This window comes from Bos taurus, chromosome 9, assembly GCF_002263795.3.
Source record: "Bos taurus isolate L1 Dominette 01449 registration number 42190680 breed Hereford chromosome 9, ARS-UCD2.0, whole genome shotgun sequence".
Taxonomy (NCBI): Eukaryota; Metazoa; Chordata; class Mammalia; order Artiodactyla; family Bovidae; genus Bos; species Bos taurus.
Window position 1 is genome coordinate 80,425,711 of NC_037336.1, and position 567,351 is coordinate 80,993,061.

The 567,351-nt window shown below is 41.2% G+C and overlaps 4 protein-coding genes and 2 long non-coding RNA genes across 14 annotated transcripts; 2 read left to right on the top strand and 4 right to left on the bottom strand.

Annotated features, from left to right (window-relative positions):
• Nucleotides 1-82,718: 82,718 nt before the first annotated feature.
• Nucleotides 82,719-352,313, top strand: AIG1 (androgen induced 1). 5 transcript variants are annotated; one of them, XM_059889836.1, is made up of 6 exons: nucleotides 82,719-82,890; nucleotides 166,591-166,746; nucleotides 194,433-194,534; nucleotides 314,015-314,130; nucleotides 345,670-345,833; nucleotides 346,441-346,768. In XM_059889836.1, exons 1-6 carry the CDS (start codon nucleotides 82,750-82,752, stop codon nucleotides 346,464-346,466), a joined length of 705 nt encoding a protein of 234 aa, XP_059745819.1. In that variant the 5' UTR covers nucleotides 82,719-82,749; the 3' UTR covers nucleotides 346,467-346,768.
• On the bottom strand, nucleotides 252,623-257,878 carry LOC132346128 (uncharacterized). The gene is made up of 3 exons (XR_009495866.1): nucleotides 257,360-257,878; nucleotides 255,370-255,435; nucleotides 252,623-253,320 (listed from the first exon to the last, which is right to left on the bottom strand). It is a non-coding gene; the product is annotated as an uncharacterized lncRNA (long non-coding RNA).
• Nucleotides 346,864-379,807, bottom strand: LOC104969611 (uncharacterized). 2 transcript variants are annotated; one of them, XR_003036435.2, is made up of 5 exons: nucleotides 379,220-379,807; nucleotides 377,621-377,702; nucleotides 376,888-377,064; nucleotides 354,608-354,767; nucleotides 346,864-347,230 (listed from the first exon to the last, which is right to left on the bottom strand). It is a non-coding gene; the product is annotated as an uncharacterized lncRNA (long non-coding RNA). The 2 variants fall into 2 exon arrangements; XR_003036434.2 differs by lacking the exon at nucleotides 346,864-347,230 and having other exon boundaries at nucleotides 353,367-354,767.
• Nucleotides 379,808-458,566: 78,759 nt separating this feature from the next.
• Nucleotides 458,567-487,393, bottom strand: ADAT2 (adenosine deaminase tRNA specific 2). Of its 3 annotated transcripts, none has more exons than XM_059889842.1 (6): nucleotides 481,954-482,146; nucleotides 470,947-471,051; nucleotides 467,670-467,820; nucleotides 464,954-465,060; nucleotides 461,704-461,776; nucleotides 458,567-461,603 (listed from the first exon to the last, which is right to left on the bottom strand). In XM_059889842.1, exons 2-6 carry the CDS (start codon nucleotides 471,004-471,006, stop codon nucleotides 461,560-461,562), a joined length of 435 nt encoding a protein of 144 aa, XP_059745825.1. In that variant the 5' UTR covers nucleotides 471,007-471,051; nucleotides 481,954-482,146; the 3' UTR covers nucleotides 458,567-461,559.
• Nucleotides 487,394-487,452: 59 nt separating this feature from the next.
• PEX3 (peroxisomal biogenesis factor 3) lies at nucleotides 487,453-519,508 on the top strand. 2 transcript variants are annotated; one of them, NM_001098987.1, is given in 12 exon segments: nucleotides 487,453-487,778; nucleotides 495,430-495,561; nucleotides 500,398-500,479; nucleotides 507,968-508,011; nucleotides 509,406-509,530; nucleotides 509,801-509,867; nucleotides 509,975-510,029; nucleotides 510,578-510,746; nucleotides 512,409-512,479; nucleotides 514,517-514,639; nucleotides 516,458-516,554; nucleotides 519,281-519,508. In NM_001098987.1, coding segments are annotated over 12 exon segments (1,122 nt in total). In that variant the 5' UTR covers nucleotides 487,453-487,705; the 3' UTR covers nucleotides 519,365-519,508.
• A 7,697-nt stretch (nucleotides 519,509-527,205) lies between these two features.
• On the bottom strand, nucleotides 527,206-546,943 carry FUCA2 (alpha-L-fucosidase 2). Its single transcript, NM_001205818.2, has 7 exons — nucleotides 546,650-546,943; nucleotides 539,786-539,973; nucleotides 534,668-535,007; nucleotides 532,875-533,085; nucleotides 532,480-532,670; nucleotides 529,801-529,909; nucleotides 527,206-527,715 (listed from the first exon to the last, which is right to left on the bottom strand). Exons 1-7 carry the CDS (start codon nucleotides 546,865-546,867, stop codon nucleotides 527,575-527,577), a joined length of 1,398 nt encoding a protein of 465 aa, NP_001192747.1. The 5' UTR covers nucleotides 546,868-546,943; the 3' UTR covers nucleotides 527,206-527,574.
• Between the last annotated feature and the right edge of the window lie 20,408 nt (nucleotides 546,944-567,351).

Genomic DNA, 567,351 nt, shown 5'->3' on the forward strand with positions numbered 1-567,351 from the left:
ATGGCAAGCCTGGGAAAAACAGGAGTTTCCAAGGCTAGTGTCTGCAGCATTCATTAATAGATGTATCCAAAAGATAATTGATATTAAGTCTTAGTTGGTCTATGTGGAGGCTGAGATGGAGGAAAGTTAAATAGTCTTCCCGTGATCACCCAGTCATCAGGTAAGAGCAGAGATTCAAGTCCAGGGCTAAGGGCTCTAAAGTTATGCCCCAGACTCCTCACAAATGCATTTAGTAACCACATCCCACCTTTGCTTGACCCTACAGAGATGACTGTACATTTGAGAGTGAAAGAAGCTATGTATAAATAAATCTTGGCGAGTGGCATGAACCAAGACAGTCCAGGGTCAACTGGGAGGTTTGGTCACCTTTCTCTCTTCTTTCTCCCACTCCAGTCATCTACCAGACACCCAGTGTTTCTGGTCAGGTGCTGAGTTCTTGCTCTAAATTGATTAAAGTCTTACAATTCTAGGAAGTCTTCCATTTTCAGTGAGCCCTCAGAGAAACAGTTTCAATCAAATAAACCACTAACAGTGGAATTTCAAGTAGTCAGGTACCAGATAAGGGAAACTATTTCAAAACAACAGTATTTTCCTGACATCTGTCAGATCACATCTTTCCTATAAGACTCAGCCTGCTCGGTGTTTAAGCACTATTGATCAGCTGCATACTAGATGTATTGATGGAATTTGCAGGTAAAAACTGTAAATTAACAAGGTAGAAATGAAAGGTGTTCTGCCCAAAATCCTTCAGTTCAGTCGCTCAGTCGTGTCCGACTCCTTGTGACCCCATAAATCGCAGCACGCCAGGCCTCCCTGTCCATCACCAACTCCTGGAGTTCACTCAGACTCACGTCCATCGAGTCAGTGATGTCATCCAGCCATCTCATCCTCTGTCGTCCCCTTCTCCTCCTGCCCCCAATACCTCCCAGCATCAGAGTCTTTTCCAATGAGTCAACTCTTCGAATGAGGTGGCCAAAGTACTGGAGTTTCAGCTTCAGCATCATTCCTCCCAAAGAAATCCCAGGGCTGATGTCCTTCAGAATGGACTAGTCGGATCTCCTCGCAGTCCAAGGGACTCTCAAGAGTCTTCTCCAACACCACAGTTCAAAAGCATCAATTCTTCGGCACTCAGCCTTCTTCACAGTCCAACTCTCACATCCATACATGACCACAGGAAAAACCATAGCCTTGACTAGTCAAGGCTATGGTTTTTCCTGTGTTGGCAAAGTAATGTCTCTGCTTTTGAATATGCTATCTAGGTTGGTCATAACTTTCCTTCCAAGGAGTAAGCGTCTTTTAATTTCATGGCTACAGTCACCATCTGCAGTGATTTTGGAGCCCCCCAAAATAAACTCTGACACTGTTTCCACTGTTTCCCCATCTATTTCCCATGAAGTGATGGGACCAGATGCCATGATCTTCGTTTTCTGAATGTTGAGCTTTAAGCTAACTTTTTCACTCTCCACTTTCACTTTCATCAAGAGGCTTTTGAGTTCCTCTTCACTTTCTGCCATAAGGGTGGTGTCATCTGCATATCTGAGGTTATTGATATTTCTCCCGGCAATCTTGATTCCAGCTTGTGTTTCTTCCAGTCCATCATCTCTCATGATGTACTCTGCATATAAGTTAAATAAACAGGGTGACAATATACAGCCTTGACGAACTCCTTTTCCTATTTGGAACCAGTCTGTTGTTCCATGTCCAGTTCTAACTGCTGCTTCCTGACCTGCATACAAATTTCTCAAGAGGCAGGTCAGGTGGTCTGGTATTCCCATCTCTTTTAGAATTTTCCACAGTTTATTGTGATCCACACAGTCAAAGGCTTTGGCATAGTCAATAAAGTAGAAATAGATGTTTTTCTGGAACTCTCTTGCTTTTTCCATGATCCAGCAGATGTTGGCAGTTTGATCTCTGGTTCCTCTGCCTTTTCTAAAACCAGCTTGAACATCAGGAAGTTCACGGTTCACATATTGCTGAAGCCCAAGATCCTTAGCACTAGCCAAACCTTAGAGTTTCATATCCAGTTCAGAGCTCATCAACAAAAGGAAAAATATGGAAATTTGGAGAGCATTCAAAAGAGACTAAAACAAAATTATACATACGTTTAAATGTTTGTGTGTTTAGTTGCTCAGTTGTGTCTGACTCTTTGCAACCCCATGGACTGTAGCCCACAAGGTTCCTTCTGTACATGGCATTTTCCCAGCAAGAATACTGCAGCGGGTTGCCATATCCTACTCCATGGGATCAAAGCTACCAAAATGTAATGTGTTTCAATAAAAAGGTATATGTCCCCCAATTCAGCCAAGTTCACAGGTGTCCAATAGATGCAGAGAGGTACAGACTATCAAATGCCTGGGTGGTACTTGTATAAAATTTAAGTTAAAACTCATTTTCATCCCAAGAATGTGTGACATCTAAATTAATATTATACCTGTTTTGCTTTTATTTTAGGTTGTTGGCCATTTTCAATTTCACTTTTATTTGCAAAGGAAAAAGAGAAAAGTCTACAAGGAAAATTAGTGGAAAAAAGGCAAAGAAGGGAGGGGATAAAATAAATACTGAAGAAGGAAATGGGAATAGGGAAAAACACAAACACATAGAAACTTAAAAATACTCCAGTTAGGCTCAGGGAACCAGCACCCTTGGTAGCAAGTGTTATTAAACATCAGAATGGGTTGCTAAGGGAGGTGAGGGAATCTCCCTTTCCCAGAAGTCTTTAAAAATAGGATCACATCTGGTGGGAATGGAATAATGGTACTGCCTGACTGCACAGCTTCTCAAGCAAACCCAGAGGCTGGTAATTCTACCATTTCTATTTCTGATTGTTGAGAAGTAACAAATAACTTCAGTCCACCTATCATACTGGGACTTACAATGTCTATCGTTTTAATTGTGTTACAAAATTGTTTTCTTTGGGTTTTTCCATGCAAAACTAGATAACTAAATTATTCAGTGTATAGCTGAATTTGGGCTTCCCTGAGAGCTCAGCAGGTAAAGAATCTGCTCACAATGCAGGAGACACAGGAGATTCAGGTTTGATCTCTGGATAAGGAAGATCCACTGGAGAAGGAAATGAGAACCTACTCCAGTATCCTTGCCTGAAAAATCCCACGTACAGAGGAGCCTGGCAGGCTACAGTCCACAGGGTTGCCAAGAGTCAGACACAACTGAGGACACATACACACACGTAACATATAGCTGAACCTATAGCAAAGGCTCAAACCTTACTTACCTATTTGTAATACTTTCCCCAAACATTACAAAACCAGAAAGGTACTGAGTTTATGTCCTTACAAAGAAGTTAGGGATAAGACAATGTACAGAATCCTGTATTCAATTTTTAATTTTAACTGGGTAGTACTTGGGGGGTGGGTGAAGTTGTAGGAGGGCTGGATTGAATAAACCTAATTAGAATTTCAGTCTTTCAGGCCAGTATTTCAAGAAGTGAAAGGATATTTGTTCCTTGGAGAGAGTGTGGGTTGGGATCTGATATATCTGCAGCGCCCCCTCCATCCCTGATATTTTGCTTTATACTAAGCTACCAGATTATGTGCCCTGTTGCATTAAGTTGCACATATATTTGTTATGCTCCTACTTTTTATCAGGCACTGTGCCAGGAATACAAGGAGAAACAGATCACAGCCCATGACCTTGAATAACACAGTCTAAAAACAGCAGTTGAGCCCAGGTGTGGTGGGGAGTTCTGCTAGTGTAATTTTGAATCTGCATTTTAAGACAAAGAATCCATAATTACAAATACAAAATTAAGAATGAAAGTGAATATTTATTTCAGAGAGAAAAGAAGCCACAACAAATTACAAGACTTAAAATTCCAAAAAATTCCAGAACCATCTCAAAATCTAGGGGAAAAAACTGTTTTTAATTAACTGTGTGGTTCATATCTGTAATTCTATTTGTCTTTCATATTGGTTGCATATTGTTGACCACGACAAGAATTTTGTTATATCATTTCCCATCAAAAGAATAGAATAATAGTTCCTCTGGTATGCACTCCTCTAATAATCTTGATCAAAATTTGTTTACTTTCTGGTTCACAACTTAGTCATAATTAAAAGTAAATTTTCAGAATTGTTGTCAAGTAGAGAAAAACCTCAATCAAGTTTCCTTCTTACATAAACTGTAAGAGCTGTAAGATTTCAAGGCACTGCAAATTTTCCTATAAATGAATAATTTTAAATACTCTTCCAGTTGATGATACTTGTGAATCAGCTAGTCATTCGTGTCCTTTTTGTAATGGTATATTGTAAATTTGATTTTGACTCCATCAATGCCAGTATTATGTATTTAATTGGAAAGACATTTAAATATTTTTCCAATGAGTTCAAGTGATTCACTCCTCTTCAGTCCTTAGATTTTCAAAGAATAAAGAGCTTGTTTAAAACCTGTCTCTTCTTTAAAAATTGTTACTCTTTCTATTATCCAAAAAATGTTTTTGTTATAATTTATTTCTTGATGACAAGAGAATTTTTATTGATTTTATTACTCAGTTTTATTTAATAGTCCATTAATTTTCATCTGGATTTTTTTTCTCAGTGCTTTAATAAATTAATTCATAGGTGACCAAAGAAGTACTCTTTCTGTATGTCCATATCAAAAGTCATTGATTTCTCAGATTTTTTTAATTGAAAATTTCCAAAACATCAAATTTCAGGTAGAATGAAGTATTTATTCTTTTTCATCTGTTTGAATAAACTTTTTGCACCTTGTTTGTATTTATATTTCTCTTCTAGGCTTTTGAAATTTTATTTTAGTGTTGTTATATTGTAATGAGCCACACTGCAAGACTTGAGCAGCTTTTCTATGAGCAAACAGTGTTGTTACTCTTAGACTTTTGAAATAAATATTCTGGTTTGCATTTTTAAAAAATAGAAGTATAATTACCATTCAGTAGAATGCACAGATCATAGTGTTTAACTCAGTGAGTTTTCAATAAACCCATGTAACCACCACCTAAAACAGGAGGAAGGATATATCCACCATCCCAGGAAATTCCCTTTGTCTCTTTCCCATCAATTTTCCCTTCCCCATTCACCCTGACACCCAGAGCAATCATTTTCTGATTTCTGTCACTATAATATATGTTGCCTGTTCTTGGACTTTATATAAATGGGGTCTGTGTCTGTCTTACTTTGTTCAGTGTAGTGATTCTGAGAATCAGCCACGTTGTTGTATGTCTTGGTAATTTGCTCTGTTTTATGACTGACTATGATTCCATGTATGGATGTGAGAGTTGGACTATGAAGAAGGCTAAGCGCGGAAGAATTGATGCTTTTGAATCCTGGTGTTGGAGACGACTCTTGAGAGTCCCTTGGACTGCAAGGAGATCCAACAAGTCCATTCTGAAGGAGATCAGCCCTGGGATTTCTTTGGAAGGAATGATGCTGAAGCTGAAACTCCAGTTCTTTGGCCACCTCATGTGAAAAGTTGACTCATTGGAAAAGACTCTGATGCTGGGAGGGATTGGGGGCAGGAGGAGAAGGGGACAACAGAGGATGAGATGGCTGGATGGCATCACTGACTCGATGGACGTGAGTCTGAGTGAACCCCGGGAGTTGGTTATGGACAGGGAGGCCTGGCGTGCTGCGATTCATGGGGTCGCAAAGAGTCAGACACGACTGAGTGACTGATCTGATCTGATCTGATTATTCCATTACATAAACATACCGCAATGTGTTTATTCATTCTCCCATCGACAGACGTTTGAGTTGCGGCTGCGACGGGCACACCATAGCGTGGCCGAGAGGAGCCACCCTACATCTGAGGTCAGGGGCAGAAGCCAGGAGGACCCCATGCCCGAAGGGCGGCGGCTAAGAGGAGTTACCCCACGTCCGAGGTCAGGGGCAGCGGCCGAGAGTGCCAGACTGCGAGGGTGCAGGAACTGCCGAGAGGAGCTACACCGCGTCCGAGGTCAGGGGCGGCGGCCAGGAGGAGGTACCCCACACCCCCACGTCCGAGGCCAGGGGCGGCGGCCGGAAGGAGCAACCCACGCTCGAGGCCAGGGGTAGCGACGAGAGGAGTTACCCGGAGCCGTGGCTGCGTGGGCACAGGAGGGCCTAGAGGACCTATCCCACATTGAAGGTCAGGAAGGGCAGCGGTGAGGAGATACCCCTCGTCCAAGGTAAGGAGCAATGGCTGCGCTTTGCTGGAGCAGCCGTGAAGAGATACCCCACGCCCAAGGTAAGAGAAACCCAAGTAAGACGGTAGGTGTTGCAAGAGGGCATCAGAGGGCAAACATACTGAAACCATACTCACAGAAAACTAGTCAATCTAATCACACTAGGACCACAGCCTTGTCTAACTCAATGAAACTAAGCCATGCCCGTGAGGCAACCCAAGACGGGCAGGTCATGGTGGAGAGATTTGACAGAATGTGGTTCACTGGAGAAGGGAATGGCAAACCACTTCAGTATTCTTGCCTTGAGAACCCCATGAACACTATGAAAAGGCAAAATGATAGGATACTGAAAGAGAAACTCCCCAGGTCAGTAGGTGCCCAATATGCTACTGGAGATCAGTGGAGAAATAACTCCAGAAAGAATGAAGGGATGGAGCCAAAGCCAAAACAATACCCAGCTGTGGATGTGACTGGTGATAGAAGCAAGGTCCAATGCTGTAAAGAGCAATATTGCATAGGAACCTGGAATGTCAGGTCCATGAATCAAGGCAAATTGGAAGTGGTCAAACAAGAGATGGCAAGAGTGAATTTCGACATTCTAGGAATCAGCAAACTGAAATGGACTGGAACGGGTGAATTTAACTCAGATGACCATTGTATCTACTACTGCGGGCAGGAATCCCTCAGAAGAAATGGAGTAGCCATCATGGTCAACAAAAGAGTCCGAAATGCAGTACTTGGATGCAATCTCAAAAACGACAGAATGATCTCTGTTCGTTTCCAAGGCAAACCATTCAATATCACAGTAATCCAAGTCTATGCCCCAACCAGTAACGCTGAAGAAGCTGAAGTTGAACGGTTCTATGAAGACCTACAAGACCTTTTAGAACTAACACCCCAAAAAAGATGTCCTTTTCATTATAGGGGACTGGAATGCAAAAGTAGGAAGTCAAGAAACACCTAGGGTAACAGGCAAATTTGGCCTTGGAATACGGAATGAAGCAGGGCAAAGACTGATAGAGTTTTGCCAAGAAAATGCACTGGTCATAGCAAACACCCTCTTCCAACAACACAAGAGAAGACTCTATACATGGAAATCACCAGATGGTCAACACTGAAATCAGATTGATTATATTCTTTGCAGCCAAAGATGGAGAAGCTCTATACAGTCAGCAAAAACAAGACCAGGAGTTGACTGTGGCTCAGACCATGAACTCCTTATTGCCAAATTCAGACTGAAATTGAAGAAAGTAGGGAAAACCACTAGACCATTCAGGTATGACCTAAATCAAATCCCTTCTGATTATATAGTGGAAGTGAGAAATAGATTTAAGGGCCTAGACCTGATAGATAGAGTGCCTGATGAACCATGGAATGAGGTTCGTGACATTGTACAGGAGACAGGGATCAAGATCATCCCCATGGAAAAGAAATGCAAAAAAGCAAAATGGCTGTCTGAGGAGGCCTTATAAATAGCCTTGAAAAGAGGAGAAGCGAAGGACAAAGGAGAAAGGGAAAGATAAAAACATCTGAATGCAGAGTTCCAAAGAATAGCAAGAAGAGATAAGAAAGCCGCCTTCAGCGATCAATGCAAAGAAATAGAGGAAAACAACAGAATGGGAAAGACTAGGGACCTCTTCAAGAAAATCAGAGATACCAAAGGAACATTTCATGCAAAGATGGGCTCGATAAAGGACAGAAATGGTATGGACCTAACAGAAGCAGAAGATATGAAGAAGAGGTGGCAAGAATACACAGAAGAACTGTACAAAAAAGATCTTCACGACCCAGATAATCACGATGGTGTGGTCATTCACCTAGAGCCAGACATCCTGGAATGTGAAGTCAAGTGGGCCTTAGAAAGCATCACTACGAACAAAGCTAGTGGAGGTAATGGAATTCCAGTTGAGCTATTCCAAATCCTGAAAGATGATGATGTGAAAGTGCTGCACTCAATATGCCAGCAAATTTGGAAAACTCAGCAGTGGCCACAGGACTGGAAAAGGTCAGTTTTCATTCCAATCCCAAAGAAAGGCAATGCCAAAGAATGATCAAACTACTGCACAATTGCACTCATCTCACACGGTAGTAAAGTAATGCTCAAAATACTCCAAGCCAGGCTTCAGCAATATGTGAACTGTGAACTTCCTGATGTTCAAGCTGGTTTTAGAAAAGGCAGAGGAACCAGAGATCAAGTTGCGAACATCCGCTGGATCATGAAAAAGCAAGAGAGTTCCAGAAAAACATCTATTTCTGCTTTATTAACTATGCCAAAGCCTTTGACTGTGTGGATCACAATAAACTGTGGAAAATTCTAAAAGAGATGGGAATACCAGACCACCTGATCTGCCTCTTGAGAAATTTGTATGCAGGTCAGGAAGCAACAGTTAGAACTGGACATGGAACAACAGACTGGTTCCAAATAGGAAAAGGAGTTCATCAAGGCTGTATATTGTCACCCTGCTTATTTAACTTATATGCAGAGTACATCATGAGAGATGCTGGGCTGGAAGAAGCACAAACTGGAATCAAGATTGCCGGGAGAAATATCAATAACCTCAGATATGCAGATGACACCACCCTTATGGCAGAAAGTGAAGAGGAACTCAAAAGCCTCTTGATGAAAGTGAAAGAGGAGAGTGAAAAAGTTAGCTTAAAGCTCAACATTCAGAAAACGAAGATCATGGCATTTGGTCCCATCACTTCATGGGAAATAGATAGGGAAACAATGGAAACAGTGTCAGACTTTATTTTTCTGGGCTCCAAAATCACTACAGATGGTGACTGCAGCCATGAAATTAAAAGACACTTACTCCTTGGCAGGAAAGTTATGACCAACCTAGATAGCATATTCAAAAGCAGAGACATTACTTTGCCAACAAAAGTCCATCTAGTCAAGGCTATGGTTTTTCCTTGTGGTCATGTATGGATGTGAGAGTTGGACTGTGAAGAAGGCTGAGTGCCGAAGAATTGATGCTTTTGAACTGTGGTGTTGGAGAAGATTCTTGAGAGTCCCTTGGACTGCAAGGAGATCCAACCAGTCCATTCTGAAGGAGATCAGTCCTGGGATTTCTTTGGAAGGAATGATGCTGAAGCTGAAACTCCAGTACTTCGGCCACCTCATGCGAAGAGTTGACTCATTGGAAAAGACCCTGATGCTGGGAGGGATTGGGGGCAGGAGGACAAGGGGATGACAGAGGATGAGATGGCTGGATGGCATCACTGACTCGATGGACGTGAGTCTGAGTGAACTCCGGGAGTTGGTGATAGACAGGGAGGCCTGGCGTTCTGTGATTCATGGGGTAGCAAAGAGTCGGACACGGCTGAGCGACTGATCTGATCTGATCTGATGAATAAGGTTGCCTTGAACAGTCTTGTACAAGTGTTTGTGTGGACATAATATATTGTTTTCCTTTCTCTTGAGTAAATACGTGAGAGTAGAATTGCTGGGTCACAGGATCGAAGCCTATTTAACTTTATTAGAAACACGCATATGTGTTTAAATTATTCCATCTGGAAGGAAAACACAAAAACAAAACATTAGTTGCTGCACGGTACAAGGCAGTCAGTGATTTGGGGTTCTGTAAAGGCAATTAATCCTCCACCTAAACGACCTCTCTGGCTTCTCACCACCATCATTCACTGGTCCAGCCATGCAGAACAACTTGCTGTTCCATGAGTAGGTGACTTAGTATCTTCCTTGTAATTCTGCCTACAAGATACTTCCTCTGGATGGCTGCTCTTCTTTTCTTTATCTGCCCTATCTATCCTCAAAGATGAGAATTATTTTCGTCCCTGGAAGGCCTTTATATCACCCTTCTTTAGTCCCCCACAATCTCTCTCTAAGCTGAGTGAAGGGTCCCTCCTTGGTGCTCATATAAAAACCCGTGTTTCCCTCTGTAAGTGGAAAACTCGATTATTTATCAATGACAAACCTGGACAGCATATTAAAAAACAAAGACATTGCTTTGCCAACAAAAGCCCATCTAGTCAAAGCTATGGTTTTTCCAGTGGTGAGATATGGATGTGAGAATTGGACTATAAAAAAGGCTGAGAGTCAAAGAATTGATGCTTTTGAATTGTGTGCCAGAGAAGACTCTTTGAGAGTCTCTTGAACTGCAAGAAGATCAAACCAGTCAATTCTAAAGGAAATCAACCCTGAGTATTCATTTGAAGGAGTGATACTAAACCTCTAATACTTTGGCCACCTGATGTGAAGAACAGACTCATTGGAAAAGACCCTGATGCTAGGAAAGATTGAAAGCAAAAAGAGAAGAGGGTGGCAGAGGATGAGATGGTTAGATAGTGTCAGCAACTCAATGAATATGAACTTGAGCAAACTCCAGAAAATAGTAGAGGGCAGGTAAGGCTGGTGTGCTGCAGTCATGGGGTCGTGAAGAGTGGAACACAACTTAATGACTGAACAACAGCAACAATTTATCTGTCTCCACCACTGGACTATAAGCTCCCCAAGGATAGAGTCTTGATCACAGTCAGAATCTAACATCCAGCAAAGTTTTTCACTCAGAGTATGTGCGGTTGTCACTCAGTCATCTCCAACTCTTTGCTTCCTCATGGACTGAAGCCTGTCAGGCTCCTCTGTCCATGGAATTCTCCAGGCATGAATACTGGAGTGGGTTGCCATTTCCTTTTCCAGGAGATCTTCCTGATCCAGGGATTGAACCCAGGTCTCCTGCACTGCAGGCAGATTCTTTACCATCTGAGTGCTGCTGCTACTGCTAAGTCGCTTCAGTCGTGTCCGACTCTGCGACCCCATAGACGGCAGCCCACTAGGCTCCTCTGTCCCTGGGATTCTCCAGGCAAGAGTACTGGAGTGGGTTGCCATTGCCTTGTCCAGTGCATGAAAGTGAAAAGTGAAAGTGAAGTCACTCAGTCGTGCCCAACTCTTGGCGACCCCATGGACTGCAGCCTACCAGGCTCCTCTCTCCATGGGATTTTCCAGGCAAGAGTACTGAAGTGGGGTGCCATTGCCTTCTCCGAGTAGTGCTCAGCAAATGTTAGTTGAATCAGTGAATAAGTTCTTGAACAGGTTTCATGTGGTTGTTGGGGATGGAGAAGTTTCTTTATACCTGTGTGATATTCAGGTAGAAATAGATAGTTGACAATATAGGTTTGGAGTGGAGGTGGGTGGAGTATAGATAATATGAACACTCATTGCTCTAGTAGGTAAGAGTTGAAACCTTCAAACTGGATGAACTCACCTGAGGACAGGTGCCATTTTTAAAAGTAGCTGAAAATGAGATGAGAGGGCCAAATTGTAGTAGGTTGTGGAATAAATGGGAAGAGAGAAGACACATGCAAACTGTGTGGACAACTAACTCAAAAAATTTGGTGGTGAGATTTTCTCTCTCTCTCTCTTTTTTTTAATATTTTATTTATTTGACTGCATTGGGTCTTAGTTGCAACATGCAGGATCTTTCCTTGTGGTGCACAGCCTTCTCTCTAGTTGTGGTGTGTGGCCTTATGGCCTGCGGTGTTTAGGATCTTAATTTCCCCACTAGGGATCAAACTCACATGTGCTGCATTGGAAGGAGGATTCTTAACCACTGGACCACCAGGGAAGTCCCCGTGCTTAGATGTTGAGTAAAGCAGGTAAAAGAATATCCTAACAAGTAAATGAGATTGGATAGTATTATGCTGTTTTCATCTTTGTTTTATTTGTTCAAAAAAGAAAAGCCGATTGAGCCTATTTTCAAATTGAGGGACCAGAGTCATTGGAGAGATATTATTTTGAAAGTGTGAAAGTGTTAGTCACGCAGTCATGTCCGACTCTTTGCAACCCCATGGACTGTAACCCACCAGGCTCCTCTGTCCATGGAATTCTCCAGGCAAGAATACTGGAGTGGGTTGCCATTCCCTTCTCCAGGGGATCTTCCCCACCCAGGGATCGAACCCAGGTCTCTCACATTGCAGGCAGATTCTTTACCATCTGAGCCATTGAAATATGATAGCAAATGATAAAAATTAGTTTGTATAAAGTTTTTACTGAGGTCTCACACCTTAAATCATGACTTGGGTTTTATCTTCTATCCGCTGCTGCTGCTGCTGCTGCTGCATCACTTTAGTCATGTCCGACTCTGTGTGACCCCAGAGACGGCAGCCCACCAGGCTCCTCTGTCCCTGGGATTCTCCAGGCAAGAACACTGGAGTGGGTTGCCATTTCCTTCTCCAGTGCATGAAAGTGAAAAGTGAAAGTGAAGTCGCTCAGTCATGTCTGACTCTTATTGACCCCATGGACTGCAGCCTACCAGGCTCCTCCGTCCATGGGATTTTCCAGGCAAGAGTACTGGAGTGGGGTGCCACTGCCTTCTCCGATCTTCTATCCTAGGTGACCATATTTTCATTCCAAGGCATTGATTAAGATTGGAGGTCAAAAGTATTAGGGTGGCTTCAAGCAGAAGCCTTTGTCCATAATGAGTGGAACTCAGTGAAGACTGTGTGAGAGGCTATCCATCAGGAACTCCATGAGCTTGCTCTACTGCGAGCTTGTATTAGAGCCCTAATAATACTAAGAGACCATTGCATAATGGATCCTAGATAATGACATTTTGGAGCTAGAAATAAGCTGAGACTATCTTGCCCATTATGGTCCGGTCTTTATTTATTGGTCAGGACACAGCTTAGATGTCATATCTTCTGGGAATTCTTCCTCAGGATGTGAATAAAGTGAAAGTTGCTCAGTCGTGTCCAACTCTTTGCGACACCATGGTCTTTATGGTCCCTGGGATTCTCTAGACCAGAATAGTGGAGTGGGTAGCCTTTCCCTTCTCCAGGGGATCTGCCCAACTCGGGGAACAAACCCAGGTCTTCCGCATTGCAGGCGGTTTCTTTACCAGCTGAGCCACAAGGGAAGCCCAAGAATACTGGAGTGGGTAGCCTATCCTTTCTCCAATGGATATTCCCAACCCAGGAATCAAACCAGGGTTTTCTCCACTGCATGCAGATTCTTTACCAACTGAGCTATCAGGGAAGCCCTCAGGATGTGAATAAGTACGCCTTTAAAAAGTCACAGGGAGATTTTACATCCTCCTCTGGGAGTTTCATGATGTTTATTATTAAATGCGCACTTTAAAAACCTCTGAGAAGTTCTGCAGTTTTTTTTTTTAAAAAAAAAGCTGTTTAATTTTGATGCCCAAAGTGGTTTTCAATCTTATTTGAACATGAACTGCTTATGCTTTTATTTTGTGAATACCTACAAGCATCTTACAGAATCTACTTCAAGAGTCACTAAACTACTCTAATTCTTTCATTCAATTGTGGAAGTCTCATTCAGTGTTTTTATCCCCTTGTTTCAGCTAATTAAACTTAGTAGCTTTTTATTTTGGAGAAGGCAATGGCACCCCACTCCAGTACTCCTGCCTGGAAAATCCCATGGACGGAGGAGCCTGGAAGGCTGTGGTCCATGGGGTCGCTGAGGGTCGGACACGACTGAACGACTTCACTTTCACTTTTCACTTTCATGCATTGGAGAAGGAAATGGCAACCCACTCCAGTGTTCTTGCCTGGAGAATCCCAGGGCCAGGGGAGCCTGGTGGGCTGCCGTCTATGGGGTCACACAGAGTCGAACACGACTGAAGTGACTTAGCAGCAGTAGCAGTAGCAGCAGCTTTTTATTTTATTATTTTGGTTGACTGGGATAATCTAGGCAGTTCTGTTCCACATAGTGTTAGCTGAGTCTGCAGTTATCTGTGGCTTGACTTGGCTAGAACACCCCAGAAGCCCCACTCTGATGTCTCGATCAGGATGGATGAAACCTGAACTTAACTTTGGATGCTAGGATGATTCGACGTGTCTCTCTCTCTTTCCATCTAGTCTCAGGACCTCTAGCTCCTCACATGTGTTTAGCATCTGATCTCCCCTTATGGTATCTTCATAGGATAAAAAGGTGACTTACATAGTGACTCAGGGCTCCCAAATTACCAAATCAGAATATTCCTATGTCTTCTTATGGTTTAGGCACAGAACTGTACAGTATCACTTTCATCACATTCTACTGGTTAAAGTGGTCACAGGGCCAGCTCAGATTCAAGAAGAGCAGTCCATGGTGGTGACAAAGAAAACTGCAGTCACATTTAATCCGCCATACTTCTCATGGACTTTTGGCATCTTGTGAGATAAAGAACCTGTTCACTGACACTGGAAAAGTCCCTAGATAAGTCAGGCTTCTTGGCACCACAGAGATGGCTGAGATCCATTATGTCATTCTGGACACCCAGGATCAATGTCAGGCAAATGGCCCATAGGATCCAGCTCATCAAGGAAGGGGAACTTTCAAAGACTCACATCAGTGCTAATAATCTAAACCAGAGGGCCAAATCCACTCACTGTCTGTTTTTGTAAATAAAGATTTGTTGGGTCACTGCCACCCCCATTCATTTATGTATTGTCTGTGGCTGCCTCTGTGCTGCAAAGTCAGAGCTGAATAGTTGTGACAGCGACAATCTGGTCTTCTGAGCCTAAAACATTTTCTCTCTAGCCCTTCATCTAGAGAGATTGTCATCCCCTGGTCCAGACTGTGTAAGCATTACAATATGACAGTGACATTATCATGAGATGAGTCTATCCATATATCTTAGTCAATTCCAGCTGCTGCAACAAAAATTCCATAGACTGGATGACTTAAAAAAAAATTTTATTTTCAGTTTTGGAAGCTGGGAAGTCCAAGATCAAGGTGCTGCCAGATTCAGTTCCTGGCTCCATCCTGTTCCTGCTTTGCAAAGGATGCCTTCTTACTTTAGCCTCACATGATAGAGAGAGAGGTCATCTCTTTTGTGTCTTTTCTTATAAAGGCACTAATACCATTCATAGGGGCTCTACCCTCTTCACCTGATTGCCTCCCAAAGGCTCTAATAAGGCTTCAACATGTGAATTTGGGGAAGGATATATTCAGTTCACAGCACCATATATTCAGGAAATTCAGACTACTAGCAAACTGTAAAACATTTTCCTTGGATATAAATATTGTTTTGTGTTGTCACATACATCAGTAGTTCATTATTTGTCAATGCTGATTGTATTTTCATTATTATCCATTCACCTGTTAATGGACATTTAAATGATTTGTACTTTTTGATTTATTACAAATAAAGCTTCTATGAACATTCATGTAAAGGTTTTGGAAGAAATACATGATATTATTTCTCTTGAGTAAATACCTAGGACTAAAATATCTGGACCGTGTGGTTGGTATACATTTAACTTCTTAAGAAACTGTCAAAATATTTTCCAAATATTTTACATTCCCATTATCAGTTTATGAGAATTGTTATTCTGCCACATCCTTGCCAACACTGGGTATGGTCAGTCCTTTAATTTTAACCATTGTAATAGGTCTGTAGTGGCACGCTATTGTGGTTTTAACTTGCATTTCTCTAATGAATTATGTCTCTGAGCATCATTTCATATGGTAATTAGCTGTAAAGTGTCTGTTGAGAACTTTGACCCATTTATAAAAAAAATGAATTATTTCTTATTGTTGAGTTTTGAGAGTTCTTTAAATATTCTGAATAGAATTTTTATCAGTTATTTGATTTGCAAATATTTTCTGTCTGTGGTTTGTTTTTCTTTCTCTTTTGATGAAGTTCAACGTTTCCATTTCTTCTTTTATGGATAATGCCTTTGTCGTGTCTAAGAAATCCTTGTCTAATCCAAAGTCACAAAGGCTTCCAAAGAGAGATGATGAGAAGGGAGAGAAATATACAGATTAAAGAATTATGGAGAGCTTCCCTGGTGACTCAGACAGTAAAGAATCTGCCTACAATGCAGGAGACTTGGAGACTTCCCCTGGGTCGGGGAAGATCCCCTGGAGAAGGGAATGGCTATGCATTCCGGCATTCTTAATTGGAGAATTCCATGGACAGAGGAGCCTGATGGGCTACAGCCCATGGGGTCGCAAGTGAGTCAGACATGACTGAGCGGCTAAACAACAACATCAAGGTCTACAGGGCAGTTAAAGAGAAATAAGAATTAGGAATGATCCTGTATTTTTGGCCTGGCTGATTAGATAGATGATGATGTCCTTCAAAGGTATAGGGAAAGATAATGGATTCAATTTGTATATCTTGTATTTGAGAGTGTGTAGGTGCAATGTCAGTTTTTGGCAAAAGCTTGGTGCATAGTATTTTTATGATTTAAAAAATGCATAAATAAAGGAGTCAAATTTGGTAACAATTTCTGCAGCTGTTTTAATTCTGAAGATAGAAAGACAAGGAAAACTTCCTCTAAGGTCTGGAGAAGGCTGAATCAATTGCTGCTATTGTAAATTCATATTCTTGTGCACAGATTTGCTGGATGTGGAGCAGTGTTATTATTAGTGACATTGACTTTTTTTTTCTAGACTTGCTCATTCTATTAAGCAAGTTGTAATAAAAAAAAAAAAAAAACCCAAATCATAGACTTAATATGATAAAAAGTCACTCTTTTGAAACATTTCAAAGTTGATCTAGTGGTTTCCCCTTGTCAGAGCTCCTGCTAGCTCAATGATTCAGGCTCCTACAATCTTAAAAACCGGCTATCTTAGAGATATGACTTTTGAGGGTGTCACATTTGGTGATAGGGCTGAAGATTGCTCAAGATATTTTAAGGATTAGGCCTCAGTCAGTTCAGTTCAGTCACTTAGTCGTGTCTGACTCTTTGCGACCCCATGAATCACAGCACGCCAGGCCTCCCTATGCATCACCAACTCCCAGAGTTCACTCAAACTCATGTCCATCGAGTCGGTGATGCCATCCAGCCATCTCATCCTCTGTCGTCCTCTTCTCCTTCTGCCCCCAATCCCTCCCAGCATCAGGGTCTTTTCCAGTGAGTCAACTCTGCGCATGAGGTGGCCAAAGTATTGGAGTTTCAACTTCAGCATCAGTCCTTCCAATGAACACCCAGGACTGATCCCCTTTAGAATGGACTGCTTGGATCTCCTTGCAGTCCAAGGGACTCACAAGAGTCTTCTCCAACACCATAGTTCAAAAGCATTAATTCTTCAGTGCTCAGCTTTCTTCACAGTCCAACTCTCACATCCATACATGACCACTGGAAAAACCATAGTCTTGACTAGATGGACCTTTGTTGGCAAAGTAATGTCTCTGCTTTTGAATATGCTATCTAGGTAGGTCATAACTTTCCTTCCAAGGAGTAAGCATCTTTTAATTTCATGGCTGCAATCACCATCTGCAGTGATTTTTGAGCCCAAAAAAGTAAAGTCTGACACTGTTTCCACTATTTCCCCATCTATTTCCCATGAAGTGATGGGACCAAATGCCATGATCTTAGTTTTCTGAATGTTGAGTTTTAAGCCAACTTTTTCACTCTCCACTTTCACTTTCATCAAGAGGCTTTTTAGTTCCTCTTCACTTTCTGCCATAAGGGTGGCGTCATCTGCATATCTGAGGTTATTGATATTTCTCCCAGCAATCTTGATTCCAGCTTGTGCTTCTTCCAGCCTGTGCTTCTTCCAGCCCAGCATTTCTCATGATGTACTCTGCATATAAGTTAAATAAGCAGGGTGACAGTTTACAGCCTTGACGTACTCTTTTTCCTACTTGGAACCAGTCTGCTGTTCCATGTCCAGTTCTAACTGTTGCTTCCTGACCTGCATATAGGTTTCTCAAGAAGTAGGTCAGGTGGTCTGGTATTCCCATCTCTTTCAGAATTTTCCACAGTTTATTGTGATCCACAGTCAAAGGCTTTGGCATAGTCAATAAAGAAGAAATAGATGTTTTTCTGGAACTCTCTTGCTTTTTCCATGATCCAGCAGATGTTGGCAATTTGATCTCTGGTTCCTCTGCCTTTTCTAAAACCAACTTGAACATCTGGAAGTTCACAGTTCACGTATTGCTGAAGCCTGGCTTGGAGAATTTTGAGCATTACTTTACTAGCGTGTGAGATGAGTGCAATTGTGCGGTAGTTTGAGCATTCTTTGGCATTGCCTTTCTTTGGGATTGGAATGAAAACTGACCTTTTCCAGTCCTGTGGCCACTGCTGAGTTTTCCAAATTTGCAGGCATATTGAGTACAGCACTTTCACAGCATCATCTTTCAGGATATGAAATAGCTCAACTGGAATTCCATCACCTCCACTAGCTTTGTTCATAGTGATGCTTTCTAAGGCCCACTTGACTTCACATTCCAGGATGTCTGGCTCTAGGTGAATGACCACACCATCGTGATTATCTGGGTCATGAAGATCTTTTTTGTACAGTTCTTCTGTGTATTCTTGCCACCTCTTCTTCATATCTTCTGCTTCTGTTAGGTCCATACCATTTCTGTCCTTTATCGAGCCCATCTTTGCATGAAATGTTCCCTTGGTGTCTCTAATTTTCTTGAAGAGATCTCTAGTCTTTCCCATTCTTTTGTTTTCCTCTATTATTTCCTTGCATTGATCGCTGAGGAAGGCTTTCATATCTCTCCTTGCTATTCTTTGAAACTCTGCATTCAGATTCTTATATCTTTCCTTTTCTCCTTTGATTTTCATTTCTCTTCTTTTCACAGCTATTTATAAGAAGCTATTTGTAGGTCTATGAAGACCTACAAGACCTTTTAGAACTAACACCCAAAAAAGATGTCATTTTCATTATAGGGGACTGGAATGCAAAAGTAGGAAGTCAAGAAACACCTGGAGTAACAGGCAAATTTGGCCTTGGAATATGGAATGAAGCAGGGCTAAGGCTAATAGAGTTTTGCCAAGAGAACGCACTGGTCATAGCAAACACCCTCTTCCAACAACACAAGAGAAGACTCTACACATGGACATCAGCAGATGGTCAACACCGAAATCAGATTGATTATATTCTTTGCAGCCAAAGATGGAGAAGCTCTATACAGTCAGCAAAAAAAAGATTGGGAGCTGACTGTGGCTCAGATCATGAACTCCTTATTGCCAAATTCAGACTTAAATTGAAGAAAGTAGGGAAAACCACTAGACCATTCAGGTATTATACAGTGGAAGTGAGAAATAGATTTAAGGGACTAGATCTGATAGACAGAGTGCCTGATGAACTACGGACAGAGGTTTGTGACGTTGTACAGGAGAGAGGGATCAAGACCATCCCCATGGAAAAGAAATGCAAAAAAGCAAAATGGCTGTCTGAGGAGGCCTTACAAATAGCTGTGAAAAGAAGAGAAGCACAAAGCAAAGGAGAAAAGGAAAGATATAAGCATCTGAATGCAGAGTTCCAAAGAATAGCAAGGAGAGATAACAAAGGATTAGGCCTAGAAGCAGATTAAATCACCTCTGCCCACATTCCATTGATAAACAGAGTCACGTGGTCTCAGCCCAATACAAAGAGGCTGTTAAATCTGATCCTATGTCTGCCTAGAAATGGGAAGGATTGATGACCATCTAGCCAGTCTATATAACAATTCACAATCAGAGAGCTAGTTTTCAGGTAAGTGCATAAATAAATAGACAATACCAGTCATCAGCATTTGTGCTTCCATGCAGATTTACTGTTCAAAGAATGAATCATTTATAGTATTTTGTAACAGCAAAATAAGATCATACTATTTTCTCCTACTCATTTAAGACACTCTGTTATGTGGATGCCAAAGGCTTGCTAATTCTTCTGGAGAAATTCAGATCCTTATGCAAAAGGTAATAATACTTAGTGGTTCTTTTCTTCTTTCTCAGCTCTATGAGAATTTGCCACCATAAGTACAGGGGAGAATTTGGCAAACTGAAACAGAGACCTTCAAGAGATGTAGAACTCAGATGTTTCAAGTTACAAAATCTCAAATGTCATTATTGAACTATAAACAGTCTGTTAGAGATATCAACATCTGGCATAATAAGAATCCTTATGTTTGCATAATATCTTATGTACATATATTATGTTATCATCTTAACATATTCTCTCTATGTATCATCATACCATCCAGATTTTCTATGAGGAACTGCTGGATGGAGTTGGCTCTATCTCTAATTTATGGGAAGGGCATAAGGCCTCAGATCAGTTGCTCAGTCGTGTCCGACTCTGCAACTCCATGAATCGCAGCACGCCAGGCCTCCCTGTCCCTGTCCCTCACCAAAGGCCTAGACCTGGCCAATAACACTTCAAAACTCCTTATTGCAAGGAGTGGTTCAGAAACAATCACAACATCCAAATCATACTAATCAGAGTCATTGCCAACTGATGATTTGACTACTGTTGCAACAATTAAGAAATAGACCTATTTCTGAAGTTCGCTAGATATAAGCTGGAGTTGTTGGAGGCCATCTCACCCCATGAGGAGAACCTGCCTGAGAATTGGGTCTAACAGGAGAAAGCAGAGTCAAGGCATTAGTCTTGGCATAGTCTCTTAGTCTATCTGGGCTGCTATAACAGAACACCATAAACTGGGTAGCTTATAAACAACAGAAATTAATTTTCTCTTAGTTCTCAAGGATGGGAAGTCCAAGATCAAGTTGCTTGGCCGATTGCTGTCTAGTGAGAACCTGCTTCCTAGTTCATGGACGTCATTTCCTTGATGTGTCCTTACCTGGAAGGAAGGGCAGGGGTGCTCTCTGCAGTCTCTTTTATGAGGTCACCTCTTGACTTTCATGACCTAATCACCTCCCCCAAACCACACCTCAAAATACCATCACACTGAGAATTAAATTTCAACATATGAGTTTTCGCGGGGGGACAGAAACTTAGTCTGTAGCAGTGACAACATTTAAACCAGAATCCAGACACACCAATGCATGGCTAATCCTGGAGGGTCAATGCATTCTTTTTGTTCCCTTTTACCATTTTGAGCTGAGTATTTTTTATGTGCAACTGAATATGCTTTTGGTTGGGCTGTTACCAGTTTCCTTCTCAGATGGCTCAGTGGTAAAGAATCCGCCTGCCAAGCAGGAGACACAAGTTTGATCTCTAGGTCAGGAAGATCGCCTGGAGAAGGAAATGGCAACCCATTCCAGTATTCTTTCCTGGGAAATCCCATGGACAGAGGAGCCTGGCAAGCTCCCGTCCATGGGGTCGCCAAAGTGTTGGACACAGCTTAGCAACTAAAACAACAGCAAACTGAGATTTGAGAACTTAAGCAATTCACTTGGGTAGAGCAAAAGGAAAATTGATTTAAAAGGCAGTGCTCTAATTAATTTTTATTTAATTAAGATTCTTTTAAAGTTTAAAGCACTTTTCTCTTTGCTATCAAGACCTAAGAAAAGTTTCCTCAGGATAGAATAATTACTGAACTGTATCTAGAAAGTTCAGCCTTTTCAATATTTATTGGCAGTTCTTGTGTAGCATTTTTTATTATAAATATGAATGCTGAGTCATTCTCAAGAAGTAAATAGTAAATTTAAGCACTTTATGAGCAATATGATGGATGTATCTGCTTCTGTTCTGTACTTGAAATTTTTTATACAGTTGTCTCAGGTCTAATCTAAAGTCAACAGAGAAGGTTTGAAATACTCAAATGTGTGCTTCTTGTGAAACTTAGTGGTTTTAGAAAAAAAAAAAAAACCATGTATGTACTGTATACTTCAAAATAACTAAATAACAGTATTCTTAATGGGAAAAAAATCCCATTTTTTCCTGGAACTGTGAATGGAAAACTCAACTGCATACCATTCCAATTCAAGGATCTGTAATCTTAGACCATTGAAGAGTTCCTCTTTCCAAGGAATGTTTCTCTGTGTGGTTTCTAAACCTCCTGACTTTTTTTTGCAAAAATTTAGCATGCCCTGAGAAGCTTAAGAGAAACAGCAATGTAAGAATATCATGGGTCTCCTTGAGTTTTCATATCTGACACAGTTTTTCCATTTTTATCATATTTAGTCACACTCTTTACTTCATTTTACTGAATCTTCAGAGCAAGACAGTGAGCTGAATTTTCTCTTTCACAACAAATGTGAAGACAAGATTTGACAGGCCTCAGCCATAGGTACTACAGAAGCACGTGCATAGCCAACTTGTCAGAAATCCAGGGTTCTACTTTACTCTTTTACAAGTCAATAGTTATAATTTTATTCTTTTAGAAGATTTTTCTTGATGTGGACCATTTTTAAAGTCCTTGTTGAATGTGTTACAATATTGCTTCTGTGTTTTTTGTTTTTTAACATTTTGTTTTTTTTGGCCACAAGGTGTGTGGGGTCTTAGCTGCCTGCCCGGAACTGAAATCACATTCCTTGTATTTGAAGCTGAAATTTCAACCACTGGACCTCCAGGAAAGTTCCAGTAGTTATAATTTTAATCAACCTCTGGGCCTTCTATATGGTATTTGTTTACCTTAATAAGACTATTTACTAATTGCTTGCCTCCTCTGGGTGCCCTCTGAACATCTCATGGGAATAAATAGCTCAAACAGAGTCACAAACAGAGTGGAGAGGGAAGTCGTTCTTTCTTTCCTACAGTGATGAGAATGATCCTAAAGCCCAACAAAAAGATATCCTCATACTGGTGCCCAGATTTTTGGCTCAGAGGCTAGCGCTGCATTTGGGGTTAGGCAACCTAATTATTCAACTTATCTGATCCTCAGTTTCTTTTTCTCGTAATAAAATAGAAATACTAATGTTTTCCTCAGGGAATTTGTAAAGATTGAGATTAAATGTCCTTTCACTGTTCAGTTCTTTAAAAAAGCACTGTAAATCTGTATGTGAATATAAGATATTAAAGATAATTGAGCACCAGTTTTCAACTCCTTCCCTGACATAAAAATTATAGTAAATATGTTTAAAATCCAAAAACTAACACAACTATAGTCACCTATAAAAAATAACCTCTGATAAATTAAAGTCAGGTTACAAGTGAGAGTAATTGTACAATTACATTGTATTAATTATCATATCGGACATGACTGAAGCGACTTAGCAGCAGCAGCAGCAGCAGCTATCATATATATATATATATATATATATATATATATATATATATATATTTAGATCATCCCTGGTAGCTCAGACAGTAAAGTGTCTGCCTACAATGCAGGAGACCCGGCTTTGATCCCTGGGTCAGGAAGATCCACTTGAGAAGGAAATGGCAACCCATATATATATTTATATGGATGGATGTACATACACAGAGTCACATAGTCAAAGCTATGGTTTTTCCAGTGGTAATGTATGGATGTAAGAGTTGGACCATAAAGAATGCTGAGTGCCCAAGAATTGATGCTTTTGAACTGTGGTGTTGGAGAAGACTCTTGAGAGTCCCTTAGACTGCAAGGAGATCAAATCAGTCCTGAATTTCATTGGAAGGACTAATAATGAAGCTGAAGCTCCCATACCTTGGCCACCTGATGTGAAGAGCTGACTCCTTAGAGAAGACTCTGATGCTGGGAAAGATTGCGGGCAGGAGGAGAAGGGGGCAACAGAGGATGAGATAGTTGGATGGCATCATCGACTCAATGGACATGAGTTTGAGCAAACTCCAGAAGATAGTGAAGGACAGGGAAAGCTGGCGTGCTGCAGTCCATTGGGTCATAAAGAGTCAAACATGGCTGAACAATTGAATAGCAACAACTTATACAGAGTTTCAATTTAAGTTTAGTCAAATGGAACAATCAGGTCTGAGAAACATCCCTCTCCAGTGAAGATGTTAGAAATGATAAACCTATGGCTGATCCATGTTGAAGTTTGGTAGCAACCAAAACAATACTGTAAAACAATCACCCTTCAATTAAAAATAAAATTTTAAAAATAAAATTTAAAAAATGAAATGACTTCTGTGGAAGTACTCTGATAATTCATCCTTCAACTACCATGGTCTCTTCATTAATTTGAGATATTTTAATTGGATTCTTCCTCACTTTCACTTTAGCCCAGCACCTCTGGATGGGATCAATCACTCTCCTCTCCTATCCTCACTATCCCCCACCCCAACCCAGGCAGCAGCCAGTTAAACTGCCACCAGGAAAAGCACTTCATCACCTAATCACAAGGAGAGTCATGTGGCAATGGATCATAAATAAAATTCATCTTCACTGCTCAGCATTTCACTTCAGTTTCTTGGTTCTTATCCTTTGTTTTCTAACCCTCTTCTCTTCCTTACCCAGATCTCCCCTTCCCTGCTCCCCAGGAGTCTGCTGTCTTCTCTGCTGACTGATTTCTCCCTGCCTCCTCCCTGCCTCCTCTGAAGTCTCCCCACTTCCAAGACGATCACTGTTTTTTCTCCAGTTTCCTTTTCCATGAAACTCACATTCTGTCATATCTGCTGATCTCAAAGAAGTGTAAACAGAAAAACCACCTAAGCAAACTCGAAGTGTGAATCATTGCTTTTTCCTGACTGGGATTTTGTATTTTAAGCTTGTTAACCTATATTCAACTACAGTTAGTGAAATCCCATGAGAAACGCTGGGGTGGAGGAAGCCCACGCTGGAATCAAGATTGCCAGGAGAAATATCAATAACCTCAGATATGCAGATGACACCACCCTTATGGCAGAAAGTGAAGAGGAACTAAAAAGACTCTTGATGAAAGTGAAAGAGGAGAGTGAAAAAGTTGGCTTAAAGCTCAACGTTCAGAACACTAAGGTCATGGCATCCAGTCCCATCACTTCTGGGAAATAGATGGGGAAACAGTGGAAACAGTGTCAGACTTTATTTTTCAGGGCTCCAAAATCACTACAGATGGTGACTGCAGCCATGAAATTAAAAGATGCTTACTCCTTGGAAGGAAAGTTATGACCAACCTAGATAGCGTATTCAAAAGCAGAGATATTACTTTGCCAACAAAGGTCCGTCTCGTCAAGGCTATGGTTTTTCCAGTAGTCATGTATGGATGTGAGAGTTGGACTGTGAAGAAAGCTGAGCACTGAAGAATTGATGCTTTTCAACAATGGTGTTGGAGAAGAGTCTTGAGAGTCCCTTGGACTGCAAGGAGATCCAACAAGTCCATTCTGGAGGAGATCAGTCCTGGGTGTTCTTTGGAAGGAATGATGCTAAAGCTGAAACTCCAATACTTTGGCCGCCTCATGCGAAGAGTTGACTCATTGGAAAAGACCCTGATGCTGGGAGGGATTGGGGGCAGGAGAAGAAGGGGACGACAGAGGATGAGATGGCTGGATGGCATCACCGACTTGATGGACATGAGTTTGGGCAAACTCTGGGATTGGTGATGGACGGGGGGGCCTGGCGTGCTGCGATTCATGGGATCGCAAAGAGTCGGACACAACTGAGCGACTGAACTGAACTGATGAAATTTAGGGGGGCTTCCCAAGTGGCCTAGTGGTAAAGAATTTGCCTGCCAATGCAGGAGATGTAGGTTTGATCCCTGGGTCAGGAAAATCCCCTGGAGAAGAAAATGGTAACCCACTCTAGTGTTCTTGCCTGGAAAATTCCATGGACAGAGGAGCCTGGAAGGCTACAGTCCATGGGGTCGCAAAGAGTCAGATATGACTGAGCACACAGTCCAGTCCACATGGAATTTAAAGGGGATTTTGATTACAGGGTGGAGACATCTATGGGCAACAGACTTTTCTTCATTCCTTTATCTTTCCACTCATATGGGATGCTTCCCCCGTGCTTTGGTTTGGGTGAGTCCCTAGAGACTCTGCATTTATTTCCAGAGAAGAGTTACTTCTGACTGCCATCTAAGCTTGATGCTGAGAATGCAGCTTTGTTCATGGAGCATGAAAGCAGCTTGCAGAGTCCTGCTGATTGGCATAAACCCATGAGGAAATGAAGTTTTTCATTCATGTGTATACACACACACACACACACACACACACACACACACACACACAAAGCAGCACTTCTTTTCCATTCATGGTCAGAAACAATTTCAATTGCATTGGACACTTTTTCATCTTTCTGGTTTTAGAACATAGAAAAATACAGGTGTGACTGGTGATTAATTACTGAATTGTCAATTGACAAGTATAGATGCTACAAACCAGCTTTCTTGGCCTTTGATGAACTTCCTCTCTGAAGGTCTTAGAGAGTCTTAGGAAGAACGAGTGTTTTGTGTAAATTTTATTCTTTTGCTGAATATGTGAAGTTGCAGTGAGTCTGTCTGGGGCACTGTTCATAAATTGTTGCAATGTATTCTTTTTATTGATTGCTTTGCATAAACTTACATATAATTGGTAGAAATAAATTATGCTTATCGTTTATTTGATATTTTTTGTTTGCACCCCTTGAACTCTAAGAAGCAGGAAGATCAAAGTGTTTGAGGACCATAGAACCACATAGTCCCTCAGTTTGAGCACAGACCCATGAAGGGAGCAAGAAATGTACACTGTGTTCTCAAAAACTAAAAGTAAGGTAGGAGTTACTAACTTGCTTCTGTGAAAAAAAAAAAATTTATGAGGCTGGTCTTGAAAAATAGTCTCAACGTTCTTCAACATGTATAATCCAACTTTTACTTCCACTCTACTATTACAATAATTCACAGGCTAATTCACCAACTGACTTTCAATGGTCATATTTTATGACCTCATTTTAGACCTTATATCATGCAGGTGACACCTTCTCATATTGACCCTTAAGTATTGGAGCTCCCAGAGTTTTATCCACTGTTAAAACTCTTCTTCAGAGTTCTCAAAGTAGGAGCCTACACACTGGGTACAGTCCACAGATATATTCAATTTGGGTTCAACAGTATTTCAGGCAAATTTAAGAAACAGTATTTAAAAGTAGAACTTTTCAGTTATTCATTTGGATTTTCCAGGTTCTTTTAAAACATAGAAAGATTTGACAACACTAGACCAACACTTCTGCATAGCTAATTCAGTTCAGTTCAGTTTAGTTCAGTCGCTCAGTCGTGTCCGACTCTTTGCAACCCCATGAATCTCAGCATGCTAGGCCTCCCTGTCCATCACCAACTCCCGGAGTTCACTCAGACTCATGTCCATCGAGTCAGTGATGCCATCCAGCCATCTCATCCTCTGTCATCCCCTTCTCCTCCTGCCCCAATCCCTCCCAGCATCAGAGTCTTTTCCAGTGAGTCAACTCTTCTCATGAGGTGGCCAAAGTACTGGATTTCAGCTTTAGCATCATTCCTTCCAAAGAAATCCCAGGGCTGATCTCCTTCAGAATGGACTGGTTGGATCTCCTTGCAGTCCAAGGGACTCTCAAGCGTCCTCTCCAAAACACAGTTCAAAAGCATAGTTAGTTGGAACTAAATAGAGGTTGCTGGACATTTGCCATAGTTCTCACCACTCCCTGCTGCCTTGAATCTCTGGCCCATCCCCTTAACTCACTTCCATGACCCCTTGAACTCATCCTGTGGAGTCTTACCGACACTTGTGGTCTGAACTACCTCACTCTAAAGTTCTAATCCAGAACATATTCTCAAATGCCCTACAGTATCTCCACTCCCTCTAGAGGGACTGTAGGTTCCTGAGTCTCAGCGTGTCTAAAACCAAACAGATTTTTTTCTCATTAGCCACCAAATTTGCTTCTCCTATAGTCTCTAAGCTAAGCTAAGTCACTTCAGTCGTGTCCGACTCTGTGCAACCCCATAGACGGCAGCCCACCAGGCTCTGCCATCCCTGGGATTCTCCAGGCAAGAATACTGGAGTGGGTTGCCATTTCCTATAGTCTCTATATAATTAATAATGTCACCATCCATAGAGGTCAGGTTTTTAAAAAAAATATTTATGTATTCGGCCGTGCTGGGTCTTAGTTGCAGCATGCAACTTAGTTGCCATATGCAAACCCTTAGTTGAGGCATATGGTATATAGTTCCCTGACCAGGGACAGAATCTGGGCCACCTGAATTGGGAGCACAGAGCCTTAGCCACTGAACCACAAGGGAAGTCCGTGTAATGTTTTACATGTCAATTTGCCTAGGCTGTAGTACCCAGTTATCAAATAAACACTAATCTAGGTCTTGATGAGAAAGTATTCTATAGATGTGGTTAACATCTACAATCGGTTGACTCTAAGTAAAGGAGAATATCTTTATAATCTGAGTAGATCTCATCTAGTCAGTTGCAAAGCAAAATTGAGGCTTTCCTGGAGAAGATATTAGGCCTGAAGACAGCAGCATCAGCTCAGCTCCTGCTTGAGAGTGTCTAGCCTACCAGTCTTCCCTATCGACTCCAGACTAGCCAGCACCCCACCATCCGACTGTTTCTGTTTCTTTGAATAATCTGAAAGTGATGCCTCAGTCATCTAGACATCCACACTAAGTACCTACAAGACTTCCTCAACACATTCTCCATACAGCTTTCATCCAGTCATACTCCTTTCCAATTATTTTTCAAAATAATTATCAGATCTGATTTCATACTTCTATAACTCAAATATTCTCCCTATTACTTAGACATTAAAGTCCAAACTCTTAAGTAGGGTATACATGGCTATTTACTTTCTGGACCTGCCCACTTCTCCAGACTAATGTTTGCCTGTACTACCCGCTTATCTTGTACTTATCAGCTAGATGGAAACACTTCCATATATTTGAAGGCACCCCATAATTTTCTGTTCTATGCTTAAGCTGCTCCTACAATTTCAAATATCCTAGCTTATAGAGCACTTGGTGAAAACCTACCCAACTCTAAAGACTTGGTTGAAGCATCTTCTATAAAACCTCCCCATCATCTCCCTTCCCTGTACAACTGATCAACTCTTCCTTTGTACCCCAGCTTCCTCTTGTATACTTCATCCAATTACAGCTGTAATATACGAATTTATTACATTTGTTCATTTACATGTTTGTCTTTCTCCATTAAGCCATGAGGCCTAATTCATTCCCTAATGTAGTAGACTCTTGTGGCAACAATTGCTAATGCCTCATCAACATCCATTCTCTTCTTTTCCACAGTAATAGAACTGCTAGCTTGGCACATGGCCACCCAGAATAAAGTCTACATTTTCAGTCTCCCTTGCAGCTTGGTGTGGTTAAGTGACTGAGTTCTGATCAAATGAAAATGAATCTAATGCAAGTGTCCTGGGCCAGCATTCAAGAAGCTTCCATTGGGGGCAGGTGACCTATTTTCTTTTTTAATTGAAGTATAGTTGATTTACAATGTTGTATTAATTTCTTCTGTTTTCTATATACAGTAGTTTTTATCTTCTAACCTCAAACTCTGAGTCTATCCCTCCATCCTGTTCTCTATATCAGGGGCAGCTGTCTTGATGTACAGAAGATAGTAACCTGGCCAGCACCTTAGGCCAACATAAAGACGCCCTCTTTGACCCTTCTTCTTCTCTTCTTTCAGTCTATTTTTGGAACATGGATTGGATAACTAAAGTTCCATTTTGGTTCTTGAGGAAAAGGCATGGTCAAGTGAAAGCTTCAAATAGTCTAGGTCCCTGAAGACTTTGTAAAACAAAGTCATGATACCAGCCTTAGAATACTACTGCTGCACACTCAGGAAAAAAATGAATTTTCACCATATATTAATATATGAGTATAGTAAACCTTCACTTGGCACTCATTTTCATTTTCATTTAAGCTTTGAAATCAGCACAAAGATTTCTTCCTAGGTCCAAGTCAGAGAGAGGCTGATAAGCTCAGCAGTGATCCAACTGTGTCTGGGTTTTAAAGCTCAAGTCCAGTGTTTGCATTTGGTCCTCATTTTGCTTGTACAGAGTAACTTCTGCTTTTCAACCTCTGGACTTTGACTTGGTTCCAGCTCCAATCCCTGGGAAACCCAGTCTTTGACACATTCTGCTCCACTTGGCCAGTATCTGACTTACCAGGCCAACTCCATCTCCTACATGTAGGGATGAGTTAGCAAACCAAACAAGAGGGAGGAACAGCTCAGTTAGAGCCAAGATAGAGGCGAGATAGAAGGCTGTGAGCTGAGTGGAGAAAGTGCCAGCAGCAAAGCAAAGAATCTGAGCCCACAGTTGGTGCACTGCAAAAGCAAGACTAGGAGAGAAATGTGACAAACGATTGCTAGGTTGGATCTAATTTACTGCTTCAGGGACCATGTTCATTTCATGCCCAGATGAATTGTGACACATTATGACTCTTTTCCAATATGGATATAGAAAGTAGACACTCTTAGATACTTGAGTGGGAATATAAATTGAAAAAGATTTTAAGAGGGAAAATTGACAATTCTCTCAAATATTTTAAATGTGCATTCACTAGCATGCATGTGTGCTTAGTTGCTCAGTTGTATCCACTCTTTTACGATCCCATGGACTGTAGCCCACCAGGCTCCTCTGTCTGTGGGATTTTCCAGGTAAGAATACTGGAGAGGGTTGCCATTTCCTCCTCCAGGGGTTATTCCCAACCCAGGGATTGAACCCATGTCTCCTGCATTGGCAGGTGAATTCTTTACCACTATGCCACCTGGGCATTCACTAGCAGCAAAAATCTTTAAAGAAAGAAGCTCTATTATTTAATATTGTTCAAGATGTCTTACTTATGCAATAAGACACAGACCCACATTCACCTATATACTCTATTCCCAACAGAAATAAGAACTAAATTTAGCAAGAAATACCTAAAAGTCCTATGATGAAAACTGTATAAATTCATTGGTGTTTACATGAAAACTAAAAATATTAAATCTCTCTTTGATGATTCAGCCCTGGGATTTCTTTGAAAGGAATGATGCTAAAGCTGAAACTCTAGTACTTTGGCCACCTCATGTGAAGAGTTGACTCATTGGAAAAGACTCTGATGCTGGGAGGGATTGGGGCAGGAGGAGAAGGGGACGACAGAGGATGAGATGGCTGGATGGCATCACTGACTCGATGGACGTGAGTCTGGGTGAACTCTGGGAGTTGGTGATGGACAGGGAGGCCTGGCGTGCTTTGATTCATAGGGTTGCAAAGAGTCGGACATGACTGAGTGACTGAACTGAACTGAACTGATATAGAAAACTCAAAGAAATAACTGATAATTTAACATTGGAATTCAGTAAGATAGTTAGAAATAAGGAAAATATGTAGAATTAACTGTATACATAAGCAATAATAATCAGAAAAATATAATGAAGAAAAGGAAGCAATTCAAAGCAGTGAATAACTGACAGATTAATCAATAGTTTGGAAAATTTTGCTAGTCAAAATAGGGAAAAAATTATATTCTTTCTTCATACAACACACACACAATCCAGATGGTTTAAATATGCAAATAAAGAATATAAAGAATAAAATATGAGAGCACCAAAACAAAATATAGTACAAAACAAAAATCTTTCATGGTGTAGAAAAGCCTATTGTGACCCTCAGAAAAAAATACAAAAACTGAAAAGGAAAATATCGACAGTTGATTATATAAAATTAGAAACTTAAATATCATAGAAAACTTGGCCAGTAAATAACACACTAAGAGGAAATACTTGTGATACATTTGAAGGTTGAATAGTTTTGTTATAAAGAGTGCCCACACATGGGAAAGTGAAAGTCGCTCAGTTGTGTCCGACTCTTTGTGACCCCATGGACTGTAGCCTGCCAGGCTCCTCTGTCTATGGAATTCTCCAGGCCAAAATACTGGAGTGGGTAGCCATTCCTTTCTCTAGTGGATCTTCCCAACCCAGGGATCGAACCCAGGTCTCCTGCATTGCAGGCAGATCCTTTACAGTCGTAGTCACCACGGGAGCCCATGGGAAAAGAATCTAACAAAAAGAGTGGATGTGTAGATATATAATTGATTTACTTTGCTGTACATCTGAAACTAACATAACCATGTAAACTTACTCCAATTCAGAAAAAAGGAATGCTTACACATCAATAAGAAAAAAAATCATCCATTAGGAAATAAGCAAAGAAACGAAAAAGTGACTCACAGAATAGACTTAATAAATGAAGAGAAACATGGGAGAAGGTGACCAATGTCACTAAATAAAATACACAGAAATTCAAACAAAGTAAAATATAATCTAATACCTATTAGGTTCACAAAGATCAAAAAGATTTCTAATCAGTGTGGAAGACAAGAAATACCTCAAGAGAAAAATGAGCCAAGAAAAGAATAACAATTTTTGTATATCAGATTAAGAGAGAAGAAAAAGACACAATGAAGTAGAATACAGTGAATAATCTGTGTTTATTCTTCCTGTAAGCATGTTCTACCTCCAGCCTTTCTGTTTTCTTACCTCATGGATTTTTCCAGCTTTGGCAGACAAAATCTGCCCGGCTTTGCCTATCATTTGTGCACAACTGAACTCATTGACCAAATTGTCTGGTTTCATAGATAGGTGGGGAGAAGGTAGAAAGAGAGAGAGAGACAGAGACAGATGAAGACAGAGGGTGACTTACAGGGGAAAAGAAAGCTGAGATTCAAAGGTCCTGAAGGCAGCAGGACTTATGCCATTCCCAGGGGCAGCAGCCTGGGGAGTCTGGGGACCAGGTCTAGGTTCACAGCTTTTTAAAGATCCCCAAGTATGGCATGGACACAGCAGAGTCATCAGATGCCAGGGGACATGAGCCTTGGAGGATAAGCATGCCTATTGTAACCTCATGGACAGCAGGCTTCAGGGAGCTCTCTGCTGCACTGGAGTAGTTTAAGAATCCCCAGGTTTTGCAAGATCTTGTGGCTTCGGTGGAAGAGAGGCTTGGAGGGGATCCGCAGTTAAGGTTGTAATTTAATCCCTTTTCTCACGTCAAGAGGAATAGACCACCAAATATAATTTGAAAATTTTTTAAGTAAATAAGGGAATATGACATTTCTTGTGTACCAAGTTTCAGTGGCTTAGTTGCGACATGGTTAATTAGCATGTGGAAAAAGGCACCACTGGAAAACAAGCATAAACTATTTGGGAGAGCCACTTGTTAATACATATTAAAATAAAAAATGAACACTTTTTTGATGAGCAATCTTAATCCTAGGACTTTACACTAAAGAACTTTATTTACTGGGCAAAGTGAATAGATATACTGCAAAATTAGCTGTAATACTGAAAAGATTTTGGAAAATTCTGCATGCTTCTCAGTAGGAAACTGCTTGAATAAATTATGAAATAAACCAGGGTATATACATACAATGAACTATTCTGAAGCATTAGAAGTGATTATGTGCTCAAAACATCATTTATTAAGGAAATAGAAGCCAAAGCCACAATGAGATGCCACTTCATACCCACTAGGCTAACTATAATTAAATCTTGATTATGTTGAATTGATTCACAGTGCTTATCAGGTCTACTACATCCTTCTACTTTTTTGTCTATTCATTCTATTAATTTCTGAGTTTGATATTGAAACTACAACTAAAAATTTAGGTTTATCTACTTAAGAAATTATTGTAATACATAGTGGAATGATGTGCAACTTTGTTCTGTATTTTCCAAGTCTCCTATAAATATGGTATCATACTTTCATCATTTAAAAGATAAATTTGTTTTAAAAAAGTGCTAGTGAGGATATGGAGAAATTGGAATCTTCATCAATTGCTAGTGGGAAGGTAGAATGGTGCAGCTGCTGTGGAAAACAGTTTGGCAGTTCCTCAAAAGCTTAAACATAGGATAACCATATGACTCAGCAATTCCACGCTTACTTATATAGCCAAATGAATTGAAAACATATGTCTATACAATAACCAGTACATGCGTGTTTATAGCAGTATTATCCATAATAACCCCAAAATGGAAACAATCTGAGTATAGATGAATGGGTAAACGAAAGTGGTGTATTCATGCAATGAAGTATTATTCAACAATAAATGCGAATGAAGGACTGAGACAACCATGAAAAAGAACAAGGTACTGTGATGGTTACTATTTTGTGTCAACTTGACTAGGCTAAAGGGATGCCCAGATAGTTGGTGAACAATACTTCTGGATATGTCTGTGGGAGTGTTTCTGAAAGAGAATCAGTAGACTGAGAAAGAAGACTTGCCTCCCCAATGAGGATAGGCATCATCCAGTACAGTTCAATCCAATCCAGTCTGCTGAGGCTCACATAGGAAAAAAGGGCAGAGGACGTGTGACCGTTACCCTGGGTGGTTCTTGTGAAGATTGAGAAAATGTGCATTAGAAGATCCTGATTGAAAAAAAGAGAGAGAGAGGTTTGATGGGACATTCACATCTCCTGCTACGACGTGGAGCTCCTGGTTCTCCAGCTTTCAGACCAAGTAATTCTGAGGCTTTGGGCCTTGGAGAAGGAGTTACATCATCAACTCTCCTGATTCTCAGGCTGACAGACTGACTGAATTATGCCACCAGCTTGGTGTTGCAGACTCTGGGACTCCTTGGACTCCATAATTGCATGAGCCAGTTCCTGTAAGTCTCCTCTTATCTCTCTCCCTGTATATCCCACTAGTTCTGTTTCTCTGAGGAACTCTGACTAATTCAAGTATTTCTATTGATATCTTTCTCCATATATTAATAAATTACATTCACAAGGTCCTGGGGAACCTACCTTTGTGGGAGCACCCATCAACACACTACAGATGTGTACTGAAATATTTCATTGGCCACAAGTTCATTCCGGTTTTCCCATGAGATCTTATGCAACAAATGAACAAAATTTTTGGCCAACTCAGTATTTCAATAGAATTTCTTGAAGGGTGTGATTTCAAAGGTTATTAGTTTTTCATATACTTAACTGTATTTTTAAAATAAGAGACACACACTATTTCCCAAAACTGGTAGAAAAAAAAATTGTTAACAACTAGAGTTTGCCGGGGTGTAGAGAATTAAGATTTTCATGTACCACTGGTATAATTGTAAATTGGTAGAGCCTTCTAGAGGGCAATTTGATAATTCAATTTCTAGGAATTTATCCTGTGGGAGTAGTTATACCCTTGTGCAAAGTTATATATGCTCAGTGGTGCCCATTATAGCATTGTTTGTGACAGCAGAAAAGTTTTAAAAATTACTTTTTTTGTGGTCTATTTTCCCTCAGCAAAGATTCCTTATGGACCTAGTTCAAGAAAGAGTAAACAAGTCTGTATTATGTAACCACTAAAAATAAGAGATTGTTTCCTGCATATTGATAAGGACCACAATATATTGTCAAATAAAAATAGTAAGTTAAACTATTATGTATGGTGTGATCTCATTTAAAACTACTGTTTTTATACACTCCAGACAAAAAATTCTGAAGGATGTATACCATTTGGGTAGCAACAATTATCTCTGAGGAGTGGGATTATAGAATTTTCACTTCCTGTTTTATAGATTTCTGCATTGTAGAAATATTTTACAATGAGCATCTATTGTTTCTATTATAAGAAGGAAACAATGTAATTTAATCTTTTTTTTTTTGAAAGAAAAAAAGGAAAATCTCACAGAAAGCAGCATTGTTCCAGGTCTGAGTCTTGGGCCAAGGTTTAGACTCTGCTGCACAGCGGTGGACAGGACCTTACTCAGCTGGAGCTTGTGCATAGCTTGATTGACATTCTCTTCCTGGCCTGGGCTTTCATGCATCTGGCATGGCTCAGCTGGGAACCCCGTTGAAATTTCCATGAAGGGGCCTCTCCCGCTGTGTGTGTGATATTGACCATTTCTTAGTTTTCTGCATAACCAGAGTGCCAAGAATGCTACGAGCATTGAAACCAAGCTCCATTTAGATCACTGCTTCTTAGCTGTGTGACTTTGAGTAAATTATTTAACTTTTCTAGGGTCCAGTCCATCTTAAAGGAGATCAGTCCTGGGTGTTCATTGTAAGGGCTGATGCTAAAGCTGAAACTCCAATACTTTGGCCACCTCATGTGAAGAGTTGACTCATTGGAAAAGACCCTGATGCCGGGAGGGTTTGGGGGCAGGAGGAGAAGGGGACAACAGAGGATGAGATGGCTGGGTGGCATCACCGACTTGATGATGGACATGAGTTTGAGTAGACTCCGGGAGTTGGTGATGGACAGGGAGGCCTAGCGTGCTGTGATTCATGGGGTCGCAAAGAGTCGGACACGACTGAGTGACTGAACTTAACTGAACTGAGGGTGCCTACCTCAAAAATTGATTTTCAAGATAAAGTTGAAAAACATGTGAGATACTTTCATAGACATTGCAACATAATAAATGTGTTGTTGTTGTTCATTGTTTTTCCGTCACCAAGTCATGTCCGACTCTTTGCAACACCATGGACTGCAGCACACCAGGCTTCCCTGTCCTTCACTATCTCCTGGAGTTTGATCAAACTCATGTCCACTGAGTCAGTGATGCCATCCAACCATCTCATCCTCTGTTGCCCTCTTTTCCTCGTGCCCTCAATCTTTCCCAGCATTAGAATCTTTTCCAGTGAGTCAGCTTTTCACATCAGGTGGCCAAAGTACTGGAGCATCAGCTTCAGCATCAGTCCTTCCAATGAATATTCAGGGTTGATTTCCTTTAGGATTGACTGTTCCTATCTCCTTGTAGTCCAAGGAACTCTCAAGAGTCTTCTCTAGCAACACAATGTGAAAGCATCAATTCTTTGGTGCTCAGCCTTCTTTATGGTCTAACTCTCACATCCATACATGACTACTGGAAAAACCATAGCTATGACTGTACGGACTTTCGTCTGCAAAATGATGTTTGTGCTTTTTAATATGCTCTCTAGGTTTGTCATAGATTTTCTTCCAAGGAGCAAGTATCTTTTAATTTTGTGGCTGCAATCACCATCTGCAGTGATTTTTGAGCCCAAGAAAATAAAATCTGCTACCGTTTCCACTTTCCTCCCATCTATTTGCCATGAAGTAATGGCCCTGGATGCTATGATCTTAGCTTTTGAATGTTGAGTTTTAAGCCAGTTTTTTCACTCTCCTCTTTCACCTTCATCAAGACGCTCTTTAGTTCTTCTTTGCTTTCTGCCATGAGTAGGTGTGTGCATGTGTGCATTCTAAGTTGCTTCACTCTTGTCCTACTCTATGTGACCCTATGGACTGTAGCCTGCCAGGCTCCTGTGTCCATGGGATTCTCCAAGTAAGAATACTAGAGTGGGTTGCCATGACCTCTTCCAAAGGCTCTTCCCAACTCAGGGATTGAACCCAGGTCTCTAGCATTGGCAGGAGGGTTCTTGATCACTAGCGCCACCTGGGAAGCCCTAGTAGGTGTGTAATAAATAGCAGTTCATACCCCCGTGAATGTTGACACACTCCTCCTTTCTCCCTGCTCACATTCACTGGCAGATGGATAACTTAAAGCAGTGATTCTCAATGGAAACACTCTCACCTTCTTGGTGGCATTTTCTAAATGGGGGCAGAGGAACAATTTTGGGTTGTCCCCACAGTGAAGATGCTACTGGTTTTCACTAGATCTGTAGGCAGGGTCCAGGAATACTAGGTGTCCTGGAATACATGAGACAATCCAGACAATAAAATCTATTAATAGCATCATACATAACTTATCATTGTCCCACAAAGTATTCATATAAGTTAAAACCCTGTTTAATATTATCTGAGTCTAGAAACTAATTCCATTTTATATAACAACACTATTATTTTTCAGGGGAAGGATTGTATTTTGTATTGTTTGGACTTTACCACTATTTCTGAAGATCCCATTCTGACAGGAGCATCACTTATGTATGCTATTTGAGTCTCCAAATAAACATACCTCTAACCATCTGCCAATTAAAAGACGCTTACTCCTTGGAAGGAAAGTTATGACCTACCTAGATAGCATATTGAAAAGCAGAGACATTACTTTGCCAACAAAGGTCCATCTAGTCAAGGCTATGGTTTTTCCAGTGGTCATGTATGGATGTGAGAGTTGGACTATGAAGAAGGCGAGCACCGAAAAATTGATGCTTTTGAACTGTGGTGTTGGAGAAGACTCTTGAGAGTCTCTTGGACTGCAAGGAGATCCAACCAGTCCATCCTAAAGGAGATCAGTCCCAGGTGTTCATTGGAAGGACTGATGCTGAAGCTGAAAGTCCAATACTTTGGCCACCTCATGCGAAGAGTTGACTCATTGGAAAAGACTCTGATGCTGGGAGGGATTGGGGGCCAGAGGAGAAGGGGACGACAGAGGAGATGGCTGGATGGCATCACTGACTCGATGGACTTGAGTCTGAGTGAACTCCGGGAGTTGGTGATGGACAGGGAGGCCTGGCGTGCTGCGATTCGTGGGGTTGCAAAGAGTCGGACATGACTGAGCGATTGAACTGAACTGAACTGAACCATCTGCCTCTGTGTTTGTCACAAGTTGGTTTGGTACATAGGTACAATCATATGACTACACTATGGTATCTTTTAGAATGCTCAGTCTTAATCATTTACATAATGAAGTTCATGCTAATCTATTATAAATTATTTTTCTCTTACCTCTCTCCTGTATTGGTTTGTGCATTTTATTGATTTTTTTGAAACTTTGTGTATGTAGCTTACATTATTCATGACTTTTGCTTTGGAATCATAAAGGTAGCATCACAAAATAGGTATTACAAAAAGAAGATGTGGCAGAGTCTAAAAAATCATCAACTTTTTCAATTGCAGCCAAAAACCTGGAAGAGAAGATCTCTCCTGTGAAGTAGGGGGGTTCACAATTAAATGCTTTCAGCTAAAGAATAGTGACATTGACAAAAATTCCAATATCTCACTGTCCCCACCTCCACAGGGCTTATAAGCATTCATGATAATAGCCAACACATTTCTGGGTAGGTCTGTGAAGAGTTTCTGGTAGAGACTAACATGTGATTTAGAATACTGAAGAGATGCAGCCTCACCAGCGTTGGAGGCAGGCATCTTTCAATTCATTGAGAGTGTGAATGGAGCAAAAAGGCAAAGGTAGGGTGAATTCTTTGACTCTTCTTGAACTGGGACATCCATTTTTTCCTGCGCATAGACATTGGAGCTCCTGGTTCTCGGGCCTTCAGACTTCAGGATTTACAGCAGCAGCCTCCCCGCTTCTCAGACTTTCAAACTCAGATTGATCACACCCCCAGCTTTTCTGGTACCTCTGCCTGCAGACAGCAGATTGGGAACCTCGTCAGCCTCCATAATCACGTAAGCCAAATCCTATAATAAATCTCTTTTATCTGTGTCTATCTATCTATCCTGTTGGCACTGCTTCTCTGGAGATCCCTAACAGTCATCATGGCAAATAAAATGGAAAATAGACTTTCAGTTCTTTTTAGTGCCTGGAAAAGGGGAAAATAAAAAGTGGTTATAATGATATTTTAGATAAGGAAGTACTATTATTTGAAGCTACACCACGTGTGAAAATGAGGAACTATGTGAGAAATGTGAGGAAATCAGTGCTACTACAGAAGAACAGATGAAATAGCAAGATGAGTTATTAGCATTAAGGCCAGTCATTAGTGTTAAGGCCAGTACAGGGCAACTAAATCAGAGATGCAAGGCCACTGGATTTAACCAGAAGAAATCACTGTTCATCTCAAGAGGATACCCAGTTAAATGATAGTGCAAAAGGAGGGGGAAATGTTAATAGAAGGCAAAACAATCATGAAATTACCAAGAGAGATAGAGGGTGGGAGGAAAAAAAGCAACAAAATTTGTCTGGACCTCAGAAGTATAGAGGTGAGAGATAAATTTGAAAAGCATGAGTAAAAGCCAGAATTGTTCTGGTCATTTTAGAACTCCCGCTACTTTTTATTGCTCTATGAAGTATGAATTGTGGAGCCTTAAAATTGTTTTTAACATAGCATAATAGATGGGGAGAGAGCACGGCTTCAGCCCGCAGTGCCTCCGCCTTGTCATTCATCCCTGAGAAAGCCAAAAGTGGTGCCATCAACACAGAGGAGCAGGAGAATCTGGTGGATGAAAGACAGATACAGTAGTGGGAATAATGGCTAAAGAGACGGAAGGAATAAGTGTGGGGAGGGAATAAACATTTATTTCCTGATATGAACCAGATGCTCTAAACACATTATCTCATTCAACCTTCACCACAGTCCTGAGGAGTCACCATGGCCCTTTTAGGACCCAAAAAGCAGGAGGTTAGATAACTTGTCCAAGAACATACAGCTCCACTGAAGCTGAGACTGTGTTCAGAGCCTCCTGTCACAACACATGTCTCCTCAACACAGAAAAAATGGCATTTGTAGAATAGAAGAAACAAAGTTGAAGCTGCAAATTCTTAAGTAGAAAAAAATCTTAGGGAGATGACATTAAAAATATTCTAATAAGTCATGGTCAAAGTCGAGCCAAAGGTCACAGTCGTTGAACTGTTGTGGAAAATGCTCCTGAACTATTAAGGAGACAGGAGCTATTTAATAAAATGTAATTTTCACATATGGAGAGGTGGGAAGAGACTTTGTAATCAACTGAGACATAGTATGAAAATTGTAAACAATGAAGAGACTGTCATGTTTCCTCTGGCAGAAAAAGATGGCCAGATTGTGGCAACAGTTCAAGAATTTTATAAAGGAGAGACCCAGCCCCCCAACTCCTGGAGAAGAGTCATCTTTCCTCTCCCTTCCCCCCAGTTCTTTCTTCCAGCCAGATCTTTCTCAGAAACTCTGATTTGGGGAAATAGAAACGGCAGGAAATTCAGCGTTTGCTCTTGGCAGCACTGCCTCTCTCTTCAGGCCACCCCCCACATTTCCTATTTGATCTATCTGTTCTAATCTGTATCCACATCTCACACGCTCCATAACTAAAAGAACTAGTAGCTATTAGCAAAAAAGTACCTCCTTCACAAGTGATCTTCTTACACGCCCCTACATTAAGTCCACGTGGAATAAATCAATCCATAAAATGTAAAATGTCTCTTTCCCGGACAAAACATTTCTGAACATTGTTTATTTCATGACAAATGCATGACAGATGGTGTGAGGAGTAGTGAGGCATTCAAAACAGTACAAAGTTTCCTACTGTTCTGTCAGATGTTTCCACTGTCTGTTCCATCCATTAAATGCTGCCTGATTTTCCCTCCACAAACTTCAGTGTGACTTTTCAAAAACAAATAATGCGTTTGGTGTTCATTTAAAATCTTCTTAACACTATTTCTGGAAACCTCCACCTGAAATGGAGCCCTCGCATGACTTAGAACAAGAGGTGGGAAGCTTTCATTGTCACATCAATGTCCCAACACAGAGAATATGGAGCTCATTGATCAAGGAGTGTCGATTAAATTGCCTGTGATTGCTGAAATTCTTAAATTCAAGGTGTCGTGTGATACATAAGTGATTTTAAAATGTGTTTAGTTACAGAAAACTAGTCTTACAATTTTAAATGTCCCAATCTGTCAGTAACTGATTGGTTATAACAATACCAAATTATGTTACCTCAAGGATAGTTCTTTTCGGCTGTATTTGGGTAAATGATGACTGGTATTCCCCTTGAGGTCCACTCTACTTTATGACTGTGAATTAATAAACACACGAAACTGGAGTATTTGCACACCCGCAGGCACACGTGTGCACACAAACACGACTTCCACCAAGAAGCTATTTAAAAACGGTCCTTCACGATCCAGATGTTCCAAGCCTCCTACATGCTGCTCCTTCATTCACTTTGTTTTGTTCATTTCCCCTTATGAATCTTTTGAAGAACAATTTTGGGTCGAAAGTAACAATGAGCTTCTAGAAGAAAACTTGTAGAGATGTGGATGATGTTGCTTTCAGTGGGCCTTCCAGATGACAACTGTGTTGTATTTTTGTTCTTCCTGCTGAGTCAGATCCTTTACAGAATCAAGTGGCTGTGTATGTGCTGATCCCTGGTAGAAACTGAGATTTTTATCACATTTTTATAAAAAGACCATAATCTCTAAAATGAAACAGGAAAAAAGCAAAGATATTTGATGAAAGACCCCAATTAAAAGCCAAAATCTTTTCAGCAAAATCATATTTGCTGAAAACTAGAAGAATGTTTTCGAAGTTATTCTGAAAATAAGTTGACTCTACTTGGCATCCTTCACAAAATGGAAAGTGCTGCAGCGTCTGCTGCCTGTTTTCTTGTGCACAACTGACCCATGCTAAATAAGAAGCAAACCCCAAACTCCTTTGCCTTAATTTTTTGTCTGACCAGCAAACCAACTTAAGGAATTATTTTATTTCTACTGAAGAGATTTGCCAAGTAGATTGCCATCTGTAATTGTTTCTTTTAAAATACACCACTCAGTAGCATAATTGGCCAAAATTTTGTTGTGGATAGAATCCTAATGGTAATTGCAAGCCGAAGAGAAAACGAAGATATTGAAATGTGAGTAATTTGAAGCAGCATATTTAAAGTAGCAGTGAAGTAAGTCTGCTATGGAGTGTTACCTTCCAGATTTCTTGTCTCTGGAATTCAAATCTCTGACAAGCGCAGGTTGGCATTTCAGCTTTATAAGGCTCAGTTTCACTGAAGGACTAATAGAGAAGGAGACTAGGGGAGAGAGGGAGAGAAAGAAAAAGAGAGAGAGAGAGATGCTAGCAGTTTAAGTAGATTGCATGTAGTCACCAGTTCAGAGCAGACGTCTGAGTCACTTTGTCTTGGCTTTCATAGTACGCTCCCACCATCTTAGTAGAATAAAGTGTGATTCCTTCTTCTAAGGTTAGCTAACTACTTTCATGTATCCATTTAAGAAGTATTTGTAGAGTATTTATTTGCCAGTAATTACAAAGTGAATGTTAGCCACATTACCAATGGTAAATATCAGCACTAAAGAATGGAACTTTAAGTCTGGTTCTTTGTTATGATTCGAAAATTAAAATAAGATTCTGCTGAAGTTAATTTCTCTGCTGGATAAAGGGAGACTGAACTATCATCAGTTCTCTCTGAACTACCATCAGTTCTCTCTCTCGTGACTTTTTATGGTAGGTATCCTAGTTAGCAGTAAGATCTAGTTCAGCCCCTCTATTCCCCATTTCAACCAGATGTTCTGCTCAAGTTGCAAAATGTCAATAAAGTAACATACATTCCTCATACATTTTGCACTAGATCATGGCTCACATTGCCCTGAGAATAAAACAAGCACTTTTCCAGAACATAACAAAGCCTCCTGCATGTGTCTACTACTGTGTGGTGTTCATGTCCTCTTACCTTGGTGCTTCCACTTGACATGTGTCCTGTGGCCAACTCTAGTATTCTCCCTGCCCAATGGCCCTACCTTGACCCGAATGTGCATTTCATTTCTTGCTGTGGCTTCTCATGCTCAAGGGAGCTGTGGAACAAATGGGAAAAGTCTGGATTTAAGTCCAATTCTCCTGCCACTCAGATATGCAGATGACACCACCTTAATGGCAGAAAGTGAAGAGGAACTAAAGAACCTCTTGATGAAGGTGAAAGGGGAGAGTGAAAAAGCTGGCTTAAAACTTAACATCCAAAAAACTAAGATCATGGCATCTGATCCCATTCTTGGGCTCCAAAGTCATTGCAGATGGTGACTGCAGCCATGAAATTAAAAGATGCTTGCTCCTTGGAAGAAAAGCTATGACAAACATAGACAGTATATTAAAAAGCAGAGACATCACTTTGCCAACAAAGGTCCATAAAGACAAAGCTATGGTTTTCCCAGTAGTCATATATGGATATGACACTTGAACCGTAAAGAAGGTTGAGTGGCAAAGAGTTGATGCTTTTGAACTGTGGTGTTGGAGAAGACTCTTGAGAGTCCCTTGGACTGCAAGGAGATCCAACCAGTCCATCCTAAAGGGAATCAACCCTGAATATTCATGGGAAGGACTGATGCTGAAGCTGAAGCTCCAATACCACCTGATGTGAAGAGCCAACTCATTAGAAAAGATCCTGATGCTGAGAAAGATTGATGGCAAGAGGAGAGGGGGATGACAGAGGATGAGATGGTTGGATGACATCACTCACTCAGTGGACATGAATTTGAGTGAACTCCAGGAGACAGTGAAGGACAGGGAACCCTGGTGTGTTGCAGTCCATGGGATCGCAAAGAGCTGGAAACAACTTACAACTGAACAACAACTCCTGCCACTCTGTGACTTTGGGGAAAATCATTAAAAGCATTAAACCTGGTGTGCTTTCTGAGAGGCTCGGTGTGGGCTGTAAAAGAAAGGAAAAAAGAGATCCTCTAGTATTTGATTTGAGTAAACAGAGCTATGTTTACTGAGATGACATGAACATTGGACTCTCTGCCACCCCATTGACTATACAGTTCATGGAATTCTCCAGGCCAGAATACTGGAGTGGGTAGTCTTTCCCTTCTCCAGGGGATCTTCCCAATCCAGGGATCAAACCCAGGTCTCCCACATTGCGGGCAGATTCTTTACCAGCTGAGCCACAAAGGAAGCCCGAACATTGGAGTAGTAGGCATAAAATGGGGAGAAGATTGACAGCTACATGTTGGATGTGTTAATTTCATGATTCCAATCAGACATGCAAAATTAGAGGTCAGCAAGGCAGTTTAGTATAGAGTTCTAGATACTAGGAGAGTAGTCTGGGCTAAAGGTACAGTTTTGGAACCCTTAGCATATTGGGAGCATTTAATGCCTCAGGACTGGATGAGATGACATACCTGTCATCTAAGCATAGATAAAAACCAAGTCTGAGATCTGGGAAGGCAATCATTTAGAAGTGGGTAATTGGAGAGATAACTGGCAAATGAAGGGGCAACAACGGTGAAGAAAATCCAGGAATGTGAAGAAATGATATATCCTCAATTACACATTTTATATATAATTAATAGATATTTACTAAGCATATGATTAGTGCGAGTCACTTCAGGGTAATAAAATGAATCAGACTTGCCATGAATCCTGCCTTCAAGGTGGTTCCACTCTAGTAGATAGATGAATGTCTACAAATCACTGAAATGCAAGGTAAAGAGTAATAAATAAGTTAGAGACAATAGTATAAGATTTTAAAGATGTAGTAACTAAGTGCAGTGTGTTATCCTGGTTTGAATCCTGGAATAGAAATGCACATTAGTGGAAAAGCCAGTGAAATTTGAATAAAGTCTGTGATTTAGCTGATAGTATTGTACCCTTGTTATTTTACCAGTTTGGACAAATAATGATATTGTTATTTAAGAGTTAACAGCTGAGTGAACAGCCTATAGGCATCCTCTGTAATGTCTTTGCAATTTTTCTGAAAATCTAAAATCATTAAAAAATAAATTAGTCTGGAGAGGGCTTTCCTTGTGGCTCAGTGGTAAAGAATCTGCTTGCCAGTGCAGGAGACATGGGTTTGATCCCTGATCCAGGAAGATCCCACAGGCCACAGAGCAACTAAGACCATGGGCCATAGTTATTGAGCCTATGCTCTAGAGCCCTGGAGCCACAACTACTGAAGCCCACAGGCCCTAGAGCCTGTGCTCTGCAACAAGAGAAGCCACCACAATGAGAAACCTGCACAGCACAGCTAGACAGTAGTCCTCACTCGCAGCAACTAGAGGAAAGCCGCACAGCAACACAAACCCAGCAGAGTCAAAAAATAATAATAAATAAAAAGTCTGGAGATTGAGATGAGAAAGACCTGGAGTGAGGAAGTACACAGGAAAAAACTCCATGGTTATATCAGGTGGGTAATGTGAAGTCAAGTGGGCCTTAAAAGCATTGCTATGAACAAAGCTAGTGGAGGTGATGGAATTCCAGTTGAGCTATTTCAAATCCTGAAAGATGATGCTGTGAAAGTGCTGCACTCAATATGCCAGCAAATTTGGAAAACTCAGCAGTGGCCACAGGACTGGAAAAGGTCAGTTTTCATTCCAACCCCAAAGAAAGGCAATGCCAAAGAATGCTCAAACTGCCACACAATTGCACTCATCTCACACACTAGTAAGATAATGCTTAAAATTCTCCAAGCCAGGCTTCAGCAATACGGGAACTGTGAATTTCCAGATGTTCAAGCTGGTTTTAGAAAAGGCAGAGGAACCAGAGATCAAATTGCCAACATCTGCTGGATCATGGAAAAAGCAAGAGAGTTCCAGAAAAACATCTATTTCTGCTTTATTGACTATGCCAAAGCCTTTGACTGTATGGATCACAATAAACTGTGGAAAATTCTGAAACAGATGGGAATACCAGACCACCTGACCTGCCTCTTGAGAAACTTGAATGCAGGTCAGGAAGCAACAGTTAGAACTGGACATGGAACAACAGACTGGTTCCAAATAGGAAAAGGAGTTCGTCAAGGCTGTATATTGTCACCCTGCTTATTTAACTTATATGCAGAGTACATCATGAGAAGCGCTGTGCTGGAAGGAGTACAAGCTGGAATCAAGATTGCCAGGAGAAATATCAATAACCTCAGATATGCAGATGACACCACCCTTATGACAGAAAGTGAAGAGGAACTAAAAAGCCTCTTGATGAAAGTGAAAGTGGAGAGTGAAAAAGTTGGCTTAAAGCTCAACATTCAGAACACTAAGGTCATGGCATCTGGTCCCATCACTTCATGGGAAATAGATAGGGAAACAGTGGAAACAGTGGCTGACTTTATTTTTGGGGGCTCCAAAATCACTGCAGATGGTGATTGCAGCCATGAAATTAAAAGACGCTTACTCCTTGGAAGGAAAGTTATGACCAACCTAGATAGCATATTCAAAAGCAGAGACATTATTTGCCAACAAAGGTCCGTCTAGTCAAAGCTATGGTTTTTCCATTGGTCATGTATGGATGTGAGTTGGACTGTGAAGAAAGCTGAGCACCGAAGAATTGATGCTTTTGAACTGTGGTGTTGGAGAAGACTCTTGAGAGTCCCTTGGACTGCAAGGAGATCCAAACAGTCCAACCTAAAGGAGATCAGTCCTGGGTGTTCATTGGAAGGACTGATGCTGAAGCTGAAACTTCAATACTTTGGCCACCTCATGCAAAGAGTTGACTCACTGGAAAAGACCCTGATGCTGGGAGGGATTGGGGGCAGGAGGAGAAGGGGACGACAGAGGATGAGATGGCTGGATGCCATCACCGACTCGATGGACATGAGTTTGGGTAAACTCCAAGAGTTGGTGATGGACAGGGAGGCCTGGTGTGCTGCGATTCATGGAGTCACAAAGAGTCGGACACGACTGAGCGACTGAACTGAACTGAGGACTAACAACAACAGCAAACAAGGAGGTGCATTCCAAGCAGAGGCAAAAACATTTTCAAAAGCAAGGAGGTACAGTTCTAACTCACCATAAAATGTCAAACGTGAGAGCTCCCTGGCTAAGTGGTTCTAAGTGTGGTTTAGAACCATTTCCCTTCTAGCCTCAGAAATGGAGGACCAATCACTAGACCTAGGATTTTGCATCATATCCCAAACTTTTGTCTATGAAACACTCAACCTGGTTCCCCTAGAGACTATCTGTCCCCATCGAGTGGATCTGGTTTTCTTCCTGGGCCTGTGATGGCAGATATACAACATATTGTTACAGTCAATCTGACCAAGCTATTTGGAAATGGAACTTTTTTGACATCACTACTCATGTTACAACTCCAAATCTAGTGCTACTTTAAAATGAAAGAAGTCTTCCTTTCTTTATCATGGACTCTTGAGCATTTTTCTAGAGGAGCAGCTTAGTAATGATCACTTTCTGCCTTAAACCAGTGCCTGAGAAAAAGACACTGCTGCATTGGAGAAGTGCTCGTGGTCGATATTAGTTGGTTACATAAGGGATGACCGTAGTCATCTTTAACTTTTCTGAATGGATTCTTCACTGTTGTGATGCTAGTAACTTAAGCATTGGGTTGCTGTAAGAATGTAATGAAATAAGACAATGTTGTCCAGGGCCTGGAATAACACAAGTGCTTAATAAATTTGATCTTATTCTCAAGAAGTTTCTCTATAAGAGGAGAGATTGTGTCCTATTCAACTTGAAACTCCTGTAACACAGTGCTTTATGACTATCAAGTTGAATTCTCAAAGGAAAACACAAACAGCCTATCTAGATATCTTTCAATCACTCTTGAGGATTGTACTTCACTGCTCATCTGTAGTGTTTAGAAAGAGTAGTGCTTTGTATTGTAGATATCTTAGCATTAAAGGGCTCTCATTGTATAAATTTTACATAAAAAATTAAAGATCAAAGGGTTTAAGTGACCTGCTCAAGAAAATACAAGCTGGCCAGTGGCCATGTTACTCCTATGAGACAGTTCCTATTTCCCAAAAGTTGAGCCAACATATATTAAATATCTACTCTGTATCAATCACTATCATAAGTACTTTCAATAAAGATTTTATTCTTAAATACGATCTTGGCATTTGGATGTTACTTCCTGCATTTCCCCAGTTTCGGCCCTGACTACTGAATTGCATTTTGACTGTGAGCAGTTGTAGCTGGATGTGCTGACCAAAGAGTCCATTTTAGTTTGCTGCCTAATCCCATAAAGTTCCTGATGTCATGTGAGAAGTTTCAGATTACTAACAGAGACTCCTTTCCTTACCGGAGTTCTTTCCTTTACTCACACCTGCTGTCTCTGCTATTCTATGTCCAAGAAACTCACCAACTTCTGACACAGTCAATGAATGGTAATCATTCAGCTAAAAAATATCCACTTCTTCATTCTAGGTGAAAACTGTATCAAATTCAGACAAGATATAAAGTCACAATGTGTGATAACTGTGTAATGTTTGATCAGAGAACAGCAAATTTCCCTGGTGCTTCTAATGCAAAATTGTGTGATGCTGTGCTTTGTTTATATAATTAGAGGTGGATATTTGTCATATATATATATATATTCACATACGTATGTAACTGAGTTTCCATAACTGAGTTTCCTGTCTTTTAGAAACATTAAAAAATATTTTAAAAACTCAACATGTTAGCCACAATATTGAAATCATTGGGATGTGTGTTTTATTTTTTTCTATCATATTTATAAATTAGTATTCTAGAAAACCTGTATTTCTATTTAGACTTAATATGAAAAGGTATTTGGAGTCATTGCATATTAATGCATATATATGGAATCTATAAAAATGGTGCCAGTGAACCTAGTAGAGAACTTGTAGACACAGAGGGGAGCGGCGAGGGTGGGACGAATGGAGAAAGTTGCACTGACAGATATGCAGGATCATGTGTGGATGCCCAGGTGGTGCTTGGGGTAAAGAAACCGCCTGCCAATGCAAAAGATGTAAGAAACGCAGGTTCGATCCCTAGTGGGGAAGATCCCCTGGAGGAGGGCATGGCAACCCACTCCAGCATTCGTGCCTGGAAAATCCCATGAATGGAGGAGCCTGGCAGACTATAGTCCACAGGGTCGCACAGAGCTGGACACAACTGAAGTGACCCAGCACACAAGCATGCGTAAAATCGTGGGAAGCTGCTATGAAACACAGGGAGCCGAGCCTGGTGCTCTGTGATGATGCAGACAAATGGGACTGGAGGAAGGATTTCCACTCAGGAGTAAAGGGAAACCGACGCAAAATCGTAAAGCAGTTTTTCGCCAATTAAAAAATGAATAAAATGTAACCCCACCCCCCAAATATGAAAAGGTATTTGGGGTTGAGACAGAGTAGAAATCTGAATATGGTAGAAAGCTATATTAAGATACCTTAAAATTGTTTTTGCTAAATTTTTAAAGAATTTAAAGCTGGCCAATGTGCTCATCAAGGTAACTATTGATACACAGTAATATAACAATTACAGATGTTCCTTTTTACATTCTAAGAAATACATGACTGGTTTGGTATAAAAGATGTATTGATAGAACAGATATCTGTCCTTTCTGTGTCAGCACATGTGGGTCAAAGGGTGCAAACTCCCAGCTATAAGATGAACAAGTTCCATAGATCTAATGCATAGTGTGGTGACTATCATTATCGATACCATATTGTATACTGGAAAGTTGTCAAGAGAGTGTATCTTACATATTATTATCACCAAAAAATGATAATGATATGTGAGGATACAGGTGTTAACTAACTTTATTGTGATAATTGTTTCATAATATACACATGCATCAAATCATCACGTTTTGCATCTTAAACATACATGTTATATGTCAATAATATCTCAATAAAGCTGGAAAATAAGAGGAGTCTAGAAAAATAGAACTCAGATACTAAAGAGTCTACATTCCAATCATCTTGAGGAACTGGGGGAATTATAGAAGGTTATCAATCATATACTGAAATAAACACACAAAGTCATAACTGTCTCTACATTATGTATGTGTTATTTTTTTCTGGCATAGAATGTTAGGTTATTATTTATTTAATTTGGCTATTATCTTTAGGTATGACTTTATTGATACTAAAACACTTGGCAGTTAAAAATGATTCAGAGTCATTTCTTGTTTGGTTTACTCTCCCCCACCAAGTGCCTAATGAGCACTCATAAAATTTTCTTGATGAAAGGAAAGCATTCCCTTGTAGGAAAAGATCCTGCTGTTGGGCTATCATGGTGCAGCCCATCTTTATCCTTACTTAACATCACCTTGACCTTGAAAGCATATAAATGTTTTATTCATTATTTCATGAGCTTGATATGGTCTCAGTGCTTGTTTTATGTCCTACTCTAAAGAACTGAATCATAAAAGTGAAGCAGCAAGCCCTTTGCAGCCTTTGAAATACAGATCAATCTGGGGGAAACTGGGTTTAGAAAATGGTGACTCTTTGAGATGTAACAGCAAATCAAAAGAAAAATATAAGTCCTCTGTATTCTGTCTTAATGGAGTAACAGAACCCACATTCACTTTCTCACCATAAACTGGTAGAACACTGGACAAACAAATGTTTGTCAAGCAAATGAAACAAATGTTTCTAGATGTCTGCATGTCTGTGATCTCTGATAAAAACAACTTTTTTTAAACTGTGTATCAAGCATCAATAACCTGTGGAACAATACCAGCTGGTTTAACATATTTGAGTATTGGGGAAAAGGTAAGATTATTTGAGGAAATAATGAACTAAACTGTTGGAAATTTGATGAAAATTTCAAAAATGTCTTCAGAGAAAAGTTAACAATGTAAGATAATAATAATTTAGATCTAAATTCCAGATTACATCAATCAAAATTGTGAAGTGGGGGAGAAACCGCAAGGACAGCAAAAGCCTAAAAGATTTCTCATTTTATACAGATGATAATTATTAGATACCGTTACATTCTTAGGCTTGATAAGAAATATTTCAAACTGCTCTTAACAACAAAAAGATAATCACTAATAGTAAAACTGTAATTGTACCTTCCAAACTACTAGAGAAATAAGAGCTAAGAAAATATAGTTGGTGGAAATATAATGGATATAAAGACTTTTATACAATATGATCCTGTTATATTATATGTATATATAACATATATAGAAAAATAAAAAAACAGAAAAACCCCAGATTATAAAAGTGGTTGTGTCCGACAGGTTGGGATCAAGGGGTTTTGGCTGTTTTTGTTATTTATGTATTTCACCTTTTTCTAAATGTTCTATGATTAGAACACTATTTTGTGATTTAAAAAAATTAATAAACATTAAAATTTTAAATTTAAAAACACACAATATATATACATCCAGATAGATTATATTCCATGTTGGTGAGGGTGTGGACTAGTAACTGGAACTTCCATTCATTGTGGAGAGAATGCAAACTTGTACACCTTTGTGGAAAACCACTTGACAGTTTCTTGTAAAGTTAACATATGCTTACCATACAACCAAGCAGTCCCATTTCTAGATATTTACACAAAGAAATGAAAACACATGTCCACAAAAAGACTTGTATATTAATGTCACAGCAACTTTATTTATAGTAGTTGTAAATAACTCAAATGTTCATCAATAGGTGGTGACTGGATAAACATGTTATTTATACACAGATGTGCATAAAGGACTACAATTAAAAAATAACAAATTATTGACATCGTCAACAACATGAATGAGTTTCAAAACATGATCCTAAGCACGAGAAGTCAGACGCAAAAGAATTTACAGCAACTGATTCCATTTATATGAGATCCTAAAATGACAAATTCAATTTAAATGGACAGAGAACAGGTATGACTCTTTGGGATGGGGAGAATGGTAGCAAATGACTAGAAAGGTACATAAAGGAATTTGGGAGGTTGACAGAAAGTTCTATATCTTGATTGTGGTGGTGGTTATCTATATCTTTCAAAGCTCACCAAACCATACCTTTTAAGTGTGTGCAGTGTGCTTAGTCACTCAGTCGTGTCGAATTCTTTGTGGTCCCATGGACTGTAGCCTGCCAGGCTTCTTTGTCCATGGGATTTTCCAGGGAAGGATACTGGAAGGGGTTGCCATATCCTCCTCCAAGAGATCTTCCTGACACAGGGATTGAACCCACGTCTCCTGCATCTCCTGCATTAGCAGGTGGGTTCTTTACCACCGCACCACCCGGGAAGCCCACCCTTAAATCAGGTACACACTATTGGATGTAAACTGTTTCTCAGTAAAGATGATTTTCAAAGCAAAATAACACTGGCATAATTATATGATGAAATTGAACATGCCACTTATCTTTTAAGTCAGGCCTTAAAGTCCATATTCATTAATCCCGTGATCTTACAGCAAATAACTTCAACTTCCTTAACTTTCTCCTTAACATGTGGATAATTCCTCATAGGATTGTTACTCCAAAAGTACTCTGAATTGTTTGTGAGATTGTATTCCAATCAATTTTTATGTTTTTTGAAAAATTTTTACTTGATTTTCATGTAATTTCAGATTTATATATGATAACATTACCCATATCACTTCACCCAAATTCCTCAAAAGTTAACATCTTGCATAACCAAATAATCAAAATAAAGAGATTAATATTGTTCAGCACAATCACTGGATCTTATTCACATTTTTATGAATTATCCATTGATGGTCATTTTTCTAATCCAGCATCCAATTCATGATCACATGTTACATTTAGTTCCCACGTATTTTTAGTTTTCTTTAATCTGGAACTATCCCTCAATCTTTCTTCATCTTTCACATCCTTGATACTTTTGAAGAGTGTTGGTCAGGTATTTTTTAGAAATGTTCCTAAATTTAAGGTTATCTGATATTTTCTCCCGATTAAACTCTGTTTACTCATTTTGGGTAAAAATTCCACAAAAATGAGATTATGTCCTTGACAGTGTAGCACAGCCTGCTGTTGACCATCATCTCATTACCAGTGATGTTAATTTTAATTGGTTAAGGTGATATCTTCTAGGTTTCTTTACTGTAGTTACTATTTTCCCTGTTTTAATCAATAGGTAGCTTATAGAGGGATACTTTGCTGCTGCTGCTGCTAAGTCGCTTCAGTCGTGTCCGACTCTGTGTGACCCCATAGACGGCAGCCCACCAGGCTCCCCCGTCCCTGGGATTCTCCAGGCAAGAACACTGGAGTGGGTTGCCATTTCCTTCTCCAATGCATGGAAGTCAAAAGTGAAAGTGAAGTCGCTCAGTCGTGTCTGACTCTTCTCGACCCCATGGACTGCAGCCCACCGGGCTCCTCCGTCCATGGGATTTTCCAGGCAAGAGTGCTGGAGTGGGGTGCCATCGCCTTCTCCAGAGGGATACTTTAAGACTACATAAATATACCATTCCTCATGGTATTTTTCATCCAGTAATTTTTGCATGTGTTGGTGATTCTTGCCTGGAACAATTGCTACCGTGTTTGTTATCAAGTGATGATTTTCCATTTTCACCCCTTCTTCTCTATTTGTTAGAACTCTATCAGAAGGATGAGCTTTTCCACTTTCCACTTATTTGTTTCAGTTATCTATTTACATCAGTACACACTCATGGCTTGTTGTTCTAGCCTCTGCGTTTTAATTCATTATTATCATGATTAATTCATTTGCTTTTTGCTCACATTGTTCAGACGTGGCCATTGGAATTCCACTCAAATTGACTCCTGTGTATTTTCGACACTTTCCCATCACTTTTGTTGTTGTTTAGTCACTAAGTGGTGTCTGACTCTTTTGCGACCCCATGGACTGTAGTCTGCCAGGCTCCTCTGTTCATAGGATTTTTCAGGCAAGAATATCGGAATGAGTTGTAATTTCCTTCTCTAGGGGATCTTTCCAACCCAGAGATCGAACCCACGTCTCCTGCTCAGCAGGCAGATTCTTTACCACTGGGCCACCTGAGAAGCCCATTCTGATTACTTTTAGTTCAGTTCAGTTCAGTTGCTCAGTCCTGTCTGACTCTTTGTGACCCCATGAACCGCAGCACCCCAGGCCTCCCTGTCCATCACCAACTCCCGAAGTCCACCCAAACCCATGTCCGTCGAGTCAATGATGCCATCCAACCATCTCATCCTCTGTCATCCCCTTCTCCTCCTGCCCTCAATCTTTGCCAGAATCAGGATCTTTTCCAATGAGCCAGCTCTCCGCATCAAGTGGCCAATGTATTGGAGTTTCAGCTTCAACATCAGTCCTTCCAGTGAACACCCAGGACTGATCTCCTTTAGGATGGACTGGTTGGATCTCCCTGCAGTCCAAGGGACTCTCAAGAGTCTTCTCCAACACCACACACCTCCTTTATTATCTGGAGCCACAAAATATTATCTTGCACTTTTTTTGGTCTCAGTTCTGGAGTCAGACATTTCTCTATGGAGCTCTGCCTTCTTAGTAATGAAAATGAAGGCTCATATCCCACCTCTTTAATCAGTCTTAAAATATAAGTCTGGGAAACAGTATGAGTAGTGGATGGTAATAGAAAAAAGACATGCAGAAGCTTGTGTTTTCATCAAGTGATTGGCTTTAAATTCAAAATTTTTGTTGTCTTTCAATTTTGCCAGCTGAAATATACCTTGGGATTTTACATAATATCAAACTGATCCTGGAGTCAGAAGGTGATAATGGCATGGGGAGGGTGTGAAATTACCATTCAAGATCTTTCTGGTGCCGCACAGAACGCCACAAACATGGGTCATAACCAAGACTGTGGAGCTAATATTTGAGTCATCATAAAATTCTGGGCCCAGAGTATGGCAAAGAGGAACAAAGCTTAAAGTGTCAATGAATGAGCCACTTGATGTCCCGAATGACTTACTAGTTAGGGAATAACTCACAGAAAGACAGTCTGACTGAGCACTGAGTGAAGTTCAATAAGCAGTCTATGTGGGAATCCAAAATAGTAACTTCAGTCTCTTCTGAGAAATGGGATTGAGGCACTAAAAGACATTTTCCATTGGAATTTCTGTGAAAAGGCGAAATTCAAACACAATTTTAAAGACATGATTATCAACTGAGCCATTTCACTTGGTAAACTCAATTTTCAAAATGACTTTTCTGAATTTTTCAGAACGAGTGAAAAATTGATATGATTAGCATATAACTATTATCACAATCAGAGAAGGCGATGGCACCCCACTCCAGTACTCTTGCCTGGAAAATCCCATGGATGGAGGAGCCTGGTAGGCTGCAATCCATGGGGTCTCGAAGAGTCGGACACGACTGAGCGACTTCACTTTCACTTTTCACGTCATGCATTGGAGAAGGAAATGGCAACCCACTCCAGTGTTCTTGCCTGGAGAATCCCAGGGATGGGGGAACCTGGTGGGCTGCCATCTATGGGGTCGCACAGAGTCAGACACGACTGAAGTGACTTGGCAGCGGCAGCAGCATTATCACAATACATGAAGAGTAGCCCACATCTTGAACCTACTCAAGTAAAATTCCGGGCTTTTATAAAAGGGAAAAAACCCTCAGAAAGTGTATGCTGCCATAGTTTACCATCCTGGTTGGCATAAATAGAGAGGAAATGGAGTCCTGACATCTTTTTCAGGTTACATGGTATCCCTTTCTACATTTCCATATTTTTCCTCTAGTCAAATGTTTTTCTTGAAATACTTTATTATTTTTTTTTAACGTAGAGATAGAAGGAATCTTTTCTATCCCCTTGCCAGTCAGACTGGAGTTAACTTAGCCATGCCAAGTATAAAGAAAGAACTCACTAGGCCCCTGAACTGTATTGATAGCAACTGTTTTTATGTGGGAACCACGAAATCTATAAGGGGACCAAGAGTGTGCTAATGTGGGTCTTTTTCTGGGTTTTCCTCTGTGTAGATGCCATTTTCTACTTCATAAGGTAGTTACGTGAGCTGCCATCCCTCATTCCACCCCAGAAGTTGGCCTTGAACAGCCTGAAGAAGTCAGGCAGCTCTCGAGCACCTCCCTCTCTGGAATGTTAAACAAGCACATTTTTACCTGACACTGTAACCCTGGATTCATCTTTGGCTCTGAAAGCTTCTCCTCCCATGTGGTCTGCAAATCAACTTATCCTCCCCTCACTATGCCTGTTTGCGACTTCATCTGACGATCCTTTTAATGGTAACATCTGTGGCTTCTCGGCCTTTTAGGAGGTTGTGGAGATGAGTGAGGTCATGTGTGTTAAACTGAAAGGGAAGCACTTCAGCTCACTGTTTGCCAGGAATAGAGTGCCTGAACACGTCATTTTCCCAGAATGCTTCCTGATTTAATAACAGAAGGTGTCCTTTTACATGTAGGAAGGTATAATTCCCAAGGAATGGAGAGACTTAGAGGAAACACAATTGAAGATGTAAATAATCCAAATTTAGAACTCAAATTTCCAGATTTTCCAAGGGCTATGTTTAAAACTCTACTGTCTCTCTACTTCATGGAACACATAAGAAAGGTGTATTAACACATGCAAGATTCAGCTTCATAGTTATACCACATTGCAGCTTTCTAGACTATAAAGCTCAAGGCACAGTAATTCTTCTCATGGAGGAATGCATTTAATGAGGAGTAAGGACTTTGCCCAGAGAAGGCAATGGCACCCCACTCCAGTACTCTTGCCTGGAAAATCCCATGGATGGAGGAGCCGGGTAGGCTGCAGTCCATGGGGTCGCTAAGAGTCGGACACGGCTGAGTGACTTCCCTTTCATTTTTCACTTTCATGCATTGGAGAAGGAAATGGCAACCCAGTCCAGTGTTCTTGTCTGGAGAATCCCAGGGACGGTGGAGCCTGGTGGGCTGCTGTCTATGGGGTCACACAAAGTCGGACACGACTGAAGTGACTTAGCAGCAGCAAGGACTTTGCCAACAAAGGTCCGTCTAGTCAAGGCTGTGGTTTTTCCTGTGGTCATGTATGGATGTGAGAGTTGAACTGTAAAGAAAGCTGAGCGCCGAAGAATTGATGCTTTTGAACTGTGGTGTTGGAGAAGACTCTTGAGGGTCCCTTGGACTGCACAGAGATCCAACCAGTCCATTCTGAAGGAGATCAGCCCTGGGATTTCTTTGGAAGGAATGATGCTAAAGCTGAAACTCCAGAACTTTGGCCACCTCATGCGAAGAGATGACTCATTGGAAAAGACTCTGATGCTGGGAGGGATTGGGGGCAGGAGGAGAAGGGGATGATAGAGGATGAGATGGCTGGTTGGCATCACTGACTCGATGGATGTGAGTCTGAGTGAACTCCGGGAGTTGGTGATGGACAGGGAGACCTGGTGTGCTGTGATTCATGGGGTTGTAAAGAGTCGGACACGACTGAGCAACTGAACTGAACTGAACTGAACTGAACTGAAGGGTAAGTTAACCATTTGGAAATGATTTTATTGAATTTACATTCATATCGCAGCCTATTTTTAAGCATGATTAAATTTTTGAAAAATCATATGCATTTTTTCTGATTTAAAAAGTAATATAGGAACAATGTAAACATTGAAAATGTAGGAAAAATGTAATGTAAAAAATGTGAAGTGTAATGTAATAAAAATAAAAATCATTGTTAAAGACACCATTATTATTTCAGTTAGTAAATCCCCCCAATTTTTTTCTTTCTTTTTTTAATTGAAATATAATTGACATATGCCATTGTGTAATTTTAAAGAATAGAGCATAGTGATTTGATGCATTTAAGTATTGCAATATGATTTCCACCCAAAACTTTTCTGTTCGTGTAAATATAATTATACTTTTATATATTTTATGTTATATAAGTACATTTATTTTTACAATTATATAGATTATATATAATAATAATATACATGTGGTACATATCAACATATTCTAGAATATATATTAGTATCTATTATTATTATCTGTTGTTGTTTAGAAGCTAAGTTGTGTCCATCTCTTTTGCAACCCCGTGGACTGTAGCCTGCCAGGATCCTCTGTCCATGGGGTTTTCCAGACAAGAATACTAGAATGAGTTGTCATTTCATTCTCCAGGGGATCTTCCCAACCAAGGGATTGAACACATGTCTCTTCTGTCTCCTTCATTAGCAATCAGATTCTTTACCACTGCACCACCTGGGAAGCCCCATCTACCCCATCTATTATTATACACTATTAATATTAATTAAATAATAATTATTATTTTATTTGGATAAGGGAATGGCAACCCACTCTAGTATTCTTGCTTGAAGAATCCTCATGGACAGAGGAGCCTGGTGGGCTACAGTCTATGGAGTCGCAAAGAGTCGGACACGACTGAGAGACTAACACATAAGACAATTTTAATTAAATAATTATTATTTTATTTAAAAATCAGTTGGCTCCCACTTCTTTTAAAAATACTCCTTCTTACATTTATTATGAAACTTTACCTGTGAACTTAAACAACTTGAGTTTTAATGACTGTGAAGTGTTCTTTTGGATAATTATACCATAATTTATGTAAGTATTTTATAATAGTTACATAAATAACACATTGTTGGGACTTAGAGCCTTTTTTTATACTATTGACAGTGGTCAAATAATGTTCATATATTTGAATCCTTATGCCTACTCATATTTTTCCTATAGAATAAATACAAATAGGTAAAATATGTAATAAAGTTTAAAAGATTTTGTCACACATCTCTACATTGCCTGTAAAAAGTCGGCTTTAAGTTATACCCTTCAAGCACTGTCTGTTTCCCTCTTTGTTGTAACTATCACAATTGCGTCTGGTGACAGGCAACTGAAAAGTCTGACCACAGTGGTTTTCAAAAGTAGGAAGAGTTGTCTCAGGCCACAAAAAACCAGGAGTCAAGGTCAGCCTAATACAGATGCTCAAGGATAGCACCAGAAAGCTTGTCTTTTTCAGATTTTCAGCTTTGCCATATTTGGCATTTGGCTTGTATCCCCGTATTGCAAAACAGCTGTTGTACTTACAGGCATGTGTTAGTAATGCTGATTCAAAGAAGGAAAAGCACAGGATTTCTCCATGTGGACCTTCATCATTTGTTTGGGAAGGACTTCCCTGGGGACATCTACCTGTATTCCATCATAGCACATCCCTTGCTACCAGGAGAGGTGACTGTTTTTGCTTTCCCAATTCCTGATTCTGTAATAGGGAAAGGCAGGAACAAGAACCTTGAATTTGGAGTCAGGCTCAGGGTTTGGAACCGATGGTATACCTATTTGAAGTTTTTAAAAACAATGCAAAAACCCACAGCCCCACAACCCCACCGAAGGCTTAGACCAAAATACATTCTCACCAACGATGCTAGAGGGTATCAGTTGCCCTTTATATAGTTGCCCTATAATTTTGTCTTTTTTAATTTTTAAAAATAGTTTCAGAGAGTAGAACTGATATATTTACACTAAGTAAGTAAGTTAAGTGAAGTCGCTCAGTCGTGTCTGACTCTTTGCGACCCCATGGACAGTAGCCTGCACCAGGCTCCTCCATCCATGGGATTTTCTAGACAAGAGTACTGGAGTGGGTTGCCATTTCCTTCTCCAGGGAATCTTCCTGACCCAGGGATCAAACCCAGGTCTCCCACATTGTAGACAGACGCTTTACCATCTGAGCCACCAGGGAAGTCTATATTTACACTACCATGTGTGAAATAGATAACCAGTGGGAAGTACCTGTATAGCACAGGGAACTCAGTCTGGTGCTCTGTGATGACCTGGAGGAGTGGGATGGAGGAGGGATGGGAGGGAGGCTCAGGACAGAGCGGGTATATGTATACATATAGCTGATTCACCTTGTTGAACAGCCAGTACTAACATATTGCTGTAAAGCAATTATCTCCCAATTTAAAATAAATTAAAATAATTTTAAATTAATTGGAAAAACTGTTTTAAATGTATCTTCTTTATCATTACAATTTTTTTGCTTAGCTGTATTCTATTTTTCTGAGTATTTTTGTTATATGTGTTGCTCATATTTTGTATATTTTACATTGTCTTTTCATTTAAAATTATTTTAATATACATTTTCCTATGCCATTATTACTTTAAAAAAATTGACACCAAATGGCTGCCTAATATGATGATTTTATTCTTATCTTCCCCAATTTTCCCTTTTTGCTATCTCAATTAATTTTTTTTGGAACAGCTTTAAGTGTAATGTTTTGTCTGAATCTTGGATTATTATTCTATGAATGAGGATTTCTATCTACTTTGATGTTGCAGTCTAATACTTTTTTAAGTTAAAAACTTTTTTAAAATTTTATTTTTAAATGAACTTTTTATTTTAGAATAGTTTTAGATTTATAGGAAAATTGCAAAGATCATAAGAAGGCTCCCCATAAACCTTGCGCCCAGTTTCTCCAATTGTCAACACCTGACACTAGTAGAGAACATCTGTCACAACTAATGAGTCAATATCAATACATTATTATTTACTAAAGTCCATACATTATTCATATATTCTTAGGTTTTTACCTATTGTCTTTTTTCTGTTCCAGGATCCTATCTAGAATATCATGTATTAACATGTCTTCTAAGGATCCTTTTAAGAAAGACTGTGGAACTTTCTCAGACTTGCCTTGTTTTTCATGGTCTTAATGGTTCTGAAGAATACTGGTCAAGTACTTTGTAAAATATTCCGCAGTTTGTACTTCAACTGATGCTGATGCTGACACTCCTATACTTTGGCCACCTGATGCAAAGAGCTGACTCATTTGAAAAGACCCTGATGCTGGGAAAGATTGAAGGCAGGAGGAGAAGGGGACGACAGAGGATGAGATGGTTGAATGGCATCACTGACTCAATGGACATGAGTTTGAGTAAACTCTGGGAGTTGGTGATGGACAGGGAGGCCTGGCGTGCTGCAGTCCATGGGGTCACAGAGTCAGATACAACTGAGCGACTGAACTGAACTGAACTGAACTGGGTGCTGTCTCAAAAACAAAGCCTGATCTTGGTTTGTTTCCAAAGCAAACCATTCAATATCACAGTATCCAAGTCTATGACCCACCCACTGATGCTGAAGAAGCTGAAGTTGCATGTTCTTGAAGACCAACAAGATCTTCTAGAACTAACACCAAAAAAGATGTCCTTTTCATCTCAGGGGATTAGACTGCAAAAGTAGGAAATCAAGAGACACTTGGAGTAACAGGCAAGTTTGGCCTTGGAGTACAAAATGAAGCAGGGCAAAGGCTAACAGTTTTGTCAGGTGAACACATTGGTCATAGCAAAACCCTTTTCCAACAACACAAGAGACAACTCTACATGTGGACATTACCAAATGGTCAATACCGAAATCAGTTTGATTATATTCTTTGCAGCCGAAGCTGGAAAAGTTCTTCACTGTCAGCAAAATCAAGACCTGGAGCTGACTGTGGCTCTGATCATCAGCTCCTTATTGTAAAATGCAGGCTTAAATTGAAGAAAGCAGAGAAAACCACAAAGCCATCCAGTTCAGTTCAGTTCAGTCATTCAGTCATGTCCAACTCTCTGTGACCCCTTAGACTACAGCATGCCAGGCTTCCCTGTCCATCAGAAACTCTTGGAGCTTGCTCAAATTCATGTCCATTGAGTCGATGATGCCATCCAACCATCTCATCCTCTGTTGTCCATTCAGTTCAGTTCAGTTCAGTTCAGTCACTCAGTCGTGTCTGACTCTTTGTGACCCCATGAATCGCAGCACGCCAGGCCTCCCTGTCCATCACCAAGTCTTGGAGTTTACCCAAACTCATGTCCATTGAGTCGGTGATGCCACCCAGCCATTTCATCCTCTGTCATCCCCTTCTCCTCCGGCCCCCAATCCCTCCCAGAATCAGAGCCTTTTCCAGTGAGTCAACTCTTTGAATGAGGTGGCCAAAGTATTGGAGTTTCAGCTTCAGCATCAGTCCTTCCAATGAACACCTAGGACTGATCTCCTTTAGGATGGACTGGTTGGATCTCCTTGCAGTCCAAGGGACTCTCAAGAGTCTTCTCCAACACCACAGTTCAAAAGCATCAATTCTTTAGTGCTCAGCTTTCTTCACAGTCCAACTCTCACATCCATACATGACCACTGGAAAAACCATAGCCTTGATTAGATGGACCTTTGTTGGCAAAGTAATATCTCTGGTTTTCAATATGCTATTTAGGTTGGTCATAACTTTCCTTCCAAGGAGTAAGCGTCTTTTAATTTCATGGCTGCAGCCACCATCTGCAGTGATTTTGGAGCCCCAAAAATAAAGTCAGCCACTGTTTCCACTGTTTCCCCATCTATTTCCCATGAAGTGATGGGACCAGATGCCATGATCTTAGTTTTCTGAATGTTGAGCTTTAAGCCAACTTTTTCACTCTCCACTTTCACTTTCATCAAGAGGCTTTTTAGTTCCTCTTCACTTTCTGCCATAAGAGTGGTGTCATCTGCATATCTGAGGTGACTGATATTTCTCCTGGCAATCTTGATTCCAGCTTGTGCTTCCTCCAGCCCAGCGTTTCTCGTGATGTACTCTGCATATAAGTTAAATAAGCAGAGTGACAATATACAGCCTTGACATACTCCTTTTCCTATTTGGAACCAGTCTGTTGTTCCATGTCCAGTTTTAACTGTTGCTTCCTGACCTGCATACAGGTTTCTCACGAGGCCGGTCAGATGGTCTGGTATTCCCATCTCTTTCAGAATTTTCCACAATTTATTGTGATCCATACAGTCAAAGGCTTTGGCATAGTCAATAAAGCAGAAATAGATGTTTTTCTGGAACTCTCTTGCTTTTTCCATGATTCAGTGGATGTTGGGAATTTCAAGTATGACCTAAATCAAATATCTTATAACTATACAGTGGAGGTGACAAATAGATTCAAGGGATTAGATCTGATAGTCAAAGTGCCTGAAGTATGGACAGAGGTTCATAACATTGTACAGGAGGCAGTGACCATAACCATCCCAAAGAAAAAGAAATGCAAGAAGGCAAAGTGGTGATCTGAGAGGACTTTGCAAGCAACTGAGGAAAGAAGGACAGAGAAAGGCAAAGGAAAAAGGGAACGATATACCCAACTGAATGCAGAGTTACAGAGAATACCAAGGAAAGATAAGAAGGCTTTCTTAAATGAACAGTGCAAAGAAGTAGAGGAAAACAATAGAATGGGAAAGAATAGAGGTCTCTTCAAGAAAAATGGGAATATCAAGGGAACATTTCATGCAAGGAAGGGCATGATAAACGGCAGAAATGGGAAAGACCTAACAGAAGCAGAAGAAAAGAAGAGGTGGCAAGAATACACAGAAAAACTATACAAAAAGGTCTTAATGACCAGGATAACCACGATGGTGTGATCACCCACCTAGAGCCAGACATCCTGGAGTGTGAAGTCAAATCGGCCTTAGGAAGCATTACTGCAAACAAAGCTAGTGGAGGTGATGGAATTCCAGCTGGGCTATTTAAAACCCTAAAAGATGATGCTGAAAATGCTGCACTCAATATGTCAACAAATTTGGAAAACTCAGCAGTGGCCACAGGACTGGAAAAGGTCAGTTTTCATTCCAGTCCCAAAGAAGGGCAGTGACAAAGAATGGTCAAACCACCGTTAACTGCATTCATTTCACATGCTAGTAAGGTTATGCTCAAGATCAAATTGTGGTGCTAGGGAAGACTCTTGAGCGTCCCTTGGACTACAAGATCAAACAAGTCAATCCTAAAGGAAATCAACGCTGAATATTCATTGGAAGGACTGATGCTGAAGGTCCAATACTTTGGCCACCTGATGCAAAGAGCCAAAGCGTTGGAAAAGACCCTGATGCTGGGAAAGATCAAGGGCAAGAGAAGGGGGTGACAGAGGACGAGATGGTTGAATAGCATCACCAACTCAGTGGACATGAGTTTGAGCAAGCTCCAAGAGACCGTGAAGAACAGAGAAGCCTGGTGTGCTACAGTCCGTGGGCTTGCAAAGAGTCAGACACGCCTGAGTGACTGAACAACAACAACCTACATAAACTGTTTTGGGTCCTTCCAGATGGCTTAGTTATTAATTCATTCATTTATGCTAGTGAGAAACTCATGGATGTTTGTTAAACACTTTGGGTTATAACGCAATACTACATTATATCTTTTCTTGTTCAAATGGTTCCAGTTTTGGCCACTGGGAGCTCTTTCTGTTGGCTCCTGTTTCCTTTGGCATAATTCCACCTTTGGTTTTGTTGTTGATGAACATCCTTACTTTGTGATACCACAAAATGCTTCAGGCTCATCTTATATGTTGCCTGCCTCAGTCGTGAAATCAACCTATTCTCCAAAAAGTCTGGTTTCTTCTTTTGGAGAATTGGAAACCTGGGTCTGGACACTGGGTTTGTTTAGGACGTTACATCTTATAATCAATGAATATATTTTCTTCAGTTTTAATTTTCTCTTCATTTTATATATATATATATATATATATATATATATATATTCAATTTAAGCTAATTCTCTGTGTCCTATTCTTGATAGAAATAAAGGATTTTTCCAAACATGCATTAGGTTTCTTCTAATTTTAACATGACTGGGGTGGTACAGGGCTTCCCAGGAGGCTCAGTGGTAAAATATCTGCCTTCCAATGCAAGAAACGGAGCTTGATATCTCGGTCAGGAAGATCCCTTGGAATAGGAAATGGCAACCCACTCCAGTACTCTTGCCTGGGAATCCCGTGAACTGAGGAACCTGGTGGGCTACAGTCCATGGGGTCAGAAAGCGTCAGACACAACTGAGCATGCACGCAAGGGGGATACGTGAATATTTGTTTGCTGGTGGCAGAGGCCTTTCCAGCCTTACTGAGGTCCATCTGAAGTTTGCAAGGCTTGTGAACTTGCAGAGGAGGAAGGGGACTGTCTGCTCTGCCATTCTTCATCAGCTCAGTAAACCCAGCCTTGAAATGGCATTTCTGCCCTTTCTTCACACCTGCCACTACAAAGCCCCAAGATTCTGCCTCTGAAAAAGAAATTTTATATGGCAAAGTGGCAACTGAGCAAAATACACCCTGATTCGAAATTCCATTTTGTACCGTTCCATTTTTAACACCATGTTTGTGGAATGACAAAACAAAAAGAACAGATTTAAGAAACATGAGTAGCCCCATTCATTTTTATGCAGGCATTATAGGCATTGTACAGTGACAGAGGCCACTGGCATCAGAGCTAAAATAAGAACAGAGAAGTAGTGGTAATGGGGAATCCATCAATCACATTAACAGCAAATGGCACACTAATCATTTATCTATTATTTATCATACAGATAAGTGTATTCTGTCTAGACTGCAGAAGCACTCAAATACAAAGGTGTCAATAAGTACAAATAGAGAATAACTTTGTTGAATAATAATAGACAGTAATTATAAATTAAAATGAATGAAATATAAGGAAAAACACCTTCTAGATTGTGCTTATTGACACAGCCTATTCTGTGAAACTGTTCAAGGGATTAAGGTTTTTGTTACCTGCTGAATCTGATTCGTAAATTAGATGAAAAAAATACTTGTTCAGATTTTTCAAATAAACATACTTGTTAGAAAAAGGATCCCTCAAATAAGTAGAATTCTTACTTTATAAAACACATGGTTTTGGTGTTTCCAGGTATTTTTATTTGATTTTCAAATTTTTCTTACATCAATTTCATGTCTGAAAAAAGAACTAAAGCAAATAGTTTACTTTGATCAAATCTACCAATCATGACTTGTGTAGACTTAAATAAGGAAAGATCACTGTTAAAGACAATAGCTATTATAATAATCTTGATTAGTAAAATCACAAAATGCAGTGTAGAATTTAACACATAATTGCTTCCAAATAGGAAAAGGAGTATGTCAAAGCTGTATATTGTCACCCTGTTTATTTAACTTACATGCAGAGTATATCAAGAGAAATGCTGGGCTGGATGAGGCACAAACTGGAATCAAGATTGCCAGAAGAAATATCAATAACCTCAGTTATGCAGATGACACCACCCTTATGGCAGAAAGTGAAGAAGACTTAAAGAACCTCTTGATGAAAGTGAAAGAAGAGAGTGAAAAAGTTGGCTTAATGCTCAACATTAAGAAAACTAAGATCATGGCATCTGGTCCCATCACTTCATGGCAAATAGATGGGGAAACAGTGGAAACAGTGTCAGACTTTATTTTTTGGGGCTCCAAAATCACTGCAGATGGTGATTGCAGACATGAAATTAAAACACACTTACTCCTTGGAAGGAAAGTTATGACCAACCTAGACAGTATATTAAAAAGCAGAGACGTTACTTTGCCAACAAAGGTCCATCTAGTCAAGGCTATGGTTTTTCCAGTAGTCATGTATGGATGTGAGAATTGGACTATAAAGAAAACTGAGTGCCAAAGAATTGATGCTTTTGAAATATGGTGTTGGAGAAGACTCTTGAGAGTCCCTTGGACTACAAGGAGAACCAACCAGTCCATCCTAAAGGAGATCAGTCCTGGATGTTCATTGGAAGGACTGATGTTGAAGCTGAAACTCCAATACTTGGCCACCTGATATGAAGAGTTGACTCATTTGAAAAGACCCTGATGCTGGGAAAGATTGAGGGCAGGAGGAGAAGGGGACAACAGAGGATGAGATGGTTGGATGGAATCACTGACTCAATGGATATGAGTTTGAGTAAACTCTGGGAGTTGGTGATGGACAGGGAGGCCTGGCGTGCTGCAGTTCATGGGGTTGCAAAGAGTCGGATGTGACTGAGTGACTGAACTGAACTGAATTGTGTTAACACAATTTAACACAAAAAACTGAGTTTCCCCTTTTTGCTGAGTTGTTCAGTCAAAAGAAAATTTCCTTTGGACAGTGTGAAAAATGGCTTACAGTGGGCCAAGGCAGGCAGTGAGGAGCCTGGCATGACAGAGGGGCCCATTCTTTCCACTGGGAAAGCTGACCAGCATCTAAGACTTATATCCTTGGGTTTAAGCTCATGGGCGCTTACTCAGACAGAATTGAGTACATTACCATATCAGGAGCCATGGGGACCTCCTCACAATCGTTAGTTTCATTTAGGGAGCCCTTGGCTTATGTGTTACAGGCCAGGTCTGAGAGTGGAGATCCATGACACAACACCCGTGTCTCAGTGAAAGTGGGGAGTCCCACCTGCAGGGGAGTCAGGTGTCGTGGGGGTGCTGGGCTTCAGGAACAAGATGCCAACATCTGGTAGAGCATCTGCCTGGAAGGAAACAGGTTACTCATTTTCTGCAAGTCCCCAGGTAGATCATTGAACAAAGGTCTTGAACTGGATTAAAGCAGAAGCCGTTGGGCTACAGTTGTTTAGGATCAGAGGCACCTAGCCAGAGTGGGTAGGGGTACAAGACCACCTTTGAAGAACATGGCACCCAAGGGAGACTGTGACTAGGGCATGTATGCAGAAGTAAAAATTCAGCTGGAGACACTACACCAGATTGAATAAATGCCAAAGTGTCTTGGTCTCAGCAAATCAGATGCTGGAACAGAGCACCATGGAGAGCTTTAGGGCTGATCTGGTACCTCATCAGGAGCTGATTGTATGGGGTTAATTTGATGATGATGGGATTTTAGGAGAAGGCTTCTTTCTGATGGACCAGAGCAGATTAATTGTCACCTGACATAGGGCTGGAGTTGCTCTACAAAATGGGAAGGCAAGAGGCCAGCTGTGGGGAACCAGGAAACACAGGAGGTTCAAATCTACAGATGTGACTAAACATAACGTGGCAACCTGAACGGGATCTTGGGACCAAAAAAGATCCTTGGGTAAAAATGAAGACAAGCTGAATATTCATTGGAAGGACTGATACTGAAGCTGAAGCTCCAATCTTTTGGCCACCTGATGCAAAGAGCCGACTCACTGGAAAAGACTCTGATGCTGGGAAAGATTGAAGGCAGGAGGAGAAGGGGACCACAGAAGATGAGATGGTTGGATGGCATCACCAACTCAATGGACACGAGTTTGAGTAAACTTTGGGAAATAGTGAAAGACAGGGAAGCCTGGTGTGCTGCAGACCATGGGGTCGAAAAGAGTTGGACATGACTTGGCAACCTAACAACAACAATCTGAATAATTTATGGACTTAAGTTAATTATAATGTATCAATAGTACATATTTGTTACAAAAGTGTGGAGGTCAACCATAAAAGAACCTGGGTCCAGGGTATCTAGCAAACTTTGTACTGTCTTTGAACCTTCTCTTTAAATCCGAAACAATTAAAAAATAAAAAAGTTTCACTTAAAAAAATCAGGCTTCTCATCATTTTCCTCTTCTTTTGTCTCTTTTTCTTGTAAACATTTTTCCTGTTCAGTGAGAAAACAGCATTTCTAATTAATTTGATTGGGATGTTTTTGTTATTTTACAACTCAAAATATCTTCCCAGTAATATGATATTCATGTACATATTTTGTGTATTTCATATACAAAAGCTAGCCAATTTGCCTACATACTACTTTGTGTATCATTTTAAGAACAAACATACGGTGACTTCAAGTGTAATAATTCATTTGAAAAAATACTTTGGAAGAAACACATTTTAAGAACAGTATCGTTGAAAAACAGAATCAACATCTGTCAACAAAGATGAATTTTTAGATTAAAACTTGAAATCTTTCTAAATTTACTTCTTCACCTCTTTCCTTCTTTCCTTCATCTCTCACTTTCCTTTTTCTTTCCCCCTCTCCCTCCTTCTGTTCCTTCTTTCTCTCATGCCTAGTTTATTTTTCATTTTAATAGGCTTGAAATCCTTATTTAGATAAGTCTTCTTTGGATCTCTCCGTGTTCTAACATTATTCAGCAACTCCCTGTGAATTAGGATATATATATATACCCTAAAGTATTTTGTTAAAATCTTCAATTATATTTGATAACTATAAACATCTAGTTCAATCTCATCTTTTGATTAAAAACTTGAGGTTTAGGGTTTGGAGAGGTTGGCCAAGCTGAGCTATGTAATTCCACAGATTAATAAGTAGCGGTGTGTGTCAGCAGCTCAGTCATGTCCAACTCTTTGCAGCCCCATGGACTAGCTCACCAGGCTCTTCTGTCCATGGGATTCTCTAGGCAAGAATACAGAAGTTGATAGCCATTCCTTTCTCCAGGGGATCTTCCCGGCCCAGAGATTGAACCCAGGTCTTCTGCATTGCAAGCAGATTCTTTACCATCTGAGTCACTAGGGAAACCCAATAAGTAGCAGAACTGGGCCTAAGTCCATCAATCTACCTTCCAGTCAAATGCACGTGTTACTGCACAGTATTGCCTTCACTCTATAAAAATTACTTTGTTTGCAGAGCACTCTTGAAATTTCCCTCCCTGTAAGAGAAGGACAAGCCTGGGCCATGAACTATTTGCCTGGACTTTGTCATCTATCGTTCCAGCAGGATGCTGTGAATCCATTTACAGCCTAAATTTATTATCTCTCTAAAAGGAAACGCTGAGAAAAATTCATGATTCTCTTACTTAGATGAAACTATCAGCTACTTAATAATTAATAAAATTAACTTACAACCATATGGATTTCCCTCTTATCTAAACCTTTCTTACAAGTACAAATATGGGCTGAAATGTTAATAGTATGAAGAGTGGTGTTGCATTTTAAATTGTCTTGCCAAAGAGTTATCTCAATGTAAAGTAGATGAAAGTTATTAGCCTTGAAGGTGATGCTGTAAAGATATATAGTTACTTGTTCAGAAAGGCACACTCATTTATATATTCTGGGCTGTTCTCTATTTTGTAGTTGGGGTCTATTTGCTGTAAGCTTGTCTGAGGGAATTTCTGCTTCTGTAACAAATGGTCTGTGTTCAAGAAGAGCTACCCGAGTTAATTTCTAATATTCTCTTTATTTCCTACAAGTCAATGTCCTGCTTCATGAAAGATATGTTTTCATGTCCTCAGGGCACTTCTGCCCAAATAGCAGTTGCCTCAGGTGGTTTTACCTGAGAGTGATTGCTATCTTCCTACTTGGCTTTCAGTGATGGTGCATGGAACGATGGACGAGTATTTAGAGCCGTTTAAAAGAATGGCTGGATAGGTCAGATTATTGGTTCAGCAGGTGTGGGTTTCTGGTTTTGTTGATGGGAGACCCTACCCTGCTATAGTGCTGGAGTTTGGTTTAGGGCTAGGTGACTCTCTGGCGCCACACACTGGTGTCCTGCTCACAGGCAAATCCCTTCGGACTCTCCATCAGTAAGTGCCGCAGATCATACCCAGAGACGTTGGAAAAGGTAAGGTAAACACTTTTGCAAAATCAATCTGATTCCAGAGGTTTAGGACTAGTATAAGTAATTTTCCTCCAAAATTTCTTCCCTTCAGGTATTTACAGCTAAAGCACAAATTTAGCTTTGCGTTCCCATTTGTACCATAGATTCCTTAATTTTCATGTTTTTTTTCTATTCTATTTTCTAATTAAAAATAACATGAGTGAGTGAGTGCTTAGTCACTCAGTTGTGTCTGACTCTTTGCCACCCCATGGACTGTAGCCCACCAGGCTCCTCTGTCCATGGGATTTCAAGGCAAGAATACTAGAGGGGGTTGCCATTCCCTTCCCAAGGGGATCTTCCCCATCAAGGGATTGAACCCGTATCTCATGCATTGCAGGCAGATTCTTTACTGTTTGCATCACCAGGGAAGCCTCAAATAATATAGGTATCATAATCATTTAAAATGAAGAAAATAGTGAAAATCTCTACCCTACCCTTAGAAAAAACTACTAATGGCATATATCCTTCCAGCTTTTTAACTGTTTATGCTACCAAAAATACATCATATTGTGTGTGACTTGTACTTACTTTTTAACTTATCAATACACATTGGGCATCCTTCTATACAATACACATTGAATCATCCCATTCTTTTCAATTGCTGCATAGTATTCTATTTTGTTATGTGAAGTTATCTCATAACTTATTTAACCACTCCCTCAACGACGTATATATAGATTATATTTTTGCTGGAGGTAACAGCATTATTCGTTTACCTGTGATTACTTTGGACAATATTTCTGCAGGATAAATTCCTAGAAGAGAAATTACTAAGGTGAAATATAGCTTTCCATTTATACTTCAATTATAAATTGAAATTTATAATTTCAATTTATACTTATCTACACAGCAGATGGTGACTGCAGGCATGAAATTAAAAGACACTTACTCCTTGGAAGAAAAGCTATGGCAAACTTAGATTGCATATTAAAAAGCAGAGACATTACTTTGCCAACAAAGGTCCATATAGTCAAAGCTATGGTTTTCCAGTAGTTATGTATGGATGTGAGAGTTGGACCATAAAGAAGGCTGAGTGCCAAAGAATTGATCATTTTGAACTGTGGTGCTGGAGAAGACTCTGGAGAGTCCCTTGGACTGCAAGGAGAACAAACTAGTCAATCCTAAAGGAAATCAATCCTGAATATTCATTGGAAGAACTGATGCTGAAGATCCAATATTTTGGCCACCTGATGCAAAAAGCCAACACATTAGAAAAGACCCTCATGCTGGGAAAGATTGAAGGCAGGAGGAGAAGGGGACAACAGAGGACAAGATGGTTGGATGGTATCACAAACTCAATGGACGTGAGTTTGAGCAAGCTCCAGGAGATGGTGAAGGACAGGGAAACCTGGTGTGCTTCAGTCTATGGGGTCGCAAAGGATTGGACATGACTGATCAACTGAACAACAAATTAAGAATGTATGAAAACGTTTATTTTCTTATGGTCATACCTAATACTGTAAGTTTTTAATCCTTTTCATTCTTTGCTGGCCTAATTGAAATTTACTCTTAGAAATGAGCATGGGTAGCTTTTTTTAAAATGTTCAGTCATCATCTGAGTTCTTTTTTTAAAAAATAATTTTATTTTTGTCTGTGCTGGGTCTTCCTTGCTGCACTTGGGCATTCTCTAGTTGTAGCAAGCAGAGGCTACTCCCTCGTTGTGGGTGCATGGGCTTCTCACTGTGCTGGCTTTTCTTGCTGCAGAGCTGAGCTCTAGGGCATGCAGAGTTCAGTAGTTACGGCACATGGGTTCAGTAGTTGCAGTTCCTGGGATCTAGAGCACAGACTCAGCAGTTGTTGTGCATGGGCTTAGTCACTCTGCTGTATTTATTTATTTGGCTAATATTTATTGTATACCAGGTCTTAGTTGCATCAAGTGGGATCTTCCCAGACCAGGGATTGAACCCATGTCCTCTGCACTGGCAGGCAGATTCTTTACCACTGAGCCACCAGGGAAGCCCCATCTGAGTTCGTGTATTTTATGTTCATATTTTTTGAATATTTTCCATAGTGGTGTTTTCCTTTATCTCATGGATTTGTGACTGTTATATTTCCCTCTTTTGTCATTTGTCTTTTATCTTTGTTTATATAGTCCTTTCTGTTCATCTTTTTCTTTATGGTTTCTATCATGATGTTATTTAGAAAGGTGTTCCTCACATAAAAATTATTTTCTCCTTGGACATTTATTACTTTTGTAATACGTTCTAATAAACTACAGGTCTAGACTTCATTAATCCTTTGTGTATTTTTCTTGGCTCTTTTAATTTACTTATTCTTTTCCAAATGAAATTTAAAAATAATATTTCAGTGTTCTGAAAATGCTACATTTAGTTTTCAATTGCAGTTGCAGTAACTTTAGTAAAATTTTTCACCTTATACTCTTTCCCCAATATGGTTATGTTTATTCTTTATTTTTGTCTGCTTTTTGTATTTCATTAAAGCCTTGTGTCTTTTTTATTGAATTTATTTCCAAGTATGTTTATTAGTGTTATTAAGAAGTCTTCTTTCTCAGTCCATTTTCTAACTTGTTATTAATTTTTGGTATATTTCTCTTGAATTGACTGTTTTCCTGTTCTTACTTTCTGTTGCTACTAATGCATCAAATAATTTTCTTGGTTTTGCTCCAAGGAGGTTATATAATTTTTGTTAACTGATGGTACAGTTTCACCTAATATGCTTACCTCATTTCTTTTTCTTATATTCTTTCATTGGTTAAAAGTTCCAAAATATTGTTGGCCAATGGTGGTGTTATCAGAAAGATTAATTTATGATTTCAATGTAATTATTTTTGATATTTAATTACTATCATATTTGTTCTGGATTTCTGAAAAATACTCCTTATCGAATTAAGAAGGCTTGTTTCTTTCATAGCTCACTAAGAATTTTAATCAGAAACAATGTCGAGGGACTTCCCTGGTACAGTGGCTAAGACTGCATGCTCCCAACGCAAGGGGGACTGGATTCAACTCCTAGTCAGGGAACTAGATCCCACTTGATGCAACTAAGACCTGGTATACAATAAATAAATATTAGCCAAATAAATAAATTATAAACCAAATAAATAAATATTAAAAAAAGAAAGAATGTTGAGATTTTGGACTTGTCCTTTTAGCATCTAGCAGCCATGAAATTAAAAGACGCTTACTCCTTGGAAGGAAAGTTATGACCAACCTAGATAGCATATTCAAAAGCAGAGACATTACTTTGTCAACAAAGGTTCGTCTAGTCAAGGCTATGGTTTTTCCTGTGGTCATGTATGGATGTGAGAGTTGGATTGTGAAGAAGGCTGAGCACCGAAGAATTGATGGTTTTGAACTGTGGTGTTGGAGAAGACTCGTGCGAGTCCCTTGGACTGCAAGGAGATCCAACCAGTCCATTCTGAAGGAGATCAGCCCTGGGATTTCTTTGGAAGGAATGATGCTAAAGGTGAAACTCCAGTATTTTGGCCACCTCATGCGAAGAGTTGACTCATTGGAAAAGACTCTGATGCTGAGAGGGATTGGGGGCAGGAGGAGAAGGGGACGACAGAGGATGAGATGGCTGGATGGCATCACTTACTCGATGGACATGAGTCTGAGTGAACTCCAGGAGTTGGTGATGGACAAGGAGGCCTGGCGTGCTGCGATTCATGGGGTCGCAAAGAGTCGGACACGACTGAGCGACTGATCTGATCTGATCTGATCTGAACATTAAATTTACATATTTTCAACACTGGATATATGACATAATATATGTGTCAAGCCCATATCAAACTAGACAACACAAAAAGTGATTCCTAGTGACTTCTTTCACTTTCCACTTTCATGCATTGGAGAAGGAAATGGCAACCCACTCCAGTGTTCTTGCCTGGAGAATCCCAGGGACGGAGAAGCCTGGTAGGCTGCAGTCCATGGGGTTGCACAGAGTCGGACACGACTGAAGCAACTTAGCAGCAGCAGCAGCAGTGTAGCTGTGGACTTTTATTAGTAATAATGATCAATTGTAACAAATATACCAAGCTAATGCAAGATATTAGTAATAGGAGAAACTGTGGTAGAAGAGAGAATATATGAGAATTCTCTGTTTCCTGCTCCATTTTTCTGTAAACCTGAAACTGCTCTAAGAAATAAAATCTATTCAGTTAAACAAAAGAAAAAGAAAAAAAAATTACACTAAAAAAGTCATTTAACCCTCCTCAGCCTCAGTTCCCTCGTCTATGAAATAAGGGGCGTAGACTAGTCGATCTCTACCTTTTCCTCTGAATAGAAGATTCCATCATTCTGACTGTCTGTATAAAGATGTCTGTCTACCACTACACATATGTTTTCTTTCCGTTTCACTGAGATATAATTGACATGTAGCACTGTGTAAGTTTAGGATGTACAGTGCCATAATTTGATTTACATACATCACAAAATGATTATCATAGTAAGTTTAGTGAACATCCATCATCTCATAAAGATACAAAAATAAAGAATTGGAGAAAAAAATTTTGTCTTCTAATGAGAACTCTTAGAGTTTACTCTTTTCACAACTTTCATGTATAACATACAGCAATATTAATTATGTTTATCATGTTGTATAGCATATCCTCAGTGATTATTCCTTTTATTACTGGAGATTTCTACTTTTGGACCACCTTCATTCAATTTCCCTCCCCCAAACCCCCACCTCTGCTAACCATAAATCTGACCTCTTTTGCTATAAATGAGTTTGTTTTTGAAGAATAATTGACCTACAACCCTATGTTGGTTCCTATCTCACAACACAGTGGTTCAACATTTCTATACATTTCAAACTGATCACCATAATGTCTAGTTATGATGTCTAATTATGACATCATACAAAGATATTACATAATTATTGACTATATTTCCCAGTGTACATTTCATGTCTGTGCCCAATTTATTTGATAACCAGAAGTTTGTACTTCTTAATCTCTCTAACCTATTTCTTTCCTCCCCCTGACCTCACTCCTGTCTGGCAATCATCTCTTTGTTTGCTGTATCTATAACTATTTCTGTTTTGTTATACTTGTTCACTTGATTTGTTTTTTCTTTAGATTCTACATATAATATCATATGATATTTGTCTTTGTCTGATTTACTTGGCTTAGTATGATAATCTCCAGGTCCATCCACGTTGTCACAGATGGAAAAGTTTTATTCTTTATTCTTTTCTATTGCTGAGTAGTATTCTATCCTCTTTATCCATTCATCTTTTGATGGATACTTAGGTTGCTTCCGGGAGAAGGCAATGGCACCCCACTCCAGTACTCTTGCCTTGAAAATCCCATGGACGGAGGAGCCTGGTAGGTTGCAGTCCATGGGGTCGCTAAGAGTTGGACACGACTGAGCGACTTCACTTTCACTTTTCACTTTCATGCATTGGAGATGGAGATGGCAACCCACTCCAGTGTTCTTGCCTGGAGAATCCCAGGGATGGGAGAGCCTGGTGGGCTGCCGTCTGTGGGGTCCCACAGAGTTGGACATGACTGAAGCGACTTAGCAGCAGCAGCAGCAGCAGCAGTTTCTGTTTTCTTCAGATAAATACTCAGCAGTGCAGTTGCTGGATCATATGGTAATTCTTTTTTTCTTTTTGAGGAATCTTTATACTATTTTCCACAGTGTATATTTTCCAATACATATTAAGGTGGGAGAAAAGAGTATGTGGAAAAAGATAATCTGTCAGTTTAAGTAAAAGGTAAAGGAATATCATTATGCAGTTCTGAAAAATAAAAGAAACAATATAATTATTGGATGAATCTGGTGATGAAATGTAGTTTATAGGAAAGGGATAATGGAGAAATGCATTCATTTAAATAAAACATCTCAAGTTTTTAAAGGATAACTTCAAATGACTCAGGTGCCATGAAATGATAACTAAAAGACTGTCAGTAATGGAACCTATGAAAAATATTAAAAAATGATTTGTGGCTCAGGAAATTCTTACCTAAAAATTTCTCATCATCATGAATCAGACAATAATGTCCACAGAGATGCTGAGATACAGATGTTGTTTCTGCCTTATATGATATGTCTCCATCAGATGTTAGTGTGGGTGGAGCAGGCAGGTGCCTGTGAGGGGTGGTGGGAACTGTAACGCGAGAAAACACAACCCAAAGCACATGGTTCATCCGAACCAGAAGAGGAATCACACCCGGGTCTGAGGTGCACCGACCGACAGCATCGGTGTGTTGTGATTAAAAACCCCAAACACCTGTTTTTATTTCCCAGCTCTGCCATTCCTTGGTTGTGTGACTTTGGGCAGTTTACCTAATTTTCTCTATGTCTCCATTTCCTTTTATGTAAAATGCAGATAATAATAGTAACCCTTCTCAGTGAGGGTAAGAAGAGTTAATGTTTACAAAGTTCTTAGATCAGAGCCTGGCCCACAGTAAGTGTTATGTGTTTATTAAATAAAAAATAGATGCATTAGAACCCTGGTCTCCTTAGTGCTAGCCTACTATCCTATGACTCAGCACTTTTTGAAGCCTGCCAGGAAATCACAAGTATCTCCTGGTATCACCATTTAGCTGCATGTAACAGAACACTTTGCTACGTTGCTTTAAACAAATACAGGGAGTTATTTTTCTCCCATCACAAGAAGTCTGGAAGGAGGCCACAGCTGGCATAGGTTCAGCAGGTTAAATATGTCAGGGCAAAGAGCTCTGAGATTCTCTGCTTCTTTTCTTTGAGCTTACCAAGTGGTTACTGAAGCTTTAATCATCCTATATACAGTGAAACAGGAAAAATAGGGATGGCGGTGGTAGGGGCTGTACTATTGCAGCATTTCTCAAAAGTCCTTTCAGCAGATTCCATAGAATCATGGCTTGGTCCAGATACATCATTGCATTCCCAGATGAATTTCCAAACACCCTTTTGGGTGTGTTCTTCTGTGTTCAGAGTCCAGCTGTCAGTGAAGTAAGTAATTCACCAGCTTTTTCTGACAAATGAAATTTTTTTATTAAAGTGTTTTTTTGATGTGGACCATTTTTAAAAGTATTTTCTTGAATTTATTACAATATTGCTTCTGTTTTATGTTTTGGCTTTTTGGCCCCAGGGCATGTGGAATCATAGCTCTCCAACCAGGGATAGAACCCACACCCACTGCTGAAGTCTTAACCACACCCCTGGTGAAGTCTTAACCGCGGGACTGCAAGGGAAGTCCGGACACATGAAGTTTTGAGAGGAAGGCAAAGTGGATGCTCAGCTCCTGGGATGGGAGATGACGTGTCCAAAATAGCCTGGGTTCCAGTGTGTCTGCTTGGCTACCAGTCTTCCCTTGGGACAAGGGAAGCTGGGGTTCTCTCTGCTCTCAACTGGCCAGTTTCACAGATAATTTAAACTGGCTTCTGGCACTTGGCAGGACTGCTTGACACTGCCACGTCTCATGGTAAATCATATGTTTCCTGAAAACAAAATGAAAACAAAATTGTTTAATTTTGTCTAACTCCTCTTTAGTGTTGGATGTTTGTTACACTAGGTTCTAAAATGAACTTTTAACTAGCTCTGAGGATAACTAACACACAGGGCTAGTGAATGGACTGCAGACATTTAACTGCCCTTAACTATGGGGAAAAGTTCCTTAATATGGTAAGAAGAATGATCAATCCCACCATCCCGGCATTCAACATTTCTGTGATATTGCCTTCTTGCAGATGCTACCAGCTTGCCCAATGTCTTACCTTCTATGGACAAAGAGTTTGGGACCCAAGTTTATAGTTTAATTAGCTGTTTCACATAATTTCAAACTGCTGAGAAATACATTTTCCATCTTACAAAAGACAGACAGTGTTCTTTGGCAACTACGCCCCCTTCAAGTTGCTTACTTCCACCTGAAGGGCATCTCAAAGCAATCCCTTATGAGGGTAATGGTGGTTGTTTTGGAGGCTCATAGGCTGCCCCATCAGGAAAAGATGCCTTTTAGTTTAATGTGAAAGTGCTCCCTAGTTGGCAAAATATTTGCAAATATAGGCATTATTAGAGAATTTTTGCCAGAGATGGGCCTTGAGAGATGAGTAGAAATTTGAGAGATGGAGAAAATGACATGAATCATTAGTGCTTAAGGGGCATGGAAGAGCAAATGTTGAGTTTTGGGGGGGTGTTCCTATGATAACAAAATACATAATTATTTTAAAAGGTGCAGTAACAGAAGTTGAAACATTGTGTTAAGGTCAGATAAATGGAAGACACTGAACACCAAATCAAGAGAGTCGGTTGGTTGTAGGCCACGGGGAGCCACTGACTATTTCTGAGGCAAGGAATGATATAATTGAAGACATCGTTCCAAGAAGATAATTCTAGTGGCCGTGATAAGGGGTACTGAAGGTGCAAGGATGGTGGTAGGAAGAGCAGTCACAGAGCTTATGCACTAAGGCAACAGCAGTAAAAATAAAAACAAAGGCTTAGAATTGAGAAATGTGGCAGATAATGGATTCCTGTAATTTGACTACTGGTTGGATGTTGGGAGGGAGAGGAACCATTAGTGGTCTCCCAATATGTCTGTTTTCTCCTTATATTAGTGTTCTGGAGGTGTCATTGACAAAGTACCGCAAACTTGATGGCTTAAAACAGTTAACAAATTTACTGTCTCAGAGTCTGGAGGCTAGAAATGGAGGTGTCGTCAGGGCTGGTTCCTTCTGAGATCTGTGGGCAGAATTGGTTCTGAGCCTCTCCCACTTTCTGGCGACAGTCTGCAGTCCCTGGTATTCCCTGGCTTGTCACGACTCCAATCTCTGCCTCCATCTTCCGGTGGCATTCTCTCTGTCTCTGTCTCCTTATAAGGACACCATGTTGGATTAAGGATCCACTAGGATGATGTCACCTTAACTAATGACATCTGCAATGACTCTGTTTCCAAAGAAGGCCACTTTCCAAGGTCCAGGAGATTAGAGCTTTCACATATTTTCTTGGAGGACGTATTTCAACCTGTAACATTCTCCCACCCCTTCCTTACAAATGGAGCCCTGATGTGGGGCCTGGCCCAGATGGAGGCTGCCTTTCTGGGTGGAGAATTGTGTATCTCCTTTCATCAGGCGTCCAACCCAAGCAAGTTGCTGCAGCCATTCCTGACCTTGGGACCAGATCAGCAGTTCTAATCTCACCTGACCGACAAGGGGAGGCTGACAGCTGCCATGGAGGATAAGCGGGGGCCACTCAGGGGCAGGAAAGCAAGGAAGGGCTGAGTGAGGGGCAGGGCTCCAGGGCAAGCCAAGCCCAGCTGGGATGAAGACAAGGTTTCAACTCACCATCTTTTCTTTTTAAACAGTGTTTTTCATTTGTGAATTTAAAAAAAATCTGTGTAAAAATTTTTTTTTAATAGTTATAAAAAGGCCCATACTGGAGGCTGCTTTTCCGAGCTTTGGCCACATGGAAGTGCCCTGGCCAGTGACATGAAGGCAGAAGTGTGATGTGGGAGCTTCTGTAAACATCCTTTAACAGACAGCATGCATATGCCCATTTGACCTGACTTTGTGTTTTCCTTCATCCTACTTCAAGGAATAGGGATGCCAAAGTAATCTCAACCCTTACAGAGGAGGAGGCAGATGGGGTATGATTCTAAGGCAGGCTTGAGAAAGGTCTTTGGATATCCTGGGTAAGGTGTGAACACGGCCTTCTTTCAAGGTCCCAACCTGCAGCTACCTCCAGCTGAGTGACCCTAGCAAACGGTCACCACACCAGTGTGGTGATGGTGGTGGTGTTCTGGCTGACTTAACTTTTAAAAATTTGAATTAAAATGCACCCACATAGGCCATTTACTCATTTTTCATAGATCCAATTTTACCCTATTATCTTATATCTAGCTTTACTTATATATATGCCTGGTCTCTGAATGATTTGGGTTTAAGACCTCTGAAATATTTTAAAAATATCTGTTGAACATTTATTTAGACTAGAGGCTGAAGACTATGGGGGGGAAAAAGACCCCTTGGTGACGGAGGTCTTCCTCTTCTCTACTGCCCAGAGCAAGAGATTTCGAGTTCCAAATTCCTGTATATGGTCCACTCAGCAAAACAAAAGCTCTGCAATTACCCTGACACCCACTGGGGAGAGGCAATTTAGCAATGACTTACTGTCATTCTAAAATGCATTTAGAAGGTTCTTTTACCATTCATTCACCCATCCATCGAAGCAGTTTATACGAACGTTTCTTCTAACAACAGTTTCCTCTGCGAGAACAATTCTGGTAAGTGAATTACCTTCAATGTGCCACACTTCCAGGGATATTTTGGCACCATTAAGAGACTGTGGGCTTCCCTGGTGACTCAGTGGTAAAGAATCTGCCTGCAATGAAGGAGATGTGGGTTCCATCCCTGAGTTGGGAAGGTCCCCTGGAGAAGGAAGTGACAATCCACTCTAATATTCTTGCCTGGAGAATTCCATGGACAGAGGAGCCTGGCGGGCTACAGGCCATAGGGTCACAAAAGAGTTGGATACGACTCAGCAACTAAACAACAGCAAAGAGACTGGCACCCCCAGGCCATCTGGTTCTTCTAACCCAGTACACTGGTGATGCTTCCAGACAGTGGGGACATTGCAGAGGGGGCAGTTTTTGAGAAGGAAATAACGAACACAGGTAGAATGTGAATCACCACTGAGCCATCCGCATGGATTGTTGACAGCAGGAGAATGACATCTTCTTACATGATGAAGAGGGACTGGGAAGGTGGATGTACTTCGAGATGTGCTGGTCTGAATACATTCACATCGAGAGCATTTCTGGCAAGATGAGTAGCTTTGGCAAATCTACCGACAGATCTCAGGGAGTGAGGGGGTGCTTCAGATCTGCGTGAGATTTAGCCAGTGACTTGCACCTAATCTCAACACTACACTTTCTGAAGCTTTTCAGTGACTCCCTTTGATGTTCAGAAATCTCATAACTTAGTAGAGCTCTCTATAGCAAATAGAGTCCATTTTTAAACCTGAAAATAACTGTTTCCATCAGCTACATCAGCACAGCTGCTAGTTGCTGCTGTTCTTTTGGCCTGTAAGTAACAACCATTCCTGGTTAATAGCAAAAAAACAGTCTGGCTGATGAAAGGCACTGGCACTATATTTCATATCTAAAGCAATTTTTTAAAAAATCTGTAATGAGCATCAATTATTGGGAAAAAGAGTGATTTTTACCTGCTTCTTAATCTTCCCAATTGCCCTCTAGAGCAAAAGAGCTCTCCTTGGAAACTCAGTCCATAATAAACACATGTATGTGAACAAATATACACATTATTTTGCCAAAGGGTGATTTCTTTGGTTTTTGAGCTACAAATAATCCCTGAAAAGTGGCTTTCTCAACTAAATATGCAGTCATTACAGTGTATTTATAGTGATTAAAAATCTTTATTAGGGACTTACTTAGATTTTCAATAGATCTGCTTTTTAATTTTGCAATTTTATGACCATGGAGCATGGACACACAATTTTTTAAAAATGCACCCAACTTCTACATGAAGATAAAATCAGGCTTTGTCAATAATGAATAGTTTTATGCTAGTAGAATCTTCTTGGAATTATCTTGATTTGCGGGACACTATAATTTCTATTAGCATAATTATAAGGCCAATTAGAAAATATATACTGGGTTTCTCAATTTTGGTTAAGAGCTCGGTTGGAAAAATTCAGGAAAACATTCATGAGTTGCTGCTTCACCTCCAGCACTCTGCTCACCCTGCCCCGATTCCACATTCTCTGACTCAGAGACTATTTGCAGAGGACACCTGTTTTAAATGTACCAACAGGAAATACCTATGTTGTCTTTTCATAATCTGATGCTGCATCTGGTTAGCTGAAATGTGACGCTGCCCACGGACTGAAGCAACTTCAGTGTGACAGCATTTACTGGAAGGCGGAGGGAATCCAGTTTATATTTATTTTCCTTCTATTAAGACCTGGCATTGTAGCATAAGAAAAAATAAATAAGGAAAAGGGCAAAACCAGTTTAACTCTCAAAAGATGAGTATTAAATTACATACAGGAATTTTACATCCAGACTCAGTATGATTTGCCCTTCATGCATAAAACTGTTGTCTGACAATGCTTGCTTTATAATATTTTATTTATAAACTTTTTGTCCAGTCTGTCTTGTTATATATTGACAGGATGTTTATTAATATACACCTTCAGTGGAAAACTGCAGGGCAGTCTGCCCACCGGAATAGAATTAACAAGGGAATTTCACAATTATTAACGGTAGTCTTAACACTAAAATTCCAACTGGGTCCAAACGCAAGCAAGTCACAGGGGGCGGGTGGGATGCGAGGTGGGCGAGGGTTTACACCCCACGTGCACGCCTCCGACGGTGCCACTCGGCCAGCAAGTCCCCGAGCCGGACCGTTGGTCCACACTGGAGTCCCCTCCTTCCGAGCGGGTTTCCAGGTTCCGAGGCCCGGCCCCGCGGCCACCCAGCCCGGGCCGCGCTCCGTCTTCACCCGGCAGACGCCGCGGGCCGCGGTTCCCGGAGCCCCATGCGCGCTCCCCGAGCCCCGGCCGCCCTCGGAGGCCGCCCACCCGCTCCCGGGACTCCGAAGGGGGTGTCCCCGGCCAGGTCTCCAGGGCTGGCGAAGGCAGCAGCAGAATGACGGAGATGACGAAAGAGCTGACGCCACGCCGCCCACCCGGCCGCCGCCGGAGCCCGCACACGCCGCCCCGCCCGCGAGGTCGCCCGCGCGCTCGCGCTCGCGCCGGTCCCGCGGGGCGCGCCCCGCCTCCTCCCGCCCCGCCCCGCCCCGCCCGGGGTTCCCACGGCGCCCGCCCGCGCCCGGCGCCGTCCTCCCCGCCGCCCAGGCCTTTGGCGAACATGGCGCTTGTCCCCTGCCAGGTGCTGCGGGTGGCCATCCTGCTGTCCTACTGCTCTATCCTGTGCAACTACAAGGCCATCGAAATGCCCTCGCATCAGACCTACGGAGGGAGCTGGAAATTCCTGACGTTCATTGATCTGGTAAGGCCGCCCCCCTCCCCTACCCCTGCCTCCCCGCACCCGGAACCGGCGTGTGTTTGTGGGTGCGCCGGCATCTGCGCGCGTGCCGCCGGCATCCAGCCGCGTCCTCCCTTCTTCCCCAGTGACTGCGTCTCACAGGCCCCGCAGCCCCCGCAGCAGTACCTTCGGAAGCACCCAGCGTTACCTGGTAGCTGGGGCACAAGTGCAGATGGGTCGAAGCCAGGTGGTGGGCTCTTTGGAGGGGAACACACACCTGCTTCTAAGAGGTGCCTTGGGAAGATTCTCCTCTTAGCAAATGGATCGGACGACCTTGATCAGGAGCAGCCTGAGACCCATTCGACCCCCAAGATGCTTTCCAGAGCACCCACCGTGGGATCAATTTGCAGCAGCTGGAGGATACTGGGTATCTTCGAATGACTTGGAGCTTCCTCTGAAAGGACCAGAGTTGTCCTCACAAAGAAGAGAAGGCTCCTCAGAAAGAAGAGAAATCGCCTAATAAAGTTGTCTTCCTTTTATCTGTTTTTTTTTTTTTTTTTTTTGCCCCTTGTCACTAATTTACTTCCAAACTTTGTCCTCAGAAACATTAGAAGAGAAAGATTTTCCAAATGTATTCTCAGTGTGACGCTACACTTCTCCCTATCTTACCGTGTAAAAGTTCACAGTAGTTTGCATACGCAACTCCTCTGTTGGCACAACATCATGGCCTTTGAAGTTGTAGTTTGTTCCCTTTTTTACCGACAGCTTACCACTTCTGGCACTAAAAGGGCCAGAGAATCAGCCTGAGCAGAAGACTCAATAAGGACATGGGGTGGAACCTAGGAACTTCAAGGTGATAGGTAACTAAGACGAGCTCAAACACACACTAAAAGATGGTCAAGTACCAACAGAGAAAACAGAAGCGAGAAGTTCTAGGGACTAGAGAAAATGTAGAACCCAGTAAATCAGTCGCCAGAACTACCGCTACACGAGGTTCGCTGCACAAACGAGATTGTAATCTCTTATTGTTGACCCTTCATTTTGATGAAGAGAACTTGATACCTGTTTTGAGATACTTCCAAAAGCTGAGGATCCTTCAAAGAAACGCAGTTAGCGGGAGTTTTGTGTAGAAATACCATTTTAAATCTGTATCTTGTTAGATATGTTCTGAGAGGAATTTAAGTCATTTTTTTCTCAGCACTCTCTAAACTGGGCACAAAGATTGCCCAGGACATGGTGTTTCAGGGGTTTCAATATTCAGTTCCTCAACTTCCAGCTCTTTCTTGAAACTGATCTGCCTCTGAACATGGCTATTGCCTGCCAGTTCTCCTTTCTTCTGCCCCATTCACCCAAGGCCCAAGCATGTGACAAGGCTCTGTGTTGTATTTATCTGTTCCTTTTACCTTTCAGACGATGGACTGGTGTTACTAGAACTATCTTCATATTTGCTTGAAAAACGAAGTCAGGCTTGTCTTGACAAAAAGTCGTCTTGGGTTGATTAGCTCATCCACGGGCCCTACCTTTTCTAATCTTCCATAGACTCAGTGAAACCTGCAGTCCTGAGGTTCTAATAAATATGGACCAGAGCATTAGAAATCATGTCCCCTTTCAACTGTGCAAACTTAAGTTATTTAGATGTTTGAACATTTAGATGTTATTTAAAAATATGTGCATAGATTTTCAGAATTCTTTTTTACTGGCTATATAAAGAAAATCTGTTGGATCACTACCTTATCCTGTTCTTGATCTCCCTTAGAGCTAGCCCAAGGAACTGCATTGAGTTGATACACTGATGAAAACCCCACCAGAACCATAGGAGCTGTGAACAGTTCTCAGAAGTAATAGATGTACTTTTGAGGGCATAGGAGAGAGGATCAGCAGGTGAGAGGGGTACATATTGAGGGTGTCATTAACCCGTGCAAGAGATGACACCTTCTCACACTGGCATGGCTTACTGTGTGTTACAGAAGAAGACTCACAAGAAACAATATATCTCTCATAACCTTTGTGTGACATCAAACTTTAGTAGAGCCCATCTGACTCTGCTTAAACTGTCATACAGTTTTTATTTTAGCATTTGGCGATTGGACCTGTCTGTTTTAAATAATGATAATCACCACAAACATGCTTTTGTCTATCAGAATTCAGGCCATGGATTCAAATTTGAAACTTTTACTTTGTTTCACGTTTAGATTCAGTTTGCATAGGGCCTTCAGCCAATCGTTCAAACTCTATCTCTGTGGCTTTGGATTGAAATATAATAAATCCTTAGTCGAGAGTTCCTGTGAGAAAGTACAGTCTAGAATATATTCAAAGAAACACTCATGCAAAGTGTTATTCTTTTTGTTATTAGAGATTTAGAGTCTTTGGCGCTTAAGCATTGTACAGCTGTTTAAACAACCATCCTGTCAATCCCTAGTAATGGCATGAAAAGATTAGGCTACTATAATTTACTCATTTAATTTCTCATTTTTTTGTGTGTTTAAGAAAATAATAAACACTATTACTTCAGTGCTTTGGACATTTTTAATGGTTCTAAACCCATTAGAGCAATTCTGAAAGAAGATTTAGTTTCTTAAAACTTCAAGGAAAAGGCCCTTTTTGTAGGCAACTTAGATCACAGAGAACCAAGACATTTATCCTGGTGGTCACACCTGATTCTGTAATCGGTGGCATCAGTTTACCAAAATGTAGCTCAGAAATTTCAGGCAACATGGATCCAGGAGAATATGGTTATGCAGCAATGGCCATTCCAGCCATATCTGTATCTTTCTTTGAGTATGAGAGTCATCCCAATAGAATCAGAGCTCATGGCTAAAAACTGAAATGCAAATTATTGCTATCAGTAATCTTATCCTATTATTGTTATTCCTTAAGAGCTTCGTTTCCTAGAATCAAAGAACAGTGAGAGAACTGAACGTGCATCAGGAAAATTCAGTTAGTAAATGGAAATGGAACACTTGGCATGACAGGCGGAATAATAGACCACCCCCCCTCCAAAAAAAAAGTCTGCATTCTGATCCCTGAAGCCTGTAAGTATGTGAGGTTACATGGCAAAGAAATTAAGATTGCTAATCAACTGACCTTCAAAGAAGGAGGTTTATCTACAGTTTATTGCAGTTTATCTACGTTACTGCAAGGTTTCTTAAAAGTGAAGGGACGCAGAAGAGACGAATGAGTCGAAGGAAGATGTGACAGTGGAAGAAAGTCACAGAGAGATACAACATTGCTGGCTTTGAAGGTGAAGGAAGGGGCCAAGAGCCAAGGAATGTGGGAGGTGTCTACAGGCTGTAAAGGGCAAGGAAATAACCCCTCTCCCAGAGCCTCCAGAAGAAACACAGCTCTGCTGACACCCTGATTTTAGTCCTGTGAAACCCATTTTGTACTTCTGACCTCCAGAACCATAAAATAATAAATCAGCATTTAAGCCACTAAACTTATGGTAATTTGTTGCAGCAGCAATAGAAAGCTTGTACACTTGGCTCTAAAGCCTATGACCTAAAAAAAAGCCTTAAATGTTATTGTACTTATGCAAGAAGATAGTGACTTAGTTCTTTATGTATATTAGACAATTGGTTAATTTTAGTTTTAACCAAAATACAGGTTTTTCCCTTCTGCATCTGTGAAACTGTGCTGGGGAGACATACATGTGACAACGGGCAATGTAAGAATCTATAAAAGTGGAATAGCTTCAGAAAAACTAGCCCTTTTCTTTACTGTGAAGTATTTTAGAAATTATCATCGTGCAGCATGCCATGCCAGGAGGAATACTCTTAACTGGAAACAAACTGGAAAGAAAAAAATATTGAACTGACTACTGTTCAGATATTTTCGTAACCAGTATTACAGCTGATGAATTTTCTTCAAATGATGTAGATTCATTCACTTATTCACTAATCAAGTAATTTCCCAAGTTATATAATAATTGACCCTCAACATGATAGAAATGAAGAATCAGAATCAAACCAACATAAATAAAAGAAAAAAGAAGCCGGATGTTGAAGCCTAAGAGTAGTACTGGAATACAGTGGGGGTTTAGTAAACATTTGAATAGACGGAATCTTTCCATGTGTTCAGTAAGTATTCTTTCCTTGTGTGTCCTCCTATAACCATTCAAAATACTGTGGATTTTTGGAAATATATCAATCAGAATTTTACTGAGCTCTATGTGATAGAATATTTAAACCATGAATGAGAATCAACTTCTTTGAAAAACATGAACTGGACATTTGTTATAAAAAATTATTATAGACTTTGGATTTAAGACGCTTTGATTTTTAAAAATTGAAACAGAAATGTGATGATCTGGTCCCATTTGCTCTAGTTCGTGGTTCTCAGCGTTCTGAGGGTTATCATGTCCTGTGTGTGTGCATGCTCAGTTGTGTCCAACTCTTTGTGACCCCGTGGACTAAGAATACTGGAGTGGGTTTGCCATTTCCTACTCCAGGGGATCTACCGGACCTAGGGATCAAACCCATACCTCCTGCATCTGTTGCAGTGGCAGGGGGATTCTTTCTCACTGAACCACCTGGGAAGCCCTGTCATGTCTTAGGGCTCCATTATATTCATCATTTCTCCTGCACTGACTTTCCATTCATGCACAGGCAGAATGTTGGTGAAGCCCTACCTCCTCAAAGTGTGGTCTGAGGACCAGAAGTGATCTTACCTGGGAGCCTCCTAGAAATGTGGAACCTCTGGCTCTGCCCCAGACTTTCTGAAGAAGCATTTACTTGTTAATAAGATTATTCTGTGATTCTTTTGCACATTCCAGTTTGAAAAATACTGCTCTGGGCCACACTGTTTCTGTTTTGTCATTTACTATGGAATAGCTTGTAGACAACAGCCTTCATACATTAATTCTGCCTACTGTATTTAAAACATTTAAGCATACTTCAAATATATTTAATTATGTCACTTTTATTGTGACATGGTTCAAACGATGTGAAAAAAAATGACAACTTTAAGAGAAAGAGAAAAATATGTATTTGGCACCAAAGGTCGGCTGTTTGTTGCAACTGAGAAACAAATTTGGCTAATCTTCAGGGAAACCAAGTGAAAAAGAATACACATTTGATTGCATTGTCTCTTCTGTTGGGATAAAGGAAGTGTAAAAATTTATCAGGAAAAATACAATTCTTTCCAGACAACTGACTTTGCAAGGTTCTTTATCGCTCAGCTAGTCATAAATGACCTTGGGTAGCATAGCAGATAATGCCTTTGATTATTTTCTAGCAGATTATCTATGGAAATATTCTTATAGTTTTTTTTTTTTATTATGATTTTATGAAAGCCAAAGGCATGGTCTTCTGTTTTGACTGGGTGAAGGCATTTTTGCAGAGGTTTAAGGTAATACAATCTGGATACTTATTTTTGTTATCTAAATCTGTTTTGCAAAAGAATTTAAGAAAACCACAGAGGGAGCAGGATAAATAAGAGCTCAGATGTGGAAAAGCTTGGGGTGTTCAAAGAACAGGAAATGGTCAAGTATACCTGGAGGACACATTTTTTTCTTTTAGACATGCTAAGAATTTTTGACCTTTAAAAATATTTAAAAGGGAGAATAAACAGCATACGTATACTAAAGGATGCATTTGAGTTTGTCTTACATTTTCTTATATACTTGTAAGAAAATATTCTTGACTGTAGTCCATGGCTTAATTTCAAATAGGAAATAAAATATCTTGAGAGGAGAGTCTATATACCATTATGTAACGATGATATTTAGCTTTGCCAGTCAAAACCACATAATGCCATGTGAAGGCCAGTAGTTCATTGAGTAGTCTGAACAAAATTGTCAGGTTTGTTTTGTTCAATATTATACAAAGAGGGTGAAACTGCAATTTTTTTTTTCAGTGCAATCAGACTTGACCCTAAATGCATATAAACTTCAAGGATTAAATAATGCTTTTTCCTAACCTGGGAGAAGAATTTTGAGTAGGATACTTTGCACAGAGTTCTCTTCCTTCTCTTTGAAAGTGTTTCTTTTGGATCAAACATAAAATAGGGGCCTGGATTTGTCAGAGTTGGGGAAATAGTTGATGATATAATCACTCATTCCCTTTCTTAGTTGCAAATGTTATTGAAATTACAGAGTCATCTGACCATGCTGAGGTCACTTCTTTTCCCATCTCTGCCATTCCGCGTATCTGGTATAACATTTAGCAAAATTGGTAGCTGCTCTTGAGGCTTTCATTTGTTTCTCTGTGTTCCCCTGAAATGTCACATGTTTCTGTGGAAGTGTGAACAATAGTACAGTTTTCCATATTGAATCAGATGTCCCTGTGATCCAAGCACACTTGGAAAAAATCTTACTGCTTAGGATTCCATAACAACATAGCTTGCTTTGTGTCTAGCAGTCTGTGGCTAGACAGTTAAAGGGCCCCTGTCTCCTCTGCCTGGTAGTCCTGCCAGAGGACAGTGAGTACAGGGCTCTCTCTATGCACACGAGAAGACCCCTGGAGCAGATCCATCATGGAGGGCAGCAAGGTATGGGATGTTGCTTTGGTAGGCTGGATCAAATAGGCTGATGGAGAATCATCAGAGAAATTTCTGGAATTCACCAGGTGGCAAGAATACTGTAATTTTGAATCTTGAGCAAATGGCATGTGTTCAAGACAATGCTTTAGAAGCATGAAATTCTAAAAAGTTGTTGAGATAATGGTTTAGCCCCTTCGTGTTGACTTTATATTTAGACCTGTCAGGATGTGTTACAACTTAACACTTTAATTTCAGATCAACACATAGCATTCCAGAAAATTTGTACAATTCTGTTGCATAGAATTCCATAGCCTGCGTGCATGCTCAGTCATGTCCAACTCTTTGTGACCCCATGGACTGTAGCCCACCAGGCTCCTCTGTCTATGGGATTATCCCAGCAAGAATACTGTTGTGGGTTTCCATTTCCTCTTCTAGGGAATCTTCCCAACCCAGAGGTCGAACCCGTATCTCCTGTGGCTCCTTCCTTGGCAGGTGGATTCTTTATCATTGAGCCACCTGGGAATCACGTAGCCACCACCACAATCACTTAAAAATATTAGAATATTTTCCTGTGATATCCCCTTATAGTCAAACCCTCCCCCTGAATCTTAATAACCACAAGTTTGTTTTCTGTCCTTATAGTTTTTATTTTTCTAGAAATACATATAAATAAAGCATATGGTATATAGCCTTTGAATCTGGCTCTTTTCATTTAGCATAATGCATTTCAGATTCTTTCACGTTGCTGTGTGTATCCACAGTTTGTTCCATTTTAATGCTGAGTAGTATTTCATGGCATTGATATATTGCTTTGTTGATTCACTGCTAAACTGAAGTGCATTTGGCTTTTTTTCTAGTTTGGAGTGATTGTAAGAAAAGCAGCTATAAATATTTGCACAAGTTTTGTATGAACATGAGTTTTCATTTTTTCTGGGAGTGGAATCACTTGGTTATATAGAATTATATGTTTAGCCTGATAAGAAACCACCAAACTGTTTTCCAGAGTGGTTATGTCATGTTGCACTGCCTTCAGCAATTTATGAGAGTTCCAGTTGCTCTGTGTCCTCGTCTGTGGGCATTGTCAAGTGTCTTCTACTTTAGCTGTTCTAATTGGTGTACAGTGTTATCTCATTGTGGTCTTAAATTGCATCTCTCTCATGACTAATGATGGTGAAGGCAATGGCACCCCACTCCAGTACTCTTGCCTGGAAAATCCCATGGACGGAGGAGCCTGGTAGGCTGCAGTCCATGGGGTCTCAAAGAGTCGGACACTGCTGAGCGACTTCACTTTCACTTTTCACTTGCATGCATTGGAGAAGGAAATGGCAGCCCACTCCAGTGTTCTTGCCTGGAGAATCCCATGGACGGAGGAGCCTGGTAGGCTGCAGTCCATGGGGTCTCAAAGAGTCGGACACGGCTGAGCGACTTCACTTTCACTTTTCATTTGCATGCATTGGAGAAGGAAATGGCAACCCACTCCAGTGTTCTTGCCTGGAGAATCCCAGGGATGGGGGATCCTGGTGGGCTGCTGTCTGTGGGGTCGCACAGAGTCGGACACGACTGAAGTGACTTAGCAGCAGCAGCATGACTAATGATGTTAAGCCTCTTTTCTTGTACATCCTTATCATATATATATCTTCTTTCCAGGTACTTGTTCAAATCTTTTGCCCATTTTAATAAAAGATTGTTTTATTATTGTTAAGCTTAGAGAGTTTTTGTGTAGGCTAAATAGAAGTTCTTTGTCAAATATGTGATTTGCAAACATTTTCTTGCTATCTGGGGCTATCTTTACATTTTGTTAGTAGAGGCAGTCCCCGATTTACATTGGTTCAACTTTATAGTTTTTTGATGGTATGAAAGCGTTACACATTCAATGAAAGCTACTCAGTGGTGGTGTCCAACTCTTTGTGACCCCATGGACTATACAGTCCATGGAATTCTCCAGGCCAGAATACAGGAGTGGGTAGCTGTTCCATTCTCCAGGGGATCTTCCCACCCCAGGGATCGAACCCAGGTCTCCCGCGTTGTTGGCCGATTCTTTACCAGTTGAGCTGCAAAGTCCTCATTTTACTTATAAGTGAGCAGTTATGAATGATCAAGGGCTCAGACTCTCCTCTAGCAGCTTCCTTTGCTTAGGCAGAAGGGAAAAAGGGAAAGGAACACTCTCATACAGAGGTGGATGTCACCAGAGTGAACCCCGCCATTCTAGATGTGAAGCCACTTGGAAATACAAGCAAGCCCGAGGGGCTCAGAGAGTTGGTTGGGACAGGACGCAGGTAGTTAACATCTAGGAGCAGAGTCAGGAAACCAGCATTCACGTCCTGTCTACACTGTGCATTGACAGCAGAAGCCAGGGGAAGATGCTTTACTCTGCCGCCCCTTGCTTTGTTTATAAACATGTGATATGTAGTACCATATGCTCTTGTGATGCTGGGTAGGATAGCAAGCCTCAGCTCCCAATCAGCCACGGGGTCAGGAAGGCAAACCACTGATAACTTAAAACCATTCTGTATCCACACAGCCATTTGGTTTTTCACTTTCAGTAGATTATTCAATAAATTACATGAGACCTTCAACACATTATTATAAAATAAGCTTTGGGTTAGATTATTTTTCCCAACTGTAGGCTAATGTAAATATTCTGAGCGCATTTAAGGCAGGTTAGGCTCAGCTATGATGTTTGTTTGGTAGGTTGTGCATATTAAATGCTTTTTCAGCTAAGGCAATATTTTCACCTTACCATGCGTTTGTCATGGTTGGATGCACCACACTTCGTTTAATCATTCATCCACTGAAAGTAATCTGGCTTGTTTCTACTTTTGAGCTATTATGTATAAAGCTGCTATGAACACTCATGTATAGGTTTTTATGTGAACATAAGTTTTTATTTCTCTGGCATACATGTCCAAGAGGGCAATTTCTGGGTTTTATCATGATTGCAATTTTAGTTTTAAAAGAAACTATCTAGGACCACAGAATGGCTATACCATTTTACATTTCCACCAGCAATATACGAGTGATACGTTTTCCCCTCATGTTGCCAGTTATATGGTGGTGTCAATATTTTGAAATTTTGGCCATTTTAACTGATGTGTAGTGCCCTCTCATTGTGGTTATAATTTGCATTTCTCAAGTGGCTAATAATCTTGAACATCTTTTCCTGTCTTACTTGCCATGTGTGTATCCTCTTTAGTAAAACAAATAGTATTCTTTTGTTAAATTTTATTTTCTGGTTGTTTATTGTTAGTATATAGAGATATAATTGATTTTTACATACTGACCTTATATCCTGACTTTGCTAACACACTTATTCTATGAGCTTTGTTATGAATTTCTTGGAGTTTTTTTTTTTTTTTTTATGTAGACAATCATATCATCCGCTAATACAGACAGTTTTCTTCCTTTCTAATCATCATGCCTTTTATTTCTTTTTCATGTTTTATTGCCTTGTTTAAGACTTCTAATATGATATTCATCATATGTGTTGAGAGTGGATAGTCTTGTCATTTCACGTTTAGGGGGACAGTTTTTTGCACTTAAGTATAATATTAGCTATATATTTTTTGCATACCCCCTTTATCACGTTGAGCACAATTCCTACTATTTCTTGTTTCAATTCAGTTTAGTCACTCAGTCGTGTCCGACTCTTTGCGACCCCATGAATCGCAGCACGCCAGGCCTCCCTGTCCATCACCAACTCCCGGAGTTCACCCAGACTCATGTCCATCGAGTCAGTGATGCCATCTAGCCATCTCATCCTCTGTTGTCCCCTTCTCCTCCTGTCCCCAATCCCTCCCAGCATCAGAGTCTTTTCCAATGAGTCAACTCTTCGCATGAGGTAGCCAAAGTACTGGAGTTTCAGCTTTAGCATCATTCCTTCCAAAGAACACCCAGGGCTGATCTTCAGAATGGACTGGTTGGATCTCCTTGCAGTCTTCTCAAGAGTCTTCTCCAACACCACAGTTCAAAAATTCTTTGGCACTCAGCTTTCTTCACAGTCCAACTCTCACATCCATACATGACCACAGGAAAAACCACAGCCTTGACTAGACGGACCTTTGTTGGCAAAGAATATCTCTGCTTTTCAATATGCTATCTAGGTTGGACATAACTTTCCTTCCAAGGAGTAAGTGTCTTTTAATTTCATGGCTGCAGTCACCATCTGCAGTGATTTTGGAGCCCCAAAAATAAAGTCTGACACTGTTTCCACTGTTTTCCCATCTATTTCCCATGAAGTGGTAGGACCGGATGCCATGATCTTCGTTTTCTGAATGTTGAGCTTTAAGCCAACTTTTTCACTCTCTGAGAAGCTTTTTTTAAAAAAATATCATAAATGGATGTTGAATTTTGTCATGTGACTTTAACTGCATCTATTGACATGTTCATATGACTTTTTCCCTCTTAACATTGATTGATTATTGTTAAGTTGATCCTGCTTTCCCAGAGTGAATGCACTTGATTGTGGTATATTGTCCTTTTTATCCCTGGAGAAGGAAATGGCGATTTGCTAGCATTTTGTTGATTTTCAGTTCAGTTCAGTTCATTTCAGTCGCTCATTCGTCTCCGACTCTTTGCAACCCCATGAATCGCAGCACGCCAGGCCTCCCTGTCCATCACCAACTCCCGGAGTTCACTCAGACTCATGTCCATCGAGTCAGTGATGCCATCCAGCCATCTCATCCTCTGTCGTCCCCTTCTCCTCCTGCCCCCAATCCCTCCCAGCATCAGAGTCTTTTCCAATGAGTCAACTCTTCGCATGAGGTGGCCAAAGTTCTGGAGTTTCAGCTTTAGCATCATTCCTTCCAAAGAAATCCCAGGGCTGATCTCCTTCAGAATGGACTGGTTGGATCTCCTTGCAGTCCAAGGGACTCTCAAGAGTCTTCTCCAACACCACAGTTCAAAAGCATCAATTCTTTGGCACTCAGCCTTCTTCACAGTCCAACTTTCACATCCATACATGACCACAAGAAAAACCATAGCCTTGACTAGACGGACCTTTGTTGGCAAAGTAATATCTCTGCTTTTCAATATGCTATCTAGGTTGGTCATAACTTTCCTTCCAAGGAGTAAGCGTCTTTTAATTTCATGGCTGCAGTCACCATCTGCAGTGATTTTGGAGCCCCAAAAATAAAGTCTGACACTGTTTCCACTGTTTCCCCATCTATTTCCTATGAAGTGATGGGACCAGATGCCATGATCTTCATTTTCTGAATGTTGAGCTTTAAGCCAACTTTTTCACTCTCCACTTTCACTTTCATCAAGAGGCTTTTTAGTTCCTCTTCACTTTCTGCCATAAGGGTGCTGTCATCTGCATATCTGAGGTATTGATATTTCTCTCGGCAATCTTGATTTCCAGCTTGTGCTTCTTCCAGTCCAGCATTTCTCATGATGTACTCTGCATAGAAGTTAAATAAGCAGGATGACAATATACAACCTTGACGTACTCCTTTTCCTATTTGGAACCAGTCTGTTGTTCCACGTCCAGTTCTAACTGTTGCTTCCTGACCTGCATACAGATTTCTCAAGAGGCAGGTCAGGTGGTCTGGTATTCCCATCTCTTTCAGAATTTTCCAGTTTATTGTGATCCACACAGTCAAAGGCTTTGGCATAGTCAATAAAGCAGAAATAGATGTTGATTTTACCTCTCTGTTAATGAGGAATATTTGTGTGTAGTTTTTGGGGTGTTTTTTTTTTTTGGCCTGACTTTGTTAGTATTATAATGGTTAGCCTTATTCCTCCTTGATGTTCTGGAAGAAGACTGAGTAAATTTGGTATTACTTCCTCCTGAAATTTGTGATAGAATTTACAAGAGAAAATCACTGAGCCTGGAGTTTTCTTTGTTGAAAATTCAATTTGGTTGATTTCAAGACATAGGACTATTCAGGTTATTTCTTTTCTTTTGAGATGTGGTAGTTTATATCTTTCAGGGAATTGATCCGTTTCATCTAATGTCAACATTCTCTCCTTTTCTTTCATTGTCTTTAGGGTCTGTAGTGATAACCAAAGTTTATTCCTGTTATTGGGAATCTGTATCTTTTTTCTTCATTAGTATGGCTAAGGACTTCTCAGTTTTGTTTATTTTTTCAGAGATCAGCTGTTGGTTTCATTGGCTTTATCCTGTTGTTTTTCTTTTTTTCAGTTTCATTATTTCTGCTCTTAAACTTTATTACTTTCTCCTTGCTGTTTGTTTTGGGTTTAATTGGTTCTTCTTTTATTAGTTTTCTAATGTGGAAACAGGTTATTTATTAAATTGAGTTCTTTTATAATATTTAATACTGCTTTAGTTTCGTCTTACAAATTTTAATACACTTTATTTTCATTGTCATTCATTTTAAAATATTTTAATATTTCCTTTGAAATTCAAAAAATGATTAAGACTTCATTTTTTTAGAGCAGTTTTAGGTTCACAGCAAAATTGAGGAAATGTAGGGAGGTTTCCTGTATACCCGTTGCCCTCACCAGAGTCTTTCTATTTTACAATGGGTTATTTAAACATGTGGTGTTTAATTTATACATTTTTGGCTATATCTCAGATATGTTTCTGTCATTTTTGTAGTTTAATTTCATTCTGATCAGAAATCATTTTCTGCATAATTTCACTTCTTTTAAATTTGTTGTTTGTTTTTATGGCCTAGAATATGGACTGTCATGTTAAATATTCCATGTACACTTGAATGTCAATTACATTAAGTTAGTGAATAATGTTGATCGGATCCCCTACATCTTGCTGATTTTCTGTTTGACTACTCTCTCATTAACTGAGAGAGGAACTCTGAAGTCTCTGAGTGTAATTGTGGGTTTGTCTACTTCTTGTTTCAGTTTTACTTCACATATTTTGGGGCATATATTTTGTTAAGTACATATACATTTAGGAATGCTGTATATTTTGATGAATTATTTGTTTCATGGTTATAAATATTCTTCTTTTTCCTTGATAATTTTTCTTGTTCCAAAGTTTGCTTTGCCTGATACTAACATAACTTTTCCAATTTTCTTTTGATAAATGTTGGATTGTATATTTTTCATCCTTTTACTTTTTTATCTATAGTGACATATTTAAAGTGGATTGTTTTGTTGACAACATATTAAGTCTTATTTTTAAATTTAATTTGATTATCTCTGTACTTTAGTAGATACCACGTACATTTAATTATTGAAATGATTAGATTTAGATCTGCCATTTATTATTTTCTTTTTCTGACCTTTTTTTTGGTTCCCTCATTCCCCATTTCCTGCCTTCTACTAGTTTATTTTTTAATATTCATTTTAATTTCACTATTGGCTATTTGGATCATCTCTTTGTATTATTATAGTTGCTGTTCTTTGGATTACTGAATACACAACTTACTTTACATACTCTAGAGTGAATAGTTTACCATTTCAATTAAAACATTCCAACCTTATTGCTTCACTCACCCCACTTAGTTGTCATATTAAGTACACCCACATAACTTGAGAAATCCACAGACAGTGTTATAAGTTTTGCTGTCAAGTCAAACGTTCTAAATAACTTAGTTGAGTAAAATAGTCTGTTTATTGACCCAGATATTTACCATTTCTGTTGTTCTTCTTTCAGCCCTTGTGTCCACATTTCTGTCTGATATCATTTCCTGTAAGCCTGAGAATTTTTTTTTAGTATTTCCTTAATATTGGTTCTACTGGGAACAAATTATATATTTTAGTTTTCCTTAGTCAGAGAGTTCCTCCTAATTTTGTTTTCAGTCCTGAAAGATATTTTCACTGGGCATAAAATTCTGTTTAATTTTTTATCACTTGAAAGATTTCGTGCCACTGTCATCTGGCGTGATTTCTGATGCGAAGTCTGCAGTCATCCAAACCATTGCTCCCTTGAATGTAATGTGTTATTTTCTGCTGGCTTGCTTGAAGTTTTTTCCCTTTGTCTTTAATTTTCAACAGTTTGATTATGATGTGTCTGGCCATGTTTTTATGAGTTTACCCTATTAGAATTTGCTAAAGAGCCTCTTGATGAAAGTGAAAGAGGAGAGTGAAGAAGTTGGTTTAAAGCTCAACATTCAGAAAACAAAGATCATGGCATCCGGTCCCATCACTTCATGGCAAATAGATGGGGAAACAGTGGCTGACTTTATTTTTCTGGGCTCCAAAATCACTGCAGATGGTGACTGCAGCCATGAAATTAAAAGACGCTTACTCCTTGGAAGGAAAGTTATGACCAACCTAGACAGCATATTCAAAAGCAGAGACATTACTTTGCCAACAAAGATCCATCTAGTCAAGGCTATGGTTTTTCCAGTGGTCATGTATGGATGTGAGAGTTGTACTATAAAGAAAGCTGAGAGCCGAAGAATTGATGCTTTTGAACTGTGGTGTTGGAAAAGACTCTTGAGAGTCCCTTGGACTGCAAGGAGAACCAACCAGTCCATCGTAAAGGAGAACAGTCCTGGGTGTTCATTGGAAGGACTGTTGTTGAAGCTGAAACTCCAAAATTGGCCACCTCACACAAAGAGTTGACTCATTTGAAAAGACCCTGATTCTGAGAAAGGTTGAGTGCAGGAGGAGAAAGGCACGACAGAGGATGAGATGGTTGGATGGCATCACCGATTCAGTGGACATGGGTTTGGGTGGACTCCAGGAGTTTGTGATGGACAGGGAGGCCTGGCGTGCTGCGGTTCATGGGGGTCGCAGAGAGTTGGACAGGACTGAACGACTGAACTGAACTGAACTGAACCTCTTGAATCTACAGTCTTTAACCCAGTTTGAAAAGTTTACAATGATTATTTCTTGAAATATTTTTTCTGCATCCATCTGTCTCTTTTATCTCTTCTCAGATTCCATTGATATAAAGATCATACCTTTTGATTATTGTCCCACAAATTTCTGAGGACTTGGGATTTTTTTTTCCCCCAGTCTTTTTTTCCTTTCTGTTCTTTAGGTTCTCTGATTTCTATTGATATATCTCCTAATTCAGTGACTATTTCGTTTGTTATCTACATTCTGCTATTAAAAATATCCAGTGAGCTTTTAAATTTCAGCTTTTGTCTTTTTCAGCTCTAAAATTTCTTCTTTTCTTCATAGCTTCTACTTCTCAATTAAGCATCTCTATCTTTTATTCTTTTAAACAATGTTCACCTTTACCTTATTCAGGATTGTTGAAGAGCTGCTCTAAAGGTCTTGCGTGATAATTCCAACATCTTTGCCAACCTGGAATAAGTATTTGTTAATTGTCTTTTTCCTTGAATGTTGATCAGATTAATGTCCTTTGGAAAATGGTTTTCTGTTTGATTGTTTAGGAGGCAATCAATCAATTTAGGTTCAGCCTTCATATTCTGTCTCATAGTGGTTCTGATGTCAGCTGAAATTTCAAAAACTATGCCCGGATATTTGGATCTTACTGGAGCTTATACCACTCAGGAGTTAGTCTAGAACTAGTGTAATGGTTTCTATGGTAGTTTATGTCTTGACACCTCTGCTGAGCCTCTTTAGGTTTGTTCTGGTCAGGTCCAGGACTTATGTTAGTTCATAACACAGGCTTAGGAATTGCTTCTTTTCGTCTGTCTTCTCTCCATGATTTCTCCCATGCTCTACAACTCTCACATGCTCTTTTTCTTGGTTCCTCTGGTCAGAAGGCTGGAGTCCTCTCAGAATTTTAGCCTCCCACGCCGTTGTGCAGCCTACACAATTGGAACTTTCTTATAGACAAGCAGCAGGAGAGCCCTTTGTAAGAAGGTCTTTTCCCAGTTCCTCTGGCTAGAAATATGGGCTTTTCTTGGGGTTCAGGTACCTGTGCTGTTGACAGTGAAGCTCTCTATCTGGAGCCTGGGTTCAGAGCAAAGCTGAGAGTGAAATAAAAGGTGAAAAAAAATATTCACAGTCTCCAGCACACAAGAGTCATTTCCCCAGACCTCTGGCTGGGAAAAAAGCGATTCTCCTGGAGTTCTGGCTGTCTGTGCTTGCTGCATAATTCCAGGATTCAACTTACCCTCAAGTCAATTCTAGGTGAGAAAGGACAGTAAAGCTCCATGAGCCTGACACATTATGGATCTTTATTTAAGTTTTCCCTCTAATTCCTGATATATCTGGTATGTGTACTTTTCAAAGTCTTCAGGTAGTTTGTTTTTGTATTTTGTTAGGAGCCATGAAATTAAGACGCTTACTCCTTGGAAGGAAAGTTATGACCAACCTAGATAGCATATTCAAAACAGAGGTATTACTTTGCCAACAAAGGTCCATCTAGTCAAGGCTATGGTTTTTCCTGTGGTCATGTATGGATGTGAGAGTTGGACTGTGAAGAAAGCTGAGCGCCGAAGAATTGATGCTTTTGAACTATGGTATTGGAGAAGACTCTTGAGAGTCCCTTGGACTGCAAGGAGGTCCAACCAGTCCATTCTGAAGGAGATCAGCCCTGGCATTTCTTTGGAAGGAATGATGCTAAAGCTGAAACTCCAGTATTTTGGCCACCTCACGCGAAGAGTTGACTCATTGGAAAAGACTCTCACGCTGGGAGGTATTGGGGGCAGGAGGAGAAGGGGACGACAGAGGATGAGATGGCTGGATGGCATCACTGACTCGATGGACGTGAGTCTGAGTGAACTCCGGGAGTTGGTGATGGACAGGGAGGCCTGGCGTGCTGTGATACATGGGGTTGCAAAGAGTCAGACACGACTGAGGCTGATCTGAGTCGCTTTAGTTGTAGTCAGTGGGAATGTTGGGCTGCAATCAGCTTTCTTCATCTTGGCTGACACCAAAAACAGCTTATGTATCATTTTATTACCTGTTTTCCACCTAGAATATTTTGTAAATAATTCCTTGTCAGCATACGTTCTTCCATAACATCATTTTTAATGACTGTATATTCCTTCCTATGGGAATTTATATTATTGATTGTCTTAGTGAATATATGGATAGGTAAATCTTTAGATACATCTGTGATTATTTTCTTAGGATAAATTCTTAGAGGCAGAATTGATATTCAAAGTCCTTAAAAGAGTATCTTAACTTTAGGTCAATCAATTTATAGTCTTTCCAATTTTTAGAGTATTTGTTTCTCTATTAATGCTCACACATTTTTTATGAATAGAAAGATAATGCCAGTGATCATTGGAGGTACTTCAGCCCCACAGTTTCCTGTCTAGGAGATGCTCTGCAAATATTTCATGACATTATCTCATAAATATAAGTGATTAATTGTCTTTGACTGTTTATAAAACCCAGTGGTATTAGACACATTTAGTATGGGCTTATAAATGCTTAACGGAGAAGGCAATGGCACCCCACTCCAGTACTCTTGCCTGGAAAATCCCATGGACAGAGGAGCCTGGTAGGCTGCAGTCCATGGGGTCGCTGAGGGTCAGACACGACTGAGCGACTTCACTTTCACTTTTCAGTTGCATGCATTGGAGAAGGATATGGCAACCCACTCCAGTGTTCTTGCCTGGAGAATCCCAGGGACAGGAGAGCCTGGTGGGCTGCCGTCTGTGGGGCTGCACAGAGTTGGACATGACTGAAGCTACTTAGCAGTAGCAGCAGCAGCAGCATAAATGCTTAAGGCAAATACAAATCTTTAAATGCCTAAAGATTCCATGGTAATTAGGATGGAATTGACATGGCTGAAGTGAGCAATATAGCTTTCTATACACTGTAATCATGGGTTTGCTTGTGCATTCCATTCATCTTGCATTGAAATTGTAATTTAGCTGAGTCATGAATGATTTATTAGATTCAGATTGAAAAGTCAACATTAGGAGTCCGGGGAAAGTGTGTTTGCTGTAGCATTACCCATCTTTTTCTTTGTAATTACACTTACACATGTTGCTATTTCTAAAAAGACATATAAACATTCCTGTCTGACTCTTTGCAACCCCAGGAACTGTGTAGCTCATCAGGCTCCTCTGTCCATGGAATTCTCCCAGCAAGAATACTAGAGTACGTTGCCATTCTCTTCTCCAGGGGATCTTCTTGACCCAGGGATCAAACTCGGCTCTTCTACATTGTAGGAGATTCTTTGCCATCTGAGCCACAGGGAAGCCCTACATGAACATTAAGAATTCATATAGAATGGGAAAATATCCTCTTCTAGAATATTAAAGCATTGTTCTATACCAGAGTAGATAACTTCTGTATCAGCCCAGGCCCTTCAGAGAAAAGAGATGGGATGCTTAAACTGAGTAATTTAAGTGAATTTAGGGAAGGAATGGTTTACAAGGGTGGACAGGGTATAGCGAAATCACACAAAACAGCACAAAACTTGTGGCCTAGTAATAAGGGTAGGTTACCACTGCAAGGCCTGAGCAGTGACCTTTGTTTCTCATCCAGCCTGCAAAACAGAACAGATATCCCAAGGTTCTTTTTCTTTCTCTGTCCGATTTTCTGCCAGTACTCCTTGTCGGTTAAACACTACAGGAAGTCAAAGGGTAAGAAAGCCTCTTGATGCAGTGCACAGCTATCTACCGGGGTGCATATAGGAAAAATTATGGAATTTAAACCCCCTACCACAAGTGCATTCAGATGTCTCTGGTTAATATGTAACCTTTTGTATTTAATGAAGGAAAATTTTTGTCTCAGAAGGTATTAATTTATAGTTGAATATAGAAAATGATCATTCTTGACATATGAAATTTCTTAGCAAAATACACTATACATTTACTGGAGTATATGCAACATATTATACCTATTAAATAGAGGTGTTATAGCATAAGAGATGAGTGCTTGTGTTTAGAAGTCAGATTGAATTTGAATCCCAACCTTTTCATCTGCCAGTTATCTGACTCTAGGTAAATTTATTCCCATCTCTAAGGCCTAACATTGTTATTGCTGTTGGTTTTAATTTATTAAATGGGAATGATAATAGTATCCATCACATAGAGTTGTGAGTATTAAATGTATTAATGTTTGTTAGTTGCACAACCCAATGCCTGGCACATATCAGTTAGTTAATAAATGCTCTCTTCTTGTTGTTCAGTCACTAAGTTGTGTCTGACTCCTCGGGACCCCAAGGACTGCAGCACACCAGGCTCCTATGTCCTTCACCATCTCCCAGAGTTTGCTCAAATTCATGTCAGTTGAGTCAGTGATGCTATCTAACCACCTCATCCTCTGCCTCTCTTTTTTGCCTTCAGTCTTTCCCAGGATCAGGGTCTTTTCCAGTCAGTCGGCTCTTTGCATCAGGTGGTCAAAGTACTGGAGCCTTAGCTTCAGCAACAGTCCTTCCAATGAATATTCAGAGTTGATTTCCTTTGGGATTGATTGGTTTGAACTCCTTGCATTCCAAAGGGACTCTTAAGAGCCTTCTCCAGCACCACAGTTCAGAGGCATCCATTTTTCAGTGCTCAGCCTTCTTTATGGTCCAACTCTCACACCTGTACATGACTACTGGGAAAACAATAGTTTTGACTATATGGACCTTTGTCAGCAAAGTGATGTCTCTGGTTTTTAATATGCTGTCTAGGTTTGTCATAGCTTTCCTTCCAAGGAGCAAGTGTCTTTTAATTTCATCACTGCAGTCCAAAATTCCACAGTGATTTTGGAGCCCAAGCAAATAAAATCTGTCACTAATTGTTTAATTTAGCATTTGGAAAGAATAGAGAATTCAGTGATTAAGTGCACAGGCTCTCGAGTAAAATCTCCTGGGTCGGCAGCCTAGTCCTGCCTCTGAGTCTTTCCTTGGAGAAGCCACGTTTGGTGACCTCATTTCTTTATCAGAAAATTGAGGATGATATGTATATCATCCTCAATTTTCATTATATATATATATGTATCTATAATGAAAATTCATAATAATATAAAAAATTTAGAATTAACAGTCAGCCTGGTTTCACAATCTGAATGGGTAAGTCCCATGAAAGCTAGTGAAATTATCTACAAATATGTAATCAATAGCCCTCCATATCTGCTGGTGTAAAACCTAAGATGATAGTACTGAAGCTGTTTTCCTGTTTCTGATTCAGGGATAAAAGTGTCTGGAAAGATTTCTCTTTTTTTATTCACTTTTTCTATTTTATTTTTAATTAACATACACTAAATTTGATTTTTTGTGTATATAGTTCTGTTTTAACACATGCATAGATTTGTGTACCTGCCACTGTGATCAAGATACAGAACACTTCCATCGTCCCATAAACTCCATCATGCTATTTATTTGAAGTCCACCCTCCCCCAATTCCTAACCACTGTTCCCTTCTCCATCACTATATTTTTACCCTTTCAAAAATGTCATAGAAATAGAAGCATACAGTTTGTAATGTTTTGAAAGCACCTTGGAAGGACTTCTTTATTCCAGTGGTGTGGATCTGAAAAGTGGCCAAAGTGAGGCCTAACTGGTGTCTGTAGAACCCAGAAAATAAGTAGGCAAGAAGGAAGTAGGAGAAAGACTAACAGAAGTGCATTGCATCCTGAGAAATTCATATACACAAACCAAGTGGTATAGGTTTCAACTAATAAGCAGTAGTGTGCTCTTGGATTTATAGTTTCTTTTTCATGAACTCCACTACTTCAAAGTGATAGAGAACCAACCCATGAGTGCAGCAAAATGCCTTCTCAATGGGCAAATGCTCACTACTTGGAAGGCTTACAAAATACTACTGAACTGAGCTAAAATTATACATATACATTATTCAGTTCAGTTCAGTTGCTCAGTCGTGTTAGACTCTTTGCGACCCCATGGACTGCAGCACACCAGGCTTCCCGGTCCATCACCAACTCCTGGAGCTTACTCAGCCTCATATCCATCGAGTCAGTGATGCCATCCAACCATCTCATCCTCTGTTGTCCCCTTCTCCTCCCACCTTCAATCTTTCCCAGCATCAGGTTCTTTTCTGATGAGTCAGTTCTTCACATCAGGTAGCCAAAGTATTGGCGTTTCAGTATCAGTCCTTCCAGTGAATATTCAGGACTGATTTCCTTTAAGATTGACTGGTTGGATCAATACAATAATAATTATAGATTGTATTTGACCATAATTCTGGGACTAGAGGAGCACTGAAGAAAAAGAGTGACCCTCAGATTAATCTACATATATTATCTGTTGGAAAAATATTAGTCTTAGATAAATCTTTTTGTTGTTGTTCCAAGCTGAGTAAATAGAGAAACAACTTATATACAACCCTTGAAAATTATTGCATAACATGGGAAACTGGAGAAGGAAATGGCAACCCACTCCAGTGTTCTTGCCTGGAGAATCCCAGGGACATCGGAGCCTGGTGGGCTGCCGTCTCTGGGGTCACACAGAGTTGGACACGACTGAAGCAACTTAGCAGCAACATGGGAAGCAGAAGTGAAAGTGAAAGTCACTCAGTCTCTGCCACCCCATGGACCCCTTGGAATTCTCTAGGCCAGAATACTGGAGAGGGTAGCCTTTCCCTTCTCCAGGGGATCTTCCCAACCCAGGGATTGAACCCATGTCTCCTGCGTTGCAGGCAGATTACCAGCTGAGCTGCAATGGAAGCCCAGGAATACTGGAGTGGCTATCCTATCCCTTCTCCAGGGGATCTTCGCGACCCAGGAATCGAACCGGTGTCTCCTGCATTGCAGGCGGATTCTTTACTAACTGAGCTATGAGGGAAACAGAATATCATCCTAAAAACTCACAAGAGGAGCATGCTAATAAAGTTTTTTTATGCTAGGAAACCAAAAATGTGGTTAATATAAAACTGTTCAAAATCCTCAGACTCATTAGAATGAATAGTATCTAAGAAACAGAGTACAAGATCGAAAGTTGAGAATGGAGAAATGAAAAGACAACAGAAATGAAAAGGAAGGTGGGTGACAGAACATTAATTGCAAGACTCTAAAAATGCAGTGGCAAAATTAGATTTACAGCAGGGCCAGTAAAAACCAAAATTGATATTGTGGAAAATCAGATCAGTGTGGTGAAGAACAAGCTAAAGAAATTCTCTCAGAATTCAAAAGAAAAAGGAAAAGGAACTAAAATAATGAAAATGAGGCTATAAGGTGGAAAGAATGGAAATTCAATAACAATTGTTATTTCTGAAAAATAAAACACAGCAATTAGGACAGAAATAATAAAGCAAAATAGAAAAAAAATTCCCAGAGCTGAGAGGAAAAAGGTCTGAGTATATGGATTGAAATGTTCATATTTCTCAAGCGAAATAAGTAAGAAATGACACACACCTGGACTCATCCTGGCAAAGTTTGTGATTTAAGATAGTTATTAACTATCATGTAAATCTCCATGCATGAAAAACAAAATAAAATATAAAGAGTACTTTTAACAAATTACCTGCTATGGAGCAAATATTACGATACTCTGAGTCATCTAAACTTAGCGTCTGTCATTTAGACTGCGGATTAAAGAAAGTAACAGGGAAACACCTACAGAATTTTGAGGAGAAAATGATGTGATGTAAAATTTCATGTTCAACCAAGTTATCTTTTCAAGTTCTGGCAATTGACATTTATTATCAGTTATGTCAGATTTCATAAAATCCTACCCCTATTTACCTCTTCTTGTTTTTTAAATTCTATTTATTGCTGCCTTTGAGAGAGGAATTAAAAATGTAAAATTCAGGAATGAAGTAGGCACAGTATAAAATTTGTCCTTGAAAATGATGAATTTTAAAGTTTAAAAAATTTGTTAGTTTTTCTAAAGTAGCAAGGAGCAGTGGAATAGTTAAAAGCTAAAATGTCACTAAGAGAGACTTGGCCAGTAATCTAGCCTGAGTTAATGAAGTCTGAATTATGTATTTTTCTTTTTTTTTAAATATAAATTTATTTATTTTAATTGGAGGCTAATTACTTTACAATATTGTATTGGTTTTGCCATACATCAACATGAATCCACCACGGGTGTACAAGTGTTCCCCATCCTGAATCCCCTCCCACCTCCCTCCCCGTACCATCCCTTTGGGTCATCCCAGTGCACCAGCCCCGAGCGTCCTGTATCCTGCATCGAACCTGGACTGGTGATTCGTTTCACATATGATATTATACATGTTTCAGTGCCATTCTCCCAAATCATCCCACCTTCACCTTCTCCCACAGAGTCCAAAAGACTGTTCTATACATCTGTGTCTCTTTTGCTGTCTGACATACAGGGTTATCGTTACCATCTTTCTAAATTCCATATATATGCGTTAGTATACTGTATTGGTGTTTTTCTTTCTGGCTTACTTCACTCTGTATAATAGGCTCCGGTTTCATCCACCTCATTAGAACTGATTCAAATGAGTTCTTTTTAATGGCAAGAGCTAATTACAATTTGGATATACTTATTAAAGTAGTCTCTCTGCTTGGAAGTATTTGTCCAGATTAGTTCTTGACACTCTAATCCAGAAAGTAGCATTAGAGGGACTTCCTTGGTGGCACAGTGGTTAGGACTTCACCTTCCAGTGCCTGGGGTGGATGTTCGAACCCTGGTCAGGGAGCTTGATGTGGACCATTTATAAATCTTTACTGAATTATTTTACAATATTGCTTCTGTTTTATGTTTTGGTTTTTTGACCATGAAGCATGTGGAATCTTAGCTCCCTGACCAGGGTTTGAACATGCTAATCTGGACAAATACTCCAAGCAGAGAGACTACATTAATAAGTATATCCAAATTGTAATTAGCTCCTGAAAGTGCTAAACTGAGCAGTGTTGGTTTTGCTGCTTCCATTGCAGTTTATGCGAATGAATGTAAATTGATATACCTAAACTGGCTAAATCACCTTTTCTAAGTCTTTATAATGCTTTCCATTGGTCAGTTTCAAAGGCAAATAAGTATAGTCTTACTTGCTGCTGCTGCTGCTGCGTCGCTTTAGTCGTGTCCGACTCGGTGTGACCCCATAGATGGCAGCCTGTCCCTGGGATTCTCCAGGCAAGAACACTGGAGTGGGTTGCCATTTCCTTCTCCAATGCATGAAAGTGAAAAGTGAAAGTGAAGTCGCTCAGTCGTGTCCGACTCTAGCGACCCCATGGACTGCAGCCTACCAGGCTCCTCCGTCCATGGGATTCTCTAGGCAAAAGTACTGGAGTGGGGTGCCATTGCCTTCTCCTAAAATGAGAGACCTCTGTTGTCCAGATTGCTCCTCTCTTTACTCTTAAATTCTGATTTCAAATGAATTAAAAAACAAACCAAAAAAGAAGATAAGATCCTTGTTTTGTCTGTAAGTAAAACTTAATCTTGAAGCCTCACTATATAAATTTCCTTGGACTAAGATTTCACCTCTGTGCATACTACCATAGCACTATAAATACTATATAATGGTCAACAAATACTATATAATAATAATTGATTGGAAGTTTTCTTAATGACTTCCCTGTCTTCAAAAAGTAACTTTAAAAAGGAATATCCTTCAATCTAGACATGGTCTCTATCAAATATAAGTTAGAAATTAAGTTTATTACACGTGTTCATGTGTGCTCAGTCGTGTCCAATTCTCTGCAACCCCATGTACTGCAGCTTGCCAGGCTCCTCCGTCCATAGGATTTTCCCAGGCAAGAATACTGGAGTGGGTTGCCATTTCCTTCTCCAGGGAATTTTCTCAATCCAGGAATTGACTCAGGTCTCCTGAATGGGCAGGCAGATTCTTTACCACTATGTCATGTGGAAAGCCCTATATCATAGATACTATGTAACACATTCACAATTGCTTCATTCCTACTTTACATTTTTACTGAAGGGCAACCTAGAATTATCATTCTAAATGAATTTTCCTTCTAATATTTAAAATTTCTTCATACGTTAAAGACGTTAAACTCTTGACTGTAATAAACACATTTGAGCCAATTTCTGTTTGCCACAGGGAGCCATTTATGATGTGACCTCATTTGATATTTAAAAAATTGCCATCAATGACCTTAGGCATAACTAGAAAGGGGAGCAGCACTGTTGCCGAAGATCTAAATTATAAAGGAAAAGTGAGACTTTTTTTTTTCTAGGGGAATGCCTATTGGAGGTAACATCCCTTGCTTTTTGCTGAATTTGGGATTGCTCTGTTACTTTGCAGTAAGATAATTTCTCAGAGACATTCTGCTGTAGCATCTTTTCCAGTCCTTACGCCCCCCTCCTTTCCTCATTTTTTAGCATAGATTCTGTGGTTCAACATTGTAATCACACCCTTGCAAACCATCAGCTACTATATCCTTTTCTGCCTTCAGTCTCGTTCGCCTAGAAAATCTGTAATTCTGATTAAACTCAACCACCTACGTACTCATTCTTGCCCCTGAGCAGTTGAACACAAAGTAACTCACGAAAGTATGCTGTATGGTCTTCGTTCATATGTGTGACCACAGATATCCTGTGGGCTCTCAGTACTGCCTAACAATGCATTTCCCTAATCATTTGACTCTCCTGTTCTCACAGCACCTCTTTCCCCTGTGTTCTTTTGTCTTCAGATCTTGGGCACCCTTTCTCTGATCCTCTCACTCAGAGAAGTCTTCATACTGGCCAAAGAGCATGGTGAACTTACTGTTTGTTTCAGTTAGGAAAACAAAGCAACCAGAAGAAACCTCTTCATTCTTCCACCATCAGATCTGCCAATCCACCTTCATCTGAACCGGTACTCCGTGTTCCCTCCTATTAGGATGGATGTACTGCCTGGACTTCTAAGAACAACTCTTCCATGTGTGTCCTGGACTCCAAAACTTCTTGCCTACTTGAGGATTCCATTACTGAGATTATTTCCTCTCCTTCCTGTTCTATTCAATTTTCCATTTCAGCTTCTTCATTTCCATCAATCTACAAACATTTGCTATCTCTTATCATAAACAAAACAAATAAAATTTATCTCGGTCTTTTATCTACCCTGTGTCTCTTGTTCCATTTCCAGCAAAACTCTGAAAGAACTGTCTGTGCTTCCAGTTTCCTCTTCCTCTTCGCCATTGTTTCTTGTACCAACTCCATTCTGAGTAAGGTCACCAGGGACCACCTCATTGACAAATACAGTAGCAATAATAATTCTGAGTCTTCAGTTAACTTAAACTCTCAAGAACATTTGTTCCAGCCAGTCACTTTCTCTTCCTGGTGACAATTTCTTAACTCTTGGCTGCTGGGAAAGTACATTCTCCTGACCTTCCACCTTCATTTCTGACTCTTTCTTCTCAGTCTTCCTTTCTTAATTCTCTTTCTCTTCTTAAACTTTCAATTTCAGATGCCGCAGAAATCAGCCCTAGATTCTCTTTTGTGTCTAGTCCATATTCATTCCCTGGGGGAACTCATCTAATATCGTGACTTTAAATATATTCTGTTGATGATCTTCCAGATTTATATCTTGAGCCCCAGTCTCTTCTGAGCACCTTATTCTTATATCCAACTGCCTGATTTGTGTGTCTGCTTAGAGGATTAATATACATTTCAAACTATGTTCAAAAAAAATGACTGGTTTCACCTTCCAAACCTGTGTTCACCTCATTGTTCTCTATTTCAGTAATTATTACCATCACCCAGGACTGCACTGTTGTGAAAATCCAGGTTACATTGTTCTTGTGAATTAAGTGAATTTTTATTTGCATCTTCTGTGTGTTTTCCCCAGTGGGCATCTTATTTATAATGGGCTTAAAAAAGTAAACAATTGAGCATCAGTATCTAGCTCTTGAAATTTTCAATCTATTGCAGATGGTGATTGCAGCCATGAAATTAAAAGATGCTTACTCCTTGGAAGGAAAATTATGACCAACCTCGACAACATATTAAAAAGCAGAGACATTACTTTATCAACAAAGGTCCATCTAGTCAAGGCTATGGTTTTTCCAGTGGTCATGTATGGATGTGAGAGTTGGACTATAAAGAAAACTGAGTGCAGAAGAATTGATGCTTTTGAACTGTGGTGTTGGAGAAGACTCTTGAGAGTCCCTTGGACTGCAAGGAGATCCAACTAGTCCATCCTAAAGGAGATCACTCCTGAGTGTTCACTGGAAGGACTGATGTTGAAGCTGAAACTCCAATACTTTGGTCACCTGATGTGAAGAGCTGACTCATTTGAAAAGACCCTGATGCTGGGAAATATTGAGGGCAGGAGGAGAAGGGGATGGCAGAGGATGAGATGGTTGGATGACATCACCAACTCAATGGACGTGAGTTTGAGCGAACTCCGGGAGTTGGTGATGGACAGGGAGGCCTGGCATGCTGCAGTTCATGGGGTCGCAAAGAGTCAGACATGACTGAGTGACTGAACTGAACTGAACTGAACTGAACCAAGCAGCTACTATACTAATAATATGATGAAAATTGCTAACTAATATACCTTGGTTGGAGAAATTGCCGTAAATCAGGGAATAATCTTCATACTGGCCAAAGCACACACATTATGCCAAAAAATCTTGAACCAGGTTTAGGTCTTGGAGATTATTTAGCAAAGGGTTTTTGGTTTTTTAAAAAAGAATCAGTTTTTAACCTAGTTCTTAGGGAAGTAGCAAATATTATAAAAATTAAGGTAACTGTAAGTAGAAAGTAACCTTTAAGAATTGTATAAAATTTTTAAAAAATAATGGGTAAAGGACCTGAATAGACATTTCTTAAAAGAAGACATATAAATAACCCAGTTATATGAAAAGGTTCAGTTCAATTCAGTTCAGTCGCTCAGTCGTGTCTGACTCTTTGCAACCCCATGGACTATAGCACTCCAGGCCTCCCTGTCCATCACCAACTCCTGGAGTTTGCTCAAACTCATGTCCATTGAATCAGTGATAAATCCAAAATAGTCAAACTTAAAGGAGCAGAGACTAGAGTGGTACTTGCCAGAAACTGGGCGAAGGGGAAAATAGGGAGATTATTAAAGGATGAAAAGTTTCAGTTATGCAAGATGAATAAGTTCTGGAGCAGTATTATATTGTACACCTGAAATTTTCTAAAAAAGGTAGATCTTGAGCATGTTGAAAGAAAGAGAAAGGAAGGAAGAAAAGGAGGCAGGGAAATAAAATGATAACTGTGTGAAGTGATGGATATGTTAATTAGCTTGTTTGTGGTAATCATTTCACAGTGTATACATGTATAAAATATAAGTAATGAATCTTAAATATATACAGTTTTGTCAATTGTACTTCAATAAAGCTGAAAAAAATCAATTTTTACCTATTGTTTAGAGAAATAACCATAAATCATTTTTTTGATTTGACCAAAGATGGCGACGGTTGTTTTTGACTAAAAAGAGGTAAATATTATGTAGAAAATCTGAAAAAACAGACCAAAAATAATCCTGAAACTAATAAGTGATTATAGCAAGATTGCAGGATACATTCACTTTCCTGTATACTAGCAATAAACAGATGAAATTTGAAATTTAAAAATGCCATTTACATTAGGATGCCCCAAAATGGAATACTTAGGTATAAATATAAAGCAATATGTACAGGATCTATATGAGAAAAACTAGAGAATTATGATAAACAAAACCAAAGAAGAACTGAATAAATGGAGAGAGAGTCTATGTTCATGGATAGGAAGACTCAAGTTGTTCCTCCCAATTTGAATCAATGAAATTCTAATCAAAATTCCCAGTAAGTTAGTTTATGGATATCAAAACACTGAATCTGACCAAAGACCCGGAAAACTAACAGAAGACTGAAGAAGACCAAATTTGGAGGACTGACTCTGCCTGACTTCAAGACTTGTTGTAAAGCTATAGTAATTAAGACAGTGTGGCATTGGTGAAAGAATACATGAGTAAATCAGTGGAACAAAATAGAGAGCCTGGAAATAAACCCAGACAAACCCAGACTACTGATCTTTGATGTGAAGAAACGAAGGCTATACAAAGGAGTAAAGATAGTCTTTCCTGGATGCCTACATGTAAAACAATGAATCCAGACATAGACCTTACACTCTACAAAACTTAGCTCAAAATGGATCACAGGCCTAAAGGTAAAACACCAGGCTATAAAACTTAGAAGACAACATAAGAGAAAACCTAGATGACCTTGGCTATGGTGATGACAGTTTAGATACAACACTAAAGGCATGATCCATGAAAGAAATAATTGGTAAGATGGACTGTATTAAAATTAAAAATGTCTGCTTTGCAAAATAAGATGAGAAGACTAGCCACAGAAAGGGGAAAAGTATTCGCAAATAAAAGGGACCAACAAGGGATTAGTCTCCAAAACACACAAACAGCTCATGCCAATCAATATTAAAAAAAAATCAAAAAATGGGCAGAATATCTAAATAGACGTTTCTCCAAGGAAAACATCAGTTCAGTTCAGTTCAATCACTTAGTCATGTCCGACTCCTGGCGACCCCATGGACTGCAGCTCGCCAGGCCTCCCTGTCTATCACCAACTCCTGGAGTTTACTCAGACTCAAGCCCATCGAGTCGGTGATATGACCCAACCACCTCATCCTCTGCCGTCCCCTTCTCCTCCCACCTTCAATGTTTCCCAGCATCAGGGTCTTTTCAAATGAGTCAGCTCTTTGCCTCAGGTACCCAAATGATTGGAGTTTCAGCTTCAGCATCAGTCCTTCCAATGACTGTTCAGGACTGATTTCCTTTAGGATGGACAGGTTGGATCTCCTCACTGTCCAAAGGACTCTCAAGAATCATCACCAACACCACGGTTCAAAAGCATCAATTCTTCGGTGCTCAGCTTTCTTTATAGTCCAAATCTCACATCCATACATGACTACTGGAAAAGCCATAGCTTTGACTAAATGGACCTTTGTTGGACAAGTAATGTCTCTGCTTTTTAATATGCTGTCTAGTTTGGTCATAACTTTTCTTCCCAGGAGCAAGCATCTTTTAATTTCATGGCTACAGTCACCATCTGCAGTGATTTTGAAGCCCCCAAAATAAAGTCTGTCACTGTTTCCACTGTTTCACCATCTATTTGCCATGAAGTGATGGGACCAGATGCCATGATCTTCGTTTTCTTAAAGTTGAGTTTTAAGCCAACTTTTTCACTCTCTTCTTTCACTTTCATCAAGAGGTTCTTTAGTTCTTCTTCGCTTTCAGCCATAAGGGCGATGTCATCTGAATGTCTAAGGTTATTGATATTTCTCCCAGCCCTCTTGTGCTTCATCCAGTCCAGCATTTCTCATGATATACTCTGCATATAAGTTAAATAAACAGGGTGACAATATACAGCCTTGGCATACTCCTTTCCCAATTTGGAACCAGTCTGTTGTTCCATGTCCAGTTCTACCTGTTGCTTCTTGACCTGTATACAGATTTCTCAAGAGGCAGGTCAGTTGGTTTGGTATTCCCATCTCTTTCAGAATTTTCCACAGTTTATTGTGATCCATACAGTCAAAGGCTTTGGCATAGTCAATAAAGCAGAAGTATATGTCTTTCTGGAACTCTCTTGCTTTTTTGATAATCCAACAGATGTTGGCAATTTGATCTCTGGTTCCTCTGCCTTTTCTAAATCCAACTTGAATTCTGGAAGTTCACTGTTCCTGTACTGTTGAAGTCTGTCTTGGAGAATTTTGAGCATTACTTTGCTAATGTGTGACATAAGTACAATTGTGCGGTAATTTGAGCATTCTTTGGCATTGCCTTTCTTTGGGATTGGAATGAAAACTGACCTTTTCCCGTCCTGTGGCCACTGCTGAAATTTCCAAATTTGCTGACATATTGAGTGCAGCACTTCCACAGCATCATCTTTTAGGATTTGAAATAGCTGAACTGGAATTCTATCACCTCCACTAGCTTTTTTTGTAATGATGCTTCCTAAGGCCCACTGGACTTTGCATTCCAGTATGTCTGGCTCTAGATGAGTGATCACACCATCGTGTTTATCTGGGTCATGAAGATCTTTTTTATATAGTTTTTCTCTGTATTCTTACCACCTCTTCTTAATATCTTCAGCTTCTGTTAGGTCCATCCCATTTCTGTCCTTTATTGAGCCCATCTTTGCATGAAATGTTCTCTTAGTATCTCTTATTTTCTTGAAGAGATCTCTAGTCTTTCCCATTCTGTTGTTTTCCTCTATTTCTTTGCACTGATCACTGAGGAAAGCTTTCTTATCATTCCTTGCTATTCTTTAGAACTCTGCATTCAAATGGGTATATTTTTCCTTTTTTCCTTTGCTTTTTGCTTCTCTTCTTTTCTTGGCTATTTGTAAGGCCTCCTCAGACAATCATTTTGCCTTTTTGCATTTCTTTTTCTTGGGGATGGTCTTGATCACTGCCTCCTGTAAAATGTCACGAACTTCTTCAGGCAGTCTATCAGATCTAATCCCTTGAATCTATTTCTCACTTCCACTGTATAATCATAAGGGATTTGATTTAGGTCATACCTGAATGGTCTCGTGGTTTTCCTTACTTTCTTCAATTTCAGTCTGAAGTTGGCAATAAGGAGTTCATGATCTGAGCCACAGTCAGCTCCCAGTCTTGTTTTTGCTGACTTTATAGAGCTTCTCCATCTTTGGCTGCAAAGAATATAATCAGTCTGATTTCGATGTTGACCATCTGGTGATGTCCATGTGTAGTCATCTCTTGTGTTGTTGGAAGAGGGTGTTTGCTGTGACCTGTGTGTTCTCTTGGCAAAACTCTGTTAGCCTTTGACCTGCTTCATTTTGTACTCCAAGGCCAAATTTGCCTGTTACTCCAGGTATCTCTTGACTTCCTACTTTTGCATTCCAGTCCCCCATAATGAAAATGACATCTTTTTTGGGTGTTAGTTCTAGAAGTTCTTGTAGGTCTTCATAGAACCGTTCAACTCAGCTTCTTCAGCATTACTGGTCAGGGAATAGACTTGGATTACCGTGATACTGGATGATTTGCCTTGGAAACAAACAGAGATCATTCTGTCGTTTTTGAGATTGCATCCAAGTACTGCATTTTGGACTCTTGTTGACTATGATGGTTACTCCATTTCTTCTGAGGAATTCTTGCCCATAATAGTACATATAATGGTCATCTGAGTTAAATTTACCCATTTAATCCATTTTAGTTCACTGATTCCTAAAATGTTGATGTTCACTCTTGCCATCTCGTTTGACCACTTCCAATTTGCCTTGATTCATGGACCTGACATTCCAGGTTCCTATGCAGTATTGCTCTTTACAGCATGAGACTTTACTTCCATCACCAGTCACATCCACCACTGGGTGGTGTTTTTGCTTTGACTCCATCCCTTCATTCTTTCCGGAGTTATTTCTCCACTGATCTCCAGTAGCATATTGGGCACCGACCGACCTGGGGAGTTCATCTTTCAGAAGACATTAGATGGCCAAGAGGCACATGAAAAGATCTTCAGCATCCCTAATTATTAGAGAAGTGCAGATCAAAACTATGTGGTATGACCTCACACCGATCAGAATGGCCATCACCGAAAAATCTACAGATAATTAATGCTTCAGAGGCTGTGGAAAAAAAGGAACCCTCCTAAACTGTTGGTGGGAATATAAATTGGTGTAGCCACTGTGAAGAACAGTATGGCGTTTCCTTAAAAAACTAAAAATAGAGCTGCCATAATATCTAGTAATTCTACTCCTGGGCATAATATATTTTGAGAAAAACATGATTTGAAAGGATCCATGAACCCCCTTCATTGCAGCACTGTTTATAATAGTCAAGACATGGAAGCACCCTAAATATCCATTGACAGATGAATGGTAAGGAAGATGTGATACATATGTGTAATGGAATATTACTCAGTCATTTAAAAGAATGAAATAGTGCTGTTTGCAGCAACATTGGTGATCCTAGTGATTATCATATGGTTATCATACTAAGTGAAGTAAGTCAGAGAGAAACAAATATCATATATCACTTTTATGTGGAATCTAAGAAAAATGGTAAGAATGAGCTTATTTACAAAACAGAAACAGACTCAGACTTAGAGAATGAATTTATGATTACTGGGGGGCATGAGTGAGGGGAGGGATAGATTAGGAGTTTAAGATTGACATGTACATAGCTTTATATTTAAACTAGATAACCAACAGGGATCTACTGTATGGCACAGGAAACTCTGGTCAATATTGTGTAATAACCTAAATGGGAAAAGAATTTAAAAAAGAATAGATACATGTGTATGTATAACTGAATCACTTTGCTGTACGTCTGAAACTAACACAACATTGTTAATCAACTATACTCCAGTGTGGGCTTCCCTTGTGGCTCAGTTGGTTAATAATCTGCCTGCAATGCGGGAAACCTGGATTCAATTCCTGAGTTGGAAAGATCCCCTGGAGAGGGGAAAGGCTACCCACTCTAGTATTCTGGCCTGGAGAATTCCATGGACTGTGTAGTCCATGGTCACAAAGAGTCAGACATGACTGAGCAACTTTCACTTCACTTCACTTCATACTCCAATATAAAATAAAAATTACAAAATTAAAGTCCTAAATTTAAAAAGAAGTGGTAAATATCAAAGAACTAAAAGTACATCATTAGCTCTTCTTATATGCTCTTTTGTTGTTGTTGTTTAGTCCCTAAGTCATGTTCTACTCTCTGTGACCCTGTGGACTGTAGCCCACCAGGCTCTGTCCACGGGATTTCCCAGGCAGTCTAGAGTGGGTTGCCATTTCCTTCCTAGGGGATCTTCCCAACCTAGGGGTTGAACTCGCGTCTCCTGCACTGGCAGGCTATTTCCACTATTGAGCCACCAGGGAAGTCCTTATATGCTGCTACTATTGCAGAAAATTTTGCTTTTCAGCTGGAAATATTGGAAAGATCAAGGAGCTTTCAAAGGAATTTCTGCTATTGCTACTGCTGCTAAGTCGCTTCAGTCGTGTCCGACTCTGTGCAACCCCAGAGACAGCAGCCCACTAGGCTCCCCCGTCCCTGGGATTCTCCAGGCAAGAACACTGGAGTGGGTTGCCATGTCCTTCTCCAATGCATGAAAGTGAAAAGTGAAAGTGAAGTCGCTCAGTTGTGTCCAACTCTTTGCGACCCCAGTGGACTGCAGCCCTCCAGGCTCCTCTGTCCGTGGGATTTTCCAGGCAAGAGTACTGGAGTGGGGTGCCATCACCTTCTCCGAACAGTAAATACAAGTACTCTGCATAATCTGGGCTTGCAATGCTGTCTTCCATGTTGTTGTTCAGTCGCTAAGTTGTGTCTGACTCTTTGCAAGCCCATGGACTGCAGCATGCCAGGTCTCCCTGTCCTCCACTATCTCCTGGAGTTTGCTCGAATTCATGTCCATTGAGTCGGTGATGCTGTGTAACCATCTCAGCCTCTGCTGTCTTACACAGAGGGCTCCATATTCCAGGAAAGATAGAGACTTTTCAAAAGTCAATCATGGAAAAAAAAAAGGCAAACATAAAATGGTATAACAGGTCTGTGCAAAAGTTATTACGTACAGTTTTAAAATTGATTTTGCTATTGTTGCTTTCTACGTCATGTTCCTTTCCCATCCCATATTTCTGCCTCTTGCCAAGGGATAGCTGCTATAATTTTGTGTTTATAATTCCCTCTTTTTAAAAGATGGTATGTACTTCTAAACAATATATTGTGTTGGTTAGTTTTGCTTGATTAGGACCTTTACAAAAATGGTGTCGTTATGGAGGCGTTCTTCATCTAAATAGAAATGGCATGTTTAAGTCGGGTAAACTCAACAGGACAATGAGCCATTGTGATGTTTACACGCCTGTGTTTCTTATTGCCTCAGTGCTGTGTAATTTGGTCTTGCAACTGATTAGCCAGTTAGGAACTGGAAGGGTGATATGTAAATGTTACTGTCTAACTGACAGAATGATTTATTAGATGTGTATATTTGAGGAATTTCACCTGCTTTGTTGTTTGGGAGGCCCAGTGCCAAACTGAAACATGCATGTCAAGGGTAGCCCCGTGGCCAGCTTTTTAAGAAAATTCAGCCAAAGTTGAATTCCATTCAAGTACAGTTTTGTTTGTTTGCCAGTGGTGTCAGACTGATTTTAAAATGGATTTATCTTTCCTATAGTTTTGATCAGTGCTGTTGAAACTTTGAGCACGCCTGAATATAACCCATAAGGCCTGATGTCACCCACTCATTGACTACACTAGCTTGGCTTTTACCACTGCTCATGCGAGGCCTTTCTGTTCTTCCAACATCAACTGCCAAGTGGAGCCTCTGAACCATAAGATTTCCGTAAAGATGTCTTCCCTTTTTGCTTAGGGAACAACATGTACTACTCATTGAGCCAGGGTGTTTACCTTGGTCTCAGAGATCGTAGGAGTTTTGTTTTCATTAAAAATACTCTTTTGAATTCAGTGTTTGTCTCAATGTGATTAGAGTAGAAAATGCTATCATCAATTATTTTTATAAAGAAAGCAAAAAAAGAAGAAACTTGAAGTTGGATGTAACTTTGATTTTCAAAATAAAAAAGCTTTCATTTACTTTAGGAAATAGCAGGAGCCAGTATTATAAAAATGTGTTGGTTAAAGCTTCCTAATTTTAAAATGGGTCCCTTAATATTCTAATCTTTTAAACCTTTGTTTTAAAAGGCAAGTGATATATACATGCCTGTATACTAAGATTTTATAAGATGCTAGTGGGGAATAGGGCTCCTCAGATGGCTCAGTGGTAAAGAACACAGCTGCTAATGCAAAAGAGGCAGGAGTTGTGAGTTTGATCCCTGGGTCAGGAAGATCCCCTGGAGAAGGAAGTGGCAACCACTCTAGAATTCTTGCTTGGGAAATCCCATGGGCAGAGGAGCCTGGTGGGCTGCAGTCTACAGGGTTGCAAAAGTGTCAGACACAACTTAGAGACTAAACAACAACAACAAATGGGGAGTAGAATAAGATGGTCACAGTGAAATTTAATGCCTTAAATAATTAATTTAAGCTTGCTGGTTTTAAAGCTTGAATTTTATTTTGTATCATTTTTATATGTGTATCTGAGAAGCTTTTGTTTTCCTTATAACTCTTTTTACTTGTACTGAAACTCAGTATATTGGAAAACTCAGCAGTGGCCCCAGGACTGGAAAAGGTCAGTTTTCATTCCAATCCAAAAGAAAGGCAACGCCAAAGAATGCTCAAACTACTGCACAATTGCACTCATCTCACACGCTAGTAAAGTAATGCCCGAAATTCTCCAAGCCAGGCTTCAGCAATGTGTGAATCGTGATCTTCCAGATGTTCAAGCTGGATTTAGAAAGGGCAGAGGAACCAGAGATCAAATTGCCAACATCTGATGGATCATCAAAAAAGCAAGAGAGTTTCAGAAAAACATCTATTTCTGCTTTATTGACTATGCCAAAGCCTTTGACTGTGTGGATCACAATAAACTGTGGGAAATTCTGAAAGAGATGGGAATACCAAACCACCTGTCCTGCCTCTTGAGAAACCTGTATGCAGGTCAGGAAGCAACAGTTAGAACTGGACATGGAACAACAGACTGGTTCCAAATAGGAAAAGGAGTACATCAAGGCTGTATATTGTCATCCTGCTTATTTAACTTATATGCAGAGTACATCATGAGAAACCCTGGGCTGGAGGAAGCACAAGCTGGAATCAAGATTGCTGGGAGAAATATCAATAACCTCATATGCAGATGATACCACCTTTATGGCAGAAAGTGAAGAAGAACTAAAGAGCCTCTTAGTGAAAGTGAAAGAGGAGAGTGAAAAAGTTGGCATAAAGCTCAACATTCAGAAAACGAAGATCATGGCATCTGGTCCCATCATTTCATGGGAAATAGATGGGGAAACAGTGGAAACAGTGTCAGACTTTATTATTTTGGGCTCCAGAATCACTGCAGATGGTGATTGCAGCCATGAAATTAAAAGACGCTTACTCCTTGGAAGGAAAGTTATGACTAACCTAGACAGCATATTGAAAAGCAGAGACATTACTTTGTCAACAAAGATCCGTCTAGTCAAGGCTATGGTTTTTCCAGTGGTCATGTATTGATGTGAGAGTTGGACTATAAAGAAAGCTGAGCGCAGAAGAATTGATGCTTTTGAACTGTAGTGTTGGAGAAGACTCTTGAGAGTCCCTTGGACTGCAAGGAGATCCAACCAGTCCATCCTAAAGGGGATCAGTCCTGGGTGTTCATTGGTAGGACTGATGTTGAAGCTGAAACTCCAATACTTTGGCCACCTGATGCGCAGAGCTGACTGATTTGAAAACACCCTGATGCTGGGTAAGATTGAGAGCAGGAGGAGAAGGGGAAGACAGAGGATGAGATGGTTGGATGGCATTACCGACTCAATGGACATGGATTTGGGTGAACTCTGGGAGTTGGTGATGGACAAGGAGGCCTGGCATGCTGTGGTTCATGGGGTCACAAAGAGTCGGACAGGACTGAGCAACTGAACTGAACTGAACTGAACTGAACTTGTACTGATGTCAGACTGCTTTAAGTAGCAGACATAGTTAAACATGAGATGCTGTGTTGATGGCTTTCATTCTGCAAGTTTTATTTTAGTGGAATAAGATGAAAAAGTATGATAGTGAGATGGTACAAATGGAGGCAGCTGGGAGACCACTGAACCCAGTGCTCAAAAATCCCAGGGAGCACATTTTATCAGTTAAAGCACAAATAGCCCATAGGGTGGTACAGATCAATTATGGACAACATTGTGTGAATTACTCTAATTAGGTGATACATTGTTTGCATTCCAGCCTTTTAGTCTAATTTCTAGGGAATTGTTGGTTAGAAGAAAGAGGAGCAAGTTGGAAGGGTTGGGGAGAGGAAGACCTTGTTCAAGGGCATGAATGGAGCATGGAATAGGAGAGGTCTGCAGGGGCTGGTGTCTTTGGAGGTCATGTGAAGGGAGGGGCCCCCAAAATTAGGAAGAACAAATCCAGAGTGGATTGTCAGTCAAGATCACCATAGACACCATCTACTGTGACTTCCTAATTAGTGTCTGAGTAAACCATTGTACAGAAGGGAGATCAAACCAGTCAGTCCTAAAGGAAATCAACCCAGGATATTCATTGGAAGGACTAATCCTTTGGCCACCTGATGTGAAGAACCGACTTACTGGAAAAGACCCTGATGCTGGGAAAGATTGTAGGCAGGAAGAGAAGGGAATGACAGAGATGAGATGGGTGGATGGCATCATGGACTCAATGGACATGAGTTTGAGCAAACTCCAGGAGTTGGTGATGGATAGGGATGCCTGGCATGCTACAGCCCATGGGGTGCGAAGAGTCAGACATAAGTCAGCGAGTAAACTGAACTGAAACATTTACAGTCAGAAGAATGACTTAAAGCAACCAGGACATGTTAAATGAAAATGTCATTATTTCAGGTCTCTTTGGATATTTTTTAAAGCTCATACACAGAACATACCCAATGGGAAATTACATTAGTTGCATTCACTTTAACATTCAGATCCCTGCATGTAAAAGCGTTCTAGGTAAAATAATATTATCGCTTGATATTAAGATATTTAATATCTTTCACCACGTCATACATCTTTACCTCCTGTTCTAGTTAACAGATAACTGACTTAGTAGAATCCAAAAGTTTCTTAGAAGCAGACAGGTGTAGACATGCTGAAGTCATTATTGATATTTTCATCAAAGCCAAATCCAAACTAAATAAAGAAACAAACCCCAAACTCCATACATCTGATCACCACTTTATCTTTTATAATGTCGGAAAGTCCTGACCAAGGTCCTGAAGATTTGTGTACACTTTAGGCACAAGTATCTAGTATTCAAATAGGACTTGGGCCATTAGCAGTGAATCTATACTTTTGGAGGGTGTTGCTGGAGTGTACATTTAAAATCAACACAAAGGCAATGAAAACTGGCCATTTTTATTAGTGGACTGACTTACCTGCAAACACTTCCTGAACACCTACTATGCATTGGTCTGATAAGTTGTGGTAATACAATGATAAGTAACACCCAGCCTTTACCTTCAAAAATGTTGCTGTGTAATGGGAGCATCAGACCCAAACACTTATAAAACACTGTAGAAGAATTGTGAATAAGAGATGTACAGGATCTTGTGAATGGTTGAAAGGTCTACTCCTTACCATCATGGTTGGCTTCTAAGGTGACCCTGATTAGTCAAGTTAAGTCCACCTACATCCGGAACCCCAGTGCTTGGTAGAAAGTATATATGATCCTTCCTTTGCCTGGTGAAGTCTATGACTGTGTTTAGAAGTACACTGTCTTAGCACATTGAGGTCTCATTTATAATACTGGAAAACAGGGGAGATATGATAAATACAGAAGCCTTCAAAAACAAGCTGCTGAACCTCCTTTTTTTTTCTGATAAGTTCAAACCCGAAATTATTCACTAAAGGAGAATTACTAGGGCCATGGAACGGGGTTTGGTCACTAGCCAGGATTCTTACTGAAAACTGAATGAAAAGTACTTGCCCCATCAAAAGATTTTGCCAGTGCTTTGTGCCCTCCAAGGAAGGAATTGATGGTATTTCTGATTGTTATTGTTGCTACTGCTGCTGCTTGTGATGACACTTGTGGGTACGATGCAAAGAGACGTTTTTTTTTTTTTTATTGTGGTAAAAATAACATAATATAAAAGATACTATTTTAACCATATTTGGCTGTATAGTTCAGTGGCACTGAGTATACTCACATTGTCGTGCAACTCTCACCATCATCCATCTCCTGGCTTTTTCACCTTCCTAAACTGAAACTGTTCCCATTAAACACTAACTCCCCATCTCCCCTCCCCACCCCTACCACCCACCCCCACAGTCCCTGGCATTCACCAGTGTACATTCTGACTCTGAGTTTGACTCTTGTAAATACTTTTATAAGTGGAATCCAACAGTGTTCATCTGTACCTAATGTATTTTGGAATGCTTTTTTTTAAATTGGGGTATATTTGCTTTACAGTGTTAATTTCTGCTGTACAGTGAAATGAATCAACTGTTACTTTAATCAACCCCACAGGTGTTCCAGAGAAGCCATGAGATAAACAAATATGGAGTTGAGGGTTGGTCTATGGTGATTTCTGAGAATCTTCTTTGCTGCCGTTCTAATGCCTCTTTAGAATTGTTAAGGGTTTTACAACTAATCATTCCATGGAAACAAACAAGATTCCAAGATAAAAAGTACTAACACTGAAAATTTCTGGCACTTACAGCCCTTGGCCTTGTATTCCTCTACTCCCTTCATAGTAATAAATGTAGGACTCTGGTGTCTCTTAATGTTCAGGGTGGAGCTTTGCTCTGACCTCATCTTAGTGAGGGACTCTTCTCCATGGAGGCCTCTGTCCCTATCCTGAAGATGCCATCTGTGCAGCAGCATAGTGGTCCTTTGTCTCAGCTGGGTGCTCTGTACTTTTAAAGACCTTGGAGTGTGTGACATTTGGTTCACCATAGACCTCTTAGCCTGTCCGAGGTTTGAGCCCTTCTGTTTTTGTTTTTCTGTGCTGCATCAGAGAGAAAACCAGAGAAGCCATAGAAGATCCCGAGTGTGTCCCACAGCTCCAGCTTGTAAGCTGAAAGTAAACTCCGGAACTAGGGATGTTTATCCTGGGCAGAAAAATGGCATATTAGCAGTTTAGCTCAGCTAAGATAGGATTCTTACAGTACCTCTCAACTCATGGCCACATTTCTATATTTTTAAAACTTTTTTAAGTTGAGGGATAATTGCTTTGCAATGTTGTGCTAGTTTCTGCTGTACAGCAGCATGAATCAGCTATAAGTATACATGTATCCCCTCCCTTGACACCCCCACCCTTCCATCCCTCTTTGTCATCACAGAGCACCAAGCCGAGCTCCCTGTGTTATACAGCAGGTTTCTGTTCAGTTCAGTTCGGTTCAGTCGCTCAGTCATGTCCAACTCTTTGTGACCCCATGGACTGCAGCATGCCAGGCCTCCCTGTCCATCACGAGCTCCAGAGTTTACTCAAACCCATGTCATGATGGCATGGTTGATGTCGTCCATCCATCTCATCCTCTATAGTCCCTTCTTTTCCCACCTTCAATCTTTCCCAGCATCAGGGTCTTTTCAAATGTGTCAGTTCTTCGCATCAAGTGGCCAAAGAATTGGAGTTTCAGCTTCAGCATCAGTCCTTCAAATGAATATTCAGGACTGGTTTCCTTTAGGATGGACTAGTTGGATCTCCTTGCAGTCCAAGGGACTCTCAGGAGTCTTCTCCAACACCACAGCTCAAAAACATCAATTCTCTGGCACTCAGCTTTCTTTATGGTTCAACTCTCACATCCATACATGACTACTGGAAAAGCCATAGCTTTGACTAGATGGACTTTTGTTGGCAAAGCAAAGTCTCTGCTTTTTAATATGCTGTCTAGGTTGGTCATAACTTTTCTTCCCAGGAACAAGCATCTTTTCATTTCATGGCTGCAGTCACCACCTGCAGTGATTTTGGAGCCCCTTAAAAAATAAAGTCTGTCACTGTTTCCACTGTTTCACCATCTATTTGTCATGAAGTGATGGGACCGGATGCCATGATCTTAGTTTTATGAATGTTGAGTTTTAAGTCAGCTTTTTTACTCTCCTCTTTCACTTTCATCAAGAGGTTCTTTCTTTAGTTCTTCTTCGCTTTCTGCTATAAGGGTGGTGTCATCTGCATATGTGAGGTTATTGATATTTCTCCCGGCAATCTTGATTCCAGCTTGTGCTTCATCCAGTCCAGCATTTCTCATAATGTACTTTGAATATAAGTTAAATAAGCAGGGGACAATATACAGGTTTCTGTTAGCTATCTATTTTACACACGGTAGTGGAGAAGGCAATGGCACCCCACTCCAGTACTCTTGCCTGGAAACTCCCATGGACGGAGGAACCTGGTAGGTTGCAGTCCATGGGGTTGCGAAGAGTCAGACATGACTGAGCGACTTCACTTTCGCTTTTTACTTTCATGCATTGGAGAAGGAAATGGCAACCCACTCCAGTATTCTTGCTTGGAGAATCCCAGGGACAGAGGAGCCTGGTAGGCTGCCGCCTATGGGGTCGCATGGAGTTCGACACGACTGAAGCGACTTAGCAGCAGCAGCAGCAGCAGCAGCAGTGTATTGTTAGTGCAACTCTCTCAGTTCATTCCACCCTCTCCTGTCCCCACTTATGTCCACAAGTTTCTTCTCTACATCTGCATCTCTTCTCTCTTATTCTTGCCCTGCAAATAGGTTCATCAGTACCATTTTTCTAGATTTTATATATATATATATACACACACATTAATATATGATACTTGTTTTTCTCTTTCTGTTTTACTTCACTCTTACTTGACTCTAGGTTCATTCACATCACTACCAATGACCCAGTTCCATTCCTTTTTATGGCTGAGTAATATTCCATTTTGTATCTTTATTTTTTACAAAATTTCATTTAAAGTAAGAGCCCATGTCACAGATCAACAGGACCAGAGCAGAATACTGAGGATGTGGTCAGGCCAGGTAAATTTAAGGAGTTTGGTTGCCCAAAGAGAAGATTCAAGATAACATGAAGAGTGAGAGGTACTGAGCAGCATTTGAGGGGGAAAGACAGAGTCCTCCATGCCATTCAGAAGAGGCATGACCTGTGAGTCATGTTCAAGGTGAAGGTACTGATAAAGCTGTGAATGGTGAGCGATCAGAGCATAGACCTTCAGAGAAAAAAAATCAGGAAGCACAGCCACCTGTTGAGTATCATAATTTTAATATCACTTACCTCCTTAAATCTAAAATACTTGCCTAGGAGTTGATAGCTGGAATGCTTCCTCAAGTTGACCACAAACACTATAAAGTGTACGTTTTTCTGAGAGAAAAGTGTCAAACCATGTCAATATCCTTTCCACAGCTCCAGAGAAAAAACATGTGCACAAGCACAATTCTACCCTTGAATTGGCAATGCAAGTGAAATGGATCATTTACTGTGGAGGAATGTGTTATTGAGTTCTCTGATTTGTTTTCTGAAACTTCAGTAGCCTGGGTTCAGACGTAGGGCTTTGCTTTGGAAGCTTTCCTCAATAGAACATGAGGACCTTCACAGAGCTTCCCAATTCTTGGGCACACCAGCCACAGTAGTTGTCATTCCTGAGAATTTAGCTCTACAGGCAGCCAGCCTCCAAGCAGGGCAGATGGTGGGAACAGGAGGTTGATTTTTGGGGAAAGGTGGTAGGAATGGAGGCCATTAAGGAAATGGTAGCCTTTCTACAAGGATCCCCAAAGTCCGATAGGGGAGTACAGTGAAACTGAATGCCTTTTCTTTCTGTACAATGATGGACTGAATTGTGCCCCACTCCGCCCCTAAATTCTTCTTGCTTAGAGAATCCCTTGGACAGAGGAGCCTGTTGGGCTACAGTCCATAGGGTCACACAGAGTCAGACATGACTGAAGTGACTTAGCATGCAGCACAAATTCTAATGTTGAGGTCCTAACATCCAGTACCTAAGAATGAAACCAGACAGCAAGGAGATCAAACCAGTCAATCCTAAAGGAAATCAACCCTGAATATTCATTGGAAATCTGTTGCCGAAGCTGAAGCTTCAGGACTTCGGCCACCTGATTCCACTCATTGGAAAAGACTGTGATGCTGGGAAAGATTGAGGGCAGGAGGAGAAGGGGATGACAGAGAATAAGGTGGTTGGATGGCATCACTGACTCAATGGACCTGAATTTGGGCAAAATTCATGAGATGGTGAAGGACAGAGGAGCCTGGAGTGCTGCAGTACATGGGGGAGCAAAGAGATGGACACGACTGAGTGACTGAACAGCAAGATGTAATTAGTTGAGATCCTGAAGCATAGGGTGGGCCCCTCATCCAGCATGATCAGCATCCTTGTAAACAGGGAGAATTTTGCCCAAACACACACATGGGAGAGCACTCTGAAGATGAGGGCAGAGACTGGGATGATGCCTCTACAGCCAAAGAAGGCCAGAGATGGCCAGGAAACCACCATGAGTTGGGGAGAGGCATAATACAGTGTTCCTCTCACAGGCCTCAGGAGGAACCAGGCTGCTAACATCTTAATCTCGGACTTCTAGCCTTCAGAACTGTGAGACAAGATATTTTTGCTGTTTAAGCCATTCCGTTTTTGGTACTAGAAGATGAATAGATGTTTTATTGTTTCTTGTCTGTCTCTTCCAATTCACCCTGCGTTCACTGAGGTCAGGGGCTACAATCTGGGCATTTCCAAAACCTCATCCCATAACACAGTGTCAAGCAGCACGCTTGGTAGTGATGGTGGTTTAGTCACTGTCTGACTCTTTGCAGTCTGATGGATTGCAGCCCATCAGCCTCCTCTGTCCATGGAATTTCTCAGGCAAGAATACTGGAGTGGGTTGCCGTTTCCTTCCGCAGGGGATCTTCCCGACCCAGGAATCAAACCCAGGAATTCACCTGAGCCACCAGAGAAGCCCGAAATATTTATTGAATGTATAAGTAAATATACTGGTTCCTACTGATAAGCATTTGGATTACTCTCAATTAGGAAAGGAATTATTCTGTTCTCCTAGTTCCCAAACTTATTCCTGTTTATTTTTGACATTGGCTTAGGTTCAGAGTGGCTTTTTTTCATTGCTGCTGCTTCTCCCCAGATCCTACTCCTGCACTTAATTAAGGCATTTCTCTATTTTAAAAGTTAAATATATCAATTTTTATAGTTTCTGTAGCTTCCCTGGTAGCTCAGTGGCTTGGGCAAACTCTGGGAGATGTGGGGGACAGGGAGTCCTGGCGTGCTACAGTCCCATGGGGTCTTGAAGAGTCAGACATAAGTTGGTGATTGAACAATAGGAAAGCCTTCCTTTATGATAAAATTTCTATAGGTTGTGTCAAACATTCAGTCAAGAATTTTTTTGAGGGGAAAAAAGCAGTTTTTTTTTTTATTGATGTACAAATAAAGTCAAAGATTCATTGCAGCATAAAGATGCCTACACATTGTAGAGATGTCTCATCAGTAAATAAACTGCATGGACAATTTATCTAGACAGAGCAAAAGTGATAGCTTATCTAAAACTATCTAAAACAGACTAGACATCTATCATCTAGGTTGTGGGAACTAGCTATACTGATTTCTAGTGATATGTGAAGAACTGAGATATTTTCAAACTAGAAGTGCAAATGTAGGTCCTCAAGAATAAACTGGAAAACTTGCCCGCTTCCAAGTGCAAGCAATGAAACTATGCCAACTGGGCATGCGTGGACACCCCAGCGTCCATCTACTTAGCGCTGAACCTTTCTTTCAGGGGGCTAAAGTGCAGAGGGGAAGGAGGTTTACTGAAGACTCTGAGGGAACGAGATGACTCAGAAGGACACAGGGAAGGGGAGAAGAACTCTTAATCAGAGGCATATAGTTTCTGTGATATTGGTTCTTAGAACTCCTGAGTTACAAATCTTTTCTGAAAACTTGGGAATCACTAAAATATCCTTACATCATGATAACCTGGAAATGTTTCTACTTCACATCTTTTGTGTGTTTTGGTTTCTGTGGTTCTTTGTGTTTGTTTAGTTGTGTTTCTTCTAAAGGAGGGAAATAGAGAACAAACACTTTCATTAGGTTCATGGTCTGGTTATACAGATGATGGACAACATGGTTTTTACAGAAGACTTCCCTCTGAAAATTCATCTGCATGAATTATTGTTGTTTTAGCTGGAGAAATATATTTTGCTTAAACATTTAGACTTGTCACAATGGCTGCACAAAAACTTTCACGCTGAATTGTGTCTCTCAATTTACAGTTTTGTTTCAGAATACAGGGAAGGTCATATCCCATGTGGTCACAGGTGACTCCATGAAGGTTTTTGTCTACCATGTTTGCTGTGTAAGATTATTGTAATGTGAATTAGAGGCTCTAGACTCAGATCTAGTTTAAAAACACTTCAGATTTACTTTACCAAAAGTGGTTAAGATAAAAATTTTCTGCAAGATTTCCCACTTACTACACAGCATTTAAGAAAAATTTACTCAATTTAAGACAGTATCTTGAGAAACCTAAGATCAAGCAAAAGAACTTGGAAGGAAAAACATCTTCTGACTGTGATGGTCATTTGTGGTGTCTATTTGATAGCACAACAAGCGAAATAGAACTCCTTGCTTTCCCTTTTCACTGATCTAACCTCTGTTTCTAGAAATACCAACTAGAAGGGCAGCTCAGAGAATTCTCACTTAACAACTTCAGCTGGATGGGACCCAGAGCCTGGCTCTTGGGTATAAAATTACACTTTTAACTGTATGTGTGGATATTAACACTTGCCTTTGCCGGTTTCAGACAGACACATATATGTGGTATGTATGTGTGTGCCAAGTGTGCTGAGTCACTCCGTCATGCCTGACTCCTTGCATCCTGTGGACTGTGGCCTGCTGGGCTCCTCTGTCCATGGGATCCTCCAGGCAAGAATACTGGAGTGGGTTGTCATGCCCACCTCCAGCAGATTTCCTGACCTAGGGATCAAACCTGCATCTCTTATGTTTCCTGCATTAGCAGGTGCGTTTGTTTGTTTTTTAACCACTAGTGCCACCTGGGAGTCACCATATGTGGTACACTCATAGATATCTAACTTTCTAAGATATTTACTATTAGAAATGCCTTTTAAGCCCTGGGGCTATAGATGTATTCTCTGGAGAAGAGAATGGCAATTCACTCCAGTATTCTTGCCTGGAGAATTCCACGGACAGAGAAGCCTGGTGGGCTACAGTCCATGGGGTCGCAAAGAGTTGGACAGGACTGAGCGACTAACACACATAGATGTATTAGTGTGGAATGCTATAATTCCATACATTTGACCACACCTCCTTAATATATCCCATGTATATATGCATTTATTCACACGTTAACTCATTTATTTATTTTATAAACACAACAGGTATACCGAGAAATGCACAGATCTTATGTGAGTACCTCAGAAAACTTCTGCAAAGGGAACATGTCTGTGTAACCAATGCCCAGATCAGGATCTCAAATAGCAGTCCAAAGTTGCCTGTGTCCCCTCCCTGTCATCGCCTCCTCAGAGGTAACCACTATCATGGCCTCCATCACTATGGACTAGTGCTACCTCTTCTTGGTTTCTATGGAAATGGAATCATGCATTTGTGCTAGGGTTTCTGTCTAGCTTTTCTTGCTCAGTATTGTAATCTACATGATTCATCCATGTGCTTACATGTAGCAGTGATTTCTTCTTTTTCATTACTTGTAAGATTCTGTTTTAGGTATTTAAAAATTTACCTTCCATTCTGTTGCTGGCACACTTTGGGGTTAGTTTCCGTTTTAAGCTTTTGGGAATAATGCATCGGTGAATATGCTGGTGCATGTGTTTGGTGCATGAGTGTGTTTGCCCAGGAGTAGCATTGCTTGGTTAACATCAACTGTTAATACACCCATGTTTAGCTTAGTAGGTACTGCCTAACAGTTTTCCAGAGTGGCTTCAAATTTTTACACTCCTGCCAGCAGTGTTTAAAAGTTATAGTTATTCTGTGTCTTCACCCACACATAGGGCATCCCTGATAGCTCATTTGGTAAATAATCTACCTGCAATGCAGGAAATCCTGGTTCAATTCCTAGGTTGGGAAGATCCCCTGGAGAAGGGATAGGCTACCCTATCCAGTGTTCTTGGGCTTCCCTTGTGGCTCAGCTGGTAAAGAATCTGCTTGCAATGCGGGAGACCTGGGTTTGATCCCTGGGTTGGGAAGATCCCCTGGAGAAGGGAAAGGCTACCCACTCCAGTATTCTGGCTTGGAGAATTCCATGGACTGTATATATAGCCCATGGAGTCACAAAGAGTCAGGCACAACTGAGCAACTTTCACTTTCAGTTTTTACCAACACTTTGTAGTGTCAATTTTTAAAATATTATTTTATTATTTTAATTTAGCTATTCTAAGGGTTATAATTAATACTTTGGCCACCTCATGCGAAGAGTTGACTCATTGGAAAAGATTCTGATGCTGTGAGGGATTGGAGGCAGGAGGAAAAGGGGACGACAGAGGATGAGATGGCTGGATGGCATCACTGACTCGATGGACGTGAGTCTGAGTGAACTCCGAGAGTTGGTGATGGACAGGGAGGCCTGGCGTGCTGTGATTCATGGGGTCGCAAAGAGTCGGATATGACTGAGCAACTGAACTGCACTGAACTGAACTGAAGGGTTATAATTAACACTTCATTATCTTTTAATGTATTTAATCAATAATAATGTTAAGTTTTTTATTTGCTTATTGACAATTTCACTAGCCTTTTTTATGTAATGCCTGTTAAAGTCCTTTGCTATTAAAAAATACATATTCTCTCTTTTTTGATTTGTAGGAAGCTTAAAAAATATATGTATATATCCATTTCATTGTCTAACTCACTGAAACTATGAACCATGCTGTGTAGGGCCACCCAGGATGGACAGGTCATGGTAGAGAGTTCTGACAAAACATGGTCTGCTGGAGAAGGGAATGGCAAACCACTTCAGTATTCTTGCCTTGAGAATCCCATGAACAGTATGAAAAGGCAAAAAGATAGGACACTGAAAGATGAACTCCCAAGTTCAGTAGGTGCCCAATATGCTATTGGAGATCAGTGGAGAAATAACTCCAGAAAGAATGAAGGGAGGGAGCCAAAGCAAAAACAATACTCTATTGTGGATGTGACTGGTGATGGAAGTAAAGTCTGATGCTATAAGGAGCAATATTGCATAGGAACTTGGAATGTTAGGTCCATGAATCAAGACAAATTGGAAATGATCAAACAGGAGATGGCAAGAGTGAACATCAATGTTTTAGTAATCAATGAACTAAAATGGACTGGAATGGGTGAATTTAACTCAGATGACCATTATATGTACTACTGTGGGCAAGAATTCCTTAGAACAAATGGAGTAGCCTTCATAGTCAACAAAAGAGTCCGAAATGCAGTACTTGGATGCAATCTCAAAAACAACAGAATGATCTCTTTTTGTTTCCAAGACAAAACATTCAATATCACGGTAATCTAAGTCTATGCCCTGACCACTAATGCTGAAGAAGCTGAAGTTGAATGGTTCTGTGAAGACCTACAAGACCTTCTAGAATGAACACCCCCAAAAGATGTCCTTTTCATTATAGGGGACTGGAATGCAAAAGTAGGAAGTCAAGAAACACCTGGAGTACCAGGCAAATTTGGCCTTGGAGTACAAAACAAAGCAGGTCAAAGGCTAACAGATTTTTTGACTGTGATGGTCATTCGTGGTGTCTATTTGATAGCACAACAAGCGAAATAGAACTCCTTGCTTTCCCTTTTCACTGATCTAACCTGTTTCTAGAAATACCAACTAGAAGGGCAGCTCAGAGAATTCTCACTTAACAACTTCAGCTGGATGGGAACCAGAGCCTGGCTTTTTACACTTTTTATCACTGGTCGTAGCAAACACCCTCCTTCAACAACACAAGAGATGACTACACGTGGACATCACCAGATGGTCAGTACTGAAATCAGACTGATTATATTCTTTGCAGCCAAAGATGGAGAAGCTCTATAAAGTCATCAAAAACAAGACTGGGAGCTGACTGTGGCTCAGATCATGAACTCCTTGTTGAAAAATTCAGACTGAAATTGAAGAAAGTAGGGAAAACCATGAGACCATTCAGGTATGACCTAAATGAAATCCTTTATGATTATACAGTGGAAGTGAGAAGTAGATTCAGGGGATTAGATCTTATAGAGTGCCTGAAGAACTATGAATGGAGCTTCGTGACATTTTGTAGGAGGCAGTGATCAAGACCATCCCCAAGAAAAAGAAATGCAAAAAGGCAAAATGGTTGTCTGAGGAGGCCTTACAAATAGCTGAGAAAAGAAGAGAAGTGAAAGGCAAAGGAGAAAAGGAAAAATATACCTATTTGAATGCAGAATTCCAAAGAATAGCAAGGAAAAATAAGAAAGCCTTCCTCAGTGATCAGTGCAAAGATGTAGAGGAAAACAACAGAATGGGAAAGACTAGCGATCTCTTCAAGAAAATTAGAGATACCAAGGGAACATTTCATGCAAAGATGAGCACAATAATGGACAGAAACGATCTGGACCTAACAGAAGCAGAAGATGTTAAGAAGAGATGGCAAGAATACACAGAAGAACTGTACAAAAAAGATCTTCATGACCAAGATAATCACGATGGTATGATCACTCACCTAGAGCAGACATCCTGGAATGTGAAGTCAAGTGGGCCTTAGAAAGCATCACTATGAACAAAGCTAGTGGAGGTGATGGAATTCCAGTTGAGCTATTTCAAATCCTGAAAGATGGTGCTGTGAAAGTGCTGCACTCAATATGCCAGCAAATTTGGAAAACTCAGCAGTGGCCACAGGACTGGAAAAGGTCAGTTTTTATTCCATTCCCAAAGAAAGGCAATGCCAAAGAATGTTCAAACTACTGCACAATTGCACTTATCTCACACGCTAGCAAAGTAATGCTCAAAATTCTCCAAGCTAGGTTTCAACAGTATGTGAACTGTAAACTTCAAGATGTTCAAGCTGGATTTAGAAAAGGCAGAGGAACCAGAGATCAAATTGCCAACATCTGCTGCATCATCGAAAAAACAAGAGTTCCAGAAAAACATCTACTGCACTTTATTGACTATGCCAAAGCCTTTGACTGTGTGGATCACAACAAACTGTGGAAAATTCTTCAAGAGATGGGAATACCAGACCATCTGGCCTGCCTCTTGAGAAATCTGTATACAGGTCAGGAAGCAACAGTTAGAACTGGACATGGAACAACAGCCTGGTTCCAAATGGGAAAAGGAGTACCTCAAGGCTATATATTGTCACCCTGCTTATTTAACTTATATACAGAGTACATCATGGGAAATGCTGGGCTGGATGAAGCACAAGTTGAAATCAAGAGTGCTGGAAGAAATATCAGTAACCTCAGATATGCAGATGACACCACCCTTAGGCAAAAAACAAAGAACTAAAGAGCGTTTTGATGAAAATGAAAGAAGAGAGTGAAAAAGTTGGCTTAAAACTCAACATTCAGGAAACTAAGATCATGGCATCCAGTCTCATCACTTCATGGTACGTAGATGGGGAAACAGTGGAAACAGTGAGAAACTTTCTTTTTGAGGGCTCCAAAATCACTGCAGATGGTGATTGCAGCCATGAAATGAAAAGACGCTTGCTCCTTGGAAGAAAATTTATGACCAACTTAGCATATTAAAAAGCAGAGACATTACTTTGCCAACAAAGTTCCATCTAGTCAAAGCTATAGTTTTTCCAGTAGTCATGTATGGATGTGAGAGTTGGACTCTAAAGATAAAGCTGAGCACTGAAGAATTGATGCTTTTGAACTGTGGTGTTTGAGAAGACTCTGAGAGTCTCTTGGACAGCGAGGGGATCCAACCCGTCCTTCCTAAAGGAAATCAGTCCTGAATATTCATTGGAAGGACTGATGCTGAAGCTGAAACTCCAATCCTTTGGCCACCTGATGCGAAAAAGTGACTCATTTGAAAAGACCCTAATGTTGGAAAAGATTGAAGGTGGGAGAAGGGGATGACAGAGGATGAGATGGTTGGATGGTATCACCAACTCAATGGACATGAGTTTGAGTAAGCTCTGGGAGTTGGTGATGGAGAGGGAAGCCTGGCATACGTACTGCAGTCCATGGGTTTGCAAAGAGTCGGACACAACTAAGTGACTGAACTGATCTGAATTGATACTATTTTAGAAGTACATGTATTACAAATATATATATTTTTAAATATTGCTTGTCGTAACTGTACGCTGCATCTTTTGAGCAATTGAAACATGTACACCCATGGCCGATTCATGTCAATGTGTGGCAAAAAACCACTACAATATTGTGAAGTAATTAGCCTCCAATTAAAAAAAAAATCTTATTTTCAACAAAGCCGTTTTATTAATCTGTTCCACTGCTGTACATGATTACTTTTGCCCTTTTAAGAAATAGCTATGTAATCCAAGATCATGAAGATATTCCCCTATTCTATATTCTAGTTTTGTCATTTGACATCTCACATTTATGGTCCATCTGGTAGTGAATTTGGTGTGTGGTGTGAGGTAGGAGTCTTCTCTCTCACATGGATGTCTGTTTTTTCACCTAAAGAATGGCAGTGGCAGCTTTATTCTATATTAGATGACTGTTATGTGTTGGTCTGTGTCTGGATTCTCTTCTGTCTTATTGGTCTATTTATCTGTTCTTGCCACACACTTACAATAGCCATAAATTAAATCTTGATATCTGATACTGTAAGTCCTCCAACTTTATGCTTAAAGATTGTTTTGATTTCTCTTGGCCTTTTGCATTTCTATTTAATTTTAGAATCAGCTTGCCATCCTTTTTTTTTTACATTAAAAATTAGGTTGTTAATTGAAATAACATTGAGTGCTATTAATTTAGGGAGAGTTCACATTTTGTAATATTGTACCTTCTGGGAACATAGTATATTCCTCCATTTCTTTAGGGCTCCTTTTAACCTTATCTCTGTAAAGTTTTGTGGTTTTTCTATGTGGTGGTCTTACACATCTTTCTTTAGCTTTTTTCCGGTAATGTGCCTTCTTTGTAGTTTGAGAGCTGCTTCTAATTTGTATAAAAGCAAAATCTTCCTTTAGACTCACAACCTTAAGCAAAATGTTATGGAGAAACTATTTTGAAGCTGAAAAGAGGAAGTGCCCTTGTGCCTTGAAGAGGAGGTGTGGGGTTTTTTTGGGTGGTGGTTTGAGGTAGGTGAGATGCAGTATGTCTTGTCCAGATGGAGTCTCTGGAAATCTTAAAAGCAGCAGATGGGTGTGGGAAGAATGACAGAGAATTGAAAAGCATACTGACTTACTGCCTTGGGTAATTGCATAGTTGAATGAAGAAACCAATGTGTATTTTAAGTATCTGAACCACATTCATTGACATTAAACAAAGGCCCATTCTAAACAAATAAATTACATGCTGGACCTTCCTTCCTAAATGTTTGACTTCTCTTCACCAATTGCCAGAGATTAAACATTTTACCGTTAATGATCAAAATATTCAGGTGACTGAGTAAGGGAGAAATTCATTGGATTTACTATCAAGTAGATTTCCCATTAAGTAAAAAAATACTTCAAAATTTCATAAATCATTCATGAGTCAGTGAAAGCATACTGTTTCAGAGTTGAAGTCTCTTAGGGTCCCTGTAATTATTCGTCTATTTTTCTTCCCTTTCCCAGACATTCTTTGGGAAAGAATATTTCTTATTCCCTGATTTCAGTGTCTCAACTCCAGCTCACTTCTCACACTGGTTCCTGATTCCTGAAGTCTGTTGAAATTACTATATTCAAGACACAAAACCTCCTCATTGTCAGATTCAGTGAAAACATTTGTGTTCCTCCAGCTTCTTTTCAATATTTGAGGTTATTGAAATATTCCTTCTCTGTGGAACTATTCTGTCATGGCTTCCTTAATGCTCGTCATCCTTGCCTCTTTCTCCTCCCTCTCTAACATTCTTCCTTGGGCCATTTTCCAGGCTCTCTTTGTCCCATAAATGTTGGTTTTGCACACGGCCAGCTTCCCTGATAGCTCAGTTGGTAAAGAATCTTCCTGCAATGCAGGAGCACCCAGTTCGATTCCTGGGTTGGGAAGATCCCCTGGAGAAGGGATAGGCTACCCATTCCAGTGTTCTTGGGCTTCCCTTGTGGCTCAGCTGGTAAAGAATCCACCTGCAATACAGGAGACCTGAGTTTGATCCCTGGGTTGGGAATATCCCCTGGAGAAAGGAAAGGCTACACACTCCCATATTCTGGCCTGGAGAATTCCATGGATTGTATAGTCCATGGGGTCACGAAGAGTTGGATATGACTGAAGCGACTAAGCTCAGCAACACCTGGGAAACTCCTTCAATATTATTAACAACTGCTTTTTTTTTGTTTCCACATTTGCTCACACGTGGCCCTCCTAAACAGCCTCCTCACGGGCTCCTCTGCCTTCAGTATTCTCACTTTTTAGTCTGTTATATCTGCTCTTAGGGTGAGCTCTCTTGAATATGCTGCTCCTCTATTGAAAATTGTACAGAGGCGCTGATTTTCCTTTGACATAAAGGCCGAACTCCTCACCGTGTTGTTCTAAACCTAGTCATACTGGAGCTCCTTTCTGCTTCTCTTATCTCATCTCTTGATGTTAGCTCTCCAGAATTGCTTGCAGTTCCTTCTATCACTCGCTGCTGCTTCTGCCCAAACAGGCACACCCTTGTCCTCATCCATCGCCCTCCTCCTGGGGACCGCCTCCTACTCATTCTCCAGAACTCAAGATAGGACACACTCTAGGGAGACCTTATCTCATTTTCCCCTGCCAGTCTGGACTCTGTTAAATTACATCGTGATTATCTATTTTGGTCACCCCACTGTGAACTTCTTGAAGGCAAGGAACATGCCTTTCATGTTTGTGTTCCTCCTCCATGGCTGCTTTTACAAATGAGCGCTGTGTTAAGCCCTGGGGGTGCCCAGATGAGCAGGACATTATCTCTGCCCATGGGGCTCCCACAGTAGAGAAGGAGAAATAGAAGCATCAACAGATAGTTATGGTGTGATTTGATGTGTACCATGTTACAGGTGTTTTTAAAACAAGGAAGAAGCAGCACCTGATTCTGGGTCCAAGAGAGTTCTATTAAAGTGTACAGTAGGGATCTCTAGAGAAATTACATGTGGAGAAATAGTCCACCGAGTAAAGATCATCTCCAGGAAAATTCCTGACAGCCCTGCAGCCTATGTGACCAGTTGCTCTCCTTTGAGTGTTCCCTCAGGTCTCCACATGAAGAGGACTGTATCAGTTCAGTTCAGTTCAGTCGCTCAGTCGTGTCTGACTCTTTGCGACCCCATGAATTGCAGCATGCCAGGCCTCCCTGTCCATCACTATCTCCCAGAGTTCACTCAAACTCACGTCCATCGAGTTGGTGATGCCATCCAGCCATCTTATTCTCTGTCATCCCCTTCTCCTCCTGCCCCCAATCCCTCCCAGCATCAGAGTCTTTTCCAATGAGTCAACTCTTTGCATGAGGTGGCCAAAGTACTGGAGTTTCAGCTTTAGCATCATTCCTTCCAAAGAACACCAGGGCTGATCTCCTTTAGAATGGACTGGTTGGATCCGAGGACTGTATGGGAGTTAAAATATTTACAGTTGATATTGAAGCATGTAAATAGACATTATGAGGTTTGTATGCAGAGATCTATGCATTCAGCTGTATTTTAATTGGAGAGGTATATGCATTAAGATTAGTGGAAACTTGAAAGAAAATCAGCATCTTATTTTGTGTGCTCAGAAACTCTCTGACCAAAACCCTAACACTACTTGAGGCAGATGTCCACCCTGACTTTCTAAATGTTTGCCTTGACAATGAATGAGAAAAACCTAAAGCCTTGAAAGGTTCCATCTGGTTCTTTTTTCGGATATACTGTTAAATCACAGAAAACAATCCAGAAAAGCAGGATCTTTACATTTTGGTTTCCCTGCATCCACATTCCAGGAGAGGACACTTCATGGTTGAGTGTTCTATAGGTATTCTTCCAGACCCAAGGGTAATGACCAGAGCCTTATGCAGTGCAGGGTGAACTCACACTAGCCGTCAGAGAAGGAATCTGAATTAATCTGGACCAGAGTCATCTAGTCTGTATATGGGATTGTCTTCAGTAGGGCCTTGTGCCCGGTGTGCTGAGGTTCATGGGGTCACAAAGAGTCAGACACGACTGAGCAACTGAACTGAATGCCTTGTACTGATGCCTGTCGACTTGCGGGACCATGACTAAACTTCAGGAGGTTTGCAGAGTCCCTGAAATTCCACATAAAATTGAGTATGTGTGCATAGGGGGAGAAAGGCCATAGCTTTCATCGTATCCTTGAAGTTCTTGTAACTCAAATAACCACTGGTCTACACCCTTTGGTTTCTGTTCATTGTATTTATTCGTTTGGTAATCATGTATGGAGGATCTAGGTCTTGGGCATTTTGCTGTCTGCTGACTTACTCTTTTGACATGTGTTGCAGCGATGCATGGAATGGTGGGAAAAATTGAAGGCGGGAGGAGAAGGGGACGATGGAGGATGAGATGGTTGGATGGCATCACCGACTTGATGGATGTGAGTTTTGAGTAAGCTCCAGGAGTTGGTGAGGGACAGGGAAGCCTCGTGTGCTGTAGTCCATGGGGTCACGAGTGGTGGGAAAGATTGAAGGCGGGAGGAGAAGGGGACAACAGAGGATGAGATGGTTGGATGACATCACTGACTCGATGGACATGAGTTTGAGTAAGCTCTGGGAGTTTTTGATGGACAGCGAACCCTGGTGTGCTACAGTCCATGTGGTCACAAAGAGTCAGACATGACTGAGTGACTGAACTGAACTGAACTGATGGAGTGGTTCAGATTCAAGTCAGCAGTCATGACAACCTAGGTTGCAGGCACTTCCATGTGCAAGATCTCACTGAGTCTTCACAGTAAATCTGTGTGGTATATATTCTTATGACCATTTTACAGAAGAGAACAAGTTCAGAGTGTAAAGAATACTTTCCTAAGGGCAACTGAATACTCAAGCAGGTGAACTGAACCTAAGGATCTAAAGATGGATAGAACATTATGCTCCCAGTCTTAAGCTCACAGTCTTCTGGGGCAGCCAGATAGAAACAGATACTTAAATCCAGTGACATAAATGCAAGGATACACCAATATACAATATAAAATCTCAGTATCAATGTGTATATCTTTCCTCCAGCTGTACTTTGTCAAGGAGAGAGAGGAGCTGGGTCTCAAACGGTAAATAATAGTTGACTCGGTGGACTGGAATTAAAAAGCATACCAGGTTGATGGAAAAACATTTACAAAACATAGATGTGAGCTAGTTTTCTGCTTGCGATGAAATGACAGTGGTTTGAAACAGTGAGCACATAAATAAATATCACAGCTTTTAGAAAGAGGTAAGTAGGAGAATCAGGTTCTACCCTATGTGTTTCTACATATATTAACAAATCTACAGTTTCCTTCCAGAAAGTAGTAGTCCAGGCTGTACAGTAGCCACAATTTTAAATGCCTTTTTTCCTTTTTTAAAGATTTTTTCCCCCATGGCTAATTCAATATGTGTGTCCTTCACACTGTATGTACTTAGGACTTGTTGATTCTGTAGGTTCTCTTAGGACAGAGATGCACTGTAAACATTTTCCTAACCTGATCTAGATGCAAACAAAATCTCAGCTTAACAACTAACCCAAACACACAGGTAACTGCTTCATCTACTTCATGGCCCTGAATAGCAGGGAAGTTCATAGAAAGTATATTTTCAAATTAAACGATCAAAACATATGTTTTTCAAAACTCTTCTAGGGATAGTAAATTTAATGCTTGTTTTTTTCTCCTGAAAAACAGCAAAAGTAGTATAAAATAATGGTAGGTAATTCCTAAGGGGAAATACTTCAAGAAACTTTGACATATTAATGCTTGTTTATGCTTTAGCTTGCTGTTTTCTTTAAAAGTTTTCAGCAAGTTCTCAGAAATATGAATGGAAAAAACTTTTCTGACTCCACTTTAAAATATGTGGGAAAGAAAATGCACAAAATTGGAAGTGGTGGCAGGGAGGGAAAGAGAATACAAGCAAATAGGAAGAAGCCAGCACTGTTTTTATTTGATTACTGATTAGACATAGTAAGTTATAATTTGAGTAAAATGTTCAGGTTGTAAGTGTGTATTTTGCCACTTGAAAAAGCTAGTTACACTATGATATAATTTTCAGCGGATGTCAGCTTCCTGCTTATCAATCACTAGAACATAGTATCCCAGCGTACTATATCCCCTTGTAGTGTCCATCAATGGACGTCAAATGTCCATCAACTGCTTCAAGTATCCTGGCTAAAAACTATATTTTTAGGTCATTATTTCTTTGTATGTTTTACATAAACTGAGATCATGCTCTATATAAAAGTTTTCTGGGCCAGTATTCTTTAATCTGTAAAATCAAGTTTGTTGGAGTCTCTGGCTTCTGAGGTTTTTGTAAGGATTAAATGAGATGGGTCAGGAGGGAGCTCAGCTCAGTGCCTGGCACACAGTCAGTGTTCAGGGTTGTGGTTACTTTGTGTGTGTGTGATGAGAATTTTTTTGAGATCCTTCTCTTCAGTTCAATTCAGTTCAGTTCAGTCGCTCAGTTATGTCCTTCTCTTAGCAACTTTCAAATAAGCAATACAGTATTACTAACTATAGTCATCTCTGGTTACTTTCTGTTACTTGTTTTTCACATTGATTATGTGAGTATTTTCTCAAGTTGTTCACTGTTGTTCAAAGACATGACATTTCAAGGATATAGAAACATCCCCCCATTCCTTCAAGGTTTAAATATGTCATTTGGGTCAGGTTAACCATTTCCAGATTGTTAATATATGGACTACAGTGAAATAAATGTTCTTGTCTGTAAGTTTCTGTGAGCCAGTAAGATGCATTTCTAAAAGTATTTGAAAAACTTTTGATTCATCTGTTCAAATTATACTCCTGAAATATTGTACCTGTTTGGAACTCCCCAAACAGAGGAGTGTTGAAATAAGAATTCTTATTACAGTGTTGAAATAAGAATTAAGTAAATGTAAAAGAATGTGGGGAAATGTAATAGAAGGCTGTGAATTTCAGAATCAGAATATTTGCATTCATTTATACCATGGAAGGCAAGGTAAATTTAATGTCTATTATCTTTCATATGTAAAAGAATCTTTTGTATAGATAATAGCTTTTTTGTATATAAATAAAAGCACTGTATAGAAGTCAAGAGGTCTAATCCCAAGACTCAATAATACGGGAATGTATACGAGTTTGAGGAAGTCACTCTACCTCCCATATTTATTTAGTTATAGTTTGTAAAATGGTGGTGCAATCCTATCTTAAAGGGCTCTTGTGGTGGTTAAATAAGATTGTTAAGCACCAGGCAGAGGTCTTGGCACAAAGTAAGCACCTGTGGTTCACCACAGTGTTACTGACCAAGAATATAATTTTTGCTGAAGAACGCGCCTTCAGCCTTCCTCATTTATTGCCTCATTCATAAAGCAGTAGAGTTCCCATCAGGCGCTCTGGCTACTTCACAAGTGAGCAGAGGGCAGAATTCCATGACACCTGTCAGTTTCACTGTCAGCATTTTCAGTTGGCCACTTCAGTGATCCTGGTTCAGTTCAGTTCAGTTTGGTCGCTCAGTTGTGTTCGACTCTTTGCAACCTCATGAATCGCAGCAGGCCAGGCCTCCCTGTCCATCACCAACTCCCGGAGTTCACTTAGACTCACGTCCATCAAGCCATCCAGCCATCTCATCCTCTGTCATCCCCTTCTCCTCCTGCCCCAAATCCCTCCCAGCATCAGAGTCTTTTCCAATGAGTCAACTCTTCGAATGAGGTGGCCAAAGTACTGGAGTTTCAGCTTTAGCATCATTCCTTCCAAAGAAATCCCAGGGTTGATCTCCTTCAGAATGGATTGGTTGGATCTCCTTGCAGTCCAAGGGACTCTCAAGAGTCTTCTCCAACACCACAGTTCAAAAGCATCAATTCTTCGGTGCTCAGCTTTCTTCACAGTCCAACTCTCACATCCATACATGACCACTGGAAAAACCATAGCCTTGACTAGACAGACCTTTGTTGGCAAAGTAATATCTCTGGTTAACTAGTGGTCCTGCTTAGGGTTAGCTTAATACAGTTCTCTTCCTTAACTGAACATAAGTTTAGCTCCAGCCTAGTTCTAAACTCTGAACCAAGCACTGGTGACTGGGGAATGAATAAAATATAATCTTTATCCGTGATGGGTTCACAATCTTGACAAGAAGTGGTTACCATCCTTTTTGGGTAAAATTCTTCTCTGTACTTTTTATTTATTTTATTATAGTTCTTTTTTGGGGGTCAGTTTTATTTTTTGATTTTTAATTTAAATTTATTTATTTTAATTGGAGGCTAATTACTTTACAATATTTAGTGAACATGTTTTAATGCTCTTCCACTGGGACATGAACTGGTAGATACGGCAACCAGTTCCAGTATTCTTGCCCGGAGAATCCCATGGACAGAGGAGCCTGGTGGCCTACAGTCCACGGGGTTGCAAAGAGTCAAACACAACTGAGCGACTTCACTTCATTTCAGTAAGAAAACCAAGCCTGAGGTGGTACTCCTTATCTGAAATGATAAGACTATGGTAATGTGTTAGTCACTGAGTCCTGTCTGACTCTTTGCAGCCCCATAGACTGTAGCTTGCCAGGCTCCGCTGTCCATGAAATTCTCCAGACAAGAATACTGGAGTGGGTAGCTATTCCCTTCTGGAGGGGATCTTTCCAACCCAGGGACTGAACCCAGGTCTCCTGCATTGCAGGCAGATTCTTTACCATCTGAGCCACCAGGGAAGTCATATTACAAGGTAGTTAGCAAGTCTTAATAGAAAGAGGATGGGCTTTTCATCTTTTCATCAAAAGACCCGGGTTGACAGCCAGCCTTCAAAACATACTTGTTGAATGATTTTGAGCAGGGCAGGCTCCTGTCTTCTAAGTGAGAAGACAAAAAGAGGTAAAATTTAATCATTCATTCATTCATTTGGCAAGTATTTGTTGAGCACCAGGGAATCACCAGTGAATAACTTATACAACAAATACTAGCCTCATTGAGATCAGATTCTAGTGGGAGAAAGGGTAGGATATAAAAAATGATGCTTGTGAAGGAGCAACATTTTTTTTTTTAATCCTCTCCTTTCTCCTACTAGAATCTACTCTCCATGAACCTATTTGAAGGGCAGTAATGGAGATGCAAAGAAATAGAGGAAAACAACAGAATGGGAAAGACTAGGGATCTTTTCAAGAAAATCAGAGATACCAAAGGAACATTTCATGCAAAGATGAGCTTAATAAAGGACAGAAATGGTATGGACCTAACAGAAGCAGAAGATATTAAGAAGAGATGGCAAGAATACACAGAAGAACTGTACAAAAAAGATCTTCACGACGCAGATAATCACAATGGTGTGCTCACTGACCTAGAGCCAGACATCCTGGAATGTGAAGTCAAGTGGGCCTTAGAAAGCATCACTACGAACAAAGCTAGTGGAGGTGATGAAATTCCAGTCGAGCTATTCCAAATCCTGAAAGATGATGCTGTGAAAGTGCTGTACTCAATATGCCAGCAAATCTGGAAAACTCAGCAGTGGCCACAGGACTGGAAAAGGTCAGTTTTCATTCCAATCCCAAAGAAAGGCAATGCCAAAGAATGCTCAAACTACCGCACAATTGCACTCATCTCACACGCTAGTAAAGTAATGCTCAAAATTCTCCAAGCCAGGCTTCAGCAATATGTGAACCGTGAACTTCCTGATGTTTAAGCTGGATTTAGAAAAGGCAGAGGAACCAGAGATCAAATTGCCAACATCTGCTGGATCATGGAAAAAGCAAGAGAGTTCCAGAAAAACATCTATTTCTTCTTTATTGACTATGCCAAAGCCTCTGACTGTGTGGATCACAATAAACAGTGGAAAATTCTTCAAGAGATGGGAATACCAGACCACCTGACCTGCCTCTTGAGAAATTTGTATGCAGGTCAGGAAGCAACAGTTAGAACTGGACATGGAACAACAGACTGGTTCCAAATAGGAAAAGGAGTTCATCAAGGCTGTATATTGTCACCCTGTTTATTTAACTTATATGCAGAGTACATCATGAGAAACGCTGGACTGGAAGAAGCACAAGCTGGAATCAAGATTGCTGGGAGAAATATCAATAACCTCAGGTATGCAGATGACATCACCCTTATGGCAGAAAGTGAAGAGGAACTCAAAAGCCTCTTGATGAAAGTGAAAGTGGAGAGTGAAAAAGTTGGCTTAAAACTCAACATTCAGAAAATGAAGATCATGGCATCCAGTACCACCCCTTCATGGGAAATAGATGGGGAAACAGTGGAAACAGTGTCAGACTTGATTTTTCTGGGCTCCAAAATCACTACAGATGGTGACTGCAGCCATGAAATTAAAAGACGCTTACTCCTTGGAAGGAAAGTTATGACCAACCTAGACAGCATATTCAAAAGCAGAGACATTACTTTGCCAACAAAGGTTCGTCTAGTCAAGGCTATGGTTTTTCCTGTGGTCATGTATGGATGTGAGAGTTGGACTGTGAAGAAGGCTGAGTGCCGAAGAATAGATGCTTTTGAACTGTGGTGTTGGAGAAGACTCTTGAGAGTCCCTTGGACTGCAAGGAGATCCAGCCAGTCCATTCTGAAGGAGATCAGCCCTGGGATTTCTTTGGAAGGAATGATGCTAAAGCTGAAACTCCAGTACCTTGGCCACCTCATGCAAAGAGTTGACTCATTGGAAAAGACCCTGATGCTGGGAGGGATTGGGGGCAGGAGGAGAAGGGGATGCCAGAGGATGAGATGGCTAGATGGCATCACTGACTCGGACGTGAGTCTCAGTGAACTCCGGGAGTTGGTGATGGACAGGGAGGCCTGGCGTGCTGCGATTATGGGGTCGCAAAGAGTCAGACACGACTGAGCAACTGATCTGATCTGATCTGAATGGAGATGCAGAAATAGAGAATAGATTTGTGGACACAGAGGGAAGGAGAGAGTGGGAGGAATTGAGAGAGTAGCATGGAAACATATACATTACCATATGTAAAATAGGTAGCCAGTGGGAATTTGCTATATGACACAGGGAGCTCAACCCAGTGTTCTGTGACGCCTAGAGGGGTGGGATGGGATGGGAGGTGGGAGGGAGGTTCAAGAAGGAGGGGGCATATGTATACCTATGGGTGATTCATGTTGATATATGACAGAAACCAACACAAAATTGTAAATCAATTATCCTCCAATTAAAAATGAATAAGTATATTTTAAAATGTTGCTTGGGAAGGGAAAAAAGGCAGTATAGGAGCTAGGGAGTATCACTGGGGAGGAGCCTCCTTACAAGCTAAGGTTTGCATGAAGACAGTGGGAAAGTGGTTTAAGAAAACAGCAAATTTAGAGGCCCCACACAGAAGACCAGTGGGGCTGGAGCAGGGCAAGCTAGGGGGACAGTGGCAGGAAACAGCAAAGGGCCTCTTGGCATGTGCTGCAAAGGGCTCTTTGGCTTTTACTGAACATGAGATAGGAAGCTTTTGAAGGGCGTTGAGCAGGATGACGTGATCTGACTTTTCATAGCCTCACTCTGGCTGCTGCATAGAACAGAGTGGAGTCAAGCAGAAAAGTCAGGCAGGAGGCTTTGCCAGCAACTAAGGGGAAAGTTGGTGGTGACTCGGACCACGGAGGGAGCAGGAAAAGTGGTACAAAGTGTCAGATTCTGGACATGATTTTTAGACAGAGAGCCATCAGGACCTGCACATGAATGGCACAAGCAGAGCTGGGGGACACATGACTATAAAGTCAGAATTTCCATCCATGGAGATGAGGATGGCTGTGAGAGGAGATTTGTCAGGGAATGCAGGAAGGTCTGTGTTGGACCTGTGAAGTTGGAGATTCCTATCTGAAATGTTCAAATGAGGACGTTGAATAGATAGCTGGAATTCAAGGGAGAGGTCTGGCTAAAGATGTCATGTAAATAGGAGCCCTTATCACAGAGATAGTATCCAAAGTCCGGAGACTGGATCAGATCTTCAAGGTAGTGGATGAGGCTGGAAAAACAGACGCACTCCAATGTCTGAGCCCTGGGGTATGCAGAGTTTAGAGGCAGAGGAGGTAGGAAGAAACCAGCGAAGAGACAGACGGAATATTCAGTGGGAAAGGGGGACAAACCAACTTGCAGAACAACTACATAAACGCACATTACATGTCGTAGATGACCATATGTTGTTGTTTAGCTGTTAAGTCATGTCCAAGTCTTTTGTGACTCCATGGACTAGAGCCTGCTATGGAATTACCCAGGCAAGAATACTGGAGTGGGTTGCCATTTCCTTCTCCAGGGGATCTTCTCAACCCAGGGATCGAACCCACGTCTCCTGTATTGGCAGGTGGATTATTTTTACTGCTGAGCCACCAGAGGAGGCCTAGACTGGATGATCATTGCTATAACATCCTTTTGGAAAAATGGAATATATCATGATTTTAATGCACGAATTCATTGGGGTATATTTCAAGTATAGCCTTTATACCCTATACACTGTGGTGACTACCAAAAGCTTTTTTTTTTTTTTTTTTTTTTACTAAATGTTGTCCTCATGGCCTGAAAGATTTAAAGAATTTTCTCATCAGGGGTTTATTCAGGCACGAAGATGATCTGGGCATCACTGGAGCTGATTATGTGCAACCCCGTGCAGAATATTTCGTGATAATGTTCAAGTAGAAATAGTAACCTTAGCTTCTAAATTTACTACCTAAAAACACAGTGATTTGGAAAAACACCAAAGGATTTGGGTCCATAATTACAGTATTACTAAAATAGAGATATACATTATTTACAGTGTGCTTTCAAAATTAAGGTAAGACAGACCTGTTGATTGGACTTAAAACAGGGACCAATTTTTTTATGTTAATGACACCTTCCACAAAATGGTTGTGTAAACATGCTTTTATCATCAGGTATCTGTAGAGAGCTTTTCCACATCTGACTAGATTTATTCAATTTAAAGAATTTAGTAGTTTAATACATTTTGCTAAATGAAATGAAGCCAGTTACAGAAGGGCAAATATTGCATGATTCCACTTACAAGCTTTCTAAAATAATCAGACTCAGAGAACAGAATAGAATGGTGGTTGCTAGGGGGTGGGCAGAGGGGAATGAGCAGTTGCTAATCAGCAGGTACGAAGTTTCAGTTACGTAAGGTGAATAAATTCTAGAGACCTGTTTTATACCATTCGCCTATAGTTAATAATACTGTATGATACCCTTAAAATTTGATGAGGGTAGAGTTCATGTTAAGTGTTCTTACTACAATAAAATAAAAAATAAAAATGAATTAAAGAAACGAATTTAATGACATAGCCTAAGGTCTATAATTTATGTTGCATTATGTTAATAAGTAAGCGAATCATAATATTCTGTTAAGAGTTTTATAACAGAGGGAATTGAGAGACTTAAGTAAAAACATTGCCAAAGACGCTCCTATAGGGAACTTCTAGAGAGTGTTCCTAAGAAAGAATTTTCATAGCACTTTATCACTTACTAACATGTCTCTAAGCTCATGTCTGGAAGCATTCTGGCTACCAGAAGACGTTAAGATATTTTCCCAGATGTGCTCAATTTAAATATCAAACACATCATAAACTTTGCCACATATATGTTTAAGTCAAAGAGTTTTGAAGACTAAGAAATTCAAAAGTAGGGAATAATTTTCATAATATGCTCCACTCTCAAGAGGTATCCGTGTGTAGAATAATACTTAAGTGGAGTAAAGCCCACTTCTGTGCATGGGTAACAGCCACTGGATCTAAAACACACAGGCAGCTGGTCCATATCATAATAGATACACATGCTGGGCATGGAAGAGAATGATGCTAAAGCCCTATACCTCTTATACTCCCAATGGAGGGTGGGGTTTTGGAAGTGGAGCCTTCACTTAAGATAAAGAGATAAGCAGTTAAGTGTTTGCAGTAGCTCAGGAACACTTTGAACTTAGTTATTTAAGTGGCTTATCCCTTCTTCCTCCAGTGTTTGGGATCTGGGGCTTCTACCTGGATAAAGGATCTTGGACAGAAACCTTTATCCCTTTCTGTAAATCCTCGTCAGTGCACTGATACTAGCACCATCACAGCATAAGGAAGGAAAAGAAGGCCACTAAAAGGAAAGAGTTTTCAGATCCAGCATTTGGGGAGATTTGATTCAGGATATTTTGATGTCACAAAAGTGTATTGACCAAAACATTTGTCCTGGATTCAGTATCAGTAATGGATTTTTAAAACAATAGCTGAGGCAAATATTGTGTGTGTGTGTGTGTGTGTGTGTGTGCGCTGTGTGTGCTTAGTCACTCAGTCCTGGCTGACTCTTTGCAACCCCATGGACTGTAGCCTGCCAGGCTCTGTCCATGGGATTCTCCAGGCAAGAATACTGGAGTGGGTTGCCATGACCTCCTCATACACACACACATATATGTATGTATATATATGCATACATATAGGCTTCCCAGATGGCTCATTGAGTAAAGACTCTGCCTGCAGTACAGAAGATAAAGGTGACATGGGTTCCGTCCCTGGGTCAGGAAGATCCCCTGGAGAAGGAAATGGCACTCCACTCCAGTACATGGACACAGGAGCCTGGAGGACTAAGGTTCATAGCATTTCAGAGTCAAAAATGACTGAAGCAGCTGAGCACACATGCAAGCTTATATATATATATATATTCCTCATGGTCAATCTATAAATCTGAGGTAATCTGATGAACATATCTAGATACTAGTTCAATCGTAGCATCTGATGTCAATTAAGATAGAAAAGATGGCTAGATTAGGTCTTCTTTGCCCACCCCATATTCTCAACTACGTCATTTCTTCTAGCATTTACTAGTTTGAAACATTAACCTTCAGCTACTGCATTCTGATCAAGAGAGTATTGACTCTAAGTTTAACATCCATATAATATTAAGGATGAAGTGCATATATAAACTTTTCCTTCAACTTTACATTTTCTATGGAGTAAATTTTTGTGTTCCGTGCCCCCCTCCAGCCAAATCCATATGTTAAAATCTTTAAGGTGATGATGGTATTAAGAGGTGGAACCCTTGGGAGGTGATTAGGTCATGATAGTGTAACCCTAGTGAATGAGATTATACCCTTACAAAAGAGACCCCACAGAAGTCTCTTGACCCTTCTGCCTTGTAAGAGCACAGCAAGAAGACTGCCATCTGTGAACCAGAAGGCGGGGCTTCACCAGACACCAATCCACCAGCACCTTGGTCTTGGACTTCCCAGCCTGTAGAACTGTAAGAAATGAATTTTGCTTTACAAGCCACCCAGTGTATGGTGCTTCTGTTCAGTTCAGTTCAGTTCAGTTGCTCAGTCGTGCCTGACTCTTTGCAACCCCATTAACTGCAGCATGCCAGGCCTACCTGTCCATCACCAACTCCCGGAGTTTACCCAAAATCATGTCCATTGAGTTGGTGATGCCATCCAACCATCTCTGTCATCCCTTCTCCTTCCGCCTTCAATCTTTCCCATCATCAGGGTCTTTTCAAATGAGTCAGCTCTTCACATCAGGTGGCCAAAAAATTGGAGTTTTAGCTTCAACATCATTCCTTCCAATGAACACCCAGGACTGATCTCCTTTAGGATGGACTGGTTGGATCTCCTTGCAGTCCAAGGGACTCTCAAGAGTCTTCTCCAACACCACAGTCTAAAAGCATCAATTCTTCGGCGTTCAGCTTTCTGTATAGTCCAACTCTCACATCCATACATGACTACTGGAAAAACCATAGCTTTGACTAGATGGACCTTTGTTGACAAAGTAATGTCTCTGCTTTTGAATATGCTATCTAGGTTGGTCATAACTTTCCTTCCAAGGAGTAAGAGTCTTTGAATTTCATGGCTGCAATCACCGTCTGCAGTGATTTTGGAGCCCCAAAAAATAAAGTCTGACACTGTTTCCACTGTTTCCCCATCTATTTGCTTCTATTACAGAGCCCAAACAGACAGAGACAACATTACATAAATCTTTTCTCCCAAAGATCATTTAACATGTTTTTGTTTTTCTCCCTTCTTCCCCCACCCCCTATTTTCTTCCTTCTTCACCTACCAGAATTGCCATTAAAATATCACTAATGGCAACCCACTCCAGTATTCTTACCTGGGAAATCCCATGGACAGAGGAGCCTGGCGGGCTACAGTCCATCGAGTCACAAAAGAGTTGGACACGACTTAGTGACTAAACAACTAGTTATTTGCAGAAGCTATTAAAACCGCTTTCTTAGGATCAACTCCAGTGTGGTCTTCAGTTTGGGCTTTCTCACTGGCAAGTGGCTAAGGCTGTACTGTTCACGTTTTAACTCTTAGAAACATAAGTAAACATTTGATTTTTCTAAAACCTGTGGTATTTATTTCAAATAGAGTTATTTTTAGTCGTTCTGATTTTTGAAAGCTCAGAAAAATCTTATTTGGAATCACTTAGAAATTTATAAAGTTTAAAAAAAATTTTTTTTACAGTTTTTCATAAAGTTGGCTTTCCCAGCTGTCTTTAAAATTTGGTATAAATTTTAGTATGCTTCCTAATATAAAAGTTAGTATACTTTCTGATTTCTAACCAACAACAGATTATTTTCATTTATTTGTTATCCTGGTGAGAAAATTATTGCTAGCTTTAAAAGTTAATGTACCTTATGAAGCAACATAAAATATGTATTTTTTTGTTTTGTTTTCTGAGGTTCTAGAACTCTTGGGTTGTTTCTTCTTGAGTTTATACTTTTAAATGTATTTTGATTTCATAATGGGTAGTATTAAATTAGAGTCTCTTAGAAGTTCCTGGATGAATAGTATTTTGAAGAAGAAATGAATATTTTAAATGAATATCTTCTGGAACTCCACAGGATTTTTGGTTTTCCCTCTTTATTCTACCCATAATAAAAGTGGTGAGATTTATCCCTTTGTGGAATATATTTATCATTTTTAATTGCTCTGTCCATGACAGCATTGGGTTTGTGTGTGTATGTGTGTGTATGCTATTTATTGGCTTTTAAACATACTTTGTGTGTCTATGAGAACAGGAATGTGGCAGGGTCAAAAGAAGATGAATTACTCTAATGTAATTGAAAGGAAAAATGGTATTCTTTGTATTTCTATTGATGCAAGGCACTCAATATTCATCGTTTATAAATATATATTTTATATTGATATACTTAATTGACAGGTTTCTAAAATATCTGTGATAATGTTTTAGAAGCTATGCTTCTTTGTATTTTTGGTTCCAATTTCTTTTTTAACTTTTTTTTTGCCCCAGAAGTTTACAATCCCATTAGTACATAAAATTCACTCCTCATGATATTTTTTTTCTCCCCAATTCTGCTGACTTTTATCACAGCCTCCCAGGAGCTGCTTGCCGTAGCCACCCCTGGATCTCATGGTCGCTGAGAACAGCTTGACCTCTAGGCCATTCTTGGACCACAGGCTCCCGCCATTCAGTTTATTTGCTCCCACTAGATCTGTGACCGCCCCCCCCCCAAAAAACCCTCATTCTCTGTCACTCTCCTGACTTCCTGTTCTTCTCTAGCCACTCTAAACCCCACGATCTAGCTCTGTAGTCATTCCCCTCCTGACGCCGTCACTGTCCCAGCGCCTCGTGGGTTTTCCCTGCTGACCCTCACACCCGCTAGGTCTACCTGCATGCCCTTCACTAGGGCGCTGAGCACGACTGGAAGCAAATGCAGGTGCCCCCCCCCACACACCCCAGTTTTCCAGAGCTTGCTATATACCACTTGGCTTTTATTATAAAAGACCTACATTAGTATCTTTTTGCCAACTGAAAGAAATCCATAGAGGATTTTCACTTTTACATGGAAAAAAGATGAAAGGAAAAGATGGAGTTCAGCTTCTGCTTTATAGTGAAGTGTATGTGCTTCAGCGCAGTGACAGGGATGTCACCACGCTCCTTCCTTGGGAACCACACTCAACTGAAAACTGTGGCAGCTTAACGCTTTATGTCAGTTTATTTTGTGCATCTGTTAGCAGGATATGTCCTAAGGTCCTTGCTTCTCTGCTTTATCCTTACCAGCTTGTGAAGGGTTTCATAGGAATGCTCTACTGCTGGAGAGTGGGGAACCCTGCACAGTGCGGATCAGTTGAAATACGTCTGTGCGGTCACCTTCGTAACAGGGCCCTCTGCATCTGCTGGCCATCCTCCTACCAGCCCTCCTTCTCTACTCAGCTGTCTTTGCCACTGTCATTAATTCTGCAATTAGATGTCATTAATTCTGTAATATAGATATGTGTTGATACTACACCCCAGATGTTGTGCCAATCTCTAGAGATACAGTATCGAACAAAAACCATTCTCTGCCCCCATGTGCCTGCAAGAGAGTCAGGCGTTTATAAAATAGCAGCACTAATGATGATTTAATTACACTTGAATCCAGGGGGAAAAAACAAGAGATAACCTAAAATGCATACTGGGGTAGGGAGAAGGAGACTCTAACTTGGCTCTAGGTAGCATTTTATTGTGATTATTGTCTTGCTTTTCCTTATGGTTTTACCACATGTGTGTGCCTGGACTGATATTGTGGGGGTTTTTTTCCCCTTTCTTTTAGAACGTTATTTAAATGGTGTGATACTCTTTTGGTCTTCTAAGACTTGCTTTTATTGTTCAGTGTTACACTTGTGTGATCATCTGTATTCATCTATGTAACTCTAGGTACTTAATTTTCACTGCTGCATGTTACTCTTTTATACCTCTGTTTATCCATGGTTGAGTCTGCTTTGTGCACATTTGGATTGTTTTGTACTTTCTGTTATTATAAACAATTCAGATATAAACAGGAAAGGTGTGATAGAGATTGGTTAATTTTCAATACGCATGCAAATTTTAGTTTAGGTCTTTCGCTTCAGCCTTATCTATCTAACACAAGTACCACAAATTGGGCTTCCCTGGTGGCTCAGTGGTAAAGAATCTGCCTGCCAATGCAGGAGATGAGGGGTTGATTCTTGGGTCACGAAGATGCCTTGGAAAAGGAAATGACCACCCACTCTAGTATTCTTGCCTGGGAAATCCCATGGACAGAGGAGCCTGGTTGGCTACAGTCCGTGGGGTCGCAGAGAGTCAGACATGACTGAGTGACTAAACAACAGCAACCACAAAGTAGAAGCAAATTTGACCACTTTGAATATTGCATCATATTTAAAATATTATGATAATATCTCCATCATCTTTTCCTGTTATACTATCTATAGAAGGTGGCATAAAATAATCAAATGACCCAAAGTCAAGAGACAGGTCAGACTGTCTGTCTGCAAATGTCCTTCCCTCTTTCTTAGCATTTCATTAGAATAATTACAGTATTGTCAGCGGTGCTCTTAAAATATCAGTTAAGTCATTGTGAGTTAAACGAGATAGCTGTTGTCTCTCAGCTTCAAATTCACCCTGTAACACTTGCTCTTCCATAACCTTTTAAGCATTTCTCCTTTACATTGAAGATGATGTTGAGCTTTCTCAGTAAAGGACACTGAAGGGACATTGCAGAAGGATAGGGCGTCACTTACTGGTTCAAGCTGCTGTCCCAGTGGTCAGCTGTGTGGGTAGAAGAACATTTAGTATTGCTCAGCCCCAGCTACAGGCAGGGGGTGTACAGTCCCTGCAGCCCCTCCCCCCCAACCTGGGCACCCACCACCTGCTCCAGGTCTCCTGCCCACAATGGTCACTCAACTCCTTCTGTGTACCTGCCCATTGGCAGAGGCTCACCTGTACCTCCATCATCTCCCTGACTGCCAGCATACCGTCTTCAGTGAGGTCTGAAGCCCATCCTTGGGTAGGGGACTTCTTCCAAGTTCTTCTTTCCTTGGCTGCTCTCCCTGAGCCCCAGGGCACCATCTAGCATCCTCTTTACATGTAATACTTACTCTCCTATCATAACCTAATCAATCTTTGTATTAAATGTACCCTGCTTAAAAAAAAAAAAAGTGAAATCTAAAACCTAACATAAACTTACACATCCAGTGTTCTAAATGTCACCAATTTTTTTCTTTTTCTCTATGCATGATCTAAAGTCTTGGTTTATTTATTTTGTTATTATTTACTCTTTAATTGGAGGAAAATTGCTTTAAAACATTGTGTTGGTTTCTGCTGTACAACAGTGCAATTCAGCCATAATTATACATACGTCAGGTCTCTCTTGAGTCCCTCCTCTGCCCCCATCCCACTCCTCTAGGTGATCACAGAGCACCAGGCTGTGCTCCCTGTGTTATATAGCATTTGAATCCGTTCTAATGAGGTAGATGAACCTAGAGGCTGTTATACAGAGTGAAGGAAATCAGAAAGAGAAAATCAAGTATCGTATATTAGCACATATATATGGAATCTAGAAAAATGGAATTGATGAACCTATTTGCAAGGAAGGAATGGAGATGGCAGATACAGAGTATGAACTTGTGGGCACAGTGGGGGAAGGAGAAAGTGGGACGAGTGGAGAAAGTAGCATCGACGTATGTACACCGCTGTGTGTAAAACGATAGCTGGTGAGAAGCTGCTCTGTCACCAGTTTTTAAGCACAAGAAAATCATGTTCCAGTTTAGTTACGACTCAAAATTATGTCCATTAAGTTACTGTTGGCTCTTGAATAGGTGGGAGTTAGAGACCCTCATTCAGTAGAAAAACTTGTGTATAATTTTATAGTTGGCCTTTCATATCTGAGGTTCCTTATCTGTGTACACACCCAACCACAGATCATGTAGTAGCATGGTATTTACTACTGAAAAAAATCCATGTGTATGTGGAACCATGCAGCTCAAACCTGTGCTGTTCAAGGGTCAACTCTATTTTTAAGCATAAGAATATCTTGTTTCCTAGTAGAAACTTAAGGTGATAACTTTGTGAAGAAAGTAATGGTTGTATTTAATTTGTTACCTGAGTAATTGAGAACTGTAATGTACTTCTTAATTTCTTAATGTAATAAATTACAGTACCATTTCTGACTTTTTAAAAATTTCATACTCATCTAAAGGACAGAAGCATATACCTAAAGCAACAATCTCATTTCAGGTTACGCACTCTAGGTGCCAGGAGACAGGCATAAGACCACTAACATATGTATGCATCCTCAGCTTTCCTATGCCGTTATTTCCAAAGTGATTGAACCAAAGTATGCTCCCTTTAGCATTGTTCCACACCATCTTCCTCACTTGGTATTATCAGATTTTTCTGAATCATTAATGAATTTTAAAATGTCTCAGGGACCTGTCATTTTTTCTGAGATTTTACATTGTCACTTAAGTTGATTACTGGTAGGACCCTTCCAGCACTAGCTTCATACCGTCTCAAGCTATAAGAACCCAGGGATTTTATAATACTCTTAACAAAGAGGTAAAACGTTATGAAGTCATAGATGAACTAGTAGAGAATAGAATTGAAAAGAATGGTTCATCATACCTCTTATGCTCTGCAGCAGTTAACTTCAAAGTGGTAGAACAGTGGCCAGTTTGGGTTTAAAATGGAAAATGCTGTCTGATAGGGAATAAGACCTTTCAGAGCCCATCTAGAAGCTTTTGTCTAGGAAGACCCTGTTTCTGAAGGCAAAAGTCAGCATCTTGACACAGTGAACCACTTTCGTAAGTATTTTAACCATTCAGTTTCCTGTCAAGTATTTGTCTACAATTATGCAGACATAGTCTTTGTGTAGACTCAGTGTTAGACCAAAATCAATAGATTGATAAGTATTTAAAGCAGAAACATCTATGGACAGGGACCATGTTTTTCTAATGGGCTTAATTAATACAGTGTTACCTGCAGAAGTATGTGCTCTTAATGCACATAGTTTAGCTTGTTATATATAGATTGCACATGGGTTATGTATGATTATCTGATTTTATGTCATCACTTGTGGCTCAGACAGTAAAGAATCTGCCTGCAATGCAGGAGACCCAGGTTCAGCCTCTGGGTCGGAAAGATCCTGTGGAGAAGGGAATGGCAACCCTCTCCAGTATTCCTGCCTGGAAAATCTCCATGGAGAGAGCAACCCGACTGGCTACATACAGTCCATGGGGTCACAAAGAGTTGGGCATGACTGACACTAACACTTTCATGTCATAACTTAGCATCTGGTTTGATCTTAATTCAGTTCCTTTTATTTAGATTTCAGAATTATCTAGTTCTTTAATGATTATGTTTGCCACTTAATAATATTTTGCTGCACAAGTAAACATTTACTTGGATAAAGCCAGTTTTACAGTGTTAGAAAATTAATGCACTTTGAAACAAATTTGTGTTATTAAAGATACAACATCTTTTTTCTTTAAATAATTGTTCACCACTGTTACTGTGCATTTAGTAAACGCAGATGCCACTAAGTTAGAGGCTAGACATTTCCAGGTACATTCACATTTGCTCACAGCGTGCAATCATTTAATGGTCTGCGTTGCTGCATTAATAGTTTACTAAGTGTTTTGTATGTAGTAGTTAATAAATATTTGTTAAATGAATCAATAGTGTGTTTAATTCAGATTCACGCTAATATTAATAGTTGAAAAAAATCTTTAAGCCTGTAAAAAGTTTGGGGTAGCTTCTAAAGTCAGTGGAACACAGGAAACACCCAGGGGGAATTTTCTGTCCTTATTTGCAGATTAGAATGGAATCCCCAGAAGGAACCCTGCAGTGCACTTATCAGGATGTTGCTAGAACATGGAATGATTGCACCCATTACTTTGTGAAGGGCATGCAAGGCTTTCTTCAGATGACTGCTCTCCTTGCTACTTATTGAAAACAATTCTGTGATGTTTGTAAACAAATTTTGTGGACAAGATTTCCTTTCCAAAGCAGCTTATCTAAGTGCATTATTTCTGACTGAAAAGCTTATTTTTCTTTCTATCTGAATAGATTGCTTGCCAGTGGTGACTTTCAGCTGATTTCATCGATTTTCAGTAATGAGATAGAGCAGTATGAGGTAAATGTCTGTGTACATGGGCAAGGACTCTAAATCGCATTCTGAAAACCACGGGCTTGATGATGCAATGAGTCCATCTCCTCAAAAATGTTTGTGGTGAAGATTCCTTGAAAATACTCGGGCTTGAAGCACATCACTTAAATGGCGGATTTAGAAAAATGAGTTACAGTCATTAGAGTGAGAGAACCATTTTGGCTTGTTCAGGCTAACTCTCTCCAAGGGTGGTGGCGGAAAATTCACCAGGCAGTACGTCTGATGGGAATAGTCTCAGAGGATGAAGGAGGCAGAAGGAGCTTGTGGTACCTTTTAATGCATTGGTTTCTCTACAGAGTAGCATTCAAACATGTAACTAATGATGCCTTCCATGTACCTGATAGGCTCCATTCTGTAGAATTGCCAGAGATGTTCAGATGTCTCTAGCAAGGAAGGCACTGGAAACCCGTGTGAAGAAATCCTTGCCGAATTCACTCATCTGATTTCATATTGAGTCACTGTCCCTTGGTGCCAAACTACTTTTGGCATTCACTCTTGATAATAAGAAGGAGTTATGCACTATTAAAAAGTAAGGCACTTGTGGAATGAAGGGGGAGTCCCTTAGAAGATTGTGTTTTATGGTACTGTTATTTTGTACCTCTTGTATTCTTTCAACATGGTATTTCACTCCTTCAGATTCACTCTTTATTGAATACATTTATTGCCATGGATTGGTTTTGAGCAAGAACTACATTGAAAGTTTTATGAACTGAAAACAGAATAACTGTTTATGCTATACAGTGCCATGGCTTCCCTGACAGCTCAGTTGGTAAAGAGTCCACCTGCAATGCAGGAACCCCGGTTCGATTCCTTGGTCAGGAAGATCCCCTGGAGAAAGGAGAGGCTACCCACTCCAGTATTCTTGAGTTTCCCTTGTGGCTCAGCTGGTAAGGAATCTGCTTGCAATGCAGGAGACCTGGGTTCGATTCCTGGGTTAGGAAGATCCCCTGGAGAAGGGAAAGGCTACCCACTCCAGTATTCTGGCCTGGAGAATTCCACAGACTGTATAGTCCATGGTGTCGCAAAGGGTCGGACACGACTGAGCGACTTTCACTCTTCACTATACAGTGCCACATGATGTATGAGAAACTGAAAGGCCTTCAGCTCGCACCATTTCTCCAAATGTGTCATTCACCCTTCTGCATAGGAGAAGTTACACAAACATACCACGTGCCATGTATGTTATATAGGCATGTTCCATCTGTCTGTCTATTCCATTCTTTCCTGGTTTACTAAAGTTTACGTAATGTTATTCTCTGATTACTGAAGAGCTTAGATAGATTTTTCACTTCTTCTTTATCATCTCCCCTTTAATTAATGCTCTTGTCCTCATATAGAGGACTCCTCCAGGCCTTCCCTTATGACACCTATAAATCTCACTGCCTTCTTTCCATCTGTTCTCTCCACAGTTTTCCTTCATTCCATGATCCACATCACTCCAGTTTCATTGCCACCCCTCAGAGTTCCATCTTCTTGTTTCCTCTGTCTGCTGTGTCTAAAAATTAACTTCAAAATAAGCAAAATATTCAAAACAAGCACTATGGTACTCTGCATTAATCTTATGAAAGTAAAATATGAGAAAAATGCAATACGTTAATTTATAAGGAATCTTACTCCCAAAGGTCAAGACACCTTTACTGGTCTTAAAGTTCATATGATTCCATTTCTTATGCTACTTTTCCTGTTTTGGTGCATCCTTGGTTCTTGCCTGAGTTTGGCCAATTATTCAGAAATGTAAAAATTAGCAACTGAAGTAATGACATAACCTGATATAGAGACTATAGCTTTGGTGCAATTACATGTAATTAGGGATATTGAAGTTGACCTAGTGAAATGAAATAAAATCCATTCTCAATAAACTATGTCCTATATGTTTGGGAATAAATGTTAGAAGTCTAATGAATTTTCCCTCTAATACAAACAGAATTGTAATAGTTTAGTGCATTCCAGAGAAAAAGGAAAATAATGTTAATTTAATAAAGATACTCATGTCAAGAAAGATGAAGACATGAATGGAATTTGGGTACATTTCCACACTTGTGGAAGTGAATCCTAAACATAAAATGACTCAGTAAATAAGCTGTGATTTTCTGCCAGGGAAAGTTGAGGAGTTGGATGGAAGATGCAGAACGAATTAAACAGTAGAGAACATTCTAGAGGAATAAATGCTGGAATGACTGCAAAATATCCTGGGATTTTTTTTTTCCCCATTCTGATAGATTTCTATTTATATTTTTTGGAGAGATATGATACATTTGACCACTTCATTTCTACACGTGATACAAAATAATAAGATCAAGCAGCCTGCTAAGAACTCAAAGCCAGATGGTGTATATGTATGTCATGCTGAGCTGATGGTTTGAAAATGCCAGCTCTGCAGAATGGCTGGAGCTGAATAATGCTTCAAGGGAATCCTACTTAAGATTCACTTGTGCATCTTTATGTGACTTTTACATTCTTAACTTCATGAATTTTAAGTTGCAGTGGACAGCATGATACATATAGGCAGCAGAGTGAAATGTTTCTAACGTGATTTGTTAGCTTTCAGCACAAGTCAGATTTTAACAAAGTGGCAGAAGTATAAATGGTTTAACAATATTGACTAACTGCTTCTTAAATGAACAAATAACCAAAAGTCAATCCTTGCTTCTCTGCAGGAAATGATGGACTGTTCCATAATTTTTAGGTATTATCTTTTGAGTATTAGCCAGTGTGAGTTAAAAAAAAGATAGCAATACCCAACATCCCTCTGTGTCTCCTGATGTTTGGAAATTGGGAGAAAATTGTTTTGTGGTATCTCCTCTCTCTGATTCCCACATTCTTTGGGGAGGTCTTCCACAGCAGGTAAGGCATGGCAGCCGTAGTGTGGTCATAAGCAGGGGAGAGCCACTGGAGAGACCTACAGACAGTGACAGGTGGCCACCAGGTAATGGCAAGGGCACTGCTGTGTTAGCAACACCAGTGGCTAAGAAGAGGAATCAGCTGTAGAGATGTACAAGATTTCATAATACCATTAATCTAAATTTGGCAAAATGTTTAGACTATTACATTTATATTTGCAGAACTTTTGTTTTTCTCTTCTGGAATATGAGATTCTATCTCTCTCCTTTCATTTGCACTTTAAATCTTCATAAAAGCATATGTTTTCCAAGAACAAGTGAATCATTTATTTATTTTTAAAAAACTTATTGAGCAATTTAAACCTCTGTTAAATCAGTTTTTGCTCCCTCCATTTTGAAGCTCAACTATGGTAGTTCACATTTAAGATCATTATGCCTTCTTAGTGAATTGATCCATTTATCATGATTTATTTTTGGTAATATTGCTTATCTTGAAACCTTCTTTTGATATTAATATAGCTATTCCATCTTTCTTATGATTAGTGTTCATATCCATTTACTTTTAACAAATCCACATCTTTATACTTGGAGTGCTCTTTGTTTTTTAAATGCAATCTGTCAATCTCTGCCTTTTAATTGGAAACTTTAAACCATTTGTATTTAATGTAATTATAGGCATTGTTGGATTAAAGTCTGCTGTCTTACTTTCTTTTCTCTGTATCATCTGTTTTTTGTTTCTTTCCCCCAATTTCTGACTTCTTTTAGATTACTTTGATATTGTTAATATTCCATTTTATTTCTAGTATTTGTTTATTATTTACAGTAGATAGAATTTAGAATTTCTAAATTGGCCCCCAAAGATGTCCCACTCTAATCCTGGGAACCTGTGAATGAATGAGCTATAGTTCCTCTGATTGCACTGATATACAAAGAGTTGACCTTAAGAAAGAATATTATCCATGTGGGCCTGATCTTAATATCACACGAGCCCTTAAAATTAGAAAGCTTTTTCAGGCCAGAAGAGGAAAACAGAAGAGAGATTTAAAAAGATCTAAAGCATAAAGCAGAGAAGGCAATGGCACCCCACTCCAGTACTCTTGCCTGGAAAATCCCATGGAAGGAGGAGCCTGGTAGGCTGCAGTCCTTAGGGTCACTAAGAGTCGGACACGACTGAGCAACTTCACTTTCACTTCTCACTTTCACGCATTGGAGAAGGAAATGGCAACCCACTCCAGTGTTCTTGCCTAGAGAATCCCAGGGATGGGGAGCCTGGTGGGCTGCCGTCTGTGGGGTCGCACAGAGTTGGACACGACTGAAGTGACTTAGCAGTTAGCAAAGCATAAAGAGTAATTGATATTCTGGAGTTGAGTATGGAAGGAGCCATCGTACATGGATTGGAGAGCAGATACAAGGAGCTGAGAGTGACTCTGGCTGGCAGCTAACAAGAGAATGTAAACTTCAGTTTTATAGTGTAAAAGAGCTAAGGCTCAAGGCTTGAAAGTAGATCCTTTTCTTGAGCCTCCAAATAAAAGCCCAACTTGGCCAATACTGTAAGTTTGCTATTGTGATACCCTGAGCATAGAAGCCAGACTAACTTACCTGGACTTCTGACCTAAAGAACTGTAAACTAATAATTTGTGTGTTAAGCTACTAAGTTTGTGGTTATTTGTCTTTCAGCACAGAAAACCAATACACTAGCTGAAGATCTCCATTTTATTCTTTGAGAGGTTGCTCTAGGGTTTATAATATGCATCATTAACTTGTCACTGTCTTCTGCCAAATAATGTTATACCACTTTATATGTAACTAAGAATTGAACAGCAGTATGCCTTCCATTCCTCCCTTCTTATCTTTTGTGCTATGATTGTCATAATTTTATTTCCAAATATGTTTAAAACCTCACAATATATTGTTATATTTTTGCCTTAAGTAGTCATTTATCTTTAAAAATAAAACAAATCAGAATATAAGTTTTTTTATGTTTATCCACATATTTACTATTTTAGCAATTGTCATTGCTTAGTTTAAATTTGAAGTTATATTTGGTATCATATTCTCAATTCCTTTTACATTTCTTTTAGTGAAAGTCTGTTGACTATTTGTCTATTTGTCTGAAAAAGTCTTTCACTTTTGACTTAAGGGTTTTTCCCCCTTACGAACTTTAAAGATATCATTGTACTGTTTTCTGGCTTGTTTTGTTTTAGAAGTCTGAGATATTTTTAATCTTTATTTTTCTGTACACGATGCCATTTTCTGTAGTGACTGTTAAGATTTCCTCTTTTTCACAGATTTTCAGCATTTTATTGCACTATGCCTATGTAGTTTTCTTTGTACATGCTCCATTACTTAGGTTCTTGTACTTGTGGGTTTATAGTTTTCAATAAATTTGGAAAAACATCAGCCATTATTTCTTCACATATTCTTTCTACATGACCTTTTGTGTCTTCAGGGCTCTAATACATGTATATTAGATTGCTTGATATTTTCTCACAGTTCACTGTTCAGTTCAGTCACTCAGCTATGTCCGACTCTTTGTGACCCCATGAACCGCAGCACGCCAGGCTTCCCTGTCCATCACCAACTCCTGGAGTTCACCCAACCCATGTCCATTGAGTTGGTGATGCCATCCAACCGTCTCATCCTCTGTCGTCCCCTTCTCCTCCTGCCCCCAATCCCTCCCAGCATCAGGGTCTTTTCAAATGAGTCAGCTCTTCGCATCAGGTGGCCAAAGTATTAGAGTTTCAGCTTCAGCATCAGTCTGTCCAATGAACACCCAGGACTGATCTCCTTTAGGATGGACTGGTTGGATCTCCTTGCAGTCCAAGGGACTCTCAAGAGTCTTTGGTACTGTTAATTTTTAGTCTTTTTTTCTTTCTTTGATTCATTTTGGATGGTTTATTTTTGCTGTGTATTCAATTTTAAATCTTCTCTTCTGTAGTAGCTAATCTATTATTCCCATGCAGTGACTTTTTAATTTCAGGTAATATCTTCTTCACTTTTAATGTTCAGTTTGATTCTTTACATTTTTTTCCTCTCATTGTTTTCATTTAACTTCTTAATTTAATTTAGTTGTTTAATGTTCTTGTATTCTAATTCCAATATTTCTGTCATTTCTATACCTATTTTTATTTAATTCATTTTCTCCTGGTTAAAGGACTGTTTCTTGGCATGTCTAGTAATTTTTGATTGGATGTTGGATATTGTTAAATGTTTGGATTTTGTTCTCCTCCTTTAAGGAGTATAGAATTTTATATTTGCAAGTATTTAAGTTATTCATAGATCAGCCTGATTGTTTTTTCTTTGAGGCTTGTTTTTAAATATTGCTGGGTTAGATCTAGAGTCACCTTTATTCCAGGGCCATCTTAGCACTGCTGTTTAAGTATTAAGTGTCTTGGGTCTCTACTGAATGCCTGTTGTAGTCTATAAGGCTTCTCTGTTTGGTCAGAACTTGAATACCTGTATATCCTAATTGGGTTCTTGAGAATGGGTTTATGGGGGGTAGAATTCTCAAATGACCCTCAGTGATACTCATATTTGCATAATCTCCTCCCACTGGGTTTTGGAAGATCCTGTGAGTTTGATCACTCCTTTAATTACATTACTTTATATGACCAAGGAGAATTAGTCACAGTGGGCCTGATCTCATCATGTGAGCCCTTTAAGAAACAGGTTCCTCTGGCTGATTACAGAGGGGAAAAGCCCAATATATGAAAAATTGATTTCTATATTTAGTACAAATGTCTAGTTTATGGTAGGAGTCAAATATGGTACCTGTTACTTGACCATGGAATTTTAAAATTCACCTAACTCACTTGAGTAGGAGCTCACTAAATTCTGCTACTATTAGCTGATCTTTAAAACTAGAGGAAACTGATTTGGAAGGAAGGGAATTGAAAGAAACTAGTTAACCATATTCCAAAAGTAAGAAAACCATTCTTTTTAAAGTTATTTGGAAATGTTTCATAATAATGAAATATATAGAGAAGACTATAATAAACTTCCGTATACCCAATAATCAACTTAAGAAATAAAATACTGATATAGTTGAGGCCCTTCTGTCCTTCCTTCAATCTCATCCTCCTTGTAGAGGTACTTAATTTTAGTGTTATTAATTCCATGTGTTTCTTCATATTTTACCTCATATGCATGCATCTTTGAATTTATCTTTGCATTTTTTGACATTTGTTTTAATGGTATCAATATGCAGCGTTTTTTGTTTCCTTTTTTGTTTGTTTAGTATTTTGTTGTGAGACTGAAAAATTGATGTGTGCTTAGAATTCCATTGTATGACTAGCATGATTTATCTAGTCAACTATTAAGAGATTTAGATTGTATTCATTTATTGAAGCAGTGAATGCTGAAATTAACTTTCTTGTAGATGTGACTTCATAGTGAAGTCACTAGATAAAAGAGTAAATGAATTTTTAGATCACTAGCCACTAACAGTTTTTCTTCAAAGTGGTTTTCCCAATTTTCATTCCTACCATAAGAATTCTGGTTATTCTCCATCCTTATAACCCTTGGTACTGTCAGAATTAAATTACAGTAGTCAATAGTTACATGGATGAGAAAAATGCTATCTCATTGTGATCTAAATTTGCATTTCTCTGATTATTGATAAGGGATGACACTTTTTAATATGTTCACTACCAGATTATAATAGAAATTATTATTCTCCAGTATTATTCCCCAATTTCTCAAACCCCATTAGGGTTGACATAAAGGTCTAACATCTAAAGTCATTAAGATGTGCGATGGAAAATTTTCCCAAGTGGCAAATTATTCCCTGAGTCATTTAAATTATTTCTGGTCATCATAGCATGATTCTTGCCAACACTTTTAATTGTGCCATGCTCAATATGGCAGTCTTAGCTTCTCCCTCTCTGGTTTTTCTGGTTTGTAGAAAAGCAAGAAATCTTAAGTCATTGAAGGCAAAAGTAGGCCAAGTTATGAAGAAGAATAGAACATTATTCTGGCTAAGAATGACTAATAACTATAGGGTTTGCTGATTTCAAAAGAGCCTGGTATATTACCTGGTGATGGAATCTTCATATTTGGGAATTTTTCAAGCGGCTTAGATAAAAATTTAACCAGAATGGTTAACAAAACTGAGTGTGTCTGTGCTTCTCCAAGAGATAGAACCAAGTAATTTTGAGGGTCCTTCTCCCCCCTTTGTCCTGTGCCTCAATGAGGAACAGAACTTTCACAGATTTGTTCCACTGCCAAGATGATAATCCACCAAGAAAATTATTTTGTTATGTTTTCTAACCATAATGAACAAAATTGTATCTTGTACAAATACATCATCAGTAAATTATTTCTTGTAAATGGAACTAGAAAAATTCCCCTGAATATGTTCTTGGTGCTAAATGGGTATGACTTTGAGCCCATGGAATATATTTTCTGCCCTTTGCATAAGTAGAATTACCATCTGCCAAGTTATGTTACAGTATTCTGCTTGCCTTCACTCGTACCTCTGGATCACCAACACTTTTACCCTCACTTTAGGAATTTCATGAATATCTGGGCTCTAGCATTTCAATGGTCTTTGTGATGGTCCAAGTAAACATAGCTATGCAAGTAATTCAATTTGTAATTGATTTTGGAATGTACAAGTTGTTGTACGTTTTGGGGGAAAATGGGTAAGTTTACCTTACTTCGGAAAGATCTTATTTCATAAAGATTGAAAACTTCAGATGGAGGTCATTTAGTTCAAGTTTGAAAACAGAAAATTGCTCTGTTTCAGGCTTGTTGATTGCTTTCAGTTGATTTCTCTGTGACTCAAGGACTAGAAGCTTTCTACCACTTCCTTTGGTAGAAAAAATGTTGACCCTAAGAGACTAAATCATAGGAAGGTTTCTTCACATTCAGACTTAATTGTCTCATTTATTATATCTTTTTCTTTGCACTTTTTAGATGTTTGTTAAACTGCACTAGTCAATATTACTAAACCACAGATGTGATGTTTTAAAATAAGGAATATGTCATTTTGAGAACTGATACCAGTTTCTGCTCGCGCATGTTTTGCATTTGTCCTTAGCAAAAATGGAAGTAGTGTTTTAAGATGGATTTTCTCACCTACGATAGCAAGTTGTAAATATCTGAGTCTTTCTCTGTTTGCAGGGCCAGGTCTTTAAATATGCTTCTCATCCTCTCTTACCCTATGTCATGTTGCAGAGGTATAGCTGGTTTGCTCTTCTCCAGGTTGGGTCTCTTTCTATCTTATTGACTTACTACCAATCATTGTCTCCCTCCAGGTTATCCAAGCTGTCTTTTTTGGCATCTGTGTGCTGACTGATCTTTCCAGTCTTCTGACTAGAGGAAGTGGGAACCAAGAACAGGAAAGACAGCTCAAGAAACTCATCTCTCTCCGGGACTGGATGCTGGCTGTATTGGCCTTTCCTGTTGGGGTTGTGAGTATGAAGTAAATCGCATTTAACCACAAAAGAAATGAGTCTTATATTAGACTTCTCAGAGGGAAAACGGCTAATTATAGGCTTCTGCACTGGGGCTGCCATAGCACAGCACCACGGACTGAGTGGCTTAAACAACAGAAATTTAGTTTTTCCCATTTCTAGAGGCTGCAAGTCTGATATCCAGGTGTCCGCAGGGTTGATTTCTTCAGAGGTCTCTCTCCTTGCCTTGCAAATGGCCTCCTTTGCCTGTATCTTCACATGCTTTTTCCTCTGTGTATCCCTGTCCCAATCTCCCCTTCTTAGAAGGACACAGTCATACTGGCCCTCAATGACATCATTTAATCTCACTTGCCTCGTTAAAGACGTTGCCTCTTTAAATCACGTTCCAAGATACTGAGAGTTAGGACTTCAGCAGAGGAATTTTAGGGGGACACAATTCAACCTGTAATGGTTTCTTAAGCAGCCCAGACTTAAAATGTATGGGTCTGTGATCATTCTTGTATTTTTGAACTTGGGAGAGGAAGTCAGTAATAGCTCATACTTCTTCACTTACTCAGTGGTGCCATTAGCCAATATCACTTAAGTAAATGCCGCTTAATGTTTGATTCTACTCTGGCTCCATTGATTTCCATTGTTTTCAGTTAGATTCCCTCCCTAGCTTAACTTCCTTCACTGATTTGTTAATCGCCCATCATCTCTACATAGAGGGCCAGGGCACCATGAGACTCTATAGATTTTAACCTGTGAAGAGCCAGAAGAATGAGAGAACACTTGTAAATTGTGATAACAATTAAGAGCATTTTGTGTAATTCAAATATAGAACTTTCATCGGCCACCTGATAGAAATCAGGTGGAGAAATAGAAACCCGTGTACCAAGTCCATGGTCCTTTGTAGGCAGAGTCAGAAAGTTGCTTTTTAAATCTTTCCAATGGCTCTTACTCATATTTGCCACATTTATACCTGGCTGAAGCCTCTATACACTTGTTCTAAGACCAGTTAGTGGGCACCAAGACTATTACTGAATTGCTTTTTCTGCATACTGAGTTGTATCTTCTTGGAATGAAGTAACCTTTAAACTCTTAACAACAGGACAAGGAAAGTAGTATGATCCGGTTGTATGTCTCCTCATTCATCCTTACCCTCCAAAAAATCTAGATGTTTGCTCAGGTTAAAGCCATCTAGCAGATCTCTCAAAACTGGTTACTTAACATAACAGAGTTAAATACCTTATATATTATTCAATATTTCCTTCTTTAGACTTGCCTTATAAAATTCAAACACCTTCTATGAGAATACTTACCTAAGAGAAAATTTCCAATGCCATAAACTGTAAAGACCTACACTTTCTACTTGAAAGAATTATCTAGAAAATCCAAGTTTGTGCGTTTTCTGTTACTTTTTACCTGCTTGAAGTGAAAGTGTTAGTCACTCGGTCATGTCTGACTCTTTGCAACCCCATGGACCTATCCACCAAATTCTGGAGTGGTTAGGCATTCCCTTTTCCAGTTTACTGCCTTGGAATTTCTATAGGCATGTCACTAATTCTGGGGATCCTCCTTGATTAGAAGGAATACAGTAGTAACAAAATACAAAGTCAAATAGAAATACAATATTATCCTTTCCTCTTTGCTCTGCCCGCTTCTGTTATGTGGTGTCAGACTGTGTCTCTATGAGCTTAAGTTGTGTGTCTTGCTACTCTAATCAAAGGCTCATTGCATATGCCCTCTAGACATTTATAACATTCAGTTCACTTCAGTTCAGTCGCTCAGTTGTGTCCGACTCTTTGCGATCCCATGAATCGCAGCATGCCAGGCCTCCCTGTCCATCACTAAACTCCTGAAGTTCACCCAAACTCATGTGCATTGAGTCGGTGATGCCATCCAGCCATCTCATCCTCTGTCGTCCCCTTCTCCTCCTGCCCCCAATCCCTCCCAGCATCAGAGTCTTTTCCAATGAGTCAACTCTTCACATGAGGTGGCCAAAGTACTGGAGTTTCAGCTTTAGCATCAGTCCTTCCAAAGAACACCCAGGACTGATCTCCTTTAGAATGGACTGCTTGGAACTCCTTGCAGTCCAAGGGACTCTCAAGAGTCTTCTCCAACACCACAGTTCAAAAGCATCAATTCTTCGGTCTCAGCTTTCTTCACAGTCCAACTTTCACATCCATACATGACCACTGGAAAAACCATAGCCTTGACTAGACAGATCTTTGTTGGCAAAGTAATGTCTCTGCTTTTGAATATGCTGTCTAGGTTGGTCATAACTTTCCTTCCAAGGAGTAAGCGTCTTTTAATTTCATGGCTGCAGTCACCATCTGCAGTGATTTTGGAGCCCCAAAAAATAAAGTCTGACACTGTTTCCACTATTTCCCCAAACTATTTGCCATGAAGTGATGGGACCAGATGCCATGATCTTAGTTTTCTGAATGTTGAATTTTAAACCAACTTTTTCACTCTCCTCTTTGACTTTCATCAAGAGGCTTTTTAGTTCCTCTTCACTTTCTGCCATAAGGGTGGTGTCATCTGCATATCTGAGGTTATTGATATTTCTCCCGGCAATCTTGATTCCAGCTTGTGCTTCTTCCAGCCCAGCGTTTCTCATGATGTACTCTGCATAGAAGTTAAATAAGCAGGGTGACAATATACAGCCTTGATGAACTCCTTTTCCTATTTGGAACCAGTCTGTTGTTCCATGTCCAGTTCCAACTGTTGCTTCCTGATCTGCATATAGGCCTCTGACATTACTTTAGCCTAAAACATTTTATCCTGTTTGAGACTTGAGATATTTGTCCACTTTCAATGTCCTTCCTGAATTTAGTCCATGCATGCTTTGTGATTTGTAAAAAGAATGGGAGTCTTTTTGTTTGCTTGTTTGTTTGATTTGAGTATATCCAATATTTTCTCCCGTGTTTCACTATGTTTGTTGTTTTCTCTGTATTTTAAAAGACAGAGGAGACATCATAATGCCTTTATTATGCTCCTTTTTGAGCCAAAAGTCGTAATATCATATTTTCATGATATAATGTATACACCTTTCCTAGCCGATGAACTTCACAGAGGAATATAAAAAATAAATAATGAATCAGAGATATGCTGTTTCACTAATTTCTTTAACTCTTATTTTTTTCTTGCCTGCTGATATTTTATAGTCAATATTTGGGTCATAATTTTCCTTGTTAAAATGAGCCACTTTCCTTTTCATAGTCACTAGCATTCTATTTTTCCTGAGCTTTTTGGAGCCTCCCTCTCCTCTGCCCTGCTCTTGTTCTCTTTCTGTCTCTCTGTTTAATATAAGGAAGAATCCTGGCCTGTAATTGCCTTGCATTTTCCATTGTTTTTTACTCTGGCATTTGATTTTTTGTGTCTCTTTACCTAATTTCACACTCTAAAATGAAAGTGGAGAGTGAAAAAGTTGACTTAAAGCTCAACATTCAGAAAACGAAGATCATGGCATCTGGTCCCATCACTTCATGGGAAATAGATGGGGAAACAGTGGAAACAGTGTCAGACTTTATTTTTCTGGGCTCCAAAATCACTACAGATGGTGACTGCAGCCATGAAATTAAAAGACGCTTACTCCTTGGAAGGAAAGTTATGACCAACCTAGACAGCATATTCAAAAGCAGAGACATTACTTTGCCAACAAAGGTTCGTCTAGTCAAGGCTATGGTTTTTCCTGTGGTCATGTATGGATGTGAGAGTTGGACTGTGAAGAAGGCTGAGACCGAAGAATTGATGCCTTTGAACTATGGTGTTGGAGAAGACTCTTGAGAGTCCCTTGGACTGCAAGGAGATCCAAGCAGTCCATTCTGAAGGAGATCAGCCCTGGGTGTTCTTTGGAAGGAATGATGCTAAAGCTGAAACTCCAGTACTTTGGCCACCTCATGCGAAGAGTTGACTCATTGGAAAAGACTCTGATGCTGGGAGGGATTGGGGGCAGGAGGAGAAGGGGACGACAGAGGATGAGATGGCTGGATGGCATCACCGACTCAATGGATGTGAGTCTGGGTGAACTCCAAGAGTTGGTGATGGACAGGGGGGCCTGGCATGCTGTGATTCATGGGGTCGCAAAGAGTCGGACACGACTGAGCAACTGAACTAACACACAGAAATTCCTTGAGGCCAAAAAAAAAAAAGATTGATAAATGCCTTCTTCCTAGATTCCACTAATTTTATTATAAAGTCATATTTTCAGAGGATATGAATTTGACTCTTTATAACCATTTTTATATAATTTTAAACTCAGTGGACATGAGTTTGAGCAAACACCAGGAGACAGTGAAGGACAGGGAAGCCTGGCGTGCTGCAGTTCATGGGGTTGCAAAGAGTTGGACACAACTGAGCAATGAAACACTAACAATCATTTTTATCCAATTTTTTTTGCATGTAAACATACAGTTTAATGATATTTCCCTTGTCTTTCTCTCTACTTCCCAGCTTTCCTTTCAAATGAGCCCTAGTCTCTGCTGTGACTTCAGAGGTTCCCTTGCCCTTCTATATCTCCCCCAGGATCTGGAATTCCACAGTAGTTTCAGACTTTCTTCCTTGTTAACATATGAGCCCTTCCTGAAGCAGCATCACTGGGAATCACTTGAAGAGATGTCATCTTTACTCTTCCTGTGGCTCTTGGCCTGAGAGGGAGGTAACCAACCCAAAGGGTTCGTTACATCAGACAGATGGAAATAGCAGTGATGCCCATGACTTGTAGGAATCTGTAGTGTAAGAATGCCTATGTATGCAAATGACTGGTTATAACGTTTGTAATTGAACACCTTGTATCATGTTGGTTGACACAGTCAAAATGCTAAAGGGAAAATCCCAGCACTCTCCCTGCACCCAGAAAGCCTGGGACGTGGCTTGAGCCTCTGAAGAAGGAAGATGCAGAGACTCCACTTAGAAGTCTGTGGTCAGTCCCCAGGGCCTCCAGGCTCTGACTGCCAGGTGACTGCCAGCCTCACAGAAGACCTCCTCTGCTGCCTTCTCCAGCTTTCTCAGCTCCACACTTTTGTCAACCACAAGTTTGAAGGGGAAAGCAATGTCATTTTTGCTTCTTGGTGCAGGGCAAAAGGGCTTCCCTTGTGCTAGTGGTAAAGAACCCACTTGACAATGCAGAAGACATAAGAGACATGGGTTCGATCTCAACGTGGGTTGAGAAGATCCCTTGGAGAAGGGCATGGCAAGCCACTCTGGTATTCTTGACTGGAGAATCCCATGGACAGAGGATAGGATCCTGGCAGGCTAGAGTCCATAGGGTTCCAAAGAATTGGACATGAAACTGAAGAGACTTTTAGCATATAAGGCAAAAAGGCAATGGGCCTGAAAAGAGGGCAGAATGGCAGCTGAATGTATTACTGCTGCTCAAAGTTTCCCAAAGAGACCTCTCCACCTTAGGCTTTTCCGGACATTTCCATTATTTCTGTCTCTCTCACCTCAGCTGCAAATGTGGCAGCAAGAAAGACCCGGGTAGGTTATCTAGGACTTGTATTTTCTCCACTAATGCTTCCTCCAATAACGAGGTTAATTGAGAGCCTACAGTAATTGTTTTATGTGCGCATGAAGCGCTAAGTATGATTCTGTGACCCATGGACCTGATGCCTCTACTTCATGCAGTCTGTCTCTCTCAAGGATATATAAAAGTAATGAAGCATTCCAACCCAAGATAATTGAGGTGAAGCTTTGTTTCAGCATAACCTTGAAGAAACCAGGCAGGGTTGCTTGAGTGAACAAAGCATGTATCATCCTGATTTGTGTAGATTCCCATAAATGCAAAGCTGGCCTTGATTAGTGATGCTAATGGCCGGAAACCACCACCACTCCCAAAGCCTTGCAGCTCATTTTTGCAGGGACAACCCCTGGGAGGCTCATCTTACCATGTGCAGTTCATTTCTGAACCCTGTCACCCTTTTAAAGAAGCATTACAAATAATTCTATGACATTATGTGGTCTGGAAGCACTGATGTTTATTAGGAGCAATCAAACCAAGAATGTCTTTTGTCTCCCGTGAGTTCCGTTGACTTTCATGCTGGCAGATACTCTTCTAGTTAAGAGAACAGGCTAAGGCTTTCAACCAAAAATAAAAAGAAAATAAGAGTAGTAAAAAATGAGTATGATGAGTATTAAATTGCCTCTTTCAAAAGTCCTAAATAGGTCCCCAGCTGTAGGCCTAAGCAGCTCATTTAATGATGAAGAACAATCATATTTTCCATCAGTTCAAGTCTGTGCATCCCATTCATCCACAGCTGCTCTGCATGCAGGATGCACATAATCCACTCTCGCCACCTTCTTGGTACACCTTTGTCCCTGGCCTCACTTAGGCAGCTCTACCCAATGTGAGATTGCTGCTTAACTAATTTTTGCAGGTGGGTGACGATGAGGATGTACCAGTCTCAAAAAATAGGGAACCGTCTGAGAAAGTCCTGTAAATTTGAATCTGGTCTAACCTAGGGTGGGATCCAAGATATTGTGAGCAAACCAGCATGTGCCTGGATGAGCTTTACTGGAATTTGAGGCTTTCATCGGAGTTTAGTTTTAGAGCTGTTAAGTAACTCTTTTCTGGTGTTATAATCATGTTTTTATAAAGATTTTATGAAGATTTGACATGGAACAACCTAGTCTAGATCCCTGTAAAATTCACTTTTGCTTATGATGGGAACTGTATGGTACCTGCTTCTTTGGGAAACATGGAAAATGGAAATTGAAATTTTAGGTGCATACTCAAAGAAAAAGTATCTAGAAATTATTTTCAAAACGAGATTCTTCAAATTCTTCATTTATTGATACACTAGCTAACTAAGCCATCCTTCAGAAAAAATTTTTGATGCATATGAATTTAGATTGTAATACTTCTACAATTTAAAAAAAATGTTCATTTCTGATTTTCAGAGGTAAGAGATTGCCTTAAATGGAAAACAAACTTATTAATGAATATTAGTTACTAATATCAATGTCTGTTAACATAACACAAAGGAATGAAATTTGGTTCCATTTGAGATTGTAAATAAAAGCAAATGTCTTTTCTTCTATTTTGATATTAAGGGAAAACTTGGGATTAAATACACTTAATATCTCCTGATCCTCTCTGTATTAAATTTTCACACAAATACCTAAAATCAAACTTTTCTATTTTTTCTGTAAGCCTTCATTGATGTTTTAAGTTTCTTCCAATACCCTTTCTAGTCACCTTTGAAGTTAAGAATATAATATCTGCTGCTGCTGCTGCTAAGTCACTTCAGTGGTGTCCGACTCTGTGTGACCCCACAGATGTCAGCCCACCAGGCTCTCTTGCCCCTGGGATTCTCCAGGCAAGAACACTGGAGTGGGTTGCCATTTCCTGCTCCAATGAATGAAAGTGAAAAGTGAAAGTGAAGTTGCTCAGTCGTGTCCAACTCTTAGCGACCCCATGGACTGCAGCCTACCAGGCTCCTCCACCCATGGAATTTTCCAGGCAAGAGTACTGGAGTGGGATGCCATTGCCTTCTCCGATAATATCTGCTAGGTCATATTTTATGGTTAAACCTAGTTCAGCACAGGGGTAAAGCCTAAGACTGACTCAACATCAAAGAACTAGGTTTAACCATAATATCTGCTAGGTCATATTTTATGGTTAAACCTTGTTCTTTGATGTTGAGTCAGTCTTAGGCTTTACTCCTGTGCTGAAATGAGTGTGCATTGAGTGGTGCAAGGGGGAAGGTTTAGAGATGAGGATTCATTCAAGATCAGTAAGCAAAAGGAGCATTTTCCTCCCATTCCAGGAGAAATGCTCAGAAGACGATCATTACCTAACCTAGGTTAGTTGCCTATGATCACCTTTTTGATAGTCTTTTCAAAAGACCAAGGACGTAATATGACCAGTCAGATATACCTGATAAGGAGCTGAGTTGCTTCTTAACCATCTTATATATTCTCTGCTAAATGAAAACCAAAGATTTTCTGCGTAGTTGAACTATTTAATTTGTACACATTCATGCTAACACAGCAAAGTCAGCTTGCAAAACAAATTCCTTCAATACAAAATGTAACTTCACTTTTAACAAAATTTTACTATAACCCACTCGTTTATAGGCAGAGCATTCAAAGAATGGAAGTTCTGTTCAAATCAGTAGTTATTTATGGGTATATGGAGCTTCCCAGGTAGTGCTAGGAGCCAAGACAGTAGTGACAGATTTTGCCCTTCAGGGTCTCACAGTCTAGAGAAGGTGACTTTATATAAGTTATCTCAACAAGTGAATTAAAAGAAGACATGAAGAGTATAACAATACATATAAGTATAGAAGTAGCCTGCAAGATGGAGAAGGCGATGGCACCCCACTCCAGTACTCTTGCCTGGAAAATCCCATGGACGGAGGAGCCTGGTAGGCTGCGGTCCATGGGGTCACAGAGGGTCGGACACGACTGAGCGACTTCACTTTCACTTTTCCCTTTCATGCATTGGAGAAGGAAATGGCAACCCACTCCAGTGTTCTTGCCTGGAGAATCCCAGGGATGGTGGAGCATGGTGGGCTGCTGTCTGTGGGGTCGCCTGTGGGGTCGCACAGAGTCAGACACGACTGAAGTGACTTAGTAGCAGCAGCAGCAACCTACAAGAAGAAGGAATTTATTTTAGTGAGTAGAAAGTCCTGAAAGACTTCCCAGAAATGATGATATCAGAGCTCTGTTTTGAATAATGACTAAAAACTTACTGGATGTGTAAGTTAGTGATGCTTTCAGCTGTTAGAAACAGAGTATTGCCAGATACTCACCTGGCTCACTTTTTTACATCATTCAAGACTGCTCAAATTATTTCACCTCAGAACAGCTCCCATGAATAAACTTTATAAATTAGCCCTTGTCGTTCTCTGTCCCCTTAACTTGCTTTGTATTCTCCATCATGATTCCTGCTGCCAGGCACATTATATGTTTATTTTATTTGGTTTGTCTTCTCTGACTTAGTACATGCTCTGTGAGGTTAGAGAGCTTGTTTGTTTGGCTTACTGCTATAACCCAAGCATCAGAAGCAATGTCTAAATAATTTAGTGTTTTTTGAGTGAATATCCAACCAACTGTGGTTTAAACAATAAATATATTCAGGGTCTCATAAAATAAGAAGTCTGTAAGCAGGAAGTTTTAGGGTAGTATGGCTCAGTATTATCATTTGAAGCTTATGTATTTTCTATTTTCTACTTTTCTATCTCTGGAGTGCTGACTTTCTTTGAACTTGCTACTTTCAATCTCTGGGCTGATGAACCACCACATACTGTATGCTTTGCAACCATGCTCAAGGCAGAGAGAGGAAGACACTCTTAAGGGAGCTCTCCTCAAAGGGTTTGTCTTTTCGTCGTACAAATAAACCTTTCTCAGAAGCTCCATCAGCCAGCATCCCCATAGGTCTCATTGGTGACGACTGTCATGTGGCTTGAGCCAGCTGCATAGAATGCTGGGAAAGCAAGCAGGAGAAGCAAGGAATGAGGTCACCATGAGGGCTTATTCATGATTTATCTTAATGTGCCTTATGGGTTAGGCATACTGCTGCCGAAACAAAATCGCTAGTTTCAAGAAATAGAATTAACAATTGTTGAGACTAATAACTACATGTAAAATAGGTAAAAACTAATAGAATTTCAGGTAATTTATTGTTTATCTGTGTTGATATAAAAATATATACTATAAAACCAATGCAACTAATCATGGATATTTTCTGAGCCAAGAAAGGCAGATTTTTTTTTTCCATTCAGTCTCTGCCAATACCATTTTTTTTTTGGGTGCAGTCTCAGCAGTATTATCATGAACAGTTATCTAAATCTGACATTTGAAATTCTTCTCAAAGAAAATCACTTATGTTACACGATTGACTAAATGGCTTATGTTCATTTTCTGAAAGTCCATACAAAATTCGTCACAGGTAGCCCTGCTTTAGTCCAGCAACTCAGATATGTAGATACCAGGTTCAGTGAGTAAAATCTGCCTCTAATCGTAGCTAATGGGAGGTTGCTCTATAACACAGGGAGCTCAGCCTGGTACTCTGTGACAACCTAGAGGGATAGGATGGAGTGGAGGTTGGGAGAGAGGTTCAGGAGGGAGGGGACATATGTATTCTTATGGTTGATGCATGTTGTTGTATGGCAGAAACCAACACAGCATTGTAAAGTAATTATCCTCCAGTTAAAAAGAAATAATAGTCCCCTAGAAATTATAGAGAAGTATCATGTCCTCTGGACCAACTCATAGAGTTCCCACTCTCTCTGGGCAAAAGGGCCACAGATATATCTCAGAAAATGAAGATATCTTTTTCTCATACTTATATCCATAAGCAAAATATAGATTTGAAATATATGATCGAGAAAAAGTAGAATTGTTAGTTAATTATGCTATTAATAATTAACATTGATTGTGTTAGTCACTCTGCTGCTGCTGCTGCTAAGTCACTTCAGTCGTGTCCGACTCTGTGCAACCCCGTAGATGGCAGCCCACCAGGCTCTCCCGTCCCGGGGATTCTCCAGGCAAGAACACTGGAGTGGGTTGCCATTTCCTTTTCCAGTGCATGAAAGGGAAAAGTGAAAGTGAAGTTGCTCAGTCCTGTCCGACTCTTAGCGACCCCATGGACTGCAGCCCACCAGGCTCCTCTGTCCATGGGATTTTCCAGACAAAAGTACTGGAGTGGGGTGCCATTGCCTTCTCTGGTTAGTCACTCAGTCGTGTCTAACTCTTTGCAGCCCAAAGGGCCGTATAGCCTGCCAAGCTCCTCTGTCCATGTAATTCTCTAGGCAAGAATACTGGAGAGGGTGGCCATTCCCTTCTCTAGGGGATCTTCCCAACCCAGGGATTGAACCCAGGTCTCCTGCATTGCAGGCAAATTCTTTACGATCTGAACCACCAGGGAAGCCCAATAATTATCATGCTGCTGCTGCTACTGCTGCTAAGTCGCTTCAGTCATGTCCGACTCTGTGCAACCCCATAGACAGCAGCCCACCAGGTTCCCCTGTCCCTGGGATTCTCCAGGCAAGAACTCTGGAGTGGGTTGCCATTTTCTTCTCCAATGCATGAAAGTGAAAAGTGAAAGTGAAGTCGCTCAGTTGTGTCCAACTCTTTGCGACCCCATGGACTGCAGCCCACCAGGCTCCTCTGTCCATGGGATTTTCCAGGCAAGAGTACTGGAGTGGGCTGCCATTGCCTTCTCCAAATAATTATCATAATTAATGTTAATTCAGTTACACTAATAATGTATATGATTCCTGTTCTCAAAAATATGAGCCCCCCTGCCCCAAACCAGGATCTTTTGTATGCTGTTGTTTGGGAGACCAAGAACAAGATGCAGTAATATCTTCTTTTTTGTTTTTTTAAGGAAAGAAAAAAGGAACACTTTCATTTTTTGTCTTCCTTCTCTGCATATTTCCCTCCCTCCCTACCCCTCTAGTTCAGTTTCTCTCTTAACCCTTCCCCGCCATCCTCTGCCTCAGAACCATCTCCTTGTTTGTAGAAAAAGAAACAACAATTTGCTGTGTGGGTGTTCCTGAAATTACTACACAGCCCCTGTGGGCGTTTTGAGGTAACTCTTACCTGTTTTAGCTGGATCAAAATGTGCTGGGTTAAATCAGCCAATATGAAAAGGAACATTTCCCCCCAAGGAAGAAGCTAGTAGACTTTCCACCTACCCAAAATGTATTAACTTTTCCTTGTGCAATTACCATGCTAATGATTTGCTTATTTTGCCACTAAGCCAGTCCCAGATCGGACTTTCATTCATCCTGCCTTTTTCAAACTTTCCTGGGAACAAAAGTGGAGGCATGATTCCGGATTTAGGGGGATGTGTCCTGGAGACACAGGTGGGAAGGTGGGAAGATGAGAGATGGCGAGGGGAGAGATTGTGTGTACCCACAGTTCACAGGTGGCCCTGCCCTCTGTCTGCTAAGCACTGATGAAAAAACTTTCCCAAGAAACTTCCCTCTTCAAAATGTCCCTTTACCCTGTTGCTTGGGTCTTTGCTTCATTTACCCATGAGGACCAATATGTACCAGAAGTTTGGGCTGTGGTGGCCCCAGAGGTTTGGTGCAACATGAGGGAAATGAAGGGAGCTGTGTCCCAGAGGGAACCAGAAAAGGCCGTTCCATCCCATCTGCTCTTCTGCTTCTCTGAGTTCCCACCACTGCGTGTTGTTTCCCAAGGAAAGGCTGGGGAGGGACGTGAAATAGGAAAGAATCCTCAGCATAGATGAGTGGTGTGCCCAGGTAGCAAGGCACGTGTGGAGAAGAGTTTTCTGGGCCCATTTTTATCACCTCACCTCTTAATCCTAAGAAGGGCCCCTCCCCTTTCTTCACCTTCACAGTCAACTACGAAATTAGAATGATAGCCTTCCTACAAACACAAATAACTTAACAGAAACAGCCTCAGCGCTCCCATGCCAAGAAAATAACACGAGTGCTCACACCCAGGAGATGGCTGTCAAAATTAGCATGGAGTCAACAAAAGAAGACGGTCCCTAGAATCATTGATAGGGTAATATTTTTGTCTGACTGGTCCACCACTCCCCATGGTCACATCCTGGGCCGTGCTACTTCCTAAATCACACCTGCAGCCCAGGCTGCTGTCTCTGACTGCAGAGACGGAAGAGTGATCCAAGGGCCAGAGAGCATCCTTCAGGTTCCCATGCTGCTCCTGACACTCTCGCTCCCTAGTCCCTGCACGTCTACCTGCCCTGAATCCTGAGGATCCCCAGCCCCCGAACAAAAGCCCAAAGCACTGTCAGGCAGGTGAAAGCCCCTACCTGGCATTCCCCTACCTCCATCACTTATGAACCAGAGTCTCAACTGGGACCTGCATTGTTTACCTTTAATTAACTTGCATTTGAAAAATGCTTTAAATACTCAGGGTTAGCTTTGTCCTAACCATAATATCTATGATGGGAACTGACATGCTGGTTATATTTCTCTACTGCACATTGAAATAAACATATAATCATTACAATAAAATCATTTTCTGTGCTGTGCTGCCATGCTCAGTCACTCAGTCATGTCTGACTCTTTTGGCCCCATGGACTGTAACCCACCAGGCTCCTCTGTCCATGGGATTTTCCAGGCAACAATATTGGAGTGAGATGCCATTTCCTCCTCCACGATATCTTCCTAACCCAGGAATCAAACCCATTATCTCTCATGTCTCCTGCATGGCAGGCAGGTTCTTTACCACTAGCTCCACCTGGGAAGCCCCAAAAATCATTTTCATTAAGTTAAAAAAAAAAGAGAAATTCTACCTGTAGAATGTAGATTTCCCTCTCAGATTACCGTAGAGTTCTAAAGAAGTTGCCGCACACTTGGAGACATTTGCTGTCGCCTTTCTTCTTTGTTTCCAGCTGTTCAGTTGCTGGGGACCAGCAGTTCCATTTATAGCTTACCTTCTGAAACTTCTCGCCGTCTCCCTTCCCATAGTGACAAAACCCATAGCAACTCAAGAGCCTGAAAAGTCTATGAATGAGAACTTGCTTCTCCTACGTACTGCTGTGGACCAGACTAAGGGCTGTAGTCTGTTATTTAATCCTCAGAGTCCCCAAAGGTAGGAATGTCTGTCATTCCTACTCCACAGAAGAGGGTTCTGTCGTACAGCTTGACCGACAGGGTTCCCATTTCCTAGGTCCCTTGCCTGAGGTCCATGGCTAGGAAATGGTGCCATCTGGGCTTGAACACAAGCACTCTGATCATGAAGCTTTTCGCAAGTACTCTAAATTTTTTGACAATCCAGACCCAATCTTGCTTTTTATCATTCACCTGATAGACACTTTCAGCTATATATGTGAACTCCAAGCTGGCCACAGTTTCTCATTTAGGATAATACATCAAAAATGAGAAAGGGACTTAGGCATTATGTGACTCAGAAATCACTGTTTATCCTTTTCTTTGAGGCTGTTTAACAAAAGCCTGTTCATTTGTGCTTATTACTGTTTCCCTGTGATATATTATTTCCTTGGCACCATAGAGCCAATGGTTTCATATGGTTTTATGGGCTAATTTATAAAGTATAAATTTTGGCAAGGAAAGAACGTCTTCCTGCCTTGTCTTCTTGTTTCAACAATTGGACCCAGATTTAAGCTACCATATATTTTACCCAATATGTTTGTTTTTAATATGTGAAAATAAGGTTTTGTCAGTAGAATTAGCTACATTAAAAAAATGACTATTAAATATATCTAGCATCTGTAAACCATCTCTGGGTTTCTAAGAAGGCATATGTAGTTCAGAGGTACACAATTGCAAAAGAATATTTTTGAGAAGAAATGATCCGATACACTCTGCATGGGTAGCCTAACGAATCAACTGCACCTACCCAGTGAAATATTTGACTAAGGATTCCTAAGGGCCATCTTGTTCTGCTTCATCAAGAGCTTTTGGTTAAACTGCTTTCCTTTTTAAAATTTATGATTTATCCCCCCTCCTATTTTCAACAAGAATTTGAGATGGTCTGAGTCAAATCACTTCATCAAAGTGGCCCAGTCTTCTCGGCCTCGGCATCCTTCAGCAAGGCCACCTGTAAATCATTTTGCCTATTTGGATAAGTGTCTTCTGTGTTACGCTGCAGGGTACACAGAGCAACTTACTTATGTACTTTCTCTTGAAAAAAATGAGGCAAGCCAGGAAAATGGGGAGAAACTAGATCTTCTGGCAAATTCAGTTAACGTTTATTGAGTGCTATACACCAGATACTATGTTAAATGCTCTCACACCATTTCACTTACTCTGTTAGTGCATAAATGCATTGCAGGCTCAGTCATGTCTTGCAACCCCCTGGACGGTAGCCTGCCAGGCTCCTCTATCCATGGGATTCTCCAGGCAAGAACACGAGTGGGTTGCCATTTCCTACTCCGGGGATCTTCCCCACCCAGGAACTGAACCTGCGTCTCTTGTGTCTCTTGCATTGTTAGGCAGAATCTTTACCACTGAGCCACCTGGGAAGCCGTTACTCTATTAGGGGATCTCATAAAAACAAACGGCAGTAGACAGTTGCTGTGCCCTCATCCCTACAGACAGTGATGCTGGCAAGAGGACTGGAGCACCGAGGAGGGGAAGCTGCTGCCGTGCTGGCCTTCAGAGCCCCTTCTCATTTTGCTCAGTCCTGTCTAGAGAATAATGCCTGTCGTATTGGATCCGGTCAGAAATGTTTGATGCTCTGTGCCTGAAGAGTCTCAAGCAAAAATGACAGTAAGGAGGAGAAAGAAAGAAAGCTCTGAGGCTGGGGGATCATCCATGTGAAGTAGATTTTCTTCGGGTCTCTTTGCTCTGTGAGCAGATCAGCATCAAAACAGATGTTTCTCCCCAGTCTTGGCACCTTCCTGAGATGCTGATCCTCAAAGTAATTAGTTTAGTAGAACCTCCTGGTTCTTAATTGACGAGAAGGGTTCTTGAACCGCCCCCCGCAAAAAGTCCGTAATTGGTCAGCTGTGCTAGAGGAGGGCCTTAGCAGATGACAGGGAGTTCAGGTAGACCAAATGCCAAGAAAAAAAACTCTTGAAGTGCTGTCAGGCAGATGGATTGCTGACGCTCTGGCTGCATGCAAGCATCTTTGAGCCATTTCGGTTCCAAAAATGATTTGCTTTTTGACTCCTTCCTCTTTGTTTATACAGCATAGATCATCACAGAATGATTTAAAGGTGAAAACGAAAATCCACACAACTTGCCACAACAAGCATTTGTTGCTTTTGTAATAGGAAAGCTGCACATGTGTTCTCATTTGCAGATATATTCTCATTTAGGATGGTCATGCTCTGAATTTAATGGATAAATTGTTCATAGCAGGAAAATGAAGGAACATTGGCATGTTGTTATGATACTAAAAAACAAACACACCAACCTCTGCAAAGGGTCTTTTCCCATTGCAAACTGTGGATAGAACTTGCTGCATGTTTTCATTGTTCATGCATAAATCTAAAATAAACAAAACACAGAAAACCTTGGCTTCCTCCCTCTCTTATCTCTATAGCAATTCAAAGGCAGTGAGTGGCCATTTGTGGGTGTCCCAGCTGGGACAGTACTCAAATACCATTATAGCCAGGGACCAAAGACCCAGACACTCAATTTTGTGAGTCTATTTTACAGGAATTCTTCTTTCAGTAAATGAACTTATGTTAACTAAATGAATATAGACTGAAGTGTAGCTCAGAAAGGTAATTAAGTCATTTATACTTATAAAAGGTTGTCAGGCCAACTGGAGTCTCTGTAAGCTTTTCCTAGGGGCAGAACAACTTTGAAGATAACAAAGAGTAGCCAGAAGAATCCTGAGCAAACTCAAAATCAAGGCACAGGGGATAACTGGATGATGATAGTGGTGGGTAGTCAAATTACTATGATCTGAGCCATCCTTTTGTATCCCAAGGATTGACTTGCTAGGTAGACTGGAATGCTGCCCTGGGTGGCCAGAGGACCCCCTCCTCTATACAGAGTTGAAGACAAGTCTTTTTTTTTTTTAACTTAGTTTTTTTTTGATTAATTAATTTGTTTTAATTGGAGGAAAATTACAGTATTGTGATGGTTTTTGCCATACATCAACGTGAATCAGCCACAGGTATATATGTGCCCCCTGCATCCTTAACCCGCCTCTCACCTCCCTTTTCACTCTATGTGAATTGTCTAAGAGCATCAGCTTTGGGTGCCCTGTGAAGACAATTCTTATTTTTTAATACCCATAAGCCTAAACACTATGATGACCAGTTTGCTCCTGTTAACAAATTCTTCTTGGGCATCTTTAATCTGCTTGTTCAGGCTTTGTCTTCCAGTGTTCAGTAGTGTTCTGGTCAGGCCATTCTGATACTATACCCGAGACACTGAATACAGGTAATCATTGACGCATAGCCACCTAACTTAGGATGCTTCTACAAAAGGATGTGCTAATTACTTACATAATTAACTTTCATTCAATTAGATTACTTTAGATGTTTCTTTATTCTCAGGTGGAACTTTAAATTCAAGTTGCAGTTAGCTGGCTGTCTCTCTTATGTACTTATAGCTATCTGTGAATATTCATTTTAATATAATCATTAAATAACTAGACTATAATCCCCTTTTATTAAAAAGAGAGAGATGGCAAGAGTTGGATTTTATGACAAAAAGTCCAAATTGTTTTTCAAGAAAGAAACACATATCAATGCTAATCGATTGGCAGTGGTTTTCTAATGTAATAAGGTAGTCTTGTGTGAGGTTCCTGGATTGTTTAATTATCCTATTTACCATCACTTGACAGAGAGGAAGAGAAGCCTTGCTCAGTTTATTTAGGTATGGAATTCAGTTTAAAATGGATCGATTTACAACTTTGAACCCCGTAAAGGAGGATTAGTTATTAGAATGCTAAAATAACCCACCTTCTGGAGTCACCTCACCTGCATAAGGCATAAGGTGACCAGATAGCAAAAGAGTGTGAGCCTGGAGACAGACCATCAGTGATCCATCTATGTCTGTTTCATACTCTTTATGGGAAGATTTCAACTTCTGACCTGATTTCACAATTATAAGGCGATCTGTGTTTTGTCCCTATTTCTGTAAGTTTGGCAGATGACCACAAAGTGGGATACGCAGAGTGTCTGCCCACAGAGCCTCCTTTTTTCTGTGCCCTGCCCTCTCACAGTGCACACCACCTTCCTGCCAGGCCCACCACCTCTAGGATGCTCTCAATCCAATGTGATAATAAGCCTCCAAACATCACTCTTCACAAAAGAAGACTGCCACGAATAGGGGCCAACCCCAGGCAATTTGGATTCTGTTGGTGGGAAAGAAAAGCAAACTTTAAAAAAACTGATCATTTCCATGTTTCAAACAGGCCAGGCAGAGATGCCTGAGTCTCGGGGGAAGAGCCGGAATCAAGGGAACCATGTGATTGGTGCCATTGCAGCCTGTAGGCACAGGGGTTATACAGGGCATGACCCTGGATAGAGAGTCTGGAGACTCTAGGTCAAAGGGCCCCAGCCCCACAAGCTGGTGTTGTAGGGAAAAGCATGCATCTCAAAGATGACATAAGAATCAGAGATCCTGTCAACTAAACTTTGAGTATGGAAGGTAGCATGGCTCCATGAGGCAAGATAAGACCCAATTATCAGGACCAGCCAATATTCTAAAAAGGTATTGCTTCTCTGGCCTTTGGATGTGAATTTGCCAGAAGGAAGGTGTACCTGGTCACATCAACCTTGTTGAGATGCTTGAAGTTCCATGAATGTGCTTATTAACTTTGAAGGGAAGAATGAGTCTTCCAACTTGTTCCATTCTACTGTCCTGTAGTATCACATATATGTCGTGTTAGATCCATGATTTTTGGCAATTTTTCTCCATCTCTGATCCATTTTTCTCTTCCCAGGGGCAGTCTAAATTCAAGGACATAGAGATCCAGCCGCTTCACCTCAATTTAAGGCAACTCTGAAGGGTCATCCCTGCTCTAGAGCAGCCTTAAATTGAGGCCCCTGGGAAGGGGTCATGGCTTTAGGCAAGACCTTTCTCTGCAGCTGAGGGCAATTCTAATGAGGGATGCAGCTGACAGCGGCCAGCAACGGATATTCCCAACATCTGCAGGGTGGATGCACAGGCCCTGAAGAGGGAATCTGGGAGAAGTACTACAGTATCCACTACAGTTAACTGATATAAGTATAAAATTTGTTTTCTGACTTTGCAAAACTTGCTTAGTTACCGCATGTAGCTTCCATGAATACAAAGATAAAGGAGGTAAATGGAAGATCTAGGTGCAGAATAAATTTCAATGAAATGAAGCCTTTTGATTAAAACAATCTTAGCAGTTAGAAAGTAATTTATGTAACCCTGACATGGCATCCGGTCCCATCACTTCATGGCAAATAGATGGGGAAACAGTGGAAACAGTGGCTGACTTTATTTTTCTGGGCTCCAAAATCACTGCAGATGGTGATTGCAGCCATGAAGTTAAAAGATGCTTACTCCTTGGAAGGAGAGTTATGACCAACCTAGATAACATATTAAAAAGCAGACATTACTTTGCCAACAAAGGTCCGTCTAGTCAAGGCTATGGTTTTTCCAGTAGTCATGTATGGATATGAGAGTTGGACTATAAAGAAAGCTGAGTGCTGAAGAATTGATGCTTTTGAACTGTGGTGTTGGAGAAGACTCTTGAGAGTCCCTTGGACTGCAAGGAGATCCAACCAGTCCATTCTGAAGATTGGCCCTGGGATTTCTTTGGAGGGAATGATGCTAAAGCTGAAACTCCAATACTTTGGCCACCTGATGCAAAGAGCTGACTCATTTGAAAACACCCTGATGCTGGGTAAGATTGAGGGCAGGAGGAAAAGGGGATGACGGAGGATGAGATGGTTGGATGGCATCACTGGCTTGATGGACGTGGGTTGGGTGGACTCCAGGAGTTGGTGATGGACAGCGAGGCCTGGTGTGCTGTGGTTCATGGGGTCGCAAAGAGTCAGACACAACTGAGCAACTGAACTGAACTGAACTGAACTGATAAAGGGCACTTTCTGTACCCTATCCCTTCATAGAAGGTATGGACCCTCTGTGGGCCAGGCCTTTCAGGTTCAAGACCTACTCCACAGATTTGCATGGGCCTAAGGCCACTGTCATCCGTCTCTGTGGCCATAGTTCACGGAACACTCAGATTTTAGTGTTGCCATTTGCCTCTGGGGCAGGCTCAGTTTCTGTGTTTGCTACTGTTCAGGTTTTTCCTGTTCTTTTTTTGTCTGCATGGGTTTTTCGGCTCCTAGTGATTTCCCTTCCTTTCTTGTCTGCTCAGCAATATATTTGAAAGTATATTTGTCATAATTTATTTAGGACCTAGCGTTTCACAGCAGGAAGGTTTCTCGGTGTATCTAGTCCTCTAGACTGCAGAGAGCTAAACCCCCACTGTCTACACCAAAGGCAGTTTTTCCTTTTACTGCTTATAATGCGACTTTCAGTTTTATGTGGTTTTAATTTTTATATTTTATTTCTTTCAATAATTCTGTCCATTCGCTTTTATCCTCTTGCTCTATCATCTCTTCTTTATAAAGTCCCAATTTTTCCTCTTTGACTGCTTTTTTTAAACAGAATTATTTGATCATAAATTAATGAATACATTTTCTGGTTTGCATTGTTCAGGTGCCCTCTCCCATTTTGCTCATATTCAGCTTTATCTCTGTCCTTTTTATTGTGCTATCTATGAATATGTTTCATGCTTTTCTTTTTTTTTAATGATTACTCATCCTTAAATCTGTTTGTCCTTCCTGTCTAGCTTTTTATGAAAAGCTAGAACTGGAGACAGGCTAGGAACTTACAAAGGGCAGCTTGAATTTCTGTTTCCCACCACTGCTCTCCCCTGGAGAATGGCTTCTTTCTGGGCCAGAGTCATTTCTCCCTCCTTGACGCATATTGCTCCCAGTCCTGCTGCGTGGTTGGTTATAGGAAGCTTGGTCTTCATCAGGTGAGCAGGAGCACTCCCTTCAGGCTGGTTATCACAGATCCTGTCTTGTTTACCTCCCATGACCACATCCTGCTTCTTGCAGAGATACCATACTGGCCCACTTCCACACTGAACATCATCACCTCTGACCCCTGAACATTCCCCAGGGCTCCCATGCACCTCAGACCTCCGGTTCCCAGCAAAGGTCACTGCATGTCTCTTACAGTGGGCCACCTGTAGGATCTCTCTGTTCTGCTCACTGGACCACAGAGCCCTCTGATCTTGTTTCTTACGTCAGAGTCTCTTCCTGGCCCAGTTCAAGTTTCCTAACACTTGGCAGCCTGTTGAGTAGAGTGATGTTTGGATTAGGGACGTTTCCTTCTCCAGTTGGTCTCTTTGTTTCTCATTCCTCTTATTCTTGGTTGATTTCAAGAAAGAGAGCCTTTAGTCTTCCATCTTAATTTTGAAGTTCAGGGAAAGATCATTTCAAGATAATAGAAGGACTTAAACAGGTAAAGAGGAGCTAATGGATAGAAGATCTGAGAAGAGATGGGTTAGAAGAAAAACCTTGGAAAGAAAGGCTTATCTCCTTACAGACAGGAGGGCAAAAATCGTGGATAACATAGAGAAATTTTAGGTCAGTAAGAATATTGAAGGAGTAAAAGGGTATTTGCTTCTCTGGAAGATGTGGTCTGATACATACAAGCAGCAACCCACTTTTATTCATTATTCAACAATTTTTTTTTACACCACTAACATGTTAGGTACCAGGCAGGGGGAAACAGCAGTGAGCATGACAAAGAAGTTCCTGTTTCCTAAGACTTCACTTTCTCATAAAAGATCCAGACAATGAACAATTGAACACCAGCAAAAGGAGCTTATTTTCTATCAGGGTCTCCGACAGAAAATAATGCACCAGTGGTGAGGCTTCCATGTAGACGTGGTGGCTTACCTCAGGCTGATGGAACAGAGAATCCAGCCACATGAAAACAAGGAAAGAACATTCCTGTGTAGAGTGGAAAATGCTACAGCTCTGAGGCAGGAAAACTCATAAAGAATTTTAGGAACAATCAAATTGCCAGTTGGCTTAGGGAGCAAGAAAGAATATGGTATAAATGAAGGTTGGAAATCAATGCAGGCATCAACTCATAGATTTTGTAGGAGTTGGGTTTTTTTATTCTCAAATTTATTACTCAGAAAAGATAGTTAAGGCCTGTGTGCTGTGTTGTGCTAAGTTGCTTCAGTCGTGTCCGACTCTGTGACCCCATAGACTGCAGCCTACTGGCCTCCTCTGTCCATGGGATTCTCTAGGAAGAATACTGGAGTGGGTTGCCATGTCTTCCTTCAGAGGATCTTCCCAGCCCAGGGATCCAACCACATCTCTTGTATCTCCTGCCTTGGCAGGTGGATTCTTTACCACTGGCACCACCTGGGAAGCCTATTAGTTAAGGCCTAAGTGTGGATAAATATGGAGAAATGATAAATTCTATCAAAAAGATGGAAGCCATGAATAAGGTGTAACATCAACATGTGCTTTACAAACTCTAAATGGAGATTCTGGTTTTAAAGTAATTTGAGCAGAATATATAGCATAAATATATATATATATATATATATATATATATATATATATATATATATATATAAGGTAACTCACAATCTCATCATTACAGTAGGGGAATTCTTTATCACACTTCTTGGAATCAGTACTAGTAACACATTGTACACTGAAACAAAAGATGCTGCACCATTTCAGAGTGCTTATGCTTCACTGTGCATTGCTGAAGTTAAAGGTATGGCTGAGGGAAGTCAGGCAAAAAGAGAGCACCCAGGATCTCCTAGATGTGTGAAGTAGGAAGACAAGAGCCATTTCAAAGTGAGGCATTCACTCACTGCTTGGAGGCCATCAGGGATAAAGCCAGCTATCATCCGGAACACACAATTTACTCCCAGGCTATGTGTGTTTGCAAAGAGAAATCACAACTGGAAACATGTCTAGATATTACCGCTCAGCAAGAGTATGACCTTGGAAGGAATTGATAGGAAAGAAAATCATGAAAAGGAAATCTAGAAGCAGAGTTGCTGCTGCTGCTGCTCAGTCGCTCAGTCGTGTCCGATTCTTGTAACCCCATGGACTGTAACCTGCCAGGCTCCTCTCTCCATGGGATTTCCCAGGCAAGAATACTGGAGTGGGTTGGCATTTCCTTCTCCAGGGATCTTCCCGACCCAGAGATCAAACCCTCATCTCCTGCTTGGCAGGCAGATTCTTTACCACCTCGGAAGTCCCAGAAGCACAGCAGTTGAGCCCAAAAGAGAATCTAAATGTTTTCCAATCAGTAAAGGTCAAGTCTTAGTATTAATAGATTAGTTTTAAGGGGGAAAGCAATTTCATAGGCTCATGTCATGTTGAAGCTGAAGACTTAAAGATGCATTCATTTAGTTCCTCCCTCCCTTCTTTAATGGTGGATAATTGAGATCGTGATAAAAGGCCTTTTTGAACCAATCTACAGATCAGTGGTCATGTATGGATGTGAGAGTTGGACTATAAAGAAAGCTGAGTGCCGAAGAATTGATGCTTTTGAATTGTGGTGTTGAAGACTCTGGAGAGTCCCCTGGACTGCAAGGACATCCAACCAGTCCATCCTAAAGGAGATCAGTCCTGGATGTTCATTGGAAGGACTGATGCTGAAGCTGAAACTCCAATACTTTGGCCACCCGATGTGAAGAGCTGACTCATGTGAAAAGACCCTGATGCTGGGAAAGATTGAGGGCAGGAGGAGAAGGGGATGACAGAGGATGAGATGGTTGGATGGCGTCACCGAGTCAATGGACATGGGTTTGGGTGAACTCCGGTAGTTGGTGATGGACAGGGAGGCCTGATGTGCTGCGGTTCAGAGTCAGTCACAACTGAGCGACTGAACTGAACTGAACAGATCAGTGACTTTTTCTCATCCTTCAGGGCAAATGTCTTGGCAACTTGCTTTGCATTCTAATTGGTGTTACTAAACTCTAATCAGCTTTAGTTGATCACTGATCAGTAAAACTTCTTCATAGACGTGAACTAAAACATTTGCTTCAGCTTCTGTTGGACTCCGTATGAGAAATTCCTTCTAAAAAGAGACAGAGCGTGAATCCAGTTTTCTTTTGTGTTGGTTTCTAATCCTTCTGAGGGGTTCAAATGAGGTCTCAGGAACCACTGTAACACAAGTATTCTGTCTGGGAAGCTGGAAGGGCTGGACAGCGACTGTGCTGCTCCCCCTGTCAGTCTAAGTACAGTGTTCTGGTCCTGGCAGCACAGTGCCAGCAGGTGTGTGCTGAGGAAGAGCTGGCCACCGGTCCTGGCTGGGGAAGAAGCTTCACAGCCGTAGGACATTTCAGAATCACTTTGCCTGTCCAAGAGAACCTATTTTTGTTCATATCCATGCCCTGCTAGTAGAGTTCAAGCTTATTTTGGGTTTGCTGATGACCATACCATCAGGAGGATGTCAGTGCAGGAAGCCAAGAAGCTACCATCTGTGCTGTGTTTTTAATCTCAAGAATTATTTAGAAGGCTGATTACTCAGTTAGCTGTACCTCTTGACCTTCTAGTGTTACACTAAGGAAGGGGACTAACCCTTTCCTAAAAGTCACTTTGTTTTTAATAACCCATATAATTCCCTCCAGGTATGGTGGGGGTCAGAGGATTGGCCGAATTGCATGATTAAATATTGACCCCACAGTGCTTTCTATGTGATAGGGACACCGCAAATGATCGTTCCTGGTGACGGAAAGGAGCTCTCCACAGTGGTGTGCTGGCCAACATTAACAGCTGGCTCTCTAAAGATAAGCTATCTGATGTGTAGCATTTGCTAATTTCCATAGTAGAATATTAAGAGCAACGTTTTAAGTTCAGACTTTAGATGAAATAGAGAAATTCTACAAAAGGCACAAATGACTATAACTAAAGAAAAAATTAGAAAAGCAGAAAAATCTGTATCTGTTAAAGAAATTTAATTCACAATTAAATCTTCTCACAAGAAAACTTACAAGCCCAGATGATGCCACTGGGAAAGTATATCAAATAGGTATGGAAGAAATAATACCAATCTCGCACAAAGTCCTTCACAAAGTAAAGGAGGGAACACTTTTCCACTTTATTTTTTGAGGCCAGGATTATCCTGTAACCAAAATTTAAAAAATGACATTATGAGAAATTAAAAAAAAACTAGAGATCGATATACTTTATGAATAAAGCTGGACGAAATAGCAGCAAGTCAAATCCAGTAATGTATAAAAATGATCATACATGATGACCAGAAATTAAAGATTGATTTAACATTAAGAATCAATTGCTATCATCCATCATATTAACAGAATAAAAGAGAAAAAAAATATGGTCACCTGAAAATATGCAGCAAAGTTATCTGAAAAAATTCATCACTCATTCATTACATGCATAAATTAGGAATAGAAGAGATTTTCCTCAACTTGATAAAAGACACCTAAGCAATACCTGCAGTTAATATCAAACTGAAATGCTGAAAAACTGAACACTTTCCCTAAGTAGAGAAGAAGGCAAAGATGCTCAGTCTTCATCACTTCTAGTCAACATTGTACAATAAGAAAAGAAAAAGAAGTAAAATGGCATACAAATTGTAAAGAAAGAAGAAAAAACTGTCATTTGCAGATCATGTTCATATAAAAACTGAAAGTAACTTATGACATAATTACTCAAATTACTAAGTGAATTTTGAATACACACAGGATACCATGTCAATATACAAAAATCATTTGTATAGAATAGAGAAATTTGAATAGGGAATTCTTAATATGCCACCAACAAAGAATGTAAAAAAGAAGTTTAAAGCTATCTACAGTAGCAGAAAAAACATGAAATGCTTAGTGATAGATAGAATATGTGCAAGAGCTGTGCACCCAGAACGACAAGCAGTGAGAAATGAAAAGTCTGAATAAATGGAGACATAGTTGTGCTCATAGGTTAGAAGACTCATTACAGTTAAGATGTCATCATTTCTCTTCATATTGAATATATTGATTCAGTACAGTTCTAGTCAGAATTTGAGGACAATGTTTTTGTATGAATTCACAAGCTGAGATTCTGAAAAATGAAGTGAAAAAGCAAAGGACTTAAAATAGCCAAAACAATTTTGGAAAAGAAGAGTAGAAAGCAAATGGAAATCTAAGGAATTTAAGATGGCCCCCAAATTCTGCTCCCTTCTACACAGGCCTGTACAGTCCCCTCCCCTTGCGTGTGGGAGGGGTCCTGTGACAGTGATGGGATGTCACTGTCTTGATTAAAGTACCTTATGTGGCAAAAGTAAAGAGGTTTCCACCTATGACTCCATCCAGGATTTGAAATGGTTTTGTACGGATGGTATGGATCGCCCGGGCAGTTGTCAAACTTTGGTTCTCACCCTACAGAAACAAATACCTCTAACCATCTCTCTGGTCAAGAGTACACACATTTATTGCACAGTCTTCCCTCCAGGGTCAGACTCAAGAAAGAGACCCACACAGGCCCTGAGGCATACTCGTGCCTATTCAGGCAGGAAATTCCAGGGTCATGGCTTCCCAGGATGTGGTTTAGCAAAGGAGGGGCTTGCAGGCTCTGGGTAGACCAGCCATGTGGACCTGGGATTGCCTCACTCCACGGGGAGAGAGGAAGGTTCCAGGTGGCTGGAGCAGACCCTTGCAAAGCAGAACATCTCAAACTTTGATGTGCACAGGAGTGACCTCAGGATCTTATCAAAATCCACGATCAAAACCTATCAGGCTGGGACCTGGCATTCTGCTAAAAAGCTCTCAGGTGGCATGGGTGCTGCTGATCCAGGGGCCACGCTTTGAGTAACAAAGCTATAAAGCATGGCACCCACCCAGATCTGAGGACAGGGAACCCTGATATTCAGTACACATGAAGTTACTGGTGGAGTGAACAAACCCAAATTGTGGATAATTCTAAAATTGTTTGTTGTACTTGGAAAGCTCCTGATGATAATTAGCATTAAGCTAATAATACATGTTTTTTTTTTCTTTTTTCTTTTTGTGCATTTATCCACTGAATAAACACAGTTGCCCCAAAAGCAAGATAAATAACTATCTTAATCTGGTATTAAACTACGTGTGTTATCTACAATTACTATTGTAATTATCATTCAGTGTGTTTTATGAAACAGTAAATGTTCATAACATCCTGGATTTTAAGGGTGAACTTTTTCAAGCTAAGATTATCCATGTGATAACTGACGTACTTGGAAATAAACTTTGGAACCCTTCTGGTTTATAACCTTGAGCTATAAACAGCAGGAGTTTTATACAAAGTGGCAATAAAATAGATATTATTAATAAAATGTCAGGGCATGGATGCCTTATGAGAAATGAGTTAAAATTGTTCCTACTTAATATTCATGCTGCATTTTATCATTCTGTAGTATTTATTATTTTGAGATATAACTCTGAAGAGACTTTGAGACCTCCCTCTGAGATGGTTCATTCTCTTTTCTATGCTACATTTAAAGACTATTTACAAAAGCATTCACTTAAAAAAAAAAAATTCTATGGTGAAAGTTAAGACCTTGGGCCGTTTGTTTCTTTATTTTATCTGAGCTTCTTCTCTCACCATTAGTTTGAGGAAAGGTAAAATAATCAATTGAGTGCACTTTTGATGATGAGGTTGCTGATGGGTCAAAATAAACCCCTGGCATCAAGATGAATTTATGAGCTATTCCAAGAGAATTAGGAATCTTCCTTTCCTCTCCGTACACTCTGCTTCTCAGTGCCACTAAAGCCCCTGCTTTAAGCTATATAAATTAATACATTTGCTGGAAATCTGACTTTAGGACATTTTATAGCAGTGATTTCAATGCTGTTAGTGGTGAAATAGAAACTTGAGAATGTGAAGATTAATTTAAACCACATGATGGGTTCAAGGAAAAATACAGCTTCTTGAATGTGTTCTAATGTACAATGGGGAATGGGATCCAAAAAACCACCAATGAACTTTTAAACCCTCTTGAGGGGAATCAAACCAACACAATTAGCCCTGGAAGGGAGCTGTTCCAGATGACAGACAGACCATCTCTCTGTCTCGCTCACAAACAGCCCTGTGCCTGAGAACATAGTTGGGAAATCAAGGAGAGAGGAAGAACCCCAACAGTTACCACTAATGGGATGAAGTTAGAATGATCTTTCCAGTTATTAGCTGGCTTACTGATTTATCTTTCATTGTAAATTAAAGTTTTGTTGGGTTCTTTGAGCAATAGAAAACCAACCAATTGTATGCTGTGGACAGTTGGTGCCTTTGAAATAAAAGGATTTCTTTTCCCTTCCAGTTCGTTGTAGCGGTGTTCTGGATCATTTATGCCTATGACAGAGAGATGATTTACCCGAAATTGCTTGATAATTTTATCCCAGGGTGGCTGAATCACGGAATGGTAAGTGAACAAAAACAAATGATTTCTTTTTATTTAAAAAAAAATCTACTAAAGAGCTGTTTTCTAATTCAAGCTGTCCATAAAATCTAGCTAAGTAGCTGTGAAATGGAAATTATAATGAGACTGTAGTTAGAGAAGAAAATTGAATGTAAATCTAAAAAATGTTTTCTCATGACACTGAGTCACTATTAAAACTGTAGAAACTGAATCCATGGTTTATGAGAGGTGTCAGTTGTGTTAGTTATAATACAGTTGGCTCATTCCAGGATGGATTTAATTTCCGTACCATTCAAAGGCTTGTCCGCTATTGGAGATGGAGGATTGATTCCCACCTGCACCACTATGGATACCCCATAGTCCATGGAATTCTCCAGGCCAGGATACTGGAGTGGGTAGCCTTTCCCTTCTCCAGGGGATCTTCCCAACCCAGGGCTCGAACCCAGGTCTCCCACATTGCAGGTGGATTCTTTACCAGCTGAGCCACAAGGGAAGCCCAAGAATACTGGAGTGGGTAGCCTATCCCTTCCCCAGTGGATCTTCCCAATGCAGGAATCAAACCAGGGTCACCCACACTGCAGGCAATTCTTTACCAACTGAGCTATCAGGGAAGCCCATGCCTCCTCCACATCACATCAGTGAGATTGTGTTGAAAGTAGCTAATGTACTTGGAGAATTTCCCCCTGGAGGAGTGGCAGGCTGTTACTTTCCCTGGGAGGGCTGCTACAGACATTGGAGGTGTCTTGTTGGGTTCCATTCATCCCAGGTTTTTGCCTATGGCTGTGACGTCTTTTCCTTCTTCACGGTCTAATTGTTTTGAACACTTTAGACTTGATATTACCTTCACAAGTTTCAAATAAAATACTTCATGCAGTTTGCACATCACTTGACAAAATTTGAGGATATATTTTCTGCAGAGGAATTTTGTGTTGTCTTCCCTATCCAGCTCTGGAATTGAGTGCTGTTTCATTTATTAACTTAAGAAGCTCACATTTCTTGGTTGCATCAGTTTTTAGAATATGTCCCTGGGTGCTCCTAGTGAAAAGGGCAACCCATGGCAGAAATTATAGGGGAATGAAGAACTGGAAATCACGTGTCTGAGGTTCAAAATAAGTGTTTCCCTCCCCCGCCCCCGCCGGCCAGTTTTGGTATATTTTAAGAAAACTGGTGTGTAGTAACGAACAAACATTATTGTACTGTGGAGCGAGCGTTGATCAAACCTTTTGTAAGCCAACTCCTCAAAAGTAGCACATCTCAGAGAACTGGAATTTTCCTTGAGTCCAATTCGAGCCACACTGTAGAAGGATTAACATGGCACCTCAGGTCTATTTAAAAACAAATTAATCAGTTTGAGCTTCTTGTCAATTGAATGTAAGCATCTCCAGAGCCTGACATGGTTGCTCTTCCTCTCTCTAACATGTCTCTTTTCTTAAATATGGAAATACTCTCATAACTCCCAAGTCTTTGCAATCCTCTGCCTGCAATGCCCTTCCCATTCTTCACTGGGAATCTCCTGCTCATGTGCTCATGTTGCGTGTATACTGTTTTCTTTATGGAGCCTTTGCCCACTCTCACAAGCCAAGTTCACTATGCTATTAGCTGTGCTTGCCTGGCACTTTTATATCTCCATAGTACATGTCTGTATCCCCCACAAATATGTTATATGGTTACTGCAAAATGGTAGCCTTTGAATCCTGAGTCTTTGCCCAGCCACCTGACATATAGGAGGACCAGTACATATTCATTAGATTGACGACTAATTCAGTACAGCCAGTGCCCACAATTCTTTGCCAGTAAATATTAATAGCTACTATTTTTTGAGAACCTACTGTGTGCCAGGCTATATAATTTAATCTCCATAGTGGTTCTATGAACAAGAAGTTATCCCTTTTACAGAAGAAGAAACTGAAGCTTAGAAAGTTTCTGACACCGGAAGGGCTTTGGAAGTATAATAGAGTCCTGGGCAATTTGGCCTGTTGTCTACATCCCTAAACTATAGTGATACCTTCTAGCCAGAGAATAAATCACAGTCTTTGCAGATCCTGGTGCTGCTTAATGTTTGGAGTGAATGGTTTGTTCAATATGTATGCAGTTATTAGAACTTCAGCTGGACACTTCTAATTTTCCCTTGACTCACCTTAACGGGTTAAAATTCTGACTCTTGGAGGAAATACTACTTAGAAATGCAAGGAGGATTTGAGTGACACAAATATTTAGTAAAGAGAAAAGATAAATTAATGAACATGTCAAATCCTCTTGACGTAAGCTCAGTAGATTTCTTCTCAATGAATTTTGTCTCAGAAAAGTCATGATCATTTCTTGGCTTTTTTTCTTGTTCCAATTCATGGTTCAAGAATTGCTAACAGAGAAGTTACATCTGGTGGCTAAGGAATATTTTGTAATATTAAACAATTTATATTACTCTAAATATATATAGATGAAACTTTAAATACAACATACATAAAACATGATGCTGATTCTTTGGATTGGCAGTTAAAATATGAACATTAAATACTGGAATAATGAATAATTTAATTCATGATTATTATAAAAATGTATAATACAATTTATGAAACATCAAAAAATTAAGTCAGCATTTTCAGCTTTGTTTAAATTGTATTTAATTAATTATAGTTTGTATTTGCCTTTAATTTTAATAGCTACTTTTGAATATCTAATTATAAAAATATGAAAATAATTCATTACAATTTTTAAATTTATTTGATGTTCATATTTTGATGAAAACATTCAAATTATATACACTTTAGTTACAATTATATTCTATTTTTAATTGATGTTTTTGTTAATACTGTCAGTAGAGCTCAACTTTTGTGAGAATTTCCATTATAAAAAGAAGGGCGTGGCAACCCACTCCAGTAGTCTTGCCTGGAGACTCCTATGGACAGAGGATGGCAGGCTACAGTCCATGGGGTCACAGAGAGTTGGATGCGACTGAAGTGACTTAGCACACATGCACAAATTTGCTGAAATAAAAGCAAGACAATAAAACTGGGAGTATTTGCATTGTACTGAATATTTATATTTGTAATTATTAAATTTTACTACTCAACCATATTTTTCAATTTTGTTTTATAAAAATATATCTAATAACGTTGAAGGATAGAATATATTTTGTTTAATACTTTCTAAGTTTAATTTGTAGCTTTCACATATTTCTGCAAATGGCTTACAGCCCTCCAGGCCTGTTTGCTATTATTGCCTGCTTAGGTTGTTACAAGAATTCCAAGAGAGAATGTACTGTGTTCTTACATATAGAATCAGATTCATTGTTCGAAGGATCTCAACATCATTTCTAGGGATCCAGAGTGCTGTACCACAGAACTGAGATGCAGTGTATAAGTCTATCATGGCACTATTTCAGGAGAATCAAGTCAGTCTTGAATTTACAGCATTCAAATAGGCATAAGAGAACACTTACAGGGTCTGAAATTCACAGGGGTTTCAATTTTGATTTTCACTGAAGTTGCCAGAAATTAGACGTGATTAGAACTAAAGGAAAATATTCTCTCTCTTTTTTTCCATTGTCTTTCTGTTTGCTCTCAGCAATCCTAGAATTTATTTGCAGAAGAGAGGAGGAAATGGCTGACGGGAAGGGTAATATACCCTTGCTGTGCAAACACTAGGTTGTCTCCAGGCCCATTTAAATAGCAGTATATGCACACACACATGCACACCACGCAAAGAATTTTAATTTATTACAACGAAAAATACAAGCATATAACGTATGGCTCTTTCAAATAGAGTCAGCTCAGTATCCAAAATCAAAAATGTTTCTGTCCTTGCAACCCTATTTCCCTTTGTATTCCCAGCAATTCAAACAGCCTATTAGACCTTCACTTAGTGTCGATGATAAAAAAGATGCTTGTGTATTTGCTTTTGAAACTTAGAAGAATGTCAAGTTTACAATTATTTCTTTCTATCACCTTTTATTCTCAGTCCACTGATAATCAGACAAAGAGAAAACAGAAGTGATATCAGCAAATGAATCAGAGTTTCCAAAATGTAATGTTGTGGTAGGATCTTCATGGCTGCCACATATGGAGGCTGATAGAGTCAGACTCGACTGGGCGACTTCACTTTCACTTTTCACTTTCATGCATTGGAGAAGGAAATGACAACACATTCCAGGGTTCTTGCCTGGAGAACCCCAGGGATGGGGGAGCCTGGTGAGAGGCCGTCTATGGGGTCGCACAGAGTCGGACACGACTGAATCGACTTAGCAGCAGCAGCAGCAGCAGCTAGCATTTATTGAAAACTTTCCACATGCAAAGCACCCTGGTAGGCACTGTGTAGTTACGAGACAAGAACAACACGTGCAATTTTAAAGGATGGGAAAGGCATGTTTGAAGTGGATGAAGGTATTTATTAATAAGAAAACGATTTCCCAGACCAACAGAGCGTCCCCAGTAGGTTGTATTCACTTACCCTAGGAGAAGCACTGTTGCGATTCTGGCTTATTTCTTGGATGCAAAAGTAGAACCGTGAACCTTTCTCTTTTGCTGAGAATAATTTTAAAGTATTGTCAATGGAGTAAATATACATTAAAAGCAATAAATAAATATTTAAACTCTAGAAAGATTGTAGACTCTCAGAGATGCTATAATAGGAAAAAGCAACAATAAGACAGTCTCCTAGCTTATGGAAGACCTAATGATTGTTTATAAAGTGCTTTGAGAATGTCAAGCACTGCAAAGGTTTAGGATATTATTATTATCCCACAGATCTTTAAGCAGACATGACCTGGATGCTCTTATCATCACAGCGGGAGTTATTCATTCCCTATATAATTTATCAGGAGACAGAAAATAAGTCCCACCTCTCCTCATGCTTGATTTGTCAGTCGTTCTTGTTATATGTAACTGATCCTCAAGAGAACCTTAATTTAGGCAAATGTTTATTCTTTTCAATATTATTTTGACATTTGGTAATTACTAAAGTTCTTGTACATCTGTCTTTCCCAGAAGAGAAGGCATTAAATACTGCTTGGATGATCATTGGTGTTGTAGAAACTCAGATTTGATGTTCTTCTTTTTGGTAAATAATAAAGCTTATGGAAATTTTCCATTTCTGGGATACAAGGATTATGCATTTCATTGCCCATAGAGTCTGCCACGCTGACATTGTATATTTCGTAAAATAAGCTGTTGATTGAAAGAATACCTTCTTTTTCGTATAAAAAAAAACAGACCTTTCTCAATTTTCCCAATATATTCTAAAGTAACTAGAAGATATCTGGAAATTTTCAAAAATAAAAGTGAGACTGAAGCACAGGTTAGAAATTTCTTGGGAACCTCTTTCTAAGGCTCCCAGTGGACCTCCCAAAGAAAACAAAGACCCCTAAGAGCAAGGAGAGGTACAGAATTACTAAATTCTGTTTTTGTGTGTAAGCTTTTTTCATAACCAATGTTACTGATTTTAGCTTTTTCCACTGTGAATTTCATTTGTGATCATTAGTTCTGCCAGGCCACTGGGCTTGGGGTATCAGATGTTGTCAGTCTAAATTTTGGCTTGAAGATTTGATTATTCCATCTCTTTAAATCAGTAATGGATTTTAAGATATTTAATTTTAGCTTTTATCATTATTTTTATTATTTATCATTTCAAACAGAAATATTGTAAATTGAGAAGAATATATTCTTTTAAATGATATTTGAGACATTTAAACAAGTTTGTAAGGTAGAGAGACAGAGGTTTTTCTGGTTTCATGTATGAGGAACTTGGGATTTGCAACTCAATCATAACAAGTAAAAAGCTGAACAGATTGAGAAATCATCAACTCTTCTGGGATCCCTGTGAGAGTGGAGAACATAGACCATGCTGCTGCCCCAAGGTTAGTGAGACCAACCATCAGAATAGCAAATAAACTGGAGCAGAGTCTCCTGAGTGGAAACCACCATAGGAACCAGTACCATGGGAGGGAAACCTGAACTCTAGTTGACAGAGTGCTGGAGGCTCAGTGAGGATAACCTGGGAGTGAAAAAATCCAGGGTAGCCTGGGTATAGAGAGGTTCCCACAGTATTTTGAGATGTACCTGCAGGAGCTCAACCAGATTCCCACAGTAAATTTCAGAGAAACATTCCTTCATGCTTCCAGCAGATGGAAAAGAAAAGGAACTATTGTGAGAGACACCGGAACACTCAGCTCTTGACAAAGCCTGACCTCAAGAGAAACTAGTTAGCCAGAGCCTAACCTGCTGGGGTTGGAGAAGGCAATGGCAACCACTCCAGTATTCTTGCCTGGAAAACCCCATGGACGGAGGAGCCTGGTAGGCTGCAGTCCATGGGGTTGCTAAGAGTCAGACATGACTGAGCAACTTCACTTTCACTTTTCACTTTCATGCATTGGAGAAGGAAATGGCAACCCACTCCGGTGTTCTTGCCTGGAGAATCCCAGGGATGGGGGAGCATGGTGGGCTGCTGTCTATAGGGTCATGCAGAGTCGGACACGACTGAAACGACTTAGCAGCAGCAGCAGCAACCTGCTGGGGTATCATCAGAACCTAACTGACCTGAGAGGAGGGACATAACCAACTCCAGCTGGCTCTAGCCTTTCTGTCCTGCCTACGGTAAGGAGGGGGGAAGCCTGAGAAACACTTGGGAAGTTCATGATCCAGAAGCACAGTCTCACTGAAAGATTGAAGTGTTCTATAGTCCTAATCATATGGCTGTAGAACATTTCTCCTCCCCTGACACCTCACCACCATATTACTAAAGGCCTTTAATAGCAGTTCCTTTTATTCAGTACATCATGTCCACCTATCAGGAAAAAAAAAAAAAATCACAAGGCATACCAAAAGACAACAAGCACAATTAGAGACAGAGCAAGGATCAGAGCCAGACATGGTAAGGATATTGGGATCATCAGACTGAGAATTTAGAACAACTACGATGGGTCTTCCCTGGTGATCCAGTGAATTCTACACTGCAAAGGCAGGGGGCCCAGGTTCAATCTCTAGTCAGGGAACTATATCCCGCATGCTGTAACTAAGAGTTCGCGTGCCCAGCTCAAGATCCCCTATGCTGCAATGAAGCTTGAAGATTCCATATGCCACAACTAAGAGTTCGCATGCCCGACTAAAGATCCCATATGCTTCAATGAAGCTTGGAGATCCCAGGTGCCACAACGAAAACCTAGCACAGCCGAATAAATATTTTAAAATAAATAAGCAACTGTGATTAATATGCTAAGGATTCTAATGGATAAAGTAGGCATCATGCAAGAACAGATGGGCAGTATAAACTGAGAGGTGAAAATCCTCAGAAAGAGCCAAGAAGAAGTGCTAGCAATAAAAACACTGTAACAGAAATGAAGAATGCTTTTGATGGGCTTATTAGTAGACTAGACACAGCTGAGGAAAGAACCTATGACCTAGAAGACGTATCAATAGAATCCTCAGAAACCAAAAAGTAAAGAGAACAAAGACTGAAAAAACAGATATCCAAGGACTGTGGGATAATGACTAAAGGTATAACAGATGCATGATGGGATTACCAAAAGGAGAAGAAAGAGAAAGAAACAGAAGAAATATGACGAAGAATTTCCCTCAAATTAAATTCAGACCTTAAACCACAAATCCAGGAAGCTCAGCGAACACTAAGCAGGATAAATGCCAAAAAAGCTATGCCTAGGAGTATCATTGTTAAACTACAGAAAATCAAAGATAAAGAAAAAAAAAAATCCTGAAAGAAGCAAGAAAGAAGTGGAAAGGAGGAGACAGAGGCTAGGATGAGGAAGGGGCAGAATAGGGAGAAGAGAAAAGAAAGGAGGGACCATTGTGACTGAGAAGAGAGATGGCTACAGAAAGGGGGGCCATGGAGTAAGGAGATGAGAGAGAGGAAGACGAGGGGAAAGAGGGTTAAAAATACCCTAGGGTAAAGAAGGCACGATGGCAAGGCCAAATCACATGGCTTTTTATACCATGTCTCCTTCATAGCTTCTGAATTTCAGGATTAATTTTTCTCTCTGCAGTACCTGGCATAGCCCTTGGCATAGTATAGGTACCCAGTAATCATCCGATGAATCAATAGATGTTTGTAGTCTGAGCTGGCCTCTGTTCTGTTCACACAGATAGAACACACCAGACACCCTTCTTGACTTAGAATGCTCTCCCTTGGAGATCTGCTTGACTCACTTCTTTGCCTCCCTCAAATCTTTGCTCAGTCTCGCTTTCTCAGTAAGACTTACTCTGAGCAGCCTATTAGGCATTGCAATTTCCCCCAACCCCCCGGAACCCCCTTACCTTGCTGTCTATTCCCCTCATGGCATTAAATGTCCTTGACATATTATATGGCTTTGTTATTTGTTGTATTTATGGCTTATTGTCTATCTCTCTCTGCTAGAATGTAATTTCCATAAAGGCAGAGATCTTTGTTTCAGGGACTGATTTATCCCAGGCCCCTAGAACAGTGCCTGATTTGTTGCATAAATGAATCAACTTTATCAATATTCTATGTCCATGCTTTCTCTTGTTCTCTTTTAGCCCGCTCTTTTTCTTTTCCCTTCCATAATTGTTGACAGAGAGTATGATTCCAAACCATTTACTTTATTCCTAACTTGTATTTCACTTCACTTTTCAAACTCATTTTCACTGCAGCCAAATCTTATGTTCATGGCCTGCTGTCCCCCCGAGGGTCTTGTTGATTGTACATATATTGTTCTTCCTGCCTGAAATAGCCAGAATTGATGTCTGAAGAACACATCATGGGTCTTCGGAACATTTAAGAGCAATAGGCCAGATAAATAATAGCTTGGATCAAATGTATTGAAAAGCTCTTCAATATATTGATGATTTTATCTGGGTACTGGTTATTTTTTCTCTAGGGTAATAGTCAGACAATGCTTTTTAAAGCAACTTCCTGCCATCACAAATTCCTTTGTAAAACTGATTTTCCATGCAAGGGTAGAGTTCAAGGCTAATATTACTTGGCTTACACCCTACTCTTTTCCTTGCAACATTTAATAGATGAGCAGGCCCAGCAGTAGTGTGAGTTCATCAAAAGGTCTATAAATTATATTCAGATATTTTGGGGTCAGCAAAACCCAACGTGTGGTTTACTCAAGTGTTTTTACCCCTAATCCTTAAATCCATAGATATTTCAAAGTAAACTTCATTCATGTGTTTCCCATTCATTTGCCCTTAGCGCTTCATAGTTGGGGGAGGGGTGGAGACAGGCGGAAAGGTATTGTCCTAGGAACTGGCTTCCTTCTTCACTACCACAGACAGATCATTCATTAGCCACAGACCTAACTCCTTGGCAGAAGTCCATCCCTATATCCTTTCCAGTTCCCTTTTAATTGAAGCTCCAACCTCAGCAAGCATCAGTGATGGCTGCCAAAGAAAGTGAAGTGGAAAAAAGCTGCATTTTCTATCACAGAGGCACAGAATTCCAGAATCTTAGCCTTGGAAAGTGACTGTAAAGATCATCTGGTCCATACTGCATGTGATATTTAAATCACTTGAACAATATCCTGGCAGATTCAGGCTCTGCTTGAGCATCTCTGGTGATGAAACTTTAACAGTGGACCAAGACCCTGGGGTCTTTAGCTTAGGAAAAACTCTCATAAGGTACTCAGTTCTTTTTAAGTACCCATCTGCCCAGTCCCTTCATCCATTATTTAAGATCAAAACAGCAGTCCTGTCTGTTCTCCTCATGTTCCCTTTCATGAGGATGTCACTGTCCCTCATGACTTCAGTCTGTGCCCTACATGGATTGTTCCCAAGTCTGTACTTCTTGGTCCAACTTCTCATTGGGAATGACACTGCATTTGACATGACGACCTTGAGAAAAACATATAAATATGTTAAACCATATAAATATGTTGAAACAACCTCATGTAACCCCTCCTCTAAATCTTGTAATGCATCTTGCGTTGCCTTCTCAACGATGGCCAGATATATCTAAAATTCCTCTTTCTACCACACCCACCACACTAGGTTGGCAAGCCATGTCATCCGTACCTTCAAAGTAGCTGCCTATCTGCTCCAGCCTTCTCACCTCCACCATCCTTCTTTAGATCAGGGCGTCATCATCAAATCACTGAACGGAGGCATCGAGCTCAGTTCATCTCTCTGCCTCCCCACTGTCTCCTCCCCACACCTCTCTCCATATTGTTAATTTTCTAGAAGAACTGAGGTTCTGCAGCCCTCTTTATACATTTCCTTCTCAGACATCACCTATGAGTCAAGTGGTCCAGAGGCTCCTCGGCATCCGAGTGGGTCTTCTGACTGCACGCGTAACACTTGTTCCTACACCTGTGGTTTCTCTCATCACGTTGTGTGATTACTGTTCACTCACTTGTTTACTCCTCCAATGAGCTATGAGGCCAAAAAGGACAGCAACTTTTAAATTTCATCCTCTCCTCCAAAATCTAGCATAGGCTCTGAGGTGAAGGGCACACTCAGTAACCAATGTTTATTGAGGTACACAAGCCCTTTATCACACTGTCTTCCCTGACCAGGCTTCCGCTCGTCTACATTTGTTTTGACAATTTTATATGAGTTGCAAGTGCTTGCTTGTGAGTCCTTGTTTATTAGTGTTGTCCATGCTTCCATTAACTTTTTTGGCAGTTTCACTGCTGTTGTTGTTGTGTAGTCCCTAAGTCGGGTCCCACCATTTTGCAGCCCCATGGATTGTAACCCGCCAGGCTCCTCTGTCCATGGGATTCCCAGGCAGGAACTCGAGTAGGTTGCCATTTCCTCTTCCAGGGGATCTTCCCGACCCAGGGATCAAACCTGCATCGGCAGGCGGGTTCTTTTCCACTGAGCCACCAGGGAAGCCCAGTTTCACTGTATACTCTACACTAAAACTTCCACATCGTTCTTACCTGACTGCTATGTGCTTAAGCTAAGATTTAAAGTTATTATTGTTAAATGCAGTGTGACTATAGGATAGGGGAGGCTACAGGGCTAAGAACTTGAGGATCATTGAACGGACATACTGGGAGTTAATAAAAATGATGGAATCTTTGTTCTGAGTTGCAGTGCCTAAGTCTGTGCCATTGCATTGAAGCTGCCTTGGAGACAACACTGAGTAAAGTCAGTAACAAAGCAATTGATTTGCCAGAGCAGTAAATTGTAGCCACATTGTAACTGTGCTTGGAAAGGATGGTTGATTTCCTAAGGTCAAGACAGGTATTTAAATGAAACTGCCATACCTGTGGCAGAACGAAAGAGCAAGCCTCAGTAACTTACTGAAAATGGTGTCCACTTGTCCAGGCTAACCACTGGTGAGTGGACTAGCTGGGGGTAGAATGCTGAGCTGCCCGACCCCATGGCACTTCCTGGCCCCAGAGCCTCTCCCCATGGAGCGTCAACAACAAGTTAAAGAGATGTCTTTCAACATGCATTGTCATTATAACTCACAAACATATTTCATCAAGACACTGGTAAACATATCTGGCATTTTAAATTATTTTCCTTTTCATCTGAGCAAGAGTGATTTTTTCCCCCATTGTTCTGCCATATCCATATTCAGAGAAGAAGCTTGTAATTAATGATCTAATTAAAGTATGTTTTAACCCAAGTGCAAAGATTAGCCCTGATTGGTGGAAATGTTTCCTTTTAATGCAAACTTTTTCATCCTTATCAAATACATTAATTCATGTGACCTGGTAATGGATCCAATTATCTTATATGTCCAAGTCCTGCTGTTCACATTGCCACTATCTATATATGTGGGGTGAAAAGATTGATAAACATGCCTTTTATCAATCTTTATAAGTTCCTTTTATCAGCATTCCTTTTATCAATTCCTTTTATCAACTCTGAATATTCATTGGAAGGACTGATGCTGCAGCTGAAGCTCCAGTAGTTTTGCCACCTGATGTGAGATGGCTGGATGGCATCACTGACTCAAAATGTCTGTTGAAATGTCAGTGATTGATTCGGTGATGCCATCTAACCATCTCATCCTCTGTCACTCCCTTCTCCTCCTGCCCTCAGTCTTTCTCAGAATCAGGGTCTTTCCAATGAGTTGGCTCTTCGCATCAGGTGGCCAAAGTATTGGAGCTTCAGCTTAGCATCAGTCCTTCCAGTGAATATTCAGAGTTGATTTCCTTTAGGATTGACTGGTTTGACCTTGCAGTAAAAGGGACTCTCAAGCGTCTTCTCCAATACCACAGTTTGAGAGCATCAGTTCTTCAGCACTCAGCCTTCCCTATGGTTCAAGTCTCACATCCATACACAGCTACTGGAAAAAACACAGCTTTGACTGTGCAGACCTTTCTCTGTAAAGTGTTGCCACAGTGTAGTGTACATAATTTAAGAGGCTAGTGAGAATAGAATTCTCTGCTCAACAGTCTGTCTATATTTCTCTGTTGAGTTCCACTAGTAGGGAATGTTTAACTTATTGTGGGAATTCATAAGATGGTAGCGGAAGGAAAGAGCCCCAGTGCCTACCACACAGTAGGCCAAACAAATGCAAGTCCTCTAAAACAGGATGGAGGATAAAGAAGGTGTGGTACATATATGTAATGGAATATTACTCAGCCATGAAGAGGAACAAAATTTGGTCATTTGTAGTGATGTGAATGAATCTAGAGCCTATCATACAGAGTGAAGTAAGTTGGAAAGATATTCTTTATTAATGCATATATATGGAATCTAGAAAAATGGTGAACCTGTTTTCAGGGCAAGAAAAGAGATGCAGAAGTAGAGAACAGACTTGCAGACATAGTGGGGAAAGGAGAGGGTGGGACAGATTGAGAGAGCAGCATTGACATATATACACTGCCATGTGTGAAATAGACGGCTGGTAGGAAGTTCCGTATAACACAGGGGGCTCAGCTTGCTGCTCTCTGATGACCTTGAGGGGAAGGATGGGGGGTGTGTTGAGGGAGTAGCCATTCCCTTCTCCAGGATATCTTCCTGATACAGGGATTGAACCTGGGTCTCCTGCATTGCAGGCAGATTATTGATGGGTGAGCCACAAGGGAAATCCAGTGGAATGGGAGGAAGGCTCAAAAGGGAGGGGACATATGTATACATTTAGCTGATTCACCTTGTTGTACAGCAGAAGCTAACATAACATTGTAAAGCAATTATACTCCAATTAAAAAATAAAATAGGATGGGATAAGATAAAATATTAAAATGAAAATATTCTTTAGCTAATGATTTTAATTCATTATCAAATACTAAGTAACAAGTTAGTGTCAAGCTCTATCTAAAGCATCCAGGGAAAGTGCCTGGGTGGAAATCTTGTATTTATAGGAACACAGAATTTGTGTATACTCCTAACCTAAAAAGTTAATGATATGTCTTAATAGCTCCTACAAAACATAAAATATTTATCTTTGGACATAGACTTCAGGTCTTCTTTCTTTATTTTAAAGCATGTGCCCTCTGTTGCACTTCTTGAAAAGAACTTTGCTGAAACTCAGAATGTGACTGCTAATATTCACACATATGGCAAATATGAACTCATCAGACCACAGCTATTTTGCTGCATTCCACGGTGTCTCATTTATTTGTTTAATTTGCAGCTATAGCAACTAGATTCCACCACTGTAGGCTCTCACACAGACCTCCAGTCTGATCAGCTTGGTCGAAGTTTGGCACTCAGCACTGTACTCAATTGAAGACATATGCACAGACTCACTTACCACATTTTTTAACCCGGTTTTCACACTGGGTAATGTGTAATCTTTGCATAAAAATATGAAAAGCCATCGTCTGCACAGATAGTAGGCAATTAAAAGATGCTGCGACCTTCTTTTCTGTAACATTTCAAACCTTAAAGTTTTCTTGGCATGCTCTTCTGAAGCCCATCTGACTGTGAAGCAGGCTGCCTCTCCACAGAAGGCTCACTCCAGCAATGACTAATGGATTGACCTGGTGCCACGCTAGTGGAGCTCCACGCATGCTGCTCTGCACAAGACAAGCATTTGGAAATGACCTTGAAACGAAGTTTTGCCAAGTTAGTGAAATATGGGCCTTCAAGGAGTGCCCATTTCACCAGCCATTGCCAATGCAGTCTTCACTGCATTGTCAAAACCTGGCCTTTTCATTTGGTGTTGGTTTACCATGAGTGTTTAAGAAATAATACTCCCTCTTGATTTTATTAGTTGCAGTTTGTAACAGGTTGGAAAAATTAGGTAATGTTGAGAATCAGCTTCCCACTATTGTTTCTCTTAGGTGTTTTTTTTTTTTTCCCCTTTCAAACACTTGCTGAAGGAAAGGAGATGCTCAAAAGGTCCAACTGTAAGTGGGGAGATGGGAGCTTAAAATGGAGGGTAACCTGCAAACAAGGGTGAAGATGCAGGTGGTGGATAGAGAAAAGACAGTAGGAAGAAGTAACTGTGTGCTTGAAAAATGCCCAGTTGATAGGATTTCATTTCATTGGGATTTAGACTCCAGGCGGGGAGTGTTTCTCTGATCTCAGTACACATCCATATAGTAATCTGTTGTAGTTGTTTGAAAATGTTCCTTGATGTTGACATCAGTTGTTACTATATGGCTTCCATTTTACTGAATTATCTGTTTATCTTAGTGCCCAGTGTCTCTAGATGGCGCTTCTCATGCTGGTGCAGTTGGCTGACATTTCAGATCTGGATAATGAAGCTGTGCTTTCACCTTATTTGGAAGTCAGTGATCAAGCTGCTGTATTGGTACAACTTGGAAAGGTCCCCTTCAGCTTCTCCTCTTGTGACTTCACTTCAGCAAGGAACAGTTATGACAGTCAAAAGGCAGGGCAGTCAAGATGGGCTATTGGAAGGGCATTGGGAAGCAAGTCATTTCTCTTAATGCATTGTTAATTAATTCTCTTAATTCTTCATGACTTCTCTGAAGCTAGCTCTCAGACTTTTATGCAAAATCAGATTCTACACTTCTATTAAAAAAAAGAAAAAAGACTATCAATTCAACTCCTTTAGAATGCTCTAAGGAAACTGTAAAAAACCTCTGGCCAGTCTCATTTTTAAAATGCTGCTAATCCTCACTAAGTAATCCTGGGAAACATACATCTATAAGATCAGGGCAACATACTGTCAACAGCAACTTCCCAGAACATTCCTTCTTACTTCATCTGGGATTTTTCAATAAGTAATTTGATATTTCTGCAAGTGTAAACTGGAATCACTAAAATGAAGGCATTTTTTCCTTATAAGCTCAAACCTTCCAGACTCATCATTTTGTACAGTTACATAAGTAAGCCATGCAACTGAGCTAAAAGTAAATTATAAAATATAACAGTTGCAACATATCCAACTAATGTTAAAACCAGAAATATATTTGCAAAACAGTTTTTGCATGATTTCAGTTTATATTGAAATCATGTTTGGTGATTTTTCATTAGATTTTGCGTAGTGTCATATGCTAAATTATTTGCTTGTGAATTTTTTTTTTCTCCCCAGTTGCCTGTATTTGGAAAGTTTGCTTGAAAAGTTCTGGCATAGGAAACTTAGAAAGATTCCATTATCTTATCCTGTTTTCTTTATCTGTCTGTATTTAGGATAGTTTGCTTTAAATTGCAGCTACTACACTTTTTTTTTTTCACTTTTAAAAGTTTTAAAATAAAGGACATCATTTTCCAATAGCCCTAACCCCTATGCTGTCTCATATTAACATGACTGATTTTTAATGTGCTTCCTAAAACATCTCTCAACTTCTTACATAAAGTAGGGATGACAAAAATGAATAAAGGACTGAAGGAGGAATGATAAAAGGAGAGGGAAGTGCAGCAGGGAGCATCAAATGTAAGGAACACTGTGACTTGTGGCATTCAGCATCATAGATCGCAGACCACAGGGACAGAGAGCCAGAATTAAAAAGAGAAGGTCAAGGCCAAAGAGCTTTTGACCCCTAAGAAATCTTGTGTCCTTTTTGTCTTGCTGAATTCAGCACGTAGCTCTGCTGTTCTCCTCCTGATAATATTTTTCATTTATCTTTTCAGTAAACATTTTAGATCTGAGGAAGTAGGAGCTTATCATCATTCAATATAGTCAGACAATACCTTCACCTTTAAGCTATATTCACAATCTCACCATCCTATTGTTTTAGCATCAAATGAGATTATTTATGTGTATGTGAATAGAATATAATGCATTTTCTTATCAAAAATGTATTGATTTATTCTGCATTCTCTCATAGCTCCCTTCAGTTGAACAGGGGCATTTTCTCCAAAGGTAGGGACTTTCATAACCTTTATTCTAATGTGATGGCACTTTGTCCTCTTTGTGTTCATTGCACAAAGAAAAAAAATGAACACTTTGTGCTCATTGCAAAATTTCTCTCAAATAGTTTTGGTGTACCTTCATGTATATTTATACTAGGATACACAGTGGAAAGAACTATGATCCTGTGTTGGTCAGGGTTCTTCAGAGACACAGAATCAATAGGATGTATGTATGTAATAAGGAGGACTTCTCTGTAGCTCAGTGGTAAAGAATCCACCTACAATGCAGGAGACGTAGGTTCGATCTCTGGGTCAGAAAGACCCCCTGGAGAAGGAAATGGCAACCCTTTCCAGTATTCTTACCTGGGAAATCCTATGGACAGATGAGCCTGGTGGGCTATAATCCATGGGGTCGCAAAAGAGTCGGACACAACTTGGCAGCTAAAATAACAACAACAGTGTAATAAGGAATTGGCTCATGTAACTTTGGAGGGTGAGGAGTCCCAAGATCTGAGGTCACCAAGCTGGAAACCCAGGAGAGCCAGTCATTTATTAATCATTTCAGTCCAAATCCAGAGGCCTGAGAACCCGAAAAGCAGATGGTGTAGGTTCTAGTCCAAGTCTGAGTCCAAAGGCCGAAGACCAAGGTCCCAGCCAGAAGACAGATGGGCAGAGGCACAGATTTTCCCCTATTCAGCCTTTGATTCTGTGTATGTGCGCATGCTCAGTTGCATCCACCTCTTTGCAACCCCACAGACTGCAGCCTGCCAGGCCGTTTGGGCCTTCAGTGGATTTGGATGAGGCCCACCCCCACTGGGGAGGGCAATCTGCTTTACTCAGCCTTCTGGTGTTAATTTCATCCAGAAATATCCTCCAGACACAGAAGAATGTTTAACTAAATACCTGAACACCCCGTGATCCAGTCAAGTTGACCCATAATTAACCATTACAGATTCCCACTGAGAATTCCTCTTTCCCTTTAGAAACTGCTCCATGTATAGAGGTCTGAATAATGCTTCCTTCTTTCCATGTCATCAAAATTGCATTAAAGTTGGTCAACCAGGTTGGCTCAGATCTCAGGCTCAGAGACCAACCAGTCATTGCTGATTGATTCAGTCTGCACGTGCACCATCTGTAATTTTTTTTTTTTGATGCACCTCACATGGTTCTGGGAGAAGGCAATGGCACCCCACTCCAGTACTCTTGCCTGGAAAATCCCATGGACGGAGGAGCCTGGTAGGCTGCAGTCCATGGGGTCGAGAAGAGTCGGACATGACTGAGCAATTTCACTTTCACTTTTCACTTTCCCGCATTGGACAAGAAAATGGCAACCCACTCCAGTGTTCTTGCCTGGAGAATCCCAGGGACGGGGAAGCCTGGTGGGCTGCCGTCTATGGGGTTGCACGGAGTCGGACACGACTGAAGCAACTTAGCAGCAGCAGCACATGGTTCTGAGGTACAGCCAAGTTTGAGAACCCTTGAATCCATGGGTCTCTAGGCTTTTGTGGGGCTTGATGAAAGTGGTTGATGGAAGAACATGAAGCCAAACATCACCACATCACTGTGATGATGACTGGAGCTAAGCTGAGTAGAGGGCATGGCAAAGAGACAAACCTGGATAAACATGCATAACTGAATCAACTTAACCATTATGGATTGGTCACAAGGTGCCTCAGTTCGCACCACCCCAAGACTCTAAGAAAAATGAACCAATATTAATGTTACTTAAAAGATTAAAAGCATAATACATGTCAATTATCATTAATCCTTGAAAATATTTATGGAGTTAAATGGTCTGTAACTAATTAGAGATGGCAGTTAACGGGGGATATTAGTTTCCTTTGAATTTTATGAAACAAAATATAAATCTTTTATATAACTCTATTTCCTACAAAATGGATTTTTACTTGTCAGTGGGATTTTTTTTAAGTTTTATTTTATTCTCTTGGATTTCACTCCTTTTCCATAAATCCTACAAGGAGAATTACAATGAGGTGAGTCACGCTGTCTTGACACTTTTTTTGGAGCTTCTGCCCATGCAGCTTGGAATATGGGAATTTTTGTAGAGATGTGTTTGGAAAACATGGAAAGAGAAAGGAAGGGATGGAGGGAGGGAGGAGAAAAGGAAGGAAAGGTACAAAATACTTTAGATTATGTTATTTTAACTTCATGGCATTATACAGGTGAAACTTTCATTGTGTCTATCAGACCACCTGAAGTACAATTGGGTTTGGGTTTCAGAAGTTTATTCATGAGCTAGTCATTTGGAACTGGGAACATATTTTCACATGAAGATTTTGTTCTATAAGTGGTAATTCATTTTTGTAGCTAGCTCATAAACTCCTCGTTCTGTTTGAAAACTGATTGTGCATTCCCAGTAATAAATAGACAGCTGTACTGTTGGAAACGTGTACAGCTACAGAACTTAAAAGCAATGAAATCAATTGCCTTCTCTTTTCACTTGGATGTTGATTGATGCTAGAGGGAAAACAGGTTTAGCTGGAGCAGCAGGAGCATGTTCAGAACATTTAACATGGATATTTGAGAGTGACAGTCAAAGGAGCAGAAATCATTCTCTCTTGATGGTCTCTGCAGCCATGCATTCGCCACCAAAAACCAACACGTTTAGACCTTATTAGTAAGTTCTCACTGAAAATGCCTTCTTTCCTTCCTGCAGCAAATATTGAAAGTGAAAGTCACTCAGTCGTGTCCGACTCTTTGTGACCCAATGGACCACACAGTCCATGGAATTCTCCAGGCCACAATACTGGAGTGGGTAGCCTTTCCCTTCTCCAGGGGATCTTCCCAACCTGGGGATTGAACCCAGGTCCCCCACATTGCAGGTGGATTCTTTACCAGCTGAGCCACAAGGGAAGCCCAAGAATACTAGAGTGGGTAGCCTATCCCTTCGCCAGGGGATGTTCCTGACCAGGAATATAACTGGGGTCTCCTACATTGCAGGTGGATTCTTTACCAACTAAGCTATCAGAAAGGGAAAAGTGAAGTCACTCGGTCGTGTCCTGTTCGGGCACCACCTGCCGGGGTCCTGCCCCGGCTGATCCAGGGTATTCGAAGCGGGGACGGCGTCGGCGACCTATTTATTTAAATACTTTATCAAAGATATAAAGAGTAATAGGATGAGGATAGCTCAGTAGGAAAATTCAGTGGAGAAAAGAGGCTGAGTGGCTTGGTTTACGCAGGAGACCAATAAAACTTCAAGACAAGAAGTTTGCACCACTTATGTAGGCCGCAGGCGTCCTTCCGTTCTCCCGAAGGAGAGGAGACACTGAGGCCTCCCCGGTCGGATCTTAGAAGCCCAGGCATAATTAGTAAGCATGGTGGGTTCCGCGCTCCAGATGGAGACTCAACCAGAGTGAGAGAGAGAGCGACATGGGGAGACCAGTATTTCGAGAAACTGATCCCAATTCTTTATTTTCCAGAGTCTGTTTTTATACACTAAGATGTTATACAAAAGTCACGTGGGGACAGCAGTCCTGACTTTTATTAAAGTCAGGTGCTTCACACAAATGTATACAGAGGTCTTAGGGGTGTTACATCATCTTCTGGCCAGGGGGGCCTGCTGACAATTTACGACCCTCTCCTTGTGACAGCGGTCAGTCAATCAGGACACTTATTTCTCCAGGGCTGATTATTCTCAAAACAGACGCCACCCAAATAAAGTTACATTCCTACAGGGTGAGGGTGTAGTGGGTTTTAGTTAAGGAAAGAATTTACTTAGCCTACGGTCTAACGTGATTAATATCAAAGGTTAATATTTATTTCTTCTATATATTCATTAATGTGTATAAGGGCAGGGGATATGGAGACTTAGCAACAAACATTGGCTCAACAAATGAAAAACCCTTCACCAACACAATTTCTAATTAGCCCATTATACTTATACTAATAGTTTTCTAACTTCTCTAAAGAACCTGTTTTTAGAGGGTTTAAAGCATCTTGTGCCTCTCACGGTTGGGAGGCTGTGAGCAATCACATGTGGCTGGACGAGCCTGTCAGGCAGGCTAGAGAACCTTCAGAGGAGTTTGTAGGTTAAAACACTCTTATCACGCCCAGGAATTATTATAAACTGGAGCTCTAAGTTAACTCCTTCTCCAAAAGAGGTGGTGGGGGACAGCCCCCCGTAAAGTCAGAGGTGTAGGTAAGAGCACAAAGTAGTAAAGTAGGCAGGCTCTGGTTATGGGGGTAGATGCTCGAGGAGTTCCAGGGGGACTCCTGAGGCTCGATCCCGCCTTTGCGTATGTCGAGCCTCCTTCCTCATGACCTTTGTCACGGGCGGAGTACCTCACTCTGGCCCCCAACAGTGTCCGACTCTTTGTGACCCCATGGACTGTAGCATACCAGGCTCCTCAGCCCATGGGATTTTCCAGGCAAGAGTACTGAAGTGGGTTGCCATTTCCTTCTCCAGGAGATCTTTCTGACCCAGGGATCGGACCCAGGTATCCTTCATTGCAGGCAGACACTTTACCGTCTAAGCCACCAGGGAAGTTAAGCTATCAGGGAAGCAGTAGATACTAGTGGATCACATACTTGTGTGTGCTTAAATACTTGCCACTTGTACCAGAAGCGGAAACCGCAAGTACCTCTTTTATTGTGGAGCTTGTAATCTATTAGGAGAGACAAATAATTTTTCAAATAGATGACTTTTGATTCACCTGTTTTTATGAAGAATTATATATGAGCTTTGAAGTCTATACATATTTATAAGGAATGATGACTCATATAGGGTATACCTGTATAGGGGGCGGGGGACATAAATCTTTGTCATATACTTGCCATGGACCAGCCACTTACTGACACTGTCTCATCTAGAGTGACCCTGAAGGGCAGGGATCATTATCACCATCTCTGAGATTCACAGAAGCTAATGTGTCAAAGAGGGTAGGACACGCTGCAGCTGAGCCTGGATGCAAACCAAGTGTGTCTGACTGCAGGCACTTTATGTCAGTCTCGGCTGCCTGTTCTGCAAAATGACTCTGGAGATATTTCCTATTGTTCAACTCAGTATTTTTTATATAGGTATCCATGCAATAATCTCCCTCCTAGAATTTAATAGTGGAAACGGTGCTGTCTGTCCTGGTGCTTTTCATTAATGTGAGCCATTTCCGCTTCTCTGATGCCACACTTTGTCTTCTCACGCCATAGCCAGCTCACCTGTGGCTTCCAGGATGGTTTTCTCTCTTTTCCCACTGTATTTTTGTCTCATTCTTTATTGTATGTGGATTTCCACTACCCTGAGTGTTTCATTGCAAGCTGCCTTGTCCTTTTGAGAAACACAAAAAAAGAAATTGTTATGACTTCTGAAATTCCTCAGTGCTTTTTTTTTTTTTGTATCCTCTACATGACTTGGAATAGGGCCTTGCACTTAGGAGTGAGAAATAAGTGTTGATTCATTGTTAACTGATCATAGCAATTCCTAAGGCCAGCTCTGGCTATTTTAAAGAGGTTGAAGAAGTTGACAGCTCTGGCCATATATGTTAACTTTATCATAAGACTTCCTACTTTCCTTTATCTTAATCGAGACTTGTCTCTTGCATTGTCTTGTGTTTGTCACTCATAAATGGAACATAAAGGACAATGATCACCTCCAGCGTTCATCCCACTCCTACTGTGCTAAGCACTTTATAGATATTGTCTACTCAATCCTCCCAACCTTATCATTATCCCCATTTTATAGAAGGAGAAACTGAGGACTAGAGAATTTAAATGGGTAACAGGGAAATAACCTTTCTCCTGATAATTCAGCAAGAGATGGGAGAAAAGAATGGGGAAGGAGAAAGGATTATACAAGAGAAATATCAATAAATTGCTTCAGATATGATCAGTCAGGGGCTTCCCAGGCAGTGCTAGTATTAAAGAGCCCACCTGCTGATGCAGGTAGACTGAAGAGATACAGGTTTGATCCCTGGGTTGGAAAGATCCTCTGGAGGAGGGCATTGCAACCCACTCCAGTATTCTTGCCTGGAGAATCCCATGGACAGAGGAGCCTGGCGGGCTACAGTCCATAGGGCTGCAAAGAGTCAGATACGACAGAAGTGACTTAGCATGCTTGCATGATTAGTCAAATGTAGAAGGCCGGGAAGAAATGTAAGTTATTTAGAAGAGAATTATTCTTACCACCCATCCCATTCTCTGTTAACTTTAGGGAGGAAGAAGTCATATGCAAATGACTGTTTTTATATATGAGACATTCTCTTCTCCTAACTTGGTGGGATGCTGATCTTAGAAATTTCTTTAATCTACTTATTTATTTGGTTAGCTTCAAGTTATATAGTTTAATGTAGGACAGAAACCTTAAGGTCTTCTGTAGCCTTCTGGGCTGGTCCTTGCTTTTCTGTGGGCCCCCAGTCTGCTATAACCTCAGGGTCTCTGGAGAAACTGAATGTGTGCTTTGCTTGATCTCTTTACCTTCTGGGTAGTGACCCCAAGACTCTTGCGGTCATTCTTGCCCCCGGAGCAGCAGCTCAGGTCCTCAGGGACCTGTGTGGAGCTTCATAGCAGAAGGACAAAGAAAGAGGAAAGAAGGAGAGGCAGGATTATTGGGGCTTCCTCAGGGAATGAGGAGAAGTCAGAGATGAACCCATTCGTGCATATTTGCTCAACACGCTGTTGCTTGGGACTGTCCTGGGCACTGATTTTGTTCTTCTTGAGAAAGAATGCAGCCAATCATGGGAAAAAAACTAAAGCTCCAAGAAAGGATAGAGAATGAAAGAGATCCAGGGACCAGTTTTCAGGAGCTGACATTGGAAGTAGATGCAGTGATTTGGGGAAAGTTTCCTTTCACACTGAGCTTTAGGAACTTGAAGTAATTGGATGTGTCTGAAAGTGATGTCAAAAATATGGGCATAACTGGAGCTTTGGTTAGAGAAATAAGCAGGGACTCGGATGTGGGCAAAGCCTCCATACCAAACACTAGTTTGGGTTTTATCTCTTAGGAAACAAGAAGCAGGGCAAAGTTTTGCATTAAGAAAATGATTTGGTTTACACATGGGAAAGGTGAGAACAGAAAGGAAGGGTGTCTGAGCTAGAGGAGCAGCAGAGGCAGGATATGCCGCCTTATGTTGATACATGCAGAGTAATCTGACTGCAGAAAAGGTGCAATGGGTTCACCCAGGGCCAAACCAGAAACACCAGGTGTCCTGGCCTAGGGGACCGAACTTGATTCTAATGGCTTTGGGGAGTGGCTGAAGGATTTCAGGGGGAAAGTGGAGTCAGAGAGCTACTTCCTTCTTTGGGGTTGAGGGAGAAGAATTGATAGGGACAGCCTGCATTTAGGAGGTAAGAAGAGAGAGTGGAGCTTTGGCCAATGCCCACACTACACTGGGGAAAAACTGAGAAGGCTCTGTCACAGAGGTGGAGGGATAGTTGTGGGAGAAGGTGGAGATGAAGAACCAAGAGAGGAAAGCACTTCCAGGATGTTGCTGGGCACTTCCAGAGATGACAGGTGGGTAGCATCCTGGGCCACATGGAGGTCTCATCAGACAAGGACAGCAACCACACGGGTGCTGACAGTGGCAAAATGATCACAAGGGATCAAAGGATGGAGATAAGAGGAGCCTGCCTGAAATGCAAAAAGCAATAAAAATTTTTTATCCATGTAGCATTTCTTTAGGTGAGGGAAGCTGGATCACTTGGTCCTCCTCTTGAGCCAGAAATAAGGGCAGATCAACATTTGAGTAGAAATTTTTCCATTCCTGGCCTCACCTTCTTGTGAGTCTGCACTTCCTCCAGGTGAAAGAGGTGCCATTTCTGACCCCACTGCAGGTCAGTTTTCCCGGCTAGAGGATGATGGCCTTTGGTGTCTTTGTCTACCACTTAATGTATTGTCATCCAGAGCGTTTTTTCTATATTGATCTCAGTGTTAATCTATACATACATGCTAAGTCGCTTCAGTCATGTCCAACTCTTGGCGACCCTATGGACACCTGCCAGGTTCCTCTGTCCATGGGATTCTCCAGGGAAGAATACTGGAGCGGGAAGCCATTTCCTCCTCTAGGGGATCTTCCTAACCCAGGGATCGAACCCACATCTCTTACGTCTCCTGAATTGGCAAGCAGGTTCTTGATCACTAGCACCACCACCTTGTATATACATAATAAGGATGAATAAGGTGTACAAAATATATACACCAGTATATACATAATAAGAATGAATCATAGGAGAATATGAGAACCTTTGATGAAAAGAATTTTCTAGTTTTGTGCACTTCTTGAGAGGTGGGGAAGAGAAACTTTAATCCTTCCCATTTGTGATGTTTCAGTTGTCAACACATCAGAAACCAGAAAAACAAAAACTTAATTTGATTAATTGGAAGCATGAATGATTTAGATTATGTCTTTCTTGAAAATATTCTGAAATTTGACTCAGATATTTAAGAATCTTCAGAAATTTCTGTAGACATGCACCTAGAGATAAGCCATTTGTTTCAGTGAGAATTCAAAATGAGAAATGTGTTTTAAAAAATAGATAAAATTGGGCCTGAATTGGAGAAATCATTTGCTGACCAATGTCATTTGAAGACATTGAACTTGAGACTCCTTGCTTTGTCCATTTCTCAAGATAAATGTGTAGTCATGAACCGGGGTGGGCATTTCAGGTTGCTGCTGTGAAGTTGACGTTAGAATGGGCTGAGCATGCATTACATCCTTGGAGGTACGATAGTTCAGATGAGACATAAATGCTTTTCAGTTCTTTCTCATAATTTCCCTAATCTTTCTGGCAATAAAAGAAAAAAGAAAAAAACTTTCCAGGAGTATAAAATGTTAGTGAATTTGTAGCCATTGTCATGGTTACCTGCATAGTTTCATTGCTTTATTAATGTGCAATCCCCTTTATTTCTGGAAAGATCATTATCGCGAAACACAATAGTTTGCAGCCTCTTAGCAAGTTTCACCACATATCTCAGAGATTCTGACAGTAGCTGTGATGAATGCGTGTGTGGTTTCTGGGCCACCTGTGTGCTGTTGACTCAGTAACTAGGACATCATTGTTTAGGAAAAGACAACTTGAAGTTAATGACTCTGAGAATCCTTTGAAAGTTTAAATGCTTCCCTAAACAAAAGTGCTTATTTTTTCCTCAAGGAGAATGATCCAGGGCTTGAGTCTTTTTCTAACTAAAATAATTTAGTGTTTCTGACATTAAAACTTTTTAAAGTAATTATTATTACTTACTAAAGTCACTTGGAGGTTTCAGGAAATTTTTTTTCTGATAAATTCTTTAAAATACTATCTTTCCTAAATTAGTTTCGTACATCATAGAAGGGTTTTTGTGAGACTCTGTTAATAGAGGTGTTGAGTAAGATTTTCCAAGGATATTCTCCCACTACTTAAGTTGAAGCTAAATATAATAGCTCAGTAAATCATTTTTCAGGCTAACTGCTGCTGATGGTAGATGCTGCTGGCCGATCCCACATTCATTTCTCTTCTTCCTGGGTGCTCAGCCAACTACATGTCCCAGCACCTCCTGCAGTTAGGTCTGACCATAAGACTCATGGTGCAGTGGAAATCATACATCAGCTTCAAATCATATGTATCAGCTTCCAGATGTGGTTCATAAGTACCTCCCCCTTATTCTCCATCACTTGTTATCAGGCTGGTTGATGACTCTGCCGATCTGGACCATTGAATAACTAGATGGAGTGGAGCCTCCCTGCCAACCAGAAACATCTATTGGAAAAGAGACAGACCCTGTGAGATGTGAGGTTTGTGTGTTATATCAGCTCGTGTTACTCTAACTAATATATTGCTAATCAACATTTCTTCTAAGCAGTCATAGAATCCTTGATTTTTCATCCACAAGTTTTTCCTACAACTTCTTCCACTGTTGTAGGGTCTCTAATTAGTGTCCAGTGATAACTTTGCTGTTTTGAACAAGTGCTACCTGAATGGCTGCAGCTGTAGAGAATTACAAAACATCATTAGATCCTTCTGACTTATGTGCACAGAGAACAAAAAGAAATCGAATTAACCTTTTCTGGAAACTTCTGTGTGCCCTTTAATATACATTATTTATTCTCTATAATTCATCTTCTAGGGAACGCTGTTATTCTCATTTTTAAAAGTGTCATATAGTTTTAACAATTTCTTTATAGTTAGGGAGAAGCCAGGGAGGATTCAAATAAAAGGTCCTCGGGAACCAAATCCAGCCACACTGGACTTTCATGGTGTATATTCAGTTAACTAGTGTCAGTCAATCATCATACTCCAAAACAGACAGCTAGCAATAATTGAAAACATATGCAAAGAATACTGGATTATCTGTGATGTTGGCTGTAGAAACGCTCATTAGATTTTTAGAAAATTATAATACTGACATTGTTGAATTTTACCTCCTATCCTAATTAAGATATCAGAACTGCTATTGTAATAGATACCAAAATAACTGTAGTTTAAAGACAATGGTCTGGAAGTTGGCAGGCTAGCTCTCCCTCATGAGGTCAACTCAGGCCCCAGGCTCTTTTACCTGGTTGCCTTGGGATCTTCTAGGGCTTTTCTTCATTGGCTTGGTGGCAGATGGCTTACCACACAGCATCTGAATATAAGCCCTTAAGAAGTGGGTACAAGAGAGGAGAGGGCACACATCTTTTCAGTTAAAGGTCTGACCCAGAAATGGTACGCATCACTTTTGCTCAAAAAGTCGCTGACTGCAAGAGATCTGACTGCAAGAGAGTCTAGGAAATGTCATCCCTAAGGGCTTTGCCTTGTGCCAGGGCTTCTTTTCTTACAGAAAAAAGGGACACGAGGGTTGATGGGATAAGTCACAGCTTTTGCCCCACCTCCTTTCCCTTCCCATTCTTTGACACACATGCTAATGAGAAGGATCCAAAACAGCAGTGGCTGGAACAGAGAAGGAAATGAATCAAGCAAACGAAGTATAATTCAGAAATTGAATATCTCCTCTCTCCTTAACCTCTTCCAGCACATATGCTAAAAGAATTGAGAGTTAATGTCTTGCACTAAGTTGTTTAAAATAGGCTATAACTATTAAATCAAGCATTCTTTGAATAAAATGATTACAACAAATGGAGGACATATGAACAAAGACTAGCTGTTAAATCATGTGAGGTAATTAGAATTTCATTAGGTCTGACATCTGGTTGAATTATAAAGCAAAACCTCATCTGCTAGAGATATATAAGTGGAATGATATATAAGTGAAATGGTATGATGTCTGGAGTTTGCTTTAAAATACTCCAGGAAAGAAAAATGGGAGTAAGTTTGATGAATAGATGAAATTAGATTGGGAAAATGTTATGAGTTGTTGAAGCTGGATGATGGGTTCATGGGGGTTCATTATGCTATTCTTTCTACTTTTATGTATATTTGAAATATTCCATACTACAATAAAAAGTTAAATAAATACTTGTTCCAGGAAAGAAAAGCAATTTTTGGCCGTGCCCGGATATTCATATATGAGCTCATTTCTGTACTCCAGTTAAGTACACTCTTAAGTTTTCAGTGAATTATTATTTATTTTGCATGCATGCAACTGGAAAAATTCACTTCATCTAAAGAATTCATTAATAATTTGAGCCAATTAAACAAAACTCTGGCAAGTGCCTGCTGCATCTAGTAACACAAGGAACGCAAAAATGAATAAGGTAAAGCCTATGAGTTTAAAGTCTAATCAAGCAGATAAGATAGTCTCTCAAATAAATCTAATTTAAGAGAAGTATTCAAAGAGGTTTAAAAGTTAGGAGGTCACACCAACTTGGAAGGATTGGCAAAAGTTTCCTGAATCTGCTATCATAAGCTTTAAAGACAAGAGTAAGCTTTCTGGCAGATGGGAGTGGTGGGTAGAATGGTCTAGGCAGGGAACCACCACGAGCAAGGCTCCAAGCCAGAGATGGTGAGATGGTTCCCTGTGACAGGAAAGACAGAAATAGTTTTGGGTGTTGAGTCTCTGGATGTCCCATTAAAGGAAATCAGGGAGTAAAGAGGACCTGGCCAAGAAAATTTATATTCTTTATAGAGCCATCTTATCTTTGAGGAGCTTCCCAGGTGGTTCTAGTGGTAAAGAACCCGCCTGCAAAGGCAGGAGACACAGGAGATGTGGATTCGATCCCTAGGTTGGGAAGATCCCCTGGGGGAGGCTATGGCAACCCACTCCAGTATTCTTGCCTGGAGAATCTCATGGACAGAGGAGCCTGGCAGGCTATAGTTCATGGGATCATAAAGAGTTGGACACAACTGAATCAGTACTGGGTGGTCATAGGAAGGACTGATGCTGAAGCTGAAACTCCAATACTTTGGCCACCTGATGCAAAGAGCTGACTCATTGGAAAAGACCCTGACTTTGGATAAGATTGAGGGCAGGAGGAGAAGGGGATGACAGAGGATGAGATGGTTGGATGGCATCACCGACTCAATGGAAATGGGTTTGGGTAGACTCTGGCAGTTGGTGATGGATAGGGAGGCCTGGCGTGCTGTGGTTCACGGAGTCGCAAAGATCTGAACACGACTGAGCGACTGAACGGAACTGAAGCGATGTGAGCACACTTGCACGTTGTCTTCAAGACCCTGGTGAAATGCTAGGTGTCCCTCTTCAAATACAGCGTTGGGGTACACAGAGGGGTTTGTGTGGGTAGTCAGCTGCATGAACGGATAGTTGAAACTGTGGATAGATAATGACTTTACTGCTAAAGAGAGGAGAAAAAAGATTTTTTTTTTTAAAGACTAGTTCAGTAGAGTAAAGGATGGTGATTGTGACAGCAACATCACTGTGAAAACTACATGATGATTTCAGTTGATACGAAATCAGAATGAGCCTCTGGAGTAACAAGATCCATGTCCTCCCTCTCTGCCCCCCTCCTCCCTCGCAACCTCCCACCCATTGAGTTCTCAGCACTTTCTTACCCTCCCAGAGCCCACTTATCTCTACTTAATTTCTCTGCTCTCCTTTAGTTTAAGCTTCCCCAAAGAGTTGTCCCCTCAAGATGTCTGCACCCCTGACCTCCATGTACCCTTTAACCCGGAAGCCTGCTGCACCACTCTGCTGAAACCATTTTCAGTTCCACACTGAGGGTTTGCAGTCACCTCTGGGTCCACCGACATCGTTTACTCCTCACTTTCCTTGACTCTCTGAGCAGTTTTTGACTCAACCAGCCACTCCCTCTTCCTCTCTCTTCTTGGCCCCTGGTTTTCTCTTGGCTCTTGCTTCTCATTTTCTGTGCAGGCATCTCCTCTCCAGAACGTTTATGTATTGTGTTGCCTTGGGACCAATAATGCTGGACTCTCTTTTCTTCCTACAGTCTCTCCTAAAGAGGTTTCTTCCTGTTCCACTGTTTTACTTGTCAAAAATCAGCAAGGCTCACACATAGGTATCTCATCTGAGTCCTGCACCTACCTCATACCTCCACTCGGATTTCTCGATGTTTCGTACACAACAGATTCAGACTGAAATTGGGACCCCTACCTTCCTCCCAGACCTGTTGTACATCTCAGTATCACCACCATCTACTTTGCTGTTCGAGCAGATAAAGTGAATCGTTTTGTCTGCAAAAGATCCACAGGACAGTTCCACTAGGAAGCCCAAGTAAACACGACCTCTTTATGAAATGCCCTTTGATCCCCAGACTGTTCCCTAAAATAGTGAAAGTGTGTAAGCTGTAAAAAATAAAGCTTTTTCACATAGCTTCATTGTAACAGAGCAGTTTGATTCAGGCACCAGTGCTAGCTTTAAATTTAAACTTGTGCTGACTTTAAGTTACATATTTTAGAGGATTTCGTGGGCTGCTTATACTGGGCAGCCAAGCTCTCTGAGCTGACCGCATTTGGTTATACTCAGGACTGGTTCCAGGGGGTTCCATATGTAGATACTGCTACTGCTAAGTCACTTCAGTCATGTCCAACTCTGTGCAACCCCATAGACGGCAGCCCACCAGGCTCCCCCGTCCCTGGGACTCTCCAGGCAAGAACACTGGAGTGGGTTGCCATTTCCTTCTCCAATGCATGAAAGTGAAAAGTGAAAGTGAAGTTGCTCAGTCATGTCCGACTCTTAGCGACCCCATGGACTGCAGCCTACCAGGCTCCTCCGTCCATGGGATTTTCCAGGCAAGAGTACTGGAGTGGGGTGCCACTGCCTTCTCCGTCCTAAGTAGATAGGACCCCACAAAGCATCCAAGACATGCCTTTCTCAACCAGAGCAGAAATCTGTAGGCTGTGGACCTCTTCACCATCCTTTATTCTGCCCCAAGTGGTGAAAAACAGTATCTCTAATCCTCTGTGGTGAAGAACTGGGGACACTTTTCTTTCTTTCCCACCTAAGGCTCGAGAAGATGAACTTAAAGGCAGCTTGTGTTTTATCTTCGCCTTATGAGTCCATGTTCTCTGTGGAAAAGCACAGTCATTTGCAGGAAAGAGAACCTTCTAATTCCAGCTCTAGGACCAGAAAATTAGTTGTAAGTCTGGTTAGTAGAGTTGTCCTTATCTCTTTCCTATACACTCCCTCTATATCCAACATGTTACAATAAATAACACTCCTTGAGTATTTCCTTTGTGCCAGACACTGTCCCAATGCTTTACATGTATGAATTCATCTCATCTGCACAGCCGTCTAGGAGCTAGCTGTCTTTGTTTAATGTATGAGAAAAGTGAGGCATAGGAAGTTAATACATCGCTTAAAGACACCCAGCTAATGTGACTCTAGGACTTAAATTCAGGATATTCGACTCCAATTGCACCCTCTTTTTTTTATTGGAGTATAATTGTTTTACAATGCTGTGTTAGTTTCTGCTGTACAACTAAGTGAATCATCTATATGTATATATATATCCCCTCCTTCTCGGACCTCCCTCCCATACCCACCCCCCATCCCACCCTTCTAGGGCATCACGGAAGCTTGCATCCTCTTAACCACTCTGTTATACCAAACTGCATGGAAACTAAACTACCTCTGAATCACATTTTCCCCTCATTCGTATCATGCCATTGATGTAAGATGTACCATCATCTTAATTTAATATCAGTTTTCAGGAATAAAGTAAGCACTACCAAATCAAGTGTCATTGTAGTAGGACTATCTTTTAAAAGCCTGACCAATTTTTTTTTATCCTTGGTAATTCCGTTTTACCTATACACAGACTAATTGCAGAAAACAGAGGCAAATTCTTGGTGACTGAGTTCTAAGATTGGGCCTTCTGATTCATAAAGGATAATTTGGATATTCATAAAGGATCAGTTCTGTTCAGTAGCTCAGTCGTGTCTGACTCTTTGCGACCCCATGAATCGCAGCACACCAGGCCTCCCTGTCCATCACCAACTCCCGGAGTTCACTCAAACTCACGTCCATCGAGTCGGTGATGCCATACAGCCATCTCATCCTCTGTTGTCCCCTTCTCCTCCTGCCTCCAATCCCTCCCAGCATCAGTCTTTTCCAATGAGTCAACTCTTCGCATGAGGTGGCCAAAGTATTGGAGTTTCAGCTTCAGCATCAGTCCTTCCAAAGAACACCCAGGACCTATCTCCTTTAGAATGGACTGGTTGGATCTCCTTGCAGTTCAAGGGACTCTCAAGAGTCTTCTCCAACACCACAGTTCAAAAGCATCAATTCTTCAGCACTAAGCTTTCTTCACAGTCCAACTCTCACATCCATACATAGTTTTGTTTAATTACAAGATACAATGTTTTTAAGATAGACTTCAAAAAAATGTCTTCAAGGTTTGCTTTGCATGTTAAGAGCCAAAGCCTGACAATTTGGTAGGTTGCAGAGAATGAAGGATGGTATCTAAGAAGCTTCGTGTCCCAGTGGAGATAGCATTTTAGTTGTTGGCAGGAGAGGAATCTGCAGCTAAGATGCTGAAGGACTCTTAGAAGGTGATCCACACTCCAGTGCCTCTGGAGATGGGAGATAATGGAGCCCCAGGAGCACATGGAGGAATCTCACAGTACCAGAGCACCAGCTGAGATGCCAGCCATCCTTCCAGGGGGTTCAGTTCAGTTCCGTCGCTCAGTCATGTGCGATCCTTTCCGACCCCATGGACTGCAGCATGCCAGGCCTCCCTATCCATCACCAACTCCTGGAGTTCACTCAAACTCATGTCCATTGAGTCGGTGAGGCCATCCAACCATCTCATCCTCTGTCATCCCCTTCTCCTCCCTCCTTCAACGTTTCCCAGCATCAGGCTCTTTTCCAGTGAGTCAGTTCTTCGCATCAGGTGGCCAAAGTATTGGAGTTTCAGCTTCAGCATCAGTCCTTCCAATGAATATTCAGGACTGATTTCCTTTAGGATAGACTGGTTGGATCTCCTTGCAGTCCAAGGGACTCTCAGGAGTCTTCTCAAACACCACAGTTTAAAAGCATCAGTTCTTTGGCGCTCAGCTTTCTTTAGAGTCCAACTCTCACATCCATACATGACTGCTGTAAAACCATAGCTTTGACTAGATGGACCTTTGTTGGCAAAGTAATGTCTCTGCTTTTTAATATGCTGTCTAGGTCGGTCATAACTTTTCTTCCAAGGAGCAAGTGTCTTTTAATTTCATGGCTCCAGTCACCACCTGCAGTGATTTTGGAGCCCCCCAAAATAAAGTCAGCCACTGTTTCCCCATCTATTTTCCAGAAAGTGATGGGACCAGATGCCATGATCTTAGTTTTCTGAATGTTGAGTTTTAAGCCAACTTTTTCACTCTCCTCTTTCACTTTCATCAAGAGGCTCTTTAGTTCTTCTTTGCTTTCTGCCCTAAGGGTGGTGTCATCTGCATATCTGAGGTTATTGATATTTCTCCTGGCAATCTTGATTCCAGCTTATGCTTCATCCAGTCCAGCATTTCTCATGATGTACTCTCCAGGGGGAGTCACACCCAATAGCATCTCTTGCAGCAGTTCAGTGGTGGAGGGGAAGATGCTGCTGGTTGAGATGTCCACACAACATGGAAAGTATCTTAAAATTTCCTGGTGTCCCTAGAGGTCTCCCTGGGAGGGGATCCAAAAGGCCTTGGTGTCTTATGGAAGGAACACCAATGAGCATATTTGATGCAGGTTCCACGTTTCAGAGTCTGTGGAAACAGAAGCAAAATCAGCAGCAGAAGCATTGTGGGTCAAAGTCCCAAGAAAAGATTAGCAGAGTTGGTGGGGTTGGGTGAGGGATTGGTGTGGGGAGGTGGGGGAACAGATTAGCAGGATTAGGGATGGGTGGGGGAAAGCTAATGGATTGGATGTCTCTTCCTTGATGCCATGGCACTTATGAGCCTTCTTAGAATGCAGATGCTAGCCCAGGGAAAAAGAGAAGGAAGGACAGAACCCTAATTTGAGTCTAAGTTCTGAATCTGATTGACATAAGTGAACAATGCTGAGTATCCCTAGGCGTGGCTGTGGTTTTAGTAGCTGAATTACTCAAGGTCACAGAGATAAGAAAGAACTGCAATCAGGATTCTACCACTATCTATGCCGTATCATTCTGTACTATCTCCATGTTTACCATAACTAAATGGAATGATGACTCAAGACCTACATTAAGTTACATGATAGAAACGTGAAGGGTGATTGTGAACTCACCCTGTGATGTTAGACATCAGTTTTAAGATGTATACACATTTTCATAAACTCTAAGATGGAAGAGGTGTAAGATACACCCTCGCCTCTCCATCTCTGCTACCACCACCTAATCCATGTGTTTACCTTGGTGATTGCCCAGTGCCTCCAGACTAGAGATATGAGGCGTTATGTATATAATGAGGAGTGAGAGAACTAGAAATTGGATGAAAAATGTTAAACAGACAGAATGTTGTGCAGAATCAGGGAACTTCCTTGTAATCTCGGCTATCCAAGGACAGAAGGAGTATCCTTGAGGGGCACCAAGCACCACATCCCTTGAGATGTTAGAGCATCATCAAGACGCCTACTGCTAGGATGGGACCTTATGGAAGGGAATTCAGTGGAGAACATATGTCGGTTGATGCAGTCTTTAAGGTCCCTTCCAACTTTGGAATCTTGCCATTTTAGAATGGAGATTGTGATCGCCAGATTGCTCTATATTTAAAGAGTGAAAAGAGGACATGGACAGTAGACTGGTCTTTTGGAGCTGGTTACCATTTAGGGAAGCAGCGCTTTATTGTATAATCTGGTAGGATTGAGGGAAGATTATAACACTGGGAAGAACTGAGCAGGTTTCTTGGAGAAGGTAACAAACTGGTAAACATGAAAAATTTCAAGTTAGAGTTCTGTTCTAGTATCTACAGCTGCATGAAGTGAAGGTGAAGTGAAGGTGCTCAGTTGTGTCCGATTCTTTGCGACCCCATGGACTGTAGCCTACCAGCCTCCTCAGTCCACCGAATTTTCCAGGCAAGAGTACTGGAGTGGGTTGCCATTTCCTTCTCCAGGGGATCTTCCCAACCCAGGGATTGAACCCGAGTCTCTCGCACTGCAGGCAGACACTTTACCGTCTGAGCTACCAGGAGAACCCCTGAACTTGGTGGCTTTAAACAACCACTGTACTCTCCCTCGGGATTTTGTAGCTCTGGAATTGAGGCAGAGCTCAGCTGGGTGGTTTTTCTGCTCTACATGGTATCTGCAGAGGTCACTCAGTGTATTCAATTGGCATGGTCCTGTGTCCTGGCAGGGATAGCTGGAAAGCTGTGTTCTGCTGGGACTGTTGACCAAGGCATCTGCATATGACCTCATAGTCTCTTGGTAGTCTAGATTCTTACATGGCAGTTCCATGCTCCCAGAGAAGTGTTCTAGGAGGTCCAGGTAAAACTACAAGTTCTCTTACTGCCTAGCCTCAGGAGCCTAAAGCATCACTTCTGCCGCATCCCATTGTTCAGTCATGTTCCTAAGGCCAGGTCATACTCAAGGGGAAAGGATCTTCATGCCACCTCTCAATGAGAGGAATAGTAAAAAATTTATAGCCATCTTTAATCTCTCATAGAGAAAATGACTCAGTATTCTGAACCATGTGGGGAGTTCAAGCTAACAGCAAAAGTGAAAGGGTTCTCCTTAGAATAGCAGGGGGACATGTCTGCCTTGGTGACAAGGACCAGAAATAAGCGTTCCAGGGAGCATATGGCTGATTCATTTTTCTGTGCAGTAGAAACTAACAACATTGCAAAGCAACTGTACTCCAATAAAAATTAGTTTAAGAAAAAATTTTAATTAATAAAAAAGCTTTCCAGGGCATGGAGATAGAAACTTTGAGATGGAAACAAGAGATGGTAGAAAGAGTTTTTCTCAGGGAAATAAGTAACCCAAGGCTATCTAGTTGAAGAGGAGTTTCACATAATGGAGATTACACCTTCCACCCACTCTCTCTATATATTACCTCTGGGATTCCTCATTCTAATAATATATCTTCACTGGTTTTACCAAGCATGTATCACAGAGACTTCTATCTGAAGCCACTAACTGCAAGATTTGGGAGCTCATGTTTTCATTGCTCTTCATCCAACACACCAAAGTCTGTTGTAGTCCAGGGCTGTGAGACAGGTAAATTGGTCTCCCTGGAAAGCAAGCCCATCTGTGGCTTCATTCCCAGTCCACTATTAAGGGATTGAGCAGACTAGCCATGAACCCAGGCTCGTGTAACAAAACATGAAATCTGCTCTCTACAAATTATCCAGATAATCTCTCCCAAGCCCCTTCTGGATAAAAAGCAGAGCCACATGAGGGTGACATGCTGGCAGGTATTCAAAGCGGGAGTGGTCATGGCTTGGCTGTATGCACAAAGCAGTTGGATTGGGTTGTTTGATGCAGGTCTGCTTGTATGTAACCTTTGAATAAGTTTTTTAAGAAGCTTGCTAATTAATTTTAAAGGAGTATTTCTCTTTGGCATCGTGTCTCATTCTTTTCACATTATATATTCCGGTGATAAATGATGGATGCATAAATACATTACCTTTGCTCAATCAGTGTTTGCTGTTGTTGATGTTCAAGTCCACAAACTGGATTTGTTTCAGGATAGCTGAATTTGGAATGTAACATTTTGCCAAGTCAATATCTCACTTGCCCAGACAACACACATGTGGATTTTGCTGTTGCTTTCTTTTTAAAATAGTATATGTCTCTGGTGCCATTGATTAATGTAATATTGCATTAATGTGCTGTTACAACACCCTAAGGCATGCATGAGTTCTTTTAGACAGCAGTAAAGAATTCCCCAGACTAAAGTTTTTAATAAAATACAGATTGCAGGGCAAAAGGAAAAAATCAACATTGAGAATTTATGGATAGCAAAAGTACTTGAAGAATCAACTTTTGGTGGACTTGCCAATGGAAATACAGTGTAATTGTTATATAATTTCATTCCTCTAAATCATTAGACATTGTCTATATCTATTCATTTATTGCATGTGTTTTTAAATGACCCAAATATCTGACAACATTGTTCCACAACTTCTCTTTATATTTTTATGTTTCCACTTGCTCCAGTGTTTGTATAATCCTTATTGTTGGATCCAAAACTTCAATGAGGACTTGACAGCCACATGTGCAACAGAGCTCAAAATACAAAAATTACAATGGAATTCTTCATTGCTCATTGTAAATAGCTAGCAGGCAGCCTTCTTCACTGCAGAGCTGATGTAACTCTGGCATGGAGTCTTTCTGTACCTATTATAAGTAACAACTATCTTTTTCTTTCTCAAGGTAGTTTTCGATCTTTATCATTTTTTCTTATCACAAAATCTGGAATAGTATTTTTCTAAATCAATTAACTGATGTAAAATTTAACTGAATAAAAATATTCTTGATACAATATCTTCCACTTTGTAAATAAAGATGCTACTGCGTCCTGCCTGTAACAGAGGGCATAAATCCAACTCCACTCTTTTGTTTGACCCCGGGGTATTGTTGCTTCCCCTGGAGGAGGAGACGGCAACCCACTCCAGTATTCTCGCCTGGAGAATCCCATGGACAGAGGAGCCTGGTGGGCTAGGGTCCATGGGGTCGAAAAGAGTCAGCCACGAATGAGCGCATGCATGTATGCACACACACACACACACACACACATAATTTCCTAACTTAATTTGATAAGAGAAACACAGCAAGGTTTGCTTTTTTAGTGTTAACCTATTTTAGTCTTACAGCCTATGTAAAATACAGAAGGTATCATCTCTCGTTTAAACCCCCTAAAATTTTTTAACACCCGCACAAAAGCAAACAATGTGAAAACAAACCAATGAGGAAAAGTATGATTGCTCCCTAACAGAAAGACAGTTTTTATGTAAGCAAGTTTTATGAATCAGCACTTTGATACGAATAATTTTCAGATATGATCATAAGATCATTAAGTTCAAGCATGCAGAAACCATCCTGCTGTTTGCTAATAGTGCTAACAGAAGCCAATTGAAATGAGGTAGATAACTGGTCTTAACACGCCTACAAGTCCAACTGCTGTTGATGGTCATAGCTGAAATAAAGAAGAGAGTATTTCTCTTATATTTGTATACTTTTAGATCTGGACTTTTTTATTCAGTTGATTCTATAAGATATCAATTTAGATTGAGAATTAAAAATTAAAATAGGGGATGGTATCTCTGTGGTGAGTGATTGTGCTGTGCTTAGTCTCTCAGTCGTGTCCAGCTCTTTGTGATCCCATGGACTGTAATCCACCAGGCTCCTCTGTCCATGGGGATGCTCCAGGCAAGAATACTGGAGGGGTTGCCATGCTCTCCTCCAGGGGATCGTCCCAACCCAGGGATCGAATCCAAATCTCCCACACTGCAGGCAGATTCTTCACAGTCCGAGCCACTAGGGAGCCCCTCTGGTGAGTGATTATCTGGGTTTTAAAACTACGTGGTGGATTCATTTTGATATATGGCAAAACCAATACAATACTGTAAAGTTAAAAAATAAAATAAATAAATAAAAGAAAATAATTGGGAAAGGATGAACAGAAAAGAGCCTACCTTGAAAATTTTAAAACATCTTTTATTTTTCAGATAAAGGTTAAATTGTAAACTTACAAAATTTAAAATATGAATAACACTGAGATCACTGCGTATTAACAGCTGGGATATGTGGCACTTTAAAGTGATATTCCATGCAAAATTTGTAGCTACAAAAGTGTTTACTAGAAACAAATGAAAATGGAGAGTGAGTTCTATAGGGAAGAAAATTAAAAACCTTCTTAGTATTGAAGAGTTGTTTAATGGAAGTAAACATTTGAATACAAGTTTATTGTTGGTAAATAATGCTTCTCATTTAGAGTTTAGCTGTAGTAAATTTCTAGAAGTGTTCTTTAAAATAAATAAATAAAACTACATGCCAAGGGACAGGGCTCAGGATGTCATAAGTAATATAAACCCAAAAGATGCTGGGGCAGGCATCCCCTACTCTGTAAAGTGGTGCAGGAGGAGAGTGGAGAAATTGTCACTCCCTTCTAGATATCATCTCTTTTGTTAACGCAGGTTTTTTTTTTTTTTTTCTCTGTTGCCCAAATTGTAATGACCTAAGACATAGATTCCATCCCATGACTGTCCTTTCCCTAAAACCACCAGATTGAGTGCCTCCCATGTCCCAATTATAAAGTTCTCTTGTGTTTTTCTGGTGTTTGTATTCCCATAGTTGCAAATAAAAAGTGTATTTTTAGTTTTAGAATTTTCCTTTCCATTAAAAAAAATCCCCGAAGATTTGTGGTACCACTGTTATTTCTGTTAATGTCATTGCTTCCATAGCAGCGAGCTAAGATTTTGCAAGAAACTATGTTTACAAAAAAGCAGTTGTCTAAGTGAACATTATAGCTCCATGTAGCAGAGTTTCAGTTTAGATTTCCTAGAACCATTACAGTACACACACACACACACACACACACACACACACAAAACACACATACACCCCTTCCAATTTATGTTATAAACACAGTATAATTGGCTAAATCCTCTTGTCCATGGAACTGAGATGTAACTAGCTCTTTGGGTTTCTGTAACAGAATAAAAGGTCAGGCAACTCACATTCTTAACTGCAAGGTGGATTCTTTCCTGCTCTCTATTCTAAGTGGGAGTAGAATATAAAATAAATGAGTTTGTATTGATATTTAAGCATTAGGGTGGATTTAAGGAAAATAAAAAATAGGAAACAAAGAAAAAAATCATGATTTCCGCAGCTCATTTTGCTCAGCATAAACCTTATGATATTTATTTTGCCTAAAAGGTTTTTTGCTCTCAGGATTTCAGTTGGTAGAACCATATTTTTAATTTAGGAGACCTCAGATTTGCTTTACTGTCTTCTAGGTCAGAGATTTCAGTGACTGTTCTATAGAGAAATAAAAAAATCTGTATGAATGGTCATTTCTAATTCTGTCTCACTCGGCATGAAATGACATGAGAACATTTAGAGAAACGATGCTAAGAAAGTCACTGCTGAGTTTTTATCTTCATGGGAGTTGGGTTGGCCTCAAAGTGTCCGAATGTGGCTTGGCATTATAGATTTTCTCTGAAAAATGCATTCCAAAATCTTTCTGATAGATGTGGCCTGTGTTCAGTTCTACAGGTAAAAACCTAGCTGGGAAAGAAAATTAATATTTTCTGCAGCATTTTCAAGCAGTGCTCTTTACTAAAATAATCCATAGCAACTTTTGGCCACAGAACTCTGCAGCCGTTGTGCAGAAGGACAAGCAAAATAAGAGCAATGTACCACTTCCTCCCTTCCTGCTGAGAGCTTACAGTTGCATGGAGAATACAGCCGTGAATCCAGAGTGAAATAGATGGATACAAAGAAAAGAAGCAAAGTGACACGTGTTCACCCAACTATGTTATATAATCAGGGGGCAGGAAGGGTCACTGATGCATGGTCTTGTTAGGTTGTCAAGGCTTAATTCTTATGAGACATTTTGAGGAATGAAGGGTATAATTTAGTGAGAGGAAGAATCGCATGCCTTGGCTTCATCCAGCAAAATAGTGGCATCATAAAATCAGTAACTCTGCAGAAATAAAAAATTAAACTCACCATATCCATACTGCCTGAAAGCAAACCCTTAAAACTGTCTCATCTCACGGCCACCAAGCAAAAGTCTTTCTAAATCATATTGTTTTTCTTAAAGATTTTTTTTTAATGTGAGCCATTTTAATGTCTTTATTTAATTTGTTGCAGTACTGCTTCTGTTTTGCTTTTTTGGCCACAGGGCGTGTGGCCAATTCCTAGCTCCCTGACCAGGAATTGAACCTACACCCTCTACATGGGAAGGCAAAGTCTTAACCACTGGACGACCAGGGTGGTTGTTCAGTCACTAAGTCTTTGCAACCCCATGAACTGCAGCACACCAGGCTTCCCCAGGGATGTCCCTCTAAATCATTTAAGATTTTTCCCCAGCGATTCTAAAATTCAGTTTCCTTACCTGGAACTGAATCCTAGGATCCTTAAAAAAAAAAAAAAAAACCTGCATTTTATAATTCAAGAAAATTGCCACAGCCAACAGAAATAAAAGTGGTGCTCTCAGGAAACTGCAGAAAGAAGACTCCTGGGAGGAGAGGAAGATCACCACCAGGGGTCCTGCCCTAGTGGTGCAGGAGGGGCAAGCCCCAAAGGAGAGCGAGAAAAACGCAGAGGGAGCTTCTCCTCCAATGTCTGATGTGGCAGGGGTCTGTCTGCATTGACTTTGGGGTAATCTGGAAGGTTGACTGAAACCACCCACCCTTCACCTCTGCAATACCTCAGTTCACTAGAACCAAAAACACAGCTCATGTCTCAATCCTGCAACACAGAAAACACAGATCTTGTGTTCATTTAACAAGAAACAAACATGTGTAGTTATGATTCATTTACTAAGTATTGAATTTGTTAAACAGCTATTCTATGTAGATAGAAAAGAGGATACTGAAATTGTAGTCCCTCCTTATACAGTTGTCCCAGGGATGGGGGAGCCTGGTGGGCTGCCGTCTATGGGGTCGCACAGAGTTGGACACGACTGAAGTGACTTAGCCATAGCAGCATACAGTTAAGCTAAGCAGACTAGTGCCCCCTCACAAGAAAGGCTATACCCTAATCTCAGAAACCTATGGATATGTTAGAGTGGAGAGTTAAGAGAGTAGACGGAGTGCAGATGGCTAATGGGTGGACTTTAAGATAAAGAGATTATCCTGGTTTATCCAGGTAGATGCAAATGTCCTTTACATGCGGAAGAGGGAAACAGAAAAGTGAATGTCAGAGAGAGATGATTTCAGAAGGCTTAACTGGCCACTGCTGACTCTGAAGATGGAGGAAGGGGCCACCTGCCAAGGAATGTGGACCCCTTCTAGATGCTGGACAAGGCAAGAAAATAGATTCTCCCCTAGAGCCTTCAGAAGAACAGCAGTCTGATGACATCTAGGTTTTAGCCCGTCGAGACTCATGTCAGACTTCTGACCTCCTGAAGATAAGAAAGTTATGTTGTTTTAAGCCACCAAGTTTATGATAATTTTCTATAGGAGGCATAGAGAAATAGTGCCATTATGCTGCTGATTTCCTTTGTATTGTGTCATAAATTGCCTTTTGCATATGCTTCTTTGTTTTCTCTTGGTCTCCTTTCATGCTCAAGAATGCACCCTCTAGGAGGACAGGGTCTGGCATACCTGGCCCAGCTGTACTCAGGAGCTGGGCGCTGAGCCTGGAATACACTGGCGCTCCATAAATGCTTCCTGACTGTCTGGTGAATGATTACATACATAAAAGATGCTTAGAAATCATGCCTCTCTCTGGAGCTTCTGCAAGATATATGCATATGAAATAACCAAGGAAAACGGAAGAGTAGCGAGAGATCAGAGACCCAGAGGAAGAGTAGATGTGGAGAGCAAAAAATATCAATTTGAAAACAATTAAGATTTAAATCCTCCGTGCTTGAGAGAGTCCCATGCTACAGAAGAATGTAAAGACTGTTGAAAGAAGCAGCATTTATACAGGAAGAAGACTGGTGGTGTTCAACCACAGAAAACTGTTAAAACCCTTTCTGAGACTGACTTACCATAGTGCTGTAAATCAATTTTTATCAGGAGACAATAGAAAATGAAATTCACCTATGGCAGTAAATACAGAGAGAAAAACTAGACGTGGCAGAGAAACTGGGTAGAACATTAATTGTGAAATAAAATCAATATGTCAAAAATGTATATCCTGCTGAGGCTTTCACTGCCTTTGCCTGTAAATGTTAACAAACTGCTTTCCATGTTTGTTACATCAGAAAGAAGAAAAACCTTACATTTAAAAGCTCCCGAAAGTAAAAGCCAAGGTGTTTTATGTGCTTTTCTTCATTAGTGGTTTGTAGGCACATCTTTTTTAAATTTTTATTGAAATACAGTTGATTTACAACGTTGTATTGGTTTTAGGTGTACAGCACAGTGATTCAGTTGAACAATGAAAAGTGAAAGTGTTAGTCGTTCAGTCATGTCCGACTCTTTTGTGACTCCACGCACTATAGCCCGCCAGCCTCCTCTGTCCATGGAATTCTCTAGGCAAGAATACTGGAGAGGGTAACTGTTCCCTTCTCCAGGGGATCTTATTGACCCAAGAATCGAACCCAGGTCTCCCGCATTGCAGGCCGATTCTTTACCATCCGAGCCATACATATGTGTGTATATATGTATATATATTCTTTTTTACATTCTCTTCTATTGTAAGTTATTATAAGATATTGAGTGTAGTTCCCTATTCTATACAGTAGGTCCTTGTTGGTTATCTTGTTTATATGTAGTAATGTGTGTATTTTAACCCCAAACTCCTAGTTTACTCCTTCCCCCAACCACCCTGCAGGCAGATTTTTAACCCTATCTTTGTTTTTTGATGCTTCACCCATCAATAAATATTAATCACTTTGCACTTAAACATTAAATTTCAATATTAAATTATTTAATAATTAATGATTAAATTATTTAATTCTGCCTGTGAGGTAGGTACCATGTATCCCTGTTTCTATGAAAGTTGCTTAGTCGTGTCCGACTCTTTGTTACCCCAAGAACTTTATAGTCCATGGAATTCTCCAGGCCAGAATACTGGAGTGGGTAGCCATTTCCTTCTCCAAGGGGTCTTCCCAACCCAGGGATCAAACCGAGGTCTCCCGCATTCCAAGCGGATTCTTCATCAGCTGAGCCACCAGGGAAGCCCTGTTTCTATAGACAAGGTCTTTGCAAAAGTGAGTCAGACAGTGAGTCAGTGGTGGAGCACAGGTTTCTGCCTAGGCAGTCCACTTTCTTAGCTGAGAGTCCAGACCACTTCTTAGCTGCCCCTCAGCCCATCTTCCCACCAGACACTGGGCTGGGTCCTGGAATAGACAGGCGAGTATCAGCCCCTGGCCTCACGTGACTTACCCTCTAGGAGGAGAGGCATATCACTAGTGAAGGAGACCATCGCACAGCATGCTGAGGAGTGAACACCAGGGCAGACAGACCCAGTTCTGGGAGCACCAGGGGCTGTCACACTGCAGGTTGCTAGTATTACTCTGTACCAAGAGCAAATGAATATTTGTAATGAAAAATATAGCCTTAAGTGCCTCATATGCAAATGTTAGGTGAGGTGGAAGTTGATGAGATGTGATCTGAATGATGTTTTTTTACATGTTTGCCTCATTTTATTGCACTTCACAGATACTCTGTGGGGTTGTTGTTGTTTTTTTTTTTTTTTTTGGAAGGAAAATAGATTATTAAGGAATGTACAAGTCAAATACATGCTTAGCAATTTACATTCATGTTATATAAATTTACATAAACTTTACACACTGAATGATTTTTTAAAAATTCCAACAGTAAGTTAATTCTCTACATTTTTTTTCCCTTCTTACAGTATGACACCTGTTCTGAATGTCTTTTGTCTAGCTCAGGGTTTCTCAGCCTCAGCAGTATTGAATATTTGAGGCAGATAGTTCTTGGTTGTGGGGGAGGGGGTGCTGTGTCAGATGCTTAGCAATGACCCCTTCCACCCCCAAGTGTGATAACCAAAAACGTCTCCAGACATTGCTGAATGTCCCCTGGAGAGCAAAAGAGCCCTGGTTGAGAAGCATTGGTAGTATTCTTGGGCTTCCCTTGTGGCTCAGCTGGTAAATAATCTCCCTGTAATGCAGGAGACCTGGGTTCAATCTCTGGGTTGAGAAGATCCCCTGGGTTGAGAAAGGAAAGGCTACCCACTCCACTATTCTGGCCTGGAAAATTTGTTGCAAAGAGTCAGACACAACTGAGTGACTTTCACTTCACTTCACTTCACTTCTGAGAAGCACTGGTAATTCAGATCCCACCAGTCCTTGAAGACCATCTATCTGGCTGAATGCTTCGGCCATTCCCCTTACCACCCTCTCTTCTCAGCAACCCTGGATAGTCTGAGAAACTCAGCAGCTACATTTCTTATATCCAGCCATCCCCAGCCTCCATACCTGCTGCCTGAGGATGGGAAGGACCTCATCACCCAGGGCACTCAGCCTGCCCTCATCTCCCCAGTGCGCCACTCAAGGCTTAATTTGGGGTTTCCTCCTCACTCTGCCCCACAGACTCTCCCCTCTGCCTCCCTGGGTTTTGAAGGTGTGCAGGTTTGGGGGCCCAAGAGCAGAAGAAAATGGGAAAACTGAGGTTAATGATTTTTGAGAAAAGGAAAGGAAAAATAGCTTCCAGTTTGATACCAGTTTCATTGGCTCTTATTGGGCAACATGGCTCAAGAAGTAACTTAATTTGGCATATATGAAAAAAAAATGAGTGCTTATCATGGCTACTTTTACAGAAAGTGTGAATGTAATTCTAGTCTCTTTGAAGTTCTTTATATTTCCTGGCATTCTCTGGAGGGTGATTCTTCCCTTCCAGGTGGGTAAAAACAAATCTGAGACTTTATGAATTCTGTTTTAAGGATAAAAGCTACACAGTGAGGGGCTTTTGGGCTTCCCAGGTGGCACTAGGGGTAAAGAACCTGCCTGCCGATGCAGGAGACATAAGAGTCACGGGTTTGATCCCTGGGTTGGTAAGATCGCCTGGAAGAGGGCATGGCAACTCACTTTTGCCACGGAGAATCCCATGGATAGCCCTGATGGGCTACAGTCCATAGGGTCACAAAGAGTCGGGCACAACTTAAGCAACTTAGCACGAGGTTAACAAAGCAAATGGAAGGAAAGAGAGAAAAGTCAGGATGGGAAGGAACCATTCTAAATTTAGAGGCTGTTTGAAGGTACGGGTATGAACAGGGTCTGACACAGTTCTGAAAGAAGGCTTCCAGACATGTGCTGAGCAAAGGACTGACCAGAAGATGAATTGTGATCTGTTGATGAAAATGTCTCATTACTTTGTCATTATACCTATTCGGTCCTCAAAACTAAACTGTGAAATGAAAGCATGGTACCCTATGGTGCTGTGCTCTTGTGGAAAGAAGTTTCCTCTGTGTGAGTCGAGAAGAGTTCACGCATCTAGGACAAGAGATTCCTTGTATTTAGCTCCCATTTGGACCAAAACTTCAGAGACTCCCTACTGTAGAGTACCAACATGGAGAGCAGACAGAGAATAGAAATCAAAGTGAATTTTAAAGGCATATATGCCCATCATAACATCTGGTCTCCTAAGACAGCAACTTGAGAAAGCAGAAAGGCTTTGCTTTTAAACCAAGAAAAGCAGCCTTAATCTGTAAAGCCAAGGCTTCGTGTGGATGGTGTGATGGAGGGTCTAAGGGAAGGAACCCAGAAGCAGCCATCTCCAGATCAATTTGTTAAAAGGCATTGTGACCCTAAGTCTTAACAAATAGCAAAATAGACCCCTAAATAGCCCCTCTGAATTCCACACTCCTGAAGTTTTACCTAGAGATTTTGGTTTCTTGCAGTAAAATTACAGTGAAGGTAGATCTTTTTAAGGTGCTCGATATTCTACTATCAGATCAGATCCGATCAGTCGCTCAGTTGTGTCCGACTCTTTGCGACCCCATGAATCACAGCACGCCAGGCCTCCCTGTCCATCACCAACTCCCGGAGTTCACCCAGACTCACATCCATCGAGTCAGTGATGCCATCCAACCATCTCATCCTCTGTCGTTCCCTTTTCCTCCTGCCCCCAATCCCTCCCAGCATCAGGGTCTTTTCCAATGAGTCAACTCTTCGCATAAGGTGGCCAAAGTACTGGAGTTTCAGCTTTAGCATCATTCCTTCCAAAGAAATCCCAGGGCTGATCTCCTTCAGAATGGACTGGTTGGATCTCCTTGCAGTCCAAGGGACTCTCAAGAGTCTTCTCCAACACCACAGTTCAAAAGCATCAATTCTTCGGCACTCAGCCTTCTTCACAGTCCAACTCTCACACCCATACATGACCACAGGAAGAACCATAGCCTTGACTAGACGAACCTTTGTTGGCAAAGTAATGTCTCTGCTTTTGAATATGCTGTCTAGGTTGGTCATAACTTTCCCTTCCAAGGAGTAAGCGTCTTTTAATTTCATGGCTGCAGTCACCATCTGTAGTGATTTTGGAGCCCAGAAAAATAAAGTCTGACACTGTTTCCACTGTTTCCCCATCTATTTCCCATGAACTGGTGGGACCAGATGCCATGATCTTCGTTTTCTGAATGTTGAGCTTTAAGCCAACTTTTTCACTCTCCACTTTCACTTTCATCAAGAGGCTTTTTAGTTCCTCTTCACTTTTTGCCATAAGGGTGGTGTCATCTGCATATCTGAGGTTATTGATATTTCTCCCGGCAATCTTGATTCCAGCTTGTGTTTCTTCCAGTCCAGCATTTCTCATGACGTACTCTGCATAGAAGTTAAATAAACAGGGTGACAATATACAGCCTTGATGAACTGCTTTTCCTATTTGGAACCAGTCTGTTGTTCCATGTCCAGTTCTAACTGTTGCTTCCTGACCTGCATACAAATTTCTCAAGAGGCAGATCAGGTGGTCTGGTATTCCCATCTCTTAGTAGAATACGTTTAAAATATAATTGTATGTGTTTAATTACATCATTGATCCACTTAATCTACAAACAATTATTGTGAGCCATCAAGTGCCAATTACTGTGCCTGGAGATATACAAATAAATAAATACTCTGCTGCTGACCTCAAGGCTCTTATTGTCTAGTGGAGAAAAAGACCAGGAAACTTAACAGTCACAATGCCGATTTTTAGTGTCTTGACAGAGTGCGGTATGAGAACAGTATCTGGAAAATTCCTTCTGAGAAGACAAATTTAAAAAATAAAAATAATTGTTAAATTTTGTTGATTCAGGACTTTGAACAAGTCTTTTTAAAGAATGCTTTCAGCTCCCCACATAAATGAGGAAAGATGCGGTATAATCAAATAGAAAGTTGGGACTGTGGAGCAACAGAGCTCTTTCATGAATGTTTGAATAATTGCCACAGCACTGAACAAAGAATAATAAAATATACAGTTGATTTTTCCTATTAAGAGAATTTGCCAAAACCTAATAAAATCCTCTTGATATCTTGCCTCATAAAGTAACTGAAGGGAAATGCCTCCATGTTTTCATACGTTTAATGCCACTAAGATATGTTATTGCCAAGATATGCAAATAGCCCTGCCTGGCCTGGATTTAAGGGTGACAGGTTGAGTCTGGAATGCTTGTTGCTCTCAACATGCAGTAAAAAGAGCTCTAGACTTGGGTCCTTACTGCCGGCTCTGCTCTGCTGCTTACTAGCTGCCAAGATTTCAGATAAGCCAGTTAACCTTTCTGAACCTCAGGTACCTCCTATGTAAGGTGGGGCTTTACAGGAAGACTGTGAGGACTCAATGAAGTACAGGTTATTTTTAGCCATTATATCTATTATTTAGCTTTTGGGTGAATGGATCTTCTCATGCATCAATTCAAGATTATACTCTAACTTTAGCATAATTACAAAATATGTAAATGGAAGCCTTCTGCCTCTTCCTACCTCCTAACCCCACCCTGATCTATCCTCACTATGACCAAAATGATCTTATAAAACACAGAGGGATCATATCACTCTCCCAAGTGACACACTTAAGGTGTCTGCTCACCACTGTCCAGAGGAAACCCAGCACCTTGGAGCCCAGGTCCCTTCTTTTCTGGGGATGAGGTGTGCCCATCTCCCCAGCTGATCTCTGGTGGCCCCTGGCACACCCAGTGCTTAGCCAGGCTCACCGTGTTCATTCTTTCTTCCTCCTCCATGTCTTTACACATGCTGTTCCCTCATATTGGAGTGCCCTTGACCCTGCTTCTTCACTAACAAATTCCTTCCAATGAGTTCCTCAACATTCAGCTCAAGTCTTAACACCTTCCCTTGTGCTTTTCATGATATGCCATTATCTACCTCCCTAGTAAACTTCTCTCCCTGAAATACTACTGTCCGCGAGCTCATCCGTCTCCCTTGCTGACTCAGACTTTTCAAAGGCAGGGACCAGGAACCATCACATTTGGCCATTGCCTCACAACATGCTTGGGACATTGTTGCTCCAAGCATCCACTCTCACTTTTTTCCAAAATAATAGACTCTTATTTTTCGCTGCACACAGGGCCACCAGAAATTTTTAAAAAGCACAAAACCTGTGTTTCCCAGTCCTCTTTACAGCTAGATAAGACACATGGTGAGGTTCTGACAAATAAAATGGAAGTGGAAGTGTTTTGTGGAACTTCCAGAAAGGATTCTTAGTAAGAGCTGACTCACCAGGGGAGGGGGTTCTCCCTTGGCCTTCTGCTTGTCCTTTTTCTCCTGGCCTGAACTTTAGAAATGGTCATGAGAGTCTCAGAAGCCATTTGGGTCACGAGGTGCACTTGACATTGTAAATTAGGATGTCAAAGTAGAAAGGTAGAAAGAGTCCGTTCTCTGTTGTTGGTCAGTGGCTAAGTCGTGTCCAACTCTTTGAAACCCCATGGACTGCAGCCAGGCTTCCCTATCCTTCACCGTCTCCTGGAGTTTGTTCAGACTCATGTCCATTGAGTCTGTGATGCCATCCAGGCATCTCATCCTCTGCCGCCCTCTTCTCCTTTGGCCGTCAATCTTCCCCAGCATCAGGGTCTTTCCTAATGAGTCATCTCTTCACATGAGTGGGCTCGTTCTCTGAAGACACTGTTAATCCGCTGTCCTGGCCTGTGGGCTTCTTTTCATGAGAGAGAACTAAAGTGATGCTGGAAAGCAGTGGTTGGCACACATTTTCTGTGAAGGGACATAGTAAGTGTTTTAGGCTCTGTGGCCCGTGTAACCTCTGCCACAGCTGCTTGACTTCTGCTGTTGGAGTGCCAGGGCAGCCCTAGACAACACACCAACAGATGAGTGGCTGTCTTCAAATAAAATTCTAGTTTACATAATTAGAGAGATTGCAGCTTGCTAATCCCTGCTCTGAGGCACTGAGATGTTAAGTCTTTATGATATGTGTAGCCAAATCTAACCTTAACTAATACATCCTGTTGGGTGAGATGAAACATTTGATTTGGAGGAGAGAAATTGCCATGACCCTTTTTTTTTTTTTTTTTTTAATGTTTTCTTTCAGAAGACTTTCTCCATTCTCTTCTCCTGATTGAATTATACAAAGTTCTGACATTGCTGTTTCCATACTCTTTTGATTATTAAGACCAGCTGGGGACTTCCCTGGCGGTCCAGTGGTTAAGACGCCTCACTTCTAGTATGGGGTGGGGGAATGGGGCGTGGGTTCAATCTCTGGTCAGGGAACTAAGATCTCACATGCCAGGCGGTGCAGTCAAAAAAAAATTTTTTTTAAAAAGACCAACTGAATTGGACTCAGGGCTTTTCTGGGCTTCCCTCAATTTCATTGTGTTCCATTTAGAGGATTCCAGTGGAATAAAAATAGACAGTCATCAGGTGTGTGGACAAGGAGAACGGAAGACAAGGCAAGGCCTGTAGGAACTGAATGAGAAATATCATGCTGAGCGCTCCTAAAGTATGTTTGAAGTACACAACAAAACTTTCAGGCTGACGGGATGATACCGTATTGTACTTGGTTACCAGGGAGATCATACAAGCTGAACTGATGCTTAGCAGCAGGACAAGAGCTGGTCTTGAAGATTCTTTTGAGCAAAGACTTTGTCTGATGTTCTTAGGATATCTTGGTTTTTCTGGGTTAGCTCACCCTGTGAAAGCAGAACAATATACTACAGACCAGGAATGGCAGATTGATTTTCCCTTCCATGCAGATTCCAGCCCATGGGCAGTAGACATCTGCAATATCGAGAAGGCTTCTGTGGTTGTTCAGTGTTTTAGTAGAAGTGGTCTCTGCATCTTCCCTGATAGTGGTTCTCCTCAGGTGCATGGGAGCTGGAGAGGAGGGGCTAGATAGGTTCTTTCTCTTGAAATATACTCAAGGATCATGAAAGCTAGAAGGAAGTCATAGTTTAAACTACCTCTAACCTGGTTCTTTATTTTGCAGAGGATGATATTAGGCTTAGAAATGTAAAGTGACTCATGTAGTGTTACACAGCTAATTAGTGGTAACACCACAATTACTCGTCAACAGTGGACTTTTTCATTATACCGTACTACACATATTTATGGGCTTCCCTGATAGCTCATTTGGTAAAGAATCCACCTGCAATGCAGAAGACCCCAGTTCAATTCCTGGGTTGGGAAGATCCGCTGGAGAAGAGATTGGCTACCCACTCCAGTATTCTTGGGCTTCCCTTGTGGCTCAGCTGGTAAAGAATCTGTCTGCCATGGGGGAGACCTGGGTTTGATCCCTAGGTTGGGAAGATCCCCTGGAGAAGGGAACGGCTACCCACTCCAGTATTCTGGTCGGGAGAATTCCATGGACCGTATAGTCCAAGGGGTCGCAAGGGACTTTCACTTCACTTCACACATGTTTAACTAAGATCTTTTTACACTTTTCACTAATTTTTCGTAATTTCTTTCTAACATAAAACTTGAACCAGCTTGTCCGTGAGATCTTGCTTCGTTCCCGTGACCACATGCATATCGAGACCTCCTGTTCTTGGCACTTTACGAGCCTAATTCTTCAGATTCCATTTAGTCCTGGGAGCCCCTGATTACCTTCCAAAAATTGCTTTTTGTTGTCTTTAGGTTAATGATGATCAGAGTCAGTTTCAATTGCCTGCAGACCAGAACTATGGTTGATATGGAAATGGATCCTGGGAGTGGGGTTCAGGAAGCATTCAGGAAACAGGAAGAATTGGGAACTGCTTATCTAACCTAGATTAGGTAAAATGCAGAGAAGTCCTAGTGATAACAGGAATGTGATTCCAATAGCTCATGGCACCCAGTGGCCAGGGCATGAATTAAATGCACCTGCGCTCACCTGAGCAGCTGGCATCAGGTGATGGAGAGAAGGCAAGCTTTTGGATTATTACTGTCATAGAAGAGCAGAATGGATCTGAGGGGTTCAAGGGCCATGAGGTGAGAAGTAGAATTCTGGGTGCAAATCCAAATGGACTTGAATCAAGTTCAAGAAAAATCCAAGAACTTTCAGTAGCCATGAAAAAAGATTTTTCTGGAGCCTCAGATCAGAGCTTTTTTTTTTTTTTTTTAATCCCCACAAGTTCTGATGCTGTGGGGTTGAATCACAGTGTTAGTTGAATTCAGTGTGTTCAAGTCCTGGAAAGAACAGTCCAAGGAACTAGAGCAGTTATTTGGGGACTCAGAATGCGTGGGAGACCCCTGCCCCCATGGGCCTCCATCACCCTTGGACATAGCTTCTCTTCCTTGCTCTGCTACATTGCCTGCAGGAGCTTTTTCCAGGAGGAATCCACCTCTCCCACCTTGGTTAGGACACCAGAATCTTATCTGTTCTTCACTTTGGAGTGAATTTTGGCCTCTCATTTTTTAGGTAGCAGAATTTTGTAAGCTTGTGCCTTATAGTAACTTTTATTTATGTGAAATTCTGAAGACCTCCATGAGTGAGATTCAATAAATCCCTGATTTAGAATCCTCATAATTTTTCTACTAAAATAAAACAGCTTATTGAACTAACAAATCATTAGTGCTAATAACTGCTAAAGATATACAACTAAAAGCAGTTTTTAAATAAATAAAAATTCTTGACTGTACTTAGTACTTTTTTTCATTTATCTTCATCTTTAGTCACTCACCACCTTATTTTTCTGTTTCTCTTCTCGTTTATAATTGTCCTTTATTTGAAAGTATTATAGCCACATTAGAATCAAGAAAAAGAAAACCCATTATTCCATCATTGTTACCATTTTAGTTTATTTCCGTCTTGACTTTTTCATTTGCTTTTTTTCTCCTAAACATTGTGGTAAATATAATGCTGGTGTACAACTTCTAAACTTTAATATATCACACACATTTTAATCACTTAAAATGTATTTCCATGGCCTTCTTTTCAGTGGTTTCATAATATTGAAAAGAGTACAGGCTTTAAGTTGTGATTGTGATTTTTTTTTCTTTATTTTTTTCCACTTTACTTTTTTAATTGAAGGACATTTCCTTTACAGAATTTTGTGGTTTTCTGTCATACATCAACAAGAATCAGCGATAGGTACACCCATGTCCCATCCCTCCCGAACCTCCCTCTAATCTCCCTCTCCATCCCACCCTTCTAGATTGTCACAAAGCCCCTGTCTGAGTTCCCTGAGTCATAGAGCAAATTCCCACTGACTGTCTATTTTACATATGGTAATATAAGTTTCCATGTTACCCTCTCCATACATCTCCCCTTCTCCCTCCTCCCATCCCTCCATGTCCATAAGTCTGTTCTCTATGTCAGTTTCTCCACTGCTCCCCTGCAAATAAATTCATCAGTGCCATCTTTCTAGATTCCATATATATGGATCAGTATACGATATTTATATTTCTCTTTCTGACTCGCTTCACTCTGTATCATAGGCTCTAGAGCAAAGAAATTCTGCTTTATTATTCCCAGCTACTCAGAAGTATTTAGTTATCATTTGTTGAATTAAAATCCATTGCCCATTCTGAGTTTGTAATGTTTTTAAACACTATTCCAACAAACACCTTTACAGATATAGCTTTTCACATATTGTTTTAATGTAAGATAGATTTCCAGGGCGGGATTACCAGTCACATGGTATGACCATGTTTATGGCTCAATACATTGCCAAAGTGCTTTTCTTCTAGAAGGGCTGTATTGATTTACAGAGCCCCCTGTGATGTGTGAGATCACAGTTTCACTACATCCTTGTCAGCACTCATGCAGCAAAAGTACAGTGATTTTAGTGTAAATGTTTTCTCACATGTGTCTTCACTAATTGCATTTTCTTATTCCTGAATTCACTGACTTTAGCTACTTGAAGGAACTCTCTATAGAGTGAAGATGGTAACATATTTATTGCTTAGTATTGTTCTCACTTTTCTCACTTTTTATGTTTTTTTTTTCTATGCAGTTGTGGGATTTTTTTTTGGAACATCCTTACTCTCCTTTGAACCTGTTAGCCTTCTTCTGAGAGTACCTTAAGCTCTAAAATTTGCAGCCTGTGAGCCTTTTCTTGTCATCTTGCCTTCGCTGTCAGCATTAACTGACTCAGTTCAGTTCAGTTCAGTCGCTCAGTCATGTCTGACTCTTTGCAACCCCATGGACCACAGCACGCCAGGCCTCCCTGTCCATCACCAATTCCCAGAGTTTACTCAAACTCATGTCCATTGAGTCGGTGATGCCATCCAACCATCTCATCCTCTGTTGTATCCATGACTGCTGTCAGCCAATCCAGGAAACACCTTAAATTACCTTTTCTTACCTCCCAGTATTGCTTTCCATGGTCAAAAGTAGAATAAAGTATCCTATGTTTTCCCAGTGTTACTGTCCTCTTCCAGCTAGGAAATGTGCCTTTATTTGACCCATCTCCAGGCTTCCCAGATGGCACTAATGGTAAACAACCTGCTTGTTTATTCAAGAGACATGAGACGTGGGTTTGATCTCTTATGGGGATGGGTCGGGAAGATCCCCTGGAGGACGGCAAGGCAACCCACTCCAGTATTCTTGCCTGGAGAAATTCATGGACAGAGGAGCATGGCGGGCTACAGTCCATAGGGTCACACAGAGTCGGACACGACTGAAGTGACTTAGCATGCATGCACGGTTCATCTCTCCTGCCCAACTTCCTGTCCTTGAAGGAGGTGTCTGATGCATGTCTTTACAAATCTTTGCAGATTTCTGCCTTCTGCTAAACCTGTTTCCAGTGTTTTAAAGTAGCCAGGTGTTCCCCCTGTGTACAAAAACTTGAGTCTAAACAGGACATAAACTGTTCCCTTTACATCAGGGAGTGATTTCTAAAAAATAGGTGTTCTGAAGGCTCCCTTATTCATTCTCAGTATTTTGCAAATCACGTCTTTTCTTGTTTTCCTAAACCACCAGTGCTTCCTGACCCCTGATTCTGTTTACTCTTTTACCAATGTCAGCTCTGGTTTTCTCTCAGGTAGAAAGATGAATTCAGCCTTTTAAAAATCTTTTCAGAAGTTGCTACTTTAATCTTATTCCGTCAAATTTCACTCCTCAACCTAACGTACATGTTTTTTGGTTCTGAGGAAACCTCTGTGAACTGCAAGTCACTGAATATAGATCCTATAGTGTTCAAAATTAATTAACCAGAAGTGGGTAATTAACCACTTAATATTAACCCATGTAACTATTTACCCACATAACTATTTATTAATAGTAAAAAACAGAACCTGGGTTCAGACTCAAATTTGGCCTAAGAACAACTCACCTGTTTTTTGGCCTCTCTTGGTGAAAATGTTTTCAACTCTAATCAGTGCCCTTATCTATGTGATGGAATGCTGACAAGATAATGATCACAAGGACAAAAGAAATTGTGGTCCCAATAACGGTACACCCTGTGAGTGTCTCCTGGGGCTTCCTCTCCTTAGTCACCCACAGAGCACACACCACCTCAGCAGGCAGCATGATCGTTGTTGGATACTTTTAGGTTTTTTTTTTAAAGTTCTCTCTTTTATCTTGAGCCAGAATCTGCCTGCATGCAGCTTCCATTCACTGATCCCCATTTATCCCTCTGTAACAAAACCAGATGCATATCCTTTCTAACTGCCGGGGTGGAGAGAAGTAAGTAGCAGTAGTGGGACTCCGTCTGGATTTCCCTCCATTTCTCGCCAGTGTGCAAGCACTTGGTATGTCAGACACTCTCAAGTGGGCAATTAACAAGGCAGTTTACCTGCTGTGAGTGCTTTAATGAGAAGTGTTGTTTCATCATAATGAATGGTGATATTCTTATCCTTCACCGGTAGATCAGTACATTCTTGTTAAGGAAATTGGGTCCTTCCCACCAGCTTTGAGTGATTAGTTTTGTCTTTGCAACTGCCTTCCTATGAAAGAGGTTTTCATCCTGTTCGCCTTCCTCTCCAACTTGAGTGCGGTTAAGATTGATGAGGAGATGGGCGGTAAACCCCCTGAGCTCTTTGAAACCAGTGCCCAATACAAACCTGTTTAATTCTGTTCTTTTGTGGTCTCTGGCTTCAGCATTTGGCCTTCAGGAGCATTTTGGTCCAAGCTACCCTGTGGTCTCTGTGGTCTTCACCGGTGGCAACTGGTTCCCAGGGATATTACCTATGTTTGAATCTTGCATGGCTCATAACTTTCATCTAGATCCAATTTCTGTGGTCTGTTCCATATGAAGAAATAGGAGAAAATGTGATAATAGCAGCTAGTATTAGTGTGCTCTATGAGCCAAGAGCTGTTCTAAATCCCTACCTTGGATTATTGCATTTAATAGACAGTCATGTGTCCTGGGAAAACAGCGTAGGTTCTGTGCTAAGTACTTCACATTCATTACTTCATTTCATCCTTCATTTCCATTTGTTACCCTATGGTATTCTAACTTCCTCAATGACATGACTGATTAGATGCAATAATCCATGTAAAGTTCTTAAAACAGTGTGCCTGGTGTAGCTAACATTGTAGAAATGTGCTGTCATAGCAGCACATGGACTCTCTAGTTGTGGCACATAGCCTCAGTAGTCGTGGTGCGAGGGCTTAGTGGCTTGGCAGCATGTGGGATCTTAGTTGCCCCACGAGGGATCAAACCTGCCTCTCCTGCATTATAAGGTGGATTCTTAACCACTGGACCTCCAGGGAAGTCCTAGCTGTGCCACTCAATAGACCGAGCACCCAGGCAAGTTCCTCAAGTCCTGAGAGTTTTGATTTCACATCTACACATAAGATATGTGACCCTGATGATCTCTAAGATCCCTTGCCCTCTGTAATCCTCCACTGACATATTTCTTTGTCAAAATGTGAATGTCACCATATTAATGGCTATATTTCTACCATCTTAGCCCATGAAAGTGAAAGTCACTCAGTCATGTCCGACTCTTTGCAACCCCATGAACTATAGCCTGCCAGGCTCCTCTGTCCTTGGAATTCTCCAGGCAAGAATACTGGAGAGGGTAGCTATTCCCTTTTCCAGGGGATCTTCCCAAACCAGAAATCAAACCCAGGTCTCCTGCATTGCAGACAGATTCTTTACCCTCTGAGCCACGAAGGAAGCCCAAGAAAATGAGTGGGTAGCCTATTCCTTCTCCAGGGGATCTTCCCGACCCAGGGATTGAATCAGGGTCTCCTGCATTGCTGGCAGATTCTTTACCAGCTGAGCTACCAGGGAAGCACTATAATGGGAGATGCTTCTAGAAATTCTTAGGCAGGAAGGTGAGAAGAGCACCCCCCAAGATGTCCTCTGTCTGCCCCCCAGCCCTCTCACCATAAGTGAAGCCATCAGTAACCGCTTAGTTTAGGAGTTGTCAGGGAAAGTGCAGTGCAAAACACATTATTGGTAGTATTGTGTTTTTGAAATCAGTTTCTTACAACTTGTCTGCATGGAGGTGGTATGTTGTCATAAGAAAAGTGCTGGCCCAGGAATCAAGAGCCTTTGAATTTAATTCCAGCTCCAGTTCTACCGCTGTCTGATCCTTGGGCAAATGGCATTTACGTTTCCTGGGCCTTAGTTATTTCAACCGTTGCAAAGGGATTGTTAAAAATTTCTTCTGATTCTAAAACTCTGCTATAAAGTTCTTTATATGAGGACAATACTCAGATGAAATCCTATGGGCAGAAAAGCATTTGTCTCTCCTTTCTCTTTTTTTTTGCCAAGCATAATGAGAGTTGGCGTGGAAAAAAAAAATGTGCTGTGAAAAGGTTCATTCAGCCTTTTCTTAATAGATCGAGTGGTTGGTATTTCTGCTGGCTTCTGAAATACATTACAAATCACAATCTGGAGAAAGTTCCGAACCAGCTCCAAGCCTTCCTGCTGAATTTGGATACATCTTTAGGTCTTACTCTGCAGCTCATCCTTAACAACTGACAAAATATTTACTTTGCTCAGTACAGAAAAGGGTAACATTTTCCAAAATATTAAACTAGGTTGGATTCAGAACACAGACAATGAGGCAAAAAGTTGGACCTCAGTTTGAAACCATGTCGTTGAATCATTTTCCAGAGTGCCATGAGAAACAGAGCCTGAGTGCATGTTTGTGCTCCACGGTAATTCTGAAAAGGGCAGAAGCCAGCCAGTCTCTGTCTAGCATATTCACTAGTATGTAGACCGGAGGTTCTCAAAGTGTGGTCCCCGGACCGGCAGCATTGCCATCCCCTTGCAGCTGGTCGTGATGCAAACTCTCACGACCCATCCCAGAGCTACTGAATCAGGAAATCCTCAGAGGTGGCCCAGCAGTCTGTGTTGTAATGAGTCCTCCCAGTAAACAAGTCCAGGGAAATCTCATGCTGGGAAGAGTTTGAGAACCACTGGTGAGGCCCCTGAAGGCTACAGGGCTTGTTAGCTCTGAATTAAGGGTATGAAGCAATAACAAGACTGGTAACTTATTAATCATTCTTTTTCTAATATAAATGAACTGGTAAATTGAAACCTTGGCATATCGCTTTTTGAAATGCGCTCTACTCTTTAACCCCACGCCTCTTCTCTCCCCATCTTCCTCTACCCTCTTCCCAACCTCCACTCACAGGTTCCTAACAATAGTGTCTTAAGTTACGCTTGGTTCTTACTTAGGATGGTAAAAATGCACTGCACTTTGTTTTAACATACTTGGCATTTAGCTCGTGATTCTGATAAAGGACTAACTGCACTTAAGAAAAAAAAAAAAAAAAAGTTCTCATTTAAGGCCTCTCCTAGCATAAAACTGTGGACAAAGATTGAATGACTACAATTTATAGTTTTCTGTTCTGTTAAGTCTTATGGTTAACAAAATTACTGTTTTTTTTTTTTTATAAATAAGTTGTGATTTTAATGAAAGTACTAGAAATTGCTCTAGTTGCCAACTTCAATGAAGAAATGGACTACTGTTTTAAGGATTGTATCATTTCTATAAAATTGCAAATACTTTCTGGAAGAAATTAAGACAATCCTCACAAATGCCTCCTTCTGCCACTGCAACCTCACACATTCGTGTTACCTGCCTGGCCCCTGCAGGCATCTGAGCTGTGACCTTTGTCCTGCAGTCTCCTGCTTGGCTACGTCATGCAATCCCAGGGCCCTGCATCTGTTGATTTGGAAAGCTCACAGATCTGTAACTGGAGTGTGATTTTGTTCCCAAATTTCAGCCAATACCTCCAACTGCTTCCATATCCTTCCAGCACCTTAAAGACCTAACAAGACCACACAGCCAAACCAGAACACGTCATCTTTTACCTGAATTTGACTCTTTCTGATGTCCCTGTTTATTTTAATCAACCTCCCCCCGCCCTGCCCTCTGCAGCCCATTCGGGGCAGGAAAGTTGTGACACAGGAGAAAGTTCAAGGGTTTGGGGACTGTGTAGATCGGAGGTCAAATCCAGGCTCTACCACTTTTTGGCTCCATGCCTTTGGGCAACTCCTCAAATCTTCAGTCTCTTCATGTGTAAACCGGAGAATTCTTTTGAGGAATCAAGAAGGAAAAGTATATGAAACATGGCTGTGTAACATATTATCCAAACCAGAACATATTGAGAATGAAAGAGGCCGTTGTTAATAATTATTCCATGAGAGAGAAAGAAAGAGGGAGGGAGGAAGGGAAGGGAAGAATGAAGAGAGAAAGAAAGAAAGGCATAAACTCAGACTGTGCCAAGAAAAACAGGACATGTGTTCATCCTGTGTCATGTGTTGTTATTATGTGTTAGAGTAACGTGTGGTGTGTCCCCTATAAATACTAGCTCCCTTGCCCTTCCCGTCATCCCATCGTTTTCCTTCAGTGTTTTCTGGATCTGCCTTCACTTGTATCCTCAGCTGTCCTCAGTCCCTGTCTCTGAGAGTAGTAATGCTGTCTCGATTGGCATTTCTCCCCTCTGCTGTATTCTATGTACTGTTACCAGATGAATCTTCTCAAACTGCCTCTCTTAAACCATTCTCTGCCTCAAGACCCTGTAACAGCTTCCCCCACAGCCCACCTAATGGAGGTAAAACTGCCCAGCATGGCATTGAAGAGCTTTCCTGTTTGGGGTCCAGTCTGTTTGTTCAGACTTAATCCCAAGCCCCGTCCTTTATTTATACTCGGTTCTTGGCAAACCCAAGCATCTTCCCAACTGCCCAGTCTTCCCTCATGCCTCTGCTTCCAGCTCCTCTGATTCTAGAGCCTCAGGTGCTTTCTGTCTGTATTGAAGGTTTATGCCTTAGGCATCCCACAGTAGGGGGCAGGGAGAGGAGGCAGCAGCTATATCTGGTTCAGACCTCTTTCCCTTAGATGATCTGCACAGAAGAGGAACTCAGTAAATGCTGCTTAAATGAATAACTGACTGAATGAAAGTCACTTTTGCCCTGCCAATAGCTAAATAATGCCACTGCCTCCTCAGTGAGTCAAAAGGTCCTTAAACTATATGGCAGAAATTCCCATTGACTTTGCTATTTTTTTAAGAACTGGGAGATTAAAACCATTAAGTCTGTAACAGTAATGACTCTAAAACTGCACATAACTTTCCCCTGACTCTTCATATTGATTCGTTTAGTCTGATTTGCCCAGAAAGAGATTATTTGATTTTTTTTTTTTAAACTTTTGGCCAAAGAAGGAAATTTTACACATGCATATTGTAAAAGTCAGGTATCTGCTTACAACTTGGACATTGTGAAATACTTAAAATCAATCTTTTTGACTGCCTCTCTCCAGACTCCAAAATATGTGGGACAGCTTTGTCTTGCTTTTTCCTTGTTCTGTCCCAATTTGGGAAGCAAATGTTTATCTATTCTAAGGTAACGTGGCTTTACTATCTCTTTTGGCATATTTGTTTGTATAACTATATTATAGTCAATAAAAGCATGCACCTGTAGTTTAAAGAATGGAAAGAATTGGTTTTATCCACCCAAAAATTTTTTTAAAATTTTTGTTCGAATTCTCTTTAAGAGAAAGTAGCTTGTCTGAAAATAGACCCTTTGGAATAGTGGTAACAGGAGCTCAGTCATAAGTTTCTGACTTCTATTCTGATATTTATCCACTTGTTTGACTTACAAAAGTGTTCTGGTGTAGTGAAAAAAAGTCACACCTGTACAAGCTTACCTTAAAATGACAGTTCTCGATTCCATTCTCCATTAACTTTTTAATTCGAGATCGTTTTCTTTGCATTAAATAATTGCTCATGTAATTCTGCCAACTGCTGTGAATATTTTTACCCAAGACTTTTATCTCAGTATGAGTTTTCAGAAATGAAAATAAAGGCAGTTAACTTTCATTGAATTTGAAATGCTTAGGTCTCAGAATTTGCATAATTTTATGAAAATTATGTAGAAACTACTTAACTTAGGTAACCATTAAAAAATTAATGGAATTACAAAGGAGTGGTTAATTCACATTCCCTCTGAGGAGACTCTGGGATGTCAGGACAGGCCACCAAGCATCCTATTTCCAAAGATAACCTAGTGCCCCATGGAAAATAATTAACTGTCTGAATTTCTGCCATTGAATTAAGACTCTTGAAGAAAGATAATCTAGACTTACTTCTCAGAGCTGTGAGGGTTGTCCCAGAAAGCAGGAATCTTACCTGGAGTCAGTCAGTCAATCAGCCTGTCGGTAAATGTGTATTAGTCAGCCAGCCTGTCAGTAAATATATATTCAGTACTTGCCATATGCTAGGCGCCGAGCTAGGTGTTGGCATACAGAGGGAAGCCAGGCGCTGCCCTGTCGCATGGAGCATGCTGACTAGTGGAAAGGAGCTGTCACAGCAGTATCTGTGCCTCTGCCCCAGGCCCTTCCTTCACCTCCATCCTATTCCATCCTGGCAGCAGGAGGAGAACTTTAAAAAGCAACACTGAGAGCTATCCGATAAGGGTCCTCCAATCTGGGATCTGGAGACTTCTAAACGTTTTGACCTCAGAGATTATGGGACTAAAAAAAAAAAAAACAAAAAATAGGCCAACTTTAAGGCCTAAAATACCTGAAAAATGATGCAGAGATCAAGTCCTTTAAGTATAGGCCAAGAGCTATGATCTATTTGAGTTAAAATCTTTTTCATTGTGGACCACCCTCTTGGGTTTTTAGGAGTTCTTTTAATAACAGCCCTTCAGACACAGAACCAAACACTCAGCCGCCTGAAGGGATTGGATAGTGGGGGAGTGGTGGAGGAGGGCATGGCTGTTTACTGTAAATATACACATGCATGGGCCCCAGGGCATCCAGGAAGAGCTGGGGTCCCAGAAAAACAGAAGTGCCTGGGTCTTGAGTCCGTGGTCTACATTAATGGGCTCTGTCTTTCTCCCAGGACCTACTACCTCCTCTTTAACCTGTTAGATAACTATTTTCTAACTTCCGTAAGCTTCTGTGGTCCTGTTTTTTTCTCTTCTTTATGATTTTGCTAACACTTTTAAGCAGTAAAAACCTTTCTTGTCTTCAAGTAGCATCTTATATTTAAAGCAGATGAGAGTGGAAATACTCCAAATAAAGTGGGTATGGGCTTGGCCCCTCCCACTCAGACCTCCCCCCATCCTTAGGTCCCATTGTTTACTTTTCCCCATCACCTAATATAACCACTGTAGGTCCCCAAGAGAGAAGCTAATAGGCTGTATCAAGACTTCTTGCAGTAGGCCTGTTTACAGAGCAGACTGTTCTAGAATGAAGTGGTCATCCTTGCACCAATCATTTGAGGCCAAGGTAGGGGTGGGGTTAAGTGAAGTGAAGTTGCTCAGTCATGGGTTAAGTGGTACCAAATGTGGCTATGAGGGTCTGTCCCTCCAACCAAGGACAGATAAGATGGTGACCCTGGGCAGGGACTGTGTGTGTGGCGAGCACCATGACTGCCCTCTAGTGCATGGTGTGAGTGGAGCCTTGCTGGCACCCGAACCAGCAGATTATGTGGGAAGGTGGAAACATTGAACAGTCATTGGCCAACATGAAGGCGAGAAGAGCTAAGGAGCAATAAAGGGTCTGGGCAGCCATCACAGGGATCTGAAACTCCTTTCCTTACACAGATGAGAGACTCAGAGGGCTCTGGACTCAGGGAACTTTTGGAAACTCAAAACCAATATAGAAAAGATTGTCACCAAATTGATGGGTGTGATCTGGGAGGCAGGGAAAACAAAGGTAACTTTTCATCTGCCTCTTTATGTAGGTGTGGAGCCAGCTTTTTTAAATGTGTTCATGTCAAATATAAAAACACCAACTCACTCTCAACTTAAGAGTTCAATTCTTATTCCTGGGAAAAAGTCAAAAGTTGCTTTTGTGGCCCTAAGAGCCACTATTTTAAAGGATACCAGGCTGAGATATTTCTGGCGGTTGGATTACACCAGCACTAGGTTAGAACCAGGTGGAGGAACTGTGATCTCAGCCAGAGGAAGCTGGACATGGCCCTCCACCGGCCCAGCACCTCCAGCGGAGCGAAGGCCCGACTCCAGGAGTGCCCTTGGACTTGGCGAGAAGGCACTGTGAAGAAAGCAGCTCTGTTTCCTGCAATTTGAACAAAGTGCTTAAAAACCATTGGCACTTAACTACTCACATTTGAAGACCTTTGCCTCCAGAACAGAATATGTCTGAAGAGACTCCAGTTCTAACTCTGGCACTGGCACTGGCTTATGGTGTAACTGAGTTCCACTTGCCTAGCCTCTTGTTTTCTCTTTCTGTGAAAGAGACATCCCACAGGCAATGTTTCCCAGGTTGGGAATCCCACCAAAGCGTTCCCACAACCTGCTGTCAGCTCTCTTCCACCATCTCTGCAGTTCTACCCCGAATACATAGGGGGTGCTTGTTGGCAGTTGGAAAAAAGATATTGTATGATGTAATATATCTTTCGCATTTGCAAGTTAGTGCCTTAAAATCCACCAGAACACATAGATGACCCCCTGTGCCACCACCCCTGCCTCACAGAGAGACTACTGTGGTGTCACTGATTGGGTCACTCACATGGCCTGGGCCACCATGGCCTCGCCAACTTGTCATTCTCATTTCAGCAGATAGCACCATCTCTGCAAACCACCCTCCACAGAAAGTGATCAAGCCAATGCCACTGGTTAATTTTTTCTTAATCTTTTTATAATGGTTTCATTATTTGGGTGCTTCTGGGATTGGCATCCCCAGAAATAAATGACTTTTGACTGCAGTTGTGGAAGAACTTTGCTGGTTTATTGTGGTACTAATTCATATGCAGCCTGCCCCCATTTACAGAGCCTCACTCAGAGGTAGAAAATGATATGGCATCAGATTCTACTTGATATTTCATGAACTTAGTGTCTATTTTATTTAAAGGTAATTAAAAATGTGGTTCCAAACTCACATAACTTCTCTTAACTTACTGTTCGCTAGAGTCCCCATCCTAATAACCTTCCTTCCTTTCCCTCTCAGGCTAGAAGATCAGCTTCTTGAAGTCTAAAATGTCAACCTGATGGTGTCACTTCCGGGTTTAAAATCCTTTAAAGGATCCCTAATGTCCACAGCTCCCCTGGTGGCTCAGTTGGTAAAGAGTCTGCCTGCAATGCCAGAGACCCAGGTTCAGTCCCTGGGTGGGGAGGATTCCCTGGAGAAGAAAAATAGCAACCCATAAAGTACTCTTGCCTGGAGAATTCCATGGACAGAGGAGCTTAGTGGGCTACAGTCCATGAGGTTAAAAAGAGTCGGACATGACTGTAGTGACTTAGCATAGCGCAGCACTCACCCCCTGGTAATCGTAAGTCTGTTTTCTACAAATGTCACTCTGTTCTTGATTTGTAGGTAAGTTCATTTGTACCCATTTCTAGATTTCATATGGCATTTGTCTTTGTTTGCCTGACTCCATTCAGTATAACACCTTGGGGTTTGGACCATAGCAATGACTCTGCCGGACGCTGCAGCCGTTTCTCAAATCTTATATTTTAAACCTAAATTTTAACATGTACAGTTTCTTAAATTTCAAATCCAAGGCCTTGGATCATGTGACCGTGGTTGATTGATTTTGCTCAAATGGGAGCCCAGGAAATTGAGGAGATAATACAGAGGTTGAGGGGAGTGAACCCTGTTTAGGTGCTCGGGGAGCCTCTTCAGCCTTGCCAGACTAGTTGTGAATAACTGCTGTTCTTTATCATATCCATGGTTTATTAGGTCAATGAATCATTAGAACAGGCTTTTTCTAATGATCTGCATTTTGAGTTGGATGTTCTTGGAGGCCAGCTCCAGTGCCTGCCTGGCATCTGTCCATGGTGCTCAAGCAACAGGGATGATGTTCTGACAACACCAAAGCCCTCCTAAAGCACACCTCTGCCCAGTCCTGTGGGACTGGTGTGGCCAGGGGCTTAGTGGAAGTGGGTAACAGGGAGGAGAGGAAAACCTGGGCTGTGACAGTGACAGTTTTTCCTACTATAAATAAAACACTAGGCAATACGCCTTTTTAAAGGTAAAAGATTTCTTTTTGTGATCTCTTGACACATTCTGCTCACTCGTAAAAAGAAGAAAGAGTAGTTATGTTCTGGAAAACTGCATGCACTCTATTTCTATTGCTTTGTCACCTACTAGTCTTCTTACAAAGGTGGATTAGAGTGATTAGTGATAATCAGATGGTATTCTTAAGGAGTTTCCCCCAAAAAAGAGAAAATCCTTGAGATTGTCCTACTTGCTTTGGAGCCTCTGAGACCTTTTAGGAACTTTGTCTCAAAAGAGAAGAAAATATTGATTGAGGGCTGACCTGGAGGTTTTGTCTTTATGTTGGGGGGGGTGGTGATGGATCATTGAAAAAGCAAGAGAGTTCCAGAAAAACATCTACTTCTGCTTTATTGACTATGCCAAAGCCTTTGACTGTGTGGATCACAACAAACTGAAAAATTCTTCAAGAGATGGGAATACCAGACCACCTGACCTGCCTCTTGAGAAACCTATATGCAGGTCAGGAAGCAACAGTTAGAACTGGACACGGAACAACAGACTTGCTCCAAATAGGAAAAGGAGTACGTCAAGGCTGTATATTGTCACCCTGCTTATTTAACTTACATGCAGAGTACATCATGTGAAATGCTGGGCTGGATGAAGCACAAGCTGGAATCAAGATTGCTGGGAGAAATATCAATAACTTCAGATATGCAGATGACACCACCCTTATAGCAGAAAGCAAAGAACTAAAGAGCCTCTTGATGAAAGTGAAAGAAGAGAGTGAAAAATTTGGCTTGAAGTTCAACATTCAGAAAACGAAGATCATGGCATCTGGTCCCATCACTTCTTGGCAAATAGATGGGGAAACAGTGGAAACAGTGAGAGACTTTATTTTGGGGGGCTCCAAAATCACTGCAGATGGTGACTGCAGCCATGAAATGAAAGGACACTTACTCCTTTGGAAGAAAACCTTTGACCAACCTAGACAGCATATTAAAAAGCAGAGACATTACTTTGCCAACAAAGGTCCGTCTAGTCAGAGCTGTGGTTTTTCCAGTAGTTATATATGGATATGAGATTCTGACTATAAAGAAAGCTGAGTGCTGAAGAATTGATACTTTTGAACTATGGTATTGGAGAAGACTCTTGAGAGTCCCTTGGACTGCAAGGAGATCCAACCAGTCCATCCTAAAGGAAATCAGTCCTGAATATTCATTGGAAGGACTGATGCTGAAGCTGAAACTCCAATACTTTGGCCACCTGATACAAAGAACCTACTCATTTGAAAAGACCCTGATGCTGGGAACGATTGAAGGCAGGAGGAGGAGAGGACGACAGAGGATGAGATGGTTGGATGGCATCACTGACTTGATGGACATGAGTTTGAGCAAGTTCCAGGAGTTGGTAATGGACAGGGAGGCCTGGCGTTCTGCAGTCCATGGGGTTGCAAAGAGTCAGACATGACTGAGTGACTGGACTGAACTGAACTGGTGGGCTGATAGTTGTTCAGTCATGCCTGACTCTTTGCGATCCCATGGACTGCAGCCCACCAGGCTCCTCCGTCCATGGGGTTTTCACGCAAGGATACTGGAGTGGTTTACCATTTCCTTCTTCATTATATGGTGGGGGAAGGTGAATGTTAATTGCTAGCGAAATATCACAGGAAGGGAAAAAAAGAATTAAACCAACTAGTGTCACCTCTCAGGATCCTCCTTTCTCTTCAGGTAGGTTTTCACATGTTCTTTTTTGATTGGGGTAAGTGAGGATTCCTCAGATAAATCCCAGTTAAGATCCTTTAATCAAGGAAGAATAGACCAAACTAGACTCAAGAGCCAAAACCAACACCAGTGATAACTGGATAGAACAGAAAAACTTCAACCATGAATTTAGAAAGTGGCCTTTCACTCCTGGGGGTGAGTGTTCTGTGATACATACAGCTTTTAATAGTTGAGGGATAAAAATGACATTAATTGCAATCAGATTGGTTGAGAACATGGCAAAAGGATTAGTTCATGCTGAGCTCAAAAGCACTACCCTTATACCCCAAGGAAACCAGATTTGAAAAAGACACATGTACCCCAATGTTCATGGCAGCACTATTTACAATAGCTAGGACATGGAAGCAACCTAGATGTCCATCAGCAGATTTATGGATAAAGAAGTTGTGGTTATATATACACAATGGAATATTACTCAGCTATAAAAAGGAATATATTTGCATCAGTTCTAATAAGGTGGATGAACTTAGAGCCTGTTATACAGTGAAGTAAATCAGAAAGAGAAAGACTTCTGCAATGTATTAATGCATAGTATGTGGAATCTAGAAAGATGATACTGATGATTCTATTTGCAGGGCAGCAAAGGAGACAGACTTTTGAACACAGTGGGGAAAGGAAAGGGTGGGATGATTTGAGAGAGTAGCATTGAAACATATACATGAACATATGTATATGTATGGAGAGCCAGTGGGAATTTGCTGTATGATACAGGGAACCCAAAGCTGGTGCTCTATGACCACCTAGCGGGGTGGGATGGGGAGGGAGGTGGGAAGGAGGTTCAAGAGGGAGGGGACTTATGTAAACTTCTGGCTGATTCATGTTGATGTATGGCAGAAACTGTCACAATACTGTAAAGCAGTTTTCCTCCAATTAAAAATAAAAAATTTAAAAACTCCGCTGCCATTTCTGCGGAAATAAGTTAATGATTACTCCACTGCCCTGTGTGCATGCATTTATCCATTCACTCCTCAGTCATTCATTGAGGACCCACTAAATGTTAGGTAGGTGGTATATGATGCTGACTTTAGAGGAGCTGAAATTCAAGTAGCAGAAGTGGGTTAGGGAATGGTCACAGAAAAGGCAATGGAGTAGAACATGTAGAAGGTGGCACCCCAGATTATAGGCTTTGTCTTCAGATGGAATTCCGTGAGGACTTTATTCCGTGCAAGAGTTTTTTAAAATAGAATTTCGTATTTTCTTTTCATCATTGCATGTCTGCATCCGGGCACACGTTATGCATTCTATGTTGTTGGAAAGAGAAAAATTCTCATGATTTACTTGGATACTTTTGCATGGGGTTTTGCATTTGGCTTTATTTTATAAAATAATGGCAGGGAAAATAGGCAGGAAATAGACATATCCATCCACAGGACGATTCTGATTGGAAGCTAAGCCTATGTGTGAGAAACAAAGTGTCTCCCATAAGTTCCCAGAATGATGACCAGGAGCTTTTTTTTTTTTTCTGCCAAATGCCTCCCCAGACTCTCCATCTTCCTTCCTTCCTCCCCTGATACATTTTTCTTTTCTTGAACCAATAAGTACCCCCCAAACTGTCAAGTTTACCTGGCCAGGATATTTTGGTGTGTTTGACCCTGGCAAGCCTCTGTGGGCCCTACAGGCTGTACCAGCTCCCTCCCTATGGCTGGTGTCCCTCCCGGTGACCTTCGTGGCCATCTGGGCCGGGACCACGTCTGCCCGTTCAGCCCAGCAGGGCAGGACCTTGGCCGTGAGTTTGCAGATGCTCCACTAGGACTCCGCTTCCGTGACTCACGCCATCTGTTGGTAATTTGTCGTTATTCTGGAGTCAGGGGTTTTCAAAGACTTCCATCCCTGGAGTCCCTCCACGGGGTGCAGTCGCTGTCCGACTGCAGTTTTCTGACACCAGCTTCCCATCCGGTCTCGGGCCAGACCCCAGTGCTGAGTCAAGCTGCCATGAGCGTAATGATCGTGTTCTTTGCACTTTCGAGAGCCTCACACCAAGTTCCTCACCCCCTCTTGGGTGAGTTACGCTTTTTGTGGGACTTGTTTGAAGTTCGTCCAAGCTGGCAGCCATGGGGTTCCATTTCTACAAGCTCCAGCAACAGTAGGCTGCAGCCCTTTGTGTCACCAGGCCATCTGCTTAGCTTTCTCCCTCTTCAAACTGTAAATAAAATGAGGTACCTACACCAAAAAAAGCACGCCCTCATTATAACCCATTTGCATCAAGTCAACCCGAATGGCGCTGCTTTGTCTGTACTAAACTATATTGCTTTGTCACACCTCTTTAAGCAATGTTATTTTCACCAAAAGCATAGACAATAATAATAGTGAATATGTATTAATGTTTTTCTACATTCCAGGCACCATGCTACATCTTTCATGTTCACATGATTCCATTTTATCCTCAGGAAAAAACAAAAACATGATAGAGATACTGTTCCTATTTCTGCTTCTGCCTGTAAGGAAGTTGAGGCTCAGACAGGTGATGTAACTTGTCCATGACTGTTCTGCTAGTTAGTGACCATGCTGAAATCTAAACCCCACCCACTAGCTCCTGAGTGCAAGAGTTTAACTTTTTGTGTGTACCGCCCCGTTCTTGATTTTAAGTATCTAATGCTTTGAATTTCAGTGCCTTTGACTAGTTAACCCCTCACTCTGTTTTTATGTTATTTATTTATTTTCGGCTGTGCTGGGTCTTCATTGCCCTGCATGACCTTCTCATTGCAGTGGCTTCTCTTGTGGAGTACGGGCTCTAGAGCACACAGACTTCAGTAGTTGGGGCACCTGGGTTCAGTAGCTGCAGTTCCCAGGCTCTAGGGCACAGGCTGAGTAGTTGTAGTGCATTCATTGGCTTAGTTGCTCCAGGACACGTGGAATCTTCCCAGACCAGGGATCAAACTCATGCCCCCTGCATTGGCAGGTGGATTTTTTACTACTGAACCGCCAGGGAGGTCTTGCCTCATTCCTTAAAGATGGCATCACATTCATTAGCAATTTCATTCATCTACTCAAATGTTTTATTGAGCATCTACTGTGTGCCATGCACCATCCTGGGTCCTGAGGGGCCAATTATGGAAAAGTCATCTCATGGAGCTTATGATATACTTGCGGCTGCATTTATTTATTTAACAAACCTTTGGTGTATAGTCACTATGCTAGAGACTGGGCCTATAAAATCAAAAATGATACGATCCCTCAACGTATTTCACTCAGAGTTATTTCCCATATAGCAGAACTCTCAGGGAGTTACAATTCCAGGATTAGGAATCAGAAGAACTAGGTTCTGGCACTCAGTCAATATATGTTCTGGAAAAATCTTTGAACTTCTCCCTCCCTTGATTCCTTCATCTATTAAAGAGAGACAAGGTAAAGTTACCTTCAGCTCTGGGAAAAGAATTTCTCCTCTGACTGAACTTAGCTTTGCAGGAAAGCTAGGGTTTAGAATGGTGGGGAAAGAGAAAAGGGGTAAGTCTAGATTCATGAGAAAAGCAGGAAAAAACGTCAAGAAGTGAATTAATCAGAAAACTTTTCACTTCAAGTATTTACAAACAAATTCCTCATGACAATCTTATGAGGTAGGTTCTGCTATCCTTCCTATTTCATAAATGAGGAAACTAAAGCACAGATCATTTAAGCAATATCTCAAAGTCACACAGCCAGGTTTTTATTCCCGTCAGTGAATCTCTTCATCTAGTGTAAAAAGGAAAGTGTCGTTAGTCACTCACTAGTCATGTTTGGAGAAGGCAATGGCACCCTACTCCAGTACTCTTCTTGCCTGGAAAATCGCATGGACAAAGAAGCCTGGTAGGCTGCAGTCTATGGGGTTGCTAAGAGTCGGACACGACTGAGCGACTTCACTTTCACTTTTCACTTTCATGCATTGGAGAAGGAAATGGCAACCCACTCCAGTGTTCTTGCCTGGAGAATCCCAGGGACAGGGGAGCCTGGTCGGCTGCAGTCCATGGGGTTGCTAAGAGTTGGACACAACTGAAGTTACTTAACAGCAGTAGCAGCAGCAGTCATGTTCGACTCTTTGTGACTGCATGGACTGTAGCCCTCCAGGTTCTTCTTTGTGACTGCATGGACTGTAGCCCTCCAGGTTCTTCTCTAGGGCATCTTCCCAACCCAGGGCTCGAACCTGAATTTCCTGCATTGGCAGACAGATTCTTTATCACTGAGGCACCAGGGAAGCCCAAGAAGGAAAGTAGATGGAAGAGTTTAGAACAAGTGGGTGTAATGGCAGTGTGAGAAGAAGTGAGCCTCAGTCCAGAAGAAACAAGGCTTTTTGCCATGAGAAAGCAGCCATGTCTCAGAAATAACAAAAAGGGATTCTAGTCACTGGAAGGGAAAACAAATTTTTGTCTGAGTGGCAGGTTTGGGATGTAATATGAGAAAGTAGCACCAAAATCCTGTGTATATCGTAACCAAACTCACATCAAAGATATGGTGACACGTCTGTAGCAATAACAATACTAAGAAAATGGCTATGCTGTTTTGGTTTTTCTTTTTGTTTTTAAATTAAATTTTTTTGGAGTAGAGTTCCTTTGCAGTGCTGTGTTAGTCTCAACTGTACAACAAAATGAATCAGCTATACATATACATACATCCCTCCCTCTGGACTTCCTTCCCATTTGTGTCACCACGGTGCATTACGTAGAGTTTTCTGTGCTATATATTATTCTTATATTATCTATTTTATACATAGTATCAGTAGTGTATGTATGTCACTGATATTCCAATTCCAAACACCCGATTCCTCCCACCCCCCTTTCCCCTTTATTATCTATATATTTGTTCTCTATGTCTCTGTCTCCGTTTCTGCTTTGCAAATAAGATCATATATTTTCTAGATTCCACATATGTGTTAGCTATTTAGAATCTCCACTATATGGCAAGTTATGTATGTAACTTTGTTTAATTTTGCAATCTTATGAGAAAAACAGTATTATGCCCATTTTTTCAAATGCCAAAGTTGATAAAGGGAAAAAGAGATGCAATCACGTGCTGTTAATCTCACAGATACTGACTGGTACAGTCAGAATTTCTATCTGGTTTTATATTGACTCCAAACCATAGGTCGCTGTTACTCAGCCACACCACCAGATTGAGTAACGCCCCGCCCCCCATTCCATGGGCGGATGGAACAGAGGACTCCTAGCACTGTGTGCCCAGTCATCATGTGTCCAAGTCTCAGAAGATAAATCTAAACCAGTTGCTTGCTTGTTTGTTTTCAATTGGAAAAATCCATGAAAGATAAGCATAGGCCCCCATTAACTGGAGACAGAACACTTCTATTTCCTAGAAGTGGAACATCTTAGCCTCTAGCAAGAGGACTATCCCACATGATGACTGAGAATTTGTGCCCCCAACAACCTCATGGAAACTTCAAGGGGATCTGTCTCCTATCCCTACACAGAGTTGTGTGTGGTCTGTGGAAGGTGAAGTGTTACTGAGCCTGACTCCAATCTGATGCCCTGGATGGGTGACCCACTGGAGGTCTGGGGTTCTGCCAAGGTTATTTCCATTCTAGATCTACATAGAGTTTGTTGGCAGATAGAGTTGGTCCCTGAGACCAGACTAGTGGGTGTTTTCATTACCCCATGGGGCTTGTATAAATTTATTCCCTTCCGTTTACAGAAATCTTCATTCCAGCTTCTTTTCAGTCTTTGTGATAAACAATCAGTTGATTGTGTGGGAACATTCACAGTCACATACATAGATGCTAAAGCCTTACTGAGTGCAGAACTGGAATTCTAGCTTGGACACCCATGGTTTATCTAAGGCAATGCAAGAAGGTAATAAAAGCCAAATCATTCCAGAATGGGTCATCAGGAGTGATGTTCTCGGAATGCTAAGTGAAATTGTGCAAACAGCACTGATAGGCATTTCAAAAAGAAAGTAAGAAAGTCATGCACTTTTGGAATTGACAGGGTGCATCCCAATAATTATATACTTGCTTGGTGCCTTAGTCTTCTCTCTCTTTGAATGACCTCCCAGTTATAAATAAGCAGATAAAGTATCCTAGATTCCAAAATGCCAGGAATCTTTTGACCAGGTGAGGTCTCATCTTTCAAGGTATCTGATGTTAAGTCACCCCAGATCAACCTGTACATTTTACTTGATGACATAGGTATTATTAAAGTACTGATGCAGGACAGTGGAGGAAGGAGACTTCCTATAGCTTGTTTAAGAAGGGAAGTAATTTTCTTATTTCCACCTGGCTATGGTTCAGAAGTATTAGCTCAGTTGGTAAAGAATCCGCCTGCAATGCAGGAGACCCCGGATCGATTCCTGGGTTGGGAAGATCCACTGCAGAAGGGATAGGCTACCCACTCTAGTATTCTTGGGCTTCCCTTGTGGCTCAGTTGGTAAAGAATCTGCCTGCAATGTGGGAGACCTGGGTTCGATCCCTGGGTTGGGAAGATCCCCTGGAGAAGGGAAAGGCTACCCACTCCAGTGTTCTGGCCTGGAGAATTCAGTGGACTGTATAGTCTATGAGGTCGCAAAGAGTTGGACACGACAGAACGACTTTCACTTCACTTTCAGTGCCATACTATCACTGAGGGTGAAGTAGGAAGAGAAATCCCTTGTGGAAGGTGTGGGGGCAGGAAAGAGTCAATAAATGGAGATTTTCTGGAGAGAGTTGAGGTTAAGAGAGGGATAAACAAGTATTTGTAATCTGTTCTTGCCAGGCTTCTCTGTGACTAGATATCTACTGAGTTTGAACCAGAAAGCATTCTCCATCCACGCCACAGACATTATCGCGCTCACACCTCTATGGGAAAGCTCTTAGCTCTCCCCTCCTGCTCTCAGCACAGACATAGCTAATCAATCATAGCACTCTCCCTGCCGAGCCAGGATTTGGCATCAAAATCCTCCACACCCCAGTGCTCCAGGCAGATCCTCTCGTGTGCCATGACAGCTGGCACTTGAAAGCTGTTTACTTTCTCAGTCAGCTTCCCCGGTAGCTCAGCAGTAAAGAATCTGCCTGCAGTGCAAGAGACGCAAGGGACATGGGTTCTGTCCCTAGGTCAAGAAGATCTCCTGGAGAGATGGCAACCCACTCCAGTATTCTCATCAGGAAAATCCCATGGACAGAGAAACCTGGTGGGCTATAGTCCATAGGGTCATAAAGAGTTGGACAAGACTGAGCAACTCAGCACACACACAGTGGTGATGCAAACATGAATAAAACGTGGCAACTGACCTCAGACAGCTCACAGGCTGTTAAGGGAAACAGATCTGGCAACAGGGACTTACAGTATTTTGAGATGAAATGATAGAATTATATTTCAGTGGTGCGGCAACACGGAAGGAGGGGTAACTGTCTTAACTAAAGGAGTGTTTCCCTGAGGAAAGGAACATGAGTCAGACTGAAAGGAGGAGAGACTTCAGTTCCCAGGAAACGGGATGGGCATGGGGGCTCTGAACAGCTTCATCTGTGACGGTGCTTTCTCAGCCTTGGGTCCGAGTTGGGGAATGGCAAGGCTGTGGGAGTGGGGGCAGCCACAGGTCAGGAGCTGTCCCTCCTCAATTGCCAAATAAGATGTCGGAGGACTTTCTTGCAGAAAAATTCCCAGTTTGCAGCATGTGGCCCCCTTGGGGACCATAGAATTATTACAAGGGCTCCATGAATTCACAGCAGACTGAATAGCCTGCGTTAGCAGTAAGTGCGTCATGTGAGTATGTACTCATAACGTCACTGCTAAGAAAGCACCATATACTACAGGCAGAAGACACAGGGAAAGAAGGCTCTCACCCTCAAGAGTTTAGTCTGAAGTCCGCAAACCGAACTCTGTGCACCTAAGGGGTTCTGACTTGGAGAATCAGTTTAATTGTGAAAATGCACTACCTGTGCAAGCTGGGAAATATGAAGAGCTTGGGAGTCCTGGACATCTACTCAAGTGCTTTTATGGTATTTTACATGATCAGATTAATTCTGTGTTTTTTTTTTTTTTGACAAATACATAAATTTACTTTGGGTTCACAAGCTCATAGCATGTGTTCCCACTAAAGCCTTTTCTTAAACTTAGGTTCATTCTCCGAGAAGTAATTATATTTAAATAAATACTATAGAGGAAATATGCTCAGCCATTAATCTGCCAAATAGTTCAACCTTGAAAGAAGACACAGTCTGTAACATTGTTATGACTAAATTAGCAGCGTTAAGGATCAGCAAGCATTATCAATTTAGTTGGGGTTCACACCTCTCAAAATCCAGTTAATGAACAAAGCTTTCAGTTTATTTGTCAAAATATCGAATAGCCAGCCCTCATTACCCAAGTTAATGTTATAATAATCTCCTGCATTTGTAAAGGACAGTTGGCAAAGGACTTTTCTCTGATGTACGTTATATCATTTGAAGCTGACAGTACCATTCAAGGCGGATGGAAAGGTATTAAGCATATTTTAGTAGCAGCAGTATAAGTATTGCCATTATCCTAGGTCTGTATTTTTTACCAAATACTTATATAAACAGAATGAAACAGAGGATTGAATAATTATCTTCAGTGAGAACTTGGGGACAGTTAGGTATATTGGTCCTTTCCCACCCCATACCAGTTAAATCATAGGAGGGTTACCCTGGGTTTTTAAGAACTCTTTAACACTTGTCAAGGTGAGTAGGCACCCAAAAGATGAACCAAGTGAACCTAATAAAAAATTGGGTCCCATGGCAACCTGGCAACACGCAATTTGAGGAATTATCCCAATTTGAAACATTGCTATTAATAGCACATTTTCATAAGCACAGAGTGTACCCTGGAAAGCAAGAAAAACAAAGTCAAATTTTTAAGAAACTGAAGAAAAAGGAAATTGAAATGAACAAGACTGGAAAGGAGAAAGAGGCGGGGTTCTAGTTGCCAAGGAGAGGTGAAATGATGACTGTATCATCCGTATGACCCACGAAAGGAGAGAAGCTGCTGCAGGGTTTGTTGTCAGTTCTTTTTCTAGACAACATTGGATATATGCAGCAGCAAAGTGTACTGAATGGCACCTAGTCATACAAAAGTAGTAAAAAACAAAAAAGGAGTGGGAAAGAAAAACACAGCTTCCAGAGATTTTAAGTGTGTAGAATTTCATAGTGATTAGATTTTCCCCCTGAGGGTTCTACGCTAAATTTATTGCTTCTTTCATTTTATTGATACTGTAATAGAATTTGATACATTCAGAAACTTCAAATGTTTGTTCATTTCATATGACAGTACAGAATCCAATCAAGAATAGAGATTGCCCCTCCCAGAGCTACAAATATACAAAATGATAATTGCTTGGAAAAGAAATAACAAGTTTGGGATGAGGGCGCTATTCTCTGCTGCTGCTGCTGCTGCTGCTGCTGCTAAGTCACTGCAGTCGTATCCAACTCTGTGCAACCCCATAGACGGCAGCCTACCAGGCTCCTCTGTCCATAGGATTTTCCAGGCAAGAGTACTGGAGTGGGATGCCATTGCCTTCTCCGGTGCTATTCTCTGCTATTGGCCAATGAAGCAATTTCAAAAGTGTGGCTCTTCCAGATTTTTCCTGCAGAACTATTTGTGTGTTTCTATGCAGGAAGGACAAACTGTGAAACTTGATGGCTTTGGGTCCACTTATTGATCAGTCTGCTTGGGGACTTGCAAACATCATCTGTAATCCTAGCAATGCAGTCCGTGAAAACCCTCAACAGAGGTGTCTTATGGGGCAGTTTAGCCTATCAACCAGTAGGGTAGACTTTCATGAAATCTGGGTCTGTCCTCAAGGCAGAAAGGTCTGGGTTTAAGTCCTGGCTTCAGCTCACTGAATTAACTTAGGTAAGTGTCATTCAGTTTCCTCATAGAGTTAGTTGGGAAATAAATGAGATGATCCATCTGAGCCATTCAACACAGAAACGGGCACATAATACACGCTCATTTTTAAAGTGATTTGTAAATGTGTGTAAAGTGTATAAAATAATAGCCAGCATTTACAGAGCAACTTATCCATGGTAAAGAATCCACCTGCCAATGCAGGAGACCTGGGTTAAATCCCTGGGTTTGGAAGATCCCCTGGAAAAGGAAATAGCAATCCACTCCAGTAGTCTTGCCTGGAAAATCCCCATGGACAGAGGAACTTGGCAGGCTACAGTCCATAGGGTGGCAAGAGTCAAACATGACTTAGCAACTAACACTTTCACTTACTTACACTTTCGTGTATTGTCCTACATGTTTGGCATGTCAAAACTGATGCTATATGAGGGAATGCAGGAGTTTCAACTCATGTGAGAGTTAGCCAGTTACAAGATTACACCAGACTAGCCTCACTACTGGCACCAATTGCAAGTTCAGGGGTTCTCAAAACCATCCTCAGGTTCAAAAATCCACTAGAAGGACTCACAGAACTCACTGAATGATGCTGTGCTCATCCTTATGATTTATCACAGGAAAAGGATAGGGATAAAAATCAGCCACAGGAATAGGTATGGAATGGAGACCAGGACAGATCCACAGGTGGTTTCCAGTAGAACAGCATTCATTCCTCCTGGTGAGGGTGTGTGACCCTGTGCACGATGGACAGCCAGCCAGGGAAGTTCCCCGGAGCCTTCGGTGTCCAGAGTTTTACTGGGGCTCAAATCACATGCTGCCTGCATGGTTGACCTTCAGTCTCTAGTCCTTCCCAGGGACACAATTGCTACCATGTGAGCCAAAGCCATCATCATAAAATCACATTCTTAGATTGGTTGGTGGCCAAAGCTCCCAGGCAAAGACACTCCCCCAGAGGTAGGATATTCCAGGAGTCTAGAGAGCACCTCTTAGTAGCTGAGAGCAAAGACCAGACCTCTCTTTGGGTAGACTAATTCTTCATTGTGAATATTTCCATCTATAGATGAAGAAACTGAAATGGAGGGAGGTTTGGAAACTTGAGCCAGGATTCAAATCCAGGCAGTCTCTCCCTGAAATCTGTAAACATTACCCCTCACTGCCTGCTGCTGTGTTCACTGACTACTGAGATCAGACTGCTGATAGATGGTAGGATTTAAATTTGTACTTAGGTGGGTCTGATTCAAAAGTTCTTGGTCTCACCATGTCCCTTTGACTTTTCCTTACAAAAACATGAGAACCCCACTGACCTAAAAGACTCTTCTTTGGCTTCTTATACCCCTGAAAGCAAGTGAAGTTGCTAGCACCCCTCCCTGGGTTCTTTGTCTGGCACGTACAACTGTGCTTGGCTCAGGGGAAAGTGCACCTTCGTGGTTTCCTGGGACGCTCTTATGACTAGTAAGAGTCAACGGAGTTTTTATGAGCCCTAAAAATAATATAATCTATGAAGCTAATAATGCTGTGTTATTTCTACAGGGAAAAAATGTGCTGCCAGTGGTGGTGGTTTAGTCCCTTAGTCGTGTCTCATTCTTTGCGACCCCATGTACTGTAGCTCACCAGGTTCCTCTGTCCATAGCATTTCCCAGGCAAGAATACTGGAATGGGTAGCAATTTCCTTCTTCAGGGGATCTCCCCGACCCAGGGATCAAACGTGAGTCTCGTGCATGGCAGGAGATTCTTTACCAACTGACCCATGTATGCATGTAAGTAGGGAAGGTGTTTTAGTCATATGCTATGAGTGTCTTCATGAAAGCTGTGCTAGAGCCACCTGTTTGCATATAATGCATCACAGTGGCACATGTAAGAGCATGCTTCCTCTTGTATTCTTCAGGTCACAGTTTGATGTCTCTCAGTTCAGTTCAGTTCAGTCGCTTAGCTGTGTCCGATTCTTTGCGACCCCATGAATCACAGCATGCCAGGCCTCCCTGTCCATCACCAACTCCCAGAGTTCACCCAAACTCATGTCCATTGAGTCCATGATGCCATCCAGCCATCTCATCCTCTATCGTCTCCTTCTCCTCCTCCCCGCAATCCTTCTCAGCATCAGAGTCTTTTCCAATGAGTCAACTCTTTCTTTGCATGAGGTAGCCAAAGTACTGGAGTTTCAGCTTTAGCATCAGTCCTTCCAATGAACACCCAGGACTGATATCCTTTAGAATGGACTGGTTGGATCTCCTTGCAGTCCAAGGATTCTCAAGAGTCTTCTCCAGCACCACAGTTCAAAAGCTTCAATTCTTCGGTGCTCAGCTTTCTTCACAGTCCAACTCTCACATCCATACATGACCACTGGAAAAACCATAGCCTTGACTAGATGGACCTTTGTTGGCAAAATAATGTCTCTCCTTTTGAATATGCTATCTAGGTTGGTCATAACTTTCCTTCCAAGGAGTAAGCATTTTTTAATTTCATGGCTGCAATCACCATCTGCAGTGATTTTAGAGCCCCAAAAAATAAAGTCTGACACTGTTTCCACTGTTTCCCCATCTGCTGCCATGAAGTGATGGGACCAGATGCCATGATCTTAGTCTCTAGCGCTCTGAAATTTAGGATGTAGTTACACATACCAGGCTAAAGCTTGTTCCTCTCAACCCTATCTCAGTTGCTTGTCAGACCTGGAGGGTTTTGAAGGGAGCAGTGGGAGGACAACCATACTCCATCACCCTCAGAGAAGAGCTTTCCTGAGTAACCACTGTAAACAAAGGGATCACTGATGAAAACCAAAGGGGCGGGCCTCTCCTGCCCACAGATATCAACCGTGCTGATGTGCATGGCCCGCTCATCACCAGGCTAGGGGTCAAGCTATATGAGTTCAGTCGATTGAACTTGAATCAAGGCAAAAAGTACATGTAACCCACCCCCACTTCCTACAGCTCTCATCAGTTAGTTGAATTCCTCATTAATTTGAGTCTCCCAGGGTAAGACATCAACAACAGTATGTATTTAAAGTTCCAGGACCTCCCTGGTGGCTCAGTAATAAAGAATCCACTTGCCAGTGCAGGGGACATGGGTTTGATCCCTGTGCTCTAGAGCCCAGGAGCCACAATTACTGAACCCATGCTCCCTAGAGCCAGTGCTCTGCAACAGGAGAAGCCCCTGCAGTGAGGAGCCCTCACACCGCAACTAGAGAGTAGCCCCTGCTCGCCACAACTAAAGAAAAGCCCGCACAGCAATGAAAGCAGTGAAGACCCAGCACAGCCAAAAATAAATAAACAAATTTAAAATAAAATATTTAAAGTTCCACAGAGATTCTTAGGCTCAACAAATGTCAAGAGCATAATAGAGCTAAAAGGATGCCACCATTGAAAAATTTGCAAAATATGTGAAACAGGACAATCTATCATCTAATATTCATTTTCAGCATCTAAAGCAGGTTCATTCTTTAAAGGGAAGGGAAATGATCAATCCCCACTTAATTTAATTTTGGTTTGTAAGAGAGGCTGTTAATGTTAATTGAAAGTTAAGCACTTAATTATATAGTAATGCATATTTTTAAAATTAGGGCAAGTGTACCACAAAGTAATTTAATTGTCATTTACAAATACACTGCCGTTTTTAAAGTGTTTTCATACTGGATGTTAATGCCTACAACTGAATGAAAGCCTGAAGCCACTGCTAGGCATGAAAATGTCCTTGACTCATGTCTCTTCTTGGGGACAAGGGTTGGTTTGCAGCTATTTCCTCAGTGCACTGTCAGTATGACACTGGTGGAATAATTAGTTATTAAGTATTTGTTGACACCAGTGGGACACACAGGCTGGGTTTCAAGTTCTTTTGCTGAAGTTCACATAGATGTAGTAGGAGGCTACATGGAGAAGTGAGGGAAGACATAAAACCAGGTGGGCAGCCTCACAGAGAAGCGAATATAGGTCACTGTTAAGGCCAGGATTGGACAGTAGCTCCTTCATCTGCAGGTGGTTCTAGAAACTCGACAGCAACTCTAATAGCTTCCCAAGTTCAATACTCAGTTCTTCCATCTCTGCTCCTCTGTCTGCCGGTTGGACTTCTATTCCCAGACCAGCTATGGTTTCTGCTGCTGCTACCAGTGACCTTCCCATGCCATAGCTTCTGTTTACACAGAGCTTCTACTCTCTTATAGCTTATGCTTGTTGCCTTCCTCCTCTGTCTCTGGCTTCAGCCCACCCTACTGTTTTTCGATGCTCTCAGTGTCTCCCATTTAAAGCCTCTAAAAGACAGATGGGTCAGCAGTCATGATCCCATTTGATGCACCTCCATTGGGTATACATCACAACAAGCAAGTCACCATAAGGGTCAATGGACTGCCTTCAGAAGGCTGGCTTGGGATCAACCACTGGTTCTTCATCTAGCTGCCTTTGACCAGGAAAGGAGAGTCGTGGGATATACAGCATGGCAAGCTATGCATAATAAATCCCTTAGGAAAAGGAAACTGTGAGCATGGCAGTCACTGTGGGACTTCTCAGAAAGCCCTGTGACATCCAGAACAAGGCATGTCACATCAGCACCCCTCTGGTTGAGCCCCTGGCCAGTCCCCTTTTGGGCCCAGCTCTCTGTGTGCCCTGAGCTCAAGCCCAGGGATTCAATTGCTCTTCTTCATGAATGTGACTCTCTGTGTCTTCTTTGCCATCCAGGCTGGCTCTCCAATAGGAAGCAGCTCTTTATAGTCTTCCTCCCTTCCTCTGTGTCCCTGAAAGAACCACATGGTTTTTCTGTTTTCAGTGCTTTCCTGCTAATTACCCTGGTTTGAGTGTGGGCTAGCTAGAACAGCAAACATTAGGGAAGGTATACATGTCAGAACTAAACTTTGAGTAGTTTAGGCTGAAATGTAAACATTTTTGACCAAAATAATAATAATAACATGTCTACATCTTAATATCCAGAACCTGTGAATACCACTTATTATGGCAAAAGAATGATTGTTAACTTTTATGGCAAAATGATGTAATTAGTTAAGGGTCTGAAGGGAGAAGCTTATCCTGGATCACCAGTGTCCTTGTGTGAGAAAGGTAGTGGGAGATTAGACAGAACACAGAAGAGGAGGTGGCAGCAGGCCCGTGGAGGTAGAGATTGGAGTGATGTGACCACAAGCCAAGGAATACCAGCAACTTCAAGATGGGGAAGAGGCAAGGGAAGATTCCCTGCAGAGCCTTTGGAAGCACTGCATCCCTGCTGACACTTTCATTTCAGATTTCTAGCCTCTAGGGCTATGAGGAAATAAACTTCAATGGTTTTAAATTATCCAGTTTATGGTACTCTTTGTAGAAGCCCTAGGAATCTAATATACATGCTGTCTTAAATGTTCCATGGAAGTCTTCAAAGTTTCTTGAGGGCTGACCTGTCTTATGCTATTGGTTTGCAAACTAGAGTGGATTGTGGCCTGAGGTAGGTTCAGGATAGCACCGCGGCTCGGTCTGCTGAGGCAGCTGGTCTACAGGTTTCATAAGAGTAGAACAAGGTGCTTATTCTAGGTGCGTGATTTGTTGAATAAACGAATACATTCTCTGGCTTCGTTCTAATCCACTTTTTTCCTGGCTCTGTGCATCCAGATGACTCCTCTGATGGAGTCATCAGAGGCCCTGCAATTTCGGGCCCTAAATTTACTCAGATGGCCCTGCAATTTAAAGATGGGACTTTTCTAGCCATTTGTTTCATCCCAGTCTGGCCTCTGATCTTTTGCAATTCTTTCCACTGTTCTTCCTTTCAGCACCACATAGACACTCTGGATAAGAAAGACATCTTGCCTTTCTTTTTGTTTCCTTTAAATCAAGCAAACTATTGTTTCTGAAATAAACCTCATTACAAACAGACCTTGTTTTATTGCATTTTGCTTTATTGCCCTGTGCAGATACTCTGCCTTTTTTTTACAAATTGAAGGTTTGTGGCAAATTGAACAAGTCTATTGGCTCCTTTTTTCCTAACAACACTTGCTCACTTCATGTCTCTGTGTCATATTTCAGGCTTTTTCTTTATTATTGTGTCTGTAATTTGCACAGTATTTCAGACTTCTTCATTATTTTTTGGTATTTTTTTTTGTATTTTTTTTGGTAATCTGCCATCAGTGATGTTTCATGTTACTTTTATGACTCATTGAAGGCTGAGGTGATAGCATTTTTAGCAGTGAAGTATTTTTTAATTAAGGTGTGTACATTTTTAGACATAATGCTGTTGCACCCTTAATAGGCCACAGTACAGTGTAAACATTGGAGAAGGCAATGGCACCCCACTCCAGTACTCTTGCCTGGAAAATCCCATGGACAGAGGAGCCTGGTAGGCTGCAGTTCATGGGGTCGCTAAGAGTTGAACACGACTGAGCGACTTCACTTTCACTTTTCACTTTCATGCATTGGAGAAGGAAATGGCAACCCATTCCAGTGTTCTTGCCTAGAGAATCCCAGGGATGGGGGAGCCTGGTGGGCTGCCGTCTATGGGATCACACAGGGTTGGACACGACTGAAGTGACTTAGCAACAGCAGCAGCAGCAGTGTAAACACAGCTTTAATTTGCACTGGGAAACCAAAAACTTCATGTGACTCAGTTTACTGTGCTATTTTTACTGTTGTCTAGGATCAAACAGCCAGTATATCTGAGCCATGTCTATGTATCTTCTTTCCATTTCTGCTCTCCATCTCCCAAGCTTACTCAAACTCTGTTTCCCCACCCCGTCCTCCTGACAGAACTTTCTCCTCTTTGGAACTTTCATGCCACCTTATCTCTTTTCTATATCACTTATTTCTGTTTGGAAACCATATATTTATAAGAATACCATCTCTTCTGCCAGACCATCCACTTCATCTTTCTGTTACTGCATCTTATAGGGACAGCTTACAGGATAGGAACCCAAGAAATATTGGATAATTGAATAAACAAAAATTTGGGCATTTCAACAAACAGAAATTTTGTAGTAAAATCCTTAATATGCTAGGAAGTTAAGAAGGTAAATAAAATTATTTTGAAACAACATTGAAGGCCCAGTTGAAATGGTGGTGGGCTAGTCTGAACTTGGATGGGTAAGGTCAGAATAGTTAGATGAATCTATACTTGTTTTTTTTTTTTTTTTCTATTGCTCAATAGCAAATTACTACAAACTTAGCAACCTAAAAGTGCACTCAGTTATCATCTCACAGTTTTTGAAGGTCATTAGGCCAAACATGGTTTAGCTGGGTCTTTTGCTAAAAGGCTTCTCACAAGTTGCAAGTCATCAGCCAGGGCTGGGGTCTCACTGGAAGGACTGAGTGGGGAACGAGCTCTTACAAAGAGCAGGCTCTTGGCAGGATTCTGTTATTCAAGGGCTGCGAGACTCAGAGCCTCAGTTTCTAGCTGGCTGTTGGCCAGAGGATGCTACCTTAGGTCTTGTCATATGGGCCTCCCCAGCATAGCTCTGTGGCTCATCAAAGCCAGCAAGAGAAGTAGCCTACTAGCAAAACAGAACTCACAGTCTTATCTAAACTAATCATAGAAGTAATGTCTCATCACCTGTACCAGATACTGCAGGTTTAAGGCAAATCAGTGCCTACCTTCCAACAAGGGCGTAGACATGAAAATACATCTTTGAATATGTCTGCCACTTCTGATAAGTACCATAGACATTCCTTAAGTATTCTGAAAAGGTCATGTTCCAAAAACTGGTTTCTTTTGGCTGGAACTAAGAATTCAGTAGGATTTCCTTACAGAAACAAGGGAGTTATATTCCTGGGCTTACCTCCAGGTAAGGGCCATTTTACTCAGACTAGGCCAAGTAGCACACTAACCAAACTACAATAAACTACATTTATTTATGCCATTGTTATTCTGTGAGAATATGCTTTCCAAATGTCAAGTAGGAGTGTTGGGACAAATTCTCCAATTAGCAGATCTTTCGCATAGCCGTGTAGGGAGGTTAGGAGTTCTATTCGTCTGCCGTCCGGAACTCATCAAGTATTTCACACTATGTATGCGAACAGATGATCCCCAAGCAAAATATTTATCCATAAGCTGATAATCAGTGACACATTTACGGTGTAAATGCATGTACACCGTAAATATATCATTTACAGTGTACTCATTCTCTGACATCCTCAATATTTGTATGGAAAATCGGAACATTTCCAACAGGGAAAGCAAATCATTTTCAAAGACTTTCAAAAAGTATCATTCAAGAAAGCATTTCAAATCATTTTTATATTCTTTAGACTAAACAAAAACTTGCACAGAAGCAATACTGAAGCCCCTAGGCTGAAGTTCCTGGTCGTGGTTTATTTACACTGAATCTCATGGGTTAGTAATGATGCCACCTCCTCTGCCTGCAGCTCAAGGTGGAAGACTCTCCCCATTAGGTCAGCAGAAGAATTTCTTTTGAATTTTCAGCTTCATCAAAGACTGGCCTTCTCCCTGTTTGAAGTCTTCTCTTGCTTCTTAGCCATTGGGGATGCTTTGAACTCAGCTCCCACTGACCCCGTTTCCTCTTCAAAGGCTTCTTCCCTTCCGTGCAGGGAGAAAATGCCCTTTGAAAATAGTGGGTTCCTGCCTTATATGAGTCAGTTGGTGTAAGTGGCAATAAACAAAAATAATAATAAGCAGCAGGAGAAAATGGGCAAGTGGAAAGAAAGCCACTCTGCAGTATTACTTGGAGGAGAAAGTATTTAACATGCCTTGTTCTCTGCTGTGCTGCAGCTTCTGTAGTTTGCATGAAGCAGAGGATGGGCATTTAAAGTGGCCCATCCTGTGGTGGGAATTTTGGCCCAAGTGGACTTTCCAGAGATGTCATACATAGGAAAATCCAAATTTAAAGCAACTCCACTTATCTGAATGAGAATCTTCCCCAGACACATAACCAGTTAGACCCTGTCATGAGGCAAAGACCTGGACATCTTATTTCATCCGGAAACACAAACTGAAGCTGAAAATTCTTGAAAATTATTCTTTTTCTGAGATATTGACTCAGGAGTTCACAGACTAGTTATGGGTTAATTCTGCTGCGCTTTTTTTATTTTGTCCAGTTTAAGTCACTAACTTGCATATGTACAATTTTAACCCTGATGAAGTAGTTTCTGTTTTGTTTTCTCAGAAAGATGCTACTAGAGTTGTGATAGCTTGTAAGACACTTAAAAGTAGGTCCTTCCCATTCTAGAAGTCTCTGATTATGTGATCTTAGGTAAACTATCAGTTGGAGCATCAGCCACTGTGACGTAGAATACCTCCTTAAATTGTCGCCTGATACAGAATAGTTCCAGCATTAAACAGCAGTGGCCTGTAGTTAGAACACTGATCAAACCACATTTTCCTTCATATCTGGTCATGGGGTGTATTAATGTGCTAGGGCTGCCATAACAAAATAGCATGGACTGGATAGTTTAAACACCAGAAACTTATTACTCATTATCCTGGAGGCTGGAAGTCCAATCAAGGTGTTGACAGGGTTGGTTTCTCCTGAGGCCACTTCGTGGCTGCCTTCTCACTGTGACCTCACATAGCTTTTTCTCTGTGTGATCACACCCCTGGTGTCTCTTCTTCTACTTAACAAGGACACTAGTCCTATTGGTTTAGGGATCCACCCTTATGATCTCATTTAACCTCATTTACTTCTTTAAAGATCCTGTCTACAAGTAGTCACATTGGGGGTTGGGGTTTCAACATAGGAATTTTGGGAGAACGTATTTCTGTCCATAACATGTGGTTACCAGTAATGTCCATAGGTGGATTGGAAGTCGTAAATAGTTTGTAAAAATTGTGTGTGTGTGTATCTGTGGCTTTTTTCTGGAGAGAAAGTTCACACTTTTCTTGGGAATTTTGAAGAATGTTAATAGGACACTCTGCTTTACATCAACTTCCCTAATTATTTTTCTAGTTGGGATGATATATGCTGATCCTTCACAAAGCTTCTGTGATTCTGTTAGCCCTGTTGTTCCATTCTTCCTAAATTTTGAGATACTCTTATTTGGCTATGAATCATAACTTTGTTGAAAGGTTAGGGAGAACATGTTTTCTTATTCTGCTGAGATGACTAAAATGATGATGTTGCATATTTTCGGTACCGACCAGCTTAGTGTGTCTTTTTTTGTAAATGGTGGCTTAGGTGCTTAAGAAAAATATGTAGTTTTATAAATCAAATAAACATCTGAGAAAGTTAAAGAAAATAACAATTAAAAAGCAATTATGAAGTTAGGACATAGGAATAGTACTGCAAAAATAAACAGAGTTGAACTTCCCAGTTATAGGCAGTGTTCTTTGTATGAGCTTAGTTGCTTCAATCGTGACTGATTCTTTGCGACCCCATGGACTGTAGCCTGCCAGGCTCCTCTGTCTGTGGGATTCTCCAGGCAAGAGTACTGGAGTGGGTTGCCATGCTCTCCTCCAGGGGATCTTCCTGACCCAGGGATCAAACCTGCATCTGTTACATCTACCTGCATTGAAAGTGGGTCCTTTACCACTAGCGCCACCTGGGAAGCCCGAGTGTTGTTTATGTCTATGTAATATGCAGAGGAAAGCCACGAAAACCAGTAGTAGGGATATAGGCCCTATGATAAAAACCTACAGAAATTAGAATTTTTTAAATAGAAAATGGGTATGACTGATACTTCAGTAGTTATCCCTAGCCAGTAGGTTCTCTCCCTCTCCCATAGGCCTGCACCTTTATGTGGGTCCCATCATATGCTGATCTCTGCGGCTATTTTTATTGAATATCTGTGCCACCGACTTTTTAAACTTGAACTTTGGATTTTCACTTGCCATCAATAAGTTTAATTTTGATAGGTTTAGACGTTTTTCTTGCCCAATGGTATTCAATTTTTTTTTAATTGTGGAAACTTTAAATCCAGACAAAATCTTCCATGGATGCCAAGTGGACAAAAATGGAGCTTATAGCTGAGAGAGAGAGAGAGAGAAAAAAAAAGGGCCCTGCTGAAATAAAAAATGTATTATCAGTATGATATTTCCCTAATCCCAATTCTGCTCTATTTGGAATTCCCAGTTCATCAACTGTCCAGAGCAGATTATTTCTTTCTTTGTTTAATTCTCTCTGTATATTAAAATATCATAAGAAACAAAGAAAATTATGTTCCCAGTTGTCTTTTTTTTTTAATCAGCTGGGACATAGTTATTTTTCTCTGACAGCAACCTCTTGTAAAAATGTCAGTAGTGGATGGGAAAATTAAGGCGATGCCCACTTCCCTTTCCTCATTTAGGACAGTGATGGTGGGAGGAGATTGGAAATCCTGCATCATATTACTGGCTTTGGAAACATCATCAACCTTTGGTCTCATTTGCTCCTAAAGCATGCATCTGGAGTCATAGAAACTAAATATATAAGATGTCTTATGACTTTCTGGTGAATGGCTATTTTGGAAAAAAAATCCTTTCAAAGCCCCCACGTCATCTTTACTGAAGTCACTGTGTCAGTATCAAAGACATCTGGTAACTCACTGCCTTGATCCATGCCTGATGGCTTTTAGGGAGTGCTCCAAGCTCCTGGAGTCAATAACACCTGAATCACTGAAATAAAATGAACTTTGAAATGGGTGGTTACTGTTAGAGTTTGAATATTTCCAATTTTTTAATTAAAAATATTTTTTATTTTTTATTTTTTATTTTTTTTTATTCTTCCAATTTTATTTTATTTTTAAACTTTACATAATTGTATTAGTTTTGCCAAATATCAAAATGAATCCACCACAGGTTTTAAAAATATTTTTTAAAAAGCTTCATTCACTGACCTTCGTAAAGATTTAAGGAAATCTTTCTTAAAAAGCAAATTAACTTCTGGAATTAGTACAGATGCAGCACTTGGGAGTCTTTGGAGTTTTCAGTGGAAATACATACTGAATCCATGCATGTGTGTGTGTGTTGAAATGTTATAGTTGAGCATGTATATTTTGACAGAAAGTTTTATGCTTGCTTTTTTTGTTTTTGTTTGTTTGTTTGTTTGTATTTGGTTTAGTTTGGTTTGCTTTGGTTTGGTTTCTTTCGGGTTGGGTTTTTTGTTTTGGTTCTCACAACATTTTGGCTCTAAATGGCTCGGCAAAGAAATAAAAGTTTGCAATGTTTTATGTAATTTGCCCCTAAGTCATGCAGAGTTTGTGTCAAAACTAAATTGAGATCTTTTTCAGCCAGGATTTTTTTTTTAACCTGCTGGTTTAACTAGCGAACACACCGCCCTCTGTTTGTTAGTATATCTGGTAGGTTCTGATACTGTGCTAGGGGCCAGGAGGACACAGAAATACGTCTCGGGCCCTCTCCTCACATCTGCATCCTCTACCTTGACTCCACAAACTCAGACAGTCCAATAGGCCAGGATAACCTCTTCATGACTTCTAATTTTTACTTGTGCCCAATGATGTCTCTGGAAGATGGAGACTTGGTTCCAAAAGCATACATTTTGGTGAGAGCCTGAGTTCCCCTTACCATTCATCACTTCCTGCCAGCCCTCAAGATGAAGCATATCCATTTGCTACTGGTGGTGCTTTTTCTATTGGGATTTTGAAAATTAAGGAGGCAAGGGAAAGAAAACTAGTAACTGCTGAATGCCTGTTATGGCCAGCTATGGTTCTATATAATTTAATTTTCATAACAGTGTTATATTGTTCCCATTTAACAAATCAGAAAAGCCAGGTAGATGTCCAAGGTCCTCCAGCTTAAGCCCAGACATCAATGGTATTTAAATATAGGTTTCTCCAAAGTCAAAGAGCAAATGTTTCCCACTAGACTGAATCATTTCTATATAATTACTAGAGAAGCCCTCAGTTTCCTCACCAGGAAAATAAGGACAAAAGTCTTCCACTTTGTTTAATCTGTCATAAAATGGGAGCGTATTGAACACACTGAATAAATTCAAATGAGTTTGTGTTCATTTAGCCTCTTCATGAATCATGAACAACCACTGGCAAATTATGACTCAGGTCATCAATAGCCTTAATATTCATGCTGACTCAGTAATGCTGAAGTACTTATCACCCCATCAAAGTTTTCTCCTTTGACACTGTTAACATCAAAGAGAGTAATATCTTCCATTTTCACACACACCCTTTTGCAAAACTCATTAAACTTTTGTTTAAAGATTTTGCTTCTCTCAAATGCTTCTTACCCTGCAGCCTCTCTTAGCTGATGAAGGTATTTCATAGACTTAATTGGCAGAGAGAATCAAAGATGGACATGTAAACAGAATGCAAAAGGAAACCTGTAGAGGGAATGGCATAGCTGAGGCAAAGAAACACTTTGGAAATTATAAATGAAAGGTTAAATGGAAACTTGGAACTTTCCTGGTGGTCCAGTGGTTAAGACTCTGTGCTTCCACTGCAGGGGGCACAGGTTTCATCCCTGGTCGGGGAAATAAGATCGTCCTTGCCCCACAGCTCAGTCAAAACAATAAATTTTTAAAAATAAATAAAGCGAACATCACATTACAAGTGTCTTTTTCAGTTAATAGTTTTCTCAGGGAGCCCAGTCTAGCGCTCTGTGGTGACCTAAAGGAGTAGGATGGAGGGATGGGAGGGAGACTCAAGAGGGAGGTGATGTATGTATATAATTATGGCTGATCTGTGTTGTTGTAGGGCAAAAACCAACACAACCTTGTAAAGCAATTATCCTCAAATTAAAAAAAAATTTAATAAAGTGAGTTTCTTATTTTAAAAAATAAATCAATACAAAGTTTAGGAAAAAAGAAAAGAAAACAATTTGAGGAGCAATGAAGGAAAGGTCCTAAATTCTAGAACCAGGAGTGTGGATTGGATGATAGGAATTACCAGGATCTACTGCACTTTTGTCTTCTGTCTCCACCAACTGCTGACTGGGCTTTACTAATGTCTCTGCTGATCCATTTGCCAGGACATTGGTAGACATTTTTGGTCCTATTTTGCCTTCTCAGAGGAATTGAATGGAACTGACTGTCCCATCCTCTTATTTTCCTCCCCTTGGCTTCCATGATACCTTTTCTGGCTTTCCTTTTCTCTGTCTGGCTCCTTCCTCTACTATGCATTGTAGACTCATCTTGTGCCATCCAACTTTAAACATGGAGTTCTGCCAGACTTGTTCTCAGGCCCTCCTCCAGTCTTAATACATACCTTTCTCTTAAATGAGCTTGTTTACATAGCAACTTCACCTGCCACCTAGCTAATAAGGATTCTTTTCTAAGCTCCAAACCCATATGAACCTGAACATTGTAAAGATTCCTCTTGTCTAACATGCTGGTGGCCAAAGTTGGGAACGTACGCAATGTCTTTTTGAATGGTTGTTTGTGTAATAGAACTCTAGAAGAGCAATGACATGGCAGAATGACTGGTGATGCATTTAATTTTGGATTGGCTGCTTTTCAGCAAGTTTCAGCTCTGTAAGCTTTGAATATAGTGACCTTGAGCCAACTGAACAATTTCTGTAGAATATATGTGGGCCAAAATTATATTGCAGAAGGGAATAAATGGAGACAGAGAGAATCTTCTACTTCTTAAAGACAGCTCTCCCCACCTGATACTTCAGTTCAATATACTTAATTGTACTCAGGGCCACAGATTATCTGGATGGGCAAGTTAAGTCCACTTTATTCCAAGTTCACTCTGAAACCTTTGGGATACTGTGATCACAGGGGAAAATACAGTCAAGGAAAGACTATAGCAAGAACAACTAAATAACAATAACACAAAGAAAGCTGAGCACAGAGAAATGATATTTTTGAACTGTGGTGTTGGAGAAGACTCTTGAGAGTCCCTTGGACTGCAAGGAGATCCAACCAGTCCATTCTGAAGGAGATCAGCCCTGGGTGTTCTTTGGAGGGAATGATGCTAAAGCTGAAGCTCCAGTACTTTGGCCACCTCATGCGAAGAGTTGACTCATTGGAAAAGACTCTGATGCTGGGAGGGATTGGGGGCAGGAGGAGAAGGGGACGACAGATGATGAGATGGCTGGATGGCATCACCAACTCAATGGACATGGGCTCCGGGAGTTGGTGATGGACAGGGAGGCCTGGCATGCTGCAGTTCATGGGGTAGCAAAGAGTCGGACACGACTGAGCGGCGGAACTAAACTGAACACAAACATTAATTGAGTGCTTATAATGTGCCAGGTACAGTACCTTATTATACATTGTTAGATTTATTCCTGCACAACACCATTTAGTTATTCTCTTTAACTGCATTTTACAGATGTGTGAACTGAGGTTTAAGTAAGTCAACTGTCTGCCCCAAGGTCACAAAGCTAGTGAGTGAAAAGCTGGAATTCCACCCTCGTCTCACTTGAGAGCACTTCCCTTAACCCTACACTTTTCATCCCACACTTGCAAAAGTTTCTCATTCACTGATTGGTATATTTTGCATAAGGAAGTCCACCATTGGCCTCATTCTTCCTTTTGCTCACTAAAGTTCACACACAAACAAAAAGCATGTTTAACTTTAACTTCTTTAAAGCATGTTTAACTCTTTAACTTCTCTTTAGTTGAAGGGACAGGGAAGAAAAATTAAAAATGAGAGTCCCCTGGAGATGACCTGAGAATCTTACTATATCCAGACATGGAGGATCCTGTGCAGAGGAACAGGGAAAGATGAAGGAAAACATGGGTTACTCTTCAAGTTGGCATCTTGCAACTCATGCAAGGCTGGATTCTAGGGTGTCTACTGTGACTACTCGTGGCTTTGACCTAAGCAGACAAGTTTCCCCCTAAAAAGCAGTTTTGTTTAAGTGTCAGAATTAATGGGGGGCGGGTGGATAAAGCTAATAAAATAACATAGGCAAATTGTAACCCTTAACTTTCCTTCATATAAAAAAATTTTTTAATGCTTGAGTCTCGCATTTTTCAACACAGCTGGAGAAATAGAAACACCACCAAACTAACCCCACAGTGGGTTGAGTTCACAAAAATGGGAAGTTAAAGAAAACTCCATTAACTTAGAGTCATCATAGCCTTCTGAAAAGAAAAGAAATCTAATTCAGAATACCTCCAAGAGAACAATAAGCTAAGTAAACAGCTCTAACCTCACAATGATTTTTTTTTACTTTTTATTTTGTATTGGGGTATAGCCAATTATCGATGCTGTGATAGTTTTGGGTGAACAGCCGTACATATACATGTATCCTTTTTCCCTCAAACTCCCCTCCCGCCCAGGCTGCCAAATAACATTGAGCAGAGTTCCATGTGCTATACAGTAGGTCCTTGTTGGTTATCCATTTTAAATACAGCAGTGTGTACATATCCATCCCAAACTCCCTTACTCTCCCCTTCCCCCATCCTTGCCCCCAGCAACCATAAATTCACTGTCTAAATCTGTAATCTCACAATAATTTGAAGAACTTCTTGAAGTTATTTTCTCTCCTTGATGTTTGTGCAGCAAATTTAAGTTTTCTGGTAATCCTTGGGCTCTGGGAAAAGCAAATGGTTAGTTTATGGTAAATTTCTCTCAAGATTATCTTTCAGAAAACATGTGAGTTATGAGAGAGAGTAAGAGTACCTAATTCACCCTGCTTTTGACAAGAGAATTGGATGACAGGTTCTAGATGCTGCTGCTAAAAGGCTTTCAGCAGTTGCTGTGCTCAGCCATGGATATGTCAGTGAAATAAATAACCAAAGGCAGTCTAAGAATTTGCAGAAGGAAGTGTTTTCATACTATGGCTTAACAAAAACATCTCTATATTAAATCTACTTGCAAATTTAAACTGTACCAGGGGAAGGGAAATGGGTTTATATAATCCAAGTAGCATAGGAAATATTAAATGCTTTATGTTGTTAAAACAGGGTGACATCATTGGCAAGGCACTTTTTTCTCTAGGAAATGGAAGGCTCCATCCACCAGTAAGAGGTTGGAAGAATTGTTCACTGTGGGAGAAAGTCTAACATACTCAACAGCCCTGCCTAAAGTTTATGGTAGCACTGGAAAAGAAGAACTGACCTGTTTTATCTCACCATATTTCCAATCTGCAACATAAAAAGGGAGCAGAGGTGGAGACAATAAGGAAATTCTGGGAATCCATGGCTTTCAAATGGAGGAAACTGCTGCCAAGAATCACATTAATGTACTACTTGATCATATGTGGGTTTTAAGAAATAGGATTCTTAAGGATTTCTAGAATGAAGGAAGGGATTTTACACAGAATTAGAAAAAGACAGAGGCAGCCAGTATACATCAAACAAACTATAAACTGAGGACTTTTTTTTAAGGCTTACAATGTAGCAAGTAGAAGATCTTAGAATTATGCTGTCTTGTCCAGTGTCCCAGAGGGCCAGTCCAGGGACAGAAAATCATTAGGGGGACCACAAATGAGAATCATGCAATTTACTTATCTGTCTAAACATCGTGGTCAGTTTTTCAGAAGTTTTCAATGTGCATTGTTACTCCACTCCTGTCTAATATTGTCCCCTTTACATTCCTCCTCAAACAAATCTGCTTAGCCATCCTGAAATAGTAGACATAAAACTAACACCAGAGATAAACAGGGGGATATTAATCCCCAGGAATATTTGTTAGGACACTTTGGCCCCAGCGGACTCACTTGAAAACTCGAAACCTAAGACACCATAACTCTTGACCATGACTGTGTACAAGGAAAATCAGATTAGTACCCCTCCTTCACTTGGCCCAACCACGTTTGACTTTTCTGTTTGTACTTATGGTGACTAAGCATTTTTAAATAGTCCTCTAGTCAAGCAAAAGGGTTCTATTATTCAGCTCTACAATTTTATCTGATACCTTTTCCTTTTCCTTTTCCTTTTCCTTTTCTGTGTCCTGGTATTTTGCCAGATTTTCTTCCATTCTTCCACTCACTTAAGCACTCACTTAAGCTCCTCCCTCCTCCTCACCGGGTTTTATATCTGATATCTGGAACTTGCTCATTTGCCCTTTCTCCTGTTCATCTTCTCAGCTTATACTATAAGCTGTGCCTTGTTTCTTTGTATTCCTTTTTTTTTAATGCTATATTCTAATATTTTCCTATACATATGTCACATTCTCTTTAGTGTATCCTTTTAAACATTTAAATGAAGTTATCTTTAACAATAAAGTAATCTATGTAAATTGAAGAACATTTGAAAAAATGTAGAAACAAGAAAGAAGATGACTCTTGGTTCTTCAGACAAAGGAAGTCACCGTTGACATTACAATGTGTTCTTTTTAGATTCTTTTACAAACAAGATTTTCCAAAACTATGTCTGATAGTATAAGTAGTCTTTGATTTTCTTTGATGTCTAAATATGATAATGTAAGTGTTTTTCTTAATGTGTGTTAATGGCTACATAATATTCCACTGAGTGGCTATAGCTTAGTTTAAAAACTGTTCCGTCATTGTAAATCATTAAAATATATTTTAATTATTTTACTATTGTAAGTAGTGTTTGGGGAAATATCTTTTTTTAACTAAGCCAAGGAAGGGTGTGTTTATTTGTTTTATTCAGGATAATTATTATTTCTTTGGCATAGATCTCAGAAGTTCAATTACAGTCTTTGGGAAAGGGTTTGGAGCCCTTGATAATAAGGTCAGTTTGCTTTCACAACAGTATTTGCAATGTGTTCTTTGTCCAGCGTTCATGAGTGTGTGTTTTTCACCTCATTCTTGCAACATTTGGTTTTCTTTTGAATGAAACTGCTTATTAGTAAGGGTACATGCATTTCCATGAATCTGTTTATTATTAACCCTCATGCATTGGGTCTTTCGCCCCTTCTTTCCCTTTCCATCACCTTGTAGCCACATGCTAATTTCCTGTGCTTATCCTCAGTCCCTTCTGCTCGCTTTTCCAACCCCAAAGTTAACTCTGTAATTCTCTTTTGTCTCATGTCCAGTAACTTGTGGGGCAATGGGACCCAGATTGCATTTTAAGATCATTTTTATGAGTCGTTCTCAGCAGGCGTTTTCAAGGCCCCAGGTTCTTTTTCTGTCCCCCACTGTGAAAAACTGATTGGCAGCTGGTGACGGGCAGGGCACTGGTGCTTGGCACTCACAGGAAGCCCTGCAGGAGGTGCCCAGAGCCACAGCGGAGGAAGTGTGGCCAAGCCAGCACAAGGTGGGGGACCAGATGTCGCCCGATTATGTTCCATTGAAATCCAAACAAAGCCCCAGATTCAGGATCATTTCCTTGAGACTCCCCAGTTGGAAACTGGCACCAATCCAGACCCTCACAACAGCTGGTCCCCCCATGCTAGGATTTATGTGCCTTGCAGAAAACTTTACCTGTGTGTTATTGATTGGTTTCTGCAAAGCAATCAAACAGTATCTCGAAGACCCAAAGCGTACTGCTCTCTGCTGAAAATAAAAAGAGCCCATATATCACTGAACACGCCAGCGGTCTTATTACAGGCTTGGGAACTCTGAGGAGGATGTGTTGTCCTTGTTATTTATGCCACCCATCTTAACCTTGAGGCTGTGTTCTGACACTTGCAGCTTGGCAATGACAATGCTCCACTCTTGTTAGGAGACTAAGTCCACCCTTTGGAAATAAATTCTATTATAAAATAAACTTTCAGGGAACACCAGCAGATGAGAAATTGTGCTTATGTTTCTCATCATCCAGTTCATGCTGGGAAATCTGAGAATCTCTCCAAAAGCTCCTGACTTGTTATCTCCAGGTCATTTGCATCCATGCCGTCCACTTTCTTGCTCCCAAGGAAGGTGAACTGGAAGCCTGACAATTTCATTTTCTGAATATCAAAGAGGAAAAGCAAACGGAAACCATCCTCACCACAACCGCCTCCCCCCAAAAAGATATTGTAGTTGCTTGTGCTGAGCAACAGAGGAAGGTTTTACTTTTAAAACACAACAAGTATTTTTAAGGAAAACTAAAATAAAGAATTGTGAAAGAACACCAATTTATCTAATACTTAGCTAAAAATGTATTCCTGACATAGATCCAGGAGCTCTATTTTATGGGTTGCCTTTATAATTGGCTAGCCCAGCTGTTTCAATCACCTGATAAGGTCTGGGGGACTCTCTCTCTCTCCCCTCTGGTTGCCTGGCGGTCCTCAACCCAGATTCTCAGACCTCACAGTAAGATTCTGGAGCAAACCCTCTCCATTAGAAACAAACAAAATAAATTGTTTCCATTCCCCCAAAGGAATGTGCTAAAGCCTTTTTTCCTCTTTAACATGGATACAATTTAAGTTTGGCAAAAGCTGGACACAGTATACCTCAGAGGAGTGTGCTTTTGTGAGAGAGACCCTTACGGAAAGACCCCTTCATCCTCCCTGTAAACTTTCAATGACATAAAGTAACCAGGTCATGCCTTCAGCATCCACAGGATTTCTGCAGAATCCTTAATGCATTCCCTCATTCCACAAAAATGGCTTAAGCACCTACTATGCGAAAACCCTGCGTGCGTGTTCCTTTCCGGCTGTCCCCACAAGGCTGTGAAGTCAGAGCTTCGCACGGTGTGTACTTCGTTGGCTTCATTTCTAGCCCTTAAAGCTGCACCAGGGACATCCAGATATCATTCAGTGACATTTCATTACTCTGATTCAGAATCCTGTTTATCTGTAATGCTCCATGGTTGAGAAATTCAAGGGAATTAAAGACAAGACATGGTCCATTCATCCTAAGTCGCTCAGTCGTGTCCAACTCTTTGCAACCCCATGGACTGTACAGTCCATGGAATTCCCCAGGCCAGAATACTGGAGTGGGTAGCCTTTTCCTTCTCCAGGGGATCTTCCCAACCCAGGGATCAAACCCAGGTCTCCCACATTGCAGGTGGATTCTTCACCAGCTGAGCCACAAGGGAAGCCCAAGAATACTGGAGTGAGTAGCCTATCCCTTCTACAGCAGATCTTCCTGACCCCAGAATGGAACCGGGGTCTCCTGCATTGCAGGCAGATTCTTTACCAACTGAGCTATCAGGGAAGCCCTGGTGCATTCATGGCAGGCATTGAAAGGGAAATCACCAGAGATGATCTCAAGAACTGATCAAAGACAATAATATGATCAAGAGCCAACTCAATTAGAACCAAAGGAGTTGATCTTACAATTTTTGTGCATGGACTTCCCTGGTGGTCCAGTGGTTAAGAATCCATCTGCCAGTGCAGGGGACACAGGTTCTGTCCCTGGTGTGGGAAGATCCCACAAGCAGCAGAGCAACTAAGCCCCACAACTAAGCAACTAAGTTGTGTACCACAACTTCTGAGCCCACACCTGGAGCCCATGCTCCTCAACAAAAGAAGCCACTGCAGTGAGAAGCCCACACACCACAGCTAGAGAGTAGCCCCCGCTCACCTCAACTAAAGAAAGCCCCTGTGCAGCAACAAAGACCCAATGCAGCCAAAAATAAAATAAATAAATAAAGATTAAGAAGAAAAGAATATGCACATGACTCATAAACGCAGCCCTGGCCCTTGCCAGTGTCCTGCTATCTCTCCGTCCCTTCCCTGTCCCTCGCCTCCGTTTGTAAAACATTTCCTGTTCAAGATTCTAATGGATTCCAGCATCTTTGCTCAAACACTGGGAGCCATCTTGTTTCCCTGGACAGAAGCAATCCCCATCAAGAGTCAGACCCCAGGTCAGTTAAGGCCAGGGGACAGGGTCTCCTGCAGCCACATTGGAGAAGGACTTATTTGTCTTCAACTCTAAAGACACTTGATATTCTTAACGTACCCTAGCCTTTCCTCAGAGAAGGCAATGGCACCCCACTCCAGTACTCTTGCCTGGAAAATCCATGGACAGAGGAGCCTGGTGGGCTGCAGTCCATGGGGTCGCTGAGTTGGACACAACCGAGCGACTTCACTTTCACTTTTCACTTTCATGCATTGGAGAAGGAAATGGCAACCCCCTCTAGTATTCTTGCCTGGAGAATCCCAGGAACAGGGGAGCCTGGTGGGCTGCCATCTGTGGGGTCGCACAGAGTCAGACACGACTGAAGCGACTTAGCAGCAGCAGAAGCAGCCTTTCCTAGTAATCCATTTTTCATTGATCATACTCACAAATTTACCAAAACAAGTTTTACTGAATCGATTTATACTTTCAGTCCGCTCCACTTTCATAACCCAGAAGCTGCTTCTCATACAGCTCAGCACACAGCTTTTTATATTCCTCAGCTCGCTTTATTCCTAGCCCCAGTATTCTGGGAACTGGCTGTCATATCTAGTTCACACAACCCATAACGGTTCTCATTTGATACCTTTTGAACAGTCTTTCTCTCATCCATTCTCCCTTCATCCTCTTCAGTTCTTGAGACCGAAAAGATTCTCAAGGCTCTGAGTGAGCTCTGACCTCATCCAGCTTCCTTCTTTAGTGGCTCCCATAAAGCTGAGATTTATGGCTATCAAAGTGAGAAGAATATTGGGTCAGGGAGATATGTTGGCTGGAGCAAGGAATTGACCTGCAGACAAAAAGTGATGAATAGCTCTTAAAAGTCCACTCTCCACTAATGAGGAAGGCTCCGGGTGAAGAGTCGTAAATTCCACTCACGACTGCAGACACTGGGGATTTTTCTATTTACCTAAGATATTTGCAGGATGGGGACCTGACTCTTAATGGGGTCAACAAAAGTAGGCGTGGGGAAGAGTCCCCAAGCTGCATGTAAGCTTGCAAAAATGTTTCTCTCCCCTTGATTAGTCTGGAGAGGCTAATGAAAATGTCAGGTTTCTTTGATTTGGCTGAACTGTGAACACCGGGTAGGTAATACCATTGATCTCATACTGATCTGAAGCTAGCCAAAAATATATGTCTTTGATTAATTATATAAAAATGAGGGAGGATTAGGACTTGAATATATACATCTTGGCTGCTGCTGCTGCTGCTAAGTCACTTCAGTCATGTCTGACTCTGTGCAACCCCATAGACGGCAGCCCACCAGGCTCCCCTGTCCCCGGGATTCTCCAGGCAAGAACACTGGAGTGGGTTGCCATTTCCTTCTCCAATGCATGGAAGTCAAAAGTGAAAGTGAAGTCGCTCAGTCATGTCCGACTCTCAGCAACCCCATGGACTGCAGCCTTCCAGGCTTCTCCATCCATGGGATCTTCCAGGCAAGAGTACTGGAGCGGGGTGCCATTGCCTTCTCCGATACATCTTGGCAAATAAAATCATTTAAAATATTGATCAGTGGGTGCAAGTAACAGGACCTAAGGCCATAAGGAAAAATAAAACAAGATCTTTTGTGTGATCTAGATACGGAACATGAAGATTCTTCTTCCTCCAGAAGCCCCTCCCAAACGCACTGTCTCACAGGGGAATTAGAGCTTTACAACATCTGTATGACTGGCATTGTTCCTGGAGCCTCAGATTCACAGGGACCAAAATTACATGGTCTAGCATGTGCCTGATTCAGCCTTACTCAGCGGAGTAAGTTGTCGTATAGCTACAGATGGATGGCAAGTTTTAAAGAGCATTAAGTGCCAGCCATGCCTTGGTTGGTAAGAAACCCAGTTATATGTCAAGGAAGCCTGTTACTCATGCATGACCATGTATAAAATTACGGTAGCTGCCTTTATAGATCCCAAACTAGGTGGTAATGAGGAATTTACTGTAGACCGACCAGTTCCTTGTCTCCTAAATCAGTAAGTCATGTGATGTCAGGGGAGTCATAGTCCTGGAGTGAGTTGTGAGCTGTCAACCAGGTGGTTCAGTAGTGAAGAACCCACCTGTCAATGCAGGAGGTGCAAGAGACATGGGTTCAATCCCTGGGACGGGAATCTTCCTTGAAGAAAGAAATAGCAACCTACTCCTGTATTCTTGCTTGGAAAATCCCATGGACAGAGAAGCCTGGCAGACTGCAGCCCATGGGAACACAAAGAGCCAGACACAACTGAGCACAGCACAGAGCACAGAAAACCACCCATCACTGTATTGATATATTGCTATATTCCCTTGATGAGTATCACACACAGAGCTTGGACCTGGCTGCATGATGACTATGGATATGCTCTCCTGGTGCTGTGATGTCCTGGGTGGGTCCCTTTTGGGGACTGAAGGACTTACTTCCCCAGCAGCTGGAGGTTCTGTCTCTTCAGCCCCTCATTGGAGGTTCTCTCTGGGAGCCACTCTCACCAGAACCAAGCCGTCTTGCTAAAGGTCAGGCCCCCTTCCCCAGACAGCCATATCCCATCACTAGTCCATGCTTGGGATAAAGACCTGGCCCATTTACTCCAATTTGGGCCAACCCAGCTTCAGATCTCCTGGTAGAGTCAGTTAAGACCCTCGTTGAGCATCACGAGCATACTTCACCCTCTGCCTTATTGCCCTTCTTTTCCGCCTTCAGGCACTGACCCTTGGAAACTCCCAAATAAACCTCTGCACACCAGTTCCCATCTCAAGAGTCTGCTTCACAGGGAACCTGACCTGTGCAGGATCCCTTCTCTCAGCTGCTGCAGACTCTTAGAGATGAAGAGCCTGGGGTCCAGAGGGACCCCTGTTGGCTCAAAGTTATATAGCCCTCTACTGGTGAATGGCTTCCTGGTCCTGCCTTCTCTCCATCTCTCCACAGCAAGCAGAGCCTGTGCAGCCACTAGAGTCTAGATTCAGTGCTGGCTACTTAATCATCAGTACAGCCTAAGCAAGACGAGACTGTGCAGGGAATGACTGCTTGAACAAAGGCCTAGAAGGAGCAGTGAACTTGATGTGCTGTGTGCACAGGGCAACAGAGATGTTATCCATTTCCTAGAGGCCCCCCTCCCCCCAGTACCTACTGTCCGACCACCCACACGACTGTAACAACCAGCATTGCTCTGAGTAGAAAGTGTGTCCTTTTCTGTTTGCAAAGTCAAATTAAGAGGCTACAGATAAAACGTTTTGTGCTCTGAGCTAAATTGCCTTTCTCCCTTGACTTTCCCTTGTAATCTTTGGGAGAATGTTTAAATACTTGATGCTGTAAAGTCTCCTCTGACAGTATTACCTTATGTCATGGAATGATTGTGAAAAAGAGCTAAATCACAGCTACTTTTATGCATGTTAAATAGTGCTTCTGAAAAAGCTTGAATTTAGTTTAACAGATCATAGAAATAAATTTCCAGACTTCCCTGGTGATCCAGTGGCTAAGCCTCCATGCTCCCAATGCAGGGGGCTCGGGTTTGATCCTTGGTCAGGAAACTAGATCCCACATGCTACAACTGAGACCTGGTGCAACCAAATAAATAAATATATATATATATTTTGAAAAATAGAGATAAATTTAAAGATTAAAACTGAAATCTTCCCCATTCCTTAAGTATGTTGTTGTATCTGTGCATTTGCATGTATGTTCACATGGGTGTGTGTGTGTGTGTGTGCGTGCACAGGTGTGTGTGGGTGTATGCATGTGTGTATTCATGGATGGGTTTGCATATGCCTTATGGTGTGTGCATATGTGTGTGTATGCATATGCACACTCTATTAACATGATGCCATTGGCAGGGTGCATGTCACCCTCTGGAGATTCACGGCTCTCTGCTTTCGATTACATTCAGTCTAGTCCAAAACCCCTCTGAACTAATCCTAATCAACTTGGAAGCCACCAGGCTCAGGCATGAGGCTGTCAAATGTGAGTGTTTGCAGATGTCAGTGAGGATGGCAGGATTCCAAGAGGACAGATCAAGGCCTAGTTACTGAAAAATGCATGCCAGTGCATCCCGGCTCCAGAGCACCAGCGCAGCCGTAAGAAAAACGTGTCGTGACAGTAAATCAATAACCTCTTGGAGACGATTCTTTTCTGAAACATCCCTGATTAATTATGCCAGCGCACACTTGGCCACAGTACTTTGCTCCAGCATTAACTTAATGCTTTTTGCGTGAAGCTGGATTATAACTGGTTCTCATAAGTCAAATTTGACATTTTCAAATAGGGCTTTAAAGGTTTGGGTTATAGATTTTATAACGTCTTCATGTCAAACATAATTGCTCCTATAGCTGCTGGTAGATATTTGCCAATCAATCAGAATAACATTTATTTTATCATAAACAAGGCTAAATGAAAACCATTTGAAATCATTGTATTTGAAGACTCGGTGAAGAAGCTTCTTTGGGATGGCTGAAATCTGCTTATGCATTGCGGTAGAGGAATGCAGGGAAATTACCAAAGTTGATGAAAATGTGTTACTATTTTCTCACTTCAAAAAATTAATGCCTCTCTGTATTTTGTGACTGTTTAGCTTCAGCTTTAGTTAGGTGATTTAGTACCAGATGAATATGATTTGGGGCAAAGTAGTCCCATTCCTATCTGTAATAGAAAATTTTATTTTTTGTCCCTTCAAGATGAAGGTATTTTTAATGCACTTATATACTGCATCTAGGAATTTATTTTTTATTCATCTTAAATTGCCAGGTTTTTTTAATGTTAAAACTAATGGAAAACAGGGCTTACCTAGGGGAAAATCATATTTTCGTGGTCCTTGAACAAAGGTTTGTTGCAGCACTGTTAAGTCGCCTGTTCAGAGCAGGGGTGAAGTCTACAGTGGTCAGTAGAGCTTGTCCCTTCTCCCTAAAGAAGTTCCCCACGCCTCATGGTGCTCCCCTTCCTTTGTGTCCACTGTAGCATTCTGTGGCCTATTGATACTCAGTATCTTCACACCGGCATCAACCTAGAAGCGTCCACATCACTCTTGTTAATAATAGCCTATTGACCAGAACTAGTCCCACTGCCCAACTTAACTGTGAAGCAGCAGAGATCTGTGAGGGATGATTCTCTGATAAGCAGAAAATGACCATGCCTTTGGTGTGGACTAAAGAGAAGCTCCCAAATATCAGAGAATTATAATCAGAGAAAAGAGCGTGAGCAAAGGCCTGGCCATGAAAGGTCTTTTGGTGGAACAGTAAAGTTGCCAGTACAAAATGTGTGAGATTAGTCTAGAAAAGCCAGCTGAGTCTAGTAGATGGGATGTGTCTCTGAAGGCAGTGGTAAGAAACTCAGACTTTGTTCTGAAGAGAGTGAGAAGGTTTCAGAGAAGGGAATCAAGTGGTCAGAATAATGCCCTAACAGTAGAGGATGCTGATGGACTTGGATGCATATTTCTGTGGAGCTCAAAATAATTTAGAGAAGCATATGAATGACATTAAAGTCTTACTTTCTTATTTTGCCAGTTCTTTTTAATTTCAGAGTGCTTCTCACAATGAGTTTAGTTTTTCTGTACCTGCTCCCTGAACCTGACAGTGTGTCCTGAGCTTTAAGAGTGTTGGAAGTTTTTCTGATGAAAAGAACACCTGATTAAATCTCATTCGCCTTGCCTTCTACCTCTAATATGTCTCCCATTACTCTTCCTTCCATTCCTCTTCAACCCACCCACTAAAATGCTTTCCAAATACATTTATCCAACCAGTCCATCCTAAAGGAGAGCAGTCCTGGGTGTTCATTGGAAGAACTGATGTTGAAGCTGAAACTCCAATACTTTGGCCACCTGATATGAAGAGCTGACTCATTTGAAAAGACCCTAATGCTGGGAAAGATTGAGGGCAGGAGGAGAAGGGGACGACAGAGGATGAGATGGTTCGATGGCATCACCGACTCAATAGACATGGGTTTGGGTGGACTCCAGGAGTTGGTGATGGACAGGGAGGCCTGGCGTGCAGCAGTTCATGGGGTCACAGAGTCAGACATGACTAAGCGACTGAACTGAACTGAACTGAGGCCAAAGAAAAGACAAGAAAAAGCCGCTGGTAGCACCTCAGTGCCTGCCTGTGTCAGTGGACTGCGGTTGTTCTTAGTCCTTTCTCTCTGCCTACCTGAGGCTCTTGGTACCCATGAGATTTACCCCCAAACATGAATGGGAAGTCTGTTCTGAGTCTCCCTTTTAACCTTGGGTGTAGAGGCCCCTCATCCTTCAGCCCTTGAAGCCCCATAAGGTGAATGGGTGGGTGAGGGAAGGGCCAGGCTCCTCCTCCCAGGCACAATCAAGAGACCAAGAGCATCACTTCCTTGTCTCCGTTTTTCCACTGACCATTCTCAATCCTCAGGTCTTCCTAAGGACTTCACAGGCAATAGAGCATCACAGTTCAAGAATAAGTCCGAAAGCCAAACTGCCCAAGTCTAAGCCCAAACCCACTACCTTCCAGTTGGTGAACCCAGAGCAACTTCGTCAACTTCCCTGTGCCTCGATTTTTGTAAAACAGAATTGATGTAAACATATGCCTCAGAGGATCACTGTAAGATATAAATGACTTTGGACATGAGTTTGAGCAAACTCTGGGAGTTGGTGATGGCCAGGGAAGCCTGGTGTGCTGCAGTCCATGGGGTTGCAAAGAGTTGGACATGACTGAGCGACTGAACTGAATCCACATAGAGGACTGGCATGCAGTAGGTATTAGACAATATCATTTAGCAATTTGTCTTAAGTGAGAGATCTCCCAAAATCTCTCTCAGTTATTTTTGCATGTAGTGTATAAGTCACTTTTACTACAGAATCTCATATAATACTTATGCAGTCCTAATGACTTTTCTGAGCTGAGAGACGCCACATTTGTATTTGCCTTAATTGAAATGCCTGGTGTGCTACGGTCCATGAGGTCACAAAGAATCAGACACAACTTAGCAACTGAACAACAACAACAAAATTGAAATGCATTCCTGAGAACAGCCATCCGTTGGGGCAACGATCCTTGTCTCCTCTATCCTGGAATATATTTAAATACATGAAATCGGGAATTGCCCATGACAGGAATACAGTAAGCTTTTAATTGAGTGAATGAACAAACAAGCTAGTTCGGGGAGCAGTATGTGTCACTCAGGAAAAAAACACAGGTTTGGAGCCTAGTAGATCTGAGGTCTACAAACTTCCCTGGTATCTCAGCTGGTAAAGAATCCACCTGCAATGCAGGAGACCCCGGTTCAATTCCTGGGTTGGGAAGATCCCCTGGAGAAGGGATATAGGCTACCCACTCCAGTATTCTTAGGTTTCCCTGATGGCTCAGACGGTAAAGAATCCACCTGCAATGCGGGAGACCTGGGTTCAATCCCTGAGTTGGGAAGATCCCCTGGAGAAGGGAACAGCTACCCATGCCAGTATTCTTGCCTGGAGAATTCCATGGACAGAGGAGCCTGGCGGGCTACAGTCCATTAGGTCACGAAGAGTCGGACATGACTGAGTGACTTTCACACTCACAGATCTGAGGTCTAAGGCTGGCTACACCATTGCCTACTTCTGTGTAACCTCTGACAAGTTCATCCCTCTGTTCCTTTACTTCTCCATTTATAAAATGGAGATGAAAATATGTTTAATTAGAGTTGCTCTAAGAATTAAATATAATGCTGATTGGAAATGTTTAGAATATAAAACTGAGCTTGTATTAGAAGCTTAGGAAATGATAAACATTCTTATTACTGTATATGCAGTGTTTCTGCACATAATGAATGATGGGGGAAGCAACATAAGACAGAGATGAATGAAGTCATTGGCTTGTTTAACCTATCATATATGTTTGCCAGAACTTTTTCAATGCACAGCAGAAACTAACACATTATAAAATAATTACACTCCAATAAAATAATAATAAAATGAAGACCAGATTTCTTTTTTAGTCTTTCCCTTGTACCGTTTTCCAGTAGTATGGCAATTATTAAAGTAAAAGAGAAGTAAAGAGGGGGAAACTGTAGGTGAGGAAGCTGTAGAGAGGTAAGGGAGAGAGGAGGCTGAGGAAGACCTAGAAGAAAGTCATGGAGAGAGTCAGGTTCCTGCCTTGAGGAAAGAGCGGGCAGGACAAAGGGAAGGAAGGAGAGAGGACCGTTGTCTGTAGACAAATCTCTCCTCTCTGCAGTCTGTCCTCCATCCTGCCTCCAGCTTGCCCTTTCTGCTTTATTATTGTTCAGTCGCTAAGTCATGTCCAGCTCTCTGAGACCCTGCCAAGCTCCCCTGTCCTTCACTATCTCCCGGAGTTTGCTCAGATTCATGTCCATTGAGCTGGTGATGCCATCTAACCATCTCGTGCACTGCCACCTGCTTCTTTTGCCTTCAAATCTTTCCCAGCATCAGGGTCTTTTCCAATGAGTCAGCTCTTTGGATCAAGTGGCCAAAGTATATTGCCCTTTCTCCTATCAATACCCAAATATGTTTCTCCTACGTCCGTGCACTTCCAGCTGTATGGAGGAATTTAAGCAGAGCTACCTCTGCTGCTTACAAAAACAGAGTCCATGTAAAAATACTGCACAATTTGGCTTCTGCCCACCTCAGCTGTCCAGACATCATTCTTCGTGCTCTTTCATGTCCTGTGACATGGTGATGGTTCCTTAGTGGTCTGTACGGTGCCTTTACATCTTTTCTTCTTCTTGAGCTGGAAAATGAACTTCTTCCTGTGCCCTTTATTCTACTTGTGAAGCCCTAGTCACATGTAAACACCCAATTGAAATGTCTTCTGGTGTGTGAAGCTTTCCCTCAACCTACCCCAGCAGACCAGGTCACCCCAATCGTTGCACCGTCCCGAGTGTGCACATCTACACCAGTTGTTGCACTCTCCTGAGTGTGCACATCTGTGTGTAGCGCATCATGTTGTAATCACTTGATCATCTCAGACCAGTCATCCTCACATTGCTATTCTGTGCGAACCACAGATACTAATTGTGAAATGTTCATGGAACAAGTGACTATGGGGTCACTTCCAAGTCACTCTTACCTTTTAAGATACGACATGGGTTATTTCTGGAACCACGTTCACAAAATTCCTTTTAGTGGCCCACAGGCTGCTGGGCTGAAAAGAAGGCACCGCTCTGGAGCTTTCCAGTAATGCCACAGAGCCTCGGCACCTTGTGGATACCTTCACTAGCAAGACTCAGCAGGAGGTACTAACTTCCCTCGAGTCATATTGAAAGTGCTTTTTAAATGCAGAAATCATAGCCTGGTACCACTGTACCAGTGTTAATTGTTTCTGTGATGCATCATTTGCTTTTAATTGCAAAGATACGCATGTCTTGGTTCAATGCATGACTCTGTTTTGTTTATTTGGCCTAATTATTAAAACCATATCCTAAGAGCTGCTGGGGCTAATGTTAGAACTGGATGAGTCCCAAATTTAGTATTGAGTCCATAAAGCATTTTAGAAGTGCCTGGAACATACTGACACTCAAGAAATATTGGTTCCATCTGAATCTACGTTTCTGACCCTGGGTCACATTTCTAACCTCATTCTGAGAAGCCTGTGTAAGCGTATCTCGGACAGTTTGAGAGCCAGCGGTGACAGGTATCCAGCTCCACAGAGAAAAGGCACAATTTCAAAGGCTCTGGTGTTTCTGGGGAGATTCTGTATCATATTGTGCTGGTGTGACCACGTTAAAGCCAGCACCTTAGCTCTCAGGAGAGGGAGGCCCCTGACACGGGGGAGTTCCATTTGACTCCTAGAGACTGGAAACTACTGAGGGTAAAAAACACACCAAAATATCCCTATTGTGAAGAGAGTGAGGGAAGGTGGCAGATTTTGAGCTGACCAATTAATAAAGTTAATAATGACAGTTTTTGGTGGCAAGAGAAAGTATTTGGTTCGGTTTTCAGAGTTTAAAATTAAGGATTTTTAGAGCCTGCCTCAGCTTTGTTTCCAAGCTGCCCGGTTTGACATTGCCATCTGGGCACATCCACTGACTGAATTTATGGTTGCTCCAGGAGCAGCCCCACCCCAGTTCTGCGCATGCCCCACCCAGCGCTGCTTTTCTCTGTGTTCATCAAACGTTTGCCTTATTTGGAGAGCCCAGAAGCTTTGCAAAGGTTAGAATCTGTCAGTGTTTTGCGATTTTTTTTTGGAGGGGGCCAGTGTTTCTCATATCACCCTTCCTATCGTTTTAGATCATGTTTTGCTAATACAATGGGCTTTAACTTCAAAGTTGGAAATTCCTTGTTGCTTTATGACAGCACAGAAATTTCTGTTTTAATCCCCTTTTAGTCTGGTTAAGGGGTGGCAGAGCAAAGGAACAAAATATTCATGTTAAAATATGGAGTGTATGCCTTCTGTATCCTAGAGCTGTTTTCCATATTATTTTTATTTATAATTTATGAGGGTTTCCCTGGTGGTTCAGTGACAAACAATCCATCTGCCAATGCAGGAGATGCAAGAGACGCAGGTTCAATTCCTGGATGGGGAAGATCCCCTGGAGTAGGAAATGGCAACCCACTCCAGTATTCATGCCTTGGAATATTCCATAGACAGAGGAGCCTGGCAGGGTACAGTCCATTGAGTCACAAGAGTCAGACATGACTGAGTGACTGAACAGCAACAGCAGTCAATTGCTAGGATATCATAAGGACTGTCCCTCACCCCTTGCTCCCAGGCAAGTCTGATCACATCTCTCACCCTGCCTGCAGCCAAGTACCCACAAGAATGCAGGGGCTCCAAACACACACACACACACAGCCATCCTTCAATTTTTTATTTATGATCAAAATTGGTCGTACAATATAAGAAAACCTATCCTGACAATCATGAGGGGAAGAACTGTGTTCTACTCACATGGGGACCACCATGAGCCCTACGCCACTGGAATCCAGCAAGCCAGACGTCCCCAGCAATCTCATTTTTAGCTAGCTCAGACAGCGATTTGATGCATCCGTTACCTTGAGAACATTCCCAAAGGTCTGCCTGCGCCCTACTGATGCAAATCAGTGGACAGAGGACGGCCAGCTCTCTCGTTATCCAGCTAGGCAAGGGATGGTCTGGAACCCCTCATGTTCAAAAGACGTTTTGGCTTCCAAGGAAGAAAACCTTTTTTGTGTGTGTCTTTAAATTTATATTAACATGTAGTTGATTTACAACATTGTGTTAGTTTCTGCATCATCATCAGTTCAGTCGCTCAGTCACGTCCGACTCTTTGTGACCCCATGGACTGTAGCACACCAGGGTTCCTAATCCATCACCACCTCCTGGAGCTTATTCAAACTCATGTCCATTGAGTCAGTGATGCCATCCAACCATCTCATCCTCTGTCGACCCCTTCTCCTCCTGCCATCAATCTTTCCCAGCATCAGGGTCTTTTCCAATGAGTCAGCTTTAGCATCAGGTAGCCAAAGGGTTGGAGTTTCAGCTCTAGCATCAGTCCTTCCAATGAATAGTCAGGACTGATTTCCTTTAGGATGGACTGGCTGAATCTCCTTGCAGTCCAAGGGACTCTCAAGAGTCTTCTCCAACACCATAGTTCAAAAGCATCAATTCTTCGGTGCTCAGCTTTCTTTGTAGTCCAGCTCTCACATCTATACATGACTACTGGAAAAACCATAGCCTTAACTAGACTGACCATTATTGACAAAGTAATGTCTTTGCTTTTTAATATGCTAGGTTGGTCATAGCTTTTCCTCCAAGGAGCAAGTGTCTTTTAATTTCATGGCTGCAATCACCATCTGCAGTGATTTTGGAGCCCAAAATAATAAAGTCGCTCACTGTTTTCATTGTTTTCTCATCTGTTGCTATGAAGTGATGGGACCAGATGCCATGATCTTCGTTTTCTGAATGTTGAGCTTTAAGCCAACTTTTTCAGTCTCCTCTTTCACTTTCATCAAGAGGCTCTTTAGTTATTTTTCACTTTCTGTCATAAGGGTGGTGTCATCTGCATATCTGAGGTTATTGATATTTCTCCCAGCAATCTTGATTCCAGCTAGTGCTTCATCTAGCCCAGCATTTCTCATGATGTACTCTGGATAAAAGATAAATAAGCAAGGTGACAATATACAGCCTTGACATACTCCTTTCCCTATTTGGAACCACTCTGTTTTTCCATGTCCAGTTCTAACTGTTCCTTCTTAACCTGCATTCAGATTTCTCAGGAGGCAGGTCAGGTGGTCTGGTATTCCCATCTCTTGAAGAATTTTCCACAGTTTGTTGTGATCCACACACTCAAAGGCTTTGGCATAGACAAAAAAGCAGAAGTAGATGTTTTCCTGGAACGCTCTTGCTTTTTTGACGATCCAGCAGATGTTGGCAATTTGATCTCTGGTTCCTCTGCCTTTTCTAAATCCAGCTTGAACATTTGAAAGTTAATGGTTCACATAATGTTGAAGCCTGGCTTGGAGAATTTTGAGCATTACTTTACTAGCATGTGAGATGAATGCAACTGTGTGGTAGTTTGAGCATTCTTTGGCATTGCCTTTCTTTGGGGTTGGAATGAAAACAGACCTTTTCCAGTCCTGTGTCACTGTACAGCAAAGTGAGGCAGTTATGTCAACACATATACATATATTCACTGTTTTTGGATTCTGTTCCCATGTAGGTCATTACAGAGTATTGTGTAGAGTCCCCTGTACTGTACAGTAGGTTCTTATTAGTTCTTTGTTTTAGACATTCCACTCAGTTGCCTTATACATAGTAGTGTGTATATGTCAAAATATATACAATCTCCCAATTTATCCCTGTTCACCCTTCCCCTTTGGTAACCATAAATTTTTTTCTACATATATGTCTCTATTTCTGTTTTGTAAATAGGTTCATTTGTACCATTTTTTTAAGATCCAATATTTAAGCGATGGACTTTCCTGGTAGCTCAGCTGGTAAAGAATCCGCCTGCAATGCAGGACACCCCAGTTCAATTCCTGGATCAGGAAGTTCCCCTGAAGAAGGCATAGGTTACCCACTCCAGTATTCTTGGGCTTCCCTGGTGGCTTAGCTGGTAAAGAATCCACTTGCAGTGCGGGTGACCTGGGTTCGATTCCTGGGTTGGAAGATCCCCTGGAGAAGGGAGTGGGTACCCACTCCAGTATTCTTGCCTGAGAATCCCCAGGGACAGAGGAGCCTGGCAGGCTATAAGTCCATGGGGTCAGAAACAGTTGGACACAACTGAGCGAGTAAGCACAGCATAGCACAGTATTCCACAGTATATATGGTATATACAGACCACATTTTCTTTATCCATTCCTCCATCACTGGTCATTTAAGTTGTTTCTATGACTAGTTATTTGAAAAGGTAAATGTGCCCCAATGTCCATTGAAATGATTTTTAATCCATGTTATATGCTATGGAAACAGTACCTTTCTATTAAAAAAAATATTTTGGGGACTTCCTTGGTGGTCTAGTGGGCTGAGACTCTGTGGTCCCCATGCAGGGGGGGCCTGGGTTTGATCACTGCTCAGGGAACTGGATCCCATATGCTGCAGCTAAGACCCAGGGCAGCCAAATAAAATTTTTTTTAATGCTCTCTTTAAATATCTATATATTTTGGAAACCAGGAGAAAGACCAAATAAATGGAAGGTGAAAGTCTTCAAATTTTATTTAATATTTTATGTATTACACATTCTGACTATAACCACAGATGCTAGAACTTTACAGTAATCTTGAGCAGTCTCCTAATTCATCTGCTCTACTTTTGTACCATCACACAGCATGTATTTTAATCCTTCTATTTATTCTGCAGGAAAGTTTATTATAAAACTTTCCTTTAGTTTATAGATTACCAAATGCCATCACAAATAAAGTATTTTCCCCATAGCAAGTCCAGACCCTTCTTGTGTAATATAAATCCGTTTTTTAAATCTTCTTAAATACCATTAAGTTCTTCCATCCATACCTAAACTTCGTACTCATCTGTTTCTCCATTTTTTCTGGCAAAAGCACCATTCAGTTCAGTCGCTCAGCTGTGTCTGACTCTTTGCCACCCCATGAATTGCAGCACGCCAAGCCTCCCTGTCCATCACCAGCTCCCGGAGTTCATTCAAACTCATGTCCATCGAGTCGGTGATGCCATCCAGCCATCTCATCCTCTGTCGTCCCCTTCTCCTCCTGCCCCCAATCCCTCCCAGCATCAATCTTTTCCAATGAGTCAACTCTTCGCATGAGGTGGCCAAAGTACTAGAGTTTCAGCTTTAGCATCATTCCTTCCAAAGAAATCCCAGGGCTGATCTCCTTCAGAATGGACTGGTTGGATCTCCTTGCAGTCCAAGGGACTCTCAAGAGTCTTCTCCAACACCACAGTTCAAAAGCATCAATTCTTTGGCACTCAGCTTTCTTCACAGTCCAACTCTCACATCCATACATGACTACTGGAAAAACCATAGCCTTGACTAGATGGACCTTTGTTGGCAAAATAATGTCTCTGCTTTTAAATATGCTGTCTAGCTTGGTCATAACTTTCCTTCCAAGGAGAAAGCATCTTTTAATTTCATGGCTGCAGTCACCATCTGCAGTGATTTTGGAGCCCAAAAAAATAAAGTCTGACACTGTTTCCCCATCTATTTCCCATGAAGTGATGGGACCAGATGCCATGATCTTCGTTTTCTGAATGTTGAGCTTTAAGCCAACTTTTTCACTCTCCTCTTTCACTTTCATCAAGAGGCTTTTGAGTTCCTCTTCACTTTCTGCCATAAGGGTGGTGTCATCTGCATATCTGAGGTTATTGATATTTCTCCCGGCAATCTTGATTCCAGCTTGTGCTTCTTCCAGCCCAGCGTTTCTCATGATGTACTCTGCATATAAGTTAAATAAGCAGGATGACAATATACAGCCTTGACGTACTCCTTTTCCTATTTGGAACCAGTCTGTTGTTCCATGTCCTGTTCTAACTGTTGCTTCCTGACCTGCATATAGGTTTCTCAAGAGGCAGGTCAGGTGGTCTGGTATTCCCATCTCTTTCAGAATTTTCCACAGCTTATTGTGATCCACACAGTCAAAGGCTTTGGCATAGTCGATAAAGCAGAAATAAATGTTTTTCTGGAACTCTCTTGCTTTTTCAATGATCCAGCGGATGTTGGCAATTTGATCTCTGGTTCCTCTGCCTTTTCTAAAACCAGCTTGAACATCAGGAAGTTCACAGTTCACGTATTGCTGAAGCCTAGCTTGGAGAATTGTGACATTACTTTACTAGCGTGTGAGATGAGTGCGATTGTGCGGTAGTTTGAGCATTCTTTGGCATTGCGTTTCCTTGGGGTTGGAATGAAAACTGACCTTTTACAGTCCTGTGGCCACTGCTAAGTTTTCCAAATTTGCTGGCATATTGAGTGCAGCACTTTCACAGCATCGTCTTTCAGGATTTGAAATAGCTCAACTGGAATTCCATCACCTCCGCTAGCTTTGTTCGTAGTGATGCTTTCTAAGGCCCACTTGACTTCACATTCCAGGATGTCTGGCTCTAGGTGAGTGATCACACCATCGTGATTATCTGAGTCATGAAGATCTTTTTTGTGCAGTTCTTCTGTGTATTCTTGCCACCTCTTCTTCATATCTTCTGCTACCTGTTAGGTCCATACCATTTCTGTCCTTTATCGAGCCCATCTTTGCATGAAATGTTCCCTTCGTATCTCTAATTTTCTTGAAGAGATCTCTAGTCTTTCCCATTCTGTTGTTTTCCTCTATTTCTTTGCACTGATCGCTGAGTAAGGCTTTCTTATCTCTCCTTGCTATTCTTTGGAACTCTGCATTCAGATGCTTGTATCTTTCCTTTTCTCCTTTGCTTTTCGCTTCTCTTCTTTTCACAGCTATTTGTAAGGCCTCCCCAGACAGCCATTTTGCTTTTTTGCATTTCTTTTCCATGGGGATGGTCTTGATCCCTGTCTTCTGTACAATGTCATGAACCTCTGTCCATAGTTCATCAGGCACTCTATCAGATCTAGTCCCTTAAATCTATTTCTCACTTCCACTGTATAATCATAAGGGATTTGATTTAGATCATACCTGAATGGTTTAGTGGTTTTCCTTACTTTCTTCAATTTAAGTCTGAATTTGGCAATAAGGAGTTCATGATCTGAGCCACAGTCAGCTCCAAGTCTTGTTTTTGCTGACTGTATAGAGCTTCTCCATCTTTGCCTGCAAAGAATATAATCAGTCTGATTTTGGTGTTGACCATCTGGTGATGTCCATGTGTAGAGTCTTCTCTTGTGTTGTTGGAAGAGGGTGTTTGCTATGACCAGTGCGTTCTCTTGGCAAAACTCTGTTAGCCTATGCCCTGCTTCATTCCATATTCCAAGGCCAAATTTGCCTGTTACTCCAGGTGTTTCTTGACTTCCTACTTTTGCATTCCAGTCCCCTATAATGAAAAGGACATCTTTTTTGGGTGTTAGTTCTAAAAGGTCTTATAGGTCTTCATAGAACCATTCAACTTCAGCTTTTTCAGCATTACTGGTTGGGGCATAGACTTGGATTACTGTGATATTGAATGGTTTGCCTTGAAAACGAACAGAGATCATTCTGTCGTTTTTGAGATTGCGTCCAAGTACTGCATTTCGGACTCTTTTGTTGACCATGGTGGCTACTCCATTTCTTCTAAGGGAGTCCTGCCCGCAGTAGTAGATATAATGGTCATCTGAGTTAAACTCACCCATTCCAGTCCATTTTAGTTCGCTGATTCCTAGAATGTCGACATTCACTCTTTTCATCTCTTGTTTGACCACTTCCAATTTGCCTTGATTCATGGACCTGACATTCCAGGTTCCTATGCAATATTGCTCTTTACAGCATTGGACCTTGCTTCCATCACCAGTCATATCCTGTTTTTGCTTTGGCTCCATCCCTTCATTCTTTCTGGAGTTATTTCTCCACTGATCTCCAGTAGCATGTTGGGCACCTACTGACATGGGGAGTTCCTCTTTCAGTATCCTATCATTTTGCCTTTTCATACTGTTCATGGGGTTCTCAAGGCAAGAATACTGAAGTGGTTTGCCATTCCCTTCTCCAGTGGACCATATTCTGTCAGATCTCTCCACCATGACCTGCCCGTCTTGGGTTGCCCCACGGGCATGGCTTAATTTCATTGAGTTAGACAAGGCTGTGGTCCTAGTGTGATTAGATTGACTAATGTTCTGGGATTATGGTTTCAGTGTGTCTGCCCTCTGATGCCCTCTTGCAACACCTACCGTCTTACTTGGGTTTCTCTTACCTTGGACGTGGGGTATCTCTTCACGGCTGCTCCAGCAAAGCGCAGCCGCTGCTCCTTACCTTGGACGAGGGGTATCTCCTCACTGCCGCCCCTCCTGACCTTGAACATGGAGTGGCTCCTCTTGGCCCTCCTGTGCCTGCGCAGCCACCACTAAATCAAATCAGCACTTAGAAGGTACAGGTACAGTTTACAGGTAATCTGTTCCAGGGTATAGATGTGTGGCTCAGATGGTATTTGAGATAACTTAAGGGCACAGGGCCCTGGCATTAAATAGTATTGAATCACCTGGTGAAAAGGTAATTCTCTCTCAGTTATCTTTCAATCCTTCTGATTTCATTTAGAAGGGTCTCTATTTCATTCTGGCTTGTCTTTGTACATGCATACTAAGTCAGTCAGTTTTGTCCAGCTCTACATGCATGTCTTTAGTGCCCCTCTAATTTTAACACTCGTACTTACCACATACAGAGCAGGCTTCGGAATCAAACGGGCAAACGTGTCTATTGAATATTTATCAAGATCAATTAGTTTTCATTGTTATTTGTTTTTGTGATTATCTTTTATTAATATATTCCATTTAGGAGAGTTTATAAACCTTGTAAGTTTTCCTTTAAATATATTTATTTAAGGAAAAAAAGTGAATTGACTAAAAAAATTATTTAAAAAGCATGTAGCATGTGACAGGAGTGAATTAGGACTTTTGACTTTTGTAGAAACTTTGTCGGAGAAGGCAATGGCACCCCACTCCAGTAGTCTTGCCTGGAAAATCCCATGGACGGAGGAGCCTGGTGGGCTGCAGTCCATGGGGTCGCTAAGAGTCGGACACGACCGAGTGACTTCACTTTTACTTTTCACTTTCATGCATTGGAGAAGGAAATGGCAACCCACTCCAGTGTTCTTGCCTGGAGAATCCCAGGGACGGGGGAGCCTAGTGGGCTGCCGTCTATGGGGTCACACAGAGTCGGACACGACTGAAGCGACTTAGCAGCAGCAGCAGCAGCAAGCACTTTGTATTTGTATCCTTCCTCCATGATATTCTTCTGACTGCCTATACATCACAGGAAAGAACTCATTTAGTAAAATGTGTTTTCTCACAGTGAAAATCTTTTTGTTTATATTGAGGCTTAACCAAAAAAATAGTTCTGGTTTGTTGAGAGACAACATAAGTGACCTTAAATCATGTACTGCCACAAGCTTATTGAGTCAAACATGATTTATCTCTGATATCTTTTAAAGACATAATTCTAATATATGAAACAGCATGGAATTTGGAAACAGAACTGGTCTTGAACACTTGGTAGACTTACTTAGTAGGGCACAGCGGTTATTGCCTTTGGACTTCTCTGGTGGTCCAGTGCTTAAGAATTCACCTGCCAGTGCAGGGGACACAGGTTTGATCCTGGTTCAGGAAGATTCCATATGCCGGGGGGTATTGGGGGTGGCCACTAAACTGGTGGGCCACAACTACTGAAGCCCACAGGCTCCAGAGCCCGTAGTCTGTGACAGGAGAAGCTACTGCAGTTAAGAAGCCCACGCACCATACTAGAGAGTAGCTCCCACTCGCTGCAACTCGATGAAGCCTGCACACAGCAACGAAGACCCAGCGCAACCAAAAACAACAAATAAATAATTTTTTAAAATGCAGTTAAATTTTCCGAGTCTTTGTTAATCCCATCTACAGAAAAGAGTTAGTAACTCTCATTTAGGATGTTGTTTCAAAGATTAAATGGTCTCCACAAATATTTACTGGGCCCCTCCTATGTGCTAGGCTCTTTTTTAAGTGCTACAAATACCACAGTGAACAAAATGTAAGCTTACCACTCTTGTGCACCTTTGGTCTTAAATGGAGCTGAATATTTCTTTCCTGGTTCTTAAGTCATTGAAACAGTGTTGCCTGGGAGTGGATTAGAACTGAATTTCTTGTACCCCTACTTCTGAAGTAATTGCTCCTCTTGCTGCTACAGATTTTGAGTCACAATTAGCTGCCAAAGGTAACTTAGAGATTCAACAAGGCCTTTCATAGATTTTTTAAATCTTTTCTTTAGTCATAAGACTTTAGCTACATGCAGAGAAACATTTATACTTGCTGTAAATATTTTACACTATTTTTACTTTTGTTAATATGTAATGTTTATCAGTAAACATAATTTGCATTATAAAATTTTAGAAAAGAGGATATACATTCTTTAGTGCATGAAAATTCTACATAATAAGCTGTTACTACTCTCATATAGAATTTGTCCCTGGTCAAAACTGGCGTGGGCACAGCTAGCCACAGAAAGATCTTTTGTCCTCGCTGATGGAAGAAATAGCTCCTTTTTAATGGCGATGATGCCAGAAATGAAGTGACCTGGAGAGATTTTCGTTTTTCAAAGAGGTTTTGTGGTTTTTTTTTTGGCCTGGCATCACCAAAGGACATCCTAACCTTTCCAGGTTTGACATCTGATGGTCAGCAAATAGGCTTGGTAAAATAATGTTAACTGGGTAAAAATATTCAGATTAGTGGTTGGAACTTATACAAATTTATGGAAAAATGAGTGAATTTTTACTAAGTGTGATGCAATGGAGTAAGAAGTAGAGCTTAGATATATTTAATATTAAAAAGTCAAAAATACTATCATTTTATAACCCACACAGACTATTAGAGTCACCACTATCTTCAGAGTAAACATTTGATTTGCAGGGATTTTTCTTCTACGTGGGATCTGAGAAGTCTCAGCCTTATTGCTAACTATATTTTTGACTTTTTACATGAAATCACTATAGTAGAACTATTTTTGGCATCTCAAATTGTTGGTGAAATTCCAGGCCAACATTATCTGAGGTGACTAAATTATACTGGGGAAAAAAAACAATGAAATAGGTCTTTAAAATACATACCATCTCTGTATTAACACGTGTACATTTTGTGTGGTTCCCTTTAGAGCTAATTATACTAATTATTTAAAACAATAACAGAGAAACAAAGGATAAGGAAATATAAAGCCACCCAACTATGGAGTCACCCACCTGACATTATAGGCATACCATAGTCTAATTGCCATGTATTGGCAGTCAGAATAATTATGTAGAAGAGAAAGTTTAAAGCAAAGAATTGCCAGTGTCTTATCATTTCGTACAATATCCTGTTTTTTCTATGAATGTAAACAGTGAGTTGCTCCAAAGATGTTCCCTTCGCTATCCCCACTGTGTCTTTCCTGCCCAGGTCTACCTGTCACCTGGTTCCATTTTGTGACAGTACTTATTAGAGTTTGAAAATCATAACATACAGTTTCCTGCCTTTTCCTAGAACATGCAAACTATACAGCAAGAGCAGAACAAAGCCTCTTTCATGACCATTAAGGAGTATCCTCAATAGAATTCAAAGTTGCTGGTGGTTCAGTTATCAGTTCCACCGTCTTCTTACTCTTGGAAAACTCTCCAGTGAAGGAAGGTAAATTTATATCCTGAGTCAGTTTTACCTAAGAAGCTCTTTTTCCCTTGTGTCTTTCCACCAAATTTCAATGTCAGAAGTGCTTGACCTTCCTTTCTTCTTACCATATGGAGGGGAAAAGTTTTATCCCTATCCTGGCCCACTGAACTGAGAATCTAGAGTGGCCACTGGGTTCAAAAAACAAGTGGGGATATTCCATGCAACTTCTTTGGAGTGTCTCATCCAACATCGTATCTAAATCCATGCACTGCTGGTACAAGCCAGAACATCCTTTCTGCAAGCTAATATGGCCTTCTTTTCTAACCTGCTGCTGGTTCACACATAATTTGGCATTATGTATCAACAGCCTTAAAATCATAACCTTTGACTGTAAGAAAATAATTTAAATCACTATGTTGTACACCTGACACCAATATAATGTATTGTAAATCATCAATACATCAGTTAAGAAATAACAAGAATTTCTACAGAAGATATTGATTTAAAATGAATATCTTTAAAATTATTTAAATTAAAATTATTCAAGCAAAAATTGAAAAATCTTATACTACTTAATGACCAAGAATAAAAATCAGTTAAATAAGTGTTGGTACACAGAATTCCCTGGTGATCCAATGGTTAGGACTCAGTGCTTTCACTCCTGGGGCCTGGGTTCCATCCCTTATCAGAAAACTAAGATCCTGCAAGCCATGTTGTGAGGTCAAAAATAAATAGATGGATAGATAGAAAAATGTTGATCCATCCATAAAATGGAGTTTTCAGCAGCTCTGGTCAGGGTTTATGTTCTAAAATTATTTCTAAAATTTCATATCAAAAATTCTTATGCTGTAATTCCAAATAAAATGGGATGCACGGTATGATCTTAATTGTGTATAAATAATATGAACAAAAAGTTGAGGGGGGAAGGACGTATAGCAAAATATGAACAGTGGTTGTTTTTATTCCTTTATTATATTCTAGTTTGTTCCCTTTACATCTTTCTATAATTTCCTGTAATGAGAATAAAGAAAATACAGTTTTAAAAACTAAGATACAGAAGAAAAACCAGGGGAGCAATTGCCGGACTACATGTTTTCATGTCCATTCTACCACTTAGACAAGCCATATACTGGTCAGTGCTGAGGCACTTTTACTAGGAAATAACACTATCCTTTCTCCTAGTGATGGCAAAACAGCTGTTGAGGGGTGATGCTAAGAACCTGTGTCACCTGGTCTCTGTTCTTTTGCAGCACACAACGGTTTTGCCCTTTATATTAATCGAGATGAGGACATCACACCACGCGTATCCCAGCAGGAGCAGCGGACTGGCCGCCATATGTACCTTCTCTGTTGGCTATATATTATGGTAAGGATGGTGCCTGCCGGGCTTTCGTATTGTATTAGATTTTGTGCTGCTAAATTTGGGCACATATTTCATTATGGATATAATCACTAACAGATTCACACTGTGTGCCTCATTTGGTCCAAGACCTGGGCTTTGTCTCATTTCCCCAGATGCTTATATTTTTAGAAAGTATATGCCAAACCTCACACAACAGGAATTTGTTGAACAATCCCATGTAAGCAGTGCTTCTTCCAAGGCTGCATTTTTCAACTCTTTTTCAAACTAAATGTTTTTCTTGGACATCAGTTTTATTGCTTCTTTTGCTTGGGTTTTGTTGTTGTTGTTGTTGTTGCTTTTGTTGGGAGTGAGGGAGTTGCAGCAAATGCAAATGAGGACAGAAGGAATGACCTTTTCCGGGAGTGACTTCCACCCTCTAAGTGAAACAAGTGAAAATGTACATTTTCCCGAGTCAGTTTAAAGCCTGACTGTCACCTAGAGCATGCATTTAATGGCTTTGTTTTGAAAAACTGGGGTAAATAAATGACAGGAAATCTCCACTTGGTTTACTAGGCATGAATAAATCCCAAGTGGGAGGTAGCCACATTTATCTGATATAAGACTTTTTGCCTGATGAATTTATTTCACTTCAATTTCAGTTCTAACCATGTGTTAACATTTCAAAATTATTTAAGATAGAGAGTTTCTTATTTCTCTGTATAATTCCAAGTCCTCTTTAACATATTAGCCTATGCCAAAGAGGTCTCTGCCCCTAGCACTTCTGTCTCTTGGGACTCTCATGTCCTGAGTTCTGGATGACTATCCCCTCCTGTAAACTTTTGGGACTGAATCATGTTCTTCCAAACACCCCAGAACTGTATTTAATCCCACCAGAATCCTGGGGCACTTTGGGAGGTCCAGTCCTCGTGGAGCAGTTTGCTCCAGCCAGTCCAGAAATATTAAATAAAGGTCAGTACAGTATTTCACATACTTTGCTTGAATAAGGCTCCAAATCTGAACCAAAAGGGGCTTTGCTGGTGGGAAGTCATGCACGCCCTATGGCTGGATCTAAGGGGACATCCAGACAGTAGACCCTAGAACAAACATGTGGTCATGCTCCATCTGCCACTTCATTGACCAGTCACTGTTCAGAAGGACTGGGCAGTGTTTGTTTTCCTAGTCACTTTTTAGGTTGGTTTTGTTTCCAACCAAAACATTAAGTATTGGCTTTCTCTGAAAGAAAAAGTTCAAATGATCCGGACTCACAGGTTAAAGTGTGACCCTGAAATAATGTCTTAAAAATGAAGGCATGTGCTTTATACATAGGAACCTGATGTTCAGATGGCTTTTTTTAAAATTGGAGTATAATTACTTTTACAATGTTGTATTAGTCTCTGCTGTATAATAAAGTGAATCAGCTATACGTATACAGACATCCCCTCCTGCTTTGACCTCGCTCCCACCCACCCCGATCCCACCCATCCAGGTCATCTTATCTTTCAGAAGAGAAGAGTCGGGTAGGAAAGCTAAGAGTTATTCCAGAGGTGTTACAATGTTTACAGTTCATCTGGAACTGCCTATAGCTTTAGTTTAAAAATCATATACCCTTCCCATCTCCCCTCGCCCACCAACAGTCTCATTACTTTGCACTCATATTTACTTACCTATGGTAAGAGAAGATTTTTACTCTGGGAATGCTGGGTGTATTTCTGTGAATTCATTTAGATGCCATTAAATTATGTGACTCTTGTAGCGCCCCAGAGATTTTAGGAAGTACATACTTTCTGATGGCTTTTCTTCTACAATCAGGGTACAATCAGTCCACGTTCCAAAGAGACACGTGGGAAATACCACATAGTCTTTATTATAGACCCCCAAGATCCCTCATTAAAATGAAGCATTACTCACGCTCTGCATGCCAAGGGAGACTTGCCAGCTATGCGTCTTTACTGAGCAAACCAGTGCTTGTTTGGACACATATCTGCATTAACCAGCAAACTCTTCCAGATATGTTCTGAGAATGCTCTCAGAGTCAACTTTTTCCTTTGGTGTTCTGCCTTAGGCATTCATGGCTGTGCCAAGAGCTAAACAATGCCCCTCACATCATATCACATTATATAAATCCAAGAATTTTAATTGTTATCTCAGAAGGCACTGGCTTTTGCTCCTTTCCAGACTATCTCAGATACGACATACCAGTGACACAGCAGCAAAAGGTTCAGGATATGAAATCTTCTGACAGCATACCAGGGTTATAACTGGACATTCCAGAGCCTTATGCCAAACTTTAAGAAAGCATTCTTCTTGTCACACGCTAATTATAAAGCAGATCTCCCTGACAGTCCTCTGTGTGGTTGAGCTGAAGCTATACCTCCGAGGCTCCTGGCCAGCCTCCCTGTCTGCTCAGCTCTGATTCTGTCTTGCTGCTCATTCTCACAAGTCTCCCTTCCCATCTGAATCTGCAGTCTTTCTAGATTTGGATCTCGAGAGTTGAGAAAGCGAGGGGGTATTAGAGCTTTCCCTCATGGACTGGAGTCCACTGAGTACCCACGCTCAGTGACTCCATTTCCCAGCCTCCATCTCACTCTAACCCAAGCTTAGCATCTGAAGTCATCCCAGACCCTTCTCATGCCCATCTCCACCTGTCTTTCCACTTACCCGGGAGTCTGGGACAGAGACACCCCCTGACCATTGACGGTGGGCTTTAACTCCCTCTCTTCACACCTCACCTCCACCATCACTGCTCCATGCATTTCTCTGCCCCTCACTGAGATTTCCCCCTAATAAATAAAATCATCCCTTTTCCCTTATGCAGGACACAGCACCGAAAGTCCCTTTGGTTTTTAATGCAGCTGTAACTATCAGGAAATGTAATGAATGCCATTATTTTGACTGCTGTGCCAAGCAATTTAAAGTATTATCATATTTAGTTCCCCAAATAACCCTTTGAGATAAGCACTATCTGGCTTATTTTACAGATTAGGAAACCAAACTTGAGAGAGATGATATGGCTTACCCAAGGAAAAGAGACTGTTTTTTGTTGTTGCCAGACCTACTGTTGACCCTTGAACAATGTGGATTAGGGGTGCCAACCCTCTCTGCGATGGTAAATCTGAGTGTAATTGTACAGTCAGCTCCATATACATGGTTCTCCTGTACCTGCAATACCTTTGTACCTGAGATGCCACATCTGTAGATTCAACCAATTTCAGATCATATACCAATCTCAGGTACTGTTGTGAATATGGAAAAGAAAATCTGGGGGCTTATCTAATTGTCCAGTGGCTAAGAATCTGCCTTCCAGTGTAGGGGGTGCATGTTCCCAACTGGGGAACTAAGATCCCATTTGCCACGAGGCAGCAAAGCCTGCCTGCTGCAACTGGGGAAGCCAAAGAACCGCTACAAAGACCCACCGCAGCCAGAAAAAAAAAAATCTGTGTCTAAATAAACAAATGAACCATTGAAATTCAAACCCATGTTCTTGAGGGGTCAGCTCTAAGTATAAGCACTGGGGTGTAGCTGCAGAGTCTATACGGGAACCCTACTCTCCCCTCTCTCTGACTGTGTGAAGAGTAACTCTATGAGTGAATGAATTAAGTGGGTTTTTAGTTTTCCTTTAGTTCTGCAGCAGTACATCAGAAGCAGCCATGTCTAGTCATTAAGGCCGCTGGGTACGAAGTGCCTGCCACGTGACTGGCACTCAGTCTGCTACCCATTGTTGCTGTTCTGTGTTTATACCAAGGATACTCAGTCCTTAAGGAGCCTGAACTCAGCCCCTTTCTGCATGGTTTTTCTCTCGTTAACCTGTCTTGCTACTCTGAGAGGTAGAGGTCCGGATCCTTGCAGTCAGTCAGTCCTTGTTCAGATCCCCTCTTCTTAGGAGCTTTGAGCAAATTACTTATCCTCTCTTAACCTCATTTTTATCACGTTTAAAATAGGAGATATTGCCTGCATGTTCTCTCCTGTTAGAAATAAATGAGCACACAGGTCATTCAAGAAATGATAGTATCTTTCCTTCCTCCCAGTTGACTAAAGTCCTGAGTGTCTGAGTCTAGATGGAAAGTTTTCATTTCTCTCTCTTCCTCTTCCTCTTTTCCCTACCATCCTTATTTTCATTTTATTCTCTGCTCTTGTTAAGAACTTTGGGTCCACCTGGTGGGTTTTATGTCTTCTTCTATTAAGAATGCCAAAGAGTGTTCTGAAAATTTCTTATGTTTCATATACTAAGGTATTTCCCAAGCTCTGCTTTTCCCCTGAGAATTGAAAATGTCATTGCTCTCACATTATCCTCATCTATTTGTTTTTTACAAACACCTCGTATAGCGGTAGTTACTGTTTTCTTATCCTCTAAGGAGAAGTCTATGTAGACCATTGAGGACTTGCTGTGTGAGAGTGTGGCTTGCACAGGGCTCCTCCAACGTCCATTTGGGTCCTGGTAGGATCAGAGTTTTAGATCAGCATCTGGACAGAACAGGCTTCTGTGTATTATCCATCTCAGTTCCCAGTGTTTAGTGTTTGTTATTCTGAGTTTCATCTCTTCTTACCCCCAACGGCTGGTTCTCAGACATCCTGGGTACACATGCTGCTGCTGCTGCTAAGTCGCTTCAGTCATGTCCAACTATATGCGACCCCATAGATAGCAGCCCACCAGGCTCCCCCATCCCTGGGATTCTCCAGGCAAGGACACTGGAGTGGGTCACCATTTCCTTCTCCAATGCATGAAAGTGAAAAGTGAAAGTGAAGTCGCTCAGTCATGTCTGACCCTCAGCGACCCCATGGACTGCAGCCTACCAGGCTCCTCCTTCCATGGGATTAATTCTCCATATGTATTAAGCAGGCCCCTCACCAAGCCCATTTTATATGTGGTCATGACCCTTCCCACACTCCTCAATATCCCTACCCTCCACCCAAACCAATACGACTTTTCCCCGCCGTCTTCCAGAATCACCATTTGGATGCTGCTTATGCCTTTGATGCTGTTGGCAAGTTTCCTTTGTATTTCTCCAGCTTGCTCTGCCCATCCCCCTCCACCTCCCTCTCACTCTGCCCTTTCCTCTCTAGGCAGATGGCCTGGTCTTTAATTTCACACAGAATGTAAAAAACTTTGAACAGGAACTCTTGAGTTCTTCCTGCAAACATCCTTGCTGTCCCCTCCCTTTCCTGTGTCTCCTGTGCCAGTGGGGGAAGCGTTTCCACAGCTTCTAACTGGTAGCCCCTCCCTCTGTACTCTGGCTCCATCCCCTCCCAGATCTCTACCCTTCCTCCATCACTTCATTCTCCTGTAACTCCAGCCTCACTACCAAAGCCTTCCCATCAATACTTGAACAGACTCCTGTCCTTGTCTCCACACTAAAAAAAAAAAAAAAATTATTATTCTTGGCCCACCCCCCTTTTATACCTGGCTACTGCACTATCATTGGAAGGACTGATGTTGAAGCTGAAACTCCAATACTTTGGCCACCTGATGCGAAGAGCTGACTCATTTGAAAAGACCCTGATGCTGGGAAAGATTGAAGGCAAGAGGAGAAGGGGACAACAGAGGATAAGATGGTTGGATGGCATCACTGACTCAATGGACATTAGTTTGGGTAAACTCCGGGAGTTGGTGATGGACAGGGAGGCCTGGTGTGTTGCAGTCCATGACGTCACAGAGTCAGACACGACTGAGCGACTGAACTGAACTGCTCTATCTCCCTACTCACAGCCCAGTTTCTCCAAATAGTTGTCTGTTGTTCAGTCACCAAGTTGTGTCCAGTTCTTGGCGACCCTGTGGACCGCAGCACACCAGGCCCCCCGTCCCTCTCCATCTCCTGGAGTTTGCCCCAGTTCATGTCCATTGAGTCAGTCAAGCTATCCAACCAAAGAGTTGTCTACCTGTCTCTACCCCCATTTACACACTTAGCAGACAGGGCAGGGGAACTGTCTGGAGAATGGATTTTTTGAGGCAGGCTGCCTGAGCCTGGATTCCACTTCTCTCCTAGGACCTTAAGCAAATCACATGACCTCCCTGTGTCTTCATGTCCTCATCCGTAGAATGGTATAAGAAGAGTACCTACCTCATAGGGTTGCTGTGATGACTAAAGGAAGATTAATTTTTAGTACATGTGACGCCTATACGTCAGTATCTAACACAGAGTGTACTATGTGAACAGGATTATAAGCCACTCCAGTGTGGCTTAAGCTTCATTACTTCGGTTAAACCTTTGCGAATGTCACCAGGAACTTCTATTTTGATAAATCCACTGGTTGCTTTATAGACCTCTTCTCAACTGACATGTCAGCAGTTCTGATACTAAAATATTCCCCCACTTCCTGAATCACTCTCCTCCCTGACTTAGCTGATGTAACAACCACCCTAATTTCCTCCCTCCTCTCTCAGCATCACTCACTGGCTCTTCCCACTCTACCCAGTGCTGGAGTCCTTTGAAACTCAGGTCTTCTTCTCTTTCTATTTATTGTTTAATTTTTTTTTCATGGCAAGAATACCTAACTTGAGATCTACTCTTGTAATGGAGGTCCTCTTTTTAAAAAGTATTTATTTATTTGGCTGCCTCGGGTCTTAGGACACAGGATCTTTCGTTGAGGCTCAAGGACTCTCTAGTTGCAGGGTTCAGGGTGCCCTGGCTCTGTAGTTGCAACAAGCAGGCTTACTTGCTCTGAGGCATGTGGGATCTAGCTCTCCAACCAGGAATTGGACCTGTGTCCCCTGCATTGCAAGAATTCTTAACCACTGGACCACTAGAGAAGTCCTGGTCTCCCTCTCTTTTTTTTTAAACCACCTCTTATCAATAGGTAAATCCACCATTAGTGTACATGGTTAGTTAGTGTTGGTCACTTAAGTCGTGTCCGGCTCTTTGTGACCCCATGGACCATAGCTGGCCAGGACCTCTATCCATGGGATTCTCCAGGCGAGAATAATGGACTGGGTTGCCATTCCTTTCTCAGGGGATCTTCCTGACCCAGGATTGAACCCGGGTCTCCTGCACTGCAGGCAAATTCTTTACGTTCTGAGCCACGAGGGGTGCCTGACACGACTGAAACAACTTATCTCGCACACCATTTTTGCAGCCGCGGTCTCAGATCTCCAGCTCAGAGCCCTCTCTTGATGTTTGCTCACGAGCCTCTCCCCTTTAGCAGCTGCAGACCTAATTCATGTGCTTTCCCAATCACACCCCCAAGTATCTATCCCCTGAGCGTTGCCACCCACTCAGTTTTTCAGGCCCCAAAACTATGAAACTTCCTCAGCCCATCTCTCTTGGACCCACTACAAAGAATCATCCACCAGTTTTTGGCTTCTGTGCCTCCAAAGTGCTTTTAGAGTACTTACACATTGATCCCTCTCCATTGCCAACATCATGGTCCAAGCTGCAGTTATCTCTCTCCTGAGCTACTGCAAAGAGCTGGCATTTCTTCACCTCTAACTCATCTGTATATAGGACCCCTCAGTTCTTTTGTAAAACCACATATGATCATGCCACTCAATTGCTCAGAGAATGTGGATGACTTCCCATTGTGTCTAGGGATAAATTCCAAAATTCCTTTACATGGCCTAGGGGACCTACATTGTTTGATTCCACCGACCTCTGTATCTTCATCCTCCTTCTCTCTCACCTTTGCTTAGCTCTAGCCATGGTGATCTTCACACCAATTTTCAAGGGCAATATGCTCCTTTCAGCTTTAAAGCTTTCACCTCCCCATACCCCCATCCAACCCCACCGTTCCCTCAGTTATGTCTTCCATAAATATTAGTTCCAGATCCTACTTATCTATCATGGATCTCTCTGTCTCAGTTCAGTTCAGGTGACTCACTCAGTCATGTCCAACTCTTTGCAGCCGCATGGACTGGAGAACACCAGACACCCTGTCCATCACCAACTCCCAGAGCTTACTCAAACCCATGTCTACTGAGCTGGTGATGCCATCCAACCGTCTCATCCTCTGTCATCCCCTGCTCCTCCTGCCTTCAATCTTTCCCAGCATCAGGGTCCTTTTCCAGTGAGTCAGTTATTTGCATCAGGTGGCCAAAGGATTGGAGTTTCAGCTTCAACATCAGTCCTTCCAATGAATATTCAGGACTGATTTCCTTAGGATTGACTGGTTTGATCTCTTTGCTGTCCAAGGGACTCTCAAGAGTCTTCTCCAACACCACAGTTCAAAAGCATCAATTCTTCAGCACTCAAACTTGTTTATAGTCCAACTCTCACATCCATACATGACTGCTGGAAAAACCATAGCCTTGACTAGACAGACTTTTGTTGACAAAGTAATGCCTTTGCTTTTTAATATACTGTCTAGGTTTGTCATATTTTTCTTCCAGGGAGCAAGTATCTTTTAATTTCATGGCTGGGGTCACCATCACAGTGATTTTAGAGCCCAAGAAAATAAAGTCTCTCACTATTTCCCTTGTTTCCCCATCTATTTGCCATTAAGTGATGGAACTGGGATGCCATGATCTTGTTTTTTGAATGTTGAGCTTTAAGCCAACTTTTTCACTCTCCTCTTTTACCTTCATCAAGAGGCTTTTTAGTTCCTCTTCACTTTCTGCCATAAGGGTGGTATCATCTGCATATATGAGGTTATTGGTATTTCTCCCTGCAATCTTGATTCAAGCTTGTGCTTCAGACAGCCCAGCATTTTGCATGAATTACTCTGCATATACATTAAATAAGCAAGGTGATAATATATAGCCTTGATGTTCTTCTTTCCCAATTTGGAATCAGTCCATTGTTCCATGTCCTGTTCTAACTGTTGCTTCTTGTCCTGCATACAGATTTCTCAAGAGGCAGGTCAGGTGGTCTGGTATTTCCATCTCTTTCAGAATTTTCCAGTTTGTTGTGATCCACACAGTCAAAGGCTTTAACATAGTCAATGAAGCAGATGTTTTTCTGGAATTCTCTTGCTTTTTCTATGATCCAAAAGATGTTGGCAATTTGATCTCTGGTTCCTCTGGCTTTTCTTAATGCAGCTTGAACATCTGGAAGTTCTCATTCATGTACTGTTGAAGCCTAGCTTGGAGAATTTTGAGCATTACTTTGCTGGCATATGAGATGAGTGCAATTGTGCGGTAGTTTGAACATTTTTTAGCATTGCCTTTCTTTGGGATTAGAATGAAAACTGACTTTTCCAGTCCTGTGGCCACTGCTGAGTTTTCCAAATTTGCTGGCATATTGAGTGCAGCACTTTCACAGAATCCTCTTTTTGGATTTGAAAGAGCTCAGCTGGAATTCCATCACCTCCACTAGCTTTGTTCGTAGTGATGCTTCCTGTGGTCCACTTGACTTTGCACTCCAGGATGTCTGGCTCTAGGTGAGTGATCACACTATCTGGGTGGTTATCTGGGTCATTAAGATCTTTTTTATATAGTTCTTACAGTTCTTCTGTGTATTCTTGCCACCTCTTCTTCATATCTTCTGCTTCTGTTAGGTCCATACCGTTTTTGTCCTTTATTGTGCCTTTATTGTGTCCTTTATTGTGCACAGTAAAGGGGGATACCCAGATATTCCCTTGGTATCTCTAATTTTCTTGAAGAGATCTCTAGTCTTTCCTGCTCTGTTGTTTTCCTCTATTTCTCTGCATTGATCACTGAGGAAGGCTTTCTTACCTCTCCTTGCTGTTCTTTGGAACTCTGCATTCAGGTGAATTTGTCTTTCCTTTTCTCCTTTGCCTTTCACTTCTCTTCTTTTCTCAGCCATTTGTAAGGCCTCCTCAGACAGCCATTTTGCCTTTTTGCATTTCTTCTTCTTGGGATGGTTTTGATCACCACCTTCTATACAATGTTACAAACCTCTGTCCATAGTTGTTCATGCAGTCTATGTATCAGATCTGATCCCTTTAATCTATTGTCTCTTCTATGGCAGAATCTTAAGGATTTTATTTCGATCATACTTGAGTGGTCCAATGGTTTTCCCTACTTTCTTCAATTTAAGTCTGAATTTTGCAATAAGGAGTCTGTGATCTGAGCCACAGTCAGCTCCCGGTCTTGTTTTTGCTGACTGTATGGAGCTTCTCCATCTTAGGCCACAAAGAATATAATCAATATGATTTCGGTATTGACCATCTGGTGATGTCCATGTGTAGAGTCTTCTCTTGTGTTGTTGGATGAGGGTGTTTGCTATGACCAGGGTGTTCTCTTGTCAAAGTTCTATTAGTCTTTTCCCTGCTTCATTTTGTACTCCAAGGCCAAACTTGCCTATTACTCCAGGTATCTCTTGACTTCCTACTTTTGCATTCCAGTCCCCTATGATGAAAAGGACATTATTTTGGGTTGTTAGTTCTAGAAGGTCTTATAGGTCTTCACAGAGCCGTTCAACTTCAGCTTCTTCGGCTTTAGTGGAGGGAGCATAGACTTGGATTACTGTGATATTGAATAGTTTGCCTTGGAAACAAACAGAGATGATTCTGTCATTTTTGAGAGTGCACCCAAGTACTGCATTTCTGACTCTTTTGTTGACTGTGAGGGCTACTCCATTTCTTCTAAGGGATTCTTGCCCACAGTAATAGATATAATGGTCATCTAAATTAAATTCACCCATTTCTAGTCCATTTTAGTTCACTGATTCCTAAAATGTCAGTGTTCACTCTTGCCATCTCCTGTTTGACCACTTCCAATTTACATTGATTCATGGACCTAACATTCCAGGTTTCTATGAAATATTGTTCTTTACATCATCAGACTTACTTCCATCACCAGTCACATCCACAACTGGACTTTGTTTTCACTTTGGCTCAGCCTCTTCATTCTTTCTGGCACTGTTTCTCCTCACGCTTCTCCAGTAGCATATTGAGCACCTACCAACCTGGGGAGTTCATCTTTCAGTGTCCTATCTTTCTGCCTTTCATACTGTTCATGGGATTTTCAAGGCAAGAATACTGAAGTGGTTTGCCATTCCCTTCTCCAGTGGACCATGTTTTGTCAGAACTCTCCACCATGACATGTCTGTCTTGGATGGCCCTACTCCGCGTGGCTCATAGTTTCATTGAATAAGACAAGGCTGTGATCCAAGTGATCAGTTTGGTTAGTTTTCTGTAATTGTGGTTTCCATTCTGTCTGCCCTCTGATGGATAAGGATAAAAGGCTTGTGGTAGCTTCCTGGTGGGAGGGACTGGCTATGGGAGAATCTGGGTGTTGCTCTGATAGGCAGGACCCTGCTCAGTAAATCTTTAATCCAATTTTCTGTTGATGGGTGGGGCTGTGTCCACTCCCTGTAGTTTGGCCTGAGGCCAAACTATGGGAGGAGTAATGGTGGTAATGGCCACCTTCTTCAAAAGGACTTATGCCAGGACTGTTGTATTCAGTGCCCCTAACCCCATGGTAGGCCACTGTCAACCCATACCTTTGCTGGGGACTCCTGGTCGCTCACAGGCAAGTCTGGCCCAGTCTCTTGTGAGGTCACTGCTCCTTTCTCCTGGGTCCAGGTGTGCACAAGGTTTTGTTTTTGCCCTCCAAGAGTCTGTTTCCCCAGTCCTGTGGACGTTCTGTAATCAAATCCCACTGGCCTTCAAAGTCAAATTCCCTGGGGATTCTCTGATGCTCTGCCAGACCCTAAGGTTGGGAAATCAGTTGTGGGCCCTGGAACTTTTGCAACAGTGCAAAACTCTTTCTCAGGGAGGCCTTCTCTGATTTCCAAGTCTTGGGTCAGCCCCTCTGTGATACTCTACTGTAGTCACCTGTTAATTTCCATCCAGGAAGGGAAAAACAGGTATAGATATGTGGTTGTTCAGTTAATTTTTTTTCAAAGTGTGTTAACCAGATCTCTTCCCCTCACTATCTAGAGCTAGAGAAAGAAGCAGTTGAAATGGTGTTAAAGAAAATAGAAAGTGCTTCCTCATCTACAGTTCTCTAAGGGTTTATGCAGACCCATTCTCTTTAGATATTATGCCAATCAAAGTGTCAGAGAAGCCATTCTTAAGATCGATTGCTTAATAATAAAAATTGTGATAGTGTGTGAGTTTTAAATATAAGCAGATAAAGTCAGAAAAGTTTTTAAATTATATTTGCTAATTCATGTCTGACTTTTGCAACTGCATGGACTGTAACCCACTAGATTCCTCTGTCCATGGAGTTTTCCAGGCAAGAATATTGAAGTCGGTTGCCATTTCCTTCTCCAGGGGATCTTCCCAACCCAGGGATCGAACCTAGATCTCCTGCATTGCAGGCAGTCTCCTGCATTGCAGGTGGGTTCTTTAACAACTGAGCTACACTTTAAGTATTATTGAGCTAAGTGTAGGGTAAGCTCAATATCTTACATTTAGATCAATAAAAACCATATAAAGTGTTTACAATACCCTTTCCGTCTTTCCCTCTGATGTTGAGTTTCAGCTTTATTGCCTCTTCTCCCACCTGCCTGGCTCATTTAAATTGCCACCTGTAAGGACATCCTTGGTGGTTCAGTGGTTAGGACTCTGGTGCTTCCACTGCAGGTGGGGAAGGTTCAGTCCCTGGTTAGGGAACCCCCAAACTGTGAGGTGTGGCAAAAATGAATAAACAAAAAAATAAATTCCCGCCTGAAGCTGATAGACTTGTAGGAGGAAGCTCACAGACTGTGCTTCTTGCCAGAGTGACATCCTATAAGGGAAATGACCCAGTTCAGGCAATACAAAACTTTCAGGAAGAGGAAAGATCCATCTTTAAGCCTAAGTACAGCCTCTCCTTTTCCTGAGGAGAGCCTTCTTGATGAGAATGTGAGAATATTTGGAAGGCTCAGAATATATTCTGTGAGGGCGGCATTGTGTGAATCTCTTTACGGTGATTCCAGTCCTGCCCAGTCCCGTCTTCAGCAGACAGTTTCCACAGCTCTCAACAAACAGGCACCGGGTCTCCCACAGCACCCAGCAGTACTGGGCTCCCAGGAGACACAAAGTAAAAACCAAGTAAAGATAAACAACTTAGATGAGGAGATATGTGCACCAGAGTTGAGCTTATACCCCAAGAGTCCAAAGAAGTTTACAACCCCAAAGACCTTTTGTTTGAGATAGAATGGAAATAGCAAGAAAAACTTGGTCTAAAATTGTTGTTGTTCAGTTGCTCAGTCATATCCGATTCTTTGTGACCCCCTGGACTGCAGCACACCAGGCTTCTCTGTCCTTCACTGTCTCCCAGACTTTGCTCAAACTCATGTCCATTGAGTTGATGATGCCATCCAACTATCTCAGCCTCTGTCCCATCTCCTGCCCTCAGTCTTTCCCAGCATCAGGTCTTTTCAAGGAAGTAGGCTCTTCGCATCAGATTTCCAAAGGATTGGAGCTTCAGCTTCAGTATCAGTCCTTCCAGTGAATATTCAGGACTGATTTTCTTTAGGATTGATTGGTTTGATCATCTTGTAGTCCAACAGACTCTCAGGAGTCCTCTCCAACACCACAGTTCAAAAGCATCAATTCTTTGGTGCTCAGCCTTCTTTATGGTCCAACTCTCCTATCCATACTGGAAAAATCATAGCTTTGACTATATGGATCTTTGTTGGCAAAGTAATGACTCTAGGTTGGTCATAGCTTTTCTTCCAGGAAGCAAGCGTCTTTTAATTTCATGACTGCAGTCACCGTCTGCAATGTTTTGGAGCCCAAGAAAATAAAGCCTGTTACTGTTTCCGTATTTCCCCCATCTATTTGCCATTGAGTGATGGGACTGGATGCCATGATATTTGTTTTTTGAATGTTGAATTTTAACTCAGCTTTTTCACTCTCCTCTTTCACTTTCATCAAGAATCTCTTTAGTTCCGTTTTGCTTTCTGCCACAAGGGTGGTGTCATCTGTGTGTCTGAGGTTATTGATATTTCTCCTGGCAGCCTTGATTCCAGCTTGAGCTTCATCCAGCCCGGCATTTCGCATGATATATTCTGCATATAAGTTAAATAAGCAGGGTGACAGTATACAGCCTTGATGTACTCCTTTCCCAATTTGGAACCAGTCTGTTGTTCCATATCCAGTTCTAATTGTTGCTTCCTTACCTGCATACAGATTTCTCAGGAGGCAGGTAAGGTGGTCTGGTATTTCCATCTCTTTAAAAGTTTTCTTTAGCAGTTTGTTATGAACCACACAGTTAAAGGCTTTAACATAGTCAATGAAGCAGAAGTAGCTGTTTTTCTAGAAATCCCTTGCTTTTCTATGATCCAATGGATGTTGGCAATTTGATCTCTGGTTCCTCTGCCTTTCCTGAATCCAGCTTGTACATCTGGAAGTTCTTGGTTCAGGTACTGTTGAAGCCTAGCTTGAAGGACTGAGCATTACCTTGTTAGCATGTGAAATGAGTGCAATTGTGTGGTGGTTTGAACATTCTTTGGCATTGCCCTTCTTTGGGAATGGAGTGAAAACTGTCCTTTTCTAGTCCTGTGGCCACTGCTGAGTTTTCCAAATTTGCTGAAAACAGCTGTTCTAAATTGTGTCTTTATACATTAAGGTAGACCTATTTCCTTAATAATTATCAAAGTAAGAGAAGGAACTATCTTGGTTATTATGATCATATTTTACTTCTCTATTCTGAAAGCATCAGATCCATGTTGATTTGGGCTGAAGCTCCTTAGCTCTCACATACAAGTATTTCCCTCCTATGTGTCAGACACGGTGTTGAGTGTAGGAGGTGAGCAGTGTATAAATCTCAGCCCTGCCTTCAGGAGTTTATGGTTTGTTAGAGGAGAGAGGAAAATTAAAAAACAATTACCTGGGACTTCCCTGGTGGTCCAGTGGTTCATACTTCGCCTTCCAATGCAGGGAGCTCAGGTTCACTCTCTGGTTAGGGAGTTAAAATCCCACATACCTCTCAGCCAGAAAACCAGAACATAAACAACGGAAGCAATATTGTAACAAATTCAATGATTTCTAAGAAATAGTTCTCATTAAAAAAAAAAATCTTAAAAAAAATCAAGGGCTCTAATAGAAGAAATACAGGAGGCTCTCATAGTCCAGAGGACCATGCCTGCATGCATGTGTGCTAAGTCACTTCAGTCGTGTCTGACTCTTTGTGATCCTATAGACCGTAGCCCACCAGAGACCAGGCTCCTGTGTCCATGGGATTCTCCAGGCAAGAAGACTGGAGTGGGTTGCCATTTCCTTCTTCAAGGGATCTTCCTGACCCAGGGATCAAAACCACATTTCTTGTGTCTCTTGCATTGGCAGGAGAGTTCTTTACCACTTGGACCACCTGGGAAGCCCCCACAGGGACATATCCTATCCCAAACTTATAGGTCCATGGAAGGCTTCCCTGAGGAAGTGGCAAGTAAGCTGGCCCTTGAGAACGGTGAATAAAAATTAGCCATGAGAAGGTCCCAAGTAAGGGAGTCCCCTGAAGAGCAAGGAGACAGTCTAGAGGCAAGAAAGAGCAAATCACAGTCAGGCAGTGACAGGTCAGTGCACCTGGAACCATTGACATTTTCCCAGCTCCAATTACTAGCTCTCCTCTCCCTACCAAAACTGCTTTTATTTTGCCTGTCCGCAACATTGTTTTCTCAGTTGGGTTTTTGTTTGGTTGGTTGGTTGTCTGATCGATCAATTTGTCAGTTTCCTAAGATGCCAGGCTGTCTTTGGCTTCTCCTTCTCGGCCTCCTTGTCAGCCCCATTCAGCTCCTCACTCCCTAACTCTCAAGCCCTCTGAACAAGCTTTCTTCAGCTGCCTTCTTGTCCACTTTCTGCTTCTTGGCCAGAGATTATTTTAAACTGCAAATCTGATCCTGCCAATCCTCCTGTTTAAAACTCTTCAGTAGTTTGTTTTTGTTTGCAATTTTGGGGGAGGGATTCTTTTTTCCTTTTTGGTAGCACTTTTATTTTTCCTTCAGCCATGACATATCCTTGGGCCATGATATTCTCACCTGAGAGTAGAAAAACAGGATGTCTAAGTCATCCTTAAAAGCTGAGAATTACGTACAAAAATCTTACGTAAATTAAAACAACGCATAAATTTGCAGGTACACATACAAATCGTTTTGCGACTAGAGTGAGTAATTTAGCCCCGTGATATTCTGCTGGAAAAACATTGGATAAGAAAGAAAATGGAGTCTGAAGGCTGGAATTACCTCTGGTTCTTAGCTGTAATGGAAGATTGCGAGAAAGAAGTCACAGTTCATTCATAAATTCTTGCCAGCCTCCAGAGAAATCCAGAAATTGTCGTTAAGGCTCTGTTTAGATCTGATCAGGCCCCAGAGGCATGAACAGCTCAAGAGAAATTGTCAGTTGGCTGAAGAACCGTCAGATCAGGCCAACTCCCTTCCATAGACACATTACCCCTTGCCTCCGTTGGTTGCACAATATCTCCAACCAGATATACTAAAGTTTAAACTAAACATAGATACCTATTGAACTTCTACCCCCAATTTTTTATCTTAAACATTACTTCTTGCAAGAAATCTTCCGTGATTCCCATCTAGTTTAGATCTGCTCTGGTTCTTCTTCCTGCTTCTTGCTTATTTGGAATACCTCCTTACATGTCTGGCTTTCCTTCCTAATGGGGATATCCTAAGGGTGGGAGCTAGTCCTCTTTGTGACCCCTGGACTGTAGCCCACCAGGCTTCTTTGTCCATGGAATTCTCCAAGCAAGAATACTGAAGTGGGTTGCCATTTCCTACTCCAGGAGATCTTCCCAACCCAGGGATCAAACCTGTGTCTCTTGCGTCTTCTGCATTGGCAGGTGGATTCTTTAGCACTATGCTACCTGGGAAGCCCTTCACTACGTATACTCCCCCCAAGATATTAATTTTTCTTTTTTAGTAATGGAAAATAAAAAATTTTACTAGCATATTGAGTTAATAGGGGTTCCCTGAACTTAGCCAAATAAACCCATCTTTAAAATATCTACCCAAGGATTTCCCTGGTTGTCCAGTGGTTGGGAGGCCACCTGCCAGTGTGGGTGACACGGGTTCGATCCCTGTTCTGGGAGAATTCCACAGGCCTCGGGGTGGCTGGGCACGTGTGACAGCTACTGAGCCCAAGCTCTAGGGCCTGCATGCTGTAGTTACCAAAGCCCACTCACCTAAAACCTGTGCTCCGCTACGAGAGAAGCCACTCTCACAACTAGAGAGTAAGCCTCCACTCGCTGCAACGAGAGAAAGCCTGTGTGAAGCAAAAAAAGACCCAGTACAGCCAAAAATAATAAATATGAACTAGAAAGAAATCTTGAACTTTAAAAATAAATTATCTACCCATATAAATTATAGCTGCATTTAAAACACTGTATGCTCAGAGCCTTTGAATTAATTTCCTTTGAGGAAGGCACTGCGTAGAGGAAGCAATATCTGACGCATACAAATTAAGTGAGATTGATCTATTGAAATATAGCTGGCAACAATCCAGCTTCTTAGTTTGCTTTTAATAGTTTATTTCTGAGTGCATGCATCTTTAAACTATGTAGCTTGTTTTTACAAGAGACAAATAGTGGGAGATGGCCTTAAATTGACTCTTGCTTTGCAATCCAAAGTATATCTTAATGCAAGTTCCCCTGTGCTTTTCTAATAATGAGGTTGGACAAGAATAATGCTGCCTTGGATTGCAATGTTCAAGGCATTCATTAAAGTTAATAATCAGTGCTCTTGCATAGAAGCTCTATGCCTAATGTTGATCAGCCCTTTATTGTGTGGGGTTTGCTTGTATTCAAGTAGCAAGGAGCTCACCACAAAGGCCATCAGGTGGGTTTCCATGGTAGCAGTCCTTCTTTTGTTATTCCCATTTGTAATATAGACAGTAACCAGATACTCACTGTGTCACTGCTTCATGAAAAGAAATAGAATATTGATAATGCTGGCAGAGCAGGAAGCTGGTCTTTGGGTGTGATACCCAAGGAGGACATGCCATCCACTCAGGGTTTCTTTTAAGCAGCTGTCCAAGAAGTGGGACTTTGTCCTGTTAATGACCTTCAGTGGCCACACATCATTGCTCTAGAGACAAATAGAGCTTAAGTGATGACTAGGATAGTCATCCCTGAATCTTACAAAAAACAAGTTCATGATTGTGCCTAAAAAGAGTGCAGTGTGAAACTAGGGAAGAAAAAAATCAACTTTTTTTTTAAAGCAATTATCTTTTAATTCCCCCAAATTTTTCATTAAAAAGTATACTGGACTGACATATATCTGTACTGGTACCCTATTAAGTTGAATCTTCCACCATGAAAATGTTGTGTTGGAAACTGGAATAAACATGAAAAAATTAACCTTTAACATATAAAGCATAACACTGAGGAAAGAAAATTGCTTTCCGATTTTTGCTGTATTTGTGTAGGTATTCATCTTCGTAGGGACTCAACACCTGGATTTTCCCATTGTCTCTGTTGTTGAAAAATAGCTGTTACTGGGAAGTGTTATTCCCGTTGGTTGTGAATCAGTTATTGGAGCTCACAGCAGCAAGGGAGCTCTGTGAGGCAGCCTGGCTTGTTCTAACAGAGACCCCCAGAGAAGTCAACTGGTCCTCAATCATTCAAGCAGAATTTACTATGCCTTACCATTATTTTTCTCTTCAGTCCTCCTCAAACATCATTTCTGCCACTCACTCGGGAGAGAGTAAAAACTGTAACTTTTAATTTAATTTACTTTTCTCCTTCCCAGAGACTAGGAGATCCAAAAACGTTTATGAACTGGTAAGACTTCAGTGCTTCAGTTTTATCTGCTTTAGCCCATGAAATCTCCACAGTGCATTGTAAGACTATCCCTTGTAGTTCTCGTCTTCATCACAAATGGGTCGTGTAAGTGTAACATACATGGAGGCATTAAAGTTATGTTGTATATTAAATATATTTTTTAAGTACTTTAAAGAGAAAACTTCAGTGAGATAGATGGAGAGCAGGAATTACTAGGAAATAAGAGTGTGGCTGGTAAGACAGAAATGAAAAGGACCCAGGATCAAGATAGAAGGAATTTAAACTCAGTCAAGGACTGAAGGTTTCCAGCTTGAAGTTGTTGGGAGGTATCCTTTGACCTTTAAAGTTGGATGGATGATAGAAGAGATGTGGGCTTTCCCAATGGACAGACCAGAGTGAGTTCAAGAGAGAGAGGCAAAGTCAGTAGGACTGGAAACTGGGGAACTCACTGAATACCAGAAGAAGTAGCAGCTGGGGCAGGCAATTAAGGTCTTGTAATAGAAGAAATTTTGAGGTCAGTGTTCATTTATCTATAGTTTCTTTTTCAAATTTATTTATTTTTGACTGTACTGGGTCTTCATTGCTACGCATAGACCTTCTCTGGCTGCAAAGAGCAGGGGCTAGTTGTGGTGCTCGGGTTTCTCATGGCAGTGGCTTCTCTTGTTGCAGCTCACTGGTTCTAGTTTCATGGGCTCAGTATTTGTGGCTCTGGAACTCTAGAGCACAGGCTTACTAGTTGTGGTGCACAGGTTTAGTTGCTCCGAGGCATGTGGCATCTTCCCAGACCAGGGATCGAACCCATGTCCCCTGCATTGGCTGGTGGATTCTTAACCACTGGACCACCAGAGAAGTCCTATCTATGGTTTCTATTGCTTCATTTAGAGTTATTTTAGTTTACAAACTGTTGAAAGGAAAAACCATCAACCTAGAATTCTTTATCCAGCGAAATTATCCTTCAAACATAAAGGAAGAATAAAAATTTTCTCAGACCAAAAAAAAAAAAAAACTAAGGGAATTCATTGTCTGCAAACCTGACATAGAAGGAATGTAAAAAGATACTCTTTAGGGAAAAAGAAATGTCTGGAAGTGTTGCTGTTTTTTAAAGAAAGTTGGCAATTAGACTGGCGGTCCAAGAAGGTCATGGGATTAAAGAAGACGTAATCATGGCAGGGATAACCCGAACATTGTCTGTAATCCTAAAAACAAGAATCTAGTAAAGGGAGATGGATGAAATGTGCTAGAGAGACACTAGAGATCACTTCTGCAAAACCTGGAAACCTATGCTTTTTGGCTGTGGGATTTAGGATGTTCTTCCTCCTCCTTTTCCAGAGGCAGCAGTTTAAATGCACAAGTGTCTCACTCCCACAGCCAATTCTGATGATTGCTTGGGCCACAACAATCCCTTGCTGACCACACTCCCCGCCTCCCTCCAGAAAAAAAACACATGTTCCCTACAGTGTTCAGAAACATGTCAACTTGGCACCTTGATGCTTTAAGAAGGTCCAAATGATTAAACTTAAGCAAAACCACTCATGAATTTCATTAAGAGAAATTCACATTGAATTCTCTTCAGGGAAACATCACCATAAGACCAGGTAGGCTATAGAGTGAGGGACCCAGAGGAAGCCAGTCATTTGAAACCAGTTTACACGTGTGCCAGGACCTGTGTGTGGGAGGAATATTCTGAAGTAGATTATTGGCCTGCCTTTGTGGATAAATTACTCTGATATTTGTCATTTAAAATCAGGAAGAAAGCACACCCTCTCATTACCTCATTACAGGAATTCATTTTGGGAGACATGCACAATTTGCCTCTTTCCCTAGAGATGGGTGGAGGGACTAAGTAACCTTGAAAACATCTTTGTGTAGGAGAAGTACAGAAAAATATTATACATCTCTGCCTAAAGAGAAGCAGTAGAAAGCTTTCTTGTTTGTTTTGTTTGCTTGTTTTTTTGTCTAACCTAAGTTGACTGTTCTGAGAACTTTATGTTATCTGATGACTACATCGCTAAAGGAAGCAATACTGTCAATAATATCCAAGGTGACGTAACTACCATGTGGATGAACTGGATGTTGATCTGCAGTATAGATGACACAGGGTTTTCCGGGTGGTGCTAGTGGTGAAGAACCAGCCTGCCAGTGCAGGAGACACGAGATGCGGAATTAATCCCTCGGTCAGGAAGGTGCCCTGGAGGAGGGCATGACAACCCACTCCAGTATTCTTGACTGGAGAATCCCATTGACAGAGGAGTCTGGCGGGCTCCTACAGTCCATAGGGTTGCAAAGAGTTGGACGCCACTGAAGCAACTTAGCACGCATGCACATTGATGACACAACTGCATAGACAAGGCCTGCTATATAATTTGTGGGGTCCAGAACAAAATAAAAACGTGGAGCTCCTTGTTCAAAAATTATTATGAGTTTCAAGATGGTGACAGCAGAGCCCTAAGCCCACTGTGAGGCCCTTCTGAGCACAGGACTCATGACTACACCCATGAAGCTTGCCCCATGTAGAGATTGTTGTTGTTTAGTCATTCAGTCATGTCTGACTCTCTTGCAACCCCATGGACTATAGCCCATCAGGCTCCTTTATCCTTGGGATTCTCCAGGCAAGAATACTGGAGTGGGTTGCCATTCCCTTCTCCAGGGGATCTTCCCCACCCAGGGATAGAACCCACATCTTCTGCATTGTCAGGCAGATTCTTTACCATTGAGCCACCAGGGAAACCCCATGTAGAGATACATCCTGTAAATTTAGGCTAGCTCTGATGAGAAAATTGAAAAGACTTTGATGAATCTTAAATTTTGATTTTACCTTAAACGACTGTCTTAAGAATGCTCTTTTAAACCCACAGTAAATGAAGATCTGTCTAATTGTATCTCTAGCATCATAAAATTCTCTCTGTTAACTGAGTTAGAGGATGTTTCTATGTGCTGGAATGAGATGCCTCCATTTGGCATTCGCCTGTGAATTGAGGCATGAATTCTCATACACATCACCAAGGAGAGTTTTTTGAGCCCCATTTTCAGAGCCCTGTTCTCACCTAAACAAATGTCCTTTGTCATGTTCTCTGGAACCTACAGCCTTTTCAGTGGGAAATTCGGCACCAATTCCACACTGATCTCCTCAAGGGCACACCTTTGCACCATCATGACTGCTCACCCCACCTGGCACACAGTAGAGACTCAAGAAATCTTTGTTGGATAAATGAGTACACAAACTCCAGAACACTTCAGAAATCTAGATTCTCAGAAATGTAGCAGGAACCAGTCTCCATGCAATCAATACTCAGGAGACATCCAAAGGGCCTTTAGAATAACCCTCATATGAGATAGTTAAATCTAAAGAGAGGGCTAGGTCTAAAGTCAGCAGTTGAGCCAAAGGTCAAAACTGCCCTTGAAAAGTCCTTCAGAAGCATCAGGTTGGAGGTACTACATGAGGGGTGCAGAAACCCACTGGGCAAAAAGCTGATGCACATCCTTTGTCTCACCCCACCTTGGGGTGCATGCTCATTGCCTGCAGAGCAGTCGTAAATTCCAATAGGCTAACTGCACATGTGATGTGACTCTTTCTTAAGGGGTGAGTCAAAACCTTCTCTGAAGGAAGCGTTTATCACCTTATCCCTGCGGTGGCTTTTCTCTCCTTGGGAGAAGTAAAATTCAATTTCTGGGTTTTTTAAGAGACTCAGTCTTGTGTTACTGTTGTTGTTGTTCAGTCTCTAAATCATGTCCAGCTCTTTGAAACCCCATGGACTATAGCCCGCCAAGCTCCTCTGTCCATGGGATTTCCCAGGCAAGAATATTGGAATGGATTGCATTTCCATCTCCAGGGGATAAAGCTTCACCAAAACTGATTTATCTTACTTCTTGTAAAATGTCTATGTCTCACATATTTTCTACACTGAACTTGAGTTGCTTTTATAGTCCATGGGGGAAAAAAAAGAAAAAAGATTTATGCAGAGATTTCAAAGTGGGGTCATTTTTTTGGTTCTGAGTACATTACCAGCTGTTGCCATCCATTGTATCTTAGTCTTCAGAGCACTCAGGGAATGCTGACATATAGGCTAGGAGCTAAACTGCTCAGGTGGGTGTCTCTGCTTCTTGACCCTCTCAGGGTTTTTCAGGCAAGAATACTGGACTGGGTTGTCATTTCCTTCTCCAAAGAAGGCTGAGTTCTGAAGCATTGATACTTTCGAACTGTGGGTTGGAAAAGACTCTTGAGAGTTCCTTGGACAGCAAGGAGATCGACCCGGTCAATCCTAAAGGAAATCAACCCTGAATATTCATTGGAAGGACTGATGCTGAAGTTCCAATACTTTGGCCACCTGTTGCAAAGAGAAAACCCACTAGAAAGATCCTGTTGCTGAGAAAGATTGAGGGCAGGAGGAGAAGGAGGCGACAGAGACTAAGATAGCTGGATGGCATCGCCTACTCAATGGACATGAGTTTGAGCAAGCTCCGGGAGATAGTGAAGGACAGGGAAGGCTGGCGTGCTGCGGTCCATGGGGTCACAAAGAATTGGACATGACTTAGCAACTGAACGATAACTACTCTAGAACCACTTGTCCATTGACTTCAAGACACTACACTTCTGTGTTTCTTCCATGTCTCTAGCTTACCTGTTTTTGGTATCCTTTTTAGCCACATCCTCCTCAAACTACCCCTTAAATCCTGATCCTTTTCAGAACTCTCTTATGGCCTTACTTCCATCATACTGTATATTCTGCCTTAATCTGTTCTGATGGCCTCAACCACCATCCTTCTGCCAATGAGCCCAATATCTGTATTGCCACGTCAGTCCTTTCTCTGCAGCCCAAACCCCTGTAACTGCCTTCAGGATATCTCCACTTGGATGTCTTACAGATGCCTCAGACTCAACGTATCCAAACTGAACTCACTATCCTCTCAAACCAGCTCCCTGACAGCATTCCCTATCTCCAGGAATGGCAGTACTCTCCACCCAGTTAATCAAGCCAGGAATCTATGATTAATTCTTAACTCATTTCAGTTCCCTCATTGCCTAAATCCAGTCCATCACCAAGTTCTCTTAATTCTATGTCCTATATCAGTGCCTTTCAAACTAACCTTACTGTAAATAAATGACACATCTTCTGCATCATGACCCAGCCAGCATGCAGAAGCACACACTCAGCGTAGACACACACACACACACACTCACACACAAGTGGAACAGAAGTCTCACAAAACAGTTTTCATCAGCATTATATGCCCAGCTTTCTACTATTTTCTGTTATGTTTTCTTCTGTTGTTGCTTTTTAAAATCCTGGTAACTAGTGGGTTACTGGCAAGTGTTTACCAACCAGCTCTTCTGGAGGCGAGCAAAGGGGACCCTGATGTGTAGCGTTTGGCAGTTTTCAGTATAAATACTCCCACCATGGTTGAGTTTAAGCCACCAACTGACAAGCTTGCAAACATCCTAAAGTACTTGCTCTCCTGACCACATATGCATGCAATTGCTTATGACCTACTGTGTTTGATGGACACTAGTCTAAATAGCTCTTAAATCTACTAACTAATTTTCATTCCCAATGCTACCACTCCAGTTCTGGCTACCACCATTTCTGATACAATTGGTTTCCAGGTTAATCTGATCTGTTTCACATTTATTTAATACCCTTCAGAGACTTACTGTTGGCCACACTAGGCCAGAGTCTACAATTCTTACCTTGGCTTAAAAAACCACCCACAGTTTGGCAACTGCCTGCCCCTCATGCTCCCTTCTTTGATTTCAATAAGAATGGTTTCTTCTTGAACATCTGGGAATTCTCTCTTGTTTTCATGACTTTGAACATACTGTTCCATTTGGCTAGAAAGTTCTTGTCTCCCATCTTTGTTCAGCTAACTCTTACTCATCCTTCCCATCACAGCTTCAGTGCTACATTATTCAGTTATTCCTTCTCCAACCATGTGTCAGGCATTATGGTAAGTGCTGAATACAATGATATGAAGCAATACAAACAGTCCTCACCTCACAGAACTCAGATGTGCTAGAGGGGAAGAAATGTTATGCAAATAAAGATATTCAGATTTAAATACTAATAAAAGAAGAGTTTAAAAGAGATTCATGGTTCTATAAGAATGAATAAAATCTGACCTATTCTAGTAGATCAAGGAAAACTTTCGTGCATGATGGCTAGTTAGTTATAATAGTTGAGATAAGATATAGAGGAGAAATATAACAATGAGTCTAAGGGGCAGATAACTAACACAGTGGAGAGGAACTAAAGAGCCTCTTTGGTTATGAGGAACGTGTAAATCCACATGGCATGAGGGAATGTGGTAAAACCAAGGAACCAAATGAAAGCCAGTGTAAGAGAAGCAGGGTAGGAGGTCGGGTATGAGAGAGGTAGAAGCCAACTCTATGAAGGGCACTCTCAGTTCAGTTCAGTCGCTCAGTCATGTCTGACTCTTTGCGACCCCATGAATGCAGCATGCCAGGCCTCCCTGTCCATCACCAACTCCCGGAGTTCACCCAGACTCACGTCCATCGAGTCAGTGATGCCATCCAGCCATCTCATCCTCTGTCGTCCTCTTTTCCTCCTGCCCCCAATCCTTCCCAGCATCAGAGTCTTTTCCAATGAGTCAACTCTTCACATGAGGTGGCCAAAGTACTGGAGTTTCAGCTTTAGCATCATTCCTTCCAAAGAAATCCCAGGGCTGATCTCCTTCAGAATGGACTGGTTGAATCTCCTTGCAGTCCAAGGGACTCTCAAGAGTCTTCTCCAACACCACAGTTCAAAAGCATCAATTCTTCAGCACTCAGCTTTCTTCACAGTCCAACTCTCACATCCATACATGACCACAAGAAAAACCATAGCCTTGACTAGACGGACCTTTGTTGGCAAAGTAATGTCTCTGCTTTTGAATATGCTATCTAGGTTGGTCATAACTTTCCTTCCAAGGAGTAAGTGTCTTTTAATTTCATGGCTGCAGTCACCATCTGCAGTGATTTTGAAGCCCAAAAAAATAAAGTCTGACACTGTTTCCATTGTTTCTTCATCTATTTCCCATGAAGTGATGGGACCACATGCCATGATCTTTGTTTTCTGAATGTTGAGCTTTAAGCCCACTTTTTCACTCTCCACTTTCACTTTCATCAAGAAGCTTTTTAGTTCCTCTTCACTTTCTGCCATAAGGGTGGTGTCATCTGCATATCTGAGGTTACTGATATTTCTCCCGGCAATCTTGATTCCAGCTTGTGCTTCTTCCAGTACAGGATTTCTCATAAGGTACTCTGCATAGAAGTTAAATAAACAGGGTGACAATATACAGCCTTGACGTACTCCTTTTCCTATTTGGAACCAGTCTGTTTTTCCATGTCCAGTTCTAACTGTTGCTTCCTGACCTGCATACAATTTCTCAAGAGGCAGGTCAGGTGGTCTGGTATTCCCATCTCTTTCAGAATTTTCCACAGTTTATTGTGATCCACACAGTCAAAGGCTTTGGCATAGTCAATAAAGCAGAAATAAATGTTCTTCTGGAACTCTCTTGATTTTCCCATGATCCAGCAGATGTTGGCAATTTGATCTCTGGTTCCTCTGCCTTTTCTAAAACCAGCTTGAACATCAGGAAGTTCACAGTTCACATATTGCTGAAACCTGGCTTGGAGAATTTTGAGCATTACTTTACTAGCATGTGAGATGAGTGCAATTGTTTGGTGGTTTGAGCATTGTTTGTCACTGCCTTTCTTTGGGATTGGAATGAAAACTGACCTTTTCCAGTCCTGTGGCCACTGCTGACTTTTCCAAATTTGCTGGCATATTGAGTGCAGCACTTTCACAGCATCAACTTTCAGGATTTGAAATAGCTCAACTGAAATTCCATCACCTCCACTAGCTTTGTTCGTAGTGATGCTTTCTAAGGCCCCCTTGACTTCACATTCCAGGATGTCTGGCTCTAGGTGAGTGATCACACCATCGTGATTATCTGGGTCATGAAGATCTTTTTTGTACAGTTTCTGTGTATTCTTGCCATCTCTTCTTAATATCTTCTGCTTCTCTTAGGTCCATACCATATCTGTCCTTTATCGAGCCCATCTTTGCATGAAATGTTCCCTTGGTATCTCAAATTTTCTTGAAGAGATCTCTAGTCTTTCCTATTTTGTTGTTTTCCTCTATTTCTTTGCATTGATCGCTGAAGAAGGCTTTCTTCTCTCTCCTTGCTATTCTTTGGAACTCTGCATTCAGATGCTTATATCTTTCCTTTTCTCCTTTGCTTTTCACTTCTCTTCTTTTCACAGCTATTTGTAAGGCCTCCCCAGACAGCCATTTTGCTTTTTTGCATTTCTTTTCCATGGGGATGGTCTTGATCCCTGTCTCCTATACAATGTCACAAACCTCATTCCATAGTTCATCAGGCACTCTATCAGATCTAGGCCCTTAAATCTATTTCTCACTTCCACTGTATAATCAGAAGGGATTTGATTTAGGTCATACCTGAATGGTTTAGTGGTTTTCCTTACTTTCTTCAATTTAAGTCTGAATTTGGCAATAAGGAGTTCATGATCTGAGCCACAGTCAGCTCCTGGTCTTGTTTTTGCTGACTGTATAGAGCTTCTCCATCTTTGGCTGCAAAGAATATAATCAATCTGATTTCGGTGTTGACCATATGGTGATGTCCATGTATAGAGTCTTCTCTTGTGTTGTTGGAAGAGGGTGTTTCTTATGACCAGTGCATTTTCTTGGCAAAACTCTATTAGTCTTTGCCCTGCTTCATTCCGTATTCCAAGGCCAAATTTGCCTGTTACTCCAGGTGTTTCTTAACTTCCTACTTTTGCATTCCAGTCACCCTAGACTTCGTTAAAAACTGAAGTCTTTAAAAACACACACACACACTAGAAGGCCATTGATGTGTTTGAAGCAGGGATGCAGTGTGTTCCGATTTCTGGTTTGAAACACTCACTATGGCAATTGTGAGGATAAATCAGAAGGAGACAAAAGTAGATGTGGAGACAAATTAAAACTATTACACCACTCCAGACAGAGATGAGCACAACACGAATTCAGACGTTGCTCATAGAGATATAATAGAGAGATGTGTGAGATAAGCTTGTCAAAACAAGGTAATGGACTGACTATATGTGGTGAAAGAGATGGACACAGCAAAGATGACCCCCAGGCTTGAGTTACAAAGCTGAGTGAGTGATAGTGCCATTCACAGAAGGGAATACCAGAGGAGGACCAGGCTTGCTGGGAAAAAAAGCATGACTTTAGCTGTAGCTAAATCGACTTTCAGGTAATTTTAAGATATGTAAAATGAGATGTTTTGAGGACTGTTTGATAAACTGTTCCAGAACAGAGGAGAAACCTGTTCCAGACTCCATAGATTTGTGGAGTATCTGTATAGGTAGTAGACATACAGCATTGAACATGAAAAAACTCATCAGCTAAGAAGACATAATATGAGAGGAAGGTTTAAAAACCAGTCCTTAAGGAAATTCAACATTGAATGGCTGGAGTAAAGGATGAACTTAGAAAGGAAACCAAGAAGAGCAGTGGGAAACATAGAGAGCAAAGAGGAAAAATTGAGGTCAAAGAGCCAGTATATTTTGGTGGAGTATCAAGAAAAGAAGCCAGACTGTTGATGAAAGAAGAGCACAAAGCACAGAGCTGGAGTCAGTGAATGTAAACTCAGTGGAGAAGATTGTCTTTGACAAGATGGAAAGATACAGAGCAGTATTTATGAAGCTGATGAAAACTTTTTGATTGTTTGAATGGAAAGCACTTGGGCATATTAATCAGCTATGAAAAAATTGGTTTGAAAGAAAGATGAATACATAAGAGAGAAAAAGTAACTGTAAGGTTCACAAAAAAGCAGAGAATGGTCCCTGGGCACCCGTGACACTCCTCCACTTACCCTAATTCTGACTACGCTTGTCATTTTTCCATGAGTATCTCTATTCCTCGATAGACTGTACTGCATGGGGACAAGAATCACCTTTGCTTCGTTTTGCTTCTGTATTCCTGGTGTTCGACACAGCTCAGATAGGAGGCATTCATCTTAACTGCACATTCAAGTGAATGAAATTGGAGGGACATTTAATAGTCAATCCCAGAAGCCTTGTGATACTACAGCATATGCATATATATGTATGCACAGGCACACACTCACTCACACACACAAACTATGGTCATCAGTTTGTTTAGACTAAAATTCAAATTGGTATCATTACCTTAAGCAGAAGCTGTTTGGGCACTAAGACAGGAAGGCTTAAAGTGAGAAATGGAAAGTCAACCAAGAACTGAGAACTCTCCACCAACAGATGAGCAAGGTCATGAGTCGTTTTTGTGCAGGAAAAATGAGCCCTGATTATATCAAGGAAACAAACGGTGGAAGCACACAACCTGTTAAGACAAGTGTCTGCATCATTCACACCAATTCAGGTGAAGCCCCACATAACACGACTTTCAGATCTGAGATAGTATGATACCTGCTAAGGCAAAATAAGTGTCAAAAAAAGAAAACCTTCTCTTCCTTTGGAGACAGTTTTGAATATCTCATACAGGGAAGCAAGTCCACGCAGGAGAAAAGAAATCAGATGTACATTCCTTTCCTGGCTTTGCCATTTTTAAACACAAGTTGTTTAATCCAGTCTCTGTTTCTTTGTTTGTAAAAAGGGGATGAGTCTACCTCATGGGATGGTTAAATAAAATTAAGTGGCTTACATATCAGAGCACCATGCTCAGAATAGCTCTCCACTTTCCTAACTGGAGAACTTTACATTTCCATCATCACTTCTGACATATCCTCATTTTACTCCAAAAACAGTTGATTTTTACATCAGTAGATGAGGATGACGGGCTTCCCTGGTGGCTCAGACAGTAAAGAATCTGCCTGCAATTAAGGAGACATGGTTTCGATCCCTGGTTCGGGAAGATCCCCTGCAGAAGGGAATGGTAACCCACTTCAGTATGCTTGCCTAGAGAATTCCATGGACAGAGGAGCTTGGCGGGCAGCAGTCCATAGGGGTACCATATATAATCACTCCCTATTCCACATCCTCCCTAGTCCCTGGTATCCTCTATCATACATTCTGTCTCTACAAATTTGCTTATTCTAGTATCTTGTGTAAATGAAATCATACAATATGTGCCCTTCTGTGTCTGGCTTGTTTCACTTAGCATTATGTTTTCAGGGTTCATCCATGTTGTAGCATGCATCAACATTTTATCCCCCTTTATAGCTGAGTAATATTCCATTGTGTGTGTATACAACATTTTATTCACCCATTAATCTGCTGATGGACACTTGGGATGTTTCCACCTTTTGACTATTTTGAATAATGCTGCTGTGAACGTTGGTGTACAAATATCTGTTTGTGTCCTGCTTCAGTTCCTTTGGATATATACCTCAGAGTGGAATTTCTGAGCCTATGAAACTTTAATACCACAGATAGACTATATCTGTTGATGCTCAGTATGTGTGTGTGTGTGTATATATATATATACACACACACGTATATATATGTGTGTGTGTGTGTGTGTGTGTGTGTATCCCTACTTTATGCATTGAAAGAGTAATATTTATTTGCTACCTTCCTAGAACCAATTTTTACTTCCTTGAGGTGGGAGTAATATCACCCTCATTGAGACTGCAAGCTCTTAGACAAAGGCAGGTTTGTTGTCTCAGATGACGTTTATAGATGGGCAATATACACATAGATCAACTGCTCAAAGAGGAGTGAAGCCATTGATGATATGGAAAATGACCCCCAAACACATAAATGTTTAAAGTAATTTTTATTACCCATGCAATAAAGTAATTTGTATCCTAATTAGTCTTCAGAATTAAAACAACGGTTGAGAAAGTAATGAACCCAAGACTGTTTTGGAAAATAGCGCTCAGCAGTTGTGTCAGGACTAAACCAACGAAGCAGATATTCTTACTAAACTTTTAAAAACAATGGAAATTAATGACATATTCCCAGTGAGCCTAAAATATCTCCAGAACACAAATAGAATAATTACAAGCAAGGATTATGTAAAGCAGGGTGAAAAAAAAGATAAACAAAAGTGGTCTGTGGGAAGCCAGATGTCAGTGAGGCTACTGGGTGGTTCTGTCAGCACTTGGGATACCTGTTGGTACTAGCTGGACGGCAGCATGGCAAGGTTCCTGGAACATTCTCACCTAGGTGTTATGACAGTGTGGTTGCCTAATGCACTATTGTTTCATTACATAAAGAAGAGATTAGGACGACTATATAACTGCGTTTAGAAAAATAACAGTTTCAGATACTTGACCAGACCCTTCAAGTGTCAGGAGAGGCAAGGAGAGAATGGAAAAGTGCAAGATTGGAGGAAACTAAGGAGACACGACAGCTAAAAACATCATGGGATCCTGGACCGATAAAGGACATCGGTGGGGAAATTGGGGAGTGTCAACTGAAGTCTGCAGTTTAATTACTTCATTTTAGCAACTGTACTGTAGTTACCTGTTGTTTAGTCACTAAGTCGTGTCTGACTCTTGTGCGACCCCATGGACTGTAGCTCCCCAGGCTCCTCTGTCCACGGGATTTCCCAGACAAGAATACTGGAGTGGGTTGCCACTTCCTTCTCCAGGGTATCTTACCGACCCAGAGTCTCCTGCATTGGCAGGTGGATTCTTTATTATAAGCCACCAGGGAAGCCTGTGGTTAGATAAGATGCTAAGATGCAGGGAAGCTAAGGGAAGGGCATACTGGAATGTTTGGTACCGTATTTACAACTCTTCCCGTGAGTCTAAAATTCTTGGGTTGGCCAAAACGTTCATTCAGTTTTTTCCATTACATCTTATAGAAAAATCGGAGTGAACTTCTCGGCCAACCCAATATTTTAGAATAAAAAGTAAAAGAAAACAAGCAACAACAACAAAGTTTCTGGGAGCTGCTGAGTGTCAGGTGCCACTGGCATTGCTGACCACGGTTTGGAGTCCGGGGTCTGTATTTGTCGTAGCGGCAGCTCTGAAATCTGACGCCAGAGTAACTTCTATCTGTCTCCTTTCCGATTCTGCTGCAGGGTGTGCTGGGTGCATCATGTAACCGGGATGTGGGTGTACCCTTTCCTGGAACACATTGGCCCAGGAGCCAGAATCCTCTTCTTCGGGTCTACAACCATCTTAATGAACTTCTTGTATCTGCTGGGAGAAGTTCTGAACAGCTATATCTGGGATACACAGAGAAGTAAGTATTGTTCAGGGGGGCATAAAACAAAAGAACTGCTGCAGAGACAGATGGAAAATTCCTCTGTAACACAGGATCCCTTATGAAGAGTTGCATTTTTATAACTTCAATATTAATTTAAGAGTTGCTGGCAGTTACCTGAAAGGTTTATTACTCACTGTGTCATTTTCGCTAGTAAAACATCCAGATCTAAAAGAAAAGCAGCACGTCTATAAAATTTTATACGGAGAAATGTAGTGTTTGCTGAAAAAAAAATTAGGAAATTCATTCTGATTAACAAAATACTGCCTTAGCTAAAAGGACTTCTCCCCCACCCCAATGAAATAGATAAATTATTGAATGTAACCAGTCTCATTAGAAATCACCCAGATCTCCACTTTTGCGTCATCATCTGCGTGGGTGCAGTAGCTGCCGAGAGGTCTTGCCACCGTTCTGCTAAAACTCTGGGCAGCACAGGAATGCCTCCAGCAAGAATGATTCACCAGTGACTGTCATATCAAGACTTGAAGGTGGCAAAGAAGAATGGGCAGTAAAGGGTAATACTTCATGGCTGCAAAAACCTTCTTAACCTATGATTTGATTTCTCTTTTGTTTCTGTTTATGGCAGAGCCTCCATCTTGGCAAGACACGTAACCTTAACGCCAGCTGTGCAAAACTGGTCCTAAGTCTATGTCAGATAACATAAAAATGAGAAGGTGGAAAAAGTGACAGCACAGTATGTAGTGATTTGAGTCCTGCATGAAAATACCTCCAAAGGGAAGATGGTTTGAGGATCTTAGAGAGCTCTGGGCAGCTCCTCCGATACAGTCACAACATTGTAGATGTCACCTGTAAATGATCCCTCTTCCACAAACATTGGGCATCCTGCTTTGTGCCAAATACTATGCCAGGAGGTTGATCTAATTAGACAAATAAAACCCAGTCATTGCATGTTACTGAATTGGACTTCTTTTGTGTGTGGATCTTCTAAGATTGCATGTGTCAAGGTGTTGGCCAGTGTCGAATGGCCCAGAGGAATTTGAGGGTTTCCTTTCTCAGCAGCTGGCTTGATTTTAGGCAGTGTTCTATTAGGAAAAGTGCCAAATATTTGTATTCAGTTCAGGCTACAGCTTGGTGGACCAGAAATTAATCTTTTAATAATTTTCTTCTCTGTTCAATGGAATTGTAATCTTTCTCTATTAGATACCTTATAAAAGTATGTAGTTAACTTACAAAAATATTTTGAGAACAAAATATAAACTTTTCTCAGCTTCTTGAGAGAAAGGCCATATTTAAATTTAAGCTAACATGTCCAATCTGTGTTATTCAGAAAGTACTTGTGACTCCAGCTTCTCCTTTGTTAGCTCGATTCCCATCTTCATTTGCTCATTGTTCTACTACTTCTAAAAGAGGATGGTCTGAAAACCAGGAGAGAAAAAAGCAAGTCTAGATTAATAGAATATTGCACTTTAGCAGCTTTGAGTTAGACATGAAAAATAAATAGTGAAGCTAAGGTTTTTGGGGGGGTTTTTGTTTTTTAATGATCTGTCCAGTTTAATTTGTGCCGTTCTCTTAAGCGATACAAGTTAAGGTCAACTAACATTTTGTAACTCATTTCAGATGTAGAGATTAATTTTATCTACATGGAACCATCCAGTTAATTCCCCAAAGGCAGATGTTTTGTGTCAAGTGGGCATCTTTTTGTTTAAGCAAGCAATTGCAAACTGATGGCCTGCTCCAAATTTTACCTGCCAAAAAGTTTTGTTAGGCCTACACGGAATTTTTGTTTTTGAAGCAGTATTTAAATGTTGGGAGATTTCACATAAAGTCCAGATTTCTCAGCTAATCAAGTTTTTAAGATCTGGCAACTCCGAGCCCACTGTTCTCTGCTGGCAGCAATGGATTAGAATTGGGTATCAGTTGCCCCCTTTCCGATGGCTCTTAAGTTTTCCCTCCTTTCCGATGGCTCTTAAGTTTTCCCTAGTTCTCGCCTGGCCATTTTGCTCCTTCACAGTAGCTGCCTGGTTCTGTAGGTAGTTGAATTTGAAATTGCTGATTAAAAGCAGTCATGCGTGTGTGTCTGTGTGTGTCTGTTAGAAGGAATTGAGTACAATCAAGTACAGTGTTACAATCCTGATTGTATTTACTCCACTCCAAACAAAATCCCCCAAGGAGCTAGAATGCCAAATTTGAACCCCCTTCCTTGGATCCGTCATTAGGGATTTTTAATGGCTCAGCTTCCTCCACTTGGTTATGTTGGCTTCAACTTCAAAATAAAAATTGCATTATTACAGAGTCTTAGAATTAAAATTAGATTAGAAATCATCTAAACCGATATTATTTTTAACTAAGAGGCAGCTGAGCCCAGAAATAAGTGACCCACCACAATAAACGGTAGCAGAGTCAATACGATTCAATCCAAGTACGGTGTCTAGAGAACCATCAGAATGTCACCACTGGAAACCCAGACACAGGAGAGCTCAGAAACTTCACTCAGAATCATGGATCTAACTTACAGAATAACAAAATAGATCAAAACTGATATGAACTATGAACAAAAATCCCTTAAAACAGGCTAAATTAACAATGAAACATTTTACTCTTTTCAAAAGAAAATATTAATAACTCAAAGTGGCTTTGTGGATGTTATATTGGTTTGCTAGGACAGCTGCAACGAAGGACCACTGACTGCTCAGCTTAAACAGTAGAAATGTAATATCCCACGGTTCTGGAGGCCGGAAGTCCAGAATCAAGGTATTGGCAGGGTTGGTTGCTTCTGAGGCCTGTGAGGGAGGGATCTGTCCCAGGCCCCTCTCCTTGACTTGCAGATGGCTGTCTTCATGTTCACATGGCATTTTCCCCTATTCGGGCTGTCTCCAAATTTCCCCTTTTTATAGAGACATTGGCCGTATTTGATTAGGGCCATCCTGACAACTTCATTTTATGTTAGAAAAAACTCTATCCACAAATAGAATCACATTCTGAGGTACAAGAGTTTAAGTTTGGGGAGACATAATTCAGCCCATAACATTCTACTTTCTGCCCCGCAAAATTCATGTCCTTCATTCATGCAAAATACATTCCTAATAGCCTCCAAAGTATTTCCAGCATCAAATCTTAAAAGTCCAAAATCTTATCTTAAATATCATCTACATCAGGTATGGGTAAGACCTGGGTTATGGTTCATCCTGAAGCAAAATTGCTATCCAGCTGTGAACCTGTGAAACCAGACAGAAATGTATCTACTTTCAAAACACAGTGGTAGAACAGGCATAGAACATGTATCCCCTTTCCAAAAAGGAGATCCTAAGGAAAAAGGGGGTCGCAGTTCTCAACCAAGTTTGAAAGTAGCAGGACAAATTCCATTCGAGTTTAAGGCCTGAGAATAATCTTTGGCTGAAGGCTGTATCCTCAGGACTCATCAGAAGGAGGAGTGTGGCCCTACCCTCTCAGGCAGCCCTCTTGGGCCAAGGAGGAGTGAACCCCTGAACCACCTGCGGATGAACCATCCTTCATTTCATCTTGTCTCTGTCCCTTTCAATCCAGGCTCACAGTGTTTCTGCTGACACAAAGTTCTCCCATGTAATTTCATGAGGGTCCAAATCATCAGACAGGAGGGTCCCCCACAGGTCTTTCCTGGCTTCTGCTGAAGTGGTAAATTGGATCCATGACTCATATGCCTCATCTCTTTAGCAGATGGTTGTCCAGACACAAGCTTGGCCTTCTCTCACATTCTGAGGTCCTGGGCCTTAGGACTTCTGCATAGGAACTTGAGGGGGGACACAGTAGACCCTGAAACAGCTGAAATATTCTGTGCTTAAGCTAAAACTTTCTTTTAATTTCAGTGCATCTGACTGGAGTGACCAGTCTTATTAAAGTCAAATTTTTACGACCAGAAATGAAAATGTCTGAAAGTGAAAGTTTGGGGTGAAGGAGGAGAAAGCAGGCCAAGAGGAGAAAGGAGAGGAGGTCAGAGCAAGGCCCATGGGACAGAAACCTCCACCTTGTCCACCTCGCTCCCCACCAGTTTTCCATCCTGCTCATGTCCCCCACAGGCCCACACAGACCTCCAGGGTTGGTCCCGCTGCCCTCAGGGCCCCTCTCCCAGCCTTGGGGGAACCCCATGTGACTGACTCTCTCAAGGTCAATCAGCTCTTCCGCTCCGCTTCTGACAGAACATCCTGCCTCAGCTTTGTGACAGGTTTCTTTCTGCTGGTTGTGTGGAAATTATACCTCTGCTTCTTCCAAATATTATTTACAGCTGTCTAATTTTTTCCCTCCACCTCAAAGCTGCCAAACTAAAGTAGGTGGGGAGCCATTTTCCCCGTCTGGGTCAATGAACAGCCCCTGTTCTCCACCCCCGCTTTTGAAGATTCCACTGTTGCTGCCAACTCAACCCATCTGCAGGAGAACACTTAGGAGGAAAGAGACTTTGAAAAGAAAAGCAAGCAGTTATTAGCTTCTCCACAGGAGAGGGAGCATGGGACAGAGTCGGGACCCAAATCATGTGCGCTCTTTGAACAGAATCTGTGTTGTGTTTTCCTGCCTTTGCCTTGGTTACCCAACAACAACCAAGCCATCTCCTGCCTTCTCCCCCTCAGCCCTACTCCTCCTCCCTTCACACGTCCTTACTCTTCAGCTTGAAGTTTTCCTTAATATGATTTCTGAGAAGTACTTTGGAAAAAGTGTTACAGATCTCTGCCAGTTCCTTAGTCATGAAAACCAAACCTTAAAGACTGTCTCGGGACACCTGTTCTGAGCATGTTACCCGCATTCCGCCGCTACCACCCTGACCACGCGAGCAGGTGGTGCTGGCAGCTGGGGGCCGGAAGAAGGGGCGGGGGTGTCTCTCCTATCGCAAGCCCCACTGTGATCACCCTCCAGGTTTTCTTCTACTGCTTTTCCACTAGTTCGCCCTTCTCCACAGTCATTGTTTACTAATTTATCTCATAAAGATTACTTGAACTCCTACCATGAGACAGACACCATGTTAGGTGCTCAGGATATAATCAGGAACAAAATAGTGGGCTCTGCCCTCAGAGAACTTGCAACTTTTAAAAGAATACCAGGAACTTGCCTGGTGGTTCAGCAGGTAAGACTCCATACTCCCAATGCAGGGGGCCCAGGTTCTATCCCTGGTCAGGGAACTGGATTCCACAGGCCATAACTAAAAGATCCTACGTGCCACCACTAAAACCCAGTGCAGCCAAATAAATTAATTTTTTTTTAAAGAATACCAACAAAACCTGCAATAGATGGGATCCTTTTGTTCCAGCAAAAAGGCTCTGAGAATTTGATGTTAGGAGAAAAGTGTTTAAGTAGAAGCAAAAGAGAAAAAGTGGGGAGCATATGCCAGATTTAACTTTAATTTATGAGAATGACCTAAACATGTTCATCTCCAGGAAAATGAAATATCACTAACTATTCATTACAGACAACTGGCGAGGTCTCACCAGTCCGGTACATATGACTCTCTCAGGAAGAAAAACATAGTTCTACCAGGCTTGGGTTGAATAAAGGGAGAACTCGAGTTTAAGTACACATGGGTCTGGAAATAAATAGTTCTTGTGGCTAATAAGCTCTCTATGAGAGCTTATAAAAATAAAACAAAACAAACCAAAAAAATTATTTGACTTTTGAAAATCCAGAGTCCTTGCCTTGGGAAGAGTCATGAGTAAAATAAAAATAAATGAGGTCTCTTTGAAACTCATCAGCACCACACCTCCTGTTACTAGAAGCTGGTTACAAGGCAGTCCGATTGGGATTTCTGTGCAAACTCAACAAGACAAGAACTAACTTGTGTTCCTCACTCCCAGAGGCCATAAGAGCTGGGTGTGTTACAGAGGTGTTATGTCCCGATTTAGGGGGAAGGAAGGAGAGGGAGGTCACTGAGGAAATTTCTGGAGAAAGTTGTGAACAACTTTTCCTTCTTAGCTAGGAGAAAAGAGATGGACATAAAGGGTGGGTGGGGAGAAGTGTGGTGAGATGAGAGTTCTTTTAAACCTGCTCCTGCTGAATCTGATGTCCACATAAAGTGCTTTGCCTGTATTTCTAGGTATGGAAGAAGACAAAGAGAAACCTAAATTGGAATGAGATCTAAGTCTAAACAGAAGAGCAGAATGGAGCTATGATTGAAGACTCATTATCCCCTGGGCATCACAGATGGAGGAGAGGAAGCTTCAAAGAAAATGGTGGAACCAGCCTCTGCCTCCCTGCCCCAGAGGGAGGGAACACCTTTTATGGAGAAATATGTGTAAGAATAGAATATGGATATTTCCAAAATGACTTCCCCTCAATTGTGTTTTAAAGAATTCTTCCCAAAATCATTATTGATAATAGCATCTTTTTTTTTTTTGACTCTTCTAGTTTTTACAACTGAAATTGGTCATTGGATTTTAATTTTTGCAATTGTAATTCCATTTAATCAAGGAAGAAAAGAATCCTATTGTGTTTCTTGTTGAAAAATATGTGAAAATCAAAGGGGCTGATGTGAAGCAAAAATTTTGTGTATTTATTTTTTTCCTATACTGAGTAACATAAGCGTAAGCCTGGAGGAAATGGGACGGATGTTCCCTATTGCAATAATGTGACGACTGTCTTAAACAGGCAATATTAGTAATAATTGCATTGATTTAGTCAAAACCCTGAGTGTATTTGGATCTCATGATTTAATCTTGTGAACATTTCCTAGACGCAAGCTATAACTTTAATAAACAACAAGTAACCCCTAGCCCGATGTCTACATGGTGCATCTCAAAACCCTAGCACACTGGTGTTTCTTTTCTTATTTGTTTCTATTATTAATACTTCACGAAAAATGGGTTTATTGAGCCTCTGCTATGCTTAGTCATCAGTCGTGTCCGACCCTTTGTGACCCTTTGGACTCTAACCCACCATGCTCCTCTGTCCATGGGATTTTCCAGGCAAGAATACTGGAGTGGCTTGCCATTTCCTTCTTCAGGGCATCTTCCCAACCCAGGAACAAACCTGCGTCTCCTGTGTCTCCTGCATTGCAGGAGACTTGGATTCTTTATCCACTGAGCCATCGGGAAAGCTCAAGTTCCTATAATTTTTGTTCGTTTGTTTTAAAAATGTGGATCTTTCTGATAAACCCAAAAAAGTAAAAAGCTAACTCATGAAAAAGAAAGCTAACTTAAGAAATCTTTGACCATAATAATTTTTAAATAATACTCACACCAAATAGACTATTATAGCAGAAAACACATTAAATCTTAGAGGAATATAAGCTAGGAATGAATAAAAATAAAAGCAAAAATTAAGTAAGGCAGCAAGAAACAAAGTGGAATTGATAAATATATTGATTAATAAATGCAGTATCTCATCTATACAAATAGGATTAAAATATGCAAACTACTGATTCGTTAACTGAAAAGAAAGAAACACAAAATACTTGGCAAAACAAGCATGGATGTGAACAAATTTTTAATTATAAAAATATGTTTTAAAGTTCTATGGCAACAAATTCTTAGAACCCATGTAATGTGCAATTTTCAAGGAAAATGGATTCAATAAGAATTAGAAAGCTGTAATGGATTGAAATTCATGAAGGATATCTTTTTAATGTTCAGTTAACTATCTCCAATAAAGGAATTGGGTCCAGAGTATTTTATGAGCAAGTTCTTGAAAACTTTCAAGTAACAATTCTCATGTTTATTATATTGTTCCAAGGTTACAAAATGATGAAACACTTCCCAAATTATTTTTCAAAATTAATAAAACCCTCAAAGCCAACATAGCAAAAGGGAAATTTTTTTTCCTTGCTTTAACAAAAATATCAGCAACATAAACCCAACACTTATAGGAATCATTTTTCAAGACTGAGGTTTATTCTAAAAATTCAAGGATGGGTTAATACTATGATTTTTGTTGAAAAAACATTGTCTCAATAGTACACAAAGAAAAAACTCATATGATTCTCTCCATAGTTGCTCTGAGGCAGTTGAGACATTTTAGCATTTCTGATAATACCATTAGTAATATAAAAATATTTCATATTATGAGAAGCAATAGTCATCTCAAATTCCCTTTTAAGGTCAGAAACCAGATAAAGATGTCTGTGACAGTGTTACTGTTATTTTTCTGAGATGTTTGTGTGAGCTACATCCAGCATCAAAAAAGTTATATTTTGACCTAGAGTGAAAAAGTTTTATGTTTTTAAAAAACAGTTTATATAACTATAGAATTTATATTATTAACAGAAAGGAAAATTAAATATTGTTTAAAAAGAGGCAGGAAAGGAGGAAAACCACTGGAGGAAATTATTTCTCCAGTTGACTCTTAGAATGAAGAAACCTCAAAGAATAGAATATTTCTCAGGGCTTTCTGGGGCAATTCCTCTGGGACCCTGTTACTACACCTCTTCTCTAACAAATAACACTTTCCTATTATTGCCACCAAAGCAACACCTAAAGAAACTGACACCTGTGGGGCTTAAACCTAAAGCTGATACAACTCATTTCTCTGCAGCATGCTGAATGCACACACCACTTTTAGGTTTGAAATATGATTCGGTGATCAGATTTGCGGTTAAGTTTGGTTTTCCCATGGTGGATCAGTTCCCCAGGCCCTGAACTCTGGCCACACTTCTGGCAGGATGTCCAGGGCTCTCTGTACCAGTACAAAGGATTTGCTAAAACACTCCCACCCAGCCCAGGAGCTGCCAGAGCACCCACTGACCCTCCACAGAAACCCCAGGCTTGCCCTGGAGCAGAGTCCATCAGGATGACTTGACTAGTTGCTCTACTAATCACCAAGTGAAAGAAAAAAATTATTACCTGTGATTTCGCTCCTTGGCTTGGATCCATGGGCTTAACCCCACCAGTGCTCAAAAGGATGTTCATGCTTCACCCTCTTCCCTGTGCGCCTTATAAAGACGAATCTGCCATCCTTGTTCTTGAGGGAGTAGGGAGGAATGATGTGCTTTTAGCTCCACTTCTGAAACAAGAAATAATAATTAATTAATGCAAATCAATAGGTAAACATTTAACAAGAAATTGTACCAAAGATGCACCACAATGAAAAGCTTCTCAAATTATTTTTCAGACTTAATATACCCCTCAAAATAAACCAAAAGAGCACAAAATTTTGCTTATCATAGGTAAAATACTAACAACCTAAATCTAATAATTACTATAGTAAAGTAGTAATTTTTCATGACAAAATGATATATATTTTTCTCCTGAGGGGCTTTTTAAAAACAAATAAAAATGGAAAGATAGACTAAATTCTGGAAAAGAAGACTTCATTCTTAAAAAAGATTATTTTTTGTCTGAATAATTAATAAGTTCAATGTAACTCCTTTCTAAATTTGACAAAAGTTTTTTTTTTTTTTTCATTTAGCAGAAGAATAAGTAAAAACTGAAAAACCTTGAAGAGGACACTTAAAGCATACATGTGCTATTAGAATATATAAAAATGCAATAATTAAAATAGCATGGTATGGCTCAAGAATAGAGAGAAAAATAAAACAGAAAGCAAACCCCAAAACAAATCCTAGTGTGTGTGTGTATGTGTATGTATATATATATATATATACATACACACATTTAGTAAATAATAAAGATAGCATTTCAAAGCAGGAAAGGCATAATAAATAGTTGAAAGGCACTGCAACAAATGAATAACTATTTGGTAAAAAAAAAAAAAGAGAAAGCTAGATTTCTCTCTTAAAAAACACACAGAAAACGTAAACACATACAATTTCAGATAAAGTAATGAAATGTAAAAAGTATACAAATATAAGAAAATATAAGAATATTTCATCCTATAATAGAGATGGGGAAATTATGTATATGTTATATATAGTATGTATATTATATGTATAATAATGTATTTGTGTATTTAGGAAATTGATTATTCCATATATATGAGAAAATTGAATATAACATATACATTAAGAAATTGAATCTTCAGATCTCATAGCTGATATACTGTGGGGTAATTGAGAGAATACCAAGATGAGAGCAGGATAATAAGAGCACCATTTCCTTAAATAAGAAGCATGGAGGTGAATTAGGCTGGAATGGGTTTGGTGATGAACTTGACTTTGGATTTTTCTGTATGTAAGTCAGGTGCTAATTTAGTGAAATTGTAGGGACAGCATCTAGATTCCAGAGATTTGAAGAATCATTGACATTAGTGGATGGTAAAGAAGTAGAGCTAGCAATTACAAAATGCCCCCCACCCCCATTTTTTTGTTGTTGTTTGTTTTGTTTTTTGCTACACCCTGAAGCATGGGGGACCTTATGACTAGGGATTGAACCTGTGCCTTCTGCAGTGAAAGTTTGGAGCCCTAACCACTGGACCACTAGGAATTCCCCAGAATGCCGTTTTGAAAGCAGAACTTAGACCTATAGAACAGTCTGCAAGGGGGATACAAATCAATTGCGGATATTCCTGGTGTGTGAATATTAAGGATTGCCTTAGGAGAAAATAAGAGACAAAGGGCCTTGGAAGTGAGTTTGTAGGACAAGGGCAACATTTACAGACTTCTTTTTAGTGGCTTTAATGGCTTCAATTTTTTTCCTCAAAGAGTTGTCTGAAGAGAGGGAGAGAACAGAGAATGGGGTTGGAGTCTATAACATACCCTAAAAGAGTGGCCTAGACTAGGAGAAGGCAATGGCACCCCACTCCAGTCCTCTTGCCTGGAAAATCCCACGGACGGAGGAGCCTGGTGGGCTGCAGTCCATGGGGTCACAAAGAGTCTGACACTTCTGAGCAACTTCACTTTCACTTTTCACTTTCATGCATTGGAGAAGGAAATGGCAACCCACTCCAGTGTTCTTGCCTGGAGAATTCCAAGGATGGGGGAGCCTGGTGGGCTGCCGTCTATGGGGTCGCACAGAGTCGGACACGACTGAAGCGACTTAGCAGCAGCAGCAGCAGACTATGAAAACATAGAAAGCTTTTGAGCCCCTGCTGAGGGCCCCCAAACATCATGACTTTACCTTAATGATAACAAGGACTGTTTGGGAATTTCCTCCAAGGGACCTCAACAGGCCAGGCATCATAAAGAAGTTGAAAGTTTGGTTTAGAAGAGGAGGTATCACAAAAAACAAGCAGGGAAGAGCCAAGAGCATTGGCAAGGATGGTTGGAAGGAGGACCCATGGAGTCTAGAAGGAACTGAGGAGGAGAGAAAGAGCGAGGACCCACTTTGGGACACAGCAAAGTGGCCCAGAAATTGGCAGTCTTGATAAGGTTGGAAGGCAGGGAAATGAGGGCAACAGACAGATAGGAAGTCATGATCATAAACTAAATTTGAATTTAACATTTTACAGGAGCATGAGATCATATGATTTTTTGCTTTTTTAGTTAATATGACATGGTAGTAACATTCTCCAAAGATATCCACATCCTCTAATCACCAGAGTCTTTCAATATCTTACCTTTCACGGCAAAAGGAGCTTTGACATAAAATTAAGCTAAGGATTTTGAGATGTGGGAGATACCCTGGATTATCCAGTGTGTGTGCACGTGCTAAGTCGCTTCAGTCGTGTCCAAACCTGTGCGACCCTATAGACTGTAGCCCTCCAGGCTCCTCTGTCCATGGAATTCTCCAGGCAAGAATGCTGGAGTGGATTGCTATGCCCTCCTCCATGGGATTTTCCCAACCCAGGAATCAAATCCAGGTCTTCTGCATTCCTGCATTGGCAGGCGGGTTCTTTACCACTACCTGGGAAGCCCATTATCCAGTGAATCTAGTGTAATTACAAAAGTCCTTGTAAGAGGGAGCAGGAGGTTCACAGTGACTGCAAGACATCTGACCACGGATGGTGTCAGAAGTTGGAGTAATGCAAGGAGGGGGCCACAAACCAGAGATTACAGGTAGCCTCTAGAGTCAGATATGATTGAGCGACTTCACTTTCACTTTTCACTTTCATGCATTGGAGGAGGAAATGGCAACCCACTCCAGTGTTCTTGCCTGGAGAATCCCAGGGACAGGGGAGCCTGGTAGGCTGCCGTCTATGGGGTCGCACAGAGTCGGACACGACTGAAGTGACTTAGCAGCAGCAGCAGCAGCAGAGGTTTGAAAAGGCAAGGAAACAAATTCTTCCCCAGACCCTCCCTACACCTTTATTAGCATCTTTACTTTTAGACTTCTGACCTCCAGAACTGTTAGGTAGTAAATTTAACCCACTAAGTTGTGATAATTTTTTATAACAGCAATAAGAATCATATGTTATCATTAAGCACTTTCATATGTTTTTGTGGGCTAGGCTTGCAATGCTAAACACACACACAGAGCCATAGCCACATGGTAATAGCTAGAACTCATATTTGTGACTTTCTAATCATTGAATGACCAACACTGTTGTCCTTCACTAAGCCAAGCCAATTTCCCAGTGCTGACAAGCCCATCAGAGTCATGCAGACTCTGATTTATTGAAATGGAAGTGCTGAGGAACATTGAAGACATCCCCATGGAAACATCCAAAGACATTTGGACACTTTGCCTCCTCATCAACTAAACAATGAAAACTTTTGAGACGGATGACCCTAATTTCCAGTACAATTCAAAGGATTTTAGAGTAATAACACATGTCTATGTTTGCAACAGGGAGTTTTGCCAGGAAGGAGGTAGCCATCTTATGTCCAAGCTTCACTGAAAATGTACATTTTGAGGCACTTCCCTGGTGGTTCAGTGGTTAAGACTCTGTACTTCCAGTGCAGGGGGTGCAGGTTCTATCCCTTGTTGGGGCATTAAGATCCCACATGCTGCATTGCATGACCAATAGAAAAAAAGAAAGAAAAGAAAATACACCTTTTTAAAAGCTTCAGTCAAATCAATCCATGCAGTAATATTCTTTCAAGGGAATTTTGCATGCATGTGCAATAAAACCCAATGTAAAAGCTTTTAAAATGCTATCTCTGTTTTTATATACATGCACAAGCATATTAATAAGTTTGATAGAATCTTCTCAACATAGACATTTGCAAGAAGGAAATTCATTCATTTTCAAGCAGCACTAAATGTCCTGGGCCCTCAACCCTCTATCCTGCCTGAGCCAGACACCTTATTTCTTAGTCCTATTGAGGTTTAATATTTAATCCCATGCTTTTTGAAATCCAAACAGTCAAAACTTCTCCTCACCCTGCCTTTCCCTGTGGCTGGGGAAGAGTGAAAGGAGCTCTGCTTACATAGCAAATGACATCAGAGCTGGCAAGTCTCTGCTCTGCCTCTTACTCTAACACCAAGGGGCTTAAGTGTTGGCTCCTGCTTTCAGTGGGGATGAAACTGTTCGCCCTTTAGGGAGCTCTGCCTGGGCCCACCCTCGCACAGTTCTCTGTCTCTGCTCCCCTATTCCCCAGCTGACAAGCAGCCCACCCAGAAGTTCTGCTTCTGTCCCGCCCAGCTGCCTCCCATGGCAGCATCCTTCAATACTGGCCAAGCCAAGGAGGGCAGCCCAGGTTGCCCTGCTCCAGCAGCACCAAATGCTCTGACACACCACCCTACCTCCAACCCCGCAGCTCATGCTGAGGGTGGAGGGAACTTGGGAAACACAGATTGCATCAGAAGAGGGAGGAACAAATAGAAGTTTCCCTGCTTCCTGTCTCCCAGATTCTCCAGTAAGGGAAAGAAGAAAAAGACATTTTAATACTCAGGAACCTTCCTTCAGATGACTGATACCCCTGACTACCCAGTGTCCTTTACTGTATAAAGATCAAAGAAGTGGAGTCTAAGAAACTTGATTCTGTTGGAGGCTTTCTGTCAGCAAAGCTCGCAATGTGGGACTGGCATCAAGAAGGCAGTTCTCAAAAGGTGAGACACTTGGCAGGTTTTATCCTGAACCATGGATTCTGGTTGGCATTTCCAGGGAAGCACAAATGTCCTTCATCACCACTTTACCACTCTCTTTATATATATATAAATTTGGAATTTTTATATTACAAAATGGTTTTCCACAGACAGATCCCCTATAACATTGTGGCTGTAAGTGAGTTTCCATTTAAACTCGCTGAGCTTGAGACTCTAATCTTGGCAACAGTTAAGTTATAATTTAGGAGGTTCCTATATTGATTTTGAGAATCTAGTTGAAAGTCCGGGATAAAAGTTTCTGAGAATTGAGCATGGTAGGGATAAGGAGAGAATGTCCAAAAACAGAGTTTGCACTTGTGAGAGAAACTGGCAAACTGCAGCATATATTCTGCACTTTTGTAGGAAATTAAGGCAAAGTTGAAAGAAAGTATCTGTGGGGAATTTCCACTTCCTGCCATGAAGAAGTGATAGCATCTGGAATTATCTCCCCCACAACTGTAAACTAGAAAAGATTGTTAAAATATAATAAAAGTACTGATTTTTGAACGTTGGTCAACAGAGCTGCTGAAGGCTATGATTGCTAAAGAAAGGGAAATTAACTATATGTGCCCTATGATGGCCTTGGCTTTCTGCCTGGAGGCAATTCCCAGATTATAGCACTGGGAGTGGGAATCTCAGCCAAAGTGCAGCATTCTCACTAAGCTAAGGAGCCCAGGGTTCAAGGAGACTGAGGTGGCTCGAATTTGTGGAAAGAGTACTGGACATAAGAGAGCTCTGAAAAGAAGGGGCTCGAGGAATCTGCATAGAGTTTCCTGGTCTTTGACTGAGTATCAGTCTTCACATAAACACAATGAAGCTCTACAGTTTGAGAAAAAGAACAATTAATGAGGATCTGTAAGCTGATTAGGGGCTTCCCAGGTGGTGCTAGTGGTAAAGAACCCACTTGCCAATGCGGGAGATGCAAGAGATGTGAGTTCAATCCCTGGGTCAGGAAGATTGCCTGAAGGAGGCCATGGTAACCCACTTCAGTATTCTTGCCCAGAGCATCCCATAGACAGAGGATCCTGGCAGGTACAGTCCATAAAGTCACAAAGAGTTGGACTTGACTGAAGCAACTGAGCATACACACACGTAAGCTGAATAAATCCAAGAGCTTGTGTAAGGCCAGGACTAATTCATATTCCCACTAGCCAGAGTAAATAGACCTCATTTGAACAGAAGGGGCTTGAAGGGTCAGGTTGAGTCACAGACCTTGAATACATTTTATTCAAGTCCAACTCTTTAAAAGCATTAAAAGTAACTTCAAAATTATTTAACTCAGAAACTTAACTGCCTGAGAGAAAAAGCACAATGATCTTTAACCAAGAGCAAAACAAACAAAAATCCAGCACTCAAGACAAAATTTATCATAATTATAAATATACTCTATATGTCAAGAAGTCACCCAGAAATTTGACATAACTGGGAGACAAAGGGAAGGTGCAAAAAAAAATACAAGCAAAACTTTTACATATGAAAAATATACTGAATGGGATTAACAGAAGATTAGAGAATGTATGAGGAAAAGGATCTGTGAATGTGAAGGCATTGCAATCGAAATTATACATCCTGAAGCACAAAGAATAGGAAGACGGGGGTGGAGGGTAGTGAACACAGTCTCAGTAACTTGTGGAACAATATATAATTGAAGTCTTATCTTTAAAAAAGAAGAAAAGAAGAGATGGGGAGGAAGCAGAAAATAATACTTGAATAAATAATAACAAAAATTTTTCCAGTTTTGTTGAAAACTATAATGTCACAAATCTGAGCTCAATAAATCCCTTGCTGGATAAAAAAAAAAAAAAGAAAATCACATCAAGAGAAATAATAATCATGTTAATTAAAACACATCATAAACAGAAAATCTTCAAACCATCCATAGAAAAAAGTCAGATTACATAGAAAGATTACATCTAAGAATCACAGATTTCTTCTCACAAACTATGCAAGTCCAAAGAAATGGAAGGCCATCATTAAAGTGCTGAGAGAAGATAATTGTCAGCCTAGAGTTACATATCCAGACAGATCATATTTCCAAAATTAAGGCAAAATTAAAAACATTTTTGAGACAAAAGTTGAAAAAATCTGTCATCAACACGACACTGGCAGTACAGGCAGGAGGCGAGTGATACCAGATGAGAATTTGAGTGTCCACACTGGATGAAAAACATGAAATGCCACAAATTTGTGGTTAAATGTGGTTAAATATCATTTTTCTCATATTATTATCTCTTTAAAAGATAGTGTTTAATCAATATGTTGTGGGTTTAAAGCACACACATATAGCAGTAAAACATATGAAAACTTATAGCACAAGGGATGGGACAAGGAAACTTTGTAAGATTCTTCCATTATTCAGAAATCAGTATAGTGTTTTTGAAGACAAACTCTTATAAATTAAAGATGTAATTTGAAGGCAGCTACTAAAAAAAAGGAGATATGGCTAATAAACCCAATTGTGGGGATAAATGTTAGTCATTCAGTTGTGTCCGACTCTTTGCCACCCCATGAACTAAAGCCAACCAGGCTCCTCTGTCCACGAAATTCTCCAGGCAAGAATACTAGAGTGGGTTGCCATTCCCTTCTCCAGGGGATCTTCCCCCAGTAAATTGAACCCAGGTCTCCTGCATTGCAGGCAGATTCTTTACCATCTGAGCCACCAGGGAAGCCCCTGGGGATAAAATGGAATACTGAAAAGCCCAGTTATCAAACTGTTCTGTATCTTGATTGTAGGGATGAATCGGTATATGTATGCAAGTATTAAAACTCATCAAATTCACATTTTCAGAGAATGTAGCTTATCATACATAAATCATTTCTCAATAGTTAATAAAAATAACCTAATGAAAAGCAAGAAAATGGGAAAAGCATAAAACAGATGAGACAAATAGAAAATAAATCATAAGATTATAGGTTTAAACCCAACCTTTTAATAATTTCATGAATCTAAATATTTCTATAAGAGATAGGAATCTTCTTGCTGAGAAACATGGTAAGACCAAACTATATTCTGCCTACAAGAAATTAATTTTTAAAATAAAGTTACAGGCTAAAAATAAAAGGATTAAAAAGATATACCATGCACCACTAGTCATAAGAAAGCTGAAGTAGATTAATAACTGACAAAATAAACTTCATAACAAAGAACACTAACAAGAAAAAAGCAGAACATGTAATGATAAAAGAGCTAATTCATCAAAAAGACATAACAATCCTAAATGTGTGTGCAACTAACAGTTGTTTTAAAATGTAAGGTAAAGCCTCATAGTTTTGAAAAAGAAATTAGCAAATTCATAATTATAGTTGGATATGTCAATACTCTCATAATTGATAGAACAATTAAATAAGGTATCAGTAAGGATATAGAAGCTTCCCAGGTGTGCTACAGCTAAAATAGTGCTTCGAAGAAAATGCATATCTACAAATAATTATTTTAGGAAAAAAAGTTCTAAAATCAATGTTCTAATATTCTGCCTTGAGGTAAAAGAAGAAATCAAAACAAACCTAAAGTTTAAGACAGAAGGAACTATTAAGAACAAAAAGGAACAAAACAGAAAATGAACAAGCATAGAGAAATTCAAAGAAACTAAAAAATGATTCTTAAATAATTCTTAAATATCAGCAAAATTGATAACCTTCTGGCTAAACTGATCAATAAAATAAAGAAGACAAATATTTACCAGTATTAGGAGTGAAAAGCAGGAAATTTTGCCCTACACTAGAAACATACAGACATTAAAAAGGTAATTAGAGAATATTATGAGCAAATTTATGCCAATAATTTAAATTGAGGTAAAATAGACAAATTTCTTGATAAGCAAAAATTACCAAATGGACTCCAGAAGAAATGGAAAACCTGAATACCCTACAAAAATTGAATAAATTTAATTCCTGATTCAATTCTCACCAAGATAATTCTAGGCCCAGGAGGCTTTACTTCTTTACTAGAAAATTCTACGAAACATTTAAGAAATAATACCCAATCCCCACTTTCAAGAAGTATCTCACAGAATGGGGGTTGCCGCAAGTGGGGAGTGGAGGATGGAGGAAATGAGTGCAAGTGGTCCCAACTTCCAATTATCAGATAAATCAGACTGGACAATTTAATGTTCCACATTGTAACTGTAGTTAACAATGCTCTATTGTGTGCTTGAAAGAGAGTAAATCTTAGAAATTCTTATCACAAGAAAATAAAGTGTAACTCTGTGAGGTGATGGATACTAACTTATTGTGCTAATTATTCTGCAGTATATACATACATCATTATGCTATACACCTTGAACTAATATGATGTTATATATCAATTATATATCAACAAAACAGGGAAAAAACATTTCAAGAAGAATAGCAATCCTGTATAAACACTTATAGACCACAGAGGAAGGAGGAACACTTCCTAGCTCGTTCTGGTAGGCCAGCATCACCCTGACATCCAACACTGCCCTTAGATACCAGCAAGCAGGTCTTAGCTCTGGACTCTGAAGCCTCAGGAAGCCCCATACTTTGGGAGGGGAGGGCACTCCTTAAGATTTTCTGAGTCCCCTGGTGTCTGGGATCAGTTGAGTTTAGCAATGACACCCGGGCAGAGTGCCTTGAGCCTGGACCCTCATGAGTCCTGGTCCCACGTTTTTTCTTACCTGACGCTCTACTATTCACCTGGGCTCAATTATTTGCCACATTTGCCTATGGGATTCACACCTATAGGGTCAACCCAAGAGCCTGTGGCAAGGTTCCAAGGGCCCGTGGCAAGGTTCCAGGTCCAGGAAGGTGGACTGGCAAGCAGATTGCTCCCCTTGTCTAATACAATATTGCTTTTGAGGGGTCATGAAATATTGGGCCTCCAGAATGAAGCTGATACGATCATTTTTTTCTGGCTGTGCTTGTGACATCTTATTTCCCCAATCAGGGATTGAACCCATGCCCCCTTCATTGGAAGCATGGAGTCTTACCCACCAGACCGCCAGGGATGTCCTTGCTATGCTGATTTTGACTGACTTATGTCAGACACATTGGGCTTCCCAGGAGGCACTAGGATAAAGAACCAGAAACTCTGGTTGGATCCCTGGGTTGGGAAGATCCCCTGGAGGAGGGAATGGCTACCCACTCCGTATTCTTGCCTGGAGAATCCCATGGACAGAGGAGCCTGGTGGGCTATATAGTCCATAAGGTCGCAAAGAGTTGGACACCACAGAAGTGACTTAGCATGCACGTGTGTCAGACACATAGCAAGTTTAGATCTCTGGGCTACTAAGAGTTCACTGCCAACCCTTGGGTTTGAGTCACATATTTGGACCAATGCCTCGACTTTCACCCACCTACATTCTGACAACTGTGTCCTTCACGAGTCCAGCCCCTGAAGGAAGCAGGTGTCCTTTCCCTGTGGTGGCAAGAGGGCTTTACCCCTCGCACTCCCCTCTCTGGCCTCGGGGTTGGTCATCCACCCTCTTCTGCAGGCTTCAGATGACATGTCAGGCTGTCCTCTGGGAGTGGTTGTTCCTGTCTCCTGTCTCCTCTGGGAGCTTGAAAATCACTGCTCAGCACACCCATTGCCTTTCTGATTGATTTCTCCCTCTCACCTCTGACTAGTGTGGCCCTGCTGCCGCTGGGGTTTAGTCCTGCCAGATGATCAGGGAACATTCCTTATACAAAAAGGGATGACCTTTCTTGCTTTCCCCACGTCTCTTCCCAGCTAGTGGCAGTGTCTGGAAAACAGCAGTGTGGTCAACACTGGGAAAGATTACATTCTAAAAATGCACTGATTACAGTCTAAAGACTTACATCTGGGCTCTGAAATTCCAAACCATACATTGAGCACCATCAAAAAAAGAAAGATCATTCACATTTCCCTGCATACTTGGGGTGAGACTTGTGTTTGTGGTCATCATCCACAAAGTATAGTAATAACTGTTATTGTGTCGCATTGGAAGCCAGTATTCAAGGGTGGTAGATGGATCATGTGACATTGTGAGTTAATGGTGTGATCAGCATTAAATAAAAGGTAGTAGTAGAGAATTGCAGAGGTAATTCTGCAAACAGGTTCCAGCTTTATGAGTAATATTAGCATTGCTATTTCATTTCTGGTAGTGAGGTAAGACATAAACCAGAAATGATGCATTTGATAATAAAGAACTGGAAGAAATGATTCCTGGACTTAAATTCGAAGAGCTGGATAATAGAAAAGAAACTTCCTGTGCACCAACAAGACAATAAACAAATACATGAACATCTCTTTTCTACCTATGCATCACATAGGCTCATGGGTTTTGTAGTAAATTTTTAATCAAATTATTTATATAGACAAAGACCTGGCAAAAAAAAGAATGCCTGGAGCCTCACACAGTCTAGTGAGTAACAAACCAAGTACATCAAACAGAAAAGAAGCCTACAGACAGTGTCCCTCAAGATCTTAAAGATCTCAAAATTCTTAACAGAACATTAACAAATTGAATTCAGCAATTCTAAAAAAGATAATCCATCACAATTAACTGGAGTTTATCTCAGTAATGCAAGGTTTGTTTAGCATTATAAAAAGCCATCAATTCAGCATATTAGCTGAATAGAAGAGAAAATGGCATGATAATCTCAACAGAGGCAGGAAAAGAATTTGACAAAAAGTAAATGTCCATTCATGAAAGTATTCTGTGTCAGGCAAAGGGTTTGTGTGACAGAGCCTCCTGAAACAGAGAAAGCCCTGGTTCTGGAGATAGACTGAATTATGACCATGTACTTACTACACCTTATTCCAGAACTGAGGCTCAGAGAAGACCAGGAACATTCTCGAGAACCCACCCTGAAGCAACTGAGCACATGTGCATGTTCTGGGTCTTTGTTGCTACACAGGCTTTTCTCCAGTTGTGATGAGTGGGAGCTATTCTCTGGTTGCAGTCCACAGGTTTCTCATTGAGGTGGCCTTCTCTTGTTTCGGAGCATGGGCATTAGGGCGCACAGGCTTCCGTAATTGCAGGACGTGGGCTCAGTAGCTGTGGCTCCCCGGCTGTAGAGCACAGGTTCAGTAGCTGTGGCGCATGGGCTTAGTTCCTCCGTGGCATGTGGGATCCTCCCTAATCAGGGATTGAACCCGTGTCTCCTGCTTTGGAGGAAGGATTTTTTCCCGCTGAGCCACCAGGGAAGTCCCACATCTTGACATTCTTATTCTTAGTTTCCTGCGTACTTCCATCCTTGTTATCTGGGCTGGAGCAAGAAGTCCCTTACTCAGGGGAAGAAATCCAACCAACAGAAGCAGAAAACATTTGGGTTGTCATCCATAAGGTTCCACTGGTGGGACCAAATCCTAGTCAGGCTCATTTTCAGGCAGATCACTCTTGACAGATGCCCTTTGAAGCTTTGGGGGGTTTTGCAAATAATTGGATTTATTTTTGCAAATAATATCCCAGAGTTAACCTCTTGCTACATCATCTAACTTTCAGAAGAGTTACTTAGGGCACAGAATGCTCTCTTATTTTAACATCAGTTAAGACTAAGACTAAGAGAAAAGACTGTTTCCCTGCAGGAGAGTTTCAGTGTAAATCCTTTCTCCAGTTCAGCTGTGTCGGGGATGTGAGTGAAAGCTCTGAAACAGGGCAAAGCTGTTCACTTTCCTAAAAATAATTTTTTTGTACCTGCAGTATATTCTTTCTAGCAGTCCAGGGGCAGTTTTTAAATGCTCCACTCTAGCAAGTGGAGATAAAGACGTTATCTCCCTTTCTTGCATTGCCATCCAGAAAGGGAAACTGTTTTACATACAGTGTGCTTTCTCACTCTTTATTTAGACAAGAAATTCTAATGGCTTTAAAATAACCTGGGATATGTACATACTCTTTGGTATGCATCAACTATGTAGACATTTAAAATGATGACACAGGAAGAATTATTTGGAAATGGTTGTGATGGATTTCCTCTCCCTTTTCTCTGTCCCTCCTTGGCCCCCATTCTGCACAGGGACCCCCTCCTCCTCCTTCTTCCAGATTTCTGACCATTTGCTAGCCAGGCAATTTCGTAACTCATTATTTCTGCCTATTTATCAGCCTTCAGCCCCTTCTGTTTATTCCTGTCCACACTGCTCCCCTCTCCAACAATTTTCATTCTGTCTCCTTGCTTGAGACAGCAGATTTCATAACCTCCGCTGGGAGTGGTGGGCATTCCCCACCGCTGGAGGGCTTGGTCCCTTTTATCCAGAAAAATGACAGGCGAGGGGGCCTGATACAAGGGCATGGACGTGGGGAGAACTGGGCTGGAGCTCTGCCAGGCCCCTGCTAACCTGAACAGAGTGCCTTTGTGTCCTCCACCGTGTGGGAATAGAAGAGGAAAGTGTGGGTCCCAGAACACTGGAAGTACTCCTGTTCAATTGTTTGGGGATTGTTAGGCGATTAGCATATTGATTGTTACCACAGACCCCAAACTCTGGATCTCCCCAAGATCCTTCAGCGGTCCCTCATTCTGTTGCTGCCCCCTCCACAGCCCCTTCAGTGAGTGAAAAGGAACAATTGTAACAGACAAGAAAGGGCAGAAAAGCATTCATGGTCTTTTGTGACAAATTCCCGAGTTTACCTTCCTGAGGCTGAAAGAAAACTATTCTATTGGAAACAAAAAGGAAATGAATGGTGAGCTCCAGTGGCGCAGAGCCTGGGCTCTCAAGCTGCAGAATCGGACAAGCGTGGCTTTGGTTCCCAGCTGGGCCATTGCCTCGCTGAAAAGTGAAAATGTTAGTCGCTCAGTGTCCGACTCTGCGACCCATGGACTGTAGCCCACCAGGCTCCTCTGTCCATGGGATTCTCCAGGCAAGAATACTGGAGTGGGTTGTCATTTCCTCCTCCAGGGGATCTTTCCCCAGGGATCAAACCTGGGTCTCCTACATTGCAGGCAGATTCCTTCCCATCTGAACCTCCAGGGAAGCCCCTGGGGGGCCTCTTTATTCAGCTCTCTAAGCCTCAGTGTTCTTACCTGGAGAGTGGAGATAATAATCTACCCTTCCTCACTGAGCTGCTATACAGGAGCAGTGAGACAGTTTTAATGGGCTCAATCTAGCTTATAATAAGGACTCAAGAAGGGAAGACAGTCCTACTCTTCCAATGCAATGTAGAAACTAAAGAACTCATTGGAAGTGGCAGGTATTTGCTGCCCTTCAGGAACTCACAGTCTAATCAAAGAAACAAAAACACAAAGAAAAAAATAAGTAAAAATATAATTGAGAAAAATATTGATATTATAGACAATGGCCTTTATAAGAGACAAGAGAAATTTGTGAACCCTGAGGAAGGTGCTAAAAAGATGCTATAAAAGACACAGAACGTTTGCTTAACTTTAAGAAATCAAAACTGCCTATGTAAGCCATTCCCATACTGTCTTTACTATCCTTAAAGTTCAGAGATAGTGGAAAACTACAGATGGTTTTGCAGGACAACGTCTGTGACTACAATTGAACTTGGCCTGAATCTTAGCCTTCTGCCCTAATAGCTATGGGAATCCTATCAAAGGGAAAATTGGACGAAGCTCCGAGTAAGATCACTGTGACGAGGGCCACAAGGATGTTCTTCAGCCCCCTTATCTTAGACAACTCTCAGGGATAGTTGCTTTTAATCAAAAGATTAATGTTTTTCAGGCCTAGAAAATATTGTGAATTATTTATCGGTAATTTATTCCCTTCATTTTTCTCTGTTCTTCGTGTCTGGAAATCCTGTTATTCAGATGTTAGACAGTCTGGACTGGCCCTACAATTCATCAATCTTTTCTCTAATCATTTATCTCTTTGCGTTTTTATTTGCTCTGCTTTCTTGGGAATTTCCTCATTTTGTCTTCTAGCCCTTCAATTGAGCTTTTCAAACGTGAACATGTTTTTAATTTCCAAAAGCTCTTTTATGCTTGCTATATGTTTCTATTTTATAACATCCTATTTTTTTATTTTCTAGGTGCACTCTCTTCTCATTTCTTGAGCCGCTTAATGTTTGAAATACATTATCCCTTTTCTATATTGCTTTTGTTGACTACACACTGCATTTGCTGATATTTTTATTTGGGTGCCTCTCTGCCACTTTAGAGCTTTCCCCAGAAGCAAGAGAGTTTTTGGTTGTTCATTCACGTTTAAGAGAGAGATGCTAAAAAATCAATTTGGGTCTCTAAGAAGGTGGGAGGGGTTGTCAACCCAACACTTCCCATCAGAGGATTTATCTGGACAGCTTGATGCTCTCCAGTTTCACCATCTGTAGATCTTTCTTCGTTGATTAGATGCCCTGAGAAGAGACTTTCAAACTCCTGCCTGAAGGCCTAACTGCGAGTGCTCTGGGAGTCAAATAGGAAGATGAATGGTGGAAGAGGAGTGTGTCAAAAATTGGGATCATAGTTGTGTGTGTGTGTTGTGTATGCATGCATGCAAGTGCACGGTACACAGATAAACTGTTTTAGTCAACCCCATGCACCTCTCCACAATTACCTTATTCAGACTGCTATAGCAAATACCATAGATAGGATGGCTTCATCTGCAAACATTTGTTTCTCATAATTCTGAAAGCTGGGTAGTCTAAGATCAAGGTGCTGGCAGATCCAGCTCTGGAAAGACCCTCCGCCTTCATTTCCTGCCCGCTCCTTCTCCCTCTTTATGTGCCAGGTCTCAAAAAACATTGATTCACTCACTCCCTTTGTCTAGAAAGTTTGAGCAGGAGAGTAACAAGCAGACTTGTGTTTCTGAAAGATGGCCCTTGTTTCAGTGTGGAGACTGAAAAGCAGGAGACCTCTGCTCTGGTAAAGTAATGTGGGGTGTGGGCATGAGAATGAGAGGTGACTGGGAAATGCTTTAAAATAATGCTGTCCAGTAGAACTTTCTGCCATGATGGCAGTATTTTACATTGACACTGTCTCGTGTGGGAGCTACTTGCTATATGTAGATTTTGAGCACTTGAAATACAGCTAGCACAACTAAGGAATTGAATTTCTAATTTTTTTCCAATTTGTGTGTGTGTTAGTTGCTCAGTTATGTCCAACTCTTTGCAACCCTATGGATTGTAGCCCATCAGGCTCCTCTGTCCATGGAATTCTCCAGGTAAGAATACTGGAGTGGGTTGCCATTTCCTTCTCCTGGGAATCATCCCGACCCAGGGATTGAACCCGGGTCTCCTGCGTTGCAAATTTTTCCAATTTACTTAACTGAAATAGTCACAGGAGTTTCTTGGAAGTGTAGCTTTAGAAGTAGGACTGTATGTGCATGCTTGCATGAGTGTATATGCATTTAAAAAACATTTTTAAATACCATTATTAAGGTATAATTGGTAAAAAATAAGTAAATTGTATATGTTTAAAGTATACATTTTGATGTTTTGACATTTGCATCTACCTTGAAACCATGACCATAATAAGAAAGTGTGTGCATCCACCCTGTGAAAATTGTACATAAAATTAGCACACCTGAAAAACAGATGCTGGGTAAACATGAAAGACACTAGATTGCATCAGCTGTTTCTTTTTCTGCTTCAAGGATAAAAATGCAGAAAAACAAAACTTCACACCTTTTTTTTGTCTTTTTGGTGTTTTACGGTTTTTTCCTTTCCAATTTCAACATTATATAAAGATTCTTACAGCTGAGGTAAAAGTTTTAGAAGGGCTGGGAATAAGAATAGATTCAGATATAGAAATGACCTGGGGCCCAGAAAAGTCAGAGGAAGTCTCTGCACGGGGGTCTCACTGTACCTCCAGAAAGAGCTGTCAATCAACTTGAAACATGTCGTGTGTGAAATTCAGACTACTTTCAAAAAATGATGGCTCAGATGGTAAAGAATCTACCTCCAATGTAGAAGACCTGGGTTCAATCCTTGGGTTAGGAAGATCCCCTGGAGAACGGAATGGCAAGCCAGTCCAGTATTCTTGCCTGGGAAATCCCATGGAAAGAGGAGTTTGGTGGGCTGCAGTCCATGGGGTTGCAAAGAGTCAGACACGACTGAGCGACTAACACTCACTCACTCAGGCTTCCACTTGGAAAATCCTATTGTCCCTGGGAATTTCACTTGAGATTAAGATTTTCTCAACAAACTTTCTTGTGGGTTTGTTTCATTGTATAGATTTTTACCGCTTAAATGCTTGCATTACATCGGATTTCTGTCAGGAACATTGTTGTGCTAATCCAGGGAGGTAGGCCATTTTCAAGATCTCAGGGAAAAAGAAGGAAAATGGTTCAAAAACAGTTAATGGGGGAGCATTTAAAATGTACCAGTTTGGGATTTCCCTGGAAGTCCAGTGTTAGGACTCTGAGCTGCCAGTGCAGGGGGCCTGGGTTCGATCCATGGTTGGGGAACCAAGGTCCCACATGCCATCTAGCGGGGCCAAAAAAACCAAAACACCTACCTATCAATATTAAGACATGGTCTTCTCTTGTCTTTGCTCTGAGGCTCACAGAGTGTGTCTGTGGGAGCCCCGAGGCCCCAACTCTGCAGGGTTTCCATGAGGATACTGCATACCGCAGAACACTCTCATCTTCTGAAATATATTTAAAGCAAATTCTTATTACTCCCCAAAATACTAGTCATGTTGATTTAGGAACTGTCCTTAGAGGCTGATATGGGCCACTTTGTTGAATGATAAAAATGAGATAATTCCTTTCATTAAAAAATAAATTTGTGGGAATTTCCTGGCAGTCCAGTGGTTAGGACTTGGAGCTTTCATTGTGGTGCCAGGGTTCAATTCCTGGTTAGGGAACTAAATCCTGCAAGTCACACGGCACACAAATAAATAAATAAATTGATTTGTGATAAATCCAGGCATTCTACTTAACATCGATCTTTCATTTTCCTTCACCTCACAAACCCCCTCCAGGCCTGGGGAGACTTAGAGTGCTTCATGCATGCACCCATGGATTTCATGCACGAAACACTGATGATAATTCTCTCTGTGCCAGGTACTTTTCTAGGAACTGGAGATGCAACATTGAACAACAACAACAAATCCTACTCTCACCCTAGCTGACATGGGTAAGACAGAAAATTAAAAAGCAGCAGCAGTAAATATACGGTAGGTAAAGATAAGGACTGTAGGGAAAATAAAAGAGAACAGGTGTTGGAATTGTCAGAGGAGGGGGAGCTGCTATCATATATAATTTTGTCAAGCAATTAATTCACTGAACAGATCTGATCAGATTTCTGCAGTTAGTGGGGGATTTAGCCATGTGGATATATAAGGAAAAGGCTCCAGGGCAAGCTTTTCTGTGGTGTGTCTGGGATTGGCTGGGGCAGAGCAAGCCAGAGATGGGGGAGAAAGAAGAGGGCCAGATGATGTAAGACACAAGAGGTTTTATCACAGAGACCTGGAACCCAGATGAGATCAGAAGTTCTTGGCTGATTGCAGGCAGAGCTGTGATGTTATCTAACATATGTTTTTAATGGACCACTCTGAGGTTGCTGTCATAAGACTAGACTTGACATGGTGTGGGAAGTCCAGTAATGTCCGTGTCCTAATCCTTGTAAACTTTGAATATGCCATATTACATGGCAATAGAGAATTCGGGTTGCAAATGAAACTAATGTTAGTCAGCTGGGGAGAAATAGGTAGATTATCCTGGATTGTCTGGGTGTGCCCCCGTGTGACCACAGGGCTCTCCTTTTAAGTGGAAGAGGGAGACAGGAGAGTCAGAGTCAAGACTGAGGCAACATCAAAGATGCAACCGTCATTGCTGGCTTTGAAAATGGAAGGGGCTCATGAGTCAAGAAACCCGGGCAACTCAGAAGCTGGAGAGGGCAAGGAGCCTTCCAACACATTTTAGATTTCTCATCTCCAGAAACATGAGATCATTAAAGTTGTATTGTGTGAAGCCACTAAACTTGTGCGAATTTGTTACAGCAGCAATAAGACACTAATAAAGATGGGGTGTGAAGGTGAAAGCAAAGACCGTTTAATCACTGGGCACTTACATGTGCCAGACACTGGGTAAAGCACTGATGATATAAAGATAAAACATATAGTTCCTATCATCAAAAAGCACACAGATGGAAAGAGACACATACACAAGCAATTACAGAAGAGAGTAAACACGGCATACAGATGCACATGAAAGCCTCACCCCCGACACAAAGAGAAGCTGTCAGTCCTCTTCTTCTCTTTGGAAATTAGGAAAGTTTTTTTTTTTTTTTTAATTTTAGTAAAAGTTCTAGATGAATGTTGAGGAAGAAAAGATCTAGACATGCCCAATGGGAGAACAAGCACATGTAAAGTCACAGAGAAATGAAATGGGGTGGAATAGTCCAGCACTGATGGAGAAGGCAATGGCACCCCACTCCAGTACTCTTGCCTGGAAAAATCCCATGGATGGAGGAGCCTGGAAGGCTGCAGTCCTTGGGGTCACTAAGAGTCGGACACGACTGAGTGACTTCACTTTCACTTTTCACTTTCATGCATTGGAGAAGGAAATGGCAACCCACTCCAGTGTTCTTGCCTGGAGAATTCCAGGGACGGGGGAGCCTGGTGGGCTGCCATCTATGGGGTCGCACAGAGTCAGACACGACTGAAGCGACTTAGCAGCAGCAGCAGCAGTAGTCCAGCACTGTAAGTAGTTTGGAGATAATAAATATGGTGGGGCAGTGGGAAAAGAATTGTGAGACATACAGATCATGAAGAGTTTTCCATACTGAGAAATGTAGACAGTGGGATAACTGCAATAATTGCAGGAAATTAATCAGGAAAGATTAATTCTAAGATCATTCCAAGGGCAGTGTGGAGAATATATTGGCTAAGGATGAAGGACAGGATTGGAAAAATAAAGGCTTAAAAGAAGAAAGATCCCAGAGCGGTAGATTCAATAGGACTTGATGACTGACTGGATGTGGGTCTTGGAGGAGAGGGGGTAGTCTAACATTACTCTAGGATTTTGGTTTGGCTGATATATCAGTTAGGACTAGGTTTGGCTATGAGTAATAAAGACAAAAATAGCAAAGTCTAGAGAAAATTGATGCTTAATTTCTTGTGCATAAGTCCAGAAGTTGGCAATGTAGGATTAGAACAGCTCTGCTCCCTGAAGCCCTCAGAGACTCAGGTTCCTTCCGGCACAAAATTCAGTATTTCTGGCGTGTTACCTCAGCTTTGTGGTCCAGGATGGTAGCTCAAGCTCCAGTCATCACATTCACATTTCCAGCAGCAGAATGGAGGAAGGAATACAGAAAATAAAGGCAAAGGAAGGATGCTAGCAATATTTTCAAAAGCTGCCACATGGCACATCAGTTTTCATTTTCCTTTGGCCAAACTTAGCTACAGAGAGATGGGAAAGTAGACTTTATTCTGAGTGGCATTAGTCAGCTAGAAATATGGATTGTATTTCTATGGAAGGAGGGGAGAGTAGACAGTGGGTGACAAGAGCCACTTTGCTCCAGCCGATCTCTGGGGATGCTATCACTGAATCAGACAGAGAGTAAAGAAGGAAGAAATGGAGACCAAGAGAAAGAACTTGGCTTGGGCCATGCTGAGTTTCAAGCATTTTGAGACTATAAAATTGGAGCTGTATAATGGTTGTTAAAGAAAATGGGTCTAAAGACCAGAAGCAAGAAATATGCTAGAGGTGAATATTTGGAAATCATTGTGATTTAAGAGTAAAGGTGACTGAGAGGTGTGAGGGAGGTTCAAGAGGGAAAAGACACATGTATACCTATGGCTAATTCATGCTGATATACCACAGAAACCAGCACAATCGTGTACAGCAATTATCCTCCAATTAAAAATAAATAAATTTTTTTAAAAAGAGTAAAGGTGAGTTTATTCAAATAGAGTCTAAAGAATGTCAGAGGAAAAAGGTCAAGAAGACCTTTGGCAATGTCAATATTTACAGGAAACAGAGGAAAAAGGAGTCAGCAAAGGCACAGAGAGGACCACGAAAAAAGTGATTAATCAAAATCCATAGGAAGAGTGAGTTTCAAAAATGTGGAAAGAATCAGCAGTGTGAAAGCTTAGAAAGGATGATGAAAGGAAGATCAGCTAGAGAAGGAACCGCACAAATTCATAATTAGGAGGCCATCGTAAAGACTGGCAAGATGGTTTCGGAGCTGTGATGAAGGGAGAAGCTACGCTGCAGAGAGTTAGGAAGCAGATATTTTTTTAAAAGTATAACAACTGTAGACATCTTTCAAAGATGAAAAGTTTAACAAAACAGAAACACCGGGTGATAAGAGAAATTTTACATGGACATGTGTAGAAGATGATTTTATTTAACCTGAACTTCCTTCTGAATAAAGTAATGGTGAGTGAAGGGGTAGGGGAAACGGGTGGCTGTTCTGCAACCCCTGGCCTACAGCTCCGGCAAACCAGCCCCCATGCATACCCACAGGCGCCGAAGGCTAGCGCAATATTCAAAGAGCTCACTTCGGCCTCTAATTTCATTTTATACTTCTTCTCTTTAATTTTATCTCCCTCTACGTCACCAACTCCCACTCCCTCACTAATCTCCCCCACCACAAACACATGACCAAGGCAAGGCCTATGAGAGAAGCCCATCCCTCTGACTTTAGTAATTAGAACAGAGATGAACAACTAAGTCAAGATATGCCATTAGAGTTCCCTTCTCTGGGTTTCGACTTTAAAGAGAAAAAAAAAAAGCAGATCTTGCCTTTTATTTTATACAATTGGAAGGATATGAATCTGGAACAGTCATATTTTTAACATGTGTTTTTACTACATCTCGAAAGCCTGTATGTTGGAGGAAAGACTTATATGATGTAGAAGGGAAATGGGGGGGGAATGTAGGAAGGAGAGGGTACCTGACATTACTTAGTGCTCATGTTCAAGGAGCTAACCTGACTCCTGGTTTACACAGCTCTTCCTCTCTGAGAACCACCTTGAGTCTTGTCAATAATTTCTCCTTTTTGGTTAGGCTAAGTTCAGGAGTGATTTCTCTGACTTAACTGAATACACAAAAGGATTTATATGGTCCCCCAATTCCCACCACCCCAGCAAGCTATACTCATGTGGGAATAGATGTAATAATCATGGAGGTCTGGGCAGCTGGGCATTCAAAACAAATACAAATGGCTTCACTGTGGTCAAGAGCCCCAGACAAATGAGCCAGACAGTACCCACACAGTCCTGTTTTGGAGGAATGAAGGCAACGCCTTCTGAAGGTCAAAGATTCAGGTGTTTGGGAAGATTGAGATATAGAAGTTTAGGATGATACAGAAGTATACAAAATATAGACAGGTGTTTGTGAAGAATTACGAGCAAGGAGAAAATACGACCAGTGTTCTACTTGAATTTAAGAAAACTAAAAGTGAGTTGGTTGAGGACAACTGAATGAATTGCCTTACCACATGAAATAATTCACTGGGGCTTTAGAAACTGCTTTGGAGAAATACAGATGGTTGAGATGACTCAGTGACAGAACTTCTCTTGTAGTACAGTGGCTAAGACTGTGCTCTCGGTGCCAGGGAACCCAGGTTCGATCCTTGGTCAGGGAGCTAGATCCCACATGCTGCAACTAAGACCTAAGACAGTCAAATAAATATTTAAAAAAAAATAAGTATCAACCAGTTGCAATAAACCTTATGTAGATCCTGATTTTAAGAATTAAGAAAAAAAAAGAAAGAAAGAAATGACTCAATGACATAAACTATAATACCAAACTGTTTGGCAATGTAATTACCATCAAACATTAACAGTTCGTTTCACTTAAGTATTTTGGGAGACTTATTAGGGACTCAGAGAGTAAAGCGTCTGTCTGCAATGTGGGAGACCCAGGTTCAATCTCTGGGTTGGGAAGATCCCCCAGAGAAGGAAATGGCAACCCACTCCTGTACTCTTGCTTGGAAAATCCCATGGATGGAGGAGCCTGTAGGCTACAGTCTATGAGGTCACAAAGAGTTGGACATGACTGAGCGACTTCACGTTCACTTTAGGAACTCAGAGAGAAGAATACAAAAGAAATAGGAGGCAAGCTCTGACCTCAAATGCTCCAGTGCTATGGAGAGGACAAGGCTTGACATACATGAAACACAGGGGTTTAAAAGGACATAATCACGGGCAGAATATATGCTATTTTACCTCAAAGTTTCAGTGACATAGAAGCAGCTGAAGCCTTCTGCATCTCCACTTATGAGGATTCCATTTCCTAAACCGGATCAGACTAGATGGGAAAATGTAAAACCTTAGTATTACCAACACTTTTTTGCCCACTGAAAACGCAATATATCTAAACCAGCAACATTCAGAATAAAATTAATTTTGGCCGGTTGATAAGCACTGCTGCTGCTGCTAAGTCGCTTCAGTCGTGTCCGACTCTGTGTGACCCCAGAGTCCACCAGGCTCCCCCATCCCTGATAAGCACTAGAGGGCTCTAAAATGACTTCCCTGGTGGCTCAGATGGTAAAGCGTCTGCCTGTAATGCAGGAGACCTGGGTTCAATCCTTGACTTGGGAAGATCTCCTGGAGAAGGAAACGGCAACCCACTCCAGGATTCTTGCCTGGAAAATCCCATGGACAGAGAAGCCTGGTAGGCTACAGTCCATGGGGTCGCAAAGAGTCAGACACGACTTCACTTTCACTTTCGGAGGGCTTTAAACATCATCATATTCCCCCTTGGCATTCTGATATGAAATCAAAAACTGAGAATGTCCTAGGATGTTGAACTACCTTTTACCCACACAGCGTGGACTTGAAGTCATGTGGATAAAAATGACAGCAAATAGAGCAAAAGGAGAATAAATATTAAACTATTACAACTTTGTGTGTGTGCTAAGTCACTTCAGTCACGTCCCACTCTTTATGACCCTGCGGACCATAGCCCACCAGGCTCCTCTACCTGTGGGATTCTCAATGCAAGAATCCTGGAGTGGGACACCATTTCCTCCTCCAGGGGATTTTTCCCGACCCAGGGATTGAACCCGAGTCTCTTACATCTCCTGAAAATTGGCAGGTGGCTTCTTTACCACTAGCGCCACCTGGGAAACACAACTTTGTGTTTTATTGAAGAAAAAAAAATAATGTTAGAGACGTTTGCTTTAAACTTCATAAATAACATTTCCATACACTTTTAATTCTTCATATAATACTTAGAAGCGAAAAGTGAAAGTAAAATTAGGATAACATAAATAATTTTTTAACAAGGTAAACTCAACCACAGTTGAATGCTTGAATGGAAAAAGGTTCCACTAAATGATTCCAGGGGCTATTTTTATTATCCACATGTCTTTAGGGGAGGAGGAAACTGTTTAATCACACAATTGCTCATATTTTACTGCAATGCAAATTTCAGTTCTCTGCATCTTTATACAGTTGCATATTTTTTTAAAATATAGAGCTTTAACAGAAAAAAAAAAGCAGTCCAGAAAAAAGAAAATACAATCCAGAAATATTTTCTATGTCAGAGCCTACTTTCACACACATGGAATGAAAAAATTTAATTGAAATACATCAAAACTTGCTCATTATCTTATATATCCATGCACATTTTGGATGTTTCATATTTTCCCAAGGTTCCAAGGAAAACTTCACTGGGTTACACTTTGTCTACACAGATAAAAGGAGGAGAATTGCACTCTTCCAAATTGGTGATGGCTTTTCACTCCAATTCAAGATTAAAGAAGCTTAAGTTCTTGCAGTTATAGCTCTCTAGACCACATCAATGAGTCTTCACAGACTTACCTTCGCTAGAAACTGTACAACTGAAGAGATGAAAACACAATGACATCCCATTTAATTAGAGCTTTGCTCGATCCATTCTCTGTATATTATAGGCATCCTTCAACTGGATTCTAACACATTTAAGGCATCTGAGGAAAAAAGGTGAACAGATCTCATAACAGCTTTAAGTATGCCTCTCATTAGCTACTATTTTCATGGGGCCACAGAACTTCCTGTGGTTAATGGTTAACTCCATCTGGTGGCCTGCAGGACAGGTGGCAAATGCAGGCTCATTAGGCTCAGAGGAGACTTGAGAGGCCACCTTAATTCATTTCTCTGCCTTGAGGCTGAAGAGGATAAATATGAGATGCTATCAAATTTTTGAAGACTCTCAAGAAAGTAGATTCTAGGACATAAAAACAATAACTCCCCAAAACGTCAGCATCTAGCAACCTGCATCATCAACTCTCATTGTCACTGTCAAGATATTTTAATCTGTGAGCCTTGGAAAATAGAGGCATGACACAACTAATCTCTGGATGTCAACATGTTTACCAGTTGTGACTCCGCAGAAAACACACATAACTTATATCTGCACAGTAAAAAAAAAAAAAAAGAAGAAGAAGAGCTCAAAGCCTTCATCATTTCTGAAGGGGTTCTAAGCCAGAATGACTTCCATTCTCTTGAAAATGAAATATTGATTTGGAGAGTAAAAGTACCAGTCCCATTTCTATTTACCAGAACTAGTCAAGATTCGAGATTTTCAAATGTTATTGTTCTCTTTGTTTCTTCTCTTTGAAATTTGTTTCTACATTGGAAACATGAAAGTGAACATGTGCTTTAAGGACTTAAAAAGAAACACACCCTTTAAATGTTAATCATGTTTATAATTATTTAGCACCTGCTCAAATAAAGACAAGAATAGCTCCAAACAAAAAGTGTTGCTTATTTTCATTGATCTTAGGATCCTGGAGAAGGAGGTGGGATTTTAGAGGGGAGAAAAATAATTCCCTGAGAGTATGACAAGGAGAAACTATGAAAAACCCTGGCAGTTGCAAATCAAAACTATCCCAAGCCTGTGACTGTATCTTTTTCTTTGATCATATCAAATGCCAATTCATGTTACAAATTACATCATGCCATGGAGTTTGTTTCTCTATCAATCCCAATCCACACCTGAGAGCCTTTGGTGACATCATGTTCTCAACCAGATGTGCTTTGAAGAATAATTTAAGGAAACGAATGTAAGATGATTGCAGACCTGCAAGTCAGGATATAAAAAATAGATCTGTGACTATTCCAAAACAGATGTTTACAGTGAGAAAAATGGCCCATGCACTTCCATGGAAAGAGTAGCAGAAGGGAAAGAGGTAGAAGAGTGAAATGTACATGTTATAAGAAGAGACAAAGAGAAGACAAAGAGAAGAATGGAAATAAAAGCAAAGGGAGGAGATGGCAGTGTCAACTTGTGTGCAATGAGATACAGCCTGCCTTTCAGGGAAGCCAAATGCACGTGTGTCCATGAGTAGTGCGTGTGTGTGTGTGTGTGTGTGCAGAGTGTGAGGGAGAGGGCTTGTGATCTGAAATTTGGGTTCAAAACACCTGTATTCTGAACCCAGATTTAGCCTTCTCTGATGACATGACCATAGGTACCATAGGTAGATGTGTTTGTTAGGGCTGCCAAAATGAAGTACCACAGACTGGGCAGCCAAATCAACCAGGTATAGTATTTTATTATAGCTCTGAAGGTTAGAAGGTCCAAGATCAAAGTGTCATCCGATATGGTACATATACACGATGGAATATTACTCAGCTTAAAAAGGAGCAAAACTGTGGCATTTGCAGAGATGTGGATGGACCTAGAGATTATCATACAGGGTAAAGTAAGTCAGAAAGAGAAAAACAAATACCGTATTTTAACACTTACAGGTGCAACCTAGAAAAATGGTACGGATGAACTTATTTGCAAAGAGGAAATAGAGACACAGATGTAGAGAACAAACTGTGGACCCCAAGTGGGGAAAGAGGGTGGGATGGATTGGGAGATTGGGGTTGACATAGATACACTGCTGCTGCGCTGTGCTGTGCTTAGTCGCTCAGTCGTGTCCGACTCTTTGTGACCCCATGGACTGTAGCCCACCAGGCTCTTCTGTCCACGGGGATTCTCCAGGCAAGAATACTGGAGTGAGTTGCCATACCCTCCTCCAGGGGATCATCCCAACCCAGGGATCAAACCCAGGTCTCCCTCATGGCAGGATTCTTTATTGTCTGAGCCCCCAGGGAAGTCCAAGAATACTGGAGTGGGTAGCCTATCCCTTCTCCAGGGGGTCTACCTGACCCAAGAATTGAACCTGGGTCTCCTGCATTGCAGGCGGATTTTTTACCAGCTGAGCTACCAGGGAAGGCCCTATATGTATACACTGCTGCTGCTGCTGCTGCTGCTGCTGCTGCTAGGTCACTTCAGTCATGTCTGACTCTGTTCGACCCCATAGACGGCAGCCTACCAGGCTCCCCGTCCCTGGGATTCTCCAGGCAAGAACACTGGAGTGGGTTGCCATTTCCTTCTCCAGTGCATGAAAGTGAAAAGGCAAAGTGAAGTCGCTCAGTCGTGTCCAACTCTTTGTAACTGCATGGACTGAAGCCTACCAGGCTCCTCCACCCATGGGATTTTCCAGGCAAGAGTACTGGAGTGGGGTGCCATTGCCTTCTCCATATATATACACTGCTGCTGCTGCTAAGTTGCTTCAGTCGTGTCCGACTCTGTGCGACCCCTTAGACTGCAGCCCACCAGGCTCCCACATCCCTGGGATTCTCTAGGCAAGAATACTGGAGTGGGTTGCCATTTCCTTCTCCAATGCATGAAAGTGAAAAGGCAAAGTGAAGTCACTCAGTCATGTCCAACTCTTTGCGATCCCATGAATTGCAGCACGCCAGGCCTCCCTGTCCATCACCAACTCCCAGAGTTCACCTAAACTCATGTGCATCGAGTCGGTGATACCATCCAGCCATCTCATTCTCTGTCATCCCCTTCTCCTCCTGCCCCCAATCCCTCCCAGCATCATGGTCTTTTCCAATGAGTCAACTCTTCGCATGAGGTGGCCAAAGTATTAGAGTTTCAGCCTCAGCATCAGTCCTTCCAAAGAACACCCAGGACTGATCTCCTTTAGGATGGACTGGTTGGATCTCCTTGCAGTCCAAGGGACTCTCAAGAGTCTTCTCCAGCACCATAGTTCAAAAGCATCAATTCTTCAGCGCTCAGCTTTCTTCACAGTCCAACTCTCACATCCATACATGACCACTGAAAAAACCATAGCCTTGACTAGACGGATCTTTGTTGGCAAAGTAATGTATCTGCTTTTGAATATGCTATCTAGGTTGGACATAACCTTCCTTCCAAAGGAGTAAGCGTCTTTTAATTTCATGGCTGCAGTCACCATCTGCAGTGATGTTGGAGCCCAGAAAAATAAAGTCTGACACTGTTTCCACTGTTTCCCCATCTATTTCCCATGAAGTGATGGGACCGGATGCCATGATCTTCGTTTTCTGAATGTTGAGCTTTAGGCCAACTTTTTCACTCTCCTCTTTCACTTTCATCAAGAGGCTTTTGAGTTCCTCTTCACTTTCTGCCATAAGGGTGGTGTCATCTGCATATCTGAGGTTATTGATATTTCTCCCAGCAATCTTGATTCCAGCTTGTGCTTCTTCCAGCCCAGTGTTTCTCATGATGTATTCTACATATAAGTTAAATAAGCAGGGTAAAGCAACTAAATCGCAATAAAATTCAATTTTTCAAAAAGTGTCATCAGAGTTGGTTTTTTTTGAGGTATTTAAATAATGATTATTCTTCTCCCTGTGTCCCCTGTGTCTTCCCTCTGCACCTGTTCGTGTCCTAATTTCCTTTTATAAAGACACTGGTCATATTGGACTAGAGCCTACCCTAGTGACTTCATCTTAATTTAATTACCTCATTAAAGGCCATATCTCCAAATACAGTCATATTCTGAGGTATTGAGGGTTAAGATGTCTACATAACATTATGTAACCTTTTCAAGGTCTTTTAAAAAAAATTAAAAGGATTATAATAAGAAGAGGGCTTCCCAGGTGGCACTAGTGGTGAAGAGCCTGCTTGGCATGAGATGGGGGCTCCATCCCTGGGTCGGGAAGGTCCTCTGGAGGAGGGCACAGCAACCCACTCCAGTATTCTTGCCTGGGGAATCCCATGGACAGAGGAGCCTGACAGGATACAGTCCATGGGGTTGCGGAGTCAGACATGACTGAAGCCACTTAGCAAACATAATAAGAAGTAATTCAAAATGCTATTGTAATCACTAAATGAAGTAATATACTTTAAAGGTCAAATGTTCAACAGCAAGAAAATGGCTAATTACATAAAGTTCAAATAATTGACTATTATGTGAAAAATTAGAAAAAAATTTTTAATCAAATAAGAGAATACCTCTTATATTAAGCACTTTAAAAAGCACAATTCTTGGACTTCCCTGGTGGTGCAGTGCATAAAAATCCACCTGCCAATACAGGGGTCACAAGTTTCATCCTTGGTCTAGGAAGATTCTACATGCCACAAAGCAACTAAGCTCGTGGGCCACAACTTCTGAGCCTGCACTCTAAAGCCCGGGAGCCACAGCTATGGAGCCTGCGTGCCGTAACTACTGAAGTCTGTGTACCTAGAGTCAGTGCCCTGCAACGAAAGACGCCAGGTAATAAGAAGCCTTATTATCTTATTATGCAACAAAGAGTAGCCCTCACTCACTGCAGCCAGAGAAAGCCCACTTGCAGCAACGAAGACCTGCTGCTGCTGCTGCTAAGTTGCTTCAGTCGTGCCCGACTCTTCACGACCCCATGACTGCAGCCTACCGGGCTCCTCCATCCATGGGATTTTCCAGGCAAGAGTACTTGGAGTGGGGTGCCATCGCCTTCTCCGAACGAAGACCTAGTGCAACCAAAATGTAAAATTAAAAAACATAGTTCTCCTTAATATGTGTGTGAACATACTTAAATATATTTAGTTTATAACAAAAAAAAAATTTGCTGAAGGACAACATGCTGTTATGGCTAACTTTGGGTGGTGAAATTATTCAGAGACAATCTTTTTTCTTTTTGTATTAATCTATATTTTCTAAGTCAACTACAATGTGCATGCGTGCATGCTAAGTGGCTTCACTTATGTCTGACTCTTTTCGACCCCATGGACTGTAGCCTGCCAAGCTTCTCTGTCCATGGGATTCTCTACACAGGGATACAGGAGTGGGTTGCCATACCCTCCTCCAGGGCTACAGTGTAAATTTTATTTTGCAACAGGATAAGACTTGACTTTAATTTTAAAAGTCAAATACACTATAAGGCTCCAGTCCTCCTCATTCTCAGCTTCTGCTACATGAGTGACTACTTTCAACTCTTTTGCCTGTGTCTTCTGATATTTATCTCCATGTTTCTAATACAGGTTTAAACTTTTTTCTCTTGATATCCCCATTTTTGTTTCTATTGATTTTCTACTATGGGCAATGAGGAATTAGGCCTCTTACACTTACAACTTCTAATTCTCCAAACATTGCCTATCTCCTATAATCCTAATCTAGTTTTATTACATTGTTATTAATTAAATATCCAGGGTTCACATTTTATGACCAATAAAACTAACCTTTTTTCTCAATTCTAAAAATTTGTTGACATCTGTTATCAATTGTCATCACCTCTCCCAAAACCATCTTTTAAGGTGGAAAAGGAAAAGCTTGTATCTCAATTACAATCGTTCTTGAAAAAAATAAGCTTGAGGGTAATTTAGCATATAATTTACTGACATATGTAAATATATACATTTTGTAGAGTGACTATCCATGTAGTCATGTGTACACACCATGTGTAGTGTGACACATCCATGCTTAAATTTGGCTTTGTCATTTACTAGCTGAGTGACTTTGGAAAAGATACTTAACCTTTCTGATGCTCAGTTTTGTTTGGTTTTTCTTTTTCATTTGATAAATAGTAATAATACTAGCTGTCTTGCATGATTGTAGTTTGAAATGAAAATGATGTGTTTAAAATGACTATAGTGTGTTAAGAATGTACTAATGGCTCAAACCAGATAATCAGTATATGGTTGATTTTATTAACAGTCATGTCCGATTCTTTGCAACCCCACAGACTATAGCTCACCAGGCACCTCTGTCCATGGAATTCTCCAGGCAAGAATAGCCATTCTCCTGGCATGTGGCTAGTCAATCCCTTCTTCAAGGGGATCTTCCCAACCCAGGGATTGAACCTGGGTTTCTCTCACTGCAGGCAGATTCTCTACCATGTGAGCCACCAGGGAAGACCATAATTTAAGTTACTTTGTATAAAAATATGATGTAAAAATCTATACTATCATGTTTCAAGTCAAACAATACAAAAGGAGATCAGGAAACTACTAAGAAATTCTTCTGCCTATTTCCTGGTGTAGATAAGACTTAATTTGTCAGAGTGAAACTGAACATTTAATTTTAAAGTGTAGGTAATTTGGAGGTATAAATAGCTAGCATTGCCCCTTGTATAGTCCAGATGGTCTTATCAGGTCTTATCAGGTTTCTTGTACATTAAGAAACTGAGTTTAATGAGCCAACAGCACCCTGAAGCAGGCTTGCAATAAACTCAACAAACATAATGGCAGCCTTCCAAGTGTGTGAAGGGCTGCCTTTAGCCCAATCAATCTCCTCCCTTCTTGTGGCAAAGAAAGGAATCTTGACTCCAGAGCCTCACCTACCTTCAGCAGACAGAGGAGTGGCCTTTGGAAGGGCTGTTGTAAAAATGCTTTTGAGACCAAATGCTTTAAAGAAGCAGAGAGACTTGGGTATCTTTTTCTTTCCATTTGGGGACAAAATATCCAACAAAGAGTCTTTCCTCCCTTGTGAAAGGAAATAAAGAGTAAACGGTTGTAGGCAGATGGAGAGAAAGGCTTGGCAGTGGGCACAGGAGAAGTTTTATGAGAAAGGAAGAAGAGAAGGAAGGGAGAAAGGGAGGTAGGGTAGGTAAGGAAATGCCTCTCTTGAGTCTCCACGTCTGGTCCATCTCCCTCAAGGATGGATGTCTGGTCCCTCCCACAGTGCCCCTCCCCCCAGAATAAGCAAGGAGATCCTTCCTTCCTCCAAGTTCTATTAGAGGTCCAAAAAATCCACTATACTCAGCAAGAAATTATTCTTTTAACCCTAACGCAATTAGCCTTGTCTATTCCACCAGACTCTGCACTCCTTAAGGGCATAGAATATAGCTAATTGTCTTTGTACCAACAATACTTACATTCTGGCACACAGTAAGCACTCAATAAACAAATAATTTCCTATTAAAACATTTTAGGGCCCACGTGCTCTTTTTCTTCCCATAAAGTTCATTATCTTGGGCTGGAAAAAATTAGCTTAAATGTTAATAATAAAATTTTCTATTTGGACCACTCCAGTACTCTTGCCTGGAAAATCCCATGGGCGGAGGAGCCTGGAAGACTGCAGTCCATGGGGTCGCTAAGAGTCCGAAGCGACTGAGCGACTTCACTTTCACTTTTCACTTTCATGCATTGGAGAAGGAAATGGCAACCCACTCCAGTGTTCTTGCCTGGAGAATCCCAAGGACGGGGGAGCCTGGTGGGCTGCCATCTATGGGGTCGCACAGAGTCGGACATGACTGAAGCGACTTAGCAGCAGCAGCAGCAGCAGCAATGAAAAATAAAGCCCATGTTCTATAAAATATTTGGATCTTTTGCTGATGAATAGATGTCTGCTGGTGGATAGAGAGATGTCCTTAGTGGAGACTGACTTTTTGAAGCATTGACGGTAATTCCGACCCTTAGGAAGGCAAGTGAATTCAGGAGTATGGCTATTATGGAATGTCATTCAGGAAGTCATTGAACTCTTATTATAAATAATGAAAACATTGGCCAAAGTAAAAATCAAGATACCTCTTTGAGCTCCAGAGTGCTGATGATACAGAAAGCAAATGGCAATAAAGCAAAATTTACTTTGGCTTGTTACTCCTTTAAGGAGAGGAGAGACTGAAAGTATTGTTAAATAAGTAAATGTTGACTTAGAAAGTTCTGTTTTGGAAAAGAATTGTTAGTTCATTCTCTAAAAGTCTGAGTCTGTTTTGTAAATAAGTTCATTTGCATTATTTTTTTAAGATTTTGCATATAAATGACGTCATATGGTATTTGTCTTTCTCTGTTTGACCTACTTCACTTAGTATGATAATCTCCAGGTCCATCTCTGTTGCTTCGTATGGCATTATTTCACTTTTTTAATGGCTGAGTTATATTCCATGTATCATATCTTCCTTATCCACTCCTCTGTTGACGGACATTTAGGTTGTTCCCATGTCTTGGCCATTGTGAATAGGGCTGCAGTGAACACTGGGGTGCATGGACCTTTTAACATTGTGCTTCCCAGAACATAACTCTATCTCTCTTTCCTCTGTTCATCTTTGTCTCTCTCTGTCTCTCTCTGTCTCTCTCTCTCTCTCTCTCACACACACACACACACACACACACATCTTCTATAGAGAAATTAACTCTCCATGGAAGATTTTTGGGGCAGAATAGAATGCATTTTGCTCAGACCAACAAAACCAACAAGGGTCAATTAACAGACTCTGGATCTGCTATCTCACTAAGTCCTTCAGGTAGATAAATACTAGAAAAATATTCTCCAGGTAAAGATTTTGCCTTGGTGGCTATAAACTGTGACCCTCACCAAACTAGTCATCACACACCAGTCAGCACTAGGTGACAGAAACAGCATATTCAAAAAGAACTAAAATATTACAGTCGAAGGAACCTTGACGATACGACTCATTCAGTCACCATGATGAAGTGATGAAGAAACTAAGGTCTTGCAAAGGGTTAGGAGACGAAATAAGACCAGAACTTGGGTCTTCTTACCCTGAGGGACACTGCTCTTCCTCAATACACCATGCTTTCTTTCTCCCGAATTCAATGAAAACAGGAACTACATTTTATTGAGAAAGCTGAGTTGGGAAGAACACATCTATATGAAAATTCTCGTCCTCTGATACCAGTACCCTGTGATTTCCCTGGATGGAGCTCGTTTCTCTTTTCCCATCTTCCCAACCCAGTGATTATAACTTTTTTCCTCTGAAATGCTGTGATGCCTGTGAACACTCACCTGCAGGGACTTCAGAATTCAGAACAAAATCCTTGTTGAACAGGAAAGGAGATCGAGGGAACATTGCCTCTTCATGTGGAGAAATTTTATGGCATTTCTCCCAAGTGTGTAGTATGTGTGTGGTTGTATTTTATGAAATTTTTATGAGAGCACTTCATTTCAGTTCTCCTATTCCTTTTATGGTGGGCCTGTTCCTATTATTTTTTTGTAACCAAGATTTTATTTTTAAATATGAAATTGTGATTATGAAAAAAGGTTCTTTATTCCCAGAGCTGCACTCATGTATACATAACTTCTTCTGACTTATGTGGAAGCAACTCCCACATCAGAGCTTCAGTCCTGGGCCCATAATTTGCAAGCATCAAATGGAGCCTCATATTGCAATGCAAATTATAGTACCCAGGGATCTGCAATATAATCACCCAGTTACAAGGAAGGTAAAGAGGAGAGGAAATTACCATAATGGGCCACAGAATCTACACATGATGATGCTCAGAGGCCTAGATGGCAGATTTCACCACCACTCGAAAGATATACTTGCTTTCCTCTGAAAATGTGTTCTTGGTAGAAAGATGCTGTTGACTCTATCTTGGAGAAACTTGATCTTCAGCTTTTTTTGGTAGTGATGGATTGGGCTGAATTATTCACATTCTCTCATCTGAACTGTGAAATGGCCAACTAGGAGTGGAAATCATTTTAGAAGCTAAACTTCAACAGATGAGTAAGTTGAAATATGGAAACATGGAACGTGAGAGAGAAGAGCATTCTATTAATAAGAGGAGGAAAAAGGATGGGCAAACCTGTAGAGACAGAAAGACCTGTCTGGATGAATGAATAAATAAGATGTGGTACATACATACAGTAGAATGTTACTCAGCCATAAAAAGGAATGAAACTGAGTCATTTGTAGTGATGTGGATGAACCTCAAATCTGTCATATGGAGTGAAGTAAGTTAGAAAAACAAATATTGTATATTAACGCATATGTATGGAATCTAGACAAATGAAACTGATGAACCTATTCGCAGAGCAGGAATAGAGACGCAGGCATAGAGAATGGACTTGTGGTCACAGCAGGGGAAGGAGAGGGGGCACGAATTGGGAGATTAGGATTGACATATATACACTACTATGTGTAAAATAGACAGCTACTGGGAACCTGCTGTAGAGCACAGGGAGCCCAGCTTGGTACTCTGTGATGGCCTACATGGGTGGGATGGGGTGGAGGGGATGGGAGGGAAGTATATGGGAGGAGGCAGGAGGTGTATGCTTATAGCTTATCACATTGTCATACAGCAGAAACTAATACATCATTGTAAAGCAATCATACGCCAGTCAAATTTTTTTTTTTTTTAAGAAAGATTTGTCTGAGGACTAGCACAGTCTCACTGGGCTAAAGTGTGGGAGGAGACATTTCAGCACACAGCCACTTGAACTGAAGCACTCATCACCCAGTGAAGCTTAGAACCTGGAACCCTATACCCTGATAAGGGGTTCATCTGAGCAGAAACTTTCTCTGATATCCTAAACATCTAACCTTAAATCAGGATTCCAGAAAGCCCTCTCTGTCAGGAATTAAAGAGACCTAGAACTCTTCCATTTTGACTCCCAGGATCTCCCCAGTTGGGAGCAATCACAATTTCTTCCAGGATGATACCTAATAGAATATTGAACATAGGTGACTCTTCCTTACATCACTTAGAAACTAGCAAAGAATAATCCAATATTTCTTATAAGAAATATTTGTTATTAAGTTCATTAAATTCTTTTTTTTCCCAATTATTCAGCAAACAATTTTTGAACACCTACAAAACATGGAGATAGAAAAATAAATAAGACACACTCCCTTCAAATCTCCTCTTCTTGGAAGTGCTGGAGATGACAATCAGATATACAGTTTTAAGGAACTATGGAAATATAAATGCTAGGGGAATGTGAATGAATCACGGGAACCAGAAGAAGAGTAGTGACCCCACCTAGGTGGATGCGAGTCAGTGATGGAATGCCCACACTGAATCATATGGGTAAATAGTATTTGAGAAAGAAAATGCAGGCTGGAGTGAGAAAGAAACATAGGGGAGGGTGTTCCAGGAAGGAGGGATGGCAGCAGAATAGCAGAGGCTACAAGGGCAGGATGTGGGTGGCGAGCATCAGACAGACTGGAGTTGCGAGAACATCAGGCACTAAGCAGGATGGAGTGTTTCCTGTGGCTGCTGTGACACATCGCCACAAACAGGTTTAAAACCACACAGACGTGTTCTCTTTACAGCTTCAGAGGTCAGAAGTCCACACTCAGTATCACAGGGCTAATTCCAGATGTTGGCAGGGCTGATCCCTTCCAGAAGCTCTAAGAGAAAACCTGCTTCCTTGTCTTTTTCATCTTCTGCTGTTGGTCTGCATTCCTTGGCTTGTGGCTCCACCTTCATCCACCTCAGAGCGAATGATCCCAGTCTCTGCTTTTGTCATTATGTTACCTTTTCCTGTGATTCTTCTCTCCCAATCCCCGCTTCCTCATTGACCTTCTGGCCTCCCCGTGTGAGGACCATTGTGAGTAGATTAGGTCCACCCAGGTAATTTTAGGACAATCTCCCCATTTCAAGATGCAATGTAATCACAGCTGCAAAGTCCCTTTTTGTAAGGTAATGCTGACAGTTTCCAGGCATTAGGATATGAACATACTTGGGAGGCTATGATTCAGTCTACCCCACAGGGAAAGGTGGGAAATGAGATTTAGGAAGCAAAAGGGAATCCAGAGAAAGAGGGCGTTGTAAACCACATGAGAAGCTTGACTGTAATCCCGTAGTTGGCAAGGAGTCATAAGCAGGGCAGACACTACACAGTGTAGAAGCTGGACTGTGGGGGACTCACTGGAAGTGGAAAAATTCCCAGGGAAGCTACAGTGAGAGTTAATGAGAAACACCACTTATGCCTAAATGCTAGACAAAGTGCTTCCCATTCCCACATAATCCTATGGGAAGAAAAAAAAGATAAATGGAAAAAGAAAAAAAAGAAAAATTTATGTTCAAATTTTCATAAATCCTTATTAAGGAGTTCTTTCAATTACTTTAGTTGGAACAACAAACCAATACTTGATGATATGATTAATGATCAAACTGGGACACTTTTGAGATGGCCCCATTGAAAATTACACACGGATAACAGGACTGTCCTCAGCCAAACCGGACATATGGTAGCCCTGTGTTTGGAGAAGCCACACTGGCCTGAAATGGTTTGAATCAATGCTGGTCCGGGGTGTTAGAGAAGTCTCCTGACTTATTCAGCCAGAAAAAGGCAAAGGCAATTAATCGAACTGCAGTAATAGTAATTTTTCCTGGGATTATGACTTCACAATCACAAGTGTTACATGGTGTTATAAACAAGGGTTTGAAAGATTACTTCTAAATGAATATATTAAGTGATTACATACTGAAGATTACAATGCACAGTTGGAAAAAACCCCGCTGTTTGATGGGCTCTTGTGACTTTAGGAAACGTTTCCAGAGACAGGATCACATTTGGATTCTAAAAGTGCTGTGTCTCAAACACCACAGAATTGACCATGATATGCTCTAGAAAACTATATTATTTCTACAAGTGGTTCCAGCCATGAAATAAACCCTGATGTAAAAATTGCACACAAGAAGTTTGAATAAAACTCCTTCAGGAAATATGAGTGAGGATGTTAATTTCTAAATTAATATCTAATATCTTGAGTACTATTTTAAATATGTATATGTAGTTAATAATTTAAGTATAGACATTTGACTATTGATTCAATTTGTTGCCTCAAAAAAATGATTGAGTTTGAGATAAGGTTATCTTCCAACTCAAAAAGCCGGGGGGCTCTATTTGAAATGCTGGTGCCTTCTATTCTGACATATGCAGTATTTTGAAGGTAAACCTATAGGATTTGATAGGTAGGATACTGGGTGAAGGAGAAGGGTAGTCAGTTGGGTAGGAGGTGGTATCACCAACTGAACTCATCTATAGCAGAGACATATGCTTACAGGGGTAGGATGCATGTTGATATTGGAGAGGCTAAATGGCCATAGAATTTTATGTTTGCGGAAGTTAATGAAATAGACCCAGAATGTGTGGCATAGTACAATCAAGTGGCCTTGGGATTTCTAATAGCACCCATCTAAAGGGACTCCTGGACTTTCCAGGTGACGCTAGTGGTAAAGAACCCACCTGCCAATGCAGGAGACATCAGATATGCAGGTTTGACCCCTGGGTTGGAAAGATCCCCTGGAGGGGGGCATGGCAACCCACTCTAGTATTCTTGACTGGAGAATCCCATGGACAGAGGAGCCTGGAAGGCTACAATCTATAGGACTCCTGAAGACATGAGCTAAGACTACACTGTAGTCAAACCTGGTACAACCAGGATGGGGAGCTGGTAGGCTGGGGCAGGGTGAGGCCAAGAGGAGTCAGAGGCCAATCTGTAGGGTTGAGGCTGACTCAGGGACATATGACTGTGTTTCTTGGCTCTCAAAACTAAGTGTAAAGAAAGAAAGGGGAGGCGAACACACACACAAATGAAAGAGAGAAAGCAAGTTTAACTATTGTCACAGACAAAACATGTCTGTCCTCCCAAAATTCATATGCTGAAGCCCTAACTCCTAAGGCAATGGCATTAGGAAGTAGGGTATTGGGAAGGTGGTGAGGTTTAAATGAGTTTATGGGGGTGGAGCCCCTATGATGGGATGGGTATTCTTTTTTTTTTTTTAACTGTTTTTTTTTTTAAATTTTATTTTATTTTTAAACTTTACAATATTGTATTAGTTTTGCCAGATGGGTATTCTTATAAGAGGACTCACCAGAGCCTCCTCTCTCTGCCATGAGAGGATATAATGAGAAGGCAGGTGCATGCTAAGTCGCTTCAGTTGCATCATACTCTTTGCGACCCTATGGACTGTAGGCTTCCAGGCTCCTGGGTCCATGAGATTTTCCAGGCAGTGATACTGGAGTGGGTTACCATGCCCTTCTCCAGGGGATCTTCCTGACCCAGGGATCGATCCAGCATCTCTTACATCTCCTGCATTGGTAGGTGGGTTCTTCACCACTAGCAAAGCCCCAGAGAGAAGGCAAAAGTGGCCAGTTACAAGCCAGAAACAAAGCCTCACCAAGAAACAAATCTGCCAGCACCTCAACCTCGGACTTTCCAACCTCCAGAATCCTGAGAAACAAATATGTTATCTCAGCCACCCAGTCGATGGTATTTTATTATAGCCGCCAGGACCGACTAAGATGATTATGCCTCAAGAATTAGCCTCGAGGGATTGTCATTCTGCCTTTTCAGTGTGTTGGGGCATCCTGGTTGCTAAAGAATGGAGACAGGAACTTGGGGTTGCCAGGAGCAACTATGAGTCTACCTCCCATAGTCTCAGCCCTCCACCATCTCTGAGATTCACTGTGATAGAAGGTGAGCATCAGGACCCCAACAGCTCCCCACTACCCAGAGTTAGGGGAGAACCCACTTCTTGCCCTGACGGCTGATCGGAACCAAGACCTGGTTATGGAATGACTCTCTGTGAGCCCTGCCCTGAGTTCACTGTCCCTCCAGAAAAGCACAAGCCTCCTCTCTTTCCACAAACATCTGTTCTGTGGGGCCTCCAAGTGGGAGGGTGGGCACGAGTGGCTGCCTGGCTCTGAAAGTGCCCATTATGAGCAGCGGATCATCTTGCATTCCATTAAGCATGTGATTACAGCCAGATGCTGCGGTGATGGGCATACAACAACTCCCTATAATAACCATAATTAGGATCCTGGTGTTTCTTTAGCTCCACGTACTCTGAACTTCTTAAGTCAGAAGAAATTTGAAAGAATTGCTTATTAGAGGCTGCAATCAAATTGGAGAAGGAGAACTTTATAAAGGGGGAAAATTCCTCCCTGACATTTGGGCCTACACACAGCATTGCCCTGACGGTGGTGTGGTTCTGGAGCCCAGAATGAGCCAGCTCTGGCTCCACAAGCCTACTCTCATTTCTCTGCTCCCCTGAGCTTTGCTCTGCCTCGTTCTTTCTCAGCTGCTGCTGGCTGCTGAGGAAAACAACACCTGCCTGCCCGTCAGCACCCATGTCCCCTGCTGTGGGGGCTTGCCGAGAGGGGGTGCCTCCTCTGCCCATCAGGGTGAGATTCTTGGAATACCCGAGGAGAGGGGGTCGTTCAACTCTAAAATTGGCTGTTTGCTGTGATGACTAACGGCCACCTGGGCCTGCCATTCTCGTGGACTCATCTATTTGCGGAACACAGAGCTGTTTAGGAGATATTTGTGCACGCGCAAAGTGTTTACTTATAGGAGCACACTGACGAGTTGGAAATCCAGTCTATGAAGAAACACGTTGTCTTCGTTTTCTAGGGCTGCCATGAAAATGCCGCACACTGGGTGGCTTCCACAGCAGACGTTTCTTGTCTCTCAATTCCAGAGGCTAAAAGCCTGAGACCAAGGTTTCTGCAGGAGCAGTTCCTTCTTACAGCCGTGAGGGAGGGATTGGCTCCAGGCCGCCTTTCTAAGCTTGCAGGTGAACGCATTCTCCCTGGATTATCTTCACATTATTTTCCCTCTACATATGTGTCCTTCTCTTCATGTGGTTTTGTTTTTAAGGACATCAGCCAGATTGGATCAGGGGCTCACTCTTCACCAGCATGCTCAGTCGATCAGCTGTGTCTGATTCTTGCGACCCCATGGACTGTAGCCCATCAGGCTCCTCTGTCCATGGGATTTTTTAGGCAAGAATACTGGAGTGGGCTGCCATTTCCTCCTCCAGGACCGAGGGATCAAACCCAAGTCTCTTGCAGTTCCTACATTGGTAAGCATGTTATTGGGAAGTCCCACCCTTCACCAGTATGACCTCGTTTTAGTTAATTATATCTGCAAGTAAGGTCACATTCTGAGGTGCTGGAGCTTAGAACACCAGCACCTGGTGTTGAACTTGGGGAATTTCCCTGGTGGCCCAGTGGTTAAGACTTCACCTTCTAATGCAAGTGGTGTGGGTTTGATCCCTGGTCAGGGAGCTAAGATCCTACATGCCTCACAGCCAAAAAACCCAAAACATAAAACAATATTGTAACAAATTCAATAAAGACTTTTAAAATGGTCCACATAAAAAAAAATTTTTTTAATGTGAATTTGGGGGAGGACACAATTCAACTCATAACATGTATCATGAGCCTACCATGTGCCCAGCACTGTGCTGAATTCAAGGGACACACTTGAACAAGAAAGGCAATTTATTCCCTCCTAGAACTTGGTGGGAAAACAGATTAAAGGAAAAAAATTACACAGTAGACAAAGTGATCAGCATTGCAATAGGTCCCTGGGAGAGGCCATAGGAAATTACAGGAGTCCCGGCCTGGCTTTGAAGACTAGGGAAGGCCACTCCCTGAAGAGAAGGCCGCTCCCCAAGGAGAAGCTGAGGCTGAGTCTGCAGGATGATAGCGGTTTGCCAGGGGAAGCCGGGGCAGAGCAGAGAGGTGTACCAGGTGGAGGTGATTAAAGAGCCAAGGCCCAGGGGACCTTCCCTGCTGGTCCAGTGACTAAGACTCCATACTCCCAATGCAGGGGTTCAATCCCAGGTCAAGGAACTAGATCTCACATGCTGCAACTTAAGACCCCGTACAGCCAAATGAATAAACAAAAACAAATAAATATTTTTTTAAAAAAAGAGCCAAAGCCCAGATGGGAGAAGGACTGTGGCCTGCAGAGAGAACTGAAAGAAACTCAGCAGGGTTGAAGTATAGCATGTGAGGGTGCATATTGGGGGTTAAAGGGAAGAGGAAAAGGAGGACCGAGATGATGCTGTAAGGGAAATGATATGGGACCTTGCAAGCCCATGGAGGATACTTGGATTTAGACCTGAGGGGATCTGAGAGCCATTTAGGAAATGAGACAATCAGACTTAAGATTAAAAAAAAAAAACAAAAACACTAGCCATGGTCTGGCACGGAAGGGAGCAGGAAAGGAAACCACTTAACAGGGAGGTTTCTCTGGTCCAGGAGACAGGTGACCATAGCTCGAATGAGGATAGTGGCAGGAGATGGAGCCCACGGGATTTTGATGCTCACCCATCCTTCATATCCCAGCCTGGGCTCTTCGGATCTCGCAGAGCCACCACCCTCTCCCACTTGCCACTTCACTTGTTTGTGTGAAGGCTTGATACCAATGTCTCCCCCATTATTTTATTTTGCAAACACTTTCATGGTATTGACCATGTACCAGGCACTGAATACATTAGAAACTATAATTCATTTAGGTGTCAAAAAGTAACCATGAAGCAGATACTATTATGGTCCTCATTTTACACAGGGAGACAGAAGGACCTTGCCCAAGGTCAGTCACGCAGCTAATGGTGGCATTGCCAGCCCATGACCTCTGGCTTCAGAGTCTACACTCTTTTACTTATTTATATATTTTTTAATTTTAACTGGAGGCTAATTACTTTACAATATTGTAGTGGGTTTTGCCATACATTCACATGAATCAGCCATGGGTGTACATGTGTTCCCCATCCTGACCCTCCCTCCCACCCATCTACCTCCCCATCCCATCCTTCAGGGTCATCCCAGTGCACCAGCCCTGAGCACTCTGCCTCATGCTTCAAACCTGGACTGGTTATCTATTTCACATATGATAATATACATGTTTCAATGCTATTCTCTCAAATCATCCCACCCTCACCTTCTGCCACAAAGTCCAACAGTCTGTTCTTTACATCTGTGTCTCTTTTGCTGTCTTGCATATAGGGTCATCGTTACCATCTTTCTAAATTCCTTATATGTGTGTTAATATACTGTATTGGTATTTTTCTTTCTGACTTACTTCACTCTGTATAACAGGCTCCAGTTTCATCCATCTCATTAGAACTGATTCAAATGCATTCTTTTTAATATCTGAGTAATATTCCACATGTATATGTACCACAGCTTTCTTATCCATTCGTCTGCCTATGGACAACTAGGTTGCTTCCATGTCCTGGCTATTGTAAACAGTGCTGCAATGAACATTTGAGTATACGTGTCTCTTTCAGTTCTGGTTTCCTCAGTGTGTATGCCCAGCAGTGGGATTGCTGGATGTTCAAGCTGGTTTTAGAAAAGGCAGAGGAACCAGAGATCAAATTGCCAACATCCGCTGGATCATGGAAAAAGCAAGAGAGTTCCAGAAAAACATCTATTTCTGCTTTATTGACTATGCCAAAGCCTTTGACTGTGTGGATCACAATAAGCTGTGGAAAATTCTGAAAGAGATGGGAAAACCAGACCACCTGACCTGCCTCTTGAGAAACGTATATGCAGCTCAGGAAGCAACAGTTAGAACTGGACATGGAACAACAGACTGGTTCCAAATAGAAAAAGGAGTACATCAAGGCTGTATATTGTCACCCTTAAATAAATAGAAGTTATTTAACTTCTATTCAGAGTACATCATGAGAAACACTGGCCTGGAAGAAGCACAAGCTGGAATCAAGATTGCTGGGAGAAATATCAATAACCTCAGATATGCAGATGCACCACCCTTATGGCAGAAAGTGAAGAAGAATTAAAGAGCCTCTTGATGAAAGTGAAAGAGGAGAGTGAAAAAGTTGGCTTAAAGCTCAACATTCAGAAAACTAAGATCATGGTATCTGGTCCCATCACTTCATGGCATATAGATGGGGAAACAGTGGAAATAGTGACTGATATTTTGGGGGGCTCCAAAATCACTGCAGATGGTGATTACAGCCATGAAATTAAAAGACGCTTACTCCTTGGAAGGAAAGTTATGACCAACCTAGATAGCATATTCAAAAACAGAGACATTGCTTTGCCAACAAAGGTCCATCTAGTCAAGGCTATAGTTTTTCCAGTGGTCATGTATGGATGTGAGAGTTGGACTGTGAAGAAAGCTGAGCACCAAAGAATTGATGTTTTTGAACTGTGGTATTGGAGAAGACTCTTGAGAGTCCCTTGGACTGCAAGGAGATCCAACCAGTCCATTCTAAAGGAGATCAGTCCTGGGTGTTCATTGGAAGGACTGATGTTGAAGCTGAAACTCCAATACTTCGGCCACCTCATGCGAAGAGTTGACTCATTGGAAAAGACCCTAATGCTGGGAGGGATTGGGGGCAGGAGGAGAAGGGGATGACAGAGGATAAGATGGCTGGATGGCATCACTGGCTCGATGCACATGAGTCTGGGTGAACTCCGGGAGTTGGTGATGGACAGGGAGGCTGGCGTGCTGCGATTCATGGGGTCACAAAGAGTTGGACACAACTGAGTGACTGAACTGAACTGAACTGATGGCAGTTCTATTTCCAGTTTTTTTAAGGAATTGTCACACTGTTCTCCACAGTGGCTGTACTAGTTTGCATTCCCACCAACAGTGTAAGAGGGTTCTTTTTCTCTGCACCCTCTTCAGCATTTATTGTTTGTAGACTTTTTGATAGCAGCCATTCTGACTGGCATGAGATGGTACCTCATTGTGGTTTTGATTTGCGTTTCTCTGATAATGAGTGATGTTGAGCATCTTTTCATGTGTTTGTTAGCCATCTGTATGTCTTCTTTGGAGAAATGTCTGTTTAGTTCTTGGGCCCATTTTTTGACTGGGTCGCTTATTTTTCTGGAATTGAGTTGCAGGAGTTGCTTGTATATTTTTGAGATTAATTCTTTGTCAGTTGCTTCATTTTTTATTATTTTCTCCCATTCTGAAGGCTGTCTTTTCACCTTGCTTAAGTTTCCTTCATTGTGCAAAAGCTTTTAAGTTTAATTAGGTCTCATTTGTTTATTTTTGCTTTTATTTCCATTACTCTGGGAGGTGGGTCATAGAGAATCCTGCTGTGATTTATGTCAGATAGCAGAGTCTACACTCTTCTCAGAAAAATTGTATTGAAGTATAGTTGTTTTACAATACTGTGTTAGTTTCTGCTGTGCAGGAAACTGAATCAGCTATACATATACATATATCCTCTCTTTTTTGGATTTCCTTTCCATTTAGGTCACCACCCCTGGAGGAGGAAATGTCAACCCACTCCAGTATTTTTGCCTGGAGAATTCTATGGACAGAGGAGCCTGGCAGGCTATAGAGTCCATGGGGTCGCTATGACTCAGACACCACTAAGCAATGATCACTCACTCACTAGGTCAACACAGAGCATTTAGTAGAGTTCTCTGTTCTATACAATAGGTTCTCATTAGTTATCCATTTATACATAGTATCGATAGTGTATATATGTCTCCCATATCTCCCAATAGAGTTCACACTCTTAAACATGACCCTACCCTCTCCTCTGGTGGCTCAGATGGTAAAGAATATGCCTGCAATACAGGAGACCTGGGCTTGATCCCTGGGTTGGGAAGATTCCCCTGGAGGAGGGCCCACTCCAGTATTCTTGCTTGGAGGATCCCATGGACAGAGAAGCCTGGCGGGCTTCAGTCCATGGGATCACAAAGAGCTGACATGACTGGGAGACTAAGCACACACACACCCTGTTCTCTACAAGCAAGAGATAACTTCATCATCCCACCCAGCAGAGCGCCAGGTATGCAGCAGACCCTCAATAAGTACCTGTTAAGTGAATGTTGGTGATGATCAGACGTGCACGGTATGTAACAGAGGTTGGGAACAGGTGTAAGGTGATTTCCAGAACTTTCAGCTTGGGTGGGAGGTAAGGCTATTCCTTGAGTTGAGGATCATAATGGCAGAAGCAGTTAAGAGGGCTCCAGAGGGGAAGAACAGGGACATCCTGCTGGGACACATCACTTCCAACACCCCCATCATCTGGAGCCTCACCCTCGCCCCCCAATAGTTTCATATCACTCACTGCACTGGTGAGGATAACATTCATCTGAAACTTTTTCTGCCTTACCCCATAACAGCTGAATAACAGCTATTAGCTTTGGACTCTAGGCATTTTTATGAGCTCTTAGTTCCAAGGCTTGAGGTTTGGCAAAAGGAGCATATTATTCACACACAAAACAACTGCATTAAAATAGCATTAAGAGTCTGGCTTACACCGACAAAACCTAGGAAATTCAGAATTATGGGGAAAAGCCTGTCCTGAGTTCACCCCCACCACTAGGCTGGTGTTACTCCTTCTGCATTGAGGGCAGAGAGAAAGGTCACCACTGGGCAGAAGAGGCCACACTGGAGAAAGAGAAGGCAGCCCAGCTTAGGGGGATGGTGGAGGAGAAGGCGGTGCAGGAAGGGCAGTTATAGCAAGGGCGAGGGTACTAGGGCCAGGCCCGCTCCTGGAGCCTGCATGGTGATGCAGGCAAGAAGCACCAGCCCCAATCCCAGGGCCAGGAAAATGCCAGGACCACCCTCTGTCTCCTCTGGGCTGCAGACCGCCTCCCTATGAGCTGAGACATTCATATCTTTGCCCCCCAGGGCAAGCCTCAGATTTCCACCCCTCTACTGAACTTGGACATGGGGGAACTCACAGGCAGGTACACTGTTCCCCACTTCATTCTCATCTTTTGAAGGAACTGAGGAGAAAGAAGCTCAGTAATGGGTAAACAAAAAGTGATGGCTGTATTTCAACACAGAAGCATGGCTGGTTATAACTTTGGAAGACTATTCTGTTTAGTAAATTTGAGAATTTAAATAATCTTGATTTGGGGTTGCATTGAGTTCTGACAAAATGTGGTCCACTGGAGAAGGGAATGCAAACCACTTCAGTATTTTGCCTTGAGAACCCCATGAACAGTAAGAAAAGGCAAAAAGATAGGACACTGAAAGATGAACTCCCCAGGTCAGGAGGTGCCCAAAATGCTCCTGGAGACCAGTGGAGAAGTAACTCCAGAAAGAATGAAGAGACAGAGACAGAGCAAAAACAACATCCAGTTACGGATGTGACTGGTGATAGAAGCAAAGTCCAATGCTATAAAGAGCAATATTGCATAGGAACCTGGAATGTTAGGTCCATGAATCAAGGCAAATTGGAAGTGGTTAAATAGGAAATAGCAAGAGTAAACGTCGACATTTCAGGGATCAACGAAATAAAATGGACTGGAATGGGTGCATGTAACTCAGATGACTATTATATCTACTACTGTGGGCAAGAATCCCTTAGAAGAAACGGAGTGGCCATCATGGTCAACAAAAGAGTCTGAAATGCAGTACTTGGATGCAATCTCAAAAATGATGGAATGATCTCTATTCATTTCCAAGGCAAACCATTCAACATCATGGTAATCCAAGTCTATGCCCCAACAAGTAATGCTGAAGAAGTTGAAATTGAACAGTTCTATGAAGACGTACAAGACCGTCTAGAACTAACACCCAAAAAAGATGTCCTTTTCATTATAGGGAACTGGAATGCAAAAGTAGGAAGTCAAGAAACACCTGGAGTAACAGGAAAATTTGGCCTTGGAGTACAGAATGAAGCAGGGCAAAGACTAATAGAATTTTGTCAAGAGAACACTGGTCATAGCAAACACCGTCTTCCAACAACACAAGAGAAGACTCTACAAATGGACATCACCAGATGGTCAATACCAAAATCAGAATGATTATATTCTTTGCAGCCAAAGATGGAGAAGCTCTATACAGTCAGCAAAAACAAGACCAGGAGCTGACTGTGGCTCAGACCATGAACTCCTTATTGCCAAATTCAGACTTAAATTGAAGAAAGTAGGGAAAACCACTAGACCACTCAGGTATGACCTAAATCAAATCTCTTACGATTATACTGTGGAAGTGAGAAATAGATTCAAGGGATTAGATCTGATAAACAGAGTGCCTAATGAACTATGGAGGGAGGTTCGTGATGTTGTATAGGAGATAGGGATCAAGACCATCCCCAAGAAAAAGAAATGCAAAGAAGCAAAATGGCTGTCTGAGGAGGTCTTACAGATAGCTGTGAAAAGAAGAGAAGTGAAAAGCAAAGGAGAAAAGGAAAGATACACCCATTTGAATTCAGAGTTCCAAAAAATAGCAAGGAGAGATAAGAAAGCCTTTCTCAGTGATCAGTGCAAAGAAATAGAGGAAAACAATAGAATGGGAAAGACTAGAGATCTCTTTAAGAAAATTAGAGATACCAAGGCAAGGAGATCCAACCAGTCCATTCTAAAGGAGATCAACCCTGGGTATTCTTTGGAAAGAATGATGCTAAAGCTGAAACACCAGTATTTTGGCCACCTCATGCAAAGAGTTGACTCATTGGAAAAGACCCTGATGCTGGGAGGGATTGGGGGCAGGAGGAGAAGGAGATGACAGAGGATGAGATGGCTGGATGGCATCACCAACTCGATGGACGTGAGTTTGAGTGAACTCCAGGAGATGGTGATGGACAGGGAGGCCTAGTGTGCTGTGGTTCATGGGGTCGCAAAGAGTCGGACATGACTGAGTGACTGAACTGAACTGAAGGAAACATTTCATGCAAAACTGGGTACAATAAAGGACAGAAATGGCATGGACCTAACAGAAGCAGAAGATATGAAGAAGAGGTGGCAAGAATACACAGAAGAACTGTACAATAAAGATCTTCATGACCCAGATAATCATGATGGTGTGATCACTCACTTAGAGCCAGACATCCTGGAATGTGAAGTCAAGTGGGCCTTAGGAAGCATCACTACAAACAAAGCTGGTGGAGGTGATGGAATTCCAGTTGAACTATTTCAAATCCTAAAAGATGATGCTGTGAAAGTGCTGCACTCAATATGCCAGCAAATTTGGAAAACTCAGCAGTGGCCACAGGACTGGAAACAGTCGGTTTTCATTCCAATCCCAAAGAAAGGCAATGCCAAAGAATGCTTAAACTACTGCACAATTGTACTCATCTCACATGCTAGTAAAGTAATGCCCAAAATACTCCAGGCCAGGCTTCAACAGTATGTGAACTGTGAACTTCTAGATGTTCAAGCTGGCTTTAGAAAAGGCAGAGATCAAATTGCCAACATCTGTTGGATTATTGAAAAAGCAAGAGAGTTCCAGCAACACATCTATTTCTGCTTTACTGACTATGCCAAAGCCTTTAACTGTGTGGATCACCACAAACTGTGGAAAATTCTGAAAGAGATGGGAATACCAGACCACCTGACCTGCCTCTTGAGAAATCTGTATGCAGGTCAGGAAGCAACAGTTAGAACTGGACATGCATGGAACAACAGACTTGTTCCAGAGAGGGAAAGGAGTACATAAAGGCTGTATATTGTCACCCTCCTTGTTTAACTTTTATGCAGAGTAAATCATGAGAAACGTTGGGCTGGAGGAAGCATAAGCTGGAATCAAGATTGCTGGGAGAAATATCAATAACCTCAGATATGCAGATGACACCACCCTTATGACAGAAAGTGAAGAGGAACTCAAAAGCCTCTTGATGAAAGTGAAAGAGGAGAGTGAAAAAGTTGGCTTAAAGCTCAACATTCAGAAAACGAAGATCATGGCATCTGGTCCCATCACTTTATGGCATATAGATGGGGAAACAGTGGAAATAGTGACTGATTTTATTTTGGGGGGCTCCAAAATCACTGCAGATGGTGACTGCAGCCATGAAATTAAAAGACGCTTACTCCTTTGGAAGAAAAGTTATGACCAACATAGACAGCATATTGAAAAGCAGAGACATTACTTTGCCAACAAAGGTCCGTCTAGTCAAGGCTATCGTTTTTCCAGTGGTCATGTATGGATGTGAGAGTTGGACTTTAAAGAAAGCTGAGCACCAAAGAATTGATGCTTTTGAACTGTGGTGTTGGAGAAGACTCTTGAGAGTCCCTTGGACTGCAAGGAGATCCAACCAGTCCATCTTAAAGGAAATCAGTCCTGAATATTCATTGGAAAGACTGATGTTGAAGCTGAAACTCCAATACTTTGGCCACCTGATGCAAAGAACTGACTCATTGGAAAAGACCCTGATGCTGGGAAAGATTGAAGATGGGAGGAGAAGGAGACGACAGAGGATGAGATGGTTGGATGGTATCACTGATTTAATGGACATGAGTTTGAGTATACTCTGGGAGATGGTGATGGACAGGGAAACCTGGTGTGCTGCAGTCCATGGGGTCACAAAGAGTTGGACATGACTGAGCAACTAAACTGAACTGAACTGAGAGGAAGAGAGGCTAGAAAAATAATTACTTCCTCTTGGCCAGAAAAGATCTGTGTCTTATTGAGGTGAGGTGGAACCATTTGTTACCTATCTACCTACCCAGGTTTATTGAGGTATGAAAATGAAAGTTGCTCAGTTGTGTCCAACTCTTTGTGACCCCTTGGAATTCTCCAGGCCAGATACTGGAGTGGGCAGCCTATCCCTTCTCCAGGGGATCTTCCCAACTCAGGAATTGAACTGGAGTCTCCTGCATTGCAGGTGGATTCTTTACCAACTGAGCTATCAGGGAAGCATAATTGACAAATGAAACTATAAAATATCTAAAGCGTACAACTTGATGATTTTACATATATATCCATTGTGAGGGTCTTCCCTGGTGGCTCAGACAGTAAAGAATATGTCCACAATGTGAGAGACCCAGGTTCTATCTCTGGGTTGGGAAGATCCCCTGGAGAAGGGAATGGCAACCCACTCCAGTATTCTTGCCTAGAGAATTCTATGGACAGAGGAGCCTGGCAGGCTATAGTCCATTGCGTTACAGAGAATCAGACAGGACTGAGCGACTAACACACACATACATTGACTGGGAGAAGATTCCCCCGTGGAGTTAATTACCACATTCATCGCCTCACATATTTATCTTTTTTGTGTGTGAGAGAACATCTTGGTTCTATTCCCTTGGCAAATTTCGATTATATAACAGTGTTATCAATTATAGTCATCATGTCACACATTAGACCTCCTGATCTTATTCTTCTTGTAACTGACAGTCTGTATGATGGGTTCTTTGGATGTACTTTGGGAAGAAATTTCTGTAATTCTAGAATTCACCAGGCTTTTTGGGTAAGAACTTCCCCTAAGCTTTTTTTTTTTTCCCATGGATTTGAAAATTTATTTTTTTAAATTTTTTAACTTTGCAATATTCTATTGGTTTTGCCATATATCAGCATGAATCCACCACAAGTATACACGTGTTCCCCATCCTGAACCCTCCTGCCTCCTCCCTCCCCGTGCCATCCCTCCGGGTCGTCCCAGTGCACCAGCCTTAAGCATCCAGTATCGTGCATCGAACCTGGACTGGCGACTCGTTTCATACATGATATTTTACATGTTTCAATGCCATTCTCACAAATCTTCCCACCCTCTCCCTCTCCCACAAAGTCCATAAGACTGTTCTATACATCAGTGTCTCTTTTGCTGTCTCGTACACAGGGTTATTGTTACCATCTTTCTAAATTCCATATATATGCGTTAGTATACTGTATTGGTGTTTTTCCTTCTGGCTTACTTCACTCTGTATAATAGGCTCCAGTTTCATCCACCTCATTAGAACTAATTCAAATGTATTCTTTTTAATGGCTGAGTAATGAAAATAGTTAAGTGTTATCCAGAGCTTCCCAGGTAGTGCTAGTGGTAAAGAACCTGCCTACCAATTCAGGAGACGTAAGAAATGCAAATTCAATCCCGGGGTCGGGAAGATCTTCTGATGGTAGGGCATGGCAATTCACTCCAGTATTTTTGCCTGGAGAACCCTGACTGAGAAGCCTGGTCGGCTAGAGTCCATGATATTGCAAAGAGTTGAACACAACTGAAGTACTTAGCATGCACGATACTTTAATCCAAGAGTTCAAAGATGGGTTAAGTTGGTTTTAAATATGGTGAAAGTGACCCCCATCTAACTAATTTTAAAATAACAAAATTATAGTCCTTGGAGATGTTCCTTTGGTCTAGCCCAGGGGTGACAGAGGTGGAAGGATAGTGAGACTTGCCTCCATTTACAAGAACCACAAAGGGATTTTGTAAAATCAAAATGTGATGTTAATTCCACCAAGTAATTGCCTTGTTCCAATAGCTTTTGAATTTCATTAAACTGTTCATGCTCCCAGTTTCTCAGTGATTAATAAATCTGTTCTCTCTACCCTACAATTGCTATTCACCAGAATAATAACTAAATGGTTGGGCTCATTTAACCCTTACAATAATCCTATGAAGTAGCTACTTTTGTTAGCCCCACTGATAACGTAACGATGTTATTTATTATTGTGCTCTGTAATGATGTTAAGATAGTGACCAAGGTCACATATATGTGATGGAGCTGTAGTTTGAACTCCATGTTCCAATTGTTGTTGTTGTTCAGTCACTAAGTTATGTCTGACTTTTTGCGGCCCCATGGACTGCAGCACACCAGGCTCCACTGTTCTCCACTATCTTCCAGAGTTTGCTCAAATTCATGACCATTGACTTGATGTTCCACGTGCAAATTAAGGTGGGGCGTAGCCATCCATCCCAACCCACACCTGAGTTTCCTGTTAAAGCCAGCCTTGAGGGACTTCTCTGGTGGTCTGGTAGCTAAGACTCCATGCTCTCAATGTGAGGGGCCCAGGTTCTAGCCCTGTTCAGTGAACCAGATCCCACATGTGATGATAAAGATCCCATGTGCTGCAACTGAGATCTGACACAGTCAAATACATAAAAATAAATATTTTTAAAGATTTATTTAAAAAATAACAACTGTGAGACATTCTCCAGAGTCATAGAACTCATGACTCTTCAAGAAGTTCTCACTTGGAGAAATCCTTTTCTCTACTAACCAACAAAGAGACAGAAGAAACAATTGTGGGCATTTCTAAATTGTTCAAAGTGACTTTAAAAATCATGTCTTCTATACAGATGGCTGGAGAAGGCAATGGCAGGCTACTCCAGAACTTTTGCCTAGAAAATCCCATGGACAGAGGAGCCTGGTAGGCTGTAGTCCATGGGGTCGTGAAGAGTTGGACATGACTGAATGACTTCACTTTCACTTTTCACTTTCATGCATTGGAGAAGGAAATGGCAACCCACTGCAGTGTTCTTGCCTGGAGAATCCCAGGGACGGGGGAGCCTGGTGGGCTGCCGTCTATGGGGTCGCACAGAGTTGGACACGACTGAAGTGACTTAGCAGCAGTAGCAGTATACAGATGGCCAACAAACACATGAGAAGATGCTTAACATACCTCATTATTAGAGAAATGCAAATATAAACTACAGTGAGGTATCACCTCACACCGATCAGAATGGCTTTCTTCAAAAAAAATCTACAAACAAATGGTGGAGAGGGTGTGGGGAAAAGGGAACCCTCTTGCACTGTTGGTGGGAATGTAAATCGATACAGCCACCACGGAGAGTCCTTTAAAAAAAAAATCTAGGAATGAAGCTACCTTGTGACCCAGCAATCCCACTCCTGGGCATATACCCTGAGAAAACCATAATTGAAAAAGACACCCACACCCCGATGTTCATAGCAGCACTATTTACAATAGCTAGGACATGGAGGCAACCTATATATCAACAAATGAATAGATAAAGAAGCTGGTCAGATCAGATCAGATCAGTCCCTCAGTCGTGTCCGACTCTTTGCCACCCTATGAAGTGCAGCATGCCAGGCCTCCCTGTCCATCACCAACTCCCAGAGTTCACTCAGACTCACATCCATTGAGTCAGTGATGCCATCCAGCCATCTCATCCTTTATCGTCCCCTTCTCCTCCTGCCCCCAATCCCTCCCAGCATCAGAGTCTTTTCCAATGAGTCAACTCTTCACATGAGGTGGCCAAAGTACTGGAGTTTCAGCTTTAGTATCATTCCTTCCAAAGAAATCCCAGGGCTGATCTCCTTCAGAATGGACTGGTTGGATCTCCTTGCAGTCCAAGGGACTCTCAAGAGTCTTCTCCAACACCACAGTTCAAAAGCATCCATTCTTCGGCGCTCAGCCTTCTTCACAGTCCAACTCTCACATCCATACATGACCACAGGAAAAACCATAGCCTTGACTAGCCAGACCTTTGTTGGCAAAGTAATGTCTCTGCTTTTGAACATGCTATCTAGGTTGGTCATAACTTTCCCTCCAAGGAGTAAGCGTCTTTTAATTTCATGGCTGCAGTCACCATCTGTAGTGATTTTGGAGCCCAGAAAAATAAAGTCTGACACTGTTTCCACTGTTTCCCCATCTATTTCCCATGAAGTGGTGGGACCGGATGCCATGATCTTCGTTTTCTGAATGTTGAGCTTTAAGCCAACTTTTTCACTCTCCACTTTCCTTTCATCAAGAGGCTTTTGAGTTCCTCTTCACTTTCTGCCATAAGGGTGGTGTCATCTGCATATCTGAGGTTATTGATATTTCTCCCGGCAATCTTGATTCCAGCTTGTGTTTCTTCCAGTCCAGCATTTCTCATGATGTACTCTGCATAGAAGTTAAATAAACAGGGTGACAATATACAGCCTTGACGAACTCCTTTTCCTATTTGGAACCAGTCTGTTTCTCCATGTCTATTTCTAACTGTTGCTTCCTGACCTGCATACAAATTTCTCAAGAGGCAGATCAGGTGGTCTGGTATTCCCATCTCTTGAAGAATTTTCCACATTTTATTGTGATCCACACAGTCAAAGGCTTTGGCATAGTCAATAAAGCAGAAGTAGATGTTCTTCTGGAACTCTCTTGCTTTTTCTATGATCCAGCAGATGTTGGCAATTTGATCTCTGGTTCCTCTGCCTTTTCTAAAACCAGCTTGAACATCAGGAAGTTCACGGTTCACATATTGCTGAAGCCTGGCTTGGAGAATTTTGAGCATTACTTTACTAGCGTGTGAGATGAATGCAATTGACCATAAAAAGGAATGTATTTGAAATCAGTTGTAGTGAGGTATATGAACCTGTTATACAGAACCTGTTATACAAAGTGAAATAAGTCAGAAAGAGAAAAACAAATATCATACATTAACACATATATACGGAGTCTAGAAAGAAATACTGATGAACCTATTTGCAGGGCAGCAATGGAGACTCGAGCATAGAAAACAGACTTTGGACCCATCAGGGGAAGGAGAGGGTGGGACAAACTGACAGAGTAGTATTGACACATATGTTACCATATGTAAAGCAGATAACTAGCGGAAAGTTGCTATAAAACACAAGGAGCTCAGCATGGTACTCTGTGACAACAGAGAGGGGCGGGATGAGGTGAGGAGTAGGCGGGGAGGTTCAAGAGGGAGGCAATATACGTATATGTGTGGCTGATTCACACTGCTGTATGGCAGAAGCCAGCACAATATTGTAATGCAATTATCCTCCAAACAAGAATAAATGTTTTAAAATATTTTAAAAGTTATGTCTTCTTGAAAGCACATTGAAGGTGCAGTTCATTCACCCCTCTTCTCAAATGGGAAAACTGAGACGGTTTTATGTTACCAGCTCAAAAGCTGAGCTGAGAAAAATGCAGGAAGACTCAGACTTCAGTAAATGACCTGGCATCACTTTTCCAGTCTGCTATAAAATGTTAATAATTCTGAGTAATCTGAATGAGAATGCATTAAAGTACAGACCAGCTGGAGGTCGAGAGCAAGCCATTATTGTGCCCCATCCTGACCTGTCATTTAGCAAAGCAGGGACAACTTTGTCATGGAGTGCAGCTAATAAGATGTCACAGCCACGATTCTGTGACACTCCATCAGGGGATACTGGTGATACCTCTTTCTTTTCTGTTTGTAAGAAAGAGACAGGAGGGATTGTTCAGATACAATGACTGCTTGGGGATGGGGATGGAGAGACAATATAAACATGGGCTGTAACAAGTTCAGAAAGACAGGCAGGACATGGTAACATCAGTAGAACCAGGCTTGTTAAAGCCAGTGACAGGCAGCACATAGAATTTTGTGGAGCTCAAGATAATTCTGTCCTGGCTGGGATTGTTTTCTAAAAAAAAACAAAAAAAACCCTTTTTATTTTGTATTGGGGTATAGCCGATTAACAGTGTTGATAGTTTCAGGTAAATAGCGAAGTGACTCAGCCATACATATACATGTAGCTATTCTCCCCCAAACTCCCCTCCCATTGTCCTGGCTGGGATCTTTCATTAATGGTCTAGAAGGGCCTCTTAAGTGTGACTTGACTTTAAGTTTGAATGAAAAGTATAAGCATTTGACATGCTTCTTGGTAATACGTTCTAATAAAGGATGCCTTTATCTCTAGCTTTGTACTAGAATTCTTTAGTGGGAACTCTCCTAAAACTCCTCTTTGGAGGCTGAAGTTTCGAGGCTTTTTCACACCTTCCCCATCCCACCAGGCTGCTCCTTGAACAAGCACACATGCACACATACTCAACGTGTGCACAGACCCACCAATCCCGGGGGAGGACTCGCTCAGCCCAGATGTGAGCTACAGACCTGCACTCGGTTTATTCCCACCAGACTGAAACCATGAGGCCCCAGTGGCACCAACACAAGAGGTCTGAGCTGCTCTTGCTCCCTGCCTCCCAGGAAACGCTTTTCCTTAATCTTGCCCGTGGGTTCTTTCCCATGTTTATTTTCTACCTGAGCTGTGAGGACTCGGTTAGAAGAAAATAGTAGAAGAAACAAAGGCTTGGGTATCAGAAACAGAGCTGGTGGGCTTCTCTGGTGGCTCAGTGGTGAAGAATCTGCCTTCCAGTGCAGGAGACATGAGTTTGAGCCCTGATCTGGGAGGATCCCATATGCCGTGGAGTAACAAAGCCCGTGCTTCACAACTATTGAGTTTGTGCTCTAGAACCCAGGAACTGCATCTACTAAGCCCACATGCCCTAGAGCCCACGCTCCACAACAGGAGAAGCCAGCACAATGAGAAGCCCTCACACAGCAACTAGAGAAAGACCCACGCAGGAACAAAGACCCAGCACAGCCAAAAATTAATTAATTCATTAATCTTAGAAAAGGGGTGGTGAGAAATGAAAATGATGTATAGGATATCTGTGGCCCTTTCTCTTTTCCTGCCTTTTTTTTTTTTTTTTTGTCATTCAAAATATAACTACATGATAAAATATATATCTTTGTTTTATCACATCATTAAGTAACACCTCACTGTGAGTCAGATTGAGTTATGAAACTTGAAGGTTCACAAAATCAGGTCAAAGCTGGCAGAGGGGGGACAGCCCTGTGCTATGAAGTCACTGGATTTACCCCCTGGCACCTGTGAAGGACAAGGCCGTCACCTCATGAGGAGCTCCCCCTGGAGATGACAAAACCCACAGGAATGTTTTGGTTCCATGGAAACTGCGGGAAGGCAGGCCGGTCTCTGAGTCTGGGAGAGAGAACTGAGCCATCTGTTGGTCTGGTCCCACCACCAACTTCCTGTGTTGTCACTTCACACACCACACTGAGGCTTTGTCTTTGGAAACACCGAAGAGAAAATGTGTGTGTGCGAATCCTGTAAAAGCCCTCGATTTGACTGGGGTGGGTTCACTTTGTTGCTGCCCAGAGGCAGGAGAGAGGACGAGATGAGTAACCTCATTACTCGTTGGCTCTCCTACAGCTCTGGATGGCTTCTCGGGGTCTGTCCTGGGCTGGGAGCAGACACTCCAAAATCCTGCCATCCATGATCCACGGGACTGAGGGCTCTTCATCCTGTCCTGCTCTCCAGGACCATGGACACATCGTCATCACCGGAAAGGAGGAGAGCGTTCTGATTGGATACACGCGTGTTGGGGGTTGTACATTTTAGTCAGTAGACAAGCACGCCGTTGTTGTTTCTCTCAGGCAACGAACTCCCTTTCTGAAGAGGACAGCAGGTCCTTTTAATATAAGACCCAGGCCACTTCTAGTATGAGTTGATAGCACAGGAAAAAATTTTGAAAGGGAGCGGGGGGGAAATCACAAATTTTTACTTTCAAGTAACTGAAATTATAATTACAGAGTACCCTTGCCTGTTCTCTCCCTGTTACCTCTACATCAAAGGATAAAGTAACATTTCTAGAAAAGAATATTGGTGAATGTAAATTTACACAGAACACCTGTGAGCATGACGGCACCTGAAGTGTGCTGAGGAGGGACAAGGGAGAGAAGGGTGTCCTTAGGGTAGGAGCTGCAAATCCAGCCTCCAAGGAGACAGGGGAGCATGGCCAGCAGCACAAGTAAGTTCCATGGAGCCAGGGGTGGATGCAGACAAGTCTCTGGGATAATAGAACTGTACTTTTTCATTTGTCCAAAACAGCAAGTGATGTCAATCCAACAGGAAATGCAGATTTATAACATCAGATCAGATCAGATCAGTCGCTCAGTCGTGTCCGACTCTTTGTGACCCCATGAATCGCAGCATGCCAGGCCTCCCTGTCCGTCACCAACTCCCGGAGTTCACTCAGACTCATGTCCATCGAGTCAGTGATGCCATCCAGCCATCTCATCCTCTGTCATCCCCTTCTCCTCCTGCCCCCAATCCCTCCCAGCATCAGAGTCTTTTCCAATGAGTCAGCTCTTCGCATGAGGTGGCCAAAGTACTGGAGTTTCAGCTTTGGCATCATTCCTTCCAAAGAAATCCCAGGGCTGATCTCCTTCAGAATGGACTGGTTGGATCTCCTTGCAGTCCAAGGGACTCTCAAGAGTCTTCTCCAACACCACAGTTCAAAAGCATCAATTCTTCGGTGCTCAACCTTCTTCACTCTCACATCCATACATGACCACAGGAAAAACCATAGCCTTGACTAGATGAACCTTTGTTGGCAAAGTAATGTCTCTGCTTTTGAATATGTTATCTAGGTTGGTCATAACTTTCCTTCCAAGGAGTAAGCGTCTTTTAATTTCATGGCTGCAGTCACCATCTGTAGTGATTTTGGAGCCCAGAAAAATAAAGTCTGACACTGTTTCCACTGTTTCCCCATCTGTTTCCCATGAAGTGGTGGGACCGGATGTCATGATCTTCGTTTTCTGAATGTTGAGCTTTAAGCCAACTTTTTCACTTTCCACTTTCACTTTCATCAAGAGGCTTTTGAATTCCTCTTCACTTTCTGCCATAAGGGTGGTGTCATCTGCATATCTGAGGTTATTGATGTTTGTCCCGGCAATCTTGATTCCAGCTTGTGTTTCTTTATTCCAGTCCAGCGTTTCTCATGATGTACTCTGCATAGAAGTTAAATAAACAGGGTGACAATATACAGCCTTGACGAACTCCTTTTCCTATTTGGAACCAGTCTGTTTTTCCATGTCCAGTTCTAACTGTTGCTTCCTGACCTGCATACAAATTTCTCATGGTCTGGTATTCCCATCTCTTGAAGAATTTTCCACAGTTTATTGTGATCCACACAGTCAGGGGCAGCGGCCGAGAGTACCAGACTGGGACGGCACAGGAATGGCCGAGAGGAGCTACCCCGCGTCGGAGGTCAGGAGCTGCGGCCAGGAGGAGCTACCCCACGCCCCCACGCCCGAGGCCAGGGGCAGTGGCCCGGAGGAGCAACCCACGCCCCAGGCCAGGGCCAGCGAAGAGAGGAGTTACCCCGCGTCGGAGGTCAGGGGCGGCGGCTGGGAGGAGCTACCCCACGCCCCTAAGCCCACGGCCAAGGGCGGCGGTGGGGAGGAGCAACTGCATGACCGAGGCCAGGGGTGGTGGCCAGGAGGACCAACCCCACGCCCAAGGAGCCGTGGCTGCGCCGGCGCAGGAGGGCCTAGAGGAGCTATCCCACGCTGAAGGTCAGGAAGGGTGGTGGTGAGGAGATACCCTTCGTCCAAGGTAAGGAGCAATGGCTGCGCTTTGCTGGAGCAGCAGTGAAGAGATACCCCACGCCCAAGGTAAGAGAAACCCAAGTAAGACGGTAGGTGTTGCAAGAGGGCATCAGAGGGCAAACACACTGAAACCATACTCACAGAAAACTAGTCAATCTAATCACACTAGGACCACAGCCTTGTCTAACTCAGTGAAACTAAGCCATGCCCGTGGGGCAACCCAAGACGGGCGGGTCATGGTGGAGAGATTTGACAGAATGTGGTCCACTGGAGAAGGGAATGGCAAACCACTTCAGTATTCTTGCCTTGAGAACCCCGTGAACAGTATGAAAAGGCAAAATGATAGGATACTGAAAGAGAAACTCCCCAGGTCAGTAGGTGCCCAATATGCTACTGGAGATCAGTGGAGAAATAACTCCAGAAAGAATGAAAGGATGGAGCCAAAGCAAAAAGAATACCCAGCTGTGGATGTGACTGATGATAGAAACAAGGTCCGATGCTGTAAAGATTTATAACATAGTCAAGACAATTGTTGTGAAGAACTTTTATTTTCTTAGCTTGCTGCTGTTGTTCTGACTCTCAGAACACTGACGCTCACTCTGCAGGGCTTCCCCAGAGGCTCAGTGGTAAAGAACCTACCTGCAGTTCAGGAGATATAAGAGCTATGGTTTGAAACCTGGGTCAGGAAGATCCCCTGGAGAAGGGAATGGCTACCCACTCCAGCATTCTTGCCTGGAGAATTCATGGACAGAGGAGCCTGGTGGGTTACAGTCCATGGGATTGCAAAGAGTCAGACACAACTGAAGCAACTTAGCATGCACTCTGCCCCCAGTGGAGTGCACACTTGTGGAGCCAGCCTGTCCTCTGGGCCAAGCCCTCTCCTTGGGACTGCCTGAGGGCCTCAAACCACACTGGCAATGTCCCTGCTGCCCGGGAGACAGGCAGATAGCAAGTGGATAAACAGATCAATTCTCAGAGTGATAAGAAAAACAAAACCCTCATGTGATGAAGTGATGGAGAGGGAGGAGCCTTTGATGTGGGAGGTTGAGACATTTGGTCAGGGAGCTAAATAAATGTCAAGAAGCAGGGGCCAACCTTGTGGAGTAAGATGTGCACTCCAGGCAGAGAGAGCAGAAACTGTGACGGCCCTGAGGAAATCAGACTGGGGCTCTCAGAACAGAAAGAAGGCCAGGGCAGCTGAGAAGGAAAGGGACTGGGCAGGAGAGTGACAGGAGCAGAGGTAGGGAGTGTGGGCCACATCAGAAGGGCCTTGGGACTCAAGCAAGAATTTGACTTTCCTGTTGTAGCAAATAGGGAAATGAGGCAGGAATTTAGGTAGAGTAGGCTTATAATTCAACATGTAAATACAGTGTGTGAATTAGACCCTGGCAGGCAATTACACAAAGAAAGAAAGCTGAGCACCGAAGAACTGATCCTTTTGAACTGTGGTGTTGGAGACGATTCTTGAGAGTCCCTTGGATTGCAAGGAAATCCAATCAGTCTATCCTAAAGGAAATTAGTCCTGAATATTCATTGGAAGGACTGATGTTGAAGCTGAAACTCCAATACTTTGGCCACCTGATGCGAAGAACTAACTCACTGAAAAAGACCTTGATGCTGGACAAGATTGAAGGTGGGAGGAGAAGGGGACGACAGAGGATGAGATGGTTGGATGGCATCACTGACTCCACGGACATGAGTTTGAGCAGGCTCCGGAAGTTGGTGATGGACAGGGAGGCCTGGCGTGCTGCAGTCCATGGGGTCGCAAAGAGTCAGACATGACTGAGCCACTGAAATGAACTGAGGCAATCCCAGAAGCTCTCAGAGCACTGAGGATGTGGGTGAATGGATGACTTACCAGAGATCAGAGGTGTCCATGGGGTCTATAAAGTCGACAGATCCACACAAGATCTTTCGGACCTTATAAGAGACTCTAATACCTTACACTGGTACATTTTCACAGCTATTCATACTGGACCATGGGCATCTGAATAACATATGAATAATCCATTTCCTCGGAGAAGGCAATGGCACCCCACTCCAGTACTCTTGCTTGGAAAATCCTATGGACAGAGGAGCCTGGTAGGGTGCAGTCCATGGGGTGGCTAAGAGTCGAACACAACTGAGCGACTTCACTTTTACTTTTCACTTTCATGCATTGGAGAAGGAAATGGCAAACCCACTCCAGTGTTCTTGCCTGGAGAATCCCAGGGATGGGGGACCCTGGTGGGCTGCCGTCTCTGGGGTCACACAGAGTCGGACACGACTGAAGTGACTTAGCAGCAGCAGCAGCAACTCCATTTCCTGAGCATCTGTGTGTGTGTATGTGTGTGTGTGTGTGTACATGTGCATGCATGCTCAGTCATGTCAGACTCTTTTCGACCCAAGCCTGTGGATGGTAGCCCACCAGGCTCCTCAGTCCATGGAATTCTCCAGGCAAGAAAATTTGAGCAGATTGCCATTTCCTCCTCCAGGGGATCTTTTTCACCCAGGAATCGAACCCACATCTCTTCTGTCTCTTGCATTGGCAGGCAGGTTCTTTACCAGCTGAGCCACCAGGGAAAGCCCAGTGATATCCACATTTAAAAGACAGTGAATTCTACAGGCTGTGTCCTGTGTCCACAGTGGCTCTTCTAAGATTCCATGTCTTGTGAGCATGCTGCAAACACAATCTGAAAACAAGACGGGGAAATCTCAGCTCTTATTCCAGACCAGCTGCCACTCTCAGGAAGCCCCCGGGACCCTCAGGAAGAACCAGTCTGTCTATTCTCATCACTGGGACAGATCCCAGTCATGGGTGTCTTGTCATCAATTCATGGCCAAGATTTTGTCTCCAGATTGCAGCTCACTCATTTCTGACAACATGTTGAGAGGAAAACACGCCTTCCCACCCCTCTTTTCTTCCTTATAAAATGTATGAATTTTTCAGTTATGTTAAAATAAAAAGTTGCATGAGACTTTCAGAATGAGATATCTCTTCACCCATCAGCATATACATAGCAAGTTTTAAAGGGGTAGGAAAACATTCAAGTAGATCATCTTGGAATATACAGAATAAGATTTAACATTTTTAGAGAAAGGAAGAGGATTTTAAAATTCAGACAGCTCAACAAACACCAACCAAGAGTGTGTCAGAATTATTCTTATTCATCAGTTGTGATGCCTCCAGAGCCCCAGCAGAAAAGCCACCCTGTTCTCGATTGTCTGATGGATGCTGGTTAAAAGGTTATCGTGCAGAAAAGTGGTTCCGGTCTCCAGTCTTGCCTGCCTTGTTCTGTCAAGTCAAGGTTGATAAGAGAGGCCAAGGTAATGTGTTCTTTTGCTCTTGTCCTGATAGCTAATCTCAGAATGGCACTAGATTGATATTTACTATTTGGCCATCTGCCATGGGTCCTGTATTTTAAAGGACTTTAAATAGAAACACACATGTAACTCAGAATGTTAAGCTAGAAAACTCTTATTTCCAGTTTTAAATCTTTCAACTTACAGTTAAGGGAAAAGATATATTTATTGTTCAGACACTAAGTCTTGTCTGACTTTTTGCGATTCCATGGACTGTAGCATGCCAGGTTCCCTGTCCTTCACTATCTCCTGGAGTTTGCTCAAACTCATGTCTGTTGAGTCGGTGATGCCATCCAACCATCTCATCTTCTGTCGTCCTCTTCTCCTCCCGCCTTCAATCCTTCCCAGCTTCAAGTCTTTTCCAGTGAGTCGGCTCTTCACGTCAGGTAGCCGAAGCATTGGAGCTTCAGCATCAGTCCTTCCAATGCATGTTAGGGTCTGTGCCACCAGAGAAGCCCTAAATAGATCCAGTTAATTTTCCGAAGCAGCAACAGAACCAGGTCAGGAAGTCACATGTCCTTCTGCCAAATTCACCCAGAGCCACTTTTCTGTTTTACAATTTCTTCAGTCATCTAGGCTCGCTGATAACCCATCTAGGGCTCAGCTATAGGATGTCAAAGCAGTTGTAGGGGATTCTGCCTTAATGTGGTCAGGTTAGAAGACAACCTCCAAATACAGTGTGGCCTTTACCCTGTTTTTATTCACGCTTTTCCTTCGAATCACAGAGATTCCTTATCTATCTTAAATTATACCACCCCAAACCCTAATCTACATGAAACAGCCAGACATTAGAAGTAATCAAGAAAGGCACCTTTAGGCAAAAACAGCTCTCTTCTGGTCCACACTAAGGGTAGTGCTGGCTGAGTCCTCTCAGGCTTTGGCTGGTGTCTCAGACTCCAGACAAGCTTGTTTGAGGGGTTTGTCAGTGCCCAGAAGCCTGGGAGCAGCAAGGAAGAGAAGAGAAGCAATGCTCCTATGGGTCAGCAGTGGCAGGCCAGACCCTGATGGTGCTGGGAAGGTGTCCCAGACCGTAAAGCAGTAAACAGCACCAACAGTCACCCAAAGCAAACACAGTATTCAAAAGGATGATCTCCCAAGCCCTTACGGGCCCTGGAACCAATTCTGCCAACAGCTTGAACAGCGATCAGTGCTTTAAAGCTATTCCTGGTTTAAACATCAAAAAAAAAAAAAAAAAAAGCCTTATTCATCATGCTTTGAAAAAGAAAATGAAGAATGCAATACATTTTAGCAAGGCTATAGAGACTACCACGTAACATGCAGTATCTGTTAAGATTGCATTGTTTGAAAGATATAAAGACACAAAACTCTTCTGCTGAGTATGATCCCCAGGAATCCAGATGCCCCCAAATCTCTATTCTCTTCTCTTCAGCCTGCCCTGAACATCCAGCCCTAGCCAGCCAAGGAGTTTACCTGCTGATTCCCGATTTTTACACTAAGGAGACGTTGATCATCTTGGAAAACGGCTTCAATTACACCTCAGTGCAAATTACAGACAACCTGGGAGGTGAGCATTTTGAGGTGATGTCCATCTCAGTCCTAGGTCTATCCAATAATTAACAAATCCTCACTGGAAGGTGGACTCTTCTACATTTACTACCTAAACCAGACTTCTGAATACACTGCTCTCAACTTCCTCCTTTGAAGGATAGTTTGTTTGCTATCGGCATTTTTTTGTAAATAATGTGCTGAACCATGCAGATTAGAAGAAAGCATTGTCACAGCTGTTTTGTTAAAGTATACATTTCTTTTATGCTCTTTATGCCATGCTCCCTTATAAGTGACTTCCCAGCTGGTCTAGTGGTAAAGAATTCACCTGCCAGTGCAGGGGACCCGGGTTTGATCTCTGATCTGGGAAGATTCCTCATGCCATGGAGCAACTAAGCCCTCAAGCCACAACTGCTGAGCCCATGCGTCTAGAGCCTGTGCTTCGCAATAAGAGAAGCCACCACAGTGAGAAGCCTGTGTGTTGCGACTGGAGAGTAGCCTCCATTCTCTGCAACTAGAGAAAGACCACACACAGCAACGAAGACCCAGCGCAGCCCCCGCCCCCCAAAATTAAATGAATATGTTTTTATGGTTTCTTCTCATAAAAAGCAAACTGGAAACCAAAGAATACTATTTTTAAAACAAAGAATCTTTACAAGAAAAGACTCTCTTCCGAGGAAAATATTACCCTACCCCTAACCTATCTCTTACCAAAGTTACCAAATAGGGGGGGAAATGGCTCAATATAACCTCGGGGACACTAATTGTTCTTTTGAAGCTATTTACAAACAGGGCTTCTGTTCAAACCCTGGAGTCTGGGTCACAACATAGAAATATGTAGGAGACACTTGCATGCATAAGAGAAGGAGGCACAGTGCTGCCTGCTGGCGTGGACTCACAGGAAGATCGTGAGCACCTCAGAAATTGTTCTAAAGCTAAAAACACAGCGTTTGGGAGAGAAAAAAAGATGCCCAAGAGCTCTCCTCATAAGTGGCTGCCCACAAAAAAAAAAAACAGTGGCCCAGGGTGGCAGTCCCTAAGATATCAAAAATTAGTTAGGAAAAACTATGGCCCCAAGTAATTTGGATTTCCACACCCAACTTTTTCCCCATCTGGACAACTGTAAATTGGTCTTTTTCCAGTTGGACTGAATAACCCAGGAAAATAAAAATTTTAAACAAGCAAAAGAAAAAAAAAAAAATCCTCAACAAGACTAGCTTTTGTAAATCAAATAGCTGTTTTTTCCCCTTCCTCCCCGTGCCTGATGTGGACTTACAGCCACAGCCTCACTCAGGCCATTCCAGCAATCCTGCCAGCAGCTGAGAGTTTAGCTAAAATGACCATCATAGTTAACTGGAATTCTGAAACCAGTTAATGCACGGTTTGGTGCTGTTTATTGGATATGGGTGAATTATTCCATGATCTAAGTGCTGACCCCTTTGGTGTGCCTTCCCAGACAGCTGCGTTCTTCGGAAAATTGCAAAAGAACACAGGAGAGTGCAAGAACCCAGGATGGCTGGGAAAAGATTTTGCTGGCACAAAAGTAGAGGGGAAAAAAGAGTTTTTGAACAATACTGTATAAGTTTAGCAATCTAAGTACTTATTCTCTCTCCAAACAGTGTACATGACTAACCAATTATGAGTGAGTGCTGAAAAGAAGTGTAAAATGAAAGACAGTTTCAAATAAGTTATACTGTGAAGCTTCTGAAATTAAACTTCTGGTTGACATGGTAGAAGAAGCAGGGATTTTATTGTACTCTCTTCTCTTAAAACTCACAGAAGAGGGAGGAGCTAAGATGGCGGAGGAATAGGACGGGGAGAACACTTTCTCCCCCACAAATTCATCAAAAGAACATTTAAATGCCGAGTAAATTCCACAAAACAACTTCTGAATGTCGGCAGAAGACATCAGGCACCCAGAAAAGCAACCCATTGTCTTCAAAAGGAGGTAGGAAAAAATATAAAAGACAAAAAAAGAGACAAAATAGGGAGGGACGGAGCTCCGTCCTGGGAAGGGAGTCTTAAAAAGAGAGAAGTTTCCAAACACTAGGAAACATTCTCACTGCTGAGTCTGTGCCGAGCCTTGGAAGCACAGAGGGCAACATAACAGGGAGGAAAAATAAATAAACAATTAAAACCCACAGATTACGAGCCCTACAGTAACTCCCCCAGCGGAGAAGCAGTGCAGACACCTGCATCCGCCGCTAGCAAGCGGGGGCTGGGCAGGGAGGTGCGGCGCGGGCTGCATCGCTTAGAATAAGGATCTGGCCTGAATACCCCGAGCGCTACCTGAGCGAAATAATTTGGGCTAGCAAACCAGACTGTGGGATAGCTACCATGCGAAAAGCCAGCCCTAACCTAAGACACCGCCAGGCCTGCGCACGGAACAAAGGACTGAATACAGATAGCCGGCTGCAGACCGTCCCCCTCCGGTGACAGGCAGCCAGAGCCGGAAGAGGGCAATCAGAGCCCCAGAGAGACATTATCTACAAAACTGTGAGCAGGCTTCTTTTCTAACTAAAACTTCTTGGGGTTCTGGACAGTCAACATCTGCCTGAGAAGGTACGCTGGTTGTACACCCAGATAACGGAGCAGCAGGGAGGCAATAAGTCGCAGCAACCGCCCTCGCCAAACACCTCATCACCTGAGCTGCTCGGACCTGGGAAGGGCACAAAATGCAGACCCAACAGAGTCTGTGCCTCTGAGGACTACCTGAGTGCCTGAACCTCAGCAGCTTAGACCCGGGAGGTGCAAGCAGCCCAGGGCCAGCTGCGGATGGTTCCCGGCGGAACAACCTAGAGCCTGAGCACTGTGGGCAGGGAGGCTACACGCGCCGTGAGCAGGGGCAGGCCCAGTGTGGCTGAGGCACTGTGAGCACACGCCAGTGTTATTTGTTTGCAGCGTCCCTCCCTCCCCACAGCGCGACTGAACAAGTGAGCCTTAAAAAAAAAAAAAAGTGTCCACCACCGCCCTCTTTGTATCAGGGCAAAAATCAGACACTGAAGAGACCAGCAAACAGAAGAAGCTATAACAGAGGGAACTGCCTTGGAAGCGACAGGCAATAGATTAAAACCCCGTGGTTAGTACTGACTGCATAGTAAGGGGCCTATAGATCTTGAGAAATATAAGCCGGACCAATGAACTAGCTGAAAATGAACTGACCCCACAATACCCACAACAACATCAGAGAAAGTCCTAGATATGTTTTTACTATTTTTACCATCATTCTTTCTTTCTTTTTTTTTAAATTAAAAAAAATTTTTTAAGTCCTCTATTACTCCTTAAATTTTCACTTTTATAACCTACTATTACTTTGCAAAAAAAAAAAAGACCCCTTTTTTTAAAAAAAAGCAAACTTCATATATATTTTTTAAATAATTTTTGTGACTTTTTTTTCCTTTTTCTCTTTCTTTCTTTTTTTTTCTTCTTCTTTTCTTTAACATTGTATTTTTGAAATTCCAAACTCTGCTCTAGATTTTTAATTTTAGCTTTTTGGTATTTGTTATCAATTTTGCACCTATATTTTTTTATAACTTTTGTGACTTTTTTCTTCTCTCTTTCTCTTCATCTTTTCTTTAACATTGTATTTCTGAAATTCCAAACTCTACTCTAGATTTTTAATTTATGCTTTTTGGTATCTGTTATATGTGAACCATGAACTTTCTGATGTTCAAGCTGGTTTTAGAAAAGGCAGAGGAACCAGAGATCAAATTGCCAACATCCACTGGATCATGGAAGAAGCAAGAGAGTTCCAGAAAAACATCTATTTCTGCTTTATTGACTATGCCAAAGCCTTTGACTGTGTGGATCACAATAAACTGTGGAAAATTCTTCAAGAGATGGGAATACCAGACCACCTGATCTGCCTCTTGAGAAATTTGTATGCAGGTCAGGAAGCAACAGTTAGAACTGGACATGGAACAACAGACTGGTTCCAAATAGGAAAAGGAGTTCGTCAAGGCTGTATATTGTCACCCTGTTTATTTAACTTCTATGCAGAGTACATCATGAGAAATGCTGGACTGGAAGAAACACAAGCTGGAATCAAGATTGCCGGGAGAAATATCAATAACCTCAGATATGCAGATGACACCACCCTTATGGCAGAAAGTGAAGAGGAACTCAAAAGCCTCTTGATGAAAGGAAAGTGGAGAGTGAAAAAGTTGGCTTAAAGCTCAACATTCAGAAAACGAAGATCATGGCATCCGGTCCCACCACTTCATGGGAAATAGATGGGGAAACAGTGGAAACAGTGTCAGACTTTATTTTTGGGGGCTCCAAATCACTACAGATGGTGACTGCAGCCATGAAATTAAAAGATGCTTACTCCTTGGAAGGAAAGTTATGACCAACCTAGATAGCATGTTCAAAAGCAGAGACATTACTTTGCCAACAAAGGTCTGGCTAGTCAAGCCTGAGGTTTTTCCTGTGGTCATGTATGGATGTGAGAGTTGGACTGTGAAGAAAGCTGAGCGCCGAAGAATGGATGCTTTTGAACTGTGGTGTTGGAGAAGACTCTTGAGAGTCCCTTGGACTGCAAGGAGATCCAACCAGTCCATTTTGAAGGAGATCAGCCCTGGGATTTCTTTGGAAGGAATGATGCTAAAGCTGAAACTCCAATACTTTGGCCACCTCATGCGAAGAGTTGACTCATTGGAAAAGACTCTGATGCTGGGAGGGATTGGGGGCAGGAGGAGAAGGGGACGACAGAGGATGAGATGGCTGGATGGCATCACTGACTCGATGGACGTGAGTCTGAGTGAACTCCGGGAGTTGGTGACGGACAGGGAGGCCTGGCATGCTGCGATTCATGGGGTCACAAAGAGTCGGACACGACTGAGCGACTGATCTGATCTGATCAATTTTGTACCTATATTTTCTTTATAATTTTTGTGATTTTTTTTCTCTCTTTCTTTTCCTTCTTCTTTTCCTTAACATTGTTTTTTTGAAATTCCAAACTCTACTCTTGATTTTTAATTTTTGCTTTTAGGTATTTGATACCAATTTTGTACCTTTAAGAACCCAATCTTCAGTACCCATTTTTTACTAGGGAGTGAGATTACTGGCTTGTCTGCTCTCTCCCCCTTTGTACTCTCCTTTTCCTCCACCAGGTCGCCTGTGTCTCCTCCCTAACCCCTCTCTACTCTACCCAGCTCTGTGAATTTCTGTGTGTTCCAGACGGTGGAGAACACTTAGGGAACTGATTACTGGCTGGATCTGTCTCCCTCCTTTTCATTCCCCCCTTTTATCCTCCTGGCCACCTCTGTCTCCTTCCTCCCTCTTCTCTTCTCTGTATAACTCCATGAACATCTCTGAGCTGTCCAGTTGTGGAGTGCACATAAGGAAGTGATTACTGGTTAGCCCGCTCTCTACTCTGTTGATTCCACCTTATCTCATTCGGGTCACCTCTAACTCCCTCCTCCCTTTTCTCTTCTCCATGTAATGCTGTGAACCTCTCTGGGTGACCCTCACAGTGGAGAAACTTTTCATCTTTAACCTAGATGTTTTATCAATGGTGCTGTATAGAAGGAGAAGTTTTGAGACTACTGTAAAAATAAGACCTATAACTGGAAGCAGGAGGCTTAAGTCCAAACCCTAACTCCAGGGAACTCCTGACTCCAGGGAACATTAATTGACAGGAGCTCATCAAATGCCTCCATACCTACACTGAAACCAAGCACCACACAAGGGCCAACAAGTTCCAGGTCAAGACATACCAAGCAAATTCTCCAGCAACACAGGAACACAGCCCAGAGCTCCAATATACAGGCTGCCCAAAGTCACCCCAAAACCATAGACATCTCATAACTCATTACTGGACACTTCATTGCACTGCAGAGAGAAGAAATCCAGCTCCACCCACCAGAACACCAACACAAGCTTCCCTAACCAAGAAACCTTGACAAGCCACCTGTACAAACCCACACACAGCGAGGAAATGCCACAATAAAGAGAACTCCACAAACTGCCAGAATACAGAAAGGACACCCCAAATTCAGCAATTTAAACAAGATGAAGAGACAGAGAAATACCCAGCAGAAAAAGGAACAGGATAAATGCTCACCAAACCAAACAAAAGAGGAAGAGATAGGGAATCTACGTGATAAAGAATTCTGAATAATGATAGTGAAATTGATCCAAAACCTTAAAATCAAAATGGAATCACAGATAAATAGCCTGGAGACAAGGATTGAGAAGATGCAAGAAAGGTTTAACAAGGACCTAGAAGAAATAAAAAAGAGTCAATATATAATTAATAATGCAATAAATGAGATCAAAAACACTCTGGAGGCAACAAATAGTAGAATAACAGAGGCAGAAGATAGGATTAGTGAATTAGAAGATAGAATGGTAGAAATAAATGAATCAGAGAGGAAAAAAGTAAAACGAATTAAAAGAAATGAGGACAATCTCAGAGACCTCCAGGACAATATTAAACGCTGCAACATTCGAATCATAGGGGTCCCAGAAGAAGAAGACAAAAAGACAGACCATGAGAAAATACTTGAGGAGATAATAGTTGAAAACTTCCCTAAAATGGTGAAGGAAATAATCACTCAAGTTCAAGAAACCCAGAGAGTCTCAGACAGGATAAACCCAAGGCGAAACACCCCAAGACACATATTAATCAAATTAACAAAGATCAAACACAAAGAACAAATATTAAAAGCAGCAAGGGAAAAACAACAAATAACACACAAGGGAATTCCCATAAGGATAACAGCTGATCTTTCAATAGAAACTCTTCAAGCCAGGAGGGAATGGCAAGACATACTTAAAGTGATGAAAGAAAATAACCTACAGCCCAGATTATTGTACCCAGCAAGGATCTCATTCAAATATGAAGGAGAAATCAAAAGCTTTACAGACAAGCAAAAGCTGAGAGAATTCAGCACCACCAAACCAGCTCTCCAACAAATACTAAAGGATATTCTCTAGACAGGAGACACAAAAAGAGTGTATAAATTCTAACCCAAAACAATAAAGTAAATGGCAACGGGATCATACCTATCAATAATTACCTTAAACATAAATGGGTTGAATGCCCCAACCAAAAGACAAAGACTGGCTGAATGGATACAAAAACAAGACCCCTACATATGTTGTCTACAAGAGACCCACCTCAAAACAGGGGACACATACAGACTGAAAGTGAAGGGCTGGAAAAAGATTTTCCATGCAAATAGGGACCAAAAGAAAGCAGGAGTAGCAATACTCGTATCAGATAAAATAGACTTTAAAACAAAGACTGTGAAAAGAGACAAAGAAGGACACTACATAATGATCAAAGGATCAATCCAAGAAGAAGATATAACAACTATAAATATATATACACCCAACATCGGAGCACCACAATATGTAAGACAAATGCTAACAAGTATGAAAGGAGAAATTAACAATAACACAATAATACTGGGAGACTTTAATACCCCACTCACACCTATGGACAGATCAACTAAACAGAAAATTAACAAGGAAACACAAACTTTAAACGATACAATAGACCAGTTAGACCTAATTGATATCTATAGGACATTTCATCCCAAAACAATGAATTTCACCTTTTTCTCAAGTGCACATGGAACCTTCTCCAGGATAGATCACATCCTGGGCCATAAATGAAGCCTTGGTAAATTCAAAAAAATTGAAATCATTCCAAGCATCTTTTCTGACCACAATGCAGTAAGATTGGATCTCAATTACAGGAGAAAAACTATTAAAAATTCCTACATATGGAGGCTGAACAACACGCTGCTGAATAACCAACAAATCACAGAAGAAATCAGAAAAGAAATCAAAATTTGCATAGAAACGAATGAAAATGAAAACACAATAACCCAAAACCTATGGGACACTGTAAAAGCAGTCCTAAGGGGAAAGTTCATAGCAATACAGGCATACCTCAAGAAACAAGAAAAAAGTCAAATAAATAATCTAACTCTACACCTAAAGCAACTAGAAAAGGAAGAAATGAAGAACCCCAGGGTTAGAATAAGGAAAGAAATCTTAAAAATTAGGGCAGAAATAAATGCAAAAGAAACAAAAGAGACCATAGCAAAAATCAACAAAGCCAAAAGCTGGTTCTTTGAAAGGATAAATAAAATTGACAAACCATTAGCCAGACTCATCAAGAAACAAAGGGAGAAAAATCAAATCAATAAAATTAGAAATGAAAATGGAGAGATCACAAAAGACAACACAGAAATACAAAGGAGCATAAGAGACTACTATCAGCAATTATATACCAATAAAATGGACAACGTGGAAGAAATGGACAACTTCTTAGAAAAGTACAACTTTCCAAAACTGGACCAGGAAGAAATAGAAAATCTTAACAGACCCATCACAAGCACAGAAATTGAAACTGTAATCAGAAATCTTCCAGCAAACAAAAGCCCAGGTCCAGACAGCTTCACAGCTGAATTCTACCAAAAATTTAGAGAAGAGCTAACACCTATCCTACTCAAACTCTTCCAGAAAAATGCAGAGGAAGGTAAACTTCCAAACTCATTCTATGAGGCCACCATCACCCTAATACCAAAACCTGACAAAGATGCCACAAAAAAAAGAAAACTACAGGTCAATATCACTGATGAACATAGATGAAAAAATCCTTAACAAAATTCTAGCAATCAGAATCCAACAACACATTAAACAGATCATACACCATGACCAAGTGGGCTTTATCCCAGGGATGCAAGGATTCTTCAATATCCGCAAATCAATCAATGTAATACACCACATTAACAAATTGAAAAATAAAAACCATATGATTATCTCAATAGATGCAGAGAAAGCCTTTGACAAAATTCAACACCCATTTATGACAAAAAACTCTCCAGAAAGCAGGAATAGAAGGAACATACCTCAACATAATAAAAGCTATATATGACAAATCCACAGCAAACATTATCCTCAATGGTGAAAAGTTGAAAGCATTTCCTCTAAAGTCAGGAACAAGACAAGGGTGCCCACTTTCACCATTACTATTCAACATAGTTTTGGAAGTTTTAGCCATAGCAATCAGAGCAGAAAAAGAAATAAAAGGAATCCAAATTGGAAAAGAAGAAGTAAAACTCTCACTGTTTGCAGATGACATGATCCTCTACACAGAAAACCCTAAAGACTCCACCAGAAAATTACTAGAACTAATCAATGAGTATAGTAAAGTTGCAGGATATAAAATCAACACACAGAAATCCCTTGCATTCCTATACACTAATAATGAGAAAAGAGAAAGAGAAATTAAGGAAACAATTCCATTCACCATTGCAACGAAAAGAATAAAATACTTAGGAATATATCTACCTAAAGAAACTAAAGACCTATATATAGAAAACCATAAAACACTGGTGAAAGAAATCAAAGAGGACACTAATAGATGGAGTAATATACCATGTTCATGGATTGAAAGAATCAATATAATGAAAATGAGTATACTACCCAAAGCAATTTATAGATTCAATGCAATCCCTATCAAGCTACCAACAGGATTCTTCACAGAGCTAGAACAAATAATTTCACAATTTGTATGGAAATAACAAAAAACCTCAAATAGCTAAAGCTATCTTGAGAAAGAAGAATGGAACTGGAGGAATCAACCTGCCTGACTTCAGGTTCTACTACAAAGCCAGTCATCAAGACAGTATGGTACTGGCACAAAGATAGAAATATAGATCAATGGAACAAAATAGAAAGCCCAAAGATAAATCCACGCACATATGGACACCTTATCTTTGACAAAGGAGGCAAGAATATACAATGGAGAAAAGACAATCTCTTTAACAAGTGGTGCTGGGAAAACTGGTCAACCACTTGTAAAAGAAAGAAACTAGAGCACTTTCTAACACCATACACAAAAATAAACTCAAAATGGATTAAAGATCTAAACGTAAGACCAGAGACTATAAAACTCCTAGAGGAGAACATAGGCAAAACACTCTCTGACATACATCACAGCAGGATCCTCTATGACCCACCTCCCAGAATATTGGAAATAAAAGCAAAAATAAACAAATGGGACCTAATTAAAGTTAAAAGCTTCTGCACAACACAGGAAACTATAAGCAAGGTGAAAAGACAGCCTTCAGAATGGGAGAAAATAATAGCAAATGAAGCAACTGACAAACAACTAATCTCAAAAATATACAAGCAACTCCTACAGCTCAATTCCAGAAAAATAAATGACCCAATCAAAAAATGGGCCAAAGAACTAAATAGACATTTCTCCAAAGAAGACATACAGATGGCTAACAAACACATGAAAAGATGCTCAACATCACTCATTATCAGAGAAATGCAAATCAAAACCACTATGAGGTACCATTTCACGCCAGTCAGAATGGTTGCGATCCTAAAGTCTACAAGCAATAAATGCTGGAGAGGGTGTGGAGAAAAGGGAACCCTCTTACACTGTTGGTGGGAATGCAAACTAGTACAGCCACTATGGAGAACAGTGTGGAGATTCCTTAAAAAACTGGAAATAGAACTGCCTTATGATCCAGCAATCCCACTGCTGGGCATGCACACTGAGGAAACCAGAACTGAAAGAGACGCGTGTACCCCAATGTTCATCGCAGCACTGTTTATAATAGCCAGGACATGGAAGCAACCTAGATGCCCATCAGCAGATGAATGGATAAGAAAGCTGTGGTACATATACACAATGGAGTATTACTCAGCCATTAAAAAGAATACATTTGAATCAGTTCTAATGAGGTGGATGAAACTGGAGCCTATTATACAGAGTGAAGTAAGCCAGAAAGAAAAACACCAATACAGTATACTAATGCATATATATGGAATTTAGAAAGATGGTAACAATAACCCTGTATACGAGACAGCAAAAGAGACACTGATGTATAGAACAGTCTTTTGGACTCTGTGGAAGAGGGAGAGGGTGGGATGATTTGGGAGAATGGCATTGAAATATGTATAATATCATATATGAAACGAGTCGCCAGTCCAGGTTCGATGCACGATACTGGATGCTTGGGGCTGGTGCACTGGGACGACCCAGAGGGATGGTATGGGGAGGGAGGAGGGAGGAGGGTTCAGGATGGGGAACACATGTATACCTGTGGCAGATTCATGCTGATATATGGCAAAACCAATACAATATTGTAAAGTTAAATAAAAAAAAAATACTGCACTCAAAAAAAAATCAAACAAACAAACAAAAACTCACAGAAGAAAACTCTGCCTTCGTGGAAACAAAGAAATGATCTTGCCCCAGATAAAACTGCCAAACATACTGCCCCAAACTCTAAAGCTTGGACTGAGGTGGGAAGGAGGTTGGGGTCTGTGTCTCTAGAGCTCAGGTAAAATACCTGTTTCCTAAATGTCAGATCTGAAGTACGTGTCATACATGTGACATACAAATGTCACATCTGAGTGTTTAGATTGCTAAACTTATTTGGTACTGTTCAAAAACACTTTTTTCCCCTTGTCTTTTGTGCCAGCAAAATCTTTCCCAGTCATCTTGGGTTCTTGTACTTTCCTATGTTCTTTTGATTTGAAAGACAAAGCCAGAATCCTTTGCAGGGCCTCAGGTAAGGTTGTACAGACAGGGCCCTGCACAGGGATGCCTGGTCCAGAGGATGAGGGGAGGGAACTGCATTTGGGTCCCTGCTCTATCCTGCAAGCAGAGCTAAATCCTTTCCCCAAATCACACAAAGACAGCATCTGTACAGCAAGCACTGGCCAGCAGGCATCGACCTGAGAGTGACGCCTCCTTGTAATTCACACTGGGCCCCATGCGGGCTATTGACAGTCGTTGGTCTTCAGTTAGAGAAAAGAGATCTGGAAGCGGGACGGACTATGGAGGAAGTGGAGAAAATCCCAGTAGAACCCAGTTCGGCCCTCTAGAATGGTTAGGAGTTGGCCCACATTTGCGGTGTCTCCCTACATCTGCTCATTCCTTTCCTTGAAGACACAGCTCACGTTTACTTCTGACCTCCAAGAATGAGGACGACTCTCAGCCAAGTCCTTTAAGTAAAAAGTTGCCCACTTACAGCTGCTTTCCTCTCTCTGAACAAACAAGGATAAAAGGAACATAGGGGAAATCAAGTGAAGGATACACATCACAAGAAGACTCTTCTAAGGAAGCAAATACCAGCCAGCAAGATTTCTTTAAAAAAAGAAAGAAGGAAAGGAAGGAAAGAAGAAGAAACTGTATGTGTTAATTTTAGTGTCAGTATGATCGAGCTAAGGGATGCACAGATAGCAGGTAAAATATTATTTCTGAGTGTTTTGTGAGAGTGTTTCTGGAAGAAATTGGCATTTGAGACTGTAGACTGGGTAAAGAAGATTGCCCTCAACAGTGTGGGTGGGCCTCACTCAATCTGTTGAAGGCCTTCAAAGAACAAAAAGACAGAGAAAAAAGCAATTTGCCCTTCTTGCTTGAGATGGGACCGTCATCTTCTCCTGCCCTCAGAGTACCCAGTTTTCAGGTCTTTGGACCTGGAATGGAATCTACATCATTGCCACCCCCGGTTCTCAGGCCTTCAAGCATGATGTGAACTACACTGGCATGGCTGGTCCTCCAGCTTGCAGATGGCAAATAGTAGGATTTCTTGGCCTCCAAAATCATGTGAGCAAATTCCTATAATAAACCTTCTCCCTTATTTATAGCTGTAGCTCACTGATTCTTTTTTCCTTCTATCTACCTACTTACCTAAAAAAGAGAGAAAAAATTTCAAAAAACAATTGGCAAATAACAGAAAATAATCAAATACACTGGCGAACATGCACATTTTAAAATTTAATCAACACTGTTAATTGGACATTGAAAGATATCTAATACTCATGCATGCATGCATGCAAGCTCAGTCACTTCAGTCATGTCTGATTCTTTGCCATCCCATGGATTGTAGCCTGCAGGCTTCTCTGTCCACAGGGTTATCCAGGCAAGAATACTGGAGTAGGTTGCCATTTCCTATTCCGGGGGACCTTCTCAATCCATGGATCAAACCCAGGTCTCCTATGGTTCCCGCATTGGCAGGCGGATTCTTTACCACTGAGCCACCTGGGAAGCCCCATTCATTATTCACTCCCATCAAAATATATGAAAGTTTTCCCACATCTATGCTAACTTTGAATATTTTCAATCTTTTAAATTCATGATAATCTGATGGCTAGGAAAAAAAAAATGCCTTCTCTTAATTAGCATTTCCCCAGTGATTAGTGAAGTCAAGCATGTTTACATTTTGTTTACTAGTTATATGTCTTTGGCTGCAAGTAGAAGTATCTTCCTGTGCTGGGAAGAATCTTGAAAAGACATGTGAATGACATTCTCCGTTGGGAAGAAGCAGACTCAGCACTTTTGAGGTCAGACGCTGCTGGCAGTTTAGCAGTATCGAGTAAGATCAGTCATTAGATACAGATTTAACTTTTCAGAAAATCCAGAGGGCCAAATTATGTTATGAGGTTTTCTAAATTTGGGGTCAGCCAAAGGCACAACAAAGAGAAAACAGGATCAGAGGAGTCAGAGAAACTGTATTCAGGGTCAAACAAGGCAGTGCGCTGAGATGTATTCAGGGTCAAACTGTATTCAGGGTCAAACAAGCAGCGTGCCTGAGAAGAAAGCATAATACTGGAAAGACCTTCATTTTCCAAAGCAGCCTCCCTAGCACCTATGACTTTGAAAGTAATGACTAGGGGGTCAGGCTTTGAAACTTTGAAAGTCCATGATTAAGCTACAAATAAGCACAAGATTCTAGAGTATCTGCAATGCAGCAGACACTGTCCCAGGCACTGAGTAAATCAGAAAGCATCATAAACAGTGGTCCAATGTCTAAGACTCTGTGCTCCCAATGCAGGGGATCTAGGTTCGATCCCTGGCCAGGTAACTAGATCCTGTGTGCCACAACTAAGAGAGCCCACATGCTGAAACCAAGACCTGGCAGAGCCAAATAAATTATAAATAAATAAATATGAAACAAAAAGAAGGCATTGTAACTCAGCACGGGCTCTGGGGCAAGAGAGGGGAGAGAAAATCTGGCTCATGAATGACAGTGAAAAATGAGGCTAGAAACGCCCACTTCACGGGGAACTGTAATAATTAGATGAAACAAGGTACTTAGGGCACGTTGCCTTGGACAAAATAGAGACTCTATAGATATTAATTCCCTCCCCTTTTCCTCCAGTTCACTTTAACAGTTAATTTGCCATTATCAATCCATGTGAAAATAATCATATTCATGAACTGGAACACAGAACCGGGGACAGTGGGCTGCCCCAGGCAACAGGGCAGGATGAGATGGTGCCCATGTAAGAAAGGGGTGAGGACGGACGAAACTGAGCTCACTTCACAGTCTTATCACCAGCGGGGATAAATCAGGGTTTGCTGTTTACCTGTTTATTAGCATACAACCTGCTAGATTCTTTACAAACATTAAGCTAAAAATACAAAACTCTTGAATTTACTTTAGGAAAAAGGGAAACATAGCAAATAGCATTTGTATGCTTTAAAGAAGACTTAGAAGAGGCTGTAAAGGGGCTTCCTTCAGTTTTTTATGGGAGGGAGGAAGTGACGTGTGTATGTGGAGAACGGGACTGGTGGAGCCCTGTGTGGCAAGGAGCAGGTGAGAGTGAAGATGCGGACACAGCTAACCTGCAGTCTACAAATTCTAACTCCCCACTCGGTGACGTGGTGTGTTCTTACTGCAAAAATCAAACCTGACACCATCTAAAGTTTTTCTTTTACCATGAACACTTTATTTCCTCAAATGCTTTCACTTTACAGTAATCATGCTTTAGAAAGGATACCATGCTCAAGATTATTTAAGGAAAGGAACCCTTCCCATCTCCAGAAACTGAAATAGCCCCAAATGTGAGAATTTGCATCAGCTCTCACTGCTATGCAAATCAGACAGAGGCTTGTAGGGTGGCCTTGTTTATTTTGGTAAATGTGTGGGTAGGGGAGGGAAAGCGGCTGTTTAAAATGCATTTAAAACTTTCAGTTTCAAATTATCGAGCTCTGCAAGAAGGAACTTAGATTTCCCAGGAACAAAATGAAACAAAGCTTACTCCAGAAATATGTCAGGCACAAATACACTTAAACAAAACTCTTTAAAGCCACATTGTTGGCTATTTGAATAGAGAGTTGAGAATTTTCCTGCCCAATGGGTAATTTAAATTCACTTCACCCGTGAACGCAGAATTCGAGGGCCCCCACGTTGAGCCTGCTGGCTCTTTACCAGAGTTGTGTAAGGCTGTAATTCCCCGAGTTCTTCTGGGCTTGGCCACTGCTTCTGAACTTCTGATTGGATGCTCTAGCCAACCATGACTTCCAGGATATGGATCTTACCTGTGGTCTGACTCCTCCTTTTATGACTTTTCTCACTCCATCTAGGCTACTGATAGTCCTAAATCTTCTTCCGTGGCCAAAGTCTCTCTGTCATTGATTCCCATTGGCTGAATTAACTGCTGTTGCAGATGTACCTCTGAGTTCCTGAACTGCTTCCTCTGTTTAGTATCACATAATTGAATCATATTAATATCAAGGACAAGTTGATATTAATGTTAGTATGGAAAAATAAATTCACAAGAAGAGTCAGGAGATCGATTTTTTAAAAACGGCAGTAAGGGAAATTGGCTTTCAGTTCAGTTCAGTCGCTCAGTTGTGTCCGACTCTTTGTGACCCCATGAACCGCAGTATGCCAGGCCTCCCTGTCCATCACCAACTCCCGGAGTCCACCCAAACTCATGTCCATGAGTTGGTGATGCCATCCAGCCATCTCATCCTCTGTTGTCCCCTTCTCCTCCTGCCCTCAATCTTTCCCACTATCAGGGTCTTTTCCAATGAGTCAGCTCTTCACATCAAGTGGCCAAAGTATTGGAGTTTCAGTTTCAACATCAGTCCTTCCAATGAACACCCAGGCCTGGTCTCCTTTAGGATGGACTGGTTGGATCTCCTTGCTGTCCAAGGGACTCTCAAGAGTCTTCTCCAACACCACAGTTCAAAAGTATCAATTCTTCTGTGCTCAGCTTTCTTTATAGTTCAACTCTCACATCCATGCATGACCACTGGAAAAACCATAGCCTTGACTAGATGGACCTTTGTTGGCAAAGTAATATCTCTGCTTTTTAATATGCTGTCTAGGTTGGTCATAACTTTCCTTCCAAGGAGTAAGCATCTTTTAATTTTATGTTTACAATCACCATCTGCGGTGATTTCAGAGCCCAGAAAAATAAAATCAGTCACTGTTTCCACTGTTTCCCCATCTATTTGCTATGAAGTGATGGGACCGGATGCCATGATCTTAGTTTTCTGAACGTTGAGCTTTAAGCCAACTTGTACTAAACTCTAAATCTGCTAAGAAACCTTTATCTCTGAAACAGTTGGGTACTGGCATATGATTAGGTAAACAGATCAGTGGAATAGAATAAAAAGTCCCTGAAGGGACTCAAGTACATATGGAAATTTGGTGTGTGACAAAGGCCATCTCAAATTGCTGGGGCAATGGTAGGGGAAATTGGGTAACTACTGGAAAAAGATCATCTGTATCTACACTAAACACAAGAATAAACTCTAAATGAATCATGAATCTGAATATAGACATTGAAACTATACAAGAATAAGAAAAAACATGGGCACATTCTTCTGTAACTTTGGTACAGGGAAAGTCTTTCTAACCATGACTCATTATCCAGGAAAGAAAATAATAGATTGACTTGTATGGCAAAAGTACCTCATGCAAAGTCAAAGGCTGTTGACATGCTGGGGAAAATATTTGTAACTTGTACCAGAGACAAGGGGCTAATACACTCAATATTTCAAGAATTCTTTAAGAGGCAGAAATGACTAAAATCAATAGGAAAAACAGAAAGAAGATAGGAACATAAAATTTATTTTAAAACATATGTCATTTAAACATATGAAAAGATCTTGAAACAACTTATAATTAAAGAAATGCAAGTTAGAACTCTACTGTCTCTCACTTATCAGATAGGCAAACATGTAAAAGCATGACAACACATCCTGTTGGCAAGGGAAGAGGAAAACAGGCACTCTCATGCACTGCTGGTGGGGATACAAAGTGGCACAGCCCTCTAGGAGGGGATCTTGGCCTTGACCAGCTAAACAACTCATGTACTTCTCAACTGAGAATCCCACGTCTAGGAATCTATTCTGAAGATACATCTCCAAAAATACAAAAAAAAATATTTATGCAGATTATTTATTATAATATTATTTGAAAATAACCATGCTTTTAAAAAGGTAAGCATGTTAAACAGCCATATTTAAATAACCATGCATAAAAGAGCGGCTGAATAAATTGTAGTACAGACAGACAGTGGAGTACTATGCAACTGTAAACGAGGGATAATGATTTCTATGAGCTGGTATAGTGTGCTTGTGTGCATGCTCAGTCATGTCTGACTCTTTGCAACCCCATGGACTATAGCCTGCCGGGCTCTTCTGTCCATGGCATTTTCCACAGGAATACTGGAGTGGGTTGCTATTTCCTACATCAGGGGATCTTCCCAACTCAGGTATCAAACTCAGGTATCCCACATTGCAGGCAGATTCTTTACTGTCTGAGCCACCGGGTAGCCCATAAAAGTGTAAAACATACTCTAAAAAAAAAAAAAAAAAAAACTCTGAGAGAGAGTGTAAGGAATGAACACACTTGGAAGGGGCTCCTCCCCGAAGATGAGATTCAGAACCTATCAAAGCAGGTGTGATAGATGGAGACAGTTAGTGAATGCTTAAAACTAGTGAATTGCTTGGACCAGAGCTGCTCCACAGTCAGCAGACAAACAGGAAATAACCCTCTGGGGTGCAGGCAAGCAAACTGGCAGGAGGCAAGTGCAGCCAGGGCCAGCAAACCAAAAGCTGTCTTCTAGAGTCCAAGTGGCCAAGACCAGCAGACGGGCACACAGGAGTTGGGTCATCGGAAGCCTTCTCACCAGCAGAGCAGCATGAGCCCGATGTGATGTCCATGCTGGAAGGGCTACAGTGAGGTGGCCACTGGGCCAGTGCCAGGGCGATGAGCTCACGGGGACTCTGTGACCTGGACGAGCAGCACTGGAGTTTCCCGCCCACCACTAGTGGCCACGTGACGGGAGTGAGAAGCTAACAAAGGAGCAGCACACTGAAAGCAGGAAGAAAAGCCCCTGTCTCGACAGTGTCCCTCCAGTGCCCTGGGCTAGCAGCTCATTATACGGTGCTCCCCGCAAAGGAGAAATGCTTAATGGCGTCGTCTCCATCACAGTCGAGTGATGAAGGGAGACTTTGGAGATGAAGAGCAATAAATTGGTAACTGGAATGGCACCCCACTCCAGCACTCTTGCCTGGAAAATCCCATGGATGGAGGAGCCTGGTAGGCTGCAGTCCATGGGGTCGCTAGGAGTCAGATATGACTGAGCAACTTCACTTTATTTTTTCACTTTCATGCATTGGAGAAGGAAATGGCAACCCACTCCAGTGTTCTTGCCTGGAGAATCCCAGGGACGGGGGAGCCTGGTGGGCTGCCATCTGTGGGGTCACACAGAGTCGGACACGACTGAAGCGACTTAGCAGCAGCAGCAGCAGAGAATACAAACAAAGAAATAAACCTACCTGAGTAATAACGAATGAAAAACATAGCCACACAGAAAATGGAGAAAAGACAACCAACGTCATTACTTTGAAAAAGTGCTTTTACTATGTTCACTAAAACTAAAGATAAAAAGCTAAAACTCACCCCAGTGAGTATGTGCACAAATCTACTCACAGGGGTGTGGGAAATTACTTTCTGTGAATTCTAATATAGAGCAAATAAGAGACAGGGGTCATAAATAGAGTGTTTAGGATAAACCTTGTGGTGATGAAATGGAATTGGAAGTATCACTATCAAGTGAGGATTTTGTTATATATATGTAGAAAGACAAATATACAAATAAATACAGATGTGTGTGTATGCTCATATATTTCTAGCTCTCTCCACAGAGAGCAACTAGAAACACTGATACTCCAGCAGCAGTAGGTACACATACTGCCCATATCTTGGTTTCTGAATACCAGTCTCCAACTGAAGAAACCAGGGCTCCTTGGGATAACAGCTCAGGTCATGGCTGAGCAGCAAAAGCACAAGATGGGCCTGGAATAAACAATCCGGGGTCTAGAAGTTAAGTACTTTAAACAAATGATGGGAACACAACAAAAGGATATAGAAGCCAAAACAAAGAGGATTTTTTTAGCCAAATTTGAACAAAAAAAAATAAATGATGAAAGTAATAGACTGTAAACCACAGAATATAAGAAGAATCCATCAATCCATACTAATATAAGTAAATAATTGGGAAAAAAAAGAAAACAGAAAAAGTTCTTCCTTACAATAAAATTCCAATTTAAAATGTAGAAGTAAAGATGGAAGATCAAACCAGTCAATCCTAAAGGAAATCAATCCTGAAGATTTATTGGAAGGACTGATACCAAAGCCAAAGCTCCAATACTTTGGCCACCTGATATGAAGAGCTGACTCACTGGAAAAGACCCTGATGCTGGGAAAGACTGAAGGCAGGAGAAGAAGGGGACAACAGAGGATGAGATTGTTGGATATCACCACCAACCTAATGGACATGAGTTTGAGCAAACTCCAAGAAGTAGTGAAGGAGAGGGAAGCATGGTGTGCTGCAGTCCACGAGGTCGCAACGAGTCGGACACAACTTAGTGAATGAACAACGAGAGTGATGGAAACAGGATGTCACCACTTTCAAACACTATCATAATCTTTGATTTAGACAAGAATGATCAATAACAGGTAAAAATTAGTGGCAAAAGTATTATGAGAAACAGGATATTTAAATAGTATCAAAGTAGCTCCCCTCCAAAATACTTACTGATGGCAAAGGAAAAATAGTAAGTTTACAGTGGGGAAATCTAGCAGATACTACCTTAACCAAATGATCAAAGTTAGTATCACAAGCAAGGTGACAAATCCACATAACATGCCTCTTGGTAGGATGCATCAAGAGGGATAAAACGTAACTTCTACAGCAGTTAGTGCACAATGCCAATTTATTCATGAAGAAACAGCAGACAAACCCAGATTGAAGAACCTACAGAAATAACTCAGTTCAGTTCAGTTCAGTCGCTCAGGCAAGTCTGACTCTTTACGACCCCATGGACTGCAGCATGCCAGGTTCTCTATCCATCTCCAACTCCTGGAGCTTGCTCAAACTCATGTCCATTGAGTCAGTGATGCCATCCAACTCTGTCATCCCTTCTCCTCCTGCTTTCAGTCTTTCCCAGCATCAGGGTCTTTTCCAATGAATCAGTTCTTTGCATCAGGTGGCCAAAGTATTGGAGTTTCAGTTCAGCATCAGTCCTTCCAATGAATATTCAGAACTGATTTCCTTTAGGATGGACTGGTTGGATCTCCTTGCAGTCCAGGGGACTCTCAAGAGTCTTCTCCAACACCACAGTTCAAAAGCATCAATTCTTCGGCACTCAGCTTTCTTTATGATCCAACATTCACATCCATACATGACTCCTGGAAAAACCATAGCTTTGACTAGACAGGCCTTTGTTGGCAAAGTAATGTCTCTGCTTTTTAATATGCTGTCTAAGTTGGACATAGTTTTTCTTCCAAGGAGCAAGCATCTTTTAATTTCATGGCTGCAGTCACCACCTGCAGTGATTTTGGAGCCCACAAAAAAATCCCTCACTGTTTCCCCATCTATTTGCCATGAAGTGATGAGACCAGATGCCATGATCTTCGTTTTTCGCATGTTGAGTTTTAAGCCACCTTTTCCACTCTCTTCTTCCACTTTCATCAAGAGGCTCTTTAGTTCTTCGCTTTCTGCCGTAAGGGTGGTGTCATCTGCATATCTGAGGTTATTGATATTTCTCCCAGCAATCTTGATTCCAGCTTGTGCTTCATCCAACCCAGCATTTCTCATGATGTACTCTGCATATAAGTTAAATAAGCAGGGTGACAATATACAGCCTTTCCCAATTTGGAACCAGTCTGTTTTTCCATGTACAGTTCTAACTCTGTTGCTTCTTGACCTGTATACAGATTTCTCAAGAGGCAGATAAGGTGGTCTGGTATTCCCATCTCTTGAAGAATTTTTCAGTTTGTTGTGATCCACACAGTCAAAGGCTTTGGTGTAGTCAATAAAGCAGAAGTAGATGTTTTTCTGGAACTCTCTTGTTTTTTTGATGATCCAACAGATGTTGGCAATTTGATCTCAGCAGTGGCCACAGGCTTGGAAAAGGTCAGTCTTCATTCCAATCCCAAAGAAAGGCAATGCCAAAGAATGTTCAAACAGAAATAATTGTCCAGTGTCTTTTTAAAGGGTTAAGAGTATGAAAAACAAAGAAAGACGAAGAACTGTTCTAGATTCAAGGGACTAGGATGAAGCGAGCAATGCAGCTAGAGTACAAAATCCACAGACACTCACTCCCAGGGTCATGTGAATGCAGGGTTGGCCTTGAAGGAAATCAAGGAAACGTGACAACTAAATGCAACATGTCATCCTGGTTTAGATCCTAGACAGTTGTGGGAAAGCTGGTTAAATTTGAATAAGGTCTGTAGATTATATAACAGAATGGTATCAATGTTAATTTCCTGATTTTGATCATTGTACTGTATTAGGTAGGATTAACTTTTGAGGAATCTGGATTTGCAAGAATTTTTATACCATTTGTACAACTTTTTATAAATCTAAAATTAACTTAAAAGGAAAAGTTTGAAATTTTTTAATTAAAAATATATTAAAGCCAAACAAGTAAGGGCACAGGTTTCCGGTCAAGAACCAAGCATAACGTCACGTAGGGGGACATTTGTTAAGTAAAGAAACTATGATGCACAGTGAAAGGGTGGGCTTTAGAACTATCCAGATGTGTGCTCAAGTCTGGCCTTGTTAGTTACTGTGTGATGCTAGCCTAGTTACCTGATGTTCCTAAGCCTCAGTTTCCTCATTAGGCATATATATGAATGAGTAATCATAATAATACCAACTTCATATGATCATCTGTGTTGTTGCTATTGTTGTTCAGTCACTAAGTTATATCCAACTCTGTGACTCCATGGACTGCAGTATGCCAGACCTCCCTGTCTCTCGCCATCTCCCAAAATTTGCCCAAGTTCATGTCCATTGCGTTGGTGATGCCATCCAGTCATCTCATCCTCTAATGCCCTCTTCTCCTTCTGCCCTCAATCTTTCCCAGCATCAGGGACTTTTCCAAAGAATCAGTTGTTCACATCAGATAACCAAATTATTGGAGCTTCAGCTTCAGCATTAGTCCTTCCAATGAGTATTCAGGGTTGATTTCCCTTAAGATTGACTGGTTTAATCTCCTTGCTGTCCAAAGGACTTTCAGGAGTCTTCTCCAGCACCACAGTTCAAAGGCATCAATTCTTTGGCATCAAAGGTGCCAAAGATGGACCTTCTTTATGGTCCATCTCTTTCGACTGCACATGACCACTGGGAAGACCATAGCCTTGACTATATGGACCTTTGTCAGCAGAGTAATGTCTCTGCTTTTCAACACACTGTCTAGGTTTGTCATAGCTTTCCTGCCAGGAATCAATCTCTTCTGATTTCATGGCTGCAATGATCTATATTCCAATCTATATTACGATTATTGATATTCAATAGACAGTATTTGTAAACAACTTTAGTACAAACTCAATCAATAGGAGTCCCAGTAGTTGTCACTGTGGTTGTTAGTATATTTTAGTTATTTATTTACCTGGCTGCATCAGGTCTTAGTACCAGCACACAGGATCTTCACTGTGTCATGCAAGATCTTTCCTTGTAGCGGGGCAGGCTCAGCAGGCCCTTGGCATGTAGGATTTTAGTTTCCCAACAAGGGGTTGAACCCATGTCCCCTGCATTGCAAGGTGGATTCTTAACCACTGGACCACCAGAGAAGTCCCAGGGTTAGCCATATGAATGAGTAGGTTATTCCTTGTAAAGAATTACACTGAGTACACTAAAAAGGCCCCTTTAAGACCAAGTAGATACATTTTTGGGGGGCTTCCCAGGTGGCACTAGTGGTAAAGAGTCCATCTGCCAATGGAGGAGACACAGGTTCAATTCTTGTGTCTGGAAGATTCCTTGGAGGAGGGCATGGCAACCCACTCCAGTATTCTTGTCTGGAGAATCCCATGGAAAAAGGAGCCTGGTGGGTTACAGTCCATAGGGTCACAAAGAGTAGGGCCGTAAAGAGTTGGACACAATGCAGAGTCTTAGCACACACAGATACATTTTTAAACTGACAAAATGGATAAATAAAAAGTGGCTTTTTTTTTTATCAAAACATGATTCTTAGGCCTTTTTTGGAGCAAATAGCTTTTGGTTTACTTTTAACTTTGTAAAACCAGATGTATGACACAAAGCAATTATTGGCACATTGCCTTAAGCAGACGGGGAAAAGGCCACCACAGGGTGACTTGGGCATGGGGAGGACCTAGCTCACTAATAAGACTTAAATGTTGACTCTTTCAAAGAGGTGAAGAGAAGCTAGACCCCTGGTTTGTCTTTTCTAAGCAGATTCTGAACTACTTAAATGTGATGACATAGATCAAATATTTGAGGTTCAGGATTGCTTGTAGGTTCATGCTTTCTCCTTTAATCCATTTTTTGAGATAACTCCAGCATAAATAGTGGGCAAGCACAGAAGAAGGTTGAAAATGGCTCAACAGATTCTATTTGGTGCCGTTTCAGTGCTAAGTCAAACACGAAAACGTCTGGTGTTGTTAGTGATACATTTATTTTATGAAAAGGATAGAAGACCAAGAGACTTCTGTGGCAACTATTCCCTATATAAACAAGGGAAATCATCATAAACAAAATATGTCAATCTGCTATCTTCCAAATATTGCCAATAATCCTTTAAGGTTAAGAACAAAGGCTACATTCCTGAATGAAGTTTCTTATCTTTAAGATCAACCCCAAAGTTTTGGAAATCCTGGCTTTTGAATATTAACCCCAAAGAATTTCCACGCAGTCATTTGGAAACACAACTCAAATTCATGCTAACCTTAACTGAGGCTTGTGTGTGTATGTGTGTGTGTGTGTGTGTGTGTGTGTGTGTGTGTGTGTGTGTTCAGTTGTGTCCGACTCCATGGACTGTAGCCCACAAGGTTCCCCTGTCCATGGAATATTCCAGGCAAGAATACTGGAGTGAGTTGCCGTTTCCCTATTCCAGGGGATCTTCCTGACCCAGGGAACCAACCCAGGTCTCCTGCTTTGGCAGGTGGAGCCACTTCAGAAACCCTAACTGAGGCTTAACTGTCTGTAATCTTTCCCTGACTTCTTGTTGATTCCTGAGAACTCTGATCATATTGGATATTCCAAAGCATCTTTGTCTTTGAATCCTCATCCAACACTGCTCCCCCTCACTCAGCAGTGACCTCTGACCTCTACCTTATGGTGCTAAGATCTGGTCTGTGTAGAGCAAGTGTCATCTAAATCGTTGTGCTGTTACCGCCATTCTTATCCAGCCCTTTCCTACCCTCCAGCCTCTGCGCAGTAACTTTCCTTCTCCAGGACTCACCCCTTGGTTTGGATTCTCAATCTCATACTCAAAAGCTCTTTCCAATGTATCATTTATTTTTCTGATTTTTCTGTCAAAAATCCATAGTCTTTGGGACTTCCCTGGCAGTCCATTGGTTAAAACATCACCTTCCAATGGAGGGGATGAGGGTTTGATCCCTGGTTGGGGAGTTAAGATCCCACATACCTCGGGGGCCAAAAAATCAAAACATAAAACAGAAGCAATATTGTAACAAATTTGATAAAGGCTTTAAAAATGGACCTCAAAAAACTTAAAAAAAATACAGTCTTCCCTTATGCTTTCCCAGAAGTGCTACACTTATGTTTCCCTGCACAAATCATTGGTTTATACTTTACACCTGGCATCTATCCTCACTCCTCTACTGAGACAAAGGCAAGAACTTTTCAGTAACATCTGTCTTTTCTGTCTTTGCCATGTCTGACTTTGGTGAACACACAGGCTCAGTCCTAACTCTAGACCTTTGCCCTACGGCAGCCCCACCTGAAACCTTCCCTCCTCATTTGTGTAATCCCTAACAATCCTTAAAGTCCCACTTGAACCCCTCTTCATCTGTGAAGTCTCGCCAGGATCCCCCTTCTCTGAACTCTTGCAATACTGCTATTAGGATCCACTCCATCTCGGAGGCACCCCCAAATGATGGTTTGGGGGACTACCCAGTGCACACTTCACGCAGTCTTGCCCAGCAGCTCTTTCTTGCCCAAGGAGTGTCTTTCCCTAATCATGCCAACTGGATTCTCTCTCCCAGGAATAGGAATCCTGAATGGAGTGACCAAAGGAGAAAGTGGATAGAAGTAAACCATCCTGACTGCAGGATCCTGCTGAGCCTGTGTCCTGACCCCACCTCTTAGATCCTCGGAGGTACAGGATATGGTCTTCCTGAGTGTGGTTCTTACACATTTTCTTCATTTCCGTGAGCCATGCTTTTTTTTTTCCTCTCAACTTGACCAGAGTAAATGTTTTTCCCTACATCCAAACACACTTAACTAGGATTCTCCCACTGCCTTTTTAGAAAGGAATTTATTTACTTGGCTGGGTCGGGTCTTAGTTGCGGCACTTGCGATCTTCGCTGCATCATGCAGGAGTTTTCACTGCAGCGCACGGCGTCTCCAGTTGTGGCAGGTGGGCTCCAGAACACGGGCACTCAGTGGTTGTAGCTGCCGGCTTAGTTGCTCTACAGCATGTACGATCTCAGTTCCCAAACCAGGAATGGAATCTCCGTCCCCTGCACTGCAAGGCAGATTCTTAACCACTGGACCACCAGAAGGCCCTCCCACTGTCTTTTATTACTGTTTAATTTGAGGAAAGAGTAACTAATTAAATCTTGTGTACCAATGAAATAGGAAGTTTCCTGAGGGCAGAAATTCTGCTTTACAATTCTATATATCTTACATAAGTTTTTAATAATTCAACTGCATGATACTACTCATATGTGAAAAATCTCTATCTATGAACAAAGAAATAACTATCTGAAATCATCTTTATGATTCTTTGTTGCAGTTTAGGATCATTTGTTAATCCCATAAACACAGCCCGAGTGCCAATTACTGATCATGAACCACGTTAGGCCCCGCAGTTGTGTGCAAGATGAAAAAGACAAAAGATGTGGCTTCTGTGTCTGGAGTTCTTCCTTCCAGTTTAAACTGTGTGTCACCCAATGATAGTACCTCATATCAATTTGGTACTTTTTGTTCTGAAACGTTTCCAAGTACAGCACATCATTTGTTATTTCTATTTCATAAATGGGAAAGCTGCTGATGTGTCATGTGACCAAGATCAAGACCAGAGCTACCAGGAGAACACAGGTCTCTTGATTTACAGTATTTTCCTTCCTTCTCTCTCTTCCACAGTGAGAAACATTTCCTTCAGGACACAATTAAAGACTGGTATTATGTTTTCTTTAATTCCCATGTTACATCCAACTCACGGGTTATTCTTCTGTTACACAAGATAAAGGTAGTTTTTGAGGTTTTGCTAGAGAAAAACAATAGAAGTATTAGCTGATTCTGGGACACCTCACTAACAAATATTTGTGGAGTGCAAGCTCAGTGTGGTGCATTGGGCTATCCTGTGATTACACCACTCAGGACATACACAGTTCCTGCCTTCACTAAGTCTATGGTCTTGTGGGAGAGCAGGGGAGTGTCATATATATGGTAAGTTCTAGAAGGAGGAGATATAGACCATACACAAGTTCCTGAAGTTTTTATATTCACAAAGAATCTGAATTGATCTTCTCAGTCTCCCCCAGCTGTCAGCTTTGCTTATTCCCCTCATTCCAGAACCAGTATCCCATCATCTTTAGAGCTTATTTCCCTCATTCCAGAACCAGTATCCCATCATCTTTAGAGTATCACCTCTCTTCAAAACTTCCCTTTTCTTTCTAGTCTCTCCTCCTAATTCTTTATTTCCATGGTGATCCTCAAAATCTTTCTGATCCACAGGGCACTCACAAAAATCTTGTTAGATCCTCAGTGGTCCTCAGAGCTCTGTTAAAAAAAATTTTTTTTTCTTTTCTGAGAAGCAGAAAGTTGTCTCTGTTATATTGTCAGTGGTCCAGGACAGGACCAGGAGACCAAGAGCCAAAGGGCATGCTGTGACAGTTCCCTTTTAGGAAGGCATTGTTAGCAAGCAGTGCATCTCAATGTGCCCTTCTGCTGGTGCGCTTTTAGGGTCAACAGAAGTATATAAAAATTTTCAACTTTCTTCAAAACATTTGCCATAAAATTAATAGAATAACAACAGTAGCTGCAAGTTACAAAGCAAAACTAGGCTAGGACACGTCTGTAAAAAGGCAGTTGATGGAAAAACTAAATTTTCTATCAGTTAAGAGTCCACATTCATCAATGGTTAAAACATACAACTTTCTGGACCATCTTAAAAATATTACTATCAAATTACTTTGAAAAATAAATTTGTGTAGGGTATAATTTCCATGTATAATTACTGCTAATATAGGCAGAATGAGGCATTGCTAGGATGATATGACAGAGGAAGGAGTGAGAATATTAAGAAATTTTATACTCACTGTGTTTCTCAACTATGGCTGGTGAGAGAGATCTGAAAGACTACAAAATGTAAAATGAGGTCAGGCAGTGATTTAAAAGTCTGCGTATTTCTTTGATCATAATACCCAGTACTTTTTCATTGAATCTGCTAACATATATCACTCCTCACAGCATTCTCATGATATATTATCAACAGGTGGATTTTGTCTTCATTGGTTAAGATGTGTAATAAGGGAGTTAAAAGATCTGTAAAGGAGTTGGAGGCAGGGCTAGTTTCTAAATCTTGCATTTATAGTATAATACATCATTAAGTATAGTATAATACATCTTTTTGAACTGTGGTGTTGGAGAAGACTCTTGAGAGTCCCTTTGACTGCAAGGAGATCAAACCAGTCAATCCTAAAGGAAATCAGTCCTGAATGTTCATTGGAAGGACTGATACTGAAACTGAAACTCCAATACTTTGGCCACCTGATGTGAAGAACTGACTCGTTGGAAAAGACCCTGATTCTGGGAAAGATTGAAGGCAGGAGGACAAGGGGACAACAGATGAGATGGTTGGATGGCATCACCGACTCGATGGACATGAGTTTGAGCAAGCTCTGGGAGTTGGTGATGGACAGGGAAGCCTGGCGTGCTGCAGTCCATGGGGTCACAGAGTTGGACACGACTGAGTGACTGAACTGAACTGACATCATTAAGAGCTCCAGCTTTGTGAAAAGACAAACCTAGGTTTAAATTCAAGCTCTGTCACTTAATTTGTCTATGTGACCCTAAGCAAGACACTTACTATCTGTCAGGTTCTCCATCTGTAAAAAGAGAATATGTAATAGACTGCAAAAATGGGCCCAATTGTTCAGCATTTCCTGTATCTATACACTTTGCCATGCTGTTTTCCAATGCTCTTTAAAGGGATGGAGGGCATTATTCCACATCCTTACACTATGTGACTTGCTTTGACCAATGAGATATTAACAGACATGTTGTAAGAAGATTGAAAGGGACTTATGCAATTAGGCTTTTTCAGAGCTTGCACTGTGCAGTTAACAACAGGACACGCCCAGTCCAAGACTTCTGGAGAAGAGATACAAATGGAGGAACTGAATTGCCCCCACTTATCCCAGCCAAGGTCAGGCTAGATCTGTCTTCACTGAACCAAATCCTACAGGTCGTGAGCCAGTCCAGTCAAGGTTAGCAGATCGATTTAACCAGTCACCCTGCATGTTTAAGCAATAAATAACTATTTATATATGCCACTGAGGTTTTGTGGGGTTTTGTTACATAACATTGCTATGACAATAGACAACTGACACATAATGGGGGTATCCATCACATACATGTCAATGTGAGAAAATACATGTAAATCACTCAGTATAGAACCTAATGATGATTCTAACAATAAAAATAATAATGTGTATTGTTATTTTGGAGAAACAGTTATAGAATATGCAAAGGTCTTGGCAGTTCATCTGTGGATCCTGAACATGACCTATTGCGTTGAAAAGTTTTTTTTATAAAATCAGGCAATTTTATTTCCAGTTTTTGCAAAGAGCCAGGCAATTTTATTTTTTAAGCTTGTAAGTATCCTCCAGGCCAGAATACTGGAGTGGGTAGCCATTTCCTTTTCCAGGGGATCTTCCCAACCAGGGATTAAACCCAGATCTCCCACATTGCAGGCAGATTCTTTACCAGCTGAGCCACCAGGGAAGTCCAAGAATACTGGAGTGGGTAGCCTATCCCTTCTCCAGGGGACCTTCCTGACCCAGGAATGCAACCGGGGTCTCCTGCTTTGCAGGCAGATTCTTTACCAGCTGAGATACCAGGGAAGCCTCCCTGAATATAACCAGTCTCACTGAAAAGTTTTTTACAAAATCATACAATTTTACTTCAAGTTTTTGCAAAAAACCAGGCAGTTTTATTTTTTAAGCTTGTAAGTATCCTGAAATCTGTTCTTATAAGTAAAACAGTTCTTTTCATCTACAAGATTTACCTTGTTAATTTTTTCTAAAAACATAAAAGAAAATAAACAAACAAAAAACCCCACACACACAGAGTAGAGAGAGACATTCATATTTACAACCTACTGAGAGAAGCCAAAGTCTAGGCTCATGAATAAACTCGAGTTATGAGATTTTTGTTCCACCAGAGGGCTGGGCAGGGATGAACAATCCTCATTCTTCTGGTTCTTTTCCTATTCGGGTAATCTTCTTGAAATAGTTCAGTGTGATGGTAAGGAAATGGAGCTCTCGAGTTTAAATTCTGGTTCTGCCCCTTACTAGCTCTGTGATCTTGAGCACATTAAATTCACTGACTCCTTAAGTGGGAAAAAGAATAATAAACTTCAAGGTTGCTACAAGAATCACATAATAGCTGCAAAGCCTCTCACAGCCATGCCTGGCACACGATAAAGTCATGAGTCTGTGTTCTGTCAGCTCCATTTCTAACTAGGCTGGATCACAGAGAACACTACTATTTAAGTCAGGTGAGCCTAATAGGCTTGGATACAAAATATTGGTATTGAACTCTCTGTAAACATGGGCTTCCCAGGTGGCGCTAGTGGCAAAGAATATGCCTGCCATTGCAGGAGATGCAAGAAACTTGGGTTCAATCTCCCTGAGTCAGGAAGATCCCCTGGAGTAGGCAGTGGCACCCCACTCTAGTATTCTTGCCTGAAGAATTCCGTGGACAGAGGGCGAGCTACAGTCCTTGGGTCACAAAGAGTCTAACACAGCTGAGCACACCTCCAGAACTTGTCTCTTATTCTCTTCCATGAGGGTGGCTTAAGCCATTGATGTTTCTCAGCGGCCCCCATGCCATCTCACCTAGCTTCCTTCAGAGTTTTGAGAAAGAGTCCAAAGTGACTTCTAACTTGGCCCTATAACTCTGTCCATTAGCATAAAGAAATCAAATGCCCTTCACCTAACCAATCAATAACATGAATAGACAAGTGACTTCCCTTCTTTTAGACATCAACATTCTTCTTCTTTTTTTTTTTTTGCTATTTCTCTTATTAATCCAGTGAAATTAACCGTGGGAGCCACAGTCTACTCTGAGAGTTACTGACCTCCACAGGAAAGGAGAGATCAGGACAGAAACCATAAAAAGGCTTACCCTTTCCTTCATGGAGCTACTTCCTCCATGCTGGCTTCTAAATTCTCTCTTCTATATCCTCCAGGATTCAAAGAGTAGGCCACGTTATTTCTTCGGGGATTTTATGAATGCCTCTCTATTGTGGCCCCCAAGGCTGCTCAAACAATCAGGACATTAATTGCATTAGCCCCAATGCCACAGTCAGCCTCAATTCTCCCTTCTCTTGGGTCCTGCTCAGCTATGCTATCTAACCGAGCAGGGTGGACAATAAGCACCAGATGAAAATACGGCCCAAACAATATGCCAGCACTTTAAAATTCCCGAAATTGACTGCCACCTTGTAAAAGTTAACAATACAAACTTTCTCCTATTATCAGTTCAATCTGTTGCTGCTACAGAGAAAATTCAGTCCAAACTTCTGCCCAACCCTATTTCCTTTTACTGACTCAGTTTCAGGCAGAAGAGATGGTTTTCAGGCCTTTGGGTGGAATCTGCGATCTTTTGTTAGCAGCTGCCCCCTGGGCCATCTGCCAGGGTAACTGGAGGAGAGCCTTAACACCTTCAAAGTTTGATCATTTCAACCCTAAGTCTCTCATTTTCTTCTCTTCTGAAATACCTATGGGTCAACAAAACACACCCGAACATCACAGTACCAGCCTTAATTTCACGAATTTCAAAAGCACAAACAAATTCCCAGTATCAATCTAAACATCAATTTCCAACTGAGGGCAGTTCCCAAGCAAAAGACTGCATTTCCCAGAGCCCAGCATGTAATATTCCAGACGCTTAGTGCTAATGCCAGCTACAGACAATTGTAAAAATTTTGTGTTACCCACGTCTGCAAGAAAACAAACAGCCAGACAAACAAAAAGACAGAGAGAATGGCCTCTTCCTTTAGATTTCAGGATGCCCGTGAATTTGTACCAACTGTTAGAATTCAGGCCTTGGGAAGCCAAATTCACAGGAAGAGAGAAATTCTATATCAAGACACAAATTGTGACACTGTGTGCTCCCTGCCAGGCTTTGCCTACACAACTGAGCTTATACACACAATTAAAATGGTAACTTAAAAAGAAAAAGATGAAAGATTTTCTATAGCCTTCATGGCTAATTCTGCCAAGAGTAATCAGCAGTGAAAAGATAAAGCCATCAGTATTTGAATTTAAATGTTAAAATAATAATAAAGCCTATGGTCTCCCTAAGGTTAGTTTATAATAAAAATAACTTCTTGATCCTGGAAAACTTATCTGGTTTCTTTCTTCCTTTCATTCTCCACTTAATGACTGAAGTTATTATTTCCATGGTGGTCTCCAAACCACACTTGGTTTCTATGTAGATTGGCATGTCACCTCCAACAATTTCACCAGCTGCCTTTTCCTCTCAAGAGAATACGATTAAAATATTAATCCAGCTTCTGGACTAATCTTGCAAAAAAAAAAAAAAGTGGTATAAATCAATCTCTGCACAGCATTTTCCTCACTCTTAAATGTGCAACGTGTCCTCATTTTATTTGTGATGCTTGCACAGGAAAGTAAGGTTCTAGCAAAACAGATCTAAAATGTTTACCTCTCTGCCCCTCTCTCCCGCTGCTTCTTTCTGACTTCTCAAATCTGAGAATGGGAAATGACATGCCCCAGCTCAAAATATAGGTTTCTAAATGAGAAGGAGTTGGAAGAAATCACCAGGGGTCTAGGTGATGCTCTCTGGGCTGCCCGGCAGTGACCAGTGGCCTCTGGCAAAGCACACAAAGATGGAGGGCGCGCTCAGCCAGCCGACGGGGCACTCTCAGCCAGGCTAACTCACCCATTTGTCCTGCCGGCTGGAAACCATCCAGAACTGCAAATCCATCAGTCAGTCAGCACTGACCGAAGCCGCCTCTGGGCCTAGCATTGGGCTAAATCCTTGCTTTTGAGGAGCTTACAATCTAATTACTGTAATTAGAGGCCAATTGACTATTAAACTATGTGACACTAAATAGGAGTTTGAAGAAAATGGTAGTTGTGGGCTGGAGACATTGGAAAAGCTTTCATGGAGCCTGCAAGACTCTTAAGGGAAGAGTACAGTCATGCTTGAGGATTATGAAGTTGATAAAATGTGCTTAGGGTAGGAAAACCAGCAAAAAACCTTTGTGTGGAGTCTTGGGCTCATCTGAGGAGGAAATCCCACAACGAAGGTGGCGGGCCTGCAAGGTTCCCTGGGCCATTCTGGCCATAGAGCTTGTCACCAAGAAAATGCAGTCCCTCTCAGGTCAGGAAGAAGTTCCATCTTTCCTGAAATGGTTTAGCAGTTGAATCAGGATGGCGGACACTGCCAATATAAAAATCAAGCTGACATCCTTAACTTACTGAGGCCTCCAATATAGAAATGTCATTGAAAGAAATGGCTTTCTAGCAATGTCAGCTGAGACTAGATTAAAAGTTGAAAGTACTTTCCTGGGAAGTCAGCCTTACTGATGGAGTGTGTGTGCACTCTGCTGCTCAGTCCTGTCCAACTCTTTGCGCCCCTATGGACTGTAGCCTGCCAGGCTCCTCTGTCTATGGGATTTTCTTGGCAAGAATACTAGAGTAGGCTGCCATTTCCTCCTCCAGGGGATCTTCTCGATCCAGGGAGCAAACCTCATCTTCTGCATCTCCTTCATCGGCAGGTGAATTCTTTACCCTTGAGCCATCTGGAAAGCTCCAACTGATGGAGGGATAGGCCTTTTGCCAAAGGGCACTAACAGCTGAGAAAGATGACTGATAGTACATTTTAGGACTAGGATTAGAATGATCCAGCAGTAGAATTCTGTTCCATTAATTTTAAACAGTCATACTGTAGGTTTCAGCCTAAGTAATTAATAAAAATAGCAAGACTTTGTTTCTTCTCTTCCCTTATTAACTTTGCATTAATCTGCATATTTTAATTGAACTACATGCATTACATGAAAAAAGTGCCTCTGGAGAAGCAATCTGTTTCCTTCAGCTCTTCCCATGATTAATGACAGATAAAGTGGGCAGGGGTGAAAGCATTTTTCAACATGGCAATTTTGATTTTCCAAAAGAAAAACTGTTGAGGCCCATTTTCTCAGATTGCTGATTGAAATCAACTAGCATGATGGGTTAATTCTGAAATCTCATCTCTAATTATTATATAAAACTGATATGTACCTCTGTTTCCTTTGTTGGGGGCTGTGGTTCAAATTTTATTTGAGGCAGACTTCATGGAAAAGGAGGGACACTGGCTGTACTCTGAAAGGCAAGTTGGATTTGGAACAGCAGGGAAGAGGGTGAAGGGCAGCATATGCAATCTTAGAGGATGGAAGAAACAAGCATCATTGGCAGGTCAGGTTTCCCGTAAGGTGGTCAGGGCCTTGCAGAAACTGATGTTTCTGAAGAGTTCATCTCTGCTTCAGCCTGGGAGATGATTGCAAAGTGGGCTGCAGTGGGAATGAGAGCTGGGCTTTCTGTGAAGGTCAAAGGAGGTGTGACGTTCACTCAGTTCTGTGCTGTAAGGAACCCAGGTCTCTTTGCCCCATTTAAAGAGAGTTATAATGAGGTGTATGAACCTAGAGCCTATTGCACAGAGTGAAGTAAGCCAGAAAAACAAATATGTACTAACGCATGTATGTGGAATCCAGAAAAATGCTACTGATTAACCTATTTGCAAGGCAGCAATAGAGACAGACTTGTGGACACAGTGCGGAGAGGAGCGAGTGGGACATTGAGAGAATAGCACTGAAATACATACATTACCATACATAAAGTAGACAGCCAGTGGGAATTTGCTGTATGACACAGACGGCTCAAACTGGTGCTCTGGCACAACCTAGAGGGCGGGAGGTGAGAGGGAGGTTCAAGAGGGAGGGGACATATGTATGTATACCTATGGCTGATTCATGCTGATGTATGGCAGAAACCAACACAACATTGTAAAGCAATTATCCTCCAATTAAAAATAAATAATTTTTTTAAAAAGATGATGGGAAGATTACCAAGAAAAACAATAAAGACTCTAACGTGGGCTGATATCCACCACTCACTCCCACAATTCCCAATTTTTAAGGACCATCTCAGAAGTTTCTAGGCATGGGGGTAGGCTGCAGGCTCAGACAGGCTGCTTCTTAGCCACCACCAGATGGGAACTGAGTGTGTCATACTGACCCCAAGCCTAGGACTCCGTCAGACCGGCAACTCCAGCACTTTGCACAAACACACATGATGAATGGTGTGTGAACACATCCCCGTGGGCATTCCCAGGCTCGTGCACAATTCCCTGCATGCTGGCTTTAACCCCACCCCTTCTCCAAAACAAGAAAGCACAGCAGAATATTACATGAGAGACAGTGTCATCAAGAAAGGCTTGAATCCACTCTAAGGTATGCTTTGAACAAAAATAAATAATTCAGAGATGTCAGCACGCTATTAAGAAAAAAAAAAATGGATTGAAACATTTCACAGAGTTGCGACACCACGTTGAGAACCGCTGCCTTTGACACGAGGCTGCCTGGGACACCCAACGCTTGTCACACAAGTAGACCGCAACTGATCAGTCTTGAGGGCTGCCCTACCCGGCTGCCCTCCACCGTTCTGCGCTTTCTCCATAGCAAATGGATCGACACCTATGACTGTACGGAGTGATGACTAAGAGCACGTACTGCTGTATATAAAACAGAAAAACAATGAGGACCTACTATACAGTAAAGGGAACTATAGTCAACATCTGGTAATAACCTATTATGAAAATGAATCTGGAAAGAAAAGATATAAATATATATAGAGATACATATGAATCGCTTTGCTGTACACCTGAAACTAACACAATATTGTAAATTTACTACTCTTCAATTTTTTTTAATGGTTAAAAAATGTAAAATAAAATCTGGGAAAGTAAACGTGAAAACAGAAGCCTTTTTAAAAAATAAAAGAAAAAGCATGCACTCTGGAGACAGCCTGCATGAATTCAAATCCTAGCTTCACGTCTTCCTGTTCTTCGTGAGGGCTGTTCACAAATATTACCATTCTGCTCCTCCTGAGATAGACGGATTACATTTCCTGCCACCTTGAAGTTGGGCATGTCTGTGTGATTTTAACTCCTGTATGAGAAGAGATGAGTCTCTTCCAGGCAAAAGCCAGTAAGCCCTCCTTACTCGAGTGGCCCACGGTCCAGCAGTATAGGAATGACCCGGAAGCTTACTAGGAGTGCGGATTCACCTTAATGAGCTCCCCAGGCTGTGCACACGCACAACCGAGGGTGAAGCCCTGCTTCACTGCTTGCCACCCTCTCACTTCCCTGCCACCATGGCTGACTATGTTCCAGATGGTGGCCCAAGCTCTTGGCCCGACCTGAAGTAAAGCAGGAGAGAGTTAAAGATTTGTTTTAAGTCACTAAAATGTGAGGGTTGTTCCCGTGGCATAAACTAGTCTGTTCTAACCAATACAAATACTCAGTGCTCTATGACTCTGGACAGGTTTTGAACCTCCCCGTGCCTTGGTTTCCTGGGTGTAAATGGAGATGATCACTGTACCGATTCTTAGGATTGATGTGAGGTTTACTGAGGTAACATATGAAAAGAGCCGGGCACATATTTGAGGTAAATGTTAGCGTCTGTTTCTGACACATTCCATCCCCACAGTTCACATCTTGCCTCGTGATGTGAGATTCCAGTCGCTTTACCTCAGTGACAGTAAGGTCAGAACCTCTGCCCATGGCAACCCCCTCCCCCAACCACACAGACTCAGGAAGGAGCATGAAATCACTCACATCAGAGACAGAATGAAAAGCGACTCCTTCCCACAAGGAAGTAGGGGATCTTTGTAACTTGGTCCAAACATCCCTTTCCTGGGTCTTCACACCACTGTCCCTTCCTTACTCTAATATTGCATATGCTGCCCTTTACCTCTCCCCTGCCTTCTCAAATCCTACTTGCCTTTCAAGATACAGTCAGTGTCCCTCCTTCTACATGAAGTCTGCCTCAAATACTTCTTTACTGTGCAATTTAGAATTGACATAGTTTTTGTCTATTGGGAGTCTCAGGTGGCACAGTGTTAAAGAATTTGCCTGCAAAACAGGAGACGTGGGGTCAATCCCTGGGTCGGGAAGATCCCCTAGAGGAGGAAATGGCAACCCACTCCAGTATTCTTGCTGGGAGAGGGTCCTGGTGGGCTTTAGTCCATGGGGTCACAAAGAGTCGGAGATGACTGAGCAACTGAACACACACACACACATCTATTATGCATAAGACTTTGTCCTGAACTCAAAGCTAGGTAAAAACAAAACATGCACACACAATGCCTAATAAATATTTATTTTTTGTCTTCTCTTCAAACTATATATGTGAGTCTAGCAGCAAAGGGCTACCAAGCTTATTCCCCAAGAAAATTAGGGAAAGCACAGTGATGGGAATGGTATGGAGATAGTTTTTGTTTAAATCCTGCTTTTTAAAAGGGTCCAATAGATTTCTGAAATTATAGTCACAGTTCTTAAAAGTGATAAATATTTGCTAACATTTTTAATAAGATGATGATGAATAAAATGTATTTTTTATTGTAAACTCAAATAAAATGATAAAGTATCTTTGCTCCTTGACACTCTCTTGAAGTGTATGTAAGGAAACAAAATATTCTAAGCCAAGATAAATATTTTATACTTTAGTGTCTTGGATCTCTCTTTCATATTTATAAACCGACTTAAAGAATGAATCACAGTACTGAAGCAATTCACCACAGCTGTGCAATGAACCATGTGATTCAGTTCCAAAGTCACAGAACTTGAATAAGCACCTTAGAAATCCAATCTCAACATTTTATATTCTCTAGACCAGAGTGGGTAGGATATGTTTTCTTAAAGGGCCAGAAACAATATTTTAGATGTGGAAACCACAGGTCTCTGTCACAGCTACTCGACTTTGCCACTACAGCACAGAGGCAGCCCCAGACAATATGGAAACAAATGGGTATGATTCTGTCCCAACAAAACTGAATTTATGGTCACTGACATTTGAATTTCATATGTTGATGGGTCACTAAAATCTCCTTTTGATTTTATTTCAACCATTTAAAAGCTTAAAACCATTTCTGACTTGTGAGTGGTACCCAAATAGAGAGCAAGCTGAGTTTTCCAGCTCCTGCTCTAGACTCCCAAGTTCATGGTTTCTCAACCACATCACGAGGTCTCACTAGTAGTCATGGATACATGGTATGGAGCCCAAAGATCACTTAAAAATAAGGTGAGAAATAATCCCATGAGCCTGCTTTTATTAACTCGACTTGAAAAAACAAAGATCCTAAAGATGTCAAACTTTCACCAGAACATATGCCAGTCTTACCACAAAAATAACAACGTCACCCACCACCCCTTTCCTCACCACGCAATTAACGATTTTCAGAGGAAGAAAATAGTTGGCAGTTTTCTTCATAGATGAGGTCAGTGTAGGCTCATTTCCTTGCCAAAAGGCAGGGAGAGCAATTTCCAATGCCTTGTCTCCCCAGGGTTGTTCAAGACCAGTTGAGGCAGAACGACTGGGAAGGACAAGCTTTGGCTTCAACATGGATTTTTAAACAGGAAACTCACTACTTTAAAAAAATGTTCTTTTTTTTTTTTTTTCAAAAAGAGCCTTGGCTTTTGCTATTTATACTGATAGTCATTTTGAAAGTAGCAATGCTTATAACATTTTAAGTCTAGATATCTCTATGGAAACCCAAGAGAACTCACATTTTATGACCAAAGAGCTACCTACCTAGATCCTCTTGGACCACTGTAGGCCCTCTGTGAAGCCAACATCTTAGACCTATTTTTCCAAGACTCCAATCAGATATATAATTAAGTTGATAGAATTATTTGCTCTACTGAGGAAAAGATTAGGAAAGAACTTATTTCTGAGGTTGCCTTTTGACTTTTAAGACATCCCTATTTAAATATTATTAGGAAAAGAATTTTGTGAAGAATTTTATAAATTTTGGCAGACATACTAAAAGAGGAAGAACACAATCAAATAATTTAACAGTTGCATTGAAATATATATCATTAATTTTCTTTCCATCAATGTCAAATACATTTTCTTTAAAAAAAAATGTAACAGTTCCTCTCCCCAGATGGCATATTCTTTGCAAGGGAGTTGCGGGGGGTGGGGGGCGGGGGGTGGGGGGAGGAGTAATTATATAGCAAAGAAATCAGATAACACTTTCACCCAGTAACTAAAATTAACATCACCAGTGAGGGACAGATGGCCTTTGGGGACCTCCAGATGTGACACTCTGAGAAGAACATCTTATCACCTAGAATGCATAACCTGTATCTAATCATGAGGAAACACCAATATTAAAAAATAAAAAGGATGTTGGGACAGAAGGGCTGTATTATTTTTTTAATGTCACAAGAGACGAAGGCTGTGGGAATGTTCTAGAATAAAAGAAGCTAAAGATCCTTGACAATCAAATGCAACATCTGACCTTAGAATGGATCTGATATTGCAGGGGAGGGGGGAAGATTCTCTAAAGAATTAAGGTGTCAACTGCCAAACTGCAATACAAATAGTATATTAGATAAAAATACTGTATCAATGTTAAATTTACAGAAGTCAATAACTATACCATGATTATATAAGAACTATATGAGTGTATATATAAAAGAAGTTCTTATATAGCTTCCCAGGTGGTGCCAGTGGTAAAGAATCCACCTGCCAATGCAGGAGACATGAGAGATGCGGGTTCAGTCCCTGGATGGGGAAGATCCCCTGGAGGAGGAGATGGCAACCCACTCCAGTATTCTTGTCTGGAAAATTCCATGGATAGAGGAGCCTCACGGGCTACAGTCCATGGGGTCACAAAGAGTCGGACATGACTGAGCAAAGTGAATAAGCGCTAAGCAACACAGGAGTATAACAATATGATATATGTAACTTTCTACTAAATGGTTCAGAAAAAAATATATACATATATTGTTTTATATATATATATATGTTTTATGTATTATGTATATATATATATATATATTTAGAAAGAGAAAAACAGAAATCAAATGATAAAGCTTAAAGTAAAAAATGTTAATAGGTTTAAAGAATAAGGGACAGATAACTAGTTTTACAACTTTTCTCTAAGTTTGAAATTATTTCCAAATAGCATTTAAAGAAAAATTAACAGTTCTAGCCTACATTGGAGTCCTTGGCTATCTGTTTTCTCTCCATGATGTTCCAAATACAACACAGGAAGGGATGCTTGTGCCAAGTCACAAGCACAAAGATATTTTAACATGATCTTTTATCAGTGATTGAAGCCTGCCAAAGCATTACACACCACCCAGTGTACCGAGTCCAGTGTACAGACCAGTAACCATTGGATACTCTAGCAACTCAGATGCAATCATTTCCCACTAATTTCTCTAAACAAGGCTGTGTTCTAAAACCTTTCTGCATCCCACAACTTGCAGAATTATCTCATACACAAAGCAAACCTCTCAGCTGGCCTCTTAGACATGCTCCATCAGTATCAATCAATTGGATTCAATCGTTTGAAATGGAATAATACTTTAAGCCATGTCTATGTAGCTAGAGAATGTGCGGCGACTGAGGAAGCAGGACACCTTATCACACATCCTCACCATCACCGCTTAACTGCCGTCAAAATCCCACAGCCTTCATGTCTGTGAGCCCACAGTGGTGCTGGGGAGCTGGTGGTGCCCACGTCCAATCTTCAGTACTTCATTCAGACTGATTGTTCACCAAAGCAATGCCTAAGACCAAACATTTAGGAGAGACTACTCTATAACTCACCTGGTGGAAAGAGAATCAAAAAGATAATCAAAATTAAAATTTTCAGCGATGCTTAGGAATTTGGAATACTTATACATTCTTCAAAACAGCAAAGAACATATGTATATTGGTAAGTCTTTTGTATCCTTCCCTATTTATAGTTTTATTATTTTCTTGACCCTTTTAGTAGTGACTGTCTCTGGGTTAAAATACCCAGATTCTATTTCTGGCTTTGGTTTTGTATCCCAGATACTCTTATTATTAATTTTCCCCAAAATGTCATCAATAATTTTATTTGACAATGTTTACCAAGAACTTAAGAGGTTTTAAGCTTCCCGGGTGGCTCAGTCGGTAAAGAGTCTGCCTGCAATGCTGGAAACCCAGGTTCAGTCTCTGAGTGGGGAAGATCCCCTGGAGAAGGAAATGGCAACCACTGCCAGTATTCTTGCCTGGAGAATTCTACAGACAGAGGAGCCTAGTGGGCTACAGTCAATGGGGTCACAAAGAGTGACCAAGAACTTACTTGACATAAGATGTGTGGCTGAACTTATGGGGTGGTACTCCCCAGAAAAAAAGCTCTCAGGTTTTTTGTCTGCAAATAATCCCCAAGAAAATGACATGAAGACAATAAGTACAATGAAGTCCACTTGCAGAAAAGCCTAAAAAGCAGAAATGAATCATGACTAACAGCAAACATGTACAAACTAGTCAAAGCACTAAAATTTAATGAGGAGATCATTTTTAAAGTAGGTGAAATTGAATGGAAGGTACATGCAAAATTATTATAGATTTAAAATCATGCATATTCTTCTCCATAAAACTTCTCAAATGCAGTTAAAAACACACACGTACAAAACCATGCCATTATAAACCCTTTGTAGTATGTAACTGTGATTAGCTGCTACTCTCGGCAATATAAAAATCCTTTCACCACAATTACATTCCAGCCTGTAATGTAATTCAAAACAAACAAGTCAGAGACATCACTCAAATGGCAGAACCAACAAATACAGATGCTTTGCATCAAGGAAATGAATCCACTGAAGAAATGCAATCGAGAAGAAGCTGCCTTCCAAGGCTTGGAGCTGGGTTTCTGATGGAACAGCGAGGCCCCCTTCTGGGCAGACACAGAGCATCCCCAAGAGGCTCTACAAAGCTGAAGTTCATAGTGGCAACCACTGCTACAGTCAGGAAGGTGAGTACCGAGCTTCCTGCTGTGGATACCCTTTCTAGGGCTGTGCTCACACTTTTACATTTTAGATTTTTTTTTTTTTTGGCCACGCTGCATGGCATGTGGGATCTTGGTTTCCCAACCAGGGATGGAACCCTTGCTACCTGCAGTGGAAACTCAGAGTCTTAACCACTGGATTGCCAGGGAAGTCACTTTTACATTGTAGATTTTAAATTCTAAATCTGGTTTTCATAGAGAAATAGCTGTGTTTGATTTCAGATGTAATGAATTATTCTATTTAATCCTGCAACCATTCCTCCTACTGAGGGGCATGCCCACACCCTCTGCCTTGTTCTTTTTGCCATAATTCTTATCAGCCTCTAACATACTGTATAATCTATTATGATCATTGTCTGTCTCCTCCCGTTAGACTAGGAGCTCCATGAGAGCAGGATACTTCATTTTGCTAATGGCAACCCACTCCAGTATTCTTGCCTGGAGAATTCCATGGACAGAGGAGCCTGGAGGGCTACAGTTCATGGGGTTGCTGCAAAGTTGTACACGACCAAGCAACTTTCACTTCAGTGAATGAACAGAGCCTGGCACAGTAGAGTTGCTCAATAACAAAGAAAGAGTCATCTACTTAGGCATTTCTTTTATTTTTATTTTATTTCATCTTCAAAGAAGGCATGAATAAGGTTTTATGATAGCAGTATGCTGTTAAATGATGAATATGTGTTTTAAAAGTATGTATTTTCTCTAAACGCTTTATAAAAGCAAAAATCTCTTGTAAGGACCACAGAATCGTGGTCCAATATGTATATGATTCATATATTAATACAACTTCCAAGGAAGTCTCCCTCCCCGACACACGCAACCCGGGAGAACACGGTGGCTGCCAAGGATGAAGGACCCCCGTCTGTAAGGCCTGGAGCAGCTGTCTGTCGGGCGATGCTCTCCAGGCAGACACACCAGGCAACTGAGTCTGGATACACATCCTCTGAAAGTCAGTGCATTCCTGGACCAGGCATAAGGATTTTGGCATGAAGAACAGGAACTGCTTGCTAATTTCTAAAACCTCAATCTTTAACTTTTCCCCTTCTTAAAAATGGTCTTTCAGCTTGTGGAAAAGCTAGGAGTTGTTTGCAACTGTCAGCCTTTTAAAAAGTGCTCATTTGCTCCCTTAACAGAGAAAATGATGAGAAACCATTTTCCCGCGAATTATGGACAATATATAAACATATGCTTCAACGATGTCAACAGCTTTCTGTCCAAGAATGTCGTCCCAGGGGCGTGAGTCTTTCATTAAAACAAGTTCAGGATTTGTGACATTCCTTTTTTCGAACCTTTGATTTTGGTGCTGTGAAAAGAATAGAAAAGAAAGAGAAAATGAAGAGGTAGGCCCATGCAGACTTGCTTCATACCGACCAAGTATGTGTACACAGGAGGGGAAAACTGACCATTTGGATTTTCTTGTTTGTAGAAGGTCTTTAACATCTCCACTGCCTCCTCAGCCCGATATCCAGGGGTGCACTGATGAAATAAGAAAGCTGAGAATGAGCACAGGCCTAGGAAAATGTGTGCTGTGTTCCGTGAAAATGGCAACACATACATCATTATGTAAATATATTTCAGATAATGTTAATACACCTCACGGATATTAGGAAAATCAGTAAGGAAGTATATTTCCAAAAAAAAAAGACCTAAATTAAACATCACTAATTAACTCATTATTATTTTTCAATCAACTAACTGTGTGATCCCAGTTCAGTTCAGTCGCTCAGTCATGTCTGACTCTTTACGACCCCATGAATCGCAGCACGCCAGGCCTCCCTGTCCATCACAAACTCCCATCACAAACTCAGACTCACGTCCATCGAGTCAGTGATGCCATCCAGCCATCTCATCCTCTGTCGTCCCCTTCTCCTCCTGACCCCGATCCCTCCCAGCATCAGAGTCTTTTCCAATGAGTCAACTCTTCGCATGAGGTGGCCAAAGTACTGGAGTTTCAGCTTTAGCATCATTCCTTCCAAAGAAATCCCAGGACACCTACTAGTTATGTGATCTTGTGTAAGGTACTTCAACTTTCTATGCCTCAGTTCCCTCATATGTAAAATATAGGTAATTATAGAAATTAACCCAAAAGGATTTTGTGAAAATTAAATGAGGTTAGATAGTCAAAGGTATGGTTTTCCCAGTAGTCATGTACAGATGTGAGAGTTGGACCATAAAGAAGGCTGAGCACTGAATAACTGATGCTATGGAACTGTGGTCCTGGAGAAGACTCTTGAGAGTCCTTTGGACAGCAAGATCAAACCAGTCAACCCTAAAGGAAATCAACCCTAAATATATTCATTGGAAGAACAGATGCTGAAGCTAAAGCTCCAGTACTTTCGCTACCTGATGTAAAGAGCTGACTCACTGGAAAAAACCCTGATGCTGGGAAAGACTGAAGGCAGGAGAAAGGGGCAACAGAGGATGAGATGCTTGGATGGCATCACTGATTCAATGGACCTGAGTTTGAACAAGCTCTGGGAAATAGTGAAGGAGAGCGAAGCCTGGCATGCTGTAGTCCATGGAGTTGCAAAGAATCGGACATGACTTAGCAAATGAAGAACAACAAAATGAGATTAGATAACATAGCCCCTGTTAATTAAAACACCTGGCACATTGTGAGTGCTCACTGAGCACTAAGCTATTTTTATCTGCTGTTCTTTATTTAACAGGGGCCCATGAAGTGTTTGATTCTATAGAGCTCGGGTTGGCAGTCCACAGCTAGAAATGGTCAGCTAAGAATGGTTTTTATATTTTAAAGGGTTAAAAAAATATATATGTGACAAAAATATAAGTGGCTCACAAAAGCTAAAATATTTCCTCTCAGGCTTTTTATAGAAAAAACTAGTCGAACCTTACTACAGAGGATATTTTTTAAGTGTTCAGTTTCTTCTATCTTTGATTCTTTCAGCAAAAAGGTCAACATGTGAAAGAATAAGAAATTGGGATAACAGTAGAGGGATGAAACTTAATACTAGAGAATATTTAGAGAGACTGAGCAGATCATCTCAGGAAAAGAGGAGGAATAAGCTTAGGTTTGTGAGACAACCAGCTGATAGTGGTGGAGTGATTATTAAGGGAGTACCAGGAAAGAAATTGGAGCAATAAAATGAAGTCAAAATATACAGGCCTTTGAAGGAGCACAACGTGATGTGGTCACTGGTAATGTCACTGGCAACATCTCTGGCATGTTGGACAGAAATGCTCCACCCATATCTGATATCTAAGGGCTCATCTTTGTTCAGCTGAGAAGCTTTGAGGAATTCTTCAGATCTTTCTCATAAATGAAGTACAGAGTCAGCGATTCATTTGCAAAGAGTTACGGAAGCAAAACCTGAGTTACTGATAGAAGTGACTGGAAGAAAACAAGTCACTTTGCATATTGTTTTAATGATCAGGCTAACTGTACTGCCTACTCTCCATCCTATGACGGTTTCTTTTCTGATGTGATGGTAAAAGTTATCTGTTCTCAAAAGTGCAGGGCTTGTTGGGAAAGCCAATGTTCAGCTGGGAAAACTCAAAATAGAATGTTTTCCAAAACTTGTTCTCATTGGGATTCAACCAAATTTAGCCCTTCATAGGTACTTAATATTCTCCCAAGAATATCTGAGATCTTTGTTAACTACATACCATGTCCAGCATTCGTTAAGTCCTTTTCTTTTTAAAGCATAATACTTTTAAGATTAACCTTAGATCTTAGAGAGAAAAAAATCAAACCAGTTTATGGGAACTGGTATTTGTCTAGAGACCAAACTCTGAAATAAAAATTCCTTCTGCTCATAGCCTTAAACACGAAAACTCTGGGAGAAGCGTCAAAGTTAAAGAGAAAGTAGAATTTCTAAGTGGATTCTTGGGCCTGGGGGAAATTTCAACATCAAAAAGGCAGGGGGAAAAAAATGAAATCAGGTATTGATTCCTAGATGCCAAAAATAGTACAGGGCAATCAAGCAAAATGACTGACTTTGTGAAAAATATTGTGTATTCACTGTAAATGGCTGCTATAGTCACCAACACCGGAGAAGGCAATGGCACCCCACTCCAGTCCTCTTGCCTGGAAAATCCCATGGGCGGAGGAGCCAGGTAGGCTGCAGTCCATGGGGTCGGGAAGAGTCAAACACGACTGAGCAACTTCCTTTCCCTTTTCACTTTCATGCATTGGAGAAGGCCATGGCAACCCACTCCAGTGTTCTTGCCTGGAGAATCCCAGGGATGGGGGAGCCTGGTGGGCTGCCGTCTATGGGGTCGCACAGAGTCGGACACGACTGAAGCGACTTAGCAGCAGCAGTCACCAACACAGACTAAGCATCATGCAAATCTGGTACAGCACAGAGCCAGGCACACATGTGGAGGGGAGAGGCCCATAGTGGTAGGGTCCTTACACATAGCTGATGATGTTGGTGAAGACTGTCAGAGGAAAGCTTGGAAGGCTGGAACTCTCTTTCTGGAGGGATTCTGTGCATTAAGACAGCTAAGCACTCTCCTGGAAATGATTACCTGCAGTCTTACACTGAGGCATCCATGACCTTGGCCAGAGGTTCCCAGCACCCATCTGGTTCAGTCATGGCTCCTTGGTGTACTGACAACACGCTAATTACCCGCAAGCCCGTAGGTGAGATAAGAGTAATTAGAAAGAAAAAGTATAACCGTTCATGTTACCTGAAATGGTTTCCCAGTACTCGGTAGATCAGCAGAGGCAATATCCAGAACAGAGCCACAACCACCAAATCTTTCATTCTGGCAGCCATAGACAACCAGTGGGATTCCTGAGAAAGAATTAAGGTCCTACAGAGAACAGGCAGTTCAAGTGCATATTGTGACAAAACTAGAGTGGGTTTATACCAGCTATCCTAGAGAGGAAAGCCCACGCTACCCTTAAAAATAATTAAACTTGGGCTTAGTCTTAAAAATTCAGTTTTGCAATCAAGTAGCATGGCCGAGCAGTCTAAGGTGCTGGATTTAGGCTCGTCTCTTCAGAGTTGTGGGTTCAAATTCCACCACTGCCAGACAAGAGGTATTTCTCTAGGTCTAAGCACCCTTTAATTCAGGAAATTCCTTCTAGAATATAACTTAGTTTTAGGCTTCCCTGATAGCTCAGTTGGTAAAGAATCTGCCTGCAATGCAGGAGACCCTGGTTTGATTCCTGGGTCAGGAAGATCCACTGGAGAAGAGATAGGCTACCCACACCAGTATTCTTGGGCTTCCCTTATGGTTCATCTGGTAAAGAATCCGCCTGCAATGTGGGAGACCTTGGTTCAATCCCTGGGTTGGGAAGATCCCCTAGAGAGGGGAAAGGCTACTCACTCAAGTATTCTGGCCTGGAGAATCCCATGAACTGTATAGTCCATGGCGTCACCGAGTTGGACATGACGGACAAACTTTGACTTCACTTCACAATCTAGTTACACAAAAGAAAGAGGTTTAAAGGATTTAAAAATTAACATCTCACAACTGCAAATGGAGTGAAAACTGAATGTGTATTTGCTAAATGCTTGCAGCTTGGTGCTCTCTCTGGCCTCTCCTAAAGGAGATATTTTGGAATCACTAGAGAATTGGAGCCAAAAGGGAGGCAGAAATTTAATCCAGAGATTTTCACCTCTTTAAAAATAACAGATTTTCCCTCTGTTCTTTCCTCAAGCAAATATAACTGTGGCTCAGAATAAACCAGACTAAAACGGAGCCACTCGGGATGGCACGATGGGCAGAGAGTTTACAAAGTGGAAACTGTATGTCTTATCATACTGAAAGCCCTCTCTATTATTTTTAGTGATTAAATGATTCACACCCACATACCAAAATAATGGACATGAGTTTGAGCAAGCTCCAGGAGATGGTGAAGGACAGGGAAGCCTGGCATGCTATAGTCCATGGGGTTGCAAAGAGTCAGACACAACTGAGCGACTGAACAGAAACAACCAAAATAAATACATAAGAACATGCTAGCATGAGATTCAACAATTAATTGTTGAATTATCCAGCAATTTTTAAAAAGATCTTTAGAGGCTAACTGGCTGTACTCAGTATTTGTGTCATTTATTCCGTGAAAGACACAATTCGAAGAGCTATATCAACTTCCCATTTATTTAGTTTACAGTTCTTGGGGTCCAAAATCACTGTGGACAGTGACTGCAGTCATGAAATTAAAAGACATTTGCTACTTGGAAGAAAAGCTATGACAAACCCAGACAACGTATTAAAAAGCAGAGACATCACTTTGCTGTCAAAGGTCCATATAGTCAAAGCTATGGTTTTTCCAATAGTCATGTATGGAGGTGAGAGTTGGACCATAAGGAAGGCTGAGCACTGAAGAATTGATGCTTTCAAACTATGGTGCTGGAGGAGCCTCTTGAGAGTCCCTCAGACTGCAAGGTGATCAAATTTGTCAATCCTAAAGGAAATCAACCCTGAATATTCATTCATTGGAAGAATTGATGGTGAAGCTGAAACTCCAATACTTTGGCCACCTGATGTGAATAGCTAACTCACTGAAAAAGACCTTGATGCTGGGAAAGACTGAGGGCAGGAGGAGAAGGGGACAACAGAGGATGAGATGGCTGGATGGCACCAATGACTCAACAGACAAGAGTCTGAGCAAACTCCGGGAGACAGTGAAGGACAGGTAAGCATGGTGTGCTGCAGTCCATGGGGTTGCAAAGAGTCGGACCGACTGAGCGACTGAACAACACAACACAGTATCATAAATACTTTCACTTTGTAGTTACTTGAATTTTTCAAGCCTTCTATGTAATAGGTATTCATGGCAAAAATAAACAATAAAGACTTATAAACAGAGAAAGAGAAATTTTAAGTCACCTGTAATCTGTTCACCACAGGCAATAAACAGAGAAAGAGAAATTTTAAGTCACCTGTAATCTGTTCACCAAAGGCAAAATAGGTGCATATTCTTCAGGTCTTTTCTTATGTACACTGTTAAACAGTCTAATTTATGGTCTGTCTTTACCTGACAGCTTAAGTTAGCTTGAAGCGTTTCTTGCTCTCACTTACTTGTTATAGTTCACTGATACTAAAACAAAGACTTCAGTATTCAAAAATCTTTCTTAAAAAATGTTTTGGCCTAGGAACACTGTATTTTGTAAAGTACATCTTCCAAAATTTGTTTCACAATTCTGTTTTCATATAGTAGAATCTTTTTTAACATTGTCTGGACTTTTTTGTTTTACATTGATGCCTTTTTTTTTTAATTGAAATATAATTGCTTTACAATGCTGTGTTGGTTTCTGCTGTACAACATTGTGAATCAGCCACATGTATACATATAAGCTCCTCCCTCTGGTGGGAGGAGCGTCCCTCCCACCCGCATTCCACCATCCATTTTTGAGTTCATGACACATGAACCTGTGAAGTCAAAGGATACTCATCAGGCGGAGAGCAGCTGCACACATGATACAGGGCTCCACGGTGACGTACAGCACAGTGTGTTCAAACACTTCAGAAGGACTCCTGCCGCGGCGACGGCACCAGTCTAGGGCCTGGTCAATGGCCACCATTTCTGCATGTCGAGTAGCCTGGAAAGAGAGCTGCCTGCACTGACCTTGTTGGCTACGTGTAACAGTATTTTACAAATATTCCAAAGTAAATATGAAAAACGGGCCTATTGTTTCTGCAAACATTTCAGCGAATAAAGGTTTCAGGACACCCTTAGCAGCTGACAGTGGACTTCCTAGTTCAAGTACTATAGCCTTGCCGACAAAAGATACCTAATCTGAGATGTCAGAGGAATTAGTGCTCTATTTTTAGTTAAGTATCTAAGTACTTTAGGGGACACTCTGTCAATTAAAATACCAGAGAGATAAGTCTCAAATAAAAAAAAGATGTCTATGGTTCCTGAATATTTCCAAGGAAACTGAAATTTTCATAAGCATGTGCTTTAGGTTCGAATATGTTTTCAAGACTGTCACTAACCTCACTCTAAACAAATCTATATTTAGAATGTCATCACTGGGATATCATCACTTACATTTTCTCTGGGATAAGATTTTATATACTGGCAGACTCTAGAGAGAAGCAGAGGTTTGGTATCAGTTTCAGATACCTTCTGGGAGCAGTAGAGTATAGGAGAAATGCAAGAAATTTGAAGTCAACCATACTTCAGTCTGAATCCTGGCTGTGACATTACTAATTGTATAGCCTTGGGCAAGTTACATAGCTTTTCCAAGCCTTAGTTTCCCCAAATGTAATTCTAGTATCTACATCTCATAAAGTGATATGAATTATATGAAGCACAGTCACACATAACACTATATATGTACTCTGCTATGTGGCAATTATTTATAGTACTCATGAATAATTATGTTTATCAATAAACTTACACTTAGTGTCAACTATGTACAAGCCACTGCACTAAACTCTGTGGGGAAAAAAGTCTCTGTCCTCCAGAAGCATAAAATTCAGTGGGGCAAACAGAAAGGTGTTCATTTACCTGTGGAAAGTGCTGGCACAGTGGCCAAGGGGCCATGGAAGCCAGAGGCAGATGGGAGCCCTGCTGGCCCAGAATGATAAACTCAGAGCTGGAAAGTTCTTTGGCAAAGAGGGTCCCATACCTGACTGCATACCAGAACCAACTGGGGAGCTTAAAAAAAAAGCAAAGTTCCCCCCAACTTGGGTGCTTTTTAGAAATCAGGTTCAGATTTACTGAATCAAATGTGCTCATAGTTCTCGAGAGATAATCAACGACCTAAATCATCTCAATCAACTCTTTTACCGCTGAAGAACCAGAAGCTAAGTAAGCTATGTTAGGAGGTTACTAAAGACACACAGCTGGGCGAGGTGATGGCGGTGGTGACGGCGGGTAATGGTAGCAGAGCCGAAAGTAGGACTTGGGTCTCCTCTTTTAGGGTCAAGAGTCTTTCTATACTGTGATTGTAGGGTAACCTTCTAAAGAGCACAGAATACTAAAATTAAATCCAGGTTAATTTCAAGGTGTGGAAGAAACTCAGGTCACTGGGGGTTTAGACAGATGTTGCTAGGACATCCGACTTTCTCATGTTAAAGATACTGTACTGAACCACAAAATACAAATAGGGAAATACGACAATTATTTAAATCACAAAATTCTACTCCTGAATAGTATCTGTAGATTCACTAATTGGTGTACTACGGCTTATTGGGCTTTCCAGGTGGCTCAGACGGTAAAGAATCTGCCGGCAATGCAGACCCAGGGTTTGACCCCTGGGTCAGGAAGATCCCCTGGAGAAGTAAATGGCAATTCACTCCAGTATTCTTGCCTGGAGAATTCCATGGACAGAGGAGCCTGGCAGGCTACATTCCATGCAGTTGTAAAGAGTCAGAAACGACTGCGACTAACACACATGGCTTACTACTTATCTTACAGGCATCTTGATGTCCACGTAACAACTGTTTTGTGAATTTGGGTTCCTATTTTGCTTGTGTTTCACTAGATCTGAGTTTTCTTGTTGATAAGTGTGATGAATGAACTCGAAAGTGCTCATAGCACCCCCACCTCGTTCTCTGGCTCCCAAGTAAGATCAAAGTCAACGTGAGGGGTGGTAAAATTATAAGCTCTCCTTGAGTCCCCCCGGCACTTCTTATAATCCTAAAACTTATGATTTCATTTCTACTCACTGTAACATGCTGTGGTGATACCACATTCAACAAGTGTTTCCTTAATTCATAACTTCTCAACCTAACCACAATAAAGTCACAAAAGCTTTTAAAGTGTACCTGCAGGTGGTGGAGACTGTACCCCACTGAATTACTTGCTTTCTTTATACAATCCTTTTATATCTCCACAGCTATCAATTGAGGGTGACTTTTTAACTGACTAGGAGGAACACAATAATTAAAGGTACTACACACCCAAGGGAGAAAGCAATGGCACCCCACTCCAGTACTCTTGCCTGGAAAATCCCATGGATGGAGGAGCCTGGTAGGCTGCAGTCCATGGGGTCGGGAAGAGTCAGACACGACTGAGTGACTTCACTTTCACTTTTCACTTTCCTGCACTGGAGAAGGAAATGGCAACCCACTCCAGTGTTCTTGCCTGGAGAATCCCAGGGATGGGGGAGCCTGGTGGCTGCCATCTATGGGGTCACACAGAGTCGGACACGACTGAAGTGACTTGGCAGCAGCAGTTGCACACACCCAAGAATACTAGAGTGGGTAGCCTATCCCTTCCCCAGCAGATCATCCCATCCCAGGAATCAAACCAGGGTCTCCCGCACTGCAGGCAGATTCTTTACCAACGGAGCTACCAGGGAAGCCTCACCAAAGGATACAATATGAGCTAAATTGCTATGGCTCATAAAGTAGAATTTCCAGGTATTACATTTGCTTAAAATGGAGATGGACTCTTTTCTTCTGTATGGACACTCTGATGTAATAACACCCCTCTTGGATTTTACTCGTGTTAAAGCTCTATGAAATGGAAAATCAGACCCAAAGAATTTACTGCTTCATTAAATTTTTCTGAATTATCCAAAAATTTGAAAATCAGTATGGATCACTTTTTATAATCAGAAAAAAAAAGACATTTGTAAAGGTTTCAGGAAACTGTCCTTCCACTTATGGTCACCTAATGCTACACAGATCCATCTTGCCACCAACCACGAGAAATCCATTCCACGCCTACCATCACTGTCATATGTTTGCAATTTACTCTTCAACTCACATACATTTTTGGTTTGATTAACTTCATTTCTCCCCTTGCCCACAACTTCATTGTTGTAGACCATAAGGCAGCCAACAGGAACTTCAGTATTGTCTAGGGCGTCTTTGGCCTAAAAGACAAAGTGGAAAATCTAACAGGTGATGTTCAATACTTGAAAAGACGAAAGAAACAGGCAGCCTAAGGACTACACACATGAACAAACATCAGAGCAAAGAAACGTGGCTCAGTTTCCCCTTTTCTAAAACATTTCAGTATTCAGTGCCTTTATTCTCTGTTGTGTCTGTATTGAGAGAGACTCAAGAGCAAATCCCCATCATAGTCCTGAGCTCCCTGAATTTTTCTTTTACTGGAAGCAGAACTGATCAAAGACTACTTTTGATCCTTGTTCTTATATTGCCAGGGGTGTTGGAGAAGACTCTTGAGAGTCCCTTGAACAGCAAGGAGATCAAACCAGTCAATCCTAAAGGAAATCAGTTCTGGATATTCACTGGAAGGACTCATGCTGAAGCTGAAACTCCAATACTTTGGCCACCTGATGTGAAGAACTGGCTCATTGGAAAAGACCCTGATGTTGGGAAAGATTGAAGGCAGGAGGAAAAGGGGACAACACAGGATGAGATGGTTGGATGGCATCACCGACTTCATGGACATGAGTTTGAGCAAGCTCCAGGAGTTGGTGATGGACAGGGAAGCCTGGCGTGCTGCAGTCCATGGGGTCGCAAAGAGTCAGACACAACTGAGCTACTGAACTGAACTGAACTGTGCACTGTTTTCTGACAGAGTACAGGCTTCTTAGGTGGCACAGCAGTAAAGAACTGCCTGCCAATGCAGGAGACATGGGTTCAATCCCTTGGTTGGAAAGATCCCCTGTAGGAGGGCATGGAAATTCACTCCAGTATTCTTGCCTGGGGGACCCCATGGACAGAGGAGCCTAACTGGCTATATTCCATAGGGTCTCAAAGAGTCAGACACGACTGAAGCAACTTAGCACGGCACAGCACACATGTATTTGTAAACAGGTAGAAGAATAAGTAACATTTATAAGTCTTTTATTAAAATTCTTTCTTTGTTGAAATTCCACTTGCTTAATCTTTCTGATGCTTTAAAAATTACAGAAAACATCCTCTGGTATTCAACAGCATCAAGGTGACCAGACTGCTTATCTCCCTGTGCCCACAATCTCTGTTCTAAGTGAGACAATAATGGCTTTGGAGCACTCTATACAAAACTGGCACAACCATTTTGAAAAACATTTTAGAAGCTTCTTTAAGAAGTAAACACACATGTGTGCTAAAGTCGCTTCAGTCGTGTCTGACCCTTTGCGACGCTATGGACCATGGCCCTCCAGGCTCCTCTAGGCAAGAATAGTGGAGTGGGTGGCTATTTCCTTCTCCATGGGATCTTTCCAACCCAGGGATCAAACATGCATCTCTTACATCTCCTGCACTAGCAGGTAGGTTGTTTACCACCTAGGAAACCCCAAGAAGTAAACCTACAAAGAGCCTATGAACATCTAGCTCATTCTACTCCTAAGTATTACTTAAGAGAAGAGAATATGTGTCCAGCAAAAACAAACAAACAAACCTTGTAAAAGAATGTTCATAACAGCTTGGCTGTTAGGTTATATTATGTTATGTTATTCATAATAGCCAAACACAGGAAATAGCACAGGTGTCCATCAACAAAAGAATGGATAAACATGCCATGGAATACTACTCAGCAATAAAAGAGAAACAAACTACGGATACACACAACACCATGGATGAATCCCAGACATGCTAACGTAAAAGAAATCAGACACAAAAGTGCACACAATGCATGATTCCCTCCAAGTGAAGGGCTAGAACAGACTAAACTATGATGAAAGTAATTGCAACAGCGGTTCCATCACCAACAGGGATGAGTAGCTTGACTGGAAAGGGACACAAGGAAATCTGGGGAGGAAAAAACTTTACCGTGATAAGGGTGTGGCTTACATAGATGTCTGCATCATTCAGAACTGAATCAACAATACATTTAAGACCTGTGCATCTCACTGTATGTGAAATATGCTAAGTCACTTCAGTCATGTTTGACTCTGTGTGACCCCATGGACTGCAGCCCACCAGGCTCCTCTGTTCATGGGATTCTCCAGGCAAGAATACTGGAGTGGGTTGCCATGCTCTCCTCCAGGGGATCTTCCTGACCCAGGGATCAAACCCACGGCTCCTGGGCTGCAGGTGGATTCTTTACTGCTGAGCCACCAGGGAAACCCATGTGAAATATATCTCAACTGAAAAATACAAATGAGAAAAATAAGTTTAGGCACAGTTCCACCACCATCCCAGGGATGGTAAACTAATCATTATAGTTGCAGAGTCACCCCTCCATCACTAGCTGTCCATTTTTTTTCCAGCCCTATGGTTGAGGGAATGGGCTTCCGTGCCGGCTCAGCAATAAAAGAATCTGCCTGCAATGCAGGAGATGCGGGTTTAAATCCTAGGTCAGGAAGATCCCCTGGAGAAGAAAATGGCAACCCACTCTGGTATTCTTGCCTGGAGAATCCCATGGACAGAGGAGCCTGGTAGGCTACAGTCCATGGAGTCACAAAGAGTCAGACATGACTTAGTGATTAAACCACCACCATGGTGGCTGAAGGAGCCCCAGCAGTTCTGGGGCCCAGGACAGCTAAGGAATACTTCTTCAGGCAGAGAGCAAAAACAGTCAGGTTACTTTTGGGATGCCCGGACACCACAGGTGAGAGAGAACCTGAAACGGTTGTGACCTGTGAACTAGCGTAGTCATTTCCACCTCACTATGGTTTAAAGAACCCAAGTACCGCTGTTTCTAGAAAGGCATAGCATTTCCTGTTTGGGCAGGCTGGAAGACACTCTAGAAGACTACATTCCTACTGAAGCAGAGGCATTTACACACACCACAGGGCACACGAAGTGCCAAGTTGAAGGCTTTGCTGAAATCAGTATGTGTTCCGTCTCCTGCACTAGCCGCTTGCTCCCAGCAATAACCCTATCATAATGCTAGCGTGGGTCCCTTAGCTGCTTCAAACATGCTCAGCTGACACTTTTCATTTGGCCAACAGTGGTGAAAGGAGAGGCACGTTGTGGGAGCATATGATACTTCTCTTGCATCTGGAGTAGTGGGATAAAGCTGGGGCCTGGAGAGATGGAAGGAGACAGTATCTGAAGCCATAATACCACGTTCTTCAGAACTGGGTCATGCACTACCCACAGGCTAGTTCTGTCCCAGTTATGTAAAAAGTTAAAGCACACTCAGTTTGCGCAAAGTTTGAAAGACTGCAGAGGTCTTTCAAAGGTTTGGTGCATATATACAAATAAAAAATGTACCATAGGTTACTACAGGAAGGAAAGCTGGGAGGAGGACTGACAGCTGGAGAGGGAGGAGACAATAAGAACCAGCACAGTTAAGGCAATCGTCACACATAGAGTGAAATTTAAAATAAGTTCAGGATGACGCATAAACTGGGGTCCACAAGAAAGACAACTCATGTGCTCATCCATCAAATATCTGTTGAGGGTCTTGAGATAGGGAAGTTATCCTGGATTATTAGGTGGCCCCAAATGCAATCATAACTGTCCTTATGAGAGACACGGAGAGAGATTTGACATGTAAAGTAGATAGCAATGGGATGATGGAAGCAGAGAGATTTGAAGATGCTACGCTGTTGGCTTTGAAGATGTGGGAAGGAGTCATGAACCAAGCAAGGAATGTCACGTTAGAAGCTGGAAAAGGCAAGGAAATATATTCTCCTCTAGGGCCTCCAGAGGGCGCACAGCCCTGCTGACACATTTGTTTGGGGGCAGTGAAATGGAGAGTGGACTCCTGGCCTCCAGAATCGTAAAAGAATAAACCTATGTTGTTCTAAGCCACCAAGTGTGCAGGCATTTGTTACCGAAGCCAGAGAAAACTAATACATCCTGTTAAGAGGAAGAAAAGATAAGCTAAAATGGGAAGAAAGTATTTATAAACCATATATTTAAGGGGACTCTTGAGAGTCCCTTGGACAGCAAGGAGATCAAACCAGTCCACTCTAAAGGAAATCAACCCTAATATTCATTGGAAGGACTGATGCTGAAGCTGAAGCTCCAATATTTTGGCCACCTGATGCAAAGAGCCCACTCGTTGGAAAAGACCCTCATGCTGAGAAAGCCTGAAGGCAAGGAAAAGGGGAGTGACAGAGGATGAGATGGTTAGATAGTATCACTGATTCAAGTAACATGAATTTGAGCAAACTCTGGGAGATAGTGAAGGACAAAGGAGCTTGGTGTGCTGCAGCCCATGGGCTCACAAAGTTCAGTTCAGTTGCTCAGTTGTGTCTGACTCTTTGTGACTCCATTGACTGCAGCACGTCAGGCTTCCCTGTCCATCACCAACTCCCAGAACCTCAAACTCAAACTCATATCCATTGCATTGGTGATGCAATCCAACCATCTCATCCTCTGTCATTCCCTTCTCCTCCCACCTACAACCTTTCCCAGCAATAGGGTCTTTTCCAATGAGTCAGTTCTTCGCATCAGGTGGTCAAAGTATTGGAGTTTCAGCTTCAGCATCAGTCCTTCCAATGAATATTCAGGACTGATTTCCTTTAGGAGTGAATGGGTGGATCTCCTTGCAGTCCAAGGGACTCTCAAGAGTCTTCTCCAACACCACAGTTCAAAAGCATCAATTCTTCAGCACTCAGCTTTTTTTATAGTCCAGCTCTCATATCCATAACATGACTACTGGAAATACCATAGCTTTGACTAGACAGACCTTTGTTGGTAATGTCTCTGCTTTTTAATATGCTGCCTAGGATGGTCATAGCTTTTCTTCCAAGGAGCAAGCATCTTTTAATTTCATGACTGGGTCACAAAAAGTCAGACACAATTTAGTGACTGAATAACAACATATTCAACAACAGTCTAGATCTGGATTATGAAAAAAAAATGCTCAAAATTCAACAGTTTAAAAAAATTGTTAGAAAATGGGCAAAAGATACTAAAAAACATTTTATCAAAGATGGCATACAGATGGCAAATAAGTATATGAAAAGATGGATACATCATTAACCATTAGGGAATGCAAATTAAAACCACAATGAGATATCACTACACACTTACCAGAATGGCTGAAATAAAAAGTATTAACAACAGATGCCAGTGAAGCAGAGAAACAGGATCTCATATATTGCTGGCAGGAATGTAAAATTGTTACAGCCACCCTGGGAGATGGCTTGGCAGTTCCTTAAAGAGCTAAATGTGCACTTAACATATGACCCAATGATTGTACTCTGGGCGTTTGTCCACCCAGGGAAATGAAATCTTATGTTCATACAATAACACAATGTCATATACAGACATGAATGTTCAATGACATTTTACTCCTAGCCCCAAACTGGAAATGACCCAAACGTCCTTCAAGGGCTATCAGGTTAAACAAAGTATGTTGCATCCACCCATGGAAAACTACACAGCAATGAAAAGGAATCAGCTATTAACTGACTCAAGGAAATAATGTTGAGTGGGAAAAAAAAAATCCCCAAAGGTGACATATTCAAGTATACCACATTCCCGAATGACAAAACTATGGGTATGGAGGATAGATTAGTGACTGCTGGGGGTTAGGGTGTGGAAAGGATGGTGGCCATAATGGGCAGCAAGAGGGAGCCTTGTGGTGATGGAGAAGTCCTAGTGGTGATCAAACAAAACAGGTAACAAAACTGCACTGAACGATGCAGACACACATGCACACACAGGCGCACACACATAAAGCTGATGACACGTGAACAAGCACTGCAGGCTGGGTCAAGGCTGTATTCCTGGCTGTGACATTTCGCTAGTTATGTAATATGCTACCACTAGAGGAAACCAGGTGAAGGGTACTGGGGCCTTGTCTGTATATTGTGTTGCAACTTGCTGTGAATTTTAATTATTTCAAAATGAAACATTAAAAAAATAAAAGGTGGAGTAAACCAGAAGGCTCCTACAATGGCAATTAAGAAGAGATGGCTACTGAGGTAGGAGGAAAACCAGGAGTGTCTGGGGTTATAGAAGATCCAAGGAAAATACTGGGCCAAGAAGGAAGGGTCAGTTAGGGTGGGAGGGAGGAAATAAAAACCAGTAGCCTGAAGAGGGACTTATGTGTAAGTTACATTTCTAGTGTCTATTACAACAGACTGTTGTGTCTGTATGTCAAGTGTTCTGATTCTGAGCTTGCAAATAATAAGAGCTGAGAGCTTGTTGGAAAGCTCCCCCTGATGTAGGACTAGTTCAGGCACATTATTAATTCATGTACTTCATAACCCGGTGCAACTGGTTCGTGATTTCCCCATTTTCAGATAAGGAGACTGAGCCGTGGGAAGGTTACGGAATCAGTCCCTGTGTGAAGCTGGGCCTAGAGCCCAGACAATGTGGATCCTCCACTCACTTGTTCAACAAATCTCTGTGGAGCACCTGCAAGGTTCCTGGGTTTCCAGCCACAGCTCTGCCTCTAATTTCTACTCCAGTCACCACGGACCAGCTACTTTACTGGTGCCTGGGTTCTTAGCAGCGCTAGTTCAAGGGACAAAGGGAAAGGGGACATTTAGCAACACAGTGAGATGTAAAAGTTTAAAGAAAAACAGAGTAAACAAACAGGGGGCCACGTGACAAGGATTATCTGTAAACCTGTCTGCTGAAGAGCTCTACATGAGGCTACTTGTTCATTTCAAACGTGCAGGAGAGGATCCAAGAGCAGAGGGAAGGAGGAGCAGGTGGCAGGCAGAGGCAAACCCAAGCTGCCTGGTGCGGCTCCTTCCACATTCTGACTTGTTCACCTGGAAAACAGCCGGGGCCACGCTCTGGGCCCCCGGAGAGGGGATGAGATGGGCCTTTCATTCTTTCCTTTGGGTTTTCTCTTGTTTCCTCCAAGAAAATGATCTGCTTTTAACTCTATTTCCCATACTATATTATCTTCCTGCTTCATTTTTGTAAAAATGCCTTCCACCGCTGTCCCAATTAGAGAGAAAGCATGAGTGACCATAGTACTTGAAAAAGGCAAATAATGCTGTTGATGAGGAGTGGCCTAGACTGAGGGTGAAGGGTGAGCAGCTGGAATGGTAGGTTAGGGAGGAGGTGGCGAGAGCGACCTCAGAACCCCACAGAACGAGTCACGTGTGTATATGCATATATCAAATACATATATCTGCTTTGCTGTGAAGTTCAAAACAGATTTAATTACACTGAAAAGACTTTTTAATCCATCCCATCTTGTACTTTCCAACATTCCCATGACCTCTTCTGCCAAGTCCAATCGTTTCATTATAAATGCACAAAAGAGCAGGCAAAATGGCTCTGAATTGTACCTATGTAGGTTTTCAACCACTTCATCTTTTAGAGGGGCTCCGTTACTATTTAAAATGGCAATTTTGTCTTTCATAAATTAGTAAGTTACCAAGGTTCAAAACTGAAGAATGAAATCTCTCTTCTCACTGGTCCCTACTCCAAATGTCTTTAACGTCGTTTCTTTTGCTCCTCAAGTGTCATCTCCTGCACTCTAGCCAGGGTCCATCTGCTTTTACAGATAAAGACAGTTCTAGGATGGAAGAGACTGTGCAGTTTCTCTAAAGCCATCCTTCCTACAAACTACTTTCTAGTCATGTGGTGGTAGCAGGAGGGGAGAGGGGGTCAGAGTGCCTAGACTCTTGAAGAGTACCCAAGTATATCTCCTACAAAAGAAAAAAGACAATTGGAGGAAAAGACAGTTCGGCCAGGACAACTCTTAGGTAGAAAATAATAACGTTCGAAAGGTCAGCGACACTAGAGCTGTTACTGCTCGTGACTCTGAGAAGCTCTGTTCTCCTGTAACACACTAAACTTCTCCTCACCTGGAGACGAACAGCCTGGCACCAAGAGCCTCCCAGCCATCACCCAGTGCTCCCCACCAGCCAACTGAGTCAGCCGAACCTTTCATTATCCTTCCAGGTCCTTTGTCCTTAATCTTCTTGGAGCCCCTCTGAGAATCTGGTGAAAGTTGTGGACACGCCCAAGCGAAAAAGGCACAAGCACGTGACATTTTTACACACAGCATCAGGGTTTATAGATTCCTGCTAAAACCTGAGCCCTGGTTAGAAGTCCTGATCCGGACAGATAGTTGGATCCCCTCCTAACCCAAGACTGAGTCCTCCATTTCTTTGTACTTGATGATTCCTCCCCTTGAGAACCCATCTCTTCTTTTCCACTCGCCTACATCCCATTTCCCTTTTTCAAGTTAAGAAAGCATCCTGTAATTTCACTCAACTAACTTGCTCAGTACCGTGTCACCTATTATCTGATAGCATTTTATGTCTGCCTCTTATTTTGGACCCTGGACTTGCTACTATTAACTTTTTCATTTGTGGGCGGCTTAATTTCATCAATTAAACAGCATGCTCCTTCGGGGAAGCACTAGAGCCAAGCACCAGCAAACCTGTTCCGCTCACCTTTGTAGGCCAAGCACATGGCACAAGGCCTAACACAAAGAGACATTTAATCACACTACATTTGATACAGTGGATCTGTCTGTGCTTGATTTCTTTTTTAATTTCCCTCAGACATGCCATAATCTTATACTAATACTGCTGCTGCTGCTGCTAAGTCGCTTCAGCTGTGTCCGACTCTGTGAGACCCCAAAGACGGCAGCCCACTAGGCTCCTCTATCCCTGGGATTCTCCAGGCAAGAACACTGGAGTGGGCTGCCATTTCCTTCTCCAATGCATGAAAGTGAAAAGTGAAAGTCAAGTTGTTCAATCATGCCCGACTCTTAGCGACCCCATGGACTGCAGCCTACCAGGCTTCTCCATCCATGGGATTTTCCAGGCAAGAGTACTGGAGTGGGGTGCCATTGCCTTCAGGTGCCTGGAAAAAGCAACTATAATACACGATTTATTCCAGAAACCTTGCAACTTTTCTCCCTCTGACTCTCTGATGATACATTTATCTACTCAATCTTTCTTTTTTCCTAAGTGTAAAGTAAGTATGGCAGAAGACTTGGGGGTAAAAAAAATTCACACATCAAAAAATAAAAACCACTCATAATCCCAATATTACAAAATATGATCACCAGTATTATTCTGTAACAAATTTTTCAGGTTTTTCCCTATATCTGCATATACATATTTGTAGCTTTCTAAAAAGTCAAATAAATTTATACTATATATACCGTTCAGTGGTCTGCGTTTTTCATCCAGAAACATATTACAAACATTTCTCTATGTTGAGTAATATTTTTTCAGCACATGATTTTTTTAAGGCTACATAGTGCTTCTCTGCATAAATATTTATGATTCACTTAATTGGTCCCCTATTGTTTGACTAGCACATGTGGCTATTTTTCAAATTCCTCACTATTATAAACAAATAGAGAACTTCTCTGTATATCTCCACTGATTCCTTATGAATTATTCCTAGAAATAGCTATAAAATACAAACAGTTCCTACAATGTAATTTTTTTTTTAGAATGAAGCATTGTCAAACATTCTTTTTTTTTTTTAAGGCACCAGAACTTTTTTTTAATATTTATTTATTTGGCTGTGCTAGGTCTTATCTGCAGCACACAGAATGTTTTAGTTGTAGCATGCAAATTCTTAACTGCGGCACGTGGAATCTGCTTCCATGTTGCTGCTGTTTTTCAGTCGCTAAGTCGTGTCTGACTCTTCCCAACCCCATGGACTGCAGCATGCCAGGCTCCCCTGTCCTCCACTACCTCCTAGAGTTTGCTCAAATTCACGTCCTCTGAGTCGGTGATGCCATCTAACCATCTCATCCTTTACCGCTCCCTTCTTCTTTTGCCTTCAATTTCTCCCAGCATTAGGGTCTTTTCCAAAGAGTCGGCCCTTTGCATCAGGTGGCCAAAGTATTGGAGCTTCAGCTTCAGCATCAGTGCTTCCAATGGATATTCGGAGTTTATTTCCTTTAGGATTGACTGGTTGGATCTCCTTGCTGTCCAAGCGACTCTCAAGAGTCTCCTCCAGCACCACAGTTTGAAAGCATCAACTCCTCGGTGCTCAGCCTTTTTTATGATCCAACTCTCACATCCATATAGGACTACTGGCAAAACCATAGCTTTGGCTATACGGACCATTGTTGGCAAACTGACGTCTCTGCGTTTTAATACGTTGTCTAGGTTTGTCATAGCTTTTCTTCCAAGGAGTGTCTTTTAATTTCATAGTTGCAGTCACTGTCCACAGTGATTTTGGAGCCCAAGAATATAAAATCTGTCGCTGTTTTCACTTTTTCCCCTTCTATTTATCATGAAGTGATGGGACTGGATGACATGGTCTCAGTTTTTTGAATGTTGAGCTAGCTTTTTCACTCTCAACTTTCACCCTCATCATGAGGTTCTTTAATTCCTCTTCACTTTCTGCCATCAGGCTGGTATCATCTGCACATCTGAGGTTGTTGAAATTTCTCCGGGCAATCTTGATTTCAGTTTGTGCTTCATCCAGCCCAGAATTTTACATGGTGTACTCTGCATCTAAGTTAAATACGCAGAGTGATAATATACAGCCTTGTCATACCTCCTTTCCCAATTTTGAACCACTCAGTTGTTCCATGTCTAACTTGCTTCTTGACCTACATACTAGTTCCCTGACCAGGGATCAAATCCAGCCCCACTGCATTGGGAGCAAGATGTCCTAGCCACTGGACCACCAGGGAAGTCCCTACAATGTGGTTTTTAAAAAGGAAAACTAATAATAAAATTGGGCAAAAGAGAATATATCTAGGCAATTCACAGAGGAAAAAAAATCCAAATGTCTAATTAGGATTCCCAAGGCATGGTAGTCAGTGGGAATAAAGTGAAAAGGCAGAGGGGTCCAAGAGAGTACAATGGGGAGCAGTGAGCAACCAAACACAGCACAGGACAAACTGGGGGTGAAGACAGGTGGCTGGGCTCAAATCACATCTCCGTCCTTACCAGCTCCCTAACTGTGGGGAGCTTACTTAACTCTAAACCTCGATGTCCACATCTGAAAATGAGGACGGTAACAATACACACCTGATATGCTTTCAAATTGCGGTGTTAGAAAAAACTCTTGCTCAGCAGTCCCTTGTTCAGCAAGGAGATCAAACCACTCATTTCTAAAGGAAATCAACTCTCGACATTCTTTGGAAGGACTGTTGTGAAGCTGAAGCTCCAATACTTTGGCCACCTGATGCAAAGAGTCAACTCACTGGAAAAGACCTTGATGCTGGAAAAGATTGAGGGCAGGAGAAGAAGGGGATGATAGAGGATGAGATGGTTAGATAGCATCACTGGCTCAATGGACATGAATTTGAGCAAACTCCAAGAGATAGTGGAGGACAGAGGAGCCTGGCATGCTGCAGTCCATGGGGTCACAAAGAGTTGGACATGACTTAGTGGTGACTGAACAATAACCACCATAGAGCAGGACTACTGTGGACCTTATACATTTGGTCAGTATGAGACACAGCCCATGGCAATGTGTCTGGAATGTAAGACTGCAATGCTATTATTTTTTTTATTTGATTCTAAGCCAAATCGTTAGAATTATATGCTGTGGTGATTAAAACAATGACCTTTATTATATGCTATCTCTCCAAAAGAAAACTGTCATGAAAAATAGCGATTTTACAAAACAATAATAAAATATAGAGAACTTTCTTTAAAGTTTGATAACTTCACCAAAGAACAACAAGAAATATAACACAGATATTACTTCTCCCCTGTAACACTGTGAAATGTTCAGTAGTGATAATTCCAGGGATGGTAGGAACAGGGGTAGGACAGAACATTCTCACCACTGGGGATGGACGTGGGACCACTTCAGGCCAGTGCTATCCAACAGCACTGCCAATAGCGATGGAAACATCATTTGATCTGTGCTGTCCAATATGGTTGCCACCAGCCATGTGTGGCTTCTGAGTACTTGAAAAGCGGCTAACGTGACTGAGAAACTGAATATTTAATTTCATCTTATTCATGAAATAACTAGGCACATATGCTAGTGGCTACTACACTGGGCAGTATAGTTCTAAAAGGCAATCTAAAAACACCTAGATAGGTGGCTTTAAAATACATACATCCTATGTCCCATGTTTGGTAATTCACTCCAGAGCAATAAAAGAACTATGGGATGGGGGTGAGAGGAAAATAAACTGAAATAAGAAATGATTATACCTAGGAAAAAAGGATACTTACAATCATGAAGAGAATATGTAATTTGACTTATTTAAAAGTCTATATGTCAATAAATTTATAAAAATAAATTTCTTATGACTATGAATTATCTATATAATCAGAAAAAGAAAACATTAAAATATTTTCATTTGGGAAAAAAAATACCATAAAGATATTACTGAATCAAAGGATAAACTCAGTTTTAAGGCTTTTTAATATGTATATAACAAAGTTGCCTTCTAGAAAAGATGCCCCAATTTCAGCAAACAACTAACCAACTCCTCACACACACATCCTTATCTACAACAAGCATTGCAAGTTTTTGACCTTTGCCAATTTAACAGCTGAAAAATTATGCTAAGTCGCTTCAGTTGTGCCTGACTCTCTGCAACCCTATGGACCATAGCCCGCCAGGATCCTCTGTCCATGTGATCCTCCAGGCAAGAATACTGAAAAATTATATCTCTTTTTAATTTGAATTTAATCTATTACTAGTGAAACTGCACATTTGTTAACTTGTCCCTTATCTGTGTTTCTTTTAGAAATAGCATGTTTATTCATATCCTTTGACTTTTTCAATATTAGGGTGTATATCTCTTTGCCAAGGTTCTTTATATATCAAGGTTATACCAAACCTGTCCTTTTATTTACACTGCAAATATTTTCCCTCTGTCCTTTGCTTTGTTACTTTGTATCTTACAAAGTAAGATACATTCTTACTATTCATTCTTCTTTTATGTTTTCTGCCTTTTATCATATACTTTAAGAACCCATCTCCATTCCAATTCCTCCAGGCCTTCGCTCAACAAACACTAATATCAGCCAAGCACTCAGCCACTTGAATTGGCCATATAAATATGTCTACTCTGCCCAGGTGCTGCAAGTATGCTAGTATCCTATTATTACATGTACACTGGACACCTCACTTTCAAATTCCTCAGAACACATTGCTGCTAAGTCGCTTCAGTCATGTCCGACTCTGTGCGACCCCATAGACGGCAGCCCACCAGGCTCCCCCGTCCCTGGGATTCTCCAGGCAAGAACACTGGAGTGGGTTGCCATTTCTTTCTCCAATGCATGGAAGTGAAAAGTGAAAGTGAAGTCGCTCAGTTGTGTACGACTCTTCTCGACCCCACGGACTGCAGCCTACCAGGCTCCTCCGTCCTTGGGATTTCCCAGGCAAGAGTACTGGAGTGGGGTGCCATTGCCTTCTCCGTCAGAACACATTAGCTGCCTCTGAATCTGGTACTAGCTATGCTTCTGGTCTGATCGTAAACTCTTCTCAGAAGTACACAGGACAGTTTCTATTACTTCTACAAGTCTTCAAAGTAGTTTAAGATTTGAAGTTTCTTTAGTGGAGGTGGAGGGGATGGTTGGACAAAGTCCAAGATTTATCACAAGCATTGTTTTCCCTTTGTTTAAGACCTGGAAGAAACGTATGTGTGTGTGTGTTAGTCGCTCAGTCGTGTCCAACTCTGCGACCCTGTGGAGTGTTGCCCACCAGGCTCCTCTGTCCATGGGATTCTCCAGGCAAGAATTCTGGAGTGGGAAGAAACATATACTACTGGCCAAAAAAACAAAGTGCAAACTAAGGACCTCCTTGACCCTGTGTAGATAAACTAGGCAATCACACCTTTAGGTGTTTATAGTCTGATTGTGGCTCAGATGGTAAAGCGTCTGCCTGCCATGCGGAAGATCTGGGTTCAATTCCTGGGTGGGGAAGATCCCCTGGAGAAGGAAATGGCAACCCACTCCAGGACTCTTGGCTAGAAAATCCTATGGACGGAGGAGCCTAGTAGGCTACAGTCCATGGGATGGCAAAGAGTTGGACACGACTGAGTGACTTCACTTTACGTTAAGAGACAAAAATGTCAAGGCCAGAGAGACCCTAGAGACTACTAGGAGTTCAACCATCCCATTTTATAGAGTAGGAGGCAGTACTCTAGGGGGATAAAGTGACTTGCCCAAGGTCACATCAAACAGGTACACACTGCTACATTTAAAATGGTTAACCAGCAAGGATCTGTTGTATAGCACAGGGAACTCTGTTCAATGTTATGTGGAAGCCTGGATGAGAGGGAGTTGGGGGAGAAAAGATACATGTATATGTATGGCTGAGTTCCTTTGCTGTCCACCTAAACTATCACGACATTCTTTTTTTTTATAACAACATTCTTAATGGGTTATATGCCAATACAAAATTAAAAGTTTAATTTTTTTTAAAAAAAAAAAAAAGGTAGTAAAAAGACTCAAATGTTCAGTCCAGAAGTCTAGAGAATAGTGTGGATGATATGAAAGGAGAGAAAGAAAACACATTTCTGATACACAAAGGGGAAAAGTTCAATGGCTGAATAAACCTGGCTATTTCTAAAACCACTATTGAGTCCTCTATGGTAGGATCTCTCAAAATTTCATCTATGCAAACTCCCCATAAATATTCTGAGGACAGTTCCTAAAGCAAATGAAAATAACCAGAAGAGGCCAAAATTTTTCAGCATTCCCACATCCCCTGACCTCCGGGTCTCTTATCCATAGAAAGATGTAAATGCAGCTTAATTTGAGATATTTCAACCTTCCCGTGCATTTACTATCATCCTCATGACTTATGCCGCCCAGCATATGATAGTATTGAAATCATTTGGGGGAAGGAGAGAGATTTTGATATCACATGAAAACTCCTTTTTTCCAGCTGGAAGAATTTAGTAACATAAAATGAATTCAGGACAAACAATTCCATATTATAAATTAATCATTTAAAGCATAAGTGAAGTGAAGTCGCTCAGTCGTGTCCGACTCTTTATGACCCCATGGACTGTAGCCTACCAGGTTCCACAATCCATGGGATTTTCCAGGCAAGAATACTGGAGTGGGTTGCCATTTCCTTCTCCAAGAGATCTTCCCGACCCAGGGATTGAACCTTGGTCTCCCACATGGTAGGCATTGTAGGCAGACGCTTTACCGTCTGAGCCACCAGGGAAGATCCATTCAAAGCATATGCGAATATTAAAGTATCAAATAAAAAATTATGCATCCTATAAGTTTAATGGGCAGAATAAATTTTGAAGTGGGCTGAAAGACTGCATCATGAAATCAAATCAGGTATGATGACCAGCATTTGTTTTTTCAAAATGGAATGAAAGAGAAATACCAGGAAAACTGTGCATAGGAAGGTTAAGTTTTGTCTCAGTTATATCTAAGTGTATACTTGGCATTTACTGGAATGTAATATGGCTGGATGGCATCACTGACTCGATGGACGTGAGTCTAAGTGAACTCCGGGAGGCCTGGCGTGCTGCGATTCATGGGGTCGCAGAGTCGGACACGACTGAGCGACTGAACTGAACTGAACTGAATACAAAATACATTTTTTTTTTTTTTTACTGAGTCACTTACAGTCCATGGGATGGCAAGAGTCGGACACGACTTAGCTACTAAACCATCACCACCACCACTTTCAAAAAAGTATAAGAAACAAGTCTTTAAAAATATGCATATATGTGCGTCTATGATTTATATACCTATACATACACGCCAAATACACTTTTATCCCTATTAAAGAGTTCGCTGGCACACATAAGTAAGGGTAAAGCTTGGGTTGTACACAAAGCTTATCAGAGCCCTCCTTAATCAGGAGTCCTGAAGGGAGTGAGGGAAGAAAGTAAAAGGGCAGAGGGCAAGAGGATGGATGGATGAATGAATGAATGGTGGAATCTGACCGCTCAGGGGCCTGTTCTTATCCTACTCTCTACCAGAAACATCCTCAGCTTCCTTCCTTCTCCTAGGGGTCATACATACAAAATAATGTATCGTCGCGAATCTGCCAGTGTCCACAGGAAAGAAGGGGAAACAGCACGCACGTGCCAGCAGCCCCCGAATAGGGATGTTGACGCTTACTTCAAAACAGTGAAAAAGAAACAATTTCCGTATTTCCCCTCTTCCTTCCCTCAGAGCCACGTGAGAATGGACTAAAGTACATTTCAGGACAGTAAAAGCCAGCTGTTTTCCCAGAGATTGTGAGCGCCATCGAGATTATTAAGACCCAGAAAGTACCCCGGGGACATTTACTCAAATGCTCGGTCGGGATAAGCAGGAGGAAGTTCCGATCCTATGCGTCCACGCCCCGGCCCCCTCACCATTTGCATCGCCTGCTCCATCCACTTTTCGGTCTCCTCCGCAGACACCGAGTATGCGCCATCGGTAGCCGCGGTGGGCCCTGCCTTCGCCTCCATACTGCACCCGGGCCGCCTCGCTCAGCGACAGAGACCGCGGGGAAATAGGAGCACAGGCTGCGGAACGCGGCGGATACGGGCCGTCGTTTCCGGGGGAATCGAACAGTGAGGTACTCGGGAGCGAATTCTGGACGGACCTGGGCGCCCCGGACCAGTGAGCTGCGGCTGCAACAGAAAAAGGCAACTGCTCAGCTATAGTCCACGCCCCCTTCCCGCTCCGGTGACAGTGTCTGCGGAAAGTCGCCTTTGTGATTTCTGGAGAGCACCGAGCGGGACGACGGCCGTCCAGCCGGGTCGTCCGTGCCAGGCGACAAAGAAAAGGTTTCCTGGTGGACCATCATCCCTTCCCTCTAAACAGCCCGCACCCCGGGGGCCTGAAAATGCTTAGATCTACGTGGAATTTTCTGAAACGTCACAAAAAGAAATGCATCTTCCTGGGCACGGTCCTCGGAGGTGGGTGACAGCGTTCTTGGCAAGGCGCATTGGAAGAAGGGGGTGGGAACAGGGGTGTCTGTCTTCAAAAATAGAGGCGGAGAAACCACAGCCCAGGATTCGATCAACCATGAGACGGGGAATGGGGTGCCAAACCTCCAAGGCTCTTTAAAGAAAGAAAGTGAAGTCACTCAGTCGTGTCCGATTCTTTGCGACCCCATGGACTGTAGCCTACCAGGCTCCTCCATCCATGGGAATTTTCCAGGCAAGAGTACTGGAGTGGGTTGCCATTTCCTTCTCCAAGGCTCTTTACATCTCTGCAATTGTGAAATGTGTGCCCTTTGCCCTGGCACTGCCCCTTACTCTGTTTTTCGCCTTTTTCTCACTGCCTTTGGGATAACCCACCTCAGTGTTTGGGCGGTGGGGGTGGTGGGGGGTTGTTTGTTTCTTGGGTTCTTTCTCTTTCTCTCTCTTATTTTTTTGTTTCAAGACACCGTTCTCTTCACATTTTTTTCTTATTCTCTTCTCTTGTTTTCCCATGAAATTCTTCTGTTTGCCACTCTCAGGACTTGATTTGGCATTCATCCTTCGCAAAAGTTTCACAATATTGGAGGAGAGTAAACTAAAGCTTGCACTTCGAGTCTTGTTTAAAGTTATTTCGAATTTTTTGAACACAGCACAGTTGTACTGAAAGACTGTGCTAGAAGGTATATGCTAGAAACACAGATCAATATTTTAGCTCTGTTCCTGCTCTTTTAGAATACAAACTGTGTAGTAAACTAGGGAAGTAAGAAAGTACTTGGCAGGATGCTGGGCAAGCAGGATCTTCAAGACTGGGATGAACTCCCACCTAATTCACATAATTAAGTTACCCAGGCTGAGAGGAGATTTAGAAACAGATTAGATAACAATCTTGAGAGCCTTTTCCTCATAAAGTAATCATGTCCTAATGAGTGGAGACCTGAAGGGAAGAACAAAATGTCTTGGGTGATACAGGAGAAAGAAATGCAGGAATGAGAAGAGGGAATTTTTAGCATTGGGTTTTTTTGAGAAATATTGTCACTAACTACATACTTTGGTTACAAAAGTAGTCAAAGGCAAAAGCAGCAGTTTCACAAAGAATTTGGTTATTTTTCTCTTACTATTGATTATATTTTATGGCTCCCAAACAATTTGAAATTGACAGTACTCTTAGTAATTCAGCTCTGTTGATTCTTGAAAATTTGAAACAGGCTTCTTGTTAATGAGGCAAGGTGAGTGTTTTCCTTTTCTCTGAGGTCTATCACAAATCAATAATGATCAAGTATAAATTTTTATGGCATTTGAAAAATTCTTTACAGATAAAAATATTTTTCAGCGTTTTTATCCACTGATATCTAATGTATATTTAAACTGTGCTGAAACTACTGAGTCCACTTTATTTGTAGAAGCTAACGATTTGTATGTGATGGAAGAAGTATAAATAGAATATTTTTGCCACGACTGAAGGAAAGAAAATAGTGTCTCTTTAGAACCTAAGAAAAAATAGCATACTCCTTTAGATTTGTGGAATGACCTAACGGTGTATTAGAAATAATCATAAGGGAAGCAAAAAAGTACATTTAAGAGATATACATTCTTTTTTTTTTTTCCCAAAAATCTGTCGAGAGCTTTACAGGTACAGATTAAGAGGAAAGAGAAAGGCAAGGGTGAGGGGCGGGGGGAAAGTTCAGAGGAACAGGAAAAGAAAGTAATCCTAGTATTTTATAGCAAAAAGGGATGTCAGTTTAAAAGGAAAAAAAGAGTAGATGAGTGTGACTGGCATTTCTCTGAGCCTCATAGTCTTTCTTCTTCAAGGGATAGGTCTTATAATGTGGTACATATCAATCTAATTTAAGAAACATGTATCCCTTGCCAATAGTGTTGAAGGGCTTCCCTGGTAGCTCAGTCGGTAAAGATCTGCCTGCAATTCAGGAGATCTGGGTTTGATCCCTGGGTTAGGCAGATCCCCTGGAGAAGGAAATGGCAACCCACTCCAGTATTCTTGCCTGGAGAATCCCATGGACTGAGGAGCCTGGTGGACTGCAGTCCATGGGGTTGCAAGAGTTGGACATGATTTACTGACTAAACCACCACCATAGTGTTGAAAGTAATATGATTGGAAATACAAGATTCACAGAGATTTTTAATAGTAATAGCTACCATTTTGGGGGTACCCAGTGGGCCCTATATTAAGTTCTTCTGTTGAGTGGGGATGATGACAAGATAGCTATTGTTATCTGCATTCAAAAACATGGTAACCAGACTGCTAAGAATTTAAGAAACTCGCCAAGGATCCCAGAGTCCATAACCAGGAAGCTAGAACTCAAACCCCAGTGTGTTAGATCTAGAGCACTTTCTCTTTCTACACTGTACCATTCTGTCTTCATGAACTTATGGTCTGAGAGGAATGAAAACAAATGACTTAGTTTGTTCCAGCTGGTATAACAAAATACCACAGACTGGGTGGCTTATAATAACAGAAATTTATTTCTGACAGTTCTGGAGCCTGCAAGTCTAATATCAGGGGGCAAACCTGGCTTGGTGGGGGCCTGCTCCTGAGTTAGATCCTCACATGGCAGAAGGGTCTAGGGATCTCAGTGAAGTCCCTTTAATAAGAACATTAATCTCATTCTTGAGGGCTACACACCCATGCCCTAAGCACTTCCCAGAGACTCCATCCTCCCAACACCATGGAATAGGGCCTTAGAATTTCCGCAGATGAATGTAGAGGAGATACAAACATTCAAAGCATAGCAACAAGTGTGCAAAACAGTAAGAGCTGAAAAAATGCTATACATATAAAACTGGCAAATAGCATGTGCAGTTGGGGAAAAAAAAATTAGGAAAAGGCTTCATGGAAGTGGCATATTTTGATAGACTTGCAAATTAGGTAAGATATCAATATTCCTGCCCAAGAAGCTTGTGCATCCAGTGGTGGGCGGGGCGGGGGGGGGGGCGCAGAAACCTCAGTTAAAAACTTTGAGTTATGGGCCTTCATAACTAGGAATTTGAATGACTGCTTTAGACAAAGTCATACGATTTGATCAGTTTTAAGACTAGAGCAGTGGTTCTCAACCTTTTTGGCCTGAGGTCTCCTTTACACTTTTAAAAATTAAGGACTCTAAAGAGCTCTATAAAATTTATGTCTAATAATAATTGTTTCCCTATTAAAAATTAAAACCAGAGTATTTTTGAAATAGTAATTATTTTAAAATGACAATAGTAAATCTATCACATATTAATGTAAATATTATTTTCAGAAAACAAGTGAGAAAAGTAGCATTGTTTTACATTTTTACGATCTCTTTACTGTCTGGCTTATATCTCTTTGCACATTTAGTCAGTTGCAATACTCACTGTCCTGTAGTCTTTAGAAAACTCCACTGTACGCTCACTCATACAAGAATGAGAGTGAAAAAGGCAAAGAGCATTTGTGTTATTACAGAAATAATCTTTACTCACAGATGCCCTAGAAGGTTATTGTACACCTGCAGGAGTGCCCAAGCCACACTTTGAAAACCTCTGTGCTAGGTGACTCAGACAGTAAAGAATCCATCTGCAGTGCAGGAGACACAGATTTGATCCCTGGATTGGGAAGATGCCCTGGAGAAGGAAATGGCGACCCACCCCAGTATTCTTGCCTGGAAATCCCGTAGATAAGAGGAGCTTGGTGGGCTACAGTCCATGGGAACCCAAAGAGTCAGACACGCCTGAGCGAATAACACTTTCTCTTTTTTCTCTTTAATGCCAGCAAAAGTGTTGCAGAGAACAACCAAATTCATATGTATTCACTTGCTGATTTATAAAAATCTCAGAGCATTGATTTATAATTTATATCTTAATCCCTGTAATGTCTTGGTTTCTTTAGTTTTTCATTAATTCATCCATTCATTCAACAAACATTTGAATGAGAGTGACTAGCCTCACTTTTTCAACTCAGGTGATGCAGAGAAATAAGACTCATTTCTTGACTTTGAGGAACTCATGGTGCGTCCAGAAAGCAGAAATGGAAATAAACAAAAGTAGTGCGATCATCGTATCAGAGTACCATGGTAGAGGAGGGCCTGTGGGAGCATAGAGAGAGAGTCGTGTTCAGCAAGCCCCACTGAAGAATCAGCTGGAGTCACAGCTACAGAGGAGAAGGGAACGTGGGAAAGGGGATGTTCAGCACAAATATGTATTGAGCGTCAATTGTGTACCAGGAGAGTTCTCTACAGTCCATGGGATCACAAAGAGTCAGACACAACTGAGAGACTTTCACTTCACTTCATGATATAGAAAGACTAGAAGACATTTTGCTTTGCCATCCGTGTTCTGAAAGGAAACCTCAAAACATTTTACATTTATTTTTTGAGATATTTAATGAATTTTCATTATTTATAACTAAAGAAGAAATTTTAAAGCTCCCATAATCCAAATCTTTCATTTTTATGAAGAAATTTAAATCCAGAAAGATGGGACATGCTTCAAAGTTTCCTACCTCGTTGATGCCTTGGCTATCGGTGTCTGATCTCTTTCAGACCAGAATTCAAGCAGCAAGTCAGGTGTATAGATCCTGAGCTCCATGTTTTAGGCAATGAATTCTCTGCCTTCATTCTTATTTCCCTAGGGAGACAAATCTGACCAACAAAACCCCAGAATTTATGAATTTTGAGAATGAGAAGCTGGATAAATTAGTCCTTGTGTAGAGACTTACTTCAATGCTAATTCAAGGGAAAGAATGGATTATAGAATTTTACGCTAACACTGCGTGCTAGTTTGCTAGGGCTGCCGTAACAGAGTACCACATACTGAGTGGCTTAAGCAAGAGAAACTTATTGTCTCACAGCTCTGGAGGTCAGAATTTATTCCATCTAAGGGCTATAAGAGAAGGGTCTGTTTCAGGCCCCTCTCCTTGGCTTGTAGATAACTCTCCCCTCCTGTGTCTTCATGTCATCTTCCCTGTACACATGTCTGTGTCCAGTGTTCCCCTTTTTATAAGAACAGCAGTCATACTGGATCAAGCCCATCTAATGACCTTTTAACTTGATTATGGCTACAAAGACCCTATCTCCACATAATGTCATTTTCTGAAATACTGGGGCTTCAACTTGTTAATTTGGCGTAGGACACTCTTCAATCCATAATAATTTATTCTTTTAGCTTTAGTAACCATATACTACAGTTACCGAATAGACAATACAGTTAGTTGAGCTTGAACAATACAGGTTTGAACTGTGCTAGACCTTTTATAGGGAGCTTCCCTGGTGGCTCAGCGGTAAAGAATCCTTCTGCAACGCAGGAGACACCGGTTCAGTCCTTGGGTCGGGAAGATGCCCTGGAGATGGAAATGGCAACCCACTCCGATATTCTTGCTCAAAAAATACCATGGACAGAGGAGCCTGGTGGGCTATGGTCCATGGGGTTGCAAAGTGTCAAACACAGCTGAAGTGAGGGAACATGCATGCACGCAAGCGGGCCACTTATATGCAGATTTTTTCAGTAAATACTGCAGCACTGCAGATCCTCAGCTGGTTGAATCCAAGGGTGCAGAACTGTGCAGTGGGCCCACTGTAAAGTTGCATGCAGATTTTCCACTTCTGGAGGGAATGTTCTGCACTCCTAACCCTGGAGATGTTGAAAGGTCAACTGTAGTCCCTAAAGTACTTTTATCAGAGACTCTTGAAAATTTAATAAAAGCAGTGGACCTTCTCCTCAGGAAAGCACATAGACCAATCAAATTTATTGTTACTCCAGAAAATTCTTAACTATTCAAGGGGTGTCGTTGCAGCATTTCATTTTACACTACTGTTGTTTGAGGAATAATGATTATGTTACACAAAATTTTTAGCCATCAGTCAAATAAAAGCAATTCACTGAGAAGTTGTTATGTGAGAGTTGCCTGTCAAACAGCTACTTTGTGAAACATAAATCAGTTTCTTCATTCTGTTAGTATTATGGCACTGCCATCAGTTTATTGAGGCTGGGTTATGAGAAGGGTAGCTCTGGAGCCGTATGTGAATTTTGATTTATTCTTTACAGATGAGTAAAATGCATTTATTTGCATACAAACAAAAGCAGTCACACTTTGTTTCTAATTATTTGTAGCGCATACTCTCACTGAACTATGACTTTTAAGATATATAACATATCAGTTCATCTGTATTGCTTACATTGGTGAAAATAGTTCAGGATATGTATTCACTTTGACGTTCCTAGAGGACTGTCTCTTCCCCACTGATGACAAACATCAAATCCATTTACTGAGCTCACATACAATCCTTATATTCTTCTTGTCGTATTGAAGGCTACAGACAGTTGGAGGTAGGTGAGGATTAGTTACTTCCTACAACCTTGTTGCCAAGTTATTATGAAACAAATTTGGCACACGTTAAAACATCTGTTAGCAAGCATAGATTAAAACAGTATATTACTTGGTCTGTAAATTCATTGAAATCCCAGTGTCCTTTATTGATGCAGCAATAGAACACACATAAAAGATTTACTGGAAGCAAATGCAACAATATTCTCAATGTAGGATTTTGTTGGCCTTTTGGTTAACTCTCTTGTCTAAGAATCCTTTGAACTATCTATTCCTAAAAGGTGAAGGATTTGCTAGGTTAGTGTATTCTTGTTCAAATGAATATTACTAAAATGTTTTAGCTAACCCAGTATCTTAAACATTTAATCTGTAAAAAGCCATTTCTGATATTTATTGTGCTTGGTAAAAGTTAGTTTAAGTACTTACACCTTGAAATGTGGCTTTTGACCAAATGCTAACTAACCATGCCAGAGTGTTCACTTTACCAGCCAGGACATTTGATTGCCCACAGGGTATGACCAAAATGTGCCCATTTATGTTACACTGTCTATACTTATATGTGTTAAAGTAAATTACAGGCACACGACCCCACCTATATTTTTATACTGTTATAAGTTAGGTATTTCTGTACAGTCTTCCCCCTCCCTTTTTCGCCTAAGTTTCTAGTTCTCCATGTCTGCCTGACTACCTACCTTTCTTTTAGTCTTCCTTTAAAATTTTTTCTTATATTTTTAAAAATACTACATTTTGATTGAAGGAAAATGTGGAAACCATAGAGAAGCAAGCAGAAGGAAAAAAAGTCACCCACTATCCCACTCTTCAGCAGTGATCATTGTTAGAAATTAAAATCCAACTGTTAAATATATATCTACTTATATTAAAAAGCAAAACTTTCAGTATCTTATTTTATTGTCTAACAATATGACATGGATATTTCCTTGAGTCATGAACTATTTAGCAATGTGGTTTTTAATAGCTGTAAGATTCCATTGTATAGCTAGGCCATAATGCATTTAAACAATTCCCTTTTGTTGGACACTTAGAATATCTCCAGTTCACTATTAAAGGCATCGCCTGACTTTGTACACTTAATTCCTTTCTGTTTCTTCAGACTTCATCTTTATGTACCCATCTGCCATTGACTTTTAAAATGCCAATCTCCTTTTCTTTTTCTTTAGGTTGCAATTTTTATATAATTCTTTAATTTAGGTTTTTAAAAGTTGTGATTTTTAGCTTTTCACTAATATAAGCCCTATATTTGGAAAACCTGGGTTAAAAATGCCATTTGGAATTTTTAATACTCTAATAAACTGGATTAGTATACTAACTTGTTTTTGAAAATAATTTTAGGAGTATATATCCTGGGAAAATATGGACAGAAGAAAATCAGAGAAATACAAGAAAGGGAGGCTGCAGAATACATTGCCCAGGCACGACGACAGTATCACTTTGAAAGCAACCAGAGGACTTGCAATATGACAGGTAAGACAGAGAAATATTTATACATGTGTAAAGTTGCTTGATGATTTATATTAATTTACATATCTCCAGGAGCAAAATTAGAGGAAAAGGCAAAAATGACAAATCTAGCAAGTGTTTACCTGATTTAACTGAAATACATCATTTAATGTGGATTTTAAAAATCAATGTAAATTAATAATGCAACATAAATGCTAGTTTATTCATTTTCTTTATTCATCCAGCAAATACTCAGTACTGGGGAAGCATAAGGTGAGCAATTGAAGAAAAAAAGACCTGACATTCAGAGTTTATATGCTGAAGTGAAGTGAAGTCGCTCAGTCGTGTCCGACTCTTTGCGACCCCATGGACTATAGCCTACAAGGCTCCTCTGTCCATGGACTTTTCCAGGCAAGAGTACTGGAATGGGTCGCCATTTCCTTCTCCAGGGGATCTTCCCAAGCCAGGGACTGAACCCGGGTCCCCTGCATTGCAGGCAGACGCTTTACCGTCTGAGCCACCAGGGAAGCCCGTTTATATGCTAGTGGGAGAAAATGATGATAAACACCAGGTAAATAGCTTTAACTGTTTATAAGGAGAATGAGCTGTGTGAGGGGTGGGGATGCTCTTTAAGGTAGGGCAACCAACAGAATCAGGCCTCTTTACCTCTAAGGAGAAATTAAGTGGGACAATGGAGAGAATGCCTGAGGTGGAAACAAGCTTGGCTATTCCCGTATTTGAGAAACAGCAGAAAGGCTGTGTAGCTAGAGTAGCATGAGTAATGGAAAGTGTGGTAGGAGATGAGGTTGCAGGAGTGCCCTGCTGCGCTCTGGCCATGTAGGCCACAGTCAAGACTCCCGTTTCTTACACTTACAGAGGCATCTGCAGAACTGTCCATCTAGCACAGTAGTATACATTCAACCAGTGTGAATCAGTGGTAATAATTTAATCTCCAGAGCTAGAAACCTCCTGGAAGGATGCTGTGACAAAATCAGCTGCCCATATTTGAAGAAGGCAAGGTGTTGTGATATATTTTTCTTAACTCCTTGAAGAATTAGTCTTCAAATCCATGTCAAACTTGTTTTTCTTTGTTTGTTGTTTAAAGTCTAATCCTTCCTTCTTTCAAGAACAACTAATTTAGAAAAAAATTATAAAGGTAGGTTCTTTTTGTTCAATTTTAAAAGTAGAATTTTTTTTTCAAGGTTGGAAGAACTTTATTTTTAGTTTAGTCTCATTTGACAGATAAAGAGACTGGAATTAAGAAGGTTAAGAGACACATTTAGTTGTGGCCATAGTATGGCTTTTAATGTTTGAAATAATAATACTTCAGTCTATAAAGAAAAAATTAATCATAAATGCTATATAAAATGGCAACTCAGATAAGGTACAGTAAGTAAGAGCACAGGTTCAAGGTGGAGGCAGTTCTGGTTCCATTCCTAGTTTTGCTTGTGATGTCTATGTGTCTTTGGGCAAATCTAAATGTAGTTCTTTCTCTATAAAATGATCATCATAAAACGCACTTCATAAATATTTTATGAGGAAGTGATGAGATAATTTATATAAACTGCTTGATATGTAATAAATGCTCGGTAACAAACAACTTTTTAAAAATTATGTATTTCTTTGAATCAGTATTTAGCTTTCAACATAGTGGTACTACCAAGGGCATTTTAATGAATTTTTAGAGAATAAGAACATTCCATTTTTCCTTTCCTTTTATTTTAAGGAAAAAAAAAAATCTCATCTCTTGAATGAGAGATTCTTTAAATTCTGTAGTGCTTTATAATTTTCAGAAGTTTCACATACATAATTTCATATAATCCCATAATAACCCTCCCCCCCCACCACTGTTATAATGTCCCTCCTCCTCTTCCCTCTCTCCACTGGTAATGACTAATTTAAGAATAGTTCATTTCTAGTTATTACTCAAATTTTTAAAAAGTGGAAAAAACTAACTTCTGGGGTCTGAAAATACATCTCAGCTTGATATGGACCCTTGTGTCAATTTAAGTGCTCTGAGCAGCACAGCTCAGATGCAGTTAGATGTACAGGAGACTGACTGGGAGGACACCCCTGCAGAATAAGAGGCGGGGAGCAGAAGCTACCAAGGAGAGCCTTCAGCCCCTGGTGCGGGTGTGATGCTGTGACTAGAATGGGCAAAGGAAGGAAGGTTGGGTAAGAAGAGACTCTGACAACAGCACAGTTCTGAGAAATCTTGACAGGCCAATCGGGAGTCCTGAAGCCGAAGAGTTCTGGTAGAGGAGTCCCTCAGAAGTGGGCCTGCTTTTGTATCCTCACTAAGTAACTGTCCCTGTCTGGGAGCAGTTTACATCCAGAGACATGGCAGCTAGAGCTCTCAGTCAGTTATGGCTCCTCCCAGCAGAAAATGTGTGGATAGCACATTTCCATGACCATCACACCCGTTAGATGAATAAATAGCTAATATAAGGCAGTTAAAACTAAAATATGGTGCTAAAAGCCAAAATATAGGTTCACTGAAAAAATTTCGAAATTAGCTTTCTGATGTATATTGATAATGGGGTTACAAATCGTATAAGTAATTTCTATTCTTTTGAGTAAGAGGTAATGAACATACTAGAAAAATTTAGTGCTTTTAGGTAAATATAATTAGTTTTTAACATAAGAAGCTGGTCCTAGTTTGAAAGATAGCATCTAGTGGAATGCCCCTGTACCCTGCCCATTGACTTTATCATGTTCATGATTTTTATTAAAGATTTGTAAAGAATGACCATGAAATTTACACATGACACAATGCTTGGATGTGTAACTAACACTACAAATGAAGTTTTGGAATACAGAATAGTCTAGTCCCATTTAAGTGATAGACTGGGATAAAAGAATTGTTCTGCATTAAAAGTCAATTGTACTGAGTCAGGATTATCCAAACTTGCTTAGAAGCAGGATGTATGAGAAAAGAGTGGGAATTCTAGGTGAGCATAAGCTTATTATGAACAGAGTAGGATATGACTTCTGGAAATATTAATTTACTCTTAGACTACACTAGTAAAGTCTGTTCGGCTCAAAGGTAGTTATATAACATGCTCTGTGGTAGTCAGAGCACAAGTCCATTTCTGCCTCTCACATGTTAAGGAGATACAAACTGGAATGTGTCAGAAGAAGCCAAATAAGTATAATATTAAAAAGCGCTAACAGTTACTGAGCACTTCCATGTGTAAAGAAGCAGTGTCCTAAATGCCTTTTATCCTTAACCCTTCCAGCAGTCCTGTGAGGTAGACCCACTGTCACCCTCAGTTCACAGATGAGGAAACTGAGGCACAGGGTTAAATGATTTGCTCAGGGTCGCACAGATTCAAGGCAGGTGAAGGGTTGTCCTGTGATTTGTGGTTGCACCAGGGGTGTTTATCATGGAGGCCGGATGGCTAAAACAGGACATAAAAGCTGTATTCAACTCAATACAGAAACATATTTGTTCAGTGTTAGTACAGATGCCTGGAAGACAAGAATAGCCTTGTCTTTAGTTGAATATGCTCAAGTGGGAAGTCAGGAGCTCTTATCTCTCCCGAGATAAGAGAATTACTGAAGAGATTTCTCTTAAATCATGTCATCATACCCCATACTCTTTAAAGTTTCCTACTAACCACATTTCCTAAATGTAGGACTCTAGCAGTGCTTTTTCTTGGTAGGATAAAATATCATGCTTAGGCTAGATATATATACCATGGACACTAAGAAACTACATTTTACATTGACTCTGAGCTCCTGCTATCGCTAGTGGTCTCAGTAGGTTAGGTGATTTAATCATGTGCCTTGAGGAAATATGCTGAAGCAACAGAGTGCAGCGCTGAAGTAAAGGATTAGAGTAGGTCAGAAGCTGAACTTCCTATAGAAAAAAAATTAACATGGATTTTATAATGTCCTGCCTAGTCAAGAAGTAAAAATCATACACTAAAGTTTTCCCTTTTAGAATATAGCATTTGTAATCTCTGATATTTTTTCATATTGTTATCATTGCTTCTTTAGTGTTAGACATTCACTTTAAATTTATGTGTTTACACTTCTACAACATGTTGGTATTTAGAGTTACAGGCAGTAGCCATTGTCAAAACCAAAACTACATCTCAGCAGTTCTGAGTTTCTATTAATAGCCTGATGCGCTTTTGTCTAGGTTATAGCAAATGCCTACGCTTTGTGGTGGTGGTTGGTGGTTTAGTCGCTAAGTCATGTCCGACTCTTGTGACCCCATGGACTGACTGTAGCCCACCAGTCTCCTCTGTCCATGGGATTTTCCAGGTAAGAATACTGGAGTGGGTTGACATTTCCTTCTGCAGGGGATCTTCCTGACCCAGGGATCGAACTCAGGTCACCTGCATTGCAAGCACTCTCCTGCATTGCAGGCAGATTCTTTACCAACTGAGCCACCAGGGAAGCCCACTGTGTGTAGTAATTTTAATAACTAAATGTTTTCTAAAATTAGAAATGTGAAGCAAAAGGTACAGCTAAAGATAAAAGATCATTTTATTAAATCAGAAATAAACATTTTTTTTAAAAATCTGCAAAAATAAAGAATTATCCATAGTCCATAGGTTAAAGACCAACACTGTTAAGATTTGGGAATTAATTCTTCCCATTTTTTCTTCTATATGTAATTGTGATCATAATAGGTATATGCATAATTTTGCTTTGTGTGAGCAGGTAAGTGATTTATTAGTATGTAACTAGTTTTTATTATTAAAAATTTATTTGAAAACTCCAGCCTTCACCTTCCCTTCTGACACTCATTATTTGCTAGCTCTGTCATGTAGCCCAAAACAAGGTGCATTTCTCGGTGAAGGCAGTCCTGTCACTCATGAACTTTCTAATTTTCTGTTTGTATTACAGTGCTGTCCATGCTCCCAACACTGAGAGAGGCCTTGATGCAGCAACTCAACTCTGAGAGCCTTACAGCTCTGCTGAAAACCAGGTAAACTCAAGTTATAGCAATTCTTTATGCAGCACGCTGAGAGTTTATAGACTGTATCTGAAATACTTTTCAAAAGTCTTTAATTTCCTTATTTTTCTAATTAAAGCTTAAGATAAATAGACACACTTATAAAAAAATATTTACTAACAATATCATTGAATTCATATTTCGTGCATTTGTTTATGCTCTACCTTGATGTGCAAAGTATTTAGGGTGACAGTATTTGTATGTGTTCTGGTTTTCATGTGAAGAGGTTTTCTGTCACTTTGACATTTATTCAGAAATATAATTTTGAGTACTTATTGAATGTGTTGCTGAACCAGATGTTGTGAAGCTGCTAGTTATATTAAATCTGTGTCTCTTAAAGTGTTTACGGCGTAATAGATAAAGCATGTGAACGTACATTTTAAATAAATAAGGCATATGAACTTACATTTTATATGATTAATAAGATGAAGTACAAATAAAACATGAACGTATGATAATGATTTATCATACCATGACAGTGTACCTTTCACATAGAGGCCCTTATACATGGAGCATAATATGTTTTTGTTTAGTTGCTAAGTTGTATCTGATTCTTTTGCAACCACATGACTGTAGTCCACCAGGCTCCCCTGTCTATGGGACTTCCTGGGCAAGAATACTGGAGTGGGTTGCCATTTCCTTCTCCATGAATCTTCCAATCCAGGGATCAAACCTACGTCTCCTGCATTGGCAGGCAGATTACCACTGAGCCACCTGGGAAGCCTGTAGTATGTATTGAAATACTGTAATTTAGTGTGATGCTCTGTTAATTTAAAAAGATTTCCAGAAGGAAATGCTTCTTCCTTTAATGGACAAGAAGAGAGTAGGGGTAAGGAGTGGGGAAAGGTTTCACTTGAATGTATTTTAATAATTGGGCCCTTAGCGAAAAATATTCACCTGCCTTGTAACCATCCTCCAGTAGGCAGGGGATAGAAGGTGCTCTTTCTGGAGTGTCTGTCTGTTCCAGGCCCGGTGCTGGATACATTTGGGTGAAAGTGAAGTTGCTCAGTCGTGTCCGACTCTTTGCGACCCCGTGGACTGTAGCCCACCAGGCTCCTCCATCCATGGGATTCTCCAGGCAAGAATACTGGAGTGGGTTGCCATTTCCTTCTCCAGGGGATCTTCCCGACCCAGGGATTGAACCCAGGTCTCCTGCATTGCAGGCAGACGCTTTAACCTCTGAGCCACCAGGGAAGCCCTCCCAGTTAATTTCCACAATATCTTTGTGAGGCAGATAGTATCTATCATCTGCACTTTGCAAATAGGAATTTAGTGTTCAGGAAGATGACACAGCAAGCTGGAAAGTTCCTTTGAAAACATTTTCTATAATCAAGTCATACCTTCCAAAATAACAATGGATTTGTGTACTCGGGTACACAAATGGAATTGTATACAATAGATTTGTGTAGTGTTTTTGGAGAGTGTAAATTGTAATTTTTTAATTGGAAAACATACACAGCTTTGAATGCATTTAAGGCAAATTGTGTCACAAGCAGTTTTTAAAGGGTTAAAACAAAGTTTAAAAATCAAGTAACAATAAAAGAAAATGTATCCCCCCCAAAAAAGTGTGAGTACCTGGATAATACACCCATTTTGCAATAGTGCAACTAAGTACATATTATTGACTGTCCATAGTCCACGCAGAGTTACAACTCTACTTATCAAGATCTTGCTGACAGTTCCTAGAGATAACTATTTTAGAAAAGGTAGAACCTGGACGTTCTCTCCTTCAACCAATTGATCAGATTTTTAAATCTGATTAAAGTATAATGCTAACGATACAAATTTTTTCCCTAACTTCGTGATTCTTAGAGATTGACACACTTTTACTACTTATGGATGTAGGGTTTAATTTATAAATTAGTTCATATAACTATATATAAAGAAGAAGCATACAAGCAGATTGCTCCCAGTAAAATAAATACTTAATTACCTGTATGCACATAAGGAAGAGATACAAAAATAGGCTTTAATTGCCTTAAATTTTAGTCTTGTTGGGAAGACAAGACAAATGAAATAAGTGAATACACTTTATTAAAAGCAGCATATCAGTAGCAACAAACACAATAAGTGTAGCAACAAACACAGTGGCATTCTTTCTTGGTGATTAAACATAGGATTCAAGATAATTAAGATAAGGTCTCTGTCCCTTTAAGACCTTGTCATCCAAAGGAGGAATTAGATGAAATAAATTGTCATAATTCAAGACATTGAATTATGGTTAGTCTGTGTTAAAAAGTAAAAGCAAAATGTGGGAAGAAAATGTGAGAGGCTAGAGAGCAAAGGGATTAATTTTGATGGGTAAAACCTGGGCAGCTTTAAAGAAAAGGCATGAGCCCTCTTTTCTTCACACAGAGAGGAGAATTCTTGGAAGGATAAGATGGACAACAGTTCTCCTCATTCCCTGTTTCCTCTTTAAATATTTTCGTGTTATTTTTTCTTACCTTTCTTTTGATTTGAAATTGTTATATGCAGTTGGGGGCAATGAAGTTTCAGTGGCAAAGAATCTTAAACATACTTCATCACAAGAGAGGCAGAACACTTAGGATTAGTTTAATTCTTAATTTGGTAATATATTTTGGTAACATTAAAGAGCCTGGTCATATTTAACTTGGAGTTGATTTCCATTAGACAAATCATTTGATAGGAATCTTGGCATAGAAAGTACCCTTTACATAGGTTTGGAATTAGAATCTTTTAAAAAGATAAAGTGAATTTTTTTCTCATTTTTTGTAAACACATACATTAAAAATGATCACCACAATCAAGCTAATTAATATATCCATCACTTCACATAGGTACCATTTTTTTAACGTGTGGTAACAACACCTAAGATCTATTCTCAGGAAATTCCAAGTATACAGAAGCATTATTAACTGTATTCAGCATACTGTACATTAGGTCTCATCTCAATTAAATCTTCCTGGGTAGTTCAAATGGAATATGGGAGACCTGAGTTCAGTCCTTGGGTCAGGAAGATCCCCTGGAGAAGGGCATGGCAACCCACTCCAGTGTCCTCGCCTGGAGAATTCCACGGATGGAGAAGCTTGCTGGGCTCCAGTCCATGCAGTCGCACAGAGTCGGACACAACTGAGCGACTACCAATTTCACTTTCACCTAAATCTACTTTTAAGTCTGTTAGCAGTGAATGTCAAAATGAAGAAATGTCCTGTATGGCTATAATTCTGTCCTGTCCCACCAAAATCATGCCAGCTAAGTACAGCTTCAAGACAGATAACCTTAATTTGCCTTTCCATCAGTCAGTCAGTCAGTTCAGTCACTCAGTCGTGTCCAACTCTTTGTGACCCCATGAATCACAGCACGCCAGGCCTCCCTGTCCATCACCAACTCCTGGAGTTCATCCAGACTCGAGTCCATCCAGTCAGTGATGCCATCCAGCCATCTCATCCTCTGTTGTCCCCTTCTCCTCCTGCCCCCAATCCCTCTCAGCATCAGAGTCTTTTCCAATGAGTCAACTCTTTGCATGAGGTGGCCAAAGTACTGGAGTTTCAGCTTTAGCATCATTCCTTCCAAAGAAATCCCAGGGCTGATCTCCTTCAGAATGGACTGGTTGGATCTCCTTGCAGTCCAAGGGACTCTCAAGAGTCTTCTCCAACATCACATTTCAAAAGCATCCATTCTTCGGCGCTCAGCCTTCTTCACAGTCCAACTCTCACATCCATACATGACCACAGGAAAAACCATAGCCTTGACTAGCCAGACCTTTGTTGGCAAAGTAATGTCTCTGCTTTTGAATATGCTATCTAGGTTGGACATAACTTTCCTTCCAAGGAGTAAGCGTCTTTTAATTTCATGGCTGCAGTCACCATCTGCAGTGATTTTGGAGCCCAGAAAAATAAAGTCTGACACTGTTTCCACTGTTTCCCCATCCATTTCCCATGAAGTGATGGGACCGGATGCCATGATCTTTGTTTTCTGAATATTGAGCTTTAAGCCAACTTTTTTACTCTCCACTTTCACTTTCATCAAGAGGCTTTTGAGTTCCTCTTCACTTTCTGCTATAAGGGTGGTGTCATCTGCATATCTGAGGTTATTGATGTTTCTCCCGGCAATCTTGATTCCAGCTTGTGCTTCTTCCAGCCCAGCGTTTCTCATGATGTACCCTGTATATAAGTTAAATAAGCAGGGTGACAACATACAGCCTTGATGTACTCCTTTTCCTATTTGGAACCAGTCTGTTGTTCCATGTCCAGTTCTAACTGTTGCTTCCTGACCTGCATACAGATTTCTCAAGAGGCCGGTTAGGTGGTCTGGTATTCCCATCTCCTGAAGAATTTTCCACAGTTTCTTTTGATCCACACAGTCAAAGGCTTTGGCATAGTCAATAAAGCAGAAATAGATGTTTTTCTGGAACTCTCTTGCTTTTTCCATGATCCAGCGGATGTTGGCAATTTGGTCTCTGGTTCCTCTGCCTTTTCTAAAACCAGCTTGAACATCAGGAAGTTCACAGTTCACGTATTGCTGAAGCCTGGCTTGGAGAATTTTGAGCATTACTTTACTAGCGTGTGAGATGACTGCAATTGTGCGGTAGTTTGAGCATTCTTTGGGATTGCGTTTCTTTGGGGTTGGAATGAAAACTGACCATTTCCAGTCCTGTGGCCACTGCTGAGTTTTCCAAATTTGCTGGTATATTGAGTGCAGTACTTTCAGAACAGCATCATCTTTCAGGATTTGAAATAGCTCAACTGGAATTCCATCACCTCCGCTAGCTTTGTTCATAGTGATGCTTTCTAAGGCCCACTTGACTTCACATTCCAGGATGTCTGGCTCTAGGTGAGTGATCACACCATCGTGATTATCTTGGTTGTGAAGATCTTTTTTGTACAGTTCTTCTGTGTATTCTTGCCACCTCTTCTTGATATCTTCTTCTAGATCTGATAGATAGAGTGCCTGATGAACTATGGAATGAGGTTCGTGACATTGTACAGGAGACAGGGATCAAGACCATCCCCATGGAAAAGAAATGCAAAAAAGCAAAATGGCTGTCTGGGGAGGCCTTACAAATAGCTGTGAAAAGAAGAGAAGCGAAAAGCAAAGGAGCAAAGGAAAGATATAAGCATCTGAATGCAGAGTTTCAAAGAATAGCAAGAAGAGATAAGAAAGCCTTCCTCAGCGATCAGTGCAAAGAAATAGAGGAAAACAACAGAATGGGAAAGACTAGAGATCTCTTTCATGCCTTTCCATAGCCAGCTGCTATTGAGTACTTCCTGTATTAAAATTTTGGAACTACTATTTTCTTATTTCATTTAGAATTTCGGTAAGAATCACTTTGAGATTTATCTTAGGCAACATTCAAGAGATGTGATTTAACTGCATTAAAATACCTAATCCTTGAATTATGGTTGATACCCAGTTTAATATGGGACTAAAATATGGTATTCCACAACAAGGCTTGAGCAGTAGCTAAGGCTGCAGTAGGGCCCTGGTAGGATTTTCTCCATGTAGCTGTCAAACTTGTGCCATCTAGTAAAAGGTTACCTGAAGCTCTGCAGTCCCTCCAGTGGCAAAGAAAGATAAGAAACTAGTAATATCCCACAGTGGTAATGGTAGTTCAACTTCTTATTGAAATGTAAATTTATGTCTGATAATAATAATAAAGAATATGGGATTGTGTTTTTGTCATTTTTTATTTCATTTTTCTTGTAATTTATTTTTATTGTATTTTACAAAAGTGTTCATCTGTGACGGATTGGAAATATGCAAACAAAAAAACTGGTTCTACCACGAAGGTGATTTGAACAGCAGTGAACTCCATCCGCATAGTACATTGGAGTACTATGCTGTGGTTTAAAAAAAAAAACGATGGCTGTTATCTAATACTATTATGGAATGATGTCCAGGCTATATTGTTGCAAGTTTTAAAAAGTCAAAGTAAAGATGTATATAGTATGCTACCATTTGTCTAAAGGGGCAGGTATGAATATATATATATATATATATATATATATTTGCCTATATAAAGAAAAACAATACAAAGTTAAAGGATATTTTTAATAGTTGCCTATGAAGAAGGAAACAAAAGTGAACAGAAACAGACTTCTTTGAATATCCTGTGTTGTAAAGTCATCGGGGAATATAAATACAAATATTTATAAATATGTAAATATTTTACATATTTATAACTATGTTTAGTGTTTGAAAGCAATGTCTAAAGTGATAGTAAATTAAATGAAATAACCTAAATGTGCATCTAGTTGGTGCCGTAAGCACAAAAACAGAAACTGTGCTGTGCCTGCGTGCTTAGTCACGTCCAGCTCCTTGTGATCCTGCCAGGCTCCTCTGTCCATGGGGTTTTCCGGGCAAGAATACTGGAGCGGATTGCTATTTCCTTCACCAGGGGATCTTTCCGATCCAGGGATCAAACCCATGTCTCCTGTGTCTCCTGTATTGCAGGCAGATTCTTTACCCACTGAGTCATCAGGGAAGCCCAACAGAAACTATGCCAAGTGACTTTAAAACAGAAATTTGACTGTGTATTTTTAGTGGGATATATACTCTTAGAGCATACAGAATTGAAAAAACAAAAACCTTAAACTCTTTTTTCAGTATTGCTATTCTGAGACTGTTGTCCACAGAGTGAGGGATGAAGCAAATTGTAATTATATTGGTTTCACTGATTTCTAGTGCAGGCAGAAAGAAATACAGATATAAGATTAATGAGATTGTTAAAAAAAAGTGATCCTAATTTTGAATTAGAAGTATAAATATGAATTCATGATGTACTTTATCTCTTTAATATATGTACAACAAATAAATACACACATATAGTGTACTAGCTGAGTTTTCTGAACCAGGACTCTCAGAGAAATGGATGATTTCAGGCTTGCAGCAAAAATTGAACAAAATGAACCCAGACACCTTTTGTGTCTGAAAGCAAGGAAGCTGTCAAAGACTAAAGGGTTCATTTCAGAAGAACTTAGGAAGTAACCTGGATAGCCCCACAATGGTCCAAGACGGGCAGTTTGAAAATCAATAAGGGTAACAACTACAGTGGGTAGAAACACATCAAATATACATTTAAATGCCTGTGTTTGTAATGATATTAAAAAAAAATACTTACCATTGAAGGATTATAGACCTACTTCATTATTTGTAAAATAGTAAATAAGGGAAAGATAAATATTACTCCTGTTTTCCTGTATGATTTTATAGTACACATATGCATATGCTCAGAAGGAGGAGAAAGACTGGAAGGACACACACAGGTAATGGTGATGGTGGTCGTCTAGTCGCTAAGTCCTGTCTCTGACTTTTATGAAAATGGGTGTTACCATCAGTTACTGAAATTATAGTCATTTTCTAGTATAGCTTATGGGCTTTGTTTGTACACTTACAGTTATCTTGTGATAAAATATAATTAAATATTGAACTGCAAAGTTCAAAGTTTTCTATTAAATTATCTAGATTATTATTTTCATATTTTCTGATATTTTTCTTTAGGCCTTCAAACAAGCTAGAAATATGGGAGGATCTGAAGATAATAAGTAAGCCTACATATTTCAAGGCATAGCCTTAAAATATTTTTAATGGGAAATTGTTGTATTCTATTATGTGGGTGACTCTTTTTTACCTACCACATGGAGTTGTCATCAGGATTAAATAATTCTCATGAAGCAAGTAGATTGATGTCTACTGGTCATAGAAACTACTTAGTAATATTAGTGGTGGTGGTGGTATTATTGTTATAATAATACATAAACCTATCCTAGACTACATATGTGTATATTAGGTACTGATAGCTACAATAAAAGAAGTTTTTACTCCAACCTAAATAGTAATTTTATTTTGATATTGTATGCAAACTTTGATTAGTGATAAAAATTTCAAACAAAAAGCTTCCCTAGGACAGATAGATATATATATCTCCATGTCTCAGAACTTCATACTCATCATTCTTGTGTTTTCCTAACTGAATCATGCTTGTTGTTTAGTCACTAAGTCATGTCTGACTCTTTGCAACCCCATGGACTATACCTTCCCAGGCTCCTCTGTCCATGGAATTTCCCAGGCAAGAATGCTGGAGTGGGTTGCCATTTCCTTCTCCAGGGGATCTTCCCAACCGAGGGATTGAACCCGTGTCTGCTGCTTAGCAGGTGGATTCTTTACCGCTGAGCCACCAGGGAAGCACAAATTATGCTTAAGCTTTGCCTGTTTGGAAATGAAATAAACCTGTGTAGTACCCTATATTTCCTTTCAAACTATTGTACTTTCTCATCTCCCTTGTGTAATACGAAAGCTTTCTATATTCTCTGTATTTTCTTCTACACTCCCATTCACTCTCTGACACACTTGGAGCCTGGTTTCCACTCCTGTATCTCCATCCAAGCAGATATCACAAGATCAGTAGTGTTGCTAAATCCACTGGACGTTTTCCTCCTCTCAGCAAGAGTCAACACCTTTCCCTTACCTCTGTTTTGAACAGTCTGTCCTAAGTACCTGTGAAGACTGGTCTCTGTCTTTCTGTACCTTCCTCCATCCCTGTATGAGCTTATCCTTTGTCCTCTTTTACCTGCCAGTGACGGCTGGAGCTCTTCATGCTCAACCCTCTTCTCTGATTCTGAACGAGCTCCCTGGACAGTTCGGAGTTCTGAGGCTACACTGAGTGCTTCCCAGTCCTTTAACCCTTCACTGAACATATTGGTTATTATCTTTATTGATTACTGTTTCAATTAAGAGATCATTCCTAATTGACAATAAATATTTTGTAAGCAGATAAACTATGAAATATTTTTAATTGATACATTTTTGTACTTGAAATAATTATAAATGTATATTTTAAGTTGTCTTTTGAAAAAATAACATAGGGATGGTTTGTGATTTTACACATTTGTTTGTGTTTTAATAATTAGTACCAAGAGGTTTTCTTTTCTCTGCAAAGGTTTCACAAGAAGTATCGTAGCTGTGTACAGTACTTGCATGCTGGTGGTTCTTTTGCGAGTCCAGTTAAACATAATCGGTGGATATATTTATTTGGATAATGCAGCAGTTGGCAAAAATGGCACCGTAAGTTTAATAGACTTAAATTGATACTGCCTTATCTTTCAAGAGATTCAAAATTTAACCAAATATTATCATGATAATTTATATAGAATAATTATATTTCATGTGATTATAAACTGTAACCATTATTTTTCTTCACATTTTGAAACTAGACTTTTTGTTATGTTGAAGACTAGTATTTCCTATTGTTCTAGGTCCTAGAATCTCAGCTTAAGTTATAATGAAAATATTATTTATTAATAATATTGAGTACCTTATGTCTATTTTGTACAGACAGTTCTTGCTCCCCCAGATGTCCAACAGCAATATTTATCAAGTATTCAGCACCTCCTTGGAGATGGTAAGATTCTTATTTATGACCTGTAAACTAATTCTAATTCATTCATTTGTATTATTGAGGAATTGAAAATGTAAACAAGGCTTTTACATTTATTTTTCTTTTTATAGGCCTGACAGAATTGATCACTGTCATTAAACAAGCTGTGCAGAAGATTTTAGGAAGGTAAGACATTTTGCTCTGGCTTTTCCTAACTTCCTGATTCTGATGAATAAAAGAAAAATTAACATAGTTCTAATGAAGCTAGTGACTTGACAAACGGTGGTCTGCAAAACTCTTTTAACCTAATACAGACACAGCCCTGGGGTATTACATTGTGGAATCTGTTTTCTTCATCAGTATCAACCTTTTGACTAAGGGGAAAGCTTTAATGTTTCATTGTGTATTGATTGATTTCAAAACAAACCAAAAAATATTTGGGTCATGAGAAAAAAGACCTGCTTTTAAAAATCTGCCTCTGAGGCTTTTAACTCCTGTTCATACAGGCAGTGTCTTTAATCACAGTGGGAATTTTCTTGTGAAATCTGCAACAAGATTTCTCTTGGCCCCAAACCAGTGGCTGATTTCTTAATCTACTCTAATGATTTCATAGTCAGCAGTTTCAGGTTTGACTGGATGAAACAGGATCTCTGGTAGTAACCTGTTAGGAAAAGAGTATTAATAGGACGTGTTGTATAGTTTCACTTATCCCAGTTTCCTTTCTCTTTTTCTAGTGTTTCTCTTAAACATTCTTTGTCCCTTTTGGACTTGGAGCAAAAACTGAAAGAAATCAGAGATCTCGTTGAGCAGCATAAATCATCTTCTTGGATTAATAATGATGGATCCAAATCTTTATTATGCCATTATATGATGCCAGATGAAGAAACTCCATTAGCAGTTCAGGTGCTTAATTCAAAACTATTTAAGCAAACCAGTTACTCTGTTTTTAATGTTTTTTAATTATGTCTTAAAATTTATATTTCTGAGTCTCTTGAAAGGTAAGTGATTGAAAGACATATATTTCAATAATTTAAATAAAACCTCACTAATTTAGAAAACAAACTATAAATGTGATTGATTTCTAGTTAGAAAGCATTTTAGATATTCCACAAGATTTTATTGAATATTAGTTATGTGACAGTATGATGTATGATTGGGATATAAAATGAATAAGCATGTTCAGTATACCTGGGGAATTCAGAAGACAAATTCAGTTCCAGTGGCTAACGCATATTTGTATGAGATCAAGTAACAGAAGATAAAGCTGGTAGTTGGGGACAGTATCATAAAGAGCTTTGTATGCCAAGATAAAGGGTCTAAACTTCAGTTCTAGACAAAGGTGAATTTTGATCAGGTCAGTACCACAATCATGTTTGCTTTTTAAGATAAATCAGTGATGACAGTATCAGAGTGCACTGAAGGAGGTTGTAGTCATCCAGTTGGGAAACAAAGAAGGCCAGTTCTAACAGTTAGCAGCCATGGTGTTACCAGTTCTAACAGGTATCAGCCACACTATACCCTGGTGTGTCCCAGACAGTTGTGATCTAAATTACTCATTGATTAAGAATAATAAAAATACCAAGGATGTTCTTGCCTAGAGAATCCCGGGGACGGGGAAGCCTGGTGGCTGCCGTCTGTGGGGTCGCACAGAGTCGGACACGACTGAAGCGACATAGCAGCAGCAGCACAGGCTATAGGCCTCTTTTAAAGTAATTGCTGCTTATTAACATGTAAGCAGATTGCATCCATTCTTTGCAGTTGAGAGAAGGATCTTTCTCACTTAACAACTGAAGAAGCCTTAGACTAAAGAGGCCCTTTGCCATACCTCAGCCTAAAGGCCCTGTTAGAACCAAGATTGCCCTGTTTTTCATTGCCTGCCTTCCGCTCCCCTGGAGGCTCCAGAGATAGATTGTAATCCATTTAAGAGAACCTCATGAACCCCTACAGGAGGGAAGCTAAACTGAGTGAACAGAACAGACCTGTCAGAATTAACAAGAGAAACAGGAGAAAACTCACTTAAAAATTAGAATCTTGAGGAGATGCAATAATAGTATTCTTAAAGCTTTCTGGAATGATAAAGCAATTTCCACATTTTAAAAGTCAACAGTGGACTTAAAAAAGAAAATAATTCAAAAGAACAGGTAATGAGAGGGATGACAGACCAAATCTTACCTGAATTGAATTTAAACCTACAACTTAGATTGGAAAGAACACATGGAGCCTTAGACTAAACTAGATTGATGAGAAAAGACACATGCATATCCTAATAAAATGCCTTAACAATAATAGAAAAAAAAATCTCTGGCCTCTGCAACCTGGAAGACTAATTTTTCTTTGTTAATATGTCCTTCAGATAAATAAAGGTCTTATAAAGAGCCTATTGTGACTCAATGTTTAAATGCTACTCATCTGTGCACATCAACCTGTATAGTTTCTTTGAGTTGAACATTTTTTTTATTGTTGATAGAACATAGACTTTTGAGATTTCCTGAACTCTTGAGTTTGTTTCATCATAACCCTGTGCTAATATTTGAAACCCTGAAGTGTAGCATTTTAATTTCTCAGGCCTGCGGACTTTCTCCTAGAGATGTTACCACTATTAAACTACTCAATGAAACTAGAGACATGTTGGAAAGGTATGTACACTGCATGTAACAGGAACATGTGCTTCTATTTTAAATGTACTCATGACCATGTTATAGTTTTTCTTGAACAAATATTCAACATAATATTTTGTTAAAATTAAATTTTAAATATATTCCCCTGCTTTTAGTAGGATTTCCTACCTATACTCATGCTTGTCTTATTAGGGTAGGGAGGTAAGCAGAGATTTTTTTTCAAGATACCCAGGATTGCCCCTACCTGTTTTCCTAGCCTGGAGATTCTGATATACTAGTTAAGGGACTGGAAGATAGTTAGCATTTATATTTTGAGGAAAGCTTTAAACGGTGATTCTTATATGCCCAGTGTATTCTGGTATATGTTTAACAACTAGCCCTGTAAAGAAAAAAAAAAGAAAACTAAAATTGTAGCCACAGCAGTGCTGACTCTGCTGACTCCCAACCTGATGTCACTCAGTGCTGACCCAGTGACACCTTGGGAAGAGGTGCTCTTGCCAGCCAGAGCTAGCCAGCTCTAGCTAGTCCTCAGGTATACACACATGTGCACACGTGCTGTGTATGCACACACATACTCAGTTATGAGAACTACTTCCCCTAACCCTTTCAGGTTCGACTCTAATGTTACTAAATCTTTGAGTGATAAAAATTCACATCTGCCTTCAATAGAGTATTAACTTTTAAAAATTACCCAGAAGAGAGCCAGAATGTTACAAATGGGAAAAGCCCCAGATTATGTATTAGAAGATGAGAGGAACTAGATTCAAGGTTGGCTCTGCTGTTTATCAGCTGGTCAACCTTGGTTGAGCCACTTACACTCTTTGAGGTAGTTTTATCATTGTGAAATCTTAGTGGTAATACCAGTTCATCTGCTTTATCTTAAGTGATTAAAGTATCAGTTGTTTTTTTTTAATTAAAGATAATTTAAGATCATTTTCTCTAGTTTTGTTTTCTGGGCAGATTATATCCTCCGTTTATAATATTTTTTCATGATCTTGAAGAAAATCAGCAAATTTTTAGGTTAATTCAGCTATTATCTGAATTCATCAAGTTCTAGTCCCTTGACTTTCTACAATATCAATCTCCACTTCTTTTCTTATTCAAATCACTTCATGAAACTCTAGAAGGTCATCAGTGTTCTTTTGTCAAATTCAGTCAGCCTGTAGTGTTCATCTTTCTTGACCTTTCTCTGATAATTAACGCTGTTGATCAAGGTTTTCTTGAAATTCTTTCTCTTACGGCTGCCTTGACAGTCTCCCAATTTTTTCCCCAGTTCTCAGATCATTTCTTCTTAGGTTCCTTTATGCCTGTCTTTCCTTTAAATACTAATGTTTCCCAGGTATTTGTTCTTTTTTCATCCTCAACTGCCCCAAGCAATTTTATTTACTCCCATTACTTTACTGTTTATATGTTAATAATTACCAAATTTATAGCCCTAGCTCCCCACTGCCATGCATTGAATTGTGATTTCTACACATCAGAGACAGAACTAATCTGTTCAACTAGGCAGTTTCTAACTCTGATAGCATATATATTACTCTTCATATCAAAGAGTTTCTGTGAGGTAATAATGTAACAAAAAGAATTTGAACTTTAAGATCAGAAAGGCCTGGGTTCAAATTCTGCCTCCTATATTTACTAGTAACATACCTTAGGATAAATTTCTTCGTGCATCAAGTGTCCGGTTCCTCATCCGAACACATTAACAAAATATTCTGTCTCACTAGGATGATATGATAGACTTTCCTCGTTAAGAGTTTCCTCAAGAGAAGTAATGATTACTAATATTTATAAAAGTACATTTATGAAGTACCACATAATGTAAGAAAATCTAGCAAAATGAGCACATATCCTCACTGCGTTGCGTTACATAATTAGCCCTCTTTTTATGCTTAACTTTTAAGATTGGCTCCTTGATATATTTTTATATTGTTTTAGTTTATAAAATTGTGACTAGAAATGGTGGTGGCTGTCAAAGGTAGCCACATTGTTACTAAATTTTTGCCCTTTTCCATTGAAAATCTAAAAAGTAATTTATCTTCTTGTTTTATGTAGTCCAGATTTTAGTACAGTTTTGAATACCTGTCTCAGCCGAGGATTCAGTAGACTGCTAGACAACATGGCTGAGTTCTTTCGACCTACTGAACAAGACCTGCAACATGGTAACTCCATAAATAGGTAAGAAGACATGTAAGAATGTTACCAGTCTAGTGACTGTTCTGATAAAACAGTGCTTTTTGGTATGTATTTTTTGTTCCAGGTAACAAAAAAAAAATCTCAGAGACAAATGTGAATGTTTATTTTTTCAACAAATTAAACTCTGTTAAGCCAATGACTCCTTCATTAGGAGGAGCTCTTTCAGTATTCAGTATTTAAATGTTTATTTCTTTTAAAATTGTGCCATTATACAGTAGTACTTAACTTGTGAAACTACTTTTCCATAGGCCAGTTTCAATTACTGAGGCTTTTTTAATTTAACGCTTTAGAATACAAAACTGTGAAAATGTTATTTAAGTTTTAACGTTTTCTCTTACATTATTCCAGTACTATAAGCTATAATTGGCCTTCATAATTCAACCAGGCATTCTTGTTCTAGATTCCCATTTGATGAATTATCTCCTAGTTCTGTAGCCCTTTTTGTAGGATTAGGAATGTTTAGATAGTACAGATGATTTTAATCATAATTACTACACTCTGCCAAAAGATAGCTTATGGTTTTATTATAATCCCAGCATAAGCACCTTAAATCTATTAGGATTTACACTGTTTTGCAGTTTTTTTGTATTAAATTCAGAAAATAATAGGTACTAAATCAATGTTAACTGACTGTAGACTTATCTGTTAAAATGAGGGATAACAGTAACTGATATGCAGTATGTATGTGCAATGCCTGCTTTAATTCTCAGATACATAGAGCAAGAGTTTATTTGCCCAGTTCTCTGGGACCACTCTTTATTATACAAAAAGGAATAATTTGCAGTTAACATTTGAGGATTTGGAATGCTTAGGGTCATAAAGTTTATTTTCTGAAGCAATTTAAATGTCAACCTAAAATCTTTTAGCAATTCTTTAAATTCTCAAAAAAAATTCAGCCTCAGTAAGTTCTCTAAATTAAGGTGCTCCAGTCAACAAAATTTCACTACAATCTCTATCTACCAAAAGTATTAGTTATTTACTGAATAGTGATAAGAATTTTTATATAAAACAAATACTTGATCTTGTGCACTAGAGAATTATAAAAATTATGTTGCAGTTGTATCAGCCATTTCAATCTTTTCTTAATTCCTGTAGTACTCATGATCACTCCTGTAGGACTCAAGGGTTTACTATACTTAACTATTTGACATTGCTAGTAATTAAGAGAAATACAGACCAAAACTGTGAGATAATCATTTTTAGCTATCAGATATATGAAGAGTAAAGAAATGCTTGATGTAGAAAGGAGTCATGATAGAGCAGGTATCCTCTCATACTGTTAGAGAAGCAGAGGGAATTTGGTAATATGCATTTTAAAGCTTAAAAGCATTCATACCCTTCAACTCAGTAATTTACTGTAAATACAAAGTTATTTATATTAAGGAAAATTAGACAAAAACTCAGTGCCCAACCATAGGGAGCTGATGATATAAGTTGTCACAGCTAGAGGATGGATTACTATATAGTAATTGAAAAACAGATACTTTGGAAGAACTTTTAATGAGATGGAAAGAATGATTATAGCATGTGAATAAAAATGCAAAACTGTTGCTTGGGAGGTTATAGCTGGGTGTTAAAAACACTCAAAAACGATAGATATGTATAAAAAAATTACTGGAAGAAATTAACTATGATGTCAATTATAATTGTTATTTCTAGATGGTAAAATTATGTTTGGTCTTTATTTTCTTACTAAAATATTTCTGTAAGTACTTTTCAATGGCTATTTCTTTTATAATTAAACATTAAATTCCTATAAGATAATTTCAGAAAATAATTATTACTATGATGATTTTTCAGTCTTTCCAGTGTCAGCCTGCCTTTAGCTAAGATAATTCCCATAATAAATGGACAGATCCATTCAGTTTGCAGTGAAACACCTAGTCATTTTGTTCAGGTAAGAGGAGAGCTTGGGTTATTATTAAAAACAGACTGTACTTTTGGTTATGATCCTGTTTGTCTAACATAAAATTACATTTCTCTTCTATGATACTTGTTCAAAGAAACCAAAAACTTGAAGCCACATGTAGAGTATAGTAGAGTGCCCCATGAGAATATAATATCATGGCACTTTTATGAGGCTAGGAATACCTTTCTCCATGTTATAGTACAACACGTGTTAGACAGACTGCATTTTAGTCCAGATATATTCTAGTGGTCAGTTGAATTTACAGTGTTAAAATGCCTTGAGGCAAATCAGTGAACCAGTCCCTCAGATTTTGAGGAAAAATGAAACATTTTTATAGGAAAGTAAAGCATTTAAATAGTTAATAAGTATAACTGTTAATAGTGCACCAATAATCTGTTCATTAAAAGCTGCATCCTCAGTAGGTTATTTAAATTTTTCACTTGTCTCCCTATAAATCCATCTCCTTTCTTAGGAAAGCATTTTATAATAGAATACATTGAATAAGACTGATTTTACTAAAAGAACAGCTTTGAATCCAAACTTTTTTTCCAAGTTATTTGCAAACTTGGAAACTGTATAACCAGCAATAAATTACTCAAAATACACCTCAATTCCAAACTACTGCCATAATGTGCAGTGAGAAGAGAAAGACTCTAGGCCTAAGTGTAAAGATAGTATCTTCTCAGTAATATTTATCTCAAATTAGAGTATCTCTCGTTTTCTGCTTGAGAACATGAAGAGCCATGAGGCTATGGGTTGTAATTCTTCCTTTCTCTTGTATAGAGTCATTGGCTTGTCCTTCACATGTGACTTAATTTAAGTTTAATTTTAGCTCAAAATTTTTTGAACACTTAAGTTTTAAATATTTTTTCTTTTAATTTTTATGTGCATATTAGTGTAAGAAAAAAGATAGTTGTAACTTCTGGCATTTAAACCTTAACTTTACCTTTCTCCATTTTTATAAAAATCTCTGGCTTCATCAGTAAGCTGTTCATCTTGATGAGTAACATAATATATACACCAGGGCTTCCCTGATGGCTCAGATGGTAACGAATCTGCCTGCAGTGCAAGAGACAAGTTCAACCCCTGATTCAGGAAGATCCCCGGGAGAAGGGATAGGCTACCCACTCCAGTATTCTTTGGCTTCCTTGGTGACTTGCCTGGTAAAGAATCTGCCTGCAATGTTGCAGATCTGGGTTCAATCCTGGGTTGGGAAGATCCCCTGGAGGAAGGCATGGCTACCCACTCTAGTATTCTTGCCTGGAGAATTCCACAGACAGAGAAGGCTGGCAGGCCACAGTCCTTTGGATTGCAAAGAGTCAGACATGACTGAGTGACTAACACACACTTAAAACAACACCAGCTTTGGTGCTTAAGTAATTTACATACTATATTAAAGTCTATAATTGAGAATAAAAATAAAAGATACAAACATTACTGATACTAATGCTTAGTATTAATAAATTTTCTTAGTATCACTGGATGTAGTTTGTTTATATACTAGACCATTAATTGACAAGACTTCCACCAATTTTTTAAATTATGATTTCTGTGGGTTAAAGTACTATGTGGTATTCAGAGAATTTAACTATGAATTTGTAAGATGAAGACTTGCTAAGCTTAGTTGGATTTTCTGATGCTTAAGAGAGAACATCATGGATAGGTTCACTTCCTGTTTCTCTGCTGCTCACTGGGCAGCATAAACCACATAATGGTTTCTGTTGCCATGGATCCTTTCACTCTCTGGGGAAGCCTATGGACACCTCAGAATAATGCCTATAAGTGTATATTGTAAAATATGTAGGTTTTAATAAAAACCAACTAAATACAGTTTCAAAATACTTTTTAAAATGACAGTTCATGTAACTTCCGCAACTTACCTAGCATATGATATAAAAATGTCTGAATTGTGCTAAAGGCCACCTCACAGGTTCCCCTGTCAGTTTGTTGCTTACATACACAGCTGAAAGAAATGCTAGATTTCAGTTAAAGGTTAAGGAAAAAAAGATGTAATTTTTTCTTTATCCACACTGAAAGTGAAAGTGAAGTCGCTCAGTCATGTCTGACTCTTTGTGACACCGTGGACTGTAGCACACCAGGCTCCTCCGTCCATGGGATTCTTCAGGCAAGAATACTGGAGTGGGTTGCCATTTCCTTCTCCAGGGGATCTTCCCGACCCAGGGATTGACCCAGATCTCCCACATTGCGGGCAGACGCTTTAACCTCTGAGCCACCAGGGAAGTCAACATTAACAAATCCCATGAGAATCCCTGTTCTCAGGTATATATGTGTGGTTGGTTATGTATGTGTGTATATATTGTTGTAATCATTTATTCAACAGATGCTCATCCAGCATTTGACACACACATAGAAAGACTATTTTGGATCTTCTTAGTGTGAGGGGGAAAAGTTGTAAGTTGTGGCATTTATACTTTATCTTTGTCCATTTTCATAAAAGTCTCTGCCTTCATCAGTAAGCGGTTCATCTCGACAAGCCACACTTGAATACTTATCATACCCACTGTCTCTCATACAAGAACTTAATAAATATCTCCAGGAATTTATTATTAAAAGAAACTACTTTCATTAAATGGTTTTCTTTTTGACCTTAATGCCACAAAACTTTGAGCCAAATTTGTTGCTTGATTGCAGAAATGAATTCAGATTATCTGTTCTTTTTACAGACTGTAATATTTTATTCTCATCTTTGCTAGGATCTGTTAATGATGGAGCAAGTGAAAGATTTTGCTGCTAATGTGTACGAGGCTTTTAGTACTCCTCAACAACTGGAGAAATGATTTTTTTTTTCCTTCAAGAATAGCTACAATGGAATTCAGTTACTTTTTTTAAAAAATGCACCAAATAAATCAACTATATATAGGGTAATGATTTGTTACCATAATGTCTAATAAAAATATATTCTTAAAGTCTTCATAACAAAATAGATTTATTTGGCATCTTAATATATTTTTTTAAAGCCATCAACAGACTGGTTTTTGTGGGCATATCTTGAGTGTATACAGTGCAAATATCAGAATTGTTAATAGTTTGTTACATCATGGATATTAGTTCCAAGTCAAATAATGTAAATACTTTATACTTTGACATTAATACTGAGGTAAAATCTGTTTGGGAAGTAGATATAAAGTTTGGAAAAAATGCTGTTTAATCTTAAAGTTCACCAGACTGCAGTATACAGGAGAGAATCAGACTTTTCTCCAGTTAATCTTCAAAGGGATACTTTGTCTTAAATATACCTGGTTGAGAACTTTCTTTTTTAATAGAAATCAGTTAATTTAACAACTAGGATTAGGACTTCCCTGGTGGTCCGGTGGTTAAGGCTCCATGCTCCCCCTGCAGGATGCAGGGGTTTAATCCCTGTTCCCTAGCCGGGGAATCTAAGATCCTGCATGCCATGCTAAGTCACTTCAGTCGTGTCCAACCCTGTGCGACCCCATAGACAGCAGCCCACCAGGCTCCCCTGACCCTGGGATTCTCCAGGCAAGAACACTGGAGTGGGTTGCCATTTCCTTCTCCAATGCATGAAAGTGAAAAGTGAAAGTGAAGTCGCTCAGTCGTGTCCGACTCCTAGCGACCCCATGGACTGCAGCCCACCAGGCTCCTCCATCCATGGGATTTTCCAGGCAAGAATACTGGAGTGGGATGCCACTGCCTTCTCCGCCTGCATGCCATAGCATGGCCAGAAATAAGAAGGAACAACTATGATCAGCAATTTTTTTCTTTACTGTTGTTAACAATCCTTAGGAAACTACATACTGATTTAGAGGTGGACGTTGTGTTGATGCTGTTTACTCAGCTATTATTAACTACTGTACATAGTTTCACTTATTTGTATGTAAATAATTATAACTTACTTTGTATTGATTTTGAGCATAGTGAATCTTATTACAATAAAATATTTTAGTAAAATATGGTTTTATCGAGTTAATACTTAACAGCTATTATATGTCCCATAGCATTTTTGCTGTTTTTTGGAGATTACACTGGTTTTCAAGTTTCATTTTTCTAACAAGCAATCGATACTTTAACTTACTTGTTTAAAAAAATAACATTTCCTGCCAAACAGAAATAATTCATTGTTCTAGTATATATGTAGTTCTTTGTATGGGTAACTAGGACAGAAAGAAATGAATCATATCATCATTATATTAAATATATTTTCAGTAGCATCATTTATGTTGTTTTATGTTCCTTCAACATATAACATATAGCTAAACAGAAGAAGGTAGAAAATGAATTGTAATGTCTCTTCTAAGGCCAGGTTAGGCCTGAAGCCAACTGCTAGGGAATCTATGCCTAGAATATATTAAAAAAAAAACAAAACAAAACAGACAAAAGCAGATGTCAAAGTAAAGAGAACACATACTTCTTTTCAAAATTTGTCAGAATATAATGATGTAATTTCAAATCCTAAAAGATGATGCTGTGAAAGTGCCACACTCAATATGCCAGCACATTTGGAAAATTCAGCAGTGGCCACAGGACTGGAAAAGGTCAGTTTTCATTCCAACCCCAAAGAAACGCAATCCCAAAGAATGCTCAAACTACTGCACAATTGCACTTATCTCACACACCAGTAAATTAATGCTCAAAATTCTCCAAGCCAGGCTTCAGCAATACGTGAACCGTGAACTTCCTGATGTTCAAGATGGTTTTAGAAAAGGCAGAGGAACCAGAGATCAAATTGCCAACATTTGCTGGATCATGGAAAAAGCAAGAGAGTTCCAGAAAAACATCTATTTCTGCTTTATTGACTATGCCAAAGCCTTTAACTGTGTGGATCAAAATAAACTGTGGAAAATTCTTCAAGAGATGGGAATACCAGACCACCTGACCTGCCTCTTGAGAAACCTGTATACAGGTCAGGAAGCAACAGTTAGAACTGGACATGGAATAACAGACTGGTTCCAAATAGGAAAAGGAGTACGTCAAGGCTGTATATTGTCACTTACATCATGAGAAACGCTGGGCTGGAGGAAGCACAAACTGGAATCAAGATTGCTGGGAGAAATATCAATAACTTCAGATATGCAGATGACACCACCCTTATGGCAGAAAGTGAAGAAGAACTAAAGAGCCTCTTGATGAACGTGAAAGAGGAGAGTGAAAAAGTTGGCTTAAAGCTCAACCTTCAGAAAACTACTATCATGGCATCCGGTCCCATCACTTCATGGCAAATAGATGGGAAAACAGTGGCTGACTTTATTTTTCTGGGCTCCAAAATCACTGTGGCTGGTGATTGCAGCCATGAAATTAAAAGACGCTTGCTCCTTGGAAGGAAAGTTATGACCAACCTAGATAGCATATTCAAAAGCAGAGACATTACTTTGCCAACAAAGATCTGTCTAGTCCAGGCTATGGTTTTTCCAGTAGTCATGTATTGATGTGAGCTGGACTATAAAGAAAGCTGAGCACCGAAGAATGGATGCTTTTGAACTATGGTGTTGGAGAAGACTCTTGAGAGTCCCCTGAACTGCAAGGAGATCCAACCAGTCCATCCTAAAGGAGATCAGTCCTGGGTGTTCATTGGAAAGACTGATGCTGAAACTGAAACTCCAGTACTTTGGCCACTGGATGCAGAGAGCTGACTCATTTGAAAAGACCCTGATGCTGGGAAAGATTGAGGGCCAGAGGAGAAAGGGACAACAGAGGGTGAGATGGTTGGATGGCATCTCCAACACAATGGACATGGGTTTGGGTGGACTCCGGGAGTTGGTGATGGACAGGGAGGCCTGGCGTGCTGCGGTTCATGGGGTCACAAAGAGTCGGACACGACTGAGGGACTGAACTGAACTGAAAGTAGAGAGGAAAACACAAACTTCTTTTCAAAATTTGTCAGAATATAATGATGTAATAGGATGGCGGAAAACTGTATTTTGGAAAATGAGTGAATGTGTGTGTAATAGAGCATGCATCTCTTCCAGCAAAATTAACCCAGGATTTCATACAAGGAAATTTTGAGACTGAACAGGTGTGACTTTGTAAGGATAGATTGCTGATCATCAGAAAATTATCACCTGGAATCATCTGCATCTGTAGAGTTGTGGCAGTTGTAGAGATGACAAGGTAAAAAACCACATGTATTTGAAGCTAACTGGCCTTAGAGATTACAAATTTGTGTTCTAATTGAACAGTAGGAGCCCTTTTATCTGGACCCCTTAGTTGTTTGGTTAATCCAAAAAGTCTTTTAAAGCAGGATATCATTTTTAAAATAACACATATATTCTTAGATATTTTAACTTAACAGTACAAGTCATCTTTATTTGCCAGTTATTTAATGATGGATCCAGGTCCTTTCTGCCTTCTCATTGTAGGTATGCTTATAAGCGTTCTCTGACTTGTCTTATACAAATCATATGTGTTACGTTATATAGTTGTACACTGGTAACGAATACCTGTGGATTTTTAGTACATTTCTGGCCAGTCTTTTACAACTGTTTTACCAATAATTAACCAATACATTTAAATTGGGCATGGGGAAAGCAACACACTTTCATCTAGCTTTTCCAAAGTATTCAACTTGGTTTTCACAGAAACTACAACTCTTCACACTCATTTCATCTGCTTATGTAACATGATAAAAACATAAATTTATCATAAATTAGCAAAGATAATCAGTTTGGTGACTGTGTTAGTTTCCTAGAATTGCTGTAATAAATTACCACTAACTGTGTGGCTTAAAACTACAGAAATTGATTTTCTCACCATTCTGGTGCTTAGAAACCCAAAATTAAGGTGTCAGCAGGGCCATGTACCCTCTGCACTCCAAGGAAGAATCCTTCCAACCTTCCTTGACTCTTCTTGCTTCTGATGGCCCCACATATTCCTTGACTTTCAGCATCATAACTCCAGTCTCTGCCTATCTTCATGTGGCCATCTACATATTTGTGACCCCACATCCACTATGATCTTACCTCAGAACTCACCTTAATTCTTAATTGCATGTGCAAAAACACTGATTCTAAGTAAGATCACATTCTGAGCTTTTGAGTGAAAGTGAAGGTCACTTAGTCGTATCCAACTCTTTGTGACCCCATGGACTATACAGTGCATGGAATTCTCCAGGCTAGAATACTGGAGTGGGTAGCCTTTCACTTCTCCAGGGGATCTTCCCAACCCAGGGATTGAACTCAGGTCTCCCACATTGCAGGCAGATTCTTTACCAGATGAGCCACAGGGGAAGCCCAAGAAAACTGGAGTGGGCCACCTATCCCTTCTCCAGCAGATCTTCCCAAGCCAGGAGTCAAACCAGGGTCTCCTGCATTGCAGGTGGATTCTTTACCAACTAAGCTATCAGAGAAGCCTTCTGAGTAGTTTTTGAGAGCTTTTGAGTAGGTATGATTTATTGGGGAGTACTATTCAACCCACTGCAGTAACAAACTCAGCTAACTGGTGGTAAACATATCCTGTGACATGGGCTTTACTGGTGGTTCAAACGGTAAAGAATTGCCTGCAATGCAGGAGACCCAGGTTCAACCCCTGGGTCGGGAAGATCCCCTGGAGAAGGAATTGGCAACTCAGTCCAGTATTCTTACCTGGAGAATTCCATGGACAGAGGAGCCTGGTAAGTTACAGTTCATGGAATTGCAAAGAGTCAGACACAGCTAAGCCACTTTCACTTTTCACTTTCAAATTGATTGCAGCAAGTGGAAACCGAGGTGAAGCACGTGCCAGACAGAAGCCTGCTAACTGAAAGCCTGCATCTTGCCCAGGTGTCAGTTAGTATTCTTTTCCAAGAAAATGGAGAGCATTACTCTAGTGAGTTGGTTAAATGGAGATTACTTAAAACAATTATACTTTCTCCTTCAAACTTGTATAAATATGTTTGTTACTGTGTATATATAAAAATTCGATATGAACAATTGTTTGTTTGCAAGTTAGGAAGGTTTTTATCTGACCCAGTCTTTTACCTACAAAATAAAAAATGAACAGCAAGCAAAATATGTGTCTTGTTTTCTGTTGCCCTAATCCACATTTATTTGATTAGTCTGAATTTTTAAAGTAATTGTGTTGTTTCAATATGGCACTCATAAGAAAATAAGATAAAATCTTGTTAAACTGATATCAAGTCTAACAATCTAGTTTTGCTTGCCTTCAATATTTCTCTCAGTATTAAAGAAAAATCCATTGTTACTGAAATTTAAAACAAGTCAATTTTTTGCCTATATAATAACTCTGGGAAAAGAATCAGTTGTGGGGGATAAGAACTGTTGGCCGAGTGTATGCTCCTCGGTTCTGTCTCGTCACAACAAAGATTTGGAGTGATGGATATTAAAGCCCTCAGCGTGTCACAGCTCTCGGGTCTTGGATAGACCATGTTATACCTCTCAGGTCTCGAATGGACCATGTTATAGCTCTTAGACAAATCAGTGCTACAGCTCCATGTTACAGTTCTATTTTATTTAGATAATAGCAGGAAAATCCATCTTTGAGGCATGAGGGCATGTCGACCCAAAGACGTGAAGAGAAGCGCACCCCAGCATGCAGGATTGAGAGAGAGACCCTCAGCCCTTTGGCTCCTCTTTTTATATGTTTTTTTCTCCCCCAGGGCCTGCCCTATGCAAATTGAGCTAGCCAGGAGTGTTGTTTGTTCTACCTGAGGTCCTCACTCTGATCCTTGGACCTTCCTTTATTCTATTTTCACGGGCTTTTCTCTTTCTTGTCTTTTAGCCACCACCATTCTGGACTCCTGTTTCCTATTCTAACTACCTAATAGAACTATTGGCTTAAACTAAGTAATGAGAGATCTGATTTTTAATTAGCCTTACTATAATTCTTGCCCTTCATACCAATGATAATTCTAAGAATTTGATGGACTGTTTTAAAATCCTTGTTACAAGTCCCACTTACAGTATACTTCACATATAAGCAAGATATACGTTAAATTTGATGTCTCATTCTGTTCCATATATAATATATGGTTATTAGCAAAGCTTTTTAACAGCACCTCTGAATGCTGATCTGTATTTTATCATTCAGCTTACTCATAGCTACCCATTAACTAAACCCTATATCTAATTATAATTTACTTGCTGCTGCTGCTGCCAAGTCGCTTCAGTCGTGTCCAACTCTGTGCGACCCCATGGACTGCAGCCTACCAGGCTTCTCCATCCCTGGGATTCTCCAGGCAAGAACACTGGAGTGGGTTGCCATATACCTCCATTTTCCCCCTATATTCTCTATTTGTAAAGGTCATTATGGACAAGGTAGAGATTTAAATGACTGACAGATTTTCATCTCAAAACGAGTTGCTTCAGATGACCTCACTTTTAAGATTCTTCTAACTCAGAGTTTTTTCCCTTTTTTTGTTTTTTCTTAATCAAGTGTTGGGGATCATGTAAATCTGTCCTTACTGGACCTCTAATAAAATGGAAATTGGGATTCAGAACTCTTAAAGTACTTATTCATGTCAATACTTTAGAATGGTTTTAAAATTTTGGTAGTTATAGAAACTTCAGCAATGAATTTTTTTTTTAATATTTTCAACTTCAAGATGATTTTAGAAAATAAATGTGAATAGTGTTTTACTTCCCTCTCTACTTGAAGTGTCTACAGGGAACAATGAGATATCTGCATTTGATTAATGTAACAAAATGGAGCCTATAGCACTAAAGTTAAATATCTAACTTTGTGGAACATCTTTTATTAAGGGAAGTGAGTTCTTTAATCAGTGTTTCTTTAAATTTACATCAGTATCAGTATTTTGCGTCATTCTTAGGGAAAATCTGAATACACAATAATTTTCAGAAAGGTTTTCAACTTCAAATTGCTTAAAGGCAAATAAATACAGGGGAAAAAAACTCATTTAAATTGGACCTCAAATTAGCCCACCTACAAAATAAGCCCACACCTCCAATCCTATACCCTCACCTGCCTCCACCCAAAAAAACCCCTGGAAGAATAAATACTAAAATATTAATAATGGTGACCTTAGTGATTTTGTCTTTAGGCATTTCTGTATATTTTTAAATATCTATAGTAAATATATCAGTTTTATTACCATGAAGGAAAAAGACAAAAATTTTTTTATAAAAAGACAGTTACTATAAGCATAAGCATTAAGTCCAGTTTATTACATACCTATGACCCTGTGTTAGTCTTTGTTGTTGTTGTTTAGCCACTAAGTTGTGTCTGACTCTTTTGCAACTCCATGGGCCGTAGCCCGCCAGGCTCCTCTGTCCATGAGATTTTCCAGGCAAGAATACTGGAGTGGGTAGCCATTCCCTCCCCCAGGGGATCTTCTCAACCCGGGGACTGAACCAGCATCTCCCACTTCGGCAGGTGGATTCTTCACCACTGAGCCACCTGGGACGCCCTTATTAGTCTGCTAGAGTTGTCATAAATACCACAGACAGGGTGCTTGAACCACAGTAACTTATTTTCTCACAGTTCTGCAGGCTGAAAGCCCAAGGTTTCAGCAGGTTTGGTTTCTCTTAAGGTCTCTCCTTGGCTTGCAGTTGGCCGCCTTCCCACGGTGTCCTTAAATGGTCTTTCCTCTGTGTGCTTCCATCCGTGTTCTTCCTCTTCTTATGACTCCAGTCATATTAGATTAAGGTCCCACCCTGATGACTTCATTTAACCTTAGTTACTTCTTTAACATCTCCAAATCCCATCCTTCTCCAGGGGATCTTCCCAGCTTGGGGATCAAACTCATGTCCCGTGCATTTCAGGTGGATTCTTTACCGCTGAGCCACCAGGGAAGCCCCATTGAGGCTTAGAGTTTCAAAATGTGAATTTGGCATTAGACATGATTCAGTCCTTACCACCACCAATTTCTCACTACAACAAAGATCCCCACCTCTGATTCACACATGGGAATAAATTCAGTGTGAAGAGACATAGCAAAGTGCATTGGACAGTTAAAAGTTATGTGGGTAATTTAGGAAATTCTTGGCCAATTTTACATTTGCTGTCTCCATGTGCTATAATTACAGAAACTTGATATACATTCCAGTCTTAGATATAAGACTAAGCACTCTACTGCAGATCAGGTCACATTAGTTAGTGCTAGAGCCCAGCCCCACTGGCAGGGCATCTGATGAATGGTTAGCTGAGGCAGGTCTACCTTAATGCCATTTTCCTTCAAAGGTGTCCAGTGAAGGGGCTGTCCATGTCCCAGGAGTTTAACCTGAAATTTAAAACATACACATAAATGTCTCCATATATGTCTCTGACTTCCTCACTGTATTGGGAAGAAGCAGTTGACATTTTTTAAAGAGCAATATAGACAGGAGATTCATTGTTTTTACTTATGATTTTACTGCTTTAATTTATTTTATTAATTTATTAATTTAATTTATTGTTTTACTGCTTTAATTTATGATCCAAATGCATGTATATATCTCTCTTGCTCCTTTCTTACTCCTGAAAGTGTGCAGGATTTGAGGAAGAATCATATAGACTGAATAGTGTCAGAGGAGAGAAAATGACTCTTGAACCAATGTGCACAACTAAGGCCTGCCTGGCTCTGACACAGGATGTTCAAGGAGAGGCTCACCTCCCTTATCCAGCCACCCTCCCTCCCCAGACGGCCCAGTGACCTCCACTCATCAATAGTACATACGTGCGATCTATTATTACTGTAACTGTTCTATATCCTTAGTCTTACACAAAATGAATTTAAGTAAGTAGTTTTCTATATATTTGTGGTTATTTTGAACCAGAAAACTTTGTTTACCGTGTAGAATAATACAAAAACAAAACCCGCGGACTTTCAAATAACAGTATTAAGAGTGGCCAAAGCTTCCCTGGTGGCTCAGCAGTAAAGAATGTGCCTGCAGTACAGGAGAAGCTGGTTTGATCTCTGGGTTGGAAAGATCCCTTGGAGAAGGAAATGGCAACCCACTCCAGTATTTTGCCTGGAAAATCCCATGGACAGAGGAACCTGGTGGGCTACAGTCTGTGGGGTTGCAAAAGAGACGGACATGACTGAGCGACTCAACAACAACAAAGAGAACGTAGATAAAATAAGAAGGTAATGTTATGCCCAGGCCTCTAAGCTGCAGTTAAACAAAAGATTTGAAAAAAAAAAAAACATTTGAACTCTTTATTTCCTTTTCTGCCAGATCAGCCACAAGTGTTAGAAATGAAACATGGAAAAATGGTTTAAGGAGAAGAATTTGGACAATTCATCTCCCAGAAAACTTTTATTTTCTTACAAATAAGTTATAAAATATATTAAAATGAACTCATTGCCAGAGCTGATGGCCACAACTGTTAGATTAACCTTTTGTTATTATTGTTTAGTCGCTCAGTCCTGTCTGACTCTCTGCAACCTCATGGATTGTAGCCCACCAGGCTCCTCTGTCCATGGAATTTCCTAGGCAAAAAATACTGGAGTGCATTGCCGTTTCCTCCTCCAAAGGCTATTCCCAACCCAGGAGTCAAACTCTCAGTTGAACCCATATCTCTTGCATGGCAGGCAGATTCTTTACTGCTGAGCCAGCAGGGAAGGTTAACCTTTAACCTCCAAGTTTTTTAAGAACTTAAAATAGTAGGGCCATGACATCTTACATTTATTCAGATGTGTTCTGGGGTGAGATGTCAGAGGAAGAATCTGAACTCCAGTCATGAAAAAAATCATTTTTGGATGCATGCAGTGAGAGTCCCTTGGACTGCAAGGAGATCCAACCAGTCCATTCTGAAGGAGATCAGCCCTGGGTGTTCTTTGGAAGGAATGATGCTAAAGCTGAAGCTCCAATACTTTGGCCACCTCATGCGAAGAGTTGACTCATTGAAAAAGACTCATGCTGGGAGGGATGGGGGCAGGAGGAGAAGGGGATGACAGAGGATGAGATGGCTGGATGGCATCACCGACTCGATGGACGTGAGTCTGAGTGAACTCCAGGAGTTGGTGATGGACAGGGAGGCCTGGCGTGCTGCGATTCATGGGGTCGCAAAGAGTCGGACACGACTGAGTGACTGAACTGAGCTGAACTGAATCTGAACAACACAGCATGACTGTGGAGAAGATATTTTGATAAGCATGGAGATGATGTAACTGTTTTATAGGCTTGGTTTTCTGGGGAATGAAACAAAATTTTCAACAGTTTTTTACCAAACATTGCCATTGATAAAGCTCATTTTAAAATTACTATCATGAGACGTAAATGGAATACATATATGGCTCACCTTGAAGTTAAAAGTTAATGTCTTCCTCAGGGTGTTAAAGTCAGCAATTTAAAGGAACAATGAAGACAAAATTCCCTCTTACCTTTGTTGCCCCCAGAGTAGCTTTGGGCTGAGCAAGAAAGAGCTGTCCTGATATGGGCCATTTGAGAAACATGGCATAGACCAACTTATCTTTAGGTTTGGATGTGTACCTGGTTCAGAAAAAAAAATGCATAGTAATATTTCTCATTATTTATGGGTCAGGTTCAGAATTATCTTCCAGAGATACCTCCAGTTAGTAAATATTTACCCATGTTTTCTTTAATAGAGGGAAGAAAAAATAGCCCCATGGTAGCAATAAAAAGCACCCAAAAGGATTCTGACCACAATCCCAGAGTAGTGTGTGGTATGGGGGAGAAGTTCCCGCATCACCAGGCAGTTCTCAGGCACCAGCTAGGCGTCCTATAGTTCGACTCCATTCTGACACCATCTACCCAGAGGCAGTGTCACATTCCAAAGGGTCAGGGTTTATTCCTACCAGACTGCCCCCTCCCCAAATTTAGATAGCAGTCACGTGTCCAGATTGTCATGTGGGCTTCTGACCCACAGGCTATAGATTGGAGGTTCCTACAACCCCTCCTTGAGTTCAGCTAATTTGCTAGAGCAGCTCTCAGAATTCTACTTCCTGGATTACAGGTCTATTATAAAAGGATGTATCTCAGGAACAGCCAGATGGAAAAGACGCACAGGACAAGGTATGTGGGGAGGGGCAGGGGGCTTCCACACCCTCCCCAGGTGCCCTGTTCTCCCAACACTGCCACCAATCCAGAAGCTCTCTGAACCCCATTCTTTTGGTTTTTTATGGTGGCCTCATTAATCACTATTGATTAAATCACTGGCCATGAATGATTGTTTCAACCTCCACTCTCTCTAAAGAGCCGTTTGGAAGCTGAAGTGAACTGAAATACAAGAGGAAGGAGTTAGTGGGATGATTCAGACTGAGATCATGAAAGGAGTACAAATACTGAAAATTCGAGGTCTAAGGTACGACCAAAAGAAGGGGACAGGATCCCTAGAAAGAAGGAACTACAAGAACTGCATGCCTGCTAAGTCGCTTCAGTCGTGTCCAGCTCTGTGCAACCCTATGGACTATAGCTTGCCAGGCTCCTCTGTCCATGGGATGGTCCAAGCAAGAATACTGGAGTGGGTTGCCATACCCTCCCCTAGGGGATCTTCCCAACCCAGGGATCGAACCTGCATCTCTTAAGTCTCCTGCATGGCAGGTGAGTTCTTTACCACTAGCATCACTCGGGAAGCCCAAGAACTGAGGGGCCAGCAAATTAGAAGAGCTGTGAATATACACAGTCAGAATTATATGAAGAGTAGTTCTGGCAACCCACTCCAGTATTCTTGTCTGGAGAATCCTATAGACAGAGGAGCCTGGTGGGCTAAGTCCATGGGGTTGCAAAGAGTTGGACACAACTGAGCAACTAACATTAAGTTCTGGGGACAGCAACAGTGAGCCAGGGCTTAAACTCAAAGATGGCCTTGGGAGTCTTAGATAGCCATCTAAAGATGCAGCAAGGAGGGGAAACACACATGAACCTGTGGGGAGAGAGCTCCACTGATGAGGCAGGGAGAGTGGCCACCTGGGCTCAGTGCAGTGGAGCCAGGCAACAGCCTTATAGGGAGTGTTAAGTAGTTTGACTTTTATCTTTACTTATTGAAAGAAAACTTAATGGAATAATGCTTAATAATTGTCAAGTTCCAGATCAGACACCCTCATAGTCAAATATAAACACAGAAGCAAATTCTAAAACCAAATTTAAAACTAGCTTCTATAAAATGAAAGATTGGTGCTGAGTTCTCATTATGGCTTCTCCCAGATCCAGTATTCTAAAATTTTACAGTCAGCTGCTTCTGTGTAGACTGCCTTGCTTTATTTTCTTCGGTGAATTGACAATTGAAGTCATAAATTCAAAGAAGAGTATTTAGTCTAATCTTTGGTATATGCTTGACCAGGCTGTACTCGCTTTGGTGGTAACACAAGTGAACTTTAGAGCTTCACCAATACTGTGCTGTGCTTAATTGCTCAGTTGTGTCCGGCTCTTTGTGACCCCATGGACTGCAGCCTGCCAGGCTCCTCTGTCCATGGGATTCTCCAGGCAAGAATACTGGAGTGGGTTGCCAAGCCCTCCTCCAGGGGATCTTCCCAACCCAGGGATCAAACTCAGGTCTCCTGAATTGCAGGGGAATTCTTTAGTCTGAGCCACCAGGGAGAACTACTCTTATTTGCGTATGTTAAGATCCTACATCAGAAACCACCATATGCTTTTACAGGAGATACTAGTTAAAATTTAGCCAGTTGAGACAATTAATTTTAAAGAAAGTTCAGGTTTAGATTTATTAGAATATATTTTTCCTGCCCTATGGCACCTCCTGCTAATTTGATGAGATGTAACACCTGCAAAAGTTAGAATTTACCTGACTAAACCAAAAGTCTCTTTTGGATTAACCACTCAGCACTTTTTTTTTTTTTTCATTTTTCTAAATTACCTACAATTTTTGTAAGAAATTTTATTTCTCCCTAAAATTTATCCACTGTTAGAAGGAATCTAGCAATTATTTCAGCTCAACTTGATAAATAATTAAGTGTTTACGCTGATTTTAAGTAAATAAAATATTTTGTATAGGTGGGCATTCATCCAATTGCCTCTTTATTATACTGTTCTCTTTATCTCTGAGAAATGTTAAATGCCTTCTTCTACCAAATAGTACTTACCATACGTCTGGGGTGACAGTATCATTCTGGGATCTCCAAGCATAGGTTTCATAGATGGCTTCTCCATTGACTTTTAGCCAGATTCCCATTTGCTTCAATCGCTCCTTAAAAATTGCAGAAATGGTGCCATCTTGTGTGGGTCCAATATTCATCAAGAGATTTCCTCCACATGAAACTGTTTGTACAAGTTGCTTAAAAATTAAGAATAAATATAGTTCTTAGAGGAAGAAAACAATTCCATCATTAATCACTATCTAAGAGAATACACATAGAAAAAAAAAGAGTCATGTCCTGTGTTTACAGGCCGTTGAGTCATACAGCTTAGAAAACACAATTCTTACACGTGTACACTATTATGAATATTACTGTAATGGTCACTAGACATTTTACTGTACCTTCACCAATTCTTCAATTGTGAGATAGTCAGCGATTCCAGCATTCCTCCTGTAGCCCCAGGAAAACTTGTCTATTGTCATGCAGTTTTCCCATTTATGTGGCAAAAGATGTCCTGGGTTATAACGGTCACTACACGTATAGTAGCCACCATGCTTACAAATGCTACCAGCTCCCCAACGGTCATTGGTGACCACTGTGTCCCGAACTGGGCTGAAATGAAAAGGATGATAAAAAAAATTTACACAAAAGCAACGTCACTGAAAAGAGGTCTGACTGAAATCCACTCTTAGAAAATAACCATAGTCGAATATAATACAAACCCCATGATTTTGAAGTAAGCTAGACCTGAGGAAATTGTAGTCCTAGCCTGTTACTTGCTAAGCTCCGTGTCCTAGAGCAAATTACCTAATTCCTCTGAATAATCAATTTCTTCATCTGTTATTAGAACAGAACTTGGGCTTCCCTGGTGGTTCAGACAGTAAGGAATCCTCCTGCCACCGCAGGAGACACAGGTTCCATCCCTGGGTTGGGAAGATCCCCTAGAAGAGGGAATGGCTACCCACTCCAGTATTCTTGCCTGGAGATTCCCAAGGACAGAGGAGCCTGGTGGGCTACAGTCCATGGGGTCACAAAGAGTCAGACAGGACTAAGTGACTGACGCAATCTATGTAAAACACCTATGTATGCCCAGCACACGCAGCATTTCAAAGAGTCTTACTATTATTTAAACGTTCTCCCCTAGTCTCTTTCTCTTATAATTGTGCCTAATATTGAAAGATCTCAGCAAAGTTGACTGTTATGGATGGAATTCCCTGTGGCATAAAATATTCCCACAACATTATTCATCATAGCAGGTGGTACCTCCTGCACTTCTCCATTTAGAGGGGATCGTTTTGGTTCACAAACTGAAGTGGAGGACTCCCAGTATGTCCTTTTGGAAAGGAGTACCTAGAGAAACTGCAGTTATGTACCAAGAGCTCTCCAGAGGATTTGTCTGTGCATCCTCTGTGGGCCCAGAGAACACTAGCAGGACTCTCCCTAACTTCACAGCACAATACCAAGTACCTTCGAGATACAGATAGCAATTTGGTCCATATAGTGTGAGCCTTATAGAGGAGCTTAGTCAGAACTCCCTGTTCTAATGGGGCAGCCTGGAACATGCTAGAAAACAAAACGAAAGAACAGGAAGAGGTGAAATGCTGACGATGAAGGAAAAGAGGAGACAGACAAGGGTGACATCCAAGCAGCAAAGATTATCAAAGGAAAGAGGATGTGAAGAAGCAATGAGAGGAACTGAAAAGCACAGCATGAGAAACAGTGATGGATAAACAGCATTGCCCAGAGAGGTGATGAAAATGGGGGACCTACAAAATTAGTCTTCAGAGTTCTTGATGCTGTAATTTTTTTTTTTTTAGTCTCAATTCAAAATCAGACTGTTGAGCTATATTTGACTCCTGATTTGTAACTCAGGGCTTCCCAGGTGGCTCAATGGTAAAGAATCCACTTGCCAGTGCAGGCGACACGGGTTCAATTCCTGGATCAGGAAGATCCCCTGGAGAAGGAAATGGCAACCCACTCCAGTATTCTTGCTAACTAATTCTTGTTAAGAATATTCCAGTGTTCTTGTAACTCTTGATATTTTGAGTAAATATTGATATATCTAATATGCATTATTTATAATGATTTTCTCCCCATGTCACAAATAAGCCTGAAGGGGAATATTTCAAGAAGCAAGAACTAATGTTATACAGGTATTAGGAATGTCACGACAGAAGTCTAGTAGCACACACACCTCTCATTGTACAACCAGGCTAGGAAGTCTAAGCTTTTCCAGTAGGTATCTGGGGCCCCTCCATCGCCATCTGCCCATAGCACCTCTGGCTGATACTTGTTCACTAACTCGTAGAGCTCAGGCAGCATCTTAGACACTGGATATTGTCGTTTCTGGAACAAGCTGGATTCATCCTCAAGGAAGAGCGGATGAAACCACTCAAAAAGGGAGTAGTACAGCCCGAAGCGCAGGTCAGTCCTGTTCCTAACCGCAACTGCAAGTTCCTTGATGATATCCCTCTTCGGCCCCACGTCTACTGCATTCCAGTTCCACGAGTACTCTGAGCCCCACAAGGTGAAGCCTGAAACATTATATTAAAAGCCTCTGTAAGCATATCAACTCTGTTCTAGTAAATGTGCACCCATACCAACACCAAGTTATAAAGGCAGTACACGTGACATATAAATCAGTTTCTACGAACATGTTTTATGACCATTTTTTTCCTTAGTATATATTTTGCTTTCATGCAAGAAACAAATGAGAATTTAAAACATATTTTTATGTACATATTTGGCTGCACAGGGCCTTAGTCGCGGCATGCAGGAATGCTTAGTTGCAGCGTGCAAACTCTTAGTTATGGCATGTGGGCTCTAGTTCCCTGACCAGGGATCAAACCTGGTTCCCCTGCATTGAGAGCACTGAGTGTTAGCCACCAGGGAGGTAACTAACAAATGAGAATTTAAACAAAGTAGAACCAAGATTTTTTAAAGTACTTCTCAGGGTACTCCACTGTTGTTGTTGTTCAGTGGCTAAATCGTGTCCAACTCTTTGTGACCCCCACGGACTACCGGATGAGAACTTCCATTATCTCCCGAAGTTTGCTCAGATTTGTGTCCATTAAATCAGTGATGTTATCTAGCCATCTCATCCTCTGTCATCCCCTTCTCCTTTTGCTTTCAATCTTTTCCAGCATCACAGTCTTTTCCAATCAGTCAGCTCTTCACATCAGGTGGTCAGAATACTGGAGCTTCAGCATCAGTCCTTCCAATAAATATTCAGGACTGATTTCCTTTAGGATTGACTGGTTTGATCTCCTTGCAGTTCAAGGGACTCTCAAGAGTCTTCTCCAGCACAACAATTTGAAAGCATCAATTCTTCGGCGCTCAGTCTTCTTTATGGTCCAACTCTCACATCCATACATGACTACTGGAAAAACCATAGCTTTTGGAGTGGGTTGCCAGTGATTTTGGAGCCCAAGAAAATAAGGTCTATATAGTCTGACCTTTCTCCCTCTTAGATGATAAGCTCCTGGAGGGACAGTGTCATGTCTGCAGTGTTCCCTGTATATCCTCAGCCAATGTCTAGCACAGGGTCTAGTACAAAATCACAATCAACATTAGCAGATCATAGCTGAGATGGGAACATCTTCCACATCCACCATTCTAACAATGACTGTGACCACTTACAGGGAAGAACCATAGATGCACTCCTGCATGATTCCTGTCTTCTAAATCAAAGAGTATATTCCCTGATTTTAGAATTATTTTATTATAGTATGATTCATAGAACACTGATACTCCATGTTCAGGAGTAAATCTCCTTTACCCTCATTATTCATTTAACCCAGGTAGGGGTAAGGTACTCTTCCCCAGTAGTTCTATACTTGAAATGTACCCACCATCTGTAATCTCATCCTACTCTAAAATCATAAGCTTGGATGTTGTGCTTTAAATTACCTAAAAGTGAATTATCTACCAACTAAATGGATAAGAAGAATGCCACTACATAAGCACTGTGAAATAATTTATATTTTAAAAGGAATTTGCGTTTAGATTGCTGGCTTTTCTACATGAAAACCATAGAAGCACTATATAAATTGAAATACTTAAGGAATAATATAAAAGCCTCAAAATCTTTGGTTAGGATCTAGGAACATGAATACATTGTTACTGTCCTACTAAAATCTAAAGGAATGTTTGTGAACCAACATACCTAAGGTGTTTGGTGTAACACTTTACTTTTATAAATTAGGACAAGTCCAAGGCAGAAAGTGAAGAAGAACTAAAGAGCCTCTTGATGAATGTGAAAGAGGAGAATGAAAAAGTTGGCTTAAAGCTCAACATTCAGAAAACGAAGATCATGGCATCTGGTCCCATCACTTCATGGCAGACTGATGAGCAAACAGTGGAAATAGTGGCTGACTTTATTTTTCTGGGCTCCAAAATCACTGCAGATGGTGACTGCAGCTATGAAATTAAAAGACACTTACTCCTTGGAAGGAAAGTTATGACCAACCTAGACAGAGTATTAAAAAGCAGAGACATTACTTTGCCAACAAAGGTCCATCTAGTCAAGGCTATGGTTTTTCCAGTGGTCATGTATGGATGCAAGAGTTGAACTATAAAGAAAGCTGAGCACTGAAGAATTGATGCCTTTGAACTGTGGTGTTGGAGAAGACTCTTGAGAATCCCTTGGACTGCAAGGAGATCCAACCAGTCCATCCTAAAGGAGATCAGTCCTGAATTTTCATTGGAAGGACTGATGCTGAAGCTGAAACTCCAATACTTTGGCCACCTGATGCGAAGAGCTGACTCATTTGAAAAGACCCTGATGCTGGGAAAGACTGAAGGCAGGAGGAGAAGGGGATGACAGAGGATGAGATGGTTGGATGGCATCACCGACTCGATGGACATGGGTTTGGGTGAACTCCGGGAGTTGGTGATGGACAGGGAGGCCTGGCATGCTGTGGTTCATGGGGTCGCAAAAGAGTCAGACATGACTGAGCGACTGAACTGAACTGAACTGAAGATGGACACACTCTTTGGATTCATTTTGAAGAAACTTTTAAAAGAGCTCACACCGGTTCTAAAGATGTTTGCAGTAAGCTTCAAAGCACTGTCAGTGATATTTAAAGTCTTATTCCTTATGTCTTAACTTGGCAGGCCCTAATGTCTGGCGGTGCTAAAACCACTTTGGGTCTTCGGTTCAGTAGCACCACCAGAAGCTCACACAGTGGTCTTCCAGCCTAACTGGGCTCAGCAGGGTCTCTTCTATAGGCATGAAAACTTCCAACAATATGGTCCTAGAAAGTGTATAAATGTGGGCTACATCATTTGTCCTCACAGCATGATTAAGAGTTGTTTTGCTATGTTTTTAAATAAGCTAAGTAATACTTTGTACCATACAGCCTGGAGAAGTTCTAGACATCAGGAAATCAACATGTCCTAAGTATCCATCTCAACCTGCAGGAAAAAAATCATTAAGCCACTGGACTGTGGCCAAAAGGAAAAATATCCTGATTCCTTATTTTGAGTTTCCATTCTTCCCTCGTAATCCCCCATGCACCGCTGCAGAAGACAGTGAGACAATTTTTTTTATTCCAATGCAAACAAATCCTCTAATTATTTATCTTTGATTGCACTGGGTCTTTGTTGCTATGTACGGGCCTTTCTCTAGTTGCGGCTGGTAGGGGCTGCTCTCTAGTCGTGGTACTCAGGCTTCTCATTGACGTGACTTCTCTTGTTGTGGAGCTCGAGCTCTAGGGCACATGGGCTTCAGGAGTTGCAGCTTGAGGGCTCTAAACTCTGGCTTAGTTGCCCCGAGGCATGTGGGACCTTCCCGGACCAAGGATTGAACCTGCATCCCCTGCATTGGCAGACAGATTGTTAACCACTGGACCATCAGAGAGGTCCAGATTATCTAATTATTAACATGCTGTTGGAAGAATAATAATGTGCTGATGTTTCCTTGATCTTGTAGATACAGGAATGATAATGGGTAGATTCTATCCTATTAATGTAAGATCACTTTAATGGTTCATTTTATGTATTAACTTGCCTGGGCCACAGGGTGCCCAGAAATTTGGTTAAACATCATTCAGGATATGTTCCTGAAGGTGTTTCTACAGGAAATTAACATATGAATAGTTAGACTGAGTAAAGCAGATTGCCCACCTGAAGTGGTGGGCCTCATCCAATCCATTGAAGGCCTAAATAGAATAAAAGGCTGGTTAAGAAAGAATTCTTCAGACTTTCCTCGTGGTCCAGTGGTTAAGACTCCCCACTTCCCACATGCAGGGGGCATGGGTTCAATCCCTGGTCAAGGAACTAAGATCCTGTATGGCGTGCATTGTAGCCAAAAAGAAAGAAAAAAAAAAAAGCAGGAAAGTTTAAGGAGTCATGTTTTTTGTTTTTTTAATTAAAAAGAAAAATTGTTTTCTCTGTATGTCTTTGAGCTGAGACATTAGTCTTCTCCTGCCTTTTAACTTAGATTTGGACAGGTACTTATATTATCCGCTCTCCTGTTCCTGATGCCTTTGGGCTCATACTGGAACTATATAATTGGCTATCTTGGGTCTGGACTTCTCAGCCTCCATAGTTGCATGAGCCAGTTTCTTATGATAAATCTATACATATTATAGTTCCTGTATAATAGCTCTATTTCCTATATAATACTTATACTTCCTCTATAATAGCTCTATCTTCCTGTTAGCTCTATTTCTCTGGAGAACCGTAATTCAACCACTCTATTTCTTTTTAGATATTCTTCCACCATCTCTGATATTTCTGGGCATCATTACAGCCTTGCAGTCCTGTTCCTTTCAGGTGGCCTGTGTCATTTTCATCAATAGCAGACTTTCCTCAACTGAGTCATATAAGAGTTGACCAAAAGCACCACCTTGTATGTTGGTCATGATGTAAGACAATAGCAAATAATCCCCAGGGTACCTTCCCAGAATGCATTACAGAGGTGAGAAGAAAACGGAAAGAATGCAATTCAATTGTAAACTTTGACCTGCAAACCACATTCCCCTTCAAAGGGCTTTAATCAAATCTTGCGTTACTTGGAAATTGTTAAATATGCATATAATAAAATGCGATCAGTTTCCATTTTTTTCTATATGTGGAGATTATGATCTTTCAGCATACTTAATGCTCCTTTTTTTCTTTTTCTTAATGCTTCTTAATTGGGGCAACATGTGATCTCTTAAATTACAAGCAAACGTCAGTAGCCACTTAGGATTGCTCCTAAGAGAAAACTCTGTTTTCATGTGGATGACCTTGCTTCAGTTTCTTCTCCCAAAAGAACTACTTCACATTCTAACCACTGTCAGTGTTTGCAGATATTGTTCTTACTCACCTTCATGATGTTTGGAAGTTAAGACAACGTATTTGGCACCAGAAGCCTGTAAAATATCTGCCCACTGGTTTGCATCAAAAAATTTTGCTGTAAATAGTGGTCCAAAATCTTCATATGTGAAATCAGGAGGGTAATTATTTTTCATAAAGTCCACATAAGCTGGTATCTTTTCCTTTTGCCAGTACCACCTAGGGGGATGAAGGAAACAGCATATAAGTAGCATACACATGAACACTTGAAATATAGGTATCCCTCAGTATTCATAGAGAATGAGTCCCATGTTTCTCAGCAGATACTAAAATCTGTGAGTACTCAAGTCCCTTACATCAAATGGCATACTACAGCCTGCCCTCCAGATCTGCAGTTTGGGCATCTGCAGATTCAAGCAAACGTAGATGAAAATTTCTATCTGAGGTTGGTTAAATCCAGAGATGCAAATCCCTTGAATATGGAGGGCCAATTATGTATTTATTGAAAAAAAAAATACACCTAAAAGAAGACCAAACTTGTGCTATTCAAGGGTCAACTATAACTCCCTTTACTAAAATTCTCCCTTATTCAGATGTTACTAAGATTCCCTTCCTAACTTCCCCATTGAGTCTGACTTCACTTAAGGAAAGCTTACAAAACTTCAATAGTATTCCATCTATCCCTCTGTGAACTCTACTCAGCTTATCAACCAGAACATTCTAAACAAACAAGTCACCCATTTGCTTTTAATTCTTCACTTTTAGATTGCAACATGGAGTATACATAATTAGTCCTTTGTAACATAAATGATGAAGTCTTCAAAAGAAGACAAAGTGCATAAAATATAACATAAATGTATTATATTCACTAGCAGGGAACACGTTGGGGAGGAAATGACAGTAAAATCAAGAAGATGCTGTTATTTTAATATACTGACTCAGTCTTCAAGGATTACTGGTTATATGCACTTATTCTGAGCAGTGGGGCCTCAACTGCCTAAGCAGAGCTTCAGAAGGAAAACAACATTGAAAACACAACTTAAAAAAAGAAAACTATTTATTTATTTATTTATTTTGCTGCCCTGGATGTTAGTCACAGCATGCAGGATCTTTAGTTGTGGCATGCGAACTCTTAGTTGCAGCATATGGGATCTAGTTCCCTGACCAGCGATGGAACCCGGGCCCCCTGCACCAGGAGTGTGGAGTCTTCACCATTGGACCACCAGGGAAATCCTCAAAGCATAATTTTTAGGTAAACATTTTATATAAACATGGCAGTAAGCTCATGGTCATGAAATAGATGCAAGTCCCCCCTCTGACCCATCTTTTATTCTTCCTTTCACTACTCCTTTCATAAGAGTGTTTTTACTGGATGAACAAATTCATAATCAGCACTAGATCTCCAAAGATGACCAGGAGGTTCTTTCTGCTGAGAAGGCTTTGCTGAAGGACATACTGTGTCACAGGCACTATTCTTTACCTGCCCAAGAGTCAGATACATACTTTCCCAGCTTCCATCACAGCTACCACACGGACACCTGACCCATGCTGGCCAGTAGAACTGGAGGGGAAGCCAACTTGGGAGATTCTGGGAATGGTCTCCTTTCTAGTAGAAGGAGATACAATCTGCCTTTGGACAAGGCTGTGTGATGTGATGCCTGGCCACCATCATGTCACCATGACAGGACAAGTCAACAGGCTGAGGATGACAAAGAGCCCAGGACTTTGATTTCATCACTGAGCCAAGTACTTCTAAATTTCTTATTATGTATAGTAATAAGCTCCTATTATTATATCTTTTATTTGAGTTTTCTGTACCTTCAAGTGAAAGTATCCTAATTGATCCATGATGCATTTTTATCTTTTAAATGGAACTACAAAAGAGAAACTGGGAGAGTCAGAAAGTTAAAAGATAAGACATTTCTATTTTTTTCCTAGCACATCTAATTTGAACCTGCATTCTCTATTATAGTCTAGAGTCACTTCTCAAATTTCATAGTAATAGAGATGAGAAGAAGCACTTACAGTAAACAGCCCACCGTTTATATTTGTTTTTGAGCTGCCATTAAGGATAGTCAAATATACTAATCTCTGCTGTTGACTGCCCCAGGTCAAATCGAGTGAGATCAGAGATTTAGAGGAGATAAAAAGGGAAACTATAGATAATTAAGAATCTTCTATAGGGTTATTGCACTTCCAGACCATCAAAAATATACTCTGTTTTGTATGAGAATTATCTTTATTGTTCCAGGTCAAAATAAACAACTTTGTGTTTATTTGTAGAAAACAAGAAGTTAACCATTACAAAGAATAAGATGACTCAAAGCTAGTTGTTTTGTGCAGAGCACTAGTTTCAACTAACAAACATCAAATCCTCTCCTAGCATCAAATGTATACGTACCTAATCTTCCCAGGTGAACAAACGTGCTAATGGTTAACAGAACCTGCTTGCCAAGGCAGGAAGCATAAGAGACACGGGTTCAATCCCTGGCTTGGGAAGATGCCCTAGAGGACGGCATGGCAACCCACTCCAGTATTCTTGCCTGGAGAATCCCATGAAAACAGAGGAGCCTGGTGGGTCCACGGGGTCACAAAGAGTCAGACATGACTGAGTGAGCACACACAATAAAAGATGAAGAAATCTGTTAATTTATGTACCTTGCTGTCAGGGAATGTTTAACAATAGGATTCCTGTGTACTGTTTCCTGTCTCTCCTGAGCCCTCTGTTCCTTATCAGTTCCTGGTAACAGGAACGAGCTGAGTGGCATGCTGCTCCCAGGACTGAGGTCATGAGATGGAATGCATGCATAGGATTTCCTTCATTAGCTTTTCCATATGGTAAAAGTGATTATTTACGACCCTCTTTCTTTGATATGGATTGTCTTCTGGTTTTATGACCTCTATTACTCCTTGTTTCCTTGGTAAGTTGTAAAGTCTGGTCTTTTGATCTTTATCTGAAGAAGCTACCTTGTAAAACAGTATATATACTCACACAGAGTTCAATAAAGCACCCTTTTTCCACCAGAGACTTGGGTCCCCGTGTCCTTTTCTCTCTCTGTCTCTTTCTCTCTCTCTCTTTCTGGCTGATTCTCTGGAGTATGGAAGCCTGCCGAGCTCACTTTCCTGCCCGGGCTTTCAAGACCTCTTCGAGAGGGCGCCCTGCACCTACGTAAGTGGTACAAGCCCTGTCCTAGGTCTTTATTGGTTCTCTGTGTAACCCAGGGAGTATTAGCCTCTTTCCTTCTTTCACTTTCTTATCGTCGACTCCAGACCACCAGGTTCCAGTCCATTAAAGGACCGCAACACCTTGCTAATCGAAACGTTTCAAAAATAAATTCAAAATGCCTCACAGCACAAAGCTTACAAAGAAAGATTTATAATATCCTGAAGCAAATATATTTGGTAATACAGGTTATGGAAAGAAAGAGTCCCATATTTTACAAGTTGATTTCAAAAGAGTATATGAATAGTACTCCATAGCTTATGCAGTTCTTTTACATCAATTGGCCTAACTGAATAAGAAAAGTTACTGGTTGCAGAAAGTCAGTGTCTTCATAGAAAGTGGTACAGTGTTTATAGTGTAAATGTTTACAGTGTAATACAATATATAATTTATACTCTGTATTGTATCAGCCAACTAAAAATTGTCACTTGCCATCTGATTCTATAAGAATGAAGTCCTTAGCCACTGTAGTTGCTGACTTTCAACACACCCTGAAAGGACAGGGTGGAGATTAGGAAAAACTGTCAGAACAGCTTTTCAGATAGTCAGATATTTTCAGAAGATTTTATGAGCCCAATTTCTTGCATGTTTCTCATAGCTAGAAAAGCACTAAAATCATTAAGGGAGACGTCTGTTCCTGGTGACAAGCAGTGACCTTCTTGTAACTAGCAGTAACCTTCTGTCAAAATGTGTGCTGATTGCATATATCCCCTTTCACCAAAAAACGACATATATACTGACCTCCGGCTTCCCTGGTAGCTCAGCGGTAAGGAAACTTCCTGCAATGCAGGAGATGTGGATTTGATCCCTGGGACGGGAAGATCCCCTAGAGAAGGAAATGGCAACCCATTCTAGTATTCTTGCCTGGGAAATCCCATGGACAGAGGATTCGGGGTCACAAACGTAGGCTACCGTCCAAGGGGTCGCAAAGAGTAGGACACAACTTAGCAACTCAACAACAACACACTGACCTCCACCCTTACCTCTTCAGAACAGTTCCACAGAGCTCTCTAAGAGGCAGTCTCCTAGGTCACAGTCCTCATTTTGCCCCAAATAAAACTTAATTCACAACTCTCACCCTGGGTGTTTTTTTTATAGTTGTCATATGGAATATATATTGTATGAATTAAATTTGTTGTACATTATGTATATAGTATAACATAGGTTTAAATATTCATTGTTTATTTTATTATCTTAGGAATATATTATTTATGTGTATATATGTGTATTATGCATACATATATATGTAGTAACATTTCTATCTTGAAGAACTTAACATACCTGAAGTATTTAAGCAAGTAAGATGTGAGACACTTAAAGCTGTAAAGGTATGGCTCTCAAGGTAAAATCTAAAGAGCAATTTTTTGTGCACCACTTTTCACATGTTGTTGCTGTTGTTTAATTGGTAAGTCGTGTCCAAATCTTTCTGAGACCCCATGGACTGTAGCCCACCAAGCTCCTCTGTCCATGGGATTTTCCAGGCAAGAATACTGGAGTGGGTTGCCATTTCCTTCTCCAGGGGATCTTTCTGACCCAGGGATCAAGCCAGTGTCTCCTGCACTGGCAGGGGGATTCTTTATCACTGAGCCACCAGGCAAGCCCACTTTTCACATTTTGTTCAGTCGCTAAGTTGTGTCCAGCTCTTTCCAACCCCATGGACTGCAGCATGCCAGGCTCCCCTGACCTCCGCTATCTCTGAGTTTGTTCAAATCCATGTCCATTCAGTCAGTGATGGTATCTAACAATCTCATCCTTTGCCACCCCCTTTTCCTTTTTCCTTCACTCTTTCCCAGCATCAGGGTCTTTTCCAATGAGTCAGCTCTTCACATTAGGTGGCCAAAGTATTGGAGCTTCAGCCACAGTCCTTCCAATGAATATTCGGGATTGATTTCCTTTAGGATTGACTGGTTTGATCTCTTGCATCCAAGGGACTCTCAAGAATCTTCTCCAACACCACAGTTCAAAAGCATCAATTCTTCAGCACTCAGCTTTCTTTATGGTCCAACTCTCATATCCATACGTGACTACTGGGAAAACCATAGTTTTGACTAGATGGACCTTTGTTGGTAAACTGATATCTCTTGCTTTTTAATATGCTGTCTAGGTTTATCATAGCTTTCCTTCCAAGGAGCAAGCATCTTTTAATTTCAAGGCAGCAGTCACTGTCCACAGTGATTTTGGAGCCCAAGAAAAGAAAATCTGTCACTGTTTCCATTTCTCCCAATCTATTTGCCAGAAACGGACCAGATGCTATGATCTTAGTTTTTTTAATGTTGAATTTCAACACCTTTTTCACTCTCCTCTTTCACCCTCATCAAGAGGCACTTTAGTTCCTCTTCACTTTCGGCCATTAGAGTGGTATCATCTGCCTATCTGAGATTTTCTCCCAGCAGTCTTAATTCCAGCTTGTGATTCATCCAGTCTGGCATTTCTCATGATGTACTCTGCATATAAGTTAAAAAGCAGGGTGACAACATACAACCTTGTCATACTCCTTTCCCAATTTTAAACCAGTCCATTGTTCCATGTCTGGTTCTAACTGTTGCTTCTTGACCTGCATACAGATTTCTCAGGAAGTAGGTAAGGCGGTCTGGTATTCCCATCTCTTTAAGAATTTTCCAGTTTGCTGTGAAGCACCCAGTCAAAGGCTTTAGCATAGTCAATGCAGCAGAAGTAGATGTTTTTCTGGAATTTCCTTGCTTTCCCTGAGATCCAGTGGATGTTGGCAATTTGATCTCTGGTTCCTCTGCCTTTTCTAAATCCAACCTGTACATCTGCAAGTTCTTGGTTCAGGTACTGCTGAAATCTAGCTCAAAGGATTTTGAGCATAATCTTGTAGCATGTGAAATGAGCACAATTGTGTGATAGTTTGAACATTCTTTGGCATTGCCCTTCTTTGGGATTGGAATGAAAACTGACATTTTCCAGTCCTGTGGCCACTGCTGAGTTTTTCAAATTTGCTGATTCATTGAGTGCAGCACTTTAACAGCACCATCTTTTATAGGATTAGCTCAGCTGGAATTCCACCACCTCCACTAGCTTTGTTCATAACTTTTCACATAGCGATCTGTTAATAATTGGAGTTTCTTAGGGTTAATATTCTAGAATAATTTTTAAATTTTTTCCTTGGGCTACATGTGGTAACATTTTAAGGTTAAAAAGCCAGTGAATGCCCAAGTGAACAGAAGTCTCACATACCCATGAATTTATGCTTAAACCCTGCTTCGTGGCAGAACAACTGACAATTGACAAGTAGCAGCAGAACAGCAATGGAGCGAGTCTGCAGTTCGAAGGACAAGGACGGTTTAGGCCCAGAGCTTCCTCCTACGACCCCCACACAAGCCCATTACTTTTCTGCTATTTTATTCTGTCGATGGCTGCAGAGTGATAAGAACAACTGAGAAGTACAACTACCAAGAAGCTGAGAAGCCAGAGCCACATCAAGTGTCTGACTCTTGAAGTCATACGGAAGAAAAATTCAGCGTTCACCCAGCACCAACCACTTACCCAGTAAACCATAAACGTAACACCCGGAAATGCAAAGCGCGGCTCCAACAGCAGGAGGTGCAACTAAGAGACAAACAAACCCGCAAAGGCTGGAGGTCTGGGTCCTGGCTGCAGGCCAGTGGGGTGCAAAGCGGGATTAGAGGAGACTGAGGGAGGCGTGCTCACCAGAACCATTCGCTCCCGAAACTGGGCACGGAGAACACGCCCCAGTGGATAAAGATGCCGAACTTGGCCTTGTCGAACCAGGCGGGTAGCTGGCGGGCGTCCAGGGACTCCCAAGTCGGGTCGAAGGGCGCGGGGCCGCCCGCGGAACCCGGCGGCGGCAGCAGAAGCACCAGGATCAGCAGCGGGAGCGCGGGCCCGGGCAGCTTCGGGGCTCGCATAGCCTCGCAGCCCCCGTCCTGGACGCTCTCCCGCGGCCTCCGAAAGCTCGTCCTTCCGCGTCCCCGGCTAAGTAAGAGCCGCCACGGTCACCTGACCAAGCTGCCTTAGAAAAAAGGCACCCTCCCCGCTGGTATGGGAGTGGCCGCGGTTCGGGCCCTGGAACAGAATGACCCCAGGAGGCCTGCAGCACTCTCTTGCATAACTAAGGAGGCCAGTATTACCCCAAAGCCTGCCCTGAGCCTGCTCCTCTCAGCCTCCTAGATTATCCTCTCGAGGGAGAAGAAACTAGTCTGGTTCAGGGACCCGTGGGAGCGCCTCTCCGTTCAAGCTGCAGGACGCTTCCAGAAACCGCCCAGAGAAGGCACGCTACTGAGCAGCCTGGGTGGAATCGTGGACCTGGAGCCCAATACGGACACCGCAGGCGGACCATCCAGCGGCTGGCATGGAAAAACCCAGATCATTCTCAGCCTCTCCCACCCACCAAGGTCCAGGGTGTGTTTGGAACTGTGGTTGTCAGCCTTGGAGTCCCAATTCAGGTTGGAGCTCCAGAATTTGCATATCTAACCAAGTTCTACATGATGCTGGTTTTGCTGGTCTGAACACCAAACTTGGAGAACCACTGCAATTGAAAACAGTGGCCTAAGACAGGTGAAACCAGTGAAATGAATGCTTGAGAAATCTGAAGTCAGAAACTTGGAATGATTAACCAAGGTTAAAAGCGCAATTCAGATGGGCTTCAATCCCAGCCAAAGCTCTGTCGACTAAAAAAGACACACAAGCTAGTTAAGTTTTGTTGTTGTTCAGTCGTTCAGTTCAGTTGCTCAGTTGTGGCCGACTCTTCACGGCCCCTTGGACCACAGCACACCAGGCCTCCCTGTCCATCACCAACTCCCGGAGTCTACTTAAAGTCATCTTCATTAAGTTGGTGATGCCATCCAACCATCTCATCCTCTGTCATCCCCTTCTCCTCCTGCCCTCAACCTTTCCTAGCATCAGGGTCTTTTCAAATGAGTCAGCTCTTCGCATCAGGTGGCCAAAGTATTGGAGTTTCAGCTTCAACATCAGTCCTTCCAATGAACATTCAGGACTAATCTCTTTTAGGATGGACTGGTTGGATCTCCTTGCAGTCCAAGGAACTCTCAAGAGTCTTCTCCAACACCACAGTTCAAAAGCATCAATTCTTTGATGCTCAGCCTTCTTTATGGTCCAACTCTCACATCTGTACATGACTACTGGGAAAACCATAGCTTTGACTAGATGGACCTTTGTTGGCAAAGTAATGTCTCTTCTTTTTAATATGCTATCTAGGTTTGTCATTGCTTTTCTTCCAAAGAGCAAGCATCTTTTAATTTCATGGCTGTAGTCATTGTCCACAGTGATTTTGGAGCCCAAGAAAATAAAGTCTGTCTCTGTTTCCACTGTTTTCCCATCTATTTGCATGAAGTGGTGGGACTGGATGTCATGATCTTCGTTTTTTGAATGTTGAGGTTTAAGCCAACTTTTTCACTCTCCTCTTTCACTTTCATCAGGAGGCTCTTTAGTTCCTCTTTGCTTTCTGCTATAAGGGTAGTGTCATCTACATATCTGAGGTTATTGATATTTCTCCCAGCAGTCTTGATTCCTGCTTTGGTTCATCCAGCCCGGCATTTCTCATGATGTATTCTGCATATAAGTTAAATAAGCAGGCTGACAATATACAGCCTTGACATGAAAGTGAAAGTGAAAGTCGCTCAGTAGTGTCCGACTTTTTGCAACCCCATGGACTACATAGTCCATGGAATTCTCCAAGTCAGAATTCTGGAGTGGGTAATCTTTCCCTTCTCCAGGGGATCTTCCCAACCCAGGGATCAAACCCAGGTCTCCCACATTGCAGGCAGATTCTTTACCAACTGAGCTATCAGAGAACATACTCCTTTCCCAATTTTGAACCAGTCTGTTTTTCCATATCCAGTTCTAACTGTTGCTTCTTGACCTGCATACAGGTTTTGCAGGAGGCAGGTAAGGTGGTCTGGTATTACCATCTCTTTAAGAATTTTCCACAGTTTGTTGTGATTCACAAACTCAAAGGATTTAGCATAGTCAAAGGCTTTCCCTATGTTGTTAAATTTAAGTCTGAATTTTTCAATAAGGAGTTCATGATCTGAGCCAAAATCAGTTCCTGGTCTTGTTTTTGCTGACTGTGTAGAGCTTCTCCATCTTTGGCTGCTGCTGCTAAGTCACTTCAGTCGTGTCCGACTCTGTGTGACCCCATAGACAGCAGCCCACCAGGCTTCCCCCATCCCTGGGATTTTCCAGGCAAGAGTACTGGAGTGGGGTGCCATTGCCTTCTCCGCCATCTTCGGCTACAAAGAATTTAATCAATCTGATATCAATATCGAGCATCTGGTGATGTCCATGTGTAGAGTTAAGCTTTATTTGGGGGAGAAATGAGGACTGCAGCCCTGGAGACACACCTCAAATGCTCTGAAAGACCGCTCCAAAGAGGCAGCGAAAGTGAAAGTGAAGTCACCCAGTTGTGTCCTACTCTTTGTGACCACATGAACTGTAGCCTGCCAGGCTCCTACATCCATGGGATTTTCCACGCAAGAGGACTGGAGTGAGTTGCCATTTCCTTCTCCAGGGGATCCTCCCAACCCAGGGATCGAACCCAGGTCTCCCACATTGCAGGCAGATGCTTTACCATCTGAGCCACCAGGGAAGCCCTGGTGGGAGTGAGAGAAGAGGCAGTGGGTCAATATATAAGATTTTAGTGAAGGGGGAGTTCAGTGTAATCAAGCTCTTACTTTACAAAAGGTTTTCTCCTCGTCAGAAGGAGCTGATGTCACCACGAAGGGATTTAATGATTTTCTACCTACGAAGAGATGCAAGGATTGGGATCATAAAATCAGTTCCTGAGAATATCTAACTATCTAGAGATGGTTGGATGGCATCACCAATTCAATGGATATGAACTTGTGCAAACTCTGGGAGATGGTGAGGGACAGGGAAGCCTCCTGAACTGCAGTCCATCGGGTCTCTAAGAGTCAGATGTGATTTGGCAACTTCCCAACCAAGGGATTAAACCCACATCTTTTACATCCTCTGCATTGGCAGACGGGTTCTTTGCCACTAGTGACACCTGGGAAGCCCAATTCAAGCACATTACATTTAAATTATCAATGCCAACGCTCATGCGACAGGAGGCAGAGCTCAGGTGGGGAACGCAAGTGATGAGGAGCGGCTGTAAATACAGATGAAGCTTCATTGGCTAGCCCACCACCCACCTCCTGCTATACAGCCTCGTTCCTGACAGGCCACAGACCAAAAACCGGCCATGGCCTGGGGATCGGGGAACCCTGCCTTATGGGAATGCAGGGATCTGGAGCAGATTACCTCCCTCGTGCAGACCAGGAAATTTCAGACTGAATTATTTAAAATTCTACTCCTGAGAGACGCTGAAACTGCGATTAGCTGATATTAAGTCTTGGTTGGGTTTAGCACACATGACTCCATTTGGGGCTGCTTGTTTCCTTTTAACAAGTATTATGAAAGAACAAAGAAGAAAATGAGACTAAGTAGCTGTTGCCTTCATTCTCCTTTCTCTGCAAAGATATGGGAGCAGCAGCAGCCACCTGTCACCCCAGGTACAAAGGCATTTACCCTCTTGATGCAATGTTGATGGCTTCCCAGCACCACAGGCTGACAGGAGGGCTCCCAGTCTTTTCAGAGTGTGGTTATCCTGGAAAAGACAATCTGAGAATCCACTGGACATCATTACCAAGTGCAGTAGCCCCAGCTAGTGAAAAAGTGGGGTGATCATTTTTATTTCCTAGTCTTTGATCCTAGGATGATCTAGTACCTCAGTGGCCCCTTGAACCTCCAGGGCACATTTGAACAAAAAAAGAAACGGACCTTTAGTCACTGTGCCTTGACATAAAAGGCATTTTTCGCAGTGACAAGAAGACTGTGAACTCTTAGAGGGACAGTAGACATAACTGTGATGACAAGACATGTGGCCCAGTCTTCTCATCAGTCATCCTTTGCCCAAGTGAACCTCACCTTTCGAAAGTTTCCATCTTCCAGACAAATTTCTTTTCTCGTGTAATACGTTATTGTATTTTGGCACTAGTGGTAAAGAACTTGCTAGACAATGAAGGAGACGAAGAGACACAGGTTTGATCCCCGGGTCGGGAAGATCCCCTGGAGGAGGAAATGGCAAACCACTCCACTATTCTTGCTTGGAGAATCCCATGAACAGAGGAACCTGGTGGGCTATGGTCCATAGGGTCACAAAGAGCGCCCAGCATGTATTTCAGTTAAAGACTGCAAATTGGACCTTCTGATCTGCATAAATGCCACTGGGTCATTTACCATTTCACTAGAAAGCAAAGAACATTTTTTTTTTTAGTTAATAAGTACAACCTTATCCTAAAAGTACAATTTCTGTAGGAAATACTGAAAATAGGTGAAAGGCTTTCCCTAGAGCCCTGAGGAAACATAAGAATCCTAGAATGCCAGATGGGAACTGTTGATGAAGGATTTGCAATGAATAGGAAATAGATTTATCTGGAAAGGAAGAGATGCTACTCAAAATATACTTTTTAAATGACTGAGAGGATGAAACATTTTAGAACATGGTCACTGATGGCGAGCATGTGTGTCCCATTTTATAATATAATGCTTTACAAAGCTACAGCCTTAGCACGTAAAGCTACTGCTAATTGAGCAATAGAACACCACCACCTAGGGTTTAAAGTTTGTACTTAAAGGTTTTGATAGAGAATCCAGGTATCTGAGAAACAATAGATGTTTTAAGTGTGCTTGGCTCATCTTGGAAAGCTTTGGGCCTCAATGGGCAACACAGTTAAGGGGCCCCAATCCCACCCTGTTTGTCTGAGGTCACCTGGAGGCAGCAGGTGAAGAGAGTAGAAGGGTCAAGTACTTGTCCCTTGTAGCAACAGTGCGGCCACCAGTGCCGGCAGCCACATGCTGGGGAGCTGCTGGTCCTCGGGGTGCTTACCATGGTCACTGCTCCTGATCTCCCGTGGGGAAAGGCAGCTCAGCCAGCCGTGGCCAACATCTGTTGCTGCCAGAGGAAGCGGTCCTGCTGTTGATGGCCTCAGGGACTGCCGAGGCTGGAGCTGCTATCTGAGTGAGGCTCTCAAGGATACATTCTGGATCTCCATATGGGAGTTGGGTGGCTGCCAGAAGCCAGTCTTGGCAGTTCCCAGAATTCCTCTGAAGTGGACAATGGAAGAAGTGAAACATTTGCCCCACGCTGACATCAGCATGGAGCCTCTCTCTTGGAAACGCAGAAGTAAAGCATTCAAAACAAACTGAAAACCCACGCCATTCTTTATATGGTAAACCAACCAGCCTCATGGTAGAGACAACATGTGACATGGGGAAATAAAATCCGGACTTTTCCTGGCCTGAGGGCAGGGAGTAGAAGGAGGAATGAAGGAAAGAGGCCAGGGGTCTCAGAGGAGGCAGAGGAGCAGCATAGCGCAGAGTCTGAGACCATGGATTCCACAGTCAGCCACAGGATGCTCATCCTGGCTCCCTCCTCGACTCCAGGGCTCTGTGGTCCTGAGGGAGTCATCCAGCCTTTCTGTACCTCAGTTTCCACACCTGTTAGATGTGAACGATAATAGTACTTCTTCCTCCTAGAGTTGTCCTGAGAATTAAGCCATGCAAAGCACATATTAAGCCTCACCTAAGTGTAGACTAGTATCATTATATGGGTCAGATAAATAAGGGGTGACTAAGAGGGACATTTCTGTCCTGATTCCCACTTAGGACTCGAGAAGAAGCCTCTAGCCTGACAGGCAAGTTGAACTAGATGGAGCCTTGTTAGATGGAGGGAGGTGCTGTTTTCAGATTTCCTGGGGGACCCTGATACTCCAGTCCTGATGTAGACAGGACCCAGAAGTAGCAGAGAACCTAACAGGAAATCTGACTCCTGTAATCCCCTGGGGCCTCTGTGCCAAGGATTTGGGGTTCACAACCATATCTTAGAGGGCTCTAGCATATCATTGAGAGCTGAGGTGGACCTGACAGAGACCAGATCATGAATTATGGCAGCTTCAGGCTTCATGTAGGAACATCAACAGGACAAATATTGGCACTCAGGGACCAGAAGGGGCAGGGGCTCCAAGTTCTTCCTAGTGCCTGGAGAACAATGCCTAAGCCTGCCAGCTTAGGGAGAAGCAAGGGGTGGAGAAGCATCTGAGATACTGAGCTTAGTGTTGGGATTTGTTGTTGTTGTTCAGTCACTAAGTCATGTCCACTGCGATCCAATGAGTCAGTTCTTTGCATCAGGTGGCTACTGGAGTTTCAGCTTCAGCATCAGTCCTTCCAATGAATAGTCACGACTGATTTCCTTTAGGATGGACTGGTTTGATCTCCTTGCAGTCCAAGGGACTCTCAAGAGTCTTCTCCAGCACCACGGTTCAAAAGTGTTGGGGTAACATTCCTCAGTGGGACAGTGGGATGCACAGCCATTCACTGTGGACACGGCTGGAAGCCCCTGGGAACCTGAGTTCTGGACCTGGCTCCTGAGTAAACAGACGGGATGAGAGGCGGCTGGTTCTGAAAAGGCTGCCTTGCTCTGGTCTTCTCTGAAGTGGCGCTTAGTCCTGGCAGCTGAACCAGGGTCTCCTGCATTACAGGCAGATTCTTTACTGTCTGAGCCACCAGGGAAGCCCTTTTTACCCAAAAGGAAGCCTAAATATTTCCTAAGTAGGCTAATTTACAGGATTTGTCTCCCTGTAATCCAGAATGAACAAGTAATTTTGCTCACCAACCAACTAGTGTGTGTATTGAGGGTGTGGGGGTGGGGATAGGCTGGTCTGCAAGGCAAACAGGTTGACTATTAACAAAACAAGAAGCCACATTTCCTCTGGATGGCTTTGGGTGACTTCTGTAATTTTATGACCCTGAAATGCAGTCAAGCATCAGAATATGCAGTCCTCTTGTCTTCATTGAAAAATGAATGATCTGACTAGCATCTGTGCATGTAGGACAAGGTGAGGAAGAAGTCCCTACCGTACATCAGGTCTCCGTTCCTGTGGTCTTCCGTGGGTCAGAGCAGAGGGTGGAGTTTCCACAGCCCTGGTGAGGTGGGAGGGAATGGACCACGTCTTCAGAGGAAGAGGAAGCAGAAAAAAAGGCAAGGAAATAATAGAAAACTGAAAAAAGATGGGCAAAAGGGAGAAAGGAGACATTTAAAAAGAAGAACTTAGCATGGAGGTCTTTAAAAATAGTAAATTAAAAAGGTAGCAGAGGAAATGAAGAGTGCCTGAAATTAGAAAGGCAGACAACATGTAAGAACAACAAGTGGCGAGAAGGACGAGAAGGATTGGGAAGAGGGACCCAAAGGCAGTGCTCCAGAAGCAAAGCAATGTGAGGAACGCAGGGGAGCATCTGAGAGGTGAAGGATGCTGAAAGCCCAGAGGAGGCTAAGAGTACGTTAGAGGAAGCCTGACAGGCGAGGTAGAGGAGAGTGAATGAGGGGGAGATGGGAAAAGAGGTGCGTGTGTGCAGGAAACCTGTGGATGAGGTGGTGTGGGAGGGCTGAGGAAGAGAGAGGAGGGCGGTGAGCCGAGTCCTCTCTGCACCCGGGCTCTAGCTGAGCGTGTTTGCTTTTGGAGGGTAGACCCAGAATAGCCGGATCACCTCCTGCCAGGCTGTGCTTTCTCAAGGAGCCGCCTGCCCTGAAATGATTCAGATGGCGTGTGAAAGCTGTCAGGCATTTTTAAGAATGGCAGTATAGTTGCTTTACAATACTGTTAGTTTCTGCTGCACCAAAAAGTGAATCGGCTCTACATAGACATTTATCCCCTCTTCCTTGGATTTCCTTCCCATTTAGGTCACCATGGAGCCCTGAGTAGAGTTCCCTGTGCTGCACAGTAGGTTCTTACTAGTTATCTATTTTATATATAGTAATATCACACAAGCATTTTTATTCTAATTTCTTTTAACTGAAAAGCGAAGGTTCTGGTGCATGGTGTCAAGCTGAACTCTGACTTTCCCGGGCCCTGGGCACTGTTGCCTTCATGGGCCCCTTCCTTCTCCATAAAATAGATAAATAAAACATATGTGTTATGACTGTGCTGGGGTAAAGGAAATTATGTTAATATTATATATTAATACATTTTTCTTTAGTCTAAAATCTCTTTTTTTTTCTTCAGATTTTAGAAGAAGCTAAAATATTTTTGTGGGTCTCTATGAGTATGATGGTCCTGGGCACTGTGCCTACTACCCTGATAGATAAGTCAGCCTGGAGAACATAGAGACACAGGGTAATGAGCACTAAAAATGTACAAAGAGATTAGATGAAACATCAATACTAATGTGAGCCAGGGTAAGTGCACTGGAATAGCAATGGCTGAATGTGGTGACCATGAGAATTCCATGATCACAGGGAGGGGGGGTTTTAAGGTGTTGGAAAATGCTGTTTAGTGATAACTATATGCTGGGCATTCTTCTAAGTATTTAAAGATACATACACAGATATTATTTATCTGCTAAGTTGCTTCAGTCGTGTCTGACTCTGTGTGACCCTATAGACGGCAGCCCACCAGGCTCCCCCGTCCCTGGGATTCTCCAGGCAAGAACACTGGAGTGGGTTGCCATTTCCTTCTCCAATGCATGAAAGTGAAAAGTGAAAGTGAAGTCGTTCAGTCGTGTCCGCCTCCTAGCGACCCCATGGACTGCAGCCCACAAGGCTCCTCCATCCATGGGATTTTCCAGGCAAGAGTACTGGAGTGGGTTGCCATTGCCTTCTCCAATTTCTCTATCTACCTATATTTATATCTATCAATCGATCGACCCATCCGTGTACATATATATGGTTTCATTAAATCCTCATGGGTGCATGAATGCTAAGTTGCTTCAGTCGTGTCTGACTCTTTGCAACCCCATGGACTGTCACCCATGAGGCTCCTCTGTCCATGGGATAGTCCAGGCAAGAATACTAGAGTGGATTACCACGCCCTCCTCCAGGGGATCTTCCCCATCCAAGGACTGAACCCTTGTCTTCTGTGGCTCCTGCAGAGCAGGCAGATTCTTTACTGCTGAGCCAACCAGGGAAGTCCTAAGTCCTCATAAGGCATTTTTATTATGCCCATTATGCAGATGAGGACAAGAGGCACAAAGAGGCTAAAGAACTTGCCTAAATTGATTAGGGCCTGTGTTTTTGACCATCATGCTACACTGAGGCGCACTACTTGGACTCTGGTTATTATATTAATGAAATACTCTATTCAGTCTTTCATTCATTTCGTCATGACACCCTTATTCCATTAGGTGAATATATATTTCATTAGCCCCAACTCTGTGCCAGGCACTGAGCTGGGCCCAGCAGATGCCACGAGGAAATGGACAGTTCTTTCCCTCGTATGACTTTGTCTCCAGTAGGAAATACAGACATTGAACAAATGACACAGATATAATATTGCAAACTGCGGTACATACCATGAAGTAAAGAATACTATGCCAGCATATGGCATGGAACCCCAATCTAGTCTGGCTTCCCTGGGGAATTAAAATTAAGACCTGAGGTCTCTCAAACATGAGTAAGTTAATTAGGTAGACAGACAGGGGGAGCAAACGTGTTTCAGACAGAGGTCAACGGCATGGGCGTTGCTGTTAGGCCCCTTTACGTCAGGGGCCCAGGATGCAAGGCCTCAAAGAAGCAGAGTCCGGTATGAAGAGAGAAGCAAACCACAGAGTGAGCCACGATAGCAGCACAGAGGTGCTGTTATGAGAACTGTGTGGAGCATTTGAGTGGTGGAGGGAAAGTTAGTACTGGGGTGGTGGTATTTTAAGTAATAACCTAAGGGTAAGATGGGTAAGGAAGACTCTAGAGGCCTCCAGTAATTTTCACATGAGGCAGGCAGAGGATCTTATCCATTTTAAAGCCCCGAGGACTATTCACTTGAGTAACTGAAGACACTCAGGAGACCAAGAGTCAGTTCTGCAGAGTCTACGAAAGAATTTTCTTCTGACCTTCTGATAAGATGGAGCTTCCCATGGGGCGCTAGTGATAAAGAACCTGCCTGCCAACACAGGAGACATAACGTCTTGGGTTCTATCACTGGGTCGGAAAGATCCCCTGGAGGAGGGCATGGCAACTCACTCCAGTATTCTTGCCTGGAGAATCCCATGGACAGAGGAGCCTGGCGGGTTACTGTCCATGGGGTCGCAAAGATGATCAGAGCTGCATGTGAGGCTGCATAGGTGAAACCTGTATCGCTATGGAAGATTCTAAGATGACACACTGGTCAAAATATAGGGAAGCCAATGTATGCAGTGGTGAGGTCATCTGAAGAGATGAGGTGCCCAACAGACGCACCAAGCAGAGAGCCCTTCCTCATATTGTTACCTGTAGGATTTCTTATCTAGGAATAAAGATGGTGGCGGGTGTCACACACATGACTGCGATCTCTGGAAGCCTGTAGATGGGGCCACATCCCAGCTCTCTTCACAGCACAGTCTCTTCATCCTTCAGTATTGATATCTTGAGAATATTAGTCATTCTGTAAAGATCAGTTAAGCCCACATTATCTGATCACAGAACTGCTCAAATGTTCACTCCAAAAAATACAAGTCTCCCTCGAATATCCATATGAGATTTATTTTCTATATTTTGTGTATTTTCTCATTTTTTCCCCACAGGAAATTTACAATTTAAACCATGTAGCTATTCATTAGCAGGGAAAATGAAATTATGAAAATGGAACATTCAGTACAGTGTTCCAAAAACTACTATGAAATCTTCTTGCTTATTTTTGAAGGCAAGATCCATAGCTAAATCCTTTTATATCAGTACTGAGCAACATAATACATGAGGAACTCCCAGGGCTGCCTTACTTTTGTCTAAAATGTTGAAACTCATTCTTATATGTATGGATCCATCTTCAGAACAACAGAATTTTTTTCATTTACTCTTTCTTCCTTAAGTGTAGGGCTGGGTCCTGTCTTTATTTAAAATTTTGATATTTCATTTGCAGTGTTTTGCTTGTTTGTATCAATTCTGCCTCAATAGCTACTTCTCTTCTTGGCAGAAAGCTTATGGCTGTGCCTTGTCTCGAGGCACGGCCAAACACAAAAGGAAGAAGGAAAGTGGTTGGGGTTATCTGGATGAGCCCAGTGTAATCACAAAGTCCTTAAACGGTGAAGAGGGATGCAGAAGAGTCAGAACCAGAGGGATGGCATCATAAGAAAGACTTGACTGGTCATCGCTACCTTTGAAGATGATGGGAGTCAACAGTCAGAGAAGGGCACAGCCTCTAGAAACTGAAATATTAAAGGACATGGATCCTTCCCTAGAGCTTCCAGAAGGAACACAGCTCTGCTAACCCCTTGATTTTAGCTCACCAAGACCTGTTTTGGACTCTGACCTCCAGAACTATAAGACAATAGACTTGTGCTGTTTTCAGCCACTAAATTTGTGCTAATTTGTTCCAGCAGCAATTGGAAACTAATCACACATGTGTGCCTAGTCACTCAGTTGTGTCCAACTCTTTGCAACCCCATGGACTGGAGCCCACCAGCTCCTCTGTCCATGGGATTTCCCAGGCAAGAATACTGAAGTGGGTTGCCATGCCCTCCTCTAGGGGATCTTCCCAACCCAGGGATCAAACCCACATCTCCTGCCTCTTCTGCATTGCAGGTAGATTCTTTACCCACTGACCCATCAGCAAAGCCCGTGGGACCTCTCTAAATTCTCAGGGTACTGGTTCGTGGGTTTTCAAGGTGGTAGCTCTCCACAGTCCCTTCTTTTGACTTGCATGTGTAGCTATCACCCAGAGGGCCCAGGGGCTGTGTCTGGATTTTCAAAGTGCTAGGTCTTTACAGTTGGCTCTGTTAGCTCTCAGTGCCTAGATCCCCTCCTCTCTGGGTTCAGTTCCTTCAGTTCAAACACATAGCCTTCTCCAGAATTCTGGATGGACTGGGTCACGGCTAGTTCTGGAGGCTGGGCCCTTACAGATTAGGAACATCTGTTCTATGGGGTAGGAACACTTTTCCTTGTAAACCGTCAAGACACAAAGGGTCTGACTAACCATCTCTGACCACTGACTCAGACCTACCTACTCACTATTTTCTGAAGGAGGATTATCTTCAGTGCTTCCAGGAGGCCCCATGGCTCCATAGAGAATTCTACCTTTAATACAGCCAAGCTTCTTTACCATTCAAGGGGCCATATGTACCTTTCTAGAACTGGGGATAGTTCTAGAAAATGCTCCAACTAATTCGTAATGACAAAAAAGGAGATCAGTGGTGGCCCAGGGCTGTGGACAAAGGGAGAAATGGACTGCAAAGAAGTAGGAGGAACCTTCTGGCTGTGATAGGAATTGTCAGTAGCTTGATTGTGGCCGTTGCACCGCGTGTCCACCTGTCAGAATTCATCAAATCATACATTGAAATAGACACAATGTACTGTATGTAAATTAAACTTCAGTGAAGTTGATTTTTTAAGGAGAAGGAATACTGCCCAAAGGAAAATCAAGGGACTCAAAAAAAATTGTCCACAACACAGAGAATAAAGTTGAGGAAGACTTTTTTTTTTGCCCTCAAACTAAGTGTATGGTGTAGCTAGTGTGCTTTCTGCGTGAAGTTAAAAATTTTGCTTTGGTAGACAGAAGTAATATCCTGCCACAATAAATGCTTTAAAAAAACTTAGAAGGGCTCATGTACCCCTTCTCCCTTGGGATTCCCTCCCATCCAGGCTGGTAAATAGTATTTAATTTGTATCTTGTTCTGAGTTAAATAAGAAACCAAGAATGCTTACTGCTTGGTACACGTTGTTAATGAAATAAATACTGAATAAATGAAATAAAGGATATCATTAAAAAAAACTTAGAAGGGTTATTATATATTCATATGCTAATTATTAATACTATGTATCAAATGAAAAGCCAACTTCACAATTAAGAGTGAAATTCCAGAGACATTCTCATTGGATTAAGAAAAAAAAAAAAAACCTGATATTTGTTATTACCAAATTTACTGGAAATTCTGGCTAAAAAAGTAACATATCAAGCCTAAATAAGAGTTTTATTATTAGCAAGGAGGAGAAAGCATCCCCGTACTCTCTTCTTTCTTCCTTTCCTCAATCCATCCCTCCCTTCTTTTTGTAGATGATGTCATTGTGTGTGTACTAAGTCGCTTCAGTTGTGTCCGACACTTTGTTACCCTATGGACTGTAGTCTGCCGGGCTCCTGTGTCCATGGGATTCTCCAGGTAAGAATATTAGAGTGGGTAGCCATTTCCTCCTCCAGGGCATCTTCTGGATTCAGGGATCAAACCCGTGTCTCTTATGTCTCCTGAATTGGCAGGCAGGTTCTTTACCACTAGCGCCACTTGGGAAGCCCAGATGATATCATTGCTGCTGCTGCTAAGTCGCTTCAGTCGTGTCCGACTCTGTGTGACCCCAGAGACGGCAGCCCACCAGGCTTCCCCGTCCCTGGGATTCTCCAGGCAAGAACACTGGAGTGGGTTGCCATTTCCTTCTCCAATGCATGAAAGTGAAAAGTGAAAGTGAAGTCGCTCAGTCGTGTCCAACTCTTAGCGACCCCATGGACTGCAGCCTACCAGGCTCCTCCATCCATGGGATTTTCCAGGCAAGAGTACTGGAGGATGATATCATTATAGACCCCCAAAGCCCAAGAGAGAATCAGCTAAAATCTCCCAAAGCTAAAAAGAGTTCAATAAGGTGCTAGGTTACAAAGATATAAAAATCAATAGCTTTCCTGTACACATAAAAACTGTCTTAAAAAAGGAAAAGAATATTCCATTAACAAAAGCAACCTCACAAAAAAATGTAAAATAGAAACTGAAAGATAAACAATGAAGTGGGTAGATACATTTTCTACAAATATGAAAAAGAAGTACTCTTCTTAGTCTATAAAGTGCTCATACAAATCAATAAGGCTAAAATCCATGCAGATAAACAGAGAAAGTGCATGAACAACCATTTCACAAACAGGAAGTGCAATAAAGATATCAAACAGGTGATTGAAGACACCAGACTTTTAAAATGCTAATTGTAACAACAGATGCTTACCGTTTTCTTTCTTGTCAATTTAGAAAAAAAAAATTTTTTTTTTTTAATTTAATGGCCAATGCTGGCAAAGTATGATGGGTCCTCTCAAGCACCATCTTGTGAACCATAATGTAAATTGGATACAATACTTCTGGAAGGCAATTTACTTTTTACTTTGGTTTCTTAATTGTTTTGCATTATAGTTTTTAATTTTTATGAAGTCAAACTTATTGATTTTTTTCCTTATGATTTCTTCCATTACTTTCATTTCTAACCAGTGCTTTTCTATCTCATAGTCTCTTCTAACTTTTTATGGTTTGTGTGCATGCGTGTGTTTGAACATTTAACTCTTTAACCCATCTTTATTTAGTGTATTAGTGAATGTGCCAAAGGAAGATTTAAACAGTCGTTTCCATACACTTAGGAAAAATTTCCAACACTGTTCCTGGGTTAATTCCCATCGATTTGTAAAGGTATGGTGGACTGAGGTGTAGGTGCATTTCAGACTTTTTAGATTCCACATTCTGCTCCACTGGCCTGGCCAGGGTTTGGGGTGTGTGGTTGGAGCATGGGTTTGGAAGCCAGACTACCTGTCGGCTTTGGACTTGGGAGATTTTACTTATCCTTTCTGCGCCTTTGTTTTTCACCCTTAAAATAGTGGTAGTAGGTCCCCATCTTGTAGGTTTTTTTGTGAGAATTAAATGTTATACATCCAAAGCACTCAGAGGGACGCCTGGTGCATTCTGCATGTTAAATAAGTCTTAACAACTCTTGATAAATGAGCACCAAGTTCTTTTAAATATTATAGCTTTATCTCATTTTAAAAATATTGAATAAAACAAGGCTTCCTCATTTTTATTCCTTAAAAAACAGCTAATTTTACCACTTATTTTCAAGCCCAAAATCTTGCAGTGAGCCCTGGGTCACTGCTTTTCCCTCACCCCCCAACCCCATCCTCAACTCATCAACGCATGCATGCTAAGCAGCTACATTTGTGTCCGACTCTTTGCGACCCTATGGACGATAACCCACCAGGCTCCTCTGTCCATGGGATTCTCCAGGCAAGAACACTGGAGTGAGTTGCCCTGCCCTCCTCCAGGGGATCTTCCGGACCCAGGGATCGAACCCACATCTCTTAGTCTCCTGCATTGGCAGGTGGGTACTTTATCACTAGTGCCACCTGGGACGCCCTCAACTCATTAATACTTCCATTAAAAAAAAATCCAGAATTTCTTTTTAATGTAATTCAGAGCATGCCATTCCTCTGCTGAAAAGCTTTCATTAACTTCATTCCACTTGAATTAGTGAAGGGTCTGAACCCCTCTTCCCTCTCTAGGTCACCTTTACCCCAACCTCCAACCCCCACCCCTATCCTGGACAACTTGCTCATTACATCCCAGCATTCCTGGCCACCTTCCTGTGGCTCATTCTTCCAGAAGAGTTTTTACATTTGCTGGTCTCTCAGCCTGTAATGGACTTCCCTGTTGGCTCAGATGGTAAAGCGTCTGCCTACAATGCGGGAGACCCGGGTTCAATCCCTGGGTGGGGAAGATCTCCTGGAGAAGGAAATAGCAACCCACCCCAGCACTCTTGCCTGGAAAATCCCATGGATGGAGGAGGCTGGTAGGCTCCAGTCCATGGGGTCGCAAAGAGTCGGACACAACCAAGCGACTTCACTCACTTGCTCACTCAGCCTGTAATGACATCCTCTGTGCTCTTGGTGGGGTTCACAGGTGCACAGTGGTAAAGCATCCACCTGCCAATGTAGGAGACCCACGAGAAATGGGTTCGATCCCTGGGTGGAGAAGATCCCCTGAAGTAGGAAATGGCAACCCCCTCCAGTATTCTTGCCTGGAGAATCCCATGGAAAGAGGACCCTGGCAGGCTACAGTCCGTGGGGTCGCAAAGAGTCAAACACAGCTGAGCACGCAGGCACGCATGTGCTCTTCTTGGTCCCTTGGATGCCGCATCACTCAGTCTGTACAAAGGTCACATCTTCAGAAAGGCCTTCCTTGACTATCCTAGACAAAAGAGCCCTTCTTCCAGCTGCTTCCTATCAGATCCCCGATTAATTTCCTTCAAAGTATTATATCTGTGAGAAATGACCTTGTTTGTCAGTCTCCTTTTTCAGCCTCCCCTGCTGCTCTCCCTGGTCCTGGGTGAGCTCCCAGAAGCCTGCCCCCTCAGTCCAACAGACCCGGCCTTCAGAACAAACCCGGGAGGGGCTGCTCTTCGGAGATTGAATGTAACAGAAAACCTGTTGAGAACTTACTTTATCTCGTTTCTCTGCAGGGCAATCGCATCCAAGAATAAAGGTAATTTTTATCTACTCCTCCCGCTTCTGGAAGTCCAAGCTTAAAAACAAACAAGCCAAAAATCGTGGAGTCCCAGAGACAACCCCCACACCGACCTCTGGTTTTTGTTGTTACTGTTGTTTGAATTGTTTTGGTTTTTCTACCTCTCACTCCCACCACCAAGCAGCTGGAGATGCCTCAGGAAGGTACAAAAAAGAATTTTGTCTCCCTTCCAGAAGGGTAGACCTTTGCTTCCTGGGAGCCATAGGATAACATTTTAACATTAAAAAAGAAAAAAAAAACTTTTTTGTATGTGAGGTCAAGGCTTCCAGACCAGAGACTTTTCTAAGCACAGAACAACCTGCTCTCTGTTTGCTGGAAGTCTTGGCCATTCAAGAGAATTAGGCTGAATTGTCCCAAAAGGAAAGAAAACTTGGTGGGTTTTCCCCTTGTTTTCTTTTCTTTAGGTATAGTTTATACACAGCAAATTTCCATCTTCTTATCATACAATTCTATGACTTTTGGACAAATACAGTTGTTTCCTCACCATTACAATTGAGACATAGAACAATTAGTTCCCTCAGCCAAAAAATGCCTTCCCTTCTGTCTGCTCCTAGCAACTGGCAATTACTGCTCTGTTTCAGTCCCCATCATTTTGCCTTGTCTAGAATGTCACTGAAGTGGAACAGTAATGCCCAGGGCCATGCATGCCTGGCTTATTTTACATCGCAGAATGCCTCTGAGTTTCTCCCATGTTGTATGTACCAGTAGTTCATGCATTTATATTGCTGAGTACTATTCCATTGGGTGGGTGTATTTATTTGGGTTGTTTTCAGTTTTTGGAGATGGTGAGAAAAGCTACTGGAAACACTTGCTCTCATGAACATGAGTTTTCGTTTCCTTGGACAAATGCCTATGAGTGGAACTGCTGAGGCACAGAGTAAATGTATATTTCACTTTATGAAAACTGCCGAACTAGTTCACAAAGTGGCTGAGCCCTCTTGCATTCCAACCAACACCTGGTTTGAGTTGACAGTTGAATTGACAAGGACCTAATCCTCACGTGTGCTGGACCCTTCCACTCCCACTGGGAACGGGGTTGAGACATTTGACATCTGAGTGATGGACACCTTAGCACTGTCTCTGACAGTCTCTAAGGAGTCAGGACACGGAAGGGGTGGCTTCTGTAGATACCAGGTGATGTGGATACAACATGCTGAAACCTTGGAGTCCAGGTGAAAGAAGCCGTGGTTGACCTTGGCAGCCACCGGACTAAGAATCGGGATAGTCCCCTTCTATCTTCATAAATCCGAAAGCACTAAAGTTCTTGCTTGATCCAAGGAGAAGGAAGGAGTTTTGGAAAATGTCTTTCAGGTAACCTTTGTGGATGGAGCTGAGCCGGATATGATTTATGGAAATAAAGAAATATAATGCATATCCCCAATGTCTTAATGCACTGAATGTCAGCCATTGTGCTCAGCACTTTATATACATTTTGTAGTCCTTAAAGCAAGCAACCTAGTATCCTAAGGAGAAATAGCATTTGGGATTCAAAACTAAGGACCAACTTTGGCTTCTCTCATAAAACAATTTCATCTCCATCTTCAGTTTTAAAATGAATCCAGGGATGTCCCTGGCAGCCCAGTGGTTAAGACTCACTGCTTTTCCTGAAAGAGGCAGGATGCCTAGTAAGAAACTAATATCCCACATGCCTTGAAGCATGGCCAAAATAAATAAATAAGACACCTACATTAAGAAAATAATGAAATAAAATAAATCCAAATAAAAAATTTTTGTTGAACCATCAAACCCTATACCAGAAGAAACCTTAGAGGTCATCAAAACTGATTCCTATTTCTTGTTGTTGTTTTTAATGTGATCCTGATGCAGAGCTGGTAGCTCAGACAGTAAAGAATCTGCTTGCAATGCGGGAGACCTCAGTTCAATCCCTGGGTTGGGAAGATCCTCTGGAGAAGGGCATGGCAACCCACTTCAGTATTCTTGCCTGGAAAATCCCATGGATAGAGAAGCCTGGAGGGCTCCAGTCCATGGGGTTGCAAAGAGTCGGACACAACTGAGCAACTTTCACAAGACAATGCAGACCTACTCTCACTATATTATGGTCCTTTACCCTCATTTCCTTTGTCACCAACTCTTTATTGTGTGGATTCCTCGCCTTTCTGTTATTTCATTTTGACTTTGTATCATCCATTCTGATCTTTGCCACTTCTTTTCTGATATTACCTTGGTTACCTTTTCTTCACTCATGGAGATTTTATCTACCTGTAATAAGAAAACAATAATGTCCACGAAAGACACTATTTCTAATGCCATGCATTTTGGAATAGTATTTCCTAAGAAAACATATATACTGTATTTGTGTGTGTGTTTTATATATAAAGTCTGTCCAATCAGTGGAGCTTTGTATATATGTTGGGGGAAGAGAAGACAACAAAATAACAATTATAATAATAATCCATGTGCTCTTGCTGACAGCAGGGTGTACTAAACAGAGATAGGCAGACCAAACTAGTTGATACATTTTCATTTATGTCTTTTTAATCTTACATAAATCATAATTTTTAAAAGGGTAAAACAAATATAATTTTGGTGTGTTAAACCGCTGTTACAATATGTAATTGAAAGTAATTCCTTTTTTATCTTCAATTTTTATTTTCAGCCTTCAGAAATGATATTTAATGAAAAGAGCAGAACAAATAAAGTAATAATACCGAGCAACTTTTTGCTTTGAAAAATGGAATGTTCTTCCCCTCTTTTTATCAGTCTGTCAAACAGCTTACATTTATTAGGTGCTGGGCAGAATATTGTCCTAGGTGCCAAGGGACATTGCTAAGGAAATTGAAATCTTATATGAGGAGTTAGATAAGATCAACAAAACTGGAAATAAACAACCCCCTTAATAAATATGATGTCTCATTATTTTAGGATGGCACAGACATAACGGCATTTGAAAAGTGAATCCTAATCCACTTCTTGTCTACTTTTCAGGCTCAGAAATTAGCTACTTCCCCTTCCTGTTCTCCAGCTATTACAGCATCCTGAGGGGCCCCACTGTCTCAAGTTTCTGTCTCCTTCAAATGCCTGCCCACATCCTGGGTGCCTGGGCATCTCAGGTGCCTCTTCCTCCAGGAAGCCTTCCCTGATCCTCCTCCTCAGACAGGCTAGGTGCCTACTCTTGTGGGTTTCCATAGCACCTTCCATGAATTGCCAGGGAATTACTTGTTAATGTTTGTTTCCTCAAATAGACTCAATTAGCTGATTCATTCATCCAACACACAGCGGATGCCAGGAGAACAAAACCCAGTCTAAGTACTTCCTGCCCTGAGGCAGCTCACAGAGAGTTGGGGAGATAGGTTAGCACCCCAACAACTACAGTTCTGTGTGAAAAGGGATCTAACAGAGATATACATGGAATGTTATGGCACTGTTCAGGAAGGGCCCTCGCCTGGCTCTGAGTTTAGAGAGGTATCAGGAAAGCTTCGTGGATGGAGAGACACTTGACCTGAGGCGCCAAAGATGAGTGAGACAAAGTTAGGGCAGGTGGGGGATGATGCTACAGGCAGAGGAAACGGGGGTGCAAAGTTACTGTTAGAAGAGGAACAGGGAGCTTCACAAGGTCTGGACACTAGAGAGCAGGATGTGAGGAGCAACGGCAGAATGTAGAAGCCCTGATATGCCACTTGGAGGAGCAGACGCTTGAAAAGGTGGCATGGATACTTGTTTTGAAGGCATATAAATGGGGCAGCAGCAAAGTCTTGGGAACATTTTGGAAAGATCATTCTAGAAATGAGGAAGAGAGCAGAGTGGAAGAAAGTGAACCTAGAGGCAGAGTCTCTTCCTTTAAAGGGAAAGAGAAGATGAAGTTTCAAGCTAAAGACATGGCAGTGAAAGCAGGCTGGAAACCCCAGAGATATTTATTTTAGATGGAGAATGGACAGAACGGACAGATTCATGGAGGAGGAAGAATTTGGCTCTGGGCACACAGACTGCCAAGTGTCAAGGAAACTGCAAGAAGACAAGCCCTCTTGGATATTGGGATCTAGAGACCAGGAAACCAGTCTAGACTGAGGAAGAGACTTACCTTTAAAGCTAAAGGTAAGGTTTCCCGGGGAAAAATATTCCAGGTGTGAAAAGAAGAC

What these genes read in the sequence shown, in the direction of transcription:
- ADAT2 (XM_005211016.5), bottom strand. Translation starts at nt 487,325, where the DNA reads ATGGAGGCGAAGGCAGGGCCCACCGCGGCTACCGATGGCGCATACTCG. An exon ending in TGGAGCAGGCGATGCAAATG is followed by an intron (nt 467,821 to 487,229) that starts GTGAGGGGGCCG and finishes CTCTCTTTCCAG; the next exon opens with GCTACTCGACATGCAGAAAT. An exon ending in GTACTGGGAAACCATTTCAG is followed by an intron (nt 461,777 to 464,953) that starts GTAACATGAACG and finishes TTATTTCATCAG; the next exon opens with TGCACCCCTGGATATCGGGC.
- FUCA2 (NM_001205818.2), bottom strand. Translation starts at nt 546,867, where the DNA reads ATGCGAGCCCCGAAGCTGCCCGGGCCCGCGCTCCCGCTGCTGATCCTG. An exon ending in CAATTGAAGAATTGGTGAAG is followed by an intron (nt 532,671 to 532,874) that starts GTACAGTAAAAT and finishes TTAATTTTTAAG; the next exon opens with CAACTTGTACAAACAGTTTC. An exon ending in ACTGTCACCCCAGACGTATG is followed by an intron (nt 529,910 to 532,479) that starts GTAAGTACTATT and finishes TTTCTGAACCAG; the next exon opens with GTACACATCCAAACCTAAAG.
- PEX3 (XM_005211002.5), top strand. Translation starts at nt 487,706, where the DNA reads ATGCTTAGATCTACGTGGAATTTTCTGAAACGTCACAAAAAGAAATGC. An exon ending in CATGGTAACTCCATAAATAG is followed by an intron (nt 514,640 to 516,457) that starts GTAAGAAGACAT and finishes ATGATTTTTCAG; the next exon opens with TCTTTCCAGTGTCAGCCTGC. An exon ending in CACCTAGTCATTTTGTTCAG is followed by an intron (nt 516,555 to 519,250) that starts GTAAGAGGAGAG and finishes TTCTTTTTACAG; the next exon opens with ACTGTAATATTTTATTCTCA.
- AIG1 (XM_059889835.1), top strand. Translation starts at nt 82,750, where the DNA reads ATGGCGCTTGTCCCCTGCCAGGTGCTGCGGGTGGCCATCCTGCTGTCC. An exon ending in TCTGTTGGCTATATATTATG is followed by an intron (nt 314,131 to 345,669) that starts GTAAGGATGGTG and finishes ATTCTGCTGCAG; the next exon opens with GGTGTGCTGGGTGCATCATG. An exon ending in TATCTGGGATACACAGAGAA is followed by an intron (nt 345,834 to 346,238) that starts GTAAGTATTGTT and finishes GCGTGGGTGCAG; the next exon opens with TAGCTGCCGAGAGGTCTTGC.